This window comes from Mobula birostris, chromosome 19 (genome assembly GCF_030028105.1).
Source record: "Mobula birostris isolate sMobBir1 chromosome 19, sMobBir1.hap1, whole genome shotgun sequence".
In the NCBI taxonomy this organism is placed as follows: Eukaryota; Metazoa; Chordata; class Chondrichthyes; order Myliobatiformes; family Myliobatidae; genus Mobula; species Mobula birostris.
Genome location: NC_092388.1, coordinates 61,279,139 through 61,838,426, shown reverse-complemented (window position 1 = coordinate 61,838,426; position 559,288 = coordinate 61,279,139). Strand labels below are relative to the sequence as shown.

At 41.8% G+C, this 559,288-nt stretch overlaps 3 protein-coding genes across 3 annotated transcripts; 1 reads left to right on the top strand and 2 right to left on the bottom strand.

The window, feature by feature from the left end:
* Positions 1–4,398: 4,398 nt before the first annotated feature.
* Positions 4,399–123,790, bottom strand: retreg1 (reticulophagy regulator 1). Its single transcript, XM_072283728.1, has 9 exons — positions 123,472–123,790; positions 122,846–122,952; positions 115,607–115,637; positions 29,794–29,920; positions 29,049–29,133; positions 13,624–13,761; positions 12,853–12,926; positions 11,595–11,721; positions 4,399–7,971 (listed from the first exon to the last, which is right to left on the bottom strand). Exons 1-9 carry the CDS (start codon positions 123,681–123,683, stop codon positions 7,475–7,477), a joined length of 1,398 nt encoding a protein of 465 aa, XP_072139829.1. The 5' UTR covers positions 123,684–123,790; the 3' UTR covers positions 4,399–7,474.
* Positions 123,791–186,447: 62,657 nt separating this feature from the next.
* Positions 186,448–478,722, top strand: myo10 (myosin X). The gene is made up of 41 exons (XM_072283726.1): positions 186,448–186,809; positions 279,854–279,952; positions 352,413–352,571; positions 359,945–360,132; positions 385,328–385,462; positions 386,445–386,569; positions 387,535–387,548; positions 387,677–387,761; positions 393,949–394,052; positions 395,113–395,242; positions 398,880–398,998; positions 402,169–402,315; positions 402,479–402,579; positions 402,996–403,062; positions 408,190–408,282; positions 409,817–409,885; positions 410,041–410,123; positions 413,316–413,424; positions 415,142–415,222; positions 425,788–425,912; positions 431,511–431,625; positions 435,046–435,152; positions 436,222–436,434; positions 437,482–437,521; positions 438,245–439,141; positions 444,903–445,026; positions 446,430–446,673; positions 447,137–447,232; positions 449,286–449,379; positions 452,814–452,869; positions 456,390–456,532; positions 460,628–460,822; positions 462,517–462,674; positions 464,593–464,716; positions 466,714–467,011; positions 467,543–467,747; positions 471,623–471,759; positions 472,592–472,703; positions 473,641–474,096; positions 475,176–475,367; positions 477,506–478,722. Exons 1-41 carry the CDS (start codon positions 186,789–186,791, stop codon positions 477,590–477,592), a joined length of 6,147 nt encoding a protein of 2,048 aa, XP_072139827.1. The 5' UTR covers positions 186,448–186,788; the 3' UTR covers positions 477,593–478,722.
* Positions 478,723–499,459: 20,737 nt separating this feature from the next.
* LOC140212397 (C-C chemokine receptor type 9-like) lies at positions 499,460–500,527 on the bottom strand. The gene has a single exon (XM_072283144.1). The coding sequence runs from the start codon at positions 500,525–500,527 to the stop codon at positions 499,460–499,462; it is 1,068 nt and encodes a 355-aa protein (XP_072139245.1).
* Positions 500,528–559,288: the final 58,761 nt, after the last annotated feature.

The following is a 559,288-nucleotide window of genomic DNA, read 5'->3' as shown; positions in this document are numbered from 1 at the left end:
TCACATCACGCTTGAGAAAGGCAGGACAAGTTGAAAAATCCAACCTAGCATATGGTTAGAAATTTTATTACTTGAATAATACAAGTCTATTAATAGTTGTGCATTACAAATTTTGTAAAGACCAGTTTTATTTCCCAGGCCTTAAAAAAAATTGGCAGCTGAAGTTGAGCTAAGGTACCTGAGGCTTTAGAATTTGCTTATGGACCAGTGAGTTCATTAATTGTATGGCCAATGCTCCCATACATACACCTCTGGGATTAGAAATTGGATTGCTCCGTGAGTCACGTATGAGGCACAACTGCTTCTACAACCTACCCTGTGGTCTGTTGGGAAGCCAAGTCTTTCAATCCTGAGTGGGTAATATGTCAAAAACAAAGATAGGCTTTCTATTTAAAGCTCTGTTTACTTAACCTTCCCAAGCTATTTTAACATATAAATGGTACCTCTGTTGTAATATAAGTATTTTTACTGAATATTGATCATGTGTGCTTAATATTAGGCCCAGCAAATAAAAAGAATCTAAATCTTTTAATCAGCTATCTGCATTTATAGCCTTGCTTTTGGATTTGGAGCAGCTAATTTCTTACAGGCCCAACAAGCTTCCTTCATTACACCTCAATCTATCTGATTAATCTCGTTTTCAATGTTAACTCTTTTTGATCTCCTTGTTTATCCACAGCCCACCACTGGTATCCCTTCTCTGTGATGAAGTTGTACATGTTCTGGAAAATTTTATTCTTAACCTAGTGACCTGCATTGTCAATCATATTTACCCTACCTTCCACCTGCACCATCTAACACTTCCTCCACATTCTTCTGCTGTAGGCCTTCCTGACTGATACTTTGCCAGCTTGTCAATCAGACAACAAAAGCAGAAAAAAAACACTTAAGACTCTAGGACTTTCTTATCTACAACTCCCCAAACTATCTCTATTCACAGCTCAGTAATATGACGGCCAATATGTTTCTAAAAAATTGATCTCTTTGTAGTGAGGAAAATGAAATATAAAGCAGGATTAATATGCTTAAAGATAGGTCAAAGTAAGTCAAAACTCTGTTCACAGTTGAATACACATAATACAAATGAATTCATCCAGTGTACGCAATGAACAGAAACAGTACTGACACCTAATGCAGATAATAGGTTGCCTTCATATAATGCTGTTGACAATTGCATCGTCCAATTCTTCATTTTCATTGTAACATTCAAGATGATTGTCAATATTTTAATTCTTCGTAGGTCCTAACTTGTTGAAGTAGTGAAATTGTTTCATTTTAACTCCCGGGCACATCTGGCATCTCCAAGCCTGAATGCTTGAAACCGCAATGAGCAAAACAGTTCTGAATTGTTTTACTGCTTATTTATTACCAACTATCAGTGACAAAAATCAGTGGCTTTTCGAAACAAACACATGCAACTGATGCAAGTTAGAAACTGTTCGGCAAGTCTCCTGCACCAGTTAAACAGCATAGCGTCCCAATTAAATGAAGGGAATCCTGGCAATTTTCTTGATTAGTTTTTGTCTTTGAGAATTTTCTCCAATAATCAGCTACCCTGATTAACTGATGGTCCAATTAACTGGAATCCACTGTATACTTGAACTATACGTCTTTTTTCTTATTTATATAAGGATTGTATATCAACAGTCTACAAATGGGTCTAAATAATTTTAGAACCTATTTTATAATTACTTTGATTATTAAAAATACACTGGTTAAAATAAAATATTTTAGTACCTTTATTTTTTGTTAAAAAATCACAATCACAAAAGATCAACACAGTATTAGACAAGCTTTAATTATCAAATCCAATGAATATAATGGACATGTCTTTGCCACTGAAAATTTTAAATCCTGTGGACCAAAAGATTATTTAATAAAGTGCAGTAAATGGGACATTTTCATATTTTATGAAATAAGACATTTTATGATGGCACTGTTTCTGGTTATTAGTCCTCTTTCCTGCAAAAAAAAATTATGGGTTTATGTTTGATTGCTAGAAAGTGCATTTTAGTAAATACCACATATAAAGTGCAAACAGTTTTAATATAGTCAAAATCTACTCTTACCCATCCCAGCACCCACATTGATTACAGTAATTATCTTATTTTTTAAATCACAAATTCTAGATAAATTATAGATGTCTAACAAAATAATGAAGTGAATGTGTTCACATCTTGTTTAAAAGAAAAAAATTGAGGTAGAAATTCACCCCCTAGTTTGATAAAAGTGACAAGTCTTACAAGTACAGGTTGAGTACCCTTATCTGAAATGCTTGGGCCCTGAGGCGTTTTGGATTTCAGATTTTGGAATATATAATGAGATAGCTTGGAATCACCAACATTTTCAACACTGAATTTTTATGTAAGCAGTCTTTGTCTTACTCTCACTCATCACATATATGTACTGATACAGCTGTTTAGCATGTTATATTTTCATCAAAGACGATCTTGGCAGACTCATCAATGAATTTCTCTGCTGCATCAAGATCAGCAGATGCATTATCACAATCCTTTAAAAAAGTAATTCTGTGCCTTTTCTTAAATTTCCGAACCCAGTCTACTGAATATTCACAACTACCTTCAATTTTCAGTTCATTGTGATAAATTGTTGGTTGTTTCATGAACAGCATACTATTAAGCGGCTAACGTTCACTCTGACATTGATGAATCCACTCTTTCAATACACGATCGAGATCGTTATTTTTCCCCTTATGCAGTGTTTTTCTATTTTTCCTTAATTTCTGTTCATTACAGATGTGAGATCACTTCTCAGAACTGTCTGTGGTGGGCAAAGATCGGCACATTGCCTGGGAACCTTCCCAGCACCTTGTAGAATTTTCCATTTGTGATGTCATGTCAGCAATCAAAACAAATAGGAATTTCAGAGATTTTTGAATTTCGGATAAGAGGTACTCAACCTGTATTAAGTCTGTCAGCAACTTTACTGTTTCAATAATTTAGGTTACATCCCAAGTTTCAGGTTTCTTTAGTTCTATCGTCAGAACATCTGATAACTTACACACCACCATAATTCAGTACACTCTGTTGGTTTGCACTTGCTGAAGTGAGCTTTAATTAAAGGCATTAGTAACAAACAAAACATCACACTATGAAGTGCTGGTATGTGTATAAAGTAAAGTATTTAATAATGAAAATATTGAGTTAAACAGCAAATGTATTACTTGAATACTTCACAGTCATGATTACTGAACACTACCATAAATTATCCAGGATAGTGAAAGGATTAAAGAATTGCCAAAAAGTCATTCAATGTCAGTTCTAACTCCAAAAGCTGTAAGTTAAATTATGATAAGCTTCAGTTCTTTGAAGATCAAGTTAATTTGCAGAGGCTGCTACAGCATGCCTTGTACAAGGTCAAATTTCTCACTCAATGTGTTTTAATATTAGATTTCCCATTTTAAATGGAATAAAAGTTAGCTAAATAATTGTTAATTGTAACCAGAAACAGATTTCACCCAAATAGTCCACTGGATTAGACTATGTCAATATATATAAAAAAACAAATTGGTGTTCCAAACAAAACCACACAAAATGGCACTAGTCAAAGAATGATGAAATGTAAAATGAAAATTGCAAATAAAATTGATCAGTGTCTCTTGCTGAAAAATCTTGGAACAAGAAACTAAACCTACATGAAATAAATCTTTTCTGCTTTGCTGTGAAAATTACTTGACGTATCATTTAGTCTGCAGCAAGTACACCATTTCACTAATTTTGGCTAAATCTCATTATCTTTACTAATGTCAGTGCATCATCAGTTAATTTGTGTACCACTTAATTTATTTAGTGATGCAACGTGGAGTATACCCTTTCTGCCCTTCGAGCTGCACCACCCCAGTATCCCACAACCCCGATTAATCCTGACCTATTCATGGGACCATTTACAATGATCAGTTAACCTACCCAGTACGTTTTTGGACTATGGAAAGAAACCAGAGCACTCAGGAAAATCCCATGCATGCCACGGGAAGGACGTATAGAGACTCCTTACTCAATTGGGCAGGATTGGCTTCAAGGAATTATTGAGGTATGGAGAAATGAAAACAAGATACAGTAGGTTTAGAGTAAGATTAACAGTTCAACTGGGTTGAAAGTGATGATCAGGGTGTATGGGGTTGATGTGGGGTGGGGGAGGGGATTGTGGCGATGAGAGACCTGAACTAGTTCTCTTGAATTTATTTCTTTTTTGAAACCATTGTTCAAACGATGCTTGAATAATGTTATAAATTGAAATGTTTGTGGCTATCTCATTACAAATGTATTTGTTCCTAAAGTTTATATTTACTATATTGGAATCAATTGGACAAGTTTCTTTCAACTGAACCGGAAGATCTCATAAATTTAAAAGTTTGTTTATCTAAATGTGTACAAGATATGACGGAATATAAAACTTTATTTGGGTACAAATCAACACAAGGCTCTCAAATTAGGTGTGACTGGTTTTTTTGGTGTTAAGGTTAGTTTATGAGTGACTTAACAAAATTCCTCCATGCTCAATTCAAAGTTCAATGGGATTAACCAAAACTTGTCAAGTTAATGTTGACACAAATAAATGCATGATTTGACAAAATCAATGTGGTTTGACAAAATCAAACTGCAATTCTACCCAATATTAGTTAATCAACTAAAATGATTAGTAATTTTACATACAGATCCCCAAGCTGATAGATTTACTTACTATTTAACTTCAATGTAAAAACATAGTATTTAAAATGCATAATATTTATTTTTTCTCTAAGGCTCTATTATGATGAACTAGGAAGGGAGAAAAGCATTTTAAAAACAAGAGTTTAGGGTTAAGTCAGATGTTAAATTGTGACAGAATTTAAACTGGGAGTCAAAGCCATCACAAAATCATCCACATAAGGTTTTACTGATGGAACAAAAGGAGGAAGAACATGTATACTGCTTTGGGAAGAAGGCTAGTCAATAAGTGTTTATAATGGGGCTATCTGCCTTTTTTTGTCAGGGGTCTATTTTTAGCCCCAGGTGGCTGCTTTTCCCAGGCCTCCAGAAATGCAAGATGAAAATAGATGAAGTGCAGAAAAGACTTCATCGTGTGGTTCCTCGAGGTCCAACACGCTGAGAAGTACTCATTGCTTAGGAAACTATCTGTTTCCTACAAACTACTAGCCCCACCCCACACTCTACCATTGAATCCTACCACCTCTACTTCCCTTGCCCCACAAACCAATGACTAATTGATAATTTTTCACCAGTGGGGCCCCATTCACAGCAATCAAACTTTCTGCCAATATCTCTACTCTCTCTCCTTGCCACTAATTGCTTTTTTTAAAGTAAGCTGATCCCATTGACCCAGCTTTGAAGTCTTCTTTACTGTGAAGCAAGATGTAAGTGTGCAGATTCTATTCCATTATGTTTTTTACATTCACAATATCTTTTCCTCCAGAGAACTTGTCCCAAGTGAAAATACCCATGGTATTACAGGAAAGATATTAGAAGACTGGCTGACTGGCAGAAGGCAAAGAGTAGGAATAAAGAGTGCCTTTTCTTGTTAGCACCTAATGACTTGTGGTATTCTGCTGGGATCAGTATTGGGTTTTTTATTTTTCACATTACATGTTAATGATCTGGATGACCGAATTGATAGCTTTATCGTCAGGTTTGCGGATATATGAAGATAGGTGGAGTGACAGGTAGTGATAAGGAAGCAAGGAGTCTGCAGAAGAACTTGGAGAATAGGCAAAGAAGTGGCAAATGAATACAGTGGAGGAAAGTGTATGGTCATGCACTTTGGTAGAAGGAATAAAGGTGTAATCTATTTTCTAAATGTGAAGTGACTTCAGAAATTGGAAGTGCAAAGGGACTTTGGACCCTTGTGCAGGATTCCCTAAAGGTAACTTGCAGGTTGAATTAGTAGTAAGGAAGACAAATGCAATGTTAGCATTAATTTCAAGAGGACTGGTATATAAAAGCAAGAATGGTATGTGGAGCATTGAGAGCAATTTTGGGCCCCTTATCTAAGAAATGATGTGCAGGCATTGGAGAGGGTCCAGAGGAGGTTCATGAGAATGATCCCAGGAATGAAAGGGTTAATGTATGAGAACCGTAAGATGGCTCTGGGCCTGTACTCACTGAGTTCAGAAGAATGATGGGGGATCTCATTGAAATGTACTGAACACTGAAAGGCCCAGATAGAATGGAAGTGGAGAGGATATTTCCAGTAGTGGGTGAATACAGCCTTAGAATTATGCCCTTTTACAACAGGAATACAGAATAATTTCTTCAGTGGTGAATCTGTGAAATTCCTGCCACTGCAGCTGTAGAGGCCAAGTCATTGGGTATATTTAAAGCAGAAATTTACAGGTTCTTGATTAGTAAGGGTGTCAAAGGTTATGGGAAGAAAGCAGGAGAATGGGATTGAGAGGGAAAATAAATCAGTCATGGTTGAATGGTGGAGAAGACTTGGAAGACCAAACGGTCTAATTCTGCTCCTATATCTTATGGTCTAAAATCCAGGCCACTTATTACTTTGTTTGTGTTCACATGTGTCCTTATTCAAAGTGGCATCAGAAACTAATATCCAATTAATAACTGTTCAAAGCAGAAAAATAAAAATTCATTAACTATTTTTTGGAGTAAAGCTCATTACCTATTAGAACAAAGTGAAATGCGTGTAAAGAATAATTTTTAAAGTGTTATAAATCAAAACAAAAATATAAAAACTAATTTGCAATATTGAACTTAAACCAAACTTTAATGTGATAATTTTCACCTTTGACTCTCAGTTCAATAATGCAGAAAGTGCAGTACAGATTGGTTTTATGTAACTGAAAAAAGAACAAGTATGGAAATGGATTATTAATCTCAGTTTTGAAACATGCCTCTACGAAGCTCTCTTTGAACATTCCACTTAAGTGCAACAAAAATAGCAAAGCTACCATAACATACGAATTAAAAACTTCAAATAGAACTGGACTTTATAAAATATTTAAAATACAGCAAATATTCGCAAAAAGTGGTACTTTGTGTTCTTAGCAGTCCAACTTGCTACAAGGCCAGAAAGAAGCCGACTATTGATTGTCTGTTTCTGCACAGAATTCAAAGAAAAAAATTGTGTTTGTTGAATATCTGACTTTTAGATTTGCCATATGAATCAGTTAAAACATTTAAGCTAGTCATTAACTCAGATTGACAAGACAGGATTAATTTCCATGCTGTTAATTCAAGGCATAAAGATTATAGTCAGACAACACAGAGAAAATAGGTGGCCCATTATACCAAAAAACACAAATCAAATCAGTTCCTTCAATAACTAGATTATTAAATGTGCAGTACTATTTCACTTTTTCTCATCTTTTTGCTGCACTTAGTTCCATATACACAAGATCATATTTTTGAAGTCTGGCTCTTTTTGGGAATAAGCCCATAGCTTGTGTTTGTTGTTCAGATATGGTCTGCATATTTATTCTCCAGCTCTGAAAGAAGGTTTAATGACCTCCCAGTATATTTGAGAGAAAGCCTGATTTGCCATCATTGACTTCATGTCTCGCTGCTTGGCCCTGATCCAGTCCTAATTCGCTCTCAATTTGCTCTAACTCAGATTCATCAAGCAACTCAAAGTCATCACCCTCCTCAGTATCAGTTTCTTCGCTTGAGTTTAGCTGTGGTGGTGTGGTGGGCTTGGCTTCAGTAGCCTGCAACTGGCCTTTCACAGCAGATGACATAGCTACAGCAATGGCCTCACTCGCTATAGTACTGATCAGGTTAAGGCTTTGCTCATCAGACAAGTTGAGGGCAAGCCCAGCCACAGCAGTTCCTATGTCTTCCTGACATGACTCAGCTTCCAGAGTGGGAATAGGGGGAGTTGGAATGCCAATACTTGAGTCATCGTCATCATCATCTATTGTTCCTTTATTATCTATTGAAGGAAATTCTGGAAGATCTCTGGCAAATGCTTCTTCATGATCACTCGGACGATCTAAATCTGAATCAATGATTAAAACATGAGAAAATTAATACAAGAAGGATGAAAACAACTGTAAACTTCTTGCAGTATATTATGTTTTACAAATTATTCTGAAGAGGAATATATCAGATTTGATAGTAAACCAAGTTTATCACAGAATCAATAGAAAATAAACAGAATGTAAACATTGAGTGTGATCATAAGAGTTAGGAGCAGGAGTTGGTCACTTTCACCCCTACTCTGCTTTTTGTAGGATCATAGCTGATCTTATTATAACATCAACTTTGCATTCCTGACTACCCCCAATAACTCTTCACCCCCTTGCTTATCAAAAATCTATCTAACTCTACCCTAAAAACATTCAAGGACTGTTCTGAGGATAAAACTCATGATTCTAAGGGGAAAAATGTCTTTTTTTTCTCTTAAGCAAGTGATCTCTTAGTTTTAAGCAATAATCCCTACTTTTGGATTTACTAATAAGAGGATGCAATTGCTCCATATCTACCTTTTTAAAGGCACCTGGGATCTTGAACGTTTCAATCAAGTCCCCTCTCGCTAATCTAAATTCCAGCAAATGTAAGCCTCACCTGTTATCTTTCCTCAGAAGAAAATCTGTCCATTCCAGCTATTTGAATTTTCTTTGTGGTGCTTACATCATATTAACGTCTTTTTTTAAGTAAGGAGATCAATACTGTAACACAAGTACTTCAAATACTGGCTCAGTATTTTACCCTCATAAAGCACAAGTACTTCAAATGGTATACTGTCATCAACTCTGGATGCCTAACTGTAGGGAGGATGTGCAGGCATTAGAGAAGGTCCGGAAGAAATTATGGAAATGGTTCTTGTAATGTAGTACTATAGTTACAAGTGTATGGAGGTTGATGGGAGATTTGATAGAAGTAAATAAAGTAATAAGGACCGGAAACTGGGAAGGTATTCCGTATTAGCAGAGGTGTCAAGGACCACAGGTATAGACTAAAGGGGAAAAAAATCTAAGAGTAACACAGGAAAAAGTTTTTATGCCTTTTGTGCTTCCACTGTTCGTAGATATGGTGGAGGCAGGGTCTGTTCTTCAGAAAAGATTTGGAATAAATGGAGTAAATGATGAAGAAAAAAATTACAAGGCCATGGGGTGGAACTAAAAAGCTACTCTTATATAAATACAGCACAGATATGAAAGGCAAAATGGCCTCCCTCTGTGCTGTAACCATTCTATGATAATATTTGATCCAAATTACCCAAGTATAGTACCTCCATTGATCTCCTGTTATCCCACAGCAGATCTTACTTCTTCAAAGAATTCCAATAAATTGGTCAAAATTCATTCCCTTTTATAAAGCTAAAATGGCCTACTTTAACATTTAAACAAAGCTTTAACATTTTCCCTATATTGAAATAAATGGTTTGTATGTTCCCGCTTTCTGTCTCCCTTTTTGAATAAAGGAATTACATGTGCTATTTTTCAATTTAATGAAACAGTCCCCAAATTTAAGGGATTTTGGAAAATTGAAACGACTCTATCACTACCCACATCCTTTAAGATTCTGGAAAGAACTCCACACTTGGCAACTTGTCAGCTTATGGTTCCAAAACCTTGCACAGTAAACTGCACTGGTGACTGTAATGTTCATGAGTTCCTACTTCCCTTCCAATTCCCCATTCAGAGCTACAGTATTTTGAAATGCATTTGCTGTACAGTGAAAATGCAAAGCACCTACTTAATTCATCCTCCATTGCCATGTTTTTCATTATTCCCCAGCCTCTCTTTCTAATAGGAGCAACATTACATTTTTAATCTTATTTTTCCAATATCTATAGAAATTATTACAGTTTGTTTTCACATTTCTGTCCAGCTTTATCCTGAATCTTACTAGATTTTAGTGAACATTTTAACGGATGAAAGAGAAGCAGGGATTTATTGAAGGAATCCTAGCACTTAGAAGCTTTGCAGTGCTGGAGACATTAAAGTGGGGATGAGCAAGAAGCCATAGTTGAGAGGAATACAAATATCACAGAGGATTATAGATCCTGAGGAGACTACAAAGATAAGGTTGAGACAATGCAAAGATTTGAAAATTAACATGTAAATTTCAAAAATAAGTTTTACTTAATGGGGAGCCAATGCAAGCCATTAAGGGTGAAGGATGGGCTTACATGTCTGTAGCAACAGTATTTTAGATGGCAAAACGTACAAAGAGCAGAATAAGAAAAGGAATTGAGGAATGTACTGAATTAGTTAAATTCAGTGATAATAAAAATATGCATGATTCTTTCAGCTAATAGTTTAAGAAAGAAATATATTTAATGTTAACTGTTCTTATTCCCTTAATGGATGAAGTACCATGATTTAAAATATTTACAAATCATTTGAATTTGTCAAATGAAAAAGGTCAAATAAGCAGACTGCCTGTATGTTATGATCATTCACCAGCAGCAATTTTGTTTGATTCTACTATTTATTTAAGCACAAATCTGCAAAAATGGGAATTTAGCATTCCTTTCAAAAATGTAAAAGCAGAGTGTTCTGCATGTACCTAAACAGAAATACCTTTCTACGTGAAAAAAATTACAATAAAATCCAAACATGCTTCCCCAGCACTCTGAAGGTAAGTTACTTTACCTCCCAAACATATCTTTAGCTCTCCCCACTACTCTGGTTTTCTGCAGGGATCTCTCCCTCTGTGATTCCCTTGTCCATTTGCCTCTCCCTACTAATCTCCTTCCCAGCACTTACCCCTACAAACAGCCAAAGTACTACACCTGCTCATTCACCTCTTCCCTTACCTCCATTCAGGGCCCCAAACAGTCCTTCCAGGTGAGGCAACACTCCACCTGCAAATCTGCTGGGGTCATCAGTGGTGTCCGGTGCTCTACCTTAGCAAGATCCGTCGTAAATTAGGGGACCGCTTCATCAAGCACCTCTGCTCCATCCGCCAAAGATGGGACTTCCTGATGGCCAAACATTTTAACTCCAATTTCCAATCCAACATGTCGGTCCATAGCCTCCTCTTGTGCCACAATTAGGCCACCCTCAGGGTGGAGGGGCAACACTTTATTCTGTCTGGGTAGCATCCAACTTGATGGCATGAATATCAATTTCTCCCAGTAAAAAAAATTTCTCATATTCCCCACTCTGGCACCTTACATCTTATCTGCCTATCACCTCGCCCTGATGTCCCTCTCCTCCTCCTTCACTTTCTTCCGTGGTTCACTCTCCTCTCCTATCAGATCCCTCCTTCTCTAGCCCTTTACTTTTCCCACCCATCTGGCTTCACCTATCATCTTCTAGCTATCCTCCTTCCCCTCCCCACCAACTCTTTTATTCTGTCACCTTTCCCCTTCCATTCCAGTCCTGAAAGACGGTCTTGGCCCGAATTGTTGACTATTGGTTCACTTCCATAGATGCTGCCTGACCTGCTGAGTTCCTTCAGCATTTCGTGTCCAAAAATGCTTTGCATTTCTAGCATCTGCTGAAGTTCTTGTGTTTACAAGTTACTTTATTTACTGTATACTTCCTTTTCATAACTCATTCAGCCAGAATGTAGCCACCTTTGAATTTTCATTTATTAAAAATCATCTCATGTATCAGTCTGCTCCGTTTCTGCACATTCTTCAATGGTAGCACTAATTTATCATACCATCTGATGCATCTGTCTGTGGGGTATGACCTTCTGACAAATTAAAAGTTCCATTTTCTGTCCAGGATGTTTCCGATAGTTCTGTGTCTGAAATAGACAGTTCTTTGCCGGCTCCTGAGGTACTTATCTACAGAACAAACGTAGAAATTAGGGCTGTTGAGCAATTAAAAAAGTGTGATTAATCATGCAACTAAATATATTAACCAAAATTTTAACGCAACTTATTAAACAAAATACTAATATGAATTTACTGGAAAATAATTTGCATTAATAAGACAACACAACCTAAACTTGTAGTTATGTTCCAAGCCCTCTGTAGACTTCTCCTCATCTCTGTAATCACTTGTAATCCTTTAACTTTCAGATTTCAGCATTCTTCCAATTCTGATCTATTATTGGTGATCATGTGATCCAATATAAATACACTCCACTAAGCTAATATTTTATATTCAGCATATTTCAGATGAAATATTTCAAAAAGAACAGGTAAAAGAGGAATGTCAAGAATTTCAGAATGGCAGGGATGACTGGGAAGATGAATGTGGGGGTGGGGGCAAGAGGATTAGAGGGCATGCAGCGGAGGAGGAGGAGGCAAAACAGAGATCTAGAAATGTGTTGAGGGTGGAGGAAGTGCAGAGAGGAGACAAAAGGATCAAAAGGTGAGTGGAGTGAGAAGGACAGAATTATGAAAAAGAGATGATTGAAGGGAGAGAGGAGGGCAGTAAGAGCAGGGTCATTGAATCAGATTCAGAGAGCCGAAGGGTGGCAAGAGAGAAAGAAGGGGGTGGGGTTCTAAAGAGAAAGGTGGTCAGGGAAAGAGAGTTGGTAAGGGAGATAGAAAGGGGTGAAGGAGCAGGAAAAGGAGACCAAGTGTCTTGTCTGTAAAGTCTTTGAATTTAAAAATACATTATTTGCCTTTCCAAAGGCTCCAACATCTCATATTAATATCATCTGAGGAATCTTACAACAGGAAACATCATAATGTCAGACAATGATACGAAAGTTGTTTTGCTGTTATTCAGTAACAGAATATGTGCCTTATAACAACTAAGACCATGCCCAAGCACAGAGTGCTGCTATCTAGAACATTAAGGATAGCGGGCAAATGGGAATGCCACCACACACAAATTTCATTCCAAGTCTCTCTTTCTCTGCGATCTCAAGGGTAATTTAACTTGGGTACAAAATGCTGGGTTTGCCCACAATGTTCCCATATAGTACTGTGATTAGATGATGTTACAGGAGCATATTCTCTAACCATAGGACAAAGAGCTGATGTATCTGCTTCGCTCTCATCTTCTGATTTTCTTTCAGCCAATTCTTTCTGTTTCACTGAAAGACAAGATCAGCAACAGATAATAAAGGAAATGTTAAAGAAATAATTTTCTTTGTGCTTGATTACCAAGGTTCCAAATACAAGAGAAACTTTTAACATTCACTTCACAAAATCATAATGCTTTACTTTCACAGGGACACACAATCCTACAAAGGGTAATCCATAATCTGTTAGAACTGCCTAACCCTTTCTCTGATTATCCGATCCAACTAGCAATCTACTAAATAGCCAAACTCTACAGATGTGCCTGACCTGCTGAATGTTTCTAGCATTATCTGTTTTTGCTTTCTGTTGGATATGGATTCAACCCCTCTTCAGGCTATCAGTGCAGTTGTAAGGAAGTAGTCAGTTCATGGCCTATGTCCCAGTTTTTACACCAGTTTCAAGTGGCTGGATACCTTCTCCTGGTTAACGGTCATCCTTCAGGTAATACCAGCTGTACTCATTACCCCGACATTTATTCACTTTCTGGTTGTGTAATCTTGCACTATGCAAATTTAATGCTGTGGTTTTATCCTGATTCTGATTCTAATTACAACTCAAAAGTATTTCATTAGCCTAGCTGAGATGGTGAAATAATCTATTCAAATAGAGAACTAAAGTAGAACATGCATTATAAGGACAATAAATATTATTAGTTCCACTGTGTTCCTAACACTCATATTTATCTTAACATTACTTAAAGGCTCTTACTTTCTATTTTTCTTTGCAAATGTTTTACATAATCCTTCAGACCAAAATCCAGTCGCTGCAGAACTGGTTCAACCTTGTTGCAGATACGATGCCACAGGTCATATGAGGTTATTAAAGGCCACAATAGGACACACAACACTGTGAAACCAACCAGAAAAAGAAAATTATTTCAGATCATGCCTCACCATCATTCAGTATATATAGGAGAAATTGACAGAATATCAGAATGGAGAGAAGATAGAAAAGTTGAAAGTATTTGTATCTATTCAACAGAAATGTAATTTGAGATAAAATTATGGTTAGTTTTATTTTCATAGCCCGTGGACACAGCTATTCTTTGTCAATCAGTTTTTTTCTATAGTAAAATTCTAGATACAAGTAGGAAGATTTCACTAAAGTAATAATTCAGAGGGGCAATCTAGCAGTGCACATTATATAACCAAAGCTAGTAAGAGGCATGAGCTGGCAGGTTGTCCCATTCATGATCTTACTGAATGGCAGAGCAGACTCCAGGGATTAAATAACTTACTCATCTTTAATCATATTTGCAAGTTCTAAGCATTGGCATACAACATGTCTCGTCAACTAACTTAAACAATAAATCAACTATAATAAGACTATGATCAAGGATGTGACATTTTTCACTTTAAAGCAAAAAGAAATTTCAATACATGGTACAATTGTAAATTTGAATCTCTTTGTATGCATATGAGCTACAAAGCATTACATGAACTGCTGTTTTACAGCTCCAATGACAATGCCAAGCAAAAATGACAACACTTATCTCATTTACCTGTGATGTTTTCCAGTTATACTACTAAGGTGGTAGTTTAAGAGGAATTCAATGTTGATATAATCATTAATCTGCAACTGCTCCCTGCCATATCACCAGATAAACAACATACAAAATGCTAGAGGAACTCAGCAGGTCAGGGATGAACTCAGTGAAGAAGGGTCTTGGCGCAAAACATCAACTATCTATTAATTTCTATAGATACTGCCTGATCTGCTGAGTTCCTCCAGTATTTTGTGCATGTTGCTTTGGATTTCCAGCATCTGCCGACTTGCTCATGTGCCAGATAAATAATTAGTTCATTTGTCCCAAGCTAGCTTTAAGAAATTTATCTATTTTTGAGGAAAAAAACTATTTTTGGCTTTCAGAATTTTATTGAATGCATTTGGTTTGCTCTCCCTCCCTTTTCCCCTTATAATTTAAATTTACAGGTGCCTTGTCACTTGCTCATTATTATTATTATTATTATTATTATTATGTCCTTACTTTCTGTTTAACAACTCTAACCATTCACAATTTTAAATAGTCTCTCTCCCCCTTTTAGAAATAAATACATGCCTTTATTCCTTTCTTTGAGCGCAGAAATTTTTAAAAATTGTCAAAAACACAGGAATCAATAGTTCTACATTAGTAGTTAAAAGCTCAATCTCACACTATCCTGCCCAGATGTCTTTAGTGCCCAACACAACTGCTTCCTTCTAACTAACAAATAAATAAATAAATGTCCTTCCTCTGTTCTCATTCATATCTTCACTGAGCAAAATACACCTCATAGGCAATTAATTGTTTAAACTATATTCTGCACGACTCCATTCAGCTAAAGTTCATGGATAATCCCAATTTTGTTTCTCTTTTCACAGATGTTCTTTATATTAAATAAAGCTTGGCATAGCAAATCATGATTTCAAAACAAATTATCTGTGTATTTACAGATGAAATCTCTCACTGTATGCTCATACAATATTAAGTTTCTACCACAAATATCAGAAACATTGTTACAAGAAGCATGTTCTCTATATATTACTAACATGTTTAGATCATACGGTCCTAATACCACAGATTCAGATTTAGTAATCACATGTACAATGAAACATACAGACAAATGCAAACACGAGGAAATCTGCAGATGCTGGAATTTCAAGCAACACACATAAAAGTTGCTGGTGAACGCAGCAGGCCAGGCAGCATCTCTAGGAAGAGGTACAGTTGACGTTTCGGGCCGAGACCCTTCGTCCTGACGAAGGGTCTTGACCCGAAACGTTGACTGTACCTCTTCCTAGAGATGCTGCCTGGCCTGCTGCGTTCACCAGCAACTTTTATGTATGATACAGACAAATGCATTGTCTTTGTTAACAACCAACACACCCAAGGATGTGGGGTGGCATCCCACAAATGTCACCACGCATTCCGGCACCAACATAATACACCCATAATGCTCACAGGGCAGAACAAAACAGAACATACCAAGCAACAAAGTGACAGTAATGAAATAAGCCCCATTCCTCCCTCCCTACCACCCACCTACGCACATACACAGCCCTCTAACCTACGATAGGCTGTCTTCAGCCTCTAGCCTCCAGCTGACTCGGAATTTGTAGATATTGGGCCCCTGACTTCCCCAGTGGACTCAGAGATTCTCAGACTCACAGTCCTGGCGTCGAACCTTGACTTCTGGATTTTGGTGCGAACAATCAATCAACCTTCAGGCTTCAATTTTCAGTATTGATCCAAGACTCTGATAAGTTCATGAAGATTCGGCATGGCATCTAATACTTTGACAAACTTCCATAGATGTGTGGTGAAAAGTATGTTGATTATTTGCAACACAGCCTGGTATGGAAACAGTAATGCCCTTGAGCAGAAAATACTACAAAAAGTAGTGGATGTGGTCCAGTCCATTGTGGATAACATCCTCCCCTCCAATGTGCAAATCTACACAGAGAACTGTTGCAGGAAAGCAGCATTCATCATCAGGGACCCCCACCACCCAGGTGATGCTCTCTTCTCACTGCTGCCATCAGAAAGGAGGTACAGGAGCCTCAGGACTCACATTATCAGGTTCAGGAACAATAATTACCCCTCAACCATGAGGCTCTTGAACCAGTGGGGATAACTTCATTCAACTTCACCTGCCCCATCACTGAACTGTTCTCACAACCTATGGACTCACTATCAAGGATGCCTCACCTCATGTTCTCGATATTTATCACTTATTTATTCATTTTTTCTCTCTCTTGTATTTGCACAGTTTGTTGACTTTTGCACACTGGTTGATTGTTCACCCTGTTGGGTACGATCTTTCATTGATTCTATTATGGTTCTTGGATTTACTGAAAATAAATCTCGGGGTTGTATATGGTGACATATATGTATTTTGATAATAAATTAACTTAGAACTTTGAATTTTGATGACGAATGAGGACCCAAATTTCAGGCCTCAAGCTCTGGACTCACCAATGACGGGAGTATGAATTTCCTTGCCGATTTGCTGGCCTGACCTCCGAACACTCCTGGGCCACTGGCCTTCAAGCATGGAGTGGAGGTTTAGACTGCATTCTGTCCTCCGAATTCCTCCATCCCTGTCCCTAAACTCTAACCTGACACCCAACTCCCCTCTCTGTGCCCCAAAACCATCCCTATGAATCTAAAATAAAAACCTAACAAAAACTAATAAATACCTAATGTGAGCCACAACCTCAACAGAGACCACAAACTGGTTCTATCTTACATATGTAGCTTATGTTCAGATACAATTCAGGAGTCACTCTGTTGCAAATGCCAAATAATTTTAAAATATTGCAGTCTGAAACTGGTAAGCTTATGCTAATCCAAAGGGTCTTTTAATCAGCTGAATTTCAACATCCTAAGTATTTATGACAAAGTACATATATTATCTTGAGATTCATTTTCTTTCAGGCTTTCACAGTAGAACAAACAAATACAAGAGAATCAATAAAAAACTACACACAGGGACTGACGAACTACCAATATGCAAAAGACAAACTGCACAAATACAAAAGTAATAATTACTTTTTTAAAATAAATAAATAATACTGAGAACACAAGTTGTAAAGTCCTTGAAGGTGAGTCCGAGTTGTGGAATCAGTCGGAGTTGAGGTCAGTGAAGTTCTCCATGCTGAAGGGTAATAGCTGTTCTTAAACCTGGTGGTATGGCATCTCAAGCTCCTGTACCTCCTTCATGATGGCAGCAGAGAGGAGAGAGCATGGCCTGGATGGTGGGGGTCCTTGACGATGGATGTTGCTTTCTTGTAGCAATGCTCTTTGTAAATGTGCTCAGTGGTGGGGAGGACTTTGCTTGCAATGGACCAGGCTGCATCTAACACTTTTTGAAGGTTTTTTCATTCTTGAACGTTGGCATTTCCACACCAGGCTACAATCCAACTAGTCAGGGTACTCTCCATTGTGCATCTATAGATGTTTATCAAAGTCTTAAGATGGCGTGCCAAATCTCCATAAACTTCTAAGGAAGTAGAAGCAATATCGTGCTTTCTTTGTAATGACAACTACATGCTGGTCCCAGTACAGATCCTTTGATAAGATAACACCAAAGGATTTAAAGCTTTTGACTCTTTTCACCCTGATCTCCTAAGGAAGATTGGCTCATGGACCTCCAGTTTCTTCCTCCTGTAGTCAATAATAAGCTCTTTGGTTTTGCTGACATTGACTGAGAGCTTCTTGTTGTGGTACTATTCAACCAGATTGTCAATTTCCTTCCTACAGTATATGCCAATTCATCACCATCTTTGATCTGGCCAACGACAATGGCGTTGTCAGCAATCTTAAATATGGTATTGCACCTGTCAGCCTCACAGTCATAAGTATAAAGGAAGTAGAGCAGGAGGCTAAGCACACAGCCTTGTGGTGCTCATGTTCTGATGGTGATTGTGGAGATGTTGTTGCCAAACATACGAACTGCAAGTGAGTAAATTGAGGATCCAGTTACACAAGGAGGTATTGACGCCTAGGTCTTGGAGCTTAGTGATTAGTTTTGAGGGGATGATAGTGTTGAATGTTGAGCTGTAGCCAATGAAGAGCAAACTGATGTATGCATCTTCACTGTCCAGATGTTCTACAGCAGAGTAAAGAGCCAATGAAATGGCATCTGCTGTTGACCTATTATGATGCTAGGCAAATTAGAGCAGATCCAAGTCACTCATCAGGCAGTGTATCAAAAGAACAGGCAGGTAGACAGAGGGAGTGGAGTGGCTCTGTTGCTACAAAATGTAATCAGATCCTTAGAAAGAGGTGACAAAAGACTGGAAGCTGTAACCTTTGTGGACAGAGTTAAGAAACTGCAAGGGTAAAAAGACCTTGATGCAAGTTATATAAAGGCCCCCAAACAATAGCCAGTATGTGGGATATAAATTTCAATGGGAAATAGAAAAGGCATGTAATGAGGACAATATTGTGACAGTCACAGGGGGATTTCAATATGCAGGTGGATTGCGTAAATCAGATTGGTGCTGGATCACAAGAAAGAGAATTTGTAGAATGCCTACAAGATGGCTTTTTAGAGCAGCTTGTGGTTGAGACCATTCAGGGAAAGGCAACTCAGGATTGCATATTGTGTAATGAACCAGATTTGATTAAGAAGTTCTAGGTAAAGGAACCCTTATGATGCAGTAATCATATGATAAAATTCACCTTGCAATTTGAGATGGAGGAAATAAAGTCAGATATATCAGTATTACAGTAGAGTAAAGGGAATTACAGAGATGTGAGAGAGGAGCTGGCCAAAGTTGATTAGAAGAGGACACTAGCAGGGATGACGCAGAACAGCAATGGTTGAGTTTCTGGGGGCAATTCAGAAGGCACAGGATAGATAGATACATACCAAAGATGAAGGAGTATTCTAAAGGGAGGATGAGGCTGACAAGGAAAGTCAAAGACAACATCAAAACAAATGAGAGGATATACAATATAGCAAAAAATAGTGAGAAGTTTTGGGAAACTTTTAAAACTGACAAAAGTCAACTAAAAAAACCCGTAAGAAGAGAAAAGATGAAATATGAAGGTAAGCTAGCCAATAATATTAAAGTAGATACCTTAAGTTTCTTCAGATATATAAAGAGTAAAGGAGAGGTGCTAGTGGACATTAGACTGCTGGGAAATGATGCTGGGGCGGCAGTAACGGGGGGACAAAGGATTGGCAGATGAATTTAGTAAGTATTTTGCGTCAGTCTTCACTGTGGAAGATGCTGGTAGTATACCAGAAATTCGAGAGTGTCAGGGGGCAGAATGGCTATTACCAAGGAGAAGGTACTTGGGAAACTGAAAGGTCTGAAGGGAGATAAGTTATCTGGACCAGATGGACTATACCCCAGGGTTCTGAAGTAGGTAGCTGAAGAGATGGTGGAGGCATTAATAATGATCTTTCAAGAAGCACTAGATTCTGTAATAGTTCCAGAGGAAAGAGAAATTGCAAATGTTACTCCACTCTTTATGAAGGAAGCAAGGCTGAAGAAAGGAAATTATAGGCCAACTAGCTTGACCATAGTGGTTGGGAAGATATTGGAGTCTATTATTAAGGATGAGATTTCAGAGTACTTGGATGGAATTGATAAAGTAGGGCAAATAAGAAGGAAATAACAGGCAGGATAGACAAAGGAGAGTCAGTGGATGTTTTTATTTGGATTTTCTAAAGGCCTTTGACAAGATGCCACTCATGAAGCTACTAAACAAGGTAAGAGCCCAAGGTTTTACAGGAAAGATACAAGCATGGATACTGGCAGGAGGCAAGAAATCAGAATGAAAAGGGCCTATTCTAGTTTGCTTCTGTTGACCAGTAGTGTTACGCAGCAGTTGGTTATCAACGATTTGGATGACAGAATTGATGGCTTTGTGCCCAAGTTTGCATACGATACAAATATAGGTTGAGGGTCAGGTAGTGTTGAGGAAACAGTAATTCTGTAGAAGGACTTGGACAGATTGGGAGAATGGGAAAAGAAGTGGCAGATGAATATAGTGTAGGAAAGTACATGGTCATGCACTTTGGTAGAAGGAATAAAGGCATAAACTATTTTCTAAATGGGGAGAAAATTCAAACATAAGAGGTGCAAAGGGACTTGGGAGTCTTTGTGCCCTAAAGGTTAACTTGCAGATTGTCTTGATGGTAAGGAAGGCAAATGCAATGTTAGCATTCATCTTGAGAAGACTAGAATATAAGAGCAAGGATGTGATGCTGAGGCTTTATAAGGCATTGGTCAGATGGCACTTTTGGGTCCAAACAGTTTTGGGCCCCTTACCTACGGGGAGATGAGCTAGGTTTGGAGAGGATCCAGAGGAGGTTCACGAAAATGATTTCGAAAATGAAAATATAAGGAACACTTGAATGCTCTGGGCCTGCATTTGCTGGAGTTTAGAAGAATGAGGGGGGAATCTCATTGAAACCTATCAAATATTGAAAGGCCTAAATAGAGTGGATATGGAGAGGATGTTTCCTACAATGGGCGAGTCTAGGACCAGAGGGCACAGCCTTAGAATAGAGGGACGACTATTTAGCCAGAGGGTGGTGAATCTATGGAATTCATTACTACAGATGGCTGTGGAAGCCAAGTTATTGAGTATATTTAAAGCAGAGGTTAATAAGTTCTTGTTTAGTCAGGGTGTTAAACATTATGGGAGAAGGCAGGAGAATGAGGTTAAGAGTGATAATAAATTGGCCATGATGGAAAGGCGTAGCTGCTTCAATGGGCCGAATGGCCTAATTCTGCTCCTATGTCTTATTGGCTTATGTCGTTGATGTGCTTCATTACTAACCTTTCAAAGCACATCACCACAGTAGATATAAATGCTACTGGACAATAGGCATTAGGCAAGTTACCATGTTCTTCTTGGGCACTGGTATGGTACTTTAGACTGCTGAAGTGAAAGGTTAAAGATGTCAGTATATACTCCAGCTAGTTGATTAGCACAGATCTTCAGTACTTGGCTAGGTACACTATCTTGACCAGATGCTTTGCATGGGTTCACCCTCCTGAAGGATGTTCTCACACCATGGTTAATCAGAATCAGTGTCTGATTGATCTTAGCTTGTATATACTTATTCTATATATTGATCATTATTTTCAGCCACCACCTCAGCCTCCTCTAAAATGATCCTGCTTTAATAACACAACTGGCACACTAGAAGTGGTGGCAGAATGGTATTCATGAGACTTCTTAGCATTATTCTTGAAGTCTGATTGCATTGTTTCCATCATGGACAAAATTCCATCTGGTTCACCAGTATTTGGGTAAAGAAATATGCTGTCCTTACTGTTAAGAGTGACTTTTGGGTTTAGGTCATTTACATTTAGCAAATGGCTTTGGCTACCAGTCTTCTGTTCCTTGATAATGTATTGTGGATTCAGTTTGGGACAATGGATTCCTAAAAGCTGTGGATCCCAGTCCAGAGGCTGCTGGCGTCTGTGGGATGGATTCGAAGCAGAAGCTGTGAAGTTTGCATGTAGCTTCAAAAGAAAGAATTGTCTATACTTCATAAATATGGAATTGCCCTTTGTGTTTAGCACATAAATATCGAGCCCCACATTGGGCTAGCAGACCTTTCCACCAAAAGCGTCTCCATATGATGCCTGCTGTACCTTGTTTTGTTGAATAAAGAAGCTGCCTTTGTATCTACCAGTAATTTTTTCTGGCAATTTCATTCACACAACAACATTTGGTGTCAGGAGTGGGATATCTTTGTGACCCATCGTGTGGCCAACGATCTTAGCAGTCTAAGTGGGTGAGTATTTTTAAAAATTAGCACTCACACTTGAATCTGTTTGGGTCAGTGGTACACAGGAACCTGAAGTATCACAAATGCGGAGAGCTGAACTGATAGATATAAAAATAGTGTGTGCGCGTGCACGTGTGTTTATGTAAGAGACAAAACTTTGCGTGGTAATTTGCTGGGATGGAGCCACCAAATGCGAAGGGTGGTTACCGGCGGTTCGGGACACCAGAGTGGGGGCATGTATACTCAATCAGTGAGCTGCATTTTAGCGTATACGTCTTGCAAGTGTGATGAAAAGGAATACAGCAGGCATCATGAGTTCAGATGCTCAAAAGTGGCTGATTGCAGAGTACACACTTCATAGTTTTAAGTACATGCTGTTTAACTGGTACCCGTCTTTTATATTTTGCGTAGCGTGGGAAGTATAGAGAGGTTTTACCCAGATATACCTGCCTATTAAGGTCAGGCAGTGCCAGGTCAAGAATCCTGATGATCCAAGCCAGCCCTTGACCTTGATTACAACCATTCATAAGCCCTTCACTGCCGGGGAGGAACAGAGCATTTTGTCTGAGTTGCCCTCACTTAAAGTTGCATGTGGCAATTCAGAATTCTGGCGTAACCTCGAGGAAATGGTTAAAATTTGCCAGATGCACCCTAAAGATATACACGCGTTGGTAAAAGCAAAGTGCCCGAGGAATATGTGGGATAGGATGGCCCAGGGGGTGCGGGATGGTACATGGGCAACTACCAAGAACGCCAGTAATGAGAGATTTCGCTTCTTTAAGGGAGAAGTTAGGCAGCGACTGGGGGGAGGTGAGAGTAACTGGGAACCGATAATGGCAGTGATTCAAAAAGCTGATGAGACAGCCATGGATTATGCAGAAAGTAAATATCGAGCATATAAGGAGTATTCCGGTTTGGATAATCCAGGGAGGGATGACCAAGTCTTCCTGAAAATGCTGAAGGAAGGCCTGAACTCAGCCCACCAGGAAGTTTTAAATTTAGGCATAACGGTGGGGTCGACCTACTCTGCCAGAGTGAGATAGACCGAAGAAAGTGCAAGAGATAGCATAAAGTGGCTATAGTGGATGCAGCTGAGGTGATGTCCCAGACAGTTTGTTTTGGTTGCCAGTGACCAGGGCACGAAGCACGGAACAGAGATGTGGGAGGGTAAAGGAGTTGATATGCTACAGGTGCGGCCTATTGGAACATGGCTGGAGGCAGTGTCCAAAAAAGAGGAAAGAAAAACAGGTGAATGTCACAGCAGACATGCAATCTCTCACCCCGTTGGTGCCCAGTCTGACCAATCTGACTGTCGATCAGATCATAGAGCTGGTAAAGATGGCTCCTAGGTCAGAAAAAGATGTGGCGGTGGGCCCCACTGCCAGCACTGGTGACCCATGGATGTACACAACAGCATTGTTAGGGGGACGTCAATGCAGTATGTTAGTGGACACAGGGGCATGGGTATCGATAACAGACTTACCCTTGCCAACAACCGGACAGGCCATTTATATTCGGGATGTAGGAGGGAAAACAGTTACAGCAGAAAGAAGCAGGTCACAAATACTTGAGATTAGGGGAGTGCAGCTTCCAGTGTATTTCTGGGTATGTCCAAATAATGAGGGCACGGTCCTTGGAATAGACATCCCAAGGGAAGCGGGGTTGTTAAAGATTCAGGAAAGGGAGGAATAATATGGACGAGTCAGGGGCAATGAACGCATACAACCAACAGAATACCCAACATGGCTAGCATAGTCGCAGCTGCCCTGATCACCAGAGACTGGAGCCAGGATGGTGTCTATGGGTTACTTTGTCAGCAGTTCCCAGCTGTGTGGGCTAGACACTAACAAGATTGTGGTCAAGTAAAGATAAACCCAGTTAAAATAGATGGGGACCTAGGTAAACCCTATAAGCAGTACCCTATAAAAACTGACGCACTGACAGCTGTCCAGGGTATAATGAAGGAACAAAAACACCAAGGGATACTCAGAGTGACTGCAGCCACTACTAACTTGCCCACATGGCCAGTAATAGCCATTAACATCATGCTATACGCCCTTAAGACCATGCCAAGATTGCATCCCATAGTGGCGGGCCCTGCAACAATCCTGAATGGCCTGTCTCTAGAACATAAAGTTTTTCCAGTCCCTCTGAGGGCAGACATTACTGCGAATAAGGGAGCAGAAGAACAAGAACTGAAATTGCAAATGTGCAGGAAGAAAGGACAGGAACCAGTTTAGTAAAATTATATGAAGAGGTGGAGGCAGAAGAGAAAGAGAGGTGGCAGAGAAAGGGAGCGAAGGAGGGAACAGTTGGAAGCTGGAAACACGGGGAGGTAAGTATAGTGGTGGCCCCACCATGTATTAGGCAGATACGACTGAAGTTATATCATGGGGTAATTACAGGTTGCAGGGAGCCTGGGGCTTACAGGGATAGAATGACACAATATGTGAAAGGCCTTTGTAATCAATTTAAAGTGTTGAAGGACCAAGCGAAACAACAGCAGCGAATCACTGATCAGAAAGAGTCAGAGGGAAAGGAGATGGTCCTTCCACAGCCCAGCAACTAAGTCATGGTGAGGATGCTACCAGAAAGGCCAGGGTTTGCCCCCAGGTGGAGAGGACCACAGACGGTACTCTTAACCAATGATACTTGTGTCTGTGTATAGACTAGGTGAGGCAGCCAGTGGAAACACTGGACTCAGGTTAAAGCATATGACTTACCCTCTTGTTGCTCCCACAGACAGAGCAGAGGATGAAGTGTACCTAGTAACCATGTAATTACAGAGAACCTGAGAGAGGAACACCAGCTGGCCATACCAGACCTGACCACAGCTGCTGAAAACATACCCGGAAGAAATACAAAGGCAGAAAACCCCAAGAACGTGGCAGAAGACACAGAGAGCATGATGGAAAACTGTGAACAGCATGCTAAGGTGTGATGATGATGATACTTTGTAATGAAGACTGGTTGCTGAAGGTAGATGATTAGTTTAATAGCATAGAATAGAAATGATATTAGAAAATAGATAGGGAGCGATTTTTAAGTTAAAACAGAGACAGCACGTTCCACAACTTCAGTGACGTTTCAGACTGCACACAGTATCTGAAGGCAGTCATCCCCAGTCTGAATGAAGAGCAAACCTAAACAAGCTGGGCCCTTTCAGGAATCGGGTTGGCCTTTCCTGGTACAAATTTATTTTTGTCCAGGAGGGCCAAGAGGAGGGACTGATTGAGTGATTTTTGGGTTTAGATCATTTACATTTAGCAAATAGCTTTGGCTACCAGTCTTCTGTTCCTTGTGGATTGAGGATTGTGTATTGTGGATTTAGTTTGGGACAATACATTCCTAAAAGCTGTGAATCCCAGTCCAGACGCTGCTGACATCTGTGGGATGGATGTGAAGCAGAAGGTGTGAAGTTTGTATGTAGCTTCAAAAGAAAGTATTGTTTATACTTTGTAAATATGGAATTGTCCTTTGTGTTTAGTACATAAATATCGAGCCCCACATTGGGCCAGCAGACCTTTCCACCAATAGCATTTCCATATGATGCCTGCTGTACCTTGTTTTGTCGAATAAAGAAGCTGCCTTTGCATCTACCAGTAATTTTTTCCGGTGATTTCACTTACCGAGAATGGACCTTGTGACTTTGTGTCCCACAGGAATGTGTTGATTCCTTAGTGCCTTCTTAAAGCTAATCAATTCAAAATGCAATTAGGAATTGACAATAATTGCTGGCCTTGCTTGTGAGGTCTTCAGCCCATGAATGAAAAAGGAAAAAGCAACCTTCAGCCGCTAACAACAGACAATTCTCAGCTGATAAACAGTGCTCATTCATGTTTAATGTTACTTAGAAATTCTGGGAAGAGCAAGGATACGGAATGTATTCTGGAGTGGAGACTTTAAAGCTCAACACCAATTGTGGCTCAGTAGCACCACTACCAACCGAGCTAGCTGAGCCTTCAAGGATATAGCCACTTGTCTAAATCTGTGGAAGGTTGTGAAGGCAGAAAAGGTTTAACCTACAATTTCATTCTCACCAGTCTCATTCTGGCAGATGGATCTATCATAGGAGTGACCACCATAATGTTCTTGTGGAGCCAAACTCTCAAATTCACATTGAATATGCTCTTCACTGTGTGGCTCACAGATATACTAAATTAGATACAGCAGTTCTGGCAGCTGAAAACTCTAGTTCTCAGAACTGTACACCATTCCCCTGGTCCAGTGCATCCTTCAGTTGCCAGGGCCCCAAGTTAGTTCAAAGAACAAGGCAGAAGGGCAAGCCAGAAGTACACACTGAAAATAAGATCCCAACCCAATGAACCTGCAATGTATGTTCTAAAAGTGTACAATGAACAAAACTAAACACTGGGTTGGCACGGTAGCTTCACAGTTCACAGTTCAGACAACACAAGTTTATTTCCTGCTGCTGCCTGTAAAAAGTTTGTATGTTCTCCCCATGATGGTGTGGGTTTCCTCTGGGTGCTCCATTTTCCTCCCACAGTTCAAAGATGTACTGGTTGATAGGTTAACTGATCATTGTAAATTGTCCAATGATTAGCCTAGAATTGAATCGGGAGTTGCTAAGTGGTGCAGAAGGGCTTATTCTGCGCTGTATCTCAATTTTTAAAAACAATTAAAATGCACAAAACAGATCAGATTAAAGCTTTACAATCTAGCCACATCAATTGCAAATCATGGTGGACAATATATAATGGGAGAAAGAATCACCAGGAGCATCCTCAGTGAAGATAGAATTCTAACATGTGAGTATCATTGACAAGGGTAAAGTATTTCATTAATATATAATCCTCCTCAAAAAAGCCCATCTCCAGCCAGCTTGATTCTTTCTATATGATATCAAGAAATGGCCCACAGTACTGGATGCAGAAAACTCAATGAGACCTGATAATATTCTACCTTAATACAGAAGGCTTGTGCTCCAAAACTCACAGAGTTTGTGCCAAATTGCTCCAGTGAAGTTGCAAACAGACACCTACTTAGCAATGCAAAAAATGAATACGTCGTATAGTGTCTGAGTAGTTACCACCCCCAACTAATCAATTAGGACAGGAATCAACAAAATCAACCTTAATTGTAGGTATAACTAACATTGCTGAAGTTGATCAAAGGGATTGAAGACGATTTGCAATGAAAGACTGATTTCTACCTCAGGACCAAGATTAAAATCCAACCAAAAAAAAAAGGGATAAAATCTCGCTTGATCTACTGCCTGAAGAGAACCATCACAACTAAATCCACTAAAATCCTTGAAGCAATTCATTCCAATGTGCTTACTTCACTTTTTATTTTGACCAATGCCAATGATCGTTTAATGATCACAGGGGAAATGAGCACACGATGCAGTTTAGAATACAACCAGCAGGGTTTATGAGGGTCAAAAATGGAAAAGTGATCAGAAGGGTATTGGAGGTTATGTCTAAAGGTAACGATGACAGGGATAAGGATTTCAGCAGTCAAAGAGTTGAGATAGTATCAGACGTTGGCAATATCAGTGTTGAAAGTAGATTGTCTTGATGGAAAAGTTATGTTGATAAAAAGTTTATCTGGTAGTATCTCCATTTTAAAATTCTTATCCTTTTTCAAATTCCCTACTGAGTCTTCATGCTGCCCATCCTTCTAATGTCCAGCAGTTTTACAATCTTTTGAGATCTTTTTGCTCCTCCAATTATGGCCTCTTGCACATTCCTGATTTTTGAATCTCCATAGAGATGCCTTCACTGTTTAAACATTAAGCTCTAGAATTTCCTATATATCTCCCTCCCTCCCCACCCCCTCAGCTGATTTCTATGGGGCGAGGATGTACATTTTAATGTAGACATCAACTGGCGACATCACCAGCTCATGTTGGGTCAGGCGGCAGCCAGGATCCCAGTAAGCATCAGCATAATCGTAGGGTTTGAATTACCTGTTTATCTTGTGGCACTGAGATCAGCCAGCAGTTGCTGCTGTTTCTGCAGAGAAACAGACACCATCATCTAGTCTATTAAATCAGTGAACTTTGCAAGTATTTTGCTATCCATTTCAGCACAGTGCTGGAGAGAGGATTCTAACAATGCTGACTTCTATTGTTAGCATTGAGCTTCCGTTTTGTGAAGAAACAGGTTGTCATTGTGACAAAAAAGAAAATCCTGCACTTTATGTGAATGTGCACAAGATGACAATGCTGCATTATAAAAAGTAATCAGCTCATAGAAATCCCATTAATATTTCTGCTGCTGAATAAACAGAAATGGAGTGATACAGAAAAATCAGAACATTCTCCATTTACATTAACCATGGATCTAAGTCACAGACTGACAAAGTGCATTTGTTTTGATTTGACAGCTGAAAGGAATCTTAGGCTTGGGCAGTCAATTTTCTATGGTAGCAAAAGGCAAACCTGCTCCTGAATTAGTATTTATCTATACAAGAATGATTAAAATGTTTTAAGAAAAATAAAATACACAGGTCAGTGGGAAGTACTGAGCATAACTCCATTTATATTTTATGCTGACATATAATATACATGGACAGCTTTATGCTGGGTGTAGCTGGAAACACTAAACAAACAATTGAGGCCCTGGTACTGACAACTTGACAAGATTGTGTAATTTTAAAAGAAAAAAGTTTAAGTTTATTATGAACAGCAGCTATAAAATCAGAACAGTTAATTAAAATACACCATCCAAATCCCACAAAAGCTGGTTTATGATTATGAATTATGAAAAAAAGCATTCTGTTGTTTATGTACATTTCTGTAATGTTTCAAATGCTCGGCTGTCCCACTTGATATAGTGCAGCTATCTAATTTTCAACCACATGAGGACATATATAACAAAAATATACTACTGAAGATAGTTCTTTAACAGCAGCAGGGGTACTTACACAAGACGTACGATACCACGGCACCAGGTATGTAGCGTCCAATAATGGCACAAAATGTACAGAGACTACAAACAAGAAGGCAAAACTGTAGAAAAGAGAGAAAGGGAAAATTAAAAGGTTAACAAACTACTCAAGTTGCAAGAAAATATTGAAGCAGATCTCCCACTGCCCATTCTTGTTCTATCATGTAGAAGCAGCTCTTTGACTCCATTTGAACTGAATAAAAACAACTTTGACTAATCTTTTAGGCCTTGTTTCCCTACTAATATTTATTGAGCAGGAAGTCTTCATGTGTCCTAAATACATTCATAAAAGGCCAACTTAAGATACTAATTAGGAACTGGGCAGAAAATGGTTGGCAATTCTGAATGGACCATTTAATTATGTACCTTCCCAATTCAAATGTATGATTGGTTAAAATTTCTCCAATGCCCCATATATCACTTATAAGAAGGAATGATTCTTGCTAGCATCTACAAGGACAAATAACATTAATGGTTTAGATGTTAAAAATAAAATTAATTCATCAGTTAATTTTAAACATACAAAAATGTCTAATTTTTCACTGTAATCTCTTGTACATAATGTGATACAGCACAAATAATATGGAGTAGAAGAAAGAAAAGAAATAAACTGGCTTCATCCCAAATTGTAGCTACCAAACAGATTCACATTTTTTACAATTACTTTTTGTAAAAAGTGGAGGTCTACATTTTAGATTTGAAGGGAATTGAAAGTTTCTTACCTTCCCAGGGTTTTGCTTTTTGAAATGGGACATTTCCTTAAAAAACACTGCACAACTCATCCATGACTCTGTAATACACTGACTAAGCCTTGGTGTATTCTCCTGTTTGGTTTCAGTCATTTTCCAGCTAAATAAAAGAAAAGTTAAACATTATTTTTTTTAATATAGCAAACCAGAAATAGGTTAGTTCCAATCTGGAAGTCCTGACTGTTTGTCTTTAATAAGTAATTCATGGCATTTGGACTTCACTAGTATTGCAAGATCTTTTTTCTATGCCTAACTGCCTTCATACCGAAGACTCAGTTAAACCTCAGTCACAGTGATCAGTATAAAGTAATTCACAGACTAGATGAAGTAAAGATGTTACTTTTCCTTCTCTGATCGACATTAGTTGATGATTTCGTTTGGACTATACTACAGGAACTCACAAATTCTAACTACCACAGTTTACATTCCCCAGTGGCATATCAGATATTGGTATATGTGTGCTTGGTTTAAGAATAAGAGGGTTAAGTCATGTAAGGCAAAGATGCTGTTCTGCTTAGATCCAGTCTGAAGCCACTAAACCAGGCTACATATATTGTAGTGTAAAACCTCTCCAATGCAGGACTCATTCACATCACACAGACTGTTTTAAGAAAGGCAGAAGCTACATATAGACCAAATTGGACTGCATCTCAAAATTCTTGAATTCTTAGCCTCTTGTTCATGTGTTGAATTAGTGATTCTGTTTCTCATCCAAAATCCTTCATTTGAAATATTAACTTTCAACCAAATTATCACTGATTTAATTCTTTAAATTTGTTGTCATAAAACAAATTGTACAAATGATCACACATTCTTTGCTTTACAAGAAGAATGACTTGGCTTATAAATCCTAACAAAAAGGCAAACTAATCCGATGACACTAGAGGCTTGTAGATGCCAGAATCTGGAGCAACAAAGTAGCTGCTGAAGGAACTCAGCAGGGCAAGCAGCATCCAAAAAGGGATGTTCCATAGATGAATGATGTTTCAGGTTAAGTCTTTTCACCTTTACTGCAAGAGTAGAGGGGAGATTGCCGATATAAAGAGGTCATGGGAGGTGTGTTCAAGAGGTGGCAAGTGATAGGTGAATCCAGGTCATCAGGGATTAATTAGTACAGTGGTCCCCAGGTACCGGGCCGCAAAGCATGTGCTACCGGGCTGTGAGGAAATGATATGAGTCAGCTGCACCTTTCCTCATTCCCTGTCACGCACTGTTGAACTTGAACATAGGGTTGCCAACTGTCCTGTATTTCCCCCGCTAAGGTAGAGCGTTCCTATGAAACCTTTCGTGCCGAAATGGCATAAAGCGAAGAAGCAATTACCATTAATTTATATGGGAAAAAATTTTAAGTGTTCCCAGACCCAAAACTTAACCTAACAAATCATACCAAATAACACATAAAACCAAAAAAAAATTACACTAACATACAGTAAAAGCAGGAATGATATGATAAATACTCAGCCTATATAAAGTAGAAATAATGTATGTACAGTATAGTTGGGAAGATGAAGGCAAAACCGATTTGGGAACAAAAATCAGCACGTACGCACATGCGCACACATGTGCCTGCGCAAGGCTTCATGGTCATGGTAGTCTACCTGGGATACAGTGTCCCGGGATTTGACTGCTACTTTTGTCCCTTATTAGGGAGTGAGAAAGTTGGCAACCCTAACTGTAAAAGACATGTTGAGGTGAGTTTAACCTTACTCGAACATTCCCCCAGCCTCCCCCACCCCCCCCCGGGTTGGCCGGTCCGCAAGAATATTGTCGATTTTAAACGGGTCCGTGGTGCAAAAAAGGTTGGGGACCCCTGAATTGGTAGATGGCATCTTGTTAGGGGAGGGAAGGGAAGGGTGGAGATTGTGATAAAAATTGAGAGATGATGGGTGGAGGTAATAAAGGGCTGCAGATTACACAATCTGATCAGAAAGTAAAGAGGACCCCAATATATAATGAGCAGATAGGAATGGGGGAGTAGGGGAGTGGGGGGGAGAGGGGGAGGGGGAGAGAGGAGAGGGGGAGAGGAGAAGGGAAGTGAGGAGGAGGAAGGGGAAGGGAGGGGGAGGTGAGGAGGAGGAGGGTGGTGGAGGAGGAAGGGGGAAGGGAGGGGGAGGTGAGGAGGGGGAAGGGAGCTGAGGGGTGGGGAGGGGGAAGGGAGGTGAGGGGGAAGAGGGGAAAGGGCAGGGGAGGAAGGGGAGGGGAAGGGGAGAGGAAGAGGGTGGAGGTGAGGGGGAGGAGGGCAGTATGGGAGGGGTGGAGAGGGAGGGGAGGGGAGGAGGGGAGGAGAGGGGGAGGTGGAGAGGTGGGATGGGAGGAGGAGGAGAAGAGGAGGGGGAGAGGGGGAGGAGGAGAGGGGAGGAGAGGAGGAGAGGGGAGGAGGGGAGGAGAGGGGGAGGTGGAGGGAAGAGGGGAGAGGGGCGAGGGGAAAGGGGGAGGAGAGAGGGGAGGGGAGGAGAGGGAGGAGGAGGGGGATGGGAGAAGAGGGGAGAGGGGTATGGGAGGGAGGAGAGGGGGCAGAGGAAGCAAGAGAAGGAGAAAGAGGGAGGGGAGGGAGTGGGGAGGGAAGAGGATAGGGGGAAGGGGAGGGGAAGGGGAGTCAGGAAGGAGGGAGGGGTAGAGAGGAAGGAAGGAGGAGAAGGCAGAGGACGAGAAGGATGAGATGGGCAAAGGGGAGGGTGGAGGGAGAGAAGAAACTGGGAGATGGAGGGCTGGTGGGAGGTGGTGGCTTGTAGCTTGAAAAGAAGGTTGTGCAAGGCACAGAGATTGAGATTGGAGCTAGGGTTGTGATGTAGCTGTGCTATGTTAGCAAAGGAGGGTGTAAGGAAGAATAGATGCATAATTTAAGAGGCTACTACCCATCAATAATTCCTCGAGCCAAACTCTGAGCTCTCACAATTTTACAGGATTCACTAAAACAGGTTTTCTTCTGCTTGAGTGGCTTGCACTGTGTACAGTATGAATTTAAAGGAAGTGGTAGTCAAATGTACACCATACCCACCAGCAACACCACCGGATCCCACTTTTTGCAAGAGTACCATGTATTATGAAGTGCCAGAAGCAATTTGCTGATCAATACACACTATACAAAAAAGTATACCTTCACATTCAGCAGTGGGCTTTGTTAATTTTTGAAAATAGTTCACAAATTTATTTTGCTACCTATAGATTTTTCTGACCTTGTTGTTTAGAGGGAGATTATGACATAATGGAGTGTCTCAGATGTATGACAGGAATATTGTCAAAGGAAATTTGGCTTTAAGACTGAGAGATATATTAGTGAAGGTGACCAACAGCTAGTTCAAGGAGGTGGATCTCAAAGAGAGTCTTAAGTACAGAGGAAGAGGTAGACAAGGAGAAACACATTTTTCTCCTGTTACATGCTCAAGGAGATCTGTCTTTTTTGTGAGAATGATGTAATGGTCTTTTGGAGGTCACCTGATGTGATTTTCCCGCCGATGTGAGGTCACGTGATGACATGTGCCCTGTGACTATATAAGGGTCGACCCAGGTGATGCACTGGGTTTTTTACGTTTGTAGATTTCCAGGTAGAACATGCTGTGCCTCCGTTTCTGTTGCGTTTGTTTTTGTGACGCAGTTTCATTTTTTAAAACGGTTGTGCGTTCTGTTGAAAGATTCCATATTACTCGGACTGGAAATTTGTGGCTGGATGTGCCAATTTACTCAATTTCAACAGTTGAAGGGAGAGTGAAGAATTTATTGAAGGATCGAGAGAAGTCGGCATCGTTTGGCAGTTTAATAAGGAATCGACCTTATTGAGTCTTCACTGGAGGAGTACCTGCATCGAGATAACTCTTGCCCAGAAAGAGCAAAGAGTTCATACAAAAAGGTGCTCTCTCTCTCTCTCTCTCTAAAGGAATTTAGGGTCAGTTGATTTAAACTGTTTATTTTCGGCATCGTGAATCCCATGGACAGCACCAGCAGTAAAGGTGCGTCTGTGAAGAAATCCTTCTCCAGAGGAGTCTCTCCCAATTAAATGTGTAAAACTGTTGGACTTTCAAAGTTATCGTTTTAAGAACTATATCTGACTGTATCGCTTTAAGAACTGGTTTTGCATTTAACGCTTTAAGAACCAGAGCCGAGTGGCGAGTTGGTGAATGACTGCATATCCGTTAACTTCTGGCTAAAGTTTTCGTTTGTTTTCTTTTTTCCCATATCGTTTATCGGTGCTTAATAAATGTTTGGTTATTTTTATATAACCTGTCTCGATTGATATTCATTGTTGCCGTTTACGTAACACTCCATAGATGCTGCCACACCTATTGAATTCCTCCAATGCTTTTTGCATTTTCCAGATGCTAGCATCTGCAATCTCTTCAGTCTCCACTACACAAGGACAGAATTTCAGTCTGGGGCTTTGACAGGTGAAGGCAAGGGCAAAACTGGAACAATAAAATTAAGTGTGATAAACAGGTCTGAACTGGAGGTGGGCAGTATAGAATATAAAGAGACCGAAAAGAGATCAGAAGACAAGGATTTTAAATTTGAGGCATTACTCAGCAGGGAGCCAGTGAAGGTCAGAAAGTATAGATATGTTTGCCATATAGGACTTAGAGGGCAGAGTTTTGGATGACCTTCAGTTTATGGAGAATAGAGCAAGGAAAGCTAGCCATGAATGCTAATGGTAGCTAAGGCTAGAGATAACAAAGAAATGACAAGTGTTTCAGCAGCAGATGAGTTAAGGAAGGGACAAAGTCAATTTATGTCACAAAAGTGAAAACACTAATTGGTATCACTCTGATATTTGCTTTGAAGCTCACTTTGGGGATGATCTGACTCAATATTTCTTAACAATCTAATCAACTTCAGATAATGCCCAAGTTACAAGTTGATAACTGAGGTGTTGAGATTGAAATGAACTCAACTTTACCAGTGTTCAAATGGCAATTTTTACGCAATGGCTGAGTTATAGACACTGGAGAGCTCGATTAAGATAATGAGAACTCCCACCATCCAGGCCATGCTCTCTTCTTGCTGCTGCCATCAGTAAGTAGGAACAGGACCTTTAGGTCCCACATCACCAGGCTTAGGAACAGCTACCACATTTCAACCATCAGGCTTCTGAAACAGCATGGATAACTTCATGCACCTCAACACCGAACTGGTTCTGTAACTTATGGAATCTACAACTCATGTTGTCAGTATTATTTAGTTATTTATTTGTTTGTTTGTTTGTATTTACACAGTTGTCTTCTTTTACAAGCACAAAATAATCTGCAGATGCTGGGGTCAAAGCAACACTGACAACACGCTGGGGGAACTCAGCAGGTCAGGCAGCATCCGTGGAAACGTCGACAGATCTTTTCCATGTATGCTGCCCGACCTGCTGAGTTCCTCCAGCGTGTTGTGAGTGTTGTCTTCTTTTACACATTGGTTGTTTGTTAGTCTTTGTGTGTAGTTTTTCAATAATTGTATTTTTTGTTTCTACCATGAATGCCTGCAAGAAAATGAATCTCAGGGTTGTATACAGTACCATAAATGTACCTTGATAATAAATTTTAATTTGAAGTTTGAACTTCACTGAGAAAGAACTGAATGTTAATAGCAAACATAAATAAACTTCCATTGCTTTACAATGATGTAATAGATGGGCAACATATGGACAAGCAACAGATGGCCAAATTCAATAACTATACCAAACTTATATTTTCATTCAACAGCTTATGACTCATTCCAAACCTGAATTCTGATTTTGACTTGAATATTGGTCCTGTATCTAGGAATGGTCTTCTGTCACAAAGAATTAGGAGTGCACAATTTGGAAACATTTTACACTGCCCTCAATCTCAGTCTCAAATGTGACTCTTACCTATTAATATGGCTAACATCCTGTTTCTCCCATTTTCTTTCCTGCTCCTACTAAAATCCTAAAAAGTTTGTTTCCTTGTGTGTCATTAAAATTTAGACCCAAGATATTCTGAATAGAACAAATATATTATCTCAAATAGTCAGCGAGCTACTTCAAGGAAGAAGTTACTATATATGATCCCCAAGTCAGCAAAACAATTCTTAAAAATTCATTAAATTCATGTTATAAAAAGAGTTGTCAGTTCAGATAGAACATCAGAGTTAATATAAAATATCAGACTAGTGATCAACTTGATAAATTAACAAAGCTAGACACCTACAAAAGCGAAGCAGTGAAAGCCCAGCAGCATCTCTACTTTCAGCGAAGGCTGAGAAAAGTCCATCTCCCACCCCCCCATCCTAACCACATTCTACAGAAGTTGTATTGAGAGCATCCTAAGCAGCTGCATCACTGCCTGGTTTGGAAATTGCACCATCTCGGATCGCAAGACCCTGCAGCGGATTGTGAGGTCAGCTGAGAAGATCATCGGGGTCTCTCTTCCTGCCATTACAGACATTTACACCACACGCTGCATCCATAAAGCAAACAGAATTATGAAGGACACCATGCACCCCTCATACAAACTCTTCTCCCTCCTGCCATCTTGAAAAAGGCACCGAAGCATTGGGGCTCTCACGACCAGACTATGTAACAGTTTCTTCCCCCCAAGCCATCAGACTCCTCAATACCCAGAGCCTGGACTGACACCAACCTACTGCCCTCTACTGTGCCTATTGTCTTGTTTATTATTTATTGTAATGCCTGCACTGTCTTGTGCACTTTATGTAGTCCTGGGTAGGTCTGTAGTCTAGTGTAGTTTTGTGTTGTTTTTCCATAGTTCAGTGTAGTTTTTGTATTGTTCATGTAGCACCATGGTCCTGAAAAATGTTGTCTCATTTTTACTGTGTACTGTACCAGCAGTTATGGTCAAAATGACAATAAAAAGTGACTTGGCTGGACTTGACTTGGAAAGGCTATGTGGGTAAATTTGATAGCTCCTTTCCTTGGGAGTAGGAATTGTGAGGTGCCTTTAATCCATGTCAGTTGAACATAATGTGGACAATACACTAATTTAATGATGCTTCCTCATTAGCATGATTGCTACTGCATTTTACTGCAATTTACTACATGCTTCAGGAGGCCAATATTATGAATGGCCAGCACTTCTTAAAGCTAAACAAGCCCGTATTTCTTTTTAAAAGGCAAAATGCATTGCGCTTGTCGCTAGTTCTGAAGGTATCCAGGAACTCAATCTGACCTGAGAAACATTGAATCATAATACTGTACCCAGTTGAAAGAGTGCACCATCTTTATGAAACATAAAACAAACATTAGAGGGCCTAGAAGTGATCCATGCAGCACATCACTTCAATCAAAGCCCTCCAATCTGAAAAATCACCCTCCACTAGCACCCTCTAATTCCTTCCACGAAGCCAATCTTGTACCCCAATGGCTAGCTCATCGTGGACTCTCTGTAGTCTCCTCTTCCAGACCTGCCTAACACGTGGGATCTTGTCAAAAGCCTTGCTAAAATCTAGATAGATAATGGCTTGTCCTTTCAACTTTCTTAAATAAAAACACAACATTTGACATGTTGCAATCTTCTGTATACACGCACACACAGTAAAGGACGGCAGTTATTTTTGATAACATTATGTTTTCACTGATCTAGCTGTTGCTAAAATTAGCAGGAACCAAAAGCCTTCTGAATATAGAGGAGTTACCCTTTCAATCCTATTGAATTTCTCTCTGAAGGAAGGATGGGTATTATGAAGCACATAACCCTTTCAGAAGTGATGATCTTCATGCATTTAACTCATGCATTCAGACACGTTCCCCTTTAATGTACTGAATACCATCTCCACCTATGTACATGTCTACTCAGTATTACCAGTCTTATCAGTGCATTGTTCTTAATGTTATTATGGCCTCTCACTTTCAGCATTACAAGTTACAGCAGATCTTATTTTCCTTGCAACATTGTTGAGGTAGAAGAGTCTAGCCAGGAAGATAAATAAAAAGGCGTCAATACTAATCCTGGCATAGATGCTAGGTTGGTGGTACATACTTTACATGGGGAGAGACCCAACCCCAGTGGAATAAATTTAGGATGGAGAGGTGGGGAAGTTGATGTGTCAGCAACCAAAGTAAGAAGTTACATATATGCAAAAAGGTACTTGGACGGATACGTGGAAAAGAAATGTTCAGAGGGATATGGTCCAAATGCAGACAAATTAAACTAGCTTTGATAGGAATTTTTATTGGTATAAATCAGTTGGACCGAAGGGCATGTTTCCAAGCTGTATGACTCGATGACAATTAATTCTGCACAGGATTGTGATGGGTAGTTCATACAGGGATGCTAGAGTGGTATGTTTGGCACAGTATACAACCTATAGAGGTGTCAGAGACTCTTTCCAGTCTCTTACAAGATCTTCCATGAAACCAGTCAGAAGGTTATGGTCATCCCTATACTAGCAGATAACAACATTCTCATGAACAGAAATTGTTAGAACAGTTTTCTATTTTTGTGAAAATGCAAGCAAAGAGCAACTTAAGTCTATGGATTTTATTGATAAAATATATTCCACTCCCATCAGAACTCTGTCTCATACCATTCAGAAGCAGGCAGCTCCCATCATGAAATTGCTGCTGAGTGTTGTCATGAGTATAGACACACTGCTGGCAGGAGAGTGATCCAGCTTCAGCTAGTAATTTTTCGTCTTCTCTCAGGATGTCAGCATTTGTCTTCCAACAAACACTTCGACAATGCAGGCATATATGCCCCATACCAGTTAGCTAAGATTAGTATCTTTCATACAAAGATAGTACAATCTTGAACTGGGAAATCAAGCTTTCACAAATTTAACCTACAGTTATCTTGCCCATTGAATGATAACTCGGCAATATCTGCAGAAGAAAACCCTACATTAAAGTAGTAAGCTGAGCTCACCTAATTGGAAAGTTATTACATCCCAATTATATAGGTGAATTGGTGAAAAGACTTTCCTTCTGGATGTTGTTTAATAGCATTGCTTAATATAACTTAAGGTAAAGGTAATTAGCTGTACACTTTTTTGAGTGGCATCAGGTAGCATATTCCATGTCCCCAGGTCAAATATAAAATATCTGAGAAACTTTGTCTCTAGTGACATTTGGAGGTATAGTTACCATATTAAATGATTTTTCTGTACCTTCCAACTTATTGATAAAATTAATTTATGAATGCCTATATAAATGGAATGGTTACCCAAAGAAGGGTCTATATTAATTTTGTAGTCATTATGTAAATAAGTCTACTGCACAATGCATACCTGATGCACTTTTCAAGCTCCTACTGACACTAGAAAGTCAGATTTATATTGTATGTTACTCAGGATTCTATGAACGTTACAAAACGGATGTCGGAAATATGAACTGAACACAGAAAATACTAGAAATATTCAGCAAGTCAGGCAGCAACTGTGGAAAACGTTACTCATCTTTTCACATATAATGCCTGACCTGCTGAGTGTTTCCAATATTTTCTGTTTTTATCCCATTACATCATTACTACCACTGCATTTGCTCAAAGTTAGAGAGAAAAACACTGCTGTTTATATCCTGACTCATACAAGACTAATTCACCTCTAACTCATTCCTGACTTCCTGTATAGCAACAACCTGATCTTTAAGTTCCACCTTGAAAAAATAAAAGAGGACCAAAGACCAATGTCTATGGATTTGCAGACCTTATGGTTCTGGTGCTTATTGTCAGGCAGTCTGGCTCAGGAAACAACTGGGACCAAAGCCTAGCATTTTCACACACTGCTGCTCTTACATGTCTTCTTTATGAGACACATACATATCCAGACTGCAAAACAGAGAGTACATTTCTCTAATTGCTGCTAGACAAGAATACTTCGGTGGGAAATAATTTATAAAAACATTTAAAAACCTAAATTCGAGCACTAAATAGGAGTCTCTCTTATTTTTGTTATGAATGACAGTCATAAGAAACCTAATATGTGATCTTGTGCTGCAACATGTGATTCACCTAGCCTTTTTCACAATCTTTTGGCCACTCTTTCAGTACACAAATTAATAGGAATTCCTAAGCACGACAGAGTCAACAACAAATCATCTGTAGAACAGTTGTTAGTAACAGGTGGCTATTACTTTTCAGGCAAATATGCCCTGCCATTCAAGCCCAGTGACAGTGCTATTTTCAGTTGGACATGACTAAATACCTCGTGCTCTGTGTGTAATCGGTAAACCAACAAAGAGATGAACCTAACTGCAGGCACCTTCCAGGGCCACATGGCTGGTTTGCCTTTATTTTTTTCTTAGAAATATCATTCATACTACATTACCAATACCAAAACAGATCACGTGCAAACCTCCCGGATGTAAAGCTGCATGAGCAAATGAGAGTTAAAGATAATACGCGACACAGGTTACATCCCACAATAAAATGTATATTTAGTCCAGGTTACTCCCTCCTCAAATATAAAGTACAGACTGAAAAGGTTTCCTGGAAATTATATAAGAAAGACAGACAACACAAGTTATGATGCAAAATTCTTCTGACACTACTTGTGTTTTCAAATCCTAAATATCAGTTACAACAGTGTTCATTTTTACATAAAGTTTATACTCACAATATCTTAAACCAGACTTGGGTCTAAGAAGGAGAATAGACCAGTACAAACAGTGACTGAGTGACTCCATAGTTTCTTTACAATATTAAAACTGGTGTCTTCAGAATGTTATGTTTGCTTATGACAAATATTCAGTTACACTGCAGGGAAGAACAACATATTTCTTCAGTCTCCTCCTCCTCCTCCGCCTTGTGCTGAATTTAGCCTTGTAACTGTTCAATTTTTAGATCATGTGATAAATACAAGAACATCTGGAAAGATCTCAGTAGATCCCCTGATGCCTTCCAGATTATTTTATAAGGAGTTGAGATTTAAAGGAGATTTGCATCACCCAGGTTATGAAGAGCCCAGACAGCTGCAAGACTGATGATCAACTGCTCACAAGATCCATTATGCTCTTCAGCATACAAGCTAAAAGGTTCCCAAGTAAATAAAACACTCTGTTTCTCTAGCAACCAGAAAACACAAGGTATTATGTAAATCGGACAGAGTCTCTATCCTTCCAAATGATAATGAATAGCCAGCACCTATTGCAACCGGAAGGCTCCAAACCTGGCATTTACAAGGATAGATTTTAAACTTACATCAAGAGATTCTGCAGATGGTGAAGTCCAGAGCAACACACACAGAACAGCATTTTGTGTGTGTTGCTCCAGCTCTTAAACTTCTTCACCAAACCCTAGGACTAGTTTAATGAAAACAAGGGTCAACTTAAGAATTTACTCTAACTTTGTGATCAACAAGAGAGTCTTCAGTCTTCAGAAATGCACCTAAACCATTAAAAAAAATAAAATTTCTTGCCAAGAAGTCAAGACCATGTCAAGAAAATGAGTGAAGGAAATCCAATGGTTTTCAGAGAGGGATGAAATGCTCAGAGTCCATAGGACTAATGCAAAGCAAATTTGTAGTCAACTATCTCCTTAAGGATAGCCAGGCCATCAAACCCAGTGGAGGAAGCCCCTCCAAATTGCAGAGAATCACTAGCAACAGATATCACCATTGAATCAATCTTACAGTGGTCAATGAGAAATATGATCTATTCAACCACATCTCTTGATGCAACTTGCCATGGCATCTAGGTGACTGAGTTCCTGCACAGATCATCAAAGCTAGAGGACTATGTCCAGAATTAGCAGAAAATTCCTGCTGATCTGGGTAATGCCAAAATCTGTCATCAAGAACATGGACAGGTCTGACTATGGGAATTATTGTAGCATTTCTACCTTCCACTTCTGGAAAATGCTTTGTTAAGATTTTCATAGGTGGATTTGTTCCTTTTTCTGAATCATTACACTTTCATTTAGATTAGCAATTGACACTCTAGCATCATCTTTATAGTCAGGAAAATAAAACACAAGAAATAGAAGTAGGAGTGGGCCCACTGGTTCATCGAGCCTGCTCCATCATTCAATAAGGTTATGGCTGATCTCACTGTGGACTCATCTCCACCTACTTATCTTTTCCCATAACCCTTTATTCCCCGCTATGCAAAAATCTATCCAACTGTATCTTAAATATATCTAATGAGATAGCTTCTACTGCTTCCCTAGGGAGAGGATTCCACAGATTCATTGATCTGTAGGAAAAGCAGTTTCTCCTCATCTCTGTCCTAAATCTGTTCCCCCAAACCTAGAGGGCTGTCCTTTAATTCTAGTCTCACTTACCAGTGAAAACAACTTTCCTGCCTTTGTCTTATTTATCCTTCTCATTCTTCAGAATTCCAGCAAGTATAGTTACAAGCAACATAGTCTCTCTTCGTAGGCCTGCCATCTCCCCCACCATCTCCACGATCAACCCGGTGAACCTCCTCTGCACCACCTCCAAAGCGACTATACCTTTTCTCAAGTAAGGAAACCAGAACAGCATGCAGTACACTATGTGCAGCCTCAGCTGTACCCTGCACAGTTGCAGCATAACATCCCTGCTTTTAAATTCAATCCATCTAGCAATGAACAGTCTATTTGCCTTATTGATAACCTGTTGCACCTGTAAACCAATCTTTTGCAATTCATGCACAAGCACTCCCAAGTCCTTCTGCACAATGCAATGCTGCAATCTTTCACCATTTAAATATTAATCTTATGTTCTATTTTTCCTTCCAACGTGGATGACCTCACATTTACCAATGTTGTACTCCATCAGCCAGACCTTTGCCCATTCACGTAACTCATCTTATCACTTATCACTCAATTTAGTGTCATTAACAAACTTGGATATGCCACATTTTGTCTCTTCCAAATCATTAAAGTATTATGAACAGCTATGGCTCAGAACTGACCCCACCAGCACTCCACTCTTCACTGATTGTCAACTACTCATTATATCTTCAAAGAACTCCAGTAAGTTTGTCAAACAGGACAGCCCTTCATGATCCATGTTGTGTCTGCCTGATGAAACCACTTCTATCCAGATGTCTCACTGTTTCTTTCTTAAAGATAGCTGCAAGCATTTTCCCAGCTATGGACATTAAGTTAACTGGCTTAATGGACATTAAATTAACTGGATGTATAGGACCTTTTGCCTACATCCTCAATTATACAGTTTTGTGACATTTACTGTCTTTCAATTGGCCAGGACTTGTCCAAGAGTCCAGAGAATTTTGGTAAATTATCACAAGTGCGTCTTCTATGACTTCCACCTTTTCTTTTAGTACCTTGGGTTGCACCCCTCAAGAACCAGGCCTATTTGTTTTCACATCACCTTCTCCCTCTTTAGTGACAGCAATTGTATAGAGGTCCTCACCTCCAATGCAAGTGAAATGGCTAAAACAATACCAGGATCTGATTGTAGCTTTTATGGATTTCTCCAAGGTCTTTGATGTTGCTACCTGTGAAACCTTGCAGCAACTGTGACTCAAGTTCAGTTACCTACAGAAGTTTGTAAACATTGCTGGCTTCTTGCATAGTTATAATGCTGGGGTCCTATAGGTCCTATATAGTGGTAAGGTCAACCCCTTTTTGCATCAGCATCGGAGTTAAGCAAGGCTACATCATCTTTTGTCCAATTCACTTCCATCCATCAATGATCACCATACAAACAGCCTCAATCCACATCCCCATTATGGAACAACCAGCCCCTTGAAAGTCTACAACCCCATCATATATAATCAGTCCCTGTACCAACCACATTTTCATCAGGCGAATACAGGCTAAAGATCAGGTAAGCAAGATCTGTCCATAAAAAATTAATGTCACATAATTTCAACATTGTAATCTCCAAAACCCAACCAGGTTCTCTAATGACAATGTCATAGTCATACTAATCCTTCTTCGCAAGCCATTATTCTGAGCTCTATTTCTACCTTTAATATCTTTATTTTTCCCTCTCAAGGTTCTATTGAAGTCCCTGACCTGGAGTTACAGGCTTCAGTTCTTTGCGGGAATGGGACCCGTTCTCGGGGTTCCACGACTGGCTGTTATTCAACATGCCTAGAGTTTGGCCTGAGAGTCTCGATTGTGTTTGGAGGCCTAAGATCTCGGGGCTCTGGAGACGGGCGGATCGAGGGTCAGTGTCATGACTGGAGACTTGTGTGTCGTTGGGGAGGCTGGAAAATCTTTCACTGTGGGCCTGAAAACCCGAGGTCTTTGCGATCTTTGGACACAGAGCTCAAAAAAAGCGACAAAACGGACTTTTAACATCGTAAACCAGTGGGTTGTTGTTATGGCTTCCGCTCGCTGTGAAAATGGGGAACACCTCACTCTTCCTTGCCAGGGAGAGAGAGAACCTGTGGTTTGTCGAACGTCGGATGAAATGCGAAGCCTTTGGGGTAACTTTGGTCTGTGTCTTTGCTATTGCTTAGCACACGCTTGGGCTTACTGATGGTACCGATGCGCATTTCCTTTTGTTGGTGAGGGGAGGGGGATTGTTGTTTGCTACCGCTTATGCGCAGAAGGGGGGAGTTGGGTGGAGAATTTGGGGTTCTCACGTTTAACTGTCATTCATTCTTTGGGGCACTTCCCTGTTTTCGTGGATGTTTGAGAAGAAAAAGCATTTCAGGATGTATATTGTATAATTTCTCTGACATTAAATTCGACATTTGAACCTTTGAAAATGTTGGAAGTGTTACTTTAAGTCAATCCACAGAATAAAAAAACAAATGTCAGTACCCCAAACTGTCAGAACAAGCCAGAACCGGCCATAGTTGCGCTGTGGTTGTACCATTAAAAAGGTACCCAAATCAACCATTCCTAAAGAAACATTACAGTCGGCCCTCCTTATCCGCGGGGGATTGGTTCAGGGACCCCCCGCGGATACCAAAATACGCGGATGCTCAAGTCCATTATATAAAACGGCGTAATTTTTGCATATAACCTACGCATATCCTCCTCTTTAAATCATCTCTAGATTACTTATAATATGTAATACAGTGTAAATGCTATGTAAATAGTTGTTATACTGTATTTGTTTAGGAAATAATGACAAGAAAAAATGCTCAAACAACGAGTGCCGGAGAGAGCACTTCCAGGTTTTTCCGATCCGCGGTTGATTGAATCCGCGCATGCAGAACCCGCTGATAAGGAGGGCCGACTGTATAAGGACAATTTCAAGGCATATCTGAAGAATATCAGATTAATACTTAAAGTTTGGAATTTAAGCAATAATGAAACCATCCTGGTGGCAAATTCTGTATGATGGATTCTCAAGTGCAGCAGAAAACAAAAGAAGAAAACAAAATAAAAAAGAATAACTGAAAATGTCAAATCCTTGATCAATATGTATGATATCTGTCTACAGGTTTACATCTTGAAGATTGGACTCATTAGCTTTTATTGGGCCAACAAACTATCTCACTATGAGCAAAAATCCTCATCTCTGAGAGTTTTGCAAATAAATATTTGTTATAAGCAACACCTATTCAAATGGCTTTGAAGGGATAAACAATATATTAGTAATACATATTTTGGCAAAATGCTAATTTGTGAAAGTTTCTGAGAATGTACCTGATCTCAATATTAAAAAGAGAGAAAATTTCATAACTTAGTGGGCAAGAGAAAAAACTTACTTCACAAAATACTGCCCACCTCTGAAATTCAAATTAAAATATATTTTTTTTAAACTGAGGATCTCAAATGAGAGAATAACAGCAATGTAGCACACCTATAAAGTTAAAAGTAGATTAAAGGAAAAGCCTGACTTTGAGGAAAGGTGGGGTTCTTTTGCCCACTACTATCATCTGATTTGAGTTAATTAAGATGGTTTGCTTCTGATTCTTGTTTAAATAGATTTGAGTTGACAGATTGATGTTTTTCTTTTATGGAAGCTTGTATGGCGTATAGCTCCGGGGTTGTGCTCCCAATGGGTTTTTTCTTTGTTTTTTTTTATTTGCAGGTTTTTTTTTCATTTTAGTTAGTAGGGGTTCTTTTTTTCCTTCTTCCTTTTTTCCCAAAAAAATAGTCTTAACACTTTATTTTTTCTTCTTACTATTGATATATTGTTTAGCTTTGTTAATCAGTTATTTGGTAATTTAATTCCTCATTGTACATATTGACATGTTGACTTGATTACTTTAATGTATTTTTTGTTGATCTTCAATAATAATTAACAAAAAAGATTTAAAAATGAAAAATGAAAGGAAAAGCCAAGTCAAATTGTAATTGGGTGATAATTAATGAAAAGGAAGAACTCAAGAGACATAAAAATTGATTTGTTATCTTCTGCATTCTTTCTTTGGATGCAGGGAGAAATGGGTTTATAAAGTGACAGAAAACAATTTGGAATAGAAAAAAATGGGATAGAAACGAAATGGATTTTTACTCATGCTTATATGGACCAATGATTTGCTCTGAATAAACTGTCAGCACAGAAAAAGTAGAAAATGAAAACCAAGTAAATAAAAATCAAGCAAACAACGATCTGATGAAGGGTCTTCAAACTTGAAATGTTAACTCTGTTTCTCTTCCCACAAATGTGGCCTGACATACTGAATGATTTCAGTATTTTATTTAATATAGAAATGGTAGGTTCTTTATTAAATGGAGTCGCTCCAAAAGCAAAGGTAGGACTTGTTTCACACCAAACCTTACATGTTCATAGCCAACTAATTATTCCAGGAAAAGAGAGAGATTCGGAGAAAGTACATTGGGAAAATGCAAGTAGATCAGAAAGGTGGCTCTGACCTTCTGATTCCACAGCCTGTTATGTTGCATGAGAGCAAATCCCACAAATAGTTTTCCAATTTAATTCTAGCACCACAGGGGCTTGGACTTCTTGAACATAAACATTACAGTAATTATGGTGATAAAGGAAAATGCCAATAAGTGCTCCATACACACAATCACTCTCCTACCTGCTTTGCAGAAAGGTTACTTCTTACACATGAGAAATATCATTTACATTTTACCAGTTCAGAGAGCCACTCTACATATTGGAACTCTGATTCATTTAGTTAGTGTAGGAGCTTCCATTCTTGTGTTACGCTGGAACTCAGAGTAGGACCAAGATAACCAGCTGCAGCTGCTAATCCCTTCTCTCTACAGGACATGCATAGTTCACAGGATATACAGAGAGGGAATAAGTTTCCTCAACATGACTAGCGTACCAATAGATGAGGATGCTCAGTTTGTCATACAAGGTGATGGTAGATATTAGTAAACAGTTACTAAATGGACTTAGTAGCCTCATATTACCAAAAGCTGTCCAAATTACACTGCTCTAAAGCATTTCAATTTTTTTTGGTCTGTGCTAAAAAAACATTTGTGGGATTTGAGAGCTGAGAGTATATAAATACAATGGTAGCTTACTGTTTTCTTGCCAGAACATTACTTCAAACTTTTCTGCAATTATGAGTCACTGCTATTGACAACTAAGGCAAAAGAAAAATGAAAACAGGATCACAGGAACAGCAGTAAGCTATATAATCTCCCCATTATCAGCACTCTATTTATATGTCTTTTGACCATATCTCTTAATACCCTTGGATAACCAGTCCCTCAATCAGAATTAAAATTAACAATTGACTTTGCATCAAGTGCTATTTATAGGAGGCTATTCTAAGCTTCTACTACTTTGCGTACCTCGATGTGTTTTCTTATCTCAGTCCTAAAAGACCTGGCTGTAATTTTTAAGACTTTACCCTATTCTAATACTCAACAATCAACATCTGAAAAGATTCTTTCATGATGAAGGTCAGCAAGTACACATCTGATTGCCAAAGCACACCCTCTTCTGGACAAAGACATTATGTACCTGAAACAACTCACATTACATTTCTTTTGTTGCTGGCTCAAATGATACTATTAGTGTTCAACTGACTGGAGCTACCAGGAACCAATGTCCTTCAACTCAGACACAAACTGTTGTTCCTGCTTCAATTATCCACCCTTGCTTACTTATAATGGTTGACTTACCAATCCTTCCAAAGTGTGAGTATCAGAATTAGTGCAGGGTCTGCAAGAATTTTGTGATAGTGCAAGTTCACAAGGTGTGACTTCCTCAAGGGAATCATTATGGAATAACCTGGACTGTCACCAGCAGAATGAGTAAAGATCCTATGTGAATGAGCCAGAATGTTTGTGCTGTTGACATAAATGATTGCTAAAATAGGTATTGTCTAATATTTCATTCTGTTATCAGAAATCTCAGAGGTCCCTACTCCGATGGCCAGGCATAACAAGACTTCATTGATCTAACTACTTCCAGTTCTCTACCTCAGTCTAATGTTCTGTTATCCTCTCTCCTACCATGAGAGATCAGTGAATGAGATTGATGGCATGCATTAAAAACATAGATGGAGAACAGTTGTTAAAGGTGTTTAAGGCACAGATAAGCCATTACATGATAATGAGTATCAGTGGTGGATGAAAAGCTGGCCATGTATGGAATGCACTGATTGAAGGAAATGGGTACAATTACAAGGTAATTTGCTAAGAACTGATATGCTGAAGTAGACCTACAAAGGGCTGGGTGCATTACATGTGTCCACATATAGATGGAATGTTGCATTTTCTGTGGATAGAAGCATGATACCAAGTTTCTGCTGCTGACTTCTATTTCTTTGTGTGGTCCTCTGCCGGTTTATTTCTCCTTGCTACCAACAGTAAACTTATTCCAGGTCGATTCCTAGACAATGCTGAAGCAGGCAGCATTTTTGACATTTTGCTTTCCATAGTAATACTGCTTTCAACACTTCTTTACATTAATATTCTGGATACAATGTTATAAAGCACCACGGCTGAGAGGAGGTCTCTACAACGGGTAGTTAAAATAGTCCAACACATCACCGGTACCAGCCTACCCCCCATCAAAGACATATATACACAGAAAGCTGCCGGATAAAGGCCAGCAATATCATAAGACCCTGCTTATGGACTGTTTGTCCCACTCCCTTCAGAAAAAAGGCTACCCAACATTCACACCAGGACCAATGGACTCAAAAATAGTTACTTCCCCCAAGCTGTCAGGTTGATGAACACCTCCACCCATTAATGCACCCCACCACCACCACTGCATTCACATTAGCACTCCTCTCCACAGTCTCCCAACATTCGTTATCCCCTACCCCCCGTCATGCACTGCAATTTTATAGTTACTGTACTTGTACATTGTGTTTTATAGGATTGCTTTTATATTTAAATTCATTATGCTTGTGTCTTTTATACTGCATTAGATCTGGAGTAACAATTTTGTTCTCTTTTACCCTTGTGTACTGGAGAATGACAGTAGGTCATATGAATCTCGAATCTTTAGTTATTATTGCTACAGTCAGTAACAATACCATGATGAATAGTGATAATTACAATCCACACATGCACTAATAACCTGCACACAGTATGCAATAAAAAGTGAATTAGCACTGAAGATTTCAAGTCCAAACCCATGGCGGAGTTAAAAAATAAACATGGTATTGAACCCATAACAGGAAGTCCATTCCAAATGATTAAGCAAATTATCTTACCAATAATAAGGAATCAAAGGTAATGTGTTGAATTTGTATCAATGGTCCTATCACTCATTGAGGAACTACTTTCACTATTGAGCATTCCAATGTATATAATTAGCAACTAATCCAAATGGAAAATTCCAACCAGCTCTTATTCACATGATAGCTGTTAAAAAAAGGTTGATATTTAAAGCAATGGAAAACAATGCAAACTAACAAATATCAAAGATTCATTGACCAACTTTGGAGAAAAGGATAATTTAATAAATGATGCACTTTCTCACTGTTTCTTTTTGTAAGCACTTTAGACTGAAATTTGCAACATCTAAGTTATAATAGAATTGCAGTCTGGGCACAATTCTAAATGCATTTCAAATACATACCCATGTGCTGTCCTTTTAAAATAAGTAACAATAGGTTGCTTTCCATCCCACCCCTACCTTTGATTTTGACAGACTTTGTCAACAATTCAGCTGTAACTTCAAACTGATTTGAAAATATATATACAGTTGCACTTTTTTTCCCAAAAATATAAAAAAAATCAGTGTGTTTTCAGGTTTTAAGAAGAGGACTAATTTTAATAAAGTTCATAAAGTAATGGCACTGACCAGACTTACTGGTCAACAGCTCTCAATGTAGAAGTACAGAGACTAACAAACCTTGCTGGTCTGTTTGCCCACCTTGGTGGCATATGCCAACCATAGACTTACCATATACAAATGTCTGCACAGAACTCAACTGTCTTACAGCTATGTAACAATAAACAGGAGCTCATTTGCCAGCTGCTAAAGTGGTATGATTATTGCTGTAAACAGAACGTTAAGGCATAAAATTTCCTCCACAAGCCTATCCTTAATTCACAAATGAATATGCCTGACATATTTTCCAGTAACTTGAATGAAGAGCAGAAATTTTGAAATCATGACTATTCAACAAACTGTTTGTGGCTTCCCAACATTCCAACATTCAAAACAGAATAACAAGGTTAACACTAATAAATTCAACCATGGAAAATGGTGTACTGCAATATTATTTGGTTATATATATATTAATGACCAAGAAGGAAAAAGGGGTACTTGGCCACAGAACACAAATTTCCAACATGCATTCATTAATGAGTAAGCGTTCATGCCAGGAACTCAAAGTTATAAAATTTACCTTGCCTCTTCAAGTTTTATACACATTTAAAGACTTTCCCTGTATCTTAAATGTTATGGAACAGCTCTTAGATAAGTCATGAGGCTATCTGAATTATTTATATCAAAGCTTCATTTGAAGATTTGAGGATGAAAAATGTTCTAGTTTCCCTCATTGTGCAGAAATATCACAAATGTTTTAAGAATCTAAAACATAAAATTTAATCCAGAGAAATTCTCTACTCAATTAAAAGCAGCACTTCAATGAAGAAGTGGATTCCATTTTAAGACAAAGCATACTCATCTAACAATATAATCACTACTTTATTAAAAACTCAGACTGATATCAAGAAAGACGATTAAATACCTTATTGCTGAACTAAATATGCTCCTTTCAGCCATAGCAGGCACTTATTACCAGCTCCGATTTTCTATTTCAACCACCGTAATAGATGTATGTAATAGAGTACCTTCTTATAAGGAAAAAATTGTATTCACAAGGCAACTTAATAATTTCTCTGTAGAAAAAAGATCAAAGTATCTTCAAAATTACTCCGCCTCTGGTGAATGCGATCTCAATATGAAAACATTAGTGCCTGGTTATCTCATGTTGACTGCTTCTAAAAATAATGCATAGGTCATATCACATTCCAAGAACTGGAAGGTCTAACATATTAAAGGACAGCAACATTCTTTTGAGAATATGTAATAGAGCATATTACATACTTAATTTCTATTTGTGGTGTCAACTTTATTTAATAAAAGTTCTTGTTTTTCTAGTAACCCACAAATTCTCTCCCCAAAATTACATCTTCTTAGATCTGTACAGTGGTATGCAAAGGTTTGGGCACCCCTGGTCAAAATTTCTGTTACTGTGAATAGCTAACCAAGTAAAAGATGAACTGATCTCCAAAAGTCATAAGGTTAAAGATGAAACATTCTTTTCAACATTTTAAGCAAGATTAATGTATTATTTTTGTTTTGTACACTTTTAGAGTGAAAGAAAGGAAAGGAGCACCATGCAGAAGTTTGGGCATCCCAAGAGATTTGAGCTCTCAGATAACTTTTACCAAGGTCTCAGACCTTAATTAGTTTGTTAGGGCTATGGCTTGTTCACAGTCATCGTTAGGAAAGGCCAGATGATGCAAATTTCACAATTTTATAAATACCCTGACTCCTCAAACCTTGTCCCAACAATCAGCAGCCATGGGCTCCTCTAAGCAGCTGCCTAGCACTCTGAAAATTAAAATAAATGATGCCCACAAAGCAGGGGAAGGCTATAAGAAGAGAGCAAAGCATTTTCAGGTAGCCATTTCCTCAGTTCGTAATGTAATTAAGAAATGGCAGTTAATAGGAACGGTGGAGGTCAAGTTGAGGTCTGGAAGACCAAGAAAACTTTTTGAGAGAACTGCTCGTAGGACTGTTAGAAAGGAAAATCAAAACCTCTGTTTGATTGCAAGAAACCTTCAGGAAGATTTAGCAGACTCTGGAGTGGTGGTGCCCTCTTCTACTGTGCAGCGGCATCTGAACAAATATGACCTTTATACTTTATTGTCGCCAAACAATTGATACTAGAACGTACAATCATCACAGTGATATTTGATTTTGCACTTCCCACTCCCTGGAGTACAAATCAATAGTAAATATAAAAAAATTAAATTATAAATCATAAATAGAAAATAGAAAATGGGAAGTAAGGTCATGCAAAAAAACCCAGAGGCAGGTCCGGATATTTGGAGGGTACAGCCTAGATCCGGGTCAGGATCCGTTCAGCAGTCTTATCACAGTTGGAAAGAAGCTGTTCCCAAATCTGGCCGTACGAGTCTTCAAGCTCCTGGGCCTTCTCCCGGAGGGAAGAGGGACGAGAAGTGTGTTGGCTGGGTGGGTCGTGTCCTTGATTATCCTGGCAGTACTGCTCCGACAGCATGCAATGTAAAGTGAGTCCAAGGATGGAAGATTAGTTTGTGTGATGTGCTGCGCCATGTTCACAATCTTCTGCAGCTTCCTCCGTTCTTGACAGGACAACTTCCATTCCTTCATCAAAGTTGCTGGTGAACGCAGCAGGCCAGGCAGCAGCTCTAGGAAGAGGTACAGTCGACATCTTGGCCTGAAACATCGACTGTATCTCTTCCTAGAGATGCTGCCTGGCCTGCTGCGTTCACCAGCAACTTTGATGTGTGTTGCTTGAATTTTCACCATCTGCAGATTTCCTCGTGTTTGCGTTCCATACCTTCATAGAAGAATCATCAGAAGAAAACCTTTCCTGCACCCTCACCACAAAATTCTGTCAGAAGTTTGCAAAGGAACATCTAAACAAGCCTGATGCATTTTGGAAACAAGTTCTGTGGACTGATGAAGTTAAAATAGAACTTTTTGGACGCAATGAGCAAAGGTATGTTTGGAGAAAAAAGGGTGCAGAATTTTATGAAAAGAACACCTCTCCAACTGTTAAGCACAGGGGTGGATCGATCATGCTTTGGGCTTGTGTTGCAGCCAGTGGCACGGGGAACATTTCACTGGTAGAGAGAAGAATGAATTCAATTAAATACCAGCAAATTCTGGAAGCAAACATCTCACTGTCTGCAAAAAAGCTGAAGATGAAAAGAGGATGGTTTCTACAACAGGATAATGATCCTAAACACACCTCAAAATCCACAATGGACTACCTCAAGAGGCGCAAGCTGAAGGTTTTGCCATAGCCCTCACAGTTCCCCGACCTAAACATCATTGAAAATCTGTGGATAGACCTCAAAAGTGCAGTGCATACAAGATGGCCCAAGAATCTCACAGAATTAGAAGTCTTTTGCAAGGAAGAATGGGCGAAAATTCCCCAAACAAGAATTGAAAGACTCTTAGCTGGCTACAGAAAGCGTTTATAAGCTATGATACTTGCCAAAGGGGGTGTTACTAAGTACTGACCATGCAGGGTGTCCAAACTTTTGCTTCAGGCCCTTTTCCTTTTTTGTTATTTTGAAACTGTAAAAGATGGAAATAAAAAAGTAATCTTGCTTAAAATATTAAAGAAATGTGTCATCTTTGACCTTTGCCTTTTGGAAATCAGATCATCTTTTACTCATTTAGCTATTCACAGTAACAGAAATTTTGACCGGGGTGCCCAAACCTTTGCATGCCACTGTATATTAGATTAGATTAGATTATGAGGACACTCAGTCCTCGTTTATTGTCATTTAAAAATGCATGTATTAAAAAATGATACAATGTTCCTTCAGAATGATATCACAAGAAACACAGGACAAACCAAGACTAAAACTGACAAAACCACATAATTGTAACATATAGTTACAACAGTGCAAAGCAATACCATAATTTGATAAAGAGCAGACCATGGGCACGATAAAAAAAAGTCTTAAAGTCCCAATAGCCTCATCATCTCACGCAGACTGCAGAAGGGAGAAACTCTCCCTCCCTGCCATGAAACTCAAAGCGCCACAAACTTGCCGATGCAGCACCATTGGAAGCACCCAACCGCAGCAGACTCTGAGTCCATCCGAAAACTTCGAGCCTTCGACCAGCCCTTCGACACCAAGCACCGAGCGCTTTGATCCCGCCCCAGCCGCCGAGCAACAAGCAAAGCCAAGGACTCGGGGCCTTCCCCTCCGGAGATTTCGGACCACACGGTAGCAGCAGCAGCAAAGCAGGCATTTCAGAAGTTTTATCGGATGTTCCTCCGTGCTCTCACGTCGTCTCCATCAAATCAGGATTGTGCACGGCACCCTACTTGACAAATAACAGAAATTACCACTGGAGTGGCCGCTGCAAGCTGCGTCGCGCCATCTTTCCTCTCTACCCCACAATGCATATTAGATGTCTATGGGAAATGCAGAGATGTGTGTAAAGATGAGATCATGCTGTGAAAATTTTTTAATGTTCTGATACAAAAGTTAATCTTTGAGAAACTAAGTTATCTGGAAAACTAATCATAACTAACAATTACAATTACTGCTGACGAAGTTGTCTCGGCCTGAAACGTCGACTGCACTTCTTCCTACAGATGCTGCTTGGCCTGCTGCGTTCACCAGCAACTTTGATGTGTGTTGCTTGAATTTCTAGCATCTGCAGAATTCCTGTTGTTTGCGTTTAAATTCACTACTGCGAAGCCTCTTCCGTGATGCCTACACCGAAGAAGTTTAGATCCTCTCTTCGACGGGAGTTCAGTGAAACCATCTCTCACTGCTCCCCATCTGTAATTTCTTCGGCTCTTCAACTTTTCGAGCACACTTTGACTCAGACTCGCTATCACAGCCATATATCCTTTCTTGGAACGTGCCTCCGTCGCCAACTTACTCCAGTTGGCTTTAGGATTCATTTCCAAGCCTCTCAATTTGGACCTTCTGAGGATCCCAGGTACTCACATTTTATTGACTCTGCCTCTCGCCACTTCTCCCGTCAAGCTCTGAAGGCGACTCTCTCCGCCATGAGGAGGTACTTGGTATCCTTATTCCAGACCCTTCCACACCTTCGGGACACTTTCTTCACCGTCTGTAATGGTCCTACCCGTTATTTCATCCTCCGTCGGATTCACGCCTGCAATCGCCGTTTTTTTGACTTTGTCATGGTAGGCAAAGATCGCAAGATCCTACATCTACGGACTCCAGAGCCTGCCGGCCCTGAAACTAGCAGGCATGAACTTCAGATTGCGGCCTCTGCCATTGATCTCGGCGGCTCCAACACCTCAGGGCATATTCAAACCCGGACTCCAGCAACGACCATGGACACCTTCACAGCGATTGCACAACCACCAACTGTGACGCCAGCCTTGAGCTCCAGGCCGGGTCTTTATGTGCTGCTATTGTGACTCCCGTCTCCCCTTCCCCCACCACCACTCCGCAGCCCCGTCTTCCTCAGATCCCACCGTCAACTCCTGGGCCCTCAGGGGCTCCATCTTCCTCTCACCCCAACCCTCCCCTCTCCATTGACACCCCCAGCCTCCCCCCTCCCCCCTCTGATCCCAGCTCTCATCCGTGCCGGGTCTTTACCATCCCCTCCGACCTTCAACTGTCGGAGGCAGAACGCTCTGTCCTCAGTAAGGGCCTCACCTTTGTCCCCCTTCGCCCACACCTCAGCGAGTTCCGTGTTCGCCACGATGCGGAACTTTTCTTCCGCCGTCTCCGTCTCCGAGCCTACTTCTTCGGCAAGGACTCTTCCACCCCCACCGAAGACCCCTTCTCCGGTCTTCAACCCTCCTCTTCTTCATGGACACCTCGCTCTGGTCTTCTGCCTGCTCTGGATCTCTTTATTGCTAACTGCCGACGGGACATCAACCGTCTCGACTTCACCGCACCTTGTCCCCATTCCAACCTCACTCCTTCGGAACGCTCTGCTCTCCACTCCCTCCGCACTAATCCTAACCTTATTATTAAACCCGCCGATAAGGGGGCTGCTGTTGTAGTCTGGCGTACTGACCTCTACCTTGCCGAGGCACAGCGACAACTCGCGGATACCTCCTCTTATTTATCCCTCGATCGTGACCCCACTAAGGAGCACCAGGCCATTGTCTCCCACACCATCACCGACTTTATCCGCTCAGGGGATCTCCCATCCACTGCTACCAACCTTATAGTTCCCACACCCCGCACTTCCCGTTTCTACCTCCTACCCAAGATCCACGAACCTGCCTGTGCTGGCCGACCTATTGTCTCAGCTTGCTCCTGCCCCACCGAACTCATTTCTGCATACATCGACACGGTTTTATCACCCCTTGTTCAATCCCTTCCGACCTATGTTCGTGACACTTCTCACGCTCTTAAACTTTTTGATGATTTTAAGTTCCCTGGCCCCCACCGCTTTATTTTCACCATGGATGTCCAGTCCTTATATACTTCCATCCCCCATCAGGAAGGTCTCAAAGCTCTACGCTTCTTTTCGGATTCCAGAACTAATCAGTTCCCCTCTACCACCATTCTGCTCCGTCTAGCGGAATTAGTCCTTACTCTTAATAATTTCTCCTTTAGCTCCTCCCACTTCCTCCAAACTAAAGGTGTAGCTATGGGCACCCGTATGGGTCCTAGCTATGCCTGCCTTTTTGTTGGCTTTGTGGAACAATCTATGTTCCGTGCCTATTCTGGTATCTGTCCCCCACTTTTCCTTCGCTACATCGACGACTGCATTGGCGCTGCTTCCTGCACGCATGCAGAACTCGTTGACTTTATTAACTTTGCCTCCAGCTTTCACCCTGCCCTCAAGTTTACCTGGTCCATTTCCGACACCTCCCTCCCCTTTCTAGATCTTTCTGTCTCTGTCTCTGGAGACAGCTTATCCACTGATGTCTACTATAAGCCTACTGACTCTCACAGCTATCTGGACTATTCCTCTTCTCACCCTGTCTCTTGCAAAAACGCCATCCCCTTCTCGCAATTCCTCCGTCTCCGCCGCATCTGCTCTCAGGATGAGGCTTTTCATTCTAGGACGAGGGAGATGTCTTCCTTTTTTAAAGAAAGGGGCTTCCCTTACTCCACTATCAACTCTGCTCTTAAATGCATCTCCCCCATTTCACGTACATCTGCTCTCACTCCATCCTCCCGCCACCCCACTAGGAATAGGGTTCCCCTGGTCCTCACCTACCACCCCACCAGCCTCCGGGTCCAACATATTATTCTCCGTAACTTCTGCCACCTCCAACAGGATCCCACCACTAAGCACATCTTTCCTTCCCCCCCTCTCTCTGCATTCTGCAGGGATCACTTCCTACATAACTCCCTTGTCCATTCGTCCCCCCCATCCCTCCCCACTGATCTCCCTCCTGGCACTTATCCATGTAAGTGGAACAAGTGCTACACATGCCCTTACACTTCCTCCCTTACCACCATTCAGGGCCCCAAACAGTCCTTCCAGGTGAGGCAACACTTCACCTGTAAGTCGACTGGGGTGATATACTGCATCCGGTGCTCCCGATGTGGCCTTCTATATATTGGCGAGACCCGACGCAGACTGGGAGACCGCTTTGCTGAACATCTACGCTCTGTCCGCCAGAGAAAGCAGGATCTCCCAGTGGCCACACATTTTAATTCCACATCCCATTCCCATTCTGACATGTCTATCCACGGCCTCCTCTACTGTAAAGATGAAGCCACACTCAGGTTGGAGGAACAACACCTTATATTCCGTCTGCGTAGTCTCCAACCTGATCGCATGAACATCGACTTCTCTAACTTCCGCTAAGGCCCCACCTCCCCCTCGTACCCCATCTGTTACTCATTTTTATGCACACATTCTTTCTCTCACTCTCCTTTTTCTCCCTTTGTCCCTCTGAATATACCTCTTGCCCATCCTCTGCGTTCCCCCCCCCCCTTTTCTTTCTTCCCGGACCTCCTGTCCCATGATCCTCTCGTATCCCCTTTTGCCTATCACCTGTCCAGCTCTTGGCTCTATCCCTCCCCCTCCTGTCTTCTCCTATCTTCTCCTATCATTTTGGATCTCCCCCTCCCCTTCCAACTTTCAAATCCCTTACTCACTCTTCCTTCAGTTAGTCCTGACGAAGGGTCTCGGCCTGAAACGTCGACTGCACCTCTTCCTAGAGATGCTGCTTGGCCTGCTGCGTTCACCAGCAACTTTGATGTGTATTGCGTTAATTACAATTACAAACTTTTTTGAAAATATTTTCATGGATTTTTGAAATGATATAATTTTTCACCTATTTCATTATGACTGCAAGATCACTATATTGGCAGCTAATAAAATAGGAACATTATTCTGTCATTAAATAAAAAATTGACTAACTGATGGTCTAACTCCATGGGTAAGACATTTTTCTATCTTTTAATGGAACTTGTGGAAAGTTCAAATAATCAAAAACTTTGACTGCTAAGTTCACAGTATATCACAGTTGGACTTCCTTGTGTGACTGAAGCTTTAGACAGTTCTTAACAAAACCTGCCCCAATACTACTGTCACTCTTTCAGCTACAGTACTGTGGAGCTACTTAGTGCTGCAATGAAAGGAGGAAAGTAGGAAAGTGCACACTGAGATCAGAGAATCCTGGACAAGCTCGAGGAAAACAACATTCTTTGTGCAAGAGGGCCACAAATCCCCTCCAGGGTTAAACCCAAGTGCAACATGGCAGACGATGGCCAGGAAACACTCATTAAGTGCAGTCTATGACTGCAATTTGGGAAATGCAGCTAGTATCTTAATCCCTCTGTTCCTTAATCTCTATCCTTCTGATCCACCTCCGGTCCTTTTCCCTTCCTCTCCCACCCCTACTCTGACACCCAAGGATGCTGCTAAACCAGCTGGGTTCCTCTACCAGTTTGTTTTTTCCTCCACATTCCAGCATCTGTGCTCTATTGTGTCGCTCTATGGCTCTGATGTTTAGTATAATGACATATACTCTCATTTAACAACCTTAAATTTCTAGAAGGCTTAAATGGGTAGGTAAGTTGATGTTTTCCTTGGTTGGTGTCTCTAAATCAAGGAGTCATAGTCTCAAAATGAAGAGTCAACATTCGGCCGAGAGATAAGAAGAAATCCCTTTATCCAGTGGTTGGTGAATCTTTGGAATTCTCTACTCAAAGAGTTCTATTGAAGTTCAGTTGCAAAGTATAATCAGGATATACTTTGTATATACAAAGTATAATCGGGACTAACTCTTCCTTCAGTTAGTCCTGACAAAGGGTCTCGGCCTGAAACGTCAACCGTACCTCTTCCTAGAGATGCTGCCTGGCCTGCTGCGTTCACTAGCAACTTTCATGTGTGTTGCTCAGGATATGGATCAATAGATTTTTACATATTAAGAAATCTAGGTATATGAGTTTACTGACAGAAATCAATGCTAAGTTAATAGGTCACCCTTGATCTTACTAAATTGGGCATGAGGGGCCAACTGCCTTTCTTATACTATTACTCGATTACCCCTTGAGCTTTGAAATTCAGAGTACACTAAAAGCTAGTTTCTGTAATAAATTTCTAGCAGTTATTATTTTCAAATACTTTATGCAATACAAAAGCTAATCTTCCATTCTCTCTACAGTTTGGCAAATCCACCTCCTTTTATTCTATAGCACAACTTCGTTTTTTAGTTTCTGTTTAACAAGAGCTGAGGACATCAGACAGAGCATAGGTGGATTTATTAGGAAAGAATTAATGTCAGTGTGATTATCCCTTAAAATATTTATATCAATTTTCTTTGTTCACATTAGCCCCAAGTGCTGAGTCAAATATTTTGAATCAAACTACAGGTGACTGTACTTTAAGGTATGAAAATACTGGAAAAGTTCAAAAGCAAATAATTTTTCCCACTTTTAATTTAGTACTGCAGTTGGTAAAGTTGCTACCTCACTGTGCCAGAGACCCAGCTTTGATCCTGATCGTAAGTGTTTTCAGTATGGAGTTTGCACATTCTCTATGACCATGTGGACATTTTCCATGTACTTGGGTTTTCTCCCATATATCAAAACAATGCAAGTTGGTCAGTTAATTGGCCACTATAAGTTGTCCCCAGTGTGTAGGTGAGTAGCAGAATTTGGGGGTGGGGGGGGGGAGTCAACGAGAATTTAAAAAATGCAATTAACATACTGTAGCATTGACGTAAATGGACAGTTGATAGAATTGGTAGGCCAAAGGGCCTGCTTCCATGGTGTATCTCTCTACAACACCACTAAGGGGAATATTATGTGCAGAACATGAAACATTGTGGTATTTGTTTATATTTACAAATCAACAGTTCCTTCTTAGCTGTTGTTCTCAAGGCAGGTGCAACACTGCGTGCCTGTAATTCATTGTTTCTCTATTTATACAGGAGTAAGATCACAGCTTGCAAGTAATTTACTGTCACCAACTTTAACAGCTGCCATTGCAACTAGTGACATTTCTTCCAAACAAAATCACCTAATGATCTAATCATCCTACAACAAAACAAATGGTTGTGGCCTTAAACCAAGCACTTATCCCATGTCCATTATTTAGCAATACAGTGGATTCTGACTAATTGGGCCATCAATTAATCAAGGCAGCCCCTTATTTGGGACAACTCTTAAAGAACCAAAACTAATCCAGAAAATAGCTGAGATTTCTTTCGTTTATTTGGGACACTATGCTACTTAATTGGGACAGGAGACTGTTGCTGAACAGTTTCTAACTAGTGTCAATCACAGCACGTGTAGCCGTTAGACACTACACTGTGTTAAAGTATTGGAATGTTCTTATTTGTTGTGTATTTCATTTAAATACAAAATTTGTTACTCAGTTTGTCTTTTTTATACCTTTTTAGTTGTTTCCATAAAACACTGGTTAATTTGGGCAGCTGCTTAATTGAGCCAAAATGTACTGGTTTTGACATGTCACAATTAACCTGAATACTCTGTATATTGAGCAATGAAGAATAATTGCAATGTCTTCCACATTAATGTACATTACATGAGTGAGCATTTTCAGGATTCTCATACACCTCTTGAAACTAATCAAGATTGTCCCCTATGAATCTCCCCTTTATCTTTGAGTCTAGATTGCTACATACCTCGTGGGTATCTTGTGACTGTCTTATGACCATGATGTAATTGAGTATCTTGTGAGCATGATGTAATGGTCTTCTGAAGGAGGGGTTCCCACCAGTGTAAGGTCACGTGATGACGTTATCAACAGGTATATAAAGGGAAACCCCTGTTGTGACGCAGTTAATTTAGTTTGCTGTTTAATTCTTTAGCTACTCCATTATGCTGCGTACTTATCTATGACGCAGTTTCGTTTTAAAGTGGAGTTTTACTTTCTATTGTAAGTCCAGTATTGGAGAGTGAAGATCTTACTAAAGTACGGGAGCCTGAAGGATTGAGTAAAGTTGGTGTCGTTCGCGGTTTCATAAAGGATCGACCTGATTGGATCTTCGTTCAGAAATAGTGACCTGCATCTGAAATAACCCCTGTAATATCAGGAAGGTATTTTTGCAGTGTTCATTCGCCAGGAAAAGGTCAGCTCCTTTAAGCTGGTTTATTTCCTTCGTCATGAATCCTTTGGACAGCATCAGCAGTGACGTCACATCTTCGAAGAAATCTGTTTCCAGAGAAGTCTCTCCTTATTGACTGTGTAAATCACTTGGACTTTCGAATTTACCATTTTAAGAACTGTGTTCGAATTTACCACTTTAAGAACTGTTACAGAGTTGCCGTATAGCAGTTAACTTCCAGTTAAGTTAGTCGTTTGAATTCTTTTCGCTATTGTTGAGCAGAGTTTAATAAATGTTTATGTTTGTTTATAAACTTGACTCAATTATATATTCATTATAGCTGGTCACGTGACAAGATGAAGGGTAATGATGTAAAATGCTGACTGTCCATTTCTTTCCACACCCACTGAATTCCTCCAGCATTCTGTTTTGTTGTTCTAGGAAATTTTGATGTTCAAAGAGACCCAAGCACCCTTGTACTCAAACTGCTGAAAGCTAACATTCAGGTGCAGCTAGCAATTTGCAAGTGGAGTAGCATACTAGCCTTTTTTGCAAGACTATTTGAGGACAGCAGTAAACATATCTTACAACAGTTATAATGACACTGTATCTGGTAAGTGTTGTACACACTTCTAGTCTAGAAAATTATATACTCAAAAATATTCACCAGACTGGCTCCCGGGATGAAAGGTCGCATGATAATTTAGACAGATCTAGTAAGCTAGAAGAATGAGTGGTCACCATATTAAATACAGAAAACACTTAGAGCTCAGCAGGGTAGATATGGGGGAAGATGCTTCCCCAGCTGAGGAGTCCAGAATAAGGGGTGATCCATTCTGGATTGAAGGGAATGTCTTCACTGAAACGATTCAGCCACAAATTGCATTCAAAACAGACTGACAGATTTCTGGACATTACAGGAATCAGTGGGTAGGTGAATGGGGCAGAAAAATGGTGCTGATGTGGTATATCAGCCATGTTCTCACCGAATGACAGTACTAGCTTGAGGGGTCAAAAAGTTCACCTGTGCTCCTTATGTTCTTGCACTTTTTTTTATCAATGAGCCTGGGTAAAGTCAATAGGCATAAAAGGGAAAAGAAGAGTTCAATAGTAACTTTGTATCTCGAAGAACATGGTTATGATTGTTGACAGTCAATTGTTACAGCTGCAGAAAATCGTATCCTAGACCAAACCATCTTCAGCTCATTCATCAAGGACCTCCCTTCCATTCTAAGGTCAGATTTGGGATATTTCTTGGTAGCTGCAATGTCCAATTAAATTCACAACTGCTAGCAAATGAAGCTAGCATGACTTCCTGCTGCAAGACCTAGCTAACCTTTAAGCACAGACTGTTAAGTGACAACCATTATTTGCGTACAAAAATCTCAAGCAGTGATCACCTCCAACAAGAGATATCCTATTCACCTGCACTTGATATTCAATGTCAATTTCTAAGATCCCCACTCTTGATGATTGACTAGAAACTCACTAGTTCAGGCACACAAATATTGTGGTCATAAAGGCCAGTAAGAGATTGGGTATCCTGTGATGTGAAACTCACTTTTAGATGCCTCATTATCTTGCTGTGGCCTACAAATGTCAAGTGTCAAGTCAAATACTCTCAATTTAACCTTCCATTGCAGAGCCAATAACTTAGAAGGTTGACATAATCCAGGCAAAGTAGCCTGCTTGATGGGCTGACATCTATTACCCTAACATATATTTCTTTATCATTGACACACAATAACTGCAGTATATACAGTGGCATGCAAAAGTTTGGGCACCCAGGTCAAAATTTCTGTTACTGTGAATAGCTAAGAGAGTAAAAGATGACCTGATTTCCAAAAGGCATAAAGTTAAAGATGACACATTTCTTTAATATTTTAAGCAAGGTTACTTTTTTATTTCCATCTTTTACAGTTTCAAAATAACAAAAAAGGAAAAGGGCCCGAAGCAAAAGTTTGGGCACCCTGCATGGTTAGTACACCCCCTTTGGCAAGTATCACAGCTTGTAAATGCTTTTTGTAGCCAGCTAAGAATCTTTCAATTCTTGTTTGGAGGATTTTCGCCCATTCTTCCTTGCAAAGGGCTTCTAGTTCTGTGAGGTTCTTGGGCCGTCTTGCATGCACTGCTCTTTTGAGGTCTATCCACAGATTTTCAGAGATGTTTAGGTCGGGGGACTGTGAGGGCCATGGCAAAACCTTTAGCTTGCACCTCTTGAGGTAGTCCATTGTGGATTTTGAGATGTGTTTAGGATCATTATCCTATTGTAGAAGCCATCCTCTTCTTTTTTTTTGCGTGTGCCTGCATGCACGTAAGTCTGTGTGTGCGCATCTGCATGTGTGTGCGTGTGCGTCCGTGATGATGTCTTTGTCATGGCTTTTACAAGGCGCAGAGCGAGAGAGACTGTGTGGCACGCCACTCCTCACACAGACATTTTCACATTCTTTTTCCCTTTTATTTTATGAGGTCGAGTTGCTACCTTGACACTCAACCCGGCACAGATGGAAAGTGTACTCGGGAGTGGACTCGACTGGTTTCGAACCCGGGAACCTCTGCTCCTGGGTCCAGTGCCGATGTCATTGCGCCACCAGCCGGCCCGAAGCCATCCTCTTCTCATCTTCAGCTTTTTCACAGACAGTGTGATGTTTGCTTCCAGAATTTGCTGCTATTTAATTGAATTCATTCTCCCCTCTACCAGTGAAATGTTCCCTATGCCACTGGCTGCAACACAAGCCCAAAGCATGATTGATCCACCCCCGTGCTTAACAGTTGGAGAGGAGTTATTTTCATGAAATTCTGCACCCATTTTTCTCCAAACATACCTTTGCTCATTACAGCCAAAAAGTTCTATTTTAACTTCATCGGTCCACAGGACTTGTTTCCAAACTGCATCAGGCTTGTTTAGATGTTCCTTTGCAAACGTCTGACGCTGAATTTTGTGGTAAGGATGCAGGAAAGGTTTTCTTCTGATGACCCTTCCATGAAGGTCATATTTGTGCAGGTGTCGCTGCACCACCACTCCAGAGTCTGCTAACTCTTCCTGAAGGTCCTTTGCGGTCAAATGGGGGTTTTGATTTGCCTTTCTAGCAATCCTACGAGCAGTTCTCACAAAAAGTTCTCTTGGTCTTCCAGACCTCAACTTGACCTCCACCGTTCCTATTAACTGCCATTTCTTAATTACATTACGAACTGAGGAAATGGCTACCTGAAAATGCTTTGCTGTCTTCTTATAGCCTTCTCCTGCTTTGTGGGCATCACTTATTTTAATTTTCAGAGTGCTCGGCAGCTGCTTAGAGGAGCAATTGGCTGCTGATTGTTGGGACAAGGTTTGAGGAGTCAGGGTATTTACAAAGCTTTGAAATTTGCATCACCTGGCCTTTCCTAATGATGACTGTGAACCAGCCATAGACCTAACAAGTTATTTAAAGCCTGAGACCTTGGTAAAAGTTATCTGAGAGCTCAAATCTCTTGGGGTGCCCAAACTTTTGCATGGTGCTCCTTTCCTTTTTTTCCACTCTAAAATTGTACGTAACAAAAATAATACACTAATCTTGCTTAAAATTTTGAAAAGAATGTTTCATCCTTAACTTTATGACTTTTGGAGATCAGTGCATCTTCTACTCACCTAACTATTCACAGTAACAGAATTTTTGACCGGTGTGCCCAAAATTTTGCATGCCACTGTATCTACAACATGAACTCCAATTCCTTGCTCTAAACTGGCTGGTATAATTTATGCATAATGTATGTTCTCTGTGTGTTGTCTGAACTGCCATGCAAGCAAATTTTTCATTGTACTTGTACCTCAACACGTAAAAATCTCCACCCGACCTGACCTAATCTACAGGCGCCTCCTAAATCCATGATCTCTCCCAACAAGGATGACAAAGGCAGAAGACACAAAGGAACCCCAGCACCTTTAAGTTTCATCTGTCAACCTCCATTCAGACATGGAAATATATTGCTATTCCTTCATTGTCATTGGGTCTCAATCCTCAAACTCCCTAATTAACAGCATCAAGGGAGTATTTACATCACATTGACTATTCAAGATGGCTCTTCACCATCTTCTCATTAACATGGCATGATGGCCATTTTCTCCCGGTGTGGCCTCCTGTATATCAGTGATACCCGATGTAGACTGGGATACTGCTTCATCGAGTACTTCGCTCTGTCCACCTCAAAAACCAGATTTTCCAGTGGCATCAATTTCAATTCTACTTTCCATTTCCATTCCAACGTCATTCCATGACCTCCTCTACTGCCACAATGAGGCCACATTCAGGTTGGAGGAGCAACACTTTATATTTCCTCTAGGAAGCCTCCAGCCTGATGGCATGAACATCAATTTCTGAAACTTCCAGTATATACCCCACTTCACCATCTTCCTAATCTTGTTTCCCTCTCACACCTTTTCTACTTACCTGCACATCATCTCCCTCTGGTGTTCCTCCCTCTTCCCTTTCTTCCAAGGTCTTTTGTCCTCTCCTATCAGATTCCCCCTTCTACAGCCCTCATCTCTTTCACCAATCAACTTTCCAGCTCTTTATTTCACCCCCACCTGCTCCCAGTTTCACTTATCACCTGCCACCTTGTACTTTTTCCTCTCCTCCCTCCATCTTCTTTTTCTGACTTCTTCCCCCTTCCTCTCCAGTCCTGATAAAGGGTTTCGGCCCAAAATGTCGACTGTTAATGCTTTTCCATTGATGCTGCCTAACCTGCAGAGTTCCTCCAGCATTTTGTATGTGGTGCATTGGATTTCCAGCATCTGCAGATTTTCTTGTGTTTCCAGTTTGCCTTATATTCCCCAATCTTTTCAGACTTAAACAATTAGGTGTTTCAATTACCTTCTACTTCCCCTCTCCCTTCATCATGACCATAACCTTTATTCATCTAAAATACCCCGATACTCAGCCTGGCTCTGGCACCATGACTGATACATGACGAAGAGGAAAATAACAACACACCACTCCTCCATGTGACTCTCACATTTAACAGATGGAATCCACACGGTCACCAGACACTACTGGATAGCAGCCAGGCCAGGGGAAAATATAGCTCATGTGCCAGCTCCCAAGAGGGTGAAGTTTTGCACCAATTCTATTTTGTAGCAATCAGATGACAACTATTGAGCATGCACATGGAGACTCTTGATGCATTATACAAACTTCCAGAAAACCAATGCAAAAGCCTACAAAACATAAGAAGTTATTTTACGCAAATCTTGAAGCCCAACATTTCCAGTGTGGCAGTGATGGCCAGCTCCATGTCCATAAATTGGGACTTGTAGCTGGCCTTCATTACCATTTTGGAGAGGTTGGGCTGCAAGATTTGCACAAAATAACCTCTTAGCATTGGACAGCAGCTGATATCAAGGGTTCACTTTATCTAATGCAGCACAAATAGTATACTGGACTCTCTGACTTTCACTATCTAACCTCTGGTTCCACTATTGGTTTAGGTGTTGAGGGTATCATAACACTGCAGTAATCCACACTTCACAAGGTCATTCCTTCAGCTGATGGCCCAACATGGGAAAGTTGTTAGAATATAAATCAGCATTGTCATCTTAATACCATCCACATTGTTACCTATCAAAGAGATGTCCATGAATACCTTTGCTCAGGGTGAGACAAAGCAGTACAAGACTGTATCATCAATGCCTGGAACAGACAGTGGTCTCTTCAGAGGTATTTTCTTGATATCAGCTGCATCACTCCAAAGAACTAGCTATCATTTAGTTTGATGAACTAATGAAGAGTCTCAGCCCAAAAAGTAGACTGTTTATTACTTTCTATAGATGCTGCTTGACCTGCTGAGTTCCTCCAGCTTTTTGTGTGTTACTCTGGATTTCCAGCATCTGTAGAATCTCCTGAGTTTAATGATCATACTATCTCATAAACCATCCCAGATTTCAACATTATTACAACATCTGTGATCAATGCATTCATTATTCAAAAATGCCTCTGAGTTACCATTGTGGCAAAAGTAGATGAAATTTGACACCATTGGAGAATAATACAAGGAGTTGCCGAAAACTGTGTCAATAGTAGATACGGATACAACTATCAACATTAGAAGGAAAGGGATCAGGGTGGGGGGTGGTGCAGGTAAGCAAACTTTTGACTTGATAAATATATTGCATTTGTTTTACTGAACAAAAATGCAGTTCATGGTCTTTATATCTAACAAAGAGTTAGTTAATAGGCAGAGAAAGTTAAACAGTGGTAGAACAGTGTAGCTAAATGCCAATTCTATAAATATAGTGGCTCGTACTATATCTGCTACTAACACTACCATCTGATCATGGCATGATGAGGAAGATGCATAGGGAAAGGAGAGGTTCCATTTTTAACAGTGCAGATGCAGGAAGAGAAGTCATTTGTTGGGGAAAAAGGAAAAGCAATAAAATCTAAAAGGCACAATCTAAAGGACTACAAAAACAGAAAAACCTGGAGTAAATGTGTCCACATATTTTTTTATTGAATATTTGTTTAAGATTGAGATTACTGAAGCATATGGTAACCTAGCTTGAAAACAGGTGAATGGAATAGAAAAGTAAAGAGCAATGTTGGGCCTCTATAAAGCAAAGCTCAGCCATAACTGGAATTATGTGCCCAATTCTTTCCAACAATCCCACAGGAAGAATTGGAAGGCTATAAAGAAGGTGCAGAAGAAATATTGTAGAATGGTTTCCAGGATGAAGGACTTCAATTATATTGACTGGCTAGAAAATTTGTTTTTCTTAAAGAAGATTTAAGAGACATTTTCAGAGAAGACATTAATAAAAGGTCTAGTAGAATAAATAGAGTGGAACATTTTTCATTGGTGATGTACCAAAAGTAATGACAAAAGAACCATGGCCAACACAAGGAAAAGCTTTCCTATCTAACAAGCACTTGTATGAATGGAAAGCACTACAGGAAAATGAGAGAAGGAAGCAGGGATAATAATATATGAGGAAGACTGGACAATAATATAGAGGTATCAATGGAAGTGTACCAGTTCAAAGAAATGGAGGGAGTTTGGATGGAAAAACTTGATAAGATATTTTATTACACCCACTCAGAAATCCCATTTTGATAGTAACCCCCCGCTTGCTGGAGAAATTGTGGAAATCAAAATGCAAACCATTATCATATTTTCTGGGAATGTCCTGTTATCAAAGACTATTGGAGTGGGATACATAATGCCCTACAAGACATCTTTAAATGTGAAATACCCTTAGAGAGTAAGACCATATATTTTGGGTATATACCTCAAGAATGGTTGAAAAGAGATAAATATTTAATGAATGTACTGCTGGTGGCTGGTAAAAAGACCCTTACCAGGAAATGGTTATCACAGGAGAGCCCAACTTTAAATGTATGGATGGAAATTACAATGGACATTTACAAAATGGAGACGATAACAGCATCTGTTAATCATAAATTGGAACAATTTTATTCATACTGGAAAAAATGGTTTAACTACATAACACCTCCTAGGCCTGATTTTATTCTCACAAGTCAATGAATATGTTGTAAAAAAAGATCACTCCCTACTCTGTACATAGTTCTCTTCTTTTGATTGTTCTTTCTTTCCTCTCCTTTCTATAAGTGTATACTTCAGATAAATATTATGTGGAGATTTGTGACAAATATGACTGTATGATATATATGAAATACATCTTATGGAAAGTTTTGTTTGATGAAGAACTTCAATAAAAAATAAATTATAAAAAAAGGAAAGCACTACAGGACAGAGGGAAGGCAAAAGGAAATGAAGTACACCAGAGGCACCTGTAAAGACCCAGCATTATCTTAATTGGTCAAATAAACTCAAATGTATTGTTCAAAGTTCAAAGTAAATTTATTATCAAAGTACCTATATGTCACCAAATACTACCCTGAGATTCACAGTAGGACAAAGAAATACAATACAATCAATGAAAACCTACACATAAACAAAGACTGACAAACAACCAATGTGCAAAAAAAGACGAACTGTGTAAATACAAAAAAAAAAGACAAATAAATAAATAATACCAAAATCATGAGTTCTAGAGTCATAAAACATAGAACAATACAGCATAGGAACAGGCTCTTCGGCCCACAATATTGTGCCAAACCAGTTAAAAAGTAAATCAAAAACAGTCTAAAACTAATCCCTCCTACCTACACTATGTCCTTATCCTTCCATCTTCCTCACATCCATGTGCCTATCTAAGCATCTCTTAAAAGCCTCAAATGTGTTTGCCCCTACCACACCACACAGCTCATTCCAGGCATCCATCACTCCCTGAATAAAAAATTACCCCTCACTTCCCATTTGAGCCTATCCCCTCTCACATTCAATGCATGCCCTCTGGTATTAGACATCCTTATGCTGGGAAACAGATATGCCTTGTCTACTCTATCTATGTCTCTCATAATCTTATAAACCTCTATCAGAACTCCCCTCAGCATCCGCTGCTCTATAGAAAAAAAATCCAAGTTTGCCCAGCCCCTCATGGCAGCACATAGCCTCTAAACCAGGCAGCAACCTGGTAAACCTCTTCTGCACCCTCTCCAAAGCCTCAACATTCTTCCTATAGTGAGGTGACCAGAATTGTATGCAAAACTCCAGATGTGGCCTAACCAGAGTTTTATAAAGTTGCAACATAACATCTTAACTTTTGAACTCAGTCCCTTGACTAGTAAAAGCAAACATTCCATAAGCCTTCTTAACCACCCTATCAACCTGTGTCGCCACTTTTAAGGAGCTATGAACTTGGATCTCAAGATCTCCCTGCTCAGATCTTCCCCTTATCAGTGCACTTCTCTTCGCATTTGCCCTACCAAGGTGCAACTCCTCACATTTATCTCCATCTACCACTTCTCTGCCCATATCTGCAACTGACCTATATCGCACTGTATTCTTTGCCAGTCTTCTACGTGCAACTCTTGCTTCGGCTAGCGGCTTAATATAGGGGTGATAGCCACCGGCCCAGCCAAACTTAAGAAATCTCGTTTGGGTGGATGCTGCACGATGTGTCCCCTGTTACAAATCAGTACCCCGAAATAACGAACAGTACACAATATGCAATTAAATGATTAAGCTTTATAATTTTTACTTTGACTATATGGTTAGTAGAGAAACAAAATAAAATTTTAAAAAGGGCCTAATCTTATTAAATAGACTGTTGAGCAAAGCTGGAGCTCACTGATAAATCGATTGTTCACCATTGACCTCCTCTGATCGTTGCTACCCTTCAGACCCTCACTCCGAGTCCACCCTGTCCGGCAGTCTACCAAATCTCTCCATTCGCGTCTTCTCTCCTCATCTCTCCCCAGCAAAAGCCCGCGAAAAATCTACTTCCAGACTCACAAGACAGAGCAATAAAATAAACATGCATAACCACTGTCCTGTTATCTCCAGCCATAACCCAAACATTGCTGCTACAGAGAAACCATTACCTCAGCAGTAAACATTACAGAGAAGCCATTTCATTAGCCTTAGCAGTGAAACATTACAGAGAAGCCATTACAGTGCATTACAATCGCTATCTGCAACTCTACAAATCTTGGTATCAACCTGAAATTTACTAACCCACCCATCTACATTTTCATCCAGGTCATTTATATACATCACAAGTAGCAGAGGTTCCTACGGAACACCACTAATTACAGACCTCTAGCTCTAATAAGTTCCTTCAACCGCTACCATTTGTTTTTAATGCACAAGCCAGTTCTAAGTTCCAAACGACCAACTCACTGCGGAGCCCAAGAGTCCTTGAAAGTGAGTCCATAGGTTGAATTTATTGATCAGTTCAGTGTTGTGGTGAGTGAAGTTGTCCACGCTGGGTTAGGAGCCTTATGGTTCCAGGTTAATAATGTTCCTGAATTTGGTGGCATCGACCTAAGACTCCTGTAGCTCCTTCCCAACGGTAGCAGCGAGGCGAGAGCACAGCTTGGATGGTGGGTGTCTTTGATAATGGATGCTGCTTTCTTGCGGCAGCGCTCTTTATAGATGTGCTCAATGGTCGGAAGACCTTTCCTGTGATAAACTGGGTTGTATTCACCAATTTCGTAGGCTTTTCTGTTCTTCAACATTGGTGCTTCCATACTAGGCCGTGATGCTGTACATTGTTTAAATATAGCATGCTGAAGCACCCTCTATTATGCTGTACAACACTTCAAAAGTTCAGAATTTGTTGTGATTTTTTCCCAAAGAATGAAGTGAATAATTTAGTTAACCTCCATCTGATAAATTCCACAATAATACAAGCCAGTCTTCAGCAAATTCAGCTCAATCAAGAAATAGACATGAGTACTGCTCGTAGCAAAAGCTCATTTTACTACTCGGGGTAAAAGAGTGGCAAGACTGCACAGGCGTGTAACATTAGCCAGTAGAGCAGGAAAGGTTTAAAAAGGCTGCCATATCCAGCAGGCAGCAGAGTGAGAGGTAGCAGAGTGATAGGGCTATGGCTCAACGGGCTTAGGCAGTAACGAGGCGAGGTAGGTTTACCTGTGTTAATTGCAGAAAGGAAATATGTGTGTGAGGCCGGTTTTCTGTGCTTGGTGTTAGATGTGGGAGGTCCTGGAGTCTCCCAGGCTCCTGGATGGCCATATCTGCACCCGGTGTGTCGAGCTGCAGCTCCTAAGGGACCGAGTTAGGGAACCGGAGTTGCAGCTCGATGACCTTCATCTGGTCAGGGAGAGTGAGGAGGTGATAGAAAGGAGTTATAGGCAAGTGGTCACACCAGGGCCACGGGAGGCAGACAAGTGGGTAACGGTCAGGAGAGGGAAGGGGAAGAGTCAGGAACTAGAGCATACCCCTAAGGCTGTACCCCTTGACAATAAGTACTCCTGTTTGAGTACTGTTGGGGCGGGGGGGGGGGGGACAGCCTACCTGGGGGGAAGCAACAGTGGCCGTGCCTCTGGCACAGCATCCAGCCCTGTGGCTCAGAAGGATAGGGAAAGGAAGAGGAAGGCAGTAGTGATAGGGGACTCTATAGTTAGGGAGTCAGACAGGCGATTCTGTGGATGCAGGAAAAGAAACTCGGATGGTAGTTTGCCTCCCAGGTGCCAGGGTCCGGGATGCTGCAGATGGCGTCCACGATACCCTGCAGTGGGAGGGAGAACAGCCAGAGGTCGTGGTACATATTGGTACCAATGACATGGGTAGGAAAAGGGAAGAGCTCCTGAAAACAGACTACAGGGAGTTAGGAAGGAAGTGAGAAGCAGGACCGCAAAGGTAGTGATTTCGGGATTACTGCCTGTGCCACGTGACAGTGAGTATAGGAATAGAATGAGGTGCAGGATAAATGTGCGGCTGAGAGATTGGAACAGGGGGCAGGGTTCAGATTTCTGGATCACTGGGACCTCTTTTGGGGCATGTGTGACCTGTACAAAAGGGACGGGATGCACTTGAATCCCAGGGGGATCAATATCCTGGCGGGGAGGTTTGCTAAGGCAACTGGGGAGAGTTTAAACTAGAATTGTTGGGGGGGGGTTTAGGAACCAAACTGAAGAGACTGGGGAAGAAGAGCTTGGCTCACAAATAGAGAAAGCTTGTAGACAGTGTGTGAGGGAGGATAGGCAGATGATAGAGAAGGGATACGCTCAGACCGACAGTTTGAGATGTGTCTATTTTAATGCAAGGAGTATTGTGAACAAAGTAGATCAGTTTAGAGCATGGATCAGTACTTGGAGCTACAATGTGGTGGCCAGTACAGAGACTTGGATGGCTCAGGGACAGGAATGGTTATTTCAAGTGCCAGGTTTTAGATGTTTCAGAAAGGACAGGGAGGGAGACAAAAGAGGTGGGGGTGTGGCACTGTTGATCAGAGATAGTGTCACGGCTGCAGAAAAGGTGGACACCATGGAGGGATTGTCTACAGAGTCTCTGTGGGTGAAGGTTAGGAATAGGAAGGGGTCAATAACTTTACTGGGTGTTTTTTATAGGCCACACAATAGTAACAGGGATATCGAGAAGCAGATAGGGAAACAGATCCTGGAAAGGTGTAATAATAACAGAGTTGCTGTGATAGGAGATTTTAATTTCCCAAATATCGATTGGCATCTCCGTAGAACAAGGGGTTTAGATGGGGTGGAGTTTGTTAGGTCTGTTCAGGAAGGTTTCTTGACACAATATGTAGATAAGCCTACAAGAGGAGAGACTGTACTTGATTTGGTGTTGGGAAATGAACCTGGTCAGGTGTCAGATCTCTCAGTGAGAGAGTATTTTGGAGATAGTGATCATGTCTATGTCCTTTACAATAGCATTGGAGAGAGATAGGAACAAACAAGTTAGAAAAGCGTTTAATTAGAGTAAGGGGAATTATGAGGCTATCAGGCAGGAAATTGGAAGCTTAAATTGGGAACAGATGTTCTCAGGGAAAAGTACAGAAGAAATGTGGCAAATGTTCAGGGGATATTTGTGTGGAGTTCTGCATAGGTACGTTCCAATGAGACAGGGAAGTTATGATAGGGTGCAGGAACCGTGCTGTACAAAGGCTGTATAAATCTAGTCAAGAAGAAAAGCTTACAAAAGGTGCAGAGAGCTAGGTAATGTTAGAGATCTAGAAGATTATGTGGCTAACAGGAGGGAGCTTAAGAAGGAAATTAGGAGAGCCAGAAGGGGCCATGAGAAGGCCTTGGCGGGCAGGATTAAGGAAAACCCCAAGGCATTCTACAAGTATGTGAAGAGCAAGATGATAAGACGTGAAAGAATAGGACCTATCAAGTGTGACAGTGGGAAAGTGTGTATGGAACCGGAGGAAATAGCAGAGCTACTTAATGAATACTTTACTTCAGTATTCACTATGGAAAAGGATCTTGGTGATTGTAGTGATGACTAGCAGCAGACTGAAAAGCTTGAGCATGTAGATATTAAGAAAGAGGATGTGCTGGTACTTTTGGAAAGCATCAAGTTGGATAAGTCGCTGGGACAAGATGAGATGTACCCCAGGCTACTCTGGGAGGCAAGACAGGAGATTTCTGAGCCTCTGGCGATGATCTTTGCATCATCAATGGGGACAGGAGAGGTTCCAGAGGATTGGAGGGTTGCAGATGTTGTTCCTTATTCAAGAAAGGGAATAGAGATAGCCCAGGAAATTATAGACCAGTGAGTCTTACTTCAGTGGTTGGTAATTTGATGGAGAAGATCCTGACAGGCAGGATTTCTGAACATTTGAAGAGGTATAATATGATTAGGAATAGTCAGCATGGCTTTGTCAAGGGCAGGTCGTGCCTCACGAGCCTGATTGAATTTTTTGAGGATCTAACTAAACACATTGATGAAGGAAGTGTAGTAGATGTAGTGTATCTGGATTTCAGCAAGGCAATTGATAAGGTACTCCATGCAAGGCTTATTGAGAAAGTAAGGAAGCATGGGATCCAAGGGGACATTGCTTTGTGGATCCAGAACTGGCTTGCCCACAGAAGACAAAGAGTGGTTGTAGACAGGTCCTATTCTGCATGGAGGTCAGTGACCAGTGGTGTGCCTCAGGAATCTGTTCAGGGACCCTTATTCTTCGTGATTTTTATAAATGACCTGGACGAGGAAGTGGAGGGACGGGTTAGTAAGTTTGCTGATGATACAAAGGTTGGAGGTGTTGTGGATAGTGTGGAGGGCTGTCAGAGATTACAGCGGGACATTGATAGGATGCAAAACTGGGCTGAGAAGTGGCAGATGGAGTTCAACCCAGATAAGTGTGAGGTGGTTCATTTTGGTAGGTCAAATATGATGGCAGAATATAGTATTAATGGTAAGACTCTTGGCGGTATGGAGGATCAGAGGGATCTCGGGGTCCGAGTCCATAGGATGCTCAAAGCAGCTGCGCAGGTTGACTCTGTGGTTAAGAAGGCATAGGTGTATTGGCCTTCATCAATCATGAAATTGAACTTAGGAGCTGAGAGGTAATGTTACAGCTATATAGGACCCTGGTCAGACCCCACTTGGAGTACAGTGCTCAGTTCTGGTTACCTCACTATAGGAAGGATGTGGAAGCCATAGAAAGGGTGCAGAGGAGATTTACAAGGATGTTGCTTGGATTGGAGAGCATGCCTTATGAGAATAGGTTAAGTGAACTCGGCCTTTTATCCTTGGGGCGACAGAGGTTGAGAGGTGACCTGATAGAGGTGTATAAGATGATGAGAGGCGTTGATCGTGTAGATAGAGGCTTTTTCCCAGAGCTGAAATGGTTGCCACAAGAGGACACAGATTTAAGGTGTTGGGGAGTAGGTACAGAGAAACAAAACTGAAATGAAATGAAATGAAATATCTTTATTGTCATTGCATAGTACAATTTGTCATGCACCAAGGAGATGTCAGGGGTAAGTTTTTTACGCAGAGTGGTGAGTGCGTGGAATGGGCTGCCGGCAACGGTGGTGGAGGCAGATATGAAAGGGTCTTTTAAGAGACTTTGGATAGGTACATGTAGCTTAGAAAAGTAGAGGGCTATGGGTAAGCCTAGTGATTTCTAAGGTAGGGACATGTTCGGCACAACTTTGTGGGCCAAAGGGCCTGTATTGTGTTGTAGGTTTTCTATGTTTCTAAAAGCCACAAATCATAAGACAATCGTTGTTGAGTCAAGGTCAACTTGACTATCCTTTATATCTTTAATGATTTTTCTGTATTTTGATATTGTGTGGAATCAAGGTGTCCTAATATTAAAGAAGACAACAGGAATCAAAATAAATACTCTTCACAAACTGGTGTGATATCCTGCATAAAGTAAAATTCCACCAGCATTTTGTGTGTGTTGCTTGAATTTCCAGCATCTGCAGATTTTCTCATGTTTGCAAAGTAAAATTATGGTTGTTTTTAAGTCAACTATCTTATCCTAAGGATACTATTTGCCAAAGGAATTCAGAACCCTTTGATATAAACCACTTACCAAAAATGCATAAAATTCATGGAACTAGGTGAAACATATTAGCACAAGCAGAAGATTAAGAGGAAGAAATCAAAAATACATGGTCAGCTCACATTGGCAGAGTGCCACCAGTCAAGTACCCCTAAGGGTCAGTTTTATTTAAGACTCATTTTAATTACTTGGATAAAAGGAATGTGTGAAGTATCTAAAAATTCAAAAAGTGATAGAAGTACGGGTGAGTGAGAAGATGACACAATGTACCACAATGTAGAAAAATAAAAAGTTATTCACTTTGATAGTAAGAACATCAAAGTATAATATACGTTACATAGTGAGAAACTAATAATTATTAACGCACAAAATGATTCTAGTGTCCTGATGCATAGAACATGGATGGTTAATTGCTGCCAGTAATTAGGAAGGTAAACCATATCTTTATTTCACAGAGGTTAGAGTACAAGAGTCAAGTACAACTGTACATGGTTTTGGAGAGACAACGTATGGAGTACTCTGTAGATTTTCAGTCTCTGTGCACAGCAATGTACAAACTTTGGGGCTGATAAAGCCAAAGTTTACTTGATTGACTCCAGAGATAAGTAGGCTCTTTGGGAGGAGAGATTGTTTCAATTAAGGCACCTTCCATTCTTCTAACTTAAGTTTAAAAGAATAAAACGTATCTTAATAGAAACATAAAAATTCTGATAGTGGTTATTATAGAGAGAAACTGTTTCCTTCATATAGAATCTTCAAAACTAGGGAACACAGACCTAATGTAAGGCCTTGGCCATTTAGTACTAAAGAAGTGAAAAGATAAACCATTATCCACAGTTTATGATTTTTTTTATTTGTAATTTTCTACCCCACTGGGTCATGGATTTTCAAATAAGTATATTCAAGACTGAGATCAATAGATTTTTCGCCACTCAAGGAATAGAGAAATAGCATAAACTTGAGACTGAAGATTGCTGAATAGTGGAGAAATTCAAAGGGTTAAAAGATGCATTCTTCTTCTATTTCTTATGCCCTTATGACTGAAAAGACAATGGATAAACAATACTTTTACAGGAGAAATGAACAGAGTATGAACCAGACCTATTTCTGTAATATGTAAATATGTACTTCAACATCCATTGGATAAGGAATTAAAATATCAGATTTTGTGAAGCAAAAATTATAAATCCAATCTGTTAATACATAAATTCATACACAAAGTAATAAATATACACATGGGAGGCAAAAGGAGAGCTGAAATGTTGAAAAGGTAACAAATTTTCCTAATTGTGAAATAAAATAGTTTACTTGCAGGTGAAATAAAAATTCTCACAGAGGATGTGAGAATGACGGATACTAAGTAAGTACTTTCCTTGTTTTAAAAGATGAGTTCAAAAATGGCCATAAAGATGCACAGCAGAAGGTGATAATGAAATTAGGCTGTAAAAACATAAGTAAGAAAAATACTTAGTAGATTGCAACAACATTGGTTGAAGGATTAAAGTGGTACTGTTCCCTTAGTCAACAGTGCAAATCCTACAAGGGGACTAAATTGCAAAAACAACAGGGTGACAATCAAAAAATCTTGGTGCCAGGTGAAACTGACTCCAGGATAAAATTTTATTTTAAAAAACTGACCTTTTGATGGTTGTTGTTGTCTAGACAACTGCAACTGCTTAAGAATCCTCAGCCTACTTTAGGTGGCGTCTGGGTGGACCCAAAGAACAGTCAAACCCAAATAAGGGTCAGATGACTTTTGGTCACTATGAATGTTGGTGTTCCAGAAATGCACTTTCATTGTGCTTCTTTTACATCTATAAAACAGTTAGAATGAAGTCCAATTTTCATCCCAACATAGTCAAGACATGGAGCAAAAAACAGGACTTGGACAATATTTGTGTAGTTTCTCATGCAACAAGGTATACTTGTTCTGCTTATACATTGGAGATCTACATTCTGTAAATGCAAGTTGTGTTTTTTATCTTTCAACTACAACTGCTATTTCCAACCTCTACAAAAGGGAAATTTTAAGATTATGGAGCTTATTAATTCCATGTAAAGTGGAATTGATTTTTGACCATAAGCAAAGTCAACAGTTGTAACAGGTGTAACAGGCGTCTTATCAATTTTAATTGTTATATTAGCAAGATCTTTTTATAGCTTAATGTTGCCATGTATTATTCAAACTGTGAAAAAAACAGAACACAGTTAACATACATACATTGATATTAACTTGTAATATTTCAAGAGCACCATGGAAACCTCAACTGAAAAACATTTAATTTCCAAGTGTAATTATTATGCCATTCTAGCCCATTAAATGCAGTGGATGAAAGAGTCAGTTTTAGATGATTAGAGGCCCAAATTGCTTTCAAAGCTGTCATTACCGCAACATAACAGCCTCACACATACCATGACTCCTCACACCACTAACATATTTCACACCACATTAACAACTACAGCTAATTCATCTCCTGTGCTGAACTCAGAAACACATCACTGCTCCACAACTAATATATCTCATAACTTGCCTACAGCTATTCCTATATGGCATCCATTTCATACACACATTGAAACCCATTTATTAATGCTCTTGCATCTCTGCTGAAATAAAAAGGCACTCACAATTTGCACTTGCAGCAGCTAACAGGATGGAGCCCTTCCAATCTGGAAGAACTGTTGGAATGCACAACACAATCATGGGCACTCAAGTGGTCAAGTGAGCTCACTGAATTGTCTAGACACCAATGGCTCCAACAATACTCTTCATTTGGATGTTGATTATCTTTTTTTGATGTGACTGTATTTTTACTTTGCAGCATGGCCAGTCTCAAGTGATAAGTCAAGGAAGGGATACCCATACCCTCCAAGGGCCAACCCACTGAATGATGCAGCAATTAAAATGTGCCAGAGAATAAAGAAGTCCTGTCTATATTATAAATTTCAGTTCATGCTGGCAGAAGTGCGAGTTCAAGAGTGAATTGCAATTCACCAAGAGACAGGGGTTCACAAGCAATATCCAGGGTGTCATAATGCAAACCTTGTAACTTTGAGGACAGAGCATTAGAAATAACCCATAATGCAGCAGAATGCTGTAATCTAGAAAATACAGTGCAGAACAGCCTCAGTCAGTTGGAGTGATCCCAGGAGCAATTCAGGGTAACAGCAATATTCTGGCTCTGCTATCACTGCCCCGTGAAGCCTCAGATTCCATATATATAATTCCTCAGCGAATTCAAGCCAGTGGCTTGGCTCCTGGCCAAAATAGGATTTCTAAAAAAGAATCCTTCTTAGATAGATAGATAGATATACTTTATTAATCCCGAGGGAAATTTGGTTTCGTTACAGCCGCACCAACCAAGAATAGAGCGTAAATATAGCAACATAAAAAACCCCAACAATCAAACAACAAAATGCAAAACTATGCCAGATGGAAAAAAAGTCCAGGACCAGTCTATTGGCTCAGGATGTCTGACCCTCCATGGGAGGAGTTGCACGTTCGATGGCCACAGGCAGGAACAACCTCCCGTGCTGCCAAGTGTTGTATCATGGTAGAATGTGGCCGAAGTCCAACAGTAAAAAGTTCAATATCCAGTTTGCAAAACACATTCCTCGATCGTAATATACCCCGGATTGCACCATCCATTGTTAGTCAGATCAGTAAGCCCTCCACTCCTTCACGCCGCTTACCGCTCTCGCTGCACTTCCGGTCAGGCGGAACGGTATTACCCACCGAACTCCTCTTCTCCAAAAGTCTCTGTTGTCTCGACCCGGTCCTCTTTCCTCGGCTTTGTGATCCCCCTCTGTGTGCTTTCCTCTGGATTTCAGCAGGAGTGAAATAATAATCCATTTTGTTAATCCTCTCCTCTAACCCCATGTCCTATTGATTCAAGGCTAGCATCCAGGTCAACAAGGAGATGATGTCAAAATGAGGTAAAATATTCTCCCAAGCATTTGTAGCAGAACTTGTATAGCGTCATCCAGCAACTGAATCAGCATTAAAGTTGCAAAATTACCACTTGTAACAGCAAAGGTGAGGAATTGATTTTCTGTGGATGGCCCTTGTTTTTTCTTGAATAGAAATGTGTAATACAGTTTCAGTGGTGAGGTTCCACATAGCGGGGGACAGGGATCAGCAACATTTGCTTGCAAATCCCAGCAAGAATATCTCATTATGCATGACACACACAACTGCAGTCACACAAAGCAAATGCATTAACCCATTTTTCACTAATACACTGTAGCTCTTACAAGCACAAAGAACACAAGAGATTTTCCAGAACTTTTTTATTCTCTCTGTTTAAACAGATGTCATTACCTATATAAACGTCATTAACATTAGCATTTTCTGCTCCATGAAGAACTAGAGATTCAGTGTCCTTGCTCCTGAAATTCCTCATCTTCTAAGTTTCAGAAGAAGCACTCTCTCTAAAGCCTCAACGTCCTTCATAAAGAATGCCATCTTGTGTTATATACAACAGTAACTTATCCTTGATCACTTGTGCAAAATACTCAACACAAAAATGGCAGTGTGTTCCATGTAAGTCAATGAAGAAAAGTGGAATTGATTTTTAGAAGCGCAGCATTAGACATTACTCTGTTGTATTTTGAGTATGAGCAGCTGAGAACAAACCTCTACCTACCGGTTTTTAATATTGACACAATGGTGTTTAACAAAGCATCATTTTTTCTATGCAACTCTATTTATAAAGCCCAAGATCTCCAAAATTATAATTGCTTTGTTAATGTTTTGTGCCAAATAAAGAGGCAGGTGTAGTGCTACAGATTTCCTTCTTCTTGCTTACCTTTCTTTCAAATTGTACCACTTAGCTTGCATTTTCTATCCACGTTTCAAACTAATTATATCACCTATTCTTCTTCCACTGAATTTCGCCTGCCTGGCATGTGCCTATTTTGCCACCATTTGGGATCTGGCATCATCTTAAAAATATCAAGAAAATTAAGTCCCTTTAATTCTTCCCTAACTTAGCAAACTCTGAAAATTAGTGTTCCAAGAAATAACTTGAATCTACAATCAGTTTTGTTCAGTTTAAGACAAGAAAAGGTTGAGATCATAACTATAAGACAAGGGATTTGTGACAGTGGCTAATAATGTTAACTTTGGACATTCTGACTATAGTGAGGGTCAAAAGTGGTGGTGCAGTGTTAGAGACCGATATAGTCAGCTATGATCCAATGGTCAGATTTCTGAAACAACACTCACTATAGTCCTAGTGACTCACTGCCATCTGTGAATATATCTTGTTTGCTCGTGGAAATTATGAGAAATACTGTTCTTCACTTTGAATAAATTTTAAATTAGAACACACAGATCCTCTAGTTCAATCACCTGTTGAATGTGCACAAAATACAAGCAACAATAATTAATAAGTTATAATGAGACACTGACAACCTCTGACAACCAAGTCCACCTCCTGGCCTTCATGTGTGGCTTAGCTACTAACCCCGAGGGAACCATTTCTACGGACAGAAGGGGCAAAGGAGGGTTACTGGCGCCTTAAAACCTGTCAGTTCGGGCAGTGGGGCTTGTCAGCTGTAGTTGGCAGCTCAACTAGGAGAAGGAAAGCTCTGATCTCAAACTTTCGCTGCCTTGAGGCTATACTCACTCACGGGGAAGGCTTCGGGTGTAAACCCCAAGGGAAAAATCCACAGCTGGAGTCCTTAAGTCAGTCCTACACTGAGTTTAATGCTGACTGGCAACTTCTGCGATGCTGCTGATACCAAACTGTATCAGACTCTGCTGTTCCTTTGGGTTCATCAGATCTATGGAGGGGAAGCTTGCTAGATGGGCAACAGCTTGCTGATCATGTTGCACTGCCCAGGCTTGCATATCTAGACAGCTAGGACGCAATATCCATGGTTAACTCTGACTGACAGAGCCCTTCGATAATGAAACACTACTGTACGTTTAATGGTTCAGAGGCCCTAACTTGATATACACATACTCTTGAAGTTCCTCTGCAAATAAGCTATCTGAAGTATACTAATTGACAATTTTGTTACTGCTGATATACGTCCATCATTTCAATTAACTACATTAAAATGAATTTGTCATGAGTACCAAAACCCAGTCTATACTGTCCCGAAATCATCTCTCCCTTGCTCATTATTTCCAATGTTGCCTAGTTTTATACTGTCCACAAAATCATGCTCTCTATGCTGTAATGCAGACCATTCATATATAACTACAAAAGCAACAGTCCCAACACTAATCCTCTTAGCATTCCGCACATACATCTCTTTGGTCAGGAGAACATTCACTCAACTTTCTGCCTCTGAATCCACAGGAAATTGAACACCGTAAGGTGTAATTATTTATTGTATGACAGATAATTAAATGCATCTTGAAAGTCTATATGAATATATTTGCTGCATTGTCTACATCCAGCCTCTGTACTTCATCAAAAGTATGTTGACAGGCCGACTAGGGGGAATGCCATACTAGATCTAGTACTAGGTAATGAACTGGGTCGGGTCACAGATCTCTCAGTGGGTGAGTATCTGGGGGACAGTGACCACCGCTCCCTGGCCTTTAGCATTATCATGGAAAAGGATAGAATCACAGAGGACAGGAAAATTTTTAATTGAGAAGGGCAAATTATGAGGCTATAAAGCTAGAACTTGCAGGTATGAATTGGGATGATGTTTTTGCAGGGAAATGTACTATGGACATGTGATCGATGTTTAGACGTCTCCTGCAGGATGTTAGGGATAAATTTGTCCCGGTGAGGAAGATAAAGAATGGTAGGGTGAAGGAACCATGGGTGACAAGTGAGGTGGAAAATCTAGTCAGGTAGAAGAAGGCAGCATACATGAGGTTTAGGAAGCAAGGATCTGATGGGTCTATTGAGGAATATAGGGTAACAAGAAAGGAGCTTTAGAAGGGGCTGAGAAGAGCAAGAAGGGGGCATGAGAAGGTTTTGGTGAGTAGGGTAAAGGAAAACCCCAAGGCATTCTTCAATTATGTGAAGAACAAAAGGATGACAGGAGTGAAGGTAGGACCGATTAGAGATAAAGGTGGAAAGATATGCCTGGAGGCTGTGGAAGTGATCGAGGTCCTCAGTGAATACTTCTCTTCGGTATTCACCAATGAGAGGGAACTTAATGACGGTGAGGACAATATGAGTGAGGTTAATGTTCTGGAGCATGTTGATATTAAGGGAGAGGAGGTGTTGGAGTTATTAAAATACATTAGGACGGATAAGTCCCGGGGGCCTGACGGAATATTCCCCAGGCTGCTCCACGAGGTAAGGGAAGAGATTGCTGAGCCTCTGGCTAAGATCTTTATGTCCTCATTGTCTACGGGAATGGTACCGGAGGACTGGAGAGAGGCAAATGTTGTCTCCTTGTTCAAAAAAGGTAGTAGAGATAGTCTGGGTAACTATAGACCAGTGAGCCTTACGTCTGTGGTGGGAAAGCCGTTGGAAAAGATTCTTAGAGATAGGATCTCTGGGCATTTAGAGAATCATGGTCTGATTAGGGACAGTCAGCATGGCTTTGTGAAGGGCAGATCGTGTCTAACAAGCCTGATAGAGTTCTTTGAGGAGGTGACCAGGCATACAGATGAGGGTAGTGCAGTGGATGTGATCTATATGGATTTTAGTAAGACATTTGACAAGGTTCCACACAGTAGGCTTATTCAGAAATTCAGAAGGCATGGGATCCAGGGAAGTTTGGCCAGGTGGATTCAGAATTGGCTTGCCTGCAGAAGGCAGAAGGTCGTAGTGGAGGGAGTACGTTCGGATTGGAGAGTTGTGACTAGTGGTGTCCCACAAGGATCAGTTCTGGGACCTCTACTTTTCGTGATTTTTATTAACGACCTGGATGTTGGGGTAGAAGGGTGGGTTGGCAAGTTTGCAGATGACACAAAGGTTGGTGGTGTTGTAGATAGAGTAGAGGATTCTCAAAGATTTCAGAGTGACATTGATAGGTTGCAGAAGTGGTGTGAGAAGTGGCAGATGGAGTTCAACCCAGAGAAGTGTGAGGTGGTACACTTTGGAAGGACAAACTCCAAGGCAGAGTACAAAGTAAATGGCAGGATGCTTGGTAGTGTGGAGGAGCAGAGGGATCTGGGGGTACATGTCTACAGATCCCTGAAAGTTGCCTCACAGGTAGATAGGGTAGTTAAGAGAGCTTATGGGGTGTTAGCTTTCATAAGTTGAGGGATAGAGTTTAAGAGTCGCAAGGTAATGATGCAGCTCTATAAAACCCTGGTTAGGCCACACTTGGAGTACTGTGTCCAGTTCTGGTTGCCTCACTATAGGAAGGATGTGGAAGCATTAGAAAGGGTACAGAGGAGATTTACCAGGATGCTGCCTGGTTTAGAGAGTATGGATTATGATCAGATATTAAGGGAGCTAGGGCTTTACTCTTTGGAGAGAAGGAGGATGAGAGGAGACATAATAGAGGTGTGCAAGATATTAAGAAGATAGAGTGGATAGCCAGTGCCTCTTCCCCAGGGCACCACTGCTCAATACAAGAGGACATGGCTTTAAGGTAAGGGGTGAGAAGTTCAAGGGGGATATTAGAGCAAGGTTGTTTATTCAGAGAGTGGTTGGTGGTTGGTGCATGGAATATACTGCCTGAGTCAGTGGTGGAGGCAGATACACTAGTGAAATTTAAGAGACTACTAGACAGGTATATGGAGGAATTTAAGGTGGGGGGTAATATGGGAGGCAGGGTTTGAGGGTCGGCACAACAATGTGGCCGAAGGGCCTGTACTGTGCTGTACTATTCTATGTGTTAAAAGTAAAACTATGTGTTTCCATTTCATTCATATGCATTTACTAACTCTACTTCCATTTTGCTGCCTGACCTGCTGAGTTTCTGTTGCGTATTAAAGCAGTAAGCTTTGTGACACAAGCTCCCACGATGTGAGTTGTTGGAGATTCATCTATACAGAAAAATGAAGTCCATATTTCTCTAAAGGTAGCAACACTGGTCAACAAGGTGGCAAAAAATACATATGAAATGCTTACTTTCATAGACTGGGGCAAAAAACATAAGAATTTGTACATTATGTTCCCATTGAGAAAGGCGACTTATGGCAGTTCTGATGTATACCATCAAATACTCTCATTTCAGTTACTACAGCTGAGAACCACAATTATATCTATGGTCTATATTGTTAGTAATGATGTTTTAGTGCAATTAAACAACCTATTGCTACACAAAATCAATAGAAGTAGATTGGACTCTGGCCATTGCCCTGCCCCTTTAAGACTGTGGTAGAAGAAAGGTCACCAGGCTTTCAACTCCCAATACTGAGTATCTTGCTGGGAAACGTTCAGTCTCTGGTAAATAAAATTGAAGATCTCAGAGCTAGGGACATTAAAGGGACATTACTTCCGCCATCTCTAGAAGGATCCAATCACCAGTCACATCTTTCTGCTTTCCACAGGGTTCACTCCCTGCACAAATCCCTTGTCCATTCACTGCTCTCCACTAATCTCCCTCTTGGCACTTATCCTTGCAAACAGAACAAGTGCTACACCTACTCCATTGCTACCATTCAGGGCCCCAAATAGTCCTTTCAGGTGAGGTGATACTTCTCCTGTGAGTCTGCTGGGGTCATCTACTGTATTTGGTGCTTCCAGTGTGGCCTGTTGTATATCGGTGAGAGTGCTTCACTGAACACCTACGCTCCATCTGTCAAAAAAGCGGGATCTCCCAGTGGCCACCCATTTTAATTCCACTTCCTGTTCCCCTTCTGACATGTCAATCCATGGCCTCCTCTACTATCGTGTATATTCCGTTTGGGTAGCCTCCAACCTGATGGCATGAACATCGATTTCTCAAACCTCCGGTAATGCTCCCCCTCACAATTCCCCATTCCCATTTCCCTCTCTAATCTTATCTCCTTATCTGTCTGTCACCTCCCTCTGGTGCTCTTCCCCCTTTCCTTTCTTCCATGGCCTTCTGTCCTCTCCTATCAGATTCCCCCTTCTCCAGCCCTGTATCTGTTTCACCAATCAATCACCCAGCTCTTTACTTCACCCCTCCCCCCACCTCCCGGTTTCACCTATCACCTTGTGATTCTCCCTCCACTCCCCCCACTTTCTTACTTCGAAACGTCGACTGCACTCTTTTCCATAGATGCTGCCTGGCCTGCTGAGTTCCTCCAGCATTCTGTGTGTGTTGCAGAGGGACAAAAGACTACTTGCATCTTTTGTTTCACGGATTCTTGGTTAACCCTTTCTTCCAGACATAGCAGTTCAGATTGACGGGTTCACAATACACTGCCAATATACGGCTGCTGAGTCTTTTAAAGCCAAATATGGTGCAGTATGCTTCATGATCAATTCCTTGTGGTGTATAAATGTGGTGGTGCCGTTCCAGTCCTGTTCACCAGACTTGGATCACCTCGTAATCAAGTGCCACCAATTTTACCTGCCATGGGAGATCTCAATGACCATTTCGTAGTGGTGTACATCCCACCTCAGGTCAATGTCAAACAGACTCCTGACAAACTGTGTGATGCAATCAGTAGGCATGAAACAGTACATATGATGCCTTCCCCATCATTTGGGGGGATTTTAACCAGGCCAGATTGAAAAAGTCTGTAAATAATTATCACCAACAAATCACTTGTAGTACTGGAGGAACCAACACACTGGACTGCTGTTACACCACCATCAAGAGTGCTTACTATGCTATCCACACCCCCACTTTGGAAAGTCTGATCTCCTGGCTGTACTTCCACCCTTGAGTATAGGCATAGACTGAAGACTGCAACACCACAGTGAGAATCAAGAAAATATGGACAAGGGAGGTGCAGGAGTGCTTACAGGACTGCTTTGAATTGGTGGAATGGATTGTATTCAAGGACTCATCTTTTGAGTCTGAATGAGTACAGCACAGCTGCCACCAATTTCATTAAAACCTGTGTGGATAAACGTGTGCCTATGAGAACTTACTGTACATACCCAAATCAAAAGTCATGGATGAACCAGGAGGCTCATAGTGTGCTGAGTGCTAGATCTGTGGCATTCAAGACTGGTGACTCAGGTCTGTACAAGAAAACCAGATATGGCTTGCAGAGGGCTATCTCAAAAGCAAAGGAACAATTCTGAGTGAGGTTGGAGGCAACATCAGACGCACGTCAACTCAGGCAGTGCTTGCAGGCCATTACATCCTACAAAGTGAAACCCAACATCATGAATGGTAGTGATGCTTCCTTTCCAGACAAGCTCAATGCCTTTTATGCTGGCTTTGAAAGGGAGAATAAAACTACAGCACCCGGTGACCCTGTGATTTCTGTCTTGTAAACTGACATCAGGCTGCCTTTCAGGAGGGAGAACCCTCGCGATGGAGTACCTGGTGAGGCTCTGGAGCCTTGTGCCAACCAGCTGACGGAAGTGTTCAAAAACGTTTTCAATCTCTCATTGCCACAGTTGGAAGTTCCCACCTGCTTCAAAAGGGCACCAATTATACTAGTGCCCAAGAAGAGCAGCGTGAGCTTTCTTAACTACTATCGTCCAGTAGCACTCATATTTACAGCTTCCAGAGGTTGGTCATGGCTAGAATCAATTCCTGCCTCAGCAAGGACCTGAACCCACTGCAATTTTCCTATCACCACAATAGGTCTATGGTGGACACAATCTCATTGGCTCTCCACATGGCCGTGGATCACCTGGACAATACAAATGCCTATGTCAGGATGCTGTTTTTGACTATAGCTCTGCACTTAACACCATTATTCCCATAGTCCTGAACAAAAAGCTATAGAACCTGGGCCTCTATACCTCCCTCTGCAGAGGTTCCTCAACTTCCTAACCAGAAGACCACAATCTGTGTGGGTTGGAAATAACATCTCCACCTCACTGACAATCAACACTGGTGCACCTTATGGATGTGTGCTTAGCTCACTGCTCTACTCTCTCATGATCTTATGGCTGGGCACAGTTCAAATACCATCTATAAATTGCTTATAATACAACCACTGTTGACAGAATCTCAGATGGTTACAAGAGGGCGGACAGGAACGAGGTATACCAACTATTTGAGTGCTGTTGCAGTAACAACAATGCACTCAATGTCAGTAAAACCAAAGAGCTGATTGTGGACTTCAGAAAGGGTAAGACAAGGAAAGTCCTCAGTGGGATCAGAAATGGAGAGACTGAGCAATTTCATGTTCCTGGGTGTCAATATCTCTGGGGACCTAACATGGATGTAACATATTGATGTAGCTATAAAGACAGCAAGACGGCGGCTATACTTCACTAGGAGTTTGAGTAGATTTGGTATGTCACTTTAAATACAGGTGTCCCCCGCTTTTCGAATGTTTGCTTTACGAAACCTCACTGTTACAAAAGACCTACATTTGTACCCCGTTTTCGCTAACAGGTGTTTTCACTGTTATGAAAAAAAACGCACAAGAAAAGCAGCGTGCGATAAAAATCAGCAAGCGATAAAAGGCAGCGCGCGCCCCGAGCAGCCGCTCTCCCCCGGATTCAGAACTGCATTCTCGCCGGCATTGCTTAAACACATGCCTGTGAGCAGCCATTTGCAAGATGAGTTCTAAGGTATCAGAAAAGCCTAAAAGAGCTCGTAAGGGTGTTACACTTAGCGTAAAACTAGACATAATTCAGCATTTTGATCGTGGTGAACGAAGTAAGGACAAAGTGAGTTTGGCTTGTGGAAGCTGACGAAGATGATGTTGAAGAGGTTTTGGCATCCCATGACCAAGAACTGATAGATGAAGAGCTGATGCAATTGGAAGAGGAAAGGATAACAATCGAAACCGAATGAGTAATGATAAAGTACGAATTTAATTTCGAAAGGGGACGTAGGGGATATTCGCAGGATGGTTTGAGTGCTTACAAAGAACTGTATGACAGAAAAACGTGCAAGGCTCAGCAGTCAAGCAAGCCTTCCACATCAGCCACAGCAGACGACGAACCTTGCCCTTCAACATCGAGGCGGGCAGTCATAGGAGAAGATGAGCTGCCTGCTCTAATGGAAACAGACGACGAGGTGACACCCCAGTGTCCCACCACCCCAACCCCCAGGCCGCGGATGGTTTCCAATTCACGGAGAATGCAGCAGTAGCCAGGAGACACACAGCACATCTTTAAGAAAAAAAGCCGAAATAAACATGCTAATTAATTAGGTACCGCCGGACACGTAATTGTTGGCCCAGATCAGAGGCAATGCAATCGGCACTGATCTGGGCCGACAATTACGTGCCGGGCGGCACCTAATTAATTAGCTTGTTTATTTCTGCTTTTTTCTTAAAGATGTGCTGTGTGCCTCCTGGCTACCGCTGGACCCCTGCATGCTTCGTGACAATATATCGGGTCACTGCCCAGAGGGTGGGGGCCACTGCACCACCCCAACCTCTGACTCAGCCTAACACACCATCATCAGTGTGCTCGACGCTGTCCCAATTCCGGTAAGTGATACTACACTGTACATACATTATTTCAACTTTATATCGGCTGTGTATTTTTACGTGTTATTTGGTATGATTTAGCAGCTTCATAGCTTAAAGGTTACTGGAGAGCACTTGCGCCGTGTTGTTGCCGACGGCACTTGTGTGAGATTTTCGCTACGGAGAACAGTTCAGGCAGTGATTGTGGACAAGTATTTCTACTTTATATAAGCTGTGTATTTATCATATCATTCCTGCTTTTACTACATTTTACTGTTATTTTAGGTCTTATGTGTTATTTGGCATGATTTGGTAGGTTATTTTTGGGTCTGCAAACGCTCACAAAATTTTCCCATATAAATAACTGGTAATTGCTTCTTCGCTTTACGACATTCCGGCTTACGAACCATTTCATAGGAATGCTCTACCTTCGGATGGCGGGGGAAACCTGTGCTCACAAATTTCTACAGATGTACTGTGGAGAGCATCCTAACTGGCTGCATCACTGACTGTCTGGAATGGGGGTGGGGGGAACTACTGCTCAGGATCGAAGTAGTCTGCAGAGAATTGTAAGATTAGTCAGCTCCATCATGGACACTTGCCTCCGTAGTATCCAAGACACCTTCAAGGAGTGATGTCTCAAAAAGGACCCCCACCACCCAGAAAATGCCCTCTTCTCATTGTTACTCAGGAAAGGGGTACACACTCAGCGATTCAGAAAAAGCTTCTTCTCCTCTGCCATCTGATTTCTGAATGGACATTGAACCCACGAACACTACCTCATTACTTTTTTAAAAAATTATTTCTATTTTGCATTAATTTAAGCATTTTTATATATTTTTTACTGTAATGCAATTTTTTTCTATATTATCATGTACTGCATAGTACTGCTGCAACAAAGTTAACAAATTTCACGACATATACAGGCGATATTAAACCAGATTCTGATTTTGAACTTTACAGAATACTGGTTGCTAATCTATAGAGAAGATGCAACTATTTTGGAGACAACGTAAAGGAAATTCACCAGGATTTTGCCTGAATTGGAGAACTTCATTAATGGAGGGAGACTGGAGAGAGAGGGCTTGTTTTCCCTGAAGTGACAAGGGCTGAGGGGAGATCTGATGGAAGATGCAAGATTATGAAAGCCAAAGTTAAGGACTGAATAAATAAATAAACAAGGGGGCATGGGTTTAAGGTGAGAGAAAAGTGTTTTTAAGGGGATTTGAGAGGAATTTTTTGTTGTACAGAGAGGAGATACTAACTATTGTCAGAGGAGTAGGTAATCAGACACAATTACAATATTGAAAAAGTATTAGACATGCACTGAAATATGGAAGGCAGAGAAGGTGCAGTCATAATGCAGGCAAATGGAATTAGTGCATGGGGTGAAAAGTTCAGTATAGATTTTGCAACTCTAGACAATTCTGAGTATTCAAGTGCACTTCTGGCTTGTAAATGGCAGACAGTTTTACAGGAAAAGGGTGAGATAATTTCAACAGATTATTCACTTCTAGCATGTTTCACAGGCACATTACACACACTTCAGGTTTAATTCATATTCGGGTCAATGTTGGAGACTGAACCACAACCAACCCCCTTCCCTCAAATCCACAAGGTAGCAAATCAATCATTGTTTTTCAGGCTTGCCTTCCACACTTCATGAATCCTTCCTTCATTAGTCGTTTAATTGCCTGTAATCATGAGTAGATATGATAGCACTGCAGACCTTTGATCTGACCGACTGGATGTATGCTTAGGTCTGTCTGTAGCATGCTACTTCAGCTGCTTAGCATAAACATAGTTCTGTACTTGAGTTTACCCAGTCAACAACTTCATTCTCAGAATGCCTGTTGCTGGTTCCTACATTGTTCAATTGATCTCTTCACTGAACTAATTCTCCATCTCTAATGGTAATCTTCGAGTCAGGGACCTGGCAGTCCATGAGTTACAGTTAGTGAAATCAAAACAGTTCATGGATGTCAAGCTTTGAGCCACAAGTTCCATTCTTAACTTACAAAATAATCTCTGGAAGAACTCAGCATGCCGAGCAGCATCAGTTGGAGAAAATAAATTGTCAGCATTTTGGTTCGAAACCCTGTATCAGAATTGATATGTCTCATACCTCCAAAAAGTAATTTAAATAAAAACAGAGGATAACATGTCTAGTTAGTTTCAAAAATACAGTGCCTTGTAAAACTATTCAGCCCCCAACTCTTTGTTCACATAAATACTACAGGGAATTTGATCAATTTAATTGAGAATTTTTATTTGTGAATCATATACTTTCTTTTTTACAGCAGAGCTCAAAAAAGAAAATTGTAAAGCATGAAAAACTAAAAATTCAAAAACTGAAATGTTATCACTTCGAAAGTATTCAATCCCCTTTGCTGAGTACTTCATTGAACCACCTCTTGCAGCAATTACAGCCAGAAGTCTTTTTTGACAATCTCTATTTGCAATGTACAGCATGATCGAGCAAGATTTGTCCATTCCTCCTTGCAAAATTGCTCAAGCTGTGCCATGTTAGTTGGGGAGTGAGGGTGCACAGGCAACCCTAAGTGCTTGCCAGAGATATTCAATCAAATTAAGATTAAGGACTCCTACTGGGTCATTTAAGGACATCAATTTCTTCATTTGAAGCCACTCCATGGTTGCTCTGACAGTGTGCTTTGGGTTGTTGTCCAGCTGAAAGCTGAACTTCCTCCCCAGTTTAAACATCCTAGCAGAGGATAGCAGGTTTTTATCCAGGATCTTTGTGTATTTAGCAGCATTTACCTTCCCATCAATTCTGACCAGTTTTCCATCCCTGCTGCAACATCCCCATAGCAAGATGCTACCTCCACCATACTTTACAGTAGGGATGTTGTTACCTGGCTGATATGCAGTGTTAAGCCTGATTTATACTTCTGCGTACGGGCTATGCTGCAGGCCTGATTTATACTTCTGCGTAACTCTACGCTGTAGTGAGCATGCATTGTTGCGTCTGCATCACTCTGCAATTCACTGCCAAAACGTTAGTTGATGGTGGGGTTTCTATGCCACTATGTTGAGTTTCTTCCTGAGAGACATGGACGAGGAAATGTATTTCAAATATTTTTGGATGTCGGCAGGTAGATTTGACGATTTGCTTCATCGTCTCCAACCATTTATTTTGCATCAGTGTACAGACATGGCAGAGAAAAGCAACCAGAAATGTGTAGGAGGAAATGCAATGCTACCAAGCGGACCAATCACAGTTGTTGCAGTCTGTGTCGCCACAACACGTGAGTTACTTTTTTGGGGAGGTGCACGTCACCCTACAGCGTAGGATATACGGTACCTACGGCATAGATTTGACACAGAAGTATAAATCAGGCTTTAGATTTACGCCACAGAGCTTCATGTTGAGGCCAAAAAGTTCCACTTTAGTCTCATCCAACCACAACACTCTCTTCCACATCTTTACAGTAACTTTTAAGTGACACTTTACAAAGTTTTTAAGGCAAAGATATGCTTTTGTTTTTAGCCAGGGCTTCTTCCTTGCCGCTCTTCCATAAATACACCTCTTGTGCAAAGCCTTAGATATTGTGGAGCATGAACTTCATCTTCATTTGAAGCCACTGACTTCTGCAACTCACTCAGAGTGTCTGTTACAAGTCACTCAGAATTACAAGTGTCATTCTTCTCTAGCGACTAAGTTTAGATGAGCAGCCTGACCCAAACAGTGTGGCGTGGTTTCACATTCTTTCCACTTTTTCAAGATGAACTGCACTAAGCTCTAAGGTATGTTCAGTGTGTTTGAGATGGTCGTGTACCCTTTCCCAGATTTGTGCTTCTCAATTATCATTTCCCTGACTTGTCTTGAATGTTTTCTTTTGATTTGACATGGTGCACAATATTTTGTAGATTAGCTCAAAATTCCTACTTCAATCTATTTTAAATTTAGAAAATGAGACAGTAAAATGTACAAATAGTTGAAGGGGATGAATACTTCATCAAAGTGTGTCTATATATATATAGATAGATAATAGATACATAGATAAACATAAGTAATATAACTACTATATAGACGTCCACAGCATATTAAATTTTAAATTGTCCCTTTCAGGCCTAAAGATTTCATCACTGTAGATGGTCACTCTTACTACCGTGATAACATTTTTCCTTACAAGGGTGTCGCTCTGCTTGACAGGTCAGACAATTTCAGGTTCTGGGTCCTCCTCTGTGGTGGTTGTAAGAGTTGACTCTGGAACCACAGAAAGTGGTTCTGAAAGCTCTTTCATTTTGACCACATCTAGATGACCGGCATAGAATTGTTCTTCTATAACAATTGACTCTGCCCTCCTCAACTGATCCAAGTGTCATCTCCAGATGACAACACACAATCTCCACTGTGTAAAAAAGTGGGTCAGTTCTGTCTTTAATCTTTCCAAGTACCCACTTTTGCTCACCTCTGTAGTCCCCTGCCTGGACTGAAACATCCAACCTCTTTGTTTGAGGAGTCCTCAACTTGTCTCAGCTTTGGTAGGTCAAATATGATGGCAGAATATGGTATTAATGGTAAGATTCTTGGCAGTGTGGAGGATCAGAGGGATCTTGGGGTCCGAGTCCATAGGACACTCAAAGCTGCTGCGCAGGTTGACTGTGTGGTTAAGAAGGTGTATGGTGTATTGGTCTTCATCAACCGAGGGATTGAGTTCAAGAGCCGAGAAGTAATGTTACAGCTATATAGGACCCTGGTAAGACCCCACTTGGAACACTGTGCTCAGTTCTGGTCAACTATCTCACTATAGGAAGGATGTTTAAACTATAGAAAGGGTGCAGAGTAGACTTACAAGGATGTTGCCTGGATTGGGGAGCATGCCTTATGAGAATAGGTTGAGTGAACTCGGCCTTTTCTCCTTGGAGTGACGGAGGATGAGAGGTGACCTGATAGAGGTGTATAAGATGATGAGAGGCATTGATCGTGTGGATAGTCAGAGGCTTTTCTCCAGGGCTGAATTGGCTAGCATGAGAGGGCATAGTTTTAAGGTGCTTGGAAGTAGGTACAGAGGAGATGTCAGGGGTAAGTTTTTTTACGCAGAGAGTGGTGAGTGCGTGGAATGGGCTGGCGGTGACAGTGGTGGAGGCAGATACAATAGCGTTTTTTAAGAGACTCCTGGATAGGTACATGGAGCTTAGAAAAACAGGCGGCTATGGGTAACCTTACGTAATTTCTAAATAAGTACATGTTCAGCATAGCATTGTGGGGCTGAAGGGCCTGTATTGTGCTGTAGGTTTTCTATGTTTCTATTTGTTCTGCATACTCTTTCTGAGATTCAAATTGAAGAGATCCAAGCGTGACTGCAGGGATCCATGAAAGAAGCTTATCAACACACCAACAGTCTGCAAGGCTGTGATGGAGGCTATTGGGAACACCTCTTGACCCTTTGTAGCTGCATCCACAGCCACCAAGAAATTTGTGCTCATGATTCAAGTGACAAAATCCACTTGAATTTTCTGCCAGGGCAATGCAGCCATTCCCAGGGATGGAGAGGCACAGCTCTTGACATCTCAAACAGTGCATGGCAAACTACTCAATCTGCTGATCTATCCAGACCACCAGGCAAAGCTTTGAGCCAACTCTTTCATTTTGATCACATCTAGATGACCGGCATGTAGCTCCTCCAACACTTTAGCTCTCAGCTTGGATGGTACAACAACTCTCATTCCCCACCTAAGGCGACCCCTATCAAGGGTAAGTTCTTCCAGTTGCAGGTAAAAATGGGGGAACTGGAATCTCTGCTGTTAGATGGCCACGTAGATCTAAGACAGTCTGCTTTCCCTTTGGATCATCTCTGCTGTAATAGGCAAACTTTCTATTCGCAATAGGGAGAATATGTCGAGAGGAGTGTATTCCATAACTTTTTATTTTAGGTATTTCTTTCTCCAAGAGTAAATAGGACAACCCATCTGCATTTCCATGATTTGCTATCTTTTTGAATCCAATCTTGTAATTGTGTCCTCCAAAAAACAGAGACCATCTCTGCATTTGTCCTGCTGCTATCAGTGGAAAACCCTTCTGTGGATTGAAATTGGACACTAGTGGTTGATGATCAGTAATGAAGTAAACTCTCTCCCAATCATGTACTGTTTGAAATGTTTTACACCCCAAACCAGACTCAAGGCCTCTGTCAATCCATGTGTAATTTTTCTTTGCAGTAACAAGGGAATGTGATGCAATGGCATGTTCACTCCCATCACTCATAACATGTGACATGACTGCACCTATAAGGTGAGGGGTCACAGGCAAGCTTCACTGGACAATGCGGATGATAATGTGTAAGACAGTGTCTGACATCACCATTTCCTGTATCTTTTGGAAAGCCACTTCACTCTGCTTTGGCCATTGCTATTTCTACCTGATCTGTTGTAATGAGTTTAAAGGGGTGGAAACCTTTTACAGTATTTGACAAATCTTAAAAAGGACCACAATTATGAATGTCCTTTGGTCTTAGGGCATCCATCACTGCTAGAATTTTCTCAGCCCACTCATGTAATCCTTGTGCATCAGTGATATGACAACAGTATGTGATGCTTGATTTAAAGAATTGACACTTGTTGCATCGTGCTCTGAGCCCATATTCTTCTAATCTTTTTAACATTCTCTTAAGATTTTGTAGATGTTCCTTGTCATCCTTACCAGTAACAATGATGTCACCCAGATAATACTGAGTCCCTGGGCATCCTTGCAGCATCTTCCATAGCTTTCTGCCAGAGTGCAGGTGCAGATATTACTCCAAAATAAGCCTATTATAGTGATTAAGCCCTTTATGAGTGTTTATGATGAGAAACGCTTTGGACTCTTTTTCCACCTCCATCTGTATGTAGGTAGGCCTCAGCTAAGTCCACTTTGCTGAAGCATTACCCTCCAGAAAGGTTTGCAAAGATATCCTCTTTCTTGGGCGGAAAGTATTGATCTACTTTCAGTACTGGGTTGATGGTGACCTAAAAATCACCATATATCCTGACAGACACATTTTTTTGGCTATTGGTTCCACTGGTGTTGCCCACAGGCTCCACTCAACCTTGAAAAGAATTCCTTCAGCCTCCATACGACCTAGCTCACTGGCTACTTCATCACAGATGGTATAAGGAACTACACAGGCTTAGCAAAACTTGGATGTGGTATTTTCATTTAACACTATTTTAACCTTAATATGTTTGAGTTTTCCAATGCCACCCTTGAAAACTGATGTGGCATCGTCTAGTACCTTTCTTAATTCACTTTTGGTTGACTCTGTTGCAGGGGATGTGGCATGAAAATGGTGGATGAATCTCTAATCAAGTTGTAACTCTCTCAGCCAATCACAGCCCAACAATGCTGGCCCTCCTTGTTTTACCACATACAAACCCAATGTGGCTTGTTGGTTGTCGTATTTCACTGTTATGAATGTCATTCCCACAGGAGTTATCTTTTCTCCAGTATAAGTTTTTAGTTGGATATCTGCAAGTTTCAGTTCAGTATCTTTGAAATGCTGTTCAAACTGATTTTGTGGAATGACTGAAACATCCGAGCCAATGTACAATTCCATTTTAATTAATTTGCTGTTACTTTTGTTGAAAGGCATATTACTTATCTCTTGATAGTTTATGTTGTTAATATCAAGGCTACCCAGTCCTGTGTCACTTTCATTATTATCAGATATTTCATAAAAAGCATGCAGATCAGTGTTCTTTTTGAAACTGCAACTTGACTTATTTTTCTCCTTTTCCCTGTGCAGTCCATTTATTTCTGTCTGCCCAACATGCTCTTTGTATGTGTCCTACTTTATTGCATTTTCTACAAGTTTCACCTTTAAGTCTGTGCATGTGAGCAGTAACACAATTTGTTTTGCCAGCAACACACACAAAATGCTGTAGGAACTCAGCAGGCCAGGCAGCACCTATAGAAAAAAAGTGCAATCCACTGTACTTTATTCCATAGGTGCTTCCTGGCCTGCTGAGTTCCTCCAGCATTTTATGTGTGTTGCTCAGATTTCCAGCATCTGCAGATTTTCTTTTGTTTATGATTTGTTTTGCCAGGCCAGATTCTGCTTAGACATTGTAATTTTGTTCACTCTCACATTCACTCCGGACTCCAACTCCACTGTGTCTCTGGCTGCTGTTTCCATTGATGCACTGATTTCAACTGCTCTTTTAAATTTGAGTTAGGCTTCAGCTGTATGTAAATGCTTTCTTGTCAAATTCCACAAACTAAACAATCTCTCAGTGCATTATTAAGCTCATTACTAAACTGACAATGGTCAGACAATTTCTTCTATTGAGCTATGCAAGTTGAAATAGACACCCCTTTCTTTTAATTCCACCTATGAAACCTAAAGCCTTCTGCAATAAACAATGGTTTCAGTTCTAAATGGTTCTGCGTTATGTTCACAATATCAGCAAAGCTCATTTCAGTTGGTTTGGTTGGAGCAGTTAAACTTCTAAGCAAACTGTATGCTTTCCTACCCATTGTACTCATTAGCTCACTGGCACTTGCTTTTCATTTGCTTCAGAATACCACTCAATTCATTCAGTACACATCATCCAGTTTTCTGGTATGGAATCAAACGCATCTATCTTTCCAATGTAGCCAGCCATTTCTGTTTTATTATTATGATTATCACCCAGTACTCACCATTTATGAACCTATGAAGTTTGACCGTTTTCTACTTTTCTTCCTCTCCCCTTCCAAAGAAGAAATATGTGCTGTGCTTTTTTTTTGTAAACTTGACCATCTCCCTCCCTTTCAGAAGAAAAAATGTGTTGCACTTCAACAGGTAGGTTGTTGGCTTGGGTTTGTTTTAAAAACTTATTCATTGCCACTGTTATGTTTTATATCTCCAAGAAGTTATCGAAAGAAAAATATGGGTGCCAGGAATAACATGTCTACTTAGTTTCTTTTCTTTAGTGAGGCGCTCACATATGATGTGGTGGCATAATGATGTATGCCACTCACGTACTTCTTACATATAATCCGTAATGAATTATATATAAAAAAACAAAGAATGCTTAATCAAACAATATATCTACAACCATACTCAAATATTACCGTAATATTAAATAATCTGCTGCAGGATTTTGACCAGAAACATCAACAATTTATTCCTCCTACCAATATTGCTGAACCCACTGAGTTGCTCCAGCAGATTGTTTGCTGCTCCAGGTTCCAGCAAATACAGTGTCTCCATTCTGAATCTATCCCTATGACTTAACCACTGTTCTAAATGATGGTCTTCTCAGTGAAGAGGGAAATTTGTCTTAATTAGGATTACGTTGTGGTCACTCCTAACACCTGTCTTTGTGCAATTAAGTGATATTACTTTGAAGATGATACTAGGTTTACACTTTCAGTGAGCCTCAAATCGAGTATCCTCCCCTTGAATTTGTTTTTACGTTTTGGAATTGTGTATTTTGAAAGATCCTCTGAAAATGTCTGTTACTGCATCTTGACTGACAAATCCCATTACTCAATTTGACAAATTATTTCAGTTAACTTTAATTTCATGCCTTTAGAGTTTCCCTTATTTAAGTTTACAATACTATTCTTGGTCCATTAATTTTTCCATGCTTGATTGGTGAAAGTTACAACTGCCATTTGGTTTGTTGAGCTATTTCACTGTGGAAAACACCAACAGCATGCCAGAAATTCAAAAGTATCAGGGGCAGAAGTGTAGTTGCTAAAGGACAAGGCGTTTGGGAAGCTGAAAGGTCTGAAGGTAGATAAGTCAACTGGACTGGATAGACCACATCCAGGGCTCTGAAAAAGGTGGCTGAGGAGATTGTGGAGGCACTAGATCCTAAAGTGGTTCCGGAGGACCGGAAAATATTAAATATCACTCCATTCTTTAAGATGGTTGGGAGGCAAAAGACAGAAAATTATAGGTCATTTAGCATGACTTCAGTGGCTGACATGATATTAGAATCCATTAATAAGCGTAAGATTTCAGGGTACGTGAAGGAACATGATAAAATAGGCCAAAATCAGCATGGTTTCCTTAAAGGGAAATCTTCCCTGAAAGATCCGTTGGAATTCTTTGAGGAATTAACATGCAAGAAAGGATAGTCGGTAGATGTTGTATACCTAGCTTTTCAGCAGGCCTTTGACAAAGGCCTTAAACAAGAGCTCATGAAATATACTAGCATGCATATAAACTTAGTTCACTGGCAGAAGGCAATGAGTGGGAATAAAGGGGAACTTTTCTGGTTGGCTGCCTGTGAGTAGTGCTGTTCCACAGGGGTTCACTATTTTTCACGTTATATATTAAAGATCTAGATAACAGAATTGATGGCTTTGTGGCCAAATTTGGAGATGATACAAAAATAATTAGAGAAGCAGGGAGTCCGCAGGACAGATTGGAAAATGGGCAAAGAAGTGGCAGATGAAATACAGAATCAGAATCAGGTTTATTATCCCCGGCATGTGATGTGAAATTTGATAACTTAGCAGCAGTTCAATGCAATACATAATCTAGCAGAGAGAGAGAGAAAAAATAATAAATAAAATAAAATAATAATAAATAAACAAGTAAATCAATCGTGTATATTGAACAGATTATTAAAAAATGTGCAAAAACAGAAATACTGTATATTTAAAAAAGTGAGGTAGTGTCCAAAGCTTCAATGTCCATTTAGGAATCGGATGGCAGAGGACAGAGGAAGAAGCTGTTCCTGAATCGCTGAGTTTGTGCCTTCAGGCTTTGGTACCTCCTACCTGATGGTAACAGTGAGAAAATGGCATGCTCTGGGTGCTGGAGGTCTTTAATAATGGACGCTGCCTTTCTGAGACACCACTCCCTGAAGATGTCCTGGGTACTTTGTAGGCTAGTGCCCAAGATGGAGCTGACTAGATTTACAACCTTCTGCAGCTTCTTTCGGTCCTGTGCAGTAGCCCCTCCATACCAGACAGTGATGCAACCTGACAGAATGTTCCCCACCGTACAACTATAGAAGTTTTTGAGTGTGTTTGTTGACGTGCCAAATCGCTTCAAGCTCCTAATAAAGTATAGCCGCTAGGTCAATTGAAAGCACAGATGTCAAGGCCCGATGGCCAAAGCCTGTGAGTCCTTGAGTCCGTGAGGAAGTCAGAGGCCAAATATCTGCAAATCCAAGTCCACTGGAGGCTGGAAGCCTGGAGACAGCCTGTCCTGGGGTTAGAGGGCTGTGTAGGGAAATCTATGGTCATGCACTTTGGTAGAAGGAATTAAAGCATATACTATTTTCTAAATAGGAGAGCAAATTCAGAAATCAGAGGTAGAGTCCTAATGCAGAATTCCCTAAAGGTTAACTTGTTGGTTGAGTCAGTAGTTAGGAAGGCAAATGCAATGTTATTTCCAGGCCTCATTTCAAGAGTGGGAGTCTAGGGCCAGAGGGTACTGCCTCAGAATAGAAGAATGTCCCTTTAGAACAGAGATGATGAAGATTTTTTTTTAAGCCAGAGAGTGGTGAATTTGTCGAATTCAGTGCCACATGTGGCTGTGGAAGCGAAGTCATTGTGTGTATATTTAAAGCAGAGGTTGATAGGTTCTAGATTCGTAAGGGAGTCAAAGATTATGGGGAGAAGGTAGGAAAATAGGGTTGAAAAGGAAAATAAATCAGCCATGATCGAATGCCCTACCAGTCTCAACGGGCAAATGGGCTAAGTTTGTTCCAATATCTTAATGGTCCATTTCAGGACGTAGATTAATAGTCAATCACATTGTGGAACCACGCAAAAACACATTAAAATTTAATTTGCAGACTTTAAGTAATCCATTAGTTTCATGGTCATCCATGACCCATACCAGTTTTATTTCAGATGAGAGGGGATAAGTTCAAAGGATATGCATATAGTAGGGTATCTTTAAATACAAAGGCCGATGGGTCCCTGGAATGCACTGCCTAAGTTAAATTGGAGCTGAGCTGCAGTCTCAGTAAAGATTGTGACTCAGACTTAATCTGCTTTTTAAGGTCATGGGATAGATTTGGAGACAGAAATGGAAGTTAGAGGTCAGGTTAGGGTTTTGAAACAGTCCTATAGGGGAGTCAGAAATCTTAAGGAAATCCATGGTCAGATATTGGGCAAGCACACCAGCAAAGATGAGGCTAGTAAGTTCATCAGCAGGTTCCAGGATTGGAGCTTCATGCAGGGCACGAAGTCAGATGGCTCCCAAGGTACACAAGTCACATGACTGGAGTTCAAGGTCCTCATCCAGGGTCCTCCTATGGTTGACAGTGAAGATCGAAGCCTGAAGGTCGATTGAAAGCACAGATGTCAAGGCCCGGTGGCCAAAGTCTGTGTGAGTCCGTGGGGAAATCAGACGCCAAATATCCGCGAATCCAAGTCCACTGGAGGCTGGAAGCCTGGAGTCACCCTGTCCTGGGGTTAGAGAATAGACTGGGTGTGCGTGGGTGAGTGGATGGTAGGGAGGTAAGGGGCTTGTTTTGTTGCTGTTGTTCTGTTGTTGTTGTCTTTACTTGCATTGCTCTGCTGAACATTGTGGGCATGTTATGTTGGCACTGGAATGTATGGTGACACTTCTGGGCTGCCTCCATCACATCCTTTAAATGACTCATTTCATTGTATGTTTTGATGTACATGTGATACGTAAATGAATCTGAAATTGGGGTGATAGTAGAAGCAAATACAGGCATTTTAGAGGATCTTAAACAGGCATATAGATGTGCAGAGAATGGAGGGATATGGACATTGTGTAGGTAGAAGGAATTAGTTTAGTTAGGCATTTAATTACTAGTTTAATTAATTAGGACTAACATTGTCAGCCAAAGGGCCTGTTCCTGTGATGTATTCTTCTGTCTTTTACATTAACAGAATTTACAGCCACTGTCATGGAATTTAATCACTTACAGATTTTTAATACAAATTCATGAACCACTATTCTATCATAGTCAAATAAGAATAATCTATATACATAGATACACAATTTGCACCTATTAAAATAATTTTTCAGCACCTTTGTCAATAAACACCTAGTGAACAATGGTTATTTCCTACAAAGGAAATACTTGCAAATCTGACTTGAAAGAATTTAAGAGATTACAAAAGAGAGTAAACTTATTTGGATGATTTTTTGACAATTCACCCAAAATATTCTCTTGTGGGCAGAAGTTCAGCTGGTGACAAGGAGGTGCACAGGACTGAAATAGATCAGCTCGTTCAGTGATGTCGCAACAACAACCATACACTCAATGTCAGTAAGACCTAGGAATTGATTGTGGACTTCATAAAAGGGAAATAGAGGGACCACAAACCAGACCTCTTCAAGGGATCAGCATGGAAAGGGTGAGCAGTCTGAATTTCCTGGGTGTCAACATCTCTGAAGATCTATCTTGGGCCCAGCATATTGATCCAATTACAAAGCTATATTTCATTAAGCATTTGAGGAGACTTGGTATGTCACCAAGTATGTCACAAATTTCTACAGATATACTGCGGAAAGCATTTTAACTAGTTCTATCATCATCTGGTGCGGAGGGGCCATTGCAAAGGATCGGAAAAAACTGCAGAAAGTTGCAAACTCAGCCATCATGGGGACTCGCCTCTCCAACATTCAAAAGGCAATGCCTCAAAAAGGTGGCATTCATCATTAAGAGCACTCATTGCTAAGGACATGTCCTCTTCAGATTGCTGCCATCGAGGAAGTGGTACAGGGCCCTGAGGACACGCACTCATTTTAGAAACTGCTTCTTCCCCACTCCCATCATATTTCTGAACAGACAATGAACCCATGTACAGTACCTCACAATTTTTGCTCTCTTTTTGCACTAATTTCTTATTATAATTTATAGCTTTTTTAATTTTGTATTGCAATGCACATTTGCTGCCGCAAAACAACATCTTTCATGACATATGCCAGCATTATTAAACCTGATTCTGATTTTATAATTAAAAGCAAGAACAACAGCCTGAGCACCGTAATCGAGTCAAAGTTGTTGTCTGGTGGTCATAGGTAATTCAGAGCAGACGAGCAATCAGTTTAATGTTACTTGTAACAGCCAACAAGCACTTCCAAATTTGGTGTTTACCTCTAATCTTTAAGCCATCATACTTTCTTACCCATTGACAGACATAACTCTGATATAATACAGTAGTTAGATTTTAGATTTGTTTACACTTACCCAAAGTTCTAATGTTCAAATCGTAATTAGCACCTATCTTCCATTCCCCCTAGTCTATGCAGATCTAATTATTGTTGAGTTAAGCATCAACTCCATTTGATTTTTTTTTATATAAAATCCCTCCAAGATTCCTTTTGACATCCTCCACTTCAGGCTGCTGGCCCTGACTGCTGCTTACATATTTTCAGTACAAGTGGTGAGGAACTGAAAGCAAACAAGACTACACTGACGCAAACACGAGAAATTCTGCAGATGCTGGAAATTCAAGCAACACACTTCAAAGTTGCTGGTGAACGCAGCAGACCAGGCAGCAACTCTAGGAAGAGGTACAGTCGACGTTTCGGGCCGAGACCCTTCGTCAGGACTAACTGAAGGAAGAGCTAGTAAGAGACTACACTGACAGTGGCACCGCTAGCACAGCTGCTGCCTTACTGCGTTCAATCCTGATCTCCAATGCTATCCACACAAGGATTTCACATTCACCCATAACTGCAGAGGTATCCTTCAAGTGCTCCAGTTTCCTCATACCTCAAAAGAACTGCAAGTTAGCCACTGTAAATTGCCCCTAGTTTGTAGATGAGTGTTAGAACTTGGGTGAAGTTGGAGAGAATAAAATAAAATTTGTGTAAATGCTTGCTTGATGGTGTGAATTCAGTAGGTTAAAGGGTCTCTTTATGTGCTGATGACTCCATGACTCTGTTAATTCCACATAGGTGTTCATAGTGCAGCATTCTACACAGGTATTTTCATGGATGTCTTTTCAACAAGTTTTAAAGGACACCCATAATTTCATATCAAACACATTAAAAATATATAAATGAAAATTGCCAGATTAAAGAAACTTAGCACATATGTTCATAAAGCCCATTGTATTTAGGTCAGCAAAATAAAAACTATTCAGCAGTCCTACTTCTCACTGCTTGTCTGTAGCCTTGCAATTTATAGAACATCAAGTACTCATCCAAACACTTTAAATCAATAAGATTTTCCAACAGAATTCTTCTAGGTAACAATTAACAGATCACCAGCCTCTATTGAGTAAAAAAGAGCAAATTTGTCCAATTTAACAAACAAAACATTTTGTGAAGAGTCTATATAGGAAGGAGATGGGTACTACAGTGCTTAGGAAACAAAAATAAAGTACAAATCTAAGCTACACATCAATGACAAAAGTATAGGATTATGTGTTTAGTTAAAACAAAATCAATGGTTATTTTACAAGAGCGAGCAGAAATAGTGAATCTGTAATTCAACCATTTGTAATTAAAACAGCACAAATGTTGTAACAATCTTCCCAGAATCAGATACCTTAAAATATTCTCAGATGCACAAAGTTCTTCTATTGAAGAAGCACCACAACTTCAGAAGCTTCTAAAGCATGAAGCTAGGATGACCTTGAACTTCAAAGTTCATAAAAGCTCAATTTACAATATTAATGGGCCAGATTGACCTGGATAAGGCCCATGCTTTGTCTTTGTCAGTTTCCAACACTGCATCAGTTGAACAGAGCCATTTAGAAATAGTAGAAAAACAGTTTAAGTTCCAAGTCACTCTCAATTAATATTGGTAGATTATTATGGTGTAGGAATTGTTGGCAATAACATTATTTTTGAGAAAACATCTTTGTTGTAAAGCTTTTGTTGAAAATATTTTTGTTGGTAGAACCTGGATTTAATATTTGGGAAGATTAATCCTCTCATGTTTTAAAGACTGGCACAAAATAATTATTTCCTTATTTTAAACAAAATAAACTCTGCAGATGCTGGAAAACCAAAGCAACATACACATAATGCTAGAGGGACTCAGCAGGTCAGACAACATTCATGGAAATGAATAAATAGTCAATGTTTTGGGTTGAGACCTTCTTCAGGACTGGAAATGAAGGGGGAAGATGCCAGAATAAAACGGTGGGGGAGAGGGGAAGACAGATAGCTGGGAAAGGTAAAGAGCTAAAGATAAAGGAATCGGATAGGAGAGGAGAGTGGACCATAAGGAGAAGGGACACAGGGGGAGGTAATAGGCAGGTGAGAGAGGTAAGAGGCCAGAGTGGGAAATATAAGAGGGGAGGGGGAGGGAAAACATTTTTTACCGGATATTCATGTCACCTGGTTGGACGCTACCCAGACGGAACATAAGGTGTTGCTCCTCCAGCCTGAGGGTGGCCTCATTGTGGCCCAAGAGGAGGTCATGGATGAGCATGTAGGAATGGGAATGTGAATCAGAATTGAAATGTTGGGCCACTGGGAAGTTCCACTTTTGGCAGATGGAGCGGAGGTGCTCAATGAAGTGGTTCCCCGGTTCCCAGATCTCACCATTGTACAGGAGGCCACATCGAGAGCATCAGATATAATAGATCACCACAGCAGATTTGCAGGTGAAGTGTTGCCTCATCTGGTACGTCTGTTTGGGGCCATGAATGGAGGTGAAGGAGGAGGTGAATGGGCAGGTGTAGCACTTTGGCTACATTCAGGGAGCCTGGGAGGGGGATTAGTGGGGAGAGACAAATGGACAAGGGAATTGCGGAGGGAGCAATCCCTGTGGAAAACATTAAGTGAGGAGGAGCAAAGATGTGTTCAGCGGTAGGATCCCTTTGGAGATGGCAGAAGTTGAGGAGAATGATATTTACTTACTTTGCTTTTAATACATCTATATTACTCAACTATTTATTTCTTCTTTATTATAATTGCAAAACATTGCTTTAATGTTAGTTCCCCTCAATCCTTTTTGAAATTTTTACCATCCTTTTTGCCTTCTATATGCATTTAATTCATACCCTAACAGAGTGTGGGTGTCACTGGCAAATGCCACATTTCTTACCCATCTTTAAGTGTCTTCAAACAAGTAGTAGCCTTCTTTAATGGTCTGAAGTACCAGCGGTAAAACTACTCCTAAGTGATGGTAAGGGACAGCAATATACATTCAAATCAAGGTGATCTGTATAACATGGAAAGCAATTTGCTCGTAATGATGTTCCTATGCAGTTGCTACTTGTCTTTCCTGAACATAGAGTGTGAGCGATACAACGTGGAAACTAGTTCAGCTCATCAAGTCCACACCAACCACCAACAACCCTTTTAGATAAATCCAACAGTAATCCTTTCTCCCACATTCTCATCAACTGCCCCAAGATTACACCACTCACCCACACACAAGGAACAATTTACAAGGGCCAACTACTAACCCACACATCTTTTGAATATGGAAGGAAGCTAGTATACTTAGAGGAAATCCACATGGCCACTTGGTCACATGGGAAACATCCAAACGCCACACAGATAGCACCTGAGGTCAGGAGTGAACCTGGGTCTCTAGCACTACGAGGCAGTGGCTCTACTAAGTGTACTATTCTAATGTTGAAGAAACCTTGGAGAATTCCTTGTGGTTGTTACAACATGACTAAGTGTGCTCGGGGGCGTCACGTGATGACGTGGGATTGAGATGTGTAAATCCAGCTCTCCCACAACAAATCAGTAAAGTACCGTTTAAACAAAACAAAGTTAGTAAATATTTTCTGAAAACTATTTATAAACTTTGTAAGACTACTTTACGATATGCCTCCTAAACCGCAACAAAAGAAGTCTGCTGTTGCGAAGCAGCCGCGAGACGGGAAGAAAAAAAGGCCTACCGCAACGATGGAGCCTCGGACTCAGGTTAGATCTCCTTCGGTAGAACAGGGAGCAATGGCGGTGGTAACAGCTTCTTCGAAGAAGACACCGGAAATGCGCATGCGCAAAGAAGAGCGCATGCGCAAATCGACACAACGCAAACTACAAGAACCAACAGCCACTGCAATTGAAAATGACTCAGAGTCAGAATTGGATTCTGCAGAGAACACAGATGAAGAAGAGGAGGAAGAATTGGAAGCGATTGGAAGTAAAGGAGATGATAGAGATATGAGAGAGGCTATATTGCAGTTAACAGCTGAATTAAGAAAAGTAAGAGAAGAGCTTAGGGATACGAAGATGTGCTATGATAGAGTTATGGCAAGACAGGACAAAATGGATAAGAAGCTTCAGAAGATGGAAAGAGCAATGGGGGCATATGAATGATAGAGTGGAAAAAACAGAAAATGATCTGTTTGTCTGGAATTCGGAAAGAAACCGACTCTTGGAGAAAGTGGACATGTTGGAAAATTTTAGTAGACGTAATAATATTAAAATTGTTGGTCTTAAAGAAGGTACGGAGGGAGATAAACCAATAGAATTTTTTCAAAGATGGATCCCGAATGTTTTGCAAATGGAAGAGGAGGTTCGACCAATTGAAATTGAGCGGGCACATAGAGCTTTAAGACCAAAACCAAAAGATGACCAATATCCACGATCGATTTTAATAATTCTTAAGATTTCAAGACAAGGAAAGGATTCTACAGGCAGCTGCTCGAGCTGCCAAAGATAGAAAAGGGCCATTGAAAATGGCAGGGAACGAAGTTTTTTTCTACCCTGATATAAGTTACGAACTTTTGAAGAGAAGGAAGAAATTTAACCCAGTGAAAAAAACCCTATGGGATCATGGTTATCAATTTACATTGCGTTATCCTGCAACCTTGAAGATTTTTTTGTCTGGTGGAGAAAAAAGATTTTTTGATGACTACCAGAAAGCAGAGCAGTTTGTGCGAGATTCTCTGAATATTCACCAGATACAAGAACAAACCCAGGAGAGCGAGATAGATTGAAGATGAAGATTGGGTTAAAGAATGGACTTGTTGGATTTTGGAAGCTGGATGAATGTATAAATATATTATTAATTATACGAGGGGGGTAAGAAAGGTTAAAACTGGAGGAATATTAGTTGGGAATAGTAATACTAATTTTGTCTATATATATAATGTTTTTTTTGTTGCGGGGGAGCTGGAAGAAGCACTGATCGATTGCTACCTAGTCATGTGTGCAAGCGTGGCTTTTGCCACGACCCGTAAAATGGAGGGGGATAGTGTTGTGTATCCTTTCATTCACAACATTAGTGGGGGGGGTATTTTGTTTTTTCTTTTTTTGTTTTTTTTCTATCTTCTTTTTTCTTTCTGCCTGGAAGGTTGGGAGGGAGACACATGGCAACATGGTGAAGTTTAAAGAGATTCCCCAAGGAACTATGAGAGTTGAGAAGATAAATAATGTTTTAGATTGGAGTAACTTTGTTAAGAATAATGACTAATTTATTGAATTTTTTGAGTTTTTATGTTAATGGGCTTAATGGACCAGTGAAAAGAAAAAGAATCTTAACACATATTAAAAAAATGAAGATAGATTTAGCTTTTTTTACAGGAAACGCACCTAATGGAAACAGAACATCAGAAACTAAAGAGAGATTGGGTGGGTAGTGTTGTTGCGGCTTCATTTAATTCAAAAGCGAGGGGAGTAGCAATTTTGATCAATAAAACGTTACCAATTAGAATACAAAATGTAATAACTGATTCTGCGGGGAGATATGTGATTATACATTGTCAACTTTTTTCTGAACTATGGACTTTTATGAATATTTATGCACCAAACGAAAATGATGCAAAATTCATACAAGAAGCTTTTCTGAATTTGGCGGTTGCGCATGAAAAAATATTAATTGGAAGAGATTTTAATTTTTGCTTAGACCCAGTCTTAGATAGATCAACCAAGGCTGTTATAAAATCGAAGGTAGTAAATTTAACTTTATCATTGATGAAGGATTTAAATCTGATTGATATATGGAGAAGAATCAATCCTAAAGAAAGACTATTCGTTCTACTCCCATAGACATAAAACTTTTTCAAGGATAGATTTGTTTCTATTATCAATGCATATTCAACACAGAGTGAAAAATATGGAATATAAAGCAAGAATATTATCAGATCATTCCCCTTTATTAATGACAATAATAATGGCTTATTATATATATAATAATGGAAGAAGTGGCTTATAGATGGAGATTTAATTCAACATTATTAAAACGTCAAGATTTTTGTGATTTTATGAAAAAACAGATTCAATTTTTTTTGGATACAAATTTTCATTCAGTGGATGATAAATTTATATTATGGGATGCGATGAAAGCATATCTTAGGGGCCAGATAATAAGTTATACGTCTAAAATTAAGAAAGAATATATGGCAGAACTAGATATATTGGAAAAAGAGATTACAAAATTAGAAAAAGAATCTCAAAGATATATGTCAGAAGAAAAACGAAAACAACTTGTCAATAAGAAGTTACAATATAATACGCTTCAGACATATAGAACGGAAAAAGCAATTATAAGAACTAAACAAAGGTATTATGAGTTAGGTGAGAGAGCACATAAAATTCTTGCCTGGCAGTTGAAAACAGAACAAGCTTCCAAAACAATAAATGCAATTAGAACAAGGGCAAATAAAATATCTTATAAACCTCTTGAAATAAATGAAACCTTTAAAAATTTCTATTCTGAATTATATCAGTCAGAATCCCAAAATGATGTTAACGAGATAGAAAGGTTTTTATCACAAGTTTCTCTTCCAAAATTGAATTTGGAAGAACAGAAGGGATTAGATATGCCTTTTATATTAAAAGAAGTTGAAGAAGCTTTAGGATCACTCCAAAGTAATAAATCTCCAGGAGAAGATGGTTTTCCACCTGAATTTTATAAAAAATTTAAAGATTTATTATTTCCTCTTTTTATGGAACTAATACGTCAAGCAGAAAAAATACATAAACTTCCAGAACCTTTTTCAACAGCAATTGTAATAGTATTGCCAAAAAAAGACAGAGATCCTATGAAACCAACATCATACAGGCCTATTTCTTTATTGAATACGGATTATAAAATAATAGCAAAAATTTTATCGAATAGATTATCTAAATATTTACCAAAATTAATACATATGGATCAAACAGGATTTATTAAAAATAGGCAGATAAATTGACAGATAATGTAACCCGGCTACTCAGTATAATTCATTTGGCACAAAAAAGGGATGAGAAGAGTATAGTAGTAGCTTTGGATGCAGAAAAAGCATTTGATAGATTAGAATGGGATTTTTTATTTAAAGTACTAGAAAAATATGGGTTAGGAACATCTTTTATAAATTGGATTAAAACTTTAAGTTCTAACCCTAAAGCTAAAGTAGTGACAAACTCTCAAATTTCAACACACATGACTAGGTAGCAATCCAGTTAAAAAGGTCAACTAGACAAGGTTGTCCACTATCACCTTCTTTATTTGTATTGGCAATAGAGCCATTAGCAGAACTAATTAGAATTGATCCAGATATTATGGGTTTTAGAGTTAATCAGGAGGAATATAAAATTAATCTTTTTGCCGATGATGTTTTGATCTATTTAACAAACCCACAACATTCGTTACATAAATTATCTTCTAGATTGGATGAATATGGGAAGGTATCAGGTTACAAAATAAATTGGGATAAAAGTGAAATTTTACCTCTTACTAAAGGAGACTATAGTCAATGTCGATTAGTAACCCAATTTAGATGGCCGGTAAATGGTATAAAGTATTTAGGTATAAGACTTGATAATGATGTAAAGAATTTATATAAATTTAATTATTTACGACTATTGAAAAAAATTCAAGAAGATCTTGACAAATGGATGATATTACCAATAACATTAGTAGGTAGAGTCAATGTTATAAAACTGAATATATTTCCTAGATTACAGTATTTGTTTCAAACATTACCAATACAATTGCCACAGAAATTTTTTCAAGAGTTAAATAAACGTGTGAGAAAATTTCTTTGGAAAGGTAAAATGTCAAGAATATCATTGGAAAAATTGACATGTAAATTTGGGTTAGGAGGGTTACAACTTCCAAACTTTAAAAACTATTATAAAGCAAATCAACTTAGATTTATTGCATCTTTCTTCGATGATCGAAAACCAGCATGGATTAAAATAGAACTAGACAAGATAGGAGAAAATAGACCTGAAGATTTTATATATAAATGGGAATCTAATTTGATACGGGAAAAAAAAGAATCTCCTATATTAACGCATTTGATTGATCTATGGAATAAGATAAATGTTGATAATGAAACACAGAAATCTCTATTAGCAAGGAGGCCTTTGTTCCAAAACAGACTTATTCCTTTTACAATGGACAATCAACTTTTATATAATTGGTACCAAAAAGGGATTAAATTTATAGGAGATTGTTTTGAACGAGGTATATTGATGTCATTTGAACAATTAAAGGATAAATATAAAATTTCTAATAATACTTTCTTTTAGAAACATAGAAAATAGGTGCAGGAGTAGGCCATTCGGCCCTTCGAGCCTGCACCGCCATTTATTATGATCATGGCTGATCATCCAACTCAGAACCCCGCCCCAACCTTCCCTCCCTACCCCCTGACCCCCATAGCCACAAGGGCCATATCTAACTCCCTCTTAAATATAGCCATTTTGTTACTTTCAATTAAGGGCTTACTTAAAAGGTAAGCTGGGTCAAACAATGTTTTTGCCAAAACCTAATGAAATTGAAATTTTAATACAAAAAGGGAAAATTAAAAAATTTATTTCTTGTATGTATAATTTGATTCAAGAACAGACAATTAAACAAGGAACCCATAAGTCAAAGCAAAAATGGGAAACAGATCTGAATATTAATATTGATGGAACAAATTGGTCAAGACTTTGTCTTGACAGTATGACAAATACAATAAATGTTTGACTTAGATTAGTACAATATAATTTTTTTACACCAATTATATATTACACCGCAAAAAATAAATAGATTAAATTCAAATCTATCTGATAAATGTTTTCGGTGTAATCAAGAAATTGGTACTTTTTTACATTCTACTTGGTCTTGTTTTAAAATTCAACCCTTTTGGATAAATTTAAGAATCTTATTGGAACAAATTACTGGAACTCAACTTCCACATAACCCTGTATTATTTCTATTAGGTGATATTGAAGGGATAAAACCAAAACTTAAATTGAATAAATATCAGAAAGAATTTATAAAAATTGCATTGGCAGTAGCTAAGAAGACTATAGCAGTTACTTGGAAATCTGATTCGTATTTAAGTATGGATCGTTGGAATAATGAAATGGCTAGTTCTATTCCACTCGAAAAAATTACTTATAATTTAAGAGACAAATATGTAACATTTTTGAATATTTGGCGCCCTTATTTACAAAAGATAGGATGGCATATTTAAGTGCTCCGATAAAGACTTTGGTCACTTGGGGAAAGTAACGAATAATTATACCAAATTTATTTTGAATCCCATGGAGCATGTGGAAACCTTCCAATACCCAGGCGGTTCTTTTCTTCCTTTCTTTCTTTTTTCTTTCTTTCTTTTTAGGTAGGACTTTATATGGGGGGGGGAGGGTTAAGGGGAGGGGGGAGGGTAGATTCTATTTTTTCATGTATTCCTTTTGAAAATTCAATAAAAATTATATTACAAAAAAAATCATGACTAAGTGTGCACTGGATGTGAAACTGACTGAGTCTCGAGCTCAGAGTTACACTCATCCGGATAAATGGAAAGTTCTCCATTATACTGCTAATGTTTGCCAAGGAGGTGATGGAAAGACTTATGGAAAGGAGTTATGAGGGAGGACACCTATTGTAGAATAAACGTGGTTGAACCTGGCCTCAATACTTAGGTAATTGGACAAATTAAAGTCAAGTTCGTTGTCAACTTCCATTCACAATCCCTTGATAATAATGAGGTGTGATTCAGCAATTGGCAATGAATAGAATCTCTTGTTGGAGATGGTCATTGCCAGGAACTTAAGTGACAAGAAGTATTTTGTTATTCTACAGCCGAAACCTGAATTCTCCCCAGTGTCCTGAACAATATTTATTTTTCAATCAATATTTTTAAAAGAGACTAATGTGATTGATTATTATCACAATTCACTCAGGCATGGACCACTTCACTATGGGAAGAGATCTGAATAGTAATAAAAGCTCTAAAAACATCCTTATTTCTAGCAAAATTAAAGGAGGGTAATTGACAAATTAACTGAAATGGCTCAGACTGAAATGCACTTCATAATGCAACAGAACAACATGCACCATCTTTTGAACTGTTCATCTTAAACCCAGTCATAACCTTGAGCAGTTCACATCAGAATAGCCTCAGTTCCAGTGAGGGAAAAACTAAGTAAGTGGAATTAAGAGGGATTTGACTAGTTGGAGAAAAACAGTTGATAAATATAATGCAGAATTTGAAATCGTGCACCACTTTCCAACTGTGTCCTAAATTCCTTAAAAAATGAATATTGCCTCCTTGGCCAAAACTCCAGTATAACACTGAGGAAGTGTTATGCTGTCAGAGGTTCAGTCTTTTATATGAGATGTTAAATGATGTTCCTCCTGCTCTCTTGGGTGGACAAAAAAAGAATCTGTGACATCATTTTGAAGAGCAGATTTAATCCCCAATCTGCATTATGAGAACCAATTCCCTGATTATTATAACATTGCTGTGTGTGAGAGTCTTATTTCCTTGATTACAACATGTCATACTTTGATTGGTGTAAAATAAGTTGATATTCCTGAAAAACACTATAAATTCAAACACGAGGAATTCTGCAAATGCTGGAAATTCAAGCAACACACATCAAAGTTGCTGGTGAATGCAGCAGGCCAGGCAGCATCTCTAGGAAGAGGTACAGTCGACGTTTCAGGCTGAGACCCTTCATCAGGACTAGATAAATTCAGGTCTCTTTTTGCATCTACACTCTTTTTTTATGGATGCAAATATCTATCATCCAGGCAAATCAAATAAAACATAAACAGACCATTCAGCCAAGCTAGTCTATGTCAGTGAGGTTTCTCCCCCCACCATGCCTCATCAACTTAACCAATTGCCACAGTATCTGCATAGCTAAGTCTCACTGCTCCTCTACTCCAGTTATAATGTGAGCGTTGTTTTCCAAAAGTATTTTATATGTACTGAACAAACACACCTTCACAGTGTTGTATGTATGTTGAGGGATAGGGGTGGGGAGTATGATGTGAACAACAGTGGTAGAGGCAGATACAATAGGGTCTTTTAAGACAGTGGTCCCCAACCACCGGGCCACGGACCGGCACCAGGCCGCAAAGCAGGTGCAACCAGGCCGCGAGGAAAAGATATGAGTCATCTGCACCTTTTCTTCATTCCCTGTCACGCACTGTTGAACTTGAACATAGGGTTGCCAACTGTCCCGTATTTGCCGGGACATCCCATATATTGGGCTAAATTGGTTTGTCCCATACGGGACCACCCTTGTCCCGTATTTCCATGCTAAGGTAGAGCATTCCTATGAAACCGTTCGTAAGCGGAAATGGCATAAAGCTAAGAAGCAATTACCATTAATTTACATGGGAAAAATTTTTGAGCGTTCCCAGACCCAAAAAATAACCTACCAAATCATACCAAATAACACATAAAACCTAAAATAACACTAACATATAGTAACAGCAGGAATGATATGATAAATACACAGCCTATATAAAGTAGAAATAATATATGTACAGTGTAGTTTCACTTAACAGAATCGGGAAGGTTAAACCAAAACCGAATTGAAAAAAAATCGGCACATGCACGCATGCGCACACAGGTGCCCGCGCAAGGCTTCATGGTCATGGTAGTCTTTCTCGGGGTAAACTTAAGTCTCCTGTATTTGTCTGCTGCTTTTGTCCCTTATTTGGGAGTGAGAAAGTTGGCAACCCTAACTGTAAAAGACATGTTGAGGTGAGTTTAACCCTACTTGAACATCGCCCCCCCCGGTCCGCAAGAATATTGTTAATATTAAGCCGGTCCATGGTGCAAAAAAGGTTGGGGACCCCTGTTTTAAGAGACTCCTGGATAGGTACATGGAGCTTAGAAAATAGAAGGCTATGGGTAACCCTAGGTAATTTCTAAAGTAAGTACATGTTCGGCACAGCATTGTGGGCCGAAGGGCCTGTATTGTGCTGTAGGTTCTCTATGTTTCTAACAATATCACAATAAAGAACATAAATTGGCCACTTAAAATCACTAGCTCAAGAAATGATGGAAATTTAAAAGTCATCCAGTTCAAAAGACACGGAGAATTTCTCACTGAACATATGAACATACCTTTCATCAATGCTCTTGCTTTTCTTCCACCCTAATGAAAAGACACAGTATTAGTAAAACCACAAATAAATCAATTTCATTACTGTTGTATACAATGTTATGTTACAATAAATATGATACCATTTACATTCAGATTGTAAAGATAAAAATAAAAGAGACTTTGCAAAAGTGTTGGTTTTTAATTTAATTACATTTCACATACTGTGTTCGGATTATCACCGAAAGAATTCACAATACCTGGTCCTTGCTAAGCCTTTGGTGATCAGAAAACTATAACTAATCCATTTACAGAATATTGTCAAGGAAACCGTGCATAATTGAGCTGATATTGACAGGTTTCAGGATTATTGCTCATCAGTCGCGTGGATAGACAGAGGCTTTTTCCCAGGGCTGACATGGCTAACACGAGAAAGCACAATTTTAAGATGCTCGGAAGTAGGTACAGAGGAGATGTCAGGGGTAACTTTTTTTTTATGCAGAGAGTGGTGAGTGCGTGGAATGGGCTACCAGTGACAGTGGTGGAGGCGGATACAATAGGGTCTTTTAAGAGACTCTTGGATAGGTACATGGAGCTGAGAAAAATAGACGGCTACAGGTAACCCTAGGTAATTTCTAAAGTAAGTACATGTTCGGCACAGCATTGTAGGCTGAGGGCCTGTATTGTGCTGTAGGTTTTCTATTTCCTATTCTATGTTCTAAACTTATTGCCTTCAAACATTAAATTTCCCATTTATTGGCAAATGAATGTACATCAAAGATCTACCTGGGTTTCAAGAAAGTAATTACCTCAAAAACAGAAATGTTTATTAATCAGAATTGAAATGCACTTGTTTAAAGTTAACAAAAGAGCATGAAGCACATTGTGCTGAGCTACAGGCAAATATTTTGATTGACCTAGAAATTTGATGGCACATAATCAAAAACAATTAAAAAATGACAGCAATGTTGAAGCAGATGGAAAGGATAGATGCTGCTTTATAAAACAATCAGTAACAGATTGCATTAGTTAGGTATTATTTACAGGTGTACAAAATTAAAATGCAAATACATAACTTCAGAATTAAATCAGACAGAAAGTGACACTAATAAGGCAGGTGAGTAGTATTTGCCACAGATTTTCTTTCATTTTGTTTCCTGTTAATAGTGACTTGCAATAATGCCTGCAACTGGAAAAAACACAGCACAGGAATCCACTTAGGATGCACCAGACTTGGTTGTAATAATTTATACTTTCTACATTACACAGTATAGGAAAATTTGTGTAAGATACCTTCACTTCAATAAATCCCATCTCTCCAAATGTTTCTAAAATAAAGGTAGGAAGGGTGTTTAAGCAAAGGGTATAAACAAAAACAGTATTTTTCACATTACAATAGCATCAACAACAACAAAACAAAATTGGCCCCAATTTTCTATTAAAAACCGAATAACTTAACCTGCTTTCAGAGTTTGAGGATGTTCAGAACTCCTTCTAGCAATGCATGAAAACGGAAGTCCCGAAATTTAGTAAACCAGTCACAAACAAGAGAAAATCTGCGGGTGCTGGAAATCCAAGCAACATACACAAAATGCTGGAGGAACTCAGCAGGCTAGGCAGCAACTATGGAAAAAAGTACAGTCAATATTTCGGGCCGAGACATCGACTGTACTTTTTTCCATAGATGCTGCCTGGCCTGCTGAGTTCCTTCAACATTTTGTGTGTGTTCCCAAAGTTTAGCACAGCTAATCACCAAACAACAAAAGCACCATGCTCTAGTATGGACTCCGAAGTGATGGAGCAATACGTTCAATGTTTTTGGTTCTTGGGCTGTGAAATGTTGGTACGAGCAGAGGAATAACATATCTTTTAATGGAAAAGAAATGCTGCAAGAGAGACATCTAAGTAAGTTACTAAATTACTAGACTATGTAAGTAGATTAGGTCATAAAGAAAGCATATGGCATGCTTGCCTTCATTAGTGGGGTGTTGAGTATAAGAATAGGGAAGTAATACTACAGCTATCCAAAATTTTAGTCAGACTGCACTTAGAATATTGCATGCAGTTCTGGTCCCCCATTATAGGAAGGATATGAATACCGTGGAATGAATGGTTTACCAGGACGTTGCCTGTATTATTAGGTATAAGCTATAAGGAAAGGTTGGACAAACTGTGACAAATGTCAAACACCAGAAGTCATGCATTTAAAGGTAGAGAGGGGAGGTTTAAAAGTGATGTGAGGAGCAAGTTTTTGTTTAAGCAGAGAGCAGTAGGTGCCCGGAATAGTAATAGCAGAAGCAGGTAGCTTGGTGGAGTTTAAGAGGCTTTTAGATAAACACATGAATATGAGGGGAATGTAGGGATATAGAGGAAATTGAGGGATGTGGATTGTACATGGCAGGACAATTAGTATAAATTGGCACCCAAGATCAGCACAACATCATGGGTGAATGGCCTGTCCAGTGCAGTAATCTTCTATGAACAAGATGATTTACACTTTATGATTTGAGTTCATATAAAAGTATTTAACTGTTTTTGAATCCCACTTCTCCCCCCCCCCCCCCCACACACACACACACACACACACACACACACAGGTTTTATGTTGTTGTTTTTTTGTGGGGGGTTTTTTGGATAATTTAGAAATGAACAAAGTATCACAGGTATTTGAAAAAGGATCTGTTTTTTTCCCAGCATATCTGATGAATAAATACGCACAACACGCTGGAGCATCTGTGGAAACAAACAGTCAACGTTTTGGGCCGAGACCCTGTCAGGACTAAAGAGGGAGGGGGCAGAGGCCCTATAAAGAAGGTGGGGGGAGGGTGGGAAGGAGAAGGCTGGTAGGTTCCAGGTGAAAAACCAGTAAGGGGAAAGATAAAGGGGTGGGGGAGGGGAAGCAGGGAGGTGATAGGCTGGAAAGGTGAAGAAGGAATAGGGGAAAGCACAATGGGTAGTAGAAGGAGGCAGAGCCATGAGGGAGGTGATAGGCAGCTGGAGGAGGAGGCAGAGTGAAACTGGGATGGGGGAAGGGAGGAGGAGGGAATTACTGAAAGTTGGAGAATTCAATGTTCATGTCAAGGGTCTGGAGACTACCCAGACGGTATATGAGGTGTTGCTCCTCCAATCTAAGTTTGGCCTCATCATGGCAGTAGAGGAGGCCATGCATAGACATATGCGAATGGGAATGGGAAGCAGAGTTGAAGTGGGTGGCAACTAAGAGATCCTGTCTATTGTGGTGGATGGAGCGGAGATGCTCGACAAAGTGGTCCCCCAATCTGCGTCGGGTCTCACCGATGTGGAGGAGGCCGCACTGGGAGAACCGGATGCAATAGATGACCCCAACAGACTCACAAGTGAAGTATTGCCTCACAAGTGAAGTGTTTATGATGAATAAATTCTTCCTGGGCTTCCAGCCAGGTACAGGTATTGATTTTAACCAATGTTTCAATGACAAACTCTGCCATCTTCATCAGGGATGAAGCTTGGGCATGTCTATTCCAGGGCTTCTAGCCAGGTACAGGTATTTATACCCCTGTTGTCCATCCCTCCTGATTGGTTAATCCTCATTCACTCAGGTTTCCGCTGTCCCGCCTTGTTTACAATCCAATTCCAGTTCTTACTTAGAACAAGAATTTAGTCTTTGTTAAAATTCTTTTCCTCTAGTTTTATTTCAATGGCTTCCTTCACCAGACAGTCCCAAAAGCCATTGGCACAGCACGGTAGTTTTGTGCTGTCAAAGTCAATCCTATGGCCTTTGCGAATGCAATGTTTTGCTACTGTTGATTTCCCCAGGTAACCCAAATGGATACACCTCCTGTGCTCCTTGATCCAGGTTTCTACCATGTGTCCCATCTGGCCGGTATACGCTGCTCTGCATTTACAGGGAATCCTGTAAACGCCAGCCATCCTGAATCCCAGGACAATTATGCATGACATTCCTACAGAATGGCTGCAAGGTGAAGGAAATCAATCAGGCCCTTAAAAGGGCAGACGGAAAAACCAGAAAACTTAACAACAAGGAGGAATCCATCACTACTACCCAAATTCCCTATATTTCAATGGTTCCTGGAAGGATCACCAGGTACGGAAGAAATACCAGATTAATACCAACCACAAACCCATAAGGAAGCTCAAATCACAGCTCATGTGGGTCAAAGATAACCTGGGACTCAAGACAGCTGGCATTTACAGGATTCCTTGTGAATGCGGAGCAGTGTATATTGGCCCGACAGAACGCACAGTGGAAACCCACATCAAGGAGCACAGGAGGTGTATCCATTTAGGTAGTCTGCAATAGCAGAACACTGCATTCACCAAAGGCCACAGGATTTAATTCAATGGCACAAAACTACTGTGCTGTGCCAATGGCTTTTGGGACCACCTGGTAAAGGAAACAGTTTAAATAAAACTATGAGGGGTGATTGATAAGTTCGTGGCCCAAGGTAGAAGGAGTCAATTTTAGAAAACCCAGCACATTTATTTTTCAACATAGTCCCCTCCTACATTTACACACTTAGTCCAGCAGTCGTGGAGCATACGGATCCCTTCTTTGTAGAAGTCGGCGTCTTGGACCTCCAGAAAGTGGTCCACAGCAGGGATAATTGATAAGTTCGCAGCCTAGGGTAGCAGTAGATGAGTTATACAGCTCTCGTTACGTGCATGTGCAGTTCAACTCTGAGTGATTATGTAGAAAGTTTGACGTTAATAGCTCATCTCCTTCTACCTTAGGCCACAAACTTATCAATCACCCCTGCTGTGGACCACTTTCTGGAGGTCCAAGATGCCGACCTCTACAAAGAAGGGATCTGTATGCTCCACGACACCTGGACTAAGTGTGTAAATGTAGGAGGGGACTATGTTGAAAAATAAATGTGCTAGGTTTTCTAAAATTGACTCCTTCTACCTTAGGCCATGAACTTATCAATCACCCCTAGTAGAGAAAAAGAATTTCAACAAAGATAAAGATCTCCCTCTAAGTAAGAACTGTAATTCGATTGTAAACAAGGTGGGACAGGGGAAACCTGACTGGATGAGGACTAACCAAGAAGGGTTTATTTATCAAAGGTAATCATTATATGTCTAATTATTTAGCCTTGGGACATGTCTCCACTGACGTAGCTTTTCCTAACTTTTCAGTTTGAAGCCTTGTCAAACAGGTTAGTTCTGCCTTCCTTGAGAAAAGAGAGACCACTGGATCTGATCAAGGTAAGCATGACTTTAGTGAGAAGTAACCAGTGATTCTGGGCAGCAAGCCATTTGCTGGAGGCTTTGAACCACTTTGTTGACATAAAATGTCATGGTGTCAAAAAGAGTAACAGCTGAATCTGGTGTACTGTCCTTCACAAATGCAGTGGTTCTCTTTTGAGCTCTAATTTACTCGTCTTTTTGAACACTCTGTTACTCAGGTCATAACTACAACACCAGAGGATGTCATTTGGTTCATCAGGTCTGTGCCAGCTTCCAAAAGAACAATCTCACCAGTCTCATTCCTCCTGTTACCTCTTTGTAGTCCTGGAATCTATTCTTTCTCAGATACCCATCAACCCCCTTTGCATTTGTTTTGACACTTACCTATTGTGAGGGGTAACCTACAGTAACCAATTATCTACCAGTGCACTTTTGGAAGGTAGGACGACACTGGAACAACCCATACCTTCATAGGGAAAACCTGCAAACTCCACACAGGCATTACCCAATGTCAGGATTAAACACTGGTCCCCAGATCAGAAGTAAAATTTCCAAATGTATAGCTTTAACCCTTTTAAGAATAATATTTCAGTATTAAAAATATTTTCTTGGATACAAAGTCTAAAATATAGTCAGACTAGGTCAAGAAAAACAAATTAATTCTTCCTAGAATTCCAATCTATGGGACAATACAGACTGAAACTTAAATTGCAAGTACAGGAATATACCTGACACAAGTGATTCTTGCACCAATACTAGAAATAAAATGATTACAGTTCAACAGAATAGAAACTAAAAATAAAAAGTTCAGTATTATTAGCACTAGCTGCCATAAAAATAATTAAACCTTCAATTCAATTTGTTCTGCTTACAAAATTTCCTTGTGCCTGCCAAATTCTATGCAAACAAAGATCACTTTTGATATAGTCAGAATGTATGATAGAAAAGTAATATTGGTCTGTAGTTTCCCACACATCTATACACAGTCAGGTGCAAAGCAAATACAAAGCCTCACATCAACACGAGGAAATCTGCAGATGCTGGAAATTCAAGCAACACACACAAAATGCTGGTGGACCACAGCAGGCCAGGCAGCATCTATTAGAAGAGGCACAGTCAACGTTTCGGACCGAGACCCTTTGTCAGGACTCATATTCTGGGTGTAATTTATTATTTTAACAGAATACATTAACATCATGTTAATTTATTTTTACCCTGTCCCTCTACCTGAGCATATTGCACACACTGTGCAGTGCAATTTCACACCAATTTCCACCCATTTTACATGAAGGTGTGTTCTGATGACAGCTCCAGAAAATGTGAATGTAATCTCACATCGGATGCAGGAAACTCTAAAAAACAACATTTAAGCAAAGAACACGCAAAATGCTTGAGGAACTCAGCTGGTCAGGCAGCACCTATGGAAGAAAATGAGCGTCTGGCTTCAACTTGGCATTGGAGGAGGCTGTAGACAGATATATCAGTGTGGGAATGGAAAGTATAATTAAAATGGCTTGCCTTATTCCACAGTCTACTGTCTTCTCCTATCAGATTCATTGTTTCTCAGTCTGTCTTTTCCTCAACTCATCAACTCTCACCTTCTCACATTATTCCCTTTTTCCTTATCCCTCTCACTTGGGTTCACCAATCACCTACCAGTTCCTGTTCTTCTCTTCCCCCTACTATTTTATTCTTGCTTCTGTCCCCTTCCGTGATGAGACTCCTGGCCCGAATCATTGGCTGTTCACTTTCTTCTGCAGATGCTGCCTCAACCAGAGTTCCTCCAGCATTTTTTGTGTTAATTCGGATTTCCAGCACCTGCAGTCTCTAATGTTTTAATATTTAAACGAAGTTCTTATGATTACAAAAACTCCGAGAACAACAAGTTATGTTACACGGAATGTATTGATAAATTATCACAGAGCTTAAATACTTAATTTGTGTTTGGTGATGGCTTTTAAACTCAGGCCCGTGAGTTATTGTTATTGAAAGACTCCCTCTATTCCCGACACCTGGTATTGCAACTCAAGGCCGCTGTTACTGACACTTGTTATATCGGCATCCTTCCTTACCTTTCATGAAATACAAAGTCAGAGTCTTTATGTTTTCCGTAACAACCAGCAAAAGGAAGGCCAATGAAAAAAGGGAATATAGCCTCCATGGTGTTAAAGCAAGAAACCTGGGGAAACAAAGAAATTGAAAACTCATCGACCATCAGCTATGTTTATTTGTATTTAAGAGAACATTGCTCAAAGGAGCTTTCGTTTTTCAATATTACATCTCGAGTATATGCATCTAAGGTCACTGTAATGAACAGCACATCCATTAGAAATAGAAAAAAAAACATTGCACAGAATCATTCATAAATGGCTCCCAACCAACATCGGATTATTGACGTTTAGGCAACTCATGGCAGCTTCTCTTTGATGTTCCGAATAACTGAATCAGCAATCTGAACGACGATGCATTATCTAAAGCGAACCATTGTCACTGGAATACATTTAGCCAGAGGGAGGAGGATATTTAAAACCAGTCACATTGCACTTTACCCCATTGCAACAAGAACAGGCTAACAAAGCCCCAGGAAATAGGACAATCTAAACGGAGCGGCCAAAAGTGACAGAGGTCACCCAGGGCCAATCATCGGGCCAATACCCATCAGTAATTCCCGTTATCCGTGGACCCAGCCCCGCCTTACCAGAACAGAGCGTTGCAGCCCAGGAATACCACTGCGCTGTAGCCCGGCCGCCGCCAGCTTAAGGCTGTCTCCAGACAGCTGAAGATCAGACCCCACAGTGAAACCGGCTCCGGCCAGCCCGGCTCTGACAATCCCTCCCTACCGCCCTGAGACAGGCTACTGAAGGCCACGGCAGACGCTTCCTCAGCACCCTGCATCTCCGCACTCGCCATCTTCTGTTTTACTGCTGTGTTTACTCGCGCCGCCGCCCGCGCCCTGACGTCATCCCACTGTCCTTCTGTTGGGGACGGGGAGGCGTCATTGTCAGGAGGGTGGCAGCACCTCGGCTGCCCATTGGTGGAGGGCGGGGTGTGGTCAGCATGACGTCAGAGGGGAAGGGGCGTTCTGAGGCGCGTGGCGTCACGCTCAGACACTGATGGTGACTCGCTTCCGGGGAGGGGGTGTAGTCAGATCGGTGATGAGGCAATAGTGAACTGAGTGAGGCAAGATTGATGAAGGAAGCCAAAGTGAGCCGTTGTCAGTGGAAGGATTGGGACCAGAGTGGGAAGAGATGAATTAGTGTCAGTGGAAGAAGTGGGTTAAGTATAATGCAGAGGGGAGCAATGGTGAACTGATCCACACACACAATATTCTGGAGAAACTTAGTAAGTCAGGCAGCATCTATGGAAGGGAATAAACAGTAAAAGTTATTAGCCAATACCCTTCACCAAGACTGGAAAGGAAGGGGGCAGAGGTCAGAATAAAAAGTTGGGGGTGTACAAGCAGATAGGTGATAGGTGAGATCAGGTGAGGGGGAAGTTGTGTGGGTAGGAGGTGATAGGTTGGTGGAAGATGGGAGGGTGATGATATAAGAAGCTGAGAGGGGATAGGTGAGACCAGGTGAGGGGGAAGTTGTGTGGGTGGGAGGTGATAGGTTGGTGGAAGGTGGGAGGGGATAGGTGAGACCAGATGAGGGGGAAGTTGTGTGTGCTGTGGGGAAATTATATATGAAGATGGGAGGGGATAGGTGAGACCAGGTGAGGGGAAGTTGTGTGTGTGGGAATGACCTGAGATGCTGGAAGAGAAAAGCTCCTATCCATATCCACTCTATCTAGGCCTTTCAGTATTCAGTAGCTTTCAATGATATTCCCCTTCAACCTAAACTCCAGAGAGTACAAGCCCAGAGCAAACAAATACTCCTCGGACACTCACTGTTCCATCTCTGGCAACACACACAAAATGCTGGAAAAAAGTGAAGTCAATGTTTCTGGCTGAGATCCTTCGGCAGGGCTGTAGAAAAAAGATGATGAGTAGAGTTAAAAGGTGAGGGAAGGGAGAGAGAAACACAAGATCAGAGGTGAAATGGAAGGGGAGGGATTAAACAAAAGCTGGGGTGTTGATTGGTGAGAAAGATACAGGGCTGGAGAAGGGGGAGTCCAATAGGAGAGGACAGAAGGCCATGGAAGAAAGAAAAGCAGGAAGACGCACCGGAGGGGGGTGATGGGCAGGCGAGGAGATAAGATGAGAGAGGGAAAAGAGGATGGGGAATGGTGAAGGGGGGGCCATTATGGTAAATTTGAGAAATTGTTGTTCATGCCATCAGGTTGGAGCTTACCTAGATGGAATATAAGATGTTGTTCCTCATGAGTGTAGCCTCATTGCGACAGTAGAGGAGGCCATGGATTGACTTATGGGAATGGGAAGTGGAATTAAAATGGATGGCTAGGTGCTCGGCAAAGCAGTCTCCCAATCTATGTTTGGTTTCACCGATATACAGGAGGCCACACTGGGACCACTGGACACAGTATATGACCCTAACAGACTCACAGGTGAAGTATCGCCTCAGCTGGAAGGACTGTTTGGGGCCCTGAATGGTAGTGAGGGAGGATGTGTAGGGGCAGGTGTAGCACTTGTTCCACTTGCAAGGAAAAGTGCCAGGAGGGAGATCAATGGGGAAGGGCGAATGGACAAGGGAGTCACGTAGGGAGGGAAAGACGTGCTTAGTGGCAGGATCCTGTTGGGGATGGCAGAAGTTGCAGAGAATTATGTGTTGGATGCAGATGCTGGTGGGGTGATAGGTGAGAATGGCAGATTCCATTCCTGGAATAATTCCAGTAAACTTCTTATGGACCCTCTCTGACACCATCACATCATTGCTTAGATATGGGGCTTAATACTCCAATGCCTTATAAAGCCTTAGCATTATATTCATGCTTTTATACTTGTGTCCAATTGAAATGAATGCTAATTTATGAGTGAGGGATTAATGGTTAACTGGCAATTCAAGAAGCAACAGTGTGAAGTGATGAAGCAAAGGGAGTATTAGTAAACTGGAGAGAGAGTTGAGATTAATGTCACCATTTGGAACAATGATGAAGATACCAAGTTGAACTGGGTTGTGAGAAGGAGGGGGTGAGAGTGATAATGAAAGGATTAACAGTGATCTGGCATCTTGTGAAGAAGCAAGGCAGGGGTGCAAAGAAGAATGGTATCATGAAAAGCAACAGGGTGAGATTTACGTCACAATTTAGAGTAATGGTGAAGATGTCAAGTTTTTGTGGATGACAGTTTGATCAAAAATCCTGTGCAATGTGAATATTTAGTTGTCTCTTTAAGACTTGCCTGAGTTTCTATCTCTTCACCAACTTTTTATCTTTGCTAGTGAATTCTGTAGGCAGGTTATGGGTACTGGAGCATTGCATTATTGCTTTAAAGATATTAGAACTGATGAATTTGGGTGATAAATGTACACCGACAACTTTGGTGAGGGTAATGATGTTTGGTTTTGTCTGTGAAGCCATGTCATGACAAACCTCAAAGCCCATCCACTTTGAGGATTGCTAGCAGGTAATGTCTGGCTACTGTAAACTGTATCATGTTCTGTCAACATCAACCTTTCTCCGCAAGAAACAAAGAAATCTGCTATTATGTTGCATTCAACGGTATATGACTATGGTAGTTGCCTTGTCAAGGTCAAATACTTCGGATACAACCTATGATATGGCAAAGTGAATGTGGAACCAGCATTAGTATCGGCATATTATCATATATATCAAGATACAGTGAACAACAGTCTTGCATACTGTTTATGGAGATCAAATCATTCCATAATGCGTTGATCTAGAATAGAGGTTCCCAACCTTTTTTATGCCGTGGACCAACACCAAGCAAGGAGTCTGTGGACCCTAGGTTGGGAACCCCGATCTAGAATAAGCTAAAACAATAACAATGCAGAATACCGTGTAAAAGCTATGCAAAAGTGCTCATAACCAATAATGTACAGTATCCTAATGAGGTAGATTATGAGGCCAAAAGTTCAAATTATTGTGTAAAAGGTCCATTCAAGAGTGATAACAGTAGTTTGGAAGCTGCCCTTGAGACTGGTGGTATGTACTTTCAGACTTTTGCATCTGGGGTCTTTGATTATCCTGGATCCTTTCGTGAGACAGCTAGAAGTACAGACAGAGTCCACAGAGAGAGGACTGGTTCCTGTGATGTGCTGAGCTATGTCCAAACTCCCTGCAGTTTCTTGGAGTCACATGCAGAGCAGTTGCCATATGAAGTCGTTATGTATCCAGTCAGAATGCTTTCTATGGTGCATGGATAAAAATTGGTAAGAGTCAATGGGGACATACCATATCTCTTTAGCTTCCTGAGGAAGTCAAGGCATTGGTGACCTTTCTTGGTCACGACATCAATGTGTTCGGACCAAAGTTCAAAGTATTTATACTTTATACAACCTTGAAATTCGTCTTCTTACAAGCAGCCACAAAACAAAGAAACCCATTGAACAGATTTTTAAAAGAGACCCAATGGGCAGAGAAACAAAAATGAATCATGCCAACAGTAAAAGTAAGCAATTAGCATTCAGAACTGGAGTTCACAAAAGTGAGTCCACAGACACAAAGCCAGGAATCACTGCAGCCGATTCAAGAGCCTGTTATTTGCGGGCCACATCCTCAGATCAGCGCAGTGACAAGTAAATCTCGCAGAGCAGCGAGCTTAACCAGCCCGTCTCTTGCCTCCGGCCCTGACATCCTGACCTTTTCAATCTGGCCTGGCACTTAACTCATCCAAACCTCGAGTTGTTCCTTGCTCTCAGACCTGCACCTTGCTGCTTTGGTATCCTCCCAAGCCTGAGTCCCACCTCCTTGATTAGGCCCATACCTGACCTTTCCAATTTGGACCTGCACTTAATTTGATCAATCTTTGGGTCCTTCCTCACTCTCCAGCCGGGCTCCACCTCGATTCTGCCTTGCCACATTGAATCCTCCCAAGTCCATTCCAGTAAAGATCAAACATTGGCTCATTCCCCACTGTCAGGCTTGGACCCCACTGCCTTGATTCAGCCCACACATGCCACACCGCAACCGTCCAACACCTTCAAGACTTCAGTTCACGCTACAAAAATGTCAGGTCATACAGGCAGTTTTAAAAGCACAGCTCTGAAAGGAAAGTTACAGGCTATTGTTTGCAGTGATCGTTTACCTGAAAAAGTGTATTAATGAAGTAATTAGTTATTCTCTTTGGTTTGTTCGGCAACCTGAGCTTCACCAGTGCCACCTTAAACCAGACCAGATAGGCTATTAGTGATATTCACACCTAGGAATTTGAAACTCTCAACCTTCTCAACCTCAACATTGTTGATATGGACAGGAGTATGTGCATCATCCTTCTTTCTGAAGACAATAGCCACCTATTTGTTGACAAAGAAGGAAAGGCTGTTGTCATGACACCATGTCACCAAGCACTCTATCTCCTTCCAGTACTCTGACTCATCTGTATTTGAGATGTGGGCCACAACAGTGAAACCATCTTCAAGCTTGCAGATGGAGTAGATGCATTTGATTTGTTTGTTGGGAACCCATAGAAGCCCAGTGTAATCAGAGGAAGGAGTACATTACCTCACAATCTACCCACCCACCCTCTTTTCACACCTGTGGCAGAGTCTGTAAGTTCTACTTTGGCCCCCCATCAGCAACCTCAGAACTCACAGAACTGGAGTGGAAGCAAGTCACCCTTGATCATAAGGACTGCCTTAAAAGAAACATGAGCCCTACATTTCGTAAAGTAATCAGCTTTAGGAGCAGAATTAGGCCATTTGCGCATCGAGTCTGCTCCGCCATTTCATCATGGCTGATCCAATTTTCCGCCGAGCTCCAATCTCCTACCTTCTCCCCGTATCCCTTCATACCCTGACCAATCTTAAATGTATCAACCTCTGCCTTAAATATGCAAAAAGACTTGGTTTCCACAGCTGCTTGTGTCAAAGAATTCCACAGATTCACACTCACTGGCTAAAGAAATTCCTCCTCATCTCCGTTCTAAAAGGACGCCCCTCTATTCTGAGGCTGTGTCCTTTGGTTCTAGCTTCTTCCACCATAGGAACCATTCTCTCCACATCCACTCTATCAAGATCTTTCACTATTCGATAGGTTTCAATTAGGTCATTACTCATTTTTCTGGATTCTAGTGAATACAGGCCCAGAGTCATCAAACGCTGTTCATATGACAAGCCATTCAATCCTGGAATCATTTTCATGAACCTCCTTTGAACCCTCTTCAGTTTAAGCTCATCCTTTCTAAAATAAGGGGCCCAAGACTGCTCACAATACCTCAAGTGAGGCCTCACCAGTGCCTCATAAAGTCTCAACATTACATCCTTGCTTTTATATTCTAGTACTCTTAAAATGAATGATAAAATTGCATTTGCCTTCCTTACCACAGACCCAACCTGCAAATTAACCTTTAGGAAATCCTGCACAAGGACTCCCAAGTCCCTTTCCACACCAGTGTTTTGTATTGTCTCTCCATTTAGAAAATAGTCAACACTTTCATTTCTTCAACTAAAGTGCATGACCATACACTTCCTGACACTGTATCCCATCTGCCACTTCTTTGCCCATTCTCCTAATCTGTCTAAGTGCTTCTGTAGCCTCCCTACTACGTCAAAACTACCTGTTCTTCCAATTATCTTCATGTCCTCTGCAAAATGAATCCCATCATCTTAATCATTGACATACAACGTAAAAAGATTTAGTTCCAACACGGACCCTTCTGGAACATCACCAGTCACAAGCAGCCAACCAGATAAGGCTCGCTTTATTCCCTGTCTTTACCTCCTGCCAGTCAGCCACTGCTTTATCCATGATTTATCCATCCTTGTAATACCACAGGCTCGTAGCTTGTTAAACAATCTCATGTATGGCACCCTGTCAAAGGCCTTCTGAAGATCCAAGTACACAACATCCACTGATTCTCCTTTGTCTATCCTGCTTGTTATTTCTTCAAAGAATTCCAACAGATTTGTCAAGCAAGATTTTTCCTCTTTGAACATAGAACATAGCACATTACAGGCCCTTCGGCCCACAATGTTGTGCCGACCCTGAAACCCTGCCTCCTGTATAACCCCCCACCTTAAATTCCTCCATATACCTGTCCAGTAGTCTGTTAAATTTCAGGAGCGTATCTGCCTCCACCACTGACTCAGGCAGTGCATTCCACGCACCAACCACTCTCTGAGTAAAAAACCTCCCTCTAATATCCCCCATGAACTTCCCACCCCTTACCTTAAAGCCATGTCCTCTTGTATTGAGCAGTGGTGCCCTGGAGAAGAAGCGCTGGCTATCCACTCTATCTATTCCTCTTATTATCTTGTACACCTCTATCATATCTCCTCTCATCCTTCTTCTCTACAAAGAGTAAAGCCCTAGCTCCCTTAATCTCTGATCATAATGCATACTCTCTAAACCAGGCAGCATCTTGGTAAATCTCCTCTGTACCCTTTCCAATGCTTCCACATCCTTCCTATAGTGAGGCGACCAGAACTGGACACAGTACTCCAATTGTAACCTAACCAGAGTTTTATAGAGCTGCATCATTACATCACAACTCTTAAACTCTATCCCTCGACTTATGAAAGCTAACACCCCATAAGCTTTCTTAACTACCCTATCCACCTGTGAGGCAACTTTCAGGGATCTGTGGACATGTACCCCAAGATCCCTCTGCTCCTCCACACTACCAAGTATCCTGCCACTTACTTTGTACTCTGCCTTGGAGTTTGTCCTTCCAAAGTGTACCACCTCACACTTCTCCAGGTTGAACTCCATCTGCCACTTCTCAGCCCACTTATGCATCCTATCAATGTCTGTCTGCAATCTTCGAGAATCTTCTATACTATCTACAACACCACCAACTTTTGTGTCGTCTGCAAACTTGCCAACCCACCCCTCTACCCCCACATCCAGGTCGTTAATAAAAAATCACGAAAAGTAGAGGTCCCAGAACAGATCCTTGTGGGACACCACTAGTCACAATCCTCCAATAATAATGTACTCCCTCCACCACCAGCCTCTGCCTTCTGCAGGCAAGCCAATTCTGAATCCACCTGGCCAAACTTCCCTGGATCCCATGCCTTCTGACTTTCTGAATAAGCCTACTGTGTGGAACCTTGTCAAATGCCTTACTAAAATCCATATGGATCACATCCACTGCACTACCCTCATCTATATGCCTGGTCACCTCCTCAAAGAACTCTATCAGGCTTGTTAGACACGATCTGTCCTTCACAAAGCCATGCTGACTGTCCCTGATCAGACCATGATTCTCTAAATGCCCAGAGATCCTATCTCTAAGAATCTTTTCCAACAGCTTTCCCACCACAGACGTAAGGCTCACTGGTCTATAATTACCCGGACTATCCCTACTACCTTTTTTAACAAGGGGACAACATTCGCCTCCCTCCAATCCTCCGGTACCATTCCCATGGACAACGAGGACATAAAGATCCTAGCCAGAGGCTCAGCAATCTCTTCCCTCGCCTCGTGGAGCAGCCTGGGGAATATTCCGTCAGGCCCTGGCGGGACTTATTCGTCCTAATGTATTTTAACAACTCCAACACCTCCTCTCCCTCAATATCAACATGCTCCAGAACATCAACCTCACTCATATTGTCCTCACCATCATCAAGTTCCCTCTCATTGGTGAATACCGAAGAGAAGTATTCATTGAGGACCTCGCTCACTTTCACAGCCTCCAGGCACATCTTCCCACCTTTATCTCTAATCGGTCCTACCTTCACTCCTGTCATCCTTTTGTTCTTCACATAATTGAAGAATGCCTTGGGGTTTTCCTTTACCCTACTCGCCAAGGCCTTCTCATGCCCCCTTCTTGCTCTTCTCAGCCCCTTCTTAAGCTCCTTTCTTGCTTCCCTATATTCCTCAATAGACCCATCTGATCCTTGCTTCCTAAACCTCATGTATGCTGCCTTCTTCCACCTGACTAGATTTTCCACCTCACCTGTCACCCATGGTTCCTTCACCCTACCATTCTTTATCTTCCTCACCAGGACAAATTTATCCCTAACATCCTGCAAGAGATCTCTAAACATCGACCACATGTCCATAGTACATTTCCCTGCAAAAATGTCATCCCAATTCACACCTGCAAGTTCTAGCCTTATAGCCTCATAATTTGCCCTTCCCCAATTAAAAATTTTCCTGTCCTTTCTGTTTCTATTCTTTTCCATAATAATGCTAAAGGCCAGGGAGCGGTGGTCACTGTCCCCCAGATGCTCACCCACTGAGTGAACTGTGACCTGACCCCGTTCATTACCTAGTACTAGATCTAGTATTGCATTCCCCCTAGTTGGCCTGTCCACATACTGTGACAGGAATCCATCCTGGACACACTTAACAAACTCTGCCCCATCTAAACCCTTGGAACTAATCAGGTGCCAATCAATATTAGGGAAGTTAAAGTCACCCATAATAACAACATGTATATATCCTGTGCCTTCCAAATTGTTTCCAGAAATTCCAACCAGTGCTGCTCACCATCATCCCTGCCACTGTTCTTTTCCTATCAATGTGGCCAACTCTTCTCTCATGCCTCTGTAATACCCTTTATTCCACTACAATACTGATACATCTGACTTTAGCTTCTCCTCAAATTTCAGGCATAATTCAACCATATTATGATCACTTGCCTTTTAACGGTTCTTTTACCTTTCTAATCAATTACGGCTCATTGCACAACACGCAATCCAGAATAGCTGACCCCTCTAGTCAGCTCAACCACGGGTTGCTCTAAAAAGTCATCTTGTAGGCATTCTAAAAGTTCTGCCTCTTAGAATCCAGCACCCACCTGATTTTCTCAATCTACCTGCATATTGAAATCCCCCATGACTATTGTAACATTGTCCTTTTGGCATGCATTTTCTATCTCCCATTGTAATGTGTAGTCCACATCCGTACTACTGTTTGTGGGTCTGTATACAATTTCTATCAGGGTCTTTTTACCCTTGCAGTTCCTTGGCTCTATCCACAACAATTCAACACTTTCTGACCCTCTGTCACCTCTTTCTAATGATTTCATTTCATGTTTTATCAACAGAGCAACACTGCCCCCTCTTTCTTCCTGCCCGTCCTTTCAAAACAATGTGTATCCTTGGACATTAAGCTCCCAGATATAATTTTCTTCCAGCTACGATTTAGTGATGTTTACAGCATACATGCCAATCTGTAACTGTTCTACAAGTTCACTTACCTTTTTCTGTATACCGCATGCATTCAAATATAATACCTTCAGTCCTGTATTCACCCTTTCAGACTTTCCCTCCCTTTTACATTTCAACTCATCCTGTTGACTGCAATCTTTCTCTATCAACAGTCTTTCCTCACTACACATCCTGTTCACTGAAACCAAAGACTACAGCAAAAGAACAGGCAGTCTGCATTGAGTATGTTTCTAATTGTATAGCTGTCTACAAACCTTGTCATTGACAAATATCACAAAACCTAAATCACAAAACATACTAAACATTAAGGGATGAAATTTTACATCCCAGTAGTCATGCTGTTCATATTAAGAGTAAGCAATTCTACTTTTTCCTTAAAGAGCATACACAAAGAAAAAAAATTTCAATTATATGCAATAATGCAATTTGTTTACATACAACATTACATTGAACATAGAACAGTACAGCACAGGAACAGGCCCTTCAGTCCACAATGTCATGAACCAATTACATTGATTATCAAATGGCAAATTAAACTAGTCTCTTCTGCTTAGACAATATCCATATCTTTCCATTTTCTGCATCTAAACATCTCTTAAAAATCCCTAATGTTTCTGTCTCTATCACCATCAAAGGCAGTGCATTCCAAGCACCTATCACTCGCTATGCAAAAAACTTGTCCCTCACATCTCCTTTGAAATTACCCCCTCTCACAATGAGAAAAAAACTCCAGTCAACCCTGTCCTTCCCTTAAGAGCTGAAGTAGATAATACTGAAAAGATATATAATCAAAGATAAAGATTTCAACACATTTCCCTGTCCTGTTGGGATTAGGATGATAATTATCCTTTACAGATTCCACGTGCAGAAGAGGCTTTGCTATTTATGTATGTTAGTACCAGTCCTGTTACAATGAGGATTGCCTGTATAGCACAGAAATGTGTTGGCTGATTTTTGCTCATTTTGTAGATTTGAATTCAGTTTTTTTGACACAATCAAACACAGAGTATTGAGCCAGGCTACAATGAAGCCTGCCTGACTCTAACTATAATGGGATCACAGAAACTGGCTGGTCATCATTTCAATGAAAATCACAAAGAGTGTAATTAAAGTGTATTTATTTGAGATATAACCTAGTTCAGTATCACAGCAAGTTCCTTTTTGTATGTTTTTTCCACTGCATTTGTAGTTTTACCCATTAGCAGATTTCCCATTGTTCATGAACTTCTCTGTTCATTGCCTGAAAGCCTCCCTAGCCAAGTCTAGAATCTTGGTAGCCTTAGATGCAAAGTGATCTTGGATTTGCAATTATTGATTATTGTCCATTGGGAATTAAAAATCTGCATCTTGAGGGAGTGATTCAGAGGAAAAGATGAAGTTGAAGGGCCAGGAATGGCACACAAGCATGTAATCAAAATGTGTAGGATTGCTGTGTTGGGCAAGACTTTCATGAACCTGTGGTCAGGGGATTGGATTGGGAAAGCAGGCTCATTCTAGGAGAGGAATGTTAAGTAAAGTAGCTGCAATCTCCACTCTTCAGTCAAGGTGCCAAACACAAAAGGAATGGGATAAATCTGAGCTGTTCTTTAGCATTCACATTTACACACACTTTGCATTCTTTGTTGATTTGGAAAGTTCAGCTTAGAAGATTTTTTAGAACTGGCAAACAGGAATGGAACCAGAAAGCCTTGTCGATGTATCTGCTGATTTAGTTGAACACTTTGTTATTCAACCACTGAAATAACTCGTCTTAAAAACTGCTACAAGTGGTGCTGGTCCTGTTGGTTCTCCAGCATGATGAGAGTGAAGAGAAAGGGAGCAACAGCAAAGCCTCCATGTTAAAAAATAAACAGAAAATGTTGAAATGCTCAACAGGTCAGTTAGCATCTTGAAATGAAGAAATAAGGTTTGTTCTTGGATTGATATTGTTTATTCTGCACAATCTCGGTGTGCTTAATTCAAGTTGTGGATTGGGAGCACAGGCTATTTGGTAGGACAGTTGAGGAACAGTGGAATACTTTCAAAGAGATTTTTCACAGTGCTCTACAAAAGTATATTCCAGTCAAAAGTAAAGACAATCAGTGTGGGGAGAGCCAGCCTTGGATAACTAAGGAAATAAAAGATGGTATCAAATTAAAAGCTCGTGTACAAAGTCGCAAAGAGTAGTGGGAATCTGGAGGATTGGGAAAACTTTAAAAAGCAACAAAGAAAAACCAAACAAGAAATAAGGGAAGGGAAGATAGAGTATGAAAGTAAATTAGCACACAATATAAAAACAGATAGCAAAAGTTTTTATAAACATATAAAGTGGAAGAGGGTGGCTAAAGTCAACGTAGGTTCCTTGGAAGACGAGAAGGGGAAATTGATATTGGGTGATAAGGAAATGGCTGAGGCTTTGAACGACTATTTTGTGTCAGTCTTCACAGTGGAGGACATGTCTAATATGCCAAAGAATGATGTTATGGACGAAATGGGAGGTGAGGACCTCGATAAAATCACTGTCACTAAAGAAATAGTGATGAGCAAACTAGAGGGCCTGAAGGTAGATAAGTCCCCTGGTCCTGATGGGATGCATCCCAGGGTGCTGAGGGAATTGGTGGAGGTTATAGTAGATGTGTTGGTAATTATTTACCAAAATTCTCTACACTCTGGGCAGATCCTGGCGGATTGGAAGACAGCAAATGTCACGCCACTTTTTAAAAAAGGATGTAGGCAAAAGACAGGCAACTATTAGCTAGGAAAATGCTTGAAGCTGTCACTAAGGAATAAATAGCGAGACATTTAGAAAGGAGTGGTTCCATTAGACAGACACAGCATGGATTCAGAAAGGGCAGGTCCTGTTTGACAAATTTACTGGAGTTCTTTGAGAACATAATGAATGAAATGGATAGAGGGGAACAGGTGGATGTCATATACTTGGATTTCCAGAAGGCGTTTGATAAGGTGCTGCACAAGAGACTTATAAATAAGATACGGATGCATGGAGTCAGAGGAAGTGTATTGGCATGGATAGTGGATTGGTTAACCAATAGAAGGCAGAGAGTTGGTATAAATGGGTGTTTCTTCAGTTGGCAGTCAGTGATGAGAGGGGTGCCGCAGAGGTCAGTGCTGGGCCGGCAACTGTTCTCCATTTACATTGATGATTTGGAAGAAGGGACTGAGTGTAGCGTAGCAAAATTTGCTGATGACACTAAACTGAGTGGAAAAGCAAATTGTACAGAGTATGTGTAGAGTCTACAGAGGGATATAGATAGGTTAAGTGAGTGGGCCAAGGTCTGGCAGATGGAATACAAAGTTGGTAAATGGGAGATCATCCACTTTGGAAGGAATAATAGAAGAGCAGATTATTATTTAAATGGTGAAAGATTGCAGCACGCTGTTGTGCCAGAGGGACTTGGGAGTGCTTGTGCATGAATCGCAAAAAGTTGGCTTGCAGGTGCAACAGGTCATTAAGAAGGCAAACGGAATGTTGGCCTTCATTGCTAGAGAAATTGAATTCAAGAGCAGGGAGGTAATGCTGCAACTATACAGGGTACTGGTGAGACCGCACGTGGAGTACTGTGTGCAGTTCTGGTCTCCATACTTAAGGAAGGATATACTGGCTTTTAAGGCAGTGCAGAGGCGGTTCACCAGGTTGATTCCAGCAATGAAGGGGTTAACTTATGAGGAGCGATTGAGTCACCTGGGACTATACTCTCTGGAATTCAGAAGAATGAGAGGGGAGCTTATAGAAACATACAACATTTTGAAAAGGATAGATAAGATAGAAGTAGGAAAGTTTCTGTTGATAGGTGAGACTAGAACTAGGGAACATTGCCTCAAGATTCAGGGGAGAAGACTTAGGACAGAGATGAGGAGAAACTGTTTTTCCCAGAGAGTGGCGAATCTGTGGATAATTTTCTGCCCAGGGAAGCAGTTGAAGCTTCTTCACTGTATATATTTAAGATACAGTTAGATAGATTTTTACATAGTAGCGGAATTAAGGGTTATGGAGAAAAGGCAGGTAGATGGAGCTGAGTTTATGGACAGGTCAGCCATGATCTATTTGAATGGTGGGGCAGGCTCAATGGGCCGGATGGCCTACTCCTGCTACTATTTCTTATGTTCTTATGTTTTTCATCATAACTGAGAAGAGGTAGAGGTACAACAAGTCATAAGATCTGAAAAACAATATGGGACAGTGGGGATGGTGGAGGAAGAAGGAGAAAGCAGAATGAAATGTCTGTATGGAGCAGGAGAGTTTAGATGGCTAAAGGGGTGATCTTGCAAGTGAAAAAGATGATGGGTTAGAAGAAATGGAGATAAAATTGTCAGCAGCTATGGGGCTGCAGGTATCTTCTGCAGAATGTATCTTCTCCAATTCCGTTTACCTTCTCTCTTCCCTACACCCTCTGAGTTGCAACAACTGTCAGCCGGCCACTCTTTCCACATTTGTTCACTCTCCTGCCACAGTTATTTCTGTGAGCCTCTCCCACAAAACTGCTCTTGTTCATTTCTTATGTACTAACAGTTCAAGTTACAAGTACTTCTCATGATCAGAACTCTGAAATAACTTGGTGACTGCCTGATTTAAAAGAAAATCCACTCCACTCATACTAACTGTCAAGATGCTGAAGACAAAAAAAAATAACTGTTTGATCATTATTAAATAAAAGTCTTAGAACCAGATGTTAGATTTTGCCATTTGTTTCCAAACTGCAAAGAATTTCTTTTTTGGAGTTGCAAACCACTGGAAAAGAAGTGACCTCCTGATTATTCCAAAGTCATAATGTAATTTTTAAAAACACAATTAAAGGCTATGAAAGTCCTCTACTTTCCTCGTTGAATGACATTCCAAAGGCTTCAAAGAAGGCTCTTTAGTTGTCCTTATGGAGGCAGCCTTGAAGTAACTAAAGGTTATGAAATTCATAATAAATCAGCAACCGTGAACGGTGACCCCATATCTTGTGATCAGCATTCACTGCTGTTCTTTATAAACCCACTGGGTATAGTGCATGCCATTTACCAAATCAATGTCAGCAACTCATCAAAATTTCTTTGATAGCACATGGATAGATTTCATTTTCTGCTGCCTGGATTTGTAATTGCTCCGGTACCATTGGAACTGTAAGTTGGTGCAGATCAGCTAGATCTGGAAAAACATCGCAATTGTTCCGTGATCCTCATACAGAACAATGAAACTAGCCAAATAACAGCAGGGTAGGTTCTGTATATCATCACCTTCCACAATCCCTCCCCCCCCCCCACTGATCATGTTGTCTGTGACACCTATCACATTGTCACCAGAGCTACAAAATGACCAAATGTCTGTAAATAGTAGGGTCTTCAACTAGTCTTTGCTTAAATGGAGCTGCTCACTACCTCCTGGTCAGAGAAGAGTGGGAGAAATGTTCTACACTTGATAATAGATAACATTTGTTCATGTGTTCACTGATTTTGACCATTTTTGTGAATTCATCAAGCTTTTTGCCACTATGTGGTCAGGTTCAATTAACATCACTGACCTCCAAGGCAATCTCCACTACTGCCGAACCATGTCGGTTCTAGATCTTATCCTAGGCACATAATCTCTCCAGCTTCAAACTTCTGTCACATAGATTTCAACAACAGCTTAAGAAGCAGCAGCCCTATCAGTAGTGCTATTGTCTATGATGTTGACATCGTTCATATTTACAGCGACTAATTAGCCTATCAATCTGTATGTCTGTGGGATGTGGGGGGAAACCAGATATTGGAAATCCACGCAGTCACAGAGAGAACATACAAACTCCATGAAGATAGGAATGGGAAGTCAGGATTGTACCTGGGTCACTGAGGCTGTGAGGCAGCAGTTCTAGCAGCTACACTACTGTGCTGCCCATTATCTAAGATGCTGACATGCTCTTCCTGATTCTCTTATTTTGCATAACACTGGTAAAATTAACATAGTTCAACACTTTTCTGTTACAACTGTTTATTTCCACCCTTAAATAAAGCCATCTGCTTTTACTGCATGTGACCCATACCATGCACAATTTTTCACTCCACTTGAGCCAAAGCTATTATTAGGACAGGATCTAACCATCTCCTGTTAGTGATTCTTTCTTAATGTTACAATGCCCTGGCATGCAGGAAAGGAAAATGCCATGATGTTACTGACTTGTCAAAGAGCTACAATCCCTCAAACCACTGTGATGTGTCTTGAATGTTAGACAGACTTTGCTAGCAAAGTCAACAAGATTTTCATCTTTATTGACCAACACTGGGATGGATCACATTTTAAACCAATTCAGTTTTCAATGTCTACTCAGCCCAGGTTAACTTATGGAGAAGACAAAAACCTTGCTGCCTTCAGCCAGCAGCAGATGTCATCAGGTGGTTCCCAACCTTCACAGAGTGTTTCGACCCATAACCACGACACTCTCCAGTTGGTGAACCAGCAGTGGTGGCCAAATCACTGCCCGTCTGCTCTTGGCTTCCAGCTTCCCTCCTTTTGTCTACTCCAAATCCAACAAGAGGCTTGTTCTGCCTCTTCCCCCATCCTACGAGTTGCTTGTTTTTTGCTCCTTTCATCCAGGCCCAGAGCTGACAACAACCGCCATGCTGATTTGGCTGGGAAACCTCTGCAGCCGATCTCCGCAGGGAACAACCATGTCTTTGCACTCCTGCACTAAGGGCTGGTACTTCAAGGCCCTTCTCTCGTGGGCTTCTTCTCATCCCTCCTCCCACAGCACAGTCAGCTCAACTAGAATTATTTTCCTGTCTTCAGTTGACCACAGTACAATGTCCGGGTGTAGGGTTGTGTGCACCACATCTGGGAACTGCAGCCTCCTTCCCACCTCGCCCCTCATCTCCCAGGACCTGGCAGTTAGCAGCAGATTGGGCTTTGGTTGTTTGGTTATGAAAAGCCTGGCTCCCTCTTTGAGGAAGGTGATGGCCTTCCTCAAATCTGTGCCAGCCGTCCTCTTCTTGCATCTCTCTCGCTCTAATGTGTCAGTAAGAGCTAGAAGCACCTTATCATGGCGCCACCTAAACAGTCCTTGAGTTAGAGCTGTTTTACACCCGGACAGTATATGAGCCAGTGTCTTCTTTTGACTACAGAGCTTACAGTTCGGGTCCTCTCTTATCCCCCATGTGTACAGATGTAATGGCGAAGGAAGAGTCATACACGGATCGCAAGGGGAAGGAAATGCAGAAGGGCTCCAGTCTCCATAACTCTGCCCATGAGATCTTGCGCTTCCGCAGATCCCATTTTGTCCAGGCACCCTGGGACCCCTGTTCCACTGCCTTTGACATCCGCTTCTCTTCCTCATGGATCTGTACTTCTGCCTGTACCATGTCTCACCTGTTCCTTATGCTTGCATTTCTCTACTACTGGAAGTGAACTGAGCTGAGGCCTTGCCGCCCAACGCAAGGGTTGCTGATGATATCTCGCAGCTTCAGAGAACACACTGCCTGCTCCACAGCTTTGTTGACTGCCCACTTGCACCCAGATCTGGTTGTAATGCCTGCCTGATTTACCAAGACGTCATTGGAATCTCTCAAGCTTAATAAGGCTCTGCATTTTGCCACCTTGAATTCCTCCACAACAGATGACAGGGAAAGCTGCAGTTGCCTGGATCGAATATAGAGGCCCACTCTTGGGAAGTTTGGGGGAACCCGCAACCATCTCCGCAGGTGCTTGTTGGTTTTCCTCTCGATGCCCTCTACGGCAGTCATGGGGAACTCATAAAGTGTGAAGAGCCAGAGAAGCTTGGGTAAAAGGCCGTATTGGTACAGCCGGGTCTTGAATTTACCGGGAAGTCCGGATTTGTCGATCTTCTTCAGCCATTCGTTTGTCTGCTTCACAGCATTGGTGACATTGGCCCCATCTGTCAGTGACACATTAAACCACTTCCCCAAGCATTTTATCAGGTTATCTTCGATGGAAGGGATGACCTCACCCTGAACCTGGAGGCTAAACTTGCTAGTAACTTTGCCCTTTCTGATCACCACACACCTGGACTTCTTAGCCTTGAAGGACATCCTCGCCCAAGTGGCTACATTGTCCAGGGTTTCCAATACCCATCTTGCTTGGACCTGTGACACAGTTGTTATTGTAATGTCATCCATGAATCCTCGTAGAGCGTCGGGCCACGGGTTACATCTTCTGCTGCTGATATTAGAAGGTTCATTCCCATGATAAATAGGGTGGGGGAGATGGTGCACCCTTTTAGAATCCCCTTCTGGAGGTCCTGCCAACTAGTTGTGAAATGGGCTGATGTAAATCTGAGTTTGAATCCTCCAAGGCAGCTGGTGATCATGTCTCAAATAGCCACTGGGACGTAGTAGTGGTCAAGTCCTTCTAGGATGAGGTCATGTGGAATAGACCTGTAGGCGTTCATGAGGTCTAACCAGACAACTGTTAGGTTGCCTTTTTTCTGCTTGGCCTCACAGATCAAATAGCTAATCATTGAGGTGTGTTCCAGACACCCCGAAAAGCCTGGAATACCGCCTTTCTGGATGAATGTGTTGATATAGCGGTTCTGCGTCATGTAAGAAGTCAGCCTTCTTGCGAGCACAGAAAAGAAAATCTTACATTCCACATCCAGGAGAGAAATTGTCCTAAACTGGGCAATTGTGGAAGAAACCTCTTCCTTTGGAATAAAGCATCCTTCTGCCAATTTCCAACTTGATGGAACAGTACCTTTGGCCCAGATCTTTCTCATGACCTTCCACAGCCTCCGAAGAAGTTTTGGGCATTTCTTATGACCTTATAAGGTATGCTGCTTGGGTCTGGGGCAGCTGATGCTTTAGCCTTCTGGATGATGTCCTGGATTTCCTGCCATGTAGGCTCCTTCACATTCAGCTCAATTGATGATTTTTCTGGTCTACGCACAGCCCGATTGGTTCCTAGTCCCTGACCCCTCCGTGGGTCGCTGTGTGCCTCCTGCAGGAACTCCTCTCCCTCTGGCTTCGAGCTGGATAGTATACCAGATCTTTGTTGGCTGAGAAGTGTCCTGATGAAGCTGAATGGATCTCTCACAAACTGCGCTCACCTTTTCTCTTTCTTCCTTCTTTGCTGTTGCAGATGTTTCACCCTCCGGAGTTTGCACAGTTTTTCCTGTAGCATACTGGTTAAGTCCTTGATACCTTCTTTTTCGGCCAGTGAGCTGGTTTTAAACCTCTTGTTGAGTGCCTTTAATTCACCTCTCAAACGATGAATCTCCCTTTCCCTCCTGTTTGGTTGCCGCAGTAACTCAGGCTGGCTTCTCTGCTCTATTGGGCCAAATCGTTCCTTAGCTAGATTGTACGCTATGGCTGTGAGTGAGTCGATCTTTCTGTGCACTGGACATGCTAAGGCAACTTCCAGGATGCTATCTAGATCATCGAACTGCATCCAGGCGATGTTGTCTGACGATCTAGGCCATTTGATCCTGTCTTTCCTTGATGAATGGATTGGGGTAGCGGAAGAGGAACTCACTTGGTCTGTTGTTTGGTGCTGAGGCAACTCAAGTGCAGAGAGATCTCCAGCTCTGTGGAGTGCTTCCTTGCTGGAATTCTCCTTCGTCAGACCAGACACTAAGTCTGTGCACTGTGCTTGGGTCACCATTGATCCACATCTAGACCTGCTCTGGTGTATTTTGAGCCCTCTGATGTCTTTGCAGACTTTCCCATAATGACACCTTACCGTGAATTCCCCTCCGGTCAGTGTTGTTTGCTTTAGCTTCCTTGTAGTCGTGTTTCCTGTCCTGGCCGTTGCCGGTAAAATCGTCCCGTTGAGTCTATCATCCTCCTCCCCCCCCCCCCCCCGCCTTGGGAGACTCTGGTGGTATTGTTCTTTGTGTTCAATTGTAGTTTGAGTGGTGCCCTCTTGCGAGTGCTGCCCACAAGGTTGCTAGCCTTGTGAGCCTGTGCCAGTCTTTCCTGGAGGTCAGCTGTCTCTCCAGCGTTACCGACCTTCCTCGGTTGCCATCCAGTCTTTCCTGGAAGCCACTGGTACAAATCAGAGATTACTTGTTACATACACCTGTTAGGGTGCAATGATATCTGTACAAAAGATTTACTTTGTTCAGTGCCATATTTCAATAAGTTATCTCTGCAAGTTTGCAGTCACTTTTAAAATATTTCAGAAGTTACTAAAAAAGGCAATATGGGGAGAAAAGATGAGGTACGAAAGTAAGCTAGCCAAGAATATAAAGGACAATAGTAAAAGCTTCTTTAGGTATGTGAAGAGGAAAAAATTAGTTAAGACCAAAGTTGGGCCCTTGAAGACAGAAACGGGTGAATTTATTATAGACAATAGACAATAGGTGCAGGAGTAGGCCATTCAGCCCTTCGAGCCAGCACCACCATTCACTGTGATCATGGCTGATCATCCACAATCAGTACCCTGTTCCTGCCTTCTCCCCATATCCCTTGACTCCTCTATCTTTAAGAGCTCTATCTAACACTTTCTTGAAAGCATCCAGAGAATTGGCCTCCACTGCCATCTGAGGCAGAGCATTCCACAGATCCACTACTCTCTGCGTGAAAAAGTATTTGCTCAACTCCATTCTAAATGGCCTACCCCTTATTCTCAAATTGTGACCTCTGGTTCTGGACTCCCCCAACATCGGGAACATGTTTCTTGCCTCTAGCGTGTCCAATCCCTTAATAATCTTATATGTTTCAATCAGATCCCCTCTCATCCTTCTAAATTCCAGTGTATACAAGCCCAGTCACTCCAATCTTTCAACATATAACAGCCCCGCCATCCCGGGAATTAACTTCGTGAACCTCCACTGCACTCCCTCAATAGCAAAAATGTCCTTCCTCAAACTTGGAGACCAAAGCTGTACACAATACTCCAGGTGTGGTTTCACCAGGGCCCTGTACAACTGCAGAAGGACCTCTTTGCTCCTATACTCAACTCCCCTTGTTATGAAGGCCAACGTGCCATTAGCTATCTTCACTGCCTGCTGTACCTGCATGCTTACTTTCAGTGACTGATGAACAAGGACACCTAGATCTTGTTGTACTTCCCCTTTTCCTAACTTGACACCATTCAGATAGTAATCTGCCTTCCTGTTCTTGCTACCAAAGTGGATAACCTCACATTTATCCACATTAAACTGCATCTGCCATGCCTCTGCCCACTCACCCAACCTGTCCAAGTCATCCTGCATTATCTCAACATCCTCTGCACATTTCGCATTGCCACCCAGCTTTGTGTCATCTGCAAATTTGCTAATGTTACTTTTAATCCCTTTTATAATCCCTTATATAATACTTTTATGGGAACAAAGAAATGGCAGACGAGTTGAACAGGTACTTTAGATCTGTCTTCACTAGGGAAGACACAAACAATCTCCCTGATGTAATAGTGGCCAGAGGACCTAGGGTAATGGAGGAACTGAAAAAATTCACATTAGGCAGAAAATGGTGTTGGATAGACTGATAGGACTGAAGGCTGATAAATCCCCAGGGCCTGATGGTCTGCATCCCAGGGTACTTAAGGAGGTGGCTCTAGAAACCATGGACGCATTGGTAATCATTTTCCAATGTTCTATATATTCAGAATCAGTTCCTGTGGTTTGGATGGTAGCTAATGTTATCCCACTTTTTAAGAAAGGAGGGAGAGAGAAAACAGGGAATTATAGACCAGTTAGCCAGACATCAGTGGTGGGGAAGATGCTGGAGTCAATTATAAAAGATGAAATAGCGGCACATTTGGATAGCAGTAACAGGATCGGTCTGAGTCAGCATGGATTTACGAAGGGGAAATCATGCTTGACCAATATTCTGGAATTTTTTGAGGATGTAACTATGAAAATGGACAAGGGCGAGCCAGTGGATATAGTGTACCTGGACTTTCAGAAAGACTTTGATAAGGTCCCACATAGGAGATTAGTGGGCAAAATTGGAGCACATGGTATTGGGGGTAGGGCACTGACATAGATAGAAAATTGGTTGGCAGACAGGAAACCAAGAGTAGGGATTAACGGGTCCCTTTCAGAATGGTAGGCAGTGACTAGTGGGATACCGCAAGGCTCGGTGCTGGGACCGTAGCTATTTACAATATACATTAATGATTTAGATGAATGGATTAAAAGTAACTGTAGCCCCCCTGGCCACCCTCAGGGTCACTCGGCTCGCTGTCGTCTAGGGAAACAGCCTCGGCCCCGCCAAACTGGGTAATTCGTTGGTGTGGATGCTGTGTGAGGTACCCCACCCCGCCCAAATAACAGACAATACACCAGATACAATTAAATGATTTACAGTTTATAGATATTACTGGAACTATATAATTAAAAGAGAATAAAATATAAAAGGAAAATAAAAGGCGCCACACTTATCAAAGTTCAGTCTCTTCGTGCACAAAAACTGTTGGAGCTCAAGGACCTTCTTCTTCACCCTGCGACCCCCTCAGACCACCTCGACCGGCCGCCTGGGACCAACAACGGTGGTCGACCAGACGCTCCACACGAGTCCATCTCCGTCTCCTCGCCGAACGTCCCGCTCGGGGTCCGACCCCGTTAGTGGACTCACAGCACCTGGTCCATCCTCTGTCTCGCTCTCCAGCCTTCTGCCCCCAAACCCCCTCGCAAACAGTATCTTCAAATACACCAAAACCATACCAACTATCCCAATTGGTTAATAGCACCCTCTTATCACCCTCTAAACCACAATAAGCTGCTAGCACAAACTTTCTCAGCGTTTAACACAAAAAAGCCGCATTCCCCAGATTAACATAACAAAAACGCCATTTTAATTAGCCTCCGCAGTAACATAAAAGTCGAAACCCCCTTACATAACATTAGCAAGTTTGCAGATGACACAAAGCTGGGTGGCAGTGGAAATGTGAGGAGGATATTATGAGAATGCAGAGTGACTTGGATAGATTGGGTGGGTGGACAGATGCATGGCAGGTGCAGTTTAATGTGGATAAATGTGAGGTTATCCACTTTGGTGGTAAGAACAGGAAGGCAGATTACTATCTGAATGGTGTCAAGTTAGGAAAAGGGGAAGTACAACGAGATCTAGGTGTTCTTCATCAGTCACTGAAAGTAAGCATGCAGGTACAGCAGACAGTGAAGAAAGCTAATGGCATGTTGGCCTTCATAACAAGAGGTGTTGAGTATAGGAGCAAAGAAGTCCTTCTGCAGTTGTACAGGGCCCTGGTGAGACCACACCTGGACTATTGTGTGCAGTTTTGGTCTCCAAATTTGAGGAAGGACATTCTTGCTGTTGAGGGAGTGCAGTGGAGGTTCACGAGGTTAATTCCTGGGATGGCAGGATTGTCATATGTTGAAAGATTGGAGCGACTGGGCTTGTATACACTGGAATTTAGAAGAATGAGAGGGGATCTGATTGAAACCTATAAGATTATTAAGGGATTGGACACGCTAGAGGCAGGAAACATGTTCCCAATGTTGGGGGAGTCCAGAACCAGAGGCCACAGTTTAAGAATTTTGAATGGAGTTGAGGAAAAACTTTTTCACCCAGAGAGTTGTGGATCTGTGGAATGCTCTGCCTCAGAAGGCAGTGGAGGCCAATTCTCTGGATGCTTTCAAGAAAGTGTTAGATAGAGCTCTTAAAGATAGTGGAGTCGAGAGATATGGGGAGAAGGCAGGAATGGGGTACTGATTGTGGATGATCAGCCATGATCACAGTGAATGGCGGTGCTGGCTCAAAGGGCCGAATGGCCTACTCCTGCACCTATTGTCTATTACTATGAAGCAACAGATAGAATGAGTCAAAATTTTGTTAAATAGCAAATTTATGATAATGATATTGGTTGAGGAATTACCAATCAGCAGTTATCAGTGTTTGTGTTTGCTTGCATATGACTTTGGATTTAATCAAAACTTACTTCACAGTAATCCACCACGAAAGTAATTCCGGGTACAGGAAAAGGAAGATGATATCTTATTACTACTTTGCTAAAGAGATACAATCTCTCTACAAACTTATAGGTGCCAACTCTGTGAATGGATGTCAGATTTCTATTAACAAAGTTAACAGAATCAATTTTCACCTTTATTGGCCGACAAAGGCATAGATCCCACCTCTAAAACCTATTCAATTTTCATGCTATTAAGAGACAATCCACTTAGCCCAGACTAACTCTCCAGATGGTGAAAACAGATATTTACTTATTTGAACATCTTTGTGTGAAAGATCAGGAACCTAATGTTGGATTTTGCCACTTGCTTTCTTAAGTTACAAGGAATCCTTCCCAATAAGGCACAACAACCCTCAAACACAGTAAGCCCCACTAATGATCAGCACCCTGGAGACTGTACACCTGGAGGCTGCTTTCATTGTCACCGGAGACTTTAATCAAACGTCGCTGACTAAAGTCTCTCCGAAGTTTTGTCAACACATCCAGGTGAGCACGCAGGGAGATAGCATACTCGACCACTGCTACTCTCCCTTCCGCAACACTAACAAGGTGCTCCTCCGTCCACCATTTGGGAAGTCTGACCACTCCTCCATCCTGCTTGTGTCCCTGTACAGGCAGAAGCTGAAACAAGAGGTGGCCATAGTTAAAACCGTCCACTGTTGGTCTGACCAATCAGTCTCCATGCTACAGGACTGCTTTGGTGACATAAACTGGAATGTCTTTCGTGATGAAGATGCCTCCGAGTTCACGGAAGGGGTCATGGGCTTCATCCAGAAGTGCATCGAGTATGTTGTCCCCCAAAAGTGCGCACTGCACTCACTGCACGAGACAGAGCTTTCACTGCTTGTAACCACCAGCAACTCAGGATACAACAGGAATTCTGCAGATGCTGGAAATTCAAGCAACACACATCAAAGTTGCTGGTGAACGCAGCAGGCCAGGCAGCATCTGTAGGAAGAGGTGCAGTCGACGTTTCAGGACGAGGAAGCGTCTCGGCCTGAAACGTCGACTGCACCTCTTCCTACAGATGCTGCCTGGCCTGCTGCATTCACCAGCAACTTTGATGTGAGCAACTCAGGATATACAGCTTCGTTGTATGCAAAGTCATCAAGGCAGCAAAACAACAATACAGGGACAAGATCCAGACACAACTCTCCACCATCAACACACAGAGCTTATGGCAAGGTCTGCACACCATTTCAGACCTGAAAGCTAAATGCAGTAGAGCTGCCAACATCGCTGCCTCTCTCCCAGATGAGCTAAATCTTTTTTACGCTTGGTTTAATGGTGCCAACACTGAGCCCCCAAGAAGAGCCGCCAATGCAACCTGCACCTTGGTCATCTCTGAGGCAGAAGTACACAGGTGTTTCCAGTGAGTGGACAGCCGCAAAGCTGTGGGACCTAATTATGATATGAGTCTCTATTGTGGACTGAGAGTGTGAAGGGGGCAGGGAGGTGGGAACCATAGTTGGGGAAAAGGGAATGGAGAGGGAAGAAGCAGGAAATACTAGAGAGACATTCTGTAATGATCAATAAACCAACTGTTTGGAAAAAAATGACCTTGCCTGGTATCTCAGGGCTGTGGGTGTCTGCACACCCGCCCTTGACACTCCTTCTCTGCCACCCACAGAACTCCCCCTCACCATTCCCAACATCCAGCAATATAGGACCCTCGTCAGACTCCACTTGGAGTACTGTGCTCAATTCTGGTCGCCTCACTACAGGAAAGATGTAGAGACCATAGAAAGGGTGCAGAAGAGATTTACAAGGACGTTGCCTGGATTGGGGAGCATGCCTTATGAGAATAGGTTGAGTGAACTTGGCCTTTTCTCCTTGGAGCAACAGAAGATGAGAGGTGACCTGATAGAGGTGTATAAGATAATAAGAGGCATTGATCATGTGGATATTCAGAGGCTTTTCCTCAGGGCTGAAATGGCTAGCACGAGAGGGCATAGTTTTAAGGTGCTTGGAAGCAGGTACAGAGGAGATGTCAGGGGTAAGTTTTTTTACGTAGAGAGTGGTGAGTGCGTGGAATTGGCTGGCAGTGGCAGTGGTGGAGGCGGAAACAATAGGGTCTTTTAAGAGACTCCTGGATGGCTACATGGAGCTTAGAAAAATAGAGGGCTATGGGTAAAGCCTAGGTAGTTCTAAGGTAGGGATATGTTTGGCACAGCTTTGTGGGAAAAAGGGCCTGTATTGTGCTGTATGTTTTCTATGTTTCTATCCTTTGCTGCCCCTGGACTTACATACTTGTTCTTTGCTCTACAATGACAAATACAGTACTATGCAAAAGTCTTAGGCACCCTAGCTATACTGCATATGTGCCTAAGATCTTTGCACAGTACTGTATGTGTATTTTTTTAACAAATTAAGTAAGTAATGCAAAAAGAGAGCAAAAATAATGAGTAGTGTTCATGGGTATTTTGTCTATTCAGAAATCTGAAATCGGTGCAGGGGAAGAAGCTGTTCCTAAAACTATGTGTCTTCAGGCTTCTGTACCTCCTATCTGATGGTAGTAATGAGAAGAAGGCACCTTCAGTGTGGTGAGGTCCTTAATAATACAAACATTTGTAGATACCATGCTTTCTGAAGATGTCCTTGGGGACACTGGTGCCCATAATGGAGTTGGCTGAGTTTGCAACCCACTGCTCCTGTGCAGTAGTCTCTCCCAACCAAATCTCCTCAAACTACTAATGAAATATAGCCACTGGCATGCTTTCTTTGTAATTGCATCAATATTTTGGGTCCAGGATAGATTTTCTGAGATGTTAACTCTCAGGAATTGAGTCACATTGAGTCTGACCTGGGTAGCTTGATGTACACTCAGCCAAATACTTCCTTGAAGCCAAAGCCAGTCTCTTTCATGTCACCTCTGAATTTTAGCTCTTTTATCTACTGTGATAGCACCTGACAAATGCTCAGATATGTCCTAGTCTGATTTGGCAAATTATCCCACAATCAATCAACTGTCAATCATCAATAAAGTGATGGATCAATAGTGCCACCAAAATCATACTTTCTCTTCAGTTGGCTCTTGATGGCATCACAGTATTGGATGAAAGAGCTAAATTTCAGAGATGAGGTGAGAGACACTGTCTTTGACATCAAAGCGGCATTTGACTGAGGGTGCAAAAAGCAACTCCGGTCAAACTTAAAGGAATTGTTGTGTTTGTTGGTGATCAAACACTGAACATTACTGCATGAGTTCCTCAGGACAGCATCCAAGGCTCAACATTCAATTGCTACATCAATGACTTTACTTCTGTCATAAGGATAGGAATATTTACTGGCAATTTCACAATGCTTGGTTCTATTTGCAGCTCCTCTGCAACTGAAGCTGTCCAGACCTGCATGCAGTGAGACTTACACAACATCTAGTCAGAGGCTGGTAAGGATTACACAAAAGGTCCAGGTAATAATCATCTCTGAGAAGATTCTAACCATTTACCCTTGATATTCAAAGTTATTACAATTTCCAAGTGGTCCACCAGCAACATACAGCACATCATTACCGACCAAAAATGTAACTGAACCAGCCACATAAATAAATGAAGCATTAGAGGATCCAGACAGTTGTTCCTGGAATAAGGAACTGCAGTCCATGGTAATGTTAAGAGCTTGAAACTGCTTTATTTTGAATTGAAGGCTGCGAGGAGCTTTGATAAAAGTATATAAAATGATGAGGCTGGTGACTAGTGAGAGGCTGTTTTCTTTGCTGAAGGAGTGGTGACAGATATCAAATAAAGCCAAAACAAATTATAAGAAGAGAGACAGATGAAGAATGTTTTTATGCAGTATGTGTCTGGAGTCTGGAATGCACTACCTGTAGGAATCAGGTTGCAATGTGGCATTTAAGAAGTATTTGGTGAAGCATATGGTGGATGGAGAAAAGGCTGGTCAGTGAAACTAGAGAATTGCTCTGGCAGAGAGCTGGAGCAGGCAGATGAACTGAATGATTTACTTTGCTGTAACCATTCTGTGATTCTATGGTAAGAACAAGTCAGTTGCTGGGTACACTGAACAGAGTGACACCTGAAAACTTTTTCAATATCTGTAACACTCAAATCAGGAAAGGGATGGAATGCTCTCCACTTGTCCAAATGACACAGTTCCAATGAAACTCAGAAATCCTCAAACCATCTGGGACAAACATTCAAATAATTCACACTGCATCCACACAACTATGGCATCAATCATCTACAACAAGGACTGGAGTTATTCTTCCAGGGTACTGATACAGTAGGGTGGCAAGGTGGAGATGCCTCTCTACCAAAGGAAGTGTACGGCACTCCTACCCTCTGTTGGCCTGCAGATCACCCTTGAGCAGGGTATAGCACCTGCTTAGCCCCCCCCACCCCACCCCCCAATCAGAGTCCCATGAAGCCATGGGAGCAGCTGGTCTATATCAACAAGTCCTGGTTATGTGACCACTGATGCCAGGCAGATAATCTCTGAAGATTATCGATAATGACTGAGGTTACTATCTTGCAAAGACACTGCCCAGAAGAAGGCAATGGTAAACCACTTCTGTAGAAAAATTTGCCAAGAACAGTCATGGTTATGCAAAGACCATGATCACCCACATCATACAACACTGTACATAACAAACTTTTACTGTACCTCTTAAACCTGTGACCTCTACCACCAAGAAGGATAAAAATCAGGTTCACTTCCAAGAAGCTCATTATCCTGATGTAGAAATATATGGTCATTCATTTTCATTGGGTCTAAATCCTGGAACTCACTTGAACGCATGGCTTTGTGGGAGTAACTTCCCTAGAAGGTCTTGAGACATTCGTATAGAGAATTCATCACCATTGTCTTGAGGGGTGTGGCATTAAGAATGGACAATAAAGGTTAGCCTTGACAGTGATGTCCTTATCCCATATAGTGCATTACTAAATAAACAATACAAATACCAGGCATTGACTGACTCCATCTAGCCTAAATGATTTCCCTTGGCATTTTGAAACATCAAATTGTCCATTCCTCCATCAGCAGTATCAGATGTTTAACTTGCTGCATAGCTTGGTATATATGCACTGCAAGGGCAGTAGACTGGCACTTTGCAGGATAACAGGAAATATTGCTTGTTACTCTGACACATGTGAGATTGATTCCAAGGCAGCACTGTCCTGCTTTTGGCATCTATGCCCTTGTTTCTATTTTCATGCCCATGTAATATCACCACGAGAATTTTTTCATCATACGAGGGGTGATTGATAAGTTTGTGGCCTAAGGCAGCGGTCCCCAACCACCGGGCCGCAAAGCATGTGCTACTGGGCCAGGACGAAATGATATGAGTCAGCTGCACCTTTCCTCATTCCCTGTCACGCACTGTTGAACTTGAACATAGGATTGCCAACTGTCCTGTATTTGCCAGGACATCCCATATATTGGGCTAAATTGGTTTGTCCCGTATTTCCCCCGCTAAGGTAGAGTGTTCCTATGAAACCTTTCGTGCCGAAATGGCGTGAAGTGAAGAAGCAATTACATTAATTTATATGGGAAAAAATTTTGAGTGTTCCCAGACCCAAAAAATAACCTATCATAGTAAATAACACATAAAACAGAAAATAAATAACACTAACATATAGTAAAAGCAGGAATGATATAATAAATATACAGCCTATATAAAGTAGAAATAATGTATGTACAGTATAGTCGGGAAGATGAAGGAAAAACCGATTTGTGGAGAAAAATTCGGCACGTACGTGCATGTGCACACAGGTATGCACGCAAGGCTTCATGGTCATGGTAGTCTTTTGGGGTAAAGTGTCCCGGGATTTTAACTGCTACTTTTGTCCCTTATTTGGGAGTGAGAAAGTTGGCAACCCTAACTGTAAAAGACATGTTAAGGTGAGTTTAACCCTATTTAAAGAACACTCCACCCCCCCCCCCCCGGTTGGCCGGTCCCCAAAAATATTGTCAACATTAAACTGGTCCGCGGTGCAAAAAAGGTTGGGGACCCCTGGCCTAAGGTAAAAGGAGTCAGTTTTAGAAAACCTAGCACATTTATTTTTCAGTATAGTCCCCTCCTACATTTACACACTTAGTCCAGCAGTCGTGGAGCATACGGATCCCTTCTTTGTAGAAGTCAGCGTCTTGGACCTCCAGTAAATGGTCCACAGCAGGGGTGATTGATAAGTTTGTGGCCGAAGGTAGAAGGAGATGAGATATACAGCTCTTGTTAAGTGCACATGCAGTTCAACTCTTTGAGTGATTATGAAGAAAGTTTGAAGTTAATAATTCATCTGCTTCTACCTTAGGCCACGGTTGACATTTCAAGCCAAGAGCCTTCACCAGGACTGGAAAAACAGATAAAAAGTCAAAGAAAAAAGGTGGGGGGGAGGGGAGGAAGAAGTACAAGGTGGTACGTGATAGGTGTAACCGGGAGGGTGAAGAGGCAAACTAAAGTGCTAGAAAGTTGACTGGTGAAAGAGATAAAGGGCTGGAGAAGGGTGAATCTGATAGGAGAGGGTAGAAGACCACAGAAGAAAGGGAAGAAAGAGGAGCACCAGAGGGAGGTAATGGCAGGTAAGGAAATAAAGTGAGAATGGGAATGGGGGTATGGTGAAGGGGGGGCAATTACCAGAAGTTTGAGAAATTGATGTTCATGCCATCAGATGGAATATAAGGTGTTGCTCTTCCAACCCGAGCGTTGCCTCATCGTGGCAGTAGAGGAGGTCATGGACTGACATGTCGAAATGGTAATGGGAAGTAGAATTGAAATGGGTGGCCACTGGGAGATCCCACTTTTTCTGACAGACTGAGCATAGATGCTCGGCGAAGTGGTCTCCCAATCTTGAGCCAGACATCTTACTGCAAAACTTAAAGCTCATAGTCATCTCTGACATGTTATGATACAAGTCAGATAATGCTTAGCCCCTCAATTTAACATAGAACATAGAATAGTACAGCACAGTACAGGCCCTTCGGCCCACAATGTTGTGCCGACCCTCAAACCCTGCCTCCCATATAAGCCCCCACCTTAAATTCCTCCATATACCTGTCTAGTAGTCTTTTCAATTTCACTAGTGTATCTGCCTCCACCACTGACTCAGGCAGTGCATTCCACGCACCAACCACTCTCTGAGTAAAAAACCTTCCTCTAATATCCCCCATGAACTTCCCACCCCTTACCTTAAAGCCATGTCCTCTTGTATTGAGCAGTGGTGCCCTGGGGAAGAGGCATTGGCTATCCACTCTATCTATTCCTCTTATTATCTTTTACAGCTCTATCATGTCTCCTCTCATCCTCCTTCTCTCCAAAGAGTAAAGCCCTAGTTCCCTTAACCTCTGATCATAATGCATACTTTCTAAACCAGGCAGCATCCTGGTAAATCTCCTCTGTACCCTTTCCAATGCTTCCACATCCTTCCTATAGTGAGGTGACCAGAACTGGACACAGTACTCCAAGTGTGGCCTAACCAGAGTTTTATAGAGCTGCATCATTACATCGCAACTCTTAAACTCTATCCCTCGGCTTATGAAAGTTAACAACCCGTAAGCTTTCTTAACTACCCTATCCACCTGTGAGGCAACGTTCAGGGATCTGTGGACATGTACCCCGAGATCCCTCTGCTCCTCCACACTTCCAAGTATCCTGCCATTTACTTTGTACTCTGCCTTGGAGTTTGTCCTTCCAAAGTGTACCACCTCACACTTCTCCGGATTGAACTCCATCTGCCACTTCTCAGCCCACTCCTGCATCCTATCAATGTCTCTCTGCAATCTTTGACAATCCTGTACACTATCTACAACACCACCAACCTTTGTGTCATCTGCAAACTTGCCAACCCACCCTTCTACCCCAACATCCAGGTCATTAATAAAAATCACGAAAAGTAGAGGTCCCAGAACAGATCCTTGTGGGACACCACTAGTCACAATCCTCCAATCTGAATGTACTCCCTCCACCACCACCCTCTGCCTTCTGCAGGCAAGCCAATTCTGAATCCACCTGGCCAAACTTCCCTGGATCCCATGCCTTCTGAATTTCTGAATAAGCCTACTGTGTGGAACCTTGTCAAATGCCTTACTAAAATCCATATAGATCACATCCACTGCACTACCCTCATCTATATGCCTGGTTACCTCCTCAAAGAACTCTATCAGGCTTGTTAGACACGATCTGCCCTTCACAAAGCCATGCTGACTGTCCCTGATCAGACCATGATTCTCTAAATGCCTATAGATCCTATCTCTAAGAATCTTTTCCAACAGCTTTCCTACCACAGACGTAAGGCTCACTGGTCTATAATTACCCGGACTATCCCTACTACCTTTCTCGAACAAGGGGACAACATTTGCCTCCCTCCAATCCTCCGGTACCATTCCCATGGACAACGAGGACATAAAGATCCTAGCCAGAGGCTCAGCAATCTCTTCTCTCGCCTCGTGGAGAAGCCTGGGGAATATTCCGTCAGGCCCCGGGGACTTATCCGTCCTAATGTATTTGAATAACTCCAACACCTCTCCCTTAATATCAACATGCTCCAGAACATCAACCTCACTCATATTGTCCTCACCATCATCAGGACCCCTCTCATTGGTGAATACCGAAGAGAAGTATTCATTGAGGACCTTGCTCACTTCCACAGCCTCCAGGCACATCTTCCCACCTTTATCTCTAATCGGTCCTACCTTCACTCCTGTCATCCTTTTTTTCTTCACATAATTGAAGAATGCCTTGGGGTTTTCCTTTACCCTACTCACCAAGGCCTTCTCATGTCCCCTTCTTGCTCTTCTCAGCCCCTTCTTAAGCTCCTTTCTTGCTTCCCTATGTTCCTCAATAGACCCATCTGATCCTTGCTTCCTGAACCTCATGTATGCTGCCTTCTTCCACTTGACTAGATTTTCCACCTCATTTGTCACCCATGGTTCCTTCACCCTACCATTCTTTATCTTCCTCACCGGGACAAATTTATCCCTAACATTCCGCAAGAGATCCCTAAACATCGACCACATGTCCATAGTACATTTCCCTGCAAAAACATCATCGCAATTCACACCTTCAAGTTCTAGCCTTATAGCCTCATAATAACCAGTAATGTGATATGAGACTGTAAAACCAGTCTCATATCACAGTAATAGTAACATGAATTCTTTAAGACAAATTTTGATAAATCTAGGGAAATTGTTTGATAAGTTTATAGAAAAGGCTGATGCCAGGAATGCGGTGGATAGATAGATAGATATTTTGTTGATCCCAAGGGGAATTACAGTGTCACAGTAGCATTACAAGTGCACAGATATACAAATATTAGAAGAGAAGTAAGAAAGAATTTTAAAAAGTACCTGTTATAATAAAAAAAATGGGTGTCATCTATGTTGATTTTTAGAAGGCATTTGGAAAATTCCCACAGAAAATGCTGGTGAGTGAAAATTAAAACCCATGGCACCATAGCTAAAAAGTTGGTTGACAGACAGAAAATAGAATGTCGCGGTAATTTTGTTAAACTTAACAATGATGTTCTTAAAGAATCTATGAATGGACCTTGCCTGTACTGATATATGTTAAAAACTTCAATATGTGTGCACAGAGTAAAAGTTCAGATGATGATATCCACACTTTAAAAATGTGACAAATGGTAAAGAGAATAGCAATAAATTACAATATAAGTGGAGAGAAATGAGCTAGGAAAGTTGACACTTTTTGGCAAAAAGAGTCTAAAGAGCTCAGTTCTGATTGGTATGCTAGAACATATAGCCCTGGACATATACGGACATTGATCTTTGAAATCAACAGGGCATATGGAAAGACTGCTTAGTCATGCATATCGGATCGGATTCTGAGCTGCATAATTAAAGGCATAGGGTACAAAGGTAGGGAAATTAGGCCAAGTATGCTCACAGCACACAGTGCCAGAGACTGTGTGTGTGTGTTCAGAGCTTGCACATTCTCCCTGTGACTCTGTGCAGTCTAGTTTCCTTTCACATCCCAAAATATGTTGATTGATAGAGTAATATGCTACTGGGGCAAGTGAGTGGCAGAAACTGAGGAAAGTTTTAGATTATTGTCATTTAGAAATGCATGCATTAAAAAATAATACAACGTTCCTCCAGAATGATATCACAAGAAAAACACAGGACAAACCAAGACTAAAACTGACAAAACCACATAAGATATAGTTACAACAGTGCAAAGCAATACCATAATTTGATAAAGAGCAGACCATGGGCACGGTAAAAAAAAGTCTCAAAGTCCCGATAGACTCATCATCTCACGCAGGTGGCAGAAGGGAGGAACTGTCCCTGCCATGATCCTCCAAGTGCTGCCAACTTGCCGATGCAGCACCAATGGAAGCACCTGACCACAGTGGACTCTGAGTCCGTCCGAAAACTTCAAGCTTCCGACCAGCCCCTCAGACACAGCCTCTCTGAGCACCACCCTCTGCCGAGCGCTTCGACCCTGCCCCAGCCGCTGAGCAACAAGCAAAGCCGAGGACTCGGGGCCTTCTCCTCTGGAGATTCTGGACCACAGTAGCAGCAGCAGCAAAGCAGTCATTTAGAAGTTTCACCAGATGTTCCTCTGCGCTGTCACGTCCATCTCCATCAAATCAGGATTGTGCACGGCACCCTACTTGACAAATAACAGACATCAACACCGGAGTGGCCGCTGCGAGCTATGTTGCACCGCCATCTTCTCCTCCCGCCGTCTAAGAACTGAAGTTGCTGAGAATCTTGGGGAGAATAAAAAGATGTTAAGATTAATATAGGATTAGTTGATGGGTTGATAGTCAGCATGGGCTGAAGGGCCTGTTTCTACATTCTAAGTCTCTGTGACTCTATGACACAACCACAAGTGGTTGTGAGGCAAAGTGGTTGTATCCAGAATCCACTGCTTATAAGGGTGGTGGAAATAGGAAAACAGAATTAATCAGAACTTTCAAAGGAGTTGGACAGGTACATAATATAGTGAATTATGGGAAAGGAATTAACATAATAAGATTGCTCTTGGATCCATCGTGAACATTGGAAGCAAGCAGCCTTTTTCTGTGCCATAATAATTTTAATCAAAGTATACTTTAATTGAAAATCATTGTTATTTGTACTTTCCAATGCTTTAAATATAGTAAAATAATAGAAAAATAAATCTGCTCCATTGTGCAAATCCTTAAACTGTTCAACAACATTGAGCTTTTGCATTTTGTTGGCTCACAACGATTTCCAAAATCGGATACATCATATCATTAAAGACACAGTAAGCATGTGTGGTTGCTGGCTGTGTCATTCATACTGAGTCCCAAAACAACATGATATTCCAAAGAACAAAATTCAGACACCAGTCAAGTATCATTTGGAGTAGTCAGACATATTGGTAAAAATCCACAGTGGCATAAAACATGCAGACATTTTGCCACATACAGTGAGTAAATGCATCACATTTTCCCTTAGCACTATCAATTTTGTGAATCAAGCTCTTCTTATAATCTGTGGATAGTGCGGTGACTAACAGATTTTTCAAGAAACTGGAGCTCAATAGCCTTTTCTTTAAGGGTGTATGTAAGCCCAGGGCCAACCATAATGCTTCTGTAAACGCAAACACATTCTGTTGGAGAATTTTGCAATTTGTAATTACAACATTTTGAAAGCATAACAGAACTTGTAAAGTTGTGAAGTCGACCAACTATTGCTGAGGTGACACCAAAATGATGCATTTGATGGCATTTTAGGTTAGATTATGGTCAGAACATGAGACGAGGCCATGCCTGATTGAGGCATTTGCAACAGTTGGTTAAGCTTGATGAATTCCAATTTAAAGAGTCTTTAGTACTACTGCAGGCATTTTTCCTTAAATCTAGGCTACATTGCAAGTTTTCCTCCTACAATATGCTGCCCAAGTAATATCCTTTCAATCAGTAACGTTATGAAACAGAACGATGTTGTAATCAGAGTTGATGATCTGGAATCTGAGCTTTAAACACTGCAATGTATCAGGGAGGGGAAGAGTTATCTGGATACTGGGTTTCAGGAGTCATTTACACCTATTAGATTAACTACTTCAAATTCGGTCTGTGGTCAGAGACAAGACCATGTAACTTAAAGTGAGACAGGAAGAGCTGAAGAGCCTCAGTCCTTGCTTGTCCAACAGGTCTGAGACTCTTGCTATCTGTACAGATAGACGTGGGGGTTGTAAGAATGATGAGCAACTGAACTGTGGCACTTTGGTTCAGAAACCTATTCCTGAGGGAGGAGAGAAGAGAAATGTAGTTGTAGTTGGGGATAGCATGGTCAGGGGAACAGACACAATTCTCTGTCACAAGAATCAAGAGTTCTGAAGGCTGTGTTTCCTGCCTGGTGCACAGGTCTGGAACATCTCATTCGACCTGCTCAGGAGTTTAGGGTGGGAAAGCAAAGATCCAGTTACAGTATTTTGGTCCATGTGGGCACCAACAACATGGGAAGCACAAGGAAAGAGGTTCTGCTGAGGGAAATTGAGCAGCTGAGATTAAATTAAATTGCAGAACCAAAAAGGTAATAATTTCTTGATTGCAAATTGGCACATGGTTAATAAGATCAGAGAGATGAATGTGTGGCTCAAAGATTGTTGTGGGAGAAGTGAGTTAGAATTTGTGGGACATTAGCACCAGTACTGGGGGAGGAGAGATGGGATAGACTCTATCTGAACCATGCTGCGACCAGGGTTCTGGTGAATCCCGTAACTGGGGCTGTGGGTAGGACTTCAAACTAAATAGTTGGGAGGGGGTTGGTTCAACAGCTTGGGAAAGTATGGAAAAAGTAAATGGAAGGAAAGTGCAAGAGAAGTTCCGGAAATCTCCAGAATAAAGAATAAGACAGTAAGTTTTGCAAAAGGTAATCATTTAACTTCAGGCCAACTGGAGACAAAATTGAGAAGAAGGGTATTGAATATAGGACTGAATGTGTTATATTTGAATGCATGCAGTATACAAAATAAGGTAGATGAGCTTATAGCACAGTTAGAAAGTGGCAGGTTAGAAATTGTGGAAGTTGTGATTGAAAGATCACAGCTGGGAGCTAAAGATCCAAGCATCTATTGAAAGGAGGCAGGTAGGCGGAGGGAATTGGGTGGTTCTGTTGGTAAAAAATGAATTCATATCCTTAGAAAAAAGTGACATAGGATCAGAAAATATAGAATCCTTGTGGATAAAGTTAAATAATGACAAGGGTAAAAAGACCCTGATGAGAATTATATACAGGCTCAAAAACAATAGCTAGGATATGGGATACAAATTACAACAGAAGATAGAAAAGGCATTTATAAAGGGCAATGTTATGATGGTCTTGGGGGAATTTCAATTTGCAGGTAGATTGGGAAAATCTGGTTGGTAATGGATCCTAAGAGAAAGAATTTGTAGAAAGCCTCCAAGAAAAGGCAGTTCTGGATTTGATGTTGTGCAATGAACCAGATTTAATTAGGGAACTTGAGGTAAAGGAACTCTTAGGGGCCAGTGATCATATATGATAGAATGCACACTGTAGATTAAGAGCAAAAAACTAAAATCAGATGTAATGATATCACAGTTGAGTAAAGATAACTAAATAAGAGAGGAACTGGCTGTTAGGGTGTATTCTGGAGTTATGCAATATAGCAAATATAATTTCAACAGGAACCAGTCTTCAGACCTGAATGTGAACTGTAATTGAATTTAAAATGCAGCTCAGAACAACAGTCTTTCCTGGAGCTGCAGACAGGAAGGGGTGCAGTGCTGCTGGAGCTCACCAGAGCGTCGCTCTGGCACCTCTGTAAAAAAAAATCAAAATAAACAAGCGGGGAATATAACAGCAGCCGCATATTAAATAGAGGGAATTTTACAGAAGCGGGGTTTGGGGAGACGGCATGGTGGCTGGTGGGGAAAATACCACCAATAACATTAGGATATTTGATCGTTTTTGGTGAAATCCTGGAGCTGTGACTGTTTTGTGAAATTCCTCCTTGCTCGGCCCATTGTCCCAGCATACCCTGCTGTAGCCTCCTGCCATTTCACAGATCCTCAGTCTCTCTCCAGCACTCGCTGTTTGAGCATTGTTCACCGAGAAAATAAAAATCTTAGATCTTTTGAAAGTGGCATGTCGCTTGCCGAAGTGGGCCGTGAGGTTGGTAAGAACGAATCGAGCATTCGCACAATAAAGCAGAAAGAAGCTGAAATTCGTGGCAGTGTTAGTGCTACCCCTACAATGGCAAAAATAGTCTCTCTGGTTCGTGATAAAGTGCTTGCAAAGACTGAGCAAGCATTAAGTGTGTGGCTAGAGGACATGTCACAGAAGCATATTCCTGTTGATGGCAAAATTATGCGTGAAAAAGCAGTTAGCCTCTACGAGCACTATTGTTTAGGGGGTTGAAGAGAGCGAGAGGGAGGACTGTGAGGCTAGTAAGGGATGGCTGGCTGGCTATGTAAAGCACTGCAGCCTCAAGAACTACAGATCACGGGAGAATCGGCATGGCAGATGTACCAAGTATCCGATTATGGAACCGATCGAAGTACACGCTTGAAGTCTCTCAGAAAAAAAATCGTTGATCACAAACTAACAAAAGCTCACACTGCTGCTCTAAGTGTTAAAAATATAGCTAGTGAAGATGCTCTTGGAAAATTATGTGACACCATGAATGCTTCACATCTAAAGGCAACTTGTTCAATATTTCGTTCTGCATATTATTTAGCTCAGAATGACAGACCATACTTTGATCACTTTGGCTTATAGGAACTTCAAAAAAAATGGTATTGACATTGGAATTGGACTGCATTAATGGCTACAGAGATAATTAATCACATAGCCATTAATATGAAAAAGAAAATTTGCCAGCATATCAAGCAGATAAATGGCAATTTTTTGTTCTCATTGATGAATCAACAAGCCTGAGCATTAAGACTGCCCTAAGGTTTATTTGAAATGTAAAAGTGATAAGGAAGGTGATCCCCATTTTATGTTTTTAGATCTAATTGAACTGCCTGATTAGAAAGCTGCAACTATTGCTAAGCATCTATTGAACTGTCTCAATAACCATGGGTTTGATGACTCTTACTTGAAACGGAACCTTGTAGCATTTGCTAGTGATGGGGCGAGCGTAATGCTTGGTGTCAAATCTGAAGTTGCTACAATTCTCTGATGTGATAATTTGGCACTGTCTTAATCACAGATTAGAACTTGCAGTAGGTGATTCGGTGAGAGAAGTTCATGGAATAAATCATTTTCAATCATTTATGGACAAATTGTACTCTGTTTACAGTAGATCATCTCTAAATCAAAAGGAACTCTCTGTACGTGCCTCTCAACTAGAACAACAAATTTGCAAAATAGGCCGTGTTCTGGGCACCAGATGGGTAGCTAGCTCATTTTGAACAGTTTCAGCAGTGTGGCAAAATTATGAAGCCCTGTGTTTTCATTTTGAAAAAGGAATGAAGGATGAAACAAGATCTGGGAGTGAACAGAAAAACCTATGAAGGTCTGTTGAAAAGACTATCTTCAGAACGGTTTCTATTGGACTTAGCTCTAATGTATGACACGTTGCATGAACTTGGTTTACTGTCAGAGTGTTTACGGAAATGCACTACTATAATTGTTTATGCAGACAAATTGATCCAATGGAGCATAAGATCACTGCATGGACTGAAAGAGCAACGTGGTACAAAAACTCTAGAAGCTCAAGAGGCAGTTGAAAATGGGAAGTTTGGAGAAATTACCTTAACAAGCAATAACAAAATTGTCTCCATTAATTATCTACAGTTTCTTACTAGTCTTATAAACAATTTGCAGCACCTTATGTTCATGGCAACATCCTTGAAAGGATCTCAAACTTCTAAACCTCAAAGTATATATAAGTCCCTGCTAAATGAAATGTGTGTCCTTGATAAAGATAACTGACCTGCTGAAATACCGCCTAATTATGGAGAAGCTGCAATATCATCTCTCTGTAAGAGGTTTAAGCTTTCTTCTTCCTCTGTAATAAATGCCTTCAGAGATTATGTGGAGGAGCATGGATGCCGTATCCCCCAAGATTTACGCCCATTACTGAGCTATTCACAAGTTACTCCTATTAGTACTGCTGAGTGTGAGAGAGGATTCAGTCACATGAACTTGATAATAACAACACGCACAAGAAATCTCATAAACCATGTATCATTACTTATGTTTGTTAAACTACACGGACCTCCTCTAGTTCAGTGGAATCCTGAGCCGTATGTCACATCATGGCTGCGGTACCACAGATCAGCAGATGACACCAGGACAAGAGTTGCTTCAGACCCCCCAAACACATATTACGCCTGACCTTTTGTGGAAATTATTGTGAAACTTCTCATTGGTGGCATTTGGTAAGTAGATAATTACTTTTAAATTGGTAAAATACATGATTACCATCTTTTTCTTTACTTACTTGATAGTTATATTTTATGATAATTAGTGAGTGCAACCGTGCAATACTTTGTCATATTATTAAATTAAGTATTATATGTTTTTTTGTACCAGTTATACACTGAAATGTAGTGATAGGCTATAATCTTGTAAATGTCTTAACTATCTCTATATTTCTGTGGAGCTCAGGAATTCATATATTTCTTTCATCTTGGTTTAGCGCTTGACATTATAAGAAGCCCTATTCATATACATATGTCACACCCAATTTGTGTACCAGCTCATTACATGAATGGGGCAAGGAAGTTGCCCAGTACATGAAATGAGCAGGTACACAAATTGGGTGTGACATATATAGAGAGAGGATATAGGAAATGGCAAGCATTTTGTCAGCTCCGGCACCTAAAAAAAATAGCACTGCACCCCTGCAGACAGGGATTGATTGCAAACCCATTCACCTGAGATGTCTGCATATGCATGAATGCAACTAGAGAGACAGAGGTGATTAACACTGACTTTGGGTGTTTTGGTGTGATTTGAATTTGAATTTGTGTGTTGGCAGGATTTGAAATTATGTGTAACTCAAAGGAAGCATTATGAATGCCTTGTAACCAGAGAAATTGTCCTGATGTTACCTTTGTTCTTTAACATATAAAATATGATGAAATATTGGGTCAGGAGGCCTCTTCTTCCAAGACTGTCTTGAGTATGATGCCTGCTTATGTGCGGAATAAATATTTCTATATCACCAACTTCAGTGTCTCCCGGTGACCTCGTTCACAGTCACAACACTGGCCAGAATTGATTGGTAGCAGGGATGATGGTAGAGGAGCACTGGCTGGAGTTTCTGGAAGACACAGGATTGGTTCACCTGAAAGAAAAAGAAGCATTTTAAAGAGAGGATAAGACAACCGTGGCAGACAAGGGAAGTCAAAGTCAGCATAAAAACAAACAAAATAGCATATAATACAGCAAAAATTAGTGGGAAGACCATAAAACATTTAGCCCATTGCATCTGCTCTGCCATTTCATCACAGCTGATTTATTACCCCTCTCAACCCCATTCTCCTGCCTGTTCCCTGTAATCTTTGATGCTCTTACTAATCAAGAACCTATCCACTTCTGCTTTAAATGTACTCAATCCCTTAACTTCCAATTAATTCCATAAATTCACAACCCTTTGACGAAAGAAATTCCTCCTCATCTCAGTTCCAAATGAATGTCCTAGATTCCTGCCACTATAGGAAACATCCTCTCCAAAAAGCCTTTAAATATTAGATAGGTTTCAATTAGGTCCCCCCTCATTCTTCTGCAGACCCAGAGCCGTCAAATGCTTCTCATGTATTAACCCTTTCATTCCAGGGATCAGGTATTAATATTAATATTAATATTGAAGTAGTAAAATGGATTCAGCAGTGGCTGGATGGGAGACGCCAGAGAGTAGTGGTGGATAACTGTTTGTCAGATTGGAGGCCGGTGATTAGTGGTGTGCCTGAGGGATCTGTACTGGGTCCAATGTTATTTGTCATATACATTAATGATCTGGATGATTGGGTGGTAAATTGGATGAGTAAGTATGCAGATGATACTAAGATAGGTGGAGTTGTGGATAATGAAGTAGGTTTTCAAAGCTTGCAGAGAGATTTAGACCAGTTAGAAGAGTGGGCTGAAAGATGGCAGATGGAGTTTAATGCTGATAAATGTGAGATGCTACATTTTGGTAGGACTAATCAAAATAGGACATACATGGTAATTGGTAGGGCATTAAAGAATGCAGTAGAACAGAGGAATCTAGGAATGATGGTGCATAGTTCCCTGAAGGTGGAATCTCATGTGGATAGGGTGGTGAAGAAAGCTTTTGGTATGCTGGCCTTTATAAATCAGAGCATTGAGTTGGGATGTAATGTTGAAATTGTACAAGGCATTGGTGAGGCCAAATTTGGAGTATTGTGTACAGTTTTGGTCATCAGGTTATAGGAAAGATGTCAACAAAATAGAGAGAGTACAGATTAGGTTTACTAGAATGTTACCTGGGTTTCATCACCTAAGTTACAGAGAAAGGTTGAACAAGTTGGGTCTTTATTCTTTGGAATGTGGAAGGTTGAGGGGGGACGATAGAGGTATTTAAAATTATGAGAGGGATAGATAGAGTTGACATGGATAGGCTTTTTCCATTGAGAGTGGGGGAGATTCAAACAAGAGGACATAAGTTGAGAGTTAAAGGGCAAAAGTTTAGGGGTAACATGAGGGGGAACTTCTTTACTCAGAAAGTGGTGGCTGTGTGGAACGGGCTTCCAGCAGAAGTGGTTGAGGCAGGTTCAATTTTGTCATTTAAAGTTAAACTGGACAGCTATATGGACAGGAAAGGAATGGAGGGTTATGGGCTGAGTGCAGGTTGGTGGGACTAGGAGAGAGTAAGAGTTCGGCATGGACTAGAAGGGCCGAGATGGCCTGTTTCTGTGCTGTAATCGTTATATGGTTATATGGTTATATTCAGTGAACCTACTCTGGGGCCTCTCGATGACCAACACATCCTTTCTTAGATAATGGGCTCAAAACTGCTCACCATACTCCAAGTGCAGTCTGACCAAAGCCTTATAAAGGCTCAGTATTATATCCTTGTTTTTTTTATATTTTAGTCCTCAAAATTAATGCTAACATTGCACTTGGCTTCCACAGAAAGCAACTAAAAAAGCAATATGGAGAGAAAGATGAAATATGAAGGTAAGCTGGCCAATAATATAAAAGAGGATACCAATTTTGTTTAGATGAAGAGCAAAAGAAAGGCAATAGTGGACATCAGGCCACTGGAAAATGACGCTGAAGAGCTACTAATAGGGAACAAAGAAATGGCAGACAAATTGAGTAAGTATTTTGTATCATTCTTCATTGTGGAGGACACCAGCCACATGCCAGAAATTTGCGAGGCAGGGGCAGAAGTGAATGTTGTTGTTATTACTAAGGAACAAGTGTTTGGGAAGCTTAAAACTCTAAAGAGAGATAGATCACTTGGACTAGATGTACTATATCCCAGCTGAAGTTAGCTGAAGAGATTGTAGAGGCGTTAGTAGTGATCTTTCAAGAATCACTAGATTCTGGAATGGTTCTGGAGGACTGGGAAATCATACATGTCTCTCCACTCTATAAGGGAGGGAGGCAAAGAACAGGTTATTATAGGCTATTTAACTTCACTTCAGTAGTTGGTAAGTTGTTAATGATGAGGTTTTGGAATACTTGGAGGCACATGATAAAATAGGCCAAAGTCAGCATGGTTTCCTTTTGGGGAAATCTTGCCTGTGTAATCTGCTGGAATTCTTTGAGGAACTAACAAGCAGGATAGACAAAAGATGTACTTGAATTTTCAGAAGACCTTTGACAATGCGCCATGTAAGAGGCTGTTAAACTAAATAGGAGCCCATGGTATTTACAGGGTAAAAGATTAGTTGACTGGCAGAAGGGAAAGAGTAGGAATAGAATATAGGGGCAAACAACAGGAATTCTGCAGATGCTGGAAATTCAAGCAACACACATCAAAGTTGCTGGTGAACGCAGCAGGCCAGGCAGCTGATATAGAATATAGGGGCCCTTTTTTGGTTGGCTACTGCTGATTAGTGGTGTTTTGCAGGGTCTGCTACTTTTCATGTTATAACCTGGATGACAGAATTGATGGCTTTGTGGCCACATTTGTGGATGATACAAATAAAGGTGGAGGAGCAGGTAGTGTTGAGGAAGTCGGAAGCCTGCAGAAGGATTTGAACAGATTAGGAGAATGGGCAAATAAATGGCAGGTGGAATACAGAGTAGGGAAGTATATGGTAATGCACTTTGGTAGAAGCAATAAAGGCATAGACTATCCTCTAAACAGGTGCAAATGCAGAAATCAAGAGTTACAAAGAGTTATTCTAATGCAGGATTCCCTACAGGTTAACCTGCATTTGAGTCAGTAGTAAGGCAGGCGAATATTTTCAGTAGTGGGAGAGTTAAGAACTAGGAAGTACAGCTTCAGAATAAAAGGACATTCCTTTAGAACAGAGATGAGGAGGAATTTCTAAAGGCACAGCCACTGATTGCCGTAGATGGCCATGGAGTCCGAGCCATTGGATGTTTTTAAAGCAGAGGTTGAAAGGTTGTGATTAGCAAGGGCATTAAACGTTATGTGGCAAAGGCAAGAGAATGAAGTTGAGAGGGAAAGTAAATCAGCCATGGTCGAATGGCAGAGCAGACTCAATGGGCCAAATGACCTAAATCTGCTCCTATGTCCGATAATCTTATAGTCATGAGATTGGTTCCTGCACATGTATTTTCATTAATTACCCCTTCCTTTTCCTATTACTACATCTGTGATTATTACTCCCTATCAGTTTCTAATTTTTAACATTAAAAGAAAATTGTTAAAGTAGGTACATTTATATTAGTTTGCTAGCATCACCGTAAACCAAACATTAGGTTTCCATTTGACAAACAAGAATTTAATACAGATGCAATCATAAATTCACAGTAATCACATGAGATGGTGCATCAGGACATTGAAAAATGGGTGCTGTCTGGATGAAACCTAAACTTAGCATCAGGGACTTTTGATAGAATTGTCAATGGTACCTTGCATTAGAAGTATGCTGATATGCAGTAATTAATCAGATTGCATTTGTTCTGTTTTTGTAGAGAAATATACCAAGCAATTTTTCAAGTTTTCTGTAAATGCCGGTGCTGTAATTCATCTGGAACAAATTGGCTAGGGATGTAACTAATTCTGGAGCAAAACATATTTGGCATCATAATGCATTATTGTTTGATTCCACAGTTTTTGCTGTACCCAGTACTCTCAGCCGTTTCTTGATCTTGCGTAAAATGAGTAGGCTACAGACTGGCTTCTGTGGTGATGAGGCCCTCAAGAGGAAGCCAAGATGCACCTTTTACCCCAGATGTCTGTGGTTTGCTGCTGTGCCTTTTCATGTATTAACTAAAAATATAATGTTTGCAAGTAGATGTTATTTAATGGAGGAGTAACAGATATAACAGCCTGGCACCAGAATTGACTGAAGAAAATACTGTTGAATAAGGTAAATGATTAACCAGGATTTCATTAAATGACACAAGGAATCAAATGACCTATTTCTACTTATACTTAGATAGGGTGATACATGACCAGGAACAATGTATTAAATATTCATAAAAATGCTGGTGAACGCAGCAGGCCAGGCAGCATCTATAGGAAGAGGTACAGTCGACGTTTCGGGCGAGACCCTTCGTCAGGACTAACTGAAAGAAGAGATTGAAAGAGATTTAAAAGTGGGAAGGGGAGGGCGAGGTCCGAAATGATAGGAGAAGACAGGAGGGGGAGGGATGGAGCCAAGAGCTGGACAGTTGATTGGCAAAAGGGATACAAGGCTGGAGAAGGGAGAGGATCATGGGACGGGAGGCTGAGGGAAAAAGAAAGGGGAGGGGAGACCAGAGGATGGGCAAGGAGTTATAGTGAGAGGGACAGAAGGAGGAAAAAAGAGAAAGAAAGGAAGGAAGGGAGGGAGTACAAAGGGGAGGTGGGGCATTAACAGAAGTTAGAGAAGTCAATGTTCATGCCATCAGGTTGGAGGCTACCCAGACGGAATATAAGGTGTTGTTCCTCCAACCTGAGTGTGGCTTCATCTTGACAGTAGAGGAGGTTGTGGATAAACATATCAGAATGGGAATGGAATGTGGAATTAAAATGTGTGACCACTAGGAGATCCTACTTTCTCCGGTGGACAGAGCATAGGTGTTCAGCGAAACGGTCTCCCAGCCTGTGTCTGGTCTCACCAATATATAGAAGGCCGCATCGGGAGCACCAGATGCAGTATATCACCCCAGCCAACTCACAGGTGAAGTGTTGCCTCACCTGGAAGGACTGTCTGGAGCCCTAAATGATGGTGAGGTAGGAAGTGTAAGGGCATATGTAGCACTTGTTCTGCTTACAAGGATAAGTGCTGTGAGGGAGATCAGTGGGAAGGGATTGGGGGGGTGGACAAATGGACAAGGAAGTCATGTAGGGAGCGATCCCTGTGGAAAGCCGGGGGGGGGGGGAGGGAAAGATGTGCTTAGTGGTGGGATCCCGTTAGAGGTGGCGGAAGTTATGGAGAATTATATGTTGGACCCAGAGGCTGGTGGGGTGGTAGGTGAGGACAAGGGGAACCCTACTACTAGTGGGGAGGCGGGAGGATGGAGTGAGAGCAGATGTGTGTGAAATGGGGGAGATGCGTTTGAGAGCAGAGTTGATGGTGGAGCAAGGGAAGCCCCTTTCTTTAAAAAAGGAGGACATCTCCCTCGTCCTGGAATGAAAAGCCTCATCCCGAGAGCAGATGCGGCGGAGATGGAGGAATTGTGAGAAGGGGGTGGCATTTTTGCAAGAGACAGGGTGGGAAGAGGAATAGTCCAGGTATCTGTGAGAGTCAGTAGGCTTAGAGTAGACATCAGTAGATAAGCTGTCTCCAGAGATAGAGACAGAAAGATCCAGAAAGGGGAGGGAGGTGTCGGAAATGGACCAGGTAAACTTGAGGGCAGGGTGAAAGTTGGAGGCAAAGTTAATGAAGTCAACAAGCAGCGCCAATGCAGTCGTCGATGGAGCGAAGGAAAAGTGGTGGATAGATACCAGTATAGGCTTGGAACATGGATTGTTCCACAAAGCCAACAAAAAGGCAGGCATAGCTGGGACCCATACAGGTGCCCATGGTTATACCTTCAGTTTGGAGGAAGTGGGAGGAGCCAAAGGAGAAATTATTAAGAGTAAGGACTAATTCCACTAGACAGAGGAGAATGGTGGTAGAGGGGAACTGGTTAGGTCTGGAATCCAAAAAGAAGCGGAGAGCTTTGAGACCTTCCTGGTGGGGGATGGAGGTATATAGGGACTGGACATCCATGGTGAAAATAAAGCGGTGGGGACCATGGAACTTAAAATCATTGAAAAAATTCAGAGTGTGAGAAGTGTCACGAACATAAGTGGGAAGGGATTGAACAAGGGGGGATAAAACAGTGTCGAGGTATGCAGAAACGAGTTCGGTGGGGCAGGAGCAAGCTGAGACAATGGGTCTACCAGGACAGGCGGGTTTGTGGATCTTGGGTGGGAGGTAGAAACAGGAAGTGTGGGGTGTGGGAACTATAAGGTTGGTAGCAGTGGATGGGAGATCCCCTGAGCGGATAAAGTCAGTGATGGTGTGGGAGACAATGGCCTGGTGCTCCTTGGTGGGGTCATGATCGAGGGGTAAATAAGAGGAGGTATCCGCGAGTTGTCGCTGTGCCTCGGCAGGGTAGAAGTCAGTATGCCAGACTACAACAGCACCCCCCCCGCCTTATTGGCGGGTTTAATAATAAGGTTAGGATTAGTGCAGAGGGAGTGGAGAGCAGAGCATTTGGAAGGAGTGAGGTTGGAATTGGAACAAGGCGTGGTGAAGCCGAGAAGCAGGATCTCCCAGTGGCCACATATTTTAGTTCCACATCCCATTCCCATTCTGATATGTCTATCCACGGCCTCCTCTGCTGTCAAGATGAAGCCACACTCAGGTTGGAGGAACAACACCTTATATTCCGTCTGGGTAGCCTCCAACCTGATGGCATGAACATTGACTTCTCTAACTTCCGTTAATGCCCCACTTCCCCTTCGTACCCCATCCCTTATTTATTTATTTCTCTATTTCCTCCCTCTGTACCTCTCACTATAACTCCTTGCCCATCCTCTGGGCTCCCCTCTCCTTTCTTTCTCCCTAGGCCTCCCATCCCATGGTCCAGCCTCATATCCCTTTTGCCAATCAACTTTCCAGCTCTTAGCTCCATCCCTCCCCCTCCTGTCTTCTCCTATCATTTTGGATCTCCCCCCTACCCCTCCCACTTTCAAATCTCTTACTATCTTTTCTTTCAGTTAGTTCTGACAAAGGGTCTCGGCCTGAAATGTCAACTGTACCTCTTCCTATAGGTACTGCCTGGCCTGCTGCGTTCACCAGCATTTTTTATGTGTGTTGCTTGAATTTCCAGCATCTGCAGATTTCTTCGTGTTTGCATTAAATATTCACTGTGGTTTTTAGACTGTTACTAATTCCGTTTCTGCACACCATTCCTCTGATTCAGCATCTTTGTCTAGCCTTTTACCTCAGTTCTTCCAGCTGCTGAAATTTTCCTTCCTCTACACTTCTTAAAACCCATCCCTTTGATTGCAGCCAACAACAACAAACAACAGGAATTCTGCAGATGCTGGAAATTCAAGCAACACACATCAAAGTTGCTGGTGAACGCAGCAGGCCAGGCAACATCTCTAGGAAGAGGTACAGTCGACGTTTCAGGCCGGGACCCTTCATCAGGACTAACTGAAGGAAGCAGTTTTGCAGCCTTAGGGTGTTCTTCATTATGATTGTCACCTCCCAGTAAATTACTGCAGGATATTGTTCAGCGCTGTTCAAATACTGAAGGATATGATTTCAAAGTTTAAAGTAGATGTGCGGGTTAAGTTCATTTTGCAGAGAGGCAATAGATGCCTGGGACGGGCTGCCAGAGGTCCTGATGGAAACAGATAGAACACAGAACAGTACAGCACAGGAACATGCCCTTTGGCCCACATTCTTGAGCTAAATCAGCTAAAAGGTAAACTAAAAAACCTCCACAAACTAATCCCTCTTACCTATACAATGTCCATATCCCTCCATCTTTCTCATATTCATCTGCCTATCTAAAAGTCTCTTAAAAGCCTCTGATACATTTACCTCTACCACCATACCAGGCAGTGCATTCTCTCAGATATAACAGCATTTAAAGGCTTTTAGCATGGCACATGAATATGCAGGAAATGGGAGGGTTATGGATCATGTGCAGGCAGAAGATAAACGCTGCCCGCATTGCCAATGTTGTTTAGGGCAGCAATAAAGGTCCTTCGTCTCCGTTTGTAGAGAGGGATTCTTCATTGCTGGTTCCGTAACAATTGTTAGCCCTAGTCAGGGTTGTTAGCCCTTAGCTGAACCTCCGAAGCTGAAGGACCAGTGGACCACTCTTAGTCTGGCCTCTACCCTTTGAGCTGTTTGGCATGGGTGACCCTACCAAGAGCCAAAGCTCAAAGCCCTGACTCCAGCCAACAGAGCTCTCTGGCTCATTGAAGCATGCAAGCCACCAAACCCTATGACAAGGTTGTAGCCCTCTTGGAGGGCAGGCAGAAGAGATGAGGTTTAAATTGGCATTGTGTTCAGGACAAAGGCCCATTCCTGTATTGCACAGTTCTCGTTCTACCCTTGACCAGGTGTCTCTGTGGTAAAAACGATATACAGATCAACAGGTTTACTATATACTATCAGGATAGATCTGTAGAGTCTCGCAAAAGCAGAGGTGGAGGAGTATGCCTCATGATCAATGTTTCTTGATCAAACATATCAGTGCTGTCCCAATTCTGCTCACCAGACCTGGAATATCTAGCAGTTAAGTGCCGTCCATTTTACCTACCACGGAAGATTTCCAGGATCATTTTGGTAGCGGTATACATTCCACCTCAGCCCAATGTCTATCAGGTTTTAGATGATCTGAGTAATGGGATCAACATGCACCCAAACGCCTTCACCATCATTTTGGGGGATTTTAACCAGGTCACTCTGAAAAAAAAATCACTAAGCAAATACCATCAACAAATCACTTGCAATACCAGAGGAAACAACACATTGGACCATTGTTACACCACCATCAAGAACACCTACTATGCTATTCCACACCCTCACTTTGGGAAGTCTGATCACCTGGCTGTACTTCTACTCCCTGAGTATAGGCAGAGACTGAAGACTGCAGCACCAGTAGTGAAGAACATGAAGGTATGGACAAGGGAAGCACAGGAGCACTTACAGGACTGCTTTGAATTGGTGGACTGGACTGTATTCAGGGATTCATCTTCGAACCTGGATGAGTATGCTGCAGTTGTAACCAACTTCATTAAAACCTGTGTGGATGAGTGTGTGCTATAAAGACTTACTGTACATTCCTAAACCAAAAGCCGTGGATGAACCAGGAGGTAGGTCGTCTGCTGAAGGCTAGATCTATGGCATTCAAGTCTGGCGATCCAGGCGTGTACCAGAAAACCAGGTATGATTTGCGGAGGGCTATTCCAAGGGCGAAGAGACAATTTCGAACAAAGTTGGAGACGACATCAGATGTACGACAACTCTGGCAGGGTTTGGAAGACATTACTTCCTACAAAGCAAAACCCAATAGCATGAATGGCAGCGATGCTTCACTACCAGATGAACTCAACACCTTCTATGCACGCTTTGAAAGGGAGAACACAACTACAGTTGTGAAGATCCCTGCTGCACCTGATGACCCTGTGATCTCTGTCTCAGACGCCGATGTTAGGCTGTCTTTAAAGAGAGTGAACCCTCGCAAGGCAGAAGGTTCCAATGGAGTACCTGGTAAGGCTCTGAAAACCTGTGCCAACCAACTAGCGGGAGTGTTCAAGGACATTTTCTACCTCTCACTGCTACGGGCAGAAGCTCCCATATGCTTCAAAAAGGCAACAATTATACCAGTGCCTAAGAAGAATAATGTGTGCTGCCCTAATGACTATTGCCCAGTAGCACTCACATCTACAGTGATTAAATGCTTTGAGAGGTTGGTCATAACTAGACTGAACTCCTGCCTTAGCAAGGACTTGGACCCATTACAATTTGCCTTTCACCACAATAGGTCAACGGCAGATGCAATCTCAATGTCACTTCGCACAGCTTTAGACCACCTGGACAACACAAACACCAATGTCAGGATGTTGTCATCGACTATAGCTCAGCATTTATTACCATCATTCCCACAATCCTGATTGGGAAGTTACAGAACCTGGGCCTCTGTACCTCCCTCTGCAATTGGATTCTTGATTTCCTAACCCGAATACCCCAATCTGTGTGGATTGGTGATAACATCTCCTCACTGACAATCAATACTAGTGCACCTCAGGGGTGTGTGCTTAGCCCACTGCCCTACTCGCTCTATAACCATGACTGTGTGGCTAGGCATAGCTCAAATACCATCTATAAATTTGCTGATGATTCAACCAATGTTGGTAGAATCTCAGATGGTGACAAGTGGGCGTACAGGAGTGAGATATGCCAACTAGTGGAGTGGTGCCGTAGCAACAACCTTGCACTCAAAGTCAGTGAGACAAAAGAGCTGCTTGTGGACTACAGGAAGGGTAAGACAAAGGAACACATACCAATCCTCATAGAGGGATCAGAAATGGAGAGAGTGAGCAATTTCAAGTTCCTGGGTGTCAAGGTCTCTGAGGACCTAACCTGGTCCCAACATATCGATGCAGTTATAAAGAAGGCAAGACAGTGACTAAACTTCATTAGGAGTTTGAAGAGATTTGGTATGTCAACAAATACACTCAAAAACTTCCAGAGATGTACCGTGGAGAGCATTCTGACAGGCTGCATCACTGTCTGGTATGGAGGGGCTACTGCACAGGACCAAAAGGAGCTGCAGAGGGTTGTAAATCTAGTTGGCTCCATCTTGGGTACTAGCCTACAAATTACCCAAGACATCTTCAAGGAGCAGTGTGTCAGCAAGGCAGTGTCCGTTATTAAAGACCTCCAGCACCCAGGACATGCCTTTTTCTCACTGTTACCAACAAGTAGGAGGTACAGAAGCAGTGATTCAGGAACAGCTTCCTCCTCTTTGCCATCCGATTCCTAAATGGACATTGAACCCTTGAACACTACCTCACTTTTTTAATATATATTATTTCTATTTTTTGCACAATTTTTCATCTATTCAATATACGTACATGGTAATTTAATTATTTGTTTGTTTTTCCTTCTATATTATGTATTGCATTGAACTGCTGCTGCTAAGTTAACTAATTCCATGACACATGCCGGTGATAATAAACCTGATTCTGATTCTGATCTTTGAAAAATAAGCATGAGTTGAGTTATATCAAAATTAAAGTAATATCCAGTTAATTTCCACCTTTAAGTGCCTAATTTATCCCCCTGTGATTTCTACTTTAGTCACAACAAAGTGCTGCTTTCAAATGTTCACTTACAGTCTAAAAATGTTTGTGTAGTTCCCACTGCATTCATGCTATGTGCGCATAAAACCAGTAGAGGGCTCTGCTTAGCTCAGATTCGGAAAGAAAGTTGATGTTTATGTAGGACTGGTTCAGGTTTTACCTCCTTTCCTGCATAATTGTTCTTTCACTGTTAAAATTAAAAGCAATTTGATTCACACAGGAGTTTTATGAAGTGCTTGAAGCAACATTTTTTTTTGTTTTGACTTAAGATGGTCTGCACAACTTCCTGTGAGCTAAAAGCAATCATCATTTCCTTTGAAATTCATAGTTTGGCAGCTAGATTGACTGAATTAGCATTAAATCCTGGGTTGGAATAAAATAACCAGTAAAAAAAATATAAAGCAGGCTTTGTTTTTGAAGTGGAACTCAACTGTTAGAAGCATTTTTAAAAATAGCTCTAAATGGGACCTCAGAAACAAAGATTTTCGAGACTGAATTATGGTTTAATTCTGATACACGAGGGACATTTTCACATTTAGACCTTTAAGATGCAGTGAGGCTAAACCACAACCATGTTAGAATTTGGATCACAGCGTGGATTGTAAGGGGAGTGCAGAAAAACTACAAGTAGATATAGAACGAATAAAGAAATGGCAGATGGAATAAGATATGGATGTCATACACATCAGCAGAAAAAAATAGAAATGCAGAGCATTTTATGAATTGAGCAAGATTGAAAGTTGTGGATATCTGAGTATCTTTGTACAGGAATCAGTGAAAAGAACAAGCAGCTGCAGCAAATGATTAGGAAGGCCGATGGTATACTAGCCTTTACTGCAAGAGAATTTAAGAATTTGTTCCGGTTGCATTGTGCCATATGAATGGATCTTGTTTTCCTCCCTAAGGAAAGATACATTTACAATGCAAGGTTTTGTCAGATTGATTCCTGGCGTGGATGAGGGCTTGACCTTTGAGGAGGTTTTAAGCAGATGGGACCTACACTCCATGGCCACTTTATTAGGCACACCTGCGTGTTAAATGGAAGTATCTATTTAACCAATCATGCTGTAGTGAACGCATAAACACATGCAGACATGGTCAAGGGTTTCAGTTGCTGTTCAGACCAACCATCATAATGGGGAAGAAATGTGATCTAAGTGACTTTGATGGAAGTGATTGTTGATGCCAGATGGGGCGGTTTGAGTATCTTAGAAACCGCTGATCTCTTGGGATTTTCACTCACAGCAGTTCCTAGAGTTTACAGAGAATGGTGTGAAAAACAAAAGAAAACATCCAGTGAGCATTTGTACTGTGTTTGAAAACACCTTGGAAATGAGAGAGGTCAGAGGAATGGCCAGACTGGTTCAAGCTGACAAGAAGGCAACAATAACTTAAATAACCATGCACTGCAACAGTGGTGTGGGGAAGAGCATCTCTTAGTTCACAACACATCAAACCTTGAAGTGGATTGGCCACAGCAACAGAAGACCATGAACATGCTTTTGAAACAAAGGGGATAACTTCAATCAACATCACTTTCCCCATCATTGAAATGTTCCTGCAACCAATGGACTCACCTTAAAGGACTCTTTATCTCATAATCTTGATATTTATTGCCTTATTTATTTATTATTATTATTTCTTTTTTCTTGTACTTGCACAGTTAGTTGTCTTATGCACTCTGGTTGAACACCAAAGTTAATCTGTCTTTCAGTGATTCTGTTATGGTTATTATTCTGTAGATTTATTGAGTATGCCAACAAAAAATGAATCTTGGGGTTGATAATATATCTACTTTGATAATAAACTTACTTTGAACATACATTCTGTGGCTACTTTATTAGGTAGGAGGGTACCTCATACAGTGGCCACTGAGTGTACATTTTCAAGAGCTTAGTAGGATGAAAGGTGTTTTTAAATTAATATAAAATACTTTGATAGGTCAGACAGGGTAGATGCAGGGATGATATTTCCCCAGGTAAGACTTTCTCGAACCATGGATCAGAGATTCAAAGTAAGAGGTTGTCCATCAAAGAAAATGGATGAGGAATGTCTTTAGGCAGAGAGTGGTGAATCTGTGGAATTCATTGGTTGTGGATGCCAAATCATTGGGTATATTTAAAATGGAGATCGATGGGTTCTTGATTCATAAGGACATCAGAGGTTATGGGGAGAAGGCAGGAGAATAAGGTCGAGATGGTTAATAAATCAGCCATGATGGAATGGCAAGGCAGACTCAATTGGCGGAATAGTCTAATTCTGCCCCTGTTTAACAGTGATGAAACCCTCCTTCATTGACAGGGTAATGGTACCTCACAATTCTTTACCTAAAAGGGCAGTGGAACCTCAGTTGCTGAGAATATTCAAGACAGGAAAGATTAGATTTTTAAATATTAAGGAAATTTGAGTTAAGTGCAGGAGAATGGCAGTGGGATAGAAGATCAGCCACAATTATATGGAATGGTGCTGTAGGTCTTTTTTTGTTTCGTCTTCTTATGTTCTTGTCTTCTTCAGGATTGCTTGCACACCACTATTAAGGGTTTCAAAGTTCAAAGTACATTTATTATCTGAGTATATATACATTATACAACCTTGAGATTTGTCTCCTAACAGGCAGTCACAAAATAAAGACACCCAAAAAAACCCCATATTATATATATATATATATATAAAGACTGTCTAACACCCAATGTGCAGAGAATAAACAGCACATCATACCCATAAAAAGAACCCATTAAAAAATTAAAGAATAAAACGGTATCCAATGTGCAATGAAGCAATGAAAACAGTAACCACAAGCAAATAGCATTTCTGAACAGAAGTCTGCAAAGAGAGTCCCATAGTTCAGCACAGAGCCAAGTAAGCATTGTGGAGCAGTGATCTGAACTGGCTCATATGTCACCTTGGGCCACAACACCCTGACCTTCATTCTGGCCTGGCGCTTAAATCTCCGTCTGAACGTTGGGTTTTGCTGCTTGTGTATGCCGGACTTCGCCGCCTCAATTTGGCCTGTGAGTCTCTGTCCGAGCATTGTATTCAGTCACCTTGATACATTCTGGGGCCTGGGCCCTGTGGCTTCAATTTGTCCAGTCCTGTCCTTTCACCCCATTCCACCCTGTTCCACCTTGCCTTACTTTGGTTCTGCCACATCGAACTGTCTCCAAGTCCAAAGGAGGATTACAGACTATAACTTGCAATGATCATTTACCAGAAAAAGTGTGTTTAACCAAGTATTTAGTTGCTATCCTGGAGTCCTTCCAGTGATTTATCATGATTTCACTCTGGAAATTCTCAGGCACATTCAGGTGAATCTTTATTTGGTCGTGACACATTTTATTATGCAACAGCATGGAGGGTGATATATGATATATGCCTCATATGATGAATCCTGATGATCTCAGTCTGAATAACTCCTAACCTGTAAAACAGGGCTTGTTTAAACTTGTACCAAAATTATTAGAATTGGGGGTTGGATGTATAACTGATTCATCCTTCAACCGTGAGTAATAACGTGCAATGGGATACTAATACAACTACCAAGATGATTAAAAGGAATATTTCACCCCTGGGCTTGAACTGATACACGTACAGGACAGGTTTGGTATGATAAACAGAGCAAACTGTGTTCTGCATATATAAAGTCCCATTGAAAACCAGACCTATATTCTCAAAGAATATCCACTTCCCTTTCAACCCCTTTAGAAACCCACTACATCACACTTAAAAGGGGCTGGATGGATGAACTCCAGTCCCCACAGTTTCATCAAAACCTCATCTCAAAATAAACCTGACTACTACATGATCCACCACAAGCCACTTTGCTCCTGAACTGCAAGTTCATTCCACAGAAATCCATTTTCTCTTAATTAAGTTCATGTTAGTGTAATAGTCATGGCTTAAACTCAGTGAAACTCTCTGCATATTTTATACATGTCACACATAATTTCCTTCCTTAAGTCTCAGAACATTTAAGAAATTCTTAGACACATGAATAGGCAGAGAATGGAGGGTTATGGATGATAAGCAGGCAGAAGGGATTAGCTGTTATTAACCTAATTAGTTTGGCACAACATTGTGCTGTGCCTGTTCCTGAGCTGCATTTCTGTGCTTTATATTCAAGTTAGCAATCTTTAATATCTTTAATGCTTTGGTGATGTGAACCAGACAAAACATTTACTAATCAATGTCAAGATTTCAGCCCTTAAAAGGAGTCTCTTCTTACAATGCCACACACTCACCATCCTTCTACTTTGGTTTTTGTTACTTTCGAGTTACAGGAGATATCACCCACTCAGCACATCCTCCCCAACCTCCTGTCTCATAGCAGCACTCCACAAAGGAGGAGGAGGACCATGCAGGTGCTGAGCACCTTGTCATTGCACCAAGCACCGGCTCAGTGTAAGGTGGACTAGATTAGAGATGTGTTCAGCCTTCCTGACAGTTGTAAGAGATGTCAAGAAACATGGAGGAACATATCTTTTATGGGACTGTATGCAGGATCAGTAGCACCCCTTTCCAACCAGGAAATTATGCATATCTCTGTGCCAGCTGGCATTGGCATGCCCACAGTGCAGTAGCAGATGATGCAAGGTTCTGCACCCATTGAGATATTGACAGCGATTATCCAAAGTCTTTGTTCTTCTACAATCATCAGCCTGGAGCAGACTGCTGTTCTTCAGAACAAAGTCACCTGGCTAATGCAGTCAGCAACCTGATGATAAATTGTTATCATAGAGCAGCAAAGAAATGCCAATTCAGAAGCAAATTGTTGCCATCTGAAGCAAAGTGCTAGATACTTCAATAAAATGATTGCCTGCATTGATGCAGTTCAGGAGGCAATAAGGACAATAATATGATCAAGCAAACAACAGATACACAACCATTATATAGACAGCCTTGGGAAAATGGTATTTGTCTGACAACATAAGAAAGAGCTGTTCTCTCTCAGTTCATGAATCCCTGAATTGGTTCTCAGGTTATGGCTTCCCAAAGACTGCTACTCCAGACTGCTTCCACTGAGTCCGAGCCTGTGAAGTCACCAGCCAGATTTTCCAGGTTTACAAGGTTTACAGCTGGTCATGCTCATAATCAATAAAATGGAACAGCATTCCACAAGCTTTACTGAAGCTCGAAGCCTTGTACATGTCATTCAGATTGTACTTCCTGTGCTTAAATCACAGGAGTACATGTGGGGCTGATATGGCAGGGCAGGTACTGTATGAATATTTGTGTTAACACTGACTACACTTCTGATGCATGCCAATCGAGTGAGGAGCACTGCAATGTTGGGATTGAAAGTATATACTGTATTGAAATTGCACATTACTGCACTATAATATTGAACTTCTACCTCTGTGGATCATATTTTGTGGGGAAATTGCAGGTAATTCTGTCCATCTCCCAATGAGTGCCAGCATACTCTGGATCTGCACATATGCTTGCATGAACACATGAATCCCAAACTGGCAGGCAGCTATATACTGGCAGGTTCCTTTGATTGCATTCTAACACAAGAATTCATGTCGTACAGAGTTATAGCAACTCCCTAACTCTAATGCTGGGAAATACACTCAAAGACCTGATACAGAGGTGTTTTCTTCTAATGAGTTCATATTACTTAAAAAGGAAATAATGTTTAATTTTAATAGTTTGATTAATTGTTTATTTATATTTCCAGAACATTTCTTCCTTCTGCTTCACTTTTCTGTTTAGTATGTAACAGCCTAAAATTTCATTAAAAATAGTTTAAGCTTGAAAACACACACCACCAAGCTGAAGAACAGCTTCTCTCCTACTATTATAAGACACTTGAATAGATTTTTTGTACAATAAAGATGAACTGTTGACCTTTCAATCTACATCATGGTGGTCTTTACATCTTTTCGTCCACCTGCATTGCACTTTCTCTGTAACAGTAACACTGTATTCTGCATTCTGTAATTGCATTCCCCTTTGCACTACCTCAATGTTTGGAATGATCTGCATGGATAGCATGCAAATCAAAGATGTTCACTGTTTCTCAGTACATGTAACAATAATAAACCAATTACTAATTACCAATTATGTGACAGCTAGCTAAATCTGGATTATGGCTGAGCTGGATGTCAGAACTTCCTCAGTAATTTTGTGAGGGCATATTACTGACCACAAATACCGGCCAATTACACCTCAAGATTAAGCCATTAAATTTATTGCCACGTTATTCTATTTCTATTTCAGATCAAGTTGGTTTACCTTTTGCAGGGAATGGAAAGAAAATAGGCTATTGGTAGTAGAAATAGAGATGTGAGGCTGAAGTGGGGGAATGCTTTGGAGGTGAAAGGAAGTATTTTGCTGAAGGTTTGGATGCAAGATCATAAGTGCTGTTTGTTATGCCAAATGTAATGAATGCAACCTTCTATTATACTGTATGTTACTGGCACCAGGGGAATCAAATGAGACTTTCACATAAAGATATGGAAGGGAAGAGAAACAGTTATAGAGGATGGACTGCCCAATATTGATTAAAGCTAATTAATGGATAAATGGTGTGATTATTAAAAATAAAGTAAAACTGAAAGGGGTGATTTCAAAATATTGGCACACAGAAATAAATAAAAATGAAAAAGTTTTCCATCTTACGGTAGAGATGTACAGTAGTTGTGTTGCATTGGACTAGAGAAAGGAAAAATAATTCCACGAATACAAAATACAAATTAGTAACAAGGCACTTCAGTAATTACAGTACATGAACAGGTTCAAACCTATTAGAAAGGCAGTGATTGACATGAATACCTCAACACAGTCAGTTTCTGGTCTTGATAGTGGCAACAGAACTGGTTTATCAATACCTCAATTTCAGCATTTTGCAATTCCAACAGATGACATTTTTCAGTTAAAAAATTAAATTAAAATTTTCAGCTGTGCAACGTCGGGGTAGGTAAACTGTTGTTTGTACAGCAATTATGCATTCTGCATCTAAATCAGTGTGTCTGTCAGTGATCTTTCAGCTAACCTTTTCCCCATTAACAAGACATCTAGCTTAGCTCGGTCTAAATATTTATCATATTTTATTCCAACCATTGAGATTGGGCTATTTACATCTCAACTGTATGTTCCTCTCCACCTGCAGCTGCTATACCAAAAAACAGAAGATTTATAACTATTTGGGTCATATATTTAATTGTCGTACATTGCTGCATTGTGATTCAATTCATGTTGTGGCCCATCAGTCACTGCAGTCACACACTCCATTTTGTTTCACATTAAATGCTCAATTTAATCAAAATTGGCCCAAAGCTGCAAATGACAAGAAAAAGGAAGGTGAACTGAATTAATAATGCCAGAATATTAAACAGTAGACAAGATAAGGAGTGAGTCTATGGATTAGACAAAACCTGTAGTTTCAGACTTGAATCATACTGTATATGTGGAGCCATAGCCCAAAATGGTGTCATTTGTTTTTGAAAGGGATTGCATTCTGCTTCTGTAATTAGAGATGCAGCCAGATTTCAAAGTTCAAAGTACATTTATTATCAAAGTATGTTTAGTTTATACAACCTTGTAATTCATCTTCTTACAGGCAACCACGAAACAAAGAACCCCAATAAAACCCATTAAAAACAGAAGACTGTCAAACACCCAATGTACAAGGAGAGAAAAAAAATAAAGCAATAATAAAGCAACCAAACAGCATTCAGAACTGAAGTTTACAACGTCAGGCATCACTGCAGCTGATCCACCAGAAGTCCACAGAAGCCAATTCTGAAGGCCTCAATCCAGCACAGAGCTAAGCAAACCCTGCGGAGCAGTTAGCTGAATTGGCTGGAATCTTGCCTCTGACCCCTACAACCCGGCCATTTTAATCTGGCTCTTAAATCGTCTAAACCTTGGGTTGTACCTCACCTTTGAGCTCAGGCACCGTCACTTTGATAAGGCCAGTAGCTAACCTTTCTGATTCAGCTTGGCTCTTAAATCAATCAAACCTCAGGTCTCTCCTTGCTTTGCCTCATCTCAGCTCTGCCTCATTGAATTACCTGATCTCTCCAATTTGTCTTGGCTCTTAAATCGATCAAACCTCATATCTTTCCATGCCTTGGTTCCACCACATCGAATTGCCTCCAAGTCCACTCCAGCAACTCCAGCCAAAAATGCTGCAAACAGGATTGCATACATTCCTGAAGAGGACAAATGATGAAGAATATACTGAATGTATATTAATGAAAAATAATTCTGATGCAAGATTTTGATCTGAAATGTTAACATATCACCCCAGGCACCTCCAGCAGATTGGAGACAGTAAGATACTGCCAATGCTAGAACTCTGGAGCAACACATAGAATGCAGGAGAAACACAGCAGGAAAGGCAGCATCTGTGGAGAGAATTGCCCTGACAATGTTTCAGGTTGAAACTCTTCATCTGGACTTCCATCATCAGTCTAACATTCTAAAAAGTTTATTTATTCTTTCCTTAGAGATACAGTGTTGAACAGGCCCTTCTGGCCCAATGAACTGCACCACAGAGCAACCCACCGATTTAGTACTAGCCTAATCACAGGACAGTTTATAATGACCAATTAACCTTCTAAGTGATACATCTTTGGACAGTGGGAGGAAACCAGAGCACCTGGAGGAAACCCCCACAGTCATGGGGAGAATGTACAAATTCCTTACAGAGGGTGCCAGAATTGAACTCTAAACTCCAGCACTGTAATGGCATCATGCTAATAGCTACGCTACCATGGTGCCCTAATAATAATGAGTAAGTTATTAGTGAGCCACAGAAAATCAAAATTCAAGCACCTTTGTAACAAGTGTCAAAACAGGAGTTGTTAAATAGAATTTTCTATCCAAATTCATTTTCAGAAAACTTGCTTCCCAGATAGTTTTTTTAAAATCAGTCCTTTCAAGTACTTCTCCAGTTTTAAATCACTCTCTTGTTGCTTAGCCCTGCACATCAGCCAGGAGGATTGCATAGAAGGTGTGCTTTTGTTGACCTGATGCCAATTCCCTAGACATCTGATCATTAACCCAAGGCAACCCAGACTGGCACACTTTAGGGACAGAAAATCAGGATATAGTGGCAGTGTTAAGACCTGCTGAGTATTTTGTTTGTTTTATAAACACCAGTAATGAGAGAACCCGTAACCTGAAGATCTCTTTTGATTTGCAACTCATAGGTTCTATGTTTTTTTGGTTTTTAGTCTGAACATGTCCTTCTCAGATATCAAAAACACAATGAACCAGAATGCATAAAAATGTAGGGATTTCACCTCAATCAGAGAGGAGTTCTGGTATCATGTAACCTTCATAGAGTTGTCCAGCATGGAAAAAAGACCCTTCAGCCGACCATGCCAATGCCGACCATCATGCCAATCCCACTTGCCCTGCATTAATTCTATATCTCTCTGTGCCTTGCTCATTCAACTACCTGTCTATTCATCTCCTAATATGATTACTGTTCCTGCCTCTGGCAACTCATTCCAGCTACCAAGTACCCTTTGTGTGAAAAAATTGCCCTCAGGTCCTTTTTAAATTACTCCCTCTCACTTCAAACCTATGCCCTCTAATTTTACGTGTCTAACATATTCAACATTAATCAAAACCTTTTGAGTATGAGCAAAATACACAACAGAATCATGTCATTAAAGTTCAAAGCAAATTTATTATCGAAGTACATATATGTCACCATATACAACCCTGAGATTAATTTTCTTGCAGGCATACTCAAATCCATAATAGAATAATCACAATAGAATCAATAAAAGACCTCACCAACTTGGCCATTCAACCAGTGCTGGATGGCAAAAGGCAACAAACTGCAAATACCAAAAGAAAGAAAAGTAATAATAATAAATAAATAAGCAATAAATATCAAGAACATGAGACAAAGAGTCAGGTTGTGGGAACATTTCAATGGTGGGGCAAGTGAAGTTGAGTGAAGTTATCCCCTTTGGTTCCAAAGTCTATTTTTTTTTCTATTTTTTTAACATTTAAGAATAAATTGGACAGATACATGGATGGGAAGTGTATGGAGGGATATGGTCTGTGTGCAGGTCAGTGGGACTAGACAGAAAATGGTTCAGCACAGCTAAGAAGGGCCAAAAGGCCTGTTTCTGTGCTGTAGTTTTTCTATGGTTTCTATGGTTTTCTATGGTCTGATGGCTGAGGGGTAATAACTGTTCTTGAAACTGATGCTATGAGTCCTGAGGCTCCTGTGCCTTCACAAACAAGGGAAAATCTGCAGATGTGGAAATCCAAGCAACGCACACAAAATGCTGGAGGAACTCAGCAGGTCAGGCAGCATCTATAGAAGAGTACAGTCGAAGTTTTCCGAAACATTCTTCTTGATGGCAGAAGCAAGAAGAGGGCATGTCCTGGGTGGTGGGGATCTCTGACGATGGACAGTCAGTATACTCTCCACTACTCAGCCTTAGAAGTTTGTCAAAGTTTTAGCTGCCACACTGAACCTTCACAAACTCTTAAGGAAGTAAAGGTGCTGCTGTGATTTCTTCATAATTGCACATACATGCTGGGCCCAATAACACTGAATAATAACACTGAGGAAATTAAAGTTGCTAACCCTCTCCACCTCTATCTTCCAATGAGGACTGACTAATGGACCTCTGCTTCCTGAAGTCTGATTAGCTCCTTGGTCTTACTGACATTAAGTGCGATTGTTTTTGTGGCACCACTCAGTCAGATCTTCAATCTCTCTCCTCTATGCTGATTTATCACCACCTTTGTTGAAGGAGATGTTGCTAATCCGAACTGACTAGGGTCTGCCGCTGAGGAGATCGAGGATCAAATTGCACAAGGAGGTATTGAGTCTAAGGTCTTGAAGTTTATTGATTAGTTTTGACGGATGGCGGTATTGAATGCTGAGCTGTGGGTAATAAAGAGCATCATGATGTATGCATTTTATGTTCAAATACATGAAAAAACATTACTGATATTTGGGATAATATTTAAATTATTTTTTCTGTAAATCTAATCCAGGATGGTTTTGAGTAAGCAATAACAACGCGCGTAAATAAAAGTTAAGCCGTTCAATATTTTTAACTGGATTACAACAACATTCAACAACTCGACACGCCAAATGTACGTTACCGCGCCTGATACACCAACATTTGCAGGAGGTGATAAAATCCTGAACTTTAAACATGGTCCTTCTGAGGGCACGCAAGTATGGTTTACATTTAAACCTTGAAGTAACGAGGAACCAATTCCCTTATAAGGTTCATTTGTGGGGGCTGGGCTGCAGGAACTGGGTGGAGCTATATTAGTCACAAGGGAGTATTACTCCGTTGGGTTAGTTCAGAGAAGTTTGAGTGCCTAGAAAATGTGTATGAATAGTACAATGTCCTAACAGGAGTAAAGTTCATTTTAATTGTGAAGGAGTTTTTCCTTTCTCATAATCTGAAGAAAACTGCACATTAAGAAAACTGCCATGAATGAGTGCTTGTTTCACAGTCCCCCCGATTTAAGGAAATTCCGGAACAAAGGACGCAGTGTGAATGTGTGTTCATCTCAAAACTGGTAGTAACGAGGAGTAACTTTGAAACCTGAGAAGTGGAATACTACCTTCGTTTGTAGCTCGCGTCAGTAATCCATGGTTTTGTAGAAAATAAACTCTTAAAAGTCTGGTTTAAAATTAAACAATGGACAACTTTTTCACTGAGGTAAGTTCACTTCGCGAACTGTATTTTTATGTTTTAATTTAAAATGATTATCTGACCAGTTTAACTATCTTTCGGCTTGTGGCGTGAAAGGAGAGGGAAATATAACAATTAACCACGGACTCTGCTATATTAAGAGGCTTATTTTTCAAATTACTTCTATTTCAATGTTAACTAAGACATGCTGGAAGTAGGGATTCTCTCTGACCGGTCTGGTATTTCCTTTCAAAAAGCTACAAGCTTCCTGCAAAGGAAGCAGTCTTTTCAGTAGATTATGTTAGGGAACTGGACAGCGAGGTAATATAAATATTCAGACAAACGCACACCATTCCAGCATATTTTACTATAATCTGGTTTGCATTATTTAGTCGATGATTTTGGAGTGAGTTTATACCACAAACTCGTCTTACAGATTTTTAGGGTGTGTGTTTCTTTAAATGGGAAAAAAAAAACACATTGGTTGTATGACCGATTCCAGGTAATTAGATTGTGTAACTTTAGTTTATAATCAAATTATGTTTGCAATTTTAGTTATCACAGCTGCTTGCAATGTAATTTCAAGGAAATCCGCTCCTTGTATGTAATTGTTTTAAAAAAAAAGGTGTCTTATCTTCGAGTAGTTCTCATCATACATAAGTGACTTGTTTTCAAAGTTTAAATGCGTACTATATTTACAATGTCCGGAATTACTGATTGCTAATAGAAGTTTATGTATGCGTTTATCAGTCTAAATCTAAATGATTAATGTTGCTCTTTGATTGCTTTGTTTAGTGGTTAAAACAAAGGAATTGACAAGGGAATCAGCCTTGATTGACCCTGTTAGTCAAAAGAATGAATTAATTCTGTTCAGGTATATGCCAAGGAAAAACATTGTTTCCTGAAAGTGGTCCTCTATCAGTAAGGAAAGCTTGTTATCATTTGATGGTGGTCTTTCGCAGAAAGTATCTGCAAACGGAGTTGTGGAATGGTGCTGACCCGGGCCAGACTGAAACATGTTGTACCAAAATTGGCAAGCTTTTGTTTCCTGTCTGTAAACTCATTAATCAGTCTCCCGCTCCTGTGTGTAAAGATCATGATGCACGAAGTGTTTCAGTTGCTAGATCAGCGTAAGTGTTTTGCCTGTGTTAAACTTACTGTGTTAGTTTTAAGGAAGTGGCCACGTTTCAGGGACGGAGGTAAAGAAGGAAATTGGAAGAGATGTTAACACTTTTGTTCGTTTAATTATTCAAAGATATTTCAGAACACACTAGTGTTTACATTGATTTTGTTCATGCAATCCATTGTTAAACAAAAGGGCAGGTTTTCTTTTAACTGTGGACTTTGATCTAACATAATACAAATGCCTTGTTCGATTCAGACTTCGCAAACATTCACTTCGAGCTCTTGCCTGCGCATTCAATTTATGCTGAAAGTAATATTTGATTTGTCTAAGCGTTATGTGAAATGTTAATCACATTGGTTATTGCATTAAAAGTGAATTGATTGAGTAATTTAGATTTTAAGCTTGAGGCTAATGAAAGATTTAACAAATATAACACTCTAAATTCAAAAATAATTAGGATATATGGCTACATTGCCCGTTTTAAGTTGGATTTGCACAAATATTCCCATGTTTATCCCCCACATTGCCAGTGAATGATTTCCATTTTCAAGGTACATATTCATATTTAGTACTTGGTAGTTGACTCACCCAGAGTATGTTGTAATTCTGCAGAGTAAAGGTTGGATGTAAGATTGCTGGAAATTCAATGCAACACTGTATTGAGAGTCTTGTAACGAGAGTGTGATTTTTGGATTCTGTGCCATTCTGCTTGCTTCATTACAGGAAGGATGTGGAGACTTTGGAAATGTACAGAAGAGGTTTACCAGGATGCTGCTTAGATTATAGAGTATGAGGAGAAGCTGGACAAATTTGGGTTTTTCTTGGAGTCTCAAAAGCTGAGGAGAGATGTCATAGAAGTTTATAAAATTGAGGCATAGATAAGGCAGAAAGTCAGAATCTTTCTTCCAGGCTATAAACGTTAAATACTAAATAGAGATACAGTCGACGTTTTGGGCCGACACCTTTCGTGAGTCCTGACGAAGGGTCTCAGCCCGAAACATCGACTGTACCTCTTCCTATAGATGCTGCCTTTTGTGTGTGTTAATCGAGCTTCCAACATCTGCAGATTTTCTCGTATTGGCGTTTTTAAATACTAAATGGTAAGCAATTCTGGTTAAATAGGGAACGCTTAAAGAAGATCGCTGGGCAAGTTAGTTTTTTTTACACAGAATGGTAAGTACCTGGAACAGGCTGCCAGAGGAAGTAGTGGAGGTAGATAAGCCAATGGCGTTTAAAAGGATGTTAGATGCATGAACATGCAGGGAGGGATATGAAGTGAGTCAGCTTCATTATCACTGACAAATGCCATGAAATTTGTTGTCTTGCAGCAGCAGTATAGTGCAAGATGTAAAAATTACAAAATAAGTTAGTGCAAAAAAAACAGATAAACAAGGTAGTGTTTCTGGACCGTTAAGAAATCTGATGGTGGAGGGGAAGAAGCTGTTTCTTTTTTTTTATTGTTATGAATCTTTGGCTTTCCAATGGTAGTAACACAAAGAGGGCATGTTCCAGGTCGTGAGGATGACACCTTGGAGATGCATGCCACCTTCTTGAGGTTCTGCCTCTTGAAAATGTTCTTGATGGCAGGGAATCCTTAACCCTCTCTGTATCTGTGTCATGGAGATTTCATACTAGGCCATGATGAAAGCAGTCAGAATATTCTGACCCGTACACCTGTAGAAATTTGCATGAGTTTTTGGTGGCGTACCAAATCTCTTCAAACTCCTAATGAAGTAGAGCCTCTGGCATGCCGCCTTTGTGATTGCATCAGTGTGTTTTGCTCAGGACGGATCCTATGCAATTTAGTTTAACTTGGCATTGTTTGGTGCAGACGTCCTGGGCTGAAGGGCCTGTTTTTAAAAAAAAAAATCTGGATTATATAATTGCCCTCTACTTTCTGTTTTTGTGTCCACTCCCCCTCCGCACCACTGAAATAATGGTGACAGAAATTCCCATCGTTGATTGCTTGGTTTAGTAGTTAAAACAAATAAACTGACATTGAAATCAGATTGATCCAGTGGATGCCAGGCTAAAACCTGATGTTTTCTTTCAATGAGCCCCCATTGATTTGTTTTGATAGCTGCAATACTTCAGATAAAACTGAGCATCCAGGATTTCTACACACCATTACAGATTTAGAATAAAATTGCATTCTTATTACAGAGCAACACACATAAAATGCTGGAGGAACTTAGCAGGTCAGGCAGCATGTATGAAAATGAATAAACAGTCAATGTTTTGGGCTGAGACCCTTCACCTGGACTGGAGAAGAAAGGGGAAGAAGCCAGGAGAGGGAAAGGAGGACAAGCTAGTAGGTCATAGATGAAGCTAGGCAGGTGGGGTGAGGGGAGGATGAAGTAAGAAGTTGGGAGGTGATAGGTGGTAAAGGGCTGAAAGAGGAGGAACCTGATAGGAGAAGAGAGTGAATCTTGGGAGACAGGAAAGGTTGAGGGGCAATGGGGGAGTTGGTAGGCAAATAAGGAGAAGAGGTAAAGGGGACAGAGCAGGGAAATGAAAGATGGGAGGAAGAAAATTATTGGAAGTTGGAGAAATCGGTATTCATGCCATCAGATTGGAGGCTACCTAGATGGAATATAAGGTGTTGATTCTTCAGCTTGAGAGTGGTTCATCATGGCAGAAGAGGGGGCCATGGACATGCATTCTTATCAAATTTTCCTACATTTGTCCAGTTTTGCATTAAGTTCCCAGCTCCCTCACATTTATCGCCAGAATTATTTTGGCAAACTGTTCTTTTAAAGTGTGACTTGACCGAATACATAGAACAGATTTAATATTTGGATTGCACCTACTATAGAAATTGCTCTGAATTGGCTGTAATTGACTATTATTGCAAAGCAATTTATACTTCATGAAACTGCAAAGATTATGGAAAAGATTCGAGAATTGTGGCAGAACTTTTGGTCCTGGGTTATTGGATGAGGTTGGCCAGTTTAGGACCTTATTCTTTGGAGTGTAGGAGACTGACTGGTAATGTTGCAGAGGTGTACAAAATCATGGAGCAAGTTAGATAGTAGTTGTTGTGCAACTGTGCTGGAAAAGTTTTGCCCACATTTCAGAACAGCAAAATACATGTCAATTATTTTAAAGTATTCATAATCTACTATAATATTCAATCTATTTAAAGCAAAATCTCATTTTAAACATGAGAAATTCTGTAGATGCTAGAAATCCAAAGCAACATGTACAAAATGTTGGAGGAACTCAGCAGGTCAGGCAACCATCTATGGCAATGAATAAAGTCAATGATGTAGGCTGAGACTATTCATTGTATTTTAATGAAGTTTTATTCAAAGTGAAGAATGGGAGACAAAGAGCCTGCAGAAATTGGAATCTAGAGCAAAAATATCAAACGTGACATTTCAGGTGAGACTCAGGTAGAGATGTGTCATGTGACATTTCACATTCCGGGTAGAGATTCTTCAACTGGGGAGGTTGCTGTAGCAATAGGCAAAGAAACTGGTACTGCTGTTAGAGTTGATTCCTCACTGTAAATAATGGGAAATTGCTGCAAAGCCACTCAGTGAACAGGTGAATCAGATCATCTCAGAGATGCAACAGGTGGTGTCTCATAGCTCCAGTGCTGTCTCCATTAGACTTAAACATTTCCAGAATTTGAGAAAGATCAGTAGGTATTATTGAACGTGAAAAAGACTAGGTTACAGGGAAACAAGAAATGTTCTGAGCATAGGCCACATGACCATTGTAAGGATGTGTGTCATGCAAGTTTGTGTGCATGTACATAGCAGTCATGAAATTACGCAGGGCCAGCACTCGTATATTGTTTTACATGTTTCACTGCAAACTGTATTGGTTTATTCTTGACCCCTGTGCAGAGGTGCAGTGAAAAGTTTTTATTTTCACGTCATCCAGACAAGTTGTACTTGTGTCGCACAACAAAGTATTTATTTATTGCGATCCACCACGGAATAGGCCCTTTTGGTCCTTCGAGCCGCGCTGCCCAGCAATCCCCTGATTTAAGCCTAGCCTAATCACAGGACAATTTAAGATGACCAATTAATCTACTAACCGGTACGTCTTTGAACTGAGAGAGGAAACTGGAGCACCCAGAGGAAATCCACGCAGTCATGGAGAGAATGTACAGGGTCCTTTCAGGCAGCAGTGGGAATTGAACCGTAAAGAGTTGAGCTAACCACTACGATACAGTGCTGCCCCAGTGGTGAAAAAGTAGTAAAAAGAAAACAGACTGAAGAATATAATGTTGCAGCTGCAGAAATGCAGTGTAGATAATTCTGACAGTTTTATAATTGAGATCTAAGAGTAGAATGATTATAATAACTGTAATGAGAATATATACTGGGGACACTTTGCAAAACATCATAATAATGCACCATCTTGGAGTTCCAAATCTTAAGACGAAATACACATTGCAAGTAATCAATTTGAATGCTGGCTCTTATCAAGGTGTAGATGGAATATAACATAGAGGAAGTTGTGTTTACATCAAGAGCTTGGGTCCGACCCCATCCAGTGTACTGACTGCACAAATGAGGATTGTACCTACGAAGTACTGAGTGTGAAGAGTGTATATATAAAAACAAACAAACAAACAAACATAGAAACATAGAAAATAGGTGCAGGAGAAGGCCATTTGGCCCTTCGAGCCTGCACCGCCATTCAGTATGATCATGGCTGATCATCCAACTCAGAACCCTGTACCAGCCTTCCCTCCATACCCCCTGATCCCTTTAGCCACAAGGGCCTTCTCTAACTCCCTCTTAAATATAGCCCATGAACTGGCCTCAACTGTTTCCTGTGGCAGAGAATTCCACAGATTCACCACTCTCTGTGTGAAGAAGTTTTTCCTAATCTCGGTCCTAATAGGCTTCCCCTTCATCCTCAAACTGTGACCCCTCGTTCTGGACTTCCCCAACATCGGGAACAATCTTCCTGCATCTAGCCTGTCCAATCCCTTTAGCATTTTATACGTTTCAATCAGATCCCCCCTCAATCTTCTAAATTCCAACGAGTATAAGCCCAGTTCATCCAGTCTTTCATCATATGAAAGTCCTGCCATCCCAGGAATCAATCTGGTGAACCTTCTTTGTACTCCCTCTATGGCAAGGATGTCTTTCCTCAGATGAGGGGACCAAAACTGCACACAATACTCCAGGTGTGGTCTCACCAAGGCCTTGTACAACTGCAGTAGCACCTTCCTGCTCCTGTACTCGAATCCTCTTGCTATAAATGCCAGTACCATTTGCCTTTTTTACTGCCTGCTGTACCTGCATGCCCACTTTCAATGACTGGTGTATAATGACACCCAGGTCTCGTTGCACCTCCCCTTTTCCTAATCGGCCACCATTCAGGTAATAATCTGTTTTCCTGTTTTTGCCACCAAAGTGGATAACTTCACATTTATCCACATTAAGTTGCATCTGCCATGAATTTGCCCACTCACCTAACCTATCCAAGTCACCCTGCATCCTCTTAGCATCCTCCTCACAGCTAACACTGCCGCCCAGCTTCGTGTCATCCGCAAACTTGGAGATGCTGCATTTAATTCCCTCATCGAAGTCACTAATATATATTGTAAACAACTGGGGTCCCAGCACTGAGCCTTGCAGTACCCCACTAGTCACTGCCTGCCATTCTGAAAAGGTCCCATTTATTCCCACTCTTTGCTTCCTGTCTGCCAACCAATTCTCTATCCACATCAATATCTTACCCCCAATACCGTGTGCTTTAAGCTTGCACACTAATCTCCTGTGTGGGACCTTGTCAAAAGCCTTTTGAAAATCCAAATATACCACATCCACTGGTTCTCCCCTATCCACTCTACTAGTTACATCCTCAAAAAATTCTGTGAGATTCGTCAGACATGATTTTCCTTTCACAAATCCATGCTGACTTTGTCTGATCATTTTACCGCTTTCCAAATGTGCTGTTATCACACCTTTGATAACTGACTCTGGCATTTTCCCCACCACCGACGTTAGGCTAACCGGTCTATAATTCCCCGGTTTCTCTCCCTCCTTTTTTAAAAAGTGGGGTTACATTAGCCACCCTCCAATCCTCAGGAACTAGTCCAGAATCTAAAGAGTTTTGAAAAATTATCACTAATGCATCCACTATTTCTTGGGCTACTTCCTTAAGCACTCTAGGATGCAGACCATTTGGCCCTGGGGATTTATCTGCCTTTAATCCCTTCAATTTACCTAACACCACTTCCCTACTGACAAGTATTTCCCTCAGTTCCTCCATCTCACTGGACCCTCTGTCCCCTACTATTTCTGGAAGATTATTTATGTGCTCCTTAGTGAAGACAGAACCAAAGTAATTATTCAATTGGTCTGCCATGTTCTTGCTCCCCATAATCAATTCATGTGTTTCTGTCTGTGGGGGACCTACATTTGTCTTTACCAATATTTTTCTTTTCACATATGTATAAAAACTTTTACAGTCAGTTTTTATGTTCCCTGCCAGTTTTCTCTCATAATTTTTTTTCCCCTTCCTAATTAAGCCCTTTGTCCTCCTCTGCTGGACTCTGAATTTCTCCCAGTCCTCAGGTGAGTCACTTTTTCTGGCTAATTTGTATGCTTCTTCTTTGGAATTGATACTATCCCTAATTTCCCTTGTCAGCCATGGGTGCACTACCTTCCTTGATTTATCCTTTTGCCAAACTGGGATGAACAATTGTTGTAGTTCATCCATGCAATCTTTAAATGCTTGCCATTGCATATCCACCGTCAACCCTTTAAATGTCATTTGCCAGTCTATCTTAGCTAATTCACATCTCATACCTTCAAAGTTACCCTTCTTTAAGTTCAGAACCTTTGTTTCTGAATTAACTATGTCACTCTCCATCTTAATGAAGAATTCCACTATATTATGGTCACTCTTACCCAAGGGGCCTCTCACGACAAGATTGGTAATTAACCCTTCCTCATTGCTCAATACCCAGTCTAGAATAGCCTGCTCTCTAGTTGGTTCCTCGACATGTTGGTTCAAAAAACCATCCCGCATACATTCCAAGAAATCCTCTTCCTCAGCACCCTTACCAATTTGGTTCACCCAATCTATATGTAGATTGAAGTCACCCATTATAACTGCTGTTCCTTTATTGCACACACTTCTAATTTCCTGTTTAATACCATCCCCTACCTCACTACTACTGTTAGGTGGCCTGTACACAACTCCCACCTGCGTTTTCTGCCCCTTAGTGTTATGTAGCTCTACCCATATCGATTCCATATCCTCCCGGCTAATGTCCTTCCTTTCTATTGCGTTAATCTCCTCTCTAACCAGCAATGCTACCCCACCTCCTTTTCTTTCATGTCTATCCCTCCTGAATATTGAATATCCCTGAATGTTGAGCTCCCATCCCTGGTCACCCTGGAGCCATGTCTCTGTGATCCCAACTATATCATATTCATAATAATCTGCAGTTTTAATTCATCCACCTTGTTATGAATGTTCCTTGCACTGACACACAAAGCCTTCAGGCTCGCTTTTACAACACTCTTAGCCCTTATACAATTTTGTTGAAAAGTGGCCCTTTTTGATTTGTGCCCTGGATTTGCCGACCTGCCACTTTTACTTTTCACCTTACTACTTTTTGCTTCTACCCTCATCTTGCACCCCTCTGTCTCTCTGCACTTGTTCCCATCCCCCTGTTGTGAACTAACCTCCTCTCTCCTAGTCTCTTTAATTTGATTCCCACCCCCCAACCATTCTAGTTTAAAGTCACCTCAGTAGACCTCGCAAATCTCCCCGCCAGGATATTGGTCCCCGTAGGATTCAAGTGTAACCCGTCCTTTTTGTACAGGTCACGCCTGCGCCAAAAGAGGTCCCAATGATCCAAAAACTTGAATCCCTGCCCCCTGCTCCAATCCCTCAGCCACGCATTTATCCTCCACCTCATTGCATTCCTACTCTCACTGTCGCGTGGCACAGGCAGTAATCCCGAGATTACTACCTTTGTGGTCCTTTTTCTCAACTCCCTTCCTAACTCCCTATATTCTCCTTTTAGGACCTCTTCCCTTTTCCTACCTATGTCATCGGTACCTATATGTACCATGACCTCTGGCTCCTCACTCTCCCACTTCAGGATATCTTGGGCGCAATCAGAAATATCCCGGACCCTGGCACCAGGGAGGCAAACTACTATCCGGGTCTCTGGACTGCGTCCACAGAATCGCCTATCTGACCCCCTTACTATCGAGTCCCCTATTACAACTGCCCTCCTCTTCCTTTCCATACCCTTCTGAGCTACAGGGCCGGACTCTGTGCCAGAGGCACGGCCACTGTCACTTCCCCCAGGTAAGCTGTTTTCCCCCCGCCCCTCCCCCAAGAGTACCCATTGTCAAGGGGCACAGCCACTGGGGTACTCTCTATTACCTGACTCTTCTGCTTCCCCCTCCTAACCGTGACCCGCTTGTCTGCCTCCCGTGGCCCCAGTGTGACCACCTGCCTGTAACTCCTCTCTATCAACTCCTCACTCTCCCTGACCAGACAGAGGTCATTGAGCTGCAGCTCCAGTTCCCTAACGCGGTCCCTTAGGAATTGCATCTCGGCGCACCTGGCGCAGATGTGAATGTCCGGGAGGCTTGGAGATTCCAGGGCCTCCCACATCTGGCACCGAGAACAACAAACTGCTCTTACACTCATAATGCCCCTCTCCTCAAATAACAACAAAAAATGAATACCAAACCTTCCTCGCCTCGCCCGTTTCCGCCTAAGCCCGTTGAGCCGAAGCCCTAAAGCCTTCACTCTGCTCCCGGCTCACTCCGCTGCCCGCTGTATAAGGCTCTGTTCCTTTTAAATTTTCCTTGCTTCACTGCCTGACGCCATACGCCTGCGCAGTCCCGCCTCTCTGAATGCCGATGGAAAAAAAACCAAGAAATTCAAAAATGGCTTCCTCCGCATTCCCGCTCCGATTCTCAGACTTCCTTCTTCGAATTCGTGTAGCTCCAGTTTACCAAAATAATAGTTAATGACTTGAAGAGTTAACTAGTGACAATAGGATACATAAAACCTGGTTCGTATTCCCTTGAGGGTAGCAGATGAAAGGGTGATTACACATGTCTGCTGATGATCTGCATACATATTAGCTAGCCAGCCATCTGTTGTTTGCTGCTTGCAAAACTTGTGCAATTAATTAAAGGTATACTTTGCATATTCATATCCTTTCATAAAGATAACAGCATTTGAATTATTTACCTTGAAGCTGACTTCAGCTTTAATGGTCCAGCATCTCATTATAAAGCGATGATTACCTGGTGCGAGAGATCCAACAGATGGAAACTTCAATCAAGAAACTGTTGATGAAAACAATGGTTTTCATTGTCCTCTGCTCTGCAGCGTGTGTGTATATAAGTAAACAGAAAGGTTTTATTTCAAGGGAATTGGGCACGCCTTTGTCAGGCCAAGACAGAGAGCAACAGGTTTACAGGATTCCTCTCCCATTAGCCTGTATTTTATGGTTGTTGAAACAGTGACACAGTCATTGTTGGCCACCATTTTATCATGAAACTGGCAACAGCTTTTGGAGTACACATATGTACGATTACAAATGGAAATCCACAGGCTGATATCACTAATATTCTGCTCATCCACAGCCTTCTCCAGATTAACTAGGCAGAATCAGAAGACTGGTAGAAACCTTGGGTTAGGAATTCTCTTGCTTTGAGCAGCACCTCTCCAGGCAAATAAAGGAATTTAGCTAAAACTTGATTACTATAGGGATTGGGGTTTTCTATACATTGTTTGCACATATTTGAATACTTTTTTCTGAGTGATGAGAATTTGCATAGGAGTCACTGGGTATGCTCAGTGTAATTTGAGCCACTGATTGAAAGGCTTCACAGAAACAGTTCCTTGCACCCACCAAGAGCACATCAACCATCAAAGTATCAGTTGGCACTATTCAATGCTATTTCAGTATTTACTCTCACTTAGGGCAAGTTACAGTGGCCAGTTAATCACACTTGCTTTTTATCCATCTCAAGGGGGTCAGCCTTGCCTAGTTTGCTGTTATGGCAACAAGCATATGGTGTGTTTGAGCTCAAGCCAATTCCTTCAGCCAGCCCACTGATCCCAACTCTGCTGCTAATATTCTAAATTTTCATCTTGTCTGTATTGCAACATTGGAACTTGTAGAACATTCAAAATTTGTTTCTTTGGCTTTTAGTTATATTCTGAGGATTTTTTGTGTTTTGAGATGCAAAGGTGTTATGTGTGTACATAATAAAAGAACTGCAATTCCCAGTGTGCAATGTGGGTGGTTCACTGAGAGCCAGAGGTGATGTTGGTGAACTGGGAACGTGTGCTAAAGTGTGGAACTAGAAACAGTGATTGTTAATAAATGTGCTAGTGTTTGAGAACCTATGTCTTTTATCAAGAACAAACATAACATGGTGTCAGAAGTTGGTGTGTCTAAATATGAAGCGTAACTAAATACCATGAACAACTAAGAAAGAGACACGAGTTTCTGATGGAGAGAAGCTGCCGGCAAGAGAGCACGCTGTCTTAAAGTTCACCAAGAAATTGAGGTGAGAGCCTGAAAATCCCCTCAATGGATAATCCAAGTACAGTACTCCTGTAGCAATGCAGTTTACTGGCAATCTAGCTGATAGTTGGAAATGCTACAAACAGCAATTCAATACATACTTCGCTGCGAACAGAGCTGGCAGGACAGAGGAAAACTTGCAACATAGAAACATAGAAAAACCTACAGCACAATACAGGCCCTTTGGCCCAAAATGCTGTCCCGAACATGTACTCACTTTAGAAATTACCTAGGGTTACCCATAGCCCTCTATTTTACTGAGCTCCATGTACCTGTCCAGGAGTCTCTTAAAAGACCCTATTGTATCCGCCTCCACTGCCGTCACCGGCAGCCCATTCCATGCATTCACCACTCCCTGCATTTTTAAAAAAAAACTGCCCCTAACATCTCCTCTGTACCTGCTTACAAGCACCTTAAAGCTGTGCCCTTTTGTGTTAGCCATTTCAGCCCTGGGGAAAAGCCTCTGACTATCTACACGATCAATGCCTCTCATCACCTTATACACCTCTATCAGGTCACTTCTCATCATCTGCCACTCCAAGGCGAAAAGGCTGAGTTCACTCAACCTATTCTCATAAGGCACGCTCCTCAATCCAGGCAACATCCTTGTAAATCTCCTCTGCACCCTTTCTATGGTTTCCACACCCTTCCTGTAGTGAGGTGACCAGAACTGAGCACAGTACTCCAAGTGGGGTCTGACCAGGGTTCTATATAGCTGTAACATTACCTCTTGGCTCTTGAACTCAATCCCATGGTTGATGAAGGCCAATGCACTGTATGTTTTCTTAACCACAGAGTTAACCTGCGCAGCAACTTTGAGTGTCCTGTGGACTTGGACCCAAGATCCCTCTAATCTTCCACACTGCCAAGAGTCTTACCAGTAATACTATATTCTGCCATCACATTTGACCTACCAAAATGAACCACCTCACACTTATCTCGGTTGAACTCTATCTGCCACTTCTCAGCCCACTTTTATATCCAATCGATGTCTCGCTGTAACCTCTGACAGCCCTCCACACTATCCACAACAACTCCAACCTTTGTGTCATCAGCAAATTTACTAACCCATCCTTCCACTTCCTCATCCGGTCATTTACAGAAATCACAAAGAGTAGGGGTCCCAGAACAGATCCCTGAGGCACACCACTGTCACCGACCTCCATGCAGAATATGACTTCTCTACAACCACTCTTTGCCTTATGTGGGCAAGCCAGTTCTGGATCCACAAAGCAATGTCCCCTTTGATCCCATTCTCCTTTACTTTCTCAATAAGCCTTGCATGGGGTACCTTATCAAATGCCTTGCTGAAATCTATATACACTACATCTACTGTTCTTCCTTCATCAATGTGTTTAGTCACATCCTCAAGAAATTCAATCAGGCTCGTAAGGCATGACCTGCTTTTGACAAAGCCATGCTGACTATTCCTAATCATATTATACCTCTCCAAATGTTCATAAATCCTGCCTCTCAGAATATCTTCTGTCAACTTACCAACCGCTGAAGTAAGACTCACTGGTCTATAATTTCCTGGGCTATCTCTACTCCATTTCTTGAATAAGGAAACAACCTCTGCAACCCTCCAATCCTCCTGAACCTCTTCTATCCCCAATGATGATGCAAAGGTCATTGCCAGAGGCTCAGCAATCTCCTCCCTCGCCTCCTACAGTAGCCTGGGGTACATCTCATTCGGTCCTGGAGACTTATCCAACAATGCTTTCCAAAAGCTCCAGCACATCCTCTTTCTTAATGTCTGTATGCTCAGTCTTTTCAATCTGCTGTAAGTCATCCCTGCAATCACCAAGATCCTTTTCTGTAGTGAATACTGAAGCAACGTATTCATCAAGTACCTCTGCTATCTCCTCTGGTGCCATACACAATTTTCCACCACCGCACTTGATTGGTCCTACTCTCTCATGTCTTATCCTCTTGCTCTTCACATACCTGTAGAATGCCTTGGGGTTTTCTTTAATCCTGCTTGCCAAGGCTTTCTCATGGAGTCTTCTGGCTCTCCTAATTTCATTCTTAAGCTTTTTCCTGTTAGCCTTATATTCTTCTGGATCTCTATCATTACCTAGTTTTTTTTTTTTTTTGAATCTTTCATAAGCTTTTCTTCTTGACTAGATTTTCAACAGCCTTTGTACACCACGGTTCCTGTACCCTACCATCCTTTCCTTGTCTCATTGGAACATACCTATGCTGAATGCCATGCATTCAAAATTTTGCATAAGCAGGACACAACTTTGGGATGTGCCTACCTCCACATTTGTTGGTTGAGCCTCTTTAGTTTGCGGTTGCTTTGTGAAATGCATTGTGCTCTGCCCCTCTGTTTTCACAGCATGCATTGTTATTTCCGCTCTGTGAAATAACCCCTGAAATATCCTGTGAACATTTGCCATGTTTCTGCCATACATTTCCCTGAGAACATCTGTTCTCAATTTATATTTCTAAGTTCCTGCTTGATAGCCCCATATTTCCCCTTACTCCAATTAAATGCTTTCCTAACTTGTCTGTTCCTATCCCTCTCCAATGCTATGGTAAAGGAGAGAGAATTGTGATCACTATCTCCAAAATGTTCTCCCACTGAGAGATCTGACACTTGACCAGGTTCATTTCCCAATACCAGATCACTTAGAGCCTCTCCTCTTGTAGGCTTATCTACATATTGTGTCAAGAAACTTTCCTGAACACACCTAACAAACTCCACCCCATCTGAACCCCTTGCTCTAGGGAGATGCCAATTAATATTTGGGAAGTTAAAATCTCTCACCATGACAACCCTGTCATTATTACACCTTTCCAGAATCTGTCTCCCTGTCTGCTCCTTGATGTCCCTGTTACTATTGGGCAGTCTATATATATATATATATATATATATATATAATAAATAAATAAAACACCCAGTAGAGTTATTGACTCCTTCCTGTTCCTAACTTCCACCCACAAAGACTCAGACAGTCCCTCCATGAAAGAGTCTATCTTTCTGCATGTAATTGGCAAAGATGCTTTGGACATCTACAACAGTTTTCAAATTGCTGATACAGACTTTAAATTGAACACTCTCATAACAAAATTTGCAGAATATTTTGTCCCAAGTAAAAATGTCACATTTGAGACACGTTCTTCCACTATGACCAGAAACAAGGTGTTAGCTTTTACCAATACTTAGCAGTGTTTCACACACGAGTAAGTCCTGTGAGTTTGGAGATTTGAGAGACTCGCTGGTTAGCGACAAAATAGTTTGTGGAACTTCAAATAATGGGCTTAGAGAAAGCAGAAATAATAATGCATGCTGTGAAAATGGGCAGAGCACAAGCCATTTCACAAAGCAACCGCAAACTAAGGAGGCTCAACCAACAAATGTGGAGGTAGGCACATCCCAAAGGTGTGTCCTGCTTCTGCATAACTCTGCAATAACTGTGGAAGGAAGAATCATTTTGCAAGGTGCTGCAAAGCTGGGGCTACCGTGAGAAAGGTGCACACAGTTACTGAGGAAATGGAAGAAGTCTTTGTAGATTTTCTGTAGACTGCTGGTGCTGGTAAGACAGAATGGATTGTTCCAGTGACTGTGACTGAGACAGTAACTCCATTCAAGCTTGACATCAGAGCCCAGGTGAATCTGTTGTCCATGGATGAGTACAAGATTTTCAGGTAAAGAGCAATATGTACCTAGTGTAATTTAAAAGCGCCAGCCTATACTGGAGAGAACGTTCCAGTAAAAGGGGCTGTATGGTGACCTTCAAGCACAAGGGGAAGCATGTGAAAGTACAGCTACTGATTGTAGAAAAGAGAGTACAGCCAGTATTGGATCTGAGTCTGTGAAAAGCTCAACCTGGTGGAAAGAGTTTTCGTAGTGGCTTCACACACCAAAGGCAACCACAAAGCAGCTCAGATGCTTAACTGAGGTTACTCGAAACTTGAGAGATTCAGAGAAGTTATGCAAGAGAAGCACAGGAACTCTACTTTCCATAGGCATCCGTACCAGCACCACCAGCAGTACAGTCAGGATGCCAGTGCTGAACAGAGTCTTCATGATGAAGTTGTTGCCTTTCTTGCTTCCACATCATGCAGCTGTGGTTCAAAATCTCACTCATCAACTTTTAGTTAGAGACTAGAAATCAAAAACACCTCCACAATCCTCTCCAAAGTTGAAGACGAAAAATAAAAAAGGAAGATGGAGAGACCACACAAGACCCAAGTTCAGAACAATGGCAAAAGTTCAACACAAACCACAAAATTGAGTCTACTGCGTACTTTAGCTTTATTTTCTAAGTTGTACAATTATAAATCTACTTGCCTTTTGGTATTTGTCATTTGGTATGGTTACAGCAAAGTATTTCTAATGTAGCTGTTAGCAGAATTTACTTGACTTTTCCTTTCACTTTTAAATAGTGTAAAATATGTACTGCAAGTTCTTTTTATTCCTTGCCTGAACCTCTATTGCCCACCCTAATTGCCCTGAGGAAAGTTACAGTCACCTGCTATAATGAGCAGTTGGAATCCTTGTGATAAAACTACTCTTGCCAGGAATTAGTGGGTTATTCTAGGTTCTTGATTTGGCGAGGAGAAGGGGACAGCATGAATTCCATTTAGGTGACTTAGAAGGTAACTTGCAAATGGTCAGCAAGTAATTATTTTTTGCCAACTTCTTAAAGCTTTATCTGTAATTAGAAGGGTCTTAAAGTATAAACTTGCAGTTTCAATTGAAAAGAGTTTGGCCTTCATTAGCAGAGATATTTAGTTACAATTGTCTTTGACGGTGTAGCACCAAAACAATTAATCATAGTAATTTTATTGAATACTTCTAATTTTTATTATCTAATCACTCACTTTTAGAATAGCAGCTTCCTGGTTAACTCTCTTGAATGCCTTTTTGTAAATGTGGAAATTATACAACTAAGATTTTTACTGTCTAATATCTTGAGTTTTACTTCATTTTTCTTCATCTTCCGTATGCTTTTTTAAAAACTTTATTGCCTTTTTGTGAGTTCTTTCCTGGCACTGGCAGAAAACAAGGTGCGGTGAAGGATTCTTTAGCATAAGTACTATGGTAGTCCAGAAAGACATCTTATTGTTTCCACATCATGCAGCTGTGGTTCAAAATCTCGCTCATCAACTTTTAGTTAAAGACTAGAAATCAAAAATAAAGGACAAACAGAAATTCAGTGCTGACCTTACTCACACCCTTTGAGAAGATTTCCCAGTGAACCTTCTCACAGTGAAGCTTGCACAGTATATCTGTGAATTGTTCTTGTTACTGCTTTGCTACATTGAAGAGAGATTCTTGAAATATGCCATCATAGTGGCTATGTTTTAAGGTGTCATTGATCACTTTGCAGAACACTTCTACCTGCTTGTAGGTGTTATTGAAATAGATTTGTACAGTTTAGGAACAGGCCCTTTGACCCATTAACTCTATGCTAACCATCATGCTTGTCTATACTAATCCCATTTGCATGCATTGATTCCATATCCTAGGTGCTCTGCCCAAATCCTCAAATGTTAGTGTTTCAGCCTCCATCACTTCCTGGCAATTCAATCCAGATACCAACTATTTTGCCTCTTTTCTCTTTAAAATTCCTCTCTCATACCTTAAACCTATGCTCTGCAGTTTTAGACATTCCTACCATGGGAAACAGACACTGGCTATGCTATTTTTGCATCTCATGACTGTATATATCTTTTTATATCTCTCTTGGCCTCCTGTGTTTTAGGGAAAACAGGCCTGGTCTACCCAATCTCCCCTGATAATTCAAGCCCACCCCTCCCCACAATCTAGATAAAATCCTTATGAAACTTTCCTGCACCCTTTCTTGGTTAATCTTTCCTATAATGTGGCAACCAGAACTGCACATAATATTCCAAGTGCAGCCCAACCAATGTCTTGCACAACTGTAGCATGACATCTTCACACTTGTACTCAATACCCGATCTGTTGAAGATAAGTGTAACACAAGCCACCTTCACCACCTTGTCTGTCTGTGATCAACTTTCAGGGAACTCTGTTCCCTGTTCAGCATGCCAGGTTCCTGTCACTTACTGTTAAAATCCTTCCTGAGTTTAACTTTTCAAAATGCATCACTTCATATATGTCTGAGCTAAATTCCATTTGTCATTCTATTGCCCATTTTCCCAGTTATCCATAAACCCTTTGTAACCTTCTCTGTCCACTACACCAACATTTTTGGTGCCATGTTTTTGGAAATTGTGGCATAATTTATGGGATTGTAATAAATGAAATTGCTACAGCAGCAAATAAATGTTCAATGAAATTAAACTGAACTAAACCAACTCTACAGCAACACCCAGAGAGCTAGATAAACACTCCAAACTGTCCAAAAAAATGAGATGCCGAGTGATGTGACATTTAGATCATTCCTCAAGAACAGGCAAGTCATAGGTAACGAAGGGATGTGCCAAAAAATTAAGAAAATAATTTTTGTTTTTTTTGACTAAATAAAAATATTAATCACGCATCCAACCCAAATTAGTGCTTGTATAAGTGCACATACTCAGAAAATTATCTGCTCAAGATTTAGTGCTTCCTAACTTGGTATAAGGGTCTGTCAGAACATCTTATTCCTTGCTAATGAGAAAAGTCCGCAGAGAAACCAAGGTAATATGACTAGGAATTGCCTTGAAAATGAGCAGCAATTCTTTGATCCAAAGGAAAGATATACTTGCAATAGAGGGAAACCAAGGCAGGTTCCCCTTATTAAATCCTGGGATGGATAGATTTCTCTATAGGAGAATTAAACAGACTGGACCAGTGCTATCTTGAGTTTGGAAGAATGAGAAATCATCTCTTCTAGGGTATAAAGTTCTTGAGGCTTGACACACAATATATGGGGGACAATGCTCCCTCTAGCTAGTGTGTCTAGAACTAGGGGTTTCAGTCTCAGAATAAAGATTTAGCCATTTAGAACTGGGATAAGAAAGCATTTCTACACCCAGTGGGATATGAATCTTTGGAATTCTCTCTGTGCAAGGGCTTTGAATTCCCACTTGCTGAGTATAATCAAGACAAGTCAGTACATTCTGTGAATCTTTAAGGTGGCTGGTATTGAGGTGATGATCTTACTGAATGGCGGGACAGTTGTAAGGGACCACATGGTCTCCTTTTGTTTTGTTCTTTTACAAGAAACTCCGATCCAAGACGTGGCACAGAGGCACTTCCCTTGCATACTGTATGTCACTCAAGCATCTGAACATATCAGTTCCCTAACTCAGCTTGCTATTACTCACAACTCTCACTCTGTGCATTAACCTTGCATCCTTTTATGTTGATGTTCAGTCTCCACGTTATGCAAATGCTACACCAGTTTTTCATTGCAAGATGCGACTCAAGTAGTGGCGGTGCTCTCAATGGATATGATTAAATACTCTCGTTTCAGCCTGTTACAACTAAAAGGCACAACTGCTTCCAAGGTCAGTACAGTAAACAAAGATGTCTTAATGCGCTTAAACGAACTATCGCTGCTTAAAACCAACAGAAACAACACAGTCTGTGGTCGGAAGTGCCCACAGAGAAAACCTCGGAGGAAGTGCGGGTGCAGATCAGGATTACAAGTGCGTTTAAGGAAATGGGGTTTTAAACTCCCTATACCAACTATCTTGCTGGTGAACGTGCAGTCTCTGGTGAATAAAATCGATGATCTCAGAGCTTGGGTGCTATGTTTCACGGAATCCTGGTTAACCCTTTCCATACCAGATGCAGCAATTCAGATCGACTGGTTTACTATACACCATCAGGATAGATCTATAGAGTCTCTCAAAAGCAGAGGTGGAGGATTATACCTCATGATCAACTCTTCTAGGTGCTGTCCCAATTCTGCTCACCAGACCTGGAATATCCAGCAGTAAAGCGCCATCCTTTTTACCTACCTTGGGAGTTCCCTGGGTCATTTTGGTAGCGGTTTACATTCCACCTCAGGCCAATGTCAATCAGGCTTTAGATGATCTGAGCAATGGGAACAACATGCATGAAACAGCGCACCTTAACACCTTCACCATTGATTTGGGAGATTTTAACAAGGCCATTCTGAAAAAAATCACTAAGCAATTACCATCAACAGATCACTTGCAATACCAGAGGAAACAACACACTGGACCATTGCTACACCACCATCAAGAATGCCGACCGTGTTGTTCCAAGCCCTCACTTCAGAAAGTCTGATCATCTAGCTGTACTTCGACTCTGAGTATAGGCAGAGACTGAAGACTGCAGCACCAGCAGTGAGGACCAGGAAGGTTTGGGCAAGGGAAGCACAGGAGCGCCTACAGGACTGCTTTGAATCGGTGGACTGGACTGGATTCATCTTTGAACCTGGATGAGTATGCTGCAGTTGTTACCAACTTCATTAAAACCTGTATGGATGAGTGTGTGGCCACAAGGACTTACTGTACATTCCCAAACCAAAGGCCATGGATGAACCAGGAGGTACATCATCTGCTGAAGGCCAGATCTGTGACATTCAAGTCCGGCAACCCAGCCCTGTACCAGAAAATCAGATATGATTTGCAGAGGGCTATTTCAAGGGCTAAGAGACAATCTTGAACGAGGTTGGAGGCAATATCAGATGCACGGCAACTCTGGCAGCAAGGTCTGCAAGACGTTACTTCCTACAAAGTGAAACCCAATAATATGCGGCTATACTTCATCAGAAGTTTGAAGAGATTTGGCATGTCAACAAATACACTCAAAAACTTCTATAGTTGTACTGTGGAGGGCATTCTGAGAGGCTGCATCACTGTCTGGTATGGAGGGGCTACTGCACAGGATCAAAGAAGCTGCAGACGGTTGTAAATGTAGTCTGCTCCATCTTGGGCACTAGCCTACAAAGTATGCAGGGCACCTTTAGGGAGTGGTGACTTGGGAAGGCAGCGTCCATTATTAGGGACCTCCAGCACCCAGGGCATGCCCTTTTCTCACTGTTATCATCAGGAAGGAGATGCAGAAGCCTGAAGGTGCACACAGTGATTCAGAAACAGCTTTTTGCACATTAAAAAAAATCTATTCAATATATGTAATTGATTTGTTATTATGTTTCATTATTTTTTTCTCTCACTGCTAGATTATGTATTGCATTGAACTGCTGCTGCTAAGTTAACAAATTTCACGTCATAGGCCGGTGATAATAAACCTGGTTCTGATGTTCTCCTTCATCCCATTCAAAACATTTTATGGACCCTCAATCATGGCGCATCTCTTCCTCCTTTCAAGGGAAAAGAGCACTAAAGAGAAGGGAGCCACCACACAATTCTCATCAGCAGTGCAGACGATAATAAAAATGACCAATGCGTCTAATTCAGTGGTCCCCAACCACCGGGCCGCAAAGCATGTGCTACTGGGCCGCGAGGAAACAATATGATTTGGTGATATGAGTCAGCTGCACCTTTCCTCATTCCCTGTCACGTCCACTGTTGAACTTGAATGCACGCGAGGTCATTACCCGCGCGTCATCCATGTCAGCGCGGGAAGGAGATCAACTTGAGCTTGCAAATGACGGTGGGCTGAAAAGTATGTTTGACATAACATCTCTGCCGGCATTCTGGATCAAAGTCAAGGCTAAATATCCTGAGACAGCCACGAAAGAACTGAAAACGTTGCTTCCAGTTCCATCATATCTCTGTGAAGTGGGCTTTTCTGCAATGAATGCAACAAAAACTAAACTGTGGAATAGACTGGACATAAGGAACCCCCTTCAAGTATTGGTCCAAAACATCAACTGCATCTCTTCCTAGAGATAATGCCTGGCCTGCTGCATTCTCCAGCAACTTTGATGTGTGTCCCTTCAAGTATCGCTGTCTCCCATCACCCCTCGATAGGATCGTCTTGTTGCAGGGAAACAAGTCCAGGGCTCCCACTAATTCAGCGATATTGGTGTGTTGCAATGATTTTATATGTTCATACGGGGAAAATATGCGCTGTGTGTTTAATATCCAAACATTACTTAAAATGTTATGATGCCATTGACTTATAATTGACCTATCACTATATTCATGCGCTGTTACACAAAACCTAAAATAACACTAACATATAGTAAAAGCAGGAATGATATGATAAATACACAGCCTATATAAAGTAGAAATAACGTATGTACCGTGTAGTTACACTGAACAGAGTCGCCAAAAACGATTTGTAGTAAAAAATGGGCACATACACATGCGCACATAGGTGCCCGCGCAAGGCTTCATGGTCATGGTCGTCTTTCTCAGGGTAAACACAACATATTTGACTGCTACTCTTGTCCATTGGCAACCCTACCACCACCCCTCCCCCGCCCCGGTCAGCCAGTCCGCAAGAATATTGTCAATATTAAATCGGTCCGCAGTGCGAGAAAGGTTGGGGACCCCGGTCTAATTGACAATTCTATCTCACCCAGTTACCTTAACAAAGGAAGTATAACGATTGTTATCTTTGTGGCAGTCTGACATTTTAAGATTTGCTTTGCTGATTTTTTTAGAAAAGAAAAGTATCTAAAATCATAAAGGGACAGCATTTTGTGCTTATTTGCTTGAACATTTTATTGCATTATTTTGTAACTACAATCAGTGGCCAATTTATTAGGTCCACCTGCTCGTTAATGCAAATATCTAATAAGTCAATCACGTGCGTCAGTTCAGTTCCTAAAAACATTCGGACATAATCAAGAGATTCAGTTGTTCAGACCAAACATCAAATTGGGGAAGAAATGTCATCTAAGTAACTTTGACCATGAGTATCTCAGAAAATGCTGATCTCCTGGGATTTTCACATACATCACCTCTTAGAGTTTAAAGAGAATGGTGTGAAAAACACACAAAAAAAATCCATTGAGGGGCAGTTCTGAAGGTGAAAATGCCCTCTTAATGAGAAAATTCAGAGAAGAATGACCAGACTGGTTCATGTTGACAGGAAGGTGACTGTAACTCAAATAACCACGTGTTACAGCAATGTTGTGTTCTTTGAATGCATAACACATTGAAACTGGAAAAGGCTGGGCTGTGGCTGCAGAAGACAATGAACTCAGTAGCCATTTTATTACTTACAGACAGTAAAGTGGCCACTGATTGTAAATGGTTCCTGTGATTTAGTTTATATCATGCAATGAAGTAGTAGGAATTAATGAGATGGAAAAAGTTATTTGGAATCGGGGGGAGTTTTGCTAAATGAGGTCTTGGGTGATATATGACTTAATTCCACATCCCCACATTTCTTCATTAGATTGTGCAGGTTTCTAGTAACCTCAGATTTAAATTCAATTTGGACCAAATACGTTGCCATTTGCAAAAGAGTTCCAAACTTCAACCAATTTATTTCTGTCCGTTTCCCAGCACTGCTCCTGAAAGGTCTGGCTCTATAAGTTTAAAAACATCTGTTGTTTCCCTGAGTATTTTGAAAACTTTCAAGTCATCCTGTAACCTTTCTAAATTTCAGAGAACACAGACCTTGCTCTTAAAGTCAGAGCTCAGAATCATTCTGGTAATTTCACATTTCACTACCTCTGAGGTTACATTATTTTTCCTACGGTTTAGTGTCCAGAGTTTCCCACACTATTCAGCTGTGTTCCACTAAGGGCTTTGGATAGCTACAGCACAATTTCTACCCACTTGTGTTTTATTCAGCTTAATAGATGAGCCAATGTTGTATTAGCCACTGATTTTCTGCAGCTGTCCGCAATATTTTAATGATCAAATTAACAAGTATCCTTTAAGTGTCTTTGGACCCTTTACCGTTGTTAACTTTCCACACTTTGTTCAGTCCTTCAGATTTAAGTGTGTGACCTCACATTTGCCTACACTCAAATCCATTTGTCATGGATTCATTAATTTGATGATCTATTACTTCTATCTACATATTTACAATGCAGCCTAAATTGGAGCTAACAGCAAATTTGGGATTGGGTGATTCAAGAACAGATTAGTGAGGGACACTACTGGTTACCTCCCTGTTCTTGCTGCCTGATGCTCAGGTCAATAGATTACCTTAATTTTTATTTCTGCAATTTAACTTAAACTTTTATTAAATACTTTTTTGTGAAATGCCTTCTGGAGATCAGTATGCCTTCCCTTTGATAAAGTGGTACAACTTTATGATATAGAATGTGGTTATTCATTCAATCAAGGAACGTGTCTGTAGCCCGGATATTGAACTTTTTGCTGTTGGACTCCGGCCATATTATTTGCCAAGGGAAATCCCGCACACAATTGTGGTTGTGGTGTACATCCCTCCCTCTGCCAACCCGACGGCGGCGTGTAACATCATTTACACCGTCATAGCCAGATTACAAACCCAGCACCCGAGTGCCCTCATTACCATCTCAGGTGACTTCAACCAGGTTACCATGGCTAGGACACTGCCCAACTTCACGCAGTATGTGAGCTGTACAACCAGAGGGGAGAGGACTCTGGATTTGATGTACGCTAACGTTAAGGATGCATACAGCTCCTCTCCCCTCCCCTCACTGGGAAGATCAGATCACAACCTGGTGCATCTAAAACCCTGCCCTCCAGTTCGCCTACCAGCCCCGACTAGGAGTTGAGGATGCTATCGTCTACCTGCTGAACCGTGTCTACACCCACCTGGACAAGCCAGCGAGCACTGTGAGGGTCATGTTTTTTGACTTCTCCAGTGCGTTCAACACCATCCGCCCTGCTCTGCTGGGGGAGAAGCTGACAGTGATGCAGGTGGATGCTTTCCTGGTGTCATGGATTCTTGATTACCTGACTGGCAGACCACAGTATGTGTGCTTGCAACACTGTGTGTCCGACAGAGTGATCAGCAGCGCTGGGGCTCCACGGTCTTATCTCCCTTTCTCTTCACCATTTACACCTCGGACTTCAACTACTGCACAGAGTCTTGTCATCTTCAGAAGTTTTCTGATGACTGCCGTAGTTGGATGCATCAGCAAGGGAGATGAGGCTGAGTACAGGGCTACTGTAGGAAACTTTGTCACATGGTGTGAGCAGAATTATCTGCAGCTTAATGTGAAAAAGACTAAGGAGCTGGTGGTAGACCTGAGGAGAGCTAAGGTACCGGTTACCCCTGTTTCCATCCAGGGGTCAGTGTGGACATGGTGGAGGATTACAAATATCTGGGGATATGAATTGACAATAAACTGGACTGGTCAAAGAACACTGAGGCTGTCTACAAGAAGGGTCAGAGCCATCTCTATTTCCTGAGGAGACTGAGGTCCTTTAACATCTGCTGGATGATGCTGAGGATGTTCTATGAGTCTGTGGTGGCCAGTGCTATCATGTTTGCTGTTGTGTGCTGGGGCAGCAGGCTGAGGGTAGCAGACACCAACAGAATCAACAAACTCATTCGTAAGGCCCGTGATGTTGTGGGGATGGAACTGGACTCTCTGACGGTGGTGTCTGAAAAGAGTATGCTGTCTAAGTTGCATGCCATCTTGGTCAATGTCTCCCATCCACTACATAATGTACTGGGTGGGCACAGGAGTACATTCAGCCAGAGACTCATTCCTCCGAGATGCAGCACAGAGCGTCGTAGGAAGTCATTCCTGCCTGTGGCCATCAAACTTTACAACTCCTCCCTTGGAGGGTCAGACACCCTGAGCCGATAGTCTTGTCCTGAACTTATTTCATAATTTACTGGCATAATTTACATATTATTTAACTATTTATTACTATTTTCTATTACTATTCTATTACTATTTATTATTTATGGTGCAACTGTAACAAAAACCAATTTCCCCCGGGATCAATAAAGTATGACTATGAATTATTTTCATACCAGCAAAAGTTGGACATTAAGTTAATCCTACTTCCTACTGTTCATATGGGTAATTGTTAAATGTTGGAGGGGGTTCGCTGACTTTTTCCACCCTTTGAGGCAGGGTCTTTCAGGCCACCACAAATCTTTGTGTGACTTGTTAGTCCTATTGACTTCTGAAGCTAAAGCAAATATTATATTCCATTCTACTTGTCCCAAATTTTACATACTTCAGTCAAATCTCCCCTTGCTGCTCTTGTTGCAAAGAAAACAAACCCAACCTGGACAGTCTATGTCTATAACTGTAATGCTGTTACCCTGGCAGCACCCTTGTGCATCCCCTCTGCACGCTGTTCAGTGTTATCTGTCTTTCCTGCAGTCTGACTTCTAACAGTAGTCTAATTAATGAATTGGACTGTTCCAGGAGGATCTCTCCACTACTCTATAATGTTTTAGTCTGCTCTTCAAAAGTAATGCTGACTTGGGTTCTTCAGTTGTAGCCATTTCTATAATTAGCATTAGCATTCATCAGCTGAAATGTTAAGGTGATTAGTCTCTAACTATAGACTAGTAGTTTCCCAATAATGGATGTCAGCTTAGCATCCATAATCAACTGGTAACCTTCGTTCCCCACACCCTCCCAGCCTACCCACCACCATCAACCTACATTCCTTCCTTCAAAGGAGGGAGGAATTTCTACTGTTTAGTGGTCTAAAGTTACGAACTCTGAATCTAGGAAAATTTGGATGGTTTCCCTAACTACTTTTGTGATTTTACTTATAAACAATTCCATTGCAAACCTCAGAATTTTTCACTGTTGAGTGTTAATGGTTTCTTGTTGATTATTTGATGTAAATGTTAGTGAGAACATAACTTTAATTCAGCACTTGTTCCTTGAGATGTCATCCTCTTCGTCTTCCATTAATATAGGAACAAAGTAGTTATTTCACATGGCAGTAATTTTGTTTTTAATTTATAATATCACCATTATCAATTCATTGTGGGCTCAAATCATTCCTAAACACCTTTTTTCCTTCTTAACATACAAAACAGCAGGCTTTGTTTGGATCAGTACTCCTCTTGCCCACTTTGTTTTTTAGAAACATGGAAAACCTACAGCACAATACAGGCCCTTTGGCCCACAATGCTGTGCCGAACATGTACATACTTTAGAAATTGCCTAGGGTTACCCATAGCCCTCTAATTTTTAGTTTTATGATGTTCTTTATCTGTATTGAGTTTCTCTTTTGTATGCCTTATCAAATCTGATATTTTTCATATCTGCTACTAACCCTCTCACGCTGCATTATCTGGTAGATTTGCACAGTTTAGAGCAGACTGTCCCTGCCTCCTGGAATGAGGTCAGTTTGCCCCAAATTTTGAACTTTTAGGAGAAACTCACTGAGGGGGCTCAGCAGCATCATGAACGCAGATGTTTCGGGTGGATATCCTGCATCAGGACTGGGAATGCAGAGGGGAGATGTCCCAGGTTTTGATCAGTTTATGTTTTCAACAGCATCTGCAGTCTCTTGAGTCTCTTAGAATTTTTGCGTTTCTTCTTTTACATCAAACTCAGTTTTATTTCTATTTGACAAACAATCATCCATCTTTAAGACACTTAATGAAGGCGGCCATGGAAGCAGTGTGATTAAGTTACAGAAATAGTATCCAGAGGAAATGGCAATTGATTTAGAGACATGAGTTGAATCCCACCATGACAGCTGAGGAGTTTAAATTCAAGTATTTAAGCAAGTCTGGAATATAAAGCTAGTCTTTGTAAATGGTGAGCATGAAGCTATGGGACTGTTCTAGTTCATTAATCTCCATGGAAGGAAATTTGCTCTGCTTATTGAGTCTGACGTAATCCTTGATTCAACAGCAGGTTTGGTTTGTGATTGTCTTGTGAAACAAACTGACTTGTACACCAATATTTCTTGAATATAAACAATATTTGGCCCATTATTAAATACAAAATAGACTTGTCGCATGTTGGGTTTAGGGCATAATTTTATGAGAAACTATTCTGAACCTGCTCCACTAATATTGTCCTTTCTTAATCCTTACCCTTTTTAATTTGTGCAAATAGTAATCTCTTGTCCATTGGTTGTGTAGTTTTTCATAAATTCCATTATGTTTCTTTACTTTCCTATAAACGCCTGTAAAGAAATTAATCTCAAGGTAGTATATAGTAATGTGTTTACTTTTCCTTTCCTTACATCTTTATGATTCTGTCAATGCTTGTTGAAGGCTGTATACCTTTTCCATCATCTCCCTTTCCCAAGTTAGAGTGGGGATGGACAGAGGCAAAGATTAAGGGGATCTATGTGGCCTCATTAATAATGAGGTAGTTAAACGGTTCACATAAAAATAAATAAATTACCCTGGTTATCTTGGTGTAGGGTTGCTGGCAGCCACATGAATAACCGGGACTTGAGAATTGAAATATGAGACTGCAGATGCTGAAATCTAGAACAATAGGAAATTTGGTGGAAGCACTCAGTGCGAACAGCAGAGAATTATTCCATACATTGTGAGAGATGCAGAACAAACTGGCCCATTAATCCACCACTTCCCTCATGTGGCTGTTTGACACTTGCACGGAACTTGGTTTCTCTGATTTTGAGCATTTTGATACCAATGTGACTACTACATGTGTGCTTACTAGGACCAGAACCCAATGTACTGTGATACAAGCTTGCAACCTGTTCTGCAATTTCTTGATCACAGTGTCATGGAATTTTGTGAGAGTTTTGCATTTACTCATCATTTTCAACATTTCTCTGGATAATCATCAAGAATCTTGTGATTTCCATATGGGTGGTGATATTGCGAAGTTGCAGTCAATTACATTTGTATGCACGGTGTTGTCAGACTGCTGGTAGGAGCAAGGGAGTCTGAAGTTACAAATCCTGTCATCCTTCTCCTCTCTTCCCCCCCCCCCCCTTCAATGTTATTGGTTGTTTTGCTTTGTTTTTCATAGCCAGCCATTGCTGAGCAAATTGTCAATGCTTTAGTTTTCAATGGTCTGATCTTGCTAAGGAATTGTGTGTGCCCAGGTTCTACCTGTCGCTCTGGCTACGAACGATGGGTCTGGCCCCACTCCCACGCAACGCCCCAGTCAGTTGGTCGTTGCCGCCATACCTGTCCTTCGAAGAAAAGTTCTTCCAGGAGAACGCCTTTGACCACAGGGCCATCAGGCAGTGGTCGGCACGAAGTGTCCTGCAGGCACTGCAGGAGAAGGACGTGATGGACACAGTGGGGTGGTTCCCTGAGCAGACTGTCCAGTACACCTGGCAAAATGCCTCATCGCCAGATCTCACCAACAGGCACCAGGACCTCACCTGGCTGGCGGTGAGAGGGGCCCTTCCAGTCAGATCCCTCCTGTATGACCGGAACGTTGTCTCCACACCCCACTGCCCACGGGAGGACTGCAGTGGGGAGAAGTCTGTGACCCACCTCTTTGCACACTGTGAGTTCGCGGAGGAGGATGGATGGGCTAATGTCACGTTTCATCCCCAGCAGCTGCGTAACAGAGGACTCTCTGATCTACGGGCTGTTCCCAGGGATGCACACGGAGACCAACATCCGGTGCTGCTGGCAGATCATCAACTTGGTGAAAGATGCTCTTTGGTCGGCCCGAAACTTGATGATCTACCAGCACATGGAGATATCCGTGGGAGGATGCTGCCGAATGGACGCACTGAAACTCGGTGCAGCCACCGCAAGGGCCCGGTGGGGAAGGACCATGGTTTAGGGTTCTTCTCCCACAGGAGTGGGAGGGGTCGGGTGGCGGGGAGTATACCCCTCAACAATGATGTGGGAAGGTGAACAACTGGAGTGCCACATGGGTGGCCATAAGTACGGGTATGTACTGACTATAATGGAAATGTATGAAAAGGATGGAAAGTTATTGAATGGCTTATTGTATATAATTTTATTTTTGAATAAAGTATATTTTGAAATAAAAAAAATTGTGGGTAGCTACCATAATAACATACTGGATGAAGGCAATCTGAATGATCCAAGCAGTTTCAGGTTTGATTATTTTGTGTAGTTTGCTGGCCTCAGTCACACCATTTTGCTGCAGTAATCTGGCTTTATGCCTCCAGAGATGGTGGAAAAATTCCTAGCCTGAGATCTGGCTCTATGCATTACTGAAAATTGTGCAAGTGTGGTCACTGGATTCAAAGAACATTGTGATAGTAAACCTTCTCTTTCCATGTGTGTAAAATTGCACAATAGTTTTGAAAAAATTGTTGGGAAAAGCATCAAACACAAATTCCAGTATCTAAACAGTTGTGGGTATTTTAATGTAGAAAGTATGTCCTAGATATTCCTACGTTTAATGAGAATGTTTAGAATTAAAAATAAGTAGGAAGCTTGCAAAACTGACCCATGGTTAATCAGAAATCAGGGTAGGCAGACTAAAGGGAAGTGACTTACAATTGCAAGCTATGTATGCCAAAAGAAAATCACAGCTACATAATTGTGACTATTTTAATATTTAGATTATGAAGACACGTAGTCCCCTTTTATTGTCATTTAGTAATGCATGCATTAAGAAATGATACATTATTTCTGGTGTGATATCACAAAAAACACAGGTCAAACCAGACTGAAAAACTGACAAAACCACATAATTATACATAATTACAACAGCACAACAATACCATAACTTGATGAAGAAAGTCCATGAGCACTGTAAAGTTCAAAGTTTCTCAAATGTCCCACATCTCTCACAGACGGGAGAGGGAAGAAAAACTTTCCCTGCCATGCTGATCACAATCCGACTCTGAGTCATCTGAAAACTTTGAGCTCTGATCAGCTCTCTGACACCGAGTACTGAGCGCCATCTCTGTCAGAGCGATTTGACCTCTTTCTCGGTCGCCAAAAGCAGGCAAGGCCGGGGATTTTGAGGCCTACCCTCCGAAAGATTCCCGACCACGCAGTAACGACAGTAGCGGACGGGCGTTTCAGAAATTTCTCCAGATGTTCCACTGTGCTTTCACGTCCATCTCCATCAAATCCCATTTAATATCCCATTCTCAATTTTCTTAGATTTACTGTCACTAGATAGAGCCGGTACTCAAATGGCAGGTTATTTCCTCATTCTTTCATGGTTTTTTTCTTTTTCAAAGTCCTTGATTTAGAATTGGCTTTCTGAAGGTGTAACAGTTTTTAATGAGGTCAATAGGACTAAATAACAATTATAAATATTAGCAATAACCAATGATCAGTCTAAATGCAGCATCAGTTGTGTTTTAAATTAAACAAGCCTTGGATTTGGCTGTTTTTTGTAAACTATAGGTAAATATGATGTGGAGGTAGGTGGAAAGCAATTTTAAAAATAGCTATGAGCTAAAAGCAATTTTGAGAATATGTAAATTTAGAACAATATTTTGTCAGCACAATCTACTTAACATTGAATTCCAATGAAAGTCCAATAATGCTAATTTACTGTGGTGTTCTTAAGGCTTGACATTCTCAATGTGAAAATTTATTTCCCATTTTAGTTGTCCATGTGTCATTCAGAACATTTGGAGTTGACTGTGAATCTTTACCTTGCCTTTTCTTCACAAGTACTAAAAGTCCTACAAAAATTTGTACTGTTTTCAAAGAAAAGTTAAAATCATTGTTATAGATTAATCCATTAGGGTGATAAATCTCAATTATTAGAGCCTGGAACCCAAATTAGTATATGTTGTGTGGAGTGATGTGATCAATCTATTTCACAGTGGCAGATATTTGGGGAGAGAGAAGTAGTAACACATACTGTCCTGGGTAATAATTTGACATGGTGTTACTTATAATTAGACTTTACCAACTTTATAATTACTGCCACAGCAGCATTTGGTTCTCATAATCCCAACAAGTTCTTTCGTATCCTAAGGATAATAATGTTTTTGGTAGTCTGGTTTAACACCAGCGTGTGTGTGTGTGTGTGTGTGTGTGTGTGTGTGTGTGTTCGTTCTTAGTTTTACTTTTCTGAGAGCTATCAAACCTTGCTTTAAGCTCCATGCTGTTCTTTTAATTTGTCTATCAACATATCCAATTTTATCTCTGAGCTAGGATATTTAGACTAGGTTTTGAGTGAGTTGTGGTGCTTTAGGCGATTTGATTTATTTGCCTTTTATTTTGCTTGCTACTTTCTGTGTTAGATGTACCTGCCATCTTGGCTCACCATATGCTCTACTCCAAGGCTAAAGTACAAAAGTCATCTAACCTCAGTATTGAGGGAGCGCTGAAGTGTTGAAAGTGAAAGGAAGCCTTATCTCCTCTCTTGGATGGAACAGATCTCAAGGCGATCTCAGGCGACGTCCACACTACGCCGGATAATTTTGAAAATGAAGCCTTTTCTCTTCGTTTTGACCCTCTGCCCACACTAAAAGGGCGTTTTCATACCCCCGCCCCCCCCCCCAAAATACCTGGTACTGATAAATATTAAAGATTAGAAAATTGTGTGTTGTCCTGAGTCTGACAAACACAAATCATGCTGATACAAACGAGACTGGACATATGGATGTGCCTTATGGCCTTTCACATGGTCTTTTCTAATTGGTAGAAACACTGGACTGCTTTTTTAAAAATTGAATGGATAGGAAATCTTGGCAGATATAAAATGAAAATCTTTTTGAATAAAATTGTTTTCCCTCAAGAAACTGGTAATATATCTAAAGATATAAAAGTAAAACTTTTGAAACTTAATCATGAATAACCCATGTTGTTTTCAGAGATTTGGCAGTTGAAATGGCTCTGGATCCTCCCCGTCCATCGACCATGGATGATTATTTTCCTTTCCCGGAGCTTGCTATAACTTTCAAGTGACTGAACACGTGCATCTTCAGTGTTCATTGATAATCAGTCTGGCCTTTCCCCAAATCTCTGCAACATCATTTCTGTTCTTGGTTCCATTTTGGCAATGCTGTGCCTCAGTGGATTGCTTCTGTTAAACACTACCTGGTTACCGCGTCAGTTTATAGCTACCCATTGGAAAACTTGGATTCACATCCGCACTGGGGTGTCCCTAGCACTTCTACAACAATGAAGTGACTTTTGAAGAATAGCAACTGTTGTAATTTAGGAATTTTAAATTTGTATTAGTGAATCCTGAGTATAAAGCATAATAATGAATGGCTATGAGGGGAGACATAGCATTAAAGCCAGGACCCACAGACTCCAAGACAGCTTCTTCCGCCAGGCCATAATACTGATTAATTCATGCTGATACAATTGTATTTCTGTGCAATATAGATTGTCCTGTTGCAGATACTATTTATTACAAATTGCTGTACATTGCGCATGAAGATGTTACATAAAGATTTTTACACAGGGATATGAAGGATGTAAGAAATAAAGTTAATTCACTTCAAATGCTGTTGCAACTGCTTTTTTCAGGGCTAGGTGGGAGTGCAATTTGTGAGCATAATTACAAGCAATTATAGCATTCACGTGAAAAGCACCAACTTACCTGCACAATCTTTCACCTTGGGAGGTCAGGAGTAGATCAATAGCTGAGTTAGCTTGAGGGATCAGGAAGTGTACTTCGGTTTTCTTGTCCAGTATTCATGAGTGATAAGCAAAACTGTAACTTGTAATAATCAACAGGCTAGAGTTGCATACTGATAATAGTTTGGATTGTTGATTTTGATAATCTACTTGCAAATTGCTGTATTGATTTGTATGATATCAAAACGTCAGAGATTGTGTTAGTCTTGTAACTGTTGTGACAACTTTAATTCCTTTAATTCTTTCTATGTTATGGGCAAGGTATAATGTTTGCTTTAAGGAAGAAAACGTTTGATGCTGCAATTCAAGAAATGCCATGCCCAGTTGGAAAGTCAGAATAACTCCAAGCTGATCCTATTAAACTTTAATGCTTGCACTTCAAAGCCACTTGGTTAACATTTAGGTTTATAGTTGACAGGCTGGAAATTCTATCATGTGGTGCGTTGTATTTATGTATTTTACAAAGTTTGAAACCCAAAATTGATAAAAGGATTGATACTGTTGATATGGGTTTGTCGAAGTTGGGGTGTGGGTGTCCAACTATTCCAATTGTGGTCCAATATTCCAACTCCAATTTTCAGTCAAGATGCATGACTGCTTCCATCTCTGACCAGCTCTAGGAAATATAATTTCCTCATTCACCCTGCTTGAAATGATGGTTCAGAAATACCCTGCTCTTTCCCAAGAGCTATCAATTCCCATTTGAAAATCTTAAGAAATAACTACTTATAGACAGTAATCTTTAATTAGCATTCAATATCTGGAGGCAGGTGGCTTATTTATTATTGGTCTTATGAGTTCTCTTAAAATCAGAGTTTGTCTCTGGTTTATTCTTTCACAGATCTCTTGACAATTTTTTAAACTGTTAGATTTTTTTGAGTAGTTAAGGCCTGAGCAATGTACTATCAGCCAGGTCCCTTGCTCAGGTGGTGACAGTGCCTGGGTGGGGAGTCTTGCCATGAACTCCTGTGGGTTTTTTTTTGTCTCTGGAGCTTGGTTAGTCATCACAAGGTGTTCCATGCATTTTTTTCAAGAAAGAAAAAAAAACTCCTTGGATTTGGCTTTCCCTTTTCTCTCCTTCTAAGCATATTTTTTCCAGAGGTCCTCAATCTTTCCAGCCAAGGCACTGAAGTTGAAATTAGTTTAGTTCCCTTTGGAATGGGGTCTAGAGATTTCTCAAGACAAAAGTTGAAGTCGTCCTGACCTCGTCTACAGCTTCCATGGTTTGGGTGTGTGTGCTGAACCTAGTTTGGAGTGAGCTGGAGGAATCTGTTGATCTATATTCAAACTCTGGAGGAACTCAGTGGGTCAGGCAGCATCTATGGAGGCAGTGATTGTTGACACTTCAGGTCAAGACCTTGCATCAGGATCTTGACCTGAAACATTGACTACCCCTTTGTTTCCACAAATGTTACTTGACCTGCGCAGCTCTCTCCCCGCTATTTGTTTGTCACTCCTGACTCAAACATCTGCAGTCTCATCTTTATACATCAATTTTGTCTACTTCAGGGATGTTCATCAAACTGATTGTGGGTCTGTGAGAAAATGATGAAATCAATTGAACACAAAAAGTGCTGGTGAACGCAGCAAGCCAGGCAGCATCTATAGGAAGAGGTACAGTCAACGTTTCGAGCTGAGACCCTTTGTCAGGATTTCCTCGTGTTTGCATTTTTTAAAATCAATTGAACTTTAGTTTTGGATATGAGGTCCAATGCATATACTGCTATATTGTGGCTTTAATCTGTGTGGTTAAAGATATGTTTATTCATTGCGGGCTAGAAATCCATTTATTTATTTTGCTTTAATTTACTTTAATATATTCTTTCATGTGTGTCCTTAGTTTACACCAGTGAAGTAGGATCTGGAAATTTATTTTGTCGTATTAAGTAATTGGAACATACATTTTATCAAAGTGAAGTATAGCAGCTGCCATTTCATTTGTTTTATGTCACACTAGAAGTTCAACTTTGCATTTCCCTAGAGTGATTCACTCTTGATAGATTATAAATATTAGCCTTCCATGGAATAGTTGTCTTCATGCAAAATCCTTTTGAGAATTTTTGAGCAAATTGGACCAAACTGACCTGGGATACCTTGGCGTTTAAAAAGTGCTGGATTGGGGCCTTTGTAAGGTTTGTCCTTTAACCTTTCAGTGATTCATGCAGTAGCAAACCATCCTCTGGCAAAGCATTCAGGCCCCAATCTTCACAATCACTGCCTGGGTTTATTTGTCAGGTGCACATAATGGATTACTTTTTTTTTTGTTGACCTGAACCCAGGTCTTGCACCTTGATTGCCTGTGCACCAGGCTTTATAGTGGTCGCTGGTGGCCTTTCATGGCTACCCTTCATTATGCTCCTGTTGTCCTGATTGGTATTAATGCAGGTTTTCAACCCAAAGCATCAACGGTTCTTTCACCGCCTCCCTCCCACCCTCCAGTGCTGCTGAGCTCCTCCTACAAATTGTTTTTTTTTGCTCAAAATTCCAGACTTGCTCTATCAAGTAAGCACCCTACCCTTTCAGGTGCATCAGAATTTCTAGAAGTTTGGAGTTCTTTAGTGTCTGCTCAGCACATGGATCTTAAGCTCAAAAACTGTGTGACACGGTGGTGCAGCTACTGGAGTTGTTGCCTCGCAGCCCCGGTGAGCCAGATTCACTGACTGGTGTTGTATGTCCTGTGACTGTAAGGGTTTCCTCTCACATCCTCGGAGTCTGTGGGGTTGGTAGTTTAGATAGATGCTGTAAATTGCTGCCTGTGTAGATAGATGGTAGAACTGTTGGGAAATGGATTACAAGAAAAATTATTGAGGAATGGGTTTGTGCTGTGAGCTGGCGTAGACTTGATGGGCTAAGGCAGACACAATGGTCACATTTAAGAAGCACTTGCATTGGTACATGCACGGACAGGGCTTGGAGGATATGGACCAAATGCACAAAACTGGGACTGGCTTGGTGGGCACTGTGGTCAGTATGGACTCATTGGGCTGAGGGGCTTTTATCCATACTGTATTGCTCTATGCCTCTAAATGGTCTCCTCCTATATCATTAGAAATAATATGGAGAAAACATCTAATTTGGTTAATGGAGCAGTACATGAAAATTAGTTTCCCCATGACCTAGTCATAACAATAGCAGAGGAATTCTGACAGATGTCCAAGGTCATAGGATTGAGGTGCTGCATGTGCACATAAGACATTTGCGAGAGTTTAATGGATATCAATGCAATTTCTCTTTAGTGTATTGCAGCATTCTGCACCACTTTCATGTGTGTCTTTGGTTTACACCAGTGAAGTGGGAATATTCATATTCATTTAAAGTGACACCGGTTCATTAAGATTAAGCTGGCTTATTGCAGCTCTGGATTTGGGAATTTGAGTTCTGAACAGTTCCCCAACTATTGCTTTGTCTGCTTCTCCAAGGCAAAAATAAGAGCTGTCACAGAATGGAGATATATATACACACGCACACATTCTCCTACATACAAAAAATAATCTTTGTGCATTCACTGCATGCCTTTTCTATTTGTCTGTACTAATTGTCCATTTATGGAGACTATATTTGCCTGTGGAGATCTACTTTAAGCAGCTCTGAGGCTGTAAATTCGGGCTTCATATTATTGCATCTCAGTTTAGATTACAGCTGCAGGGCTGGAAAACCAGTGATTGGGGTGGAAACAAATCCTGAGACAACACACCAGACTCCTACCCGGTGGAGCCATTGCCAGACTCTCCTGGGACAGCATGTCCATGATCTTCTAGCTTGTTAGAATACCCTTTGGACATTGGAATACATTGCTAAGGCAGTGTCATGTGCTTGCATATCTACAGTCTCAGCTCTTACTGGGGAATTTAAATATTTCTACAAAATGAAATTTTTGCTACAATGGGAGTTGAGAAGTCAACTATCCAATAATGTATGGTGATTGGCACCACAGGTGTGCTAATTGAGATGGTCACCCATTCCACTAGCAGGTTCCAGTGTCAGCTTCATAGATAAATTTTAGACTCTATGCTCTTCAAACTGAGCTCAAATTTTTGTCTGTATCCTCGTGGTGCAAATGTCTCCTTGAATAAGTGCTTATGTGGCAAGCTGTGAGACAAGGCTTGCAACAGTAACCAACAACAGCTGGCTCCAGGATATTATCATTCTCTCGTGACCTTGGCATGGAAGCTGGCGGTTATTGTCCATCCTTCATTATGAATGAGTTGTGAAGCTGTTTCACAGGACAGTTAAGACCTACTGTGTTGTTATGTAAGTAGCATTACACTTTGGGTTGTGTAAGGACTGCAAAGGTACTTTCTGGGCTGTCACTGAAAACAGAATGATGTATCAAAATGAGGATGATACAATAGACATCCTTTATATTGAATACACATTGGAATCTAATCCGGTTGCAATGAAGCTTTGAATGTATCTAACAAATTAAGTCACCACATCACTCCACAGCATCTGAAGACGGATACAATGATATTCATCAGTCAATGCAGTTATGATCAATTTGTTATTCAATGGCATCAGAAACCATTTGCAAAATCTTTCAAGAATTTTTATTGGAGGATTATTAGAATTGTTTCAGCCATATCTAGCAAATAACATATTTACCCACAAAATCCAAAGACAAATGTCTTTCTGTGGAACAAACCGTGTTTCCTCCTCCATTGTGATCTCAGAGAAGATATCCCATGGAAACAGATTTCTTTTAAAAGCACCATCAGGTTCCAGCCTACTGTAGCATAGATTTTCAGAAGATTAATCCCATGCTTTATCAGATCTTGTGCAAGTTTATCGAAGAACATTAAACTGGTGCAAAACTTTTCATTTGATCCTAAACACATCTCTATTGCAAAGAATAATATTTTTGGATTAAAAGTGTAAGTCCACTGTGGAGGAAATCTGATGAAGGAAATAACACCATTGAAACAGGACACAGCACTTTAAGCAACAAAGTGACACAAATATTTGAGATTGTGTGCTTATTAGCATCTTGTCTTGTATTGCATTACAAAGAGCATCTCTCCACTAATAGCAGAACTTGCTCCTCATTGAAATTTAAATTTTCAGAATGAAGAAAATGCTTTATTTGAAGAACTATCTACAATTTTCTGGATATTATTTAATCATTAAACAAATCTTTCTGTGCCCATTTACCCAGTTTGTACTTTCATCATTGAAGGTAATGATCATGATGTCTGAAGGCATTCAGAAAACACCAGCAGAAAAAGTCTGAAATAATAGAAATTGTCCAATGAAATTCATGCATTATTATGCCTGGGTTGCCGTACTGTTTGTCTTTGAAGATGAAGAGTAGCTTTCCTGTCTTGCTGCACTGTCTGAGGTAGAGCAACTCCCATAATGTTGCAGTATCGAATGAATGAATAGAATTTTCTAAGTTGGGACAGAGTGTGATTTGGAGCATTCCTTGCAAATAGGGAACGGAAGTATTATCCTACGTGGTAAAATCTGAGGAATAAGATGGTGAAGAAGTCCATCCACAATGGTATTGAGTCATTGGTGAACTGCAGGACAATGTTCAGGCTTGTTACTGGTGTGGCTGTGCTGTGAGCTGCTTTATGTTGTATAAGATGAAGCTTTTTTCATTCTCTTTTAAGCAAATAAAGGGCATTTCTTGTTGTAGTCTCGACATGCCTCGTCATGGACTTTGAAATGGGAGAGCACAGAGGAGGCTATTTAGCCTTTCAATGCTCAATATTTCTTTGAGCTACCAAGTCAGTCTTATTATCCTACTCTTCCCAGATCTCTGCATATTTTTCTTCTTTTGATTTATCCAGTTTTCTTACTAGACTTTATATTGAGCACCCTTTCCGATAATGGATTACACTTCAACCACACATTTTTAATGTATGTTTTAAATCTTTCTACTTCCAGATGAATTACCTTTTTGTTTCTTCTTTCTATTTTCACAACTTTAATCTCTCGTGTGGGAAATATACTCTCAAATGTAGTCCAGCTGTGGCCAAAACAGTGGTTTTTAAAAGTTCAACATGGCTTACTTGCTCTCATAGTTTTAAAACCCAGGGTCTTGTGCACTGTTTAAACATTTCTCTCTACCTTTAAAATTGTTTTGCTCTGGGTTATGTTGTCCTCTTATTCCAATTATATCATTAAATTTAATCTTCCACTTGTCTGTCCATTCCATCAGTGTGGCTTTATTTCCTTGGTCTATCATCCTCATAGTTCACTGTGCCTTTTATGTTTTGTCGTCTACACAGCAGAAATGTATTTATTCAGTTATTTAGAGATACAGTGCAGAACAGACCCTCCTGGCACAGTGACCTGCACCACCCAGCAACCCTCCTATTTAACCCTAGCCTAGTCACAGGACAAATTATTGACCATCTGGTATGTCTTCAGAACTGTATCCCCAAATACCCGAGTAAACAATGGATACTGAATAAACTCATTGGCCCTGTAAGCGTTACTATACACTTCTCTCCAGTCTGGAGAAACAACATTTTCACTACTGTTTTTTTTTAAATTTCTTATTCCTTAATAAACTTTACCCAGCCTGTGGCTTTTTTTTTATTCATCAGCTTTGAATCTAGAAGTTAAGCCTTTTATTTATGTTGCCTCATCAAATGCCTTTTGGAAACCAATACACAGAGGCTCCTTAGTGTATGGATGACTTGACTTACTGAAATCTGACTTTACACAAATTCTCCATACTTTTTCAAAGCATTTTTCAAGATAATATTTATAAAGTTAAGATTAATGTGAGATTTATTAATGACTGGATACCACGTGTTCCACTAGTTTAATAATGGTTAGTGTAATGGTGGATATTCAATGCAATGAGAGAATCAGCAAGTATCTGTAACGTGCTATGATATGGATGTTTGACTTGCGGAGAAACCAGCTTTCAAATGTTTCTCAGGGGGTGGACTCTTTCGGATACAGCCGGTATAAACAAATCGCATCAGCCTCACCTTTATTACTAGCAACTCTGGAACCTCCAAAAAAATAAATCCACGGTTTTCTGCATGATTTATTAACCAATGCACACTTGTCCAAGTTACTGATAATTATGTCCTTCAGTAAAACCTTTTTTGTTTAAACAAGGATGTTACCAATGTAGTCCTCTGGCATCTTCCCTGAACTTACAGCTGCTTGGAAGATGGCGGTCAGGGTCTGCATCAATTTCCTCCCTTTCTTCCCTTGTCAGTCTAGGTTGCAACTAGACCAAGTGATTTATCCACTTCCAAGTACAGCCAACCAATCTAGTACTTCCTCTTCACAAACTAGAGAAAATCTGCAGGTGCTGCAAATCTGAGCAACACACACAAAATGCTGGAGGTACTCAACAGGCCAGGCAGCATCTATGGAAAAAAAGTGCAGTCGATGTTTTGGGCCGAAACCCTTAGGCAGGACTTGAGGGGGGAAAAAAAGCTGAGGAGTAGATTTGAAAGGTGGGGGAGGGGAGAGAGAAATGCCAGGTGATAGCTGAAACTTGGAGGGGGAGGGATGAAGCAAGGAGCTAGGAAGTTGATTGGTGATAGAGACAGAAGGCCATGGAAGTCCAGCACATACTTCTCCAAAACATCTGCCACTTCCAACTGGATCCCACCATCAAACACATCTTTCTCTGCCTCCTACTTTCTGCTTTCCGCAGGGATCGCTCCTTACACGACTCCTTTGTCCATTCGTCCCTCCCCACTGATCTCCCTCCTGACACTTATCCTTGCAAGTGGAACAAGTGCTTCACCTGCCCCTGCACCTTCTTCCTCACTGCCATTCAGGCCCCCAAACAGTCCTTCAGTCCTTCCAGGTGAGGCGACACTTTACTTGAGTGTTGGGGTCATGTACTGTGTTCGGTGCTCCCGGTGTGGCCTCTTGTATATCGGTGAGACCCGATGTAGACTGGGAGATTACTTTAACAAGTCTACGCTCTGTCTGCCAGAACAAGCAGGATCTCCCAGTGGCCACCCATTTTAAATCCACTTCCCATTTCCCTTCTTATTTCGATATGTCCATCCATGGCCTCCTCCACTGTTGGGATAAGGCCACACTTAGGTTGGAGGAATAACACCTTGTATTCCGTTTGGCTAGGCTCCAACCTGATGGTATGAACATCGATTTCTCAAACTTCCAGTAGTGCCTCCAAACCCCACCCCCCCCACACCATTTCCCACCCCCTTTTCCTCTCATGTTATCTCCTTGCCCACCCATCACCTCTCTCTGGGGCTCCTCTCCCCCCTCCCCTTTCTTCTTTCTTCCATGGCCTTCTGTCTCTTTCACCAATCAACTTCCTAATTCTTTGCTTCAACCCTCCCCCTCCAAGTTTCACCTATTGCCTAGCATTTCTCTCTCCCCCCCCCCCCCCCCACCTTTCAAATCTACTCCTCAGCTTTTTTTCCCTCCAGTCCTGTCGAAGGGTCTTGGCCTGAAATGTCGTCTGCACTTCTTTTCCATGGATGCTGTCTGGCCTGCTGAGTTCCTCCAGCATTTTGTGTGTGTTGCTAGTACTTCCTCTTCATCAATTTCTAGCTCTTTGAGAATTTCAACATCATCCTCCTTTGAAATGAACCCAGCACTTTTTAAAAAAAAAATTGGAGACACATAAGACACTGGATTTTGGAATTTGGAACAACAAAACAAAAATGTGAGTCAGGGAGCATCTGTGGCATCTTTATCTTTTTTAATTAAGTGACTTACAGATTTCATTTATTACTTCGTGTTTATCAAACCAGTTGTTAATTTTCTCCTGGACTATTATTTCCAAAAGCCTTCCTGCTACTAATGTTAAACTGGTGAGTAACTGCCAGGTTTGTCCTTTTTTATTTGAATAAGGGCAGAACATTTCAGTGTAGAAATTTTCTGGCACCATCCCTCAATTGGAAAATTGTGACTTGTGCATCCATAATTACAAGGCAAAATGACAAAGAAAATAGTCGCTTCTCTCTAGCACTTTTTACGCCCTTTCCAGCATATCGCAAAGATTTTTATTCTCCCCCAACATGTATCAGTGCTATAACTAAACGAGAAATGGAAAATTTCCCACTTGAATATTGTTTTTCTACTTCAATGTTATGTATTTGTAAGTGTATTTCAAAAGTCTTGTGGAGCAGCGGTGGATTTGTTTCACGTCGATTCATAATGGCATTACAGGATGCAAAACATTTCCTTTGACATCTGCTTGTTCTCTGGTTCATTGTAAGATTTGAGTTGCTTTGCCTGAAGTATGAAGCCTGCATCAAGTGCAGCAATTAACCCTCTGCACCAAGTAGTTTTCTACTTTGTACTAAAAACATACAGCTTTTTGGCCTGTCTTACACACATCTGACATAAATAGAGTGATGCAGCACTTAGAGCTTCTGCATCACAGCTTCAGCCCTGACCTCTGACGTTTTTCTGGATGGGGTTTGCACATTCTGTCTGTGGTGAGTTGGGTTTTTTTCTGGATGTCCTGGTTTACTACTCATCCCAAATACATGTGAGTTGTTAAATTAATCAGCCATTATAAATCGCCCCTAGAGTGCAGATGAGTGATAGAATTTGGGAAGGATTTAAGGGAATGTGGGGAGAATGAAAATGGGATTAGTCTGCATTGTGCAAATGGGTGTTGGATGGATGGAGCCAATATGGAGAAAGGGTCTCCATAAACTCTTAAAAAGAACTTGATGCACAGCATTCTAAAAGGGAAACTTGTGGGTTTATTCTTACCTATTTACTTGAGCAACATGCTGGGTTAGTATCTGATCTTGAAACATCTTCTGGGCTAAAATCTGAAGTCAATTAATAGCCTTTGTTTTTTCTATCTTTTTGGATAGATGGGTGATAATCACTGCGGCCTTTTGTGATCTCTTGTAAGCTACAGATTATACTGAGGAGTTGATTCTTAAACCAGCAGAGGTTTAGTCGGGCAGAGGTTTTGCATCCAGTCTGTTTCTCTAGGCATGCACAGGCTGGTCTCCCTGCATTCGGCCATTTGTTCATTTTGTGATTGGTGAGGAGAATGACTTGCAGCAGTGCAACATTTTCAGAGTCTGGAGTCTTCAGTTTGTAAATTACAGATTAATGTGAAAGTAATTCAAGTCTATTTTCAAATAAACTGGTATTTTGTCCAAATCTCCCATACAATGATGCCCTTAACTTTCAGCTGTTCAAGAAAGAACTTTTAACCAGAATTCAAGTTAAGCAGATGTAAAATGGGCAGAAATTGAATGGAGAGACTGATTGTAAATCAAAATTTTTAAAAAACTGAACAAATGAAGTTTATTTCCCCAAACTACCTGCAAGCCTCAGAGCTCCAGATTCCTTTTTTTAAATCATTGAATAGCAGAGCAAATAAAAGGCTTTTTTTTTGGGCTTGGTGTGTCAGTGAAAGATCATTCTTTTACAGAAACGATTGGCACTGTTTGATGTAGCTGCTAACAGCACAGCTCTGTAGTCATGAGATTCCAGTTCTTTAGCTAATCCAGGAATCTAATTTATGAAAGATCCTCTACAAACAGCAGCAGCAGCTGTCCGGGTTGCTTTGCTAAACTCTTTTATTATGGAGTGGAAATTGGACTAAAAGCACCAATTTTGTTACTCGCCTGGAATTCATGTTTTACTTGATGGAAGTGAAGCAGACCAAGAGGAAGGAGCATCTACAAGGAAGAAATTTTGTAGCAGTGATCTTGTGTTGCTTCATTCCATATTGTTATGGAAAAGCACAAGGAAAAAATAAAAATAAAAGTTTCTGACTGGGGTAAGGGCAGTTTTACCAAACTTTGAAGTGATTTAACAAATGTGAACTCAACGTAGTTAATTGAAGGTAAAATGGTCCTGGGGCAATGGGAAGTGAATAAGAAGTTTATTCAATGAGGTCGAGATAAACATCTTTCTACAATGAGGAACAAGTGAGACTGCAGATCAAGAGTCCTTCTACAAATTAGTTTTTAGTCCAAGCCTTGGGGGTTTTTGAGCACTCTGTCTAAGCTTAACTGTACACACCTCATAACCCTTTAATCTCCTTTGTAGCAGAGGATGCAATTCTGGCAGTTAGTGTGGAAGCAGGGAATCTGCAGAAGGACTTGGATTGGGAGAATGGTCAAAGAAGGGGCAGATGGAATATAGTGTAGGGAAGTGTATAGTCATGCATTTTTGTAGAAGGAATAAAGGTGTGGTCCATTTTCTAAACAGGGATAAAATTCAAAAATCAGAAGTGCATAGGGACTTGAGAGTCCTTGTGCAGGATTCCCTGAAGGTTAACTTGCAGGTTGAGTTCGTGTAAGGAAGGCAAATGCAATGTTAGCATTCATTTCGAGAGGATTAGAATATAAAAGTAAGGATGTAATGATGTGGCTTTGTAAGGACTGGTCAGACTGCAGTTAGAATATTGTGAGCAGTTTTGGTCCCCTTATCTAAGAAAAGATGTGCTGGCATTGGAGAGAGCCCAGAGCAGGTTCACAGAATGATTCTGTGAATGAAATGCTTAACGAATGAGGAGTCTTTGGCTCTGGGCCTGTATTCACTGGAGTTTAGAAGAATTGGGGGGTGGGGGGGAAGAGGAGGGATCTCATTGAAACTATCGAACGTTGAAAGGCTTTGATAGAGTGGACATGGAGAGGATGTTTCCTATAGTGGGTGAGTTGAGGACCAGAGGGAACAGTCTCAGAATAGAGGGACAACATCCATTTAGAACAGAGATGAGGAATTTCTTTAGCTGGAGGGTGGTGAATCTGTTGAATGCTGTGGAGGCCAAGTCATTGGGTATAGTTACAGAGGAAGTTGATTTGATTCTTGATTAGTCAGGGCATGAAATGTTACGGGGAGAAAGCAGGAGAATGGGGTTGAGGGGGTAATAAATCAGCCATGATGGGATGGTTGACCAGAATCAATGGGCTGAGTGGCCTACTTCTGCTCCTGTGCCTTTATGGTCTTAAGTTCATTGCCTGATTGGGGAAGAGAGGCAGTGTGTGAAGAACTATTTGTTTGTATCTGTCCTTTAAGAGTAGTTACCTGCAGTGCTACAGGCTGGGATGCCCTTTTCTCAACCAGCACAGGCACAGTGAACAAAATGGTTTCCCATACAGTAAACTTGAATTCGATGAAGACTATATTGTCTCCTTTCGCAAGGAACATAGAACAAAAACATAGAAAACCTACAGCACAATACAGGCCCTTCGGCCCACAAAATTGTGCCGAACATGTCCCTACCTTAGAAATTACTAGGCTTACCTATAGCCCTGTATTTTACAAAGCTCCATACACCTGTAAGGGGGTTCCGATTTTTATGTTACTGCGGAGGCCAATTAAAATGGCGTTTTTGTTATGTTAATCTGGGGAATGCGGCTTTGTTGTGCTTTAACGCTGAGAAAGTTTGCGCTAGCAGCTTATTGTGGTTTAGAGGGTGATAAGAGGGTGCTATTAACCAATTGGGATAGTTGTTATGGTTTTGGTGTATTTGAAGATACTGTATGCGCGGGGTTTTGGGGCAGAAGGCGGGAGAGTGAGACAGAGGATGGACCAGGTGCTGTGAGTCCGCTAACGGGGTCGGACCCCGAGCGGGGCGTTCGGCGAGGAGGGGAGACGGACTCGTATGGAGCGTCTGGTTGACCACCGTTGTTGGTCCCAGGCGGCCGGTCGAGGTGGTCCGAGGGGGTCGCAGGGTGAAGAAGAAGGTCCTTGAGCTCCAATGGTTTTTGTGCACGAAGAGACTGAACTTTGATAAGTCTGGCGTCTTTAATTTTCCTTTTATATTTTATTCTCTTTAATTATATAGTTCCAGTAATATCTATAAACTGTAAATCATTTAATTGCATCTGGTGTAATGTCTGTTATTTGGGCAGGGTGGGGTACCTCACACAGCATCCACACAAACGAATTATCCAGTTTGGCGGGGCCGAGGCTGTTTCCCTAGACGACAGCGAGCCGAGCGACCCTGAGGGTGGCCAGGGGGGCTACACACCTATCTAAATGTCTCTTAAAAGACCCTATCGTATCCGCCTCCTCCACCATTGCCGGCAGCCCATTCCACACACTCACTACTCTCTGAGTAAAAAAAAACTTACTCTTGACATCTCCTCTGTACCTACTCCCCAGCACCTTAAACCTGTGTCCTCTTGTGGCAACCATTTCAGCCCTGGGAAAAAGCCTCTGACTATCCACACGATCAATGCCTCTCATCATCTTATACACCTCTATCAGGCCACCTCTCATCCTTCATCGCTCCAAGGAGAAAAGGCGGAGTTCACTCAACCTATTCTCATAAGACATGCCCCCCAATCCAGGCAACATCCTTGTAAATCTCCTCTACACCCTTTCTATGGTTTCCACATCCTTCCCGTAGTGAGGTGACCAGAACTGAGCACAGTACTCCAAGTGGTGCAGAGGAGGTTTACAAGGATGTTGCTGGATTGGGGAGCATGCCTTATGAGAATAGGTTGAGTGAACTTGGCCTTTTCTCTTTGGAGCGATGGAGGATGAGAGGAGACCTGATAGAGGTGTATGAGATACTGAGAGACATTGATTGTGTGGATAGTCAGAGGCTTTTTCCCAGGGCTGAAATGGCTAGCATGAGAGGGAACAGTTTTAAGGTACTTGGAAGTAGGTACAGAAGAGATGTCAGGGGTAAGTTTTTTACGTAGGGAGTGGTGAGTGCGGGGAATGGGCTGCCGGCAACAGTGATGATGGTGGATATGGTAGGGTCTTTTAAGAGACTCCTGGATAGGTATATGGAGCTCAGAAAAATAGAGGGTTATGGGTAAGCCTAGGTAATTTCTAAGGTAAGGACATGTTCGGCACAGCATTGTGGGCTGAAGTGCCTGTATTGTACTGTAGGTTTTCTATGTTTCTAACTTGATTCTAACTCACGACTTGAAGGTCGTGAGTTCGAACCCCCAGCGGAGGGAATGTTGTGTCTTTGAGCAAGGCACTTAATCACACATTGCTCTGCGACGACACTGGTCCCAAGTTGTATGGGTCCTAATGCCCTTCCCTTGGGCAACATTGGTGTCATGGAGAGGGGAGACTTGCAGCACGGGCAACTGCTGGTCTTCCATACAACCTTGCCCAGGCCTGCGCCCTGGAGAGTGAAGACTTTCCAGGTGCAGATCCATAGTCTCACAAGACTAACAGATGGCTTTACTTTAACTTAATTACTCCAAAGTATTCCTGGCCAGCCTGTTACTTTCTACCCTCCTTAAACCTAAGGTCATTCACTTTGTATAGACCAGAAACAAAACCAGAATACTATAACTGGTGTCCCTGCCCAAATCTAGCAATTTCCTCTCCTTCAACTGCCTTTTTCCTCCTTAGTACAGCATTTGAGAAAACATTTGGATAATCTGATGTGGCTCTGTCTGATTTATTTGATGCTGTTATAAACATCAAACTCAGAATGGTACAGTACAGGAACAGATCCTTCAGCTTACGATGTCTGTGTCAAACGCATGCCAAATTAAACTTAATTTCTTCTGCCTGTGCATCATCCATATCCTTCCATGCCCTGCATGTTCATGTCTGATTCAAAGCCTCTTAAATGTCACTATTGTATCTACTTCCACCACTATCCTTGCTGGTCTGTTCTAAGCACCAGCACTCTGTGTGTAAAATAAGCAGACTTGACTGCACATCTCCTTTTCCATCTCACATTCCAAGTCATGCCATCAGGTATTTGACATGTCTATTGGGGTGGGTTGGGGGAGGGGGAGAGATTCTGTTTACTCTATTTATACCTCACGTAATCTTATGAACTTCTTTCAGATTTCTCATCGGCCTCTGATGCTCCAGAGGAGAAAACCCAAGTTGTGAAATTTCTCTTTTGATCCAGACAGCATTGTAAACCTCTTCAGTACCCTTTCTAAAATCTCCACATCATTCCTGTAATGAGGTGGTCAGAATTGTGTACAATTTTTTACTTTTAAATTTTCGACAACAACGGTAGCGTAGAGAGGGGAGACTTGCAGTATGGGCAACTGCCGGTCTTCCATACAAGCCTGCCCAGGCCTGCACTCTGGAAACCTTCTAAGGCGCAAATCCATTGTCTCAAGAGACTAACGGATGCCTATAATTCCTGAAAATAATTTTACTGATTTACAAAATGTTGCTTATTAATGTGAGGCAAAATGCTTTATGGCCATTTTCATTGTAGTACATTCCTACACCGAGAGTGTGCTTAAAATGGCAAATGACTTCTACTTGAAAGAGTCAGTAGTTGCCGTGAACGTTTGTGAACTGATGAATTACTGTAGTATAACTGGTATCTGCAGAAGAGAAAAGGGAATGTTTCTGATCCTGAACACTGACCGTCTCATACTGTCTCAATATAATTTGCAATGAGTGAAATATTTCTGAAAGACATTTGCTGTAAATGCAGACAAAAGAACAAATATGATTTTATTATTTCTGTAGTACTGGACATCTGGAGAACCATTCTTGCACCCTAGTGACAAGTGAGCCCAAATCTTGGAGAGCAGGCCTGAATCCAGAGCCAACTGGCTCTGAGGCGAGAGTGCTACCAAGCTGACACATTTAAGAGACACAGTGAAGATAAATGTTATGTTTACAACATCCCATCATGGCTGATTGATTTAACATAAGTAATTGAAGACTGCTGGAGTGTAGAAAATCTAACTGCAGCAAAGCATAAAGGACTGCTGTAAACCTGGAACAACAACAGAAGATGAGTCAATAGAGTGAAGGCCAGCTGTTCTGTTTTGTTTGGGTGTATCCCTTCCTCAACACACTGTCAGAATTATTTGATTACTTCCAAAATATCAGTCTGACTTTTTGCTATGCTGATGGTGACTTTTATTTTCAAAATTATTGCTTTTCTGGCTACGTGAGCAAACTGCCTTTCTTGGAGTAGAGAAAACTGGAAGAAAAATCTCTGTTCGTTTACAAATCAAACTATTTAGCTGTCCTTTAACCTAGTATTCATGTTATATGTAATTACATGTCATTAAAGATGGAGTAATCAATCTAGTCTTGCAAATCATCAAATTTCATCTTTAAAATGCTATTGGTCTTTTAGAGTTCTATGCTTTTTGGTTAACCAAATTTCATGACTTAGTTTAAAAAAAATTCAAACAACACTAAAACACATTTCTTCTATTTTGCATATCCTGATAAGGGATCACAACCAGAAACATCAATTCCTTTACTCTGCTCTCCATCCAAGTCCCTCCACCACATTGTGCTCCATATTCCAGCCAACTGCAGTCTCCTATATCTCTATTCTGTTATTGCTCCGTTGGATTGTTTTCAACATGACCCCTAATAAACAGAGCATCACAAACCAGGCTTTCGTCTCTCTCACTATTTATGTGTTCTTTCTCCACCACTTTCTTCACGGGGAATTAATGATTTTTATGATATGCTTGATGTACTATGAGTGCTGATGATAAAATTCTGGAGGTCATGCAAGTATCAGGTTTTCACTCCCTCCACACCGGTCCCAGCAGCTGCGTAGTATTTACAAAACGCAGTGAAACAACTTGCCTTAACTGGTTTCAACAACATCTCCCAAACCTAAAGCCACCACTATTTTTCAGTATTTTTTTTCTTGAATACTCTGACTTTCCTTCATCTCTAAGCTCTGTCCTGAACCATATTGTGTTATTGGAACTCATCCAGTCAAGGGGTGAGATTTCCATCACATCCCTGATGCGTGCTTTTGGAGTTGAGTCTCTTGGATCATGGTATTTATGTGACTGGTCCAAGCATTTCAAGTTGCGATTACCCTCTCCCTTCTTCCTCCTTCCCCACCCCCCCAACCCAGAGATGGTGTTGGTGGGAGACTATTAGTACTAATGAGGAAGTACCTGAATAGTCAACGTAGAGTAGTCTGTTGCCTGACAATTGTGGTGGAGCAAAAGCCAGTGAGCACTGATTTCCTTCATTACCCAAGTTGAAAATGGTTTTGTATGTTGTGCCATTATTATTTCTAACTGAAGGTTATCAGTGAAGAACCTGTAGGTGGTGAACCTTGAGACTAACCCTGTGCAAATATATCCAATGCCTGAGATTATTGCCGCCAGTCAATCACAAGCATCTCTTGTACTGCATAGAATTCCAACTCCAATTAGTAACCTGTACTTGCAGCCCTGATGATAAAGGCTGCCACTCCTCATCTCAGAAATTCCATCCTTTGGAGCAGAAGGTGTGATTATATCCAGAATCAGGTGTTCAGGCAAAACCCAACAAGAGGTAGTTGATGGCTGAGCCATAGAAACATGGCCTTCAACCCACCACATCCATGCTGTGTGCTGCATCCTTCTATATTAGTCCCATTTGCACTCATTAGATTTATTCCCTTCAATGCCTTGGCAATTCAAGTTCTTGTCAAGATGCTTCTGAAATATGGTGAGAATATCTGCTTTTGCCCACCACCTTGGGCAGTAATTTCTAGAATCCAGCCACTTTTGATGTGGAAAATATTTCACCTTGGATGCCACTAAACCTCTCACCTTAAAGCTATGACGTCCTATCGAAGCCCTCCTAAGTTTTACAGTTTAATCAAGTCAGCTCTTCCACTCCAGCATGTGCAGGATGCAATAGTGATTGAAGTGAAAGGACATTCAACAGCATGTTTGTGCATGAAGCAAAAAAAAAGAATTCCTCCTACTGGAAGTATTCTGCTTGCCTTCAAGTGGGGGAGGGGATTGGTGGATGCAAAGCTAGAGAAATAAGCAAGAACTGCTGAGTTGTGATATTGAAGGATTTGAAGTAAATGAAGGCAGAGCATTCTCATTGTATTCAGAAGAACTTGTGGTCACTTTGATCAGTTTGTCTCCCTCCCAGTAAAGGAGGATTTGTTGATTTTGGTTCTGAGGAGCAAAGGAAGAGATCAATTAGGAGCAGCGATCATTGGTGCTGCCTTATCAGAATATTTTCATCACAGTTCTGTTTTTCTGATTCAAAGGGCTAGGCAGGCTTAAAGTGAGCAAATCTTCTGGTCTGGATAGCATGCATTCGTTAATACTTGTTCAAAGAGATTGGAATAGCGTGCCTGACAGCAACAGACTTCAGAATCAGAATTTAACATCACCGGCATACGTCATGAAATTTGTCGTCTTTGAGGCAGCAGTACAATGCAGTACATAATAGGAAAAATGTGGTCTGGGTGATGGGGATCCTTGATGATGGACAATGCCTTTTTTATTTGAGTCTTTGCTGCTTGAAGCTGTTCTGGGATCTATGGAGGCTAATGCCCATGACAGTGCTGACTGAGCTTGTATCTCTCTGCAGCTTATTTCAATCCCGTGCAGTAACACCCCCGCCCCACCTCCCAGTATAAGATGGTGATGCAGCCACTTGGAATGTTCTCCACAGTATATTGATAAATATTTGCGAGTGCCATTGGTGACATACCAAATCTCCTCAAACTCCTAATGAAATATAGCTGTTGTTGTGCCACCTTTGTAGCTGCATCACTATGTTGGCTCCAGGACGGATCCTCAGAGATATTGACACCCAGGAACTCGAAATGGCTCACTTTTTCCACTATTGATCCATGGCTTGTTCCCTCATCTCTCCCTTTCTGAAGTCCACAATCAGTTCTTGTTAAACCTTTGTTGTGGGAATCTTTTAGAAGCAATAAGTGAAAACATAAGAGACTTCGAGAAGTGTGAGTTGATAAAGGAGATCTAGGAATTGAGTGCAGACAGTTCTGATAAGGATAATAGGGTTGATAAGGAATGCAGTAAGTTCTTCCTACGTGGATCTTCAGATGTTTGGTAGAGTTTAGCAAAGCTGACGTGTACAGAATAGTCATGATAGGAAAGTGTTGAAAGCAGTGGCAGACAGCTATTTTTTTCAGGTTGTGGGGTGCCAACCACCAGGGGTTGGTTTCCAAGCCAATCCTTTTGTTTTAGTACACATTAATGACTTTGACAGTGGTCCATAAGATAAAATTTCAAATTTGCTGGTGAGACAAAGCTTGGAAATATGGTGGACAATGAGATGGTTGGTAATAGACTGCAACAGATAGACAAGTACCTGATACATTTTGATACAGGCTTGTGAATTGTATACTTGGCAGAAAGAATAGGGGAATGTGATACAGAGTAACCAACACAGTTATAGTCTCAACTCAGCATGGAAATGGGGCCCTTCAGAGTCCACACCAAACATCAGCTACCTATTTAGACTAAATCTCTTTAATTCTCCTCACATTCCCATCAACTCCTGCCAAATTCTATCTCATGCTACACAGTAGGGCTGGCCAATCTACTAACCCTTTGGGATGTAGAAGTAAAATGGAGAACCATGTGATCACAGGGATAATGTTTGAACCTCACACAGATGTTGCCCGAGGCCCCTGGATCTGTGAGGCAGCAGCTCAGCTAACGGTGCCTCTTGCCGCTCTAAAGCATGTGCAGGGACCTTGGTGTACAGTGTTTCAAATAATTCACATTCAAATCCAAATAAAATTTATTATCAGAGTACATGCATGCCACCACATACAACCCTGAGATTCTTTTTCTGTGGATGTACTTGGCAAATCTATAAAACAATAACTATAAACATCAGGACCTGTTAACTAAACAAACTGTCCAAATACAGATATAAATAAATAGCAATAAATAAAGAGCATGAAATGGCAATATATCAGAGTCCTTAAATGAGTGCAGTTATTTCCTTTGGTTTAACAGTGTGATGGTTGAGGGGTAGTAAATGTTCTTGAACCTAGAGGTGTGAGTCCTGAGGGGTTTTGTACCTTCTACCTCACTGATGGTGCAGTGAGAAAAGAGCATGGCCTGGGTGGTGAGGATCTTTTGATGTTGCTTTTCTACAGCAATGTTTCATGTAGGTGGAGTCAGTGGCTGATGGTGGGGGGGGGGGGGGGTTACCCAAGAAGTATTGGGCCAAATACACTACCCTTGTAGGATTTTACACTCAAAGGCATTGTTCCCATACTAGGCCATAATACAGCCAGTCAGCACACTTTCCACAGACATCTATAGAAATTTGCCAAGGTTTTCAATGACATGCCGAACCTCTGTAGACTCCTGAGGAAGTAGCGGCGCTTTCATACTTACTTTGCAAAAATATTTGTACAGTAGGTCCAGGGCAGGCCTTCTGAGATAGTGACACCCAGGAATTTAAAGTTACTGACCTTCTCCACTGCTGATCCTCTGAATATTACTGGCTCATGGACCTCTGGTTTCCCTCTCCTGAAGTCTACAATCAGCTCCATGGTCTTATTGAGAGGTTGTTGTTATTACACTACTCAGCCAAGTTTTTAATCTCCCTCCTGTATGATGATTTATCACCCAATTTGATACAGCCCGCAACAGTGGTGTCATCAGCAAACTTGTATATGGTGTTGGAGCTGTTCTTAGTCATAGGTGTGTGTGCATAAATCCTTGAAGTTGTGGGGTTTGTTGAGTGGAGTTCAAGGTGTAAACATTCTCTTTAATGTGATGTTGAGAGAGTGCTACTCAGCTGGAGAACTACTATGGGATGCCTGCTTGTCCCCCTTGAATTGATGCTAAGTAAATACAGTGGATAATGATTAATTGGGCCATCAATTAATTGGGGCAGCCACTTATTTGGGACAACTCTTAAAGAACAAAAACTAATTGGAAAAATAGCCAGGATTCTCTTTGTTTGGGATACTATGCTGCTTAATTGGGTCCGGAGACTGTTGCCGACCAGTTTCTAACTGTGTGCTTGTGTGGTCACTGTGTTTAGACTGAATAGTTTTTAAATAACATCAGTTGCTTGTGTTTCTATTATAAAAGCAGTGATGGTTGTCTCTACGGTTGGCGACAAATAACCAGTAAGACAATTCAGAACAGCTCACTGGTTTCGAGCATTCAGATTTTGAAATGCCAGAAACAGTCAGGAGTGAAATTGAAACTATTTCACTATTTCAACAAATTGGGAACTACAAAGAATTTGAAGGTGTCTACAGTACAATCATCTTGAATGCTGCTCTGGTTCCCATTGGACACTCAGCTGTCACCTATGGCTCTAAGTTGCTGTTTACCTGCGATAGTAGCTACACCCCAGTACACCACTTTGACAGGCAGGCTAAATCGGGTGAGGGTGGCTGGCAGGTGTCATACATGCCTGGGCTAGCATACAAAGGTGGTCTAGGCAGGAAGGTGGTTCTACAATGCTATGTGGAGAGCGAGGGGCATGTCGAGACACAGAAGTAATCATGGCCATCCATTGCAACCCAGGAAGACCCCAGATGTGACTTCTACTTTGTTACTGGACCTGAACTTCCAAGGTCAAGGGAGTGGAACAGCCCCAGTGTATCGGGTTTTCCACTTTTTAAAAACTCTCCCGCACAGGTTTCTTGACATCATTGGATATGATGGTCATCCACCAGAAGTATTTGTAGTGTTCTAATTTGATTTGTATTTCATTTAAATACCTAATTTGTTATTCAGTTAAACAGTAGCTTGTCTTTTTCATACCTTTTTAACTCTTTCTATGACACTTCAGCTGATTGGGGCAGCTGCTTAATTGGGCCAAAATGTACTGGTCCCAATGTGTCCCAATTAACTGCAATACACTATTTGTGTAGTTTTAAAAAGTGCAGAGAATGCAGAATTTCATGCTTTGTTTTGCAACATGACCAGGACAGATCACTTAGACCTTTCTCTCATTGCTGGTGGATTTTTTTGGGGGGTGGGGAACAAATTTCTGTCCCTACATTTCCACAGAAATGAAGTTACTTGATTTTGTCTTCATGCACAATGTTTTAGAATATTAAGTTTAAGTAGCTGATAATTTGTAGGGTATAGAGATGTATATCCTGTAAGAATATCGGTTTCCTGTAAGACTAGCTTGGATTCAGTTAATGAAGTTAACTCTTTTGCATTAATCCTGTAATGGCGCTTTGACCAGTGATTGATCCTAACTTCTGAAGTTTGAGAGGAGGAGATTTCACTCGGGTCCACTGTCTGAGTAGCAAAAGGTGATCTTGAGGCTCTAGCTCTTCGCTTCAATGAAGAGAGGCTTGAGTTAAAGAAAGAAAACTCTAGGTGAAGATTTTTTCCCTTCCCTTTTTATATGACTGTTTAGCAAGGGCAGGATACTGAAATGCTCCTCTCGCGGGATGTGGGAAGGCAGGGAGACCTCCAGTGTCCCTAATGACTACTACTGTGAGAAGTGCATCCAGCTGCAGCTTCCAGCAATTCACATTAAGAAGTTGGAGCTGGAACTGGATATACTCCGGATTATTCAGGAGGTTGGAGGGGTGATAGATAGGACATATAGAGAGGTGATTACCGCCAAGGTGCAGGACGCAGGAAACAGAGTGACAGTCAGAAAAGGGGTTAAGGAGGCAGTGCAGAGTACCCCTGTGGCCAGCCCCCTCAACAGCAGGTATGTTGTTGGAGGTGTTGACCGAGCAGAGGAAAGTCAGTGGTTGGATCTCTGTCACTGGGTTTTCCTCTGTGACTCAGATGGAAGTAGGGTAAAGAGGCATGCTGTGGTGATAGGGAATTTGTTGTGGAATGGACAGGAGGTTCTGTGGCCAAGAATGAGATTCCTGGATGGTACGTTGCCTCCTGGGTCCCAGAGCCCGGGACACATCTAGTATCAAGTCCTCAGCATTCTTAAGTGGGAGCCTGAACAGCCAAAGGTCATGGTCTATGTAGATACCAATGACATGGGTAGGATGAGTGGGAGGTTCTGCATAGGGAGTTGGGTGCTAAGTTAAAGGGCAGGACCTCCAGAGTTGTGATGTCAGGATTGCTACCCATGCCATGTGCAAGTGAGGCCAGAACTAGGAAGATTCTACAGTTTATCACCTAGCTAAGGAGTTGGTGTAGGAGGGATGGCATAAGATTTTTGGATCATTGGACTCTCTTCCAGGGAAGGTGGGACCTGTGCAGAAGGGATAGTTTGCACCTGAACTGGGGAATAATATCCTAACAGGAAGGTTTGTTAATGCTGCATGGTGGGGTTTAAACTGGAGCTGCAGGCGGATGGGAACCAGAGTCAGAACAGTTGAGAAGTTGCAGAGGCAGATATTGGTAAGACTTCAGACTAAGTCAGCAATCAAAAGGTTGAGCATGGTGCAACTCGTACCCTGAGTTGTGTAATTTCAATGCAAGAAGTATTGTAGGAAAGGAGGATAAGCTCAGCAAGGATGAACAACTGGAATTATGATGATGCAGCCATTAGTGAGACTTGGTTGCAGGAGAAGCAGGACTGGCAGCTGAATATTCCGGAGTTCCATTGTTTTAGACGTGACAGAACGGGAGAGATTAAAGGAGGAGTGGTGGCGTTACTAGTCAGGGAAAATGTCACAGAAGTGCTCAGTCAGGACAGACTGGAAAACTTGATTAGTGAGGCATTGTGGGTGAAACTGAGAAATAAGAAAGGTATGACCATGTTAATGGGACTATATTCAGTCCTAGGTATTTAGAGGAACAAATTTGTAAAGAGATTGCAGGCTGTTGCAGCAATCATAAGGTTGTTACAGTAGATGATTTTAACTTTCCAATATTGTCTGGGAATCCCATACTGTAAAAGGACTAGTTGGGACAGAGTTTGTCAAATGTGTTCAGGAAAGTTTCCTACATCAGCAAGTGGGAACAAATGAGGTTGTTATGGAGAACCAGAGATGCAAGAGAAAGCTTAAAGAAATCAGGAAGACTAAAAGAAGGCATGAAGTTGCTCCAGCTGACAAGGTGAAGGAGAATCCCAAGGGAATCTACAGGTATGTTGAGGGCAAAAGGATTGCTAGGGACAAAATTGATCCTCTGAAAGACCAGAATGGTAATCTCTGGAGCAAAACAGATGGGAGAGATCTTAAATGAATTCTTTGCATATATTTACTTGAGTGACGAATACAGGGTCTATAAGAAGTGAGGCGAAGTGCCTTCAACTTCATGGACCCTGTACAGATTACAGAGGAGGAGGTGTTTGCTACCCTGAGGCAAGTCAGGGTGGATAAACCCCCAGGGCCTGACAAGGTGTTCCCTTGGACCCTACGGGAGGTAAGTGCAGAAACTGCTGGGGCCAAAGCAGACATATTTAAAACGTCCTTAGTGACTGAAGAGGCACCACAGGATTGCAGGATAGCCAATGTTGTTCCACTGTTTAAAAAAGGCTCTAAACGTAAACCAAGAAACTAGGCTGGTGAGTCTGACAGCAGTTGTTGAAAAATTATCGGAAGGTATTCTAAGGAACTGGATATTCAAGTATTTGGATAGACATGGACTGACTAGGGATAGTTTGCAGGCCTTCATGTCTGTTAGGTCGTGTCTAACCAATGCTAGAGTTTTCTGAGGAAGTTACCAGGAAAGTGGATGAAGAGAAGACAGTGGATGTTGTCTACATGGCAAGCTGGTCAAGAAGGTTCAATCATTTCGCATTCAAGATGAGGTAGTAAATTGGATTTGAGATTGACTTTGTGAGAGAAGCTGGAGAGTGGTAGTAGAGGGTTGCCTCTCTGTCTGGAGGCCTGTGACGAGTGGTGTGCCACAGGGATTGGTGTTGGTTCCTTCGTTTGTCATCTATATCAATGATCTGGATGAAATGTGGTTAATCGGATCAGCAAATTTGTGGATGACATCCAAGATTGGGGGTAGACAAAGTGGAAGTCTATTGTGGCTTGCAGAAGTTTCTGCATCAGCTGGACAAATGGACTCAAAGACGGCAGATAGAATTTAATGCAGACTAATGAGGTTTTGCACTTTGGTAGGATCAACAAAGGTAGGTCTTACATAGGGTAGAGCACTGAGGAGTGTGGTAGAACAAAAGGATCTGGGAGTACAGGTACATAATTCATTGAAAGTGGCATCACAGGTAGATAGGGTCATTAAGACCATAAGATATAGGAGCAGAAGTAGGCCAATCGGCCATGAAGTCTGTTCCACCATTCAATCATGGGCTGATCCAATTCTTCTAGTCATCCCCACTCCCCTGCCTTCTCCCCATACCCTTTGATGCTCTGGCTAATCAAGAACCCATCGATCTCTGCCTTAAATACACCCAATGACTTGGCTTCTACAGTCACTCTTGGGAATAAATTCCACAAATTTACCACCCTCTGACCAAAGTAATTTCTCTGCATCTTCTGTTCTAAATGGATGTTCTTCAATCTTGAAGTCATGCCCTCTTGTCCTTGACTCCCCTACCATGAGAAATAACTTTACCATACCTAATCTGTTCAGACCTTTTAACATTCGGAATGTTTTTATGAGATCCTGCTTAATTCTGCTGAACTCCAGGGAATACAGCCCAAGAACTGTCAGATGTTTCTCATACAGTAACCCTTTCAGTCCTGGAATCATTCTCGTGAATCTTCTCTGAACCCTCTCCAATGTCAGTATATCCCTTCTAAAATAAGGAGCCCAAAACTGCACACAATACTCCAAACGTGGTCTCACAAGTGCCTTATAGAGCTTCAACATCACATCCCTGCTCTTGTACTCTATACCTCTAGAAGTGAATGCCAACATTGCATTCACCTTCTTCACCACCGACTCAACCTGGAGGTTAACCTTAAGGGTATCCTGCACGAGGACTCCCAAGTCCCATTGCATCTCTGCATTTTGAAAAGTGCATGACCATACACTTTCCAACATTGTATTTCATTTGCCACTTCTTTGCCCATTCCCCTAAATTATCTAAGTCTCTCTGCAGGCTCTCTGCTTCCTCAACACTACCTGCTCCTCCACCTATCTTTGTATCATTGGCAAATTTAGCCACAAATCCATTAATCCCATAGTCCAAATCATTGACATTCATCGTAAAAAGCAGCGGTCCCAACACCAACCCCTGTGGAACTCCACTGGTGACCAGCAGCCATCCAGAATAGGATCCTTTTATTCCCACACTGTTTTCTGCCGATCAGCCAATGCTCCACCCATGCTATTAACTTCTCTGTAATTCCATGGGCTCTTATTTTGCTAAACAGCCTCATGTGCGGCACCTTGTAAAAGGCCTTCTGAAAATCCAAGTACACCACATCTACTACATCTCCTTTGTCTACCCTGCTTGTAATTTCCTCAAAAAATTGCAGTAGGTTAGTCAGGCAGGATTTTCCTTTCAGGAAACCACACTGGCATTGGCCTATCTTGTCATGTGCCTCCAGGTACTCTAATCTCATCCCCAACAATCAATTCCAACAACCTCCCAACCACTGATGTCAGGCCAACAGGTCTATAGTTTCCTTTCTGCTACCTCCCACCCTTCTTAAATAGCAGAGTAACAGTTGCAATTTTCTAGTCACCTGGTACAATGCCAGAATTTATCGATTCTTGAAACATTATTGTTAATGCCTCTGCAATCTCTCCAGTTACTTCCTTCAGAACCTGAGGGTGCATTCCATCAGGTCCAGGAGATTTATCCACCCTCAGACCATTAAGCTTCTTGAGCATTTTCTCTGTCATAATTTTCACTGCACATACTTCACTTCCGACACTCTTGAATGTCCAGTATACTTCCAATGTGAAGACAGTTGCAAAATACGCATTCAGTTCCTCTGCCATCTGTGCGTCTCTCATTACAGTATCTCCAGCGTCATTTTCCATTGGTTCTATATCTACCCTCGACTCTTTTACCCTTTATATACTTTAAAAAAAACTTTTAGTATCTTCTTTGATATTAGTCGCCAGCTACCTTTCATAATTCATCTATTCTTTCCTAATGACCTTAGTTTCCTTTTGCAATTTTTTAAAAGCTTCCCAATCCTCTATCTTCCCACTAGCTTTGGCTTCCTTGTATGCCTTCGCTTTTGCTTTTACTTTGGCTCTGACTTCTCTTGTCAGTCACGGTAGTGTCCTCCTTCCATTTGAAAATTTCTTCTTATTTGGAATATATTTGTCTTGCACTTCTCTTTTTTTTTTGCAGAAACTCCAGCCATTGCTGCTCTGCTGTCCTTCTCACTAGTGTCCTTTTCCAGTCAACTTTGGCCAGTTCCCCTCTTGTGCTATTGTAATAAAGCTTTTGGCACATTAGCCTTCATAAATCAATGTATTGAGTACAGAAGATGGGATGTTATGTTGAAGTTGTACAAGACATTGGTGAGTTATTGTGTGCAGTTTTGGTCACCTACTAACAGGAACGATGTAAACAAGGTTGAAAGAGTGCAGAAAACATTTACAACGATGTTGCCAGATCTGGAGGACTTGAGTTATAAGGAAAGATTGAATAGGTTAGGACTTTATTCCTGGAAATCTAGAAGACTGAGAGGAGATTTGATAGAGATGTACAAAATTATGAGGGGTATAGATAGGGTAATTGCAGGAGGGCTTTATCCCACTGAAGTTGGGTGGGACTACAACCAGAGGTTATGGCTTAAGGGTGAAAACATAGGAAACCTACAGCATAATACAGGCCCTTCGGCCCACAAAGCTGTGCCAAATATGTCCTTTCCTTAGAAATTACCTGGGGTTACTCACCACCCTCTTTTTCTGAGCTCCGTGTACCTGTCCAGGAGTCTCTTAAAGACCCTATCATATCTGCCTCCACCACAGTCTCCAGCAGCCCATTCCATGCACTCACCACTCTGCGTGTTTTTTAAAAAAAACACACCAACTTACCCCTGACATCTCCTCTGTACCTACTTCCAAGCACCTTAAAACTGTGCCCTCTAGTGCTAGCCATTTCAGCCCTGGGAAAAGGCCTCTGACTATCCACACGACCAATGCCTCTCATCATCTTATACACCTCTATCAGTTCACCTCTCATCCTCCGTCGCTCCAAGGAGAAAAGGCTGAGTTCACTCAACCTATTCTCATAAGGCATGCTCCCCAATCCAGGCAACATCCTTGTAAATCTCCTCTGCACCCTTTCTATGGTTTCCACATCCTTCCTATAGTGAGGCGACCAGAACTGAGCACAGTACTCCAGATGGGGTCTGACCAGGGTCCTTGTATAGCTACAACATTACCTCTTGGCTCCTAAACTCAATCCCATGAAAGGTGAGAAGTTTAAGGGGAACATGAGGGGGAACTTCTTCACTCAGTTGTGAGAGTGTGGAAGGAGGTGCCAATACAAGTGGTCCATGATTGCTTGATTTCAACGTTTAAGAGCAGTTTGGATAGTAGGGATATTGAGGACTATGGTGCAGGTCGTTGGGAGTAAGCAGTTTAAATGGTTTTGGCATAGACTTGATGGGCTGAAGGGTCTGCTTGTGTTGTACTTCTCCATGACTCTGGCTCGTAAGCTGCTCAACATGCATGGGTATTTTCCTTCTGGAAGTCTAAGGGAGGGTGGGGAGGAGACAAGTTCAGAGCTATCAGTTATGAATAGTAGACACAGTAACTACGTAACACAGATATTCATTTGGAAAATATATGGTTACGATCTTTTATAATACAGTATCAGCAATTTTAACCCCTTTAATTTTTCCTGCTGAGTCAGATCTTGAATTTAAAGAGAACAATATGTATAATTTAAAAATTGCAGCACAGGGTTTTCACACTTTTTTTAATAAAACTAGGTCCAAAACTGAAAGTGCCTGCAGCTCTGTTAACCAGGTTTGTATTTGTTAAGCATAGTTCTCCTTTTCCAATCATTTCCATTTTGTTAATAAGCCTGACACGATGCTCTAACAAAATGCCTTTGAGCTCACATAAGAAACATCGGCTGGATTGCGTCATGCAACCTCTACTATCATATCAAAAGACATTAATTAGTCTAACTGATTTGTTAATTTTCTCAAGTATTATTTCTAACAATGTCTTAGCAAAGAAACGTTAAGCACCTTGCCTGATTTATTCTTCCCTTTTTTTTTGGAATAACTGTGAAACATTTGCAATCCACCGGTGTCAAATTGTGCCTGTGGACAGACTGTCTTTGGGTTCTATCATGTCTTCTTTCAGCTATATGTAGGACATGTTTATTTTTGACATGGACAATCCACTGTCTGCCTTTCTAGTACCTCTCTAGTACTTTCCTACCTGCATGTATCTCATCTCGTCTCTGACAATACCCATTTTGATACATGCTAATGGTGTGTGGGTGTATGTGTGTGTAAAATACATGCCACGTGCTTTCTCCCTGTAAGCCTTAATCTGCTTACCAACCAGGAACTTATCAAAGTGCATACGTCACCATATACGGCCCTGAGTTTCATTTTCTTGTGGGCATACTCAATGTCCATAATTGAATCAATGAAAGGTTGCATCAACTTGGGCATTCAACCAATATGCAAAAGACAACAAACAGCAAATACAAAAAGAAAGAAATAATAAATAAACAATAAACATCGAGAAAATAAAATGTGGGAAATTTTCAATGCTGGGGCAAGTGAAGTGATCCCCTCTGGTTTAAGAGCCTGATGGTTGAAGGATGATAATTGTTCTTGAACCTGGTGGTGTGAATCCTGAGGCTGCAGTACCACCTTCCTGACAGCAGCATGAAGGGAGCATGACCTGGGTGGTGGGGGTCCCTGATAATGGATGCTGCTCTCCTGCTACAATGCCTTGTGTAGATGTGCACAATGGTGGGGAGGTCTTTACCCATGATGGACTGGGTCATATCCAATACTTTTTTGTGGAATTTTTGTTTGAGGGCATTGACATTTCCATGTTAGGCTATGATGCAGCTAATCAATATACTCTCCAACATCTATAGAAGTTGGTCAAAGTTTTAATTGTCATGCTGAAACTTTGCAAATTTCTAAGGAAGTAGAGGTGTTGCTTTACTTTTTCCAGAATTGCACTTGCATGCTCAGAGCCCAGGACAGGTCCTCCAAAATGTTAACACCGAAGAATTTAAAGTTGCTGACCCTCTCCACCTCTAATACTCCGATGAGGTTGTGCCTATGGGCATCTGGCTTCCACCTACTGCCGTCAATAATCAGCTCCTTGGTCTTGCCGACATTGAGAAAGAGATGGTTATCCCAAGGAATCTATCCCTGCCTTGCTAAAACTATTTAATGAATTTGGAGACTTGTTGGGATACAAATGAAATTTTCACAAAAGTGAACTGTTCCCTTTAAATGAATCTGTTTCTATATATGATGATATTCCTTTGAGTCATGGATTCTTTTAGATACTTAGGTGTTACAATTACTAAAAAAAAAATACAAAGATCTTTATAAAGCTAATTTTGTTCCCTTGGTAGATTCTATGAAGTATTTATTTAGTAGATGGAATCCACTTACATTTTCACTTGCTGGTTGCATCCATGCAGTCAAAATGATGATTTTACCAAAATTTTTAAATTTATTTCAGAATATCCCTTTTTTTTTAAACTAATAAGTTTTTTGATCAGATTGATTCTATTATTTCATCTTTTATTTGGAATAATAAAAAACCAAAAATTAATAAAATATTACTTCATCATCATCAGTATCAGGTGCCATGCCCAGTTTGAGCTTTGACCGCCATGGCCCACACACTCCATATTAAATATTACTTACAAAAATTAAAAAAGGATGGAGGTCTTACTTTGCCTAATTTAAGAATGTATTACTGGGTTGTTAATGTGCGATACATGTCCCTTTAGTTACACTGGGTTGTTAAGAACGATTGGCCAATTTAGGTAGACTTGGAGCTGAAAGCTGTGAAACAGTTTTATTAACTTCGTTATTGGGAGCTGCTTTACATATACAATTAGCTAAAGTTACTAATTTAAATTTATATCCTGTGATTGAAATTACTTTTTTAAGCCTTCATTGAATGACCCAATTTTTTTTTTTACTTTAGAAGAATAAAGGCATCAATTTTTTGGATTTATTTAAAGAAGATAGACTGATGTCTTTTAAGCAATTAGTTTATAAATATTCTCTTTCATACTCACACTTTTTACAATACCTTCAAGTTAGACATTTCTTGCAAAAATATTTAAGTAATTTTCCTTACATATCGGATGCTGACCTGTTAAATATTATTACGAGTATGAATCCTTTGAAGGGTTCCACTGGAAGAATTTATAATTTACTATTACACTGGGATAAGCGTCCTCTATTTAAGATTAAACAAGATTGGGAAAAGGAACTTAATTTGATTTTTGTGACGGAGGACTGGACACGGATTCTGAAGTTGGATAACTCTCCTTCAATCTGTGCTAGACATTCACTGACTCAATTCAAAATTGTACACCATTACTATTTGATGAAAGAGAGATTGCCTAAAATATTTCCTAATGTTGATAGTTATTGTGATAGAAGTAAAACTGAGACAGCTACATTGACAGACATGTTTTGGTCTTGTTCTATATTGGAACAGTTCTGGAAGTCAGTTTTTTCTACAACTTCTAAAGCACTAAAAATTAATTTACAACCTAACAAATTAACTCTGCTTTTTGGAATAATTCCTCAAAATATGCATGGTATCTCTTTGTCTGAACAACATGTTATTGCATTTGTCACATTGATAGCTAGGAGGGCCATTCTGTTGATCAACACATTATTGCATTTGTTACATTGATTGCTCGGAGGGCCATTCTGTCGAGGCGTTGGCTCCCACTTTGTCACAGTGGTTCTCTCAAGTGAGGCTATATCTTAGTTTGGAGAAAATTAGAAGTCGAAACTTTGAACCTATGTTTGATTTCAAGAAAAGATGGGGTTCATTTGCTTGCTATTTTTTTGAGTTAATTGATAGATTTCCTTCATGATCTAATTGTAAATTTTTGTATTTTTTTTGCTGGCGGTTTGATGTTTATCTTTTTAGAAGCTTTTTGTATAATGCATGGATCTGTGGGTTGAACACCCAATGGTTTTTTTCTCTTTTTTCCTTTAGTAGGGTTTTTTCTTTTTGTCACAAAAGTTTTCAATCTTTTAATATGAATGTCTTTTATTCTCTTTGAGGCATTGTAAGTGATGTTTACTTCAATGTACTCTTGTTAATTTTGGATTGATAATAAAAAGATTTGAAAATGAAAGAAAAAAGAGGTGTTTGTTGTTGTGACACCATTCAGGCCCGATTTTCACTCTCTCCTACATGCTGACTCATCACCACCTTTGATTTGGTGTCTTCAGCAAGCTTGAGTATGGCATTGCATGGTTAATCACAGCTCCAGTCATAAGTATAAAGCAAGTAGAGCAGGGGTCTAGGCACAGTCTTGTGGTGCACCTTTGCTGATGGAGATTGTGGAGGAGATGTTGCCAATCTGAACTGACTGGGGTCTGCAAGTGAGGAAATTGAGGATCCAATTGCACAAGGAGGTTTTGAGTCCAAGGTCTTGAAAACTTGCTTAATTATTAGTTTTGAGGGACTAGAAACATCCTCTCCACATTCACTGTGTCTAGGCCTTTCAGCATCTAGTAGGCTTCAATGAGATCCCACCACCATCCTTCCGAAAGCAAGATAAACTCAGCCTACCACAATCACTGCATGAAACTTGTGGCCCAGTTTCAGTCAAAATCTCATTGCCAATTCTGTGTCACTAAGAATGTAGGAGAGTTGTCGTCGAGTGGGAGGATGTATGTAACCATATGAACATTGATATTAGATTATAAAGTTGATGTACCAAGATTGAGTGAAAAGCTTTTGTTTTGCATGCCATGCAAACTGATCATACCATGCATGATTGTAGTGAATAGTGAAAGGCAAATGGAATGTAGAATCTATTGTTACAGCTACTGAGAGTGCAATGCATGTAGACAAAGTCCAAGGGTTACAATGAAGTAGACTGAGGGTGTGTCCAAGAGTTTGATTAGTGTGGGTCAGTTGCTTTATGCTCTCAAGCTTTTGCATCTTCTGCTCAATGGAAGAAAATAACCAGGGTGGGAGGGGCCCCTGGTTATGTCTGGTGCTTTTGAGGCAACAGGAAGAGTAAACAAAGTTAACAGAGGGAAAACTGGTTTACATAATGGACTGAACAGTGTTTTCTATCATCAATCAAATATTACATTAAAACAAAGGAAATGAAATGAAACGAAACTGGAAGTGAATGGAAACTTTAAATTATTAAGTACAAGTCATTAGGCAGAATGCAGAATTATTTGATTAAAAGCAAGATAGCAAGGAATAGTGCTTTGATGGAGGTCTACCCAATGCAAATGATTACCTTCTCTGGTTTTAAAACTAACGACACGTCAGAAGTAATTTGGTAATGAAGAGATTATATAGGGAAAACTGCTTGAAGTTTCCAGTTTTTTTTAAGGAGGCATCCATTCCTATTGACATGGCAAATAGTTGACTGTTCTAAAGAAAGGCAGTTGTAAGCAAGCAATACTGAAATCTTGTCTGTCACAGTAATTTGTAATAAGTTGTGAAGAGGACATATCTATATCTCTTTGGAATCTTTTTAAGCAAGTGGCTAAGATCTGGTTAATGGATTTTAGCAGGAAAGAATAAAAAATAGAATTTGGCAGGAAAAAATAAAATCAATTATCTAAATGGCAAGAGGTTGCAGAGCTCTGAGATGCAGAGGGACTTGGGTGTCAAAATGTATGTTTCTAATAAAAACTAATAGAATATTGTTTATTCTGAAGGGATTTTAATTGAAATTTAATGAGATTATTCTACATTTTATATTGGGTAATGGTGAGACATCTGGAATATAGTCTCTTTATTTAATGAAGGAAGTTAATATGTTTGAAACAGCTCAAAGGAGATTTACTAGATAATTATTTAGAATGGACAGGTTAAGTTGTGATGAAAGATTGGGTGGACTAGTTCTGTATCTGTTCGAGTTCACCTGCTAGTACAGTTGTCTCTTGTGAAAATCCTGTTCAATGTTTGCAGAGTCTTGATTATTTACAATGCCTCCTTTAAGGTTGTGAGTTCGTCTGTCAGAGGCGAGAATCCAGGGCACCTCAGAGGTGCAAACAAATGCCCCTAGTTGAAGCATTTGATGAGATTGAAACAGAACCCTGAGGATTATTTCCAATCTGCATTGCCTGTGCTCTCCCAATGAGGATGCCAAGGGTTTTATTGCAGAAGGAGGTAGAAACCCAGGTTTTGAAGCTTGTTCATTAGTACTGAGGGTATGATGGTGTTGAATGCTGAGCTGTAATCAATAAACAACAGCCTGAGGTAGGTGTTGCTGCTTCTGTGGTCCAAGATGGAGTAGCAAGTCAATGAGACTACATCTTCTGTAGCCCTGTTGTGGTGGTAAGCAAATTGTACTGGGTCTAGGTCCTTGCTCAGGCAGGGATTAATTCCAGCCATGATCAACCTTACAAACCATTTCATTACAGTAGATCTGTGTGCAACTGGGTAATAGTCGTTGAGGCAACTGGCCTTGCTTCTCTTGGTTACTGGTATGGTTGATGCTCTTTTGAAGTAAGTGCAACCTCTAACTGCAGCAGTGAGAAATTGAAGATGTCCTTGAATGCTCCAGCCATTTGGCTGGCAGTTTTTCAGTGCCCTACCCTACCAGATACACCATCAGGGCCTGACTCCTTGTGAGGATTCACCCTCTTGAAGATATTCTGACATCTGTCTCTGAGTTGGATATCACAGGGTCACCAGATGCTACAGGTATCTGTGTAGGGATAGGTTTATTCTCCCATTCAAAGTGTACATAAGTCCACCAGAGAGCAAAAGGATCACAGCCATTGATGTTAGATTTTGCCTTGTTTGTAGCAAATGCTACTAAACCTGATTGCATCCAATTCTATCTCTAACTTAGCTCTAAATTGATTTTTCACTCTTAAGATGGTCCCCAAGTCCTGGCAACATCCTTCCTAAACTTTCTCTGCACTCTTTCAACCTTATTTGCATCTTTCCTATACGTAGGTGACCAAAACTGCCCACAGTACTCCAAATTGGGCCTCACCAACAGATTGTACAATTTCAGCATATGATTCCAACATTGATTTATGAAGGCCAATGTGCCAAGCTTTCTTTACGATCCTATCTACCTGTGACACCACTTTCAAGAAATTATAGATCTGATTCACAGATCCCTCTATTCTACCACATTGCTCAGTATCGTACCGCCCTCCACTTAAGACCTTCCCTGGTTAGTCCTCTATGTACTGGTTAAGGAAATTCTCTGGAATATATTTGACGATCTCTTTCCCATCCAGCCCTTTTATGGTATGGGAGTCCCAGTCAATATATGGAAAATTTAAATCGTCCACTACTGGTAGATCCAAAAACCAAAACCCACTGAAATACAAACTTTTTTTTTGAGCGCTAACATGTCACACATGGAAATTCTGTGAGATGTTGAGAAGGTTCCCAGGTGATGCATGGCTCTCTGTGCAACACACAGTTCTGAGAAGCGGCCTCATATCTGTAATGAAAAGTTAATGAAACGTAGAAAAACACTGCAAAAAAGTGAAAAACAACGATCTCGATCATGTATTGAAAGAGTGGATCCGTCAGCATTAGAGTATGCTGACCATGAAACGGGCAAAAATTGAAGATAATTCTGAATATTCAATGGGCTGTTAGCAGAAATTCAAGAAAAAGCATGGCATTAAATTTTTAAAGATAATGCACCTGATCATGAAGAGGCAGAGAAATTTATTGAATTTTCCAAGATTGTCTCTGAAAATATAACACCAAAACATTTGTAACCTTTTAATCAAAAGAGCATTGTCGTTGGAGACTGAAAGGCTGCCGTTGTTTGATGTTGTTCAATAACTCATTCTGGTTTTTTCCCAATGCTCTTGTTACCCTGCACACATTATATTTTCATTATATTAATGGAATGTAATAATTCTCACTGAGTGTACGATGAATAAGTGTAAGAAAAGGACTGCTTACTGATAGCACATACATTCAGAGTTGGCAAAGATGGCAATTCTAAACTATATCATCATATATTCCAAAATATAAAATCTAAAATACTTCCGCCCCAAGCAATTTGGATAAGAGGTACTCGACCTGTATCATCACCTTGTTTTTTCTTGCAACATTCTGCAATCTCTACCAATTTGCTCTTCTAAATCCCACAGAGTCTATAATATAATCCAATTGACATGGTCATACCTTTCTTATTCCTCAGTCTACCCATAAAGGCTCACTCAACAACAAGCTCTTAAGTCTGTCCTGTTTGAGCACTGCTTTGACATTTTCCCTGAATAGTAATGTCATCCCTCCTGCTTTATCAACAGAACCCTGGACCATTGAGCAGCCAGTCCTACCCCTCCTACAACCAAGTCTCACTAATGGCTCCACTGTCATAATGCTACATGCTGATACATGCTGATACATGCCACAAGCTAATCTGCCTTTCCTGCAATAGAACCATAGAACATTACAGCACAGAAAAGGGCCTTTTGGCCCTTGGCTGTGCCGAACCATTTTTCTGCCTCGTGCCACTGACCTGCACCTGGACCATATCCCTCCATACACCTCCCATCCATGTACCTGTCCCAAGTTTTTCTTAAATGTTAAAAGTGAGCCGGCATTTACTACTTTATCTGGCAGCTCATTCCATACTCCCACCACTCTCTGTGTGAAGAAGCCCCCTCTAATGTTCCCTTTAAACTTTTCCCCCTTCACCCTTAACCCATGTCCTCTGGTTTTTTTTCTCCCCCAGCCTCAGTGGAAAAAGCCTGCTTGCATTCACTCTTATCTATACCCATCATAATTTTATATACCTCTATCAAATCTCCCTCATTCTTCTATGCTCCAGGGAATAAAGTCCTAACCTATTCAACCTTTCTCTGTAACTCAGTTTCTCAAGTCCCGGCAACGTCCTTGTAATACTCCATGCATTGAAATAATACAGCTCACAACGTTCACGTAGTCCCACTATGCTCAACCTCTTAATTCTTGACTTTGTATGTAGGCTTAAAAACTTCCTTCTCCACAATTCTACTCCACTGTCTGTTCTGGTGCTCTGATTCCCATTCCAGTACCACTCTAGTTCTTGCCTTGTCTGGTACAGCACTAACAAACCTTCCATTGGGATATTAGTGCCCCTCCAGTTCAGGTGTAAACTGTCCCTTCTGGATGACTAGTCTTGAAAATCACAGATCTAGCCCTCAGCAAACTGCACATCTAGTCCATCCATAGCTTCTGGTTGCGTATACAGTTGAAGTCAGAAATTTACATACACCTTAGCCAAATACATTTAAACTCAGTTTTTCACAATTCCTGACATTTAATCCTAGAAAACATTCCCTGTCTTAGGTCAGTTAAGATCACTATTTTAAGAATGTGAAATGTCAGAATAATAGTAGAGAGAATGATTTATTTCATCTTTTATTTCTTTCATCACTTTCCCAGTGGGTCAGAAGTTTACACACACTTGGTAGCTTTGCCTTTAAATTGTTTAACTTGGGTCAAACATTTTGGATGGCCTTCCACAAGCTTCTCACAGTAAGTTGCTGGAATTTTATTCCAGTCCTCCAGTCAGAACTGGTGCAACTGAGTCAGGTTTGTAGTCCTCCTTGCTTGCACATGCTTTTTCAGTTCTGCCTACAAAGTTTCTATCGGCTTGAGGTCAGGGCTGTGTGATGGCCCCTCCAGTACCTTGACTTTTTGTTGCCCTTAAGCAATTTTGCCACAACTTTGGAGGTATGCTTGGTGTCATTGTCCATTTGGAAGACCCATTTGCGACCGAGCTTTAACTTCCTGGCTGATGTCTTGAGATGTTGCTTCAATATATCCACATAATTTTCCTTCCTCATGATGCCATCTATTTTGTGAAGTGCACCAGTCCCTCCTGCAGCAAAGCACCTCCACAACATGATGCTGCCACCCCCATGCTTCGCGGTTGGGATGGTGTTCTTCGGCTTGCAAGCCTCACCTTTTTTCCTCCAAACATAACGATGGTCATTATGGCCAAACAGTTCAATTTTTGTTTCGTCAGACCAGAGGACATTTCCCCAAAATGTAAGATCTTTGTCCCCATGTCCCCATGTAGTCTGGCTTTTTTCTTTCTTTCTTCAATCTTTTTATTAAGTTTTCAATTAATAAATATAATAATGATACAAAGAGATCTGGATCACATTAATAATGGTTAATGTATACAGACACAAATCCTGAGTAAGATGTGTAACTTAAGCCTCCCAATCGCTTAATAATTGAACATGAAAAAGAATTTTTAAGCAGAAAAGCCCCTAAACTTAAAAAAAAAACAACAAAAAAAGAACAAAACAATACAAAGACTGGTCTGTCAAGTTCTGTCTGGCTTATTTATGCCAGTTTTGGAGCAGTGGCTTCTTCCTTGCTGAGCAGCCTTTCAGGTTATGTCGATACAGGACTCGTTTTATTGTGGATATAGATACTTGTCTACCTGTTTCCTCCAGCATCTTCACAAGGTCTTTTGCTGTTGTTCTGGGATTGATTTGCACTTTTCGTGCCAAAGTACGTTCATCTCTAGGAGACAGAATGCGTCTCCTTCCTGAGTGGTATGATGGCTGCGTGGTCCCATGGTGTTTATACTTGCGCACTATTGTTTGTACAGATGAACGTGGTACCTTCAAGCATTTGGAAATTGCTCCCAAGGATGAACCAGACTTGACATCATTTTCTGACCTCAATCAGATAGAAAATTTGTGGGCAGAACTGAAAGTGTGTGCGAGCAAGGAGGCCTACAAACCTGACTCAGTTACACCAGTTCTGTCTGGAGGAATGGAATAAAAATTCCAGCAACTTACTGTGAGAAGCTTGTGGAAGGCCATCCAAAATGTTTGACCCAAGTTAAACAATTTAAAGGTAATGCTACCAAATACTAACAAAGTATATGTAAACTTCTGACCCACTGGGAAAGTAATGAAAGAAATAAAAGCTGAAATAAATCATTCTCTCCATTATTATTCTGACACTTCACATTCTTAAAATGAAGTAGTGATCCTAACTGACCTAAGACAGGGAATGTTTTCTAGGATTAAATGTCAGGAATCGAAAAACTGAGTTTAAATGTATTTGGCTGAGGTGTATGTAAACTTCTGACTTCAACCGTATATGGTATGTTCTTGAAGGCGCACACTCATCTACACTGGTCTTGATGAGATGGGTGTCAACTGCGTTATATTCATTCAGATCCAAAGATTAATCTCTGAATATAATCCAGTCCACTGTTTCAAAGCAGTCCTGTATGCTTTCTTCTGCCTCCCTTGACCATTACTTCAGAGTCCTCACCACTCTTGATTCTAATGTACTTCAAAGGGTTTGGAATTCACCCTGGTCAAGATAATCTCATCGCCTTTTTTCCCCCCCCCCTCCTACCTTTAAGTTCACTCCTATATCTCCTTTCTGCCTCAGAGGGCTGATTTTTTACCTGTTGTCAATACCTGATGTGTTCTTCCTTTTTATGAGGCAAGTACCCTATTCCTAATGCTAATTCATATCATTATGGTGTGAAGTTTCATCATGGTATAATTTATGAACATCCAAGTATATTACCCTTCAACCTAAGTCACTGACCAGATTTCCTACTTTAGTCTATAGAAATTGCCTTGAATAACTGAAGCCAAATGCAATCGCTCAACAGTGGTTGGGACAGAAATATAAACAGATTTTTGTGAAACAGTAGACAATTTTGCACTCCAGCCTCCTCTCTTCTCAATGGTTCTTAAGTGTAAAAGGAACTGCCAATTTGCTCTTGTATTTGGGACTTCAGTTGAAGGCAGCTTCTGCATTTTCCAGAGGACTGTAAAATCAGACCATCTGTTTGACCATCTAAGTGACAGCAGCTCTGAGAAGTGCCAGATTCCAGTGAATCCACGGCCTTCTGACAAGGGAGTGGTACTCCTCCACAGATGCTTTTATTTAATCAAGACCCTACATGTATTGAAGCAACACACATAAAAGTTGCTGGTGAATGCAGCAGGCCAGGCAGCATCTCTAGGAAGAGGTGCAGTCGACGTTTCAAGCCGAGACCCTTCATCAGGACTCTTTCTAGAGATGCTGCCTGGCCTGCTGCGTTCACCAGCAACTTTTATGTGTGTTGCTTGAATTTCCAGCATCTGCAGAATTCCTGTTGGTTGCCTACATGTATTGAGCTGGGTTTGCAAGAGAGACCAGCAACTGACCCAATTTGATATATCAGAACTGCTTGAAGAGTTCATACACTTATTTTGAAAATTTTATCATCCCTTAAGGAGGTAAAGGAATTGATTGAATGGTGGCAGAAGCATTGCCAGGAGAACGCAGCAAAACATTTCGAGCCCCCAGATGGCGAAGATTGGCTTTTATGTTGACAATGGACTGTTTTTAAAAAAATCCTGTTCTAAGAACTACCTCTTGTATGCAACACAAGACAGCAGTTGCTGAAATCTGGAGCAGAAAAAAAAGCTGAGTTTTTCCAGCAACTGTACAGTAATCTGTTTTCTATTCCCAGCACTGGACCAGTGATATGATCTACAGGAAGTGTGTGTCATGGGGGGTAGAGTCTTGTCTTTCACCAGAGCCTGCTACAAGCTGTATGATTATGAGCACCCAGCAGCAGTGAGCGGAGAATAATGGTGGTCAGATTAAAAATGTATTCCAATGATTCTCTTGAGGACTTCCACTTCAGTGACTGCATCCAAAGTGAGGCATTGCTTCACCCAACCCTGGTAACCCTTGCCACCTCATGGCTTTGGAATTTCAAGCAGTAAGTTAACATGGCACTTTTCAGGTTTAGTAAACTGACGTACATCAAGCCACATCAGGTCCTCTTGAAACTGGATGGCATTATCATGTTTCATTCTCCACTAGATCAGCATCTTGAAGTTTTGTATCAGCAAGTGGATGCCTCCCATTACAATGGTATGGATCATGTATTGGTGTGGCTAAAATTTTAGGATGCAAAGGTCTTTGCAAAGCAAGGATGCTTTATCATAGTTTCATGAGTTCAAAAGGTACCTGTGCCTTGCCATATCAGGCAATGACCTACTTTATTGCAAACAGTGACGACTGCCCTGACCTATCACCTATCAATGGTGGTGTGATGGCTGCATTGAGCTCTAATTTGTGTAAAAAGTGATTACACCTCATGGATATTTCCTTCCCAGCACAAAGGAAGAATGCAAATTGTTCTACCGATAAAGGCCAAACAATTGAACACCTGCAGGGCAGACTCCAAGTCACACTACATCATCACTTGGGGGGAAAGATGCTTCCTTCCCGAGTGACAGCTCATTTCCTCCGTTGATGCCAATTCCATTGCTGTTGCAGTCTGGTTTCCATCTGCACAAGGAACTTGGCCATATTGGAAGAAATCTGCTATGCATCAGTAGGGTGAGGTAAAGAAAGGGAGCCATGATCAACAACTGATAACATTCCGATGATTAAAGAACCATGACTGCCAATGAATACAGACAACTCTTCAAACTGGCTGTTTTCTCCGCACCCTGATGACTATCTCTGTGCCCCTCCAAGGACAGCACAAAAGCAGAAGCAGGTGTCATAAGCAAATCAAAAAAACCTTTTTTCAATTCAAGCAGGTGTTAATTAACATCCTCTGTGCATTTCCCACTGTGCCCATCTTTCAAGAGCCTTTGTTTAGCCTGCCATCCTAAACGTGGCTCCCCCCCCCCCGTGGTTTCACCCAGGATGAGGAAGGTGGTGGAGGAGACAACGGGGGGGGGGGGGGGGGCACCTGACTGTCCTTGTTCAGACTGCATCTCCTGGGAGCCAGTGGTCTGGGACATCCATGAGAGCACTGCTGGAAGACAAGTGCCTGAGACAGGACAGTTGAGGTTTGTACACAGGACTTCTGACACATCCCCAGGACGAGGCAGAAGACAGCTTTGTAATCTGCTGGAGGGCAGTTTGTGGCTCACACTTGAGATCTGTGCTGATAGTGTAATCCAGCATCAGGAAGGCAGCTGTTATCAGCTGGTTGTTGGTAAACTGAGCCTGTCTGGCGCTCATTGGAAAAATGATACGGGTAAGATATAGGAGTAGAATTAGGTCATTTGGCACATGAAGTCTGCTCTGCCATTTCATCATGCCTGATCCAATTTTTCATAATTTTCTACCTTCTTCCCATATCCTTTCATGTCCTGATCAATCAAGAATCTATCAACATCTGCCTTAAATATACATATAGACTTGACCTCCACAGCTGCCTGTGGCAAAGAATTGCACAGGTTCACCACTCTCTGGCTGAAGAAATTCCTCCTCCTCTCTGTTCTAAAAGGATGTCCCTCTATTCTGAGGTGGTGTCCTCTGGTCTTGGACTCTCCCACCATAGGAAGCATCCTTTCCACATCCACTCCATCAACCTTTTCAGCAGAGATGCTGGGTAAGATTTGCCTTTGCTACAATGACAAAGTTCAAAGTAAAAAGAATTATCGGAGTATGTACATGTCATCACATACAATCCTGAGATTCTTTTCTGTGGGCATACTTGGCAAATCTGTAGGACCGTGCACTATAACCTGTGCAAATGCAGATATAATAAATAATGAACATGAAATAACAATATATCAGAATCCTTAAATGAGTGTAGTTATTCCCTTTTTGTTTAAGAGTCTGATGGTTGAGGTCTAGTAACTGTTCTTGAACCTGGTGGTGTGAGTCCTGAGGTACTTTTACCTTCTACCTGGTGGCAACAGTGAGAAAAGAGCATGACCTGGGTGATGAGGATCTTTGGATGCTGCTTCTCTACGGCATGTGGATGTGCTCAATGGTTGGAAGGGTTTTACCCGTGATGTACTGGGCTAAATTCACAGGATTTCCTGTTCAAAGGTGTTAGTGTTTCCATACCAGGCCATAATGTAGCCAGTCAGTACACTTTCCACCACACATCTATAGAAGTTTGCCAAGGTGTTTGCTGACATATTGAACCTCTGCAGACTCCCGAGGAAGGAGAGGTGCTGCCATGCTTTCTTCTCAATAATATTTATATGATTGGTCCAGGACAGATCTTCTGAGATAGTGACACCCAGATATTTAAAGTTATTGACCTTCTCCACCTCTGATCCTCCAATGATTACTGGCTCATGAACCTGTAGTTTCCCTCTCCTGAAATCTACAACCTGTTTCTTAGTTTTGTTGACATTGAGTGAGAGGTTGTTGTTATTACACCACTCAGCCAAGCTCTCAATCTCCCTCCTCTATGCTGATTCATCACTAGCTCTGTTACAGCCCACAGCAATGGGCTCCTCAGCAAACTTGTACATGGTGTTGGAATTGTACTTAGCCACACAGTCACAGGTGTAAGGCGAGTAGAGCGGGGGGCTAAGTACACATCCCTGTGCCGATGGAGATTGTGGAGGAGATGGCTTTTTTCCTGTGCCGATGGAGATTGTGGAGGAGATGGCTTTTCCCAATCCAAACTGACTGGGGTCTAGTAGTCGGAAAATCTGGATACAATTGCACAAGAGGATATTGAGGCCCAGGTCTTGGCGTTTACTGATTAGTTTTGAAGGGATGATGGTGTTAAGTGCCCGAGCTGTAATTGAAAAAGAGCATCCTGATGTATACGTCTTTGCTGTCCTGATGTTCTGGTATTGTGTGAAGAATCAATGAGATGGCAGATGCTTCAGTAGGGGAATCGGAGCGGATCCAAGTCGCCATTCTGACAGGAGCTGATATGCTTCAACACCAACTTCTCAAAACACATCACCACTGTGGATGTAAGTGCCACTGGATGATAGTCATTTAAACAGGTTACCGTGCTCTTGGGTGCCAGTATGATTGAAGGTCGGCACAGGTCTTTAATACTTGGCAAGCTACTCTGTCCAAACTGGATGCTTTCCCTGGATTCACTCTCTTGAAGGCAGCCCACATGTCATCTTCAGCTACTGAGACCAAAGAATCATCGGGAGACATGGGAGTGCGTGATGGTTCATCCCTGTTCTGGTAGTCAAAGCCAGCGTAGCAGGCATTGAGCTCATTTGGAAGTGAAGCTCTGCTGTCCCCTATGTTGCAAGAATTAACTTTGTAGGAAGTTATGGCATTCAAACCCTGCCACAGCTGTCATGTCCAGTCTAGTCCAGAATCTCCACATCACCAGAAAGATGGCTTTCAGGAGATCATAAAGTAAAGGCATCCATTAGTCTTATGAGACCATGGATCTGCACCTGGAAAGTCTTCACTCTCCAGGGCGCAGGCCTGGGCAAGGTTGTATGGAAGACTAGCAGTTGCCCATGCTGCAAGTCTCCCCTCTCCACGACACCAATGTTGTCCAAGGGAAGGGCATTAGGACCCATACAGCTTGGCACCAGTGTCATCGCAGAGCAATGTGTGATTAAGTGCCTTGCTGAAGGACACAACATGTTGCCTCAGATGGGGCTGAAACTAATAAGCTTCAGGTCACTAGTCCAATGCCTTAACCACTTGACCACATGCCCACACATCTACACCTTTTGTAACATTCTTGATCTCCAGACTTGAATGCCTCTGATCTGGCTCTTCAGCAGGTTCCAGATTTCATTGTTCATCCAGGGCTTCTGACTGTGGTAAACCCTGAATGATTTTGTGAGGACACACTCATCCATGGCTGTTTTAATGAACTCTATAATGACTCTGGTGTAGTCATTCAGGTCCTTGGGTGAGTTCTTGAACACTGTTTTAAGGCAATCCTGTAACCATTCCTCAGCCTCTCGTGACCACCTCTTGGTTGTCTTGATTTCTGGAGCCTTGCCCTTTAGGCTCTGTCTGTAGGCTCTGTCTGTATGCAGGTAGCAGGAGTACAGCCAAGTGATCTGACTTGCCAAAAAGCGTTCTTGAAAAGGAGCAATAGGCATTCCTGATCGTAGTTATAGCTGTGGTCTAGTGTGTGGGGACCTCTAGTGCAAGAGGTTTTACGCTAGTGATAATTGGGTAGGGTTTTCTTCAAACAGGCTTGATTAAAGTTGCTGACTATGATTTGAAATGTGTCGAGATGCGTACTTGTAGACAAATGAGACTTTGTCAATGCTTAACTAAGAATATCTTATCTGGGCAGAATCAACGAATGTGTTCTAAACTGAGCAAGACAGGGATTCAATGGTTTTGGGGGTCAGGCAGTATTTAAGGGGGATAGGTCCCTATAGCCTGCCAGCACGTACCCCAGAATTTTAAAATAAGTAAGGAGATTGCTGTGGCTTTGATGAAGGTCTTTTGTGTCCTCACTAGCAACAGAACTGGTCCTAGCTGATGGAAGACTAGGAAATATTGTGCTTTGTTCAAGAAGATAAATGGGAATAATCCAAGTATTTGTAGGCCGGTAAGCCTCACATCAGTGGTAGGGAAGCTATTAGAGAGGGTACTACAGGATAGGATTTGTGACCTTTTGAAAAGGCATGGCCTTCTCAGGGACAGTCATAATGGCTTTGTGTGAGCAAACTCATACCTTACAAACTTGACTAGACATTTTGGGAAGTGTGAAAAAGGTTCTTGATGAGGGTAAGGCCCTGGATGTTATCTACATCAATTTTAATAAGGCATTCGGTTGGGATGATTCAGTAGGTGAAGATGCAAGGCATCCAGAGCGAAAGTTTGGATTTAGAAATGGCTTGCTCATAGAAGGAGCAAAAGTCGAAGGTTGTTATTCTGGCTGAAAGTCTGTGATCGGTGGAATTCTAAAAGTACTGGTGCTAAGACCTCTATGATAGGTTATTTATCTCAAAAGAAATTACAGTGCCACTACAGCGTTACAAGTGCACAGATATAAATATTAGAAGAGAAGTAGAAAGAATAAAAACAGGAGGGATTCGTCACTTCCCCAGCTACAGGTTGACTCATTATATAACCTAATGGCCGATGATAAGGATGACCTCGTAGCACTCTTTGGAGCAACATAGTTGTCTCTGGTCTATTACTAAGAGTGCTCCTCTGTTCAGCCAAGGTGGCATGCAGAGGGTGAGAAATATTGTCCAGAATTGGCAGGATTTTCTATAGTGTCCTTTGTTCTACCACAGCCTCCAGTGTGTCCAGTTTGACTCCTATTACAGAGCCAGACTTTCTAATCAATTTATTGAGCCTGTTGGCATCACCCATGTTGATGTCATTTCCCCAGCACACCACTGCATAGGAGATTGTACTGGCGACAGCAGACAGGCAGAACATGTGAAGGAGCCTGCGTATTCCAAAGGATCTCAATCTCCTCAGGAAGTAGAGATGAATCTGGCCCTTGTACACAGCTTCTGTGTTGGCGCTCCACTCAAGTCTGTCATCCAGGTGCACCCCCAGGTACTCGTAGGTCCTCACGACATGCACGTCCTCGCTATCAATAGCAACGGGGAGCAGTGCAAGCTTAGTCTTCCTATAGTCCATCACCATGTCCTGCGTCTTACTGATCTTGCAGATGATTCAGCTTGCACCGTTTGACAAAGTCCTCCCATCCTTGAATTTCTGCAGATGAAATGACTGTTGTATCTAAGGTCTGAGGTATACAGGGTAAACGGGAAGGGAGATAGTACAGTCCCCTGTGGGGCCCCAGTGCTGCTTTGAGCCAGGTTTGATGCACATCTCTGAAGCCGCAAAAGCCGTGGTCTGTCACTCCATTAGTCCGTTATCCAGGATACAATGGAAGTGCCAACCTGTATTGAACAGAGCTTTTCCCTCAGCAATGAGGGCTGTATAGTATTGAAGGCACTTGAGAAATCAAAAAACATCATCCTCACTGCGCTGCCCTGCTTATCCAAGCGGGAGTAGGCTCTGTTCAGCAGGTAGGTGACAACATTGTCGACTGCAATGTGCTCCTGGTAGGCAAATAGTCATAGTCATACTTTATTGATCCCAGGGGAAATTGGTTTTCGTTACAGTTGCACCATCAATATTAAATAGTAATAGAACCATAAATAGTTAAATAGTAATATGTAAATTATGCCAGTAAATTATGAAATAAGTCCAGGACCAGCCTATCAGCACAGGGTGTCTGACCCTCCAGGGGAGGAGTTGTAAAGTTTGATGGCCACAGGCAGGAATGACTTCCTATGACGCTCTGTGCTGCATCTCGGTGGAATGAGTCTCTGGCTGAATGTACTCCTGTGCCCAACCAGTACATTATGTAGTGGATGGGAGACATTGACCAAGATGGCATGCAACTTAGACAGCATACTCTTTTCAGACACCACCGTGAGAGAATCCAGTTCCATCCCCCCAATATCACTGGCCTTACAAATGAGTTTGTTGATTCTGTTGGTGTCTGCTACCCTCAGCCTGCTGCCCCAGCACACAACAGCAAACATGATAGCACTGGCCACCACAGACTCACAGAACACCCTCAGCATCGTCCAGCAGATGTTAAAGGACCTCAGTCTCCTCAGGAAATAGAGACGAATCTGACCCTTCTTGTAGACAGCCTCAGTGTTCTTTGACCAGTCCAGTTTATTGTCAATCCGTATCCCCAAGTATTTGTAATCCTCCACCATGTCCACACTGACCCCCTGGATGGAAACAGGGGATCAAGGACTGATCTGACCAGGGGGCCAGAAGTGAGCCAGGACCAGCGTCTCTAGGGTCTTCAGGATGCGTGCAGTCAGGGCCACAGGATATAGGTATTCAAGACTTTCAGCTGGCCCTTCTTGGGTACTGGGACCACACATGATGTTTTTCACACAATTGGGACCCTTTCCAGGCTGAGACTCAGATTGAAAGTGCACTGGGGAACTCCACACAGTGGCACAGAACACTCCGTCAGGACCTTGGGGTTCACACCATCTGGTCCCAATGCTTTGTAGATGGGTGGAGAAGCAGGTTTGCAGGTGGCATGAAGATTGGTGTAGTTAGGGACAGTGTAAAGGACAGTCAAAGAATACATTAGGATATACAGTCAGTGGGCAGTTTGTTAGGTAACTAATAACGTGGCCACTGGGTATGCCCATTGTCTTTGGCTGTGGCAGCCAATTCAAGGTTGATGTTTTGTGCATTCAGATGCTCTTCGGTTGTAACATGTAGTTATTTATGTTACAGTCGCCTTCTTGTTACCTTAAACCAGTCTGGCCATTCTCTGACCTCCCACATTGACGAGGTGTTTTCTTCTATAGAACTACCTTTCACTTGATCTTTTTTTGTTATTCACATCCTTCTCTATAAACTCCAGAGATTGTTGTACATGAAAATCCTAGGAGATCAGCAGTTTCTGAGATATTTAAATCACCCCATCTGGCACTAACAATTATTCCATGTTTAACGTCATTTAGATCAAATTGCTTCCACCTTCTGATGTTTGCTCTAACAACAAGTGAACCTCTTGACCACTGCTACATGCTTTTATTATGCATTGAGTTGTTGCCACGTGATTGGCTGATTAGATATTTGCATTAATGAGCAAATATCTGTACCTAATACAGTGGCCACTGAAGGTAGATCAGTTACAGGTATGGGCAGACAAGTGGCAGATGGAGTATAATCCAGGCAATGTGAGGGGCTGCAATTTGGGAGGTCAAATCCTCCAAGAGGCAGCACAGAGCATCATAGGAAGTCATTCTTGCCCGTGGCCATCAAACTTTACAACTCCTTCCTTGGAGGGTCAGACACCCTGTGCCGATAGGCTGGTCCCGGACTTATTTCATAATTTACTGGCATAATTTACATAGTACTATTTAACTATTTATGGTTCTATTACTATTTATTATTTATGGTGCAACTGTAACGAAAACCAGTTTCCCCCTGGGATCAATAAAGTATGACTATGACTAAATGAAAGACCATAAAACATAAGAGCAGATTTGTGGCTATTTGTCCCATCAAGTCTGCTGCACTATTTCATCGTGGCTGATCCACTTCTCTCTTAACCCATTCTCTTGCCTTCTCCCCATAACCTTTCACGTCCTGATTAATCAAGAACGTATCAACCTCTGCCATAAATACGCCCCAGGCCCATGACTAATACTGCTCAGCCCCCTCTGGCAATGGATTCCATATATTCACCACCCTTTGGCTAAATAAGTTCCTCCTTATCTCCATTCTGAAAGGACATCCCTCTGTTCTGAGATCCTTGGTCATAGACTCTCCCACCACAGGAGACATCCTCTCCATATCCACTCTATCTAGGCCAGGGGTTCTCAACCTTTATTAAGCCATGGACCCGTACCATTAACCAAAGAATTGGGAACTCCTCATCTAGACCTTACAACATTCAATAGGTTTCAATAAGAACCACCCCCCACCTTCTGACTTCCAATGAGTAAAGGCCCAGAGCCATCAATCACTCCTCACATGATAAACCTTTCATTCCCGGAATGATTCTCATGAACAGTGTTCCCTCTAAGGTGTGTGTGCATGCACACATCCTTTGCTATTAGCACGCAAAGGAATTTAAACTGCACACAAAGGTTGTCACCTTCTACCTGGTTGGCATGTTAAGTATATTTCACAATCATACACAATCACATTTCCTTTTCCGGTGTCTGACGTTGCCAATGTGAAGTTTGTGACGATTTGTGTGCAGATTTTAAAACTGGCTTACTTATAACTTTTTATTGAAGAAATTATTCAGTTCACACATATTGTTGTCACTTGGCAAAAAACTGCACAGCACATGGTTTTTGTGTGCACTGGTCATTACAAATTGGAGGGAACGTATTTGCTCATGAATCTCCCATGAAACTCTCCATTGTCAAAGGAAGGGGCCCAAAAAACTTCTGAATACTCCAAGTGAGAACTCATCAGTGCCTTTATAAAGCCTCAGCATTAAATCCTTGCTTTTATATTCTTGTCCTCTTGAAACGTATGCTAACGTTGCATTTGCTTTCCTTACTATTGACTCAACCTGCAAATTAACCTTTAGGGAATCCTGCACGAGGACTCCCATGTCCCTTTGCAACGTGGATTTTTGAATTTTCTCCTTTAGAAAATAGTCTATGCTTTTATTCTTCCTACCAAAATGCATGACGACACTGTATTCTCTGTGCCACTTCTTTGCCCGTTCTACTAATCTCTCCAAGTTCTGCTACAGTCTCCCTGCTTCCTCAACACTACCTGCCCCTCTTTATATTGTCCGCAAACATGGCCACAAAATCATCAATTCTGTCATCCAAATCACTGACACACAACGTGAAAAGAAGCAGTTCTGTCACCACTCACTAGTCACTGGCAGCCGATCAGAAATACTCACCTTACTCCCTGCCAATCCTCTATCCTTGCGGGTATCTTTCCTGTAATGCCATAAGCTCATAGCTTGTTAAGCCACCTCATGTGCAGCATCTTGTCAAAGGCCTTCTGAAAGTCCAAGTACACAACATCCACCAATTCTCCTTTGTCTATCCTGCTTGTTATTTCTTCAAAGAATTCCAACAGATTTGTCAGGCAAGATTTCCTGTGAGGAAACAATGCTGACTTTGGCCTGTTTTATCATGTGCCTCCAAGTACCTTGAGACCTCATTCTTAATAATTGACTCCAACATCATCCCAACCACTGAGGTCAGGCTAACTGGCCTATAATTTATTTTCTTCTATCTCCTTCTATTCTTGAAGAGTGAAGTGACATTTACAATCTTCCTGTCCTCTGCTACCTTGCCAGAGAGTCTAGTGATTCTTGAAGGATTACTATTGCCTCCACAATCTGTTCAGCTACCTCTTTCAGAAAACTGGGATGTAGTCCATTTGGTCCAGGTGACTCATCTACCTTCAGACCTTTCAATTTCCTAAGCCCCATTTCCAAAGCCATCATAAGCTTTTACGTTGGCTTTGATTTCCCTTGTCAGCCATGGTTATGTCATCCTGCCTTTAGAATACTTCCTCTTCTTTGGGATGTATCTATCCTATGCCTTTCGAGTTACTCCCAGAAACTCTAGTCATTGCTCTTTCATGCCTCTGTAATTCGATTTACTCCTCTATAATACTGATACATCTGACTTTAGTTTCTCCCCCCCAGGCAGTTGTTCCCACAAGCTTAAAGATCGCCACCATCGTGTCAGTGCCGAAGCATTCCACTGCCACGGGCCTGAATGACTTCCACCCAGTTGCACTCAACCCCATCGTTGCAAAGTGCTTTGAGAGACTGGTTCTATCACATCTGAAATCCTGCCTGCCCTCTAACCTGGACCCCCATCAATTTGCCTATCGCACCAACAGGTCAACAGAGGACGCCATCTCCACAGCACTTCACTCTGCCCTGACCCACCTGGACACCCCCAACTCTTACTTCAGAATGCTGTTCATTGACTTTAGTTTGGCATTCAATACTGTGATCCCCTCCAAGCTGATCGCCAAACTTTGTCAGCTTGGTATCAGCTCATCCCTCTGCAATTGGACCTTGGACTTTCTGACTAACAGGCCCCAATCAGTTAAGTTAGACAACCTCTCCTCCACTCTCACCCTGAACACCGGCGTGCCTCAAGGCTGTGTGCTGAGCCCTCTTCTGTACTCCCTTTTCACCTATGACTGCGTTCCTGTACATGTTTCTAACTCCATAATCAAGTTCGCAGACGACACTACGGTGGTTGGCCTGATCAGAGGGGATGACGAGACGGGCTACAGGGACGAGGTCCAGCACCTGGCTGCGCAGTGTGCTGACAACAACCTGGCCCTTAATACCCAGAAGGTCAAGGAGATCATTGTGGACTTCAGGCATGCTAGGAGCCACACTCATGTCCCCATCTACATCAACGGAGCTGTAGTGGAGCGTGTATTAAGCTTCAAATTTCTTGGTGTCCACATTTCCGAGGATCTCACCTGGTCCCTGAACTCCTCCATCCTGGTCAAAAAGGCGCAACAGCACCTTTATTTCCTGCGGAGCATCAAGAAAGCTCACCTCTGTCCCAGGATACTGATGGACTTTTACTGCTGTACCATTGAGAGCATACTCACCAACTGCATCTCAGTGTGGTATGGCAATTGTCCCGTATCAGACTACAAAGCACTCCAGCGCGTGGTGAAAACTGCCCAGCGGATTATCAGCACCCAATTGCCCACCATTGAGAACACCTACCATAAACGCTGCCTGGGCAGGGCGAAGAGCATTATCAAGGATGCATCTCACCCTAACCATGGATTTTTACTTTCCTCCCATCCAGTAGGTGCTACAGGAGCCTCTGCTCCCGTTCCAGCAGGCACAGGAAGAGCTTCTTCCCTGAGGCTGTGATACTGCTGAACCTCACATCACAGCGCTAAGCAGTATTGTATCCATATTGTACTGTCTCAGTACTTTTATATTTGTGTGCTGTAGCACTTGTTTTTTATTTGCAGTTATTTTGTAATTAACACTATTCTTTGAATTTCTGGTTAGATGCTATCTGCATTTCATTGGCTTTGTATCTATACTTGGCACAACGACGATAAAGTTGAATCTAATCTGAATCAAATTGCAGGGTGAATTCTATCATATTATGATCACTGCTTACTAAGGGTTCCTTTACTTTCATTAAAAGTGGTTCATTGCACAGTTTTAATAGCATTTGGGAAACAGGGAGGACTAGAATTTAAAAGCAAGGATGTAATGTTGAAACTCTATAAAGCACTGGTGAGCCCTCACCTGGAGTATTGAGAGCAGTTTTGGGCCCCTTATCTTAGAAAGGATGTGTTGAAATTGCAGAGGGTTCAAAGGGTGTTCACGAAAATGATTCCAGGATTGAATGGCTTGTCATATGAAGAGCGTTTAATGGCTCTGGGCCTGTATCAATAGAATTCAGAAGAATGAGGGGTGAGTTCATTGAAGCCCCTTGAATGGTGAAAGGCTGTGATAGAGTGATGTGGAGAGGATATTTCCTATGGTAGGACAGTTAAGGCCAGAGGACACAGACTTGGAATAGAGAGGCCTCCATTTTGAACGAAGATGAGGAATTTCTTTAGCCAGAAAATGGTGAATCTGTGGAATTTTTTGCTGCAGGCAGCTGTCGAGGCCAAGTCCTTAATATATGTAGGGCAGAGGTTGATTTATTCTTAATTGTCAGGCCATGAAGGGATACGGAGAGAAAGCAAGAGATTGGGGAGGAGAGGAAAATTGGGTCAGCCATGATGAAATGAGGGAGCAGATTGGATGAGCTAAATAGCCTCATTCTGCTCCTGTATCTTCTGGTCTATGGTCTTATCAGGACCGGCCAAGTTCCTCGAGCACTTTGTGTGTGTGTGTGTGTGTGTGTGTGTGTGGCTAGTTCCCTCTCTCCTACTTTCTGCTTTTAGTGATTGTCTTTTCTTCCCAGTCTTGTGTGTTTTTGATGCCAATCATTTACAACACTGGGGGAATGGGTACCATATACAGTAATTTTTGTGTGTGTACGTATTTTCTGATTTATAGACATCAATAAAAATATAACCCATTCGTTGCCCCTGGGAATAGTTTACTGATTTAGTTTACTGAATAGTTTACCTGTTACTGATTCTTAAGATCTTAAGTGATTGAGAATTCTTTGTGATTCAGGATTCAAATGTATTCCAATGAGGTGTGAAGTAGAAAGAACTGCATCCGTGGGGCAAAGCTGTGTAGATCACATACATTGTCTTTAGTGTCTGTAATCACCTCAGAGGTCTGTGAAGTGGTCTACAACAGAATAAGACTTAACAGACACAAACACGAGGAAATTTGCAGATGCTGGAATTTCAAGCAACACACATTAAAGTTGCTGGTGAACGCAGCGGGCCAGGCAGCATCTCTAGGAAGAGGTACAGTCATCGTTTCGGGCCAAGACCCTTCGTCAGGACTAACTGAAGAGCTAGTAAAATCTCTTGGAGTTATAAAATATAATACAATTAAGTTTAAGTCCTTATAGTGTAGCTGTACTTGATGCACCATCCACCATCTCAACTGCTTCACCATTTTACTGAGACTTTAGCTGCATCTTCTTTGGTAAATAGACATTAAAAAAAAATGTTAACTTCTGACCCCAAGTATAAATCACCAATTTGGTCTACACCATCCCTTGCTACTGTTTATTATGTATAGACACATGGAAGACTTTTGAGTTTCCTGCATGTGTTAGCTGTTAATTGATACAGAAGTGGAGAGAGTGAGCGGTTTCAAGTTCCTGGGTGTCAAGATCTCTGAGGATCTAACCTGGTCCCAACAAATCAATGTAGTTATAAAGAAGGCAAGACAGCGGCTACACTTTGTTAGGAGTATGAAGAGATTTGTCATGTCAACAAATACTCAGAAATTTCTACACTTGTACCATGGAGAGCATTCTGACAGGCTGCATCACTGTCTGGTATGGAGGGGCTACTGGACAGGACCGAAAGAGCTGCAGAAGGTTGTAAATGTAGTCAGCTCCAACTTGGGTACTAGCCTACAAAGTACCCAGGACATCTTCAGGGAGCAGTGTCTCAGAAAGGCAGTGTACATTATTAAAGACCTCCAGCACCCAGGGCATGCCCTTTTCTCACTGTTACCATCAGGCAGGAGATAAAGAAGCCTGAAAGCTTCAACCCCTCTGTCATCTGATTCCTAAATTGACATTGAATCTTTGGACACTACCTCACAATGTACAGTATTTCTGGTTTTGTGTGTTTTAAATCTATTCGATATATGTATATTGTAATTGATTTACTTGTTATTTATTTTATTTATTATTATATTTTTCCCTGTGTGTGCGTATGTACATACCTACCTACCTACTGAGACAATAAGCAAATTGCAGTGGGCCCAGGTCCTTGCTGAGACGGGTTGACTCTAGCCATAACCAATCTCTCAAAGCACTTCACTGTAGATGTCAGTGCTACTGGATGATGGTCAATAAGTCAGCTCACCCTGCTCTTCCTGGGCTCTGCTATACTAGTTACCTACAGTGTTAGCTGCAGTGGGATCTTCTGACTGCAGCAATGAGAGATTGTAAATGACTATGAACACACCCACCAGTTGGTTGGTGGAGATTTTCAGAGCACTACAGGTGTTCCCCGCATTTCGAACGTTTACTTTACGAAACCTCGCTGTTACAAAAGACCTACATTAGTTACCTGTTTTCACTAACAGAAGGTGTTTTTACTGTTACGAAAAAAGGCAGCATACGATAAAAGGCAGTGCCCCCCCCCCCCACCCCGCCAAGCAGCCAAGCTCCTCCCCCGGAACGGCATTCTAGCCGGAATTGCTTAAACACGTGCCTGTGAGCAGCCATTAGCAAGATGAGTTCTAAGGTATCGGAAAAGCCTAAAGAGCTCAAGAGTGTTACACTTAGCTTAAAACTAGACATAATTAAGTGTTTTGATCGTAGTGAACGAAGTACGGACAACGTGAGTTTGGCTTGTGGAAGTTGACGAAGATGATGTTGAAGAGGTTTTGGCAAACCCCTGACCAAGAACTAATAAATGAAGACCTGATGCAGTTGGAAGAGGAAAGGATAACAATCGAAACCAAATGGAGTAGTGAATGGACCGAAATTGAAGTCGTCCAGGAACTGAACATGAAGCAACTGCATGAGATTTTTGCTGCAGTGATTGCAGAAAAATATGACTTTAATTTTGAAAGGGTACGTAGGTTTAGGGCATATTTGCAAGATGGTTTGAATGCTTACAAAGAACTGTATGACAGAAAAATGTGCGAGGCTAAGCAGTCAAGCATACTGTCGTTTTTCATGCCTTCCACATCAGCCACAGCAGTTGACGAACCTCAACCTTCGACATCGAGGCAGGCAGACGTAGAAGATGATCTGTCTGCCCTGATGGAAACAGACGACGATGAGATGACACCCCAGTGTCCCACCACCCCAACCCCCGGGCCGCGGACCGATACATTGCTGCGGAGAATGCAGCGGTAGCTGGGACGCACCCAACACATCTTTAAGAAGAAAGCCAAAATAAATAAGCTAATTAATTAGGTGCTGCCTGGCACGTAAATGTCGGCCCAGATCAGAGACAGTTGCCGATTGCGTCGCCTCTGATCTGGGCCGACATTTACGCGCCAGGCGAACAAATTTTTCCCATATAAATAAATAGTAATTGCTTCTTCACTTTACGACATTCTGGCTTACGAAGTGCTTCATAGGAAAGCTCTACCTTCGGATGGCGGGGGAAACCTGTACCAGGTACACCAATGGGGCTTGTCCCTTTGTGAGGGTTCATCCTCTTGATGAAAGACATTCTGACGTCCGCCTCCGAGACAGGCATCACAGGTTACTGAATGCTGCAAGCTGTAGTTTTGTACTCCCTTTCCAAATGAGCATAAAAGATATTGAGTTTGTCTGGGAGTGAATCATCACTGCCATACATGATACGTTTCGCTTTGTAGGTGGTAATAGTCTGCAAACACTGCCAGAGTTGACTTGCATCAGATTTCGCCTCCAACTTCACTCAGAATTGTTCCTTTGCTCTCGAGATAGCCTGCCGTAAGTTGTATTTGGCTGCCTCTTAAAGTCCTGGATCACCAGATTTGAATGCTTCAGATCTACCCCTCAGCAGAATGCGAATCCTGGTTCATGCATGGCTTTTGATTATGGTATGTTCTCATGGGCATACACTCATGCACACAGGTTTTGATGAAGTCAATAACAACCGTGGAACAAGTGATATGCGGGTGATAAATAAATAGGGACTTGTTCACGCTGGCCTGATTAAAACCCCCCAGCATGATGGGAAAGGCATCAGGGTGTGTTGTTTCGTCCATTGATTATGTTGCTCAGTTTGTCTAGACCAAGGGTCCCCAACCTTTTTCATACCATTAACCAAGGGGGTTTGTGGACCCTCACATTTGGGAATCCCTAGTCCAGAGCCTGTTGGCTGTGGGCCTGAGGTGGATATACACCGCTACCAAGATGATGGTTGAAAACTCCCACAGAAGTTAAAATGCATGACAATTGATTGCTAGGTGTTCCAGGTCAAGTGAGCAGGACTGGGACAGAAACACCACATTTATGCACCACGAGGAGTTAATCATAAAGCATACTCTGCCTTTGAAAGAATCAACTGTCCTATTTTGGCGAAGAATTGTGACACCAGCAAGTTTTCTACATTCAACCTTATTCTCATTTTAATTATCAACACTGAAGCTGTTTGTCACTTGATTTGTTCCTGTTTTATCATACTTTATACATTTTCCACTCAGCAACATTCTGCTTTCACTCCCCAAACTTTCCCAGGTATGTTCCTCCCACAGGGAATCTGTCTGAACCTCTCTTTGAAGGTCACTCATTATTTTGTTGCTGTCTTTTCCAGCCTATCTCTAAATCTAATTAATACAGGCCAGATGTCCTGGTCACGCTGTGTCACTGACTCTGCTGTCTCGTTTAGATTCCAGTGTATTTGCCCTGTGTAAATCCTTCTGTTCCTAGGTCTGCCATGTCTGGAATGTGTATTAAACTAAAGAATGGCCTCAAATTTTCCAGTTTTACCCTGATGTGAACAGTTTTTAGTATCAGTTAGGGAATTTGGCTTTTGCAAAGGCATACTAAACTAGATTTTTGCTGAAACCTAGATTCTCATTACAATTGTACATTTCCATGAACGGATGGTATTTTAAACTTGCATGAAAGAAATGTCTATAGTACTCAAGACTCGTAATCTGACTGTTTCTTAACATTGCCAATATCATAGATTTATAGAGAAAAATACTTAATAGTTGTCCAGTGTACCAGCTATGATTAATCCAATTTAAATAACTGGAAATGTCTAAGAAATTTTTGCTAAATCATTTGGCTTTATCAATGTAGAGCAGTGATTTTCCTAAGTTGTTTTAAAGCCTTGAAATAAAAATACTTTTTGGTTCTCTATTTACTTACTTGGGACCCTGACCTCCTAAGTGGAGCATAGGCCATCGACGGCCTCCTATCCCCATCGTCCTCTGAAGTCAGAATTCATCAACACTTCTGCCATCCATTGCTTCTACTGTACAGGGGATTGGCCTATACAGCTTCACCAGAGCCCTGCTGGTTGGGCTTGCTCATTTTCCACCTCACACGACGAGCTCATAGGGTTGGACCATGAGAGGCTATTTCTCTGGCATGTCTTTTTGTTTTTAAAAAAAGAGCAGTTGCAATTCATTTTTAAGAGCTTAATTGAAGGCTCTGAGACGGGAACAATCTGCAGAATCTCACCTGGGTGATTGATTCCATGCAGGTTAGGTGTTTTAAATGTTCAATTTTTCACATTGCTTGGTCTCTTGGACAGGTTTGGCTGATCGATGTTCAGGAAAGTAGGAGTGAAACTGATCAGTGAATCCAATGGAAATTCTAGCAGGATCTATAAAGAAAATTCTTTCCAATGTTGTTTAATTTTCAGCTGTTTGTAGTGCATGAAAAGTCACGAATGTTATAAAATTGTTAGATTAGTGGTCATTTTTTTAAAAAAAAGTTTGCTCCAAAGCTGTTCCATTCTCTGAGAATTGTGTCCAATAACCCTGTAATAGATGAGGTATAATCGGAACCACCACTATTGTATAACAATTGTTATTTGGTATTTAAGAGTTCAAATATCTGATTGGATCAGCTACATTTTAAGCAACATAATGACTGCAATAAACCAATGGAAGAGGTACAGCGGATTGACATAATGACAAAACATTGCTAAAGTCCAAGTTCCATGAGAGTCAGTTGTACAGCACAAAGGAGCATTTCAGCCCACCATGTCCACAAGGACCATTTTAACTATCCTTGTGTGCCATACTTATTTATGCATCTGTCAATCAAACTCTGCAATTTTTATATCATTCTACCACTGCCTCTGGCACTCCAGGTGTCCCATACTGTTTAAACTTGGATATTCTTTCATTATTAATTCCTTACAAACTGGGAAAATCTTGAAATAAGCTGCCAATTAGAATGTATCATGTTGTGTGATAGCAGACTTGTGCTGAAGCAAGATCTTTCTTCTCTTCATTGAATTCCACCTTAAATTTCTGTGGTGATGTGACTACAAAATGTACTCTGACCCAAAGATAATCTTTAAGGTTGACTGAAGGTAAATTGATTTACTCTAAATATGTATAGCTAAATGATATGTATAAACTGTTTAAGAGGCAGGATGTTCAGGGGTTGCTTTAATATAAAATATCAACCATTGGTTGTGAAAGTCATTGTCATGTTCATTGTCATGTGCAGATACAATGAAAAGCTTGCAGTACTATCACAGACAGGTAGCTGGAGACAAAACAGAATATAGATTATATGTAGTGAAGAGAGGGGAAATAAGACATTGCTACGAAAGCTTGACCTTCGTCAGCTACAAGTCACTGATGAATCACTGCAGTTAGATTTCCTTTGGAACGGAAACACCATTTCTGAGTGGGCATTGTGCTTGGTAAACATACTTGTTGAGAGAAACTGAAACTGAAATTATTGGCATATTATTGAGGCTAAGTATTGTGCACTGTTTTCAGAGGAGTACACTAATAATGCACAGAGAAAGTCATGGACTGGTTTTGTGTTTTGTCACCAAGAATAAAACTTGAAGCAATAACTTGAACATCAAATACTAATTAATACAGTACCCTTCACAGAACATTAAAGATTCATTGAGTATCTGAATTGGGAGCAGGAGTAGGCCACTCAGCCTCTCAAGTCTGCTCTGCCAATTAATGAGACCAAAGCTGATCTGACTGTAAGCTCAACTCTACATTCCTGCAGTAAATTTTCATGTCCTTAATCAATTTATGTTTCTGCCTTAGGAATATTCCAAGACTGTTTCCATCACTCTTCAAGGAAGAGAATTGCAAAAATTTGCGACCCTTGAAGAGAAAACATTTTGCTTTATTTAGCCTAAATGGACAATACCTTATTTTGAAATAGTGACCTCACCCCACCCCCAAAAAAATTCTGGATTCTCTCAAGAGGAAACTACTTCTGCACATCCACTCCATCCAAGTCCCGCAGCATTTTATACGCTTCAATCAAGTCTCCTCTCATTCTTCTAAACCGTATCAGATACAAGGCTAGCCCTCCCCCATTAGATGACCTGCACATCCCAATTATTAGTCCAGAAATCTTCAGCAAGCTGCTTTCAGTGTCTTGTCTGTTTTCCTTAAATTAGAAGACAATACAAACATGGTCTCACTAGATCCTTGTACATTACCAAAGGCCATTTTAATCTTAAATCAGAAGAAGATCAATACTGTAGATTAGATCTTTCTGGACTCCAGGCAACATCTGTAAAGAAAGAAGCAATGTTTCAGCTTGATGATATTGATCTTGCTTAGATGTAAGATTCCAAATTTTTTTCCTCCATCACCTCTGAACTACACTAGAAATGTCAAAAATAGATGGTGTTCTTGGTTGTTGCAGTGTCTTGCAGTCTTGGTAAGTATAGCCAAATGTACTTGCACCCATTTTTGATCACTACTGCTGCTGAAATTGGACATGTGTGGTTACCATGAGATCAGCCAAGCCTCAAAGTCATTAAGAAAACAACAAGTTGCTATCACCATGAGGTTTTAACTTTAATGATGCGAAAGCTGAAGGGAGAGATTTGAGAATGGAAGTGGAGAAATTGGTTAAAGATTTATCTCCTGTTACAAATAAAATAATGATACAAGATTTCAGTAATTGGTTAATTGGAATGAAAGTGAAAGAATTCCAACATTTTATTGCCTTGCTGCATATAAGCTGATCAAATTATCATTTGTTGATTAATACATGATATACAATATTTATACGATGTAATTGCATCCAAATTGTACATTTATCTGGAACAAGGGTAGCTTTTCTTACACTTTGATTTTCTTTGCTGCAGGGAACACGAGTCTGGTTGAGAGAAAATAATCAGCATCTTCCATGCATTGTTTCAGCATGTTCAGGAGGAGTGATCAACTTTACCACTGTCTGCGGCCAGGTGAGAACAAGCTCTTACTCTACAACTTGAATTTCTCAGATGTTGATTATAGTCCAATAATTGTTCTTCCACCTTTTTGCCGACCAAAACGTATAATATAAGGCATTTAGTAAGTGGCTGCAGCAAAAAAAAAAATCAGTCGGCTGAGAATGATACTTAATCATTTTATTTGGCTGCCCAGAAATGGAGAGAGTGAGTGGCTTTGAAGATTAAAAGAGAGAGTGATGGTTCTTTTCATTTGAGTTTTGAAAATTGCTGCTGCCAGTATTTAAATCCCATCCTTAACTGCCCTTGAGAAAGCAGTGGTGATCTGTTGCCTTGAAATTCTGCAGTCTTCCAAGACTAGTGACTTTTGAATTATGGTCATTTGAAGAAAGTGAGCTGGAAATCTTGCACTAGTAATGGGAGGGGATGATTGATATATCTGGGTGAAAGTCACACTTGAAAATCTTGATGGATCTTTCAAAGATCTGTATGCATTGTGTAATTGAAAACAATTCCTTTCAAAAGCAACACAACTTTTCAGTGTAATCAAACATTGTTTCTTCCTGGCACTAAAAAAACATTCATTTTCTTCTATGGGCAGTAACCTGGTTAATTTTCATTATTGTGACACTAGACTATAAAGAAAATGGAGTTTCCACAATTTAAAAAAAAATTGATTAGAGTGACTAAAATGATTGAAGATCACTGAAACTGAGTTCAAAAATTTGGATTCAACAATTTGCTAGATTTATTGCATATAATAGTTGAAATAATTTAATAAACCTGTTAGTATCTTATAATAAAACTGAGCTTAATTTGCCTCATGTGTATTGTCAAAGGAAAAGCAATCCTCATTTGACCTGATGCTTGTGCTACTTGGCTGATTTCAGGCCGACTGTGTTGATAGAACTCATGGAAATTCCAGAGCAGCATTTTTATTTAAGGTGATATTGAATAAGTAGGAATTTCCTCCAAATCAAATATTCGAAAGATTGAGAATAGAAAATCATTGGTCCCTACTACAAACTCATTTTTCTGTCACTAACTCCATCTCCCTCTGGCCTCTTGTCTAAGTCTGAACCAGACTATTCGCAACTTTGCCATAGTTGACTCCAGGAGGAGCTTCCAAATACATGCTTGCTCCATGACTAAAGCTACCTTTTTCTGTCTGATTACATCCCTCTCTCTGCATTATTCAAGCACTTCATTGATTTGTTATTCCGTTATCCACTCTCCAGGTACTTCAGCACATCTGAAACGCTACGTCCATATACAAACTCTCAACAAGTCCCATTTGTTTACCACCTCCGATCCACGTTCCCAGCCAGCTGAGCAAAGCAATATTCTCATTTGTTTTAAAAACGACACCTCCACCCCCTGCCCCAACACTTTCTCCTGAACCTCCTGCATTTCCACCACCTTCCAGGTTATAGAAACATAGAAACATAGAAAATAGGTGCAGGAGTAGGCCATTCGGCCCTTCAAGCCTGCACTGCCATTTATTATGATCATGGCTGATCATCCAACTCAGAACCCTGCACCAGCCTTCCCTCCATACCCCCTGATCCCCATAGCCACAAGGGCCATATCTAACTCCCTCTTAAATATAGCCAATGAACTGGCCTCAACTGTTTCCTGTGGCAGAGAATTCCACAGATTCACCACTCTCTGTGTGAAGAAGTTTTTCCTAATCTCGGTCCTAAAAGGCTTCCCCTTTATCCTCAAACTGTGACCCCTCGTTCTGGACTTCCCCAACATCAGGAACAATCTTCCTGCATCTAGCCTGTCCAATCCCCCTTAGGATTTTATACGTTTCAATCAGATCCCCCCTCAATCTTCTAAATTCCAACGAGTACAAGCCCAGTTCATCCAGTCTTTCTTCATATGAAAGTCCTGCGATCCCAGGAATCAATCTGGTGAACCTTCTTTGTACTCCCTCTATGGCAAGGATGTCTTTCCTCAGATTAGGGGACCAAAACTGCACACAATACTCCAGGTGTGGTCTCACCAAGGCCTTGTACAACTGCAGTAGTACCTCCCTGCTCCTGTACTAGAATCCTCTCGCTATAAATGCCAGCATACCATTCGCCTTTTTCACCGCCTGCTGTACCTGTATGCCCACTTTCAATGACTGGTGTATAATGACACCCAGGTCTCGTTGCACCTCCCCTTTTCCTAATCAGCCACCATTCAGATAATAATCTGTTTTCCTATTTTTGCCACCAAAGTGGATAACTTCACATTTATCCACATTAAATTGCATCTGCCATGAGTTTGCCCACTCACCCAACCTATCCAAGTCACTCTGCATCCTCTTAGCATCCTCCTCACAGCTAACACTGCCACCCAGCTTCGTGTCATCCGCAAACTTGGAGATGCTGCATTTAATTCCCTCATCCAAGTCATTAATATATATTGTAAACAACTGGGGTCCCAGCACTGAGCCTTGCGGTACCTCACTAGTCACCGCCTGCCATTCTGAAAAGGTCCCGTTTATTCCCACTCTTTGCTTCCTGTCTGCTAACCAATTCTCTATCCACATCAATACCTTACCCCCAATACCATGTGCTTTAAGTTTGCACACTAATCTCCTGTGTGGGACCTTGTCAAAAGCCTTTTGAAAATCCAAATATACCACATCCACTGGTTCGCCCCATCCACTCTACTAGTTACATCCTCAAAAAATTCTGAGATTCATCAGACATGACTTTCCTTTCACAAATCCATGCTGACTTTGTCCGATGATTTCACCGCTTTCCAAATGTGCTGTTATCACATCTTTGATAACTGACTCCAGCAGTTTCCCCACCACCGACGTTAGGCTAACCGGTCTATAATTCCCCGGTTTCTCTCTCCCTCCTTTTTTAAAAAGTGGGGTTACATTAGCCACCCTCCAATCCTCAGGAACTAGTCCAGAATCTAACGAGTTTTGAAAAATTATCACTAATGCATCCACTATTTCTTGGGCTACTTCCTTAAGCACTCTGGGATGCAGACCATCTGGCCCTGGGGATTTATCTGCCTTCAATCCCTTCAATTTACCTAACACCACTTCCCTACTAACATGTATTTCGCTCAGTTCCTCCATCTGACTGGACCCTCTGTCCCCTACTATTTCTGGAAGATTATTTATGTCCTCCTTAGTGAAGACAGAACCAAAGTAATTATTCAATTAGTCTGCCATGTCCTTGCTCCCCCTAATCAATTCACCCCTTTCTGTCTGTAGGGGACCTACATTTGTCTTTACCAGTCTTTTCCTTTTTACATATCTATAAAAGCTTTTACAGTCAGTTTTTATGTTCCCTGCCAGTTTTCTCTCATAATCTTTTTTCCCCTTCCTAATTAAGCCCTTTGACCTCCTCTGCTGAACTCTGAATTTCTCCCAGTCCTCAGGTGAGCCACTTTTTCTGGCTAATTTGTATGCTTCTTCTTTGGAATTGATACTATCCCTAATTTCTGTCTACCATCTAACCTCCTTGTGCAAACCTCCTGCAGCCCCACCTCCTTCCAGGTTTTGTGACTTCCAGGTCTGACCACTTGTGGAAATATAATTTTAACTGTTCCTCAATTGTTGCCTGCGCCTTCAGTTTTCAAAGATTCCTGAATTTTTTGCAGCATACTGTTTTCTCCGGAAGCCTTTTGATAATAACTTCATTGTTCTCCCTCAAGATCTTCTCTCACTATTATTTAGACTTAGTACTGCCATTCTTTGTGTATTTTTGAATTGTATCACAATTAGTGAAAATAAATAATCTGACTCGGTGGTGATAAGGAGAATGAGGGGACGTGGGGATGGCATGCCAGTGAACACTTCATGACAAGAATTTTTTTAGGAAGCGGGATGTTTTTACCAGCTGCTTATGTTACAAAATTGAGCAGTGCTTTCTCTGTACAAAGGTTATAATTTTCAACTTGCTGATCACGAAAGGTGCACAGACATATGAAGGAACTTGACAATGTGATGATTTGTGCCACACAAACTGTAATACATGCAAAGACTTGCAGCCATTGACAGATAGTTTGCCCGTTTGTTCTATCATTCAGTTAAGACCAAAGTTTCTAAAAATCTGATTGGATATTTTGAATACAAACAGTCAACCAATCAGTTAAATTTTTTTTTGCAGACAGCTGTCTTGGGCAAGATATTTTAACTTCATTTAATAATGCTTTTCAAATGAGCCATTCATGATGTCATTAGCTGTTTTGTTTTAATTTGCCAAATAAAAATATTTTCTCAGTTCTTTATTTTCTCAATTCAGATGGCAGTAAATTAGACTAACACTTATATCAGAAATAACTGAGCATTAAATGAACAATTTTGTATACTTAAAGTTTCTTTCTCTCTCAGTGATAGTTATATCATTTACACTAATTTGTAACCTGATAATACCTTGGTTGCTCTAGTATTGAACAGTTCACTTAATGGAAAAATATTGATTAGGCATCTTTGAAGAAAGGAAAAAAGCGCAGATGCTGTGAATTGATCTGTTTATCTGGGACAGCTGTTCATACTGACTTTGAATGTAGAAAGTCTTTGCTCACTACCAGAGTTGGGACTCTGTTTGATTTGTTTTTACTTCCTCGCTTGGAGTTTGGACACATGAGCATTTTCTGTTCCTAATTTCCCCATGAGCTTACTCTGGGTCTGGAGTCACATGTAGGCCATGTTGGAGAAGGGCAACATTTTTCATATCACAAAAGACAGTAAAAAGTTTTATTCATTTTCTTATAATCAGATGATCTGGTCACTATTCATAAATATTGTGAACTTATAGTTCAATAGACATGATCTTTGAATCTCTGGTGTGTTCTCTCTTGGCCTTGTTTAAAATCCTATTTTACCTTCATGTTTTAAAAAAAAAAACATTTTCTATTTGAAGCAAGGATCAAGTAGTGTGCTTACCGAGAAACCGGTATCAAGTAACAACATTGTCTTTATTTCTTACTGATGACCTGGCAGTCTGGCCATTATCCTTCAGTCAGGCAAAAAAATAGCTTTGTCTTCAGTTCATTCTGCTGTGGAGGATGGAGCTCCTGACTTGCAGTAGTCTGGCAGAGAAGTTGGAACAGATGTTGCCCATTACCTGGGTGTGAAGACCAGCTGTTGCTACTTTGCACAATAATACCAGTCATTCAGTGCTTTGGGTTGGTCTCAGACATGTGACCAATGTCAAGTTCAGCCTTTGGAGATGAGCAACAACTGTTGATTTATTCTGTTCACTTCAATTATTTATTTTTTCCTGAATGTGAAGAGCTTTGCCACTTAGAAATATAATGCTGCTTTTAAAAATTAAGTGCTTAGTGGCTAATGTATGAGCTCTTCTCTAAGTTTGATCTGGCAATATATTCTCTTCCAATTATTGATAAAGGTTTGTGACAGTAGCATTCCTTTTAATGTGATCTTTTATTTGCACCTTTGAATTCTCTTGACGGAATTTATCCCTGATGAGTTGAACATGGAGCTTAGCAATGTTTGTGTATTCAATGCTAAACATTGCAGATCAAATTATTATAAACATTTAAAAATATGAAGTTGATGAAATTGTGTCTCAGTAAACTGAGCGTCACTTGAGCTGGCCTACAGAGTTTTCTTTCATTTACTATATAAGAAGTCCCCTTCAGGGAAGAGAGAGAAAAGGCTACAGTCTTGGCCTGTTGTGTTTCTGCAGTTGTTTGGCTGTGCATTGTTTTAAAAAAAAATAAATAAAAATAAATTCATAGGTATGCCGTGTGGAAATGGGTCCACTCGTAGATGCCTATCTACACTAATCCTATTTGACCTAAATCTCCCCAAACCTTTTCTATCAATGTACTTGTTCAAGTGAATTTTTAAAAAAACTTATAATTATTCCCACCTCAATCATTCCTCTGGTTATATTCCCATAATCCCCTAGTCCTGGTAACATCCTTGCAAAACCTTTTTGCACCTTTTTCAGTTAATGACGGCCTACCTGGAACAAAGTCATTAGAACAACATACAATACTCCCTAGTGTGGCCAAACCACACATTTTTACAACTGTAATTTGATGTTCCAACTCCTAGACTGAAATCGTCGTCACCATTACATGCCATGTCATATGATGCAGGTGACCATAGTCTTTGACTATGATTGTCCTTGGAAAATTTTTCTGTAGTAGTGTTTGCCATTGCTGCCTTCTGGGCAGTGTCTTCACACGACGGGTGACCCCAGCCATTATCTTCAGAGATTGTCTGCCTGGCATTAGCGGTCGCATAACCAAGACGTGATGTGCACCGGCTGCTCATATGACCACCCACCACCTGCTCCAATGGCTTCACGTGATTCTGATCGGGGGTGGGGGGTGCTAGACAGGTACTACAGATTGTCCAAGGGTGACCTGCAGGCAAGCAGAAGGAAGGAACGCTTTACGCCTCCTTTGGTAGGGACATGTCTCCACCTTACTACCCTGAAATACCTTGGTCAATGAAGGAAAGCGTGTCATGTGCCGCCTTCACAACTTCATCTACCTGTGTTACACGCTTCCCTCTAAGGTGCTTGGGTTCGTGACTACGCAGTAACTGAAATGCTGGCGTGCACATAGCCTTTGTTGCTTCACAGCTGGAATTTTCTTTTATGTAACGTTAATATAAAGTGCCACACGGTTTTCAGGCTGTGAAAAAAAATCCTGCTCTGAGCAATGATTAAACAGCTGTTTAAACAACAAAAAATTAGAGGAACATTCCATCATTTTGTACTTGTAGAGTTCATTCCATCAGTTGAAGTTCAAGCTTATTGTCATCTGATTGCATGTATACGACATTCCTCTGACCACTGTGCACCACAAGAAATGCAGCACTTAAAACAAAATATTGCCCAAGTGATTTAACAAAATGCAATTCAAAGTGCATGTAGTGTGCAGCGCAGCTAGCCAGTAAAGAGTTCGCCGCCCTAGTGCCAAGACCCCGGAGGTGGCAGGGTATTCATTAGTCTCAGCCTGAGGGAAGAAGCTGTTACCCATTCTGGCTGTCCTAGTCCTGATGCTCCTGTACCTCTTTCCTGATGGTAGTGGGCCAAAGAGATTGTAGGATGGGTGGTAGGGACCCTCAACAATGTTTTAGACCCTTTGTATGTAATGCTTCCAGTAAATACCACAGATGGAGGGAGACCCCGGTGATTCTGGCAGATTTTACTCTCCTCTGTAGGATCTTGTAGTTCAATGCCTTACAGCTTCCACACCACACTATAGAAACTCGGTGGTGCTCAAAAGTTGTTAGAAAGGGGGCAGGAAGCCTCGAACCTTCTCAGTGTCGATGCTGCTGTGCCTAATGAGGTGCTATGGATCCAGGGTAGATCATCCATTATATGCATAATCAAGAAACTTTGTGCTCTTCACTCTCTGTACCTTACCTTCTCTCTGTCTGCCTCATTATTCTTGCTGATGAGGCCAACCACTGCTGTGTCATCAACGGACTTGAGATGTGCTTTGAGCTGGATCTGGCTGTGCAGTCATGAGTCAGCGGCAAGCTGAGCACACAGCTCTGGGGTGGGGCGGGGATGGCACCAGTGCTCAGCAAGATGGGACTTGTGATTTATTTATTTATTACTGCCCACTCAGACTTTTTGACAAAAAGAGCCTAGTCAGTCTGAGGTCCAGTTACAGAGAGAGGTGTTGAGTCCCAGAGAAGACAGTTTACTCAGCAGCCTCTGAGAGATAATTGTGTGAAGTCCAATGGAGCTGGAAGATGGGATTTTATGCAATCCAATACCTGCCACTCAAAGCATTTCATGATAACTGAGGTCAGTGTCACTGGGCAGTAATCATTTAGGCCAGTTATCATTATTCTTTTGGGCACCAAAGGTGATGGTGTCTGCCTTGAAGCCTGCAGAGACAGTGGACTGTTACAAAGAGATCTTAAAGATGTCCTTTAAGACCTCTGTCAGCTGCACCACACAATCCCTCAGCACTCGACCAGGTCTGTTGAAACCGCGACTGTAGCCAGGCAGAGTGTCTGTTCCTCGGGGGAGAGGAGGCTCACTGATGCATAGGATGAACTTGTAATCTGTTATGGTTTGTACACCTTCCCACATGCACCATATCCCTTGTGTCATAAAAGTATCTGTGAACTTTCTGTGAGTACTCTTGCTTTGCCTTCCTGATGGCACATGAGAGGGTGGCTCTTTTTTTTAAAAATTAATTTACAGGATGTGAATGTCACCAGCTAAGCTAGCATTTATTTCCTATCCTTAGTTTCCCTTGAGAAGGTGGTGATGAGTTGCCTTCTTGAACTGCTGCAGTCCCTGAGGTGTAGGTACACCCACAGTGCTGTTCGGGAGGGAATTCCATGATTTTGACCCAGCGACAATGAAGGAACGGTGGCATGTTTCCAAGTCAGAATGATGAATGATTTGGGGGATTTCCAAGTGGTGGGGTTCCCAAGTATCTGCTGTTGTCCTGGATGGTAATGGTTGTGGATCTAGAAGATGCTGCCTTAGGAACTTTGTGCTGTTGCAGTACATCTTGTAGATAGTACACACTGCTGCAACTGTTGGTTGATGGTGGAGGGGTTAGATACTTGTGGAAGGGTACTAATCAAGTGGGCTGCCTTGTACTGGATGGTCTTGAGTGTTGGAGCTGCACTCATCCAGGTGAGTGGTGAGTATTCCATCACACTACTAATCTGAGCATTGTAGATGGTGGGACAGGCTGTGGGGAGTCGGGAAATGAGTTATGTGCCATAGGGTTCCTAGCCTTTGACCTGCTCTGGTAGCCAGGGGTTTATATGGTTAGACCAGTTCAGTTTCCTGTCAATGGTAACCCCAAGATGTTGATAGTAGGGGATTCAGTGATGATGAATATCAAGGGACGATGGTTAGAACCTCTATTGTTGGAGATGGTCATTGCCTGGCACTTGCGAGTCTCGAATGTTACTTGCCACTTGTCAGGCCAAGCCTGGATATTGTCCAGGTCCTGCTGCATTTGGGTATGAACTGCTTCACTATCTGAGTAGTCACGAATGGTGCAGAACTTTGTTCAGTCATCTGCAAACATCCCCACTTCTGACCTTATGATGGAAGGAAGATCATTGGTGAAGCAAAATGTTGCTCCTAAGACACTTCCCTGGGGATCTCCTGCAGTGATGTTCTGAGGATGAGATGATTGACCTCCAACCACCACAACCATCTTCCTTTGTGTCAGGTATGATTACAACCAGCGGAGGGTTTTCCTCCTAATTCCCACTAACTCCATTTTAGCCAGGGCATCTTGACGTCATACTCGGTCAAATGCTGCCCTGATGTCGATGACTATCACTGTCACCTCTCCTCTGGTATTTAGCTCTTTGGACCATGTTTGGACTAAGGAGGTGATGAGGTCAGGAGCTGAGAGGCCTTGACCTAACCCAGTCTGAGCATCCGTAAGCAGGTTATTGCTGAGTTGGTGCTGCATGATAGCACTGTTGCTGATCCCGTCCATTGCTTTGCTGATGGTTGAGAGTCGGCTGACAGGACGGTGACTGTCTGGGTGGGACTTGTCCCGTTTCTTGTGTACAGGACATACCTGGGCAATTTTCCACATTGCCGGGTAGATGCCGGTGTTCTAACTGTACTGGAGCAGCTCGGCCAGTGGCACAGCAAGTTCTGGAGCACAAGTCTTCAGGACTATTGCCGGGATTCTGTCTGGGACCCATCGCCTTCACAATATACAGTGCTTTCAGCCGTTTATTGATATCACGTGGAGTGAATCGGATTGGCTGCATACTGACATTTGGGATGCTGGGGACTTCTGAGGAGGCCAAACCGGATCATCTACTCAGCATTTCTGACTGAAGATTGTTGCAAATGCCTCAGCCTTACCTTGTTCACAGGGGTGCTGGGCTCCTCTATCATTGAGGATGGGGATATTTGTGGAGCAAACAACTCCAGTGAGTTGTCCACCACCATTCATGGCTGGATGTGCAGGACGACGGAGCTTAGATCTGATCTGTTGGTTGTGGGACCACTTGGCTCTGTCTGTTACTTGCTGCTTATGGCATTTGGCATGAGAGTAGTCCTGTATTGTAACTTCACCAGGGAGACACTTCAACACCAGGCATACCTCAATATGTTCTCGACATGCCCTCCTGCACTCTCCGTTGAACCAGGGTTGATCCCCTGGCCTGCTGGTAATGTTAGAGTGAGGGATGTGCCGGGCCATGAGGTTACAGATTGTAGTTGAGTACAATTCTGCTGCTGCTGATGGCCCACAGCACCTCATAGCTGTCCAGTCTTGGGCTGCTAGATCTGTTCAAAGTCTCTCCCATTTAGCACGGTGGTAGTGCCACACAACACAGTGGAGGGTTTCTTCAATGTGGAGATGGGATTTAGTCTCCACAATTACTGTGCAGTGGTCACTTCTACCAATGCTGTCCTGGACAGATGCTTCCACGGCAGGCAGGTTGGTGAGAATGAGGTCAAGTGTGTTTTTCCCTCTTGTTGGTTCCCTCACCACCTGCTGTAGTTCCAGTCTAGTAGCTCTGTCCAGTAGAGCCTGACCAGCTTGGTCTGTGGTGGTACTACTGAGCCACCCTTGGTGATGGACATTGAAATCCCCACCCAGAGTACATTCTGTGTCCTTGCCGCCCTCAATGCCTCCTCCAAGTGCTGCTCAACGTGGAGAAGTACTGATTCATCAGCCGAGGAAGGACGGGACGTGGTAATCAGCAGGAAGTTTTCTTGCCCGTATTTAACCTGGTGCCATGACACTTCATGGGGTCCAGAGTCGAGGTTGAGAGTTGCCAAGGCAACTCCCCCTCTGCTCGATACCATTGTGTGCCACCAGCTCTGCCAGGTCTGTCCTGCCAGTGAGACAGTACATACCCAGGAATGGTGATGGTGGAGTGGGAATGTTAACTGTAAGGTCTGATTCTGTCAGTACAACGATGTCAGGGTGTTGCTTGACTAGTTTGTGAGACAGCTCTCCCAACTTTGGCTCAAGTCCCCAGATGTTAGTAAGGAGGACTTGGCAGGGTCAACAGGGCTGGTTTTGCTGTTGACGTTTCCACTGCCTAGGTTAATGCTGAGTTGTCTGTCCAGGTTCATTCCTTATTATTTCCTTTTTAGCAGTCGGATACAACAGAGTGGCTTGCTCGGCCATTTCAGAGGACGTTTAAGAATCAACCACATTGCTGTGGGTCTGAAGTCACATATAGGCCAGACCAGGTAAGGACGGCAGGATTCTTCCCCTAAAGGACATGAGTGAACCAGATGGGTTTTTATCACAATCAACATGGCCATCAGATTTTTAAAAATTGGATTCAAATTCACCATCTGCCATTGTGGGATTTTAAACTCATCCCCAACATATAACTGGGTCTCTGGACCTTATCCCCTGATCTGAAGACAACAGCTCAATCGGTAAGCAGTGCATGGACTTCTGTTTGCCCTGGTAGTCTAGTGTTAAATCACGATAATGTCCTCAATGCATTTTCCCATGTAGTCAGTCACCGACCCTGCTTATTCATTAATGTTGATGTGTTGATCGTAGGTAGCTCTTCCAGCCAGTTATTCCCTCCCTAATGATATAAAATTGTTGATTTGAACAGCTTACATTTTTGAGAGTTATTTAGCAAGTCCCTCACTTGAGTAATTAAATATTTTCTTCTAATACTAAGCTGCATAGTTTTTGTTTTTAAGTTGTTCAATAACTGAATCTCAGAAATATAGCTCCAGCAAATGTAATAAAAATGAAAAAAACCTGTTAATCAAAGTACATTTATTATCAGTGTATACCGTATACAACCTTGAGATTTGTCGTCTTACAGGCACACACAAAAACAGAAACAACTTTTTCAAAAAACCCCACGGAATAAAGACTGTCGGACACCCAATGTACAAAAAAAGAACAATCATGCAAACAATTTAAAAGTAAACAAATAACACACACAGCATGAACTGCAGAGACCCTGAAAGTCGGGCAGCCTCTGCAGAAGGAGGCATACAATTAACGAAGTTGAAGGCCCTCTCACTTGACCAGAATCTTTAATTGTGTTTCTTGCTGAGTGTTTCCATCACATGTACTGTTTGAGGGAAGCAGCAACCCACCAGAAAGCATTCTTCTGGTTGCATTTAGCCATCTAAGTTTTTCGAGTTCTCTCTCTCCCCTACTTTCTTCAAGATTCTCTGATTCTTCTTTGATCAATTTTGTGACCGCCCCTACTTTGCGTCGGTATGCATACCAGTCTGATTACACACTTATGCAGTGTGGTGGGGCTACATTTTATAAACGCTAGTTGTTTGTCTGGAAAACTCTGGATGCAGAGAAGGCAAAGAATTTCAGGAAATGATGGTGCTGTTATGTAGCCTGTGGTTAAATTCTTGGGTTCAATGTTGGAGGAATGGGCACTTGGATATGGGATGCTATTGCTTGTGGTACTTTATCCCAATGTAAATTAGTATATTCAGCATGAAGAAATCAAGTTCTGCAGTGCAAGACAAGTGTCTGTGAAATTAACTGTTCAAATAACTATGTTAGAATGGGTAATCACGAGGAAATCTGCAGATGCTGGAAATTCAAGCAACACACATCAAAGTTGCTGGTGAACACAGCAGGCCAGGCAGCATCTACAGGAAGAGGTACAGTCGACGTTTCCGGCCGAGACCCTCGTCTGAAAGAAGAGATAGTAAGAGATTTGAAAGGGGGAGGGGGAGATCCATAATGATAGAAGACAGGAGGGGGAGGGATGAAGTTAAGAGCTGGGAAGTAGATTGGCTAAAGGGAAACAAAGCTGACATGGGAGAAAGAAAGGGGGAGGGGAGCACCAGAGGAAGATGGAGAGCAGGCAAGGAGTGATTGTGAGAGGGAAAGAGAGAGAGGAAAAAGGGGAAATAATAAATAAATAAATAAAATAGAGGATGGGGTAAGAAGGGGAGGAGGGACATTAGCGGAAGTTTGAGGAGTCAATGTTCATGCCATCAGGTTGGAGGCTACCCAGACGGAATATAAGGTGTTGTTCCTCCAACCTGAGTGTGGCTTCATCTCGACAGTAGACAGTAGGACGTGGAATTAAAATGTGTGGCCACTGGGAGATCCTGCTTTCTCTGGCGGACAGAGCGTAGGTGTTCAGCGAAACGGTCTCCCAGTCTGCGTCGGGTCTCGCCAATATATAAAAGGCCACATCGGACACAGTATATCACACCAGCAGACTCACAGGTGAAGTGTCACCCCACTTGGAAGGACTGTCTGGGGCTCTGAATGGTGGTGAGGGAGGAAGTGTAAGGGCAGGTGTAGCACTTGTTGCGCTTACAAGGATAGGTGCCAGGAGGGAGATCGGTGGGAAGGGATGGGGGGGGGGACGAGTGGACAAGGGAGTCACATAGGTTTCTAAAATTAAAAATTGAGGCCAGATGGTTGCTTCTTGAAATGAAACTTGTTGTCTTTTATTCTTTCCTTTGTAATTGAGCTTTGAAAAATTTGACTTGGTGGTTGGGGGTAGAGTTATTGATAAATTGTTTTGTGCTGAGTAGATAAACTAAGGATTCTGCCTTGCATTTTGGAATTTGATATGATGTAAACTCTAAATGCAGCTCTGAATGAATGGGGTCACACCAAACCAATCAGAGCCTAATTATGAAAGCTGGCAGATGGTAACTAGAGAGATCGTAGAATGGCAAGAATAGACAAAGAAAAGCATCGGACAGGGAAAGCAAAGAATAGAATATCTTGCAAGTGAGGAAGGAGAAATTATTCTTTAAATAAGCGGCACATTTTGCACAACTCCCAAGCTTTTCCCTGGTGAAAATGAAAGGGGTCTATTTTGGTCAACATCAATTTAGCCAACCCCAAGTAGTTTGCAACTATCTCTTAAGAGGTGGGTGGAGGAACGGAAGCTGTTACTGAAGGGTGGATTTTCAGGCTCATGGACCACCTGTCTGGTTACATTTTTTTGATTTATAAATTTGTGTTCTCTGAACTTGCAATTGCTCACTTTCTCTCTTGTCTCAATTCAGCAGTCTGCACATGGCAGTGAAGCTGAATTGTATTACAGCAGAAAGGATCAAATGATGCATTCCAGACCAGTAATGCATGTGCACTCCCTTCCCAGGTGCTGCAAATACATGGCACCTAGAGTTAAGCTGTGATGATCTCACATTACACTTGATTTTCACTAGGACCCTGCTCCCCCTCCATGTGACAAGTAACCTAATAGATCTTTTAATAGCTTAAAGTCCAACAAAAGCGGAGGGTTAAATGTTAAGAGTGGTGCCTCTTGTTTTGCACCATATTTGAATAGACCATTTGTAAAGAAAAGATCTTAACATTCTGGTAACAATAAAGCTGGAAAAGCTATTTACATGCATTTAGAAATCAGGTTTTAACAGACCATTGCTAGAAACTCAGAATTTCAGCTAGAATTTTCTTTTTTAAATATTTGCATGCACTAAGGTGGAAAATATTTTTATTTATGGGTGAGACTATATTTAAATTTGTTACCAAGTCTCAGCAGCTAATTCAGTAAGGAAGCAGTTTTTTTTAAACCCCTTTGAATAAAGTCAGTTGTAGAATGGAAAAACATTTTAAAGATGTAGAAAGCTCAGAGTTAACTGGCTAGACCCACTGAGGAAACAAGAATACAGATGCTGGGGTCTGAAGCAATAAACAGAGCTAGAGGAATTCGACGATTAGGCAGCTGTCCATACAGAGGAATTGTTGAAATTTCAAGTTTGCATTAGGATTGTTCCCATTGAGGAAATGCTTTGCTAGGTTCATAAATTTGTCATTTTCCCTTACACTTTCACCATTTTTATTGATACAATATTGAAAGCATCCTATCCAGATGCATCAAGCTTGGTATGGCAACTTTTCTGCCCATAATCACATTGAACTAGAGATTTGTGGACACAGCTCAGCATGTCACGGAAACCAGTCTTCCTTCAGACTGTATCTGCTGCTGCCTTGGTAAAGAAGCCAACAGCATCAAAGATCCCATTCAACCCTGGATATTCTTTCCTTCCCCCAACCCCATCAGACAGAAGATACAAAAGGCCAAAGATGTGTACCGCCAGGATCCAGGACAGCTGCCCTGCTGTAATGAGGCTGTGGAACAGTTCCCTAGTACTCTGATAATATTGCATCTTGTTGTCTCTGCAGTGCATTTTCTCCAAGTGTAACACTTTATTCCATATTCCGTTATTGTTTTACCTTGTACTACCTCAGTGCCCCATTGTAATGATTTGATCTGCATGAACGATATGCAAGGCAAGTTTTTCCACTGGGCCCTGGTACATGTGATTTAAAAAAAACAATTTACCATTGACAAAATGCATTGCTGTATTCCATCAGATGTATCGTTACAAGTTGAAATGTTGCATGCTGAAACCCAGGCTGGAGCAAACTTCAAGATTCTCTCTGCTTTGTTGTACTGGTATAGTCATACACTGAATTGAAGTATTTTGCAGTATTTTCCAGTAATGTTTCAAAGTGATCATCTGCACTAATTACAATTATTTAATATAGATTCCATGTTACAATGTGCTCAGATTTATGAGAATTGATTTTTAGAATTAAAATAAAACTTCATAATGAAGTAAAGCTTTAAGTGTTTAGTTTAAGGATGTTGCTCTTAGCTTATGAAAAGTTGTATGTTGCTCCAACTATGGCTACTTAACCATCCCCATATGTTTTCACCCTGTGTCTGCCTTGCCAGTCATCTCGGCTAGTAATTCTCAACTCTGGTGTGTGATTACAGGGGATCCATCAATAATAGTGAGATAGGTTAGTTAGAAAGTTCACAAAATAATAAAAATATATTTGCACCACCTCGCCTTCCAAAATACAACTCATTACAATCTATCTTAATCCTCAAACCATCAACTTCAGATTTAACCCTAGCCTGATCATAGGACAATTTACAATGACCAATTAACCTACCAACTGGTAGGTCTGTGGACTGTGGGAGGAAACTGGAGCACCCGGAGGAAACCCACACGGTCACAGGAATGTACAGACTCATTACAGACAGCAGTGGAAAAAGACACTTTGAACTACTTCATCTGAATGAAAAATGCTCTATACATAAATGTTGTTATTTATTTCCTAAACTGAGAATATTGGTGTAATCCAGTTATTTCATTGTCATAATTACTAGGGGTAGCTTTATTTTAAAGAAAAATCTTGATTTATTTAATTATTTCAATGTTTAAATTCCTCATATCCCATGTACTCTCATCAGCAGTCTAGAACTTGGGCTGGTAGCTTGGTATCTTAAGAGCACTGTAGGTAGATAGCATGAGATGACTGAGCAAGAGACAAGTTGTAGGTTAATCTGTTATTGTTAACGATGGGTATATTACCACAAACTGCTTCCTGTGTTGAACCAGAAGTTCCCAGATTCAGTCAGTGGGAACTATACAATCTTAGAACCAGTAGATATAGCAGTACTTTTGGTCATATTATGTGAATACTTTCAAACAGCACAAGAAATCCACACATCTGCCTACAAAGGAACAATACAAAGGGGTATAAAAATTTTCTGGAGTGTTGTTCAGTAAGAAAGAAAAGCTGTAATTATAAATATAGGTTAAAATATGGGAATAATCAAAAGTTCCTCTGATTACCCGTGATTTAAGGCATAAGTAATTTATAAAGAAATCATCAGCTGTTTAGTCTGTAACAAGGAGTGTGAACTGGAATTTTCACATTGTTTTTCAGTGTGATAATTCTACTGCATCATAACTTCCAGGTTAAATTTATGGAGCCAACCAAATGCCGAAGCACTTGTCTTTTTGAAGCTTCCAAAAACTATTGATTCTGGCAACGAAGAGAAATGGTGGAGATCCTGCCTCAGATTTCATTTTGTGTCTGCTAAGTACAAGCTGTGTTTCTCACCAATCCATGCTCCTTGGACTCAATTTCAGTGTGGACCATATCTGCTTGACCTGTTGAGTTCTAGCAGATTGCTTGTTGCTCTATCCAATCCCAAAGCAATTGGGAGTTCAGCAAGTCTGTGCCATCATTCCAACACTTCTTTTCATCTTGCTTGCCAATAAACTTTCAGCTGGAGTGAAGCTAATTGACCGGGCAGATAGGAAATGGTTCAACCTACACACCTTCACTCTTGAACCAAGGTAACTCTAACTTTAGTCATTGAGCTGCAGCAAATTCAAAGACCAAGTTCTATGCTACCATTGATTTCTGTCATATGTGTGGGCAGCATTCACAATAAAGGTCCTCTGACAAGCTGCTGCTTGTGCACAACAATGGTCCCTAATAATAAGGTCCACGGTGTTACTTTAGTCAATGAGGATTCCTGCTCAGATGCTACACATACATAAATAATAAAACTTGCAGTCACCCTCTTCAGTAAAAATAGAGAGGAGAGCACCCTTCCCAACGTACCCAAGCACACATCTCCTGTGACAGAGTCCCACACTGGCCTCATCCACTGCCTGCTGGACTGAAGTGAAAACCCTGCGAGACTGAAGGGAAAAGGTAGAAAGGGAGAAGGTAATGGAGAAGCTGGGACTAGACGGGCATACAGTGCATTTTTTTTTACATGTTCATGCAGTGGAGAGGTAATACAGGCAAGTCGGGAGAGGTGAAGTATTTGGGAAAACATACATGCATTAAAATGAATATGGGTAAGATCAATCTGGTTGCATTATGCTTCAAATGTTTGGTACCTTAGTTATAATTTGCATATCTGTAATTAAAACTCAACCTAAATTACCTTTAGTAAGGTTACCAATTTTGATTTAAAGAAATAATTGAGTAGCTATTGTTTAAAATGAAGCTGGCATGGCCAAATCCATGTACAACAGCCCTGTATTTTGACAAGACCCAATCTCAATTCATTTGAGTATTTCTTTAATGGCTAGAAATGTGGGCCTATCATTCACTAGCTGAGCACTGTTGAGTGTACCAAGTAATAGGGCAATCAGCTTCATTTCTGTTTGAGAATTGAAGAGTACTTGATGTAGAAAGTTCGATTTGCTTGCTGTCAATCATAACCACAATGCAGAGATTCTTTTTGCACTCCCGAGACCCTCTTTTGTCTTTTTGCCGTAGCACCTTCTGCAACCTTTCTTCTGGCTTAGTCTACCTAATTTTGGCTATCTGCTGAATCATAAATATCTCCATGTAACAGCGTAATTCAATGTACTTTTCAACTCTGAGAATGGTCCATGTCTCCAGAGCAACCATGCGTCACTGACAAGGTAGCTGTTGCTTAGAAATTGTGCAAAAGAACTGTACATTTAAATATTTCTTGGCTCCCATTGGTCAGCCTTCCCACAGAGGATAATCTGCTCCCTTCCAGCTAACCTCCTTTGCAAACCTGCTTTTAAAATTGCTTCAATTCAAATATAGATCAAGGCAGACAGCCGAATCCAGACTGACAGCTCTGTTGCAATGGAAAGCACCAGGGATCTGAGAATTGTAGTTTCTTATCATTTTCCAGAATTTTGGTCTGATTTGCAATTTCATAACCTTGACTTGGATATCATGATTCAGATAAACCTGCATGTTTAAAAATAATCCATGGCGGATCTCTATTACACAGTGGAATATTAATATGCATGTTTTTCACAACAATTTGCTATTATTTTTGAAGAGACCTATTTATGGTCTGAGAATGTAGGATATAATTCAGCATACCATAGGAAAATCACATTCATTGCTTCTCTTGTAGTCACATCATGTCTGAACAGGATGAGACTTTTTTTCATTGGGTGTGCATAGAGGTAAAGTTTTTGTTTGATTTTTGTAATTTGGTATTTACTGTTTCTTCAAGGTCACAACACCTGCATGTGTTTTAACTGAACCAGCAGATGCATCTTAATGACTTGTGTGGTTATAATCCTCTCTGATATTTGCAGTTTATCATGTTCAGACGTTGAAATGTTTATGCTTACAATGTAGCCTATGACCCAGATTCTGTTGCATTGGGCCGTTTAACACTATGTGCTACAACCTCACAGTGGCAGTTGCTGACTTTGTTATCTGAGCTGTTGGTGCTTGGCAAGAGTTATGACAGATGAACATGTTAAAGCCCAAAACCTGGAAACAGCAACCCTATTGGTTAAGCTTTTGTTGTGGAGAAAAATAGTAAAACCTATATTTAAAGACTATATGACTGGGCATGTACAAACTTCCAATTGATAGGATTTGCCAGGGTAGGATGTGTCTAACTAAACTGACACAGTTGTGTAAGAAAATGACTAAACAGCATAAAGAGTGCCATTTTATAGTTTATATGCACCTCCAAATGGCCTTGATTATCATATAAGAAAACCTCTGTTGATGTTACGTAAATTTCATGAATTTAAATGCAGGCAGACCTCTCATTATGGAAGGGTTCCTGAGAACCATCCATAAGCTAACTTCACTAAGTCAGAAATGTCTGTTTCCTAGAGTTACCCATATCCTTTCATGGAACGTAGTACTTTACAGCACAGACCATGTTGTTCGGCCCATAATGTTGTGCCAACCTTTCAACTTGCTCTAACCCTTCCCTCCTACATAGCCCTCCATCTTTCTATCATCCATGTGCCTATCTAAGAGTTTTAAGATGCCCCTAATGTATCTGAATGGCACCTTTTTGAGGGATCTATGGATGCAGATCCCAAGATCAATCTACAGGTATCTCTTCCTCCACACTGCTAAGAAACCTGCCATTAATCCTGTGTTCTGCCTTCAAGTTCAACTTTCCAAAACTTCACATTTTTCCAGGTTGAACTCCATTTGCCATTTCTCAGCCCAGCTCTGCATCCAGTCAATATCCTGTTGCAACCCACAACAACCCTCCACACTATCCATAAATTCGCCATCTTTGTATCATCTGCAAACTTACTAACCCACGCTTCCACTTCCAAGTCTTTCATAAACACACTATATATCACTCCACATATACTTGCCGCCATTGCATTTCATTGAATGATTCTAACACCAGTAGAATGTATAATGATCCGGTTGTTAATGAACACCATGAAACATTTTATCATTGCTATCTTAAAGGACGCTTTAAATGTGTGGGAAATTTAAATAAAGTTGGATTTCACTGTCAGATCATCTGCAACAAGGGCAATCCTGTATAGGTTATTGACCCCCACTGGCAGTAGAAAACAAGAAAGATAATATGGAAGAATAGGGTTACAATAGCATTTGTGCAAATTAAATTTTAATGGTCAGCACAGACTCTGCATCAAAAGACTTTGCTTATGACTAAGGCTTTATAATAGGGATGGACTCTGATTGAAAAGAAGTGACAAGTGTCCCACAGGATTTTGGAATCCTGCCTTAACAATATCCGTAATATGACAGGCTAGCATATATCCAAGCTTTCGGTGAGTCGGAGCATACTGGTGTGGTATGTGTTGTAGATGAGAGCATAAATCTGCAAGACATTAATAGGTTAAATGAGTGTGCAATACTGTGGCAGATGAATTGCAGCACACAGTGCAAGGTCATTTAACCAAAATGTGAAAGGAGACCCGTCTAATTAGTATTGAAGCAGTGAAAAGCAAGACAGTGAAGGTCCAGAGTGATGTAAGATTCACGCACACAGATTACTAAAATGCCGTAATTGGGGAGAGAACATAAACAGAAAAGCTAATGATGTATTAACCTGCACAACTAGCGGGCTAGAACAGAAAGGGGAGGAAGTCATGCTGAGCCTTAGAAGCTCTGATCATATTGTTCTGAGAATTATTCTGTCTTTATTTTGAGGTGCTGAACACCCAGGAGAAGATTAGAGAGGGTACAATTTTGATTTGTCACATTGTACCCAGGAATTCAAGCTTAGTTTATGAGGGCTTGAATAAACTAGTTCTGTATTCATTGCAACAAAAGGTTAATTGGTAACTTAATTGTGTTTTCTTGGTTTAGGATTTTGAAAGAAATTGGGACAATAGAGTAAGAGAGGATATTCTCTGCCTACTGGGGAGCCTATGTGAAAGAATGAGGCATTGGGAAGAAATGAGGAAAGTCATTTGTAATACACTAGCAGATGCTTTCCAAATAAAGGAGCTGAGACTTGTTCAATTAATTTTCAAATGGAAAGACAAAGCTTTCTGTTGGAGTTGCAGGTTGGAGCCACGAGGCTGGAATGAACGTGGCTGACTGGTTACCTGTTTCCTGTGTCTCTGTATTTGCTTACTACAAGGTGTCCCTGGGATATGAGCCCTTGACTTATAGGCACGCCTACATATGTACAAACTCATGTGAGTAAATTTTAAAAAAAAACTGATGTGTGTCATACATAACTGGCGTATGTGAATGGAAGAACTCTCTTTACCTACCAATTATTTTTTTTAGAATGAGTTTTATGTGCTTTTCATGCCATTCATTACAATACTGTGGAGATTTGGTGACCATACCCAGTGATTTTTGTGCATTTTCTGACTTATTGACAAAAGCAATTTCTGGTCCTCTGTAAAAACAGGATCTGTTCATTACCCAGGGACACCCAGTAATCAGAATTTGCGTGCAAGAGCAACAACAATTAATAGTTTACCAGACATTTTTAAAAAAATAATCCCTAAGAGAGCATTCACAACTCATTCAATGTTTAATTGAATAAGGGGAGTGGGGCTGGGGGGGGGTGCGTGGTGTGAGAGAAAGGATCAGCCATGATGGACTGGCGGAGCATACTTGATGGGCCAAATGCTCCTATGCCTATGAATATGGTCTTATTCATGATTGTTTAATGTCATTTCCAGTACTCAAGTGTAAAGGGGAACAAAATAGTTGTTACTCTTGATCTGATGCAGCAAAAAAAAACACAGAAGCATTAAGATAAAGAACACAATAATATAAATATACTATATAAGTTGGGTTGTATCCTTGGATTGTATGCCATAAGTGATGCTTGGCACAAGAGCGTGCATAAGGTGACAGGCCCAAAATGATAAAGTAGTGATGATGGGTTAGTGGGTGGAGCTGTTGATCAGCCTTACTGCTTGGGGAAAGTAATTTTTGAGTCTGGTGGTCCTGGTGTGGATGCGACGTAGCCTCCTCCCTGATGGGAATATAAATTTCATATGTTACTGAAGGAGGTTATCTGGCCTATTGATAACTCTCTGAGCATTCCATCCCTACCATCCCTGCACCACCTTATTCTCTCCCAGATGCCCATCAATTCCTCTGAAGTTCACCTGCCAATCATTAATGATCAACATTTTTTTGGGATGTGGGAGGAAGCAATGTGGGGAACCTGCAGACTCCACTTAGACAGCAGTGGAGGTCAGGATTCGAATCAATGGTTGATGCTGTGAGGTAGCACGTCTACTTGCTCCATCACTGTGCTGCCATTCACAGTGCGGACTGAACTTCTCCACCTGAGTATAGGATAATTTACTTGCAATGATGGCAGCTCCAGTTGTTGTGCCCCTAAGCATGATTGAGAGGAAAACAAAGCAGTGAAGATAAAGCTGTTGATTATATTTCCATTTCAATCACTTCTGTTTAATGGCCGGGCTTTGTGCATGTATGGGTGGGGGATGGTGAAATCATCCTTGTTGGCAACATTTTCTTGAGCATGGTTTTTTCCTGTCTTGGAAGTTGGATGCTGCTTTTCATCAAGGGGGCTTTGAGCACATTTTCCTCCCTCTTCCTGTGACAGGGTGAGTGTAGCATCAATCTCCTGATGTCTGTGTTGAGCAGATCTTGGGGGTTAGGGGCATGATTGTGCAGTGTGTATATGTGACCACCTCTGTGTCTCCCAACTTCAAATTAGGTAGCTGTCTGTAATCTTGGGGGGGGTGGGTGGTGCTGGAGGGTTGGTAGTAACTGGCAGAATGGGTATCCACAGGAGCTGCACAAGTATTAAGCTGCAGCTCGTCTTCCTGTGCCTTAGCGGATGAGTCCTCTTTAACTGCTGCCGTCAGTCAACATGGGATCAGGTCTGCTGAGTCTATGATAGTGGTTGGTTATGGCAGATTAAATCGCAGGTTGGTAAGTAGCCCATTGCACAAGGAACACATAGAAGGAGTGTCTGTCTGCTCCCCAGCCTCCCCCTCTGGTGCCAGGAGAAAAGGTCCAGGCCCTAGTTATAGTAACACACAAAATGCTGGAGGATCTCAGAAGGCAGCACCTACGGAAAGGAATGAAAAAACATAGAAAACCTACAGCACAAAACAGGCCCTTCAGCCCACAGAGTTGTGCCAAACATGTCCCTACCTTAGAAATTACTAGGCTTACCTATAGCCCTCTATTTTACAAAGCTCCATGTACCTATCTAAAAGTCTCTTAAAAGACCTTATCGTATCCGCCTCCACCACCGTTGCCGACAGCCCATTCCACGCACTCACCACTCTCTGAGTGAAAAACTTACCCCTGACATCTCCTCTGTACCTACTCCTCAGCACCTTAAACCTGTGTCCTCTTGTGGCAACTATTTCAGCCCTGGGAAAAAGCCTCTGACTATTCACACGATCAATGCCTCTCATCATCTTATACACCTGTATCAGGTCACCTCTCATCCTCCATCGCTCCAAGGAGAAAAGGCCGAGTTCATTCAACTATTCTCATAAGGCATGCTCCCCAATCCAGCCAACATCCTTGTAAATCTCCTCTGCACCCTTTCTATGGTTTCCACATCCTTCCTGTAGTGGGGCGACCAGAACTGAGCACAGTACTCCTCTGACCAGGGTCCTATATAGCTGCAATATTACCTCTCGGCTCCTAAATTCAATTCCACGATTGATGAAGGCCAATACACCGTATGCCGCCTTAACCACAGAGTCAACCTGCACAGCTGCTTTGAGCTCCTATGGACTCGGACCCCAAGATCCCTCTGATCCTCCACATTGCTAAGAGTCTTACCATTAATACTATATTCTGCCATCATATTTGACCTAACAAAATGAACCACTTCACACTTATCTGAGCTGAACTCCATCTGCCACTTCTCAGCCCAGTTTTGCATCCTATTAATGTCCCGCTGTAACCTCTGACAGCCCTCCACACTATCCACAACAACGCCAACCTTTTGTGTCATCAGCAAATTTACTAACCCATCCCTCCACTTCCTCGTCCAGGTCATTTATAAAAAACACAAAGAGTAAGGGTCCCAGAACAGATCCCTGAGGCACACCACTGGTGACCGACCTCCATGCAGAATATGACCCATCTACAACCACTCTTTGCCTTCTGTGGGCAAGCCAGTTCTCGATCCACAAAGCAATGTCCACTTGGATTCCATGCCTCCTTACTTTCTCAATAAGCCTTGCATGGGGTACCTTGTCAAAAGCCTTGCTGAAATCCATATACACTACATCTACGGCTCTTCCTTCATCAATGTATTTAGTCACATCCTCAAAAAATTCAATCAAGTTCGTAAGGCATGACCTGCCCTTGACAAAGCCATGCTGACTACTCCTAATCATATTATACCTCTCCAAATGTTCATAAATCCTGTCTCTCAGGATCTTCTCCATCAACTTACCAACTACTGAGGTAAGACTCACTGGTGTATAATTTCCTAGGCTATCTATACTCCCTTTCTTGAATAAAAGAACAACATTCACAACCCTCCAATCCTCCAGAACCTCTCCCATCCCCATTGATGATTCAAAAATCATCGCCAGAGGCTCAGCAATCTCCTCTCTCGCCTCCCACAGTAGCCTGGGGTACATCTCTTCCGATCCCGGCAACTTATCTAACTTGATGCTTTCCAAAAGCTCCAGCACATCCTCTTTCTTAATATCTACATGCTCAAGCTTTTCACTCTGCTGCAAATCATCACTACAATCACCAAGATCCTTTTCCATAGTGAATACTGAAGTAAAGTATTCATTAAGTACCTCTGCTATTTCCTCCAGTTCCATACACACTTTCCCAGTGTCACACTTGTTAGCTCCTATTCTTTCACGTCTTATCCTCTTGCTCTTCACATACTTGTAGAATGCCTTGGGGTTTTTCTTAATCCTGCCTGCCAAGGCCTTCTCATGGCCCCTTCTGGCTCTCCTAATTTCCTTCTTAAACTCCTTCGTGCTTGCCTTATAATCTTCTAGATCTCTAACATTACTTATCTCTCTCTGTGAACTTTTTGTAAGCTTTTCTTTTCTTGACTGGATTTATTACAGCCTTTGTACACGACAGTCCCTGTATCCTACCATCCTTTCCCTGTCTCATTGGAACGTAGCTATGCAGAACTCCCCGCAAGTATCCCCTGAACATTTGCCACATTTCTTCTGTACTTTTCCCTGAGAAAATCTGTTTCCAATTTAAGCCTCCAATTTCCTGCCCAATAGCCCTATAATTCCCCTTACTCTAATTAAACGCTTTTCTAACTTGTCTGTTCCTATCTCTCTCCAATGCTATTGTAAAGGAGATAGTGATCATAATTCTATCTCCAAAATGCTCCCCCACTGAGAGATCTGACACCTGACCAGGTTCATTTCCCAATACCAGATCAAGTACAGCCTCTCCTCTTCTGGGCTTGTCTGCATATTGTGTCAAGAAACCTTCCTGATCACACCTAATAAACTCCACCCCATCTGAACCCCTTGCTCTAGGGAGATGCCAATTGATATTTGGGAAATTAAAATCTCCCATCACGACAACTCGGTTATTATTACACCTTTCCAGGATCTGTTTCCCTATCTGCTCCTCGATATTCCTGTTACTATTGGGCGGCCTATAAAAAACACCCAGTAGAGTTATTGACCCCTTCCTGTTCCTAACCTCCATCCACAGAAACTCCGTAGACAATCCCTCCATGGCATCCACCTTTTCTGCAGCCGTGACACTATTTCTGATCAACAGTGCCACACCCCCCACCTCTTTTGCCTCCCTCTCTGTCCTTTCTGAAACATCTAAAACCCAGCACTTGAAGTAACCATTTCTGTCCCTGAGCCATCCAAGTCTCTGTAATGGCCACCACATCATATCTCCAAGTACTGATCCACGCTCTAAGCTCATCCGCTTTGTTCACAATACTCCTTGTGTGAAAATAGACACAGGTCTGAGCACGTCCCTTCTCTATCATCTGCCTAATCTCCCTCACACACTGTCTCTAAGCTTTCTCTATTTGTGAGCCAACCTCCTCTTCCCCAGTCTCTTCAGTTCGTTTCCCACCCACCCCTCAACAATTCTAGTTTAAACTCACCCCAGTAGCCTTAGCAAATAAACAGACAACATTTCACCCTTCATCAGGACTATAAAAAAATAGATGAAAAGTCAGAGTAAGAAGGTGGTGAAAGGAGAGGAAGAAATGCAAGGAGGTATCTGATGGGTGAAACTGGGTAAGGGGGACAAAGTAAAGAGCTAGGAAGTTGATTACTGAATGAGATAAAGGGCGAGTGGAAGGGGAATATGATAGGGGCGAGTAGAAGACCATGGAAGAAAGAGTGGGAGGAGGAGCACGAGAGGGAGGTGATGGGTAGGTAAGATGGTGAGAGAGAGAGAAATGGAAATGGTGGGGGTGGGGGAGGCGTGGACAACTATCGGAAGTTCGAGAAATCTGTATTCATGTCATCAGACTGGAGGCTATCCAGACAGAATGTAAGGTATTGCTCCTCCAACCTTAGTGTGGCTGCTTCTTGGCAGTAGAGCAGGCCATGTTGGAATGGGAAGTGTTGTAATGTGAGCATTATTAAAAGTAAGTTAATACTAATTAGGATAATGGTGGGATTTCACTTCTGTTCTTTTTGCTTCCGGTGGGCTCTGTATATAGTGTCCCTGCCATGCCATACGGGTTGTGAAAGCCTCTGTATATACATAACGATTTTGCCATTCGAGATAAAGTTGTTTCTTTGGGCATGAAGTTGTCGAGTGTGCCTTTTTCAAAGTAGAAGTTACTAAAGGAAGTAGAATTGAAATGGGTGGCTACCGAGAGAGCCTGTTTTTTTTTCTGGCAGACAGAGCATAGGTGCTCGGCAAAGTGGTCTCCCAATGTACATTGGGTCTCATCGATACACAGGAAGCCACACCGGATAAAGTAGATGAGCCCAACAGACTCTCAACTGAAGTCTTGCCTCACCTGGAAGCATTGTTTGGGCCCTGAATGGTAGTGAGGAAGGAAGCACTTCGTTCTGCTTGTAAGGATAAGTATCAGGAGGGGGGTCAGTGTTCTCTGTTTGGCATTCTCTATTTTCAAGATGTATTTTACATGACTGTCTAATTTCCCCATGCTTATTTAATGGCTAATTGATACAGCTTAGCTATAATGTTAAAAGTATGTCCTCATGCTCAATCAATCAAGGAACCTTCTGAGTTTGTTCAAAGAATCATCAAAGACAAAACCTGTAGATTCCAGGCATGGAAAAAGGCCATTGATCTGATTCATGTCCGTGCCAACCAAAAGAGAGCTCTCCAACTCACTTCATCCCAGTCTCCAATTCCCAGCCTGGGGATTGCAGTTCTGAGATGGTTTACAGGAGGCAGCTCTCTTTTTTGTTTCTGAGTGTTTCAGTGCTACTCTGTCCTTCTTTGAGTGTGAGGCAGATTCCCCAGAAAAATAAACAAAACCAACGGGGGAAGCTGGAACTAGCACTAGGCCATTTCCAGCACACAGGCTGGGTCCCCCTTTGCTTTCCAGACTTGGAGGCCCCATAAGATGGTTTTATCCTGCTAGAACATAACACAAGCTGAGTTGTTTGGCTCCTTATTTCATTTGTATTTCTGCTGAACCCATTTCTATGCTTGAAGGTAAAAGCCTATTGTCTAAACAATATAATATTATACGGTGACTCTGCACAGTGTCCTACACCCTTGGTCCTAGAAGGAGAACTGCAAGTTGTTACTTGCCGATAACTCCTATTTTTTTCTGTGAAATCCAGATAATTACAAAATATATAGTTTGTAACATTCTGAAATATTTGGCAACCAGTTGATCTTGCTATAGCACAGCAGTGATTATCTTTGACCTATGTGCTTAAAAATGTAATAGTAGCTAGGAACATAGCCCAGTCAAATCATCGTATGCATCATGTGTTCAGGAAAACCTATCAAAAGTAAACTAAGATGGATTATCATGTTAACAATACAATTGGTATTGGTTTATTATTGATGTGTATACTGTCATCTAGTGCAAAAACTAGTTTTGCAAGCCATCCATGCAGATTATTTCAAAATATAAGTACATTACAAGGAAAAAGCAATAATAATACAAAATATGAGGACGAGAAATTGCTATGAAGTTGGCAGATCAAGTGCAAGGGTCATAACGCGGGAGATTGAGAGGATGAGTTAATCTTGTAATGTACAAGAGTTCTGTTGAAGAGTCTGACAATGGAGCAATAGAAGCTATCCTTGAGCCTGGTGTAATGGGAGGAGGAAGCCTAGTGAATCTCTGGAGTGGGAAGGGTCTTTAATTTTGGTGGCTGCATTTCCAAGGCAGTAAGAAGTGTAGACTGTCCGTGGAGGGGAGGCTGATGTGTGTCAACAACTCTGCAATTTCTTTGGTCTTGGTGAGGGACATGCTGAATTTCTTTAGCCTCCTGAGGAAGTAGAAGTGCTGTTGTGCTTTGGCCATGTGGCGATTTGCCCCGCTAATATGATGAACTGAATACCAAAGCTTTGGGCTGCTCTGGGGATTTGGAGCTAAGGACTCCATTTGGTTCAGAATGGTATTGTTGTTATTCACTTCTGTTGTTTGCATGATGCATTTTTTTTCTCTCTTCTCTGTGCACAGCAAGGGTTAGGGATTGGCCATTTTTTTTTAATTGGGCTCTTTTGGGTTTCTTGCTTTGGCTGCCTGTAAGCAAACAAATCTCAAGGTTGTATAATTTGTACATTTAATAATAAATGTACTTTGAATCTTTGCCTCCTTTCTGTACTCTTGTCATGTCATTATTTAAGGTCTAGACCATTGTGGTAGTGTCATCTGTGAGCTTGGAGTGCAGAACTGTTTGACCATTATACAGTAATTAAATTTGAGCAGACATGAGTTTGTTTTTAGTTTGGTCAATTTAAAGATTATACTATAAACTTGAAATTATTTTTCCATTCAAGCATTTGAGGCCTAATGCTGGAAAATTGTATCAAGTTTGGGGGGGGGGGCTCGATCAGCAATCAAGTTCTTTTGTACAAAGTCTGAGGGAAGAGGTGTCTGTCAATTAACTTGGCTGAGTTATTAAATGTAATGAAACAAGCTGAAGTTAAAAATAAACAACAGGAATTCTGCAGATGCTGGAAATTCAAGCAACACACATCAAAGTTGCTGGTGAACACAGCAGGCCAGGCAGCATCTCTAGGAAGAGGTGCAGTCGACGTTTCAGGCCGAGACCCTTCGTCAGGACTACTTAGAGGACCTCTAGGACCTCTTCCTAGAGATGCTGCCTGGCCTGCTGCGTTCATCAGCAACTTTGATGAAGTTAAAAATGTTCTGTTTGTATAAGGCTTTCATGGTCTGCTGACATGGCAAAGAGTTTCATAACCAATGACGTACTTCTGAAATTTTGTAATATGAGAGATTTCTGCAGCCAGCTGAGGCTTATGAGTAAAATATGAATGGATAGTTAACCTTTTTTAGAATACTTATGCTGTCTCAGAGCAGCCAAGCAGCTATTCACAGAATGAAGGTATTCAATTAGTGTCCCAGATACTCCCTATTATCATCACAGTGCAATGGCGAACCAGTAGAACTACTGCTCCATAGCTCCAGAGACCCAAGCTTAAGCCGGAACCCAGGGTGCTCAGTGTGTGTTCGTTTATAATGTGTTGTGTCGTGTCATATGACGTGGGTGATCATGGTCTTCCATCTGTCTTCAATCCAAGAAGTTCTAATAAACTCTTCAAGGTTTTTGCTTGTTCATCACTCGTAACTCATGAATGTCATGCGCTGTTGTCTGTGACTTTTTCTTCCAACAATTTTTCCCATCACTGCAAAATGCTTGAGGTTCCCTTTCCTCAGTACATGTCCCAGAAATTCCAGCTGATGTTCCCTGATTAATGCAATCAGCTCCCTTCTTATTCTGGCTTTTCACAACACTTCCTCATTTGTTAATGTCCTTCCATGATCTTTTCATCATTCTTCTCAAACAACATTTCTGTGGCTTTAAGTCTTCCCTTAGTTTGCGTTGATATTGTTCAGCATTCGCTTCCATATGTTAGTGTGGAATGAACATGGCACTGTAATGCTGAGTTTTGCACCCACAGAAATTGTTATTCTTTATCTTGCTTGAACATTCATTTAGCAAACCTAATCCTCTTAATTTCAATGTCAGCCTTACCATCAGACATTATTGCGCTCCCTAAGTATTTGAACGTTCATATTTTTTGTTTTAGAACATAGAATAGTACAGCACAGTACAGGCCCTTCGGCCCACAATGTTGTGCTGACCCTCAAACCCTGCCTCCCATATAAGGCCCCACCTTAGATTCCTCCATATACCTGTCTAGTAGTCTCTTAAACTTCACTAGTGTATCTGCCTCCACCACTGACTCAGGCAGTGCATTCTACGCACCAACCACTCTGAGTAAAAAATCTTCCTCTAATATCCTCCTTGAACTTCCCACCCCTTACCTTAAAGCCATGTCCTCTTGTATTGAGCAGTGGTGCCCTGGGGAAGAGGCGCTGGCTATCCACTCTATCTATTCCTCTTATTATCTTGTACACCTCTATCATGTCTCCTCTCATCCTCCTCCTCTCCAAAGAGTAAAGCCCTAGCTCCCTTAATCTCTGATCATAATGCATACTTTCTAAACCAGGCAGCATCCTGGTAAATCTCCTCTGTACCCCTTCCAATACTTCCACATCCTTCCTATAGTGAGGTGACCAGAACTGGACACAGTACTCCAAGTGTGGCCTAATCAGAGTTTTATAGAGCTGCATCATTACATCGCGACTCTTAAACTCTATCCCTCGACTTATGAAAGCTAACGCCCCATAAGCTTTCTTAACTACCCTATCCACCTGTGAGGCAACTTTCAGGGATCTGTGGACATGTACCCCGAGATCCCTCTGCTCCTCCACACTACCAAGTATCCTGCCATTTACTTTGTACTCTGCCTTGGAGTTTGTCCTTCCAAAGTGTACCACCTCACACTTCTCCGGGTTGAACTCCATCTGTCACTTCTCAGCCCACTTCTGCATCCTATCAATGTCTCTCTGCAATCTTTGACGATCCTCTGCACTATCTACAACACCACCAACCTTTGTGTCGTCTGCAAACTTGCCAACCCACCCTTCTACCCCAACATCCAGGTCGTTAATAAAAATCACGAAAAGTAGAGGTCCCAGAACAGATTCTTGTGGGACACCACTAGTCACAATCCTCCAATCTGAATGTACTCCCTCCACCACCACCCTCTGCCTTCTGCAGGCAAGCTAATTCTGAATCCACCTGGCCAAACTTCCCTGGATCCCATGCCTTCTAACTTTCTGAATAAGCCTACCGTGTGGAACCTTGTCAAATGCCTTACTAAAATCCATATAGATCACATCCACTGCACTACCCTCATCTATATGCCTGGTCACCTCCTCAAAGAACTCTATCAGGCTTGTTAGACATGATCTGCCCTTCACAAAGCCATGCTGACTGTCCCTGATCAGACCATGATTCTCTAAATGACTATAGATCCTATCTCTAAGAATCTTTTCCAACAGCTTTCCCACCACAGATGTAAGGCTCAGTGGTCTATAATTACCCGGACTATCCCTACTACCTTTTTTTGAACAAGGGAACAACATTCGTCTCTCTCCAATCCTCTGGTACCATTCCTGTGGACAACGAGGACATAAAGATCCTAGCCAGAGGCTCAGCAATCTCTTCTCTTGCCCCGTGGAGCAGCCTGGGGAATATTCCGTCAGGCCCCGGGGACTTACCTGTCCTTATGTATTTTAACAACTCCAACACCTCCTCTCCCTTAATATCAACATGCTCCAGAACATCAACCTCACTCATATTGTCCTCACCATCATCAAGTTCCCTCTCATTGGTGAATACCGAAGAGAAGTATTCATTGAGGACCTCGCTCACTTCCACAGCCTCCAGGCACATCTTCCCACCTTTATCTCTAATCGGTCCTACCTTCACTCCTGTCATCCTTTTTTTCTTCACATAATTGAAGAATGCCTTGGGGTTTTCCTTTACCCTACTCACCAAGGCCTTCTCATGCCCCCTTCTTGCTCTTCTTAAGCTCCTTTCTTGCTTCCCTAATACACCCATCTGATCCTTGCCTTCTTCCACCTGACTAGATTTTCCACCTCACTTGTCACCCATGGTTCCTTCACCCTACCATTCTTTATCTTCCTCACTGGGACAAATTTATCCCTTAAATCCCGCAAGAGATCTCTAAACATCGACCATATGTCCATAGTACATTTCCCTGCAAAAACATCATCCCAATTCACATCCGCAAGTTCTAGCCTTATAGCCTCATAATTTGCTTTTCCCCAATTAAAAATGTTCCTGTCCTCTTTGATTCTATCCTTTTCCATGATAATGCTAAAGGCCAGGGAGCAGTGGTCACTGTCCCCCAGATGCTCACCCACTGAGAGATCTGTGACCTGACCTGGTTCATTACCTAGTACTAGATCTAGTATGGCATTCCCCCTGGTCGGCCTGTCCACATACTGTGACAGGAATCCATCCTGGACACACTTAACAAATTCTGCCCCATGTAAGCTCTTGGAACTAATCAGGTGCCAATCAATATTAGGGAAGTTAAAGTCACCCATGATAACAACCCTGTTATTTTTGCACCTTTCCAAAACCTGCCTCCCAATCTGCTCCTCTGTATCTCTGTTGCTACCAGGGGGCCTATAGAATACCCCTAGTAGAGTAACTGCTCCCTTCCTGTTCCTGACTTCCACCCATACTGACTCAAAAGAGGATCCTGCTACATTACCCACCCTTTCTGTAGCTGTAATAGTATCCCTGACCAGTAATGCCACCCCTCCTCCCCTTTTTCCGCCCTCTCTATCCCTTTTAAAACACTGAAATCCAGGAATATTGAGAATCCATTCCTGCCCTGGTGCCAGCCAAGTCTCTGTAATGGCCACTACATCATAATTCCATGTATGTATCCTAGCTCTCAGTTCATCACCTTTGTCCCTGATGCTTCTTGCATTGAGGTACACACATTTCAGCCCTTCTACCTTTGTTTTCCACTTTCAGTTTGCATTTCTGTATTTCTTTCAACCATGCATTTGATCTGCTTGTAGTTGATCCTCTCTTTGCAATTTTTTTGGATGACTTTATCTAGTATTTCTTGGAGCTTCTCTTCAGAGGTTGCTGTTAGCACTGTGTTGTCTGTGTATCATAGGTTGTTCAAATTGTTCCCACCAATTATCATGGCTGGGATACTGCTAATTTCTCTTAGAATTTTCTCACTACAAAGTTTGAATAGGTTGGGCGAGAGAACACAACCCTGTCTGACTCCCCTCATAATTGGAACAAAAGTACTTCTCATTCCCGCTCTTTGTTCAGAATACAGATTTCTGACTATTCTGATATCTCTCCCATCAATGTCCAAGCACTGAAGGATATTTATAAATTCTTCATGTCTCACCTTATCAAAAGCTTTGGTATTATCAATAAAACATGGGTATTGGTCTTTTTGGACCTGTATGGCGTGCTCACCAATCATTCTAAGGATGAAGATTGTATTTTGCATTCCACTATCTTCGATGAAGCTGCACTGCTCTTGCGTAATCTCTGGTTTCATGCTTTTTCTTGCTCTCATCACGATGATTCATAGCGGGACTTCCACGACATGACTCATCAAACTAATTGTTCAGTGGAACTCGCATCCAATTGGTCTAGCTCTTTCTTGGCAGTGTAATAAATACTGACTTATTTCCAGGAATTTCTCTGCTATCATATTTCATTCAGCAAATCTGTCAGGCTTTCAATCCCAAAATCTTCTAGTGCTTGAATAATTTCTATAGCAAGACCATTGGATTCTAACATCCTATTTTTCATTTTCCATATTGCTGCTGATTCTCTAATCAGTGGGCCATTCATGTTCTTAGTAATTATTGGCTCATCCATGACTACCTAGTAATTATTAACTCTTCTTGTATATTCAAATAATGTATCAAGACAATCTCGCCAGTATATCTGATTTTTCCATGAGTATCGATCCATCTTTCACCTTCACGCACCCACTAGATGTACAAGAATTAGCACCTGTGAGTGTCCTTGCCTTCCTTGTATAGCGTGCATATTCTCCCTCTGGCTGAATGATTTTCCCAGATGCTCCATCTGTCCCAAAAATATGCTAATTAGCAACTGTAAATTGTTGCTGCTACAGTAGAAGGGTAGAGGAATTGGGGCATGGTTGATAGTGATGAGGGGAGAATGGGATTTGGGGGATTACTCAAACAGCTGGCATAGACTCCTGTCCCCATTGACAAATGGCCTCCTTTTATGTCTTAAGGAAATACAAGACCTCTGAGTCACCACCTTGGATGGGTCTGATCACTGACCAGGTAAGGTAGTTCAAGGAAGGAGGGAGGAGATCAGAACCAGCAGTGTTGACCTTGAATTCTATCTAAGCTCAGGGTGTCAGTTAACTTTGAGCAAGGTAGCCTCTTGTTGACTGCCCCCTGTCACACCACTCTGAGTGTTTTTCCAAGTGGAGTTGAACATGAAGGTGTGAACACAGCAAAGTGGCAAGGCACCATCTGCCCTTGAGTGCCATGGATGACCATGACTGGGTCTGCGGTGAGTGATGGGAGAACCTCACCCCCACCAAACCAGCTGGTGAGAGTAGGTCTGCCCTTAAAGCAGGGACATGTTCTGACGTTGATGCTGAAGAAACACTTTCAGATGGGATAATTTGTATTGACTCAACAGTTCAAAATTAATCATCTGTGCCATTCTGGGTCTCTGGCAGCATTTGCTGCCCATTGGCTGGGTGTGCACTTTGCTCCATTACTGCCATCAAGCCAGAGGACCAACACCAATTCAGTACAAATCATTGAAGACTCAAACCCAAGACACAAAGTGCCTACAAGGAAAAAGAGCAGATGGGAATGTCACCACATGAAAGTTCCCTGCCAAATTAGGCATTCCATTGACCATACGTGTTCTGTCCCTTTGCAGCTGGGTCAGCACACTGGGGAATTTTTCTTCAATGACACCTTGGGAAATGTCTTCACCACAAATGCATCAGTCGTTCGAGATTCTGGGTCTCTTGTCACTTTTTTTGCATGTAGTGGGAAAAATAGTAAATGCTGTCCTGTATGCCCATATCCTGCATACAAATTGTTAAAGAAGCAGAACATGGCAGGGCAGCAATAGGCACACATTCCAAATACATTTGAATAAGTATATGGAAAGGGGGCGTTTAAGGGGATGTGGTCCTAATGCAGGCAAGTGAGACTAGCTGGTAGTCATGGATGAGCTGGAGCAAAGGAGTTGTTTCAATGTATGACTCTACAACCCTTCACCCAGGGGGCATCTTATTTTTGTGTATAACTACCACACAAGCAATAATGAAACTTAAGTGGTCACACAACTAAAAATCAAAACAGAGCTTTGCAGTCCTGCCTCTTAATTTTTTTAATATGTGGTAAATAATTAAACCATTTACAGTGGGAGGCAGCTCTACAGCCATTCTTCTGGGAAAAAGTGAGGAGGAGGAAAAGGGGGGGGGGAGGAGAGAAAGTATTGAAGTTGGAGGAATCAATGTTCATGCTATCAGGTTCCCCTCTCACCTCACCTGCTCATCTGTTTTTCCATTCCCCGTTCCCCTCTCACCCCTTCACCTCACCTCATCTCTCTGGTTCCTCCTTCTCCCTTTTTCCATTCCCTGTTTCCCCTCTGCTTCCCTTTCTTCCATGGTCCATTGGATTTCTTCTCCTTCAGCCTTTACTTCTACCTATCACCACTCTCCACCACGCACCTACCTTTCCCCTCACCAGTTTCACCTATCACCTGTTGGCTTGTACACTCTAACCTACCCCCCAACCTTATTCTGACTTCTGCCTCCTTCCTTTCCATCCTGATGCAGGATCTCAGTCCAAAATGTCAACTGTCTATTCCTCTCCACGGATGCTGCTGATTTGCGGAGTTCCTCCAGCATTTTACGTGCGTTGCTTAGAAATAGATCAGACAGCTAAATATACTTTTCCAGTTCTGTCCATAACTTCAATAATAAAGTAGCTGTATGTTGGGGATTAATAAGAAAGAACATGCTGCAAAAGACACTAGTTAATTATTAAACAAGAAGTATTACCATTGGTCAACAAGATCCAGTAAATCCGATTGAGACTGTTGCCACCAAAATCTTACACTAAGAAACGTCAAGACATACTGTAAGTTTCAGGTAATGACCATCAAGGGAATCTAACTCCTCTGCTCAGTGCTTAACAGCATTACCATCACTGTATTCCTCATCACCCCCCACCCCCACCCCACTATAAACACCCTGGAGATTAAAATTGACCAGAAACTGAACTGGACCAGTCAGCTCACTTCTGGCTGCAGACCAGGCTTTGCTGAAGGTGTATGATCGAATACTATCCACTTGCCTAGATGAGTACAGCTCCCAAATTATTGAGAGAGACAACACTACCCAGAACAAGGCACGCTGTCTTAATGGCAACACACATGACATGGGAGGAAGAGTGATCAAGGCAATATCTATGGAAAGAAATGAACAGTTCACGTTTTGGGTTGAGATCCTTCATGAGTCCAGATGATGGATCATGAACTGAGACACTGATTGTCCATTTCCCTTCATAGATGCTGCCTGACCTGCTGAGTTTCTCCATCTTGTGTTTTTCTCCAGATTCCAGCATCTGCAGTCTCTTGTGTTAATTAAATGGCAGTTCAAGCACCAAACTAACATTCTTTCCCTCTGAACAGTAATAGACAGTTAAAGGAGGCAGCACATCACTGACAAAGTTCAAAGTAAATTTTATTATCAAAGTGCCCATGTGTCACCATATACAACTATGATATTCATTTTCTTGTGGGCATACTTAGCAAATTTATAGAATAGTAACTAACAAGATCGATGAAGGATCAACTAGAGTGCAGAAGATGACAAACTGTGCAAATGCAAATATAAATAAATAGCAATATTCACATTCTGAGTTTATACTGCAACTCCTAACAATCAAGTGGGAGTTTCTGCAGCAGGTTGCTGCATTCACGAGGGCCATTGCACCTTGGCACCAACACCCAGCTTCCTGGAAACAATAAGAATACTATATTGTGACCAGCTAGGGATTCATTTGCAGCTCCAAGGATAGTTTCCTGGAACTCCACTTGGAAATCAAAAGTCATTTTCCATGAAAAAGTAATTGATTTACTTCAAGCTCCCTTATATTAGTCCTGGCATGCCTCATTGCAGTGATATGTTAGTAATCTGTTGAATGGTCAGAAAGACTAGGTGGATAACTACTGTGCAACGGCACAGCTGTTGTGGACCGTACTTGAAGTAAAATAGATTCTTATGAAAGAATTCCACTTGCACTTTGGTAATCCCATCAGGTCAATTATAGATACTTCAGATAATTCTACACCTGTCACACATAAGCATGTGTCATGTAACCAGAAGCACACCACCGATTATATTTGTCTGTGTGTGTGTGTGTGTGTGTGTGTGTGTGTGTGTGTGTGTGTCTCTCTCTGTGTACAGATATACTTACTTAGGTTTGCCAGCAATTTCTTCCACAAGTTGTGCTTTTTTTAGCGTGATTGTGGTGTGGGCAATATCATCTCCTCAGTGGAAAAATACTTTGAGACACCAAAGCTGGTTCTGCATAACTTTTCCACTAAAGATTTTCTATTTTTGATTTTATTTGCCCAAGTGCACCAGTAATGAGATTAATTATCCAATGTCATTCCATGTTAGATTTTACATTGTAACTGCATGACAGTAATCTGATTACATTGCAATATCTTGATGATTTGTCACTGCCCACTGTTTCGGCATCCTAGATGTCAGATTACCTATTAAGTGGTCCAAGTACATGCAATTCCTGAACAAATTATTCCAAAAACTTGCTGGTTCTATAATGACTGTTGTAGTGGGTGTAATGAATCAAAAACGGATTTATCACCGATTTAAACTCAATGTACACCTGCTCATTAATACATGCATAAAAGCATGCAGACATGGTCAAGAGGTTCACTTGTTCAGACCAAACATCAAAATGGAAAAGAAATGTGAACAAAGTAACTTTGACTGTGACATGATTGTTGGTGCCTGATGGGGTGGTTTGAGTATCTCAGAAACTGCTGATCTCCTGGAATTTTCACTCACAAGTCTCTGGATTTTTTTTTTGTTTGTGTTTTTTTTGCTCTATTCTATGTAAACTCTCGTGAACAGCAGATCTGTGGGTAAAAATGTCTCAATAATGAGAGAGGTCAGAGAAGAATGGTCAGACTGGTCGAAGGTGACAGTAACTTGAATAACCATGCATTATAACACTGGTGTGCGGAAGAACATCTGTGAATACATGACACATCTAACCTTGAAGTGGATAGGCTACAGCAGCAGACACCACAACAGGTTCCACTCATGGACCTAATGAAGTGGCCACTAAGTGTATATGATGTGAATATTTTTTTGGATTGCAGCAACAGAAAAATGCAAAGACCTAAAGTTTACCACAAATAGTAAATATTATAATAAATAGTATAAAAACAAAAGGGATGGCAAGTACGAGAAAATCTGCAGATGCTGGAAATCCAAGCTCCATACACAAACTGATGGAGGAACTCAGCCGGCCAGGCAGCATCTGTGAAAAGAGTAAACAGTCAATGTTTCAGACCGAGACCTTTCATCAGGACCATGAATCATTCAGAAAACTGATGGTGGAGGGGAAGAAGCTGTTCCTGAATCATTGAGTCTGGGTTTTCAGGGTCCTGTATCTCCTCCCTGATGGTAGAAGTGTGAAAAAAGACATGACCCAAATGGTGAGGGCCCTTGCTGAGGCAGGCAGCATGGCGAACTGTTTTTCCCATTTTTTTTGTCATCCTGTTTTAGTATCGTGTAAAGAAAGACACCTGTTTGCATAGTTATAAGATTTAAAACCAAAATGATTTTCTGGGAATTCAGTTCATTTAGTACCTGCAACGGCACAAGCTGAATAAACATTTCTGGTGTTTGGGCTGGCATTTGACAGGTTAATTCCCCCATTCAGAGTTCTGCAGACTGCAGTTGCTGAATGTTTTCAGCACTTTCTATTTTTGTGATTCTGCTCCTTAAACCATTCAATGATTCACACACCAGTCTGCTGAAGTGGAAAAGCTCAACATCTGTCTTCAATCCATTGCTGAGGAAGATGTTTTGGCAGTTGGAATATTTGCTGCTTGCAAGTCTGTTTCTATGATTTTTTTTTGTATTATACAGTCTTGCTTTCTGCAGAAGAGTTGAGGACATTTCTCATGCACTGGTACTGGTCTCTGCCCTCTAACTGTATTAGATTCCAAAGGGCCAGAGTTGCAAGGTGGATTCTTGTGGAAACAGGCACCTACCTTGCTGCAGACATTGACATGTTAAAATTAGAATATATGTACCTATGTACATGAACTAATCCTGTGGAAAGATACCTCTTTTCAGTTATTCCTCCTGGCCACACAGAATATTGGCTTTTTGAGAAATGCAAATGTATGTGCTTGTTCAAAAGAAAACAAGCTACTGAAGGGAAGTTGGGCAGAATCTGTGGAGGCAAAGGGTTAGTCAACATTTCAGATTGTGACTCTGCATCAGGGCTGAGAGTGTAAAGGGAGGTGGCAAGTTTAAAGAGGTGAGAGTGAGCAGATGGGTGAGAGGCAGGTACTTGCAAGTGATAAAGCGGTCCAGGAGGAGGGGTTGATGGGTGAATGGAGCCAGATGGTGACTGAATCTGGGAGTTCATTGGTGGAGATAACAGAGAGCTGCAGACTATAAAATCTGATGGGAAAGGAAGTGACTAGTAGAACCTAATCAGGAAGAGATGGTGAACATATGAGAACTGTGGAGTGAGGGGAAGGGATAGGGGACCAGATGGGTTGAGTGTATGGGTAATAGGCAGGAAGAATTATGCATGGGAAGAAATAAACTGGGTATGGTAGTGGGGTGGGGGTGTTTGGAATTGACTGAAGTTGGCAAATTCATGTTCATGCTGTTGGGTTGTAGGCTACGCAGGTGGAATATGAGGTGCTGTTCCTCTAGCTTGCCTTTGATCTTTTCCTAGCTGTGAGGGAGGTATATAAGGCATTGATCAGACCATATATAGAGTATTGTGAACAGCTCTGTGCTCCTTATCTAAGAAAGGTGATTCTGGCATTGGAGAGGTTCACGAGAATGATCCCAGGAATGAAAGAGTTAACGTATGAGTGTTTGATGGCTTTGGGCCTGTACTCACTGGAGTTTAGAAGAATGAATGGGGATTTTATTAAATCCTATTGAATACTGAAAGGTGTAGATAGAGTGGACTTGTAGAAGATGTTTCCTGTAGTGGGGGAAGTCTAGGACCAAAAGGCACGACCTCAGAATAGAAGGGCATCCCTTTAGAAGAGCTGATGAGGAATTTCTTTAGCCAGCGGATAGTGAATCTGTGGAACTGATTGCCACAGGCAGCTGTGGAGGCCAAATCATTGGGTATATTTAAAGTGGAGTTTGATGGATTCTTGTTTAGTAGGGGCATCAAAGGTTAAGGTGAAAAGATAGGGGAATGGGGTCGAGAGATAATAAATCGGCCACGATGGAATGGCAGAGAAGCCTCAATGGGCCGAATGGCCTACTTCTGCTCCTATGGCTTATGGTGTAAGAAGGCTGAAGCCAGATATGTCAATGTGGACTTGGAGTGTTATGTAACCAGGAACTCATCTTAGCTACTGCAGATAGAGTACAGGTGCTCAGCAAAGCAGTTGCTCAGTCTGCACTAGAGGAGGCCACATCAGAAGCAATAATTGCAGTAGATGAGGTTGTAGGAGATGTATGTGAATCACTCCTCGTCCGGATCTATCTATCACTTGGCAGCTCTTGCCTCACCCTTCCCCTCTTTGTACTGGCTTTCATTCATTCACTCTTCAGATGTGCAGTGGAGAGATATTGACTGGCTGCATCACAGCCTGGTATGGAAACACCAATGCCCTTGTATGGAAAATCCAAATCAAAAGTAGTGGATATGGCTCTGTCCATCACAGGTAAAGCCCTCCCCACTATTGAACACATCTACCCAAAGCGTTGTTGTAGGAAAGTAGCATCCATCATTAGGGACCCCCACCACCTAGGTTATGACCTCCACTTGCTGCTGCTATCAGGAAGAAGGTACAGGAGACTCAGGACCCACACTCCTTGCTTCAGGAGCAGTTATTACCCTTCAGCCATCAGGCTCTTGAGTCATATAGGATAACTTCACTCGCCCCATCACTGAACTGTACTCATCCCCCTACAGTCCTGACGAAGGGTTCCGGCCCGAAACGTCGACTGATCTTTTCCACGGATGCTGCCCGACCTGCTGAGTTCCTCCAGCGTGTTGTGAGTGTTGCTTTGAGCCCAGCATCTGCAGATTATTTTGTGTTTATGACTAAGGGAGACCACTTTGCTACAAGCAGAACCAACAGTAACATCGGCAACTTTCAAAATTCTTTCTCTCTGCGTATAAATAGTTTGAATGGTGGACGGTGGCAAGTTCAACGAGCGGACAATGTCCTTACTTCATTCACCACGATCGAAATGCTTAATTATGTCTAGTTTTATGCTAAGTGTAACACCCTTATGAGCTCTTTCAGGCTTTTCTGATACCTTAGAACTCACCTTGCTAATGGATGCACAAGATAAGGCACATGTTTAAGCAATACCGGCTAGAATGCAGATCCGGGAGAGGAGCTTGGCTGTTAGGGTGCGCACTGCCTTTTTTTGTAACAGTGAAAACACCTGTTAGCGAAAATAGGTAACTGATGTAGGTCTTTCATAACAGCAAGGTGTCGTAAAACGAACGTTCGGAAAATGGGGGCCACCTGTACTGTCATTTAGTTGTACGATAGAGTAAATTATTCTAACTATGAATGAGGCTTGGGCCACACTCAGCAGAGTACTGATAGTCACATTATAACCGAGGTTTAGAGGCCACAAAACGGGTTGAGTGGCTCAGTGGAACAACTGGGAGAACTACACTAGCCCGGATTCAATCCGAACCTTGGGTGCTGCCTGTGTGGAGTTTGCATGGTCTTAAGCAATGGATAGATTTCGTCCAGGTATTCCATTTTCCTCCCACATCCCTGTTGGTAAGTTAACTGGTCACTGTAAATTACTCCCAGGGTGTAGTGAGTGTGATAGAATATTGGGGGAGGGGAGAATAAAATGGGAGTTATGTAAATGAGGACAACAAGCAAAATGTTGGAGGAACTCAGCTTGTCAAGCTGTGTGTGGGGGGGGGTGGTTCAGGAGGGGGCAGGTCAGTAGGTGAGGAAAGAAATCGTCAACATTTTTCGATGAAGGCCAGCATCAGGACTGTGTGGAGAGAGAAGATGACCAGCATAAAGGGAAGAGGATGGAAAGTAGGATAGGGTCCCAAGGTGTCTGGTGGACTGAGAAAGGGAAGTGGAGACGGAAATGGTGCCGTCCACCCAAAAGAAGAGCAGACTGAGACAAACAGCTATGTCAGTTTGTGGCAACAGAACAGAAATGAAATGTGCATTTTTTTTAATGGTTACTCTTCTATCAGGAGTGATGGGGAGGAACAGTAAATACGTGTTGGGTGGCAGAGCACGTGGATGAAATTGGGCTGAATGGAGTAGGATGAAGAAAGGTTAGAGAATGCATTCTTGCCATTCCTCTTTAGGCAATGCCCTGTTGCTGTGATGTGTGATGTAAAATGGCAGTAATTAGTGACGGATGGGCTGAGGGTTCATCGGCCTCTGAAGAGAGAAAGGTCAAAGGTTCAGGTTGATGACCTTCTGACAAAGCCAACAAAAAAAGTTGAGTCAAATGGCATGAAAGAACAGAGAGCAGATCTAGTGAAATATGAAGCTCATTCTACTCTGTGGTCACGTGCTGCCTGGCCTGGCAAGTGCCTTCAGCATTCCCCGCTTCACGTTTCCAGCACCTGGGCCTTTTCGACTCTCCTGACCATATGGCTCTCCGTAATGAACACACCAGCGAGCTGACTGTTTGACAAGAACAGGTGTCAGAGTCAGTCCCCTCAGACACTCAGTACACTGCCTCTTCCTGATGGTGGCATGAACTTTGTTCATGCATCCATGTGCTCGAGATAATTTCAAAAAGGCAATTATTAAAAAAAAACTTGAATTGTAAATTAACTTTAGTACTATTTAATCAAATTAATATTGAAGAACGCTTAAATTTCTTATTCTAAGCCATGATGTCGGGACAATTGTACAATCAGATACATAGTGCTCTTGGAAGAGAAGATGTTGTTAGTTTTAAACATTGCCCACCATTCTTGAAGACAGCGTGTTCCAGTGTTATGTTTCAGATGATTAACCAGAGAATCTGGGACAGATTCTGAACCCAGGCTAATGAGAAGTAATTCCAAGCAGCAGACAAAATGTGATTCTTGTTTTGTGTAACTGACTTGAAATATTTACTTTCTTGGAATGGTTACACATTTTGTTAAACTAAAGCTTCTGAGGACTGCTTCTGCAAGGTATTAAATTACAAAGAGCTATCCATGGGCCCAATCGTGCGCGTCCTGGAGCCGTAACCAGCAACAACCTCTCATCTATCATCTGGCCCTCTGACACACTCAAGTCGGGTGCAGAGTCGCTGGACCTGGGGCAGCGGTGCGATGGTCCCATCCTGCACACTCCTGTCAGCCTCCGATTTGGGGGCTGGGCTTCGGTAGATAGTGGGTACATGGCAATTTCCGTGCGTATGCTGTCAGTCGCTCAGTAGTTCTGCACATGTAACACTTGGGCACACTTCCTGAATTTGCATATGAATAACTGGATGCAAGTGGGTTACTTTTGGACCCACTGGCCAGTGCCAGCTAGACTTGTGGCAGTGTTTCTGTGTGATGAATCAAGGAGGCAATAGGATATTAACATGTGAAGCTAGATTGTGTGCAGTGATAATCAATATTGTCATATTTTTAACAACTTGGAAGAAGCACTTGTAGTTAACAAAAGTATGTTGGTAATTGGTTTATTATCATTAAATGTACTGAGACAAAGTGGAAAATCTTTGTTTCACATACCATCCTTGTAGATCATTCCACACAAGTACAGTGTTTTATTTTCCTTTTCTAGTACCTCAGTGTAGAATCTAGTGTTACAGTGCAGTCAGGCAAAGAAAATGCAAAGACCATGACTAGGTGGATTGGGAAGTCAAGACTTTGCCCTTTAGTGTGTATGATGCCTGTTCAAGAGTCCTGAAAATGGGATTGAAGCTGCCCTTGCGCCTGCTAGTGTGCATGTGTTCCCGAGCTTTTGTATCCCCTGCCTTAACGGAGGGGGGAAGTGAGAGTCATTTGAGATAGAATAGTGCTTATGGGAGGGGTTCGGGGCTAATATTAAACCAGGCAATGCAATTGTTTCATGTGACCTGTACAGAACTCGGTTTATAGGAAAAATTACATTACACTTAAATGTACATTTACAATTATATCCTGTTTCAACTCTCAGAAAGGCAACTGATCGGAAATGAGACTTGAAAAAAAATGGGATTTGTAGCAACGTAAAGAGAAATTTGATGGTGGTCTTGTCCTTGCACATTTTAATCATTCATTGGATTTGCTTTAGATCTCCATCATTGTATTTCTTTACCACCATTTGCAATGTAAATGGCTTTTATGTCTGTCAATTGTATTATTAGAGCAACTTTGAGGTGCTGGGCCAACCAAAGTTGTGGCGCAGCCTGTCGGGAATTGTTCAACAAAATAGGTAGTGGCAATGTAATTTTCCTCAAAGTTCAGGTGCTACTCTTGACACAAGTGAATCTTGGAGCTAATTATTATTGGGACTTGGCAGTTGTAAGAACATTTCGGTTATTTTGAAATGGGGACTGACTGACATTAGAAAGTATTTTCATCTGGCAAATTCTGCAGTAGTTACAAAGCAGTCTTAAATTTGCTTCTATTTTATGTGTTAGTTTAAAAAAATAAAATGACTTCATTTATAAAATAAAACGTCAGGAATCAGCAGAGGTTTGAGGCACAGCTGAAAGTTTTATTAATTCCTACCTCGTGTTTGGCCTTAGAGCATTAAACATCAGAGCACAAAAAGCCATTATGAGAAGAAGCAAACTGCTGGTTATTTTAAAACGCTTAATTTATTCCATGTGACTCCATTTTTTTTTTCTGCGTTGACTGATACAAGTAGTGTGAGCCAAGATGTTTAACAAAATTCTCAGCACCACCAGAAGTGCTGAAACCAAGCATTTGGTGGTCACATTCATTCATGACTAAATGCTTTTAATGATTACATTGTATGCATACAAAGCCATAGGATTTTGTTCTGTTATCGATTTTAGATTCTTTTGAGAGCTGTGAATTTCCCTGTGGATCATTCCTGACACCATTTTCTCCATGCAACACACACACACACACACACACACACACACACACACACACACACACACACACCCCCCCCCATAGGAAAAGAGTACAGTCAACGTTTTGGGCCGAAACCCTTTGGCAGGACTGGAAGCTCTCGGCATTTTTTCTCCAGTCCTGTTGAAGGGTTTTGGCCCGAAACGTGGACTGTACTCTTTTCCTAGATGCTGCCTGGCCTGCTGAGTTCCTCCAGCAATTTGTGTATGTTGCTCGGATTTCCAGCATCTACAGATTTTCTCTTGTTTTGTGACCATTTTCTCCATAGCCCCTATTGACCATATAAGCCCGTCATACAGGACCCACGTTCACTGATACAGAATTCTGTCCCCTCTATTAAATATCCAGTCATTATCCTTTCCCTAAAAAAACACTGACCCTTCCATGAATGTAACATACTACCTTGTTTACAACCTCCTCTTCCTCTGTATGTATGAGGTCCTCAAACCTAGCACAGCACAGGAACAGGTTCTTTACATTAATCAATCAAATCACCAACTATACTAATCTCTTCTGCTTACGCAATCAAAATATGGTTTAATATCGTTGGTATAGGTCGTGAAATTTGTTATGTTTCAGCAGTACATTACAATACATAATTTCTAAAATAAGTACATGTTCGGCACAGCATCGTGGGCTGCAGGGCCTGTATTGTGCTGTAGGTTTTCTGTTTCTAATACATAATACAAACTGTAAATTACATTAAGTATATGTTTTAAGAAATTAGAAGTAGTGCAAAAAGAGGGAAAAAGAAGTAGTGAGGTAGTGTTCATGGATTCAATGTCTATTCAGAAATCTGATGGCAAAGGGGAAGAAGCTGTTCCTGCATTGTTGAGTGTGTGCCTTCAGGCTCATTTACCTCCTCCCTAATGGTAGCAATAAAGAAGTGGGGGTGTCCTGGGTGATGGGGAGGCCTTAAGGATAGATGTTGTCTTTTTGAGGCATTGCTCGTTAAAGGTCTCCTGGATGCAGGGGAGGCTAGTGCCTATGATGGAGCTGACTGAGGTCTCAACTTTCAGCAGCTTATTTTGCTCCTGTGCAGTGAACCTCCCCCCACCCCCCATACCAGATGGTGCCAGGTAGAATGCTCTCCACGGTACATCTGTGGAAATTTGAGTGTCTTTAGTGACATACCAAATCTCCTCAAACTTCTAATGAAATATAGCCGCGGTTGTGCGCCTTTATAGCTGCATTAATATGTTGGCTCCAGGGTAGATCCTCAGATGTTGACACCCAGGAACTTGAAATTACTTTCCACTTCTGATCCCTCTGAGGACTGGTTCATGTTCCCTTGTCTTACCTTTCTGAAGCTTAAAATCAGTTCTTTGGTCTTACTGACATTGAGTGCAAGGTTGCTGCTGCTGATCTGTCTCACTCCTGTATGCTTCCTTGTCACCATTTGAAATTCTGCCATCAATAACTGTGTCATCAGCAGATTTACAGGTGTCATTTGAGTTGTGCTTAGCCACACAGTCATAGGTACAGAGAGAGTACAGGAGTGGGTTAAGCACGCATTCTTGAGGCGTGCCAATGTTGAAGTCTTATTTCCAATCTGTACCTCCTGCTGCAACAACACCCTTGACTTCCTCATCAGAAGACCATTGCCTGTGCAGAGGTCCAGGTTTTGGAGCTTCATGATCAGAACTGTAGGAATGTAAGGAGACATGATCAACCAAGAAGGGCACAACTTCAGCTGGGACATTGCAGAGGTTCTGTTGCAGGCAACATGAAACAGGTGCAAGAATTTTTAGAAATGTGATTCTCTTCTGCTAATTCTATAAACAAGCGTATAGAAATAGACGCCATACACAAACCCTTAAGAGCCAAAGAAACGCGAGTAAATACAATTCAAAGGTCACTACAATCACTCTGAGCATCGGTGTACTCAGCCCCCTGCTGTACTCTCTGTACACCCATGATTGTGTAGCCAAGTTTCCATCAAACTCAATATATAAGTTTCCTGATGACACAACAATTGTAGGCCGTATCTCGGGTAATGATGAGTTTGAGTACAGAGAGGAAATTAAGAACCTGGTGGCATGGTGTGAAGACAATAACCTATCCCTCAACGTCAGCAAGATGAAGGAATTGGTTGTCGACTTCAGAAGGAGTAGCGGACCGCACGACCCAATTTACATCGGTGGTGCGCAAGTCGAACAGGCCAAAAGCTTTAAGTTCCTCGGGGTCAATATCACAAATGACCTGACTTGGACCAACCAAGCAGAGTCCACTGCCAAGAAGGCCCACCAGCACCTTTACTTCCTGAGAAAACTAAAGAAATTTGGCCTGTCCCCTAAAACCCTCACTAATTTTTATAGATGCACCGTAGAAAGCATTGTTCTAGGGTGCATCACAACCTGGTATGGAAGTTGTCCTGTTCAAGACCGGAAGAAGCTGCAGAAGATCGTGAACATGGCGCAGCACATCACACAAACCAATCTTCCGTCCTTGGACTCACTTTACACTGCACGCTGTCGGAGCAGTGCTGCCAGGATAATCAAGGATACGACCCACCCAGCCAACACACTTTTCGTCCCTCTTCCCTCTGGGAGAAGGTTCAGGAGCTTGAAGTCTCATACGGCCAGATTTGGGAACAGCTTCTTTCCAACTGTGATAAGACTGCTAAACGGATCCTGACCCGGATCTGGGCCGTACCCTCCCAAACGAGTCTTTGGTGGCCAGTGCTTGTTCTACGAGTCTGTGGTGGCCAGTGCTATCATGTTTGCTGTTGTGTGCTGGGGCAGCAGGCTGAGGGTAGCAGACACCAACAGAATCAACAAACTCATTCATAAGGCCAATGATGTTGTGGGGATGGAACTGGACTCTCTCACGGTGGTGTCTGAAAAGAGAATGCTGTCTAAGTTGCATGCCATCTTGGTCAATGTCTCCCATCCACTACATAATGTACTGGGTGGGCACAGGAGTACATTCAGCCAGAGACTCATTCCACTGAGATGCAACACAGAGCGTCGTAGGAAGTCATTCCTGCCTGTGGCCATCAAACTTTACAACTCCTCCCTTGGAGGGTCAGACACCCTGAGCCAATAGGCTGGTCCTGGACTTATTTCATAATTTACTGGCATAATTTACATATTACTATTTAACTATTTATGGTTCTATTACTATTTATTATTTATGGAGCAACTGTAACAAAAACCAATTTCCCCCGGGATTAATAAAGTATGACTATGACGATATCCTGACCTGCCTCTCGGTTTTTTTGCACTACCTTACGTTCTATTTTCTATTTATGATTTATAATTTAAATTTTTAATATTTACTATTGATTTGTACTCCAGGGAGCGGGAAGCGCAGAATCAAATATCGCTGTGATGATTGTACATTCTAGTATCAATTGTTTGGCAACAATAAAGTATAAAGTATCTGAAGGGGTAGCCAATCAGGACCGAGACAAGCAAATGGTGGGGGGAGGTGCACTCTCAGAGAGAAACAGCAACAACTGTGCACTGAGGATGTCACCTCAATTGCTGATGAAATGTCTACAAGCTAATTGCCAAGCTCAGCAAACACCAGGACATCAAATGCCTCAACCTGAACTACTAATATTCACCACCAGGAGTAGAATGATTGTGTTAAACATAGAGCTGTAGTCAATAAACAACAGCCTAACTTAAATATTAGTATTGTCCAGGTGACCAAGGCCACGTGGAAAGCCAATGAGCTTGCATCTGGTGAATGGTACCACAGCATGAAGGCCATGACCAACAGACTCCGTGACAGCTCCTTTCACCAGCCATCAGATTTATCAATACACCTTGATCTGACTGCATACCAGACTGCATTGTGGCGATAGGCAAATTGAGATCTGAGAGATTTATTTTATTCCTTGCATCCATCTCACAATAAGGAGTAAAAATCTCTATTGCATCTCCATCGCTAAGTACAAGCAATAAAGAGGGGAAATATTGGAGGATATCACCAGAGCACTAAAATTGTATATTTAATTGTTTTGTATCACGTATATAGTCAGGTACGTAGTCAGATCGAATTGCGGTCAGGTACACAGTCAGATCGAGGTGCAGTCGGATCAAGGTGTATCGATAAATCTGAAGGCCTGGTGAAAGAAGCTGTCACGGAGTCTGTTGGTCATGGCCTTCATGCTGTGGTACTATTTGCCAGACGGTAGCAGCTGAAACAGTTTCTGGTTGGGGTGGCTGGAGTACCCGATGGTCCTCTGGTCCCTTTTTTATGCACCTACTGCTGTAAATGTCCCGAACAGAGGGAAGTTCACAGCTACAGATACGCTGGGCTGTCCACATCACTCCCTGCAGTACATGCGATTGAGCGTAGTACAGTTAATTAGAAAGATACCAAATTATAACAAATTAAATAAAATAAGGATGCAGTTTCAGGGTAGTGTGTTGTAGTTGCATGATGTGGGAGCTGGTGGACTCAATGGTGGTTCCTGGTGATCATATCTGCAGCAAGTTTGCTCAGAGTTAATGACCTGGAATCTGAGCTCCAAACACTGTGACGCATCGAGGGGTGGGGGTTACCTGAACACCTTTTCAGGAGGCGGTCACACCCATCTACTTCAAATTTGGTCTGTGGCCGGGACAAGGTGAAGGGACTGAGTGATTCAAGGGGTAGTACTGAAGGAGCCTCAACCCTTGAGCTTGGCCATCAAGCCTGAGATTCCTGCTCCCTGTGAGAATGAGAGCAGGAGCTGTAGTAAGGATGAGTAGCTGACCTGTGATTGAGGGAGCCATTCAAAGGTGGGGGGTTTCAGCCGGAAACATCGACTGTACTTTTTTTTTTCCATGCTCGGTCTGCTGAGTTCCTCCAGCATTTTGTGTGTGTTATTTGGGAGAAAAGAAATATCGTTTTATTGGGGAAAAAACACAATTCTCGAGAGTCCCAAAGACTAAAACTAAATAGTAGGAAGAGGTGTTCAACAACTTGGAAAGGAATGGATAAAGTAAAAGGGAAGGAGAATGCAGGAGAGGTTACAGACGTCTCCAGAATAAATAATCAGGGCAGAACTGAAGATGTTATACCTGAATGCACACAGTATGCACAGTAGATTACCTTGTAGCACAGTTAGAAATTGGTAGGTGTGATGTGGCATCACTAAATCATGGCTGAAAGAAGTTCACAGAAGTTCACAGCTAGAAGTTTAACATCTAAGGATACATATCAATAGGATAGGCTAATGGATAGAGGGAGAAAGGTGGCTTTTTAGTAAAAAATTAAAATCAAATCTGTAGAAAGAAGTGACATGGGATCAGAGGATGCAGATTTGAGAAACTGCAAGTGTAAAAAGATTGCAATGGGTGTTATATATGGCTTCCAAACAGTAGCCATGATGTGGGGTACAAATTATAACAGAAGTTAGAAAAGGCATTTAAGTTCACCCTAGAAATTGTGTGTGATGCTAAAATAAGATGTATCAATGTCACAGATGAGTGAAGGCATGAGAGTGGTCAAAGTTGATTGAAAGGAGACGCCAGCAGGTATGATGGCAGAACAGCAATAGCAGGACTCTCTGGCGGTAAATTGAAAGAAATGGTACTGGTTCATCCCAAAGAAGCAGCAGCATTTTAAAGGGAAGGTGAAACATCCATGGCTGACATGTCAAAGAGCAAAACTACATGAAAGCAGAAGGGAGGCCAGGGCATACAATATAGCAATAATTACTGGGAAGCTTTAATAAACCAATAAAAGACAAAGAAAAATGCAATAAGCAGAGAAAAGATGAAATGTGAAATTAAGCTAGTCAATAATATAAAAAAAATATGCTGAAGTTTTTTTTTGGTATCAGACATATAGAGTAAAAGAAGTAAGAGCAGATATCAGCCTGCTGGAAAATGTCATTTGAGAGGTAGCAATGGAGGGAAGAAATGGTGGACAAACTGAATTAAGTATTTTGTGTCACTCTTCACTGTGGAAGACACCAACAGCATGCCAGAAATTCGAGTGTCAGAGGGTAAAAATGAATATTTTCACTAGAACTAATGAGAAGCTTCTTGGAAGCTGAAAAGTTTGAAGGTAGACGAGATGGATTACATCTCAGGGTTTTGAAAGAGGTAGCTGAAGAGCTGGTGGAAGCATTAGTAGTAATCTTTCAAGAATCAAAGATTTCTGGAATGATTCTGCAGTACTGTAAAATGTCACATCATTCCTTGAGAGAGGAAGGCAAAAGACAGGAAATTTATAGGCCAGTTAGCTGACTTCAGTGGTTGACAAGATGTTAGAGTCAACTGACAAGGATAATGTTTCCCTGTACTTGGAAGTGTATGATAAAATGGGCCCAAATCAGCATGGTTTCTTCAAGGGGCAATCTTGCCTGACAGATCTTTTGGAACTCTTTGAGGAAATAATGTGCAGGATAGAAAAAAGGACAGTCAGTGGATGTTGTTTATTTGCATTTTCGGATTTACTTGGATTTGACAAGGTTTTGCACATGAGGCTGCTAAACGAGTGAAGAGCTCATGGTACTACAGGAAAATTACTAGCGTGGACAGAAGATTGGCTGACTGGCAGAAGGGTAAGAGTGAGAATAAAGGGAGCCTTTTCTGATTGGCTGCAAGTGACTGGTGCATTCCTCAGGGGTTAATATTGGATCCATTATTTTTCATGTTGTATCCCAATTAATTGATAGCTTTGTGGCCATGGTTGTGAATGATACAAAGGTGTGTGGAGGGGCAGGTAGTGTTGGGGAAGCAGGGAATCTGTAGAAGGACTTTGGACAGGTTAGGAGAATTAGTAAAGAAGTGGCAGCTATAATGTTGTGTAGAAGATGTGTGGTCATGCACTTTGGTAAAAGGAATAAAGCAATAGGCTCTTTTCTACATGGGGAGCAAATTTTGAAGTCAGAGTTACAAAGGAACTTTGGGGTCCTAGTGCAAGAATCCATAAGGGTAAAGAGATTGGTCAGACCACATTTGGAGTATGTGAGCAGTTTTGTGCCCATGTTTTTTTTTAAAAAGAGGATCTACTAGCATTGGAGAGGATTCAGTGGAAATTAATTTAATGTGAATAATCCTGGGAACGAAATGGTTAACACAGGAAGATTTGATGACTCTGAACCTGTACTCACTGGTGATTAGAAGAATGAGGGGGAATCTCATTGGAAGCCTATTGAATATTGGAAGGTATAGATAGTGTATGTAGAGAGGATGCTTCCCATAATGGTGAGGCTAGGACCAGAGAGCATAGCCTCAGGATATAGAGGTGTCCATTTAGAACAGGGAAGACGAATTTCTTTTGCCAGAGGGTGACAAATATGTGGATTCATTGTCACAGACAACTATGGAGGCCAAGTCATTGGATCCATTTAGAGCAGACGCTGATAGGTTCTTGATTAGTAGAGGTGCCAAGTTTAAGGGAGAAGGCAGAAGAATGGGGTTGAGGGGAAACAAATCAAATAATCGAACAGCAGAGTAGACTTGACAGGCCGATTGGCCTAATTCTGCTCCTCTGTCTTATGGTCATCTTCGAACACCATATGATGAGCATCTCCAATATTAATCACTTCACATTGGTGCCTGTCAATCTTCCCTCTCCACCTTTTAAGGTGCTGCATAAATGTGTATCTTTGACCTAGCTTCTGGTCATATGCTGTAATGTCTCCTTTTGTAGCTTGGAGCCAAACTCTACTTGCTGACAGCACTTTGAGGAACTCTGGAATCTTTAATGATGAATTCACCATTTGTAAAACTGTTTTTCAGAGACCTCACTTGATGCTTGTGTGTCTTCTCTTCCAGTCAATATTGAAATATCTGACTTGACAACCTTGAGATTGTTCCCTAGTTGAAACAGAGAGCAAGTCAGTGATAAATGTATGTCTTGCTTCACAAACATTCACATTCTTTCCAATGAAGAATTCTTGAACAAATAAATTTTCTTCATCTTCCTTTCCCCAATCCCAGGGAGGGTTCTTTTGTTTAACCACGCTGCTGTTAAACATACTACTGTTTGAATTTTTACATTCCAAGGATAGTTTTAAACACGTTTAAAGTTTTGCTCTTCCTGTCCTAGTGAGTATAACTTCGACTGTGATCTCAACAACAACAGTGAATTGTGCCACTGATGCCCTTTTGCCACATCCTGGGCATTTGACTCCTTCTAAGTGGAGAGAATGGCCTTCTATCCAGACTAGAAAAATAGTAAATGGCTTCTATCCCATTCTGGAGAAAGATGTCATTTAAGCAAAGTGCAGAGTAATCTAAGTGTTCTTGTGTACAAATCGCAATGTTAGCAGGAAAATGAAACAAGCAGTTAGGCTAAATGACATCTTGGCCTTTATTACAAAAGAGGTGATTGAAAATATAAAAGTGTTGTTTCAATTGTGCAGTATACTGCTGAGGCTGCAGCTGATATACTGATATTGAAAGCAGTCCAAGTGAGATTCACTAGGCTAATTCTTGGAATATAAAAGTTGGCCAAAAACCTTGTATTCTCTGAAGTTTAGAAGAATTAGGATGATCTTACTCAAATGTATGAGATCATAAGAGGGTATGGATGGAGAGAAATCTTGTATCTCACAGAGAAGCAAGGTCAGGAATGATGGTCATTTAAAACCAGATCTACCAGTGATTCTGCACAGAGGGTGGTGAATCTCTGGAATTCTCTACATGAGAGGGCTGTGGAAGCTAATCAGGGCATTTAAAGAGGAATTAGTCAATTTTTGAAGAGAGCAGGATATCGAGGACAATGTTGAACTGGCACAGAAGAAGTGAGGCTTGGGGCAGATCAGTCATAATCATATGAAATGACAGGGCAGGATAGAGGGGCCAAGTGGCCTCTTATTTCCGTAAACATGAGGAATTCTGCCGATGCTGGAAATTCAAGCAACGCACATCAAAGTTGCTGGTGAACGCAGCAGGCCAGGCAGCATCTCTAGGAAGAGGTACAGTCGATGTTTCGGGCCGAGACTCTTCGTCAGGACTCAGGAAAAAGTAGGCTCAGAGACAGAGACGGCAGAAGAAGAGTTCCGCATCATGGCGAACACGGAACTCGCTGAGGTGTGGGCGAAGGGGGACAAAGATGAGGCCCTTACTGAGGACAGAACGTTCTGCCTCCGACAGTTGAAGGTCGGAGTGGATGGTAAAGACCCGGCACGGATGAGAGCTGGGATCAGAGGGGGGAGGGGGGAGGCTGGGGGTGTCAATGGAGAGGGGAGGGTTGGGGTGAGAGGAAGATGGAGCCTCTGAGGGCCCAGGAGCTGATGGTGGCATCTGAGGGAGACGGGGTTGCAGAGTGGTGGTGGGGGAAGGGGAGACGGATCACAACAGCAGCACATAAAGACCCGGCCTGGAGTTCAAGGCTGGAGTCGCAGTTGGTGGTTGTGCAATCGCTGTGAAGGTGTCCATGGTTGTTGCTGGAGTCCAGGTTTTGAATATGTCCTGAGGTGTTGGAGCAGGCGAGATCAACGGCAGCGGCCGCAATCTGAAGTTCATGCCTGCTAGCGTCAGGGCCAGCAGGCTCTGGAGTCCATAGATGTAGGATCTTGCGATCTTTGCCTAACATGACAAAGTCAAAAAAACGGCAATTGCAGGTGTGAATCCGACGGAGGATGAAATAACGGGTAGGACCATTACATACGGTGAAGAAAGTGTCCCGAAGGTGTGGAAGGGTCTGGGATAGGGACACCAAGTACCTCCTCATGGCGGAGAGAGTCGCCTTCAGAGCTTGACGGGAGAAGCGGCGAGAGGCAGAGTCAATAAAATGTGAGTACCTGGGATCCTCAGAAGGTCCAAATTGAGAGGCTTGGAAACGAATCCTAAAGCCATCTGGAGTAAGTTAACGACAGAGGCATGTTCCAAGAAAGGATATATGGCTGTGATAGCGAGTCTGAGTCAAAGTGTGGTCGAAAAGTTGAAGAGCCGAAGAAATTACAGATGGGGAGCAGTGAGAGATGGTTTCACTGAACTCCCGTCGAAGAGAAGATTTAAACTTCTTCAGTGTAGGCATCACGGAAGAGGCTTCGCAGTAGTGAATTTAAAAACGTAAACACGAGGAATTCTGCAGATGCTGGAAATTCAAGCAACACACATCAAAGTTGCTGGTGAATGCAGCAGGCCAGGCAGCATCTCTAGGAAGAGGTACAGTCAACTTTTCGGGCTGAGACCCTTCGTCAGAACTCAGGTCAGATGCGAAACAGAAGGAGGAGTTACTGAATAGAGAGATCACCACAGCAATGCTTAAAGAATATACCAGGAGAGATCATCCAATGAGGCCGCCTGGGTAGAACTTGAAAATAAGAGAAGGGTGATCATTTTTCCTGGGTTCTCAGAGGCTCCATCTTCCTCTCACCCTAACCATCCCCTTTCCACTAACACCACCAGCTTCCCTTTCTCCCTCCGATCCCAGCTCCCATCCGTGCCGGATCTCTACCATCCCCCCTGACCTTCCACTCTTTGAGGCAGAGCACTCTGTCCTCAGTAAGGGCCTTACCTTTGTCCCCCTTCGCCCACACCTCAGCGAGTTCCGCGTGCGCCATGACGCTGAACTCTCTTCCGCCGCTCCATCTTCGAGCCTACTTCTTCGGCAAGGACTCTCCCACCCCCACTGATGACCGCTTCTCCATTCGCAACCCCTCCCCATCCCTTCGCACCGATTTCCCTCCCGGCACTTATCCTTGTAAGTAGAACAAGTGCTACGCCTGTCCTTACACTTCCTCCCTCACCACCATTCAGGGCCCCAGACAGTCCTTCCAGGTGAGACGACACTTCCCCTGTGAGTCGGCTGGGGTGATATACTGCGTCCGGTGCTCCCGGTGCAGCCTTCTATATATTGGTGAGACCTGATGCAGGCTGGAAGACCGTTTCGCTGAACACCTATGCTCTGTCCGCCAGAGAAAGCAGTATCTCCCAGTGGCCACACATTTTAATTCCACGTCCCATTCCCATTCTGATATGTCTATCCAAGGCCTCCTCTACTGTCGAGATGAAGCCACACTCGGGTTGGAAGAACAACACCTTATATTCAGTCTGGGTAGCCTCCAACCTGATGGCAGGAACATTGATTTCTCTAACTTCTGCTAATGCCCTTCCTCCCCTTCTTACCCTATCCCCTATTTTATTTATTTGTTCATTTATTATTCTTCCCGCACCTTTTTTTTTCTCTCTTTCCCTCCCTCAATCAGTCCTTGCTCTCCACCTTCCTCTGGTGCATTCTTCCCCCTGTCTCCAGCTGTTTCCCTTTAGCCAATCTACTTTCCAGCTCTTAGCTTCATCCCTCCCCCTCCTGTCTTCTCTTATCATTTCGGATCTCTCCCTCTCCCTCCCTCTTTCAAATCTCTTACTATCTCGTCTTTCAGTTAGTCCTGACGAAGGGTCTCAGCCCAAAATGTTGACTGTACCTCTTCCTATAGATGCTGCCTGGCCTGCTGTGTTCTACCAGCATTTTGTGTGTTGCCTGATCATTTTTCATGGGGTAATCTATAGACCTCCCAGTAGTTGGCAGGAATTACAAGAACAGGTATGTAAGCATAATCACTGTAAGGTTTTAAAGCAATGACATTATAAAATGAAGGATTTTATCTTTCCCATTATTGACTGGGATTGTCTTGGTGCAGATGAAGCTGAATGATGTGGAATTTTTAAAATGGGAACAATTGCTTGACTGAAAGAGAGAAGTGATAAGGTTCAAGCTTGGAAGAGTAAGCCATTAGCCAAACGCCCCTTTATTCATTAATCACCACAAAAATGCAACCTCTACAATCCTGTAATTGGTAGGTTACAAGAAGCTTAAACTTTATCACCCTTGGCATTGTCCCCAAGGACGAGAATAATGGGTCTTTGGATGTCTTGAAACTGGAAGCAGTGTTGAATGTGCTTGAAGGCATCCTCTTCCAAACGAGCCTCACTTGTAAAGAGTAGCCAGCTTTGTGGACGCTTCACTTCAGCTCGTCAGGAAAGTTTTCTGCCATCATGCACTGGTGTCTTGCCTGCAAGGTGCATATTGTGTAGGTGTATACTGCTGGAAACATGCTTGGTGTCGAACATGTCGATACATTTAGAAGATCCCTCACCTTCTATGAGCTCTTTAAAATCTTGTTAAATTGTCCTTGTCTTTAATTAAATCACCACTGAACTTGTACTGTTGATTCTTGTATTCTAACCACACAGCTGACCTTAATCTATTCTCTCATTATAAAACCTTTACCCATTTGCAACGTAATGCAGTTCCACATGTAAATCTTCTGCATCTTCTTACATCCTCTCTAGTCTCCCCCTCCCCAGCTGCTATCATCTCCCTGGATTCATCAGTCCATACTTTATCTCATCTTTTCTTCCAGTCATGATGCAGGCAGGGTCTTCACCTGAAGCATCAACTGTCCTCTTCCCTCGATAGATGCTACCTGACCCACTGAGTTCCTTCAGCATTCTGAGTGTTTCTCCAGATTTCCAGCATCTGCTGTCTTTCTCGTGTCTCCAGGTGTAAATTTTATTTTCTCTGTATTGTTAAGACTTGATTGTGGTCATTTTTTTTTCACTTAGTAGTTCCACCCAGCTGAACATTAATGCTTATAGTTTGATACTTTAGTTGTGTAATCTGTAGAACTGTTAGGGTGTGCTGAAGTCATCTTGAAGGATGCACAGAATAAGTCCGCATAAAAGGTGGAGCATTGTGATCTTGGCAAAAGCAGAACAATGCAGGAGGAGATTATGAAATACATTGTAGGTGGAGATTGGTGCTCATTTGGTTACAGGTAAGAAAAGCTTTGCATATTGAGGTAGACCACTGAATTACGGCAATGGAAATTCAGAAACTTGCCCTTTAAGAATTCATCAAATATAGCCCAAAATTTTGAGTTAAGGAGTAAAGTACCAGCTCTAAGAATTTATGCTGGTGGGTGGGTGGGTGGTGCAGAGGGGGATAATACTTTCTTTTCTTTCAGCATCAGGTTTTTGATATGTGCACAGCTGATGTAGTATCATGTTATGGAAAAATCGCAATCAGCCATTTTCTAGGAACACAACCTCCCGTAACATGGTGATCACCTGTAGTGAGCATTTGTGAATTGAACTTCTCCAAATTAAGAAATACTTTGTTACTTTGTTCCTTTATCTCTGTATCCATTTGCATGGACTTGTAGGGGATCCCCAGATTATAAATATCCTGACACATGGAAATCTGACATTACACAAATTCTCCCACACATTTTTCAAGCTAGTAATAACGCTATTGTTTCATGATATTCATTAATGACCATATACAGTGTATATATATTTTCCATTAGTTTAATTATGGGTTGTGAAATGAAAGACTGGTAGAAAATGTATGTAGACTGAAACAATGAGTCACTAAAGAAAATGGATATTAGAGACTGTTCCCAGGAGTGGAAACCTTATGTAGCCCAGAGACTGCCTGAACTATGATACTCTGTGCAGACTACAAACCCCCATCACGAAGGCATTAGAGTTTTCTGCTTTCTAGACAACAGATCTAGCCAGCTCACCACCACCATCCTCCTCTGTCTGGTGTAACTGGTTCTTAGCATCAACAATTTCTCTGTTAGCTCTTTCCACTTTCTCCAAACCCAAGGTTTTGCCATGAGCACCCACATGGGCCCTATCCTTTCTATGCCAGACTTTTTGCCGGCTACGTAGAATAGTCGATATTCCAAGCCTACACTGGCAATGCTCCCCAACCCTGCCCTCAAATTTACTCGATACTCCATTCTCATTCATTCTCTCTCCCCCTCTCCCCCTCTCCCCCTCTCCCCCTCTCCCCCTCTCCCCCTCTCCCCCTCTCCCCCTCTCCCCCTCTCCCCCTCTCCCCCTCTCCCCCTCTCCCCCTCTCCCCCTCTCCCCCTCTCCCCCTCTCCCCCTCTCCCCCTCTCCCCCTCTCCCCCTCTCCCCCTCTCCCCCTCACCTTTTCCCACCTATCACTTGTAAAAATGCCATTCTCTTCCCTCACTTCTTCTGTCTCCGTTGCATCTGTTCTCAGGATGAGGATTTCCATTCCAGAACATCTAAGATGTCCTCCTTCAGAAAATGAGATTTCTCTTTCACCACCAGCGATGCTACCCTCACCTATACCTCCTCTGATTCCTGGACATCTGCCCTCATTCCACCTCCCCGTCGCCATAACAGGGATATTGTTCCCCTTGTCCTTGCCTACCACCACATGAGCTTCAGTTTGTAGCACACCATTTTCCATAGCTTTGATCATCTACAACAGGATCCTACCACTAAACACATCTTTCCCTCACACCCAAAGACTCCACTTTCAGCAGGGACGAGAAAATCTGCAGATGCTGGAAATTCAGGCAATACACCCAAAACACTAGTGGAATGCAGCAGGCCAGGCAGCACCTATTGGAAGAGGTACAGTCGATGTTTCGGGCTGAGACTCTTCGGACGAAGGGTCTCGGCCCAAAACGTTGACAGTACCTCTTCCAATAGACATTTTCAGCAGGAATTGCTCTCTACATGACTCCCTTGCCCATTCATCACTCCCCATTGATCTCCCACCTGTCACATCCCTGCAAATGGGACAAGTGCTACACCTGCTCCATCACCTCCGCCCTAATCACCATTCAGAACTCCAAGCAGCCTTTTCAGGTGAACCAACACCTCATCTGCGAGTGTGTTGGGATTATTTACTGTATCTGGTGCTCCTAGTGTGGCCACCTCTACGTAATCAAGTCTTGACATAGATTTGGGGACAGCTTCGTTGTGCATCTTTGCTATGTCTGCCTCAAAAGATGTGTTTTCCCAGTGGTCACCCATTTCAATTTGACTTCCCATTCCCATTCCAACATGATAGTCCATGATTGCCTCTACTACTATGATGAAGGTACTCTCGGGTTGGAAGAGCAACAGCTCATATTCCATCTAGATAGTCTCCAACCTGACAACATAAACGTCGATTTCCCTAACTTCCAACTCTTTCTCCTTTCTCCTCTCCTCACCTGTCCATCACCTCCCTCTGGTGTCCCTCCTCCTTCCCTTTCTCCCATGGTCGACTCTCCTCTATCAGATTCCTTCTTCAGCCCTTTACTACTTTCACCTATCACCTCCCAACTTCTTGCTTCATACCCCTTCACCTACCTTCTGCCCTCAACTGGTTTCACCCATCACTTGCCTACTTGTTCTCCTTTCCTCTCCCCATCTTATTCTGGCTTCTTCCCCCTTCCTTTCCAGTCCTGATGATGGGTCTTGGCCCAAAACATTGAACGTTTAATCCTCTCCATAGATGCCACCTGACATGCTATGTTTCACCAGCATTTTGTTGTGTGTGTTTGTTTGGTTTTTTTGCTCAAGATTTCCTGCATCAGCAGAATCTCTTGTGAGTAGGATTTACAATCACTTGGGAAAGACACTACAGGGATTCAGAATATATGCATAGGAAATCCTACCTCACAAACCTGGAGCTTCTTAAGGTTACTAAGAAAATTGAAGTGAAGGCATGAGATTTGGTTACATGGACTTTAATTAAGCCCTTGACAAGTCCTGCATGGCAGTCCAGTTGAGAAATTTAAGGCAATGTAGGGTCCAAGGTGTTTTGGCACCTTGTCTTTGCAAAAAGTACAATGACAACTGGATAGAAAATTGTCTTGATGATAGGAAGCCCAGGGTAGTGGTCAAGGTTAGGTTTGCTGACTAGAAGTCTGAGATTGTTGGCAACCTGCAAGATTAATTGCAGGGACTATTGTTCTTTGTCCTACTTGGAAAAGGATGTTTGTGGTCTCATAAGAAAGTTTGTTGTTGATGTAAAGATGAGTGGAGATGTAGATGTTATGGATGCAGAGGAAAAGAGATTGGCTGGGAAGCTGAGTGTCGTGGTGACTTTTACATTTTAATCTGAAAAAAGCAGGCTGGATGTGTACATAGTAAACAACACGACCCTCGGAACCACTGACATACAGAAAGATTTTGGGTAAAATTCATAGCTCCCTGAAACTGGTGATGCAGATGGATAGGGTAATGAAGAAGGTGTTTTGTTTGCTTGCATTCAGAGGCAGAGGATTGTATATACAGGTGTCCCCTGTTTTTCAAACGTTTACTTTACGTCACCTTGCTGTTACGAAAGACCTACATTAGTTACCTGTTTTCACCAACAGAAGGTGTTTTCACTGTTACAAAAAAAAGGCAACGTGTGAAAAAAAGCAGCCCGCGCTCCGAGCAGACAAGCTCCTCCCCTGGAACTGCATTCTAGCTGGCATTGCTTAAACCCGTGCCTGTGAGCATCTGTGCTTTATGTTGATTTATTTTGAGCATCTGTTTGCAAGATGAGTTCTGGGGTATCGGAAAAGCCTAAAAGAGCTCGGAAGGGTGTTACACTTAGCGTAAAACTAGATATAATTAAGTGTTTCGATCATGGTGAACGAAGTAAGGACAAAGTGAGTTTGGCTTGTGGAAGTTGATGAAGATGATGTTGAAGAGGTTTTGGCATCCCATGACCAAGAACTGATAGATGAAGAGCTGATGCAATTGAAAGAGGAAAGGATAACAATCGAAACCGAATACAGTAGCGAATGGACCGAAGGTGAAGTCATCCAGGAACTGAACGTGAAGCAACTGCGTGGGATTTTTGCTGCAGTTGACAAAGCTGCAATGATTGCCGAAAAGTACGACTTTAATTTCGAAAGGGTAGGTTTGGTAGGTTTAGGGCATATTTGCAGGATGGTTTGAGTGCTTACAAAGAACTGTATGACAGAAAAATGAGCGAGGCTAAGCAGTCAAGCATACTGTTGTTTTTCAAGCCTTCCACATCAGCTACCGCAGACGACAAACCTCAACCCTCGACATCGAGGCAGGCAGACATAGAAGAAGATGACCTGCCTGCCCTGATGGAAACAGACGACAATGAGATGACACTGCAGTGTCCCACCAGCCCAACCTCCGTTGACTCAGCCTAACATACTGTCATCAGTGTGCTCACTGTCTTCCCAATTCCGTAAGTGATACAAACATTATTTCTACTTAGGCTGTGTATTTTTGTGTTATTTGGTATGATTTGGCAGCTTCATAGCTTAAGGGTTACTGGAGAGAGTGTTTCTGCCGAGAGTGTTTGCGCCAAGTGTTTCCGCCGAGAGCGCTTGTGTGAGATTTTTGCTACAGTGAACAGTGCTGCAATGATTGCAGGAAAGCATTTTTACTTTATATAGGCTGTGTATTTGTCATATAATTCCTGCTTTTACTATATGTTACTGTTATTTTAGGTTTTATGTGTTATTTGGCATGATTTGGTAGGTTATTTTTTGGGTCTGCGAACGCTCACAAATTTTTCCCATATAAATGGTAATTGCTTCTTCACTTTACGACATTCCAGCTTCCTCTGCCAACAGGGTCATTACATTAGCAGCAGAAGATTACAATCATCTTTCAAATGAGCCACTATGACTTTTGATCTGTGTATATTGTACCTTAATAAATTTGTGAAGACATCATGGATTTTCCTGGTGGTGGCTGATGGAGCAACAGCAATCTGCCGTTGCTCCAATTCTAATTATCTTACTATTTCCAACCTGTCTTAAAACTTTAAGTGTGATATTCTTTCATGATGACTGGAAGGAGTGCCAGAGGTACTAAAAAGGATGATCTCCCTGCTTCTTTGGATTCTATTATGGATTTGCTGCAAAGTCATACATGAGAAGCCTCAGAAGTTTCAACAATTCAGCTCTGAATTTAAACAAATAGATGGTAAATGGATTCCATTCAACAAACTCTTAATGAACATGATAAACGTATAAAAAAATAATGAAGCAATTTTGTCATCTCTGGAAACAGAAGTGGATGAATTGCAAAAGCCTTGTGAAAAGCAATTAAAATCCAATGAAAAGTTAAGACAGAAGATGATCAGCCTAGAAAATAGAAGAAACAACCTGCGGGTTCTGGGTCTCGAAGAATTAATCGAAGGTAATCATCCTATGGAATTTTTTTCAAACTTTTTGCGAGAATTATTTCCTGAAATTTTGACATCTTTCCCTATGATTGATCGAGTTCACAGATCTGCCGTGTTTAGACCTCCTAAGGGAGACAGACCAAGATCAGTAATAATCTGTTCTCATGAATTTTAAAAAAAAAAGGAACTGTTAATTCGCGAACCTCGTCAAAGAGGCATGATTGACTATAATGGTCGTATGATTGGAATTGTCGAAGATTACTCGCCTGAGGTTATGCAGGAACATGCTAAGTTCAAAGAAGTTATGTCCGAGTTTCTTAACAAGGGTTTCAAGCCTTCCCTTCGCTACCCAGCCCGACTCAATTACACTTAAAGATGGATCTTTCGAATGGTTTCGTTTGACTGTTGAAACACAAAGGTTTTTAAAATCCGAAGGCTAGCTGCTTAATTTGTCTTTACATGAAGACATAAGATTAAATGAGAAGCTTTTAATTTGCGGATCCCGTCGAAGGGGCATAATTGGTTATACGTTGGAATATTAAGACTCTCGAAGATTATTCACTTCAGGTTATGCAGGAACGTGCTAAGTTTAAACAAGCTTTGTTGGATTTTTTTTTTTAACAAGGGTTTCAAGCTGTCCCCTGGCTATCCAGTTTGACTGAGAATCTCATTAAAGATGGATCTTTTGAATGGTTTCGTTTGAATGCTGAAGCACAAAGATTTTTTAAATTTGAAGGCTAACTGCCTAGTTTGCTTTTCCATGAAGATACAAGATTAATGTTTAATGTCTTTCTGTATGAATAATTGCATCTTTTACTTTTGGTAAACATTTGCAACTAATTTCCTTTTGTATTTTTTAATACTGTATTTTTGATATAACTATATAACAATTACAGCATGGAAACAGGCCATCCCAGCCCTTCTAGTCCATGCCAAACTCTTACTCTCACCTAGTCCCACAGACCTGCACTCAGCCCATAACCCTCCATTCCTTTCCTGTCCATATAGCTATCCAATTTTACTTTAAATGACAATATCGAGCCTGCCTCTACCACTTCTGCTGGAAGGTCGTTCTACACAGCTACCACTCTCTGAGTAAAGAAGTTCCCCTTCATGTTACCCCTAAACTTTTGCCCTTTAACTCTCAACTCATGTCCTCTTGTTTGAATCTCTCCCACTCTCAATGGAAAAAGCCTATCCACGTCAACTCTATCTATCCCCCTCATAATTTTAAATACCTCTATCAAGTCCCCCCTCAACCATCTAGGCTCCAAAGAATAAAGACCCAACTTGTTCAACCTTTCTCTGTAACTTAGGTGCTAAAACCCAGGTAACATTCCAGTAAATCTTCTCTGTCTCTATTTTGTTGACATCTTTCCTATAATTCGGTGACCAGAACTGTACACAATACTCCAAATTTGGCCTCACCAATGCCTTATACAATTTCAACATTGCATCCCAACTCCTATACTCAATGCTGTGATTTATAAAGGCCAGCATACCAAAAGCTTTCTTCACCACCCTATCCACATGAGATTCTACCTTCAGGGAACTATGCACCATTATTCCTAGATCCCTCTGTTCTACAGCATTCTTCAGTGCCCTACCATTTACCATGTATGTCCTATTTTGATTAGTCCTACCAAAATGTAGCACCTCATAGTTATCAGCATTAAATTCCATCTGCCATCTTTCAGCCCACTCTTCCAACTAGCCTAAATCTCTCTGCAAGCTTTGAAAACCTACTTCATTATCCACCACTCCACCTATCTTAGTATCATCTGCATACTTACTAATCCAATTTACCACCCCATTATCCAGATCATTAATGTATATGACAAACAACATTGGACCCAGTACAGATCCCTGAGGCACACCACTAGACACCGGCCTCCAATATGACAAACAGTTATCCACCACTACTCTCTGGCGTCTCCCATCCAGCCACTGCTGAATCTATTTTACTACTTCAATATTAATACCTAACGATTGAACCTTCCTAACTAACCTTTCGTGTGGAACCTTGTCAAAGGACTTACTGAAGTCCATATAGACAACATTCACCGCTTTACCCTCGTCAACTTTCCTGGTAACCTCTTCAAAAAATTCAATGAGATGTCAAACAAGACCTTCTGCGCACAAATCCATGTTGACTGTTCCTAATCAGACCCTGTCTATCCAGATAATTATATATACCATCTCTAAGAATATTTTCCATCAATTTACCCACCACTGACATCAAACTCACAGGCCAATAATTGCTAGGTTTACTCCTAGAACCCTTTTTAACCAATGGAACAACATGAGCAATACGCCAATCCTCCGGCACCACCTCCTTTTCTAATGACATTTGAAATATTTCTGTCAGAGCCCCTGCTATTTCCACACTAACTTCCCTCTAGGTCCTAGGGAATGTCCTGTCAGGACCTGGAGACTTATCCACTTTTATATTCCTTAAAAGCGCCAGTACTTCCTCTTCTTTAATCATCATAGTTTCCATAACTTCCCTACTTGTTTTTCTTACCTTACACAATTCAATATCCTTCTCCTTCGTGAATACTGAAGAAAAGAAACTGTTCAGAATCTCCCCAATCTCTTTTGGCTCCACACATAGCCGTTCACTCTGATTCTCTAAGGGACCAATTTTATCCCTCACTATCCTTTTGCTATTAATATAACTGTAGAAACCGTTGGGATTTATTTTCACCTTACTTGCCGAAGCAACCTCATCTAGCTTTTCTAATTACTTTCTTCAGATTCTTTTCACATTCTTTATATTCCTTGAGCACCTCATTTACTCCATGCTGCCTATATTTATTGTAGATCCCTCTCTTTTTCCGAACCAAGTTTCCAATATCCCTTGAAAACCATGGCTCTCTCAAACTTTTAACCTTTCCTTTCAACCTAACAGGAACATGAAGATCCTGTACCCGCAAAATTTCACCTTTCAATGACCTCTATTTCTCTATTACATCCTTCCTACAAAACAAATTGTCCCAATCCACTCCTTCTAAATCCTTTCGCATCTCCTCAAAGTTAGCCTTTTTCCAATCAAAAATCTGAACCCTGGGTCCAGACCTATCCTTCTCCATAATTATATTGCATTGTGATTACTGGACCCGAAGTGCTCCCCAACACAAACCTCTGTCACCTGACCTATCTCATTCCCTAACAGGAGATCCAACAGTGCCCCTTCTCTAGTTGGTACCTCTGTGTATTGCTGCAAAAAACTATCCTGCACACATTTGACAAGCTCCAAACCATCCAGCCCTTTTACAGAATGGGCTTCCCAGTCTATGTGTGGAAAATTAAAATCTCCCACAATCACAACCTTGCGCTTACTACAAATATCTGTTTCCTTACAAATTTGCTCCTCCAATTTTCGCTCCCCATTTGGTGGTCTATAATACACCCCCATAAGTGTTACTATACCTTTCCCATTCCTCAATTCCACCCAAATATCCTCCCTAGATGAGCCCTCTAATCTATCCTGCCAGAGCACCGCTGTAATATTTTCTCTGACGAGCAATGCAACACCTCCACCTCTTGTCCCCCTGATTCCATCATACCTGAAGCAATTAAATCCAGGAATATTTAGTTGCCAATCACACTCCTCCTGTAACCATGTTTCACTAATCATGTACCACATCATACTTCCAGGTATCAATCCATGCTTTCAGCTCATCCACCTTTCTTATCATGCTCCTAGCATTAAAATAAATGCATTTAAGAAATTTTCCACCTCTTACTCTCTGTTTATCACTAATGGTGCAAACAACTTTATTATTTTCTTTTTCTTCCTTCTCCCCTACATCTGTTCCTACACTCTAGTTCCCCTCCCCCCTTGTATCCAGCTTAAATCCACCGGAGCCTCTCTAGCAAACCTACCTGCAAGAATATTTGTCCCCCTCCAGTTCAGGTGTAAACCGTCCTGCGGGAACAGGTTCCACCTTCCCTGGAAAACTGCCCAATTATCTATAAATCTGAAGCCCTCCTTCCTGCACCATGTCATCAGCCACATGTTGATCTGCGCTATCTTACTATTTCTAAACCCGCCTGCACGTGGCACTGGTAGCAATCCTGAGATTGCTATCCTGGAGGTCCTGTCCTTTAACTTGGTGCCTAACTCCCTGAACTCACCTTTCAGGACCTCCTCACTCTTCCTCCCCATGTCATTGGTCCCTACATGGACCACGACATCCGGCTGCTCACCCTCCCTCGAGAATACCGAGAACTCAATCGAGATATCATGGACCTTGGCACCAGGGAGGCAACTGACCATCCGGGATTCTCGATCTCTTCCACAGAACCTCTTATCTGTCCCCCTAACTATCGAATCCCCTATCACTACTGCTCTCCTCTTTTCCCTGCTTCCCTTCTGAGCTGAGGGTCCCGTCTCGGTGCCAGAGACGCAATCACTGCAACTTGTCCCCGGTAGTCCTGATATATGAGAATTGAATTTCTTGTTTGGATATTGTTTTGTCTAGGTTGGAATATAAATAACCTTGAAACTAATTGGAGCGATCACCAGGTTTTTTGGGGGGTTGTCCGTAGTTGTAGATGCTGGCTTTGTATTGGTCGGCCTTCTTTCTTTGGGAGGTGGGCAGGGATATGTTTTTTTTATATATAAGCTGGTTTTGAATTTTTAGCCATTTCTCAAGGTTTGTGGGTTGGCTTTAACTTACATTTTAACCCTACCTTGAAATAAATTAAAAATGGACCAAACTATTAATTTACTCAGTTTTAACGTGAAAGGATTAAATCGCCCTGTTAAACGTAATAATATTTTTGCTTATATTAGGAAACTTAAGGTCCCTGTTATTTTCTAACAAGAAACTCACATACGCAAATGTGATCATTTATGTTTTTTTAGCCATTGGAATGGACTTGGTTTTCATTCTTCTTTTCAGGCCAAATCTAGAGGAGTTTCGATTCTTGTAGATAATAATCTTTCCTTTGTGCAATATAAAGTAGTGTCTGATACCAATGGACGTTCTGTTATAGTTTCAGGAAAAGTAGATAACAAATTAATATTATTTGCCAATGTGTATGCCCCAAATGTAGATGATCCAGGATTCACTGAGCGTTTTGTTTTTCATTTTTACCGGATTCGAGTTTTTATTCTCTGGTGATGGGAGGAGATTTTAACTGTTGGCTAGACCAAAATTTAGACCAATTATCTTTTAAACCAGTGTCTCTTAATAGATCAGCTTCGTTTATTCAATCTTTTTTATTAAAGTGGTGTGTTGTTGATGTTTGGTGTTTTTTTTTACTTCCTTTAGATAGGGAGTACTTGTTTTTTGTCCCCATGTCCATCATACATATTCCAGGATTGATGTTTTTTTATCAATAGTCAAGTGATTTCATCAGTTTGTTCCTGTGAATATAAAGAGGTTGCTGTCTCAGATCATGCTCCTGTATTTCTATCTTTAAATCTCCCTGGTTTTCCTCAAACAAACAGATTTTGGTGTTTTAATACAACTTTGTTATCTGATAAGGATTTCTTAAAATTTCTAGAGAGGCATATTATTTTGTTTTTTGAAGAGAATAAAAAAGAAGGGACTTGAAATCTTATTGTATGGGATATGTTCAAGGCCTATATTAGAGGACAAGTTATTTCTTATACTGCAAGTGTTAAGAATAAGGCTAATAAAGAAAGAACTGAATCAGCCAATCAATTGAAACAATTAAATCTGAAATATGCTATAGCTCCAAATTAGATTAGATTATGAGGACACTCAGTCCTCATTTATTGTCATTTAGAAATGCATGCATTAAAAAATGATAATGTTCCTCCAGAATGATATCACAAGAAAAACACAGGACAAACCAAGACTAAAAGTTACAAAAACCACATAATTATAACATATAGTTACAACAGTGCAAAGCAATACCATAATTTGAGAAAGAGCAGACCATGGGCATGGTTTAAAAAAAAAGTCTCAAAGTCTCGATAACCTCATCATCTCACGTAGGCGGCAGAAGGGAGAAACTATCCCTGCCTGAACCTCCAAGCGCCGCAAACTTGCTGATGCAGCACCATTGGAAGCACCGGACCGCAGCGGACTCTGAGTCCGTCTGAAAACTCGAGCCTCTGACCAGCCCCTCTGACACAGCCTCTCCGAGCATCATCCTCTGCCGAGCACTTCGACCTTGCCCCGGCCACCGAGCAACAAGCAAAGCTGAAGACTCAGGGCCTTTCCATCCGGAGATTCTGGACTACACAGTAGCAGCAGCAGCGAAGCAGGCATTTCAGAAGTTTCACAGATGTTCCTCCGTGCTCTCACGTCATCTCCATCAAATCAGAATTGTGCACGGCACCCAACTTGACAAATAACAGACATCACCACCGGAGTGGCTGCTGTGAGCTGCGTTGCGTCGCCATCTTCTCCCTCCCTCCCTCCTGCTTTATATAAAAGACGTGTTGAAGTTAAAATTAAATATGATCTTCTGTTAACATATCCAATTGAAGCTCAACTTCTTAAAGATAAACTCAATTTTTCATTCATGGAGATAAATCAGGCAAAGTATTGGCCAACCAATTAAAAACTTCTATAGTTAAACAACAAATTAAAGAAATTTTTAAAACTAATGGTGATAGGACAACTGATCACCCTGAAATAAATGATCCCTTTAGAGAATTCTATTCTAAACTTAATAGTTCTGATTCCCCTAAAGATAGTACTCTATTGAGTAATTTTCTAGATCAATTAAATATCCCTGCACTTTCTGCAGATAATTGCAAACAGATGGATCAACCCATTTCCTATGAGGAAATTGCTGAGGCTATACGTTCATTACACTCAGGGAAGGCTCCGGGTCCAGATGCATTTTCTGGAGAATTTTATCAGGCTTTTTCCTCATTAATTATACCGTAGTTACACTTAGTCTTTTGGATTCTTTCAAATTGGGTAGCTTGCCTCAATCTTTCTATGAAGCTTCTATTTCGCTTATCGTAAAAAAAAAAAGAACAAGGGCCCAACTGAATGCTCTTCATATAGACCAATTTCATTACTCCATGTTAAATCTAAAATCATTTCTAAAGTTCTGGCTCATAGGATTGAAAATATTTTACCTTCTATTATTTCTGATGATCGGACTGGATTTATTAAAAACCGACATTCCCTTTTTAATATACGCCGTGTATTAAATGTTACTTACTCTCCTTCTCAGCAGATATCGGAATGTGTGATATCCTTAGATGCTGAGAAGGCCTTCGATCGGGTTGAATGGAAGTATTTATTTAAAACCTTAGAAAAATTTAATTTTGGACCAGATTTTATTCAATGGAGTAAATTACTTTATTTATCTCCTGCTCGGGTTCTTACTAATTTTTAGAATTCCAAACCATTTAAACTTCACTGCGGAACTAGACAAGGCTGTCCGTTGAGTCCTTTGCTTTTTGATCTAGCTTTAGAACCCCTAGCCATTGCTTTTCGAGAATCTAATGATATCTGTGGTATTTTAAGGAAAAGTATTACTCATAAAATCTTGCTTTATGCTGATGATATATTGCTTTTTATCTCTAATGTTGAGACATCGTTACCTTGTGTACTTTCTGTACTCTCCCGTTTTAGCCAGTTTTCACGATATAAATTGAACCTGTATGAGTGAATTATTTAAATAATTTGGTATCAATTAATACTAATCTTTTTAAAATTGTAAGGAATCAATTTACTTATTTGGGTGTAACAGTCACTGAGGAGGTTTAGCCTAATTTTAGGTTTTATTACTGGGCAGTTAATATACGATATCTTGCATTTTGACTATTTTATATTAATCGTGTAGACTGTCCAGTGTGGGTTTCTTTAGAAGTTAACTCTGTTAATAAATTTTCTATTATTTCTCTTCTTGGATCCTCGTTTCCTTTGTTTGTAAGTAAACTAACTGATAATTTAATAGTTAAACATACTCTGAGGATCTGGATACAATTAAGAAAACACTTTGGTTATTGAGATTTTCCCTTTCCAGTCCCACTTATTCTAACTTTTTAAAACCCTCCTTGAGTAACTTAGTTTTTAAAGAATGGGACAGGTTGGGTATTGAATATTTTTGGGATCTGTTTGTTGGAGGAAATCCTTTTCCATTTAAGCAATTGTCAGCTAAGTATAGTTTACCCAAAATTTACTTTTTTAGATATTTACAAATCAGAGACTTTCTAAGATCTCAATTATGCACATTTCCTATAAGCTCAGATAAAAACTTACTAGATGTAATTTTCAATTTGACACCTTTTCATAATGGTTCAATATCTAATATTTTTGGCATATTACTGGAGACGAGGAATGTTCCTTTAGACAAAATTAAGAATCTCTGGGAACATGATTTACAGACATCAATATCTGAGGAAACTTGGATTGAAATTTTTAAACTGGTTAATACTTCATCGTTATGTGCTCGCCCTTCCCTTATACAATTTAAGGTGGTACATAGAGCTCATATGACTAAAGATAAGCTATCTCGTTTTTATTCGGATATATCTCCCTACTGTGACAGACGTAATAATGGAGAATCTTCATTAATTCATATGTTTTGAACTTGTCCGAGTCTTGAAAAATATGGAAATAAGTTTTTCAAACTTTTTCTTTACTTTTCAAAGTCAATTTTAAGCCTAATCCTCTGACGGCCCTATTTGGTATTGTTCAGGACAAGATATCAAGCTGAAGACATCTGATTTACATATTTTGGCCTTTAGCTCTCTTATAGCTAGGAGGGTGCTTTTGTTTAAATGGAAAGATGTTTCTCCTCCTACTCATGCTCAATGGTTATGCAACGCTATGTCATGCTTAGATTTAGAGAAGATGTGTTGTTCAATTTCTGAACCTCGTCAAGACTTTTCAAACATTGTGGGGACCCTTTCTGAATTATCTTCAAAGCCTTCAATTTGTTGTTTAAATTCAGATGTTGGCTATTATTATTTTTTATTATATGAGAAGGTGTTTTACTTGTTTCTGCTTAATAAACAGCTTCGGTCTTGGTACAGATTAGATTCTTTTTTTTGTAATAAATTAGTATATTTCAATATAACTATTGATTAACTTGCATGAATATGGGGTAATGAGATTGTTATGAATAGATATAGTGCAATCGGTATTTTTTTAATCTCTTGACCTTGTATATACTTTCTTGTACTCTGTATTCTTCTATGTAGAAACTAATAAAAAAATATTGGAAAGAAAAGACATTACAGTTCTTCAGCATTCTTGACAAAGGGTGATTAACTTGAACCTAATATTGACACTTTTGAATGCAGTTATGGATCATGACATGCCCACATTTGTTTCTGACATTTCTTGTTTTTCTTTTAATCAGGTGTACACATACAAACTGAACACCTTAACCAGGGAAAAGGTGGTGGCCATGCATCCAAGCAGTGTTGAGGGTGTTGAGGATATGGCGAGTCTGGCAGATCTGCACGAAGGAGCAATCATGCATAACTTGCATATTCGCTACAAACGAGACAGTATATACGTAAGTTCAAAAATCATGTGCTACTGTTAGAAGAACTAATAAATAGTAGGAGCCATTCCATACCAGTGACAACCATGTACCAGTGGCCTGTAATTTCAAAGCCACAAATCCACGTTTCTGCTTTTGGAAAAGGTGCTGCAGATTCTCACTGTCAAAAAAATCTTTTTGGAAGCTAGACTAATTTATTTCTTGACAAATAAAAATTTGTTGGATAAAATGATCTCTGAGAGGAAATTTAAGTCGGGTACAATGTGTACAAAGAGTCAATTTCTTGGTGAATATAAAATGTACCCGCTACTGGATTGAAGTTGCACCTGAGCAAATGGTGTGGTTAACAGATTGGAGCTGCTTTTACTGGGTCCACATTTCTGGGCAAAATTTCACATGGTTGAGTAGCATGCCACTGTCCCAGGATGGATTGGCTGGTTCTGAAACATAGTCATCAGTGCCACGAGTAGGATGTTTGCTCCCATAGTCTTTGCTGTATTGAGTGCTCAGCCATTTGCAGCTGTTAGGTGAAGCGACTTGAATTTCCAGCATCTGCAGATTTCCAAGCAACATACACAAAATGCTGGTAGAACGCAGCAGGCCAGGCAGCATCTCTAGGAAGAGGTACAGTCGACGTTTTGGGCCACACATTTCAATTCCATGTCCCATTCCCATTCTGATATGTCCATCCATGACCTCCTCTACTGTCAAGATGAAGCCACACTCAGGTTGGAAGAACAATACCTTGTATTCCGTCTGGGTAGCCTCCAACCTGATGGCATGAACACTGACTTCTCTAACTTCCGTTAATGCCCCTCCTCCCCTTCTTACGCTATCCCTTATTTTATTTATTTATATTCTCCCCCCCTTCTCTCTCTCTTTTTTCTCCCTCTGTCCCTCACTATATCTTCCATCTTCCTCTGATGCTCCCCTCCCTTTTTCTTTCTCCCTAGGCCTCCTGTCCCATAATCCTCTCCCTTCTCCAGCCTTGTATCTTCCTGTCAATCAATGTTCCAGCTCTTAGCTCCATCTCTCCCCCTCCTGTCTTCTCCTATCATTTCAGATCTCCCCCTCCCCCTTCCACTTTCAAATCTCTTACCATCTCTTCTTTCTGTTAGTCCTGACAAAGGGTCTTGGCCCAAAACGTCAACTGTACCTCTTCCTATAGGTGTTGCCTGGCCTGCTGCTGTCCACCAGCATTTTGTGTGGGTTGGCTGAAGACTAGTGGGGATCTCCAGAAGAAGGTGAAATATTCAGTTCAACCTGAATGTGGCAGCAGTTGGTTTAGCCTTGTCTTTAGCAGCTTGCCATTGCTGAGTGTGGAGGATGTTTTAGGAGCCAATCTTCCCACAGGCTATGTAATTGTCCCAACCTGTTCATTAGGTGTGCAGTCCTGCAAGACCTTGATCTTTCAAATGGCCTGATTGGCTGTGTTCCTACCAGACTCATTACTACCCTGTGCATTTAATAAGCTTTCCAACTCCTTTCCCACCTGTGTCTTTAGGCCTACCCCTTAGATCTCATACACCTCTACCAGGTCTCATCAGCTACTTTTACTCCAAAGGGAACAACTCCAGCTTCTTCAGTCTAATCTCAGTGTTGAAATCCTTGGAACCATTCTGATAAAAATCTTTCTGGCATCCTCTGTGGCATCTTCACATTCTTCCTGGTCAGATGGCCAGAACTCAATGCAATTGTCCACTTGTTTTCCCCTTTCCTATACATTCCATGTACCTCCCTTCAGTAGGTTAAATTCAGGAGCCCTGAGCAAATAGAATCAGAACAATACAGCACTGAGTCAGCACAGCTCACCCATGCCAAACATGATGCCTGTCTAAATTAGTCCCAATATCCCTCTTAACCTTTGCCTTCCATGTAGCATGTTTTTTTGAAAGTTATTGTACCTGCCTCAATTACTTCCTTAAGTTTGAGGGTTGGACTTTATCTCCACTGCATAGTAATCATTCCTAGCAGTGTGTCATGCACAAACACTTTTCTCATAATAAGAATGAGGTCAAGTGGATTTATCCCTCATTAGATTTATTTTCAACCTGCCACAGACCCAGTCTGGCAGAGCCTGTCTGATGGCATTACGAAGACTCTGCTGATAATGGACAATCTGATTCTCATGTACATTCTGCCCCTTGCTATTTTAAGTGCCTCTTCCAAGTGTTGCTCAACATGGAGGAGCAATAGTTCATCAGCTGAGGAAGGCTGGCAGGTGATAATGAGAGAGAGGTTTGTCTATTTTAAACCATGCCACAAGACTTTCTGGAGTCTGTACTCAGTTGAAGACTTGAGCTTCTACCCTATCTGTAAAGCATTGTTTACCAATCCCCCCCCCCCCCCAACTTCTACTGAGTTTGTCGTGAGAGAATGTGCCCGGAGACTGTGATGCTGGTCAAAAATCGTTGTTTTCACAAAATCATTGTCTGTGTTGACCAGTCAGTGGCGCAGCTCTATCAGTTTAGTCTCCCAATCCCCTAAAACATGTGAATGAAGACTTTGCAGGTTGGCAACACCTATAGAGTTGGTGTCAGTGATCCATCCCATTTAGTTCTTGGTATCAATCTGGTGAACTCCTGATCTCCCAATTTACTTTGCTGAGAGTCAGCTGAATAGTTGTGGAGCTAGTTTGGGTTTGAGTACTTGGTGTTTTTCCCTTAAAGACATTAGTGAACCAGATGTGTTTGGAAGACAATCCAAATCCAGTTGTTTCTTGTTCACAATTGTCTTTAAAAAAAACCTTTTGTTGTAATTCCAGTTCACTTGACTTATTTTTAAATTCCTCACCTGGTGTGAGTGGTTTGAAATGTCTTTGGGTCATTAGTTCAGGATTTTGGACTTCTATCCAGTAATTTAATGATGATGCTGTCAATCCTGTTGTACTTTTTAAATTTTCATTTCTTCTCATACTGTTACATCTTTTAATATGTTACCATGACTCAAAGCTTTTCCTCCGCAAACAAAGTGGGGTCTGGTGGAAAGATAAATGCACTTTTATTCTTTTGTAGCTGTAGGTTTTACTAGATGCTTACAATGGCTTGTTTTGCTTCTACTGATTGGAATATTGCTTTGAAGTAACTGGGCCCATCTGCTTGCAGTCATTTTACTGGCATCTTGGGCTCATTAGTAAATAGGCCAATTAGTGGCTATTATCTGGAACTAATTTGGGAGCACACCTGATATAACAAAGCATCTTGTTCGTGATAGTCATTCTATGCAGTTCTATGCCTCTGTCTCTGAGAAGCTAATTCAAAAAATATGTGAGGCAATTTCAGATGGTTTATTGTTCCCAGGTTTAAATGATTAAAATGTTTATCAGCTTTAAAGGAATTTGGGTTGTAGAAATTCTGATCTTGATCTCCTTTATAAAATTATTGTTAAGAAAGTAAATCTAAGAGACACAGATTAAGAGTGCCTTTAAATATAATGATTGGATTTAAACACCTGCTGGAAATCCAGAGCAACACACAGAATGCTGGAAGATCTCAGCAGGCCAGGCAGCATCCATGGAAACGAGTGAACAACTGACTTTCCGAGCAGAGACCCTTCTTCAGAACCGAGAAGGAAGAGGGAAGACGTCAGAATAAAAAGGTGGGCGGAGGATGTGAAATGGGCTAGCTGGAAGGTGATAGGTGAAGCCAGGTGGCGGTCAAGGACTGGAGAAGAAAGAATCTGGTCAGAGAGGAGTGTGGACAATAGGAGAAAGGAATCTGGGGGAAGTAATAGGCAGGTGAGAAGTGAAAAGCCAGAGTGGGGAATAGAGGAAGGGTGCAGAGGAAGGGAGAATTTGTCCATCAGAAGGAGAAATCGATATGTATGCCATCAGATTGGAGGGTACCCAGACAGATGGAATACAATCCACCCTGAGGGTGGCCTTAACTTGGCACAAGAGGGGTCATAGATCGACACTTCAGAATACGAATTAGAATTAAAATGTTTGGCCACTGGGAAGTCCTGCTTGTGGCGAATGGTGCGGAGCTGCTTGACGAAGCAGTACCCCAAATTAACTAATTTGAATTTATTTCAATCCTACGGTTTCAAAGTGTTAAAGTTTCATGCAATTAAGAGTGACAACTGATTAGATAGAAATCCATTATATTTCAAATAATTTTAATTGCACATATTTGACTTAAGATTGGAGATGTACAGTGACACAGCACAGAAACTGGCCCATTGGCCCAGCATAGCTATGCTGACCATCAATATCTGTGTGTTAGTCTCATTTACCAACACTTGATCTACCCTGCCTTAGTGATTCAAGTGCTTGTTTGGATGCTGCTTAAGAGCTGTCCAGTGATGGTCTCCTATCTTGCATCGTCAAGGTTGTGCAATAAAGACCTGGTATGAATGTATCTAAGTGTTTTATTGTTACCAGTTCTGAGGCGCTTGGTTACAATGTAGTTGCAGTATATTTGTCCCCATAATTAAAAAACACTATTATTACCACCTCATCACTCTCCCTTTCCGTTTCATTCCTCAGAAGTTTGTAACCCTTCTGCACTTTGCCAACCTGCCTATCAGAAAGTCTAGAAATAAGTTAAATGTAAGAAGTATTCTAGAAATCTCAATGTTAAGAAACTTAGTAACTCATGGAGTACACTGTGTACTTTAAATTGTCTGTTGGCAATACTTATCCAATTTTGTTAACTTCTTGGGTCAACTAAATCTTGGAAACATACAAAGTGTACAAATTGTTACTGAGAATTCAACACAAGATTTCTACTTGACCGGAATGAAATGCAGACTTTTCCTAAATTCTCCCCCAACTCTCTTTCCCTGCCCCTCCCCCCCCCCTCCCCCCCCAAATGCCACTGGACAAACTATAGCAAGTGTAAGTATGTTAGGTGTAAGTTGCTTAGGGACCTTGTGTGTTGGAGGGTGTAACTCTGGAGTTTGACTGTTGTGTGATGCTCACATTTGAAGTGATACTTTTGGGGCACCAGATGAGGGTGACAAGTGGGCTGTTAATACTGCCCTCTATTAAGATGTTTGCCATCTGTGTTCCATGTTTTAGAATAGCCACTTGGGACAGATATTGAAATGTTCCCTACAGCCATAAAAACCATAACCCAGCAAGAGGCAAAAAAAAGAAAATGGAGATACAATTGTCAAACAACTTAACAAACTCCTTTAAACAAAAAAAATCTATTTGTTAATCTGTACTTATAGTAACTCTGAATTTAAGAAATACAGTATTTGTAAATAGTGTGCATTCTTTAGCTTCCCTTATCCACTTTTGTAACCCAGAGGGAGTCTTGTATTTAAAAACGATGGTAACAAAGTCGTCATTATAGCCTTGTGTAAGAATGCAGACCCGGCCTCCCAGAAGAAGGCAGGGTGCATACTTTATTCTTGGCTGCCTCTCAACATTTATGTTGTTGACATTCTGCAGTCTCAAGCTTGCCATATGATAGTTATTGCATCCATCTGCCTGATGCCTTAATAACCCACTATTTTGAATTGTTCTGCCTTTTGTACTAGTGTTGAACAAGGGTTTCAAAGTCAATAGCAGTAGCAATTCTGGAGTTAATTTTTGACATGCACTGCACCTCCCTTGGTGGTATTTTGCTATATAATCTTTTAGCGAGTTCGGTGCTTCTCACTTTAATGTAAAACATCATGTTCTAACAGCAGATGTCCAGAACTACTTTTCTTTAATTGAGCTAATTCTTTAAAATTCAAAGATCCTTTTCTCCAGTTTAACCAGGCACAAGTGTTTAATGAGCTTATTAATATTTGTTACTTTTCAAAATGCGTGCCAGGTTGGGGGACGGACAGCTTGAATACCTGCCAGTATTTGGGGCATACAATGAATGGAGAGCACAGTGAATTAGAAGAGGGTTAGTGCACGAGATGTATAGTGCCATCAGTGCAGAAAAAGGGCCTCACTTTTTCAAAACATCAACTGCCCGTTCCCTCTGCAGATGCTTCCTGACCCACTGAGTTCCTTCACATCTTTTTTTACGGTACACGATACATTGAGTGTCTTGTGATCTGGCTCAGTGCTATCCAGAGCACAGCAACTTGTGATCCTAAACATTGAGCCACTTGTGATCCTAAACATTCATCATCCTGCAGTTCCCCTCTAGGTTGTCTGGTGTGGAAACTGTATTACATTTTTTTAGAATAATCTTCTGTTTTCTCTATATCTAAGTGCATGTTCATGTTGTAGTCCTGTTGGACTGGTGTTGTGTGGTGTGCCTCCTTTGCAGCAGTTGTCACAAGCCTGAACCTTCAAAGGCACGTAAATAGTTCAAGCGTACTTCATTGTAAGTTAATTCCATTTGGCATGTGTACATGCATTTGTGAAGGCATTCCCTCTTTATGACTAGATAAAAATCCTGGAACATTTTAACCAAAACTCTTATGCAAGTATTTTCAATACCATGGACCCCAACAGTTCAAGAAGATGGTTCACCCCGGCATCCTCTAAAGTAATTAAAAATGAGCAATAAATTCTGCTGTTGCCAAAAAGTCATGTATAAATAATACAAGAATTCAAGCTTCTCCCCATACCACATATTTCACATTCTTTAATTAAATATTGCTTGCTGAATGTGAATCATAAACACAAGAGACTCTGCAGTTGCTGGAAATCTTGAGCAAGATGCTGATGAGTCTTGATGAAGGATCTTGGCCCAAAACATCAAATGTTATTCCCCTCCATAGATGCTGCCTGACTTGCTGAGTTTCTCTAACACTTTGTGTTGCTGGTTGTGGAGGAGACGAGATCTGTTTTCAGCAGTTTAGCATTGGTTATGACTGAGCAGAAATATGTGCATCTTTAAATTTTGGGTGAACTAATTATTAATTCGGTAATTAAAATTTTGTCACAGTTCCTACATCACTTCTTGTATGGACAATTCTGATCCAATCTAGACCCACATCTAATATTTTCTCCCTATTTTCTTCCTGCCTGTTTTCACTGCGCCTCAGCATCTTGTGAAGAAACCTCTTGTCCAGTGCTTTTCAGTTCTGAAACATTGATCATCCTTCATTATTTATAAAACATGTTTTTAAGCTATTCAATGTCCTAATATTTCCCCAGGCATTTTTAAACACGGTTTGATAACTAATGGGTTTGTAAATATTTTGGTATATATTGTGGAGGGCATATTAGCCTCTTTGCAAGTGATAGGAACTGTCCTAAAAATGCTGTGAACTTTAAAGCTGACAAACAAGTACCGGTAGTTCATCTCACTTATCCCTATCTGCTCCCACATGGATACCCTTCAGTCTGACTACCGTTTATTCGCAGACTCTTAATTTGATCTGAAACAATGTGCTCACCTATATTATTGTTATTGTCATAGTTAAGCATTGTAAGTAATCTAAAAGGTGGAACAGAAGTTAATGGTTTTGTTTTGATTCATTTCCAGACCTTTGTTGGCTCCATTTTGGTGTCAGTAAATCCATATAAGCCAATTCCTGGACTTTATGATAAAATCACAATGGAACAATACAGCAAGCATCAACTGGGCGAAATTGCACCTCACATTTTTGCTGTTGCAAATGAATGTTACCACTGCCTTTGGAAACGTGATGACAATCAATGTGTCCTCATCAGGTAAAATCTCCTTATTTCAGCATGAACTCGCCTTTCAAACAGATTCAGTTGTTAAAATTACTGGGATGGAAATATATCCCAGGTGTATCCACTAAATCTTTAACTTCTGTATTTCCTACATTGGTGCACACAAAGATTTTGTATCGACATTCTTATAATTTGTTGTTGTTGTTGAATCGTTTCGTCTAGTCCAACTCTTCGTGACCTCATGGATCATAGAGTTTTCATGGCAAGATACGGAAGTAGGTCACTGGGCCTTTTTCGTGCAGGCACGGCTGCTGCCCAGGTTGGGACCTGGCAGGGTTTGAACTCAGGATCATGTGCCCTGAAGTCCAGTGCTGATGCCACTACACCACCAGCCTCATAATAGTACCTAGTTAGATGTAGATGTAATTTCTGGTTAATGGGCAACTTGATTTGCAACAATATGGCAAGAGTTTTATTTTTCTCAGTGATCTGTGGCAACATGCCTGTGGTTAATTTTTAAAGAGGGGGATAGATATCAGGAGCATTTAGAAGGACGTAAGTAGAGAGCGCTTGAACTATTACTGATGACCATCAGAGCCCATCCAGTACGCTCTTCTAGGAAGCAGAACACTGGCAGAACTCATGGCCAATCAGCAGCAAAAGGAGTACATTGATATTTTAGATTAAAAATCTGCATCAAAATGGAGAAGGAGGAAGAACGATTGCCAATCCATAGTTTAACAACACAGGATGGGGTGGTGGGTGGTAGGTGATAAGCTGATAAGTGGAAACCTGATGGAGAGGTACTGATGAGCAGATTGGACCAGGTAGGTTTAGGGGATGGGGGAGAGAGAGAGATGAGTCTTTCTTCACACTCACATTTTGTACGGGGTCTTAACCCAAAATATCAACTTTGACCTGCAGCCACTTTCGAGCACTCTGTTCATTGTTCCAAATTCCAGCATCTTCAGTCTCTTTCACTTTTACAACCCCCCCCCCCCCGCCGTCTTTGCATTCCCAAGTTTTCTGTGGATTTCATTGTACTTGGTCGTTCAAGTGGTGAGTGGGTTTCAAATCCTGCTATGACACCTCAAGAAAATTGGTGGCTATCTTGTATTTACAATAGTTTCTGTAGATGTAGTAATGTTGTAGAAAATTATTTAATCCAATAAATGGCTGTAAGTAAAAAAGAAAGAGAATAAACAAAAGTATAAATACTTTGTTGAAAATAACTGCTGTCTATTGTCTCATAATCTAGAAGATCTATAAGTGCTTCTCATTATTACTGCCGTGCAAGAAGTAATTGTTTCCATAATCTATTAATTTAAGTGCATCCTGTTTATTTATGCTGTACAGTTTATCTTAGGAAGTAAATCTTGACATTAGTGTATTCATTTCCAGGAGATTAGATAGAGCAACATGCTTTCAAAATCTTGTTTTTTACGACTTGGAGAGATATTAATAAGTGTAGTTCATTATCAGCATTTTCTTTAAACTATGTTCACAATGTAATTTTAATGTAATTCCTTGTGGGTATTTGATTCCTCAGTCTTGCGTGTCTGTGTTTATCTTTATTTGTTGGCACAATATGTTTATATCTCCAAAGCCACCTGTCTTGAGGCCTGGAAAAGGCCATTTCATCTCCTGCCTTTCCCATTTATAGACATCCTGTTTGTTTACTTCATTTTCAACATATTTTTGTTCTGCTTTCAGTGCTTGGTTTTTCTTCTTGTTTTTTATGTAGAAAACTTTTGCCTGAAGCTGAGGTTGGGAGGTTGTTTCCAGCCCTTCATTTGTACTTTCCTAGAGCTGAATTGGAAATGTTGCTTTAAACAACTAAAACTAAATTCACAACACTTCCTCAAGGACATTGCTGTAAAATTGGGAAGATAGGAAATTTCACATTCTTCTTCTTCTTCCTTCTTCTTGACTCCTCATCAAAGGTAATACAAGTGCGTCAACAGTGTTATACCTAAACATGCCCTGATTCTGCAGTCTACCAATTATTATGTATCCTCAACCTTCCTCATCCAAAATCTCATCCTTGCAATCTTTCCAAGACATCTTTTAACCAACTCCTTCTGTACCAGTGGAGGATCTCTCAGTCAACTTCCCCAACCCTTGTTCTCATTATCATGCTGGCTGTGCACTCGCACCCTGACATGGCTCAACCACATCTCCTCCACTCTACCTTGTTACTCTGCTCCCAGGTTCTCATTCGGTCCCTGCCAATGTCGCTATAACAACCCTCCCCCTCCAATTCCTCTTCACATCCCTGCAAAACTACCTTTGTAACTTCAATCTGGGACATTGCTGCAGATGCCTACCTGGACATTGAATGAAAAGGAATAAGGAAACTGCATTTTATGTAAACCAATTCTTCTCAGTTTATGGTTCACTTGAAAATGTGCACAAATTGTACCATCTCAATCAAGCCACAAATAATGGATCAGTACATAGAGCAGTGCAGCACTGGAACAGATTCTTCAGCCAGCTATGAAGTGCCAAATTAATTCAACTACCAATTACACATTTAAACAAGCTAATCCCTTCTACCTTAGCAACATCTACATCTCTTCATTCTCTGCATATTCATGTGCCCATTGAAGAACCTCTTAACCTGCCTCCACTGCTGCCAGCTGGTAGCACATTCCAGTCACCCATCACTGTGTCCAAAAGAAACTTACTCCACACATCTCCTGTGAACTTGCCCCTCTCACTATACATGCATGCCCACTAGTATTAAGCACTTTGACCCTGGGAAAGGGATACCGCCCTCTACTCTACATATGCCTCCCATAATCTTATAATTTTCTATCAGGTCTTCCCTTGGCCTCGGCTGCTCCAAAGAAAACAATCTAAGATTGTCCAAACTGTCCTTGTAGCATATGCCCTCTATTACAGGTGAACCTCTTCTGTACCCCCCCTCCCCACCCCAAGCCTCCACATCTTTTTTATAAAGGAGTGACAAGAACTGGATGCAATTGTCAACTGAATTGCTTGCCAGAATCAGGGTGGTTCACCACAGTAAGTCAGAGGAAGAGAAACATAATAAACATTGGGAAAGGATTTTAATTATATCAAAATATGATTATTGTTGGCCCAGACTCAATGTAAAGTCAATTACTTGGAACTATTTGATAGCTTATTTAATTTTCAAAAGGAGTTATGTTTGAGTTTTAGTCCATTGACTATTGGCTGGTTTATGTTTATCTGCTTATTAGATTCCCTCTGTTATCTCTCCCAAACTGGCTGAGCCATGTATAAACTTAAATAATTAGTGTCAGGCAGGTTAATCAAGTGAAAAGCCAATTCAGTTTTCACCAAAGACACATAACCATGTGCTGCAGGCAGGAGTATTAGACAATGATCATGACGCCCCTGCATCCTGCCCCGTCATGGGTCAATGTGGCACCAAATGACCTCTTCAACTAACATAGCAACATCCCTGGAACTCTCCAACACCATATTGCACTGACTGACATCAAGTCCAGTGAAGGAGATTTAAAAATGTTTATTTTTTAAATGTTATATCAAGATTATCGCTCCAGGATTTATTTCTGTGATCACTGCCCTTCCTTCCATATCCACTCCAATCTCTGCACGGAGGTGCTTGACTCCTTCTACTGATGAGAGCCTTCTGATTTATTAGCGATCTGTGCACCTGAGAAAGCTGTGATAACCACATGACCTTCTGACCTTGCAAACGCCTTTCCCCTTGGAAAGGATGCATAGTGACGATGGCTGAGTAGGCTAGTATCTTAAAGGAAACAGATTTAGGAGAAGCATCAGGCCCAGGAAGCTCCTTCCAACACCAAGGTTCTCCATTAAGCTGCCTACAGTTGCCTAGCCTGTGGTTATATTGGATGTGCAATTCATACAATTATACAGCATGATAAAGAGCCCTCATAGCCCACCATATTCATGCCAACTTTGATGCCTACCTATACCAGCAGATGGGATCATTTGCCTGCATTCAAGAACCTTTCCTGCAGCATGGGAAGTGGCAGAAGTAAACCCCATTGCTTAAGGAAGGAGAGAGAAAGAGCAGCAAGCTGTATTGAAAATGCTGAAAACTCTTTTGATGGCAATGGAATATGACTAGACAAAGGTAGCCAGGGGCCAGGTATGCATATGTGAGAGAGCAGGACCTCAGCCTGCATTCAGGAGTCCTGATCTGCTGGCTGTTTAAGACCTTAAAAACTAACAGATCCCAACTGAGCTATTTGGGCCATTGTTGAGGGAGCTGAGAGCCTGCATCTGATGTAATGGTAATACTTACAGATTGTGTGACAGTAGTAGTTAGCTGTCACTGGCAATAAAACATGACCTTGCATTTATAATAACTTGAGGAAGCTATTAACTATAACACGGAGCTGGAAGTATGTGAAACATTTGAATAGAATGTATAGTGTTCATTGAAATTTAAATGTTCCTATGGGCGTTGAGATCTGGTGACATGAGAGATTACTGATTCTGGAATATGGAGCAGCAAATCATTATTTTGGGTCAAAGCCCTGATTTTGATCTAAAACACTTTCAATTCCTTTCCTCACAGATGTTGTTCAACCCAACAAGTTCCACCAGCAGACTATTTGTTTGAGGCGTGCCCTCACTGAAACATGCAAAATGTTTGCAGAGGTAGATGTAGGGATGGCTCCCTCATGACTCTTGTCCAGAGCCATGTTTACAATCTCGTAGCAATGGGAGTGACGAGAAGAGATCATGTGTCCCAGAGGGTGGGGTGAATTTTGGAATTCTCTACAGAAGTGACAGCAGAGGCTCAATCACCGAGTGTATTCAAATCAGAGATCAAAAGATTTTTGGATTTTGAGGAAATTGGAGTTAGTTCAGGGAAATGCTGTGAGTTAATCGATGACCTAATTGAACAGCACGATACAACAGGGATGTGGGGTTGAGTGGTTGTCTCATGCTTCCATTTCTTCTATTCTATTGGTTCTGAATTAATCTTTTCAAGTTCAGTTATTGTCATTCAACTTTACCGTGTATTCTGCCAAACGAAACAACATTCCTCTGAACCAAGGTGAACAGCACAGTGGATATAATTCATACGTTACACAAAGTAACATTACCACAAATTAACAAATCAAGTACGTATACAATGCAAGTTTAAAAAGTAAACAACAGATGGTGCAATCCTGGTTATATTACGATCGAGGAACGTGTTTGTAGACCGGATTTTGAACTTTTCGCTGTTGGACTCCGGCCATATTCCACGGAGATACAACACCGGGTGTCATGGGAGGTTGTTCCTGCCTGTGGCCATCGAACTTTGCAGCTCCTCCCGTGGAGGCTCAGACACCCTGAGCCAATAGGCTGGTGCTGGACTTATTTCTATCTGGCATAGTTTGCATTTTGTTGTTTGATTGTTTGTGGTTTTTGTATTGCTATGTTTATGCTCTATTCCTGGTTGGTGTGGCTGTAACAAAACCCAATTTCCCTCGGGATCAATAAAGTATATCTATCTATCTATCACTTCTGGTGCTTCATACGTGATGAGACCTGGGTGGAGGCAGGGAGTTCAGTAGTCTTGCGGCCTGGGGGAAGAAACTGTTTTCCATTCTAACAGTTCTTGTTCTAATGCTACGGTACCTCCTGCCTGATAGGAGGGGTTAAAGAAATTGTTGGATGTTTGGGAGGGCTCATTGACAATGCTAATTGCCCCACATAGGCACTGCTCCTGATAAATGCCTCTTATGGGTGGAGGAGAGACCCCGATAACCTTCTTGGTGATCTTTGCAATCCTTTGTGGAGACTTGCGGTCAGATATCTTGCATTTTCTGTACCAGATGATGAGGCAGCTGGCCAGGACACTTGCAGTGATACCCCTGTTTTTTTAAAAAAAAAAAAGAAGAAGAAAAAAAAATTGGTTAAAATGGTGGGCAGAGGGGGTTCACGTGCCTCAAACTCCTCAGGAAGTGGAGATGCTGCTGCGCTTTCTCAACTAAAGAAGTGGTGTTGAGGGACTTGGTGAGATCGTCGGTTAAGTGCACTCCCAGAAACTTGGTGCTCCTAACTCTCTCCACAGGGAGTCATGTATGTGCAGTGAGGAGTGGTCAGCCTGCACCTTCCTAAAGTCCACAATCATCTCTTTGGCTTGTCCATGTTGAGCCACTTTACCGGCGCTCTGTCCACCGTCTTGATGTTGTTGTTGATGAGGCCAACCACTGTTGTGTCATTGGCGAACTTGATGATTCAGTTTGAACTGAATTTAGCAATGAAGTCTTGCATTAACAGCATGAACAGCAGCAGGGTTCAGCATATGGTCCTGGGGAATGCCTGTGCTTTGCATAATGGAGCTAGAGATGTTGCTGCCAACACAGACTGACTGTGGTCTTTCTGTCAAGAAGTCCAGGATCCAGTTACAGAGAGAGGTGTTGGGACCCAATGAGGACAATTTACCCATCAGCTTCAGGGTGATGATAGCAGTACTAAGTGCTGAGTTGAAGTCAATAATCAGCATCTTGGCTGAGGGGATAGTGGACTGTTTGGAGAAATGCTGGTCTCTGTTAATGAGATGTCTGTTAATTGGGCTCCACAGTTTCTCATCACCCAGCCAGGTATGTTATCAGGCCCTGTACAGCTTTACGTGGGTGACCCTAGCTAGGGTCTTCCTCAAAGCAGCCGCTGCCAGTCAGTGGTTGCTCTCACATCGTTCCATGCATAAAAGGGATTCAGCGTATCAGGAAGTAAAATGGCACTATCCACTAGACTGGACTTCTAGTCTGTTGTGGACTGAATGCCCTGCCATTTCCCTGGTGTAACAGAGATGGCTGCACATTCTCTGTGAATAATCCCACTTTGCCTTCCTGATGGTGCCGGAAAGCATAGTAGTTGCTGACCTGAGAGCTGTCTTATCTCTTATCTCCCTCCTCCCTCCTCCCCCCTCCCCCCTCCCCGATCTGAGGCATTCCAATCTGTCAGCCATGGCTTCTGATTTGCCCTCCCGTGCATATGTTTTCTTTATGTAGCCAGTCACAGATCCCACATATTCATTGATGTTAATGTGATGGTCATGAACATCTTCCAGTTCATGTTTTCAAAACAGTCCTGTCACATTGAGGTTGCTCCTTCTGGCCAGGTCTTTATCTCCCTTTGAACTGGCTTGACTTGTTTAGTCAGTGTCCGATATGCAGGATTGGCTTAACAGATAAGGGTCAGAGAATCTGATGTGGGGGCCAGCAGTAGGTTTGTATGTACCAAGGATGTTGCTATAAACTAAATCTAATGTGTTCTCACCTCTAGTAGTGAAGTCAACATGCTGATAGAATATGGATCAGGTTGGGGGTGGTGATGCCTTAGCATTAGCACAGGAGATGTATACAGCCACGATCGCTATAGCAGTGAATTGTTCAGTAAATAGAAGGCCTTGCATTTCACCATTAAGAGCTCTACCATAGGTGAACAGTGGATCATCTCTACTAAAGCTCTTATTAACCAGACACATACACCTCCAGCATGGTTCTTGCCTGACACTGGGAGAATTCTGTCAGCCTGAAAAGAGATGAAACCTAACTGGATGCTGCTTCAGGGATGGTATCGTAGGGCCATTTTCCATCAGAATAAGCACATGGTTGTCTTTAATCTCACGCTGATTCAGTCTCAGATTCAGGTAATCTAGTTTATTTGCTAGCAATCGAACGTTTGAAAGACGAGAGCTGCCTGAAGGATTTCACCTTTAGTCTCGCACAAATACCAGTGCTTTGTTTCGCTTTTTCTTTTCTTGCGCACCACTTCGGATGGCGTCTCTCCTGAGTGGCTGTAGCAGGCGCCAACAAGATGTGCAGATCTCATCTGCTGTTCAACTAGTAAGGTAAACTTGCAGTACTTGATGTTCTTAACATGCATCAACGTCTTGCGATCATAAGAAAGCCGTAAAGGACAAACAATTGCACCATTAGTTAGAGTCGTAGTGGCTGCTGCATCAAAGCGCACTGCCAGCTTGGTGCCGACAATTCTGGAATATAGTTTATTATTTATTTATTTGGGGCACTGTTACTTTGTGTTGTGTGTGAGTTATATGTGCTGTGTTGTTCACCTTAATCTGGAGGAATGTCGTGCCGTTTGGCGGTATACATGTATACGGTAGAATAACAAATTTACCTGAAATTCATTATGTTTGGTGCTGTGTGGAAACTGATCAGGATCAGATTTATCATCACCGGCATATGCCATGAAATTTGTTAACTTTGCAGCAGCAGTACAATGCAATATATGATGAGGGAAAAATACTGAATTACAGTAAATATGTATATGTCTGTGTCTCTCTCTCTCTCTCTCTCTCTCTCTCTCTCTCTCTCTCTCTCTCTCTCTCTCTCTCTCTCTCTCTCTCTCTATATATATATTTTATATATATAAAATAAATAAGTAGTGCAAAAATAGGAAATAAAAAAAGTAGTGAGGCTGTGTTCAGAAATCAGATGGCAGAGGTGAAGATGTTGTTCCTGAATCATTGAATTGTAACTTGTCTTTTGTAGCTTTGTTTTCCATGTTAATAGCACTTGCCTAAGTGCATTTTGCAGTTGACTTGGAAGCAAAGGAAGCCAAGACATTCCTAACAAGATTTATTATTTTTAGAAATAGGATGTGAAATAGCTATTTATTTTTGGCAATCTTACTGCATTGTGGAAACAAAGCAGAGAAAGGAAGTCGGTATGGGAAATAGATTTGAGCTTTCTGTTCCAAGTTAAAGAAAAGTAAATCTGGAAGCAAATTGTATAAAAGCTAGGTCTTTTGGGCTGTTCGAAGAGCAGGGTTAACAATCTCAAGTCATGAAGCAAGAACAATTGAGTGCTTTGGATGTATAATAAACAGTCTCTGGTTTCACAAGAAGAGCAGGCTGCAAAGTGGTTAACTTATCCAGCAGAGGTCTTTTGTGGTTTAGAAAAGATATGATCCTGACTTTGGGAGGGTAGATGAGGGGATAAGAACGAGGTTAAGAAATGTAAATTACTTTGGAACAGAAGCATTTTCAAAATGCCAACTGAGCAACATTCCAGTCTTACAAATTGTAGTGGTGATGTGTCCAACTTTAGTTGAAATAGGCTGCCTATGGTTGGGGAAGTGCAATCAGATAATAAAAGTTATTGCCACATAAATGCATTTTATGTTACAGATATGGGTTATGTTATTAAAAATACAACATACTGTTGAAATTTCAATCTATTGCCAAAGAACAGACTTTGACAAAGTGCATATGATTTTGCAGTTGAAGTTTAATTCATTCCGGATGTGCTAGCTCTTTTAAAGTTTACAATTGTCATTCCTTCAGCAGCCCCTCATAGACTGCCATGGCCTATTCTTGACATTTACAACATTTGCCAGTGATATTAAATTTGATTCTGATTTTAATCCCCAGTCTCCATCATTTCTTCTGCTACCAGCCAAGCATCCTTGACCTTGTGTAATAACCATTCCTATCTTCTCCTTGCACTATGTCCTTCTAAGTTTTTTTACTGTATGTTGTTATCCAAAAGCCCTGCACCTCTCAGCCACCTTTAAGGTCCTGTTTGAAACCCTATCTCTTCAAAGAAAATGTCTGGGCGCTGTTATTTTCTGCAATGCTTCTGTATTTGTTTCATCCAATCAGTCATTCTTTCACAGAGTTGTATAGCATAGAAATGGACCTCCAGCCCATCACATCCATGCAACCTTTATGCTCTTCTGTACTAAATCCAGAATTGCTAGAGTTAGGGCTGTATCCTTCCATGCCTTGCCTATTTCACTGTCTAAATGCCTCTGAAACATAGTAATTGTATCTCATTCCAAATGGACAGTTATGTTGCTGCGAATTGTTTTAGGACTGCCACAGAACTATATAAATCCATAATTTGGGTAGTTAAAGAAATGTCTTTAATGTAAAATTAATCTCCACAGAATCTGTGGGAGTGAATGTCTGTAAGGATTCACCTAACCTTGTGGAACTTCTGAGGAAGAGGCACGGGACCTAACAGAAAAATCACATCTACTCTGTTTCTCTTGTTTTCAGCATATCTTCCACCAAGGTTGTGGTAAACATTTCAGAAACCCAGTCTGTCCACATACAAAGAAGCTCTTGCACTATTACTTAGTTAAGCCATGTAGTCATTTCCCCTCCTGGACCCATGAAAGACCTCAACTCGGGGGTTCTCAACCCATTTTTATGCCATAGACCCCTACCATTAATTAAGGGGTCCATAGACCCCAGGCTGGGAACCTCTGCCTTAAATAGTCTAAATATTTGACGGACAAATACCTAATGGACCTTTAGGTCATGGAGCTGAAGGCTCCTCTTTAGCTGATGGAATTAAAAACTTGAAGGTCCATGGTCAGGATGGTAAGTTAATTTCACCCCTTCCTATCCTTTCTCTTTCCTTGGCCGATGAAAGATTCATTGAATCTAGGAAGGACGTTTGGGAAATTAGAAACACTTTTTACAGTTAAGATTATTTGGAAAACATTTTAATAGATGACCCCTATATTCCTTAGGGCAAATGAAATCAAATGCCACAAACAATCAATTTTGTTCAAATCTGTGTACAGAATAATTTTCATAACAATATGCATCCCTTAAACACATGTTGTCCTTTGTCTATGGGACGAGCTTGATCTAAATCAGTGCCCAGAGCTATTTTAAACAAAACTTCTCATTGCAAGGGGTAGCAGCAAAGTCCTAATGATATGAAGAAGGGAAGAAGTAATGATGTGCCAGTTAATGTAATTAGCAGAGAATATTCGGTTACCTATCAGAAGACAAAGTGCACGTTTGCTGCTGAAGAAAATCAGATATAAAATTCTTTTCACCAACCCCAGGAAACAGTCCACCTCGACACATTTCATATCATAGTTGGGAATTTCAGTCAGGCTTGGTTGAAGAAATCCATGCCCAATTATCAGTGGTCTAGTAGAGCATCAGAGGTCCCAACTGTTGTACTAAGATGAGGAACGCCTCCCTTTCCCTGCCCACACCACATTTCAGGAAATCTGATCATTTAGCTATTCTCCTACCTGCATACTATACAGGCAGATGCTAAAGAACAAGATTGTAGACTAGAGATTAGGATAACAAAGAGGTGGTCAGGAGTGGCAGAAGAGCGGCTATGCAATTGCTTCGAGTCAGTGGACTGGGCAGTGTTCAAGGACTCATTTGTGGATCTGAATGAATACACCGCAGTTGTCATGGACTTTATAAAACAGTCATAGTTGAGTAGGTCCCCACAAGTTCATTCCGAGTTTTCCCTAACCAGAAGCCCTGGATGAACCATGAGATCCACAATCTGCTGAGGGCCAGGTCAGAAGCATTCAAGTTCTGGTGACCAAGAAAGTTACAAGAGGTTCAGGTATGATATCCAGAAAGCCATCTCGTGGGTAAAATGGCTTTTGCAGACTAAACTTGAATCAATGAAGGATGCTTGACCGCTATGAATATTATCACTTCTTACAGAGTATAGTCAAGTGACATGGGTACCAACAGGGCTTCGCCTCCAGATGCCTCTCAACGCCTTTTATGCTTGCTTTGACTGTCAAAATATCACAAGCTCTCACAGCCCCCAATGATCTTGTAATTTCAGTCTCTGAGGCAGATATGAGAGTGGGGTGAACTCATGGAAAGCATCCGGTGCAGGTGGCGTAACTGGCCAAGTACTAATGATCAATGCTGATTATCTGGTGTTCACTGAGATCTTTAACCTCTCACTTTACATTCTGAGGTACCTACCTGCTTCAAGCAGGCCTCAATGATACCGGTGCTTAAGATGAATGTGGTAACCGGCTTCAATGACTATCGTCCAGTAGCACAGTGACGAAGTGTTTTGAGAGGATGATGGAACGTATCAACTGCTGCCTGAGAAGTGACTTGGATCCACTCCATTTTGCCTACCCTCACAATAGGTACACAGCAGATGCCATCATATCGACTTTTCGCTCAACCCTGGAACATCTGGACAGCAAAGATTAGTACATCGGGATGCTCTTCTTTCTTTCTACAGCTTGGCATTCAGCACTATCATCCCCTCAAAACTAATCAATAAGCTTCAAGACCTTGGCCTCAATACCTCATGCAATTGGATCTTCGATTTCCTCTCTTGCAGACCCCAGGCAGTTCAGCTTGGCAACAGTATCTCCTCCCCGATCCCCATCAGCACAGGTGCACCACAAGGCTGTGTGCTTAGCCCCCTACTCTGCTCACTTTACACTACTGACTGTGTGGCTCAGCACAGTTCCAGTGCCATAATTGTTTGCTGTGACACCAGTGTCTTATGCCAAATCAAAGGTGGTGATTGGAAATCTAGCTGAGTGGTACCACAACAACAACCCCTCGATGTCAGCAAGACCAAGGAACTGATTGTTGACTTCAGGAGGTGGATACCAGAGGTCCATGAGTCAGTCCTTATTGGGCTGTCCAGAGGTGCAGAGGGTCAGCAATTTTAAACTCCTCACTGTTATCATTTCACAGGACCTGTCCTGGGCCGAGCACAAATACAATTACAAAGAAAGTACAGCAGTGCCTCTACTTCCTTACGTGTTTGTGAAGATGCCATGCCGCATCTAAAACATTGACACACTTCTATAGATGTACGGTGGAGAGTATATTGACTGGTTGCATCACTGTCTGATATAGAAACACCAATACCCTTGAATGAAAAATCCTACAAGAAGTAGTGAACCGGCTCAGTGCATCACGGGTAAAGCCCTCCCACCAACTGAGCACATCGACATGGAGCTTTTACGCAAGAGAGCAGCATCCATCATCGGGGACCCCCCACCACCCAGTCAAGCTCTCTTCTTCCTGGTGGCAGCAGCAGCAAGAAAATACCAGAGCCCAGGGACTCATCTCCATGTTGAAGAACAGTTATTACCCCTTAACTATCAGGCTCTCGAACCAAAGGGGTCAACTTCACTTACCCCATTACCGGACTGTTCCCACAAACTATATACTTACTTTCAACGACTCTTAATCTCATGCTCTCGCTATTTATTGTTTGTTTGTTTATTTATTATTTTTAATAATTTCTTTTTCCCCTTTTGTAATTACGGTTTGTTGTCTCTTGCACACTGGTTGTCAGTCCTGTTGGCACGGTCATTCATTGAATCTATTACGGTTATTGGATTTATTGAGTATGCCTGCAAGAAAATGAATCTCAGGGTTCTATATGGTGGCATACTGTATATGTACTTTGATAATAAATTTACTTTGAACTTTTCCTTTGTTTTTGGTCAAAATTACAAGGTACTGTAGTTGTTAAAGCTGATACTTTATTAATCTGAAGTCATTAAGACTTGACCAAATGGTGTGGAACCAAGGTCACAGACAGGTCAGATCAGCTCCAGGTGGCAGGTTCTCTTCCCTGTAGAACATTAATGAACCACAGACTTTCACAGCAAAACTGATTGCTTTTGTGATTGTTTCTGTATGTAGTTAAGAAGCTGCTGTAATTAGTGCATTTGGTTTCACAATTTGCACCAAGTTCATGATCTCTAACTTATCATTGTAATATCAACCAAATTCAGCAGTAGGATTTAACACATTCTTGGACAAAAATGAACTTTTTCTTCTCAATGTTATAAAATATGAAGTTACTTTTATAATGTTTCCTTCTAATCCAATAAGCGAGAGAGCTTGTCTCTTGTAGTGTAGACTGAAGGTCAAACCTGATGTTTTTAAAGTAAGAATGCCAGATTTCCTAGTCGCCTGCCCTTGCTGAGAATTGTTTCCATCATTGTATGGTGCTCCACCTGGTGTCAAAACAAATCATCACACAACTTATTGCTGAGTGAAGCCAGGAAAAAATCCACCCTTACACTATCAAAGGTAACATTTTACTTTTGAAATACTATTTCTAAGATATTTGAGACATTTAATGTACAGTATTATAAAAGACTGGCAAATTCCACTGCTGTGCCAACTGCTTCACTGATACACCTGTCATTTAAATAAAAAATCAGCTGGATGTGTACAGCTCCAATAGCTATCAAGTAGTTCAACAGCATTCATGACAAAGGAGCTTACATATTATTTCAAGACATAACTTTGCCCTTTGTCCTGTATTTATTCAGCTGCTTGCATATGCCAAATCTGTGCAGCAAATTTTTAAAAAAACAGCAAATTTGAATCAGTTTAAAACTGGGGGGAAAAAAGCTGGAAACACTCAGCAAATCAGGCAGCATCTGTGCAAATAGAAACCAAGTTGACTTTTCCGGTCAGAGACTTTATGGTCTGCATCATTTGGAGCTGGTGGTTGAAGCTACTCACTGCCAGGTGAAAATGGACAGACCTTGCATGAATAAGCTCTCACCATCGGTTCTGATGTAGAGCTTTGATCTGAAATGTTGACAATTCCTTTTCTCTACAGATGTTGCTTGCCAGGCTGAGTTCTTCCAGCAGATTGTTTCTTGTCTTACTATTGGTTGACCCATTGGGGAAACTGCATCTGATGGCAATCAATGAGCCAGTGAGTTCCCAGTCCTCCTGTCATTCGCTGGCCAGCCAAGATTTTACAATTACTTGTGTTTTTCAGGCCAGAAGTGAGCTTCTGATTACAACATGGATTTGAAGATTATTACAGTTATCATTGTTAATGTAGCTTCTTTCACGCTAGAGGGCAGCAAGGCACGTGTGCTGTGCTATGACAGATATTGACGCAAAATAATACAGCACAGGAACAGCCTCTGCAGCCCTCCATGTTTATCCTGACCATGATGCTGATCTAACGAATTCCATCTGCCTGCACACTGTCCATATTTCTGCCTGCCTGCACACTGCATATTCCTCTATTCCTGCCTGTTCATGTATCTGTCTAAATGTGGTTTATAAATTGTTATTGCATCTATATCTACAACCCTCACTGACAACAAACTCCAAGCACCTACCTATCTGTGTAAAACAAAAGAAAAGCCTTGCAAATCTCCTTGATTTTTCCCCCTTAAACTTCCAGTATGTCGTCTAGAATTTGTTGTTTTCACCCTGGGGGAGAAAGGCTCTGACTACTTATACCTATCTACTTCCCCCCTCATAATTTTAAATACTACTTTCAGGTCTCCCCTTGGCCTCTGACAGCCCAGAGAAAACAATCCAAGTCTGTCCAATTTCTCCTTGGAGCTAATACATAAAAATCAGGGCAGCGTGGTGACCCACTTTCTACACAAGCGAACCAGCTCACAAAATAGCCCGCGCGCGGGGAGAGACTTTTGTAATGCACCTCTGACGTCATTTCCGCCCAGAGAGGGCTGGAAGGGAACTGTTTAAAAGCCAGTGCCGCAAAGTTTGAGTAAACGAGTCTCGAGTGTGACTTACAGACTGCGTGTTGTTATTTCTAGCTCTGTGTGTAGCACATCGGTGACTCCGACGGTCCAAATGGGATTTGGACCAAGGATGATCGACTCTTTATCTGTTCCACGCAGTTTCCCCAAAACTGCCAACTTTCTGGACGCTGCGGCCATGCGTGTGGTTTGACCAAGCAGAAGCCCAGTTCCAGATTTGGCAGAAATCTTCTGATTCCACGCGTTACTATTACGTGGTGAGCTCCCTTGACCAAGAGACAGCCGCCCAGGTTGAGGATTTCATACAGTCACCCCCGGAAGAAGGCAAATATGCAGCATTCAAAGTGCTGCTCTTAGAGACCTTTGGCCTCTCACAGCGTGAGTGAGGTGTCCGCTGCTGCACCTGGACAGTTTGGGAGACAGGCTGCTGTCAGCATTAATGAACGAGATGCTGGCCCTGGTTGAAGGACACAAGCCCTGCCTCATGTTTGAGCAGGCATTCCTAGAACAACTGCTCGAGGACATACATCTGCTGCTGGCCGACGCAGATTTCAGTGACCCCCAGAAGGTGGCAACCTGGGCAGATGTGCTGTGGAAAGCCAAGAGGGAGAGCGGGGCATCCGTCGGACAGATAGCCAAGCCACGTGCCCAACAGCAGGCCAGACCAGGCCCAGCAATTGAGCGCGCACAACCCAGAGGCAGGAGTGAGGAGGCCAATGAACAGTGGTGTTTCTACCACCAGCGGTCGGGCACAGAAGCCCGCCGGTGTCGCCCGCTCTGCAAGTTCCTGGGAAACGCCAGGGCCAGCCGCTGCTAATAGCTATGGCGGTTGGCCACCAGGACAGCTTCCTGTATGTCTGGGACAAACAGTCGGGACGCCGCTTCTTGGTCGATGGGGTATGACACCCGCAACAGGGCGACGGGACCCACCCTGAGGGCCGCAAACGGCAGCATGATACGGACCTACGGCACCCGCACAGTGCAGCTACAGTTCAGCGCCAGCCTGTTCACGTGGGACTTCACACTGGCCGCCGTGGCCCAACCACTCCTTGGGGCGGACTTTTGCGAGCTCAAGGCCTGCTGGTTGACTTGCAAGGGAAAAGACTGGTCCATGCCAAGACTTTCCAGATGTTCTCCCTGGGTGAAGCCAAATTGCTGGCCCCACACCTGGACTCCATCACGCTGTCTGACAACGAATTCACCAGAATCCTGGCGGACTTTCCTTCGGTCCTGGCACCACAGTTCACGGCAGCCACGCCCAGACACTGAGTATAACACCACATTCCGACCCAGGCACCACCCCTCCATGCCCGCGCACATAGGCTCCCCGCGCACATAGGCTCCCCCCCCCCGGACAAGCTCCGCCTGGCGAAGGAGGAGTTGAAGAGGATGGAGGAATTGGGGATCTCCAACTACAACTCCAGACCGCTACCCCGTACCGCACATCCAGGACTTTGCAGCAAACCTGCATGGGGCAAGCATCTTTTCCGAAGTAGACCTCGTCCAAGGGTACCATCAAATCCCGGTACACCCTGAAGACATCGCCAAAACAGCATTCATCACCCCGTTCGGCCTGTTCGAATTCCTCCGAATGCCGGTCGACCCGAAGAATGCCGCACAGATGTTCCAGCAGCTAATGGATGCAGTGGGACGCGACCTGGACTTTGCGTTCATCTATCTGGACGACATCCTCATAGCCAGCAGTAGTCGTCAGGAGCATCTGTCCCACCTCCGCCAGCTCTACTCCCGCCTGAGTGATTTCAGCCTCACGATCAACCCAGCCAAATGTCAGTTCGGACTTGACACCATCGACTTCCTGGGCCACAGGATTACCAAAGACAGGGTAACACCTCTGCCCGCCAAGGTAGACGCAATCCGCCACTTCACCCGGCCCAACACAGTCAAAGGCCTGCAGGAGTTCATTGGTATGGTGAACTTCTACCACTGCTTCCTCCCCTCAGCAGCCTGTATCATGTGCCCTTTGTTCACCCTGATGTCAGGTAAAGGCAAGGACATTACTTGGGACGAAGAGGCCGCGGCCGCTTTAGTTAAAGCCAAGGAAGCCTTGGCAGACGCCGCGATGCTGGTGCACCCCAGAACAGATGTTCCAACCACCCTCACAGTGGACACATCCAACACAGCAGTTGGTGGGGTGCTGGAGCAACTCATCGAGGGGTGCTGGCAACCCCTGGCGTTCTTCAGGCACCTACAGCCACCCGAACTCAAGTACAGTGCCTTCAACTGGGAGCTGTTGGCACTATATCTGGCAATCCGCTATTTCAGGTACTTCTTAGTTCACCATGTTCACGGATCACAAACCATTGACCTTCACGTTCACGAAGGTGTCCGATCCCTGGTCGACCCGCCAGCGGTGACATCTGTCCTACATCTCCGAGTACACGACGGACATCCAGCATGTCTCGGGAAAGGACAACGTTGTGGCGGATGCACTCAGCTATCCAGGCCCTGTCCCAGGGGATGGACTATGCAGCACTGGCGGAGGCGCAGCAGGCAGACGACGAGATGCCCAGATACAGGAACGCAGTCTTGGGTTTGCAGCTGCAAGACTTCCTCGTAGACCCAGGTGAGAGGACCCTCCTGTGTGGCGTGGCTACCGGCCAACCTAGCCCCATCGTCCGGGCAGCCTGGCGGCGGCAAGTTTTCAACTCCATACACGGCTTGGCGCACCCATCTATCAGGACCACCATCTGGATGGTCTCCAGCAAATTCGTGTAGCACGGACTTCGCAAACAGGTCAGCGAATGGGTCAAAACGTGCAGTCAGTGCCAAACAGCCAAGGTGCAGTGGCACACCAAAGCCCCACCACAGCAGTTCGAACCCACCCGCCGGAGGTTCGACCACATTCATGTGGATATCGTGGGGCCCCTGCCAGTGTCGTGAGGAGAGCGGCACCTCCTAACTATGTTAGACCGGTTCACGAGATGGCCAGAGGCAGTCCCGCTCACTGACACCACCGCCGATTCCTGCACCCGAGTGCTGATTGCGACCTGGGTAGCACGCTTCGGGGTACCGGCCCACATTCCCTCCGACAGAGGCACCCAGTTCACCTCCAGCCTGTGGTCGGCTATGGCCAGCCTGTTGGGAGCACAGCTACACCACACAACTGCCTACCACCCGCAGTCAAACGGACTAGTGGAACGCTTCCACCGTCACTTAAAGTCGGCTCTCATGGCCCTCCTGAAAGGGCCTAACTGGGTGGACGAGCTTCCCTGGGTCCTACTTGGAATCCGCACAGCATCCAAAGAGGATCTGCACACCTTGTCGGCCGAGCTGGTGTACGGCGTACCCCTGGTCGTCCCAGGAGAGTTCATACCAGCCCCAAGGGGGCAAGAGGAAGAACCCGCAGCAGTCCTGGACAGACTACGCGAAAGGCTCGGCAACCTGGCCCCCATACCGACTTCACAGCACAGACAGATCCCAACCTGCGTACCCAAAGACCTGCAGAACTGTAAGTTTGTATTTGTACGAAGGGGCGCACACCAGGCACCGCTACAGCAGCCGTACGAGGGGCTGTTCAAGGTGATCAGTAACAACGGGTCCACGTACGTTCTGGACATTGGGGGGAAAGAGGAGGTTTTCATGGTAGACCGACTCAGACCGGCCCATATGGACTTGACGCAGCCGATCGAGGTTCAGGCACTGCAGCACAGAGGCAGACCGCCCAAACAGAGACTGATCCAGACTGTGGACATTGGGGGTGTATCGCCGGTTCTGGGGGTGGGGGGTGGGTGGGTTATGTGGCGACCCACTTTCTACACAAGCGAACTGGCTCACAAAATAGCCCGCGCTCCGGGAGAGACTTCTGTAATGCATCTCTGACGTCACTTCCACCCAGAGAGGGCTGGAAGGGAACTGCTTAAAAGTCAGTGCCGCGAAGTTTGAATAAACGAGTCTTGAGTGCGACTTACAGGCTTTGTGTCGTTATTTCTAGCTCTGTGTGTAGCAAATCGCTATAGCAGCACCCTAGTGAGTGTCCACCTGCACCCTCTCAAAAGCCTCTGCATCTTCCTCGAGTGTGGCAACCAGGAATGCACATGTTGATAAAATGTCATTTGAGATTTGCCATCCTCCAATGCTTTTAGTACTTGTGTGCTGGAAGCTTGCATGAAATACTTAATGATATTTCATTTAATTTACAAAGAAATGTATAATAGCTCAGAAAATAATTGTATTCCAGAATCCTGAATTTCTTTTTAATGGAGAAAGGCAGACAGTGTAACAGGGATGTTGAGGTCTGGGGATAGTGGAATGATGCTGATCAAACTAATGAATTTGGCTAGAATTCACTGTGGCTGGGGATTTCCATCTCCCCATGTCACACATGATAAAACTAGGTAGGAGCAGAAAAGATTTCTTATCAGCCAGTCATCCACAAGAGCATGCAATGGCCTGATTGATCTTCCAGTTTCTTCACTGCCAGTCTAGGGAGGATGCAGAGGCTTTCATGAGGGTGCAGAAGGGTGCTCACTGGTATGTTGCCTTGGTTGTTGTGTATTAGCTCTAAAGAGAAGTTGGACAAACTTGTGTGCAGCAAAAGTTGACTGGAGCAGTTACACAAACTGCATCAAAAATTGGGACTGTGGATAGGCAATCCTGTAAAATTCTGCCCATGCTCTTCTAATCTGCTACAACGGTCATCCAAACTGTCTCCATTTCATTTGGAGATACAGGATGGAGCACATCTGATAAGCCATAATGAACAAATATCAGACATTCCACCCTGCAAAAACTCATTTCAGGGAGCTCTCAACCAGAAGTCTCAACCTCATAGCAGTCTGTGTCAATGAATTTGTTAATTTTGCAAGACATCAGGTTCACAAGTGTTTTGTGAGACAGCTGACTTCTGAATTCTGTCTTAATGTGCCATGTTCACAATAGCTGCTGTCTTGGGTGATGAGCAGGCATAGTTTTTTTGCTATTTCTGAATCAGGAAACATTTTCCTGAATAGCTTGCCTGTGTGCTTACACACCTGGAGTGGCAGGTTATGCTCAACGACGAAAGATGTAAAGTACACCTCAGCTCTAGTGACCTTCTCTGTCAGACTTTGGTTTTCTGCTGAAAAGAACTGTGAAATACTTGTGTAGCCTTCCCTGCGCTCAGCATCCCTAACATGTTGCGGTCCCTAAAAGAAATAAAATCATAAGGTGTATCCTTATTACAGGTGTGCACTGCTTAACATCCATTCGGACAACGTCCGCCCGCATATATATCCGTTGTGTCTCTCTGTCTCTCTCTGCCTCACTCACTCACTCACACCAATAGTCGGGATCAGAACTTACTTTTTTACATCGAAATGGGGGATTTTAAATGAGTGATTTAGAAGTTCTGTTTACTCAAGTTCAAGTTTATTGTCATCTGGCTGATTGTTCACAAACGAAACACTCTCTGTCCGAACCACGGTGTAGCCACAATACATATATCATGCACACCACATAAAGCAATATATTACCATATTATTTAATAAAATGTAATTCAAAAAGCATATAAAGTGCACAGCACAGGTAAACAGTTCGCTGTCCTAATGACGAGAACTTGGTGTTGGCCGGGTATTTATTAAAATCGGTTTTTCTTCTGAAAACGGCTGCACTTAAACCCGGCCCATCGCAGGCTTCGATGTACCTGTAAGTGGAAGTGTTTCAGGAAAAAAAAAACCCGAAGAATTTGCTTGCTGCGAGCAAGTTTTTAAAGATGACTTAGTGGACGATTTTGTAATTTCGCTCCAATTTAAACCCTGCTCTAATCCCCTTTAAGGCACCAACGTGCCCAGCCCGTATAGGACAGCCTCGCATAGTCAGGTTGTCACCGCCAGCCTTGGGAATTTCTTGGCCAGGCTTTCGTACTTCATCACCGACAGTTGTCCAGATGATTTCAGCGTCATTACAGATGGCAGTAACTGAACTGATGGAATATGGAAGAGAGAGAGAGGTTGACTGTAAAGCCCGTCCGCAGAGAAAACTGACAGGTCTACTTAGCACAAAGAGAGATCAAGCAGGATTCATTCATTTTCTTTCTTTTTCCCTATCCCTCTCCCTCTCTAAAAAATTGACTTCCAAGATATTGTATATAATTTGCAGGCATCATTAAAGGCATCCGTTACTCTTGCGGGACCATGGATCTGCCCCTGGAAAGTCTTCACTCTCCAGGGCGCAGGCCTGGGCAAGGTCGTATGGAAGACCAGCGGTTGCCCATGCTGCAAGTCTCTCCTCTCCACAGCACCGATGTTGTCCAAGGGAAGGGCATTAGGACCCATACAGCTGGCACCAGTGTCGTCGCAGAGCAATGTGTGATTAAGTGCCTTGCTCAAGGACACAACACGTTCCCTCGGCTGGGGCTTGAACTCACGACCTTCAGGTAGCTAGTCCAATGCCTTAACCACTTGGCCACGTTCCCACACGCGGGCATCACGGAGCTGCTATCGATATGCAGGAAACTCTCAGAACTCCCAGGAGAGGTGGGATGTCTCAAATATCCAGAGAATGGAGGGAGGAGGGATGAAGTATATCTAAAATTGCCCTCATACTATTGGTTCCCTTTATGTACGGTTACAACAAGCTGTGATTTAAAATCAAAGTACACAAACACCATGTCACCACATACTGAGGTTCTTCCTATCCATAGTGTTGCAATAGATAGACCTGACTTTTTTGCCACACAAGTTTCCATTCAACTGGACCTTCAGTACTACCTGCCCTTCCTGGGAAAAGTTCCTTCAGAGAAACACCCTTGACCTTACATCTATCGATCAATGGTCAGCTCAAGAGTATCTTGTCATCCCTGTAGAAGAAAGACACTGTGAATCCTGAGGAATGGCTTCCTACACAGACTGTCAAGGCAGAATACCTCATCACCAGAACTTCCCAAAAACCTCTGAGACCTTGCTTGGCTGTCAGTAAGTGGAGACCCTCCTTGCCAGGTCCTGCCAATCAGAAGTCTCACTCCCAATGCACACTACCTTTTGGGATGGCTGTGATGAGGATGATTGTTCTCTTTGTGGACTGTTCATTTGCAAATAAGGTCTGGAAGAAGATGCAAGGGTCTTTATTGAGATTTCTCCTGACCAGCTAAGTAACTGAGGACTTTGTGTTCTTTCGGCTATTCCCAAGGACATAAAGTCATAGTCATGCAGTATGGAACATGCCCTTTGGCGTAATTTATCCATGTGCCAACTATGTAGGCCAGTGAGCTAGTCCCATCTACCCATGTTTGACCCAGATCCCTCTAAATCTCTCCTATCCATGTATTTAAGTGCTGCTAATGCACCCACCTCAACCACCATTTTTGGAATCTCATTTCAAACGTGCACCAGCTTTTGTGTGAAGAAACTGCCCCAAATTTCCCTTTGAAATTTCAAGCCTCTAATTTTAAATCTGTGTCTTTGTGTTTTTGGTACGCCCCCGCCCCCACCCCCGAGCTTTAAAAGACTAAGCTTTAACCCTGTCCAAGTGCACCAAATCATATAATCTTGTATACCTCTATCAGGTCATCTCACTTGCCAATCCCTAGCTCACATACCCATCTGATCAAAATCTCTCTAATTTTACATAACTCCCTGTACCAGGGAGAGAGGTGTAGAATTGATAACATACTGTGCTTGTTGAGAATGGATGACAATATCAATGTAAGGAAGGACATGCAACTTTTAAATTTTACATTTTTTACATAGTTTGATAAACAAAATTGATTTTTGAAGTAAAACAAAATGCCTACGGGCTGGAAATCCACTGGTGTTTGTCTCCTGTGTTACTCAGCAACTTGCAGGCTCATGCAATTAACAGTGTTAAAGTCTGTATATAAAAATGAAAAGAACAAAAACAAGACAGAAGATGCTGGAAGCTCTCAGCAGGGCAGGCAGCATCTGTGGAAGGATAAGCAGAGTTAATATTTCACATTGAAGAGCCTTCAGTGAGATTATTGCACATTTCCAGTTTCTGCTCTTTTTATTTGATTTTCATCCTTTCATGGGGACCAGGAGTAACTAGTCCTGGTCTAGCTATGTAGAAGTCATGGCCAAGAAGGAACACCAGTTCTTCTGCCTCAGAAAAGCAATGGCAGAATGCAGGATATGGTGTTACAGATTACAGAGAAAGTTTAGTGTAGGCAGACAATAGGGCACACGAACATAATGATGTAAGGTGAGGTCAGGAAACCAGTGGTGTCCTGGTAGACTAGAGGACTATTCAATAGTTTTATAACAGTGAGATAGAAGCTGTCCTTGAGCCTGGTGGTATGTGCTTTCAGGCTTTTGTATTTCTGTGCAATGGGAGGGGGAAGAAGAACAAATCAGAATCCGGCTTCATGTCATTGTCATAGGTCATGAGTTTTGTTTTGTGGCAGCAGTACGTTACAGTTTCTGGTGTTCTGTACGTTTTCTTTCTGCTACCTCTTGTACATATATACGCTCAGTGGCCACTTTATTAGGTACACCTGTACATCTACGTAGTAGTGTAAATATCTAATTAGTCAATCATAGTAACAATGCATAACAGCATGCAGACATGGTCAAGAGGTTCAGTTGTTGTTCAGGCCAAGCATCAGAATGGGGAAGAAATGTGATCCAAGAGTCTTTGACTCTCTCAGAAACTACTGATCTCTTGGAATTTTCACACAAAAAACATCCAGTGAGCTGCAGTTAGGTGGGTGAAAATGTCTTGTAATGAGAGAGGTCAGAGGAGAATGGTCAAACTTGTTTATGCTGACAGGAAGGCAACAGAAACTCAAATAATCACATGCTACAACAGTGGTGTGCTGAAGAGCATCTCTGAATGCACAACCTGTCGAAACTTGAAGAGGATGGGCTACAGCAGCAGCAGATCACGCTAGAGTCCACTCCTGTACCCAATAAAGTGGCCACTGATTGATTTAAGGCATAATTTGACTCCACAGCATGCAAAGCAAAAGCTTTTCAATATATCTCATAACAAGTTTTAGCAATGAGCCAATTACCATCCAATGGCCCAGTGTGGGTTACGATCTGGAACGCCAAGGAAGTTTCGTATGGTTCCAGAGGTATTTCCATTCTGAAAAAGGGGCTGACTCCAGCTAATTGTTCCTTCCCAGTCTGCTGTTTCACTCTCAAGCACCTATCCCAGAATACGATTCAATTCTGCCCCCACTCTTCACATACTGATTCACCACAGGTTATGGTTATGAACTAGGATGTTATGCAAGAGGACGTCACAAGAGGGAGAACAGACCAACCGTAAAAGAGGCTTGGTCAAAGAAAATCATTTTTAGAAGAATAGGGAGATGGAGAAACAACAACTTGTATATGTTTGTATACCTTTAATGTGGTCACTCAGCACAAGGCACTTTGCTGAAGCTTTATTGTACAGTTTCAATTATCTGAGGAATTGGCATAGGTGAGCAAAACATTAGTTGAGGGGCTAAATTTTAATGAATGCCCAAAGAAGTGTGTGGGGGTTAGGGAAGAGAGAGGGGAGTTGGATTTGGGGATGGAATCTGGGAATTTAATACTTGCTGATGATTAGAATGTGGGTAGGTAGAAGATGGAACGTTTGCCAAGAAGGTATTGTAACAGTCAAATGTAATGATAGTCAATGGGTTTACAGGGAAGACTCTAGTCGGTAGGATTTCGGCAGCTTCAAGCTTTGTAATTCAGTAGGCAGTATGAGAAAGGGGTTATAACTAGTGATTATATTGGGAACTAGAATCAGGATTTGAGCAGTGAGTAATTTTTGGAAACTGCAGAGGAATTTATAAAGAGTTTGAATGGTGAGAATGGAAGTTATTTCTCACCAACCATGGAAATAGGATTTCTCAAAGGACAGAGACAGCCAAAGGCATTTTAACCCAGGTGCTATTAATGCAAGGAAGAACTTTGGAGTCCGAATGCAGACGCAATGAAAGTACGAGTAATGGCTTCAGTGGGTGAGTTTGGAAGAAAATCTATTTTAATGTTTTAAATTTTGTGTGTTGTTTGTCTTTCAGTGGAGAAAGTGGTGCTGGAAAAACGGAAAGCACGAAACTTATCCTGAAATATTTATCAGCAATGAGCCAACATTCTCTTGAAGCAACAGCAAAGGATAAGATCTCCCACGTTGAGCAGGCTATTTTGGAAAGCAGGTAAAAATGTGCTTGAGCACATGACAAATCACATTTGATTGATGCCCTGAAATTCTTAAACTGCAAGTACGTTTTGTTCTAAATATTAGTGTGTGTATATAACATTAAGCTTCTTCCTCCCTGGCAACCACTATGCTGGTAACAGTCTTCATTCATCCACAAGCAGAGATTGCCCAGAATCAGAGATTTCGTTGGTATCACTTTTGTTTACCAGGATTGAAGCTGCAAATTCAATTGGATCTAGTCTTAATAAATATATTCCAACTGTACGCAGCCTCTGACAGAGCTGCACTCTCTTATGAGAGCTAATTAGTCATTGCAGGACAGGATTGAAACCATAGGCCCTCTTGATTGATGAATTTGAAGCTTCACATGGTAGGTTTGGGATTTAGCTGCACACCTACAAAAACAGAGGCCTGCAATTCTGCTGTTTGAATCAGGGGACTTGATCTATCATTGTGAAACATGCCATCTGTATTACAGGCTGTGATTTTGCAGATTCTTTATTCATTGTAAGCCAGCGTTCATAGCCTGATGAACTCTTGACCTCCCTGGCATTTTGTTTCTCTGCCTTTGACATTCTCTGTAATTGCAATGGGGTGTTCTGCACTCTGTTTCTCTTTTCAATGGCTCTATGTATTTGTGTATGGCATGATCTGTCTCGATGGCATGTATGTATATTGGTACATGTGACAATAAGCCAATTACCAACTATCCTAATGGATGATCACACTCAGAATTCTCATGGTAATTCTAGTAAGCTATAGGCCCTCAGAATGTATAATCAATAGTTATAGACCTTCTGGCATGTTCTGTGTACATGCATGTACTCTGGCAATAACTACATTCCAATATGTATTTATAGTGTTTGCCTTGCTCTTAAGAATTAATAATATAATATAAAGCAATCAATCTGTATCACTTTGCATGAAACTCATATCAACCTTTAAACTGAATTCTCACCTATATCTTATGTCAATAGCCCCATCATGGAAGCATTTGGTAATGCAAAGACTGTCTACAACAACAACTCAAGCCGATTCGGGAAATTCATCCAGCTGAACTTCTGTCAGAAGGGCAACATTCAGGGAGGCAGAATCATAGATTGTATCCTTTGCTATGCCTAACATTCTAACATTGGTCCTTATTGAGTCAAATGATTGATTATTTTGTTTCAAACTCCTGGAAAATGCTGTAGAAGATGTGCTCTCTGTTAGTTTTGTAGTACTTATGAGCTTGTCACTGCAGGGCCTGGCCTGCCCTGCCCTGCCCTGCCCTGCTGAAGTGGTGTTACGCTCTTTCTTTCTTGTGCTTCAGAGTGAAAGAAGAAGGGAGGGACTTCTGGAACTGAGGTTGAATCCAGAGAGTCATGTAGATATTGGTGGGCAGTGCTTCCATTTGAAAGACAGATCAGAGTTGGCTGAGATCTTGGAGGTTTGGGCATTGGACACATTGTGGTGCTTTTGGCCTTTTGTGGGGCAGGGAATGGGGATAGGCAGAAGTTGGAAGGAAGCAGTGTCCCTTCAGCTTTTCAGATACTGATAACCTGAGAGGATACAGTGGAGATCTGGAAGTTGGCGATGGGGTTGCTGATCAGGCATTCAGAAGGTCAAAAGAAGAGGAGAGCAGGGTGAAATCTTGAGGAGGAGTATTAACATTAAATCTTGGTTATTCTAGAAGCAACCCACCTCTACCACACCTTGTCTCAAGAATGAAGGTATGAGTTAGGCCAGGAGGTTCCTGGTTCAATTCTTGGAAGATGCAAGCAATCTCTATAAATTTGGTCAGAGAAGTGACTGTGGGAGTGTGTGCATTTTTCAACTGAATTTTGAATGACGCTGTAGTAGAAGGAACAGCATAATCACATTTCTAGGGAATACTTCTTTAACAGTCAAATTCAGTAAAAATGTATTTAAACTAAATGTGGCCCCACTGATTGTAAAGTGGCACAAAATAGCATTATTCTGAGTCCAATAAATCTGATATTTCACATCAGTTTCTACAAAACATATTTTTCTTGCATGTAAGCTGCTTTTGAAGTTGTTTCTCTTGACTGAATTTTTGAAACAAAGATTTATTAGAAAAGGTAAGAACATTTTATGATTGAAGTTCCTAACTTTTACCTATGATTTCCATGCAGAGAAAATATTAATCATTGAATTTATCATTTGGTGAGATACTGGAAATAAGTATATTTATTTTACTGTTGTATAGAACCGCGTAGTCAGACAGAACCCTGGAGAGAGGAATTATCATATTTTCTATGCACTGCTTGCTGGTACCGATGAAGAACAAAGAGGTGAGTGAGCAAGGAGAATCGGGGTAGAGTTCTAATCTTTCAGTAAGGTCACATTAAGGATTTAGTACAAGGCTATCTGCTCTGGATTTTCTTGACTACTGTAAGTGGTTTCCAAAGATTTAGCCCAGTCTTAAATCTGTATTATCGGAATTATATAAATGATGAAGTTTCCATGGAGAGCAAGGTTGCTGGATAAATTCACCAAACCTGCTCACCCATGTTTTACACTGGGGAAAGTGTGAAAGTCAGCAAACTAGTTCCAAAGCCCCTCCTGTTCTGGTGCTCTGAGATTGTGTAAGTGCAGAAGATTAGCATCCGTCAATTTTGTGCATTGTTTTGGCCAGATTTTTTTTTAATAGTGACAAGTGGGATTAATGTAGATGGACAAAAGTGGACTGAAGGGTTTGTTTCTATGCTGTACAACTCTGTGACTATGGCTTTAATGGAACGGACTTGGATATTTTCCAAAAAATGTACTCTTGTAAACTTACAAAGAAGTAAAAATCTAGATAAAAGATGGTATGTAAACTCAATGGAAGTTATTTATTTTAGAGATCAAACAAACAAACAAAACCAGTTCATATCACGATTAGAAAGCTGTGCTGCAATATCCTTTGAGAAGACGAAAGGAGATTGGAGTTGGACATGGGGGAACCTGCAAAGTTAGGTTGTTAAACAGAAGTGCAAAATATCTCAGCAGACATCAAAGTAAGGAATGGTGGAAGAACCATTGAAAAGCAGTGAACTGCCTTGTTAATGGTAAGCAGATCAGAGTTTTGCTGGTCTGATGTGATAAATCTGATGGCAGCCTTTGACCTCCCCACATGTGCAGATTTCTATATGTTGCTAGGAAGGATGTCATGCTCAGTCAGAAGCAGGGTACATGAGGTGAACCACTTTTTTAAGCTGGGTGAGAAGTCCAACTGAGCAGAAATGAACTACGTCATCAGCTTCTAGAACAAAATGCTCAGACTGCTGCTGGGAGACTACAGAGGTTCAGAGGTTTGTTATAGCAAACCCAGTGCTCTGCAAATATTGCTCTAGTGCAGTGTGGAATGAATTTCTCAAATGTTTAAAGGTAAGTCTTAATAACAAAGCAAGTATCACAGTAGATGGAAGGGGAGTGAGATGCAGTTGGAATGGGGCTGAATATTTTGGCATAAAATGCCCTTCAAGTCAAATCAAGTTTTTTTGTCATTTACAGTACATGTATACTTTATACTTTATTGTCGCCAAACAATTGATACTAGAACGTACAATCTTCATAGTGATATTTGATTCTGCGCTTCCCGCTCCCTGGATTACAAATTGATAGTAAATATTAAAAATTTAAATTATAAATCATAAATAGAAAATATAAAAATGGAAAGTAAGGTAGTGCAAAAAAACCCAGATGCAGGTCCGGATATTTGGAGGGTACGGCCCAGATCTGGGTCAGGATCCATTCAGCAGTCTTATCACAGTTGGAAAGAAGCTGTTCCCAAATCTGGCTGTATGAGTCTTCAGGCTCCTGAGCCTTCTCCCGGAGGGAAGAGGGATGAAAAGTGTGTTGGCTGGGTGTGTCGTGTCCTTGATTATCCTGGCAGCACTGCACCGACAGCGTGCGGTGTAAACTGAGTCCAAGGATGGAAGATTGGTTTGTGTGATGTGCTGCAACGTGTTCACGATCTTCTGCAGCTTCTTCTGGTCTTGGACAGGACAACTTCCACACCAGGTTGTGATGCACCCTAGAAGAATGCTTTCTATGGTGCATCTATAAAAATTAGTGAGGGTTTTAGGGGACAGGCAAATGAGACGTTTCTCCAAACCAGGATGTAAAGCACAGTTGTACACATAACACACATTAAAACACAATAACTTTTGAAAGTAAGGATAAAATCTACAGATGAATTTTGCATAAATAAAGTGTGTAAGTTAAATATCATAAGGTACAGAACAGATTAACTGTCGAATGCAATGCTGCAGAGAGTTCAGATGGTAGAAAGTCAAAGAGGATGCTGGATGGATGGGTGGGATCCTTGATAATACTAGGGACCCTGCATACATAGAATTTCTGATAAATGTCCCCAGTGGATGGTATGATCATCTCAGCTGTTCTCATAGTCCTTCGTAGGGACTTGCAGTCCAATGCTCAACTGCTCCCATACCAGATGGAGATGCAACTTGCCAGGATGCTTTCAACGGTGCTCCTATAAATGCAGTTAAGATTAGGGACGGGGAGAGCCTTGCTTGCATCAATCTCCTTAGAAAGTGGAGGTGCTGCTGGGCCTTCTTGTTCAGAGAGGAGATTTTAAGGGACCAGGTGAGGTCATCCATGAAGTGAACTCCCTGGAACTTGGGGCACTTTACACTCTATGGAGGAGCCATGTACTTGCCGAAGGGGATGTTTCATCTGCACCTTCCTGAAGTCCGCAAAATTTTCCTTGGTCTTCTCCACGTTCAGACTTGGGTTGTTCTTCTCACACCAGTCCAGCAGCCGCTCCAATTCCTCTCTGTACTCCGTCTCATCATCGTTGATGAGGCCAACCACTGTTGTGTCATCCACAAACCTGATGATACGGTTTGAGCTGGATCCTGGGACACAGTCATGTGTCAGCAGTGTGAACAGCAGCAGGCTGAGCACACAGCCCTGGGGAGCGTCGGTGCTCAGCGTAATGGACAGAGACATTGCTGCCCACGCGGACTGTTAAGTCCAGAAGTCCAGGATGCAGTTGTAGAGGGAGGTGTTGAGGACATCCCCCCCCCCTCCCAGTTTCTGGGGTTTCCGGATCACCAATTCCAGTGGTGCACTCATTTCTGTGGGGAGGGACCAGCCTGACGATCCAGGTGATTTGTAATGACCACTGCTGTTTATCTGGGTTTTATTTTAGCCACAAGTATCTACATTGTAGCAAATTTTGGCAACTATACGTTATAGTTTACTGACAGACTAGTTCTAATGCAAACAACAAGCCAACAGCAATTTCCCTACTTAAGGGATTTATGACTGGTGATTTTTGTGTTGATAATTAAATTCAAATTATTTTGAAATCCTTATAGTCCAGGAGACATGCTGACAGTCAGATTATCCAGTAAGTGATTTTAAAATGGTTAATGCTATACAATTCTGTGCAATTTGCGCCAAGATCTCTAATTGAAATTGTAAAGTGTTCTCCTCTTGGAAGAAGTATAAGAATAAAAACAAAGCTTGTATTTTGGGTTAGAGTCTCCTGACAGGACTAGATATTGTTCAGAAACGTATGTGCCTTTGTGGAACCCCAGAAATAGATCAGAACTCCATGGTATGGTAAGAGACCCTTGCTTCTTCATGTATGTATTGGGGTGGTGGCCAGAACAAACCCTACCCACAAGAAGCATGTAATAGTTATGCAATCTTTGCATGTATCTGAATGCCCCCAATCACATTAATAATTAATTAAAGTAAAAACCTCAAATGTTTAATACTTCAAAGTCTCTAAAATAACTATAGGTTAATTTAATTTGTGTGTTCGTCCATCACCAACATCAATGAGGACCTCAACACCATTATGATCGCATCGAGACGAGCGCACGATTTGTATTTAAGTGAGGGAGAGTTGCGCAGCGTCAGCCTCACTGTCTCTTCCTAATTCCCATCTGGATCCAGTGGCAAGACAGGGTCTTTCCTTCTTTTCTTTTTAAATCTTTTTATTGAATAAGTATACAAAAAGGTAAGCCATATAGGCACTAATACACTGTTAGAATATAATAAAATTACAGGAGATATTAATACAAAAAAAAATACAAACAATGTAATTTAAACATAATGTACCAAGGTAACATAATAGTATACTAATTTTTATATATATATATCAATAGAGAAAAGGGAAAAAAACCCACCGTGCAACTAACTAAAAGCAAAGCAAAGCAATGGGCTAACTTGAAACCAAACAGAGTTAAAAAACTTAAAATCACGTCCTCAATCCCGACCTCCATTAAAAACAGTAAAAAAAAACAAGGAGGGTATATATTACATTAAATGAAAATATTGAATAAAAGATCTCCAGGTCTGTTCAAATTTAAATGAAGAGTCATAAAGATTGCTTCTAATTTTCTCCAAATTCAAGCATAATATCATCTGAGAAAACCAAAAAAAGGTAGTTGGAGCATTAAGCTCTTTCCAATGTTGTAAAATACATCTTTTCGCCATTAAAGTAAGAAATGCAATCATTCTACGGGCTGAAGGAGAAAGATTACTGGAAATTTTAGGTAGTCCAAAGATAGCAGTAATAGGGTGAGGAGAGATATCTATATTCAATACCTTGGAAATAATATTAAAAATGTCTCTCCAAAAAGTTTCCAGAGTAGGACAAGACCAAAACATATGAGTTAAAGAAGCTATCTGCCCCGGACATCTATCACAAAAAGGATTAATATAAGAATAAAAGCGAGCTAATTTATCTTTGGACATATGTGCTCTATGAACAACTTTAAATTGAATTAGGGAATGTTTAGCACAGATAGAGGAAGTATTGACTAATTGTAAAATCTGCCCCCAGTCATCCACGGAAATAATAGATCCCAATTCTTGTTCCCAATCTGACCTAATCTTATCAAATGGAGTTTTCCTAAGTTTCATAATAATATTATAAATAATAGCCGATGCACCTTTCTGACATGGGTTAAGGTTAATTATAGTATCTAAAATGTATGTAGGAGGAAGCATTGGAAAGGAAGAAAGTATAGTACTTAGGAAATTTCTAACTTGTAGATATCTAAAAAAATGTATTCTTGATAAATTATATTTATTAGATAATTGTTCAAAAGACATAAGGGAACCATCTAAAAATAAATCCAAAAACCGTGAAATACCCTTAGTCTTCCAAATTTGAAAAGCACGATCCGTAAAAGAGGGAGGAAAAAATATGTTACCTAAAATAGGAATTGCTAGCCCAAATTGGTTAAGATCAAAAAATTTTCTGAATTGAAACCAAATACGTAAAGTATATTTAACTATCGGGTTAGACACCTGTTTAAGGCGTTTCAAATCAAAAGGAAGAGAGGAACCTAAAATAGAGCCAAGTGTATAGCCCTGAACAGATTGTAATTCCAATGCTACCCATTTAGGAATGTATAGTACATCCTGGTCAAGTAACCAAAATTTCATATGTCGAATATTAATTGCCCAATAATAAAATCTAAAGTTAGGTAATGCTAAGTCTCCATCTCTCTTAGCTTTCTGTAAATGTATTTTACCCAGTCTCGGGTTTTTATTTTGCCAAATAAATGAAGAAATTTTGGAGTCAACTTTATCAAAAAAAGATTTTGGAACAAAAATTGGTAATGCCTGAAATATATATAAGAATTTTGGCAAAAAATAACATCTTAACTGCATTAATACGACCAATCAAAGTTAAATATAAAGGAAACCATTTAGATGAAAGTTGAATAATATGGTCAATTAAGGGTAAAGGCAAGACAGAGTCAAGACGGCTGGAGATGGGACTAGGCGCAGTGGATGACCGTGACGTCGTCTGTGTCTTGTCCTGCTCCACACATTCCATGACGCTTGCAGAGACCGCCTTCTTGACCATTGGATCGTCCATTGGTCTTGTCCGCTCAATCCGCTGGAGTCTGTCTTCACATGCTGGGATTAACAACTCCCGATCTCACCGAGGGTTTGAGACCCGTCGGCTACCCTCGCCTGGTTAGGACGGCTTGTTGAAACCATTGCCTGGGCTGTGACTGCTGTCGCATGCAAACAGCCACAGGTGAGAGCTGAGTGCCAAGAAATTGTTGCAGATTTGAATTCTGTCTTGCCTTTGTGAAGAGGCCAATATGGAGCATAGTTGGTAAAAGGCTGGCAAAGAGCAGTTGTCAGACTTGGGGAATTCCACGTGCCAAAGTTCAGGCTTCCCAAATGTGGAAATCCCCAGCCTTGGGGAAAGTTTGGTTGTCGAGTGAAAAATTGCAGAGTTTTCTTGGAAATATCCAGGCCATTGTAAACTAACTGTGAAACACTTAGGGTAGCTTGGTATTACTCTGGTTTTGTTTCCTGTCTCCCTTGGTATCAGCATAACTGGTACACAATCATGGATTTTTAAATCTGAACATCACTCACTACAACTTTAAGAATGTGAAAAGTACAGCAAACTCTTCCTACACAACATTGGCTGTGCTCCCAAAATAAATTAATCACCACTTAACTATTTTTATTTTCATTCTGCAGAAATGTGTTATTTATCTGAACAAGAAAATTACTATTACTTGAGACAGTCTGGATGTATCATGGACAGTACAGCTGATGACAAGCAGACCTTTCAGGAGGTCATGGTAAGGTGTTGGTGTGTGTTCATTACCATTAGCTGTGGCGACAATTCACACACATCAAATCCATCTGTGACATTCTGCCTTCTACTTTACATTCATTTTTAAAAATGAAGATTATAAAATCTTTTCTCTTTTAATGTCGTGGAAATTCATTGCTCCTGAATGGATTCCCAGCCTCCTCCTCATATATTAATCATTTATACATGAGTGAATATTAGTACAATACCATTCAAGATGATGTGCAATGTATGTGCATGTTACAAATGCTTGAATTATGTACATTCTATACATAAAAATAGTTGTTCTCATTAAATGAGTTCTCAGCAGCCTCATTCTGAATCCTTGAAATTGTTAACCAGGAATAAATTTGCCATACAAGTATTTTAAAAATAATTTTTGTACTTTGCCCTTAGTAGAGATCCACCACTGTGGGCAAGGTGATTTTTCATTTCCAGTTATATGAAAGGGGAGCAGGAATAGGCCACTCAGCTTTTTCAGGCCCTATCATTCAGTAGGATGTAGAGCGTTCCTGCCTACTGCTGGCAACCTTTCACCCCCTTGCTTGTCAAAAATTGATCTATCTCTGCCTTTAGAATTCCAAAATTCACTCAGGAAAGAAAACACATTACCTCTGTGCCTTAAGTGGTTTCCCCCTTTTGTATACAGTTCTAGATTTATTTGAAATGTATCTGCCGATTTAACTTGACTCCACTACTCCCATGATCCGTGCTGGGTACTGATCACTGTTCTGAAGAGTTTTCCAACATTGGTCACAAGTTTGTCTTTTGGTTGTTTGAACCTGTAGTTCCTAATTTTACCAGCGTAGCTAATAAATCATAAGGAACATAGCTGTAGTAATGTCATTATCACTCGAGAACTGGCTTAAAATATATTAATATATACCTCTCCTCATTGTAGCATATTGGTGAAATGGGCAGCAAAGGTTTAGGGTGTAAACTTGAAACAACTGTAGAAAATGGAATAAGCATCATCACTAATGTTTAAAATATGCAGTAACTTTTGAATTTCTCTGAATCACATCTCCCTCTGCTCATCACTCCAGGCTGCTATGAAAGTCATGAAGTTCAAAACTGAGGAGATTTGGGAAGTGCTAAAGCTCCTCGCTGGTGTCCTACATCTTGGCAATATTGAGTTTGCAATTGCTGGAGGAGCCCAAGTTTCCTCAAAAGCAGGTATGTTTTAATGTGTAGCAATAATTCTGCCACTGAGAGAACTATCACTGATTCACTGTAGTGATGGTATTGCAAATATTTCAGAAGCATAGATGCTTATAAAAGCTCCTGGATGTATTTATGAACAAATCTCTGGACTTGGGGTCTGAACTGTTTTTTTTAGTGTGGTTGTATTTTACTGATATCTTACATGTGCTTCCTATCTTCTATGTGGTATATGTGATTTGTGCTATCTGTGACTGTTGCCACTGTGTTTTGCACCTTGGCCCCAGAGTAAAGCTGTCTTGTTTGCCTGTATTCATGTATAGTTGAATGACAATTAAACTTGAATTCAATGTAATTTCATTTAATTTTGCGTTAAAATACGGGCCCTCCCTGGGTTATGACAGGATTCCATTCCTGAGAACTGTTCATAATCCAAAAAATGTGTCTGTGAACTGAGTTCCCACGTGGCAGAAGATGTCTGTAGCCCCGTTGCAGCTGGCAAATCCATTCCACGAGACTGCCAAGTTTAGAAGAATAGTGGGGGGGGAGGGATAAGACCGTAAGATATAGGAGCAGAAGAGGGCCATTCGGCCCATCAAGTCTGCTCCGTCCTTCAATCATGGGCAGATCCAATTCTTCCAGTCATCCCCACTCTCCTGCCTTCTCCCCATACCCCTTGATGCCCTGGATAATCATGAACCTATCTATCTCTGGCTTAAATGCATCCAATGACTTGGCCTCCACAGACTCTCATGGCAAGAAATTCCACAGATTTACCACCGCACCATGCGCAGTAATTTCTCCGCATCTCTGTTCTAAATTGATATCTTTCAATCCTGAAGTTGTGCTCTCTTGTCGTAGACATCCCCTACCGTGGGAAATAACTTTGCTATGTCTAATCTGTTCAGGCCTTTTAACATTCGGAATGTTTCTATGAGATCCCCCCCTCATTCTCCTGAACTCCAGGGAATACAGCCCAAGAGGTACCAGACGTTTCTCATACGGTAAACCTTTCATTCCTGGAATCATTCTCGTGAATCTTCTCTGAACCCACTCCAATGTCAATATATCCTTTCTAAAATAAGGAGCCCAAAACTGCACACAATACTCCAAGTGTTGTCTCACAAATGCTTTATAGAGCCTCAACATCACATCCCTGCTCTTGTAGTCTATACCTCTAGAAATGAATGCCAACATTGCATTTGCCGCCTTCACCACCAACTCAACCTTTAGGGTATCCTGAACAAGGACTCCCAAGTCCCTTTGCATCTCTGCATTTTGAATTCTCTCCCCATCTAAATAAAAATCTGCCTGTTTATTTCTTCCACCAAAGTGCATGACCATACACTTTCCAACATTGTATTTTATTTGCCACTTCTTTGCCCATTCCCCTAAACTATCTAAGTCTTTCTGCAGGCTCTGTTTCCTCAACACTACCCGCTCTTCCACCTATCTTTGTATCATCGGCAAATTTAGCCACAATCCATTAATCCTATAGTCCAAATCATTGACATACATCGTAAAAAGCAGCGGTCCCAACACCAACCCTTGTGAAACTCCACTGGTAACCAGCAGCCAGCCAGAATAGGATCCCTTTATTCCTAGTCTCTGTTTTCTGCCAATCAGCCAGTGCTCCACCCATGCTAGTAACCCATACCTGTGATTCCATGGGCTCTTATCTTGCTAAGCAGTCTGACATGTGGCACTTTGTAAAAGGCCTTCTGAAAATCCAAGTACACCACATCTACTACATCTTCTTTGTCTACCCTGCTTGTAATTTCCTCAAAAAAATTGCAGTAGGTTAGTCAGGCAGGATTTTCCTTTCAGGAAACCATGATGGCTTTGGCCTATCTTGTCATGTACCTCCAGGTACTCTAATCTCATCCCTAACAATTGATTCCAACAACTTCCCAACCACTGATGTCAGGCGAACAGGTCCATAGTTGCCTTTCTGCTGCCTCCCACCCTTCTTAAATAGCAGAGTAACATTGAATATTAGATCTCATTGAATATTGAAAGACCTAGATTGAGTGGATGTGGAGAGGATGCTTCCAATAGTGGGGAAGTCTAGGACCAGATTGCACCACCTCAAAATACAAGGATATCTCTTTAGAACAGAGGCGAGGAGGAATTTCTTTAGCCAGAAAGTGGTGAATCTGTGGAATTCATAGTCACAGGCAGCTGTGGGAATACTTAAAGCAGAAGTTGATAGGTTCTTGATTAGTAAGGGTGTCAAAGGTTACAGGGAGAAGGTAGGAGAAGGGGGTTGAGAAGGATAACAAATCAGCCATGATGGAATGGCGGAGCCAACTCGGTGGGCCGAGATGGTTGATATGAGTAGGCTTGGGCCTACTCGGGCTACTCCAGGGAGCAGATCTAAGGACTCTATTTAGTTCAGAATGTTGTCATTTGCATGATGTGTGTGTTTTTTTTCCTCTCTTAGTCTTTATTTAATTGGGTTCTTCAGGATTCTTGCTTTGTGACTGCCTGTAAGCAAAGAAAATCTCAAGGTGTATAATTTATACATTCTTTAATAATAAATGTACTTGAACCTTGAATTCTGCTCCTATTGCTATGGTCAAACTCATTATTTAGTGACCGTAGAGAAGTCAGAGATTTGTGACCCATGGTAGATGTGTATGGGGAATTAGCATATCTTCTAGAATGGTATTATAATTCTCACTCATGCAGAAGATTAACACACAGGCTGGTAATACTTTGGTAGGTCTTGCCAAAGCTTGTTGATAAATAAAGGCCCTTATCTCTGTAAGTGTAGTGAAGTTTTGGAATTTTGTGATTGGATACAAAAGCTCAGACCTGTTGACAAGTTCCAGCTGGTACCTCTGTTGATTCACACTGCCACAGAGTTCAGTAATGGAGCTACAGACTCACTGATGTTCGCCTACTTTTACACCAGGGATCTCATCATTTCAATGTATATTTCAAAATGTAGGGAAGAAAATTAAGTTACAGTACTTGTATATTTGTGTTTGCAGCAATGTTTTCAAAATACTTCATTTAAATTTGTGCAAAATTTAATAAATGTTATGGTTTGCTTTGTTTGTTGGTGCTGCTGAGTGTACAGGACATTGGAGCATTTCAAAAACCTGAAAGCTTTGGTAGATGGTGTAGCCCAAGGGAACTGGGTCCACACATGTGACAGGTGATCTGTGACCTTTCAGCACCATGAGAGCCCCTGGTGCCATGCTAACTAATGTCCAGGATGCCCACAGCCAGAAAGGTTTGCTTAATGTAGCAGGGCAGTGTGAAATTCAGCTTTGAGTATGGGCCACATATAACAGTACATTAGTCACACTGAACAGGCATGGTTAAGGGATATCAGGTAAGTGCAGGGAAGTAAGGCTTAACATCAGCCACAATTTTATCAAATACTTCAATTTCTTAAATTCCAAATCTGAGCTTGCCAGATTATATATTATATAGAGACAGAGGTGCTAGAATCTAGAGCAGAAACTGCTGGAGGATCTCAGTGGGTCAGGCAGTATTTTGGGAGGGGGGGTAGGTGGGCGGAATGGACAGATGATATTGACCCAAAGTACTGACTATCCGTTTCCCTCAGAGTGTTTGTATACTCTGATCAGTTATAAGTCCAGCAAAGTGACTGTTCAGCTCTTTAATTCTCTTTTATTAGCACTGGGGAACACGGCAGAGTTGCTTGGGTTGGACTCCCTGCAGCTAGCTGAGGTGTTAACACATCGATCCATGATTCTCCGAGGTGAGGAGATCAGCACACCTCTGACAGTGGAGCAGGTAAGAAAGTGGCAGTGTTGAGGTTCTGCTCACAAATTGCTGCAATAATTAGGTTCAAAATATAACCTATAGGTCCGAGCACCAACCTTGCAAAATGGTGAGTGATGTTAGCTATAAAACTTCAAAATCGCTGGAAAGTTATAACTGATTTAAAGCCCCGTAACTGGGTGGAAGTTTTTTTTTAGTGAAGTACCCAAGTTCACACCTGAGAATCCTCCAACGGTTTATTACACTGGAGGAAAGCTTTGAGAGCAGCAGTTGCAATTTAAAAAATGAAATGCAAACTAAAATCTGCTGTAGAACTGGGAATTCTGGAGGTACCAAGTGGGTGAAGCAGCACCTGTGAATGATGTTTAATGTTTTCAGTTGCAGAGATTTGTTCCGTAATGGTCTGAAACATTAATATTTCGAAGGCAGCATCTACCATCAAAGATCCATACCATCCAGGCCATGCTATCAGACAGGAGGTACAAAAGCCGAACATCTCACACCAGGTTCAAGAACAGAGACCATTTATTTCTTGAACCAACCTGCACCACCCTAATCATTATCTCAGCATAACAACACTATGTTCACTGCACTACAATGGACTTTTTTTGCTCTAATTGTGCTCTAGTCTTGTACAATCTGTGTTTGACTTGATTTTGGTAGCTAACCAAAGTAAGTGGCCAAGACAGAAGGGTTCATTCCAGCAATAGACTCTTCCCACTGAATTTCAAAATCAATCAGCTGTTCAACAAAAACACACCAAAAAAGCTGATTTTAATATTGAGATGATATTTATAACAAAGATTTATTACTAACTTACAAAAAGCAATTAACCCCGTTAATGTTGCTATTTAACTATTTAGTTAAGTCAGGCATCCACTCTAGAAAAACTGCAAATTTCTTCGAACAATTTTAGTTCTTCTTTTCCAGTTCTGCTGTCGGAGATTGAAGTGGCAGTGGGAAATGGTCACTTGGTACCTTGAACTTGCTCTACCATGCTTTATATTCTCCGGTTCTGCTGTCGGAGATTGAAGTGGCAGTGGGAAATGGTCACTTGGTCCCTTGAACCTGGTCTGCTGTGCTTTATATTTTATTTATTTAGAGATGTAGTACGGAATGGGCCCTTCCAGCCCTGTTGCCCAGCAACCCCCCAATTTAACTCTAGCCTAATCACGGGACAACTTACAATGACCAATTAACCTACCAACTGCTATGTCTGTGGACTGTGGGAGGAAACCGGAGCACCCGGAGGAAACCCACGTGGTCACAGGAAGAACTTACAAAGTCCGTACAGGCAGCAATGTTCATCTGAACTGTAAACCCTACACTACTGTGCTGTGGCTGACCTGACCTCTGTCTTCTCCCCATAGCCCTTGATATCTACAGTTTTCTGATGGAGAGAATTATGCTCTGAAAGATTTCCTGTCATTCTCAGTATTAAATAACTGATACAGGTTTCCCCCGCTATCCGAAAGCAGAGCGCGTTCCTATGAAACTGTTCGTAAACTGAATTGGCATAAAGTGAAGAAGCAATTACCATTAATTTATATGGGAAAATTTTTTGAGCGTTCCCAGACCCAAAAAATAACCTACCAAATAGCACATAAAACCTAAAATAACACTAACATATAGTAAAAACAGGAATGATATGATAAATACACAGCCTATATAAAGTAGAAATAATGTATGTACAGTGTAGTTTCACTTAACAGAATCGGAAAGCTTGAGCCAAAATCAATTTGTCGAAAAAAATCAGCACGTACACGCACGTGCTTGTCACGCATGCACACGTACACGCTTTCACACGCCACGCATGCGCACACACCTGCCCGTGCAAGGCTTCATGGTCATGGTAGTCTTTCTCGTGGTGAACACAAGTTTAAAGCGAGCGTCTTTTTTCTTAAAAGCGAAAATCCTCTTTCAGTTAACGAAAACAGGTACTAATGTAGGTCTTTCGTAAAAGCGAAATGTTGAAAAGAGAACATTCAGAAAGCGGGGGACACCTGCAGTTACACGACAATCACAGTGGGGAGTAGGGTGTGGCTAGACTCAACCCACACTCCCACATGCAGGTGCTGGGTTCTTTTGGGCAGATTGTGCTGCAAACACTGACTAACAGTTCTTTACTATTTTCCCATCATTTCATGGCCCTCAAAGAGGTGGGGTTTAGCTGTTCAATGGCCATTTTATGCACATTAAAATAGATATTTTACAAAAAAAGAATTAAAATGTGTTATTTATTAAATACAAAATGCATTTAATTTCATGAATGAGATTGTGACATTTCTGCAATAGTTAAATGGAAACACAAGAGACTGCAAATACTGGAATTTGGAGCAAAAAATAAATTGCTGGAGAACTCAGTGGATTAAACAGTATCTGCAGTAGGAAATTGACAGTTATTGTTTGAAGTCTTCATCGTGAAAGGCCTCAACCATCTTCCACTATAGATGCTACTTGACTCATAGTTTCTCCAGTAATTTGTTCTTTGATTTTAATATTTAGTCTTGCAATTGAAAGCTAGAATGGAGGTAAAATATTGGAACTAATTTAATAGCACATCTTGTACATTTGTACATGAATAAATTTGCATAATTATCATCATTATGTGCCACGTGGTATGACATAGGCAATCATGCGGTCCCAGAAGTGGTTTGCCTTTCTTCTAGGCTGTGTCTTCACAAGACAGGTGATCCCAGTCATTATCAATACTCTTCAGAGATGGTCTGTCTGGCATCAGTGGTCACATAACCAGGACTTGTGATATGCACCAGCTGCTCCCATGGCTGCCCGTGACCCTGGTCGGGGGCTAAGAAGGTACTACACCTTGCTCTAAGGTGACCTTCAGGCTAGTAGAGGGAAGGAATGCCTTGCACCTCCTTTGGTAGGGACACATCTCCACCCTGCCACCCCAAAATTTCAGAAATATGCTAATAAACCCTATAATGTTTTTATCGGACTTATTAAACAATCCAAAAGCCAAATACAGCATACTGGGAATCAGAAATCAAAAGACAAAATCATGGAAATAATCAACATATCTGATATGCATTAGACTTAAGCAGATAGCATTTGTGGAGATAGAAACAGACTATGTATTTCAGCTTGATGATCTGGGAAGGGATTTAAATCTGAGTGGCAGGAGACAGTAAAATGTTATTTAAATGATGTGCATTTTGCAGGCTGTGGATTCCAGAGATTCTATGGCCATGGCACTTTACTCCCAGTGTTTTACATGGATCATCCGGAAGATCAACAGCAGAGTAAGAGGAAAGGAGGACTACAAATCAGTGGGAATCCTTGACATATTTGGATTTGAAAACTTTGAGGTATAGGAATTAGAAAAATTATTTTTATTTACAATGTCATTGCAACAAAATTCTTTTGCTACTTTCCTTCATTTTCTTCTTTCTCTCCTGTTTTACTGGCCTTGGTTCTCCACTACATTCCTTCTTTCTTTAATATGCATTCAATCATGTCTTTCATCAACAGATAAATCGGTTCGAACAATTCAATATCAATTATGCAAATGAAAAACTTCAGGAATACTTTAACAAGCACATATTTTCCTTGGAACAGTTGGAATACAGCAGGTAAGGAGCTCAAGTTCGTTACACTTCAAAAATAAATAATTCAAGATCATGAGTGAATTTATGCTTCACTCAATGGTTTGCATCTGTCAGCTGTCCCTGAGTCGAATTGCTAATTTTGAATGGTTTCATATAGAATTGGATTTTATGTTAAATCAAAAACTTCCAGAAGCCGAAAATCTGAAATAAAACCAGAAAATGCTGGAAACTTGTGCGTCATCTGTGCAAAGAGAAACAATTAATGTTTCAGGTCAAGGAAAGATCCTACATTTGACAATAGGTTTTTGATCTAAAATATTAACTTTGTTTCACTTTCTACAAAATGGAAGTGTACCTGGGTTTCAGAATAATATCAACCACAAAGAGGAATTTGATTCTAAAACTGCTTGCTTCATCGAACCCAATTTCTTTTTCATTAGAGATGGAATAATCTGGGAAAACATCGATTGGATTGACAATGGGGAGTGTCTGGATCTCATTGAAAAGGTAATGTCCACATTTAAATGACAGTCCTATATGCATTTAAGCCAATCAGTGTAGTGGAATTTCACTGGATTGTATGTAGTATTTAATTGTAAATCTATTAAACTGGGATTGGTCAGATCCATGCCAAACTATTTCACCCGAAGTGAGAATATTCAGAACTCAAGCACTAACAAGGATTTCCTGAATTTGCTGACTGTTCTCTGTGGAGACTTCTAATTGTGCTCTGAAGGTGAGCTCATTAAGCCTGTGGCAGATTAAGAATTTGGTGCATTTCCTCAGTGGTCACCCAGGGTTTTCTGCTGACTGTACTAGAACCAGTTCAGACCTGTGGGCATGGACACAGCATCCATTCATCTAACAGCTTCAAGGGGGGAGGACTAACAATTTGTTCGTTCATATTTATTTGAATTAATCGTTTTTCTTTAGTGCTTTAAATGGATTTCATGCACTTTTGAATGTTTACATGATTAAAATTTTAATTTCTATGTTTTCTTTGATCTTTAATTGTTTTTAAAGACTTGCCTGGTTTGACATCCACATACAACAGCAAAATGTCAAGGATGCAAGAAATCTGAAATTAAGATTTAAATTTTAAGGATTAGCTGTGTTGAATCTCTGCAGTTCTTTAGGTGAAGGTGCTCCCGAAAGACTTAGGGAGGGGATTCCAGAACTTAGACTGGATGATATAATTTCCATGTTAGTAATACGTGAGGGGAACTCAAACATTAGTACAACCAGGTGGCGGTGGTGACCCTCTATGCACCTGTTGCTATCGTCCTTTTTGGAAGGTGTTGTTGAAGAAGCCTAGGCAGGCAACTGCAGTGCATCTTTTTGGCATGTATTCTGCAGTCGGCCTCCCACTTGTATAGTATGGTACTGCCACCTGGAGTCATACCATAATACAGCATAGAAACAGGCCCTTTGGCCCATCTTATCCATGCCAGCCAAGATGCCCATCTAAGCTTGTCCCATTTGCCTGTTTTTGGTCCATTATCCCTCAAAGTGAAGTGTGAACAATTGGGATGTTGTTGATGACCTCATTCATCCATTGAAAGCACACAGAAGCGGCAGAAATAGTGCACCATTCCGAAGTTACTCGCCCGACCTGTTGGCCAACTGTGAAAGACCTTTTGATCCTTGCCTTGGCTCCTTGGGCCACCTTGAAACCCAGAAAGCTAGAGTAGAAGCAGATTACCCTTGATCATGAGGAACAAAGCCCAGAAAGCTGGAGCAGAAGCAGATTACCCTTGATCATGAGGGACTGCTGAAGAACAAAAATGTCATAAATCTTGAATGGCCATGCTTAAATATAGTTTCACTCTCCACCACTGAAACTTGCAATTTTAAATTCGGTTGTGAACAAAAACGGTTTTGCAAACTCCTGTTTGAAACCTTTTTTTAAAACATCTTTTCAATAAATATATGCTTTTTATTCTCAGGTTCTTTGAATTCTACTTGCCAATGTTGACTAGCAATGCACCCTGCGATTTGCATAATCACCTCTCTTTGCTTGAAACATTCGCATCTTGAATAACTGATGTGGCCTGTGTCTTCAGTGCTGCCTTCTCAAAGATCCTTCAGAGTCAGGATCAGATTGACAGTAGCCCAAAGCCTTTGATTGATGCCTGTTCTGGCCATTTCAAGTGATGCTGTTGCATTGCATAAAGATTCTGGGTTTGTATGGTCATGTATCTGGCTACTCATTACAATCAACAGGCCTAGGATAGGTGAGACCACATGGTGTAACTGCCTGCAGTGAGTGTATTAGTGTTGTCACCAAAAAGCAGCAAAGAAATGTTACTGCATTCTATTCTAGGTGGTATGCAAAGTACTGTTATGACTTATAATCATCCTAAATAGCTTTAAACTATATGTAGCATTGAGGTTAGCAATTTGGAGCATTTGGTGGGGGAGAAGGAGTTGAGAAAGTAGGAATAATAATTTCACAATTCTGGCAAAAAATTCAATTGAACAATAAATTCAGAACTATTACAAGAATGAATTGTTTGGATCATAAATGTAATGCATTAATCCATTATTACATAGCATCTGGAGACTCTCAGCTGACTGAATTGGAGCCAGATGTTCTGCAGACCGCTCTTTTGGCAATGTGTTGACAAATTCCAACTCTGCAATTTGTATTTTCTGATATTGAAGAACATTTGTGACCTGTGGGTGTCAGTGTGCTCTCTGATCAGTGGTTCTGAATATGAAATATAAAAATACATATCACATTGTTTGGTCTCTGTCTCCGTCTCCCCCCCACCTCCGTCTCCCTCCCCCCCCTTCTCCCTCCCCCCCTTCTCCCTCCCCCCTTCTCCCTCCCCCACCTTCTCCCTCCCCACCTTCTCCCTCCCCCCCATTCTCCCTCCCCCCCTTCTCCCTCCCCTCCCTTCTCCCTCCCCTCCCTTCTCCCTCCCCCCCTTCTCCCTCCCCCCCCTTCTCCCTCCCCCCCCTTCTCCCTCCCCCCTTCTCCCTCCCCCCCTTCTCCCTCCCCCCTTCTCCCTCCCCCCTTCTCCCTCCCCCCCTTCTCCCTCCCCCCCTTCTCCCTCCCCCCCTTCTCCCTCCCCCCCTTCTCCCTCCCCCCCCTTCTCCCTCCCCCCCCTTCTCCCTCCCCCCCCTTCTCCCTCCCCCCCCTTCTCCCTCCCCCCCCTTCTCCCTCCCCCCCCTTCTCCCTCCCCCCCTTCTCCCTCCCCCCCTTCTCCCTCCCCCCCTTCTCCCTCCCCCCCTTCTCCCTCCCCCCCTTCTCCCTCCCCCCCTTCTCCCTCCCCCCCTTCTCCCTCCCCCCTTCTCCCTCCCCCCCTTCTCCCTCCCCCCTTCTCCCTCCCCCCCTTCTCCCTCCCCCCCTTCTCCCTCCCCCCCTTCTCCCTCCCCCCCTTCTCCCTCCCCCCCTTCTCCCTCCCCCCCTTCTCCCTCCCCCCCTTCTCCCTCCCCCCTTCTCCCTCCCCCCCTTCTCCCTCCCCCCCTTCTCCCTCCCTCCCTTCTCCCTCCCCCCCTTCTCCCTCCCCCCCTTCTCCCTCCCCCCCTTCTCCCTCCCCCCCTTCTCCCTCCCCCCCTTCTCCCTCCCCCCCTTCTCCCTCCCCCCCCTTCTCCCTCCCCCCCTTCTCCCTCCCCCCCCTTCTCCCTCCCCCCCCTTCTCCCTCCCCCCCTTCTCCCTCCCCCCCTTCTCCCTCCCCCCCCTTCTCCCTCCCCCCCTTCTCCCTCCCCCCCTTCTCCCTCCCCCCTTCTCCCTCCCCCCCCTTCTCCCTCCCCCCCTTCTCCCTCCCCCCTTCTCCCTCCCCCCTTCTCCCTCCCCCCTTCTCCCTCCCCCCTTCTCCCTCCCCCCTTCTCCCTCCCCCCTTCTCCCTCCCCCCCTTCTCCCTCCCCCCCTTCTCCCTCCCCCCCCTTCTCCCTCCCCCCCTTCTCCCTCCCCCCCTTCTCCCTCCCCCCCTTCTCCCTCCCCCCCCTTCTCCCTCCCCCCCTTCTCCCTCCCCCCCTTCTCCCTCCCCCCCTTCTCCCTCCCCCCCTTCTCCCTCCCCCCCTTCTCCCTCCCCCCCCTTCTCCCTCCCCCCCCTTCTCCCTCCCCCCCTTCTCCCTCCCCCCCCTTCTCCCTCCCCCCCCTTCTCCCTCCCCCCCCTTCTCCCTCCCCCCCCTTCTCCCTCCCCCCCTTCTCCCTCCCCCCCCTTCTCCCTCCCCCCCCTTCTCCCTCCCCCCTTCTCCCTCCCCCCTTCTCCCTCCCCCCTTCTCCCTCCCCCCCTTCTCCCTCCCCCCTTCTCCCTCCCCCCCTTCTCCCTCCCCCCCCTTCTCCCTCCCCCCCTTCTCCCTCCCCCCCTTCTCCCTCCCCCCCTTCTCCCTCCCCCCCTTCTCCCTCCCCCCCTTCTCCCTCCCCCCTTCTCCCTCCCCCCTTCTCCCTCCCCCCTTCTCCCCCCCCTTCTCCCCCCCCCTTCTCCCCCCCCCTTCTCCCCCCCCCTTCTCCCCCCCCCCTTCTCCCCCCCCCCTTCTCCCCCCCCCCTTCTCCCCCCCCCCTTCTCCCCCCCTTCTCCCCCCCTTCTCCCTCCCCCCCTTCTCCCTCCCCCCCTTCTCCCTCCCCCCCCTTCTCCCTCCCCCCCCTTCTCCCTCCCCCCCCTTCTCTCTCCCCCCCTCTCCCCCCACCCCCCGTCTCAGCTCCTAAACCCCCTGCTTCATAGCTGTAGTACAATCTCTGTGTCTTTTTCCACAGATGCTCCCTTACCTGCTGAGGGCTTTCAGCACCTTCCACTTTTACATCTGATCCCCAGTGTCTGTAATTTTTGGGTTTGCAATTACCACTGACTTTGTGTTACATTTGTGAGGATAGTCAAATTCCTGTCAGAATCAGGATCAGATTTATTAATACTGGATTAAATTAAAGGAATTTTTTTGTTTTATAGCAGCTGTACAAAGTTTATTTACATTTAAGTAAAGTTTTAGTTTTCCATCCCAAGTCAATGACACCATGTTTGCCTCCATTACTCTCCAACATGCAGTTAACCTGCCGTCATCCCTTTGTAACTGGCCTCCGCAGTAGGTCTGGCTACGGAGTATTTGTTTCCTTCATCTGAGCCGCTTAGACTAAAACAGTGATGCTCGCAGCACTGATCCTTATGGTACCACTGTTGTTGGAGCTTTCCAGCTGGTCAACAGTTTACAACAGTTCAGAAGGCTCTTGGTGTGTACCACACGGCCTTACTTGCTAGAGTAAGCTAACAGCAACTTGGAAATCTGGCCTATTATTTTACATCCATTTATTTTCATGCTTGGAGTATTTTAAGCTTTTGCTCAATTTTTGTGGCAATGGAGCTCCAGAGCATTTTGGGAAATACAAAATTTTTTTTTCCTTGAGTCGTGAAATCCTCACACTTATCCACAGGGGTAAGGAAGGAAGGGATGTTTAAGATAAAATGAAAATATTGTTTGATCGAACAAATACTGTTTGGAAATACAACTGTTGAAAGTAGAGGCCGCCTTTCCATGATTAATCTTAATTTTCATGTTTTGCTTTTCTGATGGATTAACAGTCACGAAAGGTATCTGTCCAATTGTTTAACAGTTGAACCAGAAGCATCAGATCTAATATGTGAAGTTTAAATTGCTTAGACGTCCTAACTTTAATGCGCTTTTTTTTTTCAGAAAATGGGCATTCTGGCCCTAATCAATGAGGAGAGCCATTTTCCAAAGGGCACTGACAGCACGCTGCTGGAGAAGCTGCACAGTCAGCATTCGGTAAGCTTTGTGGGCAGTTCTCTGCTGCCAATGAGCTCCTTGGTATTGAAGCTACACACACAAAATGCTGGTGGAACGCAGCAGGCCAGGCAGCATCTATAGCTTCCTCCCCCTTTCTTTCTCCCTAGGCCTCCTGTCCCACAATCCTCCCCTTCTCCAGCTCTGTATCCCTTTTGCCAATCAACTTTCCAGCTCTTGGCTCCATCCCTTCCCCTCCTGTCTTCTCCTATCATTTTGGATTTTCCCCTCCCCCTCCCACATTCAAATCTCTTACTATCTCTTCTTTCAGTTAGTCCTGACAAAGGGTCTTGGCCCAAAATGTTGACTGTACTTCTTCCTATAGATGCTGCCTGGCCTGCTGCATTCCACCAGCATTTTGTGTGTGTGTGTGTTGCTTGAATTTTCAGCATCTGCAGATTTTCTTGTGTTTGCGTCCTTGATGTTGATCCGATTAATAAACCTGCTTAGAGTGAAAAGACAGGCAGGTGAGAATGATTCCAGGATTGAAAGAGTTACCGTATGAGGAACGTCTGGCAGCTCTTGGGCTGTATTTCCTGGAGTTTAGGAGAATGAGGAGAGAATCTCATAGAAATATTCCGAATGTTGAAAGCCCTGAACAGATTAGATGTGGCAAAGTTATTTCCAATGGTAGGGGAGTCAAGGACAAGAGGGCACAACTTCAGGATTGAAGGATGTCCATTTAGAACACAGATGCAGAGAAATTACTTTAATCAGAGGGTGGTAAATCTGTGGAATTTGTTGTCACGAGAGGCTGTGGAGGCCAAGTCATAGGGTGCATTTAAGGCAGAGATAGATAGGTTCTTGATTAGCCAGGGTGTGGGGAGAAGGCAGGGGAGTGGGGATGACTGGAAGAATTAGATCAGCCCATGATTGAATGGCAGAGCAGACTTGATGGGCCAAGTGGCCTGCTCCTATATCTTATGATCTTATGGACTGTATGTGACAGAATTGATGCTATTAATTTTTGAGTCTGTTAATTTTTCCGTAGCCAACTCTTCCTTCCACCGCAATCCTTCCTTCACACTCCATCATCTGGGCTGGTTTCTATTGCTATGCCAGTATGAGCCTGAACTATGTAAAGTTCAGAGTTTTGGTATCTGCAGAAGAAGGGGCAGGAGCTTTGCTTTGTGGTTCTGATTGCCTTTAGGAACTTTGACCTGTGACTAGAAACTTACCAGTTTTCATCATTTATAAAAAGAACAACACAATTAAACAACAAAGCATTTCAAACTCTTGCCTTCCCTTTGTTTGAATGAAGCCTGTCAGATGGTGGATGTAAACTACTGATTCTTCTATTGTAGGTAAATAGTGTAAGATAAGCCATTTAAGTCTTCATTTGTTGATATATTTGTAATTGTTCATTAGCTTACATGTGCACCATGTTCTTCAGAGTGTAGTATAGTTAGTCTCTTTAGACTGGTATGGGCATGAGCCCAAAACAAACTGCTGACAGAATCCATCCAAAATGTATTAACTTGTTTTACTAACAATCTACATTATATCCTCTTACCAGAGCAATCCATGTTATCTGAAGCCCAGAGTGATTGACCATTACTTTGGAGTGAAGCACTATGCCGGAGAGGTAATTATTCTGTTTCTGATTCACTTTTCAACACTATCCCTAACAACACAATTTACTGCCACAACTGATAATGCTGTGAAGGACTCGCACCAACACTGTTTTTATCAATGTCCCTTCTTGTATTTCATTTATACTCTTACCTTTTCCTTGCCAAGGTTTTGTATCACGTAAAGGGGATTTTGGAGAAGAACAGAGATACCTTCAGACATGACATTCTCAACTTGTTACGTGAAAGCAGGTACTAACTTTGTTGCAGTTCCTTTGTTGCTCAGGGCAATATTTGAGGGAGATGGAAATCAACCCTAAATTATATTTCATCCTTTGGTATAATATGGAAGCAGGCAGTTCAACCCATCGTGACTATCATCTCCCAGAGGAATTCCATTAAGCCGGGGCATTTTGTGGAGAGAGAAGGGATGGTGGAGTGAGGATATTTACCTTGTTCACTCAACAGTGGACGGCACAGTGGCGCAGTAGATAGTCTAATACCATCACAGCACTAGCGCCTGGGTTCAATTCCATCGCTATCCGTAAGGAGTTTGTAGGTCCTCCCCATGACTGTGTGGGTTTCCTCCCACATTCCAAAGATGTATGGAAGTCACACAGGTGTAATGGGGCCTTGTGGGCGTGTTGGCCAGACAGAGCCTGTTATCGTGCTGTATCTCTAAATAAAATAAGTTTATGGAAGACTTGTCTGTAGACTTGCCTTGTCTTGAGACTTGTGCAGCAGGTACCTAACAGCTCACCTTCCACCTCTGTATGAACACTGCTCCCTGCCCGAGAAGGTAAAACTAAGCTGCTCCAGAACCTCCAAGAAATAAATACATGCACCGAATCTTTCTTTAAATCCAACATGCTTCTAATCTGCACTAATTCTAAAAATGATTAATTGACTGTTGTCAAGAAAGAAATATAAAAATTCCTTGATAGCTTTTTGTGTAAGTGACATGAAACATATTTAAACGGCAGCTTTGCATGATTTCTCTCTTCAGGAAACATTCGTATCCTGTCTAGTGACCACATCAAGCTAATTGGTCAGGTCATTCAATTAAAATAAATTAGTGTAACAAGGTCTCATGTTCTCAGCTGCTGCTGCTTCAGGCCCTGGGGACAATTTAACTTTAATTCCAGTGTCTATTGGCTCTGTGAAAGGGCCAGGCAGAAAATAATTTTGATTGTACTTAGCGAAGGAAACTGTAGACAGCTGAGGGAACAGTTCCCTAGGGAACTGCATAAACCATTCAACCATCAGTTTATTCACCAAGTTCGTTGGCAGTCGTTGTTCATTTCTGCTTGGATTCTTGTTCTGGAAATATTTATTTTTTACATGGCCATTTGTCAATTCCTGAATAATGATGCAAAAAAACAACACAAACTCTGGCGAAATGCAGTTTGATCCCATCATTCTTGCATTGACCAGAAATGTTTCTTATATTTCCACATTTCTTCAGGCTAGAGCAAGTCATGTTGGCACATCAAGTCAGAGCCAGTTTGCAGATCAATCCTATCTCCCACTGCATTTTCTCTAAATTGTCCTCGCACTTCCAGACACCAACTAACAAAAGGCCAGTCACTATACTGCCGTGTTTGTCTATGGGGTGTGGGAGAAAACTGGTGCCTCTTGCAGTCAGTGAGAGAACATGCAAACTCCACACTGACAGCACCAGAGGTCAGATCAAACCCAAGTCACTGGAGCTGTGAAAAAAGAGCTGTACTAGCTCCACTACTGTGCCTCTTAATGTCTGCTTATAGAACAAGATGCTGAAGGAGCCATGTGGAACCTCACTAGTGCAATGAAGCTGCAAAACCTAAATAAGTTATTTTCGTATTGAGCTAGATCCGGAAATCATCTTTCTTGCTTCATAAATAAGTTGTAAGGATATCAGTTTCAATATTCTGTTAATTAATGTTTCATTAAAAGTTATTTTGTTTTTGCATCACCATATAATTTGTAACTTGTTTATTATTACCATGAGTACTGAGGTCCAGTGAAACTTTTTGTTTGCCATCTATACAGATCATTTCACAATATTAAATCATGATAGTACAAAGGAAAACAATAAAAGAATGCAGAATACAGTGCTATAATGAAAGAAAAATTGCAGTGCATGCAAACAGTAAGGTTCATCTTATCATACCAGGGGACTGTTCAATAGCACTGGGCAACATATTTTCTCAATGGTGCTGCTTCCTCAAAATATTTTTTGTTTATGATAGACCACTTGAAGCTGAACTCAAATATAATTTCAGACTACTTGTATCAAGTAGAAATTTGGAGAAACAGGAGATTAACTTTTATCGAATATAATGCATTTAATTGCATAACAGTACTGACACTTTGCAATTGTTTAACTAAGCTAAAAATGTTTTCTTGATGATTTTCATTTGTACTCAGTTTCTGAGGCTTTTTGCTTAAATATCCAACGATAATCAGCCAGCATTGATGGATTCCAGTTGCCCCGATATTGTTTCTCTAGACCGCAATGTTCCGGTGAAACCTTTCAGCATGCTTGTCACTGACAGGGCCAAGATTTGCAGGAAAAATGTCTAAATGGGAATACAGAAAATGAAGCTTTAGTGACATGTTGCACTGCACGGTTTTGTTAACCAGCTGAAGGTAGTTTGGTGTTCTGTAGCTGACAAGAAAATTTTCAACAACGTTCTTGAATGCATTCCATGCGATTTTCCCTAGTCCCACTAGAAGATCTTCAAATTACCTGTCGTGGATGACCTGTTTAATTTGCAGACCAACAAAAATGCCTTCCTTAATCTTGGCATCTGTTATTCCAGGAAATATCAATCTCAAATATCAAAATCCTTCATAGAAATTTATAGCCTTTCTAAAAGCTGTCCTGCCATGCAGCATTGGCCTTGTCTAAGCATGTCCAGGCATGCCTGGATAAGATAGAAAACTTCTCAGTTTATGTTGTGGGCAATAATTTAATTGACATGAATTATGAATTGAAATAACAAATATAGGTGATTTAAAAAAAAAACACAAATAGTGTGATAAGGATGGTGACCTACATGATCAGCAGCCCAGAATCCATAAGATACACCCAAGAGTATACAGGAAGCAAAATCTTTGTTGTCCATTGTAGTCATGTAATAGTGAGATAGAAGCCATCATTAAGTCTGGTGGTACATGCTTTCTAGATTTTATATCTGCTATCAAGTGGTAAGTGGGGGAAGAAGAGATACATCATAAGATGTACACTTCAGTTTTACTATGAAAAGTTGGTCATAGCGTTAGATTAGGTGCAAGTAACATCAGATCACACTTTCCTCCACTGGACACATTTTTTAAAAGAAGCAAATTTGCCTGCCTTTCATTTAGGACAGTTATTGAAGAAGTAATCTTCTGGTATGATCAGATTGAAACATATGTATTCCTAGCCTTGGGCATTCATAATTATATTCATTATTTCAGACTGGATTTCGTCTATGACTTAATTGAGTATACATCAAGCAAGAATAACGAGGAGACACTTAAATCTGGAACCAAACATCGAAAGCCAACTGTCAGCTCTCAGTTCAAGGTTAATATAATTTCCATTGGTTTTCTTTTGTGTGTACGTTCTGTGTCTGCAACCAAAACCAATGTTCCCCCAACCAATAAAGTGCTGTTGAATGATCAAGATGAGTCAAAACCTACAGAGTAAGATTGGATTATACTGGAAAATAGGAAGCATAACTCAGGATGTTAAAGCAGCAAACACCAAACTGAGTTCATGGTGGTTGCACCATGAATCGGATCTCAGAGCGAATTATCACGATCATTATTGTGGACGTCCCTTCTAGAATGGCAAATGCCAGCTTGGACTATGCCAAAGGTAATCAAACTCAGGCTCAAATCTCTTTAAGGTGAGATACTTACTGGCTGAAAGTCATGCTGGAAGCTATCCAACTTTTGGCAGGTCATTAGAGATGGTGGTGGCTCTCTGCAGGTTGCCATACCCAGATGCTGCACTTGAGTGGATGTGGCTATGAGGTAAGAGATCATCTACACAGGGCAGGATGTTGACCTGGCCACCTAATGTTCATTAAGCAAGTTTCATACTTCAAAATGTATAAAGTATAACAGCCATGAACAATTTGGACAAGGAACCCAAATAGTAGTTAGTTAGATGCCTCTATTGAGAAAGACATGAAGTACAATTTTGTTGGTGGCTTTCACCCAGAATTGAGGCTCACATTCCTTCTCTCCCTGCCCCCCCACCCCGCAAAAAAAAAAACCACCCTTATTCCTGGTTCAGCCTTGGAGGACCTCCAGCTGGCTCAGAGACATTAAATAGAGACTTAATTTACAACAACCCAGAACTCACCCTATCAGATATATTTTCTTTGTCTTATCTATTCCTTCCCCTGCTTGCTTTCTGTCTTTCAGTTCTGATGAAAAGTGTGCAGTCTGGAATGTTAAATCCATTTCTCTCTCCATTGATGCTGCTTGTTTTCAACATTTTCTGCTTTTATTTCATATTTCCAGCATCTGTAGTTTCCGATTTTCAGACAATCCAACGACCTACCTGTGGCATTCAGTGGCATTGCCATGGCCGAGCATCCAGCACCAACACATTGGGTGGACTGCCATTCAGCAGTAACTCAGTTGTACCAGCCTCATAATATTGAGGCTGTGGGAGCAGTTTGCCTTGAGAGACACACCTCCTCGCACCCTAAAACCTTCCCCAATCTGCAATGCTGCATCAAGTTGAGACCTCATTGTCTTTTTTTACCGAAATGAATGGGATTGTTACTTTTATGTAGATGAGAGTCACTCAGCACAGACGTAAGAGGGGCTTTCAATCACAGTATTTCAGAATGAAAGGTTGTACATGTACAATAACATTTAATGTCTTTTGGATTTCTGGCTTGGAAAGGCTGATAAGTAGTGTTGTGTTCTTATGCATGTTGTATTCCAGTGCAGCTCACTGAACGTAAGCCAGGAGCACATTAGCTTGCAAGGGAATGTGGACCGCTCGGCTGAAGCCAACGTGCAGCCAGTTGCAATTTGATATGAAGACAGGCTGTACCATATCTGGAAAGAAGATGATGTACTGTTCCTTGAGTTGATTTCAGACTTTGTTGGGATAATGTAGGAGGTTACAGAAATGTCAGAGAACTGAAAGGCAACACAGTATAACAGAATATCTTTGTTGAAGAGAATACATAGTAAAATATTCATGATTTGTTAATGAAAGTAAACATTATAAAGACTGTAGGTTGAAAGCTGTAACTATTTCTTTATATTTTTTTCAGAATTCTCTTCATTCGCTGATGGCTACGTTAAGCACATCAAATCCTTTTTTTGTCCGATGCATCAAACCCAATGTGCAGAAGGTAAGTTTAATGGGATCTGGCTCTCACTAGTACTTATGAGCCCAGTTTATGCTTTGGGATAAACTTACACTTACACAGGGATTTTTTTTCCTTCAGTGGCAAATATATAATTATTGAAGCAGCCAATCCGCCCTTTATGTGAACCTGTACTCGTGAGCTAGTGATCAGAGCTTTTGTTGGGTGTTGAATATCTAATGAGAAACTTCTGCTTTGCATTTTTAAAAATATATTCTTTCATGTTGGGCTATTGACAATGGTAAATCTGGTTCGTAGAGGTGGTACCACCAGACTCAAGGACCACTTTTATCAGACGTTTGAATAGACTTCTCATGTGCTAAGTGAAAACATCTTGATTGAGTGGTCCGTGCACTTTCTCTGCAACAGTAACACTATATCCTACAGTCTGTTCTTTTGACTACCTCAGTGTAATTATACATGGAATGATCTGCCTGGCATACAAACAAAAGTTTATTTTGATTATGTGACTATAATAAACCAATCTGATCCAATATACCACCCAATTTACTACCCATGCACATCGGCCATGATCCTAGCCCCTTGCAGGGTCATTTCAGTGTGCAAGTATATATCTCAGCCACATTACTATGAATTTGAAGCTATTTCTCAGCCAAACAGTGTGTGCAAGGCAGTTTTCCATTTGTGAAGTTGAAAGGATTTTACAATAATTGACTTCATGGTCATCTTTATTCAATATTTAAAGTCAAAGTTAAGGTAATTGTTGTGTTCACAAATACATGGATGTACAAATGTAATAGGAAAACTTAACTTTCCACAGCATCATAGGCATATAGCATCCCATAAGCAGCAGTCACAAGAAAAATATATATTAAACATAATTTTATTAGAAAGAAAACAATTAGGACAAAAATAAAACATTGTATATTAAATTAAGGAATGCAATTTCCCCTGATGCTGTGATTGAGTTAGAATTCTCATCAATGGATCACAAGCTGAATGGGTCATCATTGAGATCTCTATAAACTTGATGGCAACAGTTTGTGTGGCATTGCTGCTTCTGAGTGGATCAGGCACACGATAATAGTGAGGGAGAGGTACTGTCATTCATATCCCATCTTTACACCTCCTGAGCCGATGCTGTCTACATTCCAAATACATGGCAGTTTGTACTTTGGTATATTGTGGAAAGATTCTGATGGGATAGTGTACACTCTTTCACTTCATCCCTAACAATTTAATGGGAGTTGAGGTTCACTGGAGCTTGTAAAGCCTGACATCTGATTTTTAAAAAATCTCTCAAGTTCACAACCCTGGCAATAGTTGTCCTGAAAAATGTGTATAGAAAGGTGTCATATAGCTCAGCCTTGGTGTGCTTGTCTTAGTGCCGTGCAAGAAAGCTTGAAAATTTATCATGTGCATAGGAACGGGAGTTTAAAATACTACATGTACAGGAAGATGTGTGTGTTTGAAGTGAACTTGGTCGATTGAGTCTCAACTCATCTGTGGTATTGTTTTTAACCCCACCTGGAAGTTAAAGCTAAGAAAGGGACTCTTTGAACCATTGCAAACCTCTCTCATGGATTTTTGGGCTTGGACGTGGTGAGGAGTGTGGAAACCGTTGAGGGATTTACACCCCACTTGCTTAATTTCAGGGCTCAGGATTTTATTGTGATATTTTCTTCTGCTGAGAGAAATGTGCCAGCAATCATCCCTTGTTAAAATTAACTTTATGCTTCCCATATTTACTGATTCATGATTTTTTTTCGGTGAATAGGATGAAATGGAAGGGGAAAAGTCAGCTTATTGATTCTAATTTTGAGCTGCAAAAGCATAGAAAGGCTGAAACAAATGTGTGTCGTATACAAATACTTTAAACCTGAATTAAATATATATTAAGCAAAAAAATCTCCTATTTTCCAATACATCGGGCTAATGAGTTTAAGTACTGACCAAATGGAAAAGTTTTCATCTGGTGTCCCTAAACTCCAGTTGAACATTTTTAACAACAGAAATGCTAATGATCGCAACAATCAAATTGTTCTTTTCTGGGGTTGCCTAGGGAACACGAGCGAGGTGGTTGTGTAGGTCTGTGCCAGTGGCTCATTGGAAAGTGAAATGAGATGAAGAAGGCGAGTCCATTGACTCTGTGTCTATGAGCAGTTTGCTGCAAGACCACTTGTTTGCTCTTTTCATTAAAGAAAATCTAGTGAATTTTGTTTTAGTATCCAGATAACTGTTCAGAAAATTCTTCTGCATTTGAAGAAAAAAATTCTATGAAGGTGCAAATCTCAAAAGGCAAATTGGACTACTGCAAGCCAGTAAAATCTGCAACAGTTTCTATTGAGGTAGTTTCTGTTCTTTCAATAAGAAGAATAATGTATTAGAGGAGACACGACCAAGCTGTGTTCCAACTCAATTATCAGCTGTTGGTGGATACAGTATTTAGAAGTGCAGTACTGCTACTTCTAGAAACAGATACTGAGCAAATTAAGGTATGTGAGGGTCATTCTGTTCCAAGTTAATGTTAATAAACGACAAAGCTTTGGTATTGTCTAGGAGAGTGGGAGAGGATGCAGCAGGGAGCTTGATAACATTGTACTTAGGCTACTGCATTTGTGAAGTGTATTCTACCTGTTGATGTAACTTGATAACTTGTGCAACAAAATTGCGTGAAGTTACTCCAGTGCTAACATAGCTTGTGTTTCTCTTCAAAATTCCGAATCACTTAATTATTGTGCAGGATTTTTTTTTGTCAATTTGCTATATTTTTATAAAACTAATCAAATATTGGTCCATATCTTTGGTTTTTGTAAACTGAATAATTATCTTTATTTTTTGGCACTTTAACTACTACATCACCACCATGGTCCGGAGAAAGGAGCACTAAATTTAAAGCATTAAATTTTAGTTGTCAATATAGTTAAGCATCAAAACTCGAATTAAATTATCAGCAGTTTCACTGTGACATCAACGCAAGGACTAATTGCATTTCATCATTGCAAAGCAGATTTTGACAGTAGTTGACCACATCTTAGAAAAAGTAAAAATCTCCTTGGGAATGTAAGTTAATTTCATTATACTATGATTATTCAATAGATTGGTTGGCCTGCTATGCATGTTTGTTTTGTTTTAATTTAAACTTTTTTCTTTAGCTTTCACCTATTGAAAACAGTGACTTACTATGAAAAGGTCCAACGGTGCCGGCTGCCCTTTGCCACTGTGTATGGATCCACACAATAAATGGCAGTGAGCAGTGGTGGTTATCTTAGCTTTAAACTCATGGCTGCTGCTTATAACAGTCCAACAGAATGTGCTGGCTTGGATGAGGGTACTATGAGTTATGTCATTGTTAGTCTCTCATTGAGAACAATCAGCTCGTTCATAACTTCACCACAGAGCTGAGAGATAAAGCCTATGTCTTTTCACCTTGTTTTCATTCTCATTACCAATTCCTATCTATAGCAGAGATATCCAGATTGATAAATGTACAAGTTTGCAAATTAATCAATGATTAACAACAACTTGAAGGTTGATACCACTTCATGAACCGTATTGTAAATGAGAGACTGGGAAACGAGAGCCATTTTCTGCAATGTTGGCACATTATCTACTTTGACCACTTTGCCTCATTCTGATGCCTTTTTTGTGAGTCACTCAGTTTTTGAGTACAAAAGAATTAATCAAATATGCTTTGTGCTGAAAAATTAAAAGCAGTGTTAAGAAAAAATATTGATTCTATCTATTGATTGTGTCAAAAGCAACTGTATTATCTTGTGATAAGGAAGGTGAAATAAAAAATGCATTTTATTAGTCAATTTGTAATTCTGAAATAGTTCTCACCACCCACTGCATCCTGGATCTTGTACTTGATGCACAAGTATGCAAGATCTTCTAACCATGATATACAAGTAACATTACCTCAGAATTGTCTTAATCTTGATCAGCACCAGTTGGCTAGGATTCCCTCTACCTCTATTATGTATATATAGCTGTTTTCTCATCTGCTCCAGTGGGTCTTTATATAAGGCTAACTAGCTGAACTAAGATATTTCTAAATAATGAGGCATCAAAGATGCTGGTCAGGCAGCAAATTGTAGTGCAAAGCAAGAGTTTGCATTTCAGTTATTTCTCTAGGAATGGAAGAGTTTAAGATGTAACAAATTTTGACCAGGAATAAGAAGAAGGGAGCAATGACATGGTGATGACTTGGACAGCAGGAGAGATTAAATGATAAAAGTGTTGAGGGTGCAAGGTGCTGACAATAGACTCTGTAAACAATCAATAGGAGAAGTAATGGTAACAGCAAGCTTATTATCTGAAAAATGGTTGTGAACTATAATTTATTAACTTGGAGAGAAGACTGGAATGCTGTAAAGACCTGAATCAAAAAGTGAGTCACTGCTCCACAAGCTTACATTGACTGTTGTTAAAGCAGTGTGTGAGGCTGAGAAAGGACAGGTTAGAATGGGAATGGGACAGAGAATTAAAACTGAAGATTTGGAAGTGACAAGCTTTGTGGACAGAAATCTGTATGCATGCTCAGAAATGTGTAGGCAAAGTAAATAAGATCTAGAATTGTAGATATGATGTGTCAGCTGTGTGGAAACAAAATTGCAAATGAGCTGATTGCATTGAAGGGAGAATAAGCAATGATGTAACTGGTACTGTTCCATAAAACTTTGATAAAACAGTCTTTGAATCTGTGATTACCTTCCCCACTGACGGCTTCCCTAATAGAGGAGATTGTGTTGTGAATAAAGTTGAAATAAAATCACAATGTCAACCGGAAGAAGAGCTTGACTACGGAAAAGAAGGAATAAAGGATTCACTTAACATCACTTGTAGCCATGGTATTAATGTGACTGGATTAGCTGGGGTTCTGGTGACTGTAAACCCCCAGGATACTGGTGGAGCTCAGCAAAGGTGATGGCACTGAAAGTCAATGGTAGGTGGTTAAGTTCTTCCTTTTTGGACTTATTCATTACCTGTGAACATTTATTTGTTACTTAACAGCCCAAGTGTAAATTTTGTCCAAGCCAGCATGTATGAGCTCTTTCACTTGCTGATGAAAATCTTGACTTCTGACCTTATGATGGCCAAAAAGATCATTAATCAATCAGCTGAAGATGGTTGTGCTTAGATCATTACTCTGAGGAACTTCTGCAGTACTACCTTGGGGCTGGGATGGATGACCTCTACCAACCAGACTACCTTCCATTGTGCAAGGTATGACTTCATCAACTGTAGTGCTTTCCCCTTGATGCCCAACAACTTGTATTTTACTAGGATTCAACTCTCTGATGCCACTCTCAGTCAAATACTGTCTTCATGTTAAGGGCAGTCATTCTTGTCTCTCCTCTGGCAAGTCTGTGTGAGTGGGGGTGAGTGAATGTCAGAGCTTTGTGTGAGCATGTGTCCAAAACTGAAGCCCTTATTCAAAGTAGTCTTTCTTGTTTTCATTAATGTGTCCAAACAAGGTCACCAAACCGGGTCCTCTGGTATCATTAGTGCCATCTCCTCCATCACGATGTAAGAGCTTGTTAACCTCCTGGACTTCACCAAGATCTGCAGACTGAAGTCATTGGACTAGGCTGGTGTCGTCAGTGCTTGTCAGAGATGCGTGCATGTTATCGATTAGCACCGTAGTTTCAGCACCTTGCTGTTCTCCGAGCGTACACAACGAGGAAAACTGCTCACGTGAGGTGTGCGGACAAACTCACAGCAATACTTGAGAGCAGCTTTTCATATCCAATTGTATATTTTTATCCAACAGCACAATCATATACGTAACTGCCAATATGAGAAGATGGATGAGAAGTCTACTGCTTTGTAAATATGTTGAACAGAAACAATTTTTGATATTTTTTGTTGATGAGTAGTTCTCTTAATCTGAGTGGAACTGGTTTGTTTTTAACAAACATGTTCTAGAACTTGCTCTTGATTCCAAGTGGACAAATAGCAATCATTTTAGTTTCTGTACATGTTAACAAAAGCTGTTGTGACCATATTGCAGTAAATGGTAAATTTCAAAATGTAGTACGAAAGCGTCTCTTATTTATCTAGGTTTACCAAGGGATGGGAATATTCTGGCCTCTGGTGTTATTTGACCTCCTGTTTCCTAGGAACATGAGGTTGTTACGGGAGAATGTTTTAAAGCTGTTATACATTAAACACACCTCCTTTTGAGTGCAAGGACGTGACAACATTCCGGTGACAACTTGAAGCCATCTGTCCTTTGGCGCTAAGTTAGGAAAAGGTCTTTGTAGCCACAAATACAGAACTTTATTTAACTTTAGGTTTTATTGTATTTGATTTGGAAACAACCCCTCTTTACTTTGAATCTTGCCATGATTCTTTGCAATGAGTTATCAGTTCAGAGAATAGGGTTTCTTTAAAGTGTGCACTCTATTCCTATGGAGTTGGCACTGGAGAGGTAGAAAAGTACCTAGATTTTTTTTTCTGCAGTATTTTTTCTTACATGAAGCTTCAGCATTTGCTGCAGATGCAAATTAATGACCCGGATGTAAAATTATGCACTTGCAGAGATGGACATGCCACACAAAATAATGAAGGCCTGCTCTGTCCGTGTCAAGCTGTGAGCATAAATCACAGGCACACGGGCTGCCTGCTGACAGATATACTTGTCCAATTTGCAACCCAGCCAAGGCAGATTTTGAGATGAGGGACAAATCAGAATTTTACATTTAAAACAATTCATCACCAGACTAGGCAAGATAGTGCTGCAGGAGCTACTTGCACCTGGTTTGTTCCCATCACACTTGGCATAGTAAAGATTGGAAAGCATTGTCTGTGAAACAAGCAGTGTTTTTTTTCAGCTGTTTGCCAATCTCAAGAAAACAAGGCCTTCTACCTAAACTTCCTGTCATTCCTAACAAGAATCAGTCTTCAAATAACTTGGCCTATCCAATAACTAGTTTCATTTTGTGACTTTAAAAAGGCACAAATCTCCAGTCAAAGAGTAATGTTTATTTATTGGCATTGTTGTGGATCTGTGTGTGGGCGTACTGTGGTCCTTGTGGATAAGGGAGTTCCGTGGAATGCCAGCTTTGAAACAATGATTGGGCCATTTAGTCTATGGTAGATGCTCATCAACTCCATGTGTTATCTTCCTTTCAAATACACCACTACTTTTTTAATGTATAGCATGTAACGAATTTGCGAAGACTCCACAGCAGTGTTTCCCACAATGTAGAAATGGACTAGAGCAACCACCATCCACAAAACTGCATAATAAATCTATGCCACCAGTCAAACTCTCAAAGTTCTCCAACTCCCACTGAGTTCAAGCTTTCTGGTGCGGGATCTATGAGGCACGTTAATTGATTAAGTCCATCAGTGCAGCATGCTGAAAGATAGTCACTTCTGCATCAGTATGCATATGTCATGTCCCAGACTTAAGTGTACTGAGACAAATACTGGCCGATAGACAACTGCAGGCATTTCACAGTAAATATGTCATGTACAGACAATGCCAGCAGGTCTACCTGGTTATCATTCTTGCTAGGTCTTTCAGAAATTAATACTGAGCATTTGCTCTTTCAGTTCAACACAAAAGGTCTCACGACACTATTCAAAGGAGAGTAGAAGGGTCAGTGATGTGATTCATTTTTTTAAATCTCAGAAATAAATTTTATAATAGAAAGAGCTTAGAAAAATAGAGGGCTATGGGTAACCCTAGGTAATTTCTAAGATAAGGGCATGTTCAGCATAGCTTTGTGGGCTGAAAGGCCTGTATTGTGCTGTAGGTTTTCTATGTTTCTAAAAATATATACAAAAGAATAAGCAGTGCAGAACCTTTTGCATTCATGGTCAGCATCATTTAAACCACAGCACCCTTGTCATTCGAATGCAGCAGGCCAGGCAGCATCCATAGGAAGAGGTACAGTCGACATTTCGGGCTGAGACCCTTCGTCAGAACTAACTGAAAGAAGAGATAGTAAGAGATTTGAAAGTGGGAGGGGGAGAGGGAGATCCAAAATGATAGGAGAAGACAGGAGGGGGAGAGATGGAGCTAAGAGCTGGAAAGTTGATTGGCAAAAGGGATATGAGGCTGGAGAAGGGAGAGGATCATTGGACGAGAGGCCTAGGGAGAAAGAAATGGGGAGGAGAGCACCAGAAGAAGGTGGAGAGCAGGCAAGGAGATAGAGTGAGAGGGACAGAGGGAGAAAAAAGAGAGAAAAGGGATAGATAAATAAGGGATGGGGTAAGAAGGGGAGGAGGAGCATTAACGGAAGTTAGAGAAGTCAGTGTTCATGCCATCAGGTTGGAGGCCACCCAGACGGAATATAAGGTGTTGTTCCTCCAACCTGAGTGTGGCTTCATCTTGACAGTAGAGGAGGTTGTGGATAGACATGTCAGAATGGGAATGGGATGTGGAATTAAAATGTGTGGCCACTGGGAGATCCTGCTTTCTCTGATGGCATGAACATTGACTTCTCAAACTTCTGTTAATGCCCCTCCTCTGCTTCATACTCCATCCATTATTTATTTTTTCTCTTCCCCCCCCCCCTTTCTCTCTCTCTCCTTTTTCTCCCTCTGTCTCTCTCACTATACTCCTTGCCCATCCTCTGGGCTCCCCTCCCCATTTCTTTCTCCCTAGGCCTCCTGTCCCATGATCCTCTCCCTTCTCCAGCCTTGTATCCCTTTTGCCAATCAACTTTCCTGCTCTTAGCTCCATCGCTCCCCCTCCTGTCTTCTCCCCTCATTTCGGATCTCCCCCTCCCCCTCCCACTTTCAAATCTCTTACTATCTCTTCTTTCAGTTAGTCCTGACGAAGGGTCTCGGCCCGAAATGTCAACTGTGTCTCTTCCTATAGATGCTGCTCGGCCTGCTGCGTTCACTAGCATTTTTTGTGTGTTGCTTGAAATTCCAGTACAGGTAGCTGCAGATTTCCTCGTGTTTGCACACTTGTCATTTGCCGTTCCCTAGGATGATACACTATCTCAATTTTAATAGTTCTTCCCCACCTGACTCAGCCCCTCCATGAATGGTAGTAAAAGGGCTGTTTTTCTACAGAGACCCTACATTCACCACACCAAGCTTCGGTGCATCTCTTAGCATGTACTCCTGCAATATGACAACATCTCTTATGGACAACTTCCAGCACAGGAAGACCCAACATGTTTTAGGCGTCTTTCACCGAGTTGATGGTCTTCCAGCAGCACTTGATGTTTGTCTTGATGTGTTTGCGTCTGTATTTTTTTTTGTTAGTGAACAGATTCATGCTGTGAACAGAAAGTTTCTGTTATGAAAATGTACAAGAATGGACAGGTTATTGCACTTTGGCCTGCCAAGCAGGACAGTGAGATAAAAAAAAAATTACTGATTCCAATAGGAAATAACCAAGTTTGATGTGCAAGAATAATCGAAAGAGAAAGCCTCTCAATGTGTTAGCACAGATATTGTCTCCCAGATTTTTCCAGCTTGTGAACAGTAATAGCTGTTCTGATTGAACTATGAAAGCCCAATTTTCCTTCTAAAAGTTAGAGTCTTGCCAAACATTTGTTTTGCCGCTCAGACATTGTGATTGCTTGATTGATTGTAATGTTCAGTGAATCAGGGAATATAAATAGGATGCAGAAAAGAAAGTGATGGATAAATTGCTTTGGAAGTGTGTAGGGAGAAAATATGATTATTCCTTCTCCCCTTTATCAGTTCCACACTTAATAAAAGCATGAGGATTAGGAGCAAAGGTTGGTCATTTGCTCCTTTAACTTTTCTCATTCGTTCATCATGGAGGGATCATTCCATGTGGTGTCCACACCTCCACAGTGCTGTGATGAATGGTATCAAAAGCACAAAGGCTGATAAGAAAGAACAATTACTAAACATGGAGAGAGAGGGAAGTAGTTCTGTCATTCATAGGAGTGGACATGTACGTACATCAGAGCTGAATAATATTTAGCAGCTCATTTATACGTGGTAGTGTCTACACATCAGGCATTACTGAAGTCTGTTGCTGAAGTTTGGTTCCATCAAAGCCAATGATGCATTTTGTTTTGCAAGGGCAGTCATCCACCAGCAATATTGCTGCAATGAACCATTAGCAGAAATGACTGAATAACTTGTCTTCCTCCTTCACTTTTAATGTGCATGGGCAATGCACTGTTGTAATGAAATATTCTGCATGGATGGAATAGAAAACAATCTTTCACTGCACCTTAGTACATGTGACAACAATCAACAATTTACTAGTTCCAAAGCTGACACTAAGTATTTAAATTTAGAATAATCTCTTCCTTGCCTATTGTGGAAGGTGATGTTATCTTTTCTAGGGAAGTTTTGAGATCCAGCTTCTGTCTGCACCATGACTTCTAACCACCAATTATCTGCATTTGATTTTAATATTTTCACTAAGTGTTAAATTCTGATCAAACAATTAAATTATGTTGTGTGCTGTGCTTTCTACAATACATTGATTGGCCAAGGAAGTTTTGATTTAAATTGGCGTCACAAATTCCAGTTACTGAAGGGTTAGTAATTGATGAGGTAATGCACAGTAATGTGTCTGAGTATTGGTGCGCTACAGCTGTCAAGTAGATGAATATCATTTTCTCTCCTTTCAGATGCCGGATCAGTTTGACCAAACAGTGGTTTTAAATCAGTTGAGGTACTCAGGGATGCTAGAGACTGTGAAAATACGACAAGCTGGGTTCCCAGTCAGGAGACAGTTCCATGACTTTTACAGAAGGTATTATTTGTAACTTGAAATGAATGTGTATTGTTGTTTGATCATGTTTTCTAATTTTTATCTTATTAACCATATAACAATTACAGCACAGAAACAAGGCATCTCGGCCCTTCTAGTCTGTGCCAAACCCTTACTCTCACCTAGTCCCACCGACCTGCACTCAGCCCATAACCCTCCATTCCTTTCCTGTCCATATAGCTGTCCAATTTTACTTTAAATGAAAATATCGAGCCTGCCTCTACCACTTCTACTGGAAGCTCGTTCCACACAGCTACCACCCTCTGAGTAAAGAAGTTCCCCCTCGTGTTACCCCTAAACTTTTGCCCCCTAACTCTCAACTCATGTCCTCTTGTTTGAATCTCCTCTACTCTCAATGGAAAAAGCCTATCCATGTCAACTCTATCTATCCCCCTCACAATTTTAAATACCTCTTTCAAGTCCTCCCTCAACCTTCTACGCTCCGAAGAATAAAGACCTAACTTGTTCAACCTTTCTCTGTAACTTAGGTGCTAAAACCCAGGTAACATTCTAGTAAATCTTAGCTGTACTCTCTCTATTTTGTTGACGCCTTTCCTATAATTTGGTGACCGGAACAGTACACAATACTCCGAATTTGGCCTTACCAATGCCTTGTACAATTTCAACATTACATCCCAACTCCTCTACTCAATGCTCTATTTTATAAAGGCCAGCATACCAAAAGCTTCCTTCACCACTCTATCCACATGAGATTCCACCTTCAGGGAACTATGCACCATTATTCCCAGATCCCTCTGTTCTACTGCTTTCTTCAATGCCCTACCATTTACCATGTATGTCCTATTTTGATTAGTCCTACCAAAATGTAGCACCTCACACTTATCAGCAATAAACTCCATCTGCCATCTTTCAGCCCACTCTTCTAACTGGCCTAAACCTCTCTGTAGGCTTTGAAAACCTACTTCATTATCCACAATGTCACCTATCTTAGTATCATCTGCATACCTACTAATCCAATTTACCACCCCATCATCCAGATCATTAATATATATGACAAACAACACTGGACCCAGTACAGATCCCTGAGGCACACCACTAGTCACCGACCTCCAAACTGACAAACAGTTATCCACCACTACTCTCTGGCGTCTCCCATCCAGCCACTGTTGAATCCATTTTACTACTTCAATATTAATACCTAACGATTGAACCTTCCTAACTAACCTTCCATGTGGAACCTTGTCAAAGGCCTTACTGAAGCCCATATAGACAACATCCACCGCTTTACCCTCGTCAACTTTCCTGGTAACCTCTTCAAAAAATTCAATAAGATTTGTCAAACATGACCTTCCATGCACAAATCCATGTTGACTGTTCCTAATCAGACCCTGTCTATCAGATAATTATATATACCATCTCTAAGAATACTTTCCATTAATTCACCCACCACTGATGTCAACCTTACAGGCCGATAATTGCTAGGTTTACCTTAGAACCCTTTTTAAACAATGGAACAATATGAGCAATATGCCAATCCTCTAGCACCATCCCAGTTTCTAATGACTTTTGAAATATTTCTGTCAGAGCCCCTACTATTTCTACACTAACTTCCCTCAAGGTCCTAGGGAATATCCTGTCAGGACCCGGAGACTTATCCACTTTTGTATTTCTTAAAAGCTTCTTTAATCATCATAGTTTCCATAACTTCCCTACCTGTTTCCCTTACCTTACACAATTCAATATCCTTCTCCTTAGTGAATACTGATGAAAAGAAATTGTTCAAAATCTCCCCCATCTCTTTTGGATATAACTGTCCACTCTGATTTTCTAAGGGACCAATTTTATCCCTCGCTATCCTTTTGCTATTAATATAACTGTAGAATTGTATATATAAACTGTATATTAATATAACTGTAGAAACCCTTTGGATTTAGTTTCACCTTATTTGCTAAAGCAACCTCATATCTTTTAACTTTTCTAATTTCTTTCTTAAGATTCTTTTTACATTCTTTATATCCCTTGAGCACCTCACTTACTCCATGCTGCCTATATTTATTGTAGATATCTCTCTTTTTCCAAACCAAGTTTCCAATAGCCCTTGAAAACCATGGCTCTCTCAAACTTTTAACCTTTTCTTTCAACCTAACAGGAACATAAAGATTCTGTACCCACAAAATTTCACCTTTAAATGACCTCCATTTCTCTATTACATCCTTCCCATAAAACAATTTGTCCCAATCCACTCCTTCTAAATCCTTTCACATCTCCTTAAAGTTAGCCTTTCTCCAATCAAGAATCTCAACCCTGGGTCCAGACCTATCCTTCTCCATAATTATATTGAAACTAATGGCATTGTGATCACGACCCGAAGTGCTTCCCAACATATACCTCCATCACCTGACCTATCTCATTCCCTAACAGGAGATCCAACACTGCCCCTTCTCTAGTTGGTACCGCTATGTATTGCTGCAAAAAACTATCCTGCACACATTTTACAAACTCCAAACCATCCAGCCCTTTTACGGAATGGGTTTCCCAGTCAATGTGTGGAAAATTAAAATCTCCCACAATCACAACCTTGTGCTTACTACAAATATCTGCTATCTCCTTACAAATTTGCTACTTCAGTTCTTGGTCCCCATTAGGTGGTCTATAATACATCCCTATAAGTGTTACTACACCTTTCCCATTCCTCAATTCCACCCAAATAGTTTCCCTAGACGACCCCTCTAATCTACCCTGCCAGAGCTCCGCTGTAATATTTTCTCTGACAAGCAATGCAACACCTCCCCCTCCCGGTGCTCCGATTCTATCACACCTGAAGCAACGAAATCGAGGAATATTTAGTTGCCAATCACACCCCTCCTGCAACCATGTTTCACTAATAGCTACAACATTATACTTCCAGGTATCAATCCATGCTCTAAGCTCATCCACCTTTCTTACAATGCTCCTAGCATTAAAATAAATGCATTTAAGAAATTTTCCACCTCTTACTCTCTGTTTATCACTAACGTTGCAAACAACTTTAGAATCGCCTTTTTCTTCCTTCTCCCCTACATCTGTTCCTACACTCTGGTTCCCCTCCCCCCTTGTTTCTAGTTTAAATCCACTGGAGCCTCTCTAGCATTATTCTTGTGTTTTAATGATAGTATGAGGCCTTTTGGCCCTCTGAGTCTGTGCTGCTCCCATTCCCCCAGTTATTTGCCTGCACCCTATTCTCATTCACGTGCCTATCAACACTCTGCCCACCTAAAATAGGGGTAATATACGATGAAATATTAAGTTATCATACAACAGATAGTGAAATGCGCGAGCAAGTCCATATAGTCATGAGGAGAATGTGCAAAGACCGTAAAGACAACATCACAGGTCAGAATGAAACTGTGGTCACTGAAGTTGTGAGGGAACAATTCTATCATTAATAACTTGCTGCATGTTATTGTTATAAGAATCACCCCTTGTAACAATGATCAGTGAGGCACAGAGAGATCTGTATTTACTGACAAGTACCTTTGTTGTTTAAACTAACAAGTATGTAAATTCATACACTAAATACCTTGTGTGCACACCTGTTAAGTTTTCCTGCCTCTCCTGAACAGTTAAAGAATAGCTAAGGTATTACCAGGACAAAGGAGTTGTTCCCCGTAGTCCTGATTCACTCACCACATGTTCCACTCAGGGTCACTCATGCCTGTATCTGCACTGGTTATTCTTCAAAGTTGCTGCTGCCAGCACACATGAAGGGTTCACTTCTATATCTGTTATCATCAATTCGAATATTGCATTCCAGTGTCTTTGGCCACAGATCACATGTCTGACCTGTCCTCGACTCAGTTGAATTCACTGATTTGTAAACTGTCATTCTTTCTGGTCAATGTTATGAAGATTTATTCCATACGCTGGATCTTAGATGACTCCCAAAAGAGAGTAATTTGTTCAACAGTGAACCAAATTGGCCCATCATGTCCTCTTAAACAATATAGCCTTAACTTTGCAAAAATTACCTAATGCTTCTTGGGAACAGCATCAGGTGAAACTTGGTGATGAAAGCTATTGCCAAAGAAATGGATTTTTATGGAAAAATAGTGGTTCAAGGTGTTGAATTCCTTCCAAAGAGCATCATCAGCAAAATGCATGGCTGATAGTATAGCAATAGAATGCACAAGAGTCTAAATTTGGAAGGTTGAAGAGATCATTAAAGGGTTTTATCCCTTCTTAAAATATTTAAGATTTGAGATCTTAAGGGAGAGACTAATTCCCTCTCCCCAATATATTGTGTACATTCTCAGGCTCTGTCTCACTCCCTGTGGTATTGTGTGGATGGTCAGACTCCTTGCTCTCTTGCACTCTTCACCCACCCCCACTCCCAGGTACATTGAGTGTTCTGAGAGTAGTAAGTAGTACTCCTTTTTAGTTACAGGAGTTAAGTCAGAGTGGCAGGGAGAGATGTGTACAATTAGGAAAATTTAAATTTTTAAATGACTACTACTAACATTCCATCAGGAAGGTGTTTAGTGAAGTCCCTCTATCTACCTGTTCAGAATAACTAGAAATACTCCCACAATACCTTGCTAGCCTTCAATTTAGCCTTCCCACAATATCTTACTTACCTTGCAATTTAGCCTAATTTAATAAAACACAGTTTAAAGCTTATGAGGTAAGTGATGCTGAAGATTGCAAGAAATGAATTTCCCTGTCCACAGAAGGTGGATTTTGGGGCCTAGGTGATCACATCTCAGTCTGCAAAGTTTGACCACCAGCAAGCAACAAGAGGAAGAGAATGCTGACTATAGTCTTGCAGCTCCAGGGACCTGTATGGAGTGCGCATATTCTCCCTGTTTCAGGTGCTCAGGTTCCTCCCACATCCCAGACTGGACTCATCGGTCACTAGTGCTTAGCTCCCTTCCGCTCCCTTTTAATCCTGGCTTCTACGCCCTTACTTTCCAGTCCTGATGAAGGGTCTCAACACAAAACATCAGCTGTTCATTTCCCTCTGTAGATGCTGTCTGACTTCACACCTCCAACATTTCATGTGTGGTGCTCCTAGTTTCTAGCATCTGCAAAGTGTCTCGGTTGATAGGTTAATTTGGCCATTATATGTTGCCCTCAGTGTTTAATGAAGTAGTAGATTCTGGAGGAATTGTTGTAATGTGGAGAGAGTAAACCAGGATTAGTGTAAATGGTGTTTGACAGTTGGCACAAATTTGATGGGCCTCAAGGCTTGTGTCCATGCTCTGTGAATTGTGCTTTAATACATTTGTTTTGAAATCAAGAGTTTTCTCTATTTTCAGATTATTTCATTCACACTGCATCATGAAGGGGCCACAATTTCTCACCAATTTTTATGCCAGTTTTAAAATAGAAGTAAATGTTTTTTTTTAAGAAGCAAAAGCCAATGTTGATAGGAAAAGGGGGTATATTGTGATTAATTAACAACATTAACCTGTGCCTCTGTGAGAAGATGGTAATCGTCCCAGTTGTCTGGCATATTGGCAAAACAGTGAACCCTATTTCTCCTCTTACCATTAGACTGTTCTTTAGAATTCTAGTAAAATTTCAGGATGATGTACTGGAGAAAAAGCAGAGTTTATAGGTTTGCTTTTTTTTTCTCCTCAGGTACAAGGTGTTGATGAGGAATCTCTCCTTACCTGATGATTTCAAGGGGAAATGTGCTGCACTACTTTATTTCTACGATAACACCAGAACAGACTGGCAACTTGGTAAAACCAAGGTAGGGAGGCGGGTTAGCAAGAAATAACTATTTCTCTGAATTATATTCCGCCATCCAGTGAGCAGCTGGAAGAGTTGCAAGTAAACACGGCAACCTCTCTAAAACAATGTGCAAATTATGAATAGCTAGCATTATCTCTAAATCTTGGCTCAATATCACAGTAAATTTTTAAAAAATCTTTTATTAGTCTTCTCATCCTGAGACAGTTATTTTTTAAGGACCAATAACTATTCTAGCTTTGAAGAAGTTCCTTTGGTATTTGAGTTTAATTTGCAATCATTTTAATTAACTTTGGTAGGATTTGAAGAAAGATGTCCATTTAGATATATTGTGTGTTTCCAACAATTTTCTGATTTCTTTCAGAGCTCTAGAATCTATAAGTATTTTGCTTGTGGTCATTCAGTTTTATTCAGTAACAATTATGTGCAATTGACATACTCCACCCAGAGTGGATGGGTAGATCATCAAGTGATCAATTCCTCCCTTCATTAGCTGCCAATATCTGGCCTTGAGGTTATCAACACCTTCCCAAATTCTGCTTCTCCACTTAGAGCAGTCATGGGCCAGGGATTTCCAGGAATCAGTGAGGATACTTTATACTTTATTGTCGCCAAACAATTGATACTAGAATGTACAATCATCACAGCGATATTTGATTCTGCGCTTCCCGTTCCCTGGATTGCAAATATTTAATATTAAAAATAGGAAAATTAGTAAATATTAAAAATTTAAATTATAAATCATAAATAGAAAATAGAAAAATGGAAAGTAAGGTAGTGCAAAAAAACTGAGAGGCAGGTCCGGATATTTGGAGGGTACGGCCCAGATCCAGGTCAGGATCCGTTCAGCAGTCTTATCACAGTTGGAAAGAAGCTGTTCCCAAATCTGGCTGTATGAGTCTTCAAGCTCCTGAGCCTTCTCCTGGAGGGAAAGAGGACAAGAAGTGTGTTGGCTGGGTGTGCCGTGTCCTTGATTATCCTGGCAGCACTGCTCCGACAACGTGCGGTATAAAGTGAGTCCAAGGACGGAAGATTGGTTTGTGTGATGTGCTGTGCCGTGTTCACGATCTTCTGCAGCTTCTTTCGGTCTTGGACAGGACAACTTCCATACCAGGTTGTGATGTACCCTAGAAGAATGCTTTCTACGAGTGCATCTATAAAAATTAGTGAGGGTTTTAGGGGACAGGCCAAATTTCTTTAGTTTTCTCAGGAAGTAAAGGCACTGGTGGGCCTTCTTGGCAGTGAACTCTGCTTGGCTGGACCAAGTCAGGTCATTTGTGATATTGACCCCTAGGAACTTAAACTTAAAACTTAAGGATGTTGCATTTCTTCAGAGAAGCTTGCCTTGAATTTTTTCTGTCTTCTTGCTAATATCTTCTCGTGTTAGAGGACAGAATTGTGAGTGTGTGTGTTTCAGGAAGCTGATGTTGTGTTAGTGGGGGGTGGGGGGGGGAGGAAATGGTCTTCCTGAAGGAGTTTAACTTTGGTCTCCATGCTGGGCATGTTGGTCTGGCAGAGAACACTGGCAGTGATTCACATTTCCTTACAAAAAGCAATGCCATTCTAAAATGCGACCTGATAGAAATTTATAAGATTATGAGAAGCATATGTAGAGTGAGCAGCTGGCATCTTCCTCCCCGGGGTGGGGGGTGGGGGGCGGGTGCTGAATTTCAAATGAAATGTGTCGGACAAGCTTCATTGGTGCCTGGAATGCACAGCCAGGGTAGTGGTGGAAGCAGATACAATAGAAGTATGTAAGAGACTCTTGGATATGCAGGGAATGGAGGGATATAGTAGGGACTAGTTTAGTTAGGCTTTTAATTACTGGTTTACTAGTTGAATTACTTTCGCACAGCATCTTGGGCCAGAGAGTCTGTTCCTGTGCTACCCTGTTCTATGATCTGAAATAACTTGAAAAACATGGCCTTTAAAACCTATGGGTTTGGTGAGCTTCTATCAATACACGCAATTATAATGATTGTATAACCTATGGATTTAGTGAGCTTCTGTCAGTATATTCAATTACATTTATCATTCAGCTAATTATCTGGTACAACAAACACTAATTGTATTCCTGTATATGTCATAACATGAGGGTATTTTGTTTACAATTTTTGAAGAGTTCATCCAGCCACTACCTTAATCGTATGGATTTTCCAGTGTTCATTTCTCATTGTACAATGTTTAAGCAGTTAAACAAAGTTCTGCTTTTTGCTCTATACAACACTGTTGAAGAGGTCTTTAATGTGACTGGCTACAATATCAATTAAATCATAACAGCTGGATGCCACTGAGCAGCAGAATAATGGAAGTTCTTGGGTGAGAGAGCACAAGTCCGGGTATTTTTAGCATTTTTAAGGGGTACGGGGTTTTTTATAGAATATGACGAATAAACAGGAATAGGATACTAGGATGGTCAAAAATGGGAGGGTGAAGTGTAGGTTTGTGTGTGATTGGGTGAAGGGATTTAGAATGTATGTCTAGCGCACATTCTGGAGCAGAGGGTGGCGGTAATGCACCATTAAGCTGGATGCCAACCGCCGTAAAACAAGATACAGACAGACAGAATGGAAGTTCTTATCACAGGAGTTGCTAGTTCTTTGAAGGGATCTTACTGCAAAGTGGTTGGCAAATACTGTGCTCTTCCTTTGCCCACAAGTTCATGCTAGCGCATGTAACAGAAGTGGTTCACACAGGAGTAGACCACTCAGTCCCTCCAACCTGCCATCATTCTGGCTGACTCATACAGAAAAGACAGGAAGATCTAAAATTTAAAAACACAGATGCTGGCAATCTGAAACAAACAAAAACCTCTGGAAACACTCAACATCAGGCAGTGCCTGTGGAAGGGAAACGGAGAATGTGTCATATTGATGATGTTTTGTCAACAACTTTTTTTCAGGTTTTCTTTCAAATTTCCTGTTTCTGAGTTTGTTTTTTGTTGTGTTTGGAGTACTGTTGAATTCACTACCACCTGTTCTTCTATAGTTACTTAACAAAACTTAGCTTCTCTCTCTAGAGTTTTTATTTGTGTCATGTGCTCACCCTCAATGGTTTCTGTTCCCTTTTTAGATTCAATTGGTAGACACTGGCTAAGACGTGTTTCCTTAAGTCCCCTCTTTCACGTTGCACCAGCATCATTTATTATCATCTTGAGCTAGCTGAGGCCTGGATTCTAGGTTCCCTTGGAATTCCCTCTACTGTGGTTTACTCCACCCTCTCCCTTCACTGGAAACTAAAATATGTTGCTTCCTCACCTTCCAACTTCTGATGAGAGATCTTCAACTTAAAATTTTAACTCTTTTTCTATCTCCACAGCTGCTGCCCAACCTGATAAGTATTAATGCCATTTTTTTTTTTCAGATGAGAAGGTACTTTCATTTGGTTGGATGATAACATGCCTTGCACGTGTTCTTTGCAGGTTTTCATACGTGAGTCCTTGGAGCATAAGCTAGAAAAACATCGCAGTGTTGAAGTTTATAAATCTGCCATGATCATACAAGCTTATGTCCTTGGCTATCTAGCAAGGTAAGAGTCTGGGAAGGTTGAATATTTTATTTATGAATTTCTGTGGGTTTAATTTTGGCACAAATAGCAGAATTACTGTCTCATATCTCCAGAGGCCTAAACCCTAGGTACTACCTGTGTGTGAAGTTTCCAAGTTCTCCCTCTGACAGCATGGCTTTTCCTGGGTGTTCTTGTTAATTCCCACATCCCACATAAAGGCAGGTTAATTGCCACAGTGACTTCCCCCTTCTCTGTGGCTGGGTGGTAGAATTGGAGTCAAATTAAAGAGGATGTGGTGAGAATAAAATAAAATTATTGCAGGGTTAGTGTAAATGGGTGCCCAATGGTTGGGATGAACTCAATCATCCAAGGTGTCTACATAACTCTATAGCTGTAGAGCATGGAATAAAGGTACCAGTAAAATTATAATCAGGCAAAGCAATGTAATGGGAGTGAGGAAAGTGAGTGGACAGGGTGGTGAGGAAAGGCATATGACATGCTTGTCCTCATAGGCTTACGCATTGCCTGTAGGAGTTGGATACACAAAAGTTTCATGGTGTCATGCCTGGATTGGAGGGAGTGAGCTATCGGGAGAGGTTAGACAAGCTGGGTCTGTTTCCCCTGAAGCAAGGTAGGCTGAAAGCTGATATGATAGCAATATAATTATGTATAGTTAGAGTCAATAGACAGTTTCTATTTCCCATTGTACTGGTGTCCAAATCCAGAGAGCATGGTGTAAAGGTGAGAGGGATGAGGTTTAAGAGGATCTGACGGGTAGATGTTTCATGTGAAGAGTCACTGATATCTGGAATGAATTGCAAGAGTAAGTGTCGGAGGGAGGAATTTAAAGGTCATTTTAAATAAGAAAGGTATAAAGAGATGTTGTTTTAATGCAGGCAGGTGGAATTTATGCAGATAGGCACAGTGGCCACTGTAGATGTGTTGGGCCATAGTGTCTGTTACTGAGTCAGAAAAATGTAATTGCAAAAATGATCTCCATTAATTTCATTTAAATCCTTTCTTTAAATAGCTCTTTGCAAGGTGAGCATCGCTATCTCTCTTTAAGAAATTGATTTTCTCCCCAAAACAGGAAGCAATACAAAAAGATGCGGGATATGATTGTGGTCATTCAGAAAAACTATCGCGCTGTCTTCTGGAAAAGGAAGTTCCAGCTTGTACGAACTGCCACAATAACGCTGCAGGCGCACCGACGAGGCCAGCTGGCTCGCAGACTCTACAGACAGCTAATGGAAAATAAAAAACAGGAAGAGGAGGAGCAGAGCAGGAGAGAGCAGGAAGAAAGGTTAGCATTGAGAAGTGCCTATCTCACCCCAGCAATTAGTCTACTTTTTAAAATATCAGAGAGTTTTAGACTAATGAATTATAAAAACAGGCCCTTCAGACCATAAGCCTCCAAACCCTTACAATCCATATGCCCATCGAAATCCTTCTCAAATATTGCAATTGTATCCAGCTCAACCACTTCCTCTGGCAGCTCATCTCATGCACCGATTACCGTCTCCATAGAGAAGTTATCTCTTGGCTCTCTTTAAATTTCTCCCCCCTTTTATCTTGTATCTGTGCCTTTTATGTTTGGATTTCACAGCCCTGAGAAAAATCTATGACCACCCACATGATTCAGATCCCCATGATCTTATAATCTTCTGTGAGTCACCTCGATTTTCCTGCACTTTTGGAAATAACGATCCAGCGTAGGCAACCTCTCCCGGTAACTCAGGCCCTTTAATCCAGACAGTTCTGTATCCTCTCCAGCTTGACTACAAAAGGGTTACGAAAATGGTACGCAGTACTCCAGGTGCTCCTCACCAGAGGAATTGTATAACTCCAACATAATGTCTCTGTTCCTGAACTCAATGTCCTGACTGATGAAGGCCAGCATGCTAAATTGCTTAGCAACGCTGTCTACTTGCACAGTTCTTTTCAGTGAACTGTATGCTTGTTGTTTAATCATTTTAACAGGAAAGTTAATTGACATTTAAGATGCAATTTTAAATGCAGCATAAGTGAACCAGTAGTCTTACCGAATGCAGTTAAGACTATTTATGTAGCGGAAGTATGCCTAATCTGTTAAGACTGAGAAAAGTACGCTAGATGTAGTGTACAATATGTATGAATGTTTGCACAGTGAGAAACTAAGCTATTAATTTCTTACATCATTATGTTGATCTGTAAGAGACCAGTCTTTAGAAGCTACCAGCTCTCTCTAAATCATGTTCTTCAAGATCTTAATATTCCATTCACTTAAACAATCTGATCTGAAACTGAGATCTTGCCTACACACAAGAACCATAACTGGCCTGTGTTAAATTTTGAAAACCATCTTTTACAGAGAAAGGAAAGAACGAGAAGCAGAAATCCTCAGAGAACAGGTAATGAATCTTTTCTAAGGATTTCCAAAAAAAAAAACTTGCATTAGACTTTATTCCCAAGCTCAAAGTACTATAATTTTTTATTTTTAATTTATACATTTCCTTGTTTTTTTTTCTGGAAGCACTTATGCAAAATGTTCTGGCTAAATGCTCACATTATAAGCCAGAGAAAAATAACATGTATGGGGGTCCCTCTGATTTAACATTTTGTTTCAAGTCTTAACTTTACCCCTAACATTTAAGGTAAAGTTTAATTTTAAATTATAGTATGTCTGTTTCATTTACTCCCCCTGAAGAGTTGTTTTGTATTTAACCATCTTTGTAGTCCCAGTAATCTCAGTATGTCATTAAGCACAAATTACAAATACAAGAACAAAGTAGTCAGATGCATGAAATACTCAGCAGTCAGGCTGCATCTGTGGGAAGAGAAATCGAGTTAATGTTTCAGGTCAAAGTTTTACACATCCAATCATTTAGCTGACTAATCACCTTGGTGCTTTCTCTTGGTGTATTTCCCTATTTTCCTACATTTCTACATTTGCACAATGCTTCCTCAATGGCTGCAGTCAGTCAAAGCCTCTTAAACAACTCTATTGCATTTGTTTCAACCACTAACCCTGGCAGTGTGTTGCAGGTACTCACTGCTCTGTGTTTATCCCTTCTGTTTATACAATGTCCATATCCCAATTTGTAAGAATTTAATTTCTCGCCTTGCCTTCACAGATCGAGGAAGAAAGGAGGCGACAGGAGCAAGCGGCCATGGCAGAGGCTCAGAAGAAAGCCATGGAAGAAAGCCAGCTGGAAAAGCAAGAGAACAGGCAGGTGGAGGAGATTCTGCGGCTGGAGAGGGAGATCGAAGAGCTTCAACGTCAGAAGGAACGCCATGAGTCAGCACTCACCAAGAATTCCCTTGCACAGCTCCAGCAGCTTCGTGACGAGGAGCTAAAAAGACTGGAAGATGAAGCCTGCAAGGCTGCTCAAGAGTTCCTGGATTCCCTGAATTTTGATGAAATTGATGAATGTGTCCGCAACTTTGAAAGTTCTCTCTCTACTGACAGTGAATACAAACTGAATACCTCAGCAGTGCCCAATCCTATTGAAAAACCTACCTTCAACTTCAGCCAGCCGTATCCTGAAGAAGAGGAAGATGAGGGCTTTGATGCTGATGATGATGCATTTAAGGACTCGCCAAACCCAAGCGAGCATGGTCACTTCGATCAGCGGACCAGCGGAATCCGGACAAGCGATGACTCTTCAGAGGAAGACCCTTATATGAACGATGCATTGGTGCCCACTATTGTAAATGATGAGACTTCCCCTCTGGCTATCACTACTCCCAATCCAGCGAGCCTCAGCAAGCCCACCAACAAAGACTCTACATACTGCATACCTGAGCAAGTAGATACCGAGAAGGAGAACCCTGAGCTCATCCCGCCAGATGAAGAATCTGATTATGCTGAGGGCGATTATGAGGATGGTCCCATCACATCTGGCAGCAGTGTCTCCTTTTCAGATCCTCGCAGCAGCCAGTGGTCACCCGACTGTCAGTATCGTTACTCTGTGGGCACCTACAACAGCTCAGGAGCATACAGGTTAAGCTCTGAAGGGCCACAATCTTCAGTAAGTATTTTATATTACTTATGATGGCAGTGAATAAGATCAATTAGCAAAGCCAGCAATCAAACTTTGAAAACCAAAAATGGTGCAAATCCTGAAAATCTAAAATGAAAGCAGAAAATATCGGAAAACTCACCAGTTCAGGCAACTATGGAGAGAGCAACAGTTAATGTTTTGGGTCCAGGTTCTGATGAAGAGCTCCAGGCTCTGAAATTGATAATTTGCTACAGGTGCGGTCTGACCTGCTGAGTACTTCAAGCATTTTATGATTTAATTTTGAAAACACTTAGCTACCTCTAACATGGCTCCACTATTAAGGATGCTGGGTCATTTTTTTGCATTTCAACGTGGTTGGAAAAATGAGACTTTTTTAATGTGTCTTCCCCTTTGTAGCAAATACAGCTGATGTAAACTATGAACATGTGAGCTGGTATATCACCCAGCTGCTGTACAGAATGTCCAACTCTTTAAAAACCAGTGAAAGCTAAGAATCTGAAATAAAAATAGAAGACGCTGGAAATATTCAGTAGATCAAGTGGCATCTGTAGAAAGGAAAAAAAAACAGGCTTAAGGTCATCAACCTGAAACAATACCATTTCCTCCCCCTTCACCCCTCCACCCCACCACAGCTGCTTCCTGACCTGTTATTTACAGCATTTTCTATTTTTCCATCCAGCTATATATTGTTCAGGTCTTTTGCCAATCAAGTAACAAATGTTCTCTGGTTCTCACTCTATCAAAACCCTGTAGATACACTTAGGATTGTTCATTGAGGTATCCTTAAAGATCGGTAACGTGACAGCACGTTTATATGCAGCAGCCATTCTGGATCCAATCAAGCATGTATTTGTTTGTCCTGTGCATCCTTTTTACAATTGCAAGTCGCTGCTGGATGCTAAGAGCATCAAAACTGCAGGACTATCTGATAGCGATGGAGCTGGACTTATTGTACACAGAGGTCAGAAACAGGTTTATTATCACCGGCATGTGTCATGAAATTTGTTAACTTAGCAGCAGCAGTTCAATGCAATACATAATATAGAAGAAAAAAAACAATGATAAGAAATAAATCTGTTGTAGTATACATATATTGAATAGATTAAAAATCATGCAAAAAACAGAAATAATACATAATAAAAAAGAGAGGTAGTGTTCACGGGTTCAATGCCGTTTAGGAATCGGGTGACAGGGGAAGAAGCTGCTATGTTGTTGCCTGGACTTGTTGCGTACTGTTGTGCCATGATGGTGGTGCAAGTGATCGTCTTGGATGTTTTCATTGGGATCACAAGACCCTGTTGGACACTGATAATGTATACCTCAAGTCTGATTTATTGGCGAGACCTTGAGCTGTGTGCCTCGGTTGTAGTGAGGACTGGGCTGAAGCCGCGGTCTCACCTGTTGCAGCCGTTCAGGTGAGATGGCACCAAGGTGGAGTGGGGGATGCTGTGGAGCATGGGGCATACTGAGTTGAGGCCTGGCCCCTCCAGTTTGCTTGGTGGAAGAACAAGCTGGACCAGTACTGCAGTCATGCCACTCAGCGACTTGATTTTATCTGTATGCTTTTCTAAAATTGTAACCGTATGTGCTACTTGTGCTATATGCTGTTGGTAATGTTCTACACCTTGGGGCCAGAGGAACACTGTTTCGTTTGTGTATGGTTGAATGATAACCTAACTTGAATGATCCTTGAGGGCAGTATTCTGAGGGATATCTTGGTAGTTCAGTTGTGAGTACTCAGTGATGAGGACTTAAAATGAGTCTGTCTCTGGACTTGTCGTGCTTGACTTAATTGCTTCAAATTTAACCTTGGGCAAAGGAATAGGATAGCATATTTAGCTTACCACAAGGGAACCTTGATCAAATTGTACAGTCCTTGAAGTAGTGTGATCTTATTAAGGTGGGTTTGCCTTTCATAATTGAAATGCAGCCATCCTAATGACTTCTATTACCAAGAAACATAATATGTACAGAAACTGGATATACTGAATCTGTCACATGTGGTTCAACATTACCAAGGGGAAAGTTTATTGTAAAGTAGACCTGGGAGAGTAACCAAAGTGATCTGAAAGTGGAAGGTTTATGGAAACAGTTAAGGGGCCTCTAGCCCTTTATGCAGAACGTGTGCTGTTCTGATGATGGCATGGTCCGAATATGTTTGTATGTATCTATGTGGTTCTTTTACCACTACATATAGTTCATTCTTAACTAGCTCTGTGTCCAGTTTGGAAACACTGCTGGATGCACAAGGCTTTACTGGCCAAACAAGAGGACACGGTACTGCGGATGGTGGAATCTGGAAGGACTCAGTGGGTTGAGTAGGATTTGTGCTGGTTGGGGGGTGGAGGTGGGGGAATAAGAAAGACATGATGCTTCAGGTTGAAACCATGAATCAAAACTGAGGATTGATTGGGGAGATAGCCAGTATAGAGAGGAGAGTGGGAGTGGTGAGACGGCCCACCAGGTGAGGAGTGCCGAGAAAGGGTGAAGAACGATGGGAGGGGGAGGGATGGAGATGGGACAGTCAGGTGGGGACAGACAAAAAAAAACTTCAAGGGAAGTTGAGCCATGTGAGGGGCGAGAGGGTGAAAAGATAGGCTGGAGGGTGACACATAGGCTGTAATCACTGGAATCTCGTAGTGAAGGAAGGTGATAATGAGAACCATTAAGAGAGAGGTGAAGGGCAGATGGCACCAGAACCAGACAGCAGGATGCTACAGTGGGTGAAATATGTAGATAGAGGAACAGAGCCAGGAGGCGGAGGGGTTTGAAATGGATGATGGGGATCTGGTGTGTGGGGGAGGGAAGGAATGGGAAAGGGGACAAGAGAGAAAAGAGAAGTGGGGGGAGCAGAGGAGGTAAGGTTACTTGAAATTGGAAAATTCGATATTCATACCTTTGGGTTTTAGACAATTAGGGTTGCCAACTTTCTCACTCCCAAATAAGGGACAAAAGGTGGCATGCCGTGGCGGTGTGGGTGTGGTGCAGGCCCGGGATGAAGTGGCTAGCAGCTAGCAGATGGTAACAGGGACCTTTTTCAAAAGAGAGAGAGAGAAAAAAAACAACAACCCTGAATAGGTAAACAAATCCAGTATATGAACTATGTATACATATCTTCAGTATTATATATGAAATGTAACACCAAATTGTAACAGACGTGACATGAAATAACACCAAATAACCCTATCTGTATGTGCCTATAGAGTCAACATATAATCACTGCAAAAGAGAAAAGAGGGGGGGACTCACCAAGTCTACTTTTTCCATGGATATTTCTCGCTGCTCTTGACTGATTCAAGCAGTCCTTTGTCCTTTTGCACAGCCAGAGAGAAGTCCTTACATGACAAGTCACAGTTCACAGATATTTGCAGTTCATTTTTGATCAGCTCTGTGCTGCATCTGTTTCTTGAGTCTGACCATCTAATGGTCATCAGAGAGAAGATCCTCTCTATGAGGATCTGGCATTTGAGCCTGGCACACTGAGGACAAGTGAGACAATCCTGAACATGTTGATCTCAAGTTGGCTTTCCTTATGTTTTGGAAAGCTGCCACCCACTTCTCACTGGTGGATTTTGTGGTATCCTGTCCGGCTTTCTGCATTTCCTCCCGGCTAGCACAAAACTCTTCACAGAGTTGGTCCATGTTGACTGTCTCTGTCATTTTGAGGGCAGCCACCACCTGCTCCAGGTCAGTGAAGGAGAATTTCTCATAGAGGCCGATCAGTTTCAGTTTCATCATGACATTTTCTGGTGGGAAATCAAACCACTTGTCAATGTATGTAATGACAGAGTCATAGAACTTCACAAAGTCCTGTTGCTCCTTGGACCTTTGTGCTGGCACTTATCTGCCTGTCAGCTGCTTGGTCTGGTATCCAAAAAAGCTGTCCTGTTTCCGCTGAAGCATCTTCATTTTGAACTTTCGGACTTCCTCGTAAACATCTGTGATGCAGAGTTTTGTTTCCTCCAGCTTTTTTACGAGTTAGTCAAAAATACACCCTACGTTGTGGAAAAAGCACAGATAAATTTCAGTAGCTCCAGTTTTTTCTTCATCCTCAAAAATCCTCTTCAGTGCCACAGGACAGGTCTCAAGGGAACTGAAGTATGACGTAAGAGCTGGCCAGCTTTGCAGGAGGCGTTCGACAGCTGGATGAAGAGAGAGCCATTGTGTGCAAACAACGCAGAATTTCACGCCACTCAATGTCAACAAAGGCAAAAAATGAACGCAGTTCCTCTCTTCAGGAAGCAGATATTGAGAAGTGGCTGTAGACCTTTAGAACAAATGTCTCAATATCCACTGACAGCCGATCCCAGGCGTGTTTGCAGGCGTTATGAGCTGTGTGAGCTGGGCAATTAGCTTTCAGAATACAGTTGTTGGCACTGCTCAATAACTGGTAAACGGAGTGGTGTTTTCCAACGTTTACATTGGCATTATCTGCTAATATCCAAATGAACTAATGCTAATCTGCTAATCTGCTAATGAACTAATATCCAGTTCATACTTTTCCAGACAGCTCATCAGAGCTTGATGTATGCCATTTGCAGTTTCATCACTGTCTTCATAGAAGTCAAGTAACTTGCACTGCACTCCATCAGACACAGAGAAATATCTCACGCACACTGGAAACATTTTTCTATCTCCCTTGTTTGAGGCATCGGTAGCAACTGAGAAATACGTGGGCCCCGTGGGTTCACCTTCTTCTGTCGGGGACAGATCATCTATAATATCCCGCACAGTCTTTGGTCCAAAAACATTCATTGTAATCATCTCAGCTTTCGTTCTTCCCAAGTGCATCTTCTTCACAACATTTGAGTCCTTAAACAAAGCACCTTTGAGCTTAGCAAGACAGTAGGTGCTGTTGTAGCAGAGTCCGTGTTTAACCGTGTGGTACACATATGAGGCTTCACTTGCCGCAATTTTGTCATTTTCTTCAGTAGATTTCACGAAGAATGCATCAATATTGCTTGCACCTTTAGCTAGTGTGGCCTTCTTGTGCATTTCTGTGGAAGCATGCTGAGCTAGGTCATTCTCACCGCCATGGCCAATTGAGAATTCCTGACAGCATAAAGTACAGAAGACCTTTGTCGACGTCGAGTCACCGCTGACGGGCTTAACCCGCGTCTTTTTTGCTTCCCATTGCTTGTTACAGCTGCACAGTCTTTTCTTTTTTGGAGGTTTATCCATATTGACATATGCCAAATCGACCGAGCAACACTAGACGTTACTGAAACTTTTTGTTTTGTCAGGAATTGGCAAAATATAGCACACAACTGATGTGCGTAAGGGGGCCTGTGATTGGATAACAGGTGAATCACTCGTGCATGATGTCAACAGCACATGCAACACACACACACGCTGTTGTATCAGATCTAGGATCTGTCTGTAAGCGTGCCCTCTGGTGATTACAGAGTAGTATCAGTCAAATATGGGACAAGGGCAGTCCTGTATGGGACAAACCAATTTAGCCCAATATATGGGATGTCCCGGCTAATACGGGACAGTTGGCAACCCTATAGACAATCCAGCTAGAGCATATTGTAAGTTGTTCCTTGGTTTGTGCTGGCAGTGGAGATGTGGAGGAGGATACTCCTAGCCTAGCTAGTTGCACCAGATGCTAAGGCATTAGTTTCCAAATCAGGGTCCCTACACTGCAATGTTTGTCTAAAGTATAATTTCTGTGTGTTACTTTTAGCAAGCCTAAAACAAAGAACAATAAAACTGCTCCTATCTACTGTTATCGCCACCAATAACAATTTCTTTTTCTCCGTAGTATGAGGAGAGTGATGATGAAGTTGATTCTAGATTTGACACTGACGAAGAACTAGCTTACCGGCGAGATTCTGTCTACAGCTGTGTCACTTTGCCTTATTTCCACAGCTTCCTGTTTATGAAGGGTAAGAACAAATTTTCAGAAATGGTTAATATAATGTAATGGTTAGTGTAATGTACTGAACTGCACATCTGCGTTCATTGGCTAGCACAGAATTAAAAAAACTGACAAATATTGATGCATGTATCTGGCTTGACTTTGCCATGAGTTTAAGCCTCAGTCCATATCAGAATCAGGTTTAATATAGTATTTAATATGTTTCTATATTCGGGTTCTATATAGCTGTGGAGCTGTTCTGACCAATTTGAGACCTGGTTGAGTTTGGCTCTGATTCCTGTTTAAGACAATGCTGTGTTCAATGCAACAGGGAGTTGACACAGCAGTGTCCTGTGGTAATGATCTCAATAATCGGGTAATTGGATCAAAAGGGTTCAAATCAGTGCAGAGGAAGTCCCACACTGTTAGAAGTTGGTGATCCTGGATGAGATGTCAGCCAGGCCTTTGGTTATCTAAATTGTCCCATTAAGATATTTAAAGATGTTTTCCTGATGTCATAAGCAACATCACAAAGCATAACTTTGTCAGAAACTAATCAACTTCTGACTTTCAGTACACAGTGTATTCATTGATGTTCTTCAAGGATGCTCTCAAAGCCTCTTCAAAATAATACAGCAGCTCCACAACTCCTGGAGAACTCAGTCCTTCATCACAAATGCAGTGAAAGGGCATTCAAGATGGCATTGAGAAACTCGAGTTTATGCATTGTGCAACACCTCACAAATGCCCATCCTGTTGGGCAATTCCTGTTCTAACTGTGGAAAATTCTGCAGTTGGCCTCATCCACAGAACTGGAATCAAGTCATCTTTGACCCTGAGGAACAGACTAAGAAAAGATCATTGTAAATAATGACTACTTTTCAAAATTAATTCAATAGAAAGAAACACCTTTAACATGCTTCACATCCATTTGAACGCAATTACTTCACCTGGTGAAGATCATGTAACAGTAGCCTAGGTTTTGTGGAAAACTATTGGCATTTGCCATGTAACTGCAGACATTCACCCACCCAGTTATCAGCAACTTTGAAATTTCTATCTTACGGCAGAAGTTCCAAGTTTATGTCAAAGCTTCACAACTAGCTGTGCTCTATTAAACTTGTTGAGTCCAGCTATTTAAATTGATGTAAAACTTAAAATACTTGAAGGCATTAAGTTACGCCATATAAATGATATTGATTATGATAAATTTGAATGGCTTATTCAAATTAACTCCTCCTTTCTCCCCACCACCACCATCTACCCCTCATTGCCATTCTTTTTCTGAACATCTCCCTCACCTCAGCCAGCCACACACCTTTATGCTCCAACCATCATTGCTGAGAGGATGTGGTTCAAAGACGTTCTATTTTGTGCTGCAGGGGCAGCTTCTTCACTCGATTTGGTAGTGAATCTGCATCTGTTTTTCAGGAGGATTGATAAATACGTGGAAACGCCGATGGTGTGTTTTAAAGGATGAAACATTCATGTGGTTCCGTTCCAAACAAGAAGCCCTGAAACAAGGCTGGCTGAATAAAAAAGGAGGTGGCACCTCCACCCTATCAAGGCGCAACTGGAAAAGACGCTGGTTTGTGCTGAGGGAGAGCAAGCTGATGTACTTTGAGAATGACAGTGAAGAGAAGCAAAAGGGAACTATCGATATCAGATCTGCAAGGTAACATTCTTTTTACTAAAGCACCCCTGTTGGAGCTTCACACACCAAACCCAAGTAGTGGTGTTGCTCCCACACAGCAACAGTGACACGCTCAGTCCTGACCACCTGTGACCATTGCATACACCCAGTTTCTGCCTATATCTAAAAGACATGAGTTGGTGGGTTAGTTGGCCACAGTAAATTTCTTTAGTAGGAAGGTGGATGTACTAATTGAGGATAAGTGATGGGAATGATGGGGAGACTAGCATGGAATTAGTGTAAAGAGACTGTTTGATGTTTGGCCTGGATGCAGTGGACTGAAGAGTCTGTTTCCATGCTGCAGCTCTAAGTCTGTGAACTACTTCAAGTTAATGTAACTTAGCTGTTGCCTTGTTTCATCTGATTCATTCATCTAATGACAGAATTAAAATAGGCATCTAACATTTTGTTGGTACTGATCTCTACAATTCCTTTATATCTTTAGAGAAATTGTTGATAATACTGGCAAGGAGAACGGCATTAATATAGTGATAGAAGATCGTGTCTACTATCTTATTGCTGAGACGGCTGAAGAAGCCAGGTAAATGTTTTCATCATTTAGTTCAGGTGTGTTTGCTGACCTGCTACATCACTCTGGTAACACAAACACTTCTACCCATGTTCAGCTCAGTTCAGTGGGCAGGCTGCTTTCTTTGTTAAAGTCTGTTCTGTGGAATTCAAGGCTTGATCACTTTTCTTAGATCAAAAGAGCAGCTCTTCTTCAAGGGGTAAAGTCATTGAAATCCATTTATGAAATATCCTTTAAACTGACACTAGGGAAATAAACCTTGGTTCAGCACTGTCTGCTGTCTACCATCACATAATCACCCTGAATATTCTCCACAAATTTCAACATAGGCTTTGTAAATTTGTGTCAATTAGACTTTATCAAATCTGCAACTTTGTTCAACTTTTTCTAACATAGGCAGATTTTTAGTTTTTTTTAAAATTTTGAATAGATTCCAAGGAATGTACAAATCAGACGTCCTTCTCAGAGACCGTGGAGAGACTGCTTGCCAACAATGACACCCAAAATACTTAGTTATGAACTGTGACTTTTCAAAACTATGCAAGTTTTGTTGTAGTAAAATTGGTTGAGTGATGTGAAAAGTATGAACTGTTGTGAACCAGAAAGAGCTGGCTATTCCAAGAACATTTACATGTCACTACTGAAAACTTTAAACTATTTCAGTTCTGTTGGAATTTTGATTCCTGCTTCCTGCTGCTGAGCTCATGTCTATGGATGTTTTTTTTTCAATGTGCCTTTTTTATTCACTTTATTTCTTTTAGAGAAACGCTTTAGCTTGCTTAACTTATCCTCGTAGGACATGCTTTCTAATCCAGGCAACATTCTGGTAAATCTCCTCTGCATCTTCTCTAAAGACTTCCACATGATTCCAATAATGAGGAGACCAGAACTGAACACAATATTCCAAGCAACAGGAATTCTGCAGATGCTGGAAGTTCAAGCAACATACATAAAAGTTGCTGGTGAACGCAGCAGGCCAGGCAGCATCTCTAGGAAGAGGTGCAGTCGACGTTTCAGGCCGAGACCCTTCATCAGGAATAGTCCAAGTGTGGTCAAACCAGGGTTTTATAGAGCTACAACATTACCGTATGGTTCTTGAACTTAATCCCCTGAATAATGAAGGAAATGCACTATATCCTGCCTTAACAGTCCTATCAACTTGTGCTGAAACTTTGAGGCTCCTATGGTTGTGGACCCCAAGATCCCTATGTTCATCTCCACACTGCTGTATTCCACCTACAAATTTGACATTCCAAAGTGAATTACTTCATACTTTTCTGGATTGAGCTCCAACTGCCCCTTCTCAGCCCAGTTCTGCATCCTGTCAATGTCCCTTTGTAACATATGACAGCCTTCTAAACTATCCACAATACATCCAACCTTCATGTCATTTGCACACTTACTAACCCACCCTTACACTTCCAAATCCAAATCTTTTATAACCAATGCAATACCCTTTCCTCTCCCTCCTTTCCTTTGTGGATTCTCCCATTTCATCAGCCTTCTCCATCCTTCTCTACCCTTCACTTCCTATTGTCCTTTCCTTTCTCTTTAAAGGTCTATTCTAGTCCTTGTGAGTCTCCTCCAGTCCTTCCTCATCAATCTTCTTTGATCAAACATTTTCTGCTTTCCCACCTTCTCAATCCTGACCTCATTTTCTTCCTTTCAAACCACTCTTTCCCTTTATACACTCTCTAGCTTTTGCTTTACACCTACTCCCAACTTAGTCCTCACTTTCTCTTCTTTATTGTTTCTTCTCTGTTCCCTACTTCTGATTCCCTCACCTCACTTTGTCTCTGCACTTTTTCCTCCATTCCCCACTTCACCCTGCATTCCCTCTCCCTCTCCCTCTCCCTCCCCCTCCCCCTCCCCCAGCTAGTAGAATAAAGAATTTCATCCTTTCAATGATTTAAATAAAATCCAACTTTCTTTTCATTGGATTAATAGGTGGACATTTTCACCATTGGAAAGAGCGGGAGAGTTGAGGGAGCAGGAATTGGGCAGAGTGTGGGGGAATTGAGAGGGATCTCCTCGTTAATGTTTCTTCCCCCTTTTCTTGGTGCAGTCAATGGTTTAGTATCCTTAGCCAAGTTCATGGATCAACTGAGCAAGAGATTAGAGAGATGCATGACGAGCAAGCCAACCCACATAATGCAGTGGTAAGTTACTGTTGACAACCAGCATGTCTTCTGTACTGGGCTTTGTGTTGTAAGGATCAGTAACCAGTATCACGTTATGAGTGAAATGTCAGCTTTCACTATATATTGCAATGACATAAAGATTCTCTTGGTTATTTATTTTTGCATGATTGTAAAGCTGATTTAATAAATTTATATGTACACTTTCAAGAGAATTGTAGACTTGACATATTGACACAGAACTCTACACATTGCTCTGTAGGAAAACGTGAAGACGCAGGAGACTGCAGGTGGTGGAATATGAAGCAAAAACCAAACTGCTAGGAAACTCAGCAGGTCAGGCAGCTGGTAGGGGTGGCTGAGGAATGGACAATTAATGTTTCGAGTTGAGACTGAGTCCAGCTGAAAGTTCTCAACCTGAAATGTCAGCCTTCCATTTCCCTCCACAGATGCAGCCTGACCTGTTCAGCTCCTCCTGCAATTTTGTGTTTTGTACTACCCTTTTGTTGCTCTTACAGAAAGTCTGGGATCCTATTCCCAGCTGTTATTAACTCTTCAGGTTAGAGCACAAGAAATTATCATTCCACCCATTAAAATTAATGCACATTGAATCAGTTTATGACAGAACCTCCACCTTCTCTTCAAATCCCCATTGTGGTCAAGGGGGATAGTATCAACCATAATTGAATGGTGGAACAGGCTCCAGCAGCCAAATGACCCACTGATCCTACTTTCAGGTGTTTACCACCCTGCCCAGTCACACAGGCTGCCTTTGCAGACACATTAAGTTCTTCACACAACTCGTGTTCCCACTTGGTTTTCTACATATAGGTACCAATAACAGAGGTAGGAAAAGGGGAGAGGGCCTGAAAGGAGAATATAGAGAGTCAGGAAGGGAGTTGAGAAAAAGGACCGCAAAGGTAGTAATCTCGGGATTACTGTCTGTGCTACGCGACAGTGAGAATAGGAATGCAGTGAGGTGGAGGATAAATGTGTGGCTGAGGGATTGGAGCAGGGGACAAGGATTCAAGTTTTGGATCATTGGGACCTCTTTTGGCGCAGGTGTGACCTGTACAAAAAGAACGGGTTACACTTGAATCCTAGGGGGAACCAATATCCTGGCAGGGAGATTTGTGAGGGCTACTGAGGTGACTTTAAACTAGAATGGTTGGGGAGTGGGAATCAAATTAAAGAGACGAGGAGAGAGGAGGTTAGTTCACAAATAGAGAAAGCAGGTAGACAGTGTGTGAAGGAGGATAGGCAAGGGACAGAGATCAGGAGCACTCAGACCGAAGATGTAGGGGAGAAGGAAGGAGAAGATAATAAAGTTGTTTGCTCTGTTAAGGATAAACAGAGAGTAGGAGGTGGAGAGTTTCTTAAATGCATCTATTTTAATGCTAGGAGCATTGTAAGAAAGGTGGATGAGCTTAGAGCACGAATTGATACCTGGAAATATGATGTTGTAGCTATTAGTGAAACGTGGTTGCAGGAGGGGTGTGATTGGCAACTAAATATTCCAGGATTTCGTTGCTTCAGGTGTGGTAGAATAGGAGGGGCAAGAGGGGGAGGTGTTGCATTGCTTGTCAGAGAAAATATAACAACGGTGCTCTAGCAGGATAGATTAGTGAACTCGTCTAGGGAGGCTATTTGGGTGGAATTGAGGAATAGGAAAGGTGTTGTGAGGCTTATAGGGGTGTAGCTATTTGTGCGTGGAAGGTCATGTTTGACAAATCTTATTGAATTTTTTGATGAGGTTACTAAGAAAGTTGACAAGGGTAAAGCGGTGGATGTTGTCTATATGGACTTCAGTAAGGCCTTTGACAAGGTTCCGCACGGAAGGTTCAATCGTTAGGCATTAATATCGAAGTAGTAAAATGGATTCAGCAGGGGCTAGGTGGGAGACGCCAGAGAGTAGTGGTGGATAACTGTGTGTCAGATTGGAGGCCGGTGTCTAGTGGTGTGCCTCAGGGATCTGTACTGGGTCCAATGTTGTTTGTCATATACATTAATGATCTGGATGATGGGGTGGTAAATTGGATGAGTAAGTATGCAGATGATACTAAGATAGGTGGCGTGGCTAATGAAGTAGGTTTTCAAAGCTTGCAGAGAGATTTAGGCCAGTTAGAAGAGTGGGCTGAAAGATGGCAGATGGAGTTTAATGCTGAAAAATGTGAGGTGCCTCATTTTGGTAGGAATAATCAAAATAGGACATACATGGTAAATGGTAGGGCATTGGAGAACGCAGTAGAACAGAGGGATCTAGAAATAATGATGCATAGTTCCCTGAAGGTGGAGTCTCATGTGGATAGGATGGTGAAGAAAGCTTTTGGTATGCTGGCCTTTATTAATCAGAGCATTGAGTATAGGAGTTGGGATGTAATGTTGAAATTGTATAAGGCGTTGGTAAGGCCAAATTTGGAGTATTGTGTACAGTTCTGGTCACCGAATGATAGGAAAGATGTCAATAAAATTGAGAGAGTACAGAAGAGATTTACTAAAATGTTGTCTGGGTTTCATCTCCTAAGTTACAGAGAAAGGTTGAACTAGTTAGGTCTTTATTCTTTGGAGCGTAGAAGGTTGAGGGGGGACTTGATAGAGGTGTTTAAAATTATGAGGGGGATTGATAGAGTTGACATGGATAGGCTTTTTCCATTGAGAGTGGGGAGACTCAAACAAGAGGACATGAGTTGAGAGTTAAAGGGCAAAAGTTTAGGGTAACATGAGGAGGAACTTCTTTACTCAGAGTGGTAGCTGTGTGGAACGAGCTTCCTGCAGAAGTGGTTGAGGCAGGTTTGATGTTGTCGTTTAAAGTTAAATTGGGTAGATATATGGACAGGGAAGGAATGGAGGGTTATGGGCTGAGTGCAGGTCGGTGGGACTAGGTGAGAGTAAGAGTTTGGCACGGACTTGAAGGGCCGAGATGGCCCGTTTCCGTGCTGTAAGTGTTATATGTTTATATGATTATCTGCAAGTGCAACCAAGCACAAGTCACAGATTGTTTCATAATGAGTAATCTACACCAACAGTAGTGCATTTAAATGTGTTTAATATTATTGTTATTGACAAGTAGTTTAACTAAAACTGTCTTGACTGTAATGTACATAATTACAGGCAACTGCTGTATTACAGAGATGTTGTGTCCCAAGAAATTGATATGTTACTGTAAAGCCATGTTATCTGTGCATGCATGAAGAAAGTTAAAAACACAAATTTGTATTGATTTAATTTTTCACATAAATTGATGAAAATTTTATTCCGTATCCCAGATTTTTGGGTAATGATTTTTGAATTCTGTAATGGTGTATTTCCACAGCTATAACACAGCTGTTACGCAACCTGTGCTTAGTGATTTTTGATATTAATCATTAAAAAAAAGTTGAATTTACCGGTATGAAAAGCCAGAATCAATTTGTCAACATTTAATTTAAAATGTTTGTCTCTTACTGTCTCTATAGGGCACATTGGATGTGGGTCTCATTGATTCAGTCTGTGCTTCGGATAGTCCTGACAGGTAATGTTTGAGTTTTTTCAAACAATGTATTTTCAGAGATCCATTAGACTTTGAACTTACAGCACTGTGTCTAATAATTCCCCATGCGGGGGAGACCAACTACACTATTTTTAACAAATACATAAAGATTCTTGTACATGTGTAAAATTTCATGAATGCTGGCTCAATGTTGGTGTCTTTGCTGTATTTAGAATGTATGTACATTAATATACACATACAGTTGTAAGAAAATGTTTGTGAACCCTTTGCAATTACCTGGTTTTCTGCCTTAATTACTCATAAAATGTGGTCTTCATCTAAGTCACAGTAACAGACAAACACAATCTGCCTAAACTAATAACACACAAACAATTGTACTACTTCTCATTAATACTGAATACACCATTTAAACAATCACAGTCTAGGTTCAAAAAAGGATGTGAGCCTCTGGGGTAATGTCTTCTACAAAGGCTATTGGAGTCGGTTGTTCCAATCAATGAGATGAGATTGGAGGTGTGGGTTGTAGAGGTGCCCTACCCGATAAAAAAGACACACAAACTCCAAGTTACTGACACAGCCTGCTCTTCTCAAGAAAGATCTGTTTATGTGCACCATGCCTCAATCGAAACAACTTTCAGCCGACCTAGGAAGAAGAATTGTAGAGATGCATGAAGCCGGAAAGGGCTACAAAAGCATTTCTAAAGAGCTGACTGTTCATCAGTCCACAGTAAAAGAAATTATCTACAAATTGAAGAAGTTCAGTACTGTTGCTAATCTCCCTAGGACTGGGCATCCTGCAAAGATCACACCAAGGCTATAACCTGCATTGCTGAAGGAGCTGAAAAAGAACCCAAGGTTAACAGCAAAAGGCCCGCAGAAATCTCTAGAACTTGCTGAAGTCTCTGTTTCTGTCCACTATATGAAAAACACTGAACAACAATGGTGTTCACGGAAGAACACCAGTGCTCTCCAAAAAACATCATTGCTGCATTTCTCCAGTTTGCAAAAGACTGGCTGGATATTCCACAACATTCCTCGGACAAAGTTGAATTTCTTGACAGAAATGTATAGTGCTATGTTTAGAGAAAAAAGGGCACTGCACACCAACACCAAAACCTCATCCCAACTGTGAAGCATGGTGGAAAGAGCATCATGATTTGGAACTGTTTTGCTACCCCGGAGCCAGGACAGCTTGTAATCATTGAGGGAACAATGAATTCAAGATTGTATCAGGACATTTTGCAGGAGAATGTCAAGGTAGCAGTCCGTCAACTGAAGCTTAATAGAAGTTGGATGATGTTAGAAGAGAATGATCTGAAAGACAAGAGTAAATCAAAAACAATGGTTTAAAAAGAAGAAAGTTTGTGTTTTGGGATGGCCAAGTTTGAGTCCAGGCCGAAACTGAGATGCTATAACATAGAGCTGTTCATGCAAGATATCCCAAAAGTATTGATGAACTGAAACAGTTTTGTATGGAGGAACGACCTAAGATTTCTAGTCACCATTGTACCGTTCAGCAGCTACAGGAAACATTTGGTGGAAGTTATTGCTGCTGAAGGAGGTTTTACCAGTTATTAAATACAAGGGTTTACACACTTTTTCCAGCCTGGACTGTGAATGATTAAACAATGTGTTTAATAAAGATGTGGAAAGTACAATTGTTTGTGTGTTATTAGTTTAGGTAGATTTCGTTTGTCTATTATTGCAACTTAGATGAAGATCAGACCACATTTTATGAGTAATTAATGCAGAAAACCAGATAATCGCAAAGGGTTCACAAACTTTTTCTTACAGCTGCACATACACACAAACACATTATATACCCAGATTTCTTCATCATGGTCTTTTTCAGAAGCATGGTTTCCAAATTGAAAAATAACATTAAACAGAAGAGGGAAAGAGTTAAATCAATGAAACAGCAAAATGAATGAATTATAAACCCAAGAGATTTTGTAGGTGCTGGAAATCCAGAGCAACACACACACAAAATGCTGGAGGAACTCAGCAGATCAGGCAGCATCTTTGGAAACAAATAAACAGTTGAAGTTTTGGCTGAACCTTTTCATCAGGACTGGAAAGGAAGGGGTAAGATGGTAGAATAAGAAGGTGGGAGGAGGAGGAGGAGGATAAGCTGGAAGGTGAAAAGTGAAGCCGTGTGGGTGGAATAGGGAGATGATGGGTGGAAAAGGCAAGGGGCTGGAGAAGGAGGAATCTGATAGGAGGAGGAGGAGGATGGACCATGGGAAGAAAGGGAAGGAGGAGGATCACCATGATGAGGTGATAGGCAGGTGAGAAGAGGTAGGAAGCCAGAGTGGGGAAATGCAGAGGAGTGAAGGGAAGAAAAATAAATTATTGGGAACAGAAACTGATATTCATGACATCAGTTTTGGAGGTTACCCAGAAGGAATATGAAGTGTTGCTCCTCAGCCCTGAGAGGGCCTCATCATGACAGAAGAGGGGGCCATAGGCATGTCAGAATGGGAATGGGGATAGGAATTAAAATGCCTGGTGGCAGGAAAAAAACACTTTTGGCAGATGAAGTGGAGGTCCTCCACAAAAACGGTCCCCAATTTATGTCTGGTCTCAGCAATGCAGAGGAGTCCACATTGGAAACACCAGATACAGTAGATGATCCCAACAGATTCACGGGGGAAGTGTTGCCTCGTCTGGAAGGACTGAATGGAGGTGAGGGAGAAGGAGGGCTGTAGCATTTCTGCCACTTGCAGGTATATGTGCGTGTGCACTTCCTCCGTACATCCTTCACCACTAATCTCCCATCTGGCATGTATCCCTGCAAACGACAGAAATGCTAGGCCTGCCCATTCACCTCCTCCCTCACCTTCATTCAGTCCTCCTAGGTGAGCCAACTCTTTACCTGCAAATCTTTTAGTGTTGTCTGCTGTATCTGGTGCTCCCAATACAACCTCGTCTACACTGGTGAGACTCAAGGTAAGTGTAGGTGCAAGGCTCCCTCCTCTGCCACAATGAGGCCACTCTCAGGGTGGAGGAGCAACACTTCATGTTCCATCTAGGTAGCCTCCAACTTGATGGCATGAACATCAATTTCTGCATTTTCTGGTATTTTTTTCCACTCTCACTTCTTCAATTCCATACTCTTAACCTATTTTCCTCACCTGCCTATCAACTCCCCCTGGTGCCCCTCCTCCTTCCCATGGTCCACACTCCTCTCCCATCAGATTCCTTTTCTAATCATTTGCCTTTTCCTCCTATCACCTTCCAGCTTCTTACTTCATCCCCCTTACCCCTCCCCACCTGTCTTCACCTATCACCATCCAGCTTGTCCTCGTTCCCTACCCCCTCACCTTTCTATTCTGACACCTCCCCCCTTCCTTTCCAGTTGTCATGAAGGGCCTTGGCCCGAAATGTTGACTGTTTGTTCACTTCCCAGATGATGCCTGAGCTGCTGAGTTCCTCCAGTGTTTTATCGATGTATTTATATCTGCTAGACCGCTGTGTTGTTTTAATTAGGTATATTGTCCATTCACCTCATGCATAATTCATACATCTTTTGTGTTTGTAGACCCAACTCATTTGTGATTATCACAGCAAACCGCATCTTGCACTGTAATGCAGATACACCAGAGGAGATGCATCATTGGATAACCTTACTGCAGAGAGTGAAGGGAGACACCAGAGTAGAGGGACAGGAGTTCATTGTCAGAGGTAAGAAGGTGGATGGACAGGTAATGGTACAGAGTACTTGCTGTTGTCAATCTGGTCAAACCTGATTTCCTTTTTTGCTGTGCCTAATTCTCCCTGTTAATGGGGTTCAGCGCCCATCACCCATGTTTTCTGGGAATGTTTAACATCTGCATTATGCTGCTGTCACAATTTTACAGTCAGTAAGAGCTTTGCCAGGGGAATGGGAATCAGGATGCAGCATAGGGAAGGAGAGATAATGTTCCCAGAAGATTGGGATAGCATTAGAATACAAAATAGTGCAGTATTAAATTGGCCTAGTAGTTGAAGAGAGAATACAAGATGATTTCGTGGATCTTCACAAAACATGGTAAAACACTTTTTGAGCTAAGTCCCAAAAGCCATGTTGGATCATATAGAAACACAGAAAACCTACAGCACAATACAGGCCCTTTGGCCCACAATGCTGTGCCAAACCTGTACTTACTCTAGAAATTACCTCAGGTTACCCATAGCCCTCTATTTTACTAAGCTCCATGTACCTATCCAGGAGTCTCTTAGAAGACCCTATCGTATCCACTTCTACCACCCTCACCAGCAGGCCATTTCACACACTCATCAACCTCTGTAAAAAAAAAAAAACAACAACTTACCCCTGACATCCCCTCTGTACGTACTTCCAAGCACCTTCCAACTGTGCCCTCTTGTGTTAGCCATTTCAGCCCTGGGAAACAGCCTCTGACTATCCACACGATCGATGCCTCTCATCAACTTGTACACCTCTCATCCTCTGACACTCCATTGATAACAGAGGCCTCAGCAAATCAAGACAGGAATAGGTACTAACAGTTCAGAATCAGAATCAGGTTTATTATCACTGGCACGTGACGTGAAATTTGCTAACTTAGCTGCAGCAGTTCAATGCATTATATAATCTAGCAGAGAGAAAAAAAAATACAGCCGGTCCTCCGTATCCGTGGGTTCCGCATCCACGGATTCAACCAACCGCAGATTGGGATCGAAAAAGAAAAGGAAGTTCTCTCTCCAGCACTCGTTGTTTGAGCACAGATCCTGGCATGAGTATTATTGAGCCTCCTCCAAAGTGTCCTTATTCCCTAAACAATACAGTGTAACAACTATTTACATAGCATTTCCATTGTATAAGTACTGTAATCTAGAGGTGATTAAAAGTATTACTCGTTGTTTGAGCATTGTTCGCCTCGCGTCTCGTTCGTTCGCTACTTGTGTTGTGAGCGAGGGGAAGGAGTTTAAGGCTAGTAAGGGATGGCTGGCTGGCTATGTAAAGCGCTACAGCCTCAAGAACTTAAAGATCAGGGGAGAATCGGCATCCGCTGATACCGAGGCAGCATCAGCGTTCCCAGAAGAGCTACGATGGTTGTGTCTGTACTGAACATGTACAGACTTTATTTTCTTGTCATTATTCCCTAAACAGTACAATATAACAACTATTTACATAGCATTTACATTGTATTAGGTATTATAAGTAATCTAGAGATGGTTTAAAGTATACGGGAGGATGTGCATAGGTTATATGCAAATACTACGCCATTTTATATGAGGAACTTGAGCATCCGCGGAATTTGGTATGCGCGGGAGGTCCTGAAACCAAAGCCCCACGGATACCGAGGGCCAACTGTAATAATAATAAATAAACAAGTAAATCAATTACGTATATTGAATAGATTAAAAAACATGCAAAAACAGAAATACCGTATATTTTTTTTTTAAAAGTGAGGTCATGTCCAAAGATTCAATGTCCATTTAGGAATCAGATGGCCAAGAGGAAGAAGTTGTTCCTGAATCGCTGAGTGTGTGCCTTCAGATTCTGTACCTCCTACCTGATGGTAACAGTGAGAAAAGGGCATGCCCTGGGTGCTGGAGGTCCTTAATAATGAACGCTGCCTTTCTGAGACACTGCTACCTAAAGATGTCCTGGGTACTTTGTAGGCTAGTGCCCAAGATGGAACTGAATAGATTTATAACCTTCTGCAGCTTCTTTCGGTCCTGTGCAGTAGCCCCTCCATACCAGACAGTGATGCAGCTTGTCAGAATGCTCTCCACAGTACAACTATAGAAGTTTTTGAGTTCCCAGAATGCTGGAAAGATATCGCATCTCAGAAGGTTTAAGGCAGAATATTGTTGGCTGGAGTTGAGAGTGCCATTGTTCAATTATAGTCATTAGTTCAATTATTGTTCAATTACAGTTATTCAGTTAGAGTCCTGTCTTCTCAGCAAAACAGGACCCTACCCGATCAGCCCCTGCCCTTCCACATATACACAAATCCTCTCCCATATGCTTTTCTTCAACAACATCCATACAACTGACATAAGGTTCGTCAACCTGTAATCACTTGGCTTATCCCTGATGCCTTAATTAAAGGAACGACATTAGCTATCGTCCAGTGTTTTAGCACCTCACCCATGGCTAATGAAGATCCACAACTTTCATTCAAGGCCACAGCTTTCTCCACTTTTGCTTATTGTAGCCTGGGATAGATTCCTTTGGGCCCTGGAGATTTATCAACATGGCTATGTACCAGCTGAGTTGCCTCAGTTAGTCACATGTGACCATAAATAAGTAGAGGGGAGGATAAACGTGGTCTATGAAATCCAAGTGTTCCCTTCCCTACATTATGTTTCCTACTAACACGAGGCTTCTCGAGGCACTGGAAAGATACCACCATGCAAACTCCAGAAACTCCTCTCAATTCACTGGAAGAAGAAGCATATCAATGATGGTGTCACCCTTCAAGCCAACACCCCAGTTCTAATGTCCTAGCTGCACTCAGTGAACTGCTTTGAGCTGGCCGTGTTCCTCATATGCCTGACTCCAGACCCCTGAGAGAGATGCTGTATTTCAGATTCTGTCGTGGGAGATATCGGCAGGCAGACAGAGGAAAAATGCAAGGATGTGCTCAAAGTCTCTTTGAAGGGCAACAATCAGCAATCTCTGGTCCATAGTATTCAAAGTGGAGAACTTCAAGACTATGTATCAGGAGCAGACAGAGGCCCTATGAAAGTGTCAGAAGACAGATGCCACATCACACCATCAGGCACAGCCTGCTACATCTGTGGAAGAGACTGCACTTCCCACATTAGCCTCATTAGTCACATGAGAACTCTCAGAACCGAGTGGAAGTTGGTCACTCCTGATCTCAGAAAAAGAGAGCAGCAATGATTTTTTAAAAAAAATCCTTAAAACTTGCACTGCTTTTTGGCTGAAAGATACATCACCTGTATTGTAAAAGAACTACTCCTTCCATTAACCATACTTGGGGCATTTACTTCAAGCATCACATAAGATACTTTTCATCTGTTGCACTGAACCAAAATATAATGCTGAAGGAGAAAGTTAATTTGCAAGAAATTAATGGTTTCTTATTGGTTAGTTTGTAATGAGTTCACAATGTTAGACTACTATTTTGTGATATACTTCCAGTTTTTGAAGCTAATTATGGTCCCTGGAGTTTACCACTGTTGATGGTTTGTAGATTGTTAATGATAGTTAATTGACCACAGGGTGGATGAGCTGTAGAATCTGAAGGTAGCAAATAAGGTTGTCGAGAGACAAAAATGAGACTTGTATGTGATTAGCGTAAATTGTGCGTGATGGACAGGCCAGGTTGAAGGGCCTGTTTTCATTATCAATTACCACTGACTGTAGGACTCGTATCTGTTCTCTATCTGCTTTGTATTCTGTATTGCAGATTTATGATTATTATGGTAACTAGTTTCATGAGTGGGAGCATAGTAAAAGCAAAGGGAATAAGTTATGTACTCTTGCTTATTTTGGGGCAGTTTGTAGCTTGGGACTGGCGAAAGTTGTATCTTTCACTGACTGCTGAGGTAACACTTAATTTTATGTTTGCTAATTGCGAATAAAGGATTGAATAAAAGATTCGACTCTGGAACAACCATTTCATTGGAGCTGAGGGCATGTCACGCAAGTACAGCAACCCCATAGGGTCGCAGGCTAGCCGCAATTGTATTGTTTTTGGATTGGTTTTGCTGCTGCTACGCTGAGTTTTTGCAAGGTCCTTTTCTACCTGATGAGCTGTGATTGTGAAAATCTATCATTGTCTTTCTGCACTTTGGAAGGGTGGCTACATAAAGAAGTGAAGAATGGTGGGAAGGGCAACTCTCTGAAGCTGAAGAAGCGTTGGTTTGTGCTGACCTATAATTCACTGGACTACTACAAGAGCTGTGAGAAGAACATGACCAAGCTGGGGACCCTGGTTCTGAACAGTCTCTGCTCGGTTGTGCAGCCTGATGAGAGGTTTTTTAAAGAAACTGGTAGGTCCCAAGTCCTTATGTGACTATAATTTTAATACTGGCGTTTCAGCGGATTCAGCCAAATCCATGTGATGAGTGTTGCCACACCTTAAGCTATATGTGTAGGTATGTTTATAAGATCAGTAGATAACGATAACAGAATGATTGCATCCCAAAACTGATCACCATAAGCACAGCAGTAGTTCAAGTAGAGATGTTTTGTAATCCTGTTCATGTCTCAGGAGGCTGGTGCGATTAGAACAGTGGTCCTCAACCACCGGGCCGCAAAGCATGTGCTACCAGGCCGCAAGGAAACGATATGAGTCAGCTGCACCTGTCACGCACTTTTGAACTGGAACATAGGGTTGCCAGCTGTCCTGTATTTGCCAGGACATCCCGTATATTGGGCTAAATTTGTTTGTCCCATACGGGACCGCCCTTGTCCCGTATTTCCCCCGCTAAGGTAGAGTGTTCCTATGAAACCTTTCGTGCTGAAATGGCGTAAAGCGAAGAAGCAATTACCATTAATTTATATGGGAAAAAAATTTTGAGCGTTCCCAGACCCAAAAAAATAACCTACTAAATCATACCAAGTAACACATAAAACCTAAAATAACTCTAACATATAGTAAAAGCATTAATGATATGATAAATACACAGCCTATATAAAGTAGAAATAATGTAAGTACAGTGTAGTCGGGAAGATTAAGCCAAAACCAATTTGTGGAGAAAAAAATCGATGCATGCGCACATCACATATGTGCACGTCACCCATATGCACACAGGTGCCCGCGCAAGGCTTCATGGTCATGGTAGTCAAAATGTTGGTGAATGCAGCAGGGCAGGCAGCATCTATAGGAAGAGGTACAGTCGATGTTCTGGGCCGGGACCCTTCGTCAGGATTTGACTGCTACTTTTGTCCCTTATTTGGGAGTGAGAAAGTTGGCAGCCCCCCCCGGGTTGGCCGGTCCGCAAGAATATTGTCGATATTAAACCAGTCCGTGGTGCGAAAAAGGTTGGGGACCCCTGGATTAGAACATCAGCTTCACACTGTGAATCTCCATCCATTCCAAAGCAGAATGAAAAGTGATAGGATAAAAAAAACTCAATCATCAGTTGAGTTCAAATTCCTTCTGTGTCTCAGTATTACTTGGGTTCTGCTTGTTAATACCTTTTTTAATCCAGTGTACCGAAATAGGTTTTGCCCACACTATGCACCAGGATACCAGATCAGGCCCACAACATCAACAGCTTGATAGCTTGCTGTGCTGAAGTTCATAATCCATATCATGTAAATTTTATCACTTCAGAATCTAGCTTGTTTGGTTATCCAGATATAAAGCATAGGCCAATCCCAATGTGAATTGTTACCATGTACATGGGGTCAAGTGGGTGGAGGTGTTGAGCTCCAAAGAAATATCACAATTTTCGGTGACACAAAATCTGTGCATGCATCACGAAGTGTGAGCTGAAAACAAATTGTGTAATTATTTACTTTTTTCACATCTATTCTGTAAAAGCGAGTTTAATTCTTTATCTTAAATTTTTGGAGGTGACGAGTTGTGAATTCTGTTTAAAAAAAAAAAAAAAAAATTGATTTTCCATAACTCGAAGGTCATAACATGGGGGTCACCTTTAATTTTTATAAAATTTCAAACAGTTTTACCTTTGTTGTACTTTCTCTGTTAATAACACATTTGGTTGTGAATTGCAAGGTTACTGGAGCACTACGATATATGGCCGTAAGCATTGCTACCGTCTTTACTCAAAGCTGTTGAATGAGGTAACCAGGTGGACAAATGCCATCCAGAATGTTATTGACACTAAACCACCTATCGACACACCCACACAGCAACTTATTCAGGATATCAAGGTAAAAAAATGTCTGAAGCATCAATGAATCGAATTGTATCTTAATGAAACAGCTTGCTCCTTAATGTTAAAGCAGGTGTGATAAATATTGTATAATATGTACAGCGGTAGCACCACTTAAGTTTTGACCTGTCCAATCTTGAGTTATGGCACTGAATGTCATTACTGTGTGTGATTAAAACCATTGAGTACAATTCCTTAATTGTTCCCATTGGCCATGTCTGCTAAAAGGAGGGCTAATGAGGCATTTTCAAATCAGTTAATGGTGTTGCACATGGATGATCCAACTCCGCAGACTCTCAGCCACCCTGGTTACCTCCATAGACCACTCCAAACCCAGAGTGCAGGGGTGAAGGTGTCACCCTCCTGCTGATCTTGGGTAACAGAGAGCAGTGGTCTCCGAGCTGTTTCAATAGGTGAACATGGGTTTTTTTGGTCCGCAGCAGAGGGCTGCAGTGTGGACAGCAACGGTACCAGTGTGGTTGTTGGACGGGCCGATCACGCTGATTCGGATTGCCAGGCCATTTGCACAGGTGGACATTTCCCAGAATGTTCAGTCGATAGTGATCAGTAAGAAGAGCCCCATCGATGCTTGAGTTAGTTTTACTGCCACAGTCCAGATCGACGAAGCAGTAATTTAAGGATTGAGCTGCGGAATTTTTCTGCTTGTGGTACAGCCACATAAATTGGAGCAAAAGTGGTGGTTCAGTCCCTCCAGCCTGCAGCTGGCTGAATGGCCCCAGATTTACCATCCCAGCAGAGGTCTTACTTGACCTATGATTTAATTGTCTGCTGACGTTTGTGCAGGCAGACTTCCAAACCGCTGTGTCTGTCCAGAATTTATTCAATTATCCCAGTGGCTAACCCACCGCACTGTGTGGCTCTTGCCCCCCTAGTCAATGTGATTTGTTTCTCTGTCCTGCAAACACTTATCACCTTGGAGACCCCAAGTGGATCACTTTTTGAAAAAGAAAGTCTCTGAGGCAATACAAATTTGGCCTGTGCATCTGTACGTAAACATTTTAAACCCAAGTGTTCTATAAGTGGATTCGTACCACTTATTCCAAAACCACATAATCTGGTGTATGAGTTGTTCTCAGGAACTTCAGTTTTTGAAAGACTTTTCTTGGCTCTTCTTGGTTTTCTTTTGGTCTTGATAGTGGAAAATTTAACTGAAATTTTGAACTGCAAATTATTCCATTAACTTTTTCATTGCTTCAGGTTTAGTGAAATGGTGCCTGGAGCAGGCTGCCAGGGATTGTGGTGGAAGCAGTCAGATGGTACCTTTTAAAAGGCTTTTATATATGCAGGAAATGGACAACGTTTAGGCGAAAGGGGTTTAGTTTAATTTGGCATCATGTTTGACACAGATATCGGGAACTGTTTCTGTGGTGTACTCTCTTATGTTCTATAAAATAGGAGGAAACGCAGAACAAGCATTCTGTTCTACCAAGTTTATCCTTGCTGGACAATGCCACTGATTATATAGGTTTTAATTTTTGCCATATCCCATCTTTTTAAACTCATCCCAAACATATGCAGCAAGTCAGCTGAACAGTGGCTTTCACTGCTATGAGTTATTCTGGCCAGAATTTAATGTGCTATTTAGCATGAGTCCTAAACAGAGCTTTATGCTTCCTCTTCATCCCTCATCATCAGCAAATTTGGAATGTAAATATTGCTCTTCCTGTTTCAAACAAAACATTTCAACATCTAGTGGAACACCTTGTGGTCCCACATTCTATGCCTGAAGCTCTACCTGGCAGTAGTACCAGGGATACAACAGTGCTGTTGCATCCTGAGTACAAGGCTCCAAGATGCTAAGTGCCTCATGTGGTTGACCGTAGCATCAGTTACCTGATGTGATTTTTGAGCAACTGGAAAAAGGAACTTAATTCTATCTCTATTCTGTGTTTTAGGAAAACTGCTTGAATATTGAAGTTGTGGAACAAATCTACAAAAGGAACCCGATCTTACGATACACGCACCATCCTTTGCATTCCCCACTTCTTCCACTACCTTATGGAGACATCAATCTGAATTGTAAGTTTACAAAAAATTAAAATGCCCACAGCAGTTCTATGGTTTCCATTTACTACATAATTTCAGTGTAATGAAACATCCCAAATATCAAATAAAATTTGACACCAAGCCATATAGTACTCTATTCAAAAAGGATCAAATTGGAAAACAGGAAATGCTGAAAGTGCAGGAATGTAGAGAAGCTCAGGGATGGGTTGGAGGGATTCTAGAGTGCATAACTCTGATGTACAAAAAGCTGCAACTGGAAGATTGCAGAAACCTGTGTGTGTTTTAAGATTGAAGGAGGTTCCAGATATGGAAGAAGCGGAGGTCATGGAAGGAATTGAAAATGAGGCTGAAACTGATAAAATTTGCGGCATCAGTAGGTCTGGAGCTAATATATGTCACTGAGTCCTGGGGTTAAGGATGAAAATGGACTTCATTCTTTGGGATATGGGCTGCAGAGGTCTGACTGGTAAGGAAAGGTCAGTCAGCAAAACACTAATAGTTAAATCTAAAAGTAGCAAACACGAGTGAAGTTCTCAGCAGCAGGATCATCTGAGACTGATATTGGTAAATATTGTTCAATAGAAAAAGACCAGAACCTCAGTCTGGCCTTTTTAGGACTGACTCATTCTCAAACCCCAATTAAAACCTCTGAAGATGCTACCTGGTTCCTCCCAGCATTTGTGAGTTCCTGCTCTGGAATTCCAGCATCTACTGAACCTCTCGGGTTTATTAAAACTACTCCTTGTCTAGCAAATACAATTGCTGTTTGGTCCATGCCTCTCAGCAGAATATCTGAATTTGGGAGGTGATATGAATGTGGTGGAGAGATGGAGATGGGATATTTCAGAGGAAGGGATGAATCTTTATTGGAAACTTATCCCAGGACTGATAAAGTGACAAGGCTGCAAGAGCTCTGATATTAAGTCTTTGCCATGGATCAAGGTGTAACTAATATCAAAGAAGGGAGGTTGTGGCAGGCTTCAGAATAACTTTTCCTGTCTATTTGCTGGAAGCATCTGTTCATATACAATGAGATTGCAGCAGACAAGTATGCTGCCAGTACAATTGAGCTGAATGCCATCCTTATGCCAGTAGAACAAAATGTGTTTCTGGACTTCACTGAGCATTTAATTGAAGAATAGATGACAGTCAAGAAAAGGTATTTGAGGAACGTCGGAGGGAATCATCCAGGACAACAAAGAGAACCATTGGAGGTCAGCTTGGCTAAAGAACATAGGTAGGGGTAGCCCGAACAGGCTGGTTTGCAGCCTGGGAATTCTATCCTGGAATGTTTACAATGGTCACAATATATCGCATTGTACAGGATGTAATTTGTGACCATGGTAAAGGTGTCTTTGATAAAGGAGCAGGAGCTTAGTTGAAGGAAGAAGGTATGAACTTGGGGGTGCAATGGGGGAGCAGCACATTCAAGGATATTGAAGGAAAAATGGACAAGACAGAGGAATTGGGCATGGATATTTTTGGTGGGTGATGACATGAGGTTTCAAAGGGAAGCAAGCAGCAGCCACAAAGATGGAATGAATGGTAATATAGGACCAGGAAGGGGGGAGGTTTACAAAATGAGAAGAATGGAAAACTTTAAATAATTATACAGAATCATTGTAATTTTCTCTGCAGTAAAACAAGGATGGCTGGATACATTGCTCTCTGTTTTTATTACATAAACCATTTCCAAATTGAGGAATAAGGTGCCTTTCCCGTTAGTTCTTTGGACTGCAGATATTGACCAATATTAAAGATAGATAGTTAATGTTGTGACCAATCAGCTTCTGAACACTCCCATTAAAACCACTCCTCTCCTCCCAAATGGTCCACCTCTGCAGCAATGTATCTTAATTCAGGAATAATGGACCAGAACTTGCATTTTGTCAATGCGGGGAGTGGTTACAGGAGCAATGTACGTCTCGATGCAATTATATTTGTAACCCCTGTTGTTTTCCACAAAAATAAACTAACTCTTAATTTCTGTTGAATATTCTGATTTCTAGTGCTGAAAGAAAAGGGTTACACAACTCTACAGGAAGAAGCCATCAAACTCTTCAATTCTTTGCAGCAGATCGAGTCGGTTTCTGACCCTATCCCCATTATACAAAGCATTCTGCAGACAGGGCAGGATCTGCGACCTCTGCGGGATGAGTTCTACTGTCAGCTTATCAAACAAACAACCAAACCACCTCAGCCAGGGAGCTTGAGCAACTTGCGCTGTTGGCAGTTACTTACCTGCATGAGCTGTACATTTCTGCCCTGCCGTGCCATCCTCAGATATCTCAAATTTCACCTCAAAAGGTACAATATTTGTACACTTTCATGATTTAAAAAAAATCCTGATCTCGCAATTTATCTTGTTATAACCCTTGTACTTTATTTGTCTACCTGAGTTGCCCTTTCTCTGTAACTATGCTACTATACTCTGTATTCCGTTACTGTTTTCCCTTTGGTACTAGCTCAGTGTACTTATAAATGGAATGATTTGTCTGGATGACATGCAAGCAATGCTTAAAACTGCATCTCAATCTCAGTACATGTGACAATAATAAATTATTTGTCAATTACCACTCCATATCAATTTAATGGAAATATTTGCCGATCTGTTGCTGCAAATCACTTTACTTACCCCAATAATGACTGTGTAACTAGTGAGCTGTGTTAATCATATTATCATCAAATTCGTTTAAATTCTTATTTTGGTTTTTAATTATAAAAGCTCAGAATCTGATTTGGATATTTTAATGTATCCAAAATATGGGTTTCTTCATAGTTCACCTCCATAATGTGATCTGCATGATTCCAACAACTGCTATCTATTTCTGTGTCTAGGATACGAGACCAGTTTACAGGGGAATTGGAGAAATATGCAATATTTATATATGAATCACTGAAGAAAACGAAAACTAGGGAGTACGTGCCATCTCGAGAAGAAATAACAGCCTTGATCAACAGGCAAGAAATGACGACAACGGTTTACTGCCACGGAGGAGGTTCCTGTAAAATCACAATTAATTCCCATACAACTGCTGGGGAGGTAAGGATTCATGATGGAAGAAAACTGGTCAGTGTCACTTTGCATGTGGATCGCACATGATGTTAAATGGATTGGAAAATCAATAAACTTTAGCACAAATTAATGCAATGGGAACTCTATGAACAATTTTTTTGTAGTAGTGCCTCTTTGAAAATCTCTTGTCTATATATCCAGAGGTAGAAAGTAGTAAACCTGTCTCTTACCTACATCTGTACATACCTACACGGTAAGGCTATTCAAAAAGTCAGAAGGCATGGGATCCAAAGAAGTTTGGCCAGGTGGATTCAGAATTGGTTTGCCTGCAGAAAGCAGAGGGTGGTGGTGGAGGGAGTACATTCAGATTGAAGGATTGTGACTAGTGGTGTCCCACAAGGATCTGTTCTGGGACCTCTACTTTTCGTGATTTTTATTAACGACCTGGATGTGGGGGGTAGAAGGGTGGGTTGGCAAGTTTGCAGACGACACAAAGGTTGGTGGAGTTGTGGATAGTGTAGAGGATTGTCAAAGATTGCAGAGAGACATTGCAGAAGTGGGCTGAGAAGTGGCAGATGGAGTTCAACCTGGAGAAGTGTGAGGTGGTATACTTTGGGAGGACAAATTCCAAGGCAGAGTACAAAGTAAATGGCAGGATACTCGGTAGTGTGGAGGAGCAGAGGGATCTGGGGATACATGTCCACATATCCCTGGAAGTTGCCTCACAGGTAGATAGGGTAGTTAAGAAAGCTTATGGGATGTTAGCTTTCGTAAGTCGAGGGATAGAGTTTAAGAGTCGCGATGTAATGATGCAGCTCCATAAAACTCTGGTTAGGCCACACTTGGAGTACTGTGTCCAGTTCTGGTCACCTCACTATAGGAAGGATGTGGAAGCATTGGAAAGGGTACAGAGGAGATTTACCAGAATGCTGTCTGGTTTAGAGAGTATGGATTATGATCAGAGATTAAGGGAGCTAGGGCTTTACTCTCTGGAGAGAAGGAGGATGAGAGGAGACATGATAGAGGTAACAAGATATTAAGAGGAATAGATAGAGTGGACAGCCAGCACCTCTTCCCCAGGGCACCACTGCTCAATACAAGAGGACATGGCTTTAAAGTAAGGGGTGGGAAGTTCAAGGGGGATATTAGAGGAAGGTTTTTTACTCAGAGAGTGGTTGGTCTGTGGAATGCACTGCCTGAGTCAGTGGTGGAGGCAGATACACTCGTGAAATTTAAGAGACTACTAGACATGTATATGGAGGAATTTAAGGTCGGTGGGGGCTTATATGGGAGGCAGGGTTTAAGGGTCCCTGTGGAAAGCCGGGGGGGGGGGGGGGGAGAGGGAAAGATGTGCTTAGTGGTGGGATCCCGTTGGAGGTGGCGGAAGTTACGGAGAATTATATGTTGGACATGGAGGCTGGTGAGGTGGTAGGTGAGGACAAGGGGAACCCTATTCCTACTGGAGTGGTGGGAGGATGGAGTGAGAGCAGATGTGCGTGAAATGGGGGAGATGCTTTTGAGAGCAGAGTTGATGGTGGAGGAAGGTAAGCCCCTTTCTTTGTGGGCCGAAGGGCCTGTATTGTGCTATACTGTTCTATGTTCTATCTCCTCAACTTGTCTTTGTCACTTCTGTCCATGTCTTGGTATTAGAGAGAGAAGGGTCTGTCCCTTGTGTATATTTTGTATCAGTCCCTGGGCAGTAAGGCAAACACGAGGAAATCTGCAGATGCTGGAATTTCAAGCAACACACATCAAAATTGCTGGTGAACGCAGCAGGCCAGGCAGCAACTCTAGGAAGAGGTACAGTCGACGTTTCGGGCCAAGACCCTTCATCAGGACTAACTGAAGGAAGAGCTAGTAAGAGATTTGAAAGTGGGAGGGGCAAGGGGAGAACCGAAATGATAGGAGAAGACAGGAGGGGGAGGAATGGAGCCAAGAGCTGGACAGTTGATTGGCAAAAGGGATATGAGAGGATCATGGGACAGGAGGCCCAGGGAGAAAGAAAAGGGCGGGGGGAAGCCCAGAGGATGGGCAAGGGCTATAGTCAGAGGGTGAAAAAGGAGAGACAGAAAAAGAACGTGTGTATATAAATAAATAACAGATGGGGTATGAGGGGGAGGTGGGGCATTAGCAGAAGTTTGAGAAGTCAATGTTCATGCCATCAGTTTGGAGGCTACCCAGACGGAATATAAGGTGTTGTTCCTCCGACCTGAGTGTGGCTTCATCTTTACAGTAGAGGAGGCCATGGATAGACATATCAGAACGAGAATGGGACGTGGAATTAAAATGTGTGGCCAATGGGAGATCCTGCTTTCTCTGGCGGACAGAGCGTAGATGTTCAGCGAAACAATCTCCCAGTCTGCGTCGGGTCTCGCCAATATATAGAAGGCCACATCGGGAGCACCAGATGCAGTATATCACCCCAGCTGACTCACAGGTGAAGTGTCGCCTCACCTGGAAGGACTGTCTGGGGCCGTGAATGGTGGTGAGGGAGGAAGTGTAAGGGCATGTGTAGCACTTGTTCCGCTTACAACGATAAGTGCCAGGAGGGAGATCGGTGGGAAGGGATGGGGGGGGGGGGGGCGAGGAGGGAAAGATGTGCTTAGTGGTGGGATCCCGTTGGAGGTGGCGGAAGTTACGGAGAATTATATGGACATGGAGGCTGGTGAGGTGGTAGGTGAGGACAAGGGGAACCCTATTCCTACTGGGATGGTGGAAGGATGGAGTGAGAGCACATGTGCGTGAAATGGGGGAGATGCTTTTGAGAGCAGAGTTGATGGTGGAGGAAGGGAAGCCCCTTTCTTTAAAAAAGGAGGACATCTCCCTCATCCTGGAATGAAAAGCCTCATCCTGAGAGCAGGTGCGGCGGAGACGGAGGAATTGCGAGAAGGGGATGGCAGTTTTGCAAGAGACAGAGTAAGAAGAGGAATAGTCCAGGTAGCTGTGAGAGTCAGTAGGTTTATAGTAGACATCAGTAGATAAACTGTCTCCAAAGATAGAGACAGAAAGATCTAGAAAGGGGAGGGAGGTGTTGGAAATGGACCAGGTAAACTTGAGGGCAGGGTGAAAGTTGGAGGCAGAGTTAATGAAGTCAACAAGTTCTGTCCGCCAGAGAAAGCAGGATCTCCCAGTGGCCACACATTTTAATTCCACGTCCCATTCCCATTCTGATATGTCTATCCATGGCCTCCTCTACTGTAAAGATTAAGCCACACTCAGGTTGGAGGAACAACACCTTATATTCCATCTGGGTAGCCTCCAACCTGATGGCATGAACATTGACTTCTCAAACTTCCGCTAATACCCCACCTCCCCCTCATACCCCACCCATTATTTATTTATATACACATATTCTTTTATCTCTCTCTCCTTTTTCACCCTCTGTCCCTCTCACCATACCCCCTGTCCATCCTCTGGGTTCCACCCCCCCCCCACCTTTCCTTCTCCCTGGGCCTCCTGTCCCATGATCCTCTCATATCCCTTTTGCCAATCAACTGTCCAGCTCTTGGCTCCATCCCTCCCCCTCCTGTCTTCTCCTATTATTTCGGATCTCCCCCTCCCCCTCCCACTTTCAAATCTCTTACTAGCTCTTCTTTCAGTTAGTCCTGACGAAGGGTCTCAGCCCGAAACGTCGACTGTACCTCTTCCTAGAGATGCTGCCTGGCCTGCTGCGTTCACCAGCAACTTTGATGTGTGTTGCTGGGTAGTAAGGGGTGGGATTGGGGGTGCGAGATTCTGTTTCCTGATGGTAAATAATAATGAAGTTTCATCTCTGGGAAATCTCAAGTCCATTACTCCTGGCAATAAGGACTAAGATGGTTTCTTTAAAGTAAAAGTATAAAATACAGAATAACAGTTTTAAAGGGGAAAAATGCAAATAGTTTTGTTTTTCTTTTCTTCAGGTTGTTGAGAAGCTGATCCGTGGATTGGCCATAGAGCACAGTAGAAATCTGTTTGCTCTCTTTGAACACAAGGGTACTACTGCGAAGGCAATTGAAGGCAAAACAGTTGTAGCTGATGTTTTGGCAAAATTTGAAAAGTAAGTACTACTCCCTCAGGTAATCCGTGTGTGCAGTATCTCCTAACTAATAAATAAGGCATCTATTATTTTAATTGGGTAAAATAAATACAGTGTGGTTGGTTGGAGTAATTTTTGAGCAGTGAAAGATGGCAGGGTAGGGAAGGATTGAAGATTGCCAATAGTGGAGAGATTTGGAGCATTGGCTTGATTTACTGAGAGTTTTGCAAATCTTGGGAGATGCAGTTCTACTCCTCTTAGTCCACAGTGCTGTAAAGGCACTTATTTGATAGATCTGACTTGCCTTGTCTTGTGGCAGAAATAGGGAGGGGCTTTCGGGCATTCCTGCTGTTCAGTGAGTCTCCTCCTTGTGTTGTAACAGGTGGAACACCTGAGGTAACGAACTGCAAGGGGGTTGGAAGGTGGGAGCACATTGTGCCAGTGAGTTCTAATCCCGGGGTGGGAAGACGCTCAATTTTCAGTTGAGTTGTGTGACCATGCTGGAGCTACGTAGCAGTACCCATGTACTGTGTAACTGTACTAAAATAATTGTCAAGTATAAACCGGGCTGGCTGGCACTCTTGGATGTCTGACAGCTTCAAAAATTTAAGAAAAAAGGTCACTTGCAGAGTGTTCATCAGGTGATCTGATAAGCTTATTCAGCACCCTAACGAGTGTGACAAACATTCTGCTCGAAGAACTGAAGGTGGAGTCTTTTGACTGGCTGAATTCCTCCAGCATCAATAGTCTTGTGTCTTCATCATAACAAGTGGTAGGTGTAATCACTTACAGCTTGAGTGCAGTTACCTGCCGGATTGTTGACTAATTACAGTCGTTTTCTTCCGCTCTCCAGAGCTGCTGCCACTTCGGGAGATTCGTGGAAATTCTACTTCAAGCTCTACTGTTTCCTTGACACTGAGAGCATACCAAAAGATAGTGTGGAATTTGCCTTCATGTTTGAACAGGTATGGCCAAAGGAAGCCTTAATCTGGTAAAGTAAGAAAAACAAAGAGTTGCTTCTTCAAGTGACACATTTCTCCAATGTTGCAATCAGCTGTGATTGTATGGCAGGTAACCATTGAACGTGACTCTTAGAGATTCTGAATGTGAGTAAGAGCACCAGATAGAAAGGCAAGGATTTTAACCTCTCCCACGTTGCACAAGTCACTCCTCTGGATCACTGCCATTTTTGGGGGATTAGATAGTTTCTCATCTAAGGAAGATTATTATTTAATTCGCTGTTGCTTCAGTGCACTTTCTAAAAATGTGCATACTGATGAGTGAGCATAGTTATGTACAGAAATAAACACAGCCGTAGCTTTTTATTAAGGCCAGGAACTTGATGAAATTGGGTTAATTGATGCTGCTTTCTGATTTATATAATCACCTGCCATATTCCCACTGAAGCTTAAACCATCCATGAATAATGCCAGGAGACAGGAAGCAGTACCGTGCTGTAATGAGTATAGCCATTGCCTCAAGGCTGTAGTGACGTGAGTTCAAATTTGACTGCAGTGCTGATGTGTGGAGTTCTCACAAATGCTCTATGATTGTTGGGTCCCCAGGTGCTCCAGTTCACTATCACCCCCTTTCCCCACCACATCCCAAACATGTGGAGGCTGGTAGATTATTTGGCTGCTCTAGATTGCACCTAGTCTGTAAGTGAATAGCAGAACCTGTAGGGAGAGTAAAATGGGGTTTTGTGTGTGTGAATGAATGTTTGCAGGTTGGTTGGTACTCAATGGGCCAAAGAGCCCGTTTGTGTGTTTTATGAATCTGCTGAGAGACTTCTCGAATGTGAAGAACTATGGAATTTTCAAATCCATAAATTTTCATCAGGAATGAAAACATGAGATGATAATTTTATCAGTAACAATTTATTTTGTTTATTTTGACTACTAGGCTCATGAAGCAGTTATCCACGGTCACTATCCTGCCCCTGAAGAAACCTTGCAGTATTTGGCAGCTTTGAGACTTCAGTTCATGCAGGGGGATTACTCCACGCATGCTACACTGCCAGAAATGGAAGAGGTGTTTCCGATGAAGAGGCTAAAAGCGCGAATCACACAATCAACCAGAAGCTTTGCTCCTTCTGCAGATCGGAATGACAAGAAACGATCCAGCTTCCTGGAGGGAACTTTGAGGCGGAGCTTCCGAGGAGGCTCCATCAGTCGAATGAAGTCAGAGGATGAACAGATGATGGACATGTGGGTTAAGGAGGAGATTTCATCAGTCAGGACCAATATTATTGATAAGTGGAGAAAGATGCATGGAATCTCGCAAGAGCAGGCGATGTTCAAGTACATGGCTTTAATAAAAGAGTGGCCAGGATATGGCTCAACACTCTTTGATGTGGAAGTGAGTACAAACTACTCCATGTGTTGAAATATAACAAGTGGTTCAAGTGATTTGTTATTATTGTCACACGTACCGACATATAGTTTTGCATGCCATCCATGCAGGTAATTTCCAAACAAACAGGTCAAGATAGTATAAAGGGAAGAGCAATAACAATACAATCTAGTTTTATAGTTGCAGTGATAATGCAGTGCAGGTAGACAAAAATGTGCAAGGCTCATGACAAGGTAGATTGTGAGATCAATAATTCATTTCATTTTACATGAGGTCCATCTAAATAGTCATATTTTGGCAGATAGAAAATGTGTGTTTTCAAGCTTTAATGTCTTCTGACCCATTTTTTTTTGGGGGGGGGTTGGTGATTGGGTGGAGAGAGAAGAGAAAATGATCTTTCATTTGGGGGTCTTTGATCTTTCTTACTACTTCCCCAAGACAGTGGGAAATGTTGAGAGTCCACAGAAGGGTCTCAGTCACGGCCTGAAACAGCAACTGTTTGTTCACTTCCATAGATGCCGCCTGACCTGATGAGTCCCTCCAGCATTGTGTGTGTGTTCCACAGAAGGGAGGCTGTTTTCTTTTGTGATGGCCTAAACTTCAGCCACAAGTCACTGCAATTTCTTGTGGCCTTGGCTAGAGTATTTGCATACCAAGCTGTGGTGCATTTGGATAGGAAGCTTCCTATGGTGCATCAATAAAAATTAGTGAGGGTCATCAGGACATTCCAAAATTCCTCTGAGGAATGTGCTGGTGTGCTTTCTTGGTTATAGCAAAACAAATTGCGGATAAGGATGAAATTGATTAAATAAATTCAAGTCAATGGTACTGTATAAGGAGTCCTCTAGCATGTTAAAATTTATTTTGTGACAGTTATCTATTGCTTGTAAGTTTCTCAGACCTGAGTGTTACATCTGGGAAACGGGAAAGAAGTCTGGAAAACAGTTATTTTGTAGCAAAATACAGAATTTATAAATGCATCTTGAAGTATTCTTGTTTGATATTTTCCAGTTCTTTAAAAAAAAAATGCTTCCTTTCCTGAAATTTATGAGAAAGTAAATGGATATTATGTTAATTTTTTACAGTGCAAAGAAGGTGGTTTTCCTCAAGAACTCTGGCTCGGTGTTAGTGCTGAATCTGTCTCTGTTTACAAGCGAGGAGAGGCCAGACCACTGGAGACGTTCCCATATGAAAGTATCCGGTCATTTGGAGCTCCAAACCCAACCACGTATAAATTTGTGGTCGAAGAGAGGGAATTGTTATTTGACACAACCGAGGTAAAGTAAAAAGTTTTTCAGTGTGAATGAATCAAATTGTCATTGTACAGGAAACATAATTTTCTCTCCATAGAGAGAGTTACTAAGTTTTGAAACATGATCAAAAAAGATGACAGAACTTGATTCAGTGGAAGTTTTCTGAATTCAGTTAGTTGTGTAATTGATGAGAATTAATTTGGAGGGCAATGGTAGAAGGATTGAAGTGTAGGCCAAATTGGAAAGATTTTTTTCAAAGAGCTGACTCAGACACAATAGGCTCCATTCATTATTGGTATGAAGGAAGAATTTGTTTGTATCCAGTCACTATGCCTGGTCAAATGGAGTACTAATCTAAACTTCGGAATTATAAACACTAAAATTAAAAGTTTAGGCAGGTAAAATATAGGGAGTCAAGTCTGTAGTATTTTGATCAAGATCCTTCAGACATTTTATTTTGTCAAAATGAAGTGTGAAAACACAAATTTCTAGTTTTGTTTCAACATTAAGAGGTAAGCTAGGCTTCCAAAGGTGGCAGCAATGTAAAACCTGGGTACTCTACAGAAAGAGATTCACCTCCTGACACTCCTAAAACCTTTCCATTATCCACAAATCACAAGTCTGAAGCACAGTAGATAGTTATCCACTGACCTGGATGTTCTATTAAATTCCTGAAGCTTGACTCCATCAGTGGCAAAGCAGGCTGCTAGACTGGTTCCAGTTTAAACATTCATTTCCTGGACCACTTGTGTATGGTGTTCCCAGCGTGCATCACCTACCACTGCTGTTAACTGCCCAGTACCTCCCATTACCCATCACTTTCTTCCAACAAGAAAATAAATGGAACACTATCACCAGCAGGTTCCATTCCAAGTTGTGCACCATTCTGCTATGGGAATGTATCACTAGACTTTCCTTATTACTTGGTGAAAATATTGGAACTCCCTTCCCAACAGCACTTTCACCACGAAGTTTGCAGCACATCTAGAAGGCTGCTCACCACCACTCCCTCAAGTGCAACAAATACTGGCCTTAAGCACATTCCAAAACATGGATTAAAAAAAAATAGGAATTAAGCACTAGTTCTCTTCAAACATTACCTGCATCTACAGACTTCCACATTTTCATCTTCATCCAATACTATTTGACATTATAATTAAGGTACTTTCAGTGTGTGTGTGAACCTGCAGACCATATTGCTGCCTGAAACAGAAAGGCACAGGTTTTGGTGCACAAAGGTGGCATGCAGTCTAACGGTGAATGATTGTCTTGTGATTACAAGACCCTGTTGGATATTGCTAATGTAAAATACTGCGCGTCTGATTCATTGGCGAGACTGATGGCGAGGGAGCTGCATGGCCTTGGTTGTGACGAGGACTAGGCCTCATGCCTCAGGCTTGTCTGTCGCAGCCATTCAGGAGCAGAGGCACCAGAGGCAGTGTGGCATGGCATCCATGCTGGATTGGGGGCTGGCCTCTCCCATCAGTACTGCCCACCATTGCTCAATGGAAGACAAACTGGATTGCATGTGTGCATTTGTCTGCAGACTGATGAGAGGTTGTTCTTGCTGATCACACCCAAGCACCACCATTTTATAGGACATGTCATTCAGTAATTTGGGCTATGTATATTTTTTTGTGTGACTGTATGTTTACTCCTATCTTATATGTGCTATATTTAGCTTGTGCTGCGTATGACTGTTGATACTGTGTTTTGTACCTTGGCCCTACAGGAGTGCTTTTCTTTGGCTGTGTTCATTGGTATGCATGCATGGTTGAATGATAATTAAATCTGAACTTGAACTTCTCCTGTAAGACGGCACTTATTAATATTATAGTCACAGATTATTGTAAAAGTAGGGATGGCCTATAAGAAGTTCAATTTTACTTTCCAAGGCCCTACCACTTGTGTAGGTCCTGCACTGGTTTGTCCTAGCAAAAGGCAACGTCTTGCGTTTGTCAGAATTAAATTCCATCTGCTATTCCTTGGCCCACTGACTCAGTTGATCAAGACACCATTGTGATATTAGATAACCTTCTTCACTACCATTAACTAAATAGAACCTTGAAATAATTTTGTAGGTAGTTAATGTACCAGTTCTGTACTGTACTGTATAACCAATGTCTTCAGAAGGTTTATAACTGTTGTATTTTATTGTACAGGTGGTGGATCTTGCCAAGCTTATGAAAGCTTATATCAGCATGATTGTGAAAAAGCGCTACAGTTCTTCGTATTCGGCAAGCAGCTAGCACCATCAGGCCACCACAAGATCAATTCTGCCAATGATGTTCCTTCTATGAATTGTCTTCACATACTACGTTTGCAGACTTTTTTTTCCATTCCGAGGTGCTTGATACAAGCCATATTGGTGATGCAGGATAAAGTAAAGCTCTCCAAGCTCAGCAAGCATGCTCTCCTGAGAAATACTGGGATTTTCAACAAGAACCTTTCTGCTCCAAAAAGAGTATCATATTTTTGACATTGCTCCTCAGGACTCCTGACCTTAATCAGCTCATATCCCTTATTGCCTTAACACACACTGCCTTCAAGCAGAGAACGTGCCTTACAGTTTTAAAAGTGATCTTACTCTGAACAATGACTTAGATACAAAGACTGCTTTAAACCATGAGTGCTTGAATGAGGAAATCTGGGTTGGAGGGAACGACAGCTTTAAATATTAACCTGCTGAAGTGAAAGCTACAAAGCTTCTCTATATCTTTGCCGTGGGGAGAAAGGCAATCTGGTTCTCACTCTGAGTTAAAGAATAGAGTTGGCACCTGGAGCAACTTCTAGCTAAGTGTTAGCTGCTCTTCTGCACTAAGACAATACTTTGTCCTGAGAGTAATGGTGGTGATTAAATGGGGTGCTGCAGGCAGCCACACCCAAAGCCGACAGTCACACTCACCATTATTGAAACACATTTTTCATAGCATTTCTTTTGTGAAGGGAACTTGAATGTGCAATGTTGTATACAGTGTGTGTGTTTATGTATGTACATTTTGTTAGCAACAAAGTTAGTTAGCAGTTTGATCTAAACTATTACTTTTAATCAAGCATTTGTTCCTGACTAAATCCAAAAGTATGTAACTTTCTTAATTTGATCTTTACAAATCTCTGGGCTAAAGTCATACTGCAGCACGTTCCACCTGTAGTAGCTTGCTAAGCCTTCTATTTTCTCAGATGTTGTAGCTAACATAAATAAAGTATTTATACAGTTACAAGCAATTTTGTATGCTTAAGTTAAATATAAAGTGTATAAATGATAAATCTAGGAAATGTTTGCCATTATAGTTTTTGCAACATGTAAAGAAAGACCTGTTCTATTAACAATGTATTAGCAAGAAGCAAAACACTGTTGATGCTTGAAATCTGAAATAAAAGCAGAAAATGTTTGAAATATTCAGTACTTCAGGCAACATTTGCAGAGAGTCAGTGTTTCAAGCCAAAGACCTTTATGATGAAGCAATGCCCACTTGTGCTAGGTGTCCTGCTGAGGGAAACATCCTCTCAACATCAGTCTAGTCTTGTCCCCCATGATGCTTCTATGTTAAGATCTGCCATCCTCCTCCTCCTCCTAAGTACCAGTGGCTATGCCCAATCTACTCAATCTTTCTTTCTAAGTCTGGTTGCATTTAAGGCAGAGATTGAAAAGTTCTTGATTGGTAAGGTGATTAGAGGTTATGGGTGTAAGGAAGGAAAATGGGGTTAAAAATGATTGAATGGTGAGGCAGACTCAATGGGCCAAAGTTCAATCTATGTATAAATTATATAACCTTGAGATTTGTCTACTTATAGGCAGCTACAAAACAAGAAACCCAAATCCGCTCCTATATCTTACAGTCTAAGTCAACCCCTTCAATTAATTTATTGGAGCTTCTCAGAAACTGCAAAGGAGACCAAAACTGTATGCAATACCACAGATGCAGTTTGCCCAATGTTATGTTTAGTCGCAGCAAGACTTTCATACTCAATCCCCTTTGCAATAAAGGCCCATGTAATATTTGCTTCTTGAATTAGTTACCGTATCTCCAGGCTATCCTCCATACACAGCAGCAACCTGTGTTTAGAAGCATTTGGTGTTCTCAGTCCAATTAAGCAAAACTCTGCTGTTCTTCCAATCTAGAACTGGGTTGCGTTCCCAGGATAGTAAAATGGCTGATTGTGAATGAAGGTCCTTCTGCACCAGTTAGTTCCACTTCCCTGCTGTTTCCCTACATTCATGCAAGTTCTCTTTCAACTATATCTGAAAGTGACTCTTAACTCTGTATCAAGTTAAGAAAAAAGGGTTTTCCTCAATTAATTCCTGGTTCTTTGAGCAGGAATATCTACCAAGAGGTAGATGCTTGCTTGTGAAGGATGCTCTACACTGAGATGGCAATGCCAAGGAAAATGGCTCCAATTTCTACCTCTTTCCACCCCTCCACCCTACCATGTTACTAACACATGAAATTCATGAATGGAGCAGGAGAGAGGGTAGATTGTGTTCAGTACCCAGGGACTTCCTCCAGGTCCACTGAAGTGCCAGACAAGTCAAGTTTAATTATCATGTGCACAAGTACTGGAACAGTAAAACTTGCTTACAGGCAGGTAGGTTCAGAAAACACACAGAACATAAATTATACAAGATAGTCAAGACATCAATGCAAATCAAAGCACAATGAGGGACCTGTCCATGGTAGAGCAAATGGTGGCTATGGCACTTCATTGCCAAGGTGGAATTAGGGTCGTGCAGGTCATTTCAAGAACCTGATGGTCATTGGAAAATGGTTAGTTCTGAAGGTGGTGGTGTGGGACCCTAAGCTTTGTATGAACTTCCTGGCAGTAGCAGTGAGAAGAGAATATGACCCAGATAGTGGAGGGTATTGATGAAAGATGCTGTCTTGTGGCAGCACATCCTGTAGATCTTGTCAATGGTGCAGAGGACTGTGCATGTGATTGGATAAGGTAGAAGGCCAGGTGCCCTGAATTCCTGGTCCCAGAACCAGAATATGTTCAAAATCCAGGGATAGGAGTAGGAACAAGTCATTGATGAGGCTGCTCTGTAGAGCACTGCATACTGTTTCAGACACCCTGTTATGGAAAGACATGGTTAAACTGGAAAGAATGCAGAGAAGATTTATGTGGTTCTTGCTTGGACTAGAAGGCTTGAGTTACAGGGGTAGTTTGGCCAGGCTTGGACCTTATTCCTTGAAATGAAGGAGTAACCTTAGAAAGCTGTTTAAAGTTACGAGTGGCATAGATAAGGTGGATGGTAACAGCCTTTTCCCCAGGGTACAGGAATTCAAAACTAGGGGGCATAGGTTTAGGGTGGGGGGGGGGGAGATTTTAAGAGACCTGAGGGTAATGTTTTCATTCAGAGAGTGGTGAATGCAAAGAATAAGCTGCTAGAGGAAGTGGTTGAGGTGGATACAATAGTATATACATTTAAGAAGCACTTGGATAGATACACAGAGCAAGTGGGTCTTGGAGACAAACGTACTGAATGCATAAAATTAGGATTACCTGAGTGTGCACTGCTATTAGCATGGACTAGTTGGGCTGAATGGCCTCTATCTAATCATTGCTCTATGGCTCTAGTCTGCCCTTGTACCTGTACCATTGTTCAGCAGAGTACCTCAGTATCATTTCTGCATTAACCTAATAGAAGGATTTTTATATCTTAAGTCAATCTTGCTGTGTTGGAATAAACTCAGCAGTTGGGTCTTCACTGTTCTCTTGGGAAAAGAATTCCAAAGTTTCATGACTGGGTGAAGAAATTCTTTTTCTTCTGTCCCAAATGACCAATCCTTATTTTGAATCTGTGACCCCTGGTTCTAGATAACCCAGTCAGGGGAAACATCAGTTCAACATTCAACCTTGTCAATTAATTCTAAGCAACACTTTCAGTATGCTGAATGAACTCAGCAGGTCGGGCAGCATCAGTCAGAAACGATGAGTTGACGTTTCGGGCCAGAACCCTTCGTCAGGACTGAAGAATGAAAGATGGGGAAGGATTTGAAGAATGCTTGTAGTTTCAGTTGAAAGACCAGTAATTTGAAAGACAAAGGAGTGGGGGAGGGGAAGCATTGACATCCTAGCCCTGAAAACAATGGGTAGTAGAAGAAGGAGGCGGAACCATGAGGAAGCTGGGGGAGGGGTAGAGTGAAATAGGGTTAGAGGAAGGGAAGGGGAGGGAATTGCCGGAAGTTGGAGAATTTTATGTTCATACCAAGGGGCTGGAGACTACCTAGACGGTATATGAGGTGTTGCTCCTCCAACCTGAGTTTAGCCTCATCATGGCAGTAGAGGAGGCCATGTATGGACATATCGGAATGGGAAGCAGAGTTGAAGTGGGTGGCTACTGGGAGATCCTGTCTGTTGTGGCGGACGGAGTGGAAATGCTCGACGAAGCGGTCCCCCAATCTGTGTTGGGTTTCACCAATGTAGAGGAGGCCACACCGGGAACTCGCATAGGACCCAGCTATGCCTGCCTCTTCGTTGGTTATGTGGAACAGTCTGTACTCCAGACCTATTCTGGTACTGCTGCCCAACTTTTCCTTCGCTACATTGACGATTACATTGGTGCTGCTTCCTGCACCCATGCTGAGCTTGTCAATTTCATCAACTTTACCTCAAACTTCCACCCAGCCCTCAAATTCACTTACTCTATCTCAGACACTTCTCTCCCCTTTCTCGATGTCTCAGTCTCCATCTCTGGAGACAGACTGTCCACTGACATCTTCTACAAGCTCACTGACTCTCATAACTACCTCGACTATACCTCTTCCCACCCTGCCACATGCAAAAATGCCATTCCCTATTCCCAGTTCCTCTGTCTCTGCCGCATCTGCTCCCAGGATGAGGCTTTCCGTTCCAGGACATCTCAAATGTCCTCTTTCTTTAAGGATCGTGGTTTCCCTTCTACGGTGATCAATGATGCCCTCACCCACATCTCCTCCATTTCCCGCACTTCGGCCCTCACCCCATCCTCCCACCACCACAACAGGGACAGAGTTCCCCTTGTCCTCACCTACCACCCCACCAGCCTCCGGATCCAGCACATTATCCTCCGCAACTTCCACCACCTTCAACAGGACCCCACCACTAAGCACATCTTTCCCTCTCCACCCCTCTCCGCTTTCCACAGGGATTGTTCCCTCTGCGACTCCCTTATCCACACGTCCTTCCCACTGATCTCCCACCCGGCACTTATCCCTGTAAGCGTAAGTGCTACACCTGTCCCTACACCTCATCTCTCGCAACCATTCAGAGCCCCAAACAGTCCTTCCAGATGAGACAACACTTCACTTCTGAGTCTGTTGGGGTCATCTATTGCATCCGGTGCTCCTGGTGCGACCTCCTCTACATCGGTGAAACCCGACGCAGATTGGGGGACCGCTTCGTCGAGCACCTCCACTCCATCCGCCACAACAGACAGGATCTCCCAGTAGCCACCCACTTCAACTCTGCTTCCCATTCCCATTCAGATATGTCCATACATGGCCTCCTCTACTGCCATGATGAGGCTAAACTCAGGTTGGAGGAGCAACACCTCAAATACCGTCTAGGTAGTCTCCAGACCCTTGGTATGAACATAGAATTCTCCAATTTCCGGTAATTCCCTCCCCCCTCCCTTCCTCTAACCCTATTTCACTCTGCCCCCTCCCCCAGTGCCCTCATGGTTCCGCCTCCTTCTTCTACTACCCATTGTTTTCAAGGCTATGATGTCAATGCTTCCCCTCTCCCACCCCTTTGTCTTTCAAATTACTGGTCTTTCAACTGAAGCTACAAGCATTCTTCAAATCCTTCCCCATCTTTCATTCTTCAGTCCTGATGAAGGGGTTCTGGCCCGAAACGTCGGCTCATCGTTTCTGACTGATGCTGCCCAACCTGCTGAGTTCATCCAGCGTACTAAGAGTGTTGCTTTGATCTTTTACAGCATCTGCAGATTATTTTGTGTTTACAATTAATTCTAATTAATTTCAGCTGGGAGCAAGCACATGCAAATGGTTCTTTTCCAACACTCACCCATCAGCAATGTCTATAACCATTTCTTCTTATTACTTGCCCACAGTGTATATACAACCAGAGACCAACAATGGAAAGGAGAGTATTGAAGATTACATTGTGTTCTATGTAACTGTCTTCCCACCCTCACCAACAGCCAGTGAAAACGAGATCTCTTCATGCAGTGTTTGCACTTTAGTTTGTTACCCAAGAAACCTCACCTTCACTTCACCTGCTGATCAACTGGCAGAAACTGAAGAAGGCAGGGCTCAGCCCCTGCTCAGACATTGGCATTCGGCTAATGACAGAAGTTAGCTGGAGCCCAGACCTGCACGTACTGAGTTACTGGCTGGTGTGGGCTGCCTCCAGGAAAAGTGTGGGGGAAAAGAGCTCAATTGCAAGCTTTCTATAAACGCCAGTGCCCAGGAAGCTTTTGATTCTGAGTAGGGTATCAAAGGGTAGGGGGACCCACATAGCTTTACTGGAAAGGATGTGGTGGACAACTGCCTGCCAACACTCATGGAGCCAACAGGACCAAGATCTCAGCCACTGTTGCAGGATAGAGAACACCACCCAACACCCGCCAGTTATGATGCTGTTGCTCAGCTAGCCTGCTGTCCAGTAGGAACAATCTCAATGGGAATGAGAGATGGAAGCAGGCAGAGCCCTTTGGTTCCCTCCACCGTTCAGGGAGAGGTCAAAGGCTGTGTGTCTGTTTCTGGTGTGGAAAGGGATTTTGATTCGAATTCAGCAGCCTGTCCTTGCATCCTCACTACCTGCCACCACCCTTGTGAAGAACTTCTCCCACCACCACAATCACCAAAGAATCATAAGATCACAAGATGTATGAGTGGAGTTAGGCATCTCTGCCCATCACACCTGCTCTGCCATGGCTTATTCTTTTTCAACCCTGAACTCAGACCATTGCCAACCTTACAGCTGGAGGGTTGGCCTGGGTAGAGAGTATGGTCATTGGTTGGCAAGGGGGTCAAGAGGTCTAGAATACAAGAGGTGTGTTGCTGAGGCTTTATAAGACACTGGTGAGGCCACACCTTGAGTATTGTGTGCAGTTTTGAGCTCCTCATCTAAGAGAAAATATGCTGGCATTGGAGAGGGTCCAGAGGAGTTCACAGGGTTATCATATGAGGAACATTTAATGGCTCTAGGTCTGTACTTGCTGGAATTTAGAAGACGAGGGGGGATCTCATTGAAACCTTTTGAATGTTAAAAGACCTTGAAAGGGTAAGTGTGGAAAGGATGTTTCCCACAGTGGGGGAGTATAGCACAAGAGGGCACAGCCTCAGGATAGAGGGGATTCCATTTAAAACAGAGATGCAGAGACATTTCTTTAGCCAGAGGGTGGTGAATTTGTTACCACAGGCAGTTATGGGAGGCCAGGTTGTTGGGTGTATTTAAGGCAGAGATTGATAGGTTCTTCATTGGACATAGCATCAAAGGTTATGGGGAGAAGGCTGGGGAGTGGGGCTGAGGAGGGGGAGAAAAGGATCGACCATGATTGAATGGCAGAGCAGAGTCAATGGACCAAAAGGCCTAATTCTGCTCCTATGTCTTGTGCTTTCTCCCCATAACTCTTAACCCCCTTGCCAATCAGGTACCTATCATTATCTACCATAAATCTATCCTATGACTTGACCTCCACTGCCCTCTGTAGCAACAATTCACAGATTCACCATCCTCTAGTTGAAGAAATTCCTCATCTCACTTCTAAAGGGACATCCCTTTATTCAGAAGCTATGCCCTTGGATCCTAGACTCTGTGGAAACATCCTCTCTATATCCAGTCTATCCAGATCAACCATCCACCTGTGGCCGGCTGGTGGCTCAACGACATCGGTGCGGGAGCAGAGGTTCCCGGGCGTGCCACACAGTCTCTCTCTCTCTTGCTCCGCACCTTGTAAAAAAAGAACCATGAAAAATCTATCATCACAGACGCACGCACATGCAGATGCACATGCACAGACTCACACGCACAGAGGCACACGCCAAAAAAAAAAAACGCTTCTGCTGGGAGCTTATCCCTCCAGTGTTGGTAGAGTTCTGAGTCTAGTGAAGGGTAACAGACTCCACATTGTATGTCCATCCAGAGATATTCTAGTCACCGTGTCACCGACGCCTAAGAAGGTAGGAACTCTGACTCAGGATTGATTCCTTTGTTTAACCTTTCATCTGGTTACTGTGACATCTGTTCTTACAAATGGAGGCTGTGTAAAAACCCTTCACATTTTGCAACGAACAACCAGACTGTGCTTCTCCCAACAGTTGCCATTTGTGGGGTGTGTCTGCAGTCTGAGAAATCCTTAAAATAGTATTGATTTCACTTGGACAGTCCAAACAATAATCAAAATATATGCAAATCACTACCCAGAACTTCAGATGAAGAGGTGTCAACTGGTGACAGGCTCTTTGACAGGGAAAAAAGTGGAAAACATCCCACTCTCCAGTCTCACTCTAACAGTGTTAGTTGTGTCTTATCCACAGAGTACATTCTCTATTCTTTTCAGAGACAAGGTGCTGGTAGGGCTAGGTATGTTTCACACTTGTCCATACGTCCAAAAGATAGAGGAGTAAAATTAGGCCATTTGGTCCATCATGGCTGATTTACCCTCCCTCTCAACCCATTCTGCTGCCTCCCTCCCCCCCCACCCCTGTAATCTTTGACACCTTGATTAATCAAGAACCTATCAACCACCACTTTAAGTACACCTAATGATCTGATCTCCACAGGTTCACCGCCCTTTGGTTAAAGAAATTTCTCCTCATCTCTGTTCTAAAAGGATGTCTCCCTATTCTGAGACTGTGCCCCCTCGTCCTAGACTCCCCTACTATACAAAACATCCTTTTCACATCCACTCTATCTAGGACTTTCGATGTTTGATAGGTTTCAATGAGATGTCCTCTCACTCTTCTAAACTCCAGCGAGTATATCCCAGAGCCATCAAATGCTCCTCATGTGTTAACCCTTTCATTTCCAAATTCATTCTTGTGAACCTGTTCTGAATGCCCCCCAGTACCAGCACAGCTTTCCTTAGATAAGGGGCCCAAAACTGCTCACAGTACTCCAACTGTGGTCTGATCATTGTGACATCCATGTTTTTAATATTCTAATCCTCTCAAAATGAATTGCCTTCCTTGCCACCACCTCAACCTGAAAATTAACCCTCAGAGAATCCTGCACAAGAACACCAAAGTCCCTTTGCACCCATAATTTCTGAATTTGTTCTGTGTCTATGCCTTTATTCCTTCTACCAAAGTACATAACTGTATTCCATTTGCCACTTCTTTGCCCGTTCTCTTAATTTGTCTAAGTCCTTCTGCAGACTCCCTTTTCCACAACGCTGTCTGCCCCTCCACCTACAGTGGCATGCAAACGTTCAGGCACCCCATTCAAAATTTCTGTTACTGTGAATAGTTAAGTGAGTAGAAGATGAATTGATCTCCAAAAGTCATAAAGTTAAAGATGAAATTTTTTTTTCAATATTTTAACCAAGATTAGTGTATTATTTTTGTTCTGAAAGGAGCACCATGCAAAAGTTTGGGCACCCCAAGAGATTTGAGCTCTTAGATAACTTTTAGCAAGGTCTCAGACCTTAATTAGCTTGTTAGGGCTATGGCTTGTTCACAATCATCGTTAGGAAAGGCCAAGTGATGCAAATTTCAAAGCTTTATAAATACCCTGACTCCTCAAAACTTGTCCCAGGCGTGGTGGGAGTGGGAGTGGGAGTGGGAGTGGGAGTGGATAGTGCTAGAGCCTGGAGTGTTGGAGAGACGACTGCAGTGTTTTGCTTTGGATTTTTGCTGGGTTTTCGGAGGACGGAGGTGGTTGGCTAAACAATTAGACTGTGAATGGATGGAGGATGGCAGGAGGAAGTGACAATTCGGGAAGTGAGTTAGAGATGGAAGATGGCGGGAAAGAGGAATGGAGTGTAAAGAGTAAGAAAAGAAAACAGAGGTATGAGCAGTCAAATTCTGAGGGGTCAGGGGATGATTGAGAAAGGATAGCAAAAGAATGGAAAGAAGATGAGATTAAAGCAATTATAAAACTGAGCGAAGACGGGGCATCTTTCGGGGATTGGAACCCGATTTATTTGACGAAGGTAATCAACAAACTTATAGGCGAAGGCAAAAGAACCAAGGTATTACGAAATGGATCGTTATTAGTGATACGTCAGGATAGCGCTCAGCAAGGCAAAGTGATAGGATTAAATAAAATAGACGGCAAAAAAGTACAATGCTCAATACTGGACAATAGAAAGTGGACTAGAGGAGTTATTTCAGGGATACCATCAAAAATTACTATGGATGAGATTAAACAGAACATAAAAGGAGCATAGATTATTGAGACCAAACATTTGAATGTTACAAGAGACGTAAAAAAGTGTGATAGTTTATCGGTGATGATTAATTTTGATGAAGAGAGATTGCCGACTAAAGCTTATTTAGGGTATATGTGTTATGAGGTCAGAATATATATACCACCACCTTTAAGATGCTTTAAATGTCAGAAATTCCGGCATATTGCGGCAGTCTGCAGAGGGAAACAAAGATGTGGGAGATGCGCTGGAGAACATGAATACGGGAAGTGTGAGGCAGGAGCTAGGCTGAAATGTTGCAATTGTGGCGAGGAACACAGTGCAGCGTATTGAGGGTGCATTATTAGCAAGAAGGCAACTGAGATACAATATGTTAAGGTAACTCAAGGGATTAGTTACGCTGAGGCAGTGAAAGGTTTCGCTGAAAAGGAGAAAGCTACTCCTTTCTAATGAAAAGGAGATTTCGTACTGTTTATGGTAGATGTAATTAACTGTTCAGTGCAAACAGACAAAGGAACAGAAAAAAATTAAAACTATAGTCAAGTCTGCAGAAAAATATCTTGGTATTACAGGGCTTAGTTGGGAAGCAGTTGAAAAAAACGCTGAATGGAGGATCAAACAGATCACAGGCAGGGGAGGCGGGATCTTAATGGCAAAATATATTTTGCAATGGATTGCAAGGAGCCTTATTGCAAATAGTCAAGAATTTAAGAAATATGTATCAGAATTTAAGGAAAAACCTCGGATTCTATGTATACAAGAAACATGTTGAGAAAACAATTAGATTTTGTTTTACAAGGATGTACAGCAATTAGGAGGGATAGAAGCAATGGCAATGGTGGAGGAGTAGCAATAGTTATAGCCAGTGGGATGAGGTATAATATAGTCAACATAGGGCAGAAGTATGAATCAATAATAATCAAAATATGGATAGGCAGAGAAAGCGTGGTAGAAGACTAAGCAAAGATACATTAAACATATTGGGTGGTAGGATGCAAGGGAAAATAACATGGTGTGGAGATTTCAATGGACACAGTACACTATGGGGATGTAAAAATATGGATGAAAACAGATTAGTGATAGAAGAATTTCTAGATGATGAAAAACTGGTATATATAAATAATGGAGAAGGTATGAGATATAATATTTCCCAAAACACAGAAACTACAATAGACTTAACATCTGTAAGTAGAGAATTAGCAGGAATCAGTACTTGGAAGGTAATGAAACAAACTACAGTAGGAAGTGATCACTATCCCTTACTCAGAAGGATTCAGGTTAAAATAGAACAAAATGTAGGATCTAAAATGTCAAGGTGGAAACTAAATAAGGCAGAGTGGGAGATATTTCAAAAAAGAAGTGAAGTAAGATGCACAAAGATTTTAGATGAAAATATATCAGATATAGAAGAAATGAATGATAAATCGGTCACAGGAATTATAAATTCGGCAGAAGAAACAATTCCGAAAAGTAAAGGTACAGGAAAGAGGAAAAATGTTCCATGGTGGAATTGTGAAAGTAGTAGAACTATAAAAGCAAGAAATAAAGCATTTAAAATGTTAAAAAGACAATATTCGGTAGAAACATTAATACAACATAAAAGCACAAGCAGAAGTTCGGAAAACAATCAGACAAGCAAAGCAAGCATTTTGGAGACAGTATTGTAACAAAATTGGAAGAGAAACTCGACTGTCCAAAATATGGGGCATGATAAGGAAAATGAATGGTATAAGTAGTAGTAAAGAGATTGCTGTGCTAAAAAGTAAGGACAAAATGGCAATTAACAATGTAGAAAAAGCAGCAATATTGGCAAAGACTTTTGTAAGCGTACATAGCTCGGAGAATTTGACGGGCGAGGCTAGACAGCAAAGGGAGGAGAGGCTTAAGCAAAATTCAGGAATTACGGACAGAAGAGCAACATCAGAAGAAATGCTGGATACACCTATTAGCATTTCAGAAATAGAAAGAGCCATTATGAATGTGCGGCCAACTTCTCCAGGGAAGGATCAGGTATGGGATATAATGTTGAAGCACTTATCAAGAAGTGCACTTCTAGTTCTACAGAGACTGTTTAATAAAATATAGGAAGTAGGTAAACTATCAACTGCATGGAAACATTCTGTTATTGTTCCAGTATTAAAACCTGGTAAAGATTTATCAGACCCAACAAATTATAGACCAATTGCGCTAACTTCACAGCTAGGTAAACTTATGGAATGAATAAGTATGTAAGCCTATCATACTTTCTAGAAAAAAAATCTTATTTCTCCCTACCAAAGCGGTTTTCGCAAAGGAAGAACCACAGTAGATTCAATACTTAGCTTGGAATCTGAAATTAGGAAGGCTCAAGCAAATAAAGAAATGGTCCTGGCGGTATTTTTTGACATAGAAAAGGCGTATGATATGCTCTGGAAAGAGGGAGTGTTAATTAAATTGAAAGAACTAGGGGTGGAAGGAAAATTATATAATTGGGTTCTAGACTTTCTTTTTGGTTGAACAATTCAAGTCAAGGTGGAAACAGAGTACTCCAGGACATATTTGGTTGAAAATGGAACACCACAAGGTAGTGTCTGCAGTCCATTACTATTTTCCATAGTGATAAATGACATATTTGTGCAAGTTGAACATAACGTTTGGAAATCCTTATATGCAGATGACGGGGCTTTATGGGTGAGGGGAAGAAATTTAATTTATATACAAAGGAGAATGCAAGATGTAATAAATAAAGTCGAGTAATGGGCAAATAAATGGGGTTTCAAATTGTCTACAAGTAAGTCGCAAGTGATATGCTTCTCAAGAAGTCACAAACCAGTTTCCGTAAAATTATATGAACAAAAATGAGAGCAGGTAAAGGTAATTTGGTTCCTTGGTTTGTTATTTGACGAGAAACTTGCATGGAAAAAGCAAATTGAGAAAATTACAAACAAATGTAAAAAAATAAATAACTTATTGAGGGGTCTTGCCGGTGCGAGCAGGATATCGCTATTAAATATTTATCAAGCTCTAATGAGGGCTACATTGGATTATGGAAGTGTAGTTTACATGTCAGCTGCAGAAAGTAATTTAAAAATGCTGGATGTTGAGCAAGCTCAGGCCCTCAGGATATGTAGTGGTGCATTCAGAACATCACCTATATCAGCTCTTCAAGTCGAAATGGGGGAAATGCCATTAAGACTTAGAAGAATAAAGCTAATGCTAAATTACTGGATTAACATCATGGGACATAACTACTCACATCCAGCTAAAGCTATATTAAAAGACTGCTGGGAACATAACAAGTCAAGTTATAATAGCTTTGGATGGATTGGGGGTGCAGCAGCACAAAAATATGGTCTACACGAAATGGAATATAGCCCTACAGTTCCAATATCTGATGTTCCTCCATGGCTCTTTACAATGCATACAGTGGATAAAAACCTGAAACAACTTTTAAAAAAGAAGTCTAACTATGGAATCAAACAGATAGTACAAGAATATATAGACTTGCATTTTAGAAATGAACTTGTAATATTTATGGATGGATCAAAGACCCTAGATCTGGCCACACAGGTATTGCAGCCTACGTTCCTCAGTGCAAAACTAGTATTAGGAAAAGAACATCAAACCATTTATCAGTGTATACAACAGAATTAATGGCAATATTGAGTGCATTATCTTGGATAGAAGAAAATAATACCAAAAGGGCTGTAATCTGTTCAGACAGTTTATTTGCATTAACCTCGATCAAATCAAGAAAATCGGAAAGTAGACAGGATATTTTATTGGAGATTTTATGCAAGTTATATACACTGACCAAAAATGGGGTAGAAGTAAGCTTTCTTTGGGTTCCTGCTCATTGTGGAGTGGAGGGTAATGAAAAGATGGATAGTATAGCTAAACAATCGCTCAAATCGCCTATAATGGAGGTCCAGATCACTCTTAGCAAAGTGGAAGTCAAGAGCATTATTAAAACACGTATTGAGGAGACATGGCAGAAGCATTGGGATGAGAGTGAAACAGGGAGACAACTGTACAAACTACAGAGGCAAGTCAGATACAAAAGATTGTCGAGTGGACATAAAAAGACAGAAGTGATCATCAGTCGTTTGAGAATTTGACACACTAATCTTAATTATACATTACACAAAATAGGGAAACATCCAGCTGGGTTGTGTGAATACTGTAATCAACCAGAAACAGTTGAACATGTGTTGATAAAATGTAAGAAGTATCAAAAAGAAAGAGTGAAGATGATAGGAGCGCTTAAGATAAACAAAAAAACTGATGTGGGTATAGAAGACATTTTAAGTGAGAATTCAAGAGCAATACAGATCCGTATCGTGAAGTATCTGAAAGACTCAGGTTTATTATATAGAATATAGGGAATGCAATTCTTTTCCCTTCTCCTGTTTATCCAACGATCCACACTCCATGTCTAGCAGATGGCGGTAATGCACCTAAAAGCTGGTTGCCAACTGCCGTAAAATAACACAAGAAGAAGAAAAAGAAATCTTGTCTCAACAATCAGCAGCCATGGGCTCCTCTAAGCAGCTGCCGAGCACTCTGAAAATTAAAATAAATGATGCCCACAAGGCAGGAGAAGGCCATAAGAAGATAGCAAAGCGTTTTCAGATAGCTGTTTCCTCAGTTCGTAATGTAATTAAGAAATGGCAGTTAACAGGAATTGTGGAGATCAAGTTGAGGTCTGGAAGACCAAGAAAACTTTTCGAGAGAACTGCTCGTAGGATTGCTAGAAAGGCAAATCAAAACCCCCGCTTGACTGCAAAAGACCTTCAGGAAGATTTAGCAGACTCTGGAGTGGTGGTGCACTGTTCTACTGTGCAGCGACACCTGCACAAATATGACCTTCATGGAAGAGTCATCAGAAGAATACCTTTCCTGCATCCTCACCACAAAATTCAGCGTCAGAAGTTTGCAAAGGAACATCTAAACAAGTCTGATGCATTTTAGAAACAAGTCCTGTGGACTGATGAAGTTAAAATAGAACCTTTTGGCCACAATGGGCCAAGGTATGTTTGGAGAAGAAAGGATGCAGAATTTCATGAAAAGAACACCTCTCCAACTGTTAAGCACGGAGGTGGATTGATCATGCTTTGGGCTTGTGTTGCAGTCAGTGGCACGGGGAACATTTACTGGTAGAGGGAAGAATGAATTCAATTAACTACCAGCAAATTCTGGAAGCAAACATCGCACCATCTGTAAAAAAGCTGAAGATGAAAAGAGGATGGCTTCTACAACAGGATAATGATCCTAAACACACCTCAAAATCCACAATGGACTACCTCAAGAGGCGCAAGCTGAAGGTTTTGCCATGGTCCTCACAGTCCCTCGACCTAAACGTCATTGAAAATCTGTGAATAGACCTCAAAAGAGCAGTACATGCAAGACTGCTCAAGAATCTCACAGAACTAGAAGCCTTTTGCAAAGAAGAATGGGCAAATATCCCCCAAACAAGACTTGAAAGTCTCTTTGCTGGCTACAGAAAGTGTTTACAAGCTGTGATACTTGCCAAAGGGGGTGTTACTAAGTACTGACCATGCAGGGTGCCCAAACTTTATGCCTTTTGGAAATACAGTCATCATTTACTCGCTTAGCTATTCACAGTAACAGAAATTTTGCCCAGGGGTTCCCAGACTTTTGCATGCCACTGTATCTTTGTATTAGCTGCAAACTTTGCCACAAAGTAATCAATTCTGACATTGACGTATAATGTGGAAAGTATCAGTCTCACACAGACCCTTGTAGAACACCACTAGTCACCAGCAGCCAACCAGAAAAGGTCCTTTTTATTCCTACTCTTCACTTCTAACCAATCTTCTATTCATGTTAGTATCTTCCATGGTCTCTTATGTTGTTTAACAGCTGCATTGTGGCACCCTGTCAAAGGCCATCGGAAAATCCGAGAAAACGACATCCACTGACTCTCCTTTGTCTACCCTGCCTGTAATGTCCTCAAAGAATTCCAATGTCAGGCAAAATTTTCCTTAAGGAAACTATACTGTCATTGGCTTACTTTATCATGTGCCCCTTAAAGTACTCCAAAACCTCATTCTTAATAGTGGACTCCAACGTCTTCCCAACCACTGAAGTCAGGCTAACTGGCCAATAATTTCCTCTCTTTTGCCTCCCTACCTTCTCAAAGAGAGACATTTGCAATTTTTCACTCCTCTGGAATTCACAATCGAATGACAAACACTAGTAAATCTGCAGATGCTAGAAATCCAGAGCAACACACACAAAATGATGGAGAAACTCAGCAGGTCAGGCAGCATCTATGGTAGAGTAAACAGTTGATGTTTCAGGCTGAGACCCTTCATCAGGACTGAAAAGGAAGGGTGGAGATACCAGAATAAAAGGTGGGGGTGGGGTGGAGGCGGAAGGGGGCAGATGGGAAGGAAAAGTCAAGGGCTGCAGAAGAAAGAAGCTGACAGAGACATGTGGACAATAGGAGAGAGGGAAGGAGGAGAGGACCTAGGGGGAAGTAATTGGCAGGTGAGAAGTGAAAGGTCAGAGTGGGGAATAGAGGAGGGGGGAGGAATTTATTCACTGGAAGGAAAAATTGATAATTACACCATCAGGTTGGAGGGTACCTCCCCCCTTCCTTCTCAGTCCTGAAGAAGGGTCTTGGGCTGAAACATCAACTGTTTATTCTTTTCCGAAGTTGCTGTCTGACTTGCTGCTGCTGCTTCCAACTTTTAATGGTGGTTGGCAGTCCAACTGAAAGGTGTACTGCTGCCACCAGCTGGACCGGAGTGTGGTGTAGGGAACTGGGAAATGAAACCCCTACTAGTTCTTTATCAAGTGAAAACTAAATTTCCCCTAAATGCCCTATAGACTGTAAATAATGAAAGACAATATTGTGAATTAAATTAAAGTCACTTCCATAACTTAGGTTTGTAGATGAAAACAGTCAACCTCCAAAGCTAGTAGTGCAGCCTGTATTTGCTTTTTTTCAACTTATATGCTTCACTTTGTAAAAGAATGTGTTCAACTATTTCATAAAGACAAAATTTACACAGCCAGGAGTGACATTTTCAAACATCTTCCTCCAGCATTTTGTGTGTGTTGCTCAGAATCTAGTGACCCTTGAAAGATCGTTACTAATGCCTCCATAATCACTTCAGCCTCCCCTTTCAGAACCCTGGAGTGTCATCCATTTGGTCCAGTTAACTTATGCACCTTCAGACCTTTCAGCTTCCCAAGCATCTTCTCCTTGGTAATAGCTACTACACTCATTCTGCTCCCTAGCACTCTTGAATGTCTGGCATACTGCTGGTGTCTTCCACAGTGAACACTGATGCAAAATACTTATGATGTTCATCCAATGTTTCTTCATTCCCCATTATTACCTCTCTGTTGTAATTTTCCAGTGGTCAAATATTCACTCTCACCTCTTTTACTCTTTATACTGCATATCTGAAAAAAACTTTTGGAAGTTTAGTTTCATATTACATCTTTTCTCTCCTTATTGCTTCTTTAGTTGTCTTTACTTGTTTTTTAAAAGCTTTCCATTCCTCTAACTTCCCACTAATTTTTGCAATATTATACCCCCCTCTCTATTTGCTTTTACACTGTCTTTGATTTCCCTTGCCAGCCAAAGTTGCCTCATCCTCCCTTTAGAATATTTCTTTGAGATTATCTATCCTACACCCTCTGAATTGCTCCCAGAAACTCCAGCCATTACTGTCCTGCTATCATCCCTACTAGTACCCCCTTCTAATCCTGCTCCTCTCTCATGCTTCTGTCATTCCCTTTACTCCACTATAATACTGATACATCTGACTTTAGCTTCTCCCTCTCAAAATGCAGGGTGAATTCTACCATATTTTGATCACTGAGTCCTAAGGTTACCTTTACCTTAAGCTTCCTAATGAAATCTGGCTCATTGCACAACTCCAATCCAGAAATGCCTTTTCCCTGGTGGACTCAACTATAAACTGTTCATAGGCATTCTCCAAATTCCCTCTTTTGGGATTCAGTACCAACTTGATTTTCCCAATGTATCTTCAAATTGAAATCCCCCATGACTATCATTGCCCTTATTACATGACTTTTCTATCTCCCAATGTAATTTATACCCTACTGTTTGGAGGTCTCTTTGAAATTCCCATCAGGGTCTTTTTATCTTTGCAGATTCTTACCTCTACCTACGAGAATTCTACATCTCCCCATCCTATGTCACTTCTTTCCAAGGATTTGATTTAATTTTTTACCAACGGAGCAATCCCACCCTTATTCTTCCTCCAATTTGTTTGGTTTACCAGGACACCCAATTTCTAGAGAGAGATGTGGGAAATATTGAATAATGTGGGAAATAGCAAAATATATTCTAGAAACATGATGAAGGCTGACAATTCAACCCCAACCTGAATCATCTTTAGGAAGTAGTCCTCTGGAAAGCAACTCATTTTAAACTTTAAAAAAAAACACAAATGGAGGCAAGTTGGAGGAGAAAAATATTGGCATCTTGTTCTTACTGACTTTGAAGTCATAAAGTTAATGATACTTAACACTTGTGTCCAACTCAACTCCTGCCAGATACCTGTCCTGGCTGTCTTTTCAACACTTCTCTCTACACCCACACTCTGGTCCTGGATGGAATCCTCACTTTTGTCAATAGTGATTTTCCAGGTAAAGTTAACCAGGCTTGGTTCCAACAAATGAGCACTGCTTTGCAAATCATATGCAGCCAGAATCCATGTTTTTGCCATCTGTCTATATCAGCATGTCTCACCCAAGCCCTTTGGACTGAATTCTTTTGCCTCAGTTTTACAGCTAGGGATCAGGAGCCATCGCTGTGAGATCCCAGTGTTCATAATGCTCCGAAGTTGTCACTGAATGTGATTAAAGCATTTAATAATTTCAGCAGCTCTATTAGCCAAGCTGACACACTAGTAACTCATACCTGAGAAAATCTGCAGCTGCCGGAAATCCGAAGCAACACACAACATTGCTGAAGGAATTCAGCAGGACAGGCAGAATCTATGGAAAAGAGTGAACAGTCAACATTTTTGGGCTGAGACCCTTCATTGGGACTGGGGAGGAAGGGAAGGAGTACAAACTGGTGGGTGACAGGGGAAACCAAGTGAAGGGGAAGGTGGGTGGGTGGGAGATAAAGTGAGAAGCTGGGAGGTGATATGTGGAAGAAGAAGGAATATAATAGAAGAGGAAAGTAGACCCTTATGTACACTGAATTACTTAATCTCCACAGTCTGGATTTACCAGAATCAGGCTGAAGAAATTCCTCCTCATCTCAGTTTTAAGGGGGCATCCCTTTACTCTGAGGCCATGCCCTTGCATCCTAGCATCTCCTACTAATGGAAACATCTTTTCCATGTCTACTCTGTCCAGCCCTTTCAGTGCCTGGTAGGTTTCAATGGGATCTTCCTCTCATTACTTTGCTTCTCTCAGTTTGGATTTGCCAAGTTCCTCAGTGTTTTTTGCTTTCATTTCTGATTTATTTCGGCATCTATAATATTTAACTTTTTGAATCAGCCCAGCACTACGTTGAAAAATTGCTATGCGTTTAACCTATGCTGACTACAGTGAACACCTATGGATCACTCTTGTATGTCAAGAATTTTTTTTAGTGCAATTTATTTAAAACATCTTTCTACTTCGCTGTTTGTCTAAAATGATATGTTCAGAGAAGGTCGTGTATTTGATCATATGCAAACAAGTTTGTACCAAAATCTCGGAAAACTGAATTCAAAATAAAACTTTAACCTGGGTCAACATATGTATCCAAAACAGCAACAACTGACCAACTTACTGGTCCATCAGTAGGGACTCAACATACAGAACTGTGGAACTGCAGGTATAAATGTTTTATCTAAGTTAAGCAAGATACACATTAACAAAATATACGTCACAATAAGTAAAATAATCAAATTCTTTAGGGTACAGAACATACAGTTTTATTATCAAAGCAAATACAAAAATGAGAGAAAAGTAACAAAACGTTGAATGGAATGTAACATAAAACAGCAAAATTCATTTGATCAATAAAAGAGGATTATTTAAAGCATTGAAACAACATCATGCTAATTGTAAAATAACTAGTTAAAATTAATTATTTTAACCTTCAGTGTCTGACACAAGAACAGAAAAAAAAGCCAGGAGTCAGGAGCTTCAGTCTCTCAAGCCTGCCTCAACTTTCAATAAGATTACAAGTGATCTAACCCAGGCCTTAATTCTGGTTCCGTGACTGATTCCCTCAGCCCTTGAAAACGTATCCACCTCAACTTTAAATATTTCCACAACTCTCTGGGGAAGAGAATCCTAAACAAGAAATTTCTACATACCTTGGTTTTAAATTCAATGCTTTCCCAGCACCCCATGCAACAAACATTGACAGGAACAAAATATGTCAAAAATTTCCTTTCAGCCAACCAATAAAAATACTGCAGCTATTTCATTGATAAAACATTTTTTTAATGCGTGAAAACTGCTGAGGTTTAAAATAGCCCAAACTTTAAATTCCTACTCAGGATCTAATGCAGAAACAAAATTCTTTGTAAAGCAGTCACTATAATGCTAATAAGTTGTTCTACAGGAGGAATGGCCTCAATAGTATCTCACTGGTACCGCGCATGATTCTTTAATACTTTAATTTTGCTTGTTATTCCACTTTACAGTTCTATGTCCCTTTTACTCACTTGCAAGGTGCAAATGATTGAGGCTCCAGGTTGTGTCAGTCTGGGGAAGGATAAGGACCAGCCACATAACTAGATCTGGAGAGATATCTGGGCCACATTATTTCAGGATGCTGGTTTCCCCAATCCACCAGGCAATAAGAAAATAAATATTATTTGACACAATATTCACTGTTACTGTTACAATAAGACAAAAGGGATTTGGACTGAGCCTTCACAAAGTCAATAAGCCAAACAGCCCCGTTCTGTGTCATAATAAGTATATACATGGAATTCCAGCTTCATTAATGAAATCTGTCTTCATTTCACTGTTGCCATGGTGGGTTTGAGACTCATTTCCGCGTCTGCACTCCAGAATCCAGACCATGAGAGGTTAAGGGAAAATATTGCTCCCTCATTCCTTCTAACGACACTTTTCAGGCTGAGAAGGTAAACCTGCGATACATTGTGACATCTCTGACTTATTACTCAGGCATGGCGCCACTGCATTATCCATTCTAATATTTATATTTGAACAGCAAGCTCTTTGTGGCTCATTTTGCTTTTAATGTCAAGTTCCTCTCATCTTTTTATGACAGCAAAATTAAGTTATCTTAACTCAAAAAGTTAGTCCGACATAAAGTAGGAAAACCTCCAAGAGGGCCACAACCTTGTCGTTAGGTTTGGAGACTTGTGTGCTTCATTGACCCGGAGAGCTATGTTGGCTGGAGTCAGGACTTTATGCTTTGGCTCTTGGTAGGGTCAAACTTGCCAAACAGGTCAAGGGGCAAAGGCCAGACTAAGAGTGGTCCACCGGTCCTCCAGGTTTGGGGATTCAGCTCAGGGCTAACAATCCTGACTGATAAAACAAAATTGTTCCGGATACAGCAATGAAGAATCCTTCCACATCTGAGTGCAACAGTGTTCGTGAGTCTCCACCTGGGACTTGCGTGACTGACAGCAGTGAAAACCGAGAGGAAGCTACTGACACGATGAAGAACACTGCCAGAGATGGAGAATCTTCATTGCTGCCCTAAATGCCAGTGATGTAATGGGCAGTAAGTAGAAAAAGCATAAACAAGGTATTTTTATGGGTTCTTCTTTCTTGATAGAGCATTTGTAATTTAGATGCTAGCATCCTGTGGTCTATCTCTGTTAACTGGGGTTTATAAGGAAAATGTCCCTGTCACTTCACTTTCTGAATAATCAGGAGAGGATTTACAAGAGTTCTGCTGTGGTTTGGTTAAGGTCCTGATGCAGCCTATATCTTTCATGATTTTCAACAGATCTTTTCGGAACTTTACTCCTATAAATGCATACAGCAGTGGGTTCAGACAAGAGTGCAGGAAAGCAATGCACTGTGTAATCTGGGTGGCAATGTCCAGGTTCTTGAGGGTTTGGCAGTCGGTTATTGTAGTATTGATTGCATCCATGGCTTTCATGATTATGATGCTGTTGTATGGCAACTGAGAGAGGACAAAGACAGCTACCACAGCCCCTATCACTTTTATAGCTCGGTGCTTTTGAAAGCTTCTGGCCCGGAGAAGCTTCCAAACAATCATGGAATAGCAAACTGTCATGACAGCAAAAGGCAGGAAAAATCCAGCAGCCACCTGAACTGCAAACCCTGTGGCTTTCAGGTTCTTCTCCGGATAGACTGTAGAGCAACTTCTTCGGGCTTCATCCTGTGAGCTGAAGCAGAACTCTGGCAGAGACAACAGTACAGCAGTCACCCAGACAATTAGAGAGGTTAACTTGCTCTGAAGAAGTATTTTTTTCTTTGAACTCCGCGCTTTCACTGCTTTCACAATAGCGATGTAACGGTCAATGCTGATGCAAGACAACAACAAGATGCAGCTGAAGAAGTTGATCTTATAGATGCTGTTAGCTGTTTTGCACATGAAGTTTCCAAAGATCCATCCAGATATTTCATTCAGTGCCCAAAATGGCAGAGTGCAGAGGAAGAGGATGTCAGCAATAGCTAGGTTTAGGAGATAAACATCTGTCATGGTTTTGATCCTCTTGTAGTAAGCGTACAACACTACAACCAAGACATTCCCCACCAACCCTAAAAGAAACACAGAGAAGTAGAAAGGTGGAAGAAAATATTGGGCAAATTGTCGGACTTCTGATTTTATGCACATTCCACTTGATTCTTCATCATAGTCATAGTACTCTGTGGTATAGGTCGAGGTAGGGAAGGTTAAATCTTGGTCCTCGTCAGCTCTGGCCATGTTCTCTCCTGCAATTGAACAGATCACCAGTTAACCAACCACAGTGACAAATGGAATCAAAGAACCATAGACCATGGTGACCATTTATGGAAAGATGCAGCAAAGATTCTCACATGTGATTAATTTCTTGGAATAGCTCGTATAGGCTGGACCAAAACCAGGCGGGGTTATATCTTTTCAGGTTATTTTAGACTCAGTGGGCTGAACACCCTGTTTCTGTGCTGTATATTTCTATGACCCGGATATAGCAAAGGAATTTTACTTTTTCAGCATTAATAGTTTGGCTGTAAAGTAAATTACAACTTCACCTGTTGTTAAATTATCTAATCATTAGGCTAGTGAGCTGTTTACTTGTTACCTGTGCTGCACACTACATGCATTTTGGATTATATTTTATTAACTTATTTATGGTAATATTTTGGTTTTGTGTGATCTATGTTTCGTGGGATGAACATTGTTTCATTTGGTTCTATACATGTACAATCAGGCAACAATAAACCTGAAGCTGAACTTATTTTATTGCCATATACACCAGGAAACAATGAAACCCTTTGCTCATGTGAAGCTTACAGAGTAAACAGTATTCTTGATTATAATAGATACAATGACAAGTGCAAAACGGTAGAATGATGCAGAGATTGCAGAGCAGTCTGAAGTAATTAAAACAGAAAGGCTGGAGTGACAATAACATAATTAACAAGCAAGGTAGAATTAAGAGTCCAAAAACATGACAGCGCCACCAGGAGGAGGATGTGGAAGAAGTTATTGATCCAAGAGTCCATTAGCAACAAGCAAGATGCTGCTCTTTACATCTTATGTCAATATAATACAACCTCCCCCTACGTTTTGTTCAAGTGACCTGATCTCCCTCTCCCTCAGTGCTGTTGGCGGATGGTGCTGGAGCAAGGTAATCAACACAGATTGTAGATTTGGACTCTAATTCAGTTTTTATAACCATATAACAATTACAGCATGGAAACAGGCCATCTTGGCCCTTCTAGTCCGTGCCGATCTCTTACTCTCACTTAGTCCCTCCGACCTGCACTCAGCCCATAACCCTCCATTCCTTTCCTGTCCATATATCTATCCAGTTTAACTTTAAACGATAACACCGAACCTGCCTCAACCACTTCTGCTGGAAGCTCGTTCCACACAGCTACCACTCTCTCATGTTACCCCTAAACTTTTGCCCTTTAACTCTCAACTCATGTCCTCTTGTTCGAATCTCCCCCACTCTCAATGGAAAAAGCCTATCCATGTCAACTCTATCTATCCCCCTCATAATTTTAAATACATCTATCAAGTCCCCCCTCAACCTTCTGCATTCCAAAGAGTAAAGACCCAACTTATTCAACCTTTCTCTGCAACTTAGGTGATGAAACCCAGGTAACATTCTAGTAATTTTATGATGTGTTCAATTTCTAATTCTAGTTCTGCTTGCTCTTGTTACAACTTCTGAATCAGGGCAGCCTTCAGACAATGAACCCTGAGCTGAACTGAATGTGCCTTTTAATACTCGGTTTTATATTCTGGGTTTTTGCTTTTTTTTAACATGGGGGGCGTGGGTTGATGTTTGATGATTTTCTTTGAATGGGTTGGTTCCATGGTTCTTTTTTGTTTGGTGACTGTCTGTGGGGACTTCAGGATTGTATACTGCTTACATACTTTGATAATAAAAGCCCTTCGTATCTTTGAATTTACAATGTGCTGTTGAAATTCAGGATAAAATAGTATTAAATTGACAAAACACATATTGCCATTATGTAATTGGGCACCACGTAGCATAGTGGTTAGCACAACACTATCACAGCTAAGGCTGTTCCGGAGTTCGGAGTCTTGGTTTTGTTATAGAACACCTCTAATCCCTCATGGCTGGTGTCTGTGTGCAGTACATATGGCAACTGGGGGTTTGCAAAGGCCAGCACAATTCAGCAACTCTTTCAGCAGCTGAAAGTCCTCTTCATATTTTGTATGCCATCTTTCCCCAAAAGGCTCCAAAGGGCAAAGATAAACTTGCCGCCTTCTCCTTTCGTTCTTCTCCCTTTCTCCCCGAGGGAGGGTAACCACACAGAAGTTGGTTTAAAGGGTGGCTTACTCTGTAGTCCTTCACAAATCTCTGGTAGTACCTAGAGAGTCCAAGGGCACTCACATTGTTGGGCCTTAGTTATGTGGTTACTGCCTCCATCTTGGACAAAACTATAGCCACTCCATCCTGTGAGATTATGTGTCTGACATAGTTGACTGACATCTTACAAAACTGGCATTTGCTCAGTGACAGTTTTAACCCTTCATCTTTCAGTGGTCTAGCACCTTCGTGCTCCTCCAGTGTGGACCTGAATGCTATGAGATCATCCAAGTACACCAGTATGTGAAGCAGGTTCATGTCTCCAAGTCTTCTCCATAACACCTTGGAAAGTAGCCGGTGCTCTTGATAAGCTCTGGGGCATTTTATCAAAATGAAAGAATCCAAGTGGACATATCAATGTCGTCTTCTCTTTACCAGCTTCATTCATGGGTATCTGATAATACTCACTCTTTAGATCCAATGCACTGAACCATTTTGATCCACTCAGGCAGGCCAGAGCATCCTTGATCCATTGAACAGTATATCATTCAGGGACTGTACATCTGTTCAGTGTCTGATAATCGACACACATTCGTACCTTCCCATTCTTCTTCCTCACCACTGCTATGAATGACACACAGGGACTTCTAAACTCAGTGATAATCCTAGCTTCCCTCAGTTTCAGCAGATGCTGCGGAAAATCTTCCACCTCTGCCGGTGCGAACGGTTGAGACCTCTCTCTAAACATCACTCTAATAGTGTGGTGAATACTAATGGAGCAACCCATATCAAATTCATCAGTAGAAAAGACATCTCTGAGCTTCAACATCTTCTCCGTCACTTTCCTTTTCCATCCCTCGGGTACCAGGAAGTCACCAAAGTTGAATGACTTTGGTGTTATCTTTTTCCAATCCAGGAGACTGTCTGACATCCAGTTTTCTCACAGGAAAACTGCCCTCACAGGGGGCAGCAGCACCCCACATCTGAGGTTAACCTCTCCCTCTGAGGTGATCCTGACAATCACTGTCACCCTATTTGCGTGGACAGCTGAAGATTTCTGTGGTTCTGTAGTTTCCCGTCACTCTAGCTACTTCCCCAGGATGTAACATGATGGGTTTGGACTGGGTGTACCACACAGTTTCTCGTTTATGCTCATCATCCTGCTTGGGAACTTGCACTTTCTCGAAAGCAGCTCTGAACACGGGCAGATAGACAAGGTTTTCAAAAAATTTATACAGAAATAAGTGGAAAATTAGGATTGCTCCTGAGAGCTGATGGGCTGAATGGCCTCCTTCTTTAACATAGGGAAATATGAGTAATATAAGAACATGAGAAATTAAAGGGCGGACAGAGATGAATTAGCACATGAATTACAGAGTTAGGAGACTAGGCTGAAGACAAAGACCTCAGTGATGGAACAATTAGGTATGGAGATTATCAGTGGTCAGGATTTGTTTTTATATGTTTATTAGACAATTTTGAAATACTTCACCAACCCAGCATTTATTGGCCAAATATAACTGCCCTTGCACAGATGTTGCTGGGCAGCGTCTTTGAACTATCTCAATCCTTCTGAACAAATTGTTGAGGAGGGTTTTCCAGGAATTAAACTAGACGACAATAATGTTAACAACAGGAATTCTGCAGATGCTGGAAATTCAAGCAACACACATCAAAGTTGCTGGTGAACGCAGCGGGCCAGGCAGCATCTCTAGGAAGAGGTACAGTCGACGTTTCAGGCCGAGACCCTTCGTCAGGACTAACTGAAGGAAGAGTGAGTAAGGGATTTGAAAGTTGGAGGGGGAGGGGGAGATCCAAAATGATAGGAGAAGACAGGAGGGGGAGGGATGGAGCCAAGAGCTGGACAGGTGATTGGCAAAAGGGGATACGAGAGGATCATGGTACAGGAGGTCCGGGAAGAAAGACGGGGGGGGGGAGACCCAGAGGATGGGCAAGGGGTATATTCAGAGGGACAGAGGGAGAAAAAGGAGAGTGAGAGAAAGAATGTGTGCATAAAAATAAGTAACAGATGGGGTACGAGGGGGAGGTGGGGCCTAGCGGAAGTTAGAGAAGTCGATGTTCATGCCATCAGGTTGGAGGCTACCCAGACGGAATATAAGGTGTTGTTCCTCCAATCTGAGTGTGGCTTCATCTTTACAGTAGAGGAGACAATAATGTTATTGTCAGCTTGGGGGGAACTTGCAGTTGGTGGTATTTCCATGTGCCTCCTCCTGGTGGAGGTGGTGGTTTGGGTGTTGCTGTTGGAGTGCCCTGAGCAGGTACAGTATGAATTTGTAGATGGCACAGACTGGGCATTGTGGTGGAGGGAGTTTAGGGGGTAGACAGGTTACCAGTCATTAGGATGCTGCATCCTGGATGGTGCTGAATGCCTTGGGAATTATTGGCACTGCACTAGCCAGTCCAGGAGAGTGTATTCCATCGTGCAGTCCACATGTGCACATAATTGACAGAAAGGGTTTGGAGTGCCAGGAGGTTAGTTACTTGTTGCAGGATATACAACCTCCAACCCACCTCGTAGCCATAAGTACATATGTATCTGGTCCATTTGAGTTTCTGGTCAATGATAACCGCAGGGTACCAGTGATAGGAGACTCAGTGATAACATTGTCACTGAGTAGATTGTTAGACTCTCTGTCACTGTGTTACCAGCCCTGAATGTTGTCCAGATCTTGCTGCAGACAAGCATGGACAGCTTTACTTGTTGATGAATGAGGAATGGAAAGGAACATTTGCAATCATTGGCAAACATCCTCACTCCTGATCTTTTGAGGTAAGTGGTTTCGGACAACAGCCATGTGGACATAGAAGAGAGAACTGTACAGTACAGTAGAGGCCCTTCGGCCCACAATGTTGTGCTGACATTTCAACCTACTCCAAGGTCAATCTAATCCTTCCCTCCTACATAGTCCTCAATTTTTCTATCATCCATGTGCCAATGTAACAGTCATTTAAATTTCCCCAATGTATCCACTTCTGCTGCCACCTTCGTGTAAAAATAATCTATCTCTGACACCCCCGTTACACTTTCTTCCAATCACATTAAAATTATACCTCTTGTATTACCCATTTCTGCTCTGGGAAATAGTCACTGGCTGTTCACTCTACCTAAACCTTATCATTATATACTCCTTTATCAAGTCACTTCTCATTCCCTTTCTCTCTAAAGAAAAAAGCCATAGCTCTCACAATTCATCCTCATGAGACATGCTCTCTAACCAGGCAGTATCCTGATAAATCCCCTCTGCACCCTTTATAAACTTCCACATCCTTCCTATGAAGAGACAAGCAGAACTGAAGACAACGCTGCAAGAGTGCTTGAACCAGAATGTTATAGAGCTGCAACATCACCTCGCAGCTTTTAAACTCAACCTCTGACCCAGGTTCAAGAGCAAGGGATGGCTGAAGGTTTGGACATGAGGAACGGGCCAGTTCAGCTCACTGCTCCATGAGGTTTACTCGCCTCTGCACTTAACTGAGGGTGTGGCCTGTGACTAACGGGCTCCTGATTGGCTGTGACTGACTCTGCACTGAACTGAGGGTGTGGCCTGCAACTAATGGGCTCCTAATTGGCTGTGACTGATTCTGCACTGAACTGAGGGTGTGGCCTGCGACTACCAGGCTCCTGATTGGCTGTGACTGACTCTGCACTGAACTGAGGGTGCGGCCTGCGACTAATGGGCTCCTGATTGGCTGTGACTGACTCTGCACTGAACTGAGGGTGTGGCCTGCAACTAATGGGCTCCTGATTGGCTGTGACTGACTCTGTGGCTGAGGGCTCTCTTCCGTTAACTTCAGTTCTGATGCTATTTGCTTAGTTTTATTGTTTGCATGATTTGTTTCTTTTCTCTCTGCACATTGGGTGTTTGACAGTCTCATTTTTTTAATAGGTTCTATTGGGTTTCTTTGTTTTGTGGGTGCCTTTAAGGAGGCAAATGTCAAGGTTGTATGTAGTATACACACTCTGATAATAAATGTTCTTTAAGACAGTGGCGGAAGAGAAGTTGTTGTGCTGGGCTAATGGTGCATTTTTTAAAAAATGAGGTTTTTGATTCTCAATACCAACTGTCTTTTTGGGAACTGTACAGTCTCTGATAAATAAAATTGAAGATCTCAGAGCTAGGGTGCTGTATCAGATGGACATGAGGACCACTTGCGTCTTTTGTTTCACAGAATCTTGGTTATCCCCTTCCATTCTGAACGCAATGATTCAGATCGATGGTTTCACAATATACTGCCAAGATAGGACTGCTGTGTCATTTAAAGCCAAGGGTGGGGCGAGGGGTGTTTGCTTCATGATCAATTCCTCATGGTGTACAAACATGGTGGTGCTGCCCCAGTCTGGCTCACCAGACCTGGAACACCTCGCAATCAAGCCATTTTATCTGCCATGGGAGATGTCAATGACCATTTTGGTAGTAGTGTATATTCCATCTCAGGCTAATATCAAATAAGCTCTAGACGAACTGATCAATCTGATCAACAGGCATGAAACAGCACATCCTGATACCTTCTGGATTTTAACCAGGCCAGATTGAAAAAGTCTGTAAATAATTATCACCAATAAATCACTTGTAGTACTGGAGGAACCAACACACTGGCCACTGTTACACCACGATCGAGAGCACTTACTATGCTATCCCCTGTCCACTTCGGGAAGTCTGATCACCTGGCTGTACTTCTATTCCCTGAGTATTGGCAGAAACTGAAGACTGCAGCATCAATAGTGAAGACCAAGAAGATGTGGACCAGGGAGGCACAGGAGTGCTTGCAGGACTGGTTTGACTGTATTCAGGGATTCATCTTCAAGTCCGAATGAGTACAGCACAACTGTCAATGACTTCATTAAAACCTGTGTGGATGAGTGTGTGCCTATGAGAACACACCGTACATACCCGAATCAAAAGCCGTGGATGAACCAGAAGGCTCGTAGTCTGCTGAGAGCTAGATCTGAGGCATTCAAGTCTGGTAACCCAGGCCTGTAGAAGAAAACCAGGTATGACTTGTGGAGGGCTATTTCAGAAACAAAGAGAGAATTCCGAGAGAGGTTGGAGGCAACATCAGAAGCACGTCAACTCTGGTAGAGTTTGCAGACCATTACCTCCTACAAACAAAATCCCAACATCATGAATGGCAGTGATGCTTCACTACCAAATGAGCTCAATGCCTTTTATGTTGGCTTTGAAAGGGAGAATAAAACCACAGCTATGAGGATCCCTGCAGCACCCGGTGACCCTGTGATCTCTGTCACGGGGGCCGAGGTCGGGCTGCCTTTCATAGAAACATAGAAACATAGAAAATAGGTGCAGGAGTAGGCCATTCGGCCCTTCGAGCCTGCACCGCCATTCATTATGATCATGGCTGATCATCCAACTCAGAACCCCGCCCCAGCCTTCCCTCCATACCCCCTGACCCCCGTAGCCACAAGGGCCATATCTAACTCCCTCTTAAATATAGCCAATGAACTGGCCTCAACTGTTTCCTGTGGCAGAGAATTCCACAGATTCACCACTCTCTGTGTGAAGAAGTTTTTCCTAATCTCGGTCCTAAAAGGCTTCCCCTCTATCCTCAAACTGTGACCCCTCGTTCTGGACTTCCCCAACATCGGGAACAATCTTCCTGCATCTAGCCTGTCCAATCCCTTTAGGATCTTATACGTTTCAATCAGATCCCCCCTCAATCTTCTAAATTCCAACGAGTACAAGCCCAGTTCATCCAGTCTTTCTTCATATGAAAGTCCTGCCATCCCAGGAATCAATGTGGTGAACCCTCTTTGTACTCCCTCTATGGCAAGGATGTCTTTCCTCAGATTAGGGGACCAAAACTGCACACAATACTCCAGGTGCGGTCTCACCAAGGCCTTGTACAACTGCAGTAGTACCTCCCTGGAGGTTTCAGGAGGGTGAGTGCTCACAAGGCAGCAGGGCCTGATGGAGTACCTGGTCGGGCTCTGAAAACCTGTGCCATCCAACTGGCAGGGGTGTGCAAAAACTGCTACAGTCAGAGGTTCCCACCTGATTCAAAAGGGCAACAATTATACCAGTGCCCAAGAAGAGCAGTGTGAGCTGCCTTAATGACTATCATCCAGTAGCACTCTCATCTACAGTGGCGAGATGCTTTGAGAGGTAGGTCAGAGCTAGAAGCAACCCCTGCCTCAGCAAGGACCTGGACCCACTGCAATTTGCCTATCACCAGAATAGGTCCACAGTGGACACGATCTCGTTGGTGATATTAAACCTGATTCTGACATTGTCAATCTTAATGTCAATATATTCCAGCATATTAACATGTTCTACGCTGTCTTCACATTTGCCAAGGACCCTCTCACCGGTGAATACTGAAGAAAATTATTCATTAAGGGCCTCCACTACCTTTTCCGACTCCCAAATCCATTTTCTCTTTTATCCCTGATTGGTTCTACCCTCACTCTAGTCATCCTCCTGTTCTTCACATACACATAGAATGCATAGAGATTTCCTTAATTCTATTCACCAAGGCCTTCTCATGTCCCCTTCTAACTCTCCCAAGTTCCTTCTTCAGGTCCGTCCGGGCTACCTTATAACTCTCCAGAGTCCTATCTGATCCTTGCTTCTGTTATTATTTCGTAACATACCAGCAGCAAGAGATGACAAATTGAGTCGGGTTTTTTTTTAGATTAGATTATGAGGACACGCAGTCCTCTTTTATTGTCATTTAGTAATGCATGCATTAAGAAATGATACAATGTTCCTCCGGAATGATATCACAGAAACACAAGACAAACCAAGACTAAAAAAAAACTGACAAAAACCACATAATTATAACATATAGTGACAACAGTGCAAAGCAATACCGTAATTTGATAAAGAACAGACCATGGGCACAGTAAAAGAAAGTCTCAAAGTCTCTGGAAAGTCCCAACATCTCATGTAGATGGTAAAAGGAAGAGAAACTCTCTTCCCGCCATGAACCTCCAGCACCGCAAAATTGCTGATGCAGCACCCTGGAAGCACCCGACCACAGCCGATTCTTGAGTCCCTCCGAAAACTTCGAGCCTCTGACCAGCCCTCCGACAGCAAGCACCGAGCATCATCTCTGCCGAGTGCTTCGACCCCGGCCCTGGCAACAGGCAATAGGCAAAGCTGAGGATTTGGGGCCTTCCCCTCAATTGCACAGTAGCAATGGCAGCGAAGCAGGCATTTCAGAAGTTTCTCCAAATGTTCCTCCATGTTTCTCACATCTGTCTCCATCAAATCAGGATTGTGCACGGTACCTACTTACAAGTATGATATCATTTCGTAGCAGCCGCGCATGCTGCGTCACGCCGCCATCTTCTCCTCCCTTCCTTTATATATATATTAAAAAGTGGGTTTAATATTAAAATCACTATATTTATTTACATCTACTCAAAATATAGGTGAGGGGAGAGACTTGTGGATTCACAGGGCAGCGATGAGGCGATCACGACGAATTCCAAAGATTCCACGGCCAGTGAACGAAGAAACGGTTACTGAAGATCCCAGCTGAGGAATACTGTTCCGAAGTTCACGAAGAACTATTTCACAAAGTGACTGTCACGAAATCCACACCCATGGATCATACGAAGGACAGACACATCTCCACAATGCACAGTGTGCTGCTGATTAACCCAATCCTTTGGGTACGGGTATGCAATAGACTTTATCCTTCTCAATCGTGAGCTGTTCCAGGATAGCCCGAAGCCTGCAATATTCAGTCTCTCTCTCTTTCCTTCGACTCCTTCTCAGCACTGTTCACATTTCTTTTATACCATCGGCATACGTCATAAGGTAATGCTCACAGAAACGAAACTGTGGACCCTCAGTAAAACGAATCTGGGGACACGTGACTCCCACAGAAAACGAAATTATGGATTCCCAGGAAAATAAAACTGTGGACACGTAACACTTCATAAACCTTAAATATTCTTCCTTCTTCCTATTGACTAGATGTTCCACATCTCCTGTCAACCGTGATTCTTTCACCCTGCCATTCCTTCTCTGTCTCAATGGGATAGATCTGTCCCAAACCCCATGCAAGTGCTCCCTAAGCAACCACTACATTATTGTTGTACATTTCCATGAGTATATCTGTTCCCAGTTTATATTCCCAAGCTCCAGACCAAAAGCATCATAATTCACCTTCCCCCAGTTAAATACTTTTCCATACTGAAACCCTGGTGGTTATAGTTATTGCTAATCTCTAACAACCAAGACCACCTTTCTATGTGTGTGGTTAGGTTCCAAACTTAGAGTACTTTCCCTTAAAGAGGTTCTTTTTACAAGGGCTACTCACTACCACTCTCAGTCAATTGGCAAGGGAGCTCACTTTCAGTTCTGGAACTTAGACCATTGTTTGGACCACGACTGTGAGACCTTGTTCTGGAGAAGCCCACTGGATGTTGCTAAGTGTTATTTGACTGTCCACACCTTGTGATCTGAGAACACGATGACAGCACTCCAGAAAATGCAGTTCCTCAATTTCTCCTTCATTACTTGAGTCTTGTTCTCCTTATCCTTACTGAATCTGTGGCAGTCTCTACGGATTCAGCATTTTCTCTCTGCAGATTTAAAGAGCAAAGAAAATCCTACAGCCAGGTCAGTTTGCAGTGGTTGAAACGGGGCACTCATTTTCAGATTTTGGGATTCAGATCCTGGATTCAATAAACTTAGAACAGTACAACACAGGAACAGGCACAGCAGCCCCCCATGTCTGTAACAACCATGGTGCCAATTTAAGCTAAACCTATTCCCCCCCTCACCCCCACGTATAGACATGCAAGTACAAGTGACTTTTAAACACCACTATCATACATGCTTCCACCACTACCTCTGGCAATACATTCTAGACAACGACCACTCTGTGCAGATTCTTAACTTGCACGTCTCCTTTAAACATTCTGCCTCTGATCTTAAGTCTTTACCCTCTAGTATTTTACATTTCTACCCTAGGAAAAGACTGACTATCTACCCCCTCCATGCCTACCGCAATCTTATAAATTTCTGTCAGGACAACCCTCAGCCCCTGATGCTCCAAAGGAAAATAATCCCAGTTTGTCTAACCTTTCCTTCTGGCTAATATTCTCTAAACTAGACAGCCTTCTAATGAAGGCTTTGATAAATTTCACTCCACTAATTTAAATTCTTAACTTTTTAAGGAATTATTTCAACCAGATAAATGTACAACAGTTCTGCAGGAGTTAACACTTGGTATAAATTAAATTATTCTTTCCATAATTCAGTCTTCCCTTTGTATAATATTTTTTCCTCAAATAAATTTTGTATGTTTTCAAACATCTGAATTTAATTTCAATCTGGCAAAAGCAGTGAGACATCTATTCTTCCAACAGGTTGTTCAAGTATTTACAGTGTGAAATGTCTCTATTAGAAATTATTTGTATGGTAACAATGGAATGTATTAAACATCCTCCAGAGCTAGGCTAGAAATAGTGGCTGGGTGGAAAGTCATTCTGAAATATGATTAAAACCAAAATCAGACAAGACTTCCAGCTCCAGCTTATGTAGAATGAGGTGTGGTTTTTGGCTTAAGTTTTCTTAAGGTGCTAAAACGCCCAGCGAGTTTCTGAGTCACTTGCTCTCTAAAATCACAAAAACCTATGTCAAAAACTTCCCTGTTTCGTTACTCCAACAGTAGTAAAAACCTAGTACATACTCGTATTTACAGTTGTGGAAGCTCTTCAGAGTAAATGAATTCCCTGACTGTCTGTACAAATTGCTTTTGGCTATGTACGAATCCTAACCTTTGAATGTGTTGGCTGCATGTGATAAGGAATCTCACATTGATGGCTGCATGTGATAAGGAATCTCCTGGAAGCTCACATGTGTGTACCTTTGAAGTCGATGAGCTTATGATAGAGACTATTCAACCTGAATGTCTAATACCAAAGGGCATGAAGTGAAGGTGAGAGGGGATAGGTTCAAGTGGGTGTGAGGGGTAAGATTTTTTACTCGGAAAGTGCTGGATGCCTGGAATGCACTGCCTGGTATGGTGGTAGAGGCAAATACATCAAGAGACGTTTGGATAGGCACATGGATGAAAGGAAGATGGAGGGATATGGACATGGTGTAGTGTGTGGGTGTTTTTGATCTGCTTTTTAACTTGTTCGGCTCAACATTGTGCTGTTCCTGTGCTGTACTATTCTATGTTCTAAGACGCATCATATTCATGCTGTTGAATAAGTTGCCTGATCCAATCCCATTGCCCAGCACTGGGTCAGTACCCTGCTGCTGATGGTTCTTCAAGTCCACACCAATACATACCTCCCCCACCCTTTCAGGCAATTGGACCCAGACCCACACTACTCTATGAGTAAAAAAAACCTTTCCTATTCTCCCTTCCAATTATTCCAAGAAATAGTTTAAAACCTCACTTCTTTGGTTTGACCTTCCTGCTAAGGGAAATAAGTCTTTTCATTTACCACAGTGATTCTCAAGGGGGCAGTTATGTGTCCTAAGGGGACGTTAAGGTAAATAGAAGTTGTCGGGGGGGGGAGGAGGGAGGGTAGTAAGCGGCACCCTAACTTGAGGCACGAGACCTGACCGACCATGCCAACTCACCGCATTGGTCAACATCTGATAGGCATTCCCATTTATCCGTTAATGATGGATAAATACGTACAGTACAATCTCTGAGTCTGAAGGCGGTGAAGCCTCGAATTCTGATCCTGCGAAGAAACGGAAACTATAGAAAGTGTGTCAGTATAAAGTTATGTACCTGGAGTATTGTTTTATCCCATTAGTCAGATCAGTGATGAACCAAGAGGTACATCCCCTGCTGGATATGTGGCATTCAAGTCTGGTGACCCAGATCTGTACCAAAACACGAGGTATGACTTGCATAGAGCTATTTCGAGGGCAAAGAGACAATTTCGAACGAGGTTAGAGGAAACATCGGATACATGTCAACTCTGGCAGGGATTGCAGGATGTTACATCCTACAAAGCGAAACCAAATAACATGAATGACAGTGATGATTCACTACCAGGTGAGCTCAACGCCTTCTATGCCCACTTTGAAAGAGAAAATATAACTATAGCTGTGAAGATCCCAGCTGCACCCAGTGACCCTGTTATCTCTGTCTTGAAGGCAGATGTTAGGCTGTCTTTAAAGAGGGTGGACCCTCGCAAGGCCTGAGGTCCCGATGGAGTACCTGGTAAGGCTTTGAAAACCTGTGCAAACCAACTGGCAGAAGTATTCAAGGACATTTTCAACCTCTCACTGCTACGAGCGGAAGTTCCCACTTGCTCCAAAAAGGCAACAATCATACCAACGCCTAAGAAGAATAATGTGAGCTGCCTTAATGACTATCTCCCGGTAGCACTCACATCAACAGTGATGAAATGCTTTGGGAGGTGGTCATGACTAGTCTGAACTCCTGCCTCAGCAAGGACCTGGACCCATTGCAATTTGCCTATCGCCACAATAGGTCAACAGCAGACGCAATCTCTTCACATGGCCTTAGACCACCTTGACAATACAAACACCTATATCAGGATGCTGTTCATTGACTATAGCTCAACATTTTAATACCATCATTCCCACAATCCTGATTGATAAGTTGCAGAACCTGGGCCTCTGCAACTGGATCCTCGACTTCCTAACTGGAAGACCACAATATGTGTGGTTTGGCGACAATATCTCCTCCTCACAGACGATCAGTACCGGTGCACCTCAGGGGTGTGTTCTTAGCCCACTGCTCTACTCTCTCTATACCCATGACTGTGTGGCTAGGCATAGTTCAAATACCACCTCTAAATTTACTGATGATACAACCATTGTTGGTAGAATCTCAGGAGGTGACGAGAGGGCGTACAGGAGTGAGATATGCCAACTAGTGGAATGGTGCCACAGCAACAACCTTGCACTCAACGTCAGTAAGATGAAGGAGCTGATTGTGGACTTCAGGAAGAGTAAGACGCAGGAAAACATACCAATCCTCAGAGGGATCAGAAGTGGAGAGAGTGAGCAGTCTCAAGTTCCTGGGTGTCAAGATCTCTGAGCATCTAACCTGATCCCAACATATCGATGCAGCTATAAAGAAGACAAGACAGCGACTATACTTTATTAGGAGTTTGAAAAGATTTGGCATGTCAACAAAAACACTCAAAAACTTCTATAGTTGTACCGTGGAGAGCATTCTGACAGGCTGCATCACTGTCTGGTATTGGTGGTGAGGGTGGGGGGAGGGGCTACTGCACAGGATGGAAAGAAGCTGCAGAGGGTTGTAAAATTAGTCGGCTCCATCTTGGGTACTAGCCTACAAAGCACCCAGGACATCTTCAAGGAGCGATGGCTCAGAAAGGCAGCGTCCATTATTGAGGACCTCCAGCACCCAGGGCATGCCCTTTTCTCACTGTTACCATCAGAGAGGAGGTACTGAAGCCTGAAGGCACAAACTCAGCAATTCAGGAACAGCTTCTTCCCCTCTGCCATCCGATTCCTAAATGGACATGAACCCATGAATACTACCTCACTTTTTTTAATATATAATATTATTTCTGTTTTTACACGATTTTAATCTATTCAATATACATACGCTGTAATTTATTTATTCGTTTATTTATTTCTTCTTCTATATTACGTATTGCATTGAACTGCTGTTGTTAAGTTAACAAATGTCACAACACATGCCGGTGATAATAAACCTGATTCTGATTCTCATTCCCCATGTGTGTTATTTGTAATGCTGTACTGTCTTATGAAGGCATGAAACCATCAAGACTGCAGGAACACTTCTGTAAAAGACACCCTGAAAAGGCTACTTATGGTATTTCTCAGTTCCAGAAAAATGAAAGAAGCATTTGAAAAGTGCTACATACTCGAGTCATTCGTCAAGAAAGCTAAAAATGACCTAGATAATGGTTTCATTGCTTCTTATAACATTTCCAAAATGATAGCAAAGTGTGGAAAATCTCATACAACTGGTGAAAGATTAATAATGCCTACTATATCAGAAGTGTTCACTACTGTTCTCACCAGTATTTTAAAATCAATTCCTCTGGGTGACATCTCTGTACCTCGTCTTATTGACAAAATGAGTGAAGACATTGAGTATCAACTATGCACAGAGCTCAAAAAAACAAAATTTGGGATACAACTGCAGGAGTCAACTGTGCAAGACAACGAGGCATTGTTAATGGCATATGTATGGTTTATCAAAAAAGGAAAATTTACGAAGTGATTCTCTTTTGTAAAAAGTTACGAACAAATATCAACTGAGAATCAATCTATGGCGAGCTCGAAGTGTATATTGATGATAGAAGTATTCCGATTAGAAACATAATTTCTTGTGCAACTGATGGAGCACCATATATGACAGGTTGCCATGCTGGTTTTGTGGCATTTATGAAAAAAGAAATTCCAAGTGTGTTTGCAATCCATTGTTTAACTTATCGTCAGTACTTTACAGCCAAAAACCACAGCCAGTGACTTTTTTCTAGCGTGACTCATTCAATATCTACTATAAACAAAATTAAAACTCATCCATTAAATAGCAGAATATTTCACCAGTTATGCCAAAATAACAATGAAGAGTTTGAATGCTTGTTTCTTCGCACTGAGGTACATTGTCTGTCAAAAGGCTGCTGTTTAAAATGTTTCTTTGATCTTTTTGATACTGTGGTTGAATTTTTGCTCAAAGTCGACAAGAGTTTGGGAAACAAGACGAAACTTCCACTTTGAGATGTGGCATACTTAGCCTATCTGTATGACAAAGTGAACATTCTAAATATGAAACTACAGGGTGAGAATTTTAATTTAATCCAGTCAAAAAGTACAGTGTCCACTTTTATCAGCAAATTGGAAATACATAAGCAAAACATTGGGAGAAAAATGTTCTCACAGACACCCTGCATGGAAAGTATGGCACTCTCTTGCATGGTCCGTGATTTGCAAGAGTACTGCTTATACCTGCAGTCTCTGAAGAAAGATTTTCAGATTCAATTCAAAGATTTGAATGATCTGGAAATTCTTGTCAGGGTAATTAACACATTTCTTTGCAAGGTGGAAAAACAGGAAGACAGCTTGCAAGAAGAAATTATCAAAATTCAGAATGATGTAAAAGCAAAAATGTCAGCTTTTGCGGTATGTGGCTGCACTGTCATACTAAGTTTCCTGGTCTTGAAGAGCCAAACTGCTCCTCATTGCATTTCCATCCACTTAACTTGTTGAAAGAGGCTTCAGTGCAGTGAACTACGTACTCACAAAAAAACCGCTTGGACATTGTTACGTGTGGGGACTTAAGGCTTTTGCTGTCACAACTTGAACCAGATATTTCAACTCTTGCTAAAATCCATCAAGCTCAAGGATCACATTAATATTGAAGCAGCTGCACAGTGCTCAGGTACTGTGTAAGATAGGTTTAAAGACAAATAAAAATTTCAAGCAAAATAATTTTTCTCATATTAGCATATGGTAGACATGTTTTTACACTATGGGAGCACTGGAAATTATATTGTGACTGAGAGAGGTATTGCCAAGTATGAAGGTGCATTGGGGGGGCTTTGGCTAAAAAAGGTTGGGCAACACTGATGTACCATATCCAGACCCCTGCTAAGTTCCTACAACATCTAAATTCCAATAGAACCAGCCCCAGGCCATCCACTCTCTTAGCTACAATTTTCCAGAGGCCAATTTACAAACATGTGGGATTCTGAGCTTTAGAACTAAAGTAATGTTCAAGCTCAAAGGAGGGCCAGTTAACTCATTGCCCAAAGGGATCTATCCAAGGATGGTTCCCAAACCCTCATCCAGAAGCTGAGCCACCCTCCAAGGGGTTCTCCCCTGACTCTCCACTTGCGGTGCTTGTTCTATGTAGGCCGAGTGATTGGACAATGCCCCAGAAGGGTTGCCCCATACCTGAAATGCCTCTCTCTGCACACTTTCTCTGTATTAATGTGACGAGAGGCCTAGGTGAGAATGGTAAGGACCCAAGTGCTGAAGTATCCGAGACTAGAATTGAGGGCTCTTGACTAGATGCTAGATGAGGACCTGATGAGACTAGACAAGAACCCAGATGAGACAGAAATCCTAAATGCAATCGCAGACTGAACCAAAGTTGAGCTGACAATTGAGCCCCAAACAAGAGTTCAGGTGCTCTTTAAATATCAAAATTTTGGTGCCAATACATGGCCGCCAATTAGCAGAGCATGTCAGAATATTTAAAGGGACTATACCAGCTCGCCATACTCTAGAGAATCGGAGCGTCTAGACCCCGGAGGCTGGTCATATAGGTGCGTAACGTAAAAATTAACGTATCAAACATAGACAACCCAAGTGGAAAAGCTCAGGCTTCATCCCACTCACAGTAAAATCTTATTCTTATTTTATTCTTTGTAAAACTTGCCTTTGCACAGTAAAGTATGGCCCTGCACCATCTACTGACAGGTGGATTGTGAAGTGGGGATGGCCTCTTACCACCAGAATAAACCCAGCACGGAGACAGCCTTTTGCAGGATCATTTTTTGTATGCTGCTCTATAACATTATCAGTGCATTTCAGTCATGCTATTGTACAAAAATCATCCTTAACAGCCCACCCAGGTTCTCTAATCAGTTTCATCACTGGGGTTACATGCTCCAATAGATCTTTTGTAAAAGGATGTTCAGTTAGGTGGTTTTCAGTTAAACATTGTGTTTTTCATTCAAACCACTGACACCCAAAGATTTACATCAGTCAGGTGCAGAGCTAGTAAGCACAAACCACAGGTTAGCCCACATCCTCAGCCATTTTAGAACTGGATCATCACATTTTGCAACACTTAATATAAACAAGAAAACAGACTTAATTTGCCAGAGTATCACAAAACTTGTAAACAGGCTGGTACCTGGATGAGACTGACAATTACGAACTCTATCACCGTCCAGCTTTGCATCAGTTCTTGCCAGAGCCCAGTCTTTGCCCCCATGAAAATTATATTCATTCTCCACTACTTCTTGTCACGTAAGAGACCAGACTATTAATTTGCTATATTCAGCCTCTGTAATGCAATGTCACCAGCGTTGGACCTATCCAACGTGTCCATGAACAAGATTCCAAGCAGGAAATACTTTCACCTTACAGGAGTGAAGTTGGATTCATAGGCCTCCCTCAGCCGGCAGTGCATTCTACAACAAGAAGCAGCCAAACTCAGTTTTCACCAGTCATCAGAGTAAGGATTTCACTTTTTCGAATCTAGTTTTCATCTCCTCCCTACTCCAGGAATGAGGCACAAGTAGGTTTAAAGTTGTCAGTGTCCAAAGGAATCATCAAACCAACAATATATCTTCAATGTGACCTGATATTCTCACCTTTCTGGAGACCTGTATAAGACCATGGTGTAAGAAAAGAGGGAAGGAGAGGTGAAAATAGAGTTGCGCTGGCAGAGGGCTAGCATAGATTTGATGGGCTGAATAGTTTCTGTCTGCATTTGAGGTTTCCACACCTCTGTGAAGATCACTGAGCTGAAATTTCAGCTCTGATTACCTCTCCACAGATGCTGCATTCCCTAAAATGATAAAGTGATGTGTATTAAATAGTAACGGGTTATCTCTCTGCTTAGGAAAGGAATAAAATGCTGAAATGAAAAAAAGCAAGGTGCAAAAAAATATCTACAGTGGCTGCTCAGAATTAGGAATCCTGTAGCATGCTTCCTGTTGAAATGATTAGAAATGAACCATCAACCACTCTAGTTTGCTGTGCTGTTCAATTGCAGCCATATCTTCACTACAATCATATGCCTCTGTCACCACTAAGTGCCTCGTGTGCATTCCCACTTCAGTTGCTCTCCAACCAGTGCAGCCTCTTCCATTACCTGTTGCATTAGTAATGGAACGCTCCTGACACCAGCCCTGAGCAGCCTAGCTGTGTAGGGATCACTAATGCCCTGACTGGGTTTTAACGTGAACACTCAACTCCAGACATCATCGTAGTCATGGATCAAAAAGCCATATTTCAGAGTTGATGCCAGAGTGACCATCCTCAACATCTGACTGAATGTGCATCAAGGATTCCGGTAAAACTGAAGCCAGTGGGGAACATGGGGAAACAGCTAAGATGGTTGTGGCTGTTGGAGACATGGTGGTATGGCATTTCTGGTTTCTAAACAGTTCTAACAACCTCAGGACAGTGCTGAGCATTCCTCAGAACTGTGTCCAAAGCCTAACTGTTTTCAGCTCTTTCAGTAACGAGCTCCCAGTGCAGAGCCCGGTGACTGCACAATGTTCAGTTCCTTTCACAACTCCACAACAAACAAAGGACCCCATGTTCGCATGCAAAAAAACCTGGGCAACAATCAGGTATGGGCTGAGAAAGAGGAAATAACATTTGGCTCACTCTAGTCCCAATCTTTGACCACACCTAACAAGGGAAAATCTAACTACCTAACCTTGATATTGAATGACAAGACCCCACCAGCAATATCCTAGGCTGGACTGTCGCACCGGCCATTTTGAAGGTTGGATACCCTCTCACCAAATCACACACCATCCTAATTTGGAAATACATCATCCTTTATCATCACTGGATCTACAGTAAATCCTGGAACTCCCTCCCCAACAGCGCTGTGGGAGCACACCCACAAGAAGAACTGCCGCCTTCTCAAGGGCACTTGGGAGTAAGCAATAAATACCGGTCTTGCCAGCAACACTGAAGTTCTATAAAAGAATAAAAGCATTACTTCTGTATGAAAAATCTACAGTCAAATCAAGTCAAGTTTGTTGTTATTGTCATCTGCACAAGTACATGTATGCATAGGTGCAATGAAAATCCTACTTGCAGCAGCGTTACAGAGACACAAAGTTAGTGGCATGATCTTCAGAAGAAAAATATTATACAAGAAAAATACAATTAGAATAAAAAATAAACAAAGTTCATTGAAGTGGAAAGTGATCAAACTAGTCGTAGTGTTGTTATGCTGAGGTACTGGTTACGGTTATAGCTGTTCTTGAACTTGGTGGTTTCCGAACAGTTCTGATATTTTCCAAATATTTACATTTAAAACTGAAATATTACAATAGATCTGATCAACATGTCTGAGACCAGCTACCGATACACTATTCCATCTGAATGCAACCAATCAGTCTCAAGTATATTCTGATATTGAAAATATTTTCAGCATTTCTAAAAGTGACTCTTTAATGTCTACATTCAACAAATGATTTGCTGCAGGAACCCAGCAGGTCGAGCAGCATCTGTAGGGAAAAAGGAACTGTCCGTATTTTTGCATTGAAACTTTGTTTTGGGTCTTTACTGCTCTACTCCCGAGTCCCTCCAGAAGACAGTGTGTTGCTCCAGATTCCAGTATCACCAGTTTCTTGTGTTCCTATTTAATGCCTACGTGCTTTGTGGTTCAATGTTCGTTCCAAATATTGTTGTGCATTGATGGAAAACATTAATTTTCATATTCATATAAAATTTAAGTGAATAATGGCCAAGCAAGTGCTAACTGAATCTAATGCACAAAGTTTTATGCACAGGGTCTAGAGCTTCTACATATAAATAATTTGTATGTAAATACTTACACTTAAGCTGTGCTATACAGAGACTCACAGCTGCTTAGTACAATGGAGCTGCTAAGTGATATCCAATCAGTATTTTCAGGTGAAGACTCGTGCAATCTTTAGCTCAGTGTGCTTGGTTTGCTTTGCTACTGCACTTATTTACTGCCCTTTATGCTTCTAGTACTTAAGGCAGCAATGAAGATCAACCATCTGTCTGTCCGGACAGTCGCACACAGATATAGAAAGGTTTTTCATTGTTATTCCCGTAACAATTGTTTTTTTGACTAGTCAGCGTTGTTAGTCCTGAGATGAAGCTCCAGATCTGGAGGACCAGTGGACCACTCTTAGTCTGGCCTCTACCCTTTGATGTGTTTGCAAGGTTGACCCTACCAAGAGCCAAAGCACAAGCCAACATAGCTCTCCGGGTCATTGAGGCATACCAGCCTCCAAACCCTATGACAAGCTTGTGGTTCTCTTGTTGGTTGTAACTGCACAGTCTGCATTTATTAGTACTACACCCAATCATGACTTTTCCATCAGTTTTGCTGACTTCAAAGTTCACCTGACCACAACTGCTGAAAATGTCTCCACTGGGCTTTGTTGTATGGGATCTGCTGAGAATGGCCAGTGGCCAGAGACAGGGAGACTGTAGACCCTTGTCACTGCTGGTGAGCTAAATGTTTGGAGAGATTACTGGAATGTCCATCAAATGGGCTGCTTTCTCCTGCATGGTGAGGAGCTTCTTGAGGTCAGCAGATATCCAGGGAAGTTCTAATTACAAGACGGCAGTTTTCAGACAGTGGCACCACCTGGGATCACCACTCCCTGGCTGAAGGTGGTCTAGAATGGATCTGCTGAGATTTGGAATTGCACAAGATAAAATTAAGGGTCCTCCTTCCACCCGGCAATAAATTCCAGAATCCAATGGCATGCTTTGTAAAAAAAATCTTTTTCTCATGTCACTCTTAAATCCCTTCCCCTTTATTTTCTCCCTCTGACCTCAGGTCTTTGACATGTCCTCCAACGGGGATATGTCCCAGTGTCACTGTCCACTTTGTCCTGACCCCTCATCACTTTATCTGATCTCCTTATAAAAAAGTATAGATTAATCTCTCATTGTAACTATGCATCACCCATCCCTGGAAAGATTCTCTTGAATCTTTTCTGGATGCTCTCCACAGTCTTCCTGTAATAGCTCAAACACAGTTATACACAATTCTCCAGTTGACCACTTGCTTAAAATGGTTATACCAGACTTCCCTGCTTTTATGCTTCAAGCCCAGAAATGTGTAGGATTGACTAACCATTCTGTCAACCTGACCTGCCACTCGCAATGATCAGTGCATCAACTGTTTCTGCACCCTTTTACAACAGAATCGTATACTCCACACTGTCCCCAATCAAATGTCATTGACAATATACACAAACTCTGATCTTCTCTCTCCACAGATGCTGCCTGACCATCTGAGTGTTTACAACATTTCCTGTTTAATTTCAGATTTCCAGCCTTTCTTTTGCCTTTTAATAACTCTTTTCATCTGCTGTAATAAAAGGCTTAAGTTCTAAAATGTCATTGTATAACTCTGACCTCCATCAGTTGTAGCATTCTAATACATTTACCTCAATCCCTATCTACTGCTTTTAATTTCTCCATTTCAATTTCAGAACAGAAAACCTAACTTCTCAACCATCTTTATCCTGAAAACACTGATGAGACTGTTTTCAAAGGGTTTTGACGGAGAAAAATCTATTTGTGTGATGTTGGGTGTTAACATTTTCAAAGAGGTTTCAGGGCAAGTATTAGTGTTGTGTTTTTAATCTGATGAGATGCTCAGCAACCTTCTCCACCCCCTCCCTTCCCCAGTCAATGATTTCAATGGTTCTCTCAACTGGCAGAGCAATATATTAATTGTAAAACCAACTATCGTCCATGTCCTGTAAGGACGTAAACATTTTCTTAAACTTTGAATAACATGTAGGGAAAAAACATTTTACTTAAAAGAAAGATCTTTGATTGTTTTGTAAAAGACATCTTCCTGCCCTCAACCTTATAAGCAGAAAGAACACACGAAACATTTTCCTTTCCCAGATTATCCAAAATGAGATAATGTGCTTCCATGTTCACTGCCTATTGACTCTGATATCACCCATCATGAAGTACTTTAAGAGGATGGTTATGCACACATCAGCTCCAGTTTTTCAGATGACCTCGAGCCACTGCAGTTTGCCCATCCACAAAACAAGTGTACAGTACTTGGTCCCAAACTTATTTCAGGAGCATCTGAACAATAAAGAGATTTACTGTATGTCAGGTTATTGTTTATTGACTACAGTTCTGCCTTCAGTGCTCTTATTCCAAGCAAACTCTGGACCCTAGGAGTCAATGCCTCTCTCTACAACTGGTTCTTTGACTTCCTGACCAGCAGACGGTAAGGCTAGGCAGCAACACTTCTGACATGGTTATTCTAAACAACTCCTACTCTACTCCCTGTGCACTCCTGGTGGCCAGATTCTCCTCTAACTTTGTCTGCACCCTTGCAGATGATACCTCTGTACTGGGCCACATCTCAAATAATGACAAGACAAGAATAAGATAGAGAGTTTACGAGGGGTGATTGATAAGTTTGTGGCCCAAGGTAGAAGGAGATGAGTTGTACAGCTCTCGTTACATGCACGTGCAGCTCAACTCTTTGAGTGATTACGCAGAAAGTTTGAAGTTAATAACTCATCTCCTTCTACCTTAGGCCACGAACTTATCAATCACCCCTGCTGTGGACCACTTTCTGGAGGTCCAAGACACTGACTTCTACAAAGAAGAGATCCATATGCTCCACGACCGCTGGACTAAGTGTGTAAATGTAGGAAAAATAAATGTGCTAGGTTTTCTAAAATTGACTCCTTCTACCTTAGGCCACAAACTTATCAATCACCCCTTGTAGGTCATGGCAACCTTTCCCTCAATGTCAACAAAACAAAAGAGCTGATCATTGACTTCAGAAAGGAGCACAGTGCACATGCTCCTGTGGTCCTGAGGTGAAGAATGTTGAGAGTTTCAAATTCCGAGGTGTGAACTTCCTCAGCAGTTCAGTATATCCCTGTTAACTCTTACCAATTTTTATCGATACACCATAGGAAATGTAACAGGTAAAGAAATGAATAAAGTATAAACCCAGTGGCTATTTTATGTTCTGTACCTAATAAAGTGGCCACTGAACGTATTATTGTCTTCTGTTGCTGTAGCCCATCCACTTCAACGTGTTGTGCTTACAGAAATGCTCTTCTGCACAGCACAGGAGATCAGCAGTTTCTGAGATATTCAAATCAACCTGTCTGTCACCTACAAGACTATTATTCCAAACAAGCTCATCACCAAACTCTGGACCCTGGGAGTCAATGCCTCATTGGTATGGCAACCGTTCTGCAGGACCACAAGAAACTGCAAAGAGTTGTGGACACAGCTCAGCTCATTGGGTCAATGAGACTAAGCAGAATATTAATTCAGCATGGACTAGATGGGCAGAAGAGCCTGTTTCTGTGTTGTAGTTGCCTATGATTTTGTGCAAGTTGACACATCAGAGGAGCCAGTCTTCCCTCTGTTGACTGTGTCTATATTTCATGCTGCTTCAGTAAAGCAGACAACATAATCAAAGACCTCACCCACCCCAGGCATTCTCTCTTCTCTCCTCTCCCTTTGTTCATAATTTTAAATGACATCCAGGCCTAATGCTTTTGTTCACATGATTAACTTTAAGTGCCCATCATGATCTTATCAGATATAATCATCTCTGAATGTTCAGCACAGATATTCTGCTTCTTGAGATTTCACAGGTGGCTTTTTTAGGGTCCCACCCATCATGTTGTTTGTGACCACGTACCACACCATAAAAGCTGCTCTATACAGAGCACAGAAATCCACAGCGCATCACAGGCCCTTCAGCCCTCAATGTCTCACCGACCATGCAGCCCACTCCAGAAACTGCCCAGAACCACCCCACCACACAGGCCTCTACCTTTCCAAGTTCCATATACCCATCCAAGAGACTCTTCAAAGACCCTATTGTATCCACATCCACCACCGTCACCGGCAACATCCTCTGTGTACCTACTTCCAAGCATTTTAAAACTATGCCTCCTCGTGTTAGCCATTTCAGCCCTGCGAGAAAGCCTCTGGCTATCCACACAATCAGTACCTCTATTGTGCTTCCTTATTTTCCTGCTAATGCCTGCAAGAAAACAAATCTGAAGGTAGTGACGTTCAGTATATGTACTTAAATAATAAATTTATTTGGAACTTTGTTGAGAGAGCATCGCGCTTTCGGAGAGCCAATACTGAGGGAATACGACTTGGTCAGAGGAGAAAATCTTGGGACTGCTAGAAATTAGCTTTATTTGTCACAGTACATCGAAACATACAGTGAAAAGCATCATTTCCATCAAATCGCGTCGGCGAGGATTGTGCTGGGGCAGTGCAAGTGTCACTAGGCTTTCAGTGTAGTATGCCCACACTTACTAACCCTAACCCCAATGTCAGGAAGGATAGTACTGAAGAATTGTTAAAATATTAAGGGACAGAACTGAGGAACACTACACTATCTGGGAGAGAGGTTGTTAAACATAGAAACATAGAAAATAGTATTTAAATGTAATTAAAGATAAAGGTTTTAAAGATTAGCCTTGTCACATGTACATAAAAACACACATACATAGTTGTGACGAGAAAGTTGCTATGACACAACTATTGTTGCCAGAATTTCAGAAGGTGACAAGAAGACGTACAGGAGTGAGACAGGTCAGCTAATTGAGTGGTGTCAATACTCAATATCAGTAAGACCAAAGAACTGATTGTGGACTTCAGAAAGGGTAAGATGAGGGAAAACCTTAAATCAATTGCTTTCATATCCTTATCTCAAAAACATGTCACATCCCAATTCAATAATTCATCCAGGAGAAACTAAGTAGGATCTCTGTGACCCTAGACCGGCCTTGCCTGGAGTGACATGATTGTTTGTGGGAAACTGGGAATGCAGCGGGTTCACTGAGCAGTAAACCAGCCGAGCAGCAGGGAAACACAGCGATTAGAGCTGCTGCCTCATCGCTCCAAGTAAAGGGTTTGATCCTAACCTTAGGTGTTCCCTGTGTGGAGTTTGCATGTTCTCCTGTAGGCTAATTTTAAATTGCCCATAGTTTATGGATGAGTAGTAGAATCTGGGGGCTGCCAGTGGGGATGTGAGGGGAACAAAACAGGATTAGTTTAAGAGAGTGCTTGATGATCTGTGACTAAACAGTCTATTTCTGTGTTGAATGTCTCTATAGTTACATCTCCAGTAACCCAGAACAATCCACATCACTAACCAGCCAATTTGGTACACTCCTAGGGCGATTTTAACAATGATGCCGAGACCTTTCTCACCATCACAAGACAATTGCCGTAATGGATCCCAGAAACCAGGGGTTCACGCATCGGTTCAGGAAAATAGAATGCTCACTGTTAAACTTATTTTGTTTTACCTCGACCTTGGAAGTTTATTGAGTTTCCTGGATGTCTTTAACAACAATATACATATAATAAAAAATACTCATGTAGTGCAGAGCTTGGAAAAAGTCTCTCTCTATCGATCATTTAAAAACATCACCAATTCCTGGTTTGCTCCAGGTTTCTTTAGTCCATCTAGTACAAATATCATAAATATCATTGGATTATAAAAAGTTTCAACATATGAGCTATACTTCTTGCCACTTTCCTTGTATCCAAAACTCTTAACTCCTTTCAAAGCAGTTATAGAGGAGACTTGCAGCAGAGAATCTGATTAAGCTACCCTCTGTGTAAAGAAATACTGTCACAACTTTCCTGCAGCGTTAAAGCTGGTTGTATTACTGATGCAGAACTCACTGAATATTAAAACACAAAATGGTGGAAATACTTCTGGTGACTGTTCACTGACTTGGAATGTGAACTCTCTCCCCCGATGCTGCCTGACCTACTGAGTAATTCCAGCATTTCTGCTTTAGATTTCCATCATTAGTTTAATTTTGCTTTTCTCCCCAGATATCACCAGTCATTAAAAAATTGTTCCTTTGCCATTACTTCTGCAAGTTAACACTACTGACCAAGTTCTAAATTAAAAATTAAAAATTGGCAAATCGGTTGTTACCTTAAAGAAAGAAACAGGAATCAGGCGTTTCTGCACAGCCGTCTTCTTCAGTGCTTGCCACTCTCTGTTCTACGACAGCTCCCCAGTGCAGTGGATAGCTCACATGCCCTGTCAGGCAGCTCCTTAAACTTCCTCTTTCTGTCATGATCGCTCATGATATATGTATTCACACCTGACCACAATGCATGGATGAGCTTCAGAGCTTCACAACCACAATGACATTAGTGCTTTGTGTATCTCTTTTTTTAAGAAAGTTTTGTGAAACCTGAGAATTGGTTGCAGTCATACCACACGTGAGAGAGAATGGTTAAATGGTTGTTGGAAGTCAGCCATCCAAAGACATCACTGCACAAGTTCCCCAGGCCAGTGCCCCCGTCCAACCATCTTCAGCTGCTTCAACAATGACCCTCCTTCCACCATAAGGTCAGAAGTGGGCATGTTTACTGCTGATTGAATAATACTCAATTCCTTTCACAACTCTCGGGCAATTGCAAAACATATAATATTCAGCAACCATAAGAAATATGTCAATTATGTGGAAGAAAAGAAGCATTAGAGAATAAGGGTAGGATAGTGCCAGTTTGCCACTGAAGACACACTCTAACATAATAACTAAAACAGAATTAGAGACTCAAATTCAACCTCAACAGTATAATGTAGAGACTATCCCTGGTTACAAATTAAACAGGAACGCGTATTAAATCTTTCTGACTCTGATGTCTTTAGAAAGCACAGGGGGATCAATATAATGCAGAGGTACATCCTAGGGTGCGCTGGGACATATCATCAGTGATGTAACCTGGGGTCATCGGTGTTTCGGGCCTTTCAACCTCAGACACTCTTACCCAGGCGACCCAGCCAAGGTTGATCAGGCGCTGGCTTGTGTCCCAGCAGCACTGGTCCACAGTTCACACTTCTTGATCCACAGCCGTCGGAAGGATTGCTCAGCAGCCTCTGTGACGGTCCTGATGGCCCTTCTCTTCGCAGCCTCCGTAGAAGAGAGCTGCTTCTGCAGAACAAGCAGCCAGCAAAACCTCTACACCCCACCTCTATAGGCTCGCATCGTGCCCTCCACCCCTGTCTCTGGCACAGCCCTACCAGTTCCTGACATGCATCCTCAATCCGGTCTTCCAAAGGCACTATCAGTTCTACCATGACCACCTGCTTTGAGATTTCTGACAGAATGACCATGTCAGGCCTCAGGGATGATGACGCGGTGAAGTCAGGGAAACTTAATTGTTTGTCAAGGTCGACTTCAGTAGTGAAGAAGGCGAATGCAATGTTGGCATTCATTCATTTCTAGAGGAATAGAGTATAGGAGCAGGGATGTGATGTCGAGGCTCTATAAGGCATTGGTGAGACCTCACTTGGAGTACTGTGGGCAGTTTTGGTCTCCTTATTTAAGAAAGGATGTGCTGACATTGGAGAGGGTACAGAGAAGATTCACTAGAATGATTCCGGGAATGAGAGGGTTAACATATGAGGAACGTTTGTCCGTTCTTGGACTGTATTCCTTGGAGTTTAGAAGAATAAGAGGAGGCCTCATAGAAACATTTTGAATGTTAAAAGGCATGGACAGAGTGGATGTGGCAAAGTTGTTTCCCATGATGGGGGAGTCTAGTACGAGAGGGCATGACTTAAGGATTGAAGGGCGCCCTTTCAGAACAGAAATGCGAAGAAATTTTTTTAGTCAGAGGGTGGTGAATCTATGGAATTTGTTGCCACGGGCAGCAGTGGAGGCCAAGTCATTGGATGTATTTAAGGCAGAGATTGATAGGTATCTGAGTAGCCAGGGCATCAAAGGTTATGGTGAAAAGGCAGGGGAGTGGAACTAAATAGGAGAAAATGGATCAGCTCATGATAAAATGGTGGAGCAGACTCGATGGGCTGAATGGCCTACTTCTGCTCCTTTGTCTTATGGTCTTATGGTCTTATGGACTTTCAGTTGCCAGTCAGACACCATAGCGAGCAAGCCTATAGGTGATCTGAGCTGAGGCTATGACTGGTCTCCAGATTTGACAAAAATATGGGCTTTCTGGGTTAGTTAGTAGAAGTTCTCTGGGTAGAACTGAGAGTTAAAGCAGTGAAAATTAAAAGTAACGAAGTACAAAGAAACATAAAAAAAAGAAAAAAATTGAGATGTTTTAGAACATAAAACAAATATGACGGTGTGGAGGATCAGAGGAATCTTGGGGTCTGAGTCCATAGGACACTCGAATCTGCTTTGCAGGTTGACTCTGGTTAAGAAGGCATATGGTATATTGGCCTTCATCACCGCTTAAGAGCCAAGAGGTAATGTTGCAGCTATATAGGATCCTGGTCAGACCCCACTTGGAGTACTATGCTCAGTTCTGGTCACCTTACTATAGGAAGGACATGGAAACCGCAAAAAGGGTGCAAAGGAGATTTACAAGGATGTTGCCTGGATTGGGGAGCATGGCTTATGAGAATAGGTTGAGTGAACTTGGACTTTTCTCCTTGGAGCGACGGAGGATGAGAGGTGACCTGATAGAGGTGTATAAAATGATGAGAGGCATTGACCATGTGGATAGTCAGAGGCTTTTTCCCAGGGCAGAAATGGCTAGCATTAGAGGGCAAAGTTTAAAGGTGCTTGGAAGCAGGTACAGAGGAGATGTCAAGGGTAAGTTTTTTTCGCAGTGAGTGGTGAGTGCATGATATGGGCTGCCGGCAGCAGTGGTGGAGGCAGAAATGATAGGATCGATACATGGAGCTTAGAAAAATAGAGGGCTATGGGTAACCTGAGGTAGTTCTAAGGTTTGTGGACCAAAGAACCTGTATTGTGCTGTAGGTTTTCTATGTTTCTAACATAGAACATAGAGCAATTCAACACAGAAACACAATGTTGTGCCGAATCAGCTAAGAAGCAAATCAAAAACACCCAAACACTAATCCCTCCTATCTACACAATGTCCATATCCTTCCATCTTCCGTACGACCATGTGCCTGTCCAAATATCTCTTAAAGACTTCTAATATGATTAATTGGAGACTCTCATTTTCATACAGACTGGAGGAAGCAGAAAAAGTCCCAAGGCATATTTGAGACAGTTTTCTAGGAGAATATGTGCTTTGAACAAACAGGAACACAAAGGATGTTAGATTTATAGATGAGTTAGGGGATTGTATCCACCAACTCTACTCTGGCCACAAGTGGATTCAAACTGAATGCAATATTATAGGTGCAAGGAGGAAAGGGTGTGTCACAAACTGGGGTTGCAGGTTTGGCAGGGCTGATTTGAAGAATTAAAGTGCTTAATGACTGTGTCAGGGGCCCTTATACTTGTGGTCTTTATTAGTGACTTACTGGGATTGTAGAAGGCATCATTAAGTAGTCAGCAGAAATTTCAAATATATATTTGTGGTGTGATTATTAGAGAGGGAGAAGCTTGCATTTAATATTTAGTTTCAGTGAAAGATTCCATGTTTCCAAAGAGCCCTGTGCAGTTCACTGCCAGACAGAGACACTCCACTCATTAAATCAGTCAAACAGCTCATGGTTCCAACTTCAATCCAAAACTTTGACTAACTGACTGGTTGCATCACAGCCTGCTATGAAAAACACCAATGCCTTTGAATGGAAAATAACATTCTACAAGTAAGTGAAGAGCAAGAAGATAAGATGTGAGGGAATAGGACCAATCAAGTGTGACAGTGGAAAAGTGTGTATGGAACTGGAGGAGAATAGCAGAGGTACTTAATGAATACTTTGCTTCAGTATTCACTATGGAAAAGGATCTTGGCGATTGTGGGGATGACTTGCAACGGACTGAAAAGCTTCAGCATGTAGATATTAAGGAAGAGGATGTGCTGGGGCTTTTGGAAAGCAAGTTGGATAAGTCACTGGGACTGGACAAGATGCACCCCAGGCTACTGTGGGAGGCGAGGGAGGAGATTGCTGAGCATCTGGCGATAATCTTTGCATCATCAATGGGGACGGGAGAGGTTCCAGAGGATTGGAGGGTTTCAGATGTTGTTCAATTATACAAGAAAGGGAGTAGAGATAACCCAGGAAATTATAGACCAGTGAGTCTTACTTCAGTGGTTGGTAAGTTAGTGGAGAAGATCTTGAGAGGCAGGGTTTATGAACATTTGGAAAGGCATAATATGATTAAGAAAAGTCAGCATGGCTTTGTCAAAGGCAGGTCATGCCTTATGAGTCTGATTGAATTTTTGGAGGATGTGACTAAACATATTGATGAAGGTAGAGCCGTAGATATAGTATATATGGATTTTAGCAAAGCATTTGATAAGGTACCCAATGCAAGGCTTATTGAGAAAGTAAGGAGGCATAGGATCCAAGGGGACGTTGCTTTGTGAATCCAGAATTGGCTTGCCCACAGAAGGCAAAGAGTGGTTGTAGACGGGTCATATTCTGCATAGGGTTCGGTGACCAGTGGTGTGCCCCAGGGATCTGGTCTAGGACCCCTACTCTTCGTTATTTTTATAAATGACCCGGATGAGGAAGTGGAGGGATGGGTTAGTAAATTTGCTGATGACACAAAGGTTGAGGATATTGTGGATAGTGTGGAGGGCTGTCAGAGGTTATAGTGGGACATTGATAGGATACAAAACTGGGCAGAGAAGTGGCAGATGGAGTTCAACCCAGACAAGTGTGAAGTGATTCATTTTTGTAGGTCAAATATGATGACAGAATATAGTATTGGCAGTGTGAAGGATCAGTGGGATCTTGGGGTCCAAGCCCATAGGACATTCAAAGCTGCTGTGCAGGTTGACTCTGTGGTTAAGAACGCATATGAGGCATTGGCCTAGGTAATTTCTAAGGTGTGGACATGTTCAGCACTGTTTTGTGGGCCGAAGGGCCTGTATTGTGCTGTAGGTTTTCTATGTTTCTATGTTAACTCACACTATCAGGTTCAGTAACAGTTACTACCCCTCAACCATCAGGTTCCTGAATCAGTGGGTATAACTTCATTGAACCTCTCTCGCCCCATCATTGAACAGTTCCCACAACCCATGGACTCACTTTCAAGGATTCTTCATCTCATGTTCTCATTGTTATTATTTCATGTATTTAATGTATTTATTATTATTGTTATTTTTTCTTGCCAGACCGTCTACTGAGAGCAATAGAGTCCAGCTGTACCAAAACCATGGCGAAAGTTGTATCACCAGATGGAGAAACAGCAGTGTTCGAGCTCCTAGCTGGTGTGCTGCAAGGAGACACTCTGGTACCGTACATCTTTATAATCGTCCTTGATTACGCTCTGCGTCAAGTTACCAAAGATCATGACAAGCTTGGTTTTACCATAAAACCAGGAGGAACCAAAAGGGTCAGACCAGTTACACTCACAGATCTCGATTTTGCAGATGTCATAGTCCTGCTCTCTGAGCAGATGGAGGAAGCACAGCAGCTACTGACAAAAGTGGAAATTCAGTGCAATAAAGTTGGACTTCACCTAAACTCTAAAAAGACAGTACATGGCGTTTAACTGCGACGAAAGTACTCTCAAGACCATAGAGAATGATACCATAAAGAAATTCTTTGACTACAAGTACCTCTGGTCAAGAATGATGAGTTCAGAGAAGGACATAAAGATACGGAAGGTGCTGGCATGGCTATGAATGACATGAAGGAAATCTGGAAATTGAATCTGACCAGAGGACTTAAAAAGAAGATCTTCATAGCAGTCATAGAGTCCATTCTCACGTACGGATGCGAGATGTGGACACTCACCAAGACTATGCAAAAGTCTCTAGATGGTTGCTATGATGTGGACACTCACCAAGACTATGCAAAAGTCTCTAGATGGTTGCTATACACGAGTGCTCCAGATGGCTCTTGACGTGAGTTGGCAGCAGTACATGACCAACTCTATGATGACCTACTGATGCTCACCACTAAAATCGAGGCAAGAAGACTGCAACTAGCGGGGCACTGTCTATGCCACCCCGAGCTACCTGCCAGCCTGGTCATCATATGGGAACCCAAGCATGGGAGGATGAACCCAAGGCGCCCTCCCAAGACAATGGTCAACATGCTCCTAGAAGACAGCGGCGCGGCTAATGTAGATGAACTGAACACACTGATGATGGAGAGGGAGAAGTGGAGAGTCCGTCATCGTGCCCGACGCTGGCCCCCTAGGCTTGAGTCGATGTAGTAGTAGTAGTATTTCTTTTTTATTTTGTCTTTGCACTGTTTGTCTTTTGCACACTGATTATTTGTTTGCCCTGTTGGGTGTGGCCTTTCATGGATTTTACAAACGTTTGTATTATGGTTCTTGGATTTACTGAGTATGGCCACAAGAACATCAATCTCAGGGTTACATATGGTGACATATATGTACTTTGATAATAAATTTACTTTGAACTTTGAACTTTTTAACTAATTAGATACCTGGTTGCAGCAAGTCCCAAAAATTGAGCAACCGCCTCCCAGACAGAAAGGAAAGAAAGACCATCACTGTTTCAATGACAGCCTGGAGGAAGGCTCCTCCTCCTAATGGGTACTGGATCTCCGCTTCTACCTCCTGTAGTTGGTAATCAGCTCTTTGGTTCTGCTGATGTTGAATGAAAGGTTGCTATGGCACCATCAACCAGATTTTCAATTTCCTTCCTGTGCACCGATTCATCACCATCTTTAATTCAGCCAACAAAATTAGTGTCATCAGCTAATTTAAATATGCACTGGAGCTGTACTTAGTTACATAATCATAGGTATAAAACGATTAGAGCAGGGGGCTTCCATTTAACCAAGATCGCCCTTCTAGCCATAAGAGAAATAAAAGCCAGTACCTGCAAGTGAGAAGGCTCCAAAATTATAGCTCTTTCCTCAACAATACCAAATAAGGCAGTCAAAGGATTGGGTTTAAGATTAACTTTAAAAAGTACAGAAAAAGTTTGGAATACATCTTTCCAATATTTTTCAAGGCTCAAACATGACCAAAACATATGAATTAATGAAGCCTCTCCAGTATTACATCTGTCACAATAAGGAGATATATTAGATTAGATTAGATTATGGGTTTTTTTCTTGTTTTTTTTGTTTGTTAGCTGGGGTTTTTTTGTTTTAGTAGGGGTTCTTTTTTCCTTCTTTCTTTTTTCTCAAAAAAATAGTTTTAATCCTTTGTTTTTATAAAAATTATTATTATTGATATACTGTTTAGATTGGTTAGTAATTTTTTGTTGTCAATTTTCAATAATAATTAATAAAAAGATTTAAAAATGAAAAAAAAAAGATTATGAGGACACTCAGTCCTTGTTTATTGTCATTTAGAAGTGCATGCATTAAAAAATGGTACAATGTTCCTTCAGAATGATATCACAGAAACACAGGACAAACCAAGACTAAAACTGACAAAAACACATAATTATAACATACAGTTACAACAGTGCAAAGCAATACCGTAATTTGATAAGGAGCAGACCACGGACACGGTAAAAAAAGTCCCAAGTCCCGATAGCCCATCATCTCACGCAGACGGTAGAAGGGAGAAACTCTCCCTGCCATGGACCTCCAAGCGCCGCAAACTTGCCGATGCAGCACCATCGAAAGCACCTGACCGCAGCGGACTCTGAGTCCATTCGAAAACTTCGAGCCTCCGACCAGCCCTCCGACACCAAGCACTGAGCACCATCCTCTGCCGAGCGCTTCGACCCCAGCCCGGCTGCCGAGCAACAAGCAAAGCCGAGGACTCGGGGCCTTCACCTCCGGCGATTCTGGATCACACAGTAGCAGTGGCAGCGAAGCCATTTCAGAAGTTTCACCAGATGTTCCTCCATGCTGTCACGTCCGTCTCCATCAAATCAGGATTGTGCACGGCACCCTACTTGACAGATAACAGACATCACCACCAGAGTGGCCGCTGCGAGCTGCGTCGCGCCGCCATCTTCCCCTCCCGCTCTGCAAAAAAACGAGAGAGCTTGTCTTTAGACATATGAGCCCTATGTACCACTTTAAATTGTAGGAGGGAATGACGAGCACATAACGATGAAGAATTAACTATTTTGAAAATAGCCCTCCAGGTCTCATCAGATAATGAAGTCTGTAAATCCTTTTCCCAATCTTTTTTAATCTTGTCTAAAGGAGCCATTCTCAGTCCCAACAACAGACCATAAATATAAGATATTGAGCCATTATCAAAAGGTTTCAAATTTAAAATTATGTCTATTATGCTCTTATCTGGGCTGGTAGGAAATATATGTAGTTTAGATCTTTAAAAATCTCTAATCCGTAGATATTGAAAAATGTGGATATTTGATAGGTTATGTTTCACTGAGATCTACTCAAAAGAAGAAAGATTCCCTCCACAAACAGATCATGAAATCGTTCAATGCCTAATCTATCCCATTCTCTAAAAAACAGATTGGTCATATATGGTTGAAAAAAAATTATAAAAAGTAGGACTAGAAAGGGAAAATCTCAGTAAACCAAAATGTTTTCTAAACTGTAGCCAGATCCTCAAAGTGTGCTTAACCACCAAACTGTCAGTTAATTTATCTAAAGATAATGGAAGAGAGGATCCAAGAAGAGAAATAATAGAAAATTTCATAACAGAGTTGGCTTCCAAAAAGACCCATATTGGACAATCCTCACAATTAATATAATATAACCAGAACGTAAGATTTTGTATGTTAATTGCCCAATAATATAAACTAAAATTGAGTAGAGCAAGACCTCCATTTTTTTGATTTTTTGAAGGTGGGCTTTATTTAATCGGGGTTTTCTGTTCTTCCATGTATAGGAAGAAAGAATCGAATCTAAAGAATCAAGAAAAGACTTAGGAATAGAAACAGTTACGGCCTGGAAAAGGTATATAAGTTTAAGTAAAATATTCATTTTAATAGAATTAATTTGACCAATCAATGATAAAGAGAGAGGCAACCAATTAGAAAGTGTAGCAACACACATCAAAGTTGCTGGTGAACGCAGCAGGCCAGGCATCATCTGTAGGAAGAGGTGCAGTCGACGTTTCAGGCCGAGAGGTTAGAAAATTTTGTTTCAATTGATCTTTATAATTCTTAGTGACTGTTACACCCAAATATGTAAATTGTTTTCTTACAATTTTAAAAGGAAGGTTAATATCAATTGGTATCAAATTATTTAAAGGAAACAATTCACTCTTATGTAAATACAATGTAACTCCTGAAAACTTACTAAAATTAGTCAGTAAAAGAAACATAGAGGGTAAAGAAGTTGTAACTTTAGATGTAAAAAGTAATAGGGTCATCGGCATAAAGCGAGACTTTATGAATAGTACCTTTCCTTAAGATACCAGTGATATCTTTAGACTCTCGAAAGGCAATTGCTAAAGGTTCTAATACCGAATCAAAAAGCAAAGGGCTTAACGGACATCCTTGCCTGGTTCCATGTTGGAGTTTAATTGGATTAGAATTCTGAAAGTTAGTAAGGACCCGAGCGGAGGGAGATAAGTAAAGTAATTTAATCCAATGAATAAGATTGGTCCTAAAATTAAATTTTTCTAAGGTTTTAAATAGGTAATTCCAATCAACTTGGTCAAAAGCCTTCTCCGCATCCAGAGAAATCACACATTCCGATATTTCCTTGGATGGAGAATGCATAACATTTAACAATCGCTGTATATTAAAATGGGAATATCGATTTTTAATAAATCCTGTCTGATCATCAGATATTATAGAAGGTATAATACTTTCGAGTCTACGGGTCAAAACTTCAGATAGGATCTTAGCATCAACATTGAGTAAAGAGATTGGTCCATATGAAGAGCATTCAGAGAGATTCTTATTCTTTTTAAGAATAAGCAAAATGGAAGCTTCATAAAAAGACTGTGGCAACCTACCCACCTTGAAGGAATCAGTAAAGGTAGAACATAAATAAGGTATAAGCAATGAAGAAAAAGCCTTATAAAATTCTCCAGAGAATCCGTCAGGTCCTGGAGATTTCTCAGAATGAAATGAACATTTAGCCTCAGTGATTTCCTCCTGAGAAATAGGTTGACCCAATTGCTTTCAATTAGCAGCCGAAAGACCAGGAATATTGTTCATTGCAGTATTAAAAATTGTTCATTGCAGTATTATCTTTAACAAAATCAGAACTATGCAGTTTAGAATAAAATTCTCTAAAAGTGTAATTTATTTCAAAATGGTCAGTTGTCATATTACCATTAGTTTTGTGAATTTCTTTAATTTGCCGTTTAGCTATAAAGGTCTTCAATTGATTAGCCAATAGTTTACCAGTTTTTCCTCCATGTATATAGAATTGGCTTCTATCTTTTAAAAGTTGGCTTTCAATTGGATACATTATAAGAAGATCATATTTAGTTTTAATTTCAATACGTCTTTTGTATAGTTCAGGGTCTGGTGCCAAAGCATATTTCTGGTCTAATTGTTTTAATTGATTAACTGAATCAGCTCTCTCTTTATTAGCTTTTTTCTTAATATATGCAGTATAGGAGATAATTTGTCCTCTAACATATGCCTTAAAAGCAACCCAGATGATAAGTCTCTTCCAACGCATTTTCTTCAAGAAAAAGAGTAAATTGATTCTCCAGAAATTTTAGAAAGTCCTTATCAGATAGCAAAGTTAAATTAAAATGCCAGGATCTGTTCATATGAGTGAAACCAGGAAGATTTAAAGATAGAAATATAGGAGAATGGTCAGATACAGCTTTTTCTTTATATTCAATGGATCGAACTAATGGAATCATTTGACTATCAATAAAAAAATAATCAACCCTGGTATATGAATGATGGACATGAGAGAAGAATGAATATTTCCTTTCTGCTGGGTAAATAAAAATGGCAGACATCAATAATATCACATTTCATTAGGAAGGATTGAATAAATAAAGCTGATTTATTGGGTGTGGCTGATTTAAGAGAAGAATGATCTAATACTGGGTCTAGACAACAATTAAAATCTCCTCCCATCACTAAAGAATACAGACTCAAATCTGGCAGGAATGAAAAGAAATGCTGAAAAAATCCTGGGTCATCCACATTAGCAAATACAATTAATTTGTTATCTAGTTTCTACAACACTATGACAGATCGCCCATTAGGGTCAGAGACAACATTATGTTGAACAAAAGAAATTGTATTGTCGATAAAAATTGAGACTCCTTGAGATTTTGCTCTGAATGAAGAATGAAATTGTAGATCCCTCCACCGATTAAAAAGACGTGCATTGTCACAACTACGTACATGCATTTCTTGCTTAAATGGAAGGATGTTGCCCCCCCTCACACATGCTCAATGGTTATGCAATGTTATGTCTTAACCATATTATTGCATTTCATAATTCAATTTATTTTATTTGATTATTTATGAATATGGGATACCATGATTGTATCAATGTGATTTATATATAGTGCAGTTTGAGCTACCTTATTTTGATTTATAATAAATGTCCTTATGAATTCTGTATTTGTGTATATGAACTTTAATAAAAATATTGGAAAAAGAAAAGAAAGAGCAGGGGGCTAAACACACAGCCTTGTGGTGCACCTCTGCTGATGGGGTTGGTGTAGGAGATGTTGTTGTCAAACCATACTGACTGGGGTCTGCAAGTATAAAGATAGAAAACCTACAGCACATTACAGGCCCTTCGGCCCACAAAGCTGTGCTGAACATGCCCTTACTTTAGAAATTACCTAGGGTTACCCATAGCCCTCTACATATCTGAGCTCCATGTACCTGTCCAGGAGACTCTTAAAAGACCCTATCATATCCGCCTCCACCACCGTTGCCAGCAGCTCATTCCACGCACTCACCATTCTCTGCATAAAAAAAAACTTACCCCTAACATCTCCTCTGTACCTACTTCCAAGCACCTTAAAATTATGCCCTCTCATGCTAGCCATTTCTGCCCTGGGAAAAAGCCTCTGACTATCTACACGATCAATGCCTCTCATCATCTTATACACCTCTATCGGGTCACCTCTCATCTTCCATCGCTCCAAGGAAAAAAGGCCGAGTTCACTCAACCTATTCTCATAAAGCATGCTCCCCAATCCAGGCAACATCCTTGTAGATCTCCTCTGCTCCCTTTCTATGGTTTCCAAATCCTTCCTACAGTGAGGTGACCAGAACTGAGCACAGTACTCCAAGAGGGGTCTGACCGGGTCCTATGTAGCTGCAACATTACCTCTCGGCTCCAAAACTCAATCCCACGATTGATGGTTGACGTATGCTTTCTTAATCACAGAGTTAACCTGCATAGCAGCTTTGAGTGTCCTATGGACTTGGACCTCAAGATCCCTCTGATCCTCCACACTGCCAAGAGTCTTACCATTAATACTATATTCTGCCATCGTATTTGACCTATCAAAATGAATCACCTCACACTTATCTGGGTTGAACTCCATCTGTCGCTTCTCAACCCAGTTTTGCATCCTATCAATGTCCTGCTGTAACCTCTGACAGTCCTCCACACTATCCACAACACCCCCAACCTTTGTGTAATCAGCAAATTTACTAACCCATCCCTCCACTTTTTCATCCAGGTCATTTATAAAAATCATGAAGAGTAGGGGTCCCAGAACAGACCCCTGAGGCACACCACTGGTGACCGATCTCTATGCAGAATATGACCCATCTACAACCACTCTGTGGGCAAGCCAGTTCTGGATCCACAAAGCAATTTCCCCTTGGATCCCATGCCTCCTTACTTTCTCAATAAGCCTTGAATGGGGTACCTTGTCAAATGCCTTGCTGAAATCCATATACACTACATCTACTGCTCTTCCTTCATCAATGTGTTTAGTCACATCCCCAAAAAATTCAATCAGGCTCTTAAGGCATGACCTGCCTTTGAAAAGCCATGCTGACTATTCCTAATCATATTATGCCTCTCAAAATCCTGTCTCTCAGGATCTTCTCCATCAACTTACCAACCACTGAAGTAAGACTCACTGGTCTATAATTTCTTGGGCTATCTTTACTCCCTTTCTTGAATAATGGAACAACATTTGCAACCCTCCAATCTTCTGGAACCTCTCCTGTCCCCATTGATGATGCAAAGATCATCACCAGAGGCTCAGCAACCTCCTCCCTCACCTCCCACAGTAGCCTGGAGTACATCTTGTCTGGTCCCGGTGACTTATCCAACTTGATGCTTTCCAAAATCTCCAGCACATCCTCTTTCTTAATATCTACATGCTCAAGCCTTTCAGTCCACTGTAAGTCATCCCTATAATTGCCAAGATCCTTTTCCGTAGTGAATACTGAAGCCAAGTACTCTTTAAGAACCTCTGCTATCTCCCCTGGTTCCATACACACTTTTCCACTGTCACACTTGATTGGTCCTATTCTCTCATGTCTTATCCTCTTGCTCTTCACATACTGTTTAATGCTTTAGGGTTTTCCTTAATCCTGTCCGCCAAGGCCTTCTCATGGCCTCTTCTGGCTCTCCTAATTTCTTTCTTAAGTTCCTTACTGCAAGCCTTATTATCTTCTAGATCTCTATCATTACCTAGTTTTTTGAACCTTTCATAAGCTCTTCTTTTCTTCTTGACTAGATTTACAACAGCCTTTGTACACCATGGTTCTTGTACCTTACGATCTTTTCTCTGTCTCACTGGAATGTACCTACGCAGATCTCCACGCAAGTCTCCCCTGAACATTAGCCACATTTCTTCCGTACATTTCCCTGAGAATATCTCTTCCCAGTTTATGCTTCTAAGTTCCTGCCTGATAGCCTCATATTTCCCCTTACTCCAATTAAACGCTTTTCTAACTTGTATGTTCCTGTCCTTCTCCAATGCTATGGTAAAGGAGATAGAATTGTGATCACTGTCTCCAAAATGCTCTCCCACTGAGAGACCTGACACCTCACCAGGTTCATTTCCCAATACCAGATCAAGTACAGCCTCTCCTCTTGTAGGTTTATCTACATATTGTGTCAAGAAACCTTCTTGAACACACTTAACAAACTCCACCCCATCTAAACCCCTCGCTCTAGGGACATGACAGTCGATATTTGGGAAATTAAAATCTCCCACCACGACAACCCTGTTATTATTACACCTTTCCAGAATCTGTCTCCCTGTCTGCTCCTCGATGTCCCTGTTACTATTGGGTGGTCTACAACAAACACTCAGTGGAATTATTGATCCCTTCCTGTTCCTAACTTCCACCCACAGAGACCCTGTACACAATCCCTCCATGACTTCCTCCTTTTCTGCACCCATGACACTATCTCTGATCAACAGTGCCACGTCCTCATCTCTTCTGCCTCCCTCCCTGTCCTTTCTGGAGGCCTGGCACTCTAAGTAACCATTCCTGCCCCTACACCATCCAAGTCTCTGTAATAGCCACAACATAATAGCTCCACGTATTGATCCACGTTCTAAGCTAATCCGCGTTCTTCATCTTACTCCTTGCATTAAAATAGACACATAGGCACATCTCAAACCATCGGTCTGAGTGCGTCCCTTCTCTATCACCTGCCTATACTCCCTCTCGCACTGTTTCCAAGCTTTCTCTATTTGTGAGCCAAATGCCTCTTCCTCCGTCTCTTCAGTTTGGTTCCCACCCCCCAGCAATCCTGGTTCAAACTCTCCCCAATGGCCTTAGCAAACCTCCCCACCAGGATATTGGTCCCCCTTGAATTCAAGTGCAACCCATCCTTATTGTACAGGTCACACCTGCTCCAGAAGAGGTCCCAATGATCCAAGTGAGGAAATTGAGGATCCAATCGTGCAGGGAGGAATCAAGGCCCAGGTCTTGGAGCTTCAGTATTATTTTTGAGTGGTAATAGTCTTGAATGCTGTGTTGTTGTCAATGCAGAGCATCCTGATTTATGCATCTTCACTAACGAGGTGTTCCAGTGCTGAGTGATGAGCCAACGAAATTGCATCTGCTGTGGACTTGGTGTGAGAGAAAGCAAATTGGAGCAGATCCAGATCACTCCTCAAGGCCGGAGTTGACATGCTTCATGACCAACCTCTCAAAGTACTTCATCATAGCAGATGTAAATGCTACTGGACGATGGTCAGTGAGGCAGGTTACCATGTTCTTCTTGGGCACTGTTATGTTTGAGCCTGCTTGAAGCAGGTGGGTACCTCAGACTGCTGAAGCAAGAGGCTGAAGATGTCCATATATCCTCCAGCCAGTTGATTAGCACAGGCCAGTTATCCCATCTGGGCCAGATGTTTTCCGTGGATTAACCCTTATGAACAGCTGATATCTTTCAGTCCTGGTTAAATTGTTGCGTGCTAACATTTAAGGTAATGGGGGAATTTCAAATGAGATGTACAAAGGAAGTTTTTTTACATAAAGAGCAGTGGCTACCTGGAATATTACAGACCAACTCCAGTGTTGATCTCTAAATTGCTCCAACAAGAAGGACTATGCATACAGAACTGCCATGCTGGTGATTATGTTCCGAATGCTGTTTTCTCACAAGGGAGAATTTGCACAAACACCAGTAGGGGAGGAGGAGCCAGCAGCTGATGTGGTGGGAGAAGAAGGTTACTCTGTGCCTTCGATCTGTCCTTTCTCTGCACAAGTTGACATTGTGGGCTGCAGGATCAGTTGCCTCACTGTGCATTTCTGTGTTTACATTCTAAAATGTGGGTTGGGATAACACCTGGCAGGAAGAGCACACCAACGTCAGGCCAATTTCCCCAGTACGGAGCTTGATGTAGAGCTCAACCAGAGACAGTGGGGGGTGAGTGCCCCAGGTCAGGTAGACGTGGCTGAGTTGATGGTGTGGGAGACAATGGCAGATACCTCCTCTTATTTACCCCTCGATCGTGACCCCACTAAGGAGCACCAGGCCATTGTCTCCCACACCATCACCGACTTTATCCGCTCAGGGGATCTCCCATCCACTGCCACCAACCTTATAGTTCCCACACGCCGCACTTCCCGTTTCTACCTCCTAAGATCCACAAATTTGCCTGTCCTGGCAGACCTATTGTCTCAGCTTGCTCCTGCCCCACGGAACTCGTTTCTGCGTACCTCGACACAGTTTTATCCCCTCTTGTTCAATCCCTTCCTACCTATGTTCGTGACACTTTTCACACTCTTAAACTTTTCGATGATTTTAAGTTCCCTGGCCCCCACCGCTTTATTTTCACCATGGATTTCCAGTCCCTATATACTTCCATCCCCCATCAGGAAGGTCGCAAAGCTCTCTGCTTCTTTTTGGATTCCAGACCTAATCAATTCCCCTCTACCACCACTCTGCTCCGTCTAGCGGAATTAGTCCTTACTCTTAATAATTTCTCCTTTGGCTCCTCCCACTTCCTCCAAACTAAAGGTGTAGCCATGGGCACCCGTATGGGTCCCAGCTATGCCTGCCTTTTTGTTGGTTTTGTAGAACGATCTATGTTCCAAACCTATTCTGGTATCTGTCCCCCACTTTTCCTTCGCTATATTGACGACTGCATTGGCGCTGCTTCCTGCACGCATGCTGAGCTCGTTGTCTTTATTAACTTTGCCTCCAACTTTCACCCTGCCCTCAAGTATACCTGGTCCATTTCCAACACCTCCCTCCCCTTTCTAGATCTTTCTGTCTCTGTCTCTGGAGACAGCTTATTCACTGATGTCTACTATAAGCCTACTGACTCTCACAACTAACTGGACTATTCCTCTTCTCACCCTGTCTCTTGCAAAAATGCCATCTGCTTCTCGCAATTCCTCCATCTCGCCGCATCTGCTCTCAGGATGAGGCTTTTCATTCCAGGACAAGGGAGATGTCCTCCTTTTGTAAAGAAAGGGGCTTCCCTTCCTCCACCATCAACTCTGCTCTCAAATGCATCTCCCCCATTTCACGTACATCTGCTCTCACCCCATCCTACCGCCACCTCACTAGGAATAGGGTTCCCCTGGTCCTCACCTACCACCCCACCAGCCTCCGGGTCCAACATATTATTCTCCGTAACTTCCGCCACCTCCAACGGGATCCCACCTCGAAGCACATCTTTCCCTCCCCCCTCCTTCTGATTTCCGCAGGGATCACTCCCTACGTGACTCCCTTGTCCATTTGTTCCCCCCTCCATCCCTCCCCACTGATCTCCCTCCTGACATTTATCCTTGTAAGCAGAACAAGTGCTACACATGCCCTTACACTTCCTCCCTTACCACCATTCAGGGCCCCAGACAGTCCTTCCAAGTGAGGCGACACTTCACCTGTGAGTCGGCTGGGGTGATATACTGCGTCCGGTGCTCCTGATGTGGCCTTCTATATATTGGCGAGACCCGACGCAGACTGGGAGATCGTTTTGCTGAACACCTACGCTCTGTCTGCCAGAGAAAGCAGGATCTCCCAGAGGCCACACATTTTAATTCCACATACCATTCCCATTCTGATATGTCCATCCATGGCCTCCTCTACTGTAAAGATGAAGCCACACTCAGGTTGGAGGAACAACACCTTATATTCCGTCGGGGTAGCCACCAATCTGATGGCATGAACACTGACTTCTCTAACTTCCACTAATGCCCCACCTCCCCCTTGTACCCCATCTGTTATTTATTTATATACACACATTCTTTCTCTCTCTCTCCTTTTTCTCCCTCTGTCCCTCTGACTATACCCCTTGCCCATCCTCTGGGTTTTCCCCCCCTCCCCCTTTTCCTTCTCCCTGGGCCTTGTGTCCCATGATCCTCTCATATCCCCTTTGCCAATCACCTGTCCAGCTCTTGGCTCCATCCCTCCCCCTCCTGTCTTCTCCTATGATTTTGGATCTCCCCCTTCCCCTCCCACTTTCAAATCTCTTACTAGCTTTTCAGAATGGCAGACGGTGACTAGTGGGGTACCGCAAGGCTCAGTGCTGGGACCCCAGTTGTTTACAATATATATTAATGACTTGGATGAGGGAATTAAGTGCAGCATCTCCAAGTTTGCGGATGACACGAAGCTGGGCGGCAATGTTAGCTGTGAGGAGGATGCTAAGAGGATGCAGGGTGACTTGGATAGGTTGGGTGAGTGGGCAAATTCATGGCAGATGCAATTTAATGTGGATAAATGTGAAGTTATCCACTTTGGTGGCAAAAATAGGAAAACAGATTATTATCTGAATGGGGGCCGATTAGGAAAAGGGGAGGTGCAACGAGACCTGGGTGTCATCATACACCAGTCATTGAAAGTGGGCATGCAGGTACAGCAGGCAGTGAAAAAGGCGAATGGTATGCTGGCATTTATAGCGAGAAGATTCAAGTACAGGAGCAGGGAGATACTACCGCAGTTGTACAAGGCCTTGGCGAGACCACACCTGGAATATTGTGTGCAGTTTTGGTCCCCTAATCTGAGGAAAGACATCCTTGCCATAGAGGGAGTACAAAGAAGGTTCACCAGATTGATCCCTGGGATGGCAGGACTTTCATATGAAGAAAGACTGGATGAACTGGGCTTGTACTCGTTGGAATTTAGAAGATTGAGGGGGGATCTGATTGAAACGTATAAGATCCTAAAGGGATTGGACAGGCTAGATGCAGGAAGATTGTTCCTGATGTTGGGGAAGTCCAGAACGAGGGGTCACAGTTTGAGGATAAAGGGGAAGCCTTTTAGGACCGAGATTAGGAAAATCTTCACACAGAGAGTGGTGAATCTGTGGAATTCTCTGCCACAGGAAACAGTTGAGGCCAGTTCATTGGCTATATTTAAGAGGGAGTTAGATATGGCCCTTGTGGCTACGGGGATCAGGGGGTATGGAGGGAAGGCTGGGGCGGGGTTCTGAGTTGGATGATCAGCCATGATCATAATAAATGGCGGTGCAGGCTCGAAGGGCCGAATGGCCTACTCCTGCACCTATTTTCTATGTTTCTATGTTTCTATGTAGCTCTTCCTTCAGTTAGTCCTGACAAAGGGTCTCGGCCTGAAACGTCGATTGTACCTCTTCCTAGGGATGCTGCCTGGCCTGCTGCGTTCACCAGCAACTTTTATGTGTGTTGGTAGAATCAGAATCAGATTTATTATCCTGGCATGTGACGTGAAATTTGTTAACTTAGCAGCATCAGTTCAACGGAATACATAAGCTAGCAGAGAGAGAAAAATAATAATAATAAATAAAATAAAACATAATAAACAAACAAGTAAATCAATTACATATATTGAATAGATTTTTTTTAATGTGCAAAAACAGAAATACTGTATATTAAAAAAAGTGAGATAGTGTCCAAAGCTTCAAAGTCCATTTAGGAATCGGATGGTAGAGGGCAAGAAGCTGTTCCTGAATCGCTGAGTGTGTGCCTTCAGGCTTCTGTATCTCCTACCTGATGGTAACAGTGAGAAAAGGACATGCCCTGGGTGCTGAAGGTGCTTAATAATGGACACTGCCTTTCTGAGACACTGCTCCTTGAAGATGTCTTAGGTACTTTGTAGGCTAGTGCCCAAGATGGAGCTGACTAGATTTACAACCTTCTGAAGCTTCGTCGGGCGGTGCAGCGTGGCAGATTTGGAGGGGCAGACGTCCTGCTTCGGGTTTGGTTCGGGGGGGGGGTCTGGGAGTCTGAGTGGGAGTGCCAAGAAAGACATTTTTGAAATTTTCATTATTTTTTTTCTCCAACGGCGTTCTGAGAGGCGGGACTGCGCAGGCGTGTGACGTCGGGCTGTGCAGTGCAGCAGATTTAAAAGGAACAGAGCCTCATAGAGCGGGCAGCGTAGTTTGCGGGCTGTGGAGTGAGCCGGGAGCAGAGTGAAGGCTTAAGGGCTTCGGCTCAACGGGCTTAGGCGGAAACAGGCGAGGAAGGTTTGGCATTCATTTTCTGTTGTTATTTGAGGAGAGGGGCAGTATGAGTGTGAGGGCAGTTTGCTGTTCTCGGTGCCCGATGTGGGAGGCCCTGGAGTCTACAAGCCTCCCGGACGTCTACATCTGCGCCAAGTGCATCGAGATGCAGCTCCTTAGGGACCGTGTTACGGAACTGGAGCTGCAGCTCGATGACCTTCGTCTGGTCAGGGAGAGTTAGGAGGTGATAGAGAGGAGCTGCAGGCAGGTGGTCACGCCGGGGCCACAGGAGGCAGACAAGTGGGTCACGGTTAGGAGGGGGAAGGGGAAAGGTCAGGTAATAGGGAGTACCCCGGTGGCTGTGCCCCTTAACAACAGGTACTCCCGTTTGAGTACTGTTGGGAGGGACAGCTTACCCGGGAGAAGCGACAGTGGCCGTGCCTCCGGCACAGAGACCGGCCCTGTAGCTCAGAAGGGTAGGGCAAGGAAGAGGAGGGCAGTTGTGATAGGGGACTCGATAGTAAAGGGGTCAGATAGGCGATTCTGTGGACGCAGTCCAGAGACCCGGATGGTAGTTTGCCTCCCTGGTGCCAGGGTCTGGGATATTTCTGATCGTGTCCAAGATATCCTGAAGTGGGAGGGTGAGGAGCCAGAGGTCGTGGTACATATAGGTACCAATGACATAGGTAGGAAAAGGGATGAGGTCCTGAAAGGAGAATATAGGGAGCTAGGAAGGGAGTCGAGAAAAAGGACCGCAAAGGTAGTAATCTCAGGATTACTGCCTGTGCCACGCGACAGTGAGAGTAGGAATGCGATGAGGTGGAGGATAAATGCGTGGCTGAGGGATTGGAGCAGGGGGCAGGGATTCAAGTTTTTGGATCATTGGGACCTCTTTTGGCGCAGGCGTGACCTGTACAAAAAGGACGGGTTGCACTTGAATCCCAGGGGGACCAATATCCTGGCAGGGAGATTAGCGGGGGCTACTGAGGTGACTTTAAACTAGAATGGTTGGGGGGTGGGAATCAAATTAAAGAGGCTAGGCGTGAGGAGGTTAGTTCACTACAGGGGGATGGGAACCAGTGCAGAGAGGCAGAGGGGTGTAAAGTGAGGGTAGAAACAAAAAGTACTATGGAGAAAAGAAAAGTGGCAGGCCGACAAATCCAGGGCAAGCATTAAAAAGGGCCACTTTTCAGCATAATTGTATAAGGGCTAAGAGAGTTGTAAAAGAGCGCCTGAAGGCTTTGTGTGTCAGTGCAAGGAGCATTCGTAATAAGGTGGATGAATTGAAAGTGCAGATTGTTATTAATGATTATGATATAGTTGGGATCACAGAGACATGGCTCCAGGGTGACCAGGGATGGGAGCTCAACGTTCAGGGATATTCGATATTCAGGAGGGATAGACATGAAGGAAGGGGAGGTGGGGTGGCGTTGCTGGTTAAAGAAGAGATTAACGCAATAGAAAGGAAGGACATAAGCCGGGAAGATGTGGAATCGATATGGGTAGAGCTGCGTAACACTAAGGGGCAGAAGACGCTGGTGGGAGTTGTGTACAGGCCACCTAACAGTAGTAGTGAGGTCGGAGATGGTATTAAACAGGAAATTAGAAATGTGTGCAATAAAGGAACAGCAGTTATAATGGGTGACTTCAATCTACATGTAGATTGGGTGAACCAAATTGGTAAAGGTGCTGAGGAAGAGGATTTCTTGGAATGTATGCGGGATGGTTTTTTGAACCAACATGTCGAGGAACCGACTAGAGAGCAGGCTATTCTGGACTGGGTTTTGAGCAATGAGGAAGGGTTAATTAGCAATCTTGTCGTGAGAGGCCCCTTGGGTAAGAGTGACCATAATATGGTGGAATTCTTCATTAAGATGGAGAGTGACATAGTTAATTCAGAAACAAAGGTTCTGAACTTAAAGAGGGGTAACCTTGAAGGTATGAGACGTGAATTAGCTAAGATAGACTGGCAAATGACACTTAAAGGCTTGACGGTGGATATGCAATGGCAAGCATTTAAAGGTTGCATGGATGAACTACAACAAATGTTCATCCCTGTTTGGCAAAAGAATAAATCAAGGAAGGTAGTGCACCCGTGGCTGACAAGAGAAATTAGGGATAGTATCAATTCCAAAGAAGCAGCATACAAATTAGCCAGAGAAAGTGGCTCACCTGAGGACTGGGAGAAATTCAGAGTTCAGCAGAGGAGGACAAAGGGCTTAATTAGGAAGGGGAAAAAAGATTATGAGAGGAAACTGGCAGGCAATATAAAAACGGACTGTAAAAGTTTTTATAGATATGTAAAAAGGAAAAGACTGGTAAAGACAAATGTAGGTCCCCTGCAGGCAGAAACAGGTGAGTTGATTATAGGGAGCAAGGACATGGCAGACCAATTGAATAATTACTTTGGTTCTGTCTTCACTAAGGAGGACATAAATAATCTTCCAGAAATAGTAGGGGAAAGAGGGTCCAGTGAGATGGAGGAACTGAGCAAAATACATGTTAGTAGGGAAGTGGTGTTAGGTAAATTGAAGGGATTGAAGGCAGATAAATCCCCAGGGCCAGATGGTCTGCATACCAGGGTGCTTAAGGAAGTAGCCCAAGAAATAGTGGATGCATTAGTGATAATTTTTCAAAACTCGCCAGATTCTGGACTAGTTCCTGAGGATTGGAGGGTGGCTAATGTAACTCTACTTTTTAAAAAAGGAGGGAGAGAGAAACCGGGGAATTATAGACCGGTTAGCCTAACGTCGGTGGTGGGGAAACTGCTGGAGTCAGTTATCAAGGATGTGATAACAGCACATTTGGAAAGTGGTGAAATGATCGGACAAAGTCAGCATGGATTTGTGAAAGGAAAATCATGTCTGACGAATCTCATAGAATTTTTTGAGGATGTAACTAGTAGAGTGGATAGGGGAGAACCAGTGGATGTGGTATATTTGGATTTTCAGAAGGCTTTTGACAAGGTCCCACACAGGAGATTAGTGTGCAAACTTAAAGCACACGGTATTGGGGGTAAGGTATTGGTGTGGGTGGAGAGTTGGTTAGCAGACAGGAAGCAAAGAGTGGGAATAAACGGGACCTTTTCAGAATGGCAGGCGGTGACTAGTGGGGTACCGCAAGGCTCAGTGCTGGGACCCCAGTTGTTTACAATATATATTAATGACTTGGATGAGGGAATTAAATGCAGCATCTCCAAGTTTGCAGATGACACGAAGCTGGGTGGCAGTGTTAGCTGTGAGGAGGATGCTAAGAGGATGCAGGGTGACTTGGATAGGTTGGGTGAGTGGGCAAATTCATGGCAGATGCAATTTAATGTGGATAAATGTGAAGTTATCCACTTTGGTGGCAGAAATAGGAAAACAGATTATTATCTGAATGGTGGCCGATTAGGAAAAGGGGAGGTGCAACGAGACCTGGGTGTCATTATACACCAGTCATTGAAAGTGGGCATGCAGGTACAGCAGGCGGTGAAAAAGGCGAATGGTATGCTGGCATTTATAGCGAGAGGATTTGAGTACAGGAGCAGGGAGGTACTACTGCAGTTGTACAAGGCCTTGGTGAGACCGCACCTGGAGTATTGTGTGCAGTTTTGGTCCCCTAATCTGAGGAAAGACATCCTTGCCATAGAGGGAGTACAGAGAAGGTTCACCAGATTGATTCCTGGGATGGCAGGACTTTCATATGAAGAAAGACTGGATGAACTGGGCTTGTACTCATTGGAATTTAGAAGATTGAGGGGGGATCTGATTGAAACGTATAAGATCCTAAAGGGATTGGACAGGCTAGATGCAGGAAGATTGTTCCCGATGTTGGGGAAGTCCAGAACGAGGGGTCACAGTTTGAGGATAGAGGGGAAGCCTTTTAGGACTGAGATTAGGAAAAACTTCTTCACACAGAGAGTGGTGAATCTGTGGAATTCTCTGCCACAGGAAACAGTTGAGGCCAGTTCATTGGCTATATTTAAGAGGGAGTTAGATATGGCCCTTGTGGCTACGGGGGTCGGGGGTATGGAGGGAAGGCTGGGGCGGTGTTCTGAGTTGGATGATCAGCCATGATCATAATAAATGGTGGTGCAGGCTCGAAGGGCCAAATGGCCTACTCCTGCATCTATTTTCTATGTTTCTATGTTTCTATGTTTCTTTTGGTCCTGTGCAGTAGCCCCTCCATACCAGACAGTGATGCAGCCTGTCAGCATGTTCTTCATTGTACAACTATAGAAATTTTTGAGTGTATTTGTTGATATGCCAAATCTCTTCAAACTCCTAATAAAGTATAGCCGCTGTCTTGCCTGCATTATAACTACATCGATATATTGGGACCAGGTTAGATCCTCAGAGATCTTGACGCCCAGGAACTTGAAGCTGCTCACTCTCTCCACTTCTGATCCCTCTATGAGGATTGGTATGTTCTCCTTCGTCTTGCCCTTCCTGAAGTCCACAATCAGTTCTTTCATCTTACTGACGTTGAGTGCCAGGTTGTTGCTGTGGCACCACTCCACTAGTTGGCATATCTCTCTCCTGTACACCCTCTTGTCACTACCTGAGATTCTACCGACAATGGCTGTATCGGTCAAAGGACTCTAATGATTCTGACTCTGTGATAAAGGTCTGATCTCCAACTGTACTCACACAGAAATGATTAAACAGTGTTCCATAAGCAGGTTGTGACACTGGTACATTCTTGTGTGTTATAATGGACAAAATCATGCAGGAAGCCAGATTAAATGCTCATCACAGAAGTCATCTCTTTCCAAACAAGGAAATTTGGTCTCTGGGGTTTGCGGTTCAGGAGGTTGCTGAGGATGGAACCTATCTGCTGAGTGTAGGCTACTGGCTTCAGAAGAGAAAGAAAGCTCCAAGCAACACTATGCAATCTCTGACCATCAGCGAGACAGCAAGGGTGGGGCTTAAGGAGAGAGAGAGATGATGGGGGGAGAGAGGAAGGGAAGAAGCAGAGAAAGAGAGGGTGAGAGAGAGTAAGGGGAGGGAGGGAGAGTGAGAGGGGAGCAGGGGAAAGATAGATAGGGGAGGAGAGAGGGGTAACTGAAAAAAGAGGGTAGAGGAGAGGTAAGAGAGAGTAGAAAGCAGAAAATAGTTGCAGTACAGTGAAGTATGTACTTTCAGTGTGTAACTTTATTAGGTGTACCTAATAAAGTGGCCAAGAGTGTATAGAAACATAGAAACATAGAAAATAGGTGCAGGAGTAGGCCATTCGGCCCTTTGAGCCTGCACCGCCATTTATTATGATCATGGCTGATCATCCAACTCAGAAACCTGCACCAGCCTTCCCTCCATACCCTCTGATCCCCCTAGCCACAAGGGCCATATCTAACTCCCTCTTAAATATAGCCAATGAACTGGCCTCAACTGTTTCCTGTGGCAGAGAATTCCACAGATTCACCACTCTGTGTGAAGAAGTTTTTCCTAATCTCAGTCCTAAAAGGCTTCCCCTTTATCCTCAAACCGTGACCCCTCGTTCTGGACTTCCCCAACATCGGGAACAATATTCCTGCATCTAGCCTGTCCAATCCATTTAGGATTTTATACGTTTCAATCAGATCCCCCCTCAATCTTCTAAATTCCAACGAGTACAAGCCTAGTTCATCCAGTCTTTCTTCATATGAAAGTCCTGCCATGCCAGGAATCAATCTGGTGAACCTTCTTTGTACTCCCTCTATGGCAAGGATGTCTTTCCTCAGATTAGGGGACCAAAACTGCACACAATACTCCAGGTGTGGTCTCGCCAAGGCCTTGTACAACTGCAGTAGTACCTCCCTGCTCCTGTACTCGAATCCTCTTGCTATAAATGCCAGCATACCATTCGCTTTTTTCACTGCCTGCTGTACCTGAATGCCCACTTTCAATGACTGGTGTATAATGACACCAGGTCTCGTTGCACCTCCCCTTTTCCTAATTGGCCACCATTCAGATAATAATCTGTTTTCCTATTTTTGCCACCAAAGTGGATAACTTCACATTTATCCACATTAAATTGCATCTGCCATGAATTTGCCCACTCACCCAACCTATCCAAGTCACTCTGCATCCTCTTAGTATCCTCCTCACAGCTAACACTGCCGCCCAGCTTCATGTCATCCGCAAACTTGGAGCATGCTGCATTTAATTCCCTCATCCAAGTCATTAATATATATTGTAAACAACTGGGGTCCCAGCACTGAGCCTTGCGGTACCCCACTAGTCACTGCCTGCCATTCTGAAAAGGTCCCGTTTATTCCCACTCTGTGCTTCCTGTCTGCCAACCAATTCTCTATCCACATCAATACCATACCCCCAATACCACGTGCTTTAAGTTTGCACACTAATCTCCTGTGTGGGACCTTGCCAAAAGCCTTTTGAAAATCCAAATATACCACATCCACTGGTTCTCCCCTATCCACTCTACTAATTACATCCTCAAAAAATTCTATGAGATTCGTCAGACATGATTTTCCTTTCACAAATCCATGCTGACTTTGTCCGATCATTTCACCACTTTCCAACTGTGCTGTTATCACATCTTTGATAACTGACTCCAGCAGTTTCCCCACCACTGACGTTAGGCTAACCAGTCTATAATTCCCCGGTTTCTCCCTCCCTCCTTTTTAAAAAGTGGGGTTACATTAGCCACCCTCCAATCCTCAGGAACTAGTCCAGAATCTAACGAGTTTTGAAAAATTATCACTAATGCATCCACTATTTCTTGGGCTACTTCCTTAAGCACTCTGGTATGCAGACCATCTGGCCCTGGGGATTTATCTGCCTTTAATCCCTTCAATTTACCTAACACCACTTCCCTACTAACATGTATTTCGCTCAGTTCCTCCATCTGACTGGACCCTCTGTCCCCTACTATTTCTGGAATATTATTTATGTCCTCCTTAGTGAAGACAGAACCAAAGTAATTATTCAATTGGTCTGCCATGTCCTTGCTCCCCATAATCAATTCACCTGTTTCTGTCTGTAGGGGACCTACATTTGTCTTTACCAGTTCATGGTTTGCTGCTGTTGTAGCACATCCACTTCAAAGTTTGATGTGCTGTGCATTCAGAGATGCTCTTCTGCACACCACTGTTATATCACATGGTTATTTGAGTTACTACCACCTTCCTGTTAGCTTGAACAAATCTGGCCATTCTCCACCCAGCTCCCAGGACAGCAGCAGTTTCTGAGATATTCAAACCATCCTGTCTGACATCAACAATAATTCCATGGTCAAAGTCACTTTGACCACATTTCTTTCCCATTCAGATGTTTGGTCTGAACACCTGGACCTCTTGCATACTTTTACATATTGTGTTGCCACATGTGATTGGCTGATTAGATATTTGCAATGACTAGCAGGTTTAGAGGTGTACCTAATAAAGTGGCCACTGAGTGTAGAGAGTCATATAGTCATAGTCATACTTTATTGATCCCGGGGAAAATTGTTTTTTGTTACAGTTGCACCATAAATAATTAAATAGTAATAAAACCATAAATAGTTAAATAGTAATATGTAGATTATGCCAGGAAATAAGCCCAGGACCAGCCTATTGGCTCCGGGTGTCTGACCCTCCAAGGGAGGAGTTGTAAAGTTTGATGGCCACAGGCAGGAATGACTTCCTATGACGCTCTGTGTTGCATCTCGGTGGAATGAGTCTCTGGCTGAATGTACTCCTGTGCCCAACCAGTACATTATGTAGTGGATGGGAGACATTGACCAAGATGGTATGCAGCTTGGACAGCATCCTCTTTTCAGACACCACCGTGAGAGAGTCCAGTTCCATCCCCACAACATCACTGGCCTTACGAATGAGTTTGTTGATTCTGTTGGTGTCTGCCACCCTCAGCCTGCTGCCCCAGCACACAACAGCAAACATGATCGCACTGGCCACCACAGACTCACAGAACAGCCTCAGCATCGTCCGGCAGATGTTAAAGGACTTCAGTCTCCTCAGGAAATAGGGATGGCTCTGACCCTTCTTGTAGACAGCCTCAGTGTTCTTTGACCAGTCCAGTTTATTGTAAATTCGTATCCCCAGGTATTTGTAATCCTCCACCATGTCCACACTGACCCCCTGGATGGAAACAGGGGTCACCAGTCCCTTAGCTCTCATCAGGTCTACCACCAGCTCCTTAGTCTTTTTCACATTAAGCTGCAGATAATTCTGCTCACACCATGTGACAAAGTTTCCTACCGTAGCCCTGTACTCAGCCTCATCTTCCTTGCTGATGCATCCAACTATGGCAGAGTCATCCGAAAACTTCTGAAGATGACAAGACTCTGTGCGGTAGTTGAAGTCTGAGGTGTAAATGGTGAAGAGAAAGGGAGACAAGACAGTCCCCTGTGGAGCCCCAGTGCTGCTGATCACTCTGTCGGACACACAGTGTTGCAAGCACACGTACTGTGGTCTGCCAGTCAGGTAATCAAGAATCCATGACACCAGGGGAGCATCCACCTGCATCGCTGTCAGCTTCTCCCCCAGCAGAGCAGGGCAGATGGTGTTGAACGCACTGGAGAAGTCAAAAAACATGACCCTCACAGTGCTCGCTGGCTTGTCCAGGTGGGCGTAGACACGGTTCAGCAGGTAGACGATGGCATCCTCAACTCCTGGTCGGGGCTGGTAGGCGAACTGGAGGGGATCTAAGTGTGGCCTGACCATAGGCCGGAGCAACTCCAGAACAAGTCTCTCCAGGGTCTTCATGATGTGGGAGGTCAATGCCACCGATCTATAGTCATTGAGGCCACTGGGGCGTGGCGTCTTCGGCACAGGGACGAGGCAGGACGTCTTCCACAGTACAGGAACCCTCCGGAGCCTCAGGCTCATGTTGAATACATGGCGCAGTACTCCACATAGCTGAGGGGCACAGGCTTTGAGCACCCTGGTACTGACACCATCCCGTCCAGCAGCCTTGCTTGGGTTGAGACGTTTCAGCTGTCTTCTCACCTGTTCAGCCGTGAAGCCCACCGTGGTGGTTTCGTGTGGGGAAGGGGTATAGTCATGAGAGCAGGGCGGGGGACAATGAGGAGGAGTAGGAGGGGAGAGTGGAATATGTGTTGGTTGGGGGCCGACAACAGATGGCTCAGGTGGGGGATGGGCAGGGGCCACAATGTCAAATCTGTTAAAGAACAGGGACAGAGATATACAGAGAGAGTAATAGAGAGACAGACAGTAACGGAGAGAGTAAGAGAGAGAATAAGAAAGAGAAAGAGAGAGTAAGAGAGTGAGAGAGTGTGAGAGAGAGAAGGTGGGGGACTCATGGAGAAATAGCTTGGCACAAACGAAATTGGTCTGTTTCTGAGCTGTACTTCACTAAGACTCTAAAGCTATCTCCATAGGCAGTTTGGCTCCTCAAATTTTCAGCATGCAGTGGACAGGTCTCCCTTTACCTCAAAACTCATCATGGGCTCTTGAATCTTCTGGATAGATGAGAGGGCAGGCTCCAGTGTGTGATGCTGTTTACTAATGCAGGCGGGACACATTCATGAGTCAGCCATCATTGCTGAATTCTCCACAACCTCAAGGATATCAGGCTGATAACCCAAGGACAATAGGTCCCTTAGTCACAATTGTCTTTCCCAGCAAGACCATCAGCGGAGGGTAGGTCTAATGAAGTCCATGCAGCCACAAGGAGGGTCACCAAGCAGATTCAGAGCCTCGTGGTTGTGCGATCTGGATAACCGCAACAAGGCCCGGGCTGTTCTAGCCCAATTCATAGCATTGTCACAACGAAGAGTTTCCTGTTTTTCAGTGCGAGTGGAAACAGGTGTTGGACTAAGTTACTACGAAGGTGTTAGGACAAAAATAAAGAACGACTACAAAAAATAAATTCATTCCATACCTGTCAGTTTTCCCACATCCTGGCATGTTCCATTACTGACAGCTTTAGACCAGCTCTCTCATAGCATAACAGGTGTTTCCTGCCATCATTAAGGTCAAAAGTTTGGAAACAGGCACTGGGTGCAACTTGTCCTATCCTCAACTTGAGGTTACTTTCCAGAAATGAAGTAAAGTTTCACTTGTCCTGTCACTGGTTCCCCCCAGCTTCCTCGGAATTTAAAGCTAATTTGCTTCTGCTCTTTTTAGGGTCTAACAAAGCGGTTTTGACCTGAGGTGTTAGCTCGGTTTCTCTCCCCACAGATGATGCTGACCTGCTGAGTTCAAACAACATTGCACCTTTTTATCATTAAGATTGGAATTTTCAGAATCAGAGTCAGGTTTAATATCACTGACATATTATATGAAATTTGTTAACTTAGAAGCAGCAGTATAATGCAATACGTGATAATAGAGAAAAAATATTAAATCAATTACAGTAAGTATATATATGCATATTAAACAGTTAAATTAAAAATAGTGCAAAAACAGAAATACAGTAATAAAAAAGTGAAGTAATGTTCTTGGTTTCAATATCCATCGAGAAATCGGATGGCAGAGGGGAAGAAGCTGTTCCTGAATCGCTGAGTGTGTGCCTTCAGGCTTCTGTACCTCCTGCCTGACAGTAACAATGATAAGCGGGCATGTCCTGGGTGGTGGGGGTCCTTAAAGATGGACACCTCCTTTCTGAGGCACTGCTCCTTGAAGATGTCTTGGATACTATGGCCACCAGTACCCATGATAGTGCTGACTAATTTTACAACTTTCTGTAGTTTCTTTCAATCCTGTGCAGCAGCACTAAACACCCCCCCCCCCATACCAGACAGTGATGCAGCCTGTCAGAATGCTCTCCCAGGTATTTTGGGTGACAAACCAAATCTCCTCAAACTCTTAGCCGCTGTCTTCTCTTCTTTACAGCTGCATCGATATGTTGAAACCAGATTAGATCCTCAGAGATCTTGACACTGAGGAACTTGAAATTGCTCACTCTCTCCACTTCTGATCCCTCTATGAGGATTGATTTTGCGTTCCCACATCCTACCCTTTCTGGAATCCTCAATCAGCTCTTTGGTCTCAGTGACGTTGAGTGCCAGGTTGTTGATGCAACACAACTCAACCAGCTTGTATAGCTCGCTGTTGTATGCCCTCTCATCTCCATCCGAGATTCTGCCAACAATGATCGTATTTTATTCCAAGTAAATTATTTGTTCATTCACCATCCCCTTTTCCCTGTCTCACCTTATCTCCTTGCCTGCCCATCACCTTCCTCTGGTGCTCCTCCCCCCAGTTTCTTTCTTCCATGGCCTTTTGTTCTCTCCTGTCAGATTCCCCCTTCCCCTGCCCTGTATCTCTTTCACCAATCAACTTTCCAGCTCTTTACTTCACACCTCCCCCTTCCCAGTCTCACCTGTTACATTGTGCTTCTCTTTCCCCTTCCCCACCTTTTAAACCTACTCCTCATCTTTATTTTCTCTCCACTCCCGCTGAAGAGTCTTGGCCTGAAGCGATGACTGTACTTCTTTTCATAGATGCTGCCTGGCCTGCTGAGTTTCTTCAGTATTTTGTGTGTGCTACTTGGATTTCTGGCATCTGCAGATTTTCTCTTGTTTGTGAAATTATTTGTTCTGGCTGTTTAGTAGAAGACGCCCCTCACTGATGGGTTGATCAGTGTATGAGGAATCAAGGAGTGAGAGACTGGGGACTGGACCTGCAGAATAGAAGACATCAGAGGTTGTTGTTATACCCAGGAGTCCAGAGATCAGAGGCAGTCAGTGACAGTGTGGTGCAGTTATGTTACCATACTAGTAAACAAGACCCTCGGAAGGCAGCAGTGGATCTTATATTCAGTCAGTTATCTGGAATGTAAATATAAACTCATCCTTTGTAGTAGTGCGCATTTAAAAAAACTGGTTTGTTAAAAACACATCCCTGAAGGATATCTTGCAAACACGAGAAATTCTGCAGATGCTGGATATTCAAGCAACACACATCAAAGTTGCTAGTGAACGCAGCAGGCCAAGCAGCATCTCTAGGAAGAGGTACAGTCGACGTTTCAGGCCGAGACCCTTCGTCAGGACCCTGATGAAGGATCTCGGCCTGAAACATCAACTGTACCTCTTCCTAAGATGCTGCCTGGCCTGCTGCGTTCACCAGCAACTTTAACCTGAAGGATATCTGCTATCTTTTTACAGCCTGACTCTAGACAAAAAGAGTGGTTGAGTCTTAAAATACCCTTTGACACTGATGCCCTGACAGGTTCAAGGCAGGGAAAGGGGGCTATAAAATGCTGTCCTTGCCAATGGTGGCCAGGTCCTGAAAAATGAATAAGTAACAATAAAAAGTGATGGTGGAGACGTGTTCTTGGTGTGGTTTTAGGGTGAGATGGCCAGCACCAGCCAAAAATCAATGTTGTTAACAGAACTTGAGATAGTATTGAAACCTTGTTCTGCAGAGATAAAGAGCACTTTGTTCTTGCTGTTAGTAGTTTCCTGCCCACTAACTTTATGGCTTCAGGTGGCCCAATAAAAATCTCCTAGCACT

Bases quoted from the DNA above. Each gene is read 5' to 3' on its own strand.
- LOC140212397 (XM_072283144.1), bottom strand. From the start codon at position 500,527: ATGGCCAGAGCTGACGAGGACCAAGATTTAACCTTCCCTACCTCGACC.
- retreg1 (XM_072283728.1), bottom strand. From the start codon at position 123,683: ATGGCGAGTGCGGAGATGCAGGGTGCTGAGGAAGCGTCTGCCGTGGCC. The intron at 13,762-29,048 runs GTAAGTACCCCT...TTGGTTTCACAG, and splicing joins CGTGGTATCGTACGTCTTGT to TGTTGTGTGTCCTATTGTGG. The intron at 12,927-13,623 runs GTAAGAGCCTTT...CTTGTCTTTCAG, and splicing joins TTTGCAAAGAAAAATAGAAA to TGAAACAGAAAGAATTGGCT.
- myo10 (XM_072283726.1), top strand. From the start codon at position 186,789: ATGGACAACTTTTTCACTGAG. The intron at 449,380-452,813 runs GTAAGTTACTGT...CTGTCTCTATAG, and splicing joins CCAACCCACATAATGCAGTG to GGCACATTGGATGTGGGTCT. The intron at 471,760-472,591 runs GTAAGTACTACT...TCCGCTCTCCAG, and splicing joins GTTTTGGCAAAATTTGAAAA to AGCTGCTGCCACTTCGGGAG.